This window comes from Homo sapiens, chromosome 5, assembly GCF_000001405.40.
Source record: "Homo sapiens chromosome 5, GRCh38.p14 Primary Assembly".
NCBI classification, from domain to species: domain Eukaryota; kingdom Metazoa; phylum Chordata; class Mammalia; order Primates; family Hominidae; genus Homo; species Homo sapiens.
Window position 1 is genome coordinate 42,935,609 of NC_000005.10, and position 504,890 is coordinate 43,440,498.

At 42.8% G+C, this 504,890-nt stretch overlaps 5 protein-coding genes, 9 long non-coding RNA genes and 4 pseudogenes across 65 annotated transcripts, besides 71 other annotated features; 10 read left to right on the forward strand and 8 right to left on the reverse strand.

Moving 5' to 3' along the window:
- Positions 14,815-16,014: an enhancer, noted in NCBI's record as "BRD4-independent group 4 enhancer chr5:42950525-42951724 (GRCh37/hg19 assembly coordinates)". NCBI's record gives its function as "activates an origin of replication core promoter dependent on BRD2, P300/CBP, MED14 and CDK7 cofactors, and independent of BRD4, by STARR-seq in HCT116 cells {active_cell/tissue: HCT116}" and the evidence as "EXISTENCE:reporter gene assay evidence [ECO:0000049][PMID:35650434]".
- Positions 14,815-16,244: a biological region, named in NCBI's record as "BRD4-independent group 4 enhancer GRCh37_chr5:42950525-42951724".
- Positions 15,059-15,353: an enhancer, noted in NCBI's record as "tiled region #1008; HepG2 Activating non-DNase unmatched - State 20:ReprD, and K562 Activating DNase unmatched - State 8:EnhW". NCBI's record gives its function as "activates a minimal TATA promoter and a strong SV40 promoter by Sharpr-MPRA in HepG2 and K562 cells {active_cell/tissue: HepG2 | K562}" and the evidence as "EXISTENCE:reporter gene assay evidence [ECO:0000049][PMID:27701403]".
- Positions 15,115-15,174: an enhancer, noted in NCBI's record as "active region_22514". NCBI's record gives its function as "activates an Ori minimal core promoter by ATAC-STARR-seq in GM12878 lymphoblastoid cells {active_cell/tissue: GM12878}" and the evidence as "EXISTENCE:reporter gene assay evidence [ECO:0000049][PMID:35858748]".
- Positions 15,151-15,295: an enhancer, noted in NCBI's record as "145 bp enhancer 35 fragment used in the MPRA reporter construct; PK_construct_3791". NCBI's record gives its function as "activates an SV40 promoter by MPRA in HepG2 and K562 cells {active_cell/tissue: HepG2 | K562}" and the evidence as "EXISTENCE:reporter gene assay evidence [ECO:0000049][PMID:23512712]".
- Positions 15,151-15,673: an enhancer, noted in NCBI's record as "H3K27ac-H3K4me1 hESC enhancer chr5:42950861-42951383 (GRCh37/hg19 assembly coordinates)". NCBI's record gives its function as "activates a minimal SCP1, AML or CMV promoter by ChIP-STARR-seq in primed H9 embryonic stem cells {active_cell/tissue: H9 hESC(primed)}" and the evidence as "EXISTENCE:reporter gene assay evidence [ECO:0000049][PMID:30033119]".
- Positions 15,218-15,228: a transcriptional cis regulatory region, noted in NCBI's record as "NFE2L2 motif; MPRA enhancer 35 activity is reduced when this motif is scrambled". NCBI's record gives its function as "necessary for full MPRA enhancer 35 activity {active_cell/tissue: HepG2 | K562}" and the evidence as "EXISTENCE:site-directed mutagenesis evidence [ECO:0005528][PMID:23512712]".
- Positions 15,281-30,362, forward strand: LOC105374745 (uncharacterized). 2 transcript variants are annotated; one of them, XR_925964.3, is made up of 3 exons: positions 15,281-23,464; positions 24,716-24,904; positions 28,703-30,362. It is a non-coding gene; the product is annotated as an uncharacterized LOC105374745 (long non-coding RNA). The 2 variants fall into 2 exon arrangements; XR_007058752.1 differs by having other exon boundaries at positions 24,716-30,362.
- Positions 15,465-15,564: a silencer, noted in NCBI's record as "silent region_15987". NCBI's record gives its function as "represses an Ori minimal core promoter by ATAC-STARR-seq in GM12878 lymphoblastoid cells {active_cell/tissue: GM12878}" and the evidence as "EXISTENCE:reporter gene assay evidence [ECO:0000049][PMID:35858748]".
- Positions 15,674-16,195: an enhancer, noted in NCBI's record as "H3K27ac-H3K4me1 hESC enhancer chr5:42951384-42951905 (GRCh37/hg19 assembly coordinates)". NCBI's record gives its function as "activates a minimal SCP1, AML or CMV promoter by ChIP-STARR-seq in primed H9 embryonic stem cells {active_cell/tissue: H9 hESC(primed)}" and the evidence as "EXISTENCE:reporter gene assay evidence [ECO:0000049][PMID:30033119]".
- Positions 15,975-16,244: an enhancer, noted in NCBI's record as "active region_22515". NCBI's record gives its function as "activates an Ori minimal core promoter by ATAC-STARR-seq in GM12878 lymphoblastoid cells {active_cell/tissue: GM12878}" and the evidence as "EXISTENCE:reporter gene assay evidence [ECO:0000049][PMID:35858748]".
- Positions 36,961-37,826, forward strand: PRELID3BP7 (PRELI domain containing 3B pseudogene 7; annotated as a pseudogene).
- Positions 45,141-45,966: an enhancer, noted in NCBI's record as "NANOG-H3K27ac hESC enhancer chr5:42980851-42981676 (GRCh37/hg19 assembly coordinates)". NCBI's record gives its function as "activates a minimal SCP1, AML or CMV promoter by ChIP-STARR-seq in primed H9 embryonic stem cells {active_cell/tissue: H9 hESC(primed)}" and the evidence as "EXISTENCE:reporter gene assay evidence [ECO:0000049][PMID:30033119]".
- Positions 45,967-46,792: an enhancer, noted in NCBI's record as "OCT4-NANOG hESC enhancer chr5:42981677-42982502 (GRCh37/hg19 assembly coordinates)". NCBI's record gives its function as "activates a minimal SCP1, AML or CMV promoter by ChIP-STARR-seq in naive and primed H9 embryonic stem cells {active_cell/tissue: H9 hESC(naive and primed)}" and the evidence as "EXISTENCE:reporter gene assay evidence [ECO:0000049][PMID:30033119]".
- FLJ32255 (uncharacterized LOC643977) lies at positions 49,790-57,725 on the reverse strand. The gene is made up of 2 exons (NR_104643.1): positions 55,231-57,725; positions 49,790-50,054 (listed from the first exon to the last, which is right to left on the reverse strand). It is a non-coding gene; the product is annotated as an uncharacterized LOC643977 (long non-coding RNA).
- Positions 56,200-56,349: an enhancer, noted in NCBI's record as "active region_22516". NCBI's record gives its function as "activates an Ori minimal core promoter by ATAC-STARR-seq in GM12878 lymphoblastoid cells {active_cell/tissue: GM12878}" and the evidence as "EXISTENCE:reporter gene assay evidence [ECO:0000049][PMID:35858748]".
- On the forward strand, positions 56,667-65,399 carry LOC105374746 (uncharacterized). Of its 3 annotated transcripts, none has more exons than XR_007058755.1 (3): positions 56,667-59,639; positions 60,601-61,254; positions 64,525-65,399. It is a non-coding gene; the product is annotated as an uncharacterized LOC105374746 (long non-coding RNA). The 3 variants fall into 3 exon arrangements; XR_007058754.1 differs by having other exon boundaries at positions 60,601-61,017; XR_007058753.1 differs by having other exon boundaries at positions 56,667-61,017.
- Positions 56,690-56,899: an enhancer, noted in NCBI's record as "active region_22517". NCBI's record gives its function as "activates an Ori minimal core promoter by ATAC-STARR-seq in GM12878 lymphoblastoid cells {active_cell/tissue: GM12878}" and the evidence as "EXISTENCE:reporter gene assay evidence [ECO:0000049][PMID:35858748]".
- Positions 57,200-57,329: an enhancer, noted in NCBI's record as "active region_22518". NCBI's record gives its function as "activates an Ori minimal core promoter by ATAC-STARR-seq in GM12878 lymphoblastoid cells {active_cell/tissue: GM12878}" and the evidence as "EXISTENCE:reporter gene assay evidence [ECO:0000049][PMID:35858748]".
- Positions 57,599-57,893: an enhancer, noted in NCBI's record as "tiled region #2050; HepG2 Activating DNase matched - State 1:Tss, and K562 Activating DNase unmatched - State 1:Tss". NCBI's record gives its function as "activates a minimal TATA promoter and a strong SV40 promoter by Sharpr-MPRA in HepG2 and K562 cells {active_cell/tissue: HepG2 | K562}" and the evidence as "EXISTENCE:reporter gene assay evidence [ECO:0000049][PMID:27701403]".
- Positions 64,341-64,842: an enhancer, noted in NCBI's record as "H3K4me1 hESC enhancer chr5:43000051-43000552 (GRCh37/hg19 assembly coordinates)". NCBI's record gives its function as "activates a minimal SCP1, AML or CMV promoter by ChIP-STARR-seq in naive H9 embryonic stem cells {active_cell/tissue: H9 hESC(naive)}" and the evidence as "EXISTENCE:reporter gene assay evidence [ECO:0000049][PMID:30033119]".
- Positions 64,843-65,342: an enhancer, noted in NCBI's record as "H3K4me1 hESC enhancer chr5:43000553-43001052 (GRCh37/hg19 assembly coordinates)". NCBI's record gives its function as "activates a minimal SCP1, AML or CMV promoter by ChIP-STARR-seq in naive H9 embryonic stem cells {active_cell/tissue: H9 hESC(naive)}" and the evidence as "EXISTENCE:reporter gene assay evidence [ECO:0000049][PMID:30033119]".
- Positions 71,721-72,573: an enhancer, noted in NCBI's record as "H3K27ac-H3K4me1 hESC enhancer chr5:43007431-43008283 (GRCh37/hg19 assembly coordinates)". NCBI's record gives its function as "activates a minimal SCP1, AML or CMV promoter by ChIP-STARR-seq in naive H9 embryonic stem cells {active_cell/tissue: H9 hESC(naive)}" and the evidence as "EXISTENCE:reporter gene assay evidence [ECO:0000049][PMID:30033119]".
- Positions 71,721-72,638: a biological region, named in NCBI's record as "H3K27ac-H3K4me1 hESC enhancer GRCh37_chr5:43007431-43008283".
- Positions 72,059-72,108: an enhancer, noted in NCBI's record as "active region_22519". NCBI's record gives its function as "activates an Ori minimal core promoter by ATAC-STARR-seq in GM12878 lymphoblastoid cells {active_cell/tissue: GM12878}" and the evidence as "EXISTENCE:reporter gene assay evidence [ECO:0000049][PMID:35858748]".
- Positions 72,549-72,638: a silencer, noted in NCBI's record as "silent region_15988". NCBI's record gives its function as "represses an Ori minimal core promoter by ATAC-STARR-seq in GM12878 lymphoblastoid cells {active_cell/tissue: GM12878}" and the evidence as "EXISTENCE:reporter gene assay evidence [ECO:0000049][PMID:35858748]".
- Positions 74,577-75,077: an enhancer, noted in NCBI's record as "H3K4me1 hESC enhancer chr5:43010287-43010787 (GRCh37/hg19 assembly coordinates)". NCBI's record gives its function as "activates a minimal SCP1, AML or CMV promoter by ChIP-STARR-seq in naive H9 embryonic stem cells {active_cell/tissue: H9 hESC(naive)}" and the evidence as "EXISTENCE:reporter gene assay evidence [ECO:0000049][PMID:30033119]".
- On the reverse strand, positions 79,121-131,831 carry ANXA2R-OT1 (ANXA2R overlapping transcript 1). Of its 5 annotated transcripts, none has more exons than NR_104651.1 (3): positions 131,690-131,831; positions 131,479-131,549; positions 79,121-79,542 (listed from the first exon to the last, which is right to left on the reverse strand). It is a non-coding gene; the product is annotated as an ANXA2R overlapping transcript 1 (long non-coding RNA). The 5 variants fall into 5 exon arrangements; NR_104649.1 differs by lacking the exons at positions 131,479-131,549; positions 131,690-131,831 and adding exons at positions 80,754-80,869; positions 81,466-83,203; NR_104650.1 differs by lacking the exons at positions 131,479-131,549; positions 131,690-131,831 and adding an exon at positions 83,928-84,035.
- Positions 80,030-80,079: an enhancer, noted in NCBI's record as "active region_22520". NCBI's record gives its function as "activates an Ori minimal core promoter by ATAC-STARR-seq in GM12878 lymphoblastoid cells {active_cell/tissue: GM12878}" and the evidence as "EXISTENCE:reporter gene assay evidence [ECO:0000049][PMID:35858748]".
- Positions 81,866-82,105: an enhancer, noted in NCBI's record as "active region_22521". NCBI's record gives its function as "activates an Ori minimal core promoter by ATAC-STARR-seq in GM12878 lymphoblastoid cells {active_cell/tissue: GM12878}" and the evidence as "EXISTENCE:reporter gene assay evidence [ECO:0000049][PMID:35858748]".
- Positions 82,504-83,026: an enhancer, noted in NCBI's record as "H3K4me1 hESC enhancer chr5:43018214-43018736 (GRCh37/hg19 assembly coordinates)". NCBI's record gives its function as "activates a minimal SCP1, AML or CMV promoter by ChIP-STARR-seq in naive H9 embryonic stem cells {active_cell/tissue: H9 hESC(naive)}" and the evidence as "EXISTENCE:reporter gene assay evidence [ECO:0000049][PMID:30033119]".
- On the forward strand, positions 82,537-92,088 carry LOC105374748 (uncharacterized). 8 transcript variants are annotated; one of them, NR_188278.1, is made up of 4 exons: positions 82,537-83,064; positions 83,628-83,708; positions 88,311-88,501; positions 88,591-92,088. It is a non-coding gene; the product is annotated as an uncharacterized LOC105374748 (long non-coding RNA). The 8 variants fall into 8 exon arrangements; NR_188275.1 differs by having other exon boundaries at positions 88,311-88,489; NR_188279.1 differs by lacking the exon at positions 88,311-88,501.
- Positions 82,566-82,705: an enhancer, noted in NCBI's record as "active region_22522". NCBI's record gives its function as "activates an Ori minimal core promoter by ATAC-STARR-seq in GM12878 lymphoblastoid cells {active_cell/tissue: GM12878}" and the evidence as "EXISTENCE:reporter gene assay evidence [ECO:0000049][PMID:35858748]".
- Positions 84,773-84,822: an enhancer, noted in NCBI's record as "active region_22523". NCBI's record gives its function as "activates an Ori minimal core promoter by ATAC-STARR-seq in GM12878 lymphoblastoid cells {active_cell/tissue: GM12878}" and the evidence as "EXISTENCE:reporter gene assay evidence [ECO:0000049][PMID:35858748]".
- Positions 98,105-98,644: an enhancer, noted in NCBI's record as "H3K4me1 hESC enhancer chr5:43033815-43034354 (GRCh37/hg19 assembly coordinates)". NCBI's record gives its function as "activates a minimal SCP1, AML or CMV promoter by ChIP-STARR-seq in naive H9 embryonic stem cells {active_cell/tissue: H9 hESC(naive)}" and the evidence as "EXISTENCE:reporter gene assay evidence [ECO:0000049][PMID:30033119]".
- Positions 98,645-99,182: an enhancer, noted in NCBI's record as "H3K4me1 hESC enhancer chr5:43034355-43034892 (GRCh37/hg19 assembly coordinates)". NCBI's record gives its function as "activates a minimal SCP1, AML or CMV promoter by ChIP-STARR-seq in naive H9 embryonic stem cells {active_cell/tissue: H9 hESC(naive)}" and the evidence as "EXISTENCE:reporter gene assay evidence [ECO:0000049][PMID:30033119]".
- Positions 103,593-104,133: an enhancer, noted in NCBI's record as "H3K27ac-H3K4me1 hESC enhancer chr5:43039303-43039843 (GRCh37/hg19 assembly coordinates)". NCBI's record gives its function as "activates a minimal SCP1, AML or CMV promoter by ChIP-STARR-seq in primed H9 embryonic stem cells {active_cell/tissue: H9 hESC(primed)}" and the evidence as "EXISTENCE:reporter gene assay evidence [ECO:0000049][PMID:30033119]".
- Positions 103,593-104,304: a biological region, named in NCBI's record as "H3K27ac-H3K4me1 hESC enhancer GRCh37_chr5:43039303-43039843".
- On the reverse strand, positions 103,763-107,639 carry ANXA2R (annexin A2 receptor). 2 transcript variants are annotated; one of them, NM_001382352.1, is made up of 2 exons: positions 107,448-107,639; positions 103,763-105,743 (listed from the first exon to the last, which is right to left on the reverse strand). In NM_001382352.1, exon 2 carries the CDS (start codon positions 104,436-104,438, stop codon positions 103,857-103,859), a length of 582 nt encoding a protein of 193 aa, NP_001369281.1. In that variant the 5' UTR covers positions 104,439-105,743; positions 107,448-107,639; the 3' UTR covers positions 103,763-103,856. The 2 variants fall into 2 exon arrangements, with proteins under 2 accessions (NP_001369281.1, NP_001014301.1); NM_001014279.3 differs by lacking the exon at positions 107,448-107,639 and having other exon boundaries at positions 103,763-104,711.
- Positions 103,825-103,874: an enhancer, noted in NCBI's record as "active region_22524". NCBI's record gives its function as "activates an Ori minimal core promoter by ATAC-STARR-seq in GM12878 lymphoblastoid cells {active_cell/tissue: GM12878}" and the evidence as "EXISTENCE:reporter gene assay evidence [ECO:0000049][PMID:35858748]".
- Positions 103,895-104,304: an enhancer, noted in NCBI's record as "active region_22525". NCBI's record gives its function as "activates an Ori minimal core promoter by ATAC-STARR-seq in GM12878 lymphoblastoid cells {active_cell/tissue: GM12878}" and the evidence as "EXISTENCE:reporter gene assay evidence [ECO:0000049][PMID:35858748]".
- Positions 104,315-104,364: an enhancer, noted in NCBI's record as "active region_22526". NCBI's record gives its function as "activates an Ori minimal core promoter by ATAC-STARR-seq in GM12878 lymphoblastoid cells {active_cell/tissue: GM12878}" and the evidence as "EXISTENCE:reporter gene assay evidence [ECO:0000049][PMID:35858748]".
- Positions 104,705-104,974: a silencer, noted in NCBI's record as "silent region_15989". NCBI's record gives its function as "represses an Ori minimal core promoter by ATAC-STARR-seq in GM12878 lymphoblastoid cells {active_cell/tissue: GM12878}" and the evidence as "EXISTENCE:reporter gene assay evidence [ECO:0000049][PMID:35858748]".
- Positions 106,020-106,099: an enhancer, noted in NCBI's record as "active region_22527". NCBI's record gives its function as "activates an Ori minimal core promoter by ATAC-STARR-seq in GM12878 lymphoblastoid cells {active_cell/tissue: GM12878}" and the evidence as "EXISTENCE:reporter gene assay evidence [ECO:0000049][PMID:35858748]".
- ANXA2R-AS1 (ANXA2R antisense RNA 1) lies at positions 106,526-109,660 on the forward strand. Its single transcript, NR_015447.1, has 2 exons — positions 106,526-107,959; positions 108,835-109,660. It is a non-coding gene; the product is annotated as an ANXA2R antisense RNA 1 (long non-coding RNA).
- Positions 106,570-106,859: an enhancer, noted in NCBI's record as "active region_22528". NCBI's record gives its function as "activates an Ori minimal core promoter by ATAC-STARR-seq in GM12878 lymphoblastoid cells {active_cell/tissue: GM12878}" and the evidence as "EXISTENCE:reporter gene assay evidence [ECO:0000049][PMID:35858748]".
- Positions 107,059-107,596: an enhancer, noted in NCBI's record as "H3K4me1 hESC enhancer chr5:43042769-43043306 (GRCh37/hg19 assembly coordinates)". NCBI's record gives its function as "activates a minimal SCP1, AML or CMV promoter by ChIP-STARR-seq in primed H9 embryonic stem cells {active_cell/tissue: H9 hESC(primed)}" and the evidence as "EXISTENCE:reporter gene assay evidence [ECO:0000049][PMID:30033119]".
- Positions 107,080-107,289: an enhancer, noted in NCBI's record as "active region_22529". NCBI's record gives its function as "activates an Ori minimal core promoter by ATAC-STARR-seq in GM12878 lymphoblastoid cells {active_cell/tissue: GM12878}" and the evidence as "EXISTENCE:reporter gene assay evidence [ECO:0000049][PMID:35858748]".
- Positions 107,370-107,569: an enhancer, noted in NCBI's record as "active region_22530". NCBI's record gives its function as "activates an Ori minimal core promoter by ATAC-STARR-seq in GM12878 lymphoblastoid cells {active_cell/tissue: GM12878}" and the evidence as "EXISTENCE:reporter gene assay evidence [ECO:0000049][PMID:35858748]".
- Positions 107,597-108,132: an enhancer, noted in NCBI's record as "H3K4me1 hESC enhancer chr5:43043307-43043842 (GRCh37/hg19 assembly coordinates)". NCBI's record gives its function as "activates a minimal SCP1, AML or CMV promoter by ChIP-STARR-seq in naive H9 embryonic stem cells {active_cell/tissue: H9 hESC(naive)}" and the evidence as "EXISTENCE:reporter gene assay evidence [ECO:0000049][PMID:30033119]".
- Positions 107,940-107,989: an enhancer, noted in NCBI's record as "active region_22531". NCBI's record gives its function as "activates an Ori minimal core promoter by ATAC-STARR-seq in GM12878 lymphoblastoid cells {active_cell/tissue: GM12878}" and the evidence as "EXISTENCE:reporter gene assay evidence [ECO:0000049][PMID:35858748]".
- Positions 108,709-109,208: an enhancer, noted in NCBI's record as "H3K4me1 hESC enhancer chr5:43044419-43044918 (GRCh37/hg19 assembly coordinates)". NCBI's record gives its function as "activates a minimal SCP1, AML or CMV promoter by ChIP-STARR-seq in naive H9 embryonic stem cells {active_cell/tissue: H9 hESC(naive)}" and the evidence as "EXISTENCE:reporter gene assay evidence [ECO:0000049][PMID:30033119]".
- Positions 122,599-122,893: a silencer, noted in NCBI's record as "tiled region #2707; K562 Repressive non-DNase unmatched - State 9:DNaseU". NCBI's record gives its function as "represses a minimal TATA promoter and a strong SV40 promoter by Sharpr-MPRA in K562 cells {active_cell/tissue: K562}" and the evidence as "EXISTENCE:reporter gene assay evidence [ECO:0000049][PMID:27701403]".
- LOC100132356 (uncharacterized) lies at positions 129,579-131,363 on the reverse strand. The gene has a single exon (NR_034127.1). It is a non-coding gene; the product is annotated as an uncharacterized LOC100132356 (long non-coding RNA).
- Positions 131,043-131,442: an enhancer, noted in NCBI's record as "active region_22532". NCBI's record gives its function as "activates an Ori minimal core promoter by ATAC-STARR-seq in GM12878 lymphoblastoid cells {active_cell/tissue: GM12878}" and the evidence as "EXISTENCE:reporter gene assay evidence [ECO:0000049][PMID:35858748]".
- On the forward strand, positions 131,415-157,950 carry LOC100506639 (uncharacterized). Its single transcript, NR_102752.1, has 3 exons — positions 131,415-132,178; positions 132,362-132,609; positions 157,415-157,950. It is a non-coding gene; the product is annotated as an uncharacterized LOC100506639 (long non-coding RNA).
- Positions 138,205-138,706: an enhancer, noted in NCBI's record as "H3K27ac hESC enhancer chr5:43073915-43074416 (GRCh37/hg19 assembly coordinates)". NCBI's record gives its function as "activates a minimal SCP1, AML or CMV promoter by ChIP-STARR-seq in primed H9 embryonic stem cells {active_cell/tissue: H9 hESC(primed)}" and the evidence as "EXISTENCE:reporter gene assay evidence [ECO:0000049][PMID:30033119]".
- Positions 138,279-138,573: an enhancer, noted in NCBI's record as "tiled region #15399; HepG2 Activating non-DNase unmatched - State 12:CtcfO". NCBI's record gives its function as "activates a minimal TATA promoter and a strong SV40 promoter by Sharpr-MPRA in HepG2 cells {active_cell/tissue: HepG2}" and the evidence as "EXISTENCE:reporter gene assay evidence [ECO:0000049][PMID:27701403]".
- Positions 138,707-139,206: an enhancer, noted in NCBI's record as "H3K27ac hESC enhancer chr5:43074417-43074916 (GRCh37/hg19 assembly coordinates)". NCBI's record gives its function as "activates a minimal SCP1, AML or CMV promoter by ChIP-STARR-seq in primed H9 embryonic stem cells {active_cell/tissue: H9 hESC(primed)}" and the evidence as "EXISTENCE:reporter gene assay evidence [ECO:0000049][PMID:30033119]".
- Positions 142,500-143,053: an enhancer, noted in NCBI's record as "H3K4me1 hESC enhancer chr5:43078210-43078763 (GRCh37/hg19 assembly coordinates)". NCBI's record gives its function as "activates a minimal SCP1, AML or CMV promoter by ChIP-STARR-seq in naive H9 embryonic stem cells {active_cell/tissue: H9 hESC(naive)}" and the evidence as "EXISTENCE:reporter gene assay evidence [ECO:0000049][PMID:30033119]".
- On the reverse strand, positions 156,577-161,885 carry LOC124900972 (uncharacterized). Its single transcript, XR_007058762.1, has 2 exons — positions 161,800-161,885; positions 156,577-161,179 (listed from the first exon to the last, which is right to left on the reverse strand). It is a non-coding gene; the product is annotated as an uncharacterized LOC124900972 (long non-coding RNA).
- Positions 169,999-170,108: an enhancer, noted in NCBI's record as "active region_22533". NCBI's record gives its function as "activates an Ori minimal core promoter by ATAC-STARR-seq in GM12878 lymphoblastoid cells {active_cell/tissue: GM12878}" and the evidence as "EXISTENCE:reporter gene assay evidence [ECO:0000049][PMID:35858748]".
- Positions 184,968-185,027: an enhancer, noted in NCBI's record as "active region_22534". NCBI's record gives its function as "activates an Ori minimal core promoter by ATAC-STARR-seq in GM12878 lymphoblastoid cells {active_cell/tissue: GM12878}" and the evidence as "EXISTENCE:reporter gene assay evidence [ECO:0000049][PMID:35858748]".
- Positions 185,208-185,557: a silencer, noted in NCBI's record as "silent region_15990". NCBI's record gives its function as "represses an Ori minimal core promoter by ATAC-STARR-seq in GM12878 lymphoblastoid cells {active_cell/tissue: GM12878}" and the evidence as "EXISTENCE:reporter gene assay evidence [ECO:0000049][PMID:35858748]".
- ZNF131 (zinc finger protein 131) lies at positions 185,306-240,716 on the forward strand. Of its 17 annotated transcripts, none has more exons than NM_003432.4 (8): positions 185,306-185,960; positions 186,431-186,569; positions 187,601-187,702; positions 203,557-203,701; positions 225,641-225,998; positions 226,101-226,323; positions 237,710-237,840; positions 238,839-240,714. In NM_003432.4, exons 2-8 carry the CDS (start codon positions 186,446-186,448, stop codon positions 239,523-239,525), a joined length of 1,770 nt encoding a protein of 589 aa, NP_003423.1. In that variant the 5' UTR covers positions 185,306-185,960; positions 186,431-186,445; the 3' UTR covers positions 239,526-240,714. The 17 variants fall into 17 exon arrangements, with proteins under 17 accessions (NP_003423.1, NP_001317640.1, NP_001317633.1 ...); NM_001330711.2 differs by having other exon boundaries at positions 186,436-186,569; NM_001330704.2 differs by having other exon boundaries at positions 185,306-185,515; positions 225,641-226,005.
- Positions 185,825-186,393: an enhancer, noted in NCBI's record as "H3K27ac hESC enhancer chr5:43121535-43122103 (GRCh37/hg19 assembly coordinates)". NCBI's record gives its function as "activates a minimal SCP1, AML or CMV promoter by ChIP-STARR-seq in primed H9 embryonic stem cells {active_cell/tissue: H9 hESC(primed)}" and the evidence as "EXISTENCE:reporter gene assay evidence [ECO:0000049][PMID:30033119]".
- Positions 185,988-186,247: a silencer, noted in NCBI's record as "silent region_15991". NCBI's record gives its function as "represses an Ori minimal core promoter by ATAC-STARR-seq in GM12878 lymphoblastoid cells {active_cell/tissue: GM12878}" and the evidence as "EXISTENCE:reporter gene assay evidence [ECO:0000049][PMID:35858748]".
- Positions 186,394-186,961: an enhancer, noted in NCBI's record as "H3K27ac hESC enhancer chr5:43122104-43122671 (GRCh37/hg19 assembly coordinates)". NCBI's record gives its function as "activates a minimal SCP1, AML or CMV promoter by ChIP-STARR-seq in primed H9 embryonic stem cells {active_cell/tissue: H9 hESC(primed)}" and the evidence as "EXISTENCE:reporter gene assay evidence [ECO:0000049][PMID:30033119]".
- Positions 256,458-256,597: a silencer, noted in NCBI's record as "silent region_15992". NCBI's record gives its function as "represses an Ori minimal core promoter by ATAC-STARR-seq in GM12878 lymphoblastoid cells {active_cell/tissue: GM12878}" and the evidence as "EXISTENCE:reporter gene assay evidence [ECO:0000049][PMID:35858748]".
- Positions 256,617-345,242, forward strand: NIM1K (NIM1 serine/threonine protein kinase). 2 transcript variants are annotated; one of them, NM_153361.4, is made up of 4 exons: positions 256,617-256,803; positions 309,474-310,459; positions 341,449-341,717; positions 344,372-345,242. In NM_153361.4, exons 2-4 carry the CDS (start codon positions 310,168-310,170, stop codon positions 345,119-345,121), a joined length of 1,311 nt encoding a protein of 436 aa, NP_699192.1. In that variant the 5' UTR covers positions 256,617-256,803; positions 309,474-310,167; the 3' UTR covers positions 345,122-345,242. The 2 variants fall into 2 exon arrangements, 1 of the variants encoding a protein (NP_699192.1); NR_072980.2 differs by lacking the exon at positions 256,617-256,803 and adding an exon at positions 257,244-258,048.
- Positions 256,933-257,642: an enhancer, noted in NCBI's record as "H3K27ac-H3K4me1 hESC enhancer chr5:43192643-43193352 (GRCh37/hg19 assembly coordinates)". NCBI's record gives its function as "activates a minimal SCP1, AML or CMV promoter by ChIP-STARR-seq in naive H9 embryonic stem cells {active_cell/tissue: H9 hESC(naive)}" and the evidence as "EXISTENCE:reporter gene assay evidence [ECO:0000049][PMID:30033119]".
- Positions 270,995-272,500, forward strand: LOC100419037 (spermine synthase pseudogene; annotated as a pseudogene).
- TUBAP14 (tubulin alpha pseudogene 14) lies at positions 296,222-297,565 on the reverse strand (annotated as a pseudogene).
- A 6,619-nt stretch (positions 345,243-351,861) lies between the features above and the next one.
- Positions 351,862-377,804, reverse strand: HMGCS1 (3-hydroxy-3-methylglutaryl-CoA synthase 1). Of its 10 annotated transcripts, none has more exons than NM_001098272.3 (11): positions 377,748-377,804; positions 372,158-372,216; positions 362,910-363,367; positions 362,401-362,526; positions 361,394-361,558; positions 360,144-360,309; positions 359,083-359,253; positions 358,448-358,554; positions 357,240-357,365; positions 356,866-357,029; positions 351,862-355,612 (listed from the first exon to the last, which is right to left on the reverse strand). In NM_001098272.3, the coding sequence occupies exons 3-11, from the start codon at positions 363,355-363,357 to the stop codon at positions 355,523-355,525; spliced, it is 1,563 nt and encodes a 520-aa protein (NP_001091742.1). In that variant the 5' UTR covers positions 363,358-363,367; positions 372,158-372,216; positions 377,748-377,804; the 3' UTR covers positions 351,862-355,522. The 10 variants fall into 10 exon arrangements, with proteins under 10 accessions (NP_001091742.1, NP_001311149.1, NP_001317592.1 ...); NM_001324220.2 differs by having other exon boundaries at positions 372,158-372,236; NM_001330663.2 differs by lacking the exon at positions 377,748-377,804 and adding an exon at positions 377,414-377,573.
- Positions 365,999-366,293: a silencer, noted in NCBI's record as "tiled region #4627; HepG2 Repressive non-DNase unmatched - State 14:Gen5'". NCBI's record gives its function as "represses a minimal TATA promoter and a strong SV40 promoter by Sharpr-MPRA in HepG2 cells {active_cell/tissue: HepG2}" and the evidence as "EXISTENCE:reporter gene assay evidence [ECO:0000049][PMID:27701403]".
- Positions 370,572-370,631: an enhancer, noted in NCBI's record as "active region_22535". NCBI's record gives its function as "activates an Ori minimal core promoter by ATAC-STARR-seq in GM12878 lymphoblastoid cells {active_cell/tissue: GM12878}" and the evidence as "EXISTENCE:reporter gene assay evidence [ECO:0000049][PMID:35858748]".
- Positions 377,574-377,713: an enhancer, noted in NCBI's record as "active region_22536". NCBI's record gives its function as "activates an Ori minimal core promoter by ATAC-STARR-seq in GM12878 lymphoblastoid cells {active_cell/tissue: GM12878}" and the evidence as "EXISTENCE:reporter gene assay evidence [ECO:0000049][PMID:35858748]".
- Positions 377,964-378,193: an enhancer, noted in NCBI's record as "active region_22537". NCBI's record gives its function as "activates an Ori minimal core promoter by ATAC-STARR-seq in GM12878 lymphoblastoid cells {active_cell/tissue: GM12878}" and the evidence as "EXISTENCE:reporter gene assay evidence [ECO:0000049][PMID:35858748]".
- Positions 378,200-378,716: an enhancer, noted in NCBI's record as "H3K27ac hESC enhancer chr5:43313910-43314426 (GRCh37/hg19 assembly coordinates)". NCBI's record gives its function as "activates a minimal SCP1, AML or CMV promoter by ChIP-STARR-seq in naive H9 embryonic stem cells {active_cell/tissue: H9 hESC(naive)}" and the evidence as "EXISTENCE:reporter gene assay evidence [ECO:0000049][PMID:30033119]".
- Positions 378,717-379,231: an enhancer, noted in NCBI's record as "H3K27ac hESC enhancer chr5:43314427-43314941 (GRCh37/hg19 assembly coordinates)". NCBI's record gives its function as "activates a minimal SCP1, AML or CMV promoter by ChIP-STARR-seq in naive H9 embryonic stem cells {active_cell/tissue: H9 hESC(naive)}" and the evidence as "EXISTENCE:reporter gene assay evidence [ECO:0000049][PMID:30033119]".
- Positions 379,326-380,525: an enhancer, noted in NCBI's record as "MED14-independent group 3 enhancer chr5:43315036-43316235 (GRCh37/hg19 assembly coordinates)". NCBI's record gives its function as "activates an origin of replication core promoter dependent on BRD2, BRD4, P300/CBP and CDK7 cofactors, and independent of MED14, by STARR-seq in HCT116 cells {active_cell/tissue: HCT116}" and the evidence as "EXISTENCE:reporter gene assay evidence [ECO:0000049][PMID:35650434]".
- Positions 385,246-385,574: a transcriptional cis regulatory region, noted in NCBI's record as "candidate enhancer chr5.1234 targeted for multiplex CRISPR interference". NCBI's record gives its function as "positively regulates HMGCS1 gene expression with high confidence in K562 cells {active_cell/tissue: K562}" and the evidence as "EXISTENCE:mutant phenotype evidence [ECO:0000015][PMID:30612741]".
- Positions 400,042-401,241: an enhancer, noted in NCBI's record as "P300/CBP strongly-dependent group 1 enhancer chr5:43335752-43336951 (GRCh37/hg19 assembly coordinates)". NCBI's record gives its function as "activates an origin of replication core promoter dependent on BRD2, BRD4, P300/CBP, MED14 and CDK7 cofactors, with strong dependence on P300/CBP, by STARR-seq in HCT116 cells {active_cell/tissue: HCT116}" and the evidence as "EXISTENCE:reporter gene assay evidence [ECO:0000049][PMID:35650434]".
- On the forward strand, positions 411,933-413,063 carry LOC107986378 (60S acidic ribosomal protein P1-like; annotated as a pseudogene).
- Positions 413,064-421,366: 8,303 nt separating this feature from the next.
- CCL28 (C-C motif chemokine ligand 28) lies at positions 421,367-476,783 on the reverse strand. 11 transcript variants are annotated; one of them, XR_427660.3, is made up of 4 exons: positions 476,645-476,783; positions 452,742-452,868; positions 446,193-446,444; positions 421,367-422,064 (listed from the first exon to the last, which is right to left on the reverse strand). XR_427660.3 is itself a non-coding variant. In NM_001301874.2 (4 exons), the coding sequence occupies exons 1-3, from the start codon at positions 476,706-476,708 to the stop codon at positions 446,252-446,254; spliced, it is 384 nt and encodes a 127-aa protein (NP_001288803.1). In that variant the 5' UTR covers positions 476,709-476,783; the 3' UTR covers positions 441,037-441,280; positions 446,193-446,251. The 11 variants fall into 11 exon arrangements, 4 of the variants coding, with proteins under 4 accessions (NP_001288803.1, NP_001288802.1, NP_683513.1 ...); XR_925633.3 differs by lacking the exon at positions 421,367-422,064 and adding an exon at positions 441,037-441,713; XR_007058612.1 differs by lacking the exons at positions 421,367-422,064; positions 476,645-476,783 and adding exons at positions 441,037-441,280; positions 461,427-461,529.
- Positions 451,371-451,440: an enhancer, noted in NCBI's record as "active region_22538". NCBI's record gives its function as "activates an Ori minimal core promoter by ATAC-STARR-seq in GM12878 lymphoblastoid cells {active_cell/tissue: GM12878}" and the evidence as "EXISTENCE:reporter gene assay evidence [ECO:0000049][PMID:35858748]".
- Positions 461,511-461,570: a silencer, noted in NCBI's record as "silent region_15993". NCBI's record gives its function as "represses an Ori minimal core promoter by ATAC-STARR-seq in GM12878 lymphoblastoid cells {active_cell/tissue: GM12878}" and the evidence as "EXISTENCE:reporter gene assay evidence [ECO:0000049][PMID:35858748]".
- Positions 461,621-461,710: a silencer, noted in NCBI's record as "silent region_15994". NCBI's record gives its function as "represses an Ori minimal core promoter by ATAC-STARR-seq in GM12878 lymphoblastoid cells {active_cell/tissue: GM12878}" and the evidence as "EXISTENCE:reporter gene assay evidence [ECO:0000049][PMID:35858748]".
- Positions 486,619-486,913: an enhancer, noted in NCBI's record as "tiled region #10963; HepG2 Activating DNase matched - State 8:EnhW". NCBI's record gives its function as "activates a minimal TATA promoter and a strong SV40 promoter by Sharpr-MPRA in HepG2 cells {active_cell/tissue: HepG2}" and the evidence as "EXISTENCE:reporter gene assay evidence [ECO:0000049][PMID:27701403]".

Here is a 504,890-nt window from a genome sequence, read left to right on the forward strand (position 1 = left end):
CAAAAACCATATGATTATCTCAATAGATGCAGAAAAGGCCTTTGACAAAATTCAACCTTCACTGAAAAAACTCTCAAGAAATTAGGTATTGATGGGACATATCTCAAAATAATAAGAGCTATCTATGACAAACCCACAGCCAATATCATACTGAATGGGCAAAAACTGGAAGCATTCCCTTTGAAAACTGGCACAAGACAGGGATGCCCTCTCTCACCACTACTATTCAACATAGTGTTGGAAGTTCTGGCCAGGGCAATCAGGCAGGAGAAGGAAAGAAAGGGTATTCAGTTAGGAAAAGAGGATATCAAATTGTCCCTGTTTGCAGATGACGTGATTGTATATCTAGAAAACCCCATCATCTCAGCCCAAAATCTCCTTAAGCTGATAGGCAACTTCAGCAAAGTCTCAGGATACAAAATCAATGTGCAGAAATCACAAGCATTCTTATACATCAATAACAGACAAACAGAGAGCCAAATCATGAGTGAACTCCCATTCACAATTGCTTCAAAGAGAATAAAATACCTAGGAATAGAACTTACAAGGGACATGAAGTACCTCTTCAAGGAGAACTACAAACCACTGCTCAATGAAATAAAAGAGAATACAAACAAATGGAAGAACATTCCATGCTTATGGGTGGGAAGAATCAATATCGTGAAAATGGCCATACTGTCCAAGGTAATTTACAGATTCAATGCCATCTCCATCAGGCTACCAATGACTTTCTTCACAGAATTGGAAAAAACTACTTTAAAGTTCATATGGAACCAAAAAAGAGCTCGCATTGCCAAGTCAATCCTAAGCCAAAAGAACAAAGCTGGAGGCATCATGCTACCTGATTTCAAACTATACTACAAGGCTACAGTAACCAAAACAGCATGGTACCGGTACCAAAACAGAGATATAGACCAATGGAACAAAACAGAGCCCTCAGAAATAATGTCCCATATCTATAACCATCTGATCTTTGACAAACCTGACAAAAACAAGAAATGGGGAAAGGATCCCCTATTTAATAAATGGTGCTGGGAAAACTGGCTAGCCATATGTGGAAAGCTGAAACTGGATCCCTTCCTTACACCTTATACAAAAATTAATTCAAAGTGGATTAAAGACTTAAATGTTAGACCTAAAACCATAAAAACCTTAGAAGAAAACCTAGGCAATACCATTCAGGACATAGGCATGGGCAAGGACTTCATGTCTAAAACACCAAAAGCAATGGCAACAAAAGCCAAAATTGACAAATGGGATCTAATTAAACTAAAGAGCTTCTGCACAGCAAAAGAAACTACCATCAGAGTGAACAGGCAACCTACAGAATGGGAGAAAATTTTTGCAATCTACTCATCTGACAAAGGGCTAATATCCAGAATCTACAATGAACTCAAACAAGTCTACAAGAAAAAAACAAACAACCCCATCAAAAAGTGGGCAAAGTTATGAACAGACACTTCTCAAAAGAAGACATTTATGCAGACAAAAGACACGTGAAAAAATGCTCATCATCACTGGCCATCAGACAAATGCAAATCAAAACCACAATGAGATACCATCTCACACCAGTTAGAATGGCAATCATTAAAAAGTCAGGAAACAACAGGTGCTGGAGAGGATGTGGAGAGATAAGAACACTTTTACACTGTTGGTGGGACTGTAAACTAGTTCAACCATTGTGGAAGTCAGTGTGGTGATTCCTCAGGGATCTAGAGCTAGAAATACCATTTGACCCAGCAATCCCATTACTGGGTATATACCCAAAGGGTTATAAATCATGCTGCTATAAAGACACATGCACACGTATGTTCATTGTGGCACTATTCACAATAGCAAAGACTTGGAACTAAGCCAAATGTCCGACAATGATAGACTGGATTAAGAAAATATGGCACATATACACCATGGAATATTATGCAGCCATAAAAAATGATGAGTTCATGTCCTTTGTAGGGCCATGGATGAAGCTGTAAACCATCATTCTCAGCAAACTATCGCAAGGACAAAAAACCAAACACCACATGTTCTCACTTATAGGTGAGAACTGAACAGTGAGAACACATGGACACAGGAAGGGGAACATCACACATGGGGGCCTGTTATGGGGTGGGGGTAGGGGGGAGGGATAGCATTGGGAGATATACCTAATGTTAAATGACGAGTTGATGGGTGCAGCACACCAACATGGCACACGTATACGTATGTAACTAATCTGCACGTTGTTCACATGTACCCTAAAACTTAAAGTATAATAAAAAAAATCTTGCTAATCATAGGTTATGGAAAGACTGTGTTTCTGTTTTAAGGCTCTGTTAGAAATTAGTGATGCACACACTATATTGTAAATTCTTATCTCTGTATACTGTACTTCTGCATACCGATGTTATGTTAAAGAATTACTTTATCCCCACGTGAACATCTCACCTCATAATCAAACGACCCTAATCCCTCACTAACCTACCCCCACCCTCACTAAACTTAATAATAAATGCTGGTATATCCAGTGCATTGGTGGCATCGCAGGACCAGAGGTGGTGACCCCCCTGGACCCAGCTTTCACTATTTTGTGTGTGTCTATTATTTCTCGACCTGCCAATCCACCTGCGAACAAAGAAAGAGCCCCGTTGCATTGTGGACTGCCGGCCAGATCCCACAACAGCTAACATGGTGAAATCCCGTCTCTACTAAAATTACAAAAAACATTAGCCCTGAGTGGTGGCACACCCCTGTAATCCCAGCTACTTGGGAGGCTAAGGTGGGAGAATCAATTAAACCCAGGAGGCAGAGGTTGCAGTGAGCTGAGATTGGGCCACTGCACTCCGGCTTGGGAAACACAGCAAGACCCTGTCTCAAAAAAAAAAAAAAAAAAAAAAAAATTGAAGGTGGAGTTACCATCATGAGACGAGATTCTAAGACTAGAACAACTTTATTATGCGCTGGACATGGTGGCTGACACCTGTAATCCCTGCACTTTAGGAGGCTGAGTCAGGAGGATCACTTGCAGTGAGAATCCCAAAACCAGCCCAGGCAACATAGTGAAACACCATCTCTAGCAGAGAGAAAAAAAAAAAGCTTTTAATTAGCTGCGTGTGGTGGTTTCTGCCTGTAGTCCCAGCCACTCAGGAGGCTGAAGCAAGAGGATTGCTTGAGCCCAGGAGTTCGAGGCTGAAGTGAGATATGATGGTACCACTGCATTCTAGTCTAAGCTATAGAGTGAGACCTTGTGTCTAAATTTAAAAAAAAATTATTACAGCCATGAACAGAGATTAAAACAAAAATAGTCGCTTTCAGTGACCCAAGTGGGAGGTATCTAGACTAAAACAATCTTCTAGTCTTCTGCCCAAGATGGCCTGCTGGCCTCCAGGCAAACAGTTTTGATTTAGTTTTGATTGAATTGTTTAATTACTGATGATACAATGCCCACATGCATGATATTGACTCTATAAATTATGAGGTTGGCCAAAGATATAGCCAAGGCATTTTTAAGGAAGCTGTAACTGATGATGCTTGATGGTGTGTTCTACATTTTCTCCCTATGTATATCAGATTAGTTGACCCCTATATAAGCTGACCTCTTTATCCTCTAGGTTATGACACACTAATCTTCCAGGATATAACAGAAAATAAAGTGTAAAAGCAAAATACTCTAGGCAATTATTTAACCCATTTCTTCTTTGCCCTGAGAATACTGGCAGGTGGCGCATGCAGGTACAGCATTTACCAAGACCATTCATGGATTCCTTCTTTTTCTTTACATTTTTTTTTTTTTTAGAGGAGTTTCACTATTGTCACCTATGCTGGAGTGCAATGGTGCCATCTCAGCTCACTGCAACCTCCGACTTCTGAGTTCAAGCAATTCTCCCATCTCAGACTCCTGAGAAGCTGGGATTACAGGTGCACACCACCACACCCAGCTAATTTTTGCATTTTTATTAGAGATGGGGTTTCACCACATTGGCCAGGTTGGTCTCAAACTCCTGAGCTCAGGTGATCCATCTGCCTCATCCTCCCAAAGTGCTGGGATTACAGGTGTGTGCCACCGCACCTGGGCGGATTTTTTTTTTTTTTCAGATCATTTGATATCTGTTTTCGACTTTCTGTTCAACCAAGCTGTCCCAACTGCATCAGTCCTATTTTGATGTAATTCTCTGAAAAGCATTTCAGGGTAACATTAAGACTGTAACCTCTGAGTTGACCTCAGAGTAAAAAATATAGCTGCAAGTGCTGCCAGAGAGTATTATCAGGGCAAATGGGAAATGTGTTAGTTAATTAAAGGTCTCTTTCACTGTTACTGGAGGCCACTAGAACTTAGATTTAAGTATAGTAGTATAATTCTAGTATGTGTAAATCAAGATTCTTTAATAAAGCATCACCAGCCTTAGCAGTTTTTGTCTAGGGTAGCTGAAAAGAACTAGTACATTCCTTTGCACAGTTTGGAGGGAGAGGCAGGTCTGCATTAATGGCTGGACAGCAGGTCTTTGCCTGGGTAACATGGATCCCCTTTGGGAACTGTCACCCCTATGTGTGTTATACCCATCCAGAGCACTGCCGACTCTCTACAATGCAAGTTTCCATTCACTGTTCACTCCTAGAGAGACGTATCCAAGCTACATGCTCAAAGAAATGATAAAGCTAGTTTTCTGGGATCACCACTGGTGCTTTTCCAGTAATTACTGGCAGGTAGGGGTTGCTCCTGCTCCCAAGATCCACTCTCCAGACACCCAGAGTCCATAAACCTTTCACCTAACGAGAACTTTCAATCTTCTGCCTTCTATATCTATTATGTCATTCTTATTGCTTCATTATTTTTTCCTTTAGTTTTCTATAGTTGTATATTTTCCTCACTTCAAGTAAAAAAAAAAAACATGGCTTTGAAGGGAAGCATCACATTCAGACCTTGTCTTTCTGGTCTTCAAATCAGCTCCTGCAATAAACACTGAGTTAGCTGTGTTCTGAATGGCCTCTTGACAGCGTCTTTACTCACTCATCAGTTAGAGTTGTGAAAGCTGCAGCTAGTGTCTCATCTTTGTATTTGTGGCTCCCTTTACAGCACCTGGAACATGGTAGGGTATCAAAACATGCTTACTAAATGTTGGGATCAATCAGATTTTATAATAGTAAACAATAATATTTGATTAAGTAATTATATAATCTTATCCATTGATGCTTTGTAAATAGCATGTTTGAATCAAAGGAATTTCTATTTCACAATGGATATGAGAAGGAAAAAAATAATCCACAAAAAGAACACAACAAAGAATGATCCATTTTACATTTGTTCTGATTAAGGTTATCTTTCATTCCATGATAAAATCCACAATGATAATATTGTTAAAAACTGAGCAAATTACTTTCAACCAGATACTGTCTAAACATTAACTTTTGTTATGAAAAGTATTCCTGGTATTTACTTTGTAAAATGAGAGCACATTTGGCTTCCATTTCAGAGGTGGTTAATAAAGGCTACAGGGTTAGATAACATGTTGAGGGTCACTCATCTAGAAAGGCATATAACCTGTCTGTAACTTAGCCACTGGGTCCTGAGCCTTTAGCTTTTTGCTATTGTACACAAAAATGCTGAAATCTTTTTTGTTTTTTTTGGTTTTTTTTTTGAGACAGGGTCTCACTCCATTGCTCAGGCTGGAGTACAGTGGCTCAATCTCAGCTAACTGCATCCTCAACTTTCTGGGCTCAGATAATTCTCCTGCCTCAGTCTTCCCACCTCAGTCTTTTGAGTAGCTGGGACTACAGGCACAGGCCACCACACCTGAATAATTTTTGCATTTTTTGTAGAGACAGGCTTTCGCCATGTTGTCCAGGCTGGTCTCCAACTCCTGGGCTCAAGTGATCTGCCTGTGTTGGCCTCACAAAGTGTTGAGATTACAGGTGTGAGCCACTGCACCTGACTGAAATCTTCTTAATATAACAATTCAGTAGAAGACAAAACTGGGAGAGTGAAAGACCACACCAACAATGGGCAACTATCCTTACCCTGCTCCTCAATAACATCCCAAATCATACCTTGCACATTCCCCCCAAGCTTTTCTCTGCTGGTAGACAAGGTTTCAGTCTCTGCTCTTAAGACAAGCAATGTGATTTTGGCAATAATGAACTTTCTATAAGAAAGCCAGGCACCATAAAAACAGCTTTTCCTCCACAGACATAGTTGTACTTTTTCCTTTATTTCTGAGACAGAGTTTCCCTCTTGTTGCCCAGGCCGGAATGCAATGGCGTGATCTCAGCTCACTGCAACCTGTGCCTCCCAGGTTCAAGCAATTCTCCTGCCTCAGGCTCCCAAGTAGCTGGGATTATAGGCATGTGCCACCACACCCGGCTAATTTTGTATTTTGAGTAGAGATGGGGTTTCACCTTGTTGGCCAGGCTGGTATCGAACTCCTGACCTCAGGTGATCCACTTGCTTCCACCTCCCAAAGTGCTGGGATTATAGGCCACTGTGCACAGCCACTTTTTCCTTTCATCTGCTAAACCCATCTGTCACTAATCTAGATAATTTCATCCCAGATGATAGGATTTTATGTTAATATCATTAATTCCATTTTCTGAGGAAATTTTCTCCTAAGACTAAAGTCACACGCAGTTTCTGTTATCTGGCTAGAACCACTCAAGGGAGCAGAAGACTATAAAAACACAAATACTGGTGATTTCTGAGTTCCAGATACTCTGTCACTAGTTGTGAGATGGATGCAATGAAGCAGCACTTTCCTTCTGGGGTGCAGCAGGCCTGGGATTCAACAGACCAGGCTCTAGGACTCCAGAGGCTACCAACCCTGAGCCCAGGCCATTGTGTGCCTTGTCTGCTCCCTTGTATGTTATTGCACACATACACCCAAATTCTGCAATACTTTAAATTTAGCAATTCAACAGTAGATGACAAAACTGGGAGAGTGAAAGACCACAGTAAGAACTGGGGGCCGGGCACGGTGCCTCACACCTGTAATCCCAGCACTTTGGGAGGCCGAGGCGGGCAGATCACGAGGTCAGGAGACTAAGACCATCTTGGCTAACACAGCGAAACCCTGTCTCTACTAAAAAAAAAAAAAATACAAAAAAAAATTAGCCAGGTGTGGTGGCACGTGCCTGTAGTCCCAGCTACTCCAGAGGCTGAGGCAGGAGAATCACTTGAACCCGGGAGGTGTAGGTTGCAGTGAGCGGAGATCGCACCATTGCACTTTAGCCTGGGAGACACAGCGAGATTCCGTCTCAAAAAAAAACAAAAGAAAATAAAAATTGGGCAAAAAAAAAACAAAAGAAAACAAAAATTGGGCAACGACCACCCTGGGCAACATGGAGAAACCCCATCTTTAGAAAAACTACAAACAGAAATTAGCCAGGCATGGGGGCACACGCTCGTTTTCCCAGCTACTTTGGAGCTACTCTGGAGGCTGAGAGGGGAGCCTGCAGCTCGAGGCTGTCAAGAGCATGCCACTGCATTCCCACCTGATCTACAGAGAAAAACCCGGTTAAAAAAAAAAAAAAGCCGAGGCATCACATTACCTAACTTCAACTTCAAACTATTCTGTAAGGATACAATTATCCTAAGCAAATTAATGCAGAAACAAATATTGCATGTTCGTCTCACTTATAAGTGGGAGCTAAACCTGGTGTACGGGGACATAAAGATGAGAATAGACAACTGGGGACTCCAAAAGGAGGGAAGGAGGGACATAGGGAGGTAAAGACTGAAAAACTTCGCACTGGGGACTATGTTCACTCTCTAGGTGATGGGGTCAATAGAAGCCTCAGCATCACGCAATACATTTTTGTTACAAACCTACACATGTCCCTCTGAATCTAAAATTAAAATGTAAAAAGGTCAACATATCACAGAATAATAATATAATGAAACACCACAAAAATGATCTTTTGATTTAAAAAATGGGCAACTACTCTGGCCTCCTCCTTAGTAACATCCCCATCTTTAGGCATCTGACAAGCATTGCTCTGGGGCAGAAACGAATCCAGTCTGCTCCAGTACTAGCAATGCATTTGGAGGCAATAATGAACGTTCTAACCAGGGTCCCCCAAAACAGCTTTCCTTGCACAAGAAGTCAGTACTTTTTCTTTTCAATTTCTAAAGCAAAGTGTTTAACTAGATAACTTCATCCCAGATGATAGGACTTTACGTGAATCTCATTAATTCCATGTCTTGATGTAATTTGCTCCTAAGATTAAGGTTCCCACCCACCTCCCTGTAATCTAATTTGGACCGCTCATGAGACCAGAAGAGTATAAAAACGCAAAAGATGTTGATTTCTGAATCCCAGATACCCGGTGTCAGCTGGTGAAAGAAGGACGCGATGAAGTTGCTGTCTCCCCTCGGAGTTTGGCAGGCCCGGGATTCCACAAAGGAGTAGGCGCGGCCAGCCGCCTCCAGCCCTGAGCTCAGTAAATTCGGTGTCCTGAATGCTCCCTTCCTGTCCTTACCACTGCGAGCTCTCTTGGGACAGCTTTCTAGGTTCCACTGCGACCTACTTTCCGCTCCCTGAGTGCTTCTTTGCTGAAACTGCAGGCGAAAAGATCTCTTTCCCAGACCGCAGCGCACTTTGAGAAGGGGCTCAAAGTCGCCCGCTCTGAATCCGGCACCGGCAAATAGGAGTAGCCGCAGGCGCCCTCTGGAGAGCTGGAGACTGCAGAGGGTCCCAACGGACGCCTGCCCCCGCAGCATCCCTCTCAACTCGCCCCTTGCTTCGTGGACAGACGACTGGGGCCGGAGACGTCCGTCCGAGGAGACCTTTCAGAGTGTCAGCCTACTACTGTCCCGCCGAAGCCACCAACCGAAGTTCCAAGACTGCTGGCTGCAGATTGCATGCGCTTGAGGGCAGACGCCCTAAGAAGGTGTCCACCGCCGCCTTTGATGTCCTGAGCCCTGAGATTTTCTCTGAGATCCTTCCATTGACGATCGTCTTGTAACAGATGATGTTACAGTAACACCTGAGTTCTCTCAAACGCGATGGAAGAAGTTTTGCCTTCAAATCAGTTTGTGCCATTTTCTTTCCCCTTCTCAATAAAATTGTACACAAATGTGGCCGGGCGCGGTGGCTTACGCCGGTAATCCCAGCAATTTGGGAGGCCCAGTCGGGTGGATCACTTGAGGTCAGAAGTTCGAGAACAGCCTGACCAACATGGTGAAACCCCGTCGCTACTAAAAATACAAAATAAGCCAGGCATGGTGACGCATGCCTGTAATCCCAACTACTCGGGAGGCTGAGGCAGGAGAATCGCTTGAACCCTGAGGCAGAGGTTGCAGTGAGCCGAGATGGTGTCATTGCACTCCAGCCTGGGCAACAAGAGCAAAACTCTGTCTCAAAAATATAAAATAAAATAAAATAGGACACAAATGTTAAATTTCTGTTACCTGGGTTCCTGCTGATGAAGGTAAGGACGGGGCATAGGAGCGGGGCGGCTGGTTGCTGGTGCCAGGACTGGCACGGGACTCTGGGTCGCCTAGGTTTGCTGATTGCAGGGCAGAAGTAGTGTGTCTTATCCAGAGACTGGAGGGAAGGATCAGCCAGGAGTTGTGCATGGCAGGTGACTCACAGGCTGGGCCTACAGGAAATGTGGTTAACAGGCAGCAGGCCTGAGAACTTAGTGCAGGAAATTCTCTTGTTCCAAGTCCCTGGAACTTTTCCCTCTGAGGGTTTGCACTGTTATATCTTGAGAGCTTGCTAAACTCACTCATGAGTGCTGGAACTTTTCTTTTAGACTCCTTAAGATTTTCTACATAGACTCATATTCTGCAGGTATGGATATTTTCATTGTTTCGCTTCCAATTTTTATGATTTTTAACACATTTTCTCACCTTATTGCACTGGCAAACAATTCCAGTACATTGTTGAATAGAAATGGTGAGAGTGGATATTTGTGCCTTGTTCCTGATTCCATGGGAAAAACGTTGAGTCTGTCATTATTACATACCACGTTTGCTATAGGTTTTTGTAGATTTTTTTTGGTTGAGGAAATTCCCTCTGTTCCCATGATGCTGAGAGTTGGTTTTTAAATTTTAAATCATAAATGGTATAGATTTTAAGTGCTTTTTGTGCATCATTTGATAGGATTATACGGTGTTTCTCATCTAGGCTATCAATAAGGCAAATTATATTATTTGACTTTCGAGCATTAAACTAGCCCTCCATCTGGAATAATCTTACTTGGGCGTGGTATTGTTCTTTATTTTTTTTGAGACGGAGTCTCGCTCTGTCGCCCAGGCTGGAGTGCAGTGGTGCGGTCTCGGCTCACTGCAAGCTCCGCCTTCCGGGTTGACGCCATTCTCCTGCCTCAGCCTCCCAAGTAGCTGGGACTACAGGCACCCACTACCACCCCCGGCTAATTTTTTGTATTTTTTTTTTTTAGTAGAGACAGGGTATCACTGTGTTAGCCAAAATGGTCTCGATCTCCTAACCTCGTGATCCGCCGGCCTCGGCCTCCCAAAGTGCTGGGATTACAGGCGTGAACCACTGCGCCTGGCCCAAGGCATGGTATTGTTCTTTAACATATATTTCTGACTGCCATTTGTTAGTATTTTGGTGAGGATTTCTGCATCTATGCTTAGGTGCAATATTGGTCAGTAGCTTTCTCTTAGCGTACTGTGTGTGCCAGGAAAGTGCTGATCTCATAAAATAAATTGGGAAGTATTCCATATTCTTTTATTTACTAGAATAAGTCATGTAGAATTCATCTTATTTATTCTTTAAATATTTGGTAAAAAATAGTCAATGAAATTGTAAGAAACTCTAGGTTTGTTTTTTGGAAGATTTTTTGACCATGAATTCAATATCATTAACGATGACTGTGGATCTTGCAGGGTTGATCCATTCTATCTAACTTGTTGAATTTATGAGTATAGAGTTGGTTTTAGATCATTTAAAAAAGTTACCATTGTGGGCCAGGTGGGGTGGCTCACTCCTGTAATCCCAGCACTTTGGGTGGCCAAGGTGAGTGAATCACTTGAGGCCCGGAGTTCAAGACCAGCCTGGCCAACATAGCAAAACCCCATCTCTACTAAAAATACAAAAAATTAGCCAGGCGTGGTGGTGCACGCCTGTAATCCCAGCTACACAGGAGGCTGAATCACAAGAATCACTTGAACCCAGGAGGTGGAGGTTGCAGTGAGCCAAGATCAGGCCACTGCATGCCAACCTGGGCGACAGAGCAAGAATTTTTTCAAAAAAAAAAAAAAAAAGTTATCATCGTGAATACATTGATCAATATAAAGACACTGCTAGCTAACATCAGTTTGCCTCACTAGATCTGTTTACCAGTCTTCAGCCAGCTCTATCTTGCAAGAAGTAACCGTTATGGACTGCACTGGAGAGCTACTTTTGCCTCTGGGCTTCTGTTTGAGTTTAGGCCCTGAAAGACACCAGCTGTTCAGAGATATGGAGTAGTAATTTATTACCTTGCTTTGTTCCCCCTGGAGCTCAGGGTATTGAATTATTTTAAGTAAAGTCAAAAATAGTCTGGCTATGGTGGCACATGCTTGCAATCACAGCACTTTGGGAGGCCAAGGCAGGAGGATCCCTGGAGGTCAGGAGTTCAAAACCAACTTGGGTAATAGAGTTAGATCCCGTCTCCACAAAGAATAAAAAAATTAGGCTGGGCACGGTGGCTCACACCTTTAATCCCAGCACTTTGGGAGGCCAAGGCGGTTGGATCACCTGAGGTCAGGAGTTCGAGACCAGCCTGGCCAACATGGTGAAACCCTGTCTCTACCAAAAAATACAAAAATTAGCAGGGTGTGGTGGTGGACACCTGCAATCCCAGCTACTCGAGAGACTGAGGCAGGAGAATCACTTGAACCTGGGAGGTGGAGGTTGCAGTGAGCCAAGACTGCACCATTGCCTGGGCAACAAGAGCAAAACTCCATCTCATAAAAAAATAAATAAACATAAATAAATAAGTAAATAAATAAATAAGCCAGGCATGGTGCTATGTACCTGTAGCCACAGCTACTTGGGAGGCTGAGGAAGGAGGACTGCATGAGCTGAGATGGCGGAGGCTGCAATAAGCTATAGTTGTACCACTGCACTCCAGCCTGGGTGACAGAGTGAGACCCGGTCTCAGAAAAATAAAAGGGAAAAAAAAGGCCAAAAATACTGTGGAGTGGCCCTTCCAGCACTTGCTTGCTTTCTCTAACACCACTCATTCTCTTGCCCCTACTTAGCTAGGAATGGTAATGCTTTCTTCTGGTGAAAGTCTGGAGTGCTCCCTACCTCTTGTTTGTTTCCTTTTACCTGTCCACAAATGCTCATTGTAAGTAGTCAGTTACTTTATTAAACACTTCTCAACTACCCCTTTTTGTGCATTCATTTTATGCACCAACATTGATAATACAGATTCCACTGGCAAGTATAAAATTATTCCAAAATATTTAGCAAAGCAAAATATTTCATCCTGGGGCAGTTCAGAGTTTGGACAAAGAAAGTTGATGTGCCAGAGCAAACAGATTGAGTGTCTGCTGAAGCAAAAGAAAAGGGCAGTGACTTGTCATGGAAGCTGAAGAAATACATTTGCTATACAAAATGCTGAAGAGAGGTTGACATTTGTGGGAATAGGAAAATGAAATTGTGGAATGAAAGATTCATTATACAGGATTCACTGGGATGTGAAAATTGGAGATAATAAATATACAGTCCTTATGTTACATTTTTAACCTTTTATTTAAAATGATTTAAAATTTACAAGAAAAAATGCAAGAAGGAACCACAGAAATCCAGCTTTTTTTTTTTTTTTTTTTTTTTTGAGACAGAGTCTCGCTGGAGTGCAATGGTGCAATCTCGGCTCACTGCAACCACCACCTCCCGGGTTCAAGTGATTCTCCTACCTCAGCTTCGTGAGTAGTTGTGACTGCAGGCTTGAGCCACCACGCCCAGCTAAGTTTTGTATTTTTAGTAGAGATGGGGTTTCACCATGCTGGCCAGGCTGGTCTCGAACTCCCAACCTCAGGTGATCCTCCCGCCTCTGCCTCCCAAAGTGCTGGGATTACAGGCGCAAGCCACCGCACCCGGCTGCAGCCTACCTTTTATCCATATTCCCTCCCCTCCTCTCTTTAAAGAATTTGGGGCCACCACGGTGGCTCCCACCTGTAATCCCAGCCCTTTGGGAGGCCGAGGCGAGTGGACCACCAGAGGTCAGGAGTTCGATACCAGCATAATCAACATAGTGAAACTCCATCTCTACCAAAAATACAAAAATTAGCCGGGTTTGGTGGCATGCACCTGTAATCCCAGCTACTTGGGAGGCTGAGGTAGAAGAATTGCTTGAACTCAGGAGGCAGAGGTTGCAGGGAGCCGAGATCACACCACTGCACCCGCCTGGGCGACAGAGCAAAAATTTTTTTTAATTGTAAAAACACTGTACAACTTATGGCCAGTAAACTTTAATATTTAGTGTGCATTTCCTAAGAACAGGGATATTGTCTTACATAAGCTTACACAGTAGCACAGTACAGTTATCAATTGCAGGAAATTTAACCTTACTATAATACACTTCAGCATCAGCCTGGGTATTTATGTCTCCGGAGCTCGTGGGCGGAGGCAAGCCAAATATGAAACTCAATAGTAATAAATGCACTAAAATTAGTACACAAATGAAAAACGATAAAATTTTAGAAAGTACATAGAACCAAAACAAACCGTAATTCCGACGGAAAAACAGCGAGAAAAGAAAACGAAATGAAACTGACACTAAGCAGACCGTATAGAGAAGTAGCCCTACAGAACGCAGGGATTAAAGAGAGCTTCAGAGGCCAAGAACCACCTGTGTCCGGGAAATGAGCATTGCTGCCACCAGGAAACTGTCCGCTAGGGCTCGGCACTACTAAGGACCTCGCTAACAATAATCTGGCTGCGCTGGGACTCAGCAAGAGCAGACACCCAGCGGATTGCCCTGGTGTTGCCAAACAAATGTCCATTTAGGTGCCATAAATGGTGCTGCTAGAAAGAAACTGCGGGCTCTTAGATAGGAGTCCTGTCTGGAGAAATGAACTGACTGTGTTTAAATGTGTTGTGACAGAAAAATGTGTTGTGGCATCTTATTGTGTTTTAAGTCGTTTAATGTGTTTTAACCCGTTGTAATGTGCTGTGAGAGAAAAAGCCGCAGCTAACGGTGCTATGGAATTACTAGAGAGCACAGAGGCTGGGTGCAGTCACCGGTCTGCACCGTAAAAAGGGGTTCAGGAAGTTCCTACGAGATATTAGCGTTTCTAGGACCCAGAAAGAGACAGCACAGAGAATTTACGGGCCCCGAAAACATGAAACGTCCTGTTGGGCGCTAAGAATTGTGCACCAATTGAGAAAACGCCCAGTGGGCGCTACTGGCAAAAGTGCTGACGCAAAACCGACAGCTCCGCATAAGAAGCGGAGTCGCCAGACAGAACCCGGGACCTGGCAGCAGCAAGTCTGAGACCGAGATCGGCTCCCCGCGTCCTGAGCATGCAAGTCAAGGAGCACGAAGCTGAGACATTTAAAATCAGTAGAAAAAAATACATAACATTTAAATAGAAATACAATTTAAAAATAATAGAAGCCTAAAATGCAAGTAGAAATGAAAGGCAAGCACATCGGTAATGTCGTTCTCAGAGCAAGACACAAAAAGACAATTAAAAAATAAGCAAAAATTGCTGACAACCATTCCTACAAAGAAGAAATTACAAATGTTTGTAATGCAATCCTACGATTAGGATATCCCTATCCGATCTAAACCAGTACATGTTACACCTAAGTCTAAATTTCCTACCAAATTAAATAAATAAATAAATAACAGTCATGGTTAAACCTGTTTAGCTTAGACTATAAAATGGTAGGAAAAAAAGTCGCTTTCGGCGGGACTTGCTATTGTCAACTGGGGCTTGGCAAAACTGAAAAATCCCGTTTGCCTGCATTTCCTGACTTCCAGGGGAGTTTAAAAAACACAGGCCTAGCTAAGGCGGGACCCGCTATTGTGAAACCAAACTTAGTATAAGAGCTCCCAGGCCCTGCTAAACTGGTCATCGCTAAGCAAAAAAAAAAAAAAAAACCGCATTCGCTGGTACCCAGATTTCTACAGGAGTTAAACGTCTCCTGAGCAGCTAAAGCAGAGCTTACTAGTAAGAAACTTGCAATGACTAAGGAACTTGAGGCAGGGCTAACCCGGGGTTGTTAGGATTAGAATTCCGAGGCTACAGGAAACCCGGAATTGCTGAGATGTGAGTCACAGGGTGACTCAGCCTCGTTACGATGAAACAGTAACTTCCTACTACCTAGAAATCGCAGCCAGGGCCAGACCGGTGTTTGTCCTAAGTCGGAACTTGATTGGGCTGAGAAATCACATTGTGACTATTCCACGACTTGAACAAGGGGTAGAAATCGCAGGCACCGCGAAATAGAAACTTCCTAGGACCAAGAAGCCAACGACGCCCGAAACCGTGGGGTCCTGTCACAGAAACCCCAGCAGCGCAGCCACCGGACTGGGTTCTGGAGGCCGAGCCGCAGTCCGTGCGGCGGCGCTGGGAAGAGAAGGCGCCCCGGCAGCTCCCCTGCCACCGGCCCCGAGGAGCGGCTGGCTCCCCCAGCCCAGCGCCGCCGCCGCCCGGTAACTCCAGGCGCAACTGGGCGCAACTGGGGCAGCTGCGACACCGAATCCCTCACATCTGCAACCTGGGTGCTGCGGCCACTGAGAAAATGGAGGCGCAGACCAACGAGCGGTGCCGCGACCGAGAGACCTCGGCTGGCGAAATGGTGGTGCCGGGAGCCTGCGAGTGACGCCAGCCGGCGGGGTTGTCAAGGACAACATTCGTTTTGACGCAGCCAATGGCGCCGTCACCAAGAAACCATCGACTCTGAGAAAAAAGAGAGGTTCGGCCACCGAGAAACTCCGTACGACAAGTGCTGTGGCAGAAAAACCGCCTACTCCGCGCCACAGGCAAAACAGCCAATGGAAACCCCAGGTGCTGCGACCGTGACACCGGCACTAGAGGGTCTCGGATGGAGAAAGCGGCGCACGGAGACCAGGAAACTATGTGTAGCACAACTAGCAGAAAACCGTCTGGTCGGCCATCCGGGAGAAAGCGCGGATCAGAAACAAGCGACTTCGATGCAGGGAACCGCGCAGCCACTGAAGAAAGTGACCCACGTGGCAGTGGTGCCAGCGAAACACTGCAGTTTGGACGGCAGCTGTGGGGATGCCACAGAGAAACATGCACTGCCACTGAAGTACATCCAGCTCCGCGGAGCTAGTGTTCATATGATCAAGAAACCGCCAGTTGGGCTCTGCTAGAAACTTTTAGTCCTCCCTTAACGGCTATCCTACCCACAACAGACAATGCCTTTACCCAGCACCTAGCGGTGCTGAGACCCGCCTGGGCCAGCACAGAGCGCAGAGCAGTACGGGTACGGAGAAACGCCGGACTCAGTGAAACCAGCCTTGCCTCCAGCGGATTCCCCGGCTTCGCCGGACGCCACAGGCAGAGTGCCGCGGGGAAACCTCTGGCTCCCTAAACCGATTAGATTGTGGGAGTGGGGGGGACACTCACAAGTTGTGTGGAAGGGAACCAGCGGCAATGGGACCCGGCGAGCACTTGCCCGCAGCAAATGCCTGCGCTGCTGCAAAAAAAACAACTTTTGGCGCAAAGAATGTTGCGGCCAGAGAGCATCCGCTGTCGCTGACAAAGGAGTAGCAATGGCAATGAGAAACCGCCGGCGCCACGGCCGACCGCGGCGGCTCACGCCTATGATCCTTGCAGTTTGGGAGGCCGAGGTGGGCGCATTACTTGAGATCAGGAGACTAGCCTGGCCAACAAGGTGAAACCCCATCTCTACTAAAATACAAAAGATTAGCCGGTTGTGGTGGCAGGCACCTGTAATCCCAGCTACTCCGGAGGCTGAGGCAGAAGAATCGATTGAACTCAGGAGGCAGAGGTTGCAGTGAGCCAAGATCGCGCCACTGCACTCCAGCCTGGGAGACAGAGTGAGCTCCGTCTCAAAAAAAAGAAAGAAACCGCTGGCGCCGGGAAAGGAGCCGTGCAGCGATGGACCCATGGTGCGCTCCGTGCTACCAAAGTGCTGTGGCCTCTACCCACTCTCGATTCCCAAGGCTGTTTTTCGGGCTTAGGGAAGTCTGTTATATTTTTATTTCTGCTTCTTTCTTTTCTTTCTTTTATTTCTTTCTTTCTTTTTCTTTCTTTCATTCTTTCTTTTTCTTTTTCTTTCTTCTTTCCTTTCTTTCTCTCTTTCCTTTTTTTCTTTTTCTCTTTATTTCTTTTTTCTTTATTTTTTTTTTTAACAGTATCTTGCTCTGTTGCCCAGGCTGGTGCAGTGGCGTGATCACTGCTCAGTGCAGCCTCGCCTTCTTGGGCTCCAGCTATCCTCCCGCCTCAGCCTGTGGAGCAGCTGGGACCACAGGTGCGCGACACCACACCCGACTAATTTTTTGTAGTTTTTGTAGGGTCTCGTTTTGTTGCCTAGGCTGTTCTCGAACTCCTGAGCTCAAGCAGTCCGTCCGCCTGGGCGGACTAATATCACAAAGCGCTAGAATCACAGGCATGAGCCACCGTGCTGGGAGGGAAGTCTGTATTGTTGCTGCGTTCAACCCAGTGCATAGTGCATGAGAAGAGGAGGCAGTTTAGGGGCCCAGAACCAAGCGGATGGGGCTGGTTGCAGGAACAAAGTAAAAACCATTCTGATTGCCAACAGCTGCCTACGCAGGAAACACCCTTCCAACCTCCGTGGCGGGGCTCTCCCAGGCCACCCCTCGGTCCCAGAGTCTCCTCCCCGTCCAGAGCTCTCAGGATCCTACAGAAGGGGCGGACAACTCTTCCCTTCCAAACTGGAAAGTCGGCCTAGGTTTCCGAGGATAATGAAAGGCACAGCGTTTTTTGACCTCGACTTCAGGCCTGACCCCCCACTCTCTCGGTCCCGTACCTCTTCTGCGGGATGTAACTCTGTGGGAACCGCTCCTTTATTCTGATGATTAACTGTCTGATATCCTTGATATTTGGGGATAGTAGATGAAAGAGAGCAGGAGAGAAAAATGGACGGCAAGACTCCAGCTCAGAAGGTGGGAATGATGGCAAAAGTCCGCTACCTCTCCAAGCCCAATAAACATCTCAAACTGCTCTACACTTTTCTGTACCCTTGATCTGTGAAATGGATCACTGACGTTTTCTGTCTTTCGGGAAATGCAAAGCAGGCGAATTTTCAAGCGCTTGAATTCCCTCTTTTTCCTACTTTTCAGTCAGAGTGGAGCTAAAAACTCCTTCCCCATAGGAAATATGGAACTGCCTCTGCCCGGAAGAAAAACGTCCCTTTTCCCTAAGCTTTCACATTTCCCGAAAAATCTACACATCCGCATGAAATCCTCACAAGAGACCTACAGACCCTACCGGGAGCGTTCCTGTCACTACAAAAAATTTAAAAATTAGCCGGATGCGGTCGCGGGTGCCTGTAGTCCCAGGTACCAGGGAGGCTGAGGTGGGAGGATCTCTTGAGCCCAGGAGGTCCAGGATGCAGTTAACGATGATCCTAAGACCACGAGGCAATTGGAGGATCCTCAAATACCAGGGAGAAACTAGCTAGCAGACATAGTATGGTGGGAGGGGAAGATCAAGGCAAATGCCTTGGGAGTGGGTGAGAATTGCGACTTCATATTGGATCTCCTGACCTGTGAAGGCCCTTTTCTAGGCTCCTCTGGACCTGTCCTCTGCCCAGGTTCAACCAGAAAAGGATGGAGTTTGTTGCATGGTATCATCAGGGTGAGGTTGGGAGATGATGCGGGAACGCTCATCCCTGGTCTTAGGAACGGGAGAACAAAGGAAAAATGGCATCATTTCCACCTAAAAAGTTACAAGCACTTCACCAGAAGGAACAGCCCAGGCGGAGCCTTTGTAAAAGAAAAGCCCCACCCACTGCTTCGCACTCCTCATTTCCACCCAGCAGAGCATTTTAGTGACAAAGCTGAGCGGGAGCCAGAGTTCACTCCTGTAATCCCAGCACTTTGGGAGGCCCAGGCGGGAGGATCACTTTAACCCACGCGTTCAGGACCATCCGAAGCACATAGCAAGACCGTGCCACTACAAAAAATTTAAAAAATTAGCGGGATGCAGTCGCGGGTGCCTGTAGTCCCAGCTACCAAGGAGGCTGACGTGGGAGGATCTCTTGAGCCCAGGAGGTCCAGGCTGCAGTGAACGATGATCCTTCACGGCACCACTGCACTCCAGCCTGGGTGACAGACTGAGACTTTGTCTCAAAAAATAAAATGAAATAAAAATACAGCCGAGATTAGGAACTCTTTAAGAAGGGGTCACCTGAGACATTATTAGTATACCATTAACAGGAGAAAATGCTGCAAATTAAAGTATCATAATGGTAGGAGGCTACCCATTTAAAAATATATACCTGTTTCAGAGACACTAAAGTGAGAAAAAATTTACTCTAGAATTGATTAAATTCAGATATCCACTGCTTTATTTTAAACCTTAAGTGCCATTTTAGTTTATTTACCTCTTAGAAATAGCATGGAGATTGGAGTTGTAATTTTTTAATATTTATTTATTTATTTATTTAGAGACAGAGTCTGGCTCTGTTGCCCAGGCTGGAGTGCAGTGGTGTGATCTCAGCTCACTGCAGCCTCTGCCTCCCGGGTTCAAGCTATTCTGAGGCCTCATATCTGGGAACCTGCCCCAATAGTCACATAGGTTCTTTTCTATTTTCCCTAAGCATCGGCCGGTTTGAGAAATAAAGGGACAGAGTACAAAAGAGAGAAATTCTAAAGCTGGGTGTCTAGGGGAGACCTCACATGTCAGTAGGTTCTGTGATGCCCCACAAGCTGTAAAACCAGCAAGTTTTTATTAGGGACTTTCGAAAGGGGAGGGAGTGTACGAATAGGGTGTGGGTCACAAAGATCACATACTTCACAAGGTAATAGAATATCACAAGGCAAATGGAGGCAGGGCGAGATCACAGGACCACAGGACCGGGGTGAAATTCAAATTGCTAATGAAGTTTTGGGCACCATTGTCATTGATAACATCTTATCAGGAGACAGGGTTTTGAGAGCAACTGGTCTGACCAAAATTTATTAGGCGGGAATTTCCCCTTCCTGATAAGCCTGGGAGCACTATGGGAGACTGGGGTTTATTTCATCCCTACAGTCTCGACCATAGAAGACGGCCACACCCAAGGGGGGCATCTATAGACCCACCCTCAGGTGCGTATTCTCTTTCCCAGGGATGTTCCTTGCTGAGAAAAAGAATTCAGCAATATTTCTTCCATTTGCTTTTGAAAGAAGAGAAATATGGCTCTGTTCCGCCTGGCTTTTTCCCAGCGGTCAGAGTTTAAGGTTATCTCTCTTGTTTCCTAAACATTGCTGTTATACTGTTCTTTTTTCAAGGTGCCCAGATTTCATACTGTTTAAACACACATGCTCTACAATTTGTGGAGTTAATGCAATTATCACAGGGTCCTGAGGCGACATACATTCTCCTCGGCTTACGAGATGACAGGATTAAGAGATTAAAGTAAAGACAGGCATAGGAAATCACAAGGGCATTGATTGGAGAAGAGATAAGTGTCCTTGAAATCTTCACAATTTATGTTTAGAGATTGCAGTAAAGATAGGCATAAGAAATTATAAAAGTATTAATTTGGGGAACTAATAAACGTCCATGAAATCTTCACAATCCACGTTCTTCTGCCATGGCTTCGGCCGGTCCCTCCTTTTGGGGTCCCTGACTTCCCGCTACAGCCTCAGCCTCCCAAGTAGCGGGGATTACAGGCACCAGCCACAATGCTCAGCAATTTTTTTGTATTTTTAGTAGAGAGGGGGTCTCGCCATTTTGTCCAGTCTGGTCTTGAACTCCTGACTTCTATATGATTGTATTTGTTTTTTCACAATGTAGTTCAATACATTGAAATGGTTGGGCAAGTGGCAAAATCATATTCCTCACTCCTCTGGTTTTTTATAAGGTTCAATTTATCATAAATACTTTCCACTTCTTGCCTCATCTTTTACTTCTCCTCACATATTGAGTGGTTCATGGCACAAAAATCATTATTTGTGACAGACACTGTGCCAACTGTATTTTGTGCTTTATCTGATTTCATTCTCAACTGAAAACTGCGGCAAGCACATGCTTTGTACTGGGCTTGCTTCTCATTTCCATTTTGTAGATACACACCCTCACTTAGGGAAGTATGAGTTTGTACAGCTCTGCCTGTGGCTGAATAGATAAATGTAATTTTACCATTCAGTGTTAAATCAACTTTTAGTGTAAATTTAAGGCCCATCTTCTAACATAGGGGTACGTGTGATTTTACTGTGTCCCTTCTCCCTAACACTCCAGTTCAAGATAGCAACCTAAATTCTGAGTTGATTATTCTGGACACACTCCCTCAAAATGCGACTGTAAGACACCAGAATACACCACCCCAGTATGCCAATATATCAATATACCTCTGGCGTATTGATTATTTCAGGCCAGGCATGGTGGCTCACACCTGTAATCCTAGTGCTTTGAGAGGCCAGGAGTTCATGAGCAGCCTGGGCATGTAGGGAGACCCATCTCTATAAAAATATTTTTAAAAGATTAGCTGGGCATGGTGGCATGTGCCTGTAGTCTTAGCTGCTGGGGAGGCTAAGGCAGGAGGATGGCTTGAGCCCAGGAGTTTGAAGTTGCAGTGAACTCTGATTGCACCACTGCATTCTAGCCTGGGTGACAGAGTAAGACGCTATCTCTTAAAAAACAAAACAAAACACTCACGCCTGTAATCCCAGCACATTGAGAGGCCAAGGTGGGCAGATCACTTGAGGTCAGGAGTTTGAGACCAGCCTGGCCAACATGGTGAAACCCCGTTTCTACTAAAAATACCAAAATGAGCCAGGCGTGGTGGCACGCAGCTGTAATCTCAGCTACTTGAGAGGCTGAGGTGGGAGAATTGTTTAAACCCAGGAGGCAGAGGTTGCAGTGAGCCAAGATCGCACCAAACCACTCCAGGCTGGGCAACAGAGCAAGACTCCATCTCAAACAAAACAAAACGAGATGAGAGAAAAACCTCAACCTGTACACCTCTTTATGACAGAACAACACAGAAAGAGAAAGACAAAGAAAAGACTACTCTAGGAGGAAATGGATGAAACAATATGATTCTTACCACAAAGTACCAGAAAGTACACCATAGTCAATACACCAGCACTGGTCACACAAATCCTTTTCTCCCATCAGTCAAAATTTTGGACAGGAAAAATGAACAGAGTGATATTTACTGTCTACTTGACCAAATTCCACAGAGAGGGGCCTGGAATCTGACTGGTAAGAAATTCTTATCCTTAGGCTGGCTGATTAGCTCCTGGTTTTCCTTAACTGTGGGCTTCCAAAAGAGCCAACCTTTGGGTTCCTGCTTACAACACCAAATTTCTAGGGGCCAAGGGAAATCTTTCTCTTAGCACTCTGAAAGTTTGTTGTAAAATCGACTTGCAAAAACAGAAGATTAACAGGAGAAAACACATACAAAATGTATAATTGCCCAAACCCCCAGTGAGGTGCAGGAGCTTATATATCATCTTGAGATTACAGAAAGAAGTGGATCATGGCAGAACTGGTTATAGGAGGGAGAGAAGATGAGGTCTGCTAGCAATGGTAGTCTTGTTATGTACATGAAACCTCACAGATAGCATCCCTCAGAGAACTGTTTCCTTAAGACCTTTAAAGGTGTCAGACTCTCATTAATCCTTCCTACATCTGGAAAAGAGAAGGCCTGTATATATCAATGCACGATGGCATTGCAGGGCTACTTCTTTTGCTGCCTCTGACAGCCATCTCAAAATATGTCAAAGAAATATATTTTGGGGTAAAACATTTTTCTTTCTTTCAAAGTGGAATATTAAGCGTACGTCTCTTATAGATACACTTTTAAATAAATAAGGGAATCCACTTTTTCTAATTTGTTAAGATATTTTTTGTTTTAATAATGAAGAGAGGTTAACTTTTAAAAAGGTTTTCTACATCTACTGATATTATCATGTGGTTTTATTTCTTTTTACTGTTAATGCGGTGAATAATATTGATTGATTTTCAAATGCGAGTTCCTGGAGTAAATCCCACTAGGTCATGATGTATTTTTAAAATATATATATTGCTGGATTCAGTATGCTAATGCATTATTCATAATTTTTAACATCTGTGATCATGAGAGACATTGGCTGACCAAAAATGGGAAATTGACAAGAGTAATAAACAAAATGGGCTTACAAATATTCATACTTGCTTGATACTTAAAAAGGCCTTTTAATGTATTTTTCTGCCCCACTCAAGCAGACTTTTTAATTTCTGGCAAGAGGTCTCATTCAGGCTGTTCAAAGGTCAATATTAATCTGAATCATTCCACATTTGTAGGCATCCTCATTATCTTTTCAATACAGATTGAATTATTGGGGATTCAGACAGCAGAGGAAAAAAGTCAAAGCATATAAGGTAAGCAGAGCAGCATATTTTATTGGTCTGGCTTCCCTAGGAAGCATTAGCTAAAGTGAAAACTTATGTGAGACTTTTTAATTCAAAAGTAGTTTTTTTTTTTAAGAAAGTGGAATTTAAGAGAGGGAAGTGGAACAGGAAGGGGTAAGGGGCAATTCAATGCTGTGCTACCTCATTGGCCCATGTGGGGTATCATGCAGGGCCACAGGCAAATTAACCATGCAGGTAAGGAAGCTTAGCTTTTAGGAGTCCTTCGAACAGGTCTGTAATTTTGTACTGTAAATTTTTATTCTTTTTTTTTTTTTTGAGTTGGAGTCTCACTCTGTCGCCCAGGCTGGAGTGCAGTGGCATGATCTCGGCTCACTGCAACCTCCACCTCCCAGATTCAAGTGATTCTTGTGCCTCAGCCTCCCAGTAGCTGGGATTACAGATGCCTACCACCATGCCCGGCTAATTTTTGTATTTTTAGTAGAGACAGAGTTTTGCCACATTGGTCAGGCTGGTTTTGAACTCCTGACCTCAGGAGATCCACCTGCCTTGGCCTCCCAAAGTGCTGGGATTACTGGCGTGAGCCACGGCACCCGACCATCTTTTTTAAAAAGAGAATCCTCTACTACTTGTGTGAACATTAGGTTCTACGAACTGAACCCACCCTGAACATAACTGTTTGCTTGATCACATGGAACCATCTTCTGGGAAGCCCTGACTATGACTGCTTCTAAGAATAATCCATTTAGAAGGAAAGAAAGGAGAAGAATATATCCACTGTGGGAGAAATAAAACAATCCTGACCACGAAAAGGCCCCTGACTACCCAGTGGAGAGAGAGAACACTAATTGAGTTAGCCTTAACAGATTTACATGCATGTAAGGTAGCATGACAACAACTATAAAGCTGGGCCATATCTCATGTGTTTTGAGCAGAGCCTCAGGAATTATGAGAACTTCTTTTACTGCTTCAAAAGAAAAGAAGGCACACTTTGTGACAGTTTCCTGTATACTGAGAGACCCTCAGCTCATCCTGTGGGTGCTTTTTAAAAACATCTGGATGTTATTTTCCTATGGTCTTGGGTAAATTCTGGAGACTGGGCTTAATCCCTAGAGATATTATATTTCTACTGGTAGAACAAGGATTTAGAGTTACCATGTTGAATGTAATATCACTGTTTTATTTTCTTCATGGTTTTTAGGAACAGAAACACACTCAGACATGAAAAATTGTCCTGGTTTAAAAGGGTTCCTTTCCTTACAGGTGAGTAAGAATTGTCACTTCCTGACAGGACCAGGAACATCAGGATATTTGGAGAATCTTAACAAAAGGAGAATTCATCCAAATCTCTAGGTATTGCAGGCAAAGTATGATAGCAAGATCCTGGTTTGGTTTCCTAGCATCTGGACGCTTTTAAAAGTCTAATTTGAGATTCCTTATGAAAATGTCCAGGTAAGTCAACTTAAAGAGAGCCTACACTGCAGCATAAGTTCCTAGTTATCATTGCTAAAGTAAAGTTATCATTGCTGAGAGTACCATATCATCCTCTGGAGAAACTGAACCTCTATAGAGTTAGTTCTACTTATAGTGCAAAACAGTGCTTCAAGTTAGAGTCAGCATATTTACTGATTCTATGCAGTAACCAGTGTTATCTATGTTTCTCCAGACTTGTCAAATTATACCTTTTTCTTTAATCAGGGTGGGCTCATAGTTGTCACAATTTGTGTACTAGGGGTGAGAGAAACTGTGGTTCTTCTCTCTAAAGAGCTCGAATTTTGTCTGACCTCGTTTTCTTTTTTTTTCTTTTTTTTTTTTTTTCAGTGTTTCTTTGTTGCCCAGGCTGGAGTGCAATGGCATGACCTCAGCTCACTGCAACCTCCACCTCCCCAGTTCAAGAGATTCTCCTGCCTCAGCCTCCTGAGTAGCTGGGATTACAGGCATGTACCACCGTGCCTGGCTAATTTTGTATTTTTTAGTAGACACACGGTTTCTCCATGTTGGTCAGGCTGGTCTCGAACTCCTGACCTCAGGTGATCCACCCGCCTCAGCCCCCCAAAGTGCTGGGATTACAGGTGTTAGCCGTGGCGCCCAGCCCTGTCTGACCTACTTTTCAAAACCAAAAAGATGAGCAATAAGAGGGCAGTTAATTAGCAAGACCTCCTTCCCTAAGATCTTATTCTAAGGTTGGGAGATAGGACAACAGACAGGAAGAAAGACGTCAGAAATATACATTTAAGAGAAAAATGTTCTTTTGGCAGGCCTAAGACATTTTCTATTAGAGTGTGTTAAGGGTCTCTACTAGCATCTTCAGATTGTTCTGTCATCACCACCAGTGTTTTCTGAAACCCTCCTCCTTTTCCCACCCCCTCCCTCCCACTCCAGAAAAACCACACACAAGGTTAAGCCTCCTATCCAGTGTCTCCTGGAAGTCTAAGGAAGTCACAGGTGCCTCTGTGGTCTGGGGATCCCAGTCTTGGAATGGGAGTGAGTTCTGGGACAAAGGTGAAATCAGACATGGTAAATCAGATACCTAGCCTGTTGTAGGCTGGTGGTTTAAATGTTAGGATTCTGGCGTGATCCTGCTGTGGTTCAAATTTCTCACCTCTTTGACTTTCAGAAGTTAGTTTAATCCTTGTGTTTCATTCCCATTGTTAGTAAAACCAGATATAATTGCGGTACTCATTATATCAGTGAGGTTAATGGGTATCCTTCCTTAAGCATAGTCTAGCACCATTTAAAATAATAAATATTAACTAGGATTTTATTCTAATTACTCCTTTCCAGCAATTCTGGGGGCTAAGTTTTCCCCAGTGTTAGTTCTGTAGTGCGTGAAAGCTCAGACTTTCTTCTCTGGAAGCTACTTTCTAAACTCCTTTCACCCCACCTCTTTATTAACTAAGATATCCACCTCACCCTTTCCATCTTTTCCTGTCACCAACATTCTCTGTGCCTCCCTCACTGTTCTGAGGCTGTATCATATCCAGAAAATAATCATCAGTCATTTCATAGTAAATTGTAAGAGCATTGCTAGTGTTCACATGTTTAATCACGGGATGATACTTCTGCCATTTCATCCTCAATTCTGATACCTCCAGTTCGTGTTTGCTTATGAAACAGGGACCACTTGAGGGACTGATGAGTTTGTTGCATGTTGTAGGCACTGATGTGCTTTTATTTAACTACACTGGTTTTCTGGTTTTATCATTTTTCTCATAGTTGTCACCAACTTGTGGTCTCATAATTGTTACCAACTTGTGAAGTAGGGGTGAGAGAAACTGTGGTACTTCTCTCTAAATAGCTTGAATTTCGTCTGACCTAGTTTTCAAAAGCAAAAAAAAATGAACAGTAACAGTGCAGTTAATTAGTAAGACCTCCTTACCTAAGATCTCATTCTAAGGTCTGAGAGATAGGACAACAGACAGGAAGAGGGTTGTCAGAAAAATACATTTAAGACAGAAATGTTCGGCCAGGCACCGTGGCTCATGCCTGTAATCCCAGCACTTTGGAAGGCCAAGGCGGGTGGATCACGAGGTCAAGAGATCAAGACCATATACAAATACAAAATTAGCTTGGCGTGGTGGTGCACACCTGTAATCCCAGCTACTCTGGAGGCTAAGGCAGGAGAATCACTTGAACCAGGGAGGCGGAGGTTGCAGTGAGCCAAGATGGTGCCACTGCACTCCAGCCTGGTGACAGAGCAAGACTCCGTCTTGAGAGAGAGAGAGAGAGAGAGAGAAATGTTTTTTGGCAGGCGTTAAGACCCTAATGGAACACATGTTTAAAAAAAATGGTGGGGGGGGGAAGAGAAAAATCATTAAAGATGAAAAATTGCCAGAAATTCCCCTGTGTACTTTTCCCCTTGCCTCTTACTTTCTGGTTTCTGAAACAATAACTGATCAATGGGGTGTGGTGAGGGAGTAGAGAAAGAATGAATAGCCCTGAATGCACTGATAATAGACTGCTTGCCAATAACCACTGATAGAGTTTGAATACAATTCTACAATGGGAAAAAATGTTTTTAAACATATGTCTGATGAAGGATTGCTATCCAGAATAAATTAACACTTTCTAAAACTCATCATTAAAAAACAAACAACCCATTTCAAAAATGGGCAGAGGACTTAAATAGACATTTCTCCAAAGAAGACATACAAATGGCCAATAAGCACATGAAAAAAATATGTCCAGCATCACTAATTCTTAGGGAAATGCAAATCAAAACTACAGTGAGATACAGGTACCACTGCACATCCACTAGGATGGCTACTATCAAAAAAAAAAAAGATAATAAGAGTTGGCAAGGATATAAGGAGTTTGGAACCCCTATGTATGCACTGTTGTAAGCATGTAAATTGGTACAGCCAATGTAGAAAACAGAAAGTTCCTCAACAAATTAAAAATAGAATTACCATATGACCCAGCAATTTCACTTCTGGACATATACTCAAAATAATTAAAAGCAGAGTCTCAGGAAGATATTTGTACACCCAAGTTCATAGCAGCATTACGCATAATAGCAAAGATGAGGAAGCAACTCAAGTGTCCATTCACACATGAAAGGATAAGCAAGACATGGTACATATAGACAGTCAGCCTTTAAAAAGAAGGAAATGCTAATATGCTACATCACAGATGAACCTAAGGGACATTATACTAAATGAAATAAGCCAGGCACAAGAAGACAAATACTGTATGATTCCACTTACATGGGGTACTTAGGGTAGTCAACATCATAGACACAATGCAGAAAGGTGGTTGCCTGGCATGGGGGAGAGGAAAGTAGGGAGTTATTCTTTAAAGGATACAGAGTTTCACTTTTAGAAGACACAAAGAGTTGTGGAGATGGATGATGACAATGGTTGCAAAGCATTATGAACTGTACACTTAATGGTTAAGATGGTAAATTTTGTGTGTATTTTACAGAGAGAGAGAGAGAGAACTGGGCACCCGCTCTTGCATTCTCTTCACTAAAATCCCAAATGTTCATTTACAGATAGTCACCCATAAGCGTTTTTCTCCCAGCAGAACAGAATTCCAGTCTCTGCTCAGGAGTAGCAATCTGACTTGGGGAAATGATAAACTTTCTATAAACCAGGGTCCCCCAGAACAGCTTTCTCTTCATAGGCCCAGTACTAATTTTTCTTTTCATCCCCTGAGACAAACTATTTGTCTCTGGATAGCTTTCACATGAGATGATAGAACTTGATGTTAATGTCATTAATTCTGTTTTCATATGCAATCTGCTTCTAGGATTAATGTCACCAGCCAGGTTCCTAACCTATGTGGAACACCCAGGGCCAGAAGAGTCTAAAATTGCAAAAGCTCGTGGCTCCTGAGTCCAAGAGTTCCTGGTTTTCCTGGACACAAGCGATAGCGCAGCACTTTCTTCCCCATGTGCCAGAGGCCTAGGGTTCTGCAGAAGAGGCCCCAAGGCCCCAGACGCTGCAAGCCCTAAGCTCAGTATATTCTAGGCCCTGTCCTCTCACTTTCTATTTCTTGTGTGGCCCCCAAACTTGTGCCAGCTATCCTGGAACAGCCAAGAATTCAACTGTGACCTGCTTCCTCCCTCAACCTCTTCTCCCCAACCTCCCCACCACACTTCTTCTTTGGGAAGATTTGTAAAAATTAAGGTTATTATATCCATGTAACTTTCTGTATTTCTTTTAAACTCCTTGTGCTACTAAGTCACACAGGTTTGACTCCTGGATCTAAAAAAGTCACCAACTCTGGCTAAATCTTAAACATTGACAGCAATTGAAGCCTCATCTTCAGACCTAGGAGAAGATGAAAATCAGAATAAGCTGCAGTCATAAGACATGGGTCCAGAAATTAAAACTATTCAACCCCTCTAGTCCCAGGGACTATTGCAGAAGAAGTGGGTGTGTGAGCTTGTAAGGATCCATTTTAAGAGATAAAATTAATTCAGAGTTTCTCTATAAATTAAACAGTTGCATTTGTTGTTGTTTTGAGACAGTCCAGCTATGTCATCTGGGCTGGAGTGCAGTGGCATTATCCTGGCTCACTGCAACCTCTGCCTGGCAAGATTCCTGGCACCTCAGCCTCCCAAGTAGCAGGGACTACAGGGGTGCACCACCATGCCTGGCTAATTTTTGTATTTTTATAGAGACAAGGTTTCACCATGTTGCCCAAGCTGGTCTCAAACTCCTGAACTCAAGATATCCGCCTGCCTAGGCCTTCCAAAGTGCTGATTTTACAGCTATGAGCCACCGTGGCCAGCCTATAAATTAAACATTAATGTCAAAGGAACACTGATGCAAGACAAGCATGTGGGTCCCTGTGTCAGATTAACAATGTTTTCTTGGAGCATTAACACATTCCTTACTTAAAAATTATGAAAGGTTATGAGAAGGTTTACAAAAATTATATCTTACACTCAAGATTATTAAAATTTAATAGATTTGTCTGTAAATTTAATTGACTTCATCCTGTCTTTATTAGGTTTTATTGTTTGGGAAAGTAAGTCTCAAAGAGTAAAAGTTTTTGCCTTTTTGTTTTTAAAATATTTGAGTTACCACTTTGACTAAATGAATGACTTATTTTACAATGACCTGTGATGCTATTTTGTGATATTGTGTTTTCAACCTTTGATGTTTGACAAACTTTCCAAAATCTAAATCTAAATTCAGGGCTTTGGTCTCACTAATTTTTTTGACATTACATCCCCTGAAATCCAAAGAGACATATTTGGCTTACTTGGTATAATAAAATCTTCGTTATCAAATATGAAATGATGTGTAAACTTTTTTGGCTTGTATTTATATAAATGTGTTATTAGTATGTGTTCCAAAATTGTATGAGATTCTTGTGATTCTGATATGTCTTAGAATATGTTATCAGAACTAATTATGATTATTATATTAAATTGTTATGTGCCGTAGATACAACCAAATTTCCTTGTCAATTGTGTCTTTAACCATGGCTGTTCTAATTCTTTTGTCATCCACAATCATTGTTTTACTTTGATCCTTTCTTAAGGTGGTTTATAATCAGTTATAGAGCTCTGAGGACTACTCTTTCTTTTTCTTTCACTTTTATTTTTAATGAGATGGGTTCTCGGTCTGTCACCCGGTCTGCAGTGGGGTGGCATCACTGTTCACTTCAGCCTCAGTCTCCTAGGCTCAAACAATCCTCCCACCTCAGCCTCCCAAGTAGCTGAGACTACAGGTGCACACCACACACCCAGCTAATTTTTAAAATTTTTGCAGAGATGGAATCTCCCTATGTTACCCAGGCTGGTTTCAAACTCCTGAGTTCAAGCAATCCTGCCACCTCAGCCTCTCAAAGTGCTGGGATTACAGGCATGAGCCACCACACCCGGCCTTTTAATACATTGTCTCTTCATTAACAGATAGTAAGTGTCTATATTGTGCTACAAAGTGATCAAAGTTCCAGACATAAGTGATCAACAAGCAGAAATGGACTTGGCCATAAAGTGTTTGACACAATCAGGGGCTGAAAAAAAATAAAGCAGGAAGCATGACAACAAATAAATAAGACAGTGTTTATGTGATAAATGCTATCAAGAAACCTAACGCAAGTTAGATGGAAAGGTAACTAGGAGGATGCTATATTAGCTAGTGTAGTAAAAACAGAATTATCAGAGATACTTCCACTTTGATAGGAATAATGCAACGAACAAAGCAAAGAAAAAAAAAATCCGGGCCAGGTGCAGTGCTCACCTATAATCCTAGCACTTTGGGAGGCCAAGGTGGGCAGATCATTGAGGCCAGGAGTTTGACACCAGCCTGGCAAACATGATGAAAATTCATCTCTACTAAAAATACAAATAAATCAGCTGGGCATGGTGGCCCGCACCTATAATCCCAGCTACTCAATGGCTGAGGTGGGAGAATCATTTGAATATGGGAAGTGGAGGTTGCAGAGAGTCAAGATCACACCACTGCACTCCAGCCTGGGCAAGAGAGCAAGACCCTGTCTCAAAAAAAAAAAAAAAAAAAAAAAAATCTGAAGGTGGAGTTACCATCATGAGAGAATATAAATTACAAAGATTCTAAGACTAGAACAACTTTAGTATGGGCTGGGCATAGTGGCTCACACCAGTTATCCCAGCACTTTGGGAAGCTAAGGCAGGAGGATCACTTGAGGCTAGAATCCCAAAACCAGCCCAAGAAACATGGTGAAACCCCATCTCTACACACGCAAAAAAAGTTTTTAATTACCTGGATGTGGTGGTGTCCACCTGTAATGCCAGCCACTCAGGACGCTGAGGCAAAAGGATTGCTTGAGCCCAGGAGTTGGAGGCTGAAGTGAGCTATTATGGTACCACTGCATTGTAGCCTGAGCTACAGAGTGAGAGGCCCAGTCTCTAAAATTAAAAAAAAAAAAAAAAAAAAAAAAAAGTTGGCCAGGCGCAGTGGCTCACACCTGTAATCCCAGCACTTTGGGAGGCCAAGGCGGGCAGATCACAAGGTCAGGAGTTTGAGACCAGCCTGGCCAACATGGTGAAACCCGGTCTCTACTAAAGATACAAAAAATTAGCCAGGCATGGTGGCAGTCACCTGTAATCCCAGCTACTTAGGAAGCTGAGGCAGGAGAATCGCTTGAAACCTGAAGGCAGAGGTTGCAGTGAGCCGAGATAGCTATTGCAGTCCAGCCTGGGTGACAAGGCAAGACTCCATTAAAAAAAAAAAAAAAAAAAAAAAAAAGTTTATTACCATCAGAGTGAACAGGCAACCTACAGAATGGGAGAAAATTTTTGCAATCTACTCATCTGACAAAGGGCTAATATCCAGAATCTACAATGAACTCCAACGAATTTACAAGAAAAAAAAACCCCATCAAAAAGTGGGCAAAGGATATGAACAGACACTTCTCAAAAGAAGACGTTTATGCAGACAAAAGACACATGAAAAAATGCTCATCATCACTGGCCACCAGACAAATGCAAATCAAAACCACAATGAGATACCATCTCACACCAGTTAGAATGGCGATCATTAAAAAGTCAGGAAACAACAGGTGCTGGAGAGGATGTGGAGAAATAGGAACACTTTTACACTGTTGGTGGGACTGTAAACTGGTTCAACCATTGTGGAAGATGGTGTGGCAATTCCTCAAGGATCTAGAACTAGAAATACCATTTGACCCAGCAATCCCATTACTGGGTATGTACCCAAAGGATGATAAATTATGCTGCTATAAAGACACATGCACACGTATGTTCATTGCAGCACTATTCACAATAGCAAAGACTTGGAACCAACCCAAATGTCCAACAATGATAGACTGGATTAAGAAAATGTGGCACATATACACCATGGAATATTATGCAGCCATAAAAAATGATGAGTTCATGTCCTTTGTAGGGACATGGATGAAGCTGGAAACCATCATTCTCAGCAAACTATCACAAGGACAAAAAACCAAACACCGCATGTTCTCACTCATAGGTGGGAAATGGACAATGAGAACACATGGACACAGGAAGGGGAACATCACACACGGGGGCCTGTTGTGGGGTGGGAGGAAGGGGGAGGGATAGCATTAGGAAATACACCTAATGTTAAATGACGAGTTAATGGGTACAGCACACCAACATGGCATATGTATACATATGTAACTAACTGCACGTTGTGCACATGTACCCTAAAACTTAAAGCGTAATAAAAAATAATAATAATGATAATTTTTTAAAAAGTTTATTACAGCCATGGACAGAGAGAAAGCAAATAACGGCTATCAGTGACCTCAGTGGGAGGTATCTAGACTAAAAAATCTTGTAGTCTTCTGACAAGATGGCCTACTGGCTTCTAGGCAAACATGATACGTAATTAGATAAAGATGGAAGTTTTGATTTAGTTTTCATTGAATTGTTTAATTACAGTGTTTACTAATTTCTGACAGCAACTTCTTTTAGGGAACCAGTTTGTAATGTGGCTCAGAAAATCATTCCCTGACATTCAGCCTAAAATCTGTGTCTACACCTTTCTATCAGATTTTAAGTGACTTTTATCCCATAATAAATCTTTTTATGCTTATACTATTTGAGAGTGTTTTGTTTCTTTTCCTACACACCATATAAAAATGCAACAGTAACATCACATTTAATATGGTGAGTCTTAATCCGTAGTTGAGCCATTGGAATTTAGATTAGTCCTTCTAAAGGTAAAGCTGAATCTCAAGTTTTTACAATGTAGCAATTTATCCAAGGTTATGCGACAAATAATATGTAGACATTTCTTGAAAGTACCCCTACAATGAGCTGAGGGTCTTTCAGCAGATAGCAAGATGCTATTGTAAGGTGTTCTCTATTTGAAGAAAGAAAGGAATTCATCCTGCTTCCCCCTGCTCTGCTGAAAATGTATGAGATGACTTTGTAGTTCTCAGGCTACCTTACATGCATGTTAAATGCAAACTCAATACTAGTATTCCCTCTCTCTTCTATTTGGTACACTGGGGTCTTTTGTTGGGAGAATTGTGTTATCTCTCCAACAGTGGATATATTCCATCCTTTTATTCCTCCTAAGTGGACCGTACTGAGAAGCAGTTATTCATACGGCCTCTCAGAAGATGGTTCATAAGATCGAAAAATCAGTGGTGTTCAGAGTGGATTCAAATTTGTGGAATCAGTATTCATACAGGTAGTAGAGGATTTTCTTTGAGAGAATTACAAAAATGCTTTAGGACAAAAGTTTTACAAACTCTTTGGAAGTTTGCCTTAAAGTTAAACTTTATAAGTTTGATAATAAAGTCACCTCTGGTCATGCTTGATACAAGATTGAGCAACTAGGAAGCATAGCATTGAATATGCTCATCCCTGCCCCTCTCCTCTTTCTTCTCACTCCCACTTTCTAAGGACAGCACTCTTTAATAAAGCAATCTCACACAAGTGTTTATTTCAGTAATATTTTGAGGGGAAAGCCAGGCAAATAAAATATGTCTCTCTGCTCACCTCATATACCTCAGTGCTTTTCCCCTGCTGTTGGAATACTCAAAAATTCACTCTGTATTAAAATTTGTTTCAGAGTCTCTTCAAAAATAGAATTGACTGAGGCCAATCTTGACTGTTGACACGCTGCAAATGAAACATGGCCCCTGTATTTGAAAAGTCTTTGGCTGAGTGGGACAACCACATACATAGAAAGGCCTTTTTAAATATCAACAAGTTTAAGTATTTATATGCACATTTCATTCATCACTCTAGTGCCCCCTCCTCAGTTTTTTCATCAGGGAATATTTCTCAAAATTACAGGGCAAAATCATAATATGTTAGCATTCTGAATCCAGTAATATACTTTTTAAAAATGCATCATAATCTAATGGAGTTTATCAGGAAGTCAACTTGGGTCTGTCATTTGAAAATCAATTTGTTATTGTCCACATTAGCAGTAGAAAAAATATATGATAATCTCAGAAGATACAAAAAAAAGCTATTTGAAAATTCAACCCTGTTTTATTATTAATATAAAAATCATCATAGCAAATTGAAAAAGAGAATTCCCTTAATCTGATAAAACATATCTGTAAGAGGTGTACACCTAACATCTCATCTAATCGTGAAATATTGAAAACTGCCAATTTCTTATTGAAATGAAAAAAAACTGCCAATAACTGGACCCATTTTCTCACCCCCGCCCCCCCACCCTGTTACCACCTGATCCAATAAAAACCCAAGGACTTTCAATAGGACCTTCCGGAATGATAACATTTTCACCATAATCCTTTCACGGTCTGAAGCAATGAGCAAGGCAAATAAGTGTTAATCCCCACATGATTGGATTATGTCCGACTTCCTGTACAAGACAGAATGCTATAAAAACCCACAGTCAGTGATGGATTGAGCCATTTGCTCTATTCCTAGACTAGCTAGGCCTGGTCAAGTCTTGGAAGGCTGAAGCTATGGAGTTCCATCCATCAACCTTGGAAGAGCTGTCTTGGAGGCAAGCAGGTCCAGAGCCCCATATACCACGGGACCTGAACCGAGAGCAAGCCTGGGCCTGGGCACTGGATAACTTCCCTGTGCTGAGCCGCCACTCCTGCCAATGCCATCAGCTCTACGGGAGCTCTGCTGGGAGCTGGCGGCTGCACCGCGCCTCCACCGGGCACGGAGCCCTTCCCGGAGATGAGAGGGGCCAAAAACGGCCTCGAGACTCCCATGTCGAGGAATCAAAGGCTGAAACCACAGACGGGCTCCAGTCACCTCAAGAAGACGCAAATGCTACCGACGGCGAAGTCCAAAGCTGCCTGATGCAGCCTGGAGATGCCAGCGCCTGCGGAGGTGGAAGGACACAAGCCCATGGCGCCCTCTGCAGTTCAGGCCGCCCCCGGAAGCTGCTGAAAACCCAGGGTTCCATCAGGAAGGAACCCGGAAACGAGAGGAACCCCAGCCTTTCTGCAAGCCTGCGACACTACCCGCTTCAAGGAACACTGTGCTGGAAGGAGCCTGAGGCACACCAGTGGGGACCCTCATTCTGTCCCTGCGGACTTTTACACTGGAACTGTGCCCTGCACCCACAAGAGCCTGGAGGTCTCTGCTGTGGAGATCATTCCTTAATTGGTTCTTCCTCTCCTGAATGTCCTAAACATTTTTCATTTAGAGAAACTCTCTTCATGTAATGAATATTATGCAATGAGCTAAAGAACTGTTCTTGTAGATGTACTCAAAATTGCTATGGCTCTTCCATTGAAACTGTACATGTATTGAATAAAGCCTTTCCCTATTCTCCACCTGTGGAATTGATTTCAAGCTGGTAAATCAAGATTGGTATAGATGGGCCTGAAGCAGACAGAAAAGGGGCAGGGACCCAGCTCAGAGGCCTTTTTTTTTTTTTTTTTTTTTTTTTTTTTTTTGATGGTGTCTTGCTGGCTGGGTCGCCCAGGCTTCCGTGTAGTGGCGCAATCTTGCTTTAGTCTAAATTCCAGGGGGCCTTTAAGGAGCTGTGGATACTAACACAGTGGGAGGGGACAGCTGGTTGGATCACTTGCTGGAGTTGCTTCAAAACTGACTGTGGCCCTCCAGATGAAGCCAGGAAATAGACATTAACAGTGTTCTTTACATCAGGGGCCCCTAACCTTTGTGACACCAGAGACTGGTTTTGGGGAAGGCAATTTTTCCATGGGTGGGGGGTTGGGGAGACAGGGATGATTTGGCGATGAAGCTGTCCTACCTCAGATCATCAGGCGTCAGATTCTCAGGAGAAGTGCGCAAGGTAGATCCCTCGCATGCGCAGTTCACGATAGGTTTGGCGCTCTTATGAGAATCTAAGTCACGTCAGATAAGCGGAGCTCAGGCGGTAGTACTCGCTTGCCTGCCAGTCACCTCCTGCTGTGTCGCAGGTTTCCTAACAGCCACCGACCGCTAAGGTTCGCTGCCTGGGGAGTTGGGGATCCCTGCTTTAAATGGTTTAAAGGTTACCTTGTCATAAGGGGTGAAAGAGGGGTTTGGGAAGTCCCTCGGGTGAGGCCGATGGTGCCCGCATACTGCGAGGCTGGCTGCAGTGCTCTTTATGGCGTGGGGCAGATGTAACCTCTTTGCCTCATTTTCCCCTGCGGTCCCCAGACATTTCTCGGACTGTCTGCAGCATCAAGATATGGGCTTCAGAGCACGTTTTTAGCACCCGTGGGAAACTGTTACAACAGCTGCAATGCAGAAATATCCAAGCCCTGTGAACCCGAGCGTGGTGTGGGTTGACGTGTTAAACAGACGTATAGATCCCTCCAGAGAGTTGCACAGACTTCTCCGCACAGTGGGAACTGCAAAACTCTTACTGGTGCAGCAAAACGCAAAACATATATACTAGAATATTCTGTAGTTAATCCTGTAGAGAAAACAATGGAACTTAAATCTACTAATATTTCACTTACAAATATGATTTCAGTAGATGAGAGATTTATACACAAACCACATCATCGGGACCCCCCAAAAAACTATTTTGACTCAAGAAGCCATAATCACTGAAGAGAGGTAGCCTCAGCAGTTACCTTGAAGGACTGATGGCAAGAACTATACCTTCAAATGCTAATAAAGGCCGAGAAGCACTGAAATGGGTCATACATAAATTACATGTTAAGACTGAAGAATTGACAGCTTCCGCCAAGAGGAAGCATAAGAACTTCGATGGCAGCGGCGGCGGCAGCATTTGTAGAGAATTGATAATGAAAATGTGAAGACAACGTCAAGTACTCCACGTCTCTCCAAGCGGGCAATATATTTATTTTAAAAATATAAATATCTTTTAAGTAGAATTTTTTAAAGTAGGCTGATATAAGAATGTGACATTACATCAAAACAAAGAGATGCATGGCTTCTAAATAAAAGCGATCACCTGAAATTCGTGTTGTTTGAAATGACTGTCTGATTTTGAGGATTCCAGTATTTATGTGAAAATATAACGATTTTTTGAAAGCAATCCTTTTTAACGTTCATTTTAACTTCAGGGTGCATGTACAGCTTTGTTAAATAGATAAACTTTTGTCATAGGGGTTTGTGTACACATTATTTTATCACCCAATTATGACGTCTCCTGCCCATTAGTTATTTTTCCCAATCCTCTCCCTCCTTTCACCATCCACCTTCAATGGCTCCAGTGTCTGGTATTCCCCTCTTTGTGTCCATGTGTTCTCATTATTCAGCTCCAGCTTATAAGTGAGGACATACGGTATTTGCTTTTCTGTTCCTGCATTAGTTTGGTAAGGATAATGGCCTCCAGTTCTGTCTATGTTCCTGAAAAAGACATGATCTTGTTCTTTTTAATGGCTGCATTGTATTCCATAGTGTATATGTACTATATTTTGTTCATCCAGTCTACCTTTGATGAGCATTTTGGATGATTCCATGTCTTTGCTATTGTGAATAGTGCTGCAATGAACATACACATGCATGTGTCTTTATGATATGACAATTTATATTCCTTTGGGTAATACCCAGTAATGGGATTTCTGGGTCAAATGATATTTCTGTTTTTTGGTCTTTGAGGAATTACCACACTGTTTTTCACTAAGTTTGAAATAATTTACACTCACCAATGGTGTATAAACAACATTTTAACATTTTTTTAAAGTGCTTGGAAGGTGGCATTGATGTTGAATCAAGATAGAATTTTAAAACTTTTCACACATTGCACCCCTACCTGGCTTTGGTCCCATGCCAGAACAAAGCAGAGCCATCTCTTATATACACTCAATTGTCCTGTTGCTGTAAACTTCAACAGCTTGCATGAGGGAATTCAATTTAAAAGGAGAAACTGTGTAGTTTTCAAAGACCTTAATTCGTATAAAATAACTTGCTCTGCTATAAACCATTATTAAAAACCAGTGTTTTGGTTTAGTACTTAAATATATTTGGAGCGAAAATTATCACTAGAATAATATATGTCTCTAATAAAAATATGCTTTTATTGTAATAAAAAGTACTACATTGATTTCCCAAAGTTTTGCAACCCAATAAAGACGTTACCTTTCTTGGATTTGTACTTCTTGGTTTAATATACTGTGGCATGGGCTGGTTGGTTATGTTAACTGGGAAAATAAATTCCTTACTTGAAAATCAAAATAAGACAAATAACAAGGAGTGGGGGCAGATTAAAGAGGACCAGAGGAAGATTCTTAGCTTTGTGCCTTCTGAGTTAACAACCACAGCATTCCAGGGCATTAATTCCAGATCAGACAATTCCAGGCAGCTACAGAAGTCTGCCCTGGTGAGTCTTGCCCAGGATCTGGAAGTGCAAGATCAAAGCGCCAGTGATTCAGCTCCTGGTGAGGGCTGTCTTCCTGTCTTGCTGATCGCCATGTTGTAGCTGTGTTCTCACATGGCACAGAGAAAGAGGGAGAGACAGAAAGGGGGAGAAAGTGAGAGATGGAGAAGGGTAGAGAATGAGAGAGACATAATATCTCTTCCCCTTCTCATAAGGGCACTAATCCCATTATGAAAGCCCAACCCTCATAACCTCATCTAAACACAATTGTCTCCCAAAGGCCCCATCTCTAAATACCATCACCTTGTGGATTAGCTAAACGAAATTATCATGAATTTTGGGGAACACAATTCTGTCCATAGCACCAAGTCTATGTGATGCTCGCTCTCATAATCTCTGCCCATCTCAGGACCTACAGCAACTAAGACTCATTTCTTTCTGCAGGCATTTCAGAAGACTGTGATATAAAAATGTGCCATAGAGAATACATTCATTTGGGACTTTTAAACTCTCCTCTTCCCTCAAATACCTTAATTAATAAATTAATTAATGTTAACATCTAGTTTATGGGTTCCAATTTAACACCCATAAACTAGATGTTGACACTAAATTATTTATTTATAAATTTATTTTAATTTATTGTAATAAAATAATTGATTAATTAATTTTGAGATAGTGTCTCACTCTAACACCCTGGATTATTTGGGTTATTTCAGAGTGTCCCTCTGGCAGGTGGTATTGTTTCACATTCATTGCTCGCCTATATGGGGGCAAGTATACAGGCATCCATTGGGTCCATCCCTGTTTATTCCTTGATTACCTTCCAGACTGGACCTTATTCAGCTCACTGAGATTCACTAATGCTTAACTCGTAGCATAGACTTTATTTCACATTAATTGGTTTAAAAGTGTGACCAATGCCCTATGTCATAATTCTTTTTAACTCGGAAATAACTCAGACATTCAATGGTATCTGAAATAATTTTAAGATTTTAAGTTACATTAAAAGATCACTGGCGGGGCGCGGTGGCTCACGCCTGTAATCCCAGCACTTTGGGAGGCCGAGGCGGGCGGATCACGAGGTCAGGAGATCGAGACCATCCTGGCTAACATGGTGAAACCCCGTCTCCACTAAAAAATACAAAAGATTAGCCGGGCATGGTAGCACGCACCTGTAGTCCCAGCTACTCCAGAGGCTGAGGCAGGAGAATGGCGTGAACCCGGGAGGCAGAGCTTGCAGTGAGCCGAGATCGCGCCACTGCACTCCAGCTTGGGCGACAGAGCAAGACTCCGTCTCAAAAAAGAGAGAGAAAAAAAAATTAACCTACAAGCATTGATTTTATTTATATTTACTCAATTTATTCATTTGTAGCAGTTTATCTAGATTAGTTGTTAGAACTGAGACATTAGACAATCATCGCTCAAAGTTTTTTTTTTTTTTATTAACCATTTGCATAGCCTGTGAATATCAGGTGTTTGCCTAAGCAAAAATCTTAAACACATAGGCATTTTTGCTGATAATTCAGAAAAATTAGCTGTTCTTATGGAACCAACAATGTTAAATTTGTCTTATTTATCAAAAAAGTCATTCAAAGAAAGAGGATTCTGTTTTTGGTTGAGTTTACGGTCTTATAATACTCATGTCAAATCCTTGCTCTTTAAAATATCTAGCAAAGGCAAATATAAAACTCATCTAATTAGTAAACCCAGACAAAAATGTATGCCTACAATTCTGAAGACATTTCTATTTTTATTTTGTCAATAATTTTAAGGCAAGCTTATTATTAAAGATTACTAAATTCACATAAATTTGAAAAGCATTTGGGCTTTCTTACTAAATTTATGAGCACTCATTTACTTATAAACCAATGTGGTGCCATTGTAGACATAACAGATAATACATGTAACATACACAGAAAGACGTATCCATACACACAAAGATCAAATGGATGTTACTGTGAAACTCTAGCCATGACATGGCATCAGAAACTCATTATTTTACAGAAGACAGCTGGATCCGAATTATTTCTGACAAAATTGGGACCTATCCTCATGGCTAAACTTTATCTGCCCTGATAGGTAATCCAATTAATGCTGTGGACAAAAACTTTGGGTAAAGCAGTTTCCAAAGCAGTTTTATTTTTAAAACTTTCTTAAACCTTTTTGTTTGTTTGTTTGTTTCAAATACGTTTCCAATGTTTACTTCTTAGCTAGAACTGGCTGAACGGCATACAAAAAACAAGCTCTCCAATAGCCTTGAATTAGCAGTATTATAAAAGGTAAGAGCACGAAAATGGGCCTTAGCTTCTTCTCAGTTTGGGAAGATGTTACAGTGCCAGTATTATCTCATAACAATTGTAATCATGAACAGAATCTGATAAATCAAAATGGTGAATCAGGAATGGGCATCTGTGGAGGGGATCCTCTGGCGATCAACATCCATATGGGGTGAAGTTGCCTGACTCAACAATTGTGGGCCGCTGCTATTTTCACCCTTTCAGTGATTAAATGTTAAAATACCTGACAATACCAAGTGTTAGAGAGTATATGAAACTTTAGAGTATCTTATGTATTGTAAGTGGGAACATGTGTGGTACCATCACTTTGAAAAAGAATCTGTTGTCTTATGAAGCTGGAAGTCACATATCTCAAAACCTACCAATTCCATTTCAGAGCACACTCCCAAGAAAAGTTCTTGCACATAAATGCATACCAGGAAATATGTAAAAGAATGTTGGTATCTTCGCTTTTAACAGTAACAAAAACCTGATGGAAAGGGAGGATCCAAAACTCCATTATTAGGAGAGTGGATGAAAATTATTATGGTATATTTTCAAAATGGAGTATTTTACAAAGTCCAAATAAGTAAATCAAATTACTCAAAAGTCTGGTTGCACCATAACAATATAATGTTCAGTAAAAAAAAAAAAAAATGGTTGATAAGACTACATAAAGCATGGTTATATTTTATAAAGTTAATATTTTTAAAATGTCCATTAAAATATGTAGATACATAATGATAAATAAATCTAAATTAAAAATAAGCAATTGAATAACGAACTCAGAATTCGCCCTGGTTATGTTGATTTAGAGAGTTGGGAGAAGGGATACAAAAAATTATATCCACAAAAAATTAAATTGAAAGATAGACCTTAAATTTACACCAAAAATGAATTTCTTAACACTGAATGGCAAAATCACATTTACCCATCCATCCACAGACAAAACTGCACCACCTAAAATCTCCCTGAGTGAGGCTGTGCCTCTACAAAATAGAGAAAATGGAAAAGCATGCACACTACAAAACTACAACAAAGTGTATTTTCCAAGCAAAGCAGACTAAAAGAAAGGGAACAGAATTGGAGCGACCAAACTTTTTAAGTCCAGGTCTGCTCCCAAGCTCTACATCAGACAATATTTGCGTTAGATAATTCTCTGTGCCATGATTTCCAGTTGAGAAGTAAATAAGGTAAAGTAGAAACTACACTTGGCAGAGGGCCTGTCACAAATTACCATTCAATATGAACTACTCAATCTTGGGGGAGAACTAAAAAATAGGGCAAGAATATAAAATTGCTTATAAGAAGTTACTTTATGGAAATTGGAGGGGGGAAATCATTTCCCCACATAAACAATTTTTTTCAATGTTTTGAACTACTCTGTAAAAAGAGAAATGCAATCATATTAATATATTTTAAAAATTACAACTCTAAGCTCCTTGTTATTGACAAGAAGTAAACAAAGTAAAATGACACCAAGAATTAAAAATAAAGAACTGAATACCTGAATTTAATCAATTTTAAGGTAAGTCATAAGATAAGTCGTTTGCCATTTTCATATCTCTGAAACAGGTATACATTTTAAATCTGCTGATCTTTCAGGACTGTGACATAGTTTAATTAGCAGATTTTTCTTAGTAGTATTGAAATAACGACACATCCCTCTCCCTCCCCCTCCCCCTCCCCCTCCCCCTCCCCTTCTCCCTCTTTGCACCGTCTCCCTCTGATGCCCAGCCGAGGCTGGACTGTACTGTCGCCATCTTGGCTCACTGCAACCTCCCTGCCTGATTCTCCTGCCTCAGCCTGCCCAGTGCCTGGGATTGCAGGCGCGCACCACCACGCCTGACTGGTTTTTGTATTTTTTGGTGCAGACGGGGTTTCGCCGTGTTGGCCGGGCTGGTCTCCAGCTCCTGACCGCGAGTAATCTGCCAGCCTCGGCCTCCGGAGGTGCCGGGATTGCAGACGGAGTCTCGCTCACTCAGTGCTCAATGGTGCCCAGGCTGGAGTGCAGTGGCGTGATCTCGGCTTGCTACAACCTCTCCCTCCCAGCTGCATGCCTTGGCCTCCCAAAGTGCCGAGATTGCAGCCTCTGCCCGGCCGCCACCCCGTCTAGGAAGTGAGGAGCGTCTCTGCCTGGCCACCCATCGTTTGGGATGTGAGGAACCCCTGTGCCCGGCTGCCCAGTCTGGGAAGTGAGGAGCGCCTCTTCCCGGCCGTCATCCCGTCTAGGAAGTGAGGAGCGTCTCTGCCCGGCTGCCCATCGTCTGGGATGTGGGGAGCGACTCTGCCCCGCCACCCGTCTGAGATGTGAAGAGCGCCTCTGCCCGGCCGCGACCCCGTCTGGGAACTGAGGAGTGTCTCTGCCCCAACGCCACGCCGTCTGGGAGGTGAGGAGCGTCTCTGACCGGCCGCCCCGTCAGAGAAGTGAGGAGCCCCTCCGCCCAGCAGCCGCCCTGTCTGGGAAGTGAGGAGTCCCTCCGCCCGGCAGCCGCCCTGTCCGGGAAGTGAGGAGCATCTCGCCCGGCAGCCGCCCCGTCCGGGAGGTGGGGGCAGCCCCAGCCCGGCCAGCCGCCCCGTCCGGGAGGTGGGGGCAGCCCCAGCCCAGCCACGGCCCTGTCTTGGGGGTGGGGGGCGCCTCTGCCCAGCCGCCCCGTCTGGGAAGTGAGGAGCCCCTCTGCCCAGCCGCCACCCCGTCTGGGAGGTGTACCCAAGAGCTCATTGAGAACGGGCCATGATAACGATGGCGGTTTTGTGGAATAGAAAAGGGGGAAATGTGGGGAAAAGAAAGAGAGATCACCCCTCCCCCTCCCCCTCCCTCTCTCCATGGTCTCCCTCTCCCTCTCTTTCCACGGTCTCCCTCTGATGCCGAGCCGAAGCTGGACTGTACTGCTGCCATCTCGGCTCACTGCAACCTCCCTGCCTGATTCTCCTGCCTCAGCCTGCGGAGTGCCTGCGATTGCAGGCGCGCGCCGCCACGCCTGACTGGTTTTCGTATTTTTTTGGTGGAGACGGGGTTTCGCTGTGTTGGCCGGGCTGGTCTCCAGCTCCTAACCGCCAGTGATCCGCCAGCCTCGGCCTCCCGCGGTGCCGGGATTGCAGACGGAGTCTGGTTCACTCAGTGCTCAATGGTGCCCAGGCTGGAGTGCAGTGGCGTGATCTCGGCTCGCTACAACCTCCACCTCCCAGCCGCCTGCCTTGGCCTCCCAAAGTGCTGAGAGTGCAGCCTCTGCCAGGCCGACACCCCGTCTGGGAATTGAGGAGCGTCTCTGCCTGGCCGCCCATCGTCTGGGACGTGAGGAGCCCCTCTGCCTGGCTGCCCAGTCTGGAAAGTGAGGAGTGTCTCTGCCCGGCCGCCATCCCATCTAGGAAGTGAGGAGCGCCTCTTCCCGGCCGCCATCCCATCTAGGAAGTGAGGAGCGTCTCTGCCCGGCCACCCATCGTCTGAGATGTGGGGAGCGCCTCTGCCCCGCCACCTCATCTGGGATGTGAGGAGCACCTCTGCCCGGCCGCGACCCCGTCTGGGAGGTGAGGAGCGTCACTGCCTAGCCGCCCCGTCTGAGAAGTGAGGAGACCCCCCGCCTGGCAACCGCCCCGTCTGAGAAGTGAGGAGCCCCTCCGCCCGGCAGCCACCCCGTCTGGGAAGTGAGGAGCGTCTCCGCCCGGCAGCCACCCCGTCCGGGAGGGAGGTGGGGGGGTCAGCGCCCCGCCCGGCCAGCCGCCCCGTCCGAGAGGGAGGTGGGGAGGGTCAGCCCCCCGCCCGGCCAGCCGCCCCGTCTGGGAGGTGAGGGGCGCCTCTGCCCAGCCGCCCCTACTGGGAAGTGAGGAGCCCCTCTGCCCGGCCACCACCCCGTCTGGGATGTGTACCCAACAGCTCATTGAGAACGGGCCATGATGACAGTGGCGGTTTTGTGGAATAGAAAGGGGGGAAAGGTGGGGAAAAGATTGAGAAATCGGATGGTTGCCGTGTCTGTGTAGAAAGAAGTAGACATGGGAGACTTTTCATTTTGTTCTGTACTAAGAAAAATTCTTCTGCCTTGGGATCCTGTTGATCTGTGACCTTACCCCCAACCCTGTGCTCTCTGAAACATGTGCTGTGTCCACTCAGGGTTAAATGGATTAAGGGCGGTGCAAGATGTGCTTTGTTAAACAGATGCTTGAAGGCAGCATGCTCGTTAAGAGTCATCACCACTCCCTAATCTCAAGTACCCAGGGACACAAACACTGCGGAAGGCCGCAGGGTCCTCTGCCTAGGAAAACCACAGACCTTTGTTCACTTGTTTATCTGCTGACCTTCCCTCCACTATTGTCCTATGACCCTGCCAAATCCTCCTCTGCGAGAAACACCCAAGAATGATCAATTAAAAAAAAAAAATAAAGCTGTTTAAACACAAAAAAAAAAAAAAAAAAAGAAAGAGATCAGATTGTTACTGTGTCTGTGTAGAAAGAACTAGACATAGGAGACTCCATTGTGTTCTGTACTAAGAAAAATTCTTCTGCCTTGGGATGCTGTTAATCTATAACCTTACCCCCAACCCCGTGCTCTCTGAAACATGTGCTGTGTCCACTAAGGGTTAAATGGATTAAGGGCGGTGCAAGATGTGCTTTGTTAAACAGATGCTTGAAGGCAGCATGCTCGTTAAGAGTCATCACCACTCCCTAATCTCAAGTACCCAGGGACACAAACACTGCGGAAGGCCGCAGGGTCCTCTGCCTAGGAAAACCACAGACCTTTGTTCACTTGTTTATCTGCTGACCTTCCCTCCACTATTGTCCTATGACCCTGCCAAATCCTCCTCTGCGAGAAACACCCAAGAATGATCAATTAAAAAAAAAAAATAAAGCTGTTTAAACACAAAAAAAAAAAAAAAAAAAGAAAGAGATCAGATTGTTACTGTGTCTGTGTAGAAAGAACTAGACATAGGAGACTCCATTGTGTTCTGTACTAAGAAAAATTCTTCTGCCTTGGGATGCTGTTAATCTATAACCTTACCCCCAACCCCGTGCTCTCTGAAACATGTGCTGTGTCCACTAAGGGTTAAATGGATTAAGGGCGGTGCAAGATGTGCTTTGTTAAACAGATGCTTGAAGGCAGCATGCTCGTTAAGAGTCATCACCACTCCCTAATCTCAAGTACCCAGGGACACAAACACTGCGGAAGGCGGCGGCGGGGCGCTCTGCCTAGGAAAACCAGAGAGCTTTGTTCACATGTTTATCTGCTGACCTTCCCTCCACTATTGTCCTATGACCCTGCCAAATCCCCCTCTCTGAGAAACAGCCAAGAATGATCAATAAATACTAAGAAAATAAAAAATAAAAAAAGAAATAATGACACATCTTACAATGACTAGTTTCTTAGATTGAGGAAATTATAATTCCAGACAAATGTTAAGCCAAAGAAGGCCAGTGTAGCTCTAGTACTACATTGGCTTAGCCTCTCTCTTCAAATTACTTAGCTTGCTGAAATAATCCAATTAGGCCATCTGGAAAAAAAAAAAAAAAAAAAAAAACACAAGACAAACCAATACAAAAGATGTGCCTGATCGTTACAGGACCAACAGGTTTGGATATCTGCTGTGCAGTAACATAAATATATACCAAAACACTGAAACAGCAGGGCTTACAGCAGAAAAAGAATGTAATGATAGCAGGGCAGCCAGGTGAGGAAACAGGAGGGACCCTCAAATCCACCTCCCTGAGAAATTCTGGTCTGGAGGTGTTTGTTTTTGTTTTGTTTTGTTTTGTTTTTAACAGAATCTTGCTCCATCACCCAGGCTGGAGTGCAGTGGTGTGATCTCAGCCCACTGCAACCTCTGCCTCCCGGGTTCAGGCGATTCTCCTGCCTTAGCCTTCTCCTGCTTCAGCCTCCTGAATAGCTAGGATTACATGTGTGCACCACCACACCCGACTAATTTTTGTATTTTTAGTAGAGATGGGGTTTCAGTGGTCTCGTACTCCTGACCTGGTGATCTGCCCACCTCAGCCTCCCAAAGTCCTGGGATTACAGGAGTGAGCCACCGTGCCCCGCCCAGCTCTGGAGTTTTTAAGGAGATTGTGGAGAGCAAGAAACTGAAAAATTGGGGTCATTGATTGTTTGGGGTAAAGGGGATGAAATCATCAAAATATAGAAACTGCATTCTTCGGTGAGCCAGCTCCTCATGGGGTCTTTCAGACTAGCTGGCATCAATAGTTTTATCAGTCTTCAGGACATAAGAGAATATATCAAATGAAAACCTTGACATTTTACAATGTTAAAGGTGTTCTCTACAGAGCAGTTAAGGGAAACTATAATCTTGTGATTGGGTCTGCATAATTCTGACAGGGTATAATTATTCTGCATAATTATTCTCATAGTTTGGGGCAATAAGCACCAAAGAACTATGAGCAAGAAGGCCAGAGAGCAAGGTGACCTAATCATTAATGCTGAATGTACTGCAGTCTTGATATATTTTTTATTCTCCTTCTCCCATTTTCCCTGATTAACTTTATAAAGTTTATAGGAATGGTTTCATGACTGTCATTTCCATTCAGAAATTAATTTAAAGGAAAAATGTTAAAATAATTCCTGGATATCTTTTCAAATAATGTATTATATTTTATTTCTATTATTTCATTGTGTAGCAAACACCACTGTTAGGAATACATTTGAGAATATATTTGGAAATGCAAAATGGCAAAAGGCATTACATCACTCGTCCAAGGTGCAACATTAGCATATGCAGCCGAGACTCCATCCACCTCTTTTTTGGATAATGTAATGTTAAAACTGGTAGTTACTGATGAGAGGAATTGCAGTGGAAGTAGGAATAACAGAGGAAGGAGAATAACTTAAAAAAATGCATATAATCACATAACATATAAGGGTCTTGAAAAAAAATACTGTAAAAAGCATCATATTAGCTCAACATATTTGCCCTTTTTTTTATTTTTATGTTTTTTGAGATGGAGTCTCGGTCTGTCGCCCAGGCTGGAGTGCAATGGCGCGATCTCCGCTCGCTGCAAACTCCGCCTCCCGGGTTCACGCCATTCTCCTGCCTCAGCCTCCGGAGTAGCTGGGACTACAGGCGCCCACCACCGCACCGGATAATTTTTTGTATTTTTAGTAGAGACGGGGTTTCACCGTGTTAGCCAGGATGGTCTCGATCTCCTGACCTTGTAATCCGCCTGCCTCGGCCTCCCAAAGTGCTGGGATTACAGGCAAGAGCCACCACGCCCAGCCAAAAAAATTTTTAAGGTACAATTTTATGTAAGGCATAGGATTCTTCTTTTTCAAAACCCAACCTAATTATTTCTTTACTCATTTCCCTACTTGATATGAATGCCTGATAACCTGGGACTTCAATCCAGCTCCAGCATGAACTACCTTTGTGATCTTGGACTGTGGTGTAAACTCACTGAGCCTCATCTTTAAACCAAGCAATACCTCTTTGATATGCTAAAACATCAAATATAAGTGTATTTTGTCTAGGCATGCCTGACACACAGAGTTTCTAGAGGAAAGATCCTGCCCTCTAAGCCCTGGTGCAACAGACATCACCACACCCATTCCTGGGATCCCTGACTGTACTTCCTGCTTCCTGGATATCTTTTCAAATAATGTATTATATTTTATTTCATCTCTGAATGATTAAATAAGAGGTCAAATTTGCTCCTATTTTACAAAGTCCCTTTCATGAATACATTCCTAGTAAAAGTTAATGTTTAGAGATTGCTTGGCAGAAAATAATCTTCTCAGTTGGTAATAAAATCACTAATTTTTGTTTTTTATGGCTTGAAAGATAATTGTAATAAGAACAAATATAAAATGGTGACTTCTTTGGTGTATTTTTTCTGTAAGTCAATTTTTTCCATTTCAGGTCATATCCATAGTGAAATTATAATATGTCTTCATCAGAGTCAAATATTCTATTTACAAAAGCATCAATGTAAATAGAAAATATTCTATTTACAAAAAAAAACAATTTCATGATCAGATATTATTCTTTACTGTTAATAAAGTAATAACATGCCAGACTGAAGCCAACATTTCACACCCATGTGTTAATATTCTACCATGGGCAGGGTATGGTATCTCACACATGTAATGACAGCTCTTTGTGATGCAGAGTGGGGAGGATACCTTGAGGCCAGGAGTTTGAGACCAGCCCAGGCTATATAGAAAGATCCTGTCTCTACAAAGAAATTATTTTATAAATTAGCCATGGGTGGTAGCACACAGACCTAAAGTCCTAGCTATTCCGAGTGCTGAGGTGGTAAGGTTCCCTTAGGTGTAGGAGGTAGAGATTACAGTGAGCTACAATTGTGCCACTGCATCCCAACTGTTACAGGACCAACAGATTCATATGCCTGCTGCACACTTACATACCAATTACACTGAGACAGCAGAGTTTGCATCAGAGAAAGAGTTTAATGATTACAGGCTTCTGAGTGAGGAGACAGGAGCAAACCTTCAAATTCATCATTCCAGAGAGTTCTGGGCTACAGTTTTTAAGGGGATTGTGGAGGGTGAGAGGCTGGAAAATTGGAGAAATTGATCAGTTGGGGTAGGGAGATGAAATCATCAGGATGTGGAAACTGCATTTTCTGGTGACTCACCTTCTCATGGGATCCTGCAGAACAGCTGACATGAGTAGTTTTACTGGCATGCAGGACCTGAAACAATATTTCAAAGGGAAAACTTAATGTTTCCTTAATATTTAAGTTGTTATCTATAAAGTAGTTGAGGTGAACTATGATCTTGTAGCAGAGTCTACATACTTCTGAGAAAATAGGCAGTAAACAACTATAAGGAAGCAGGTCAGGGACAAGTTGACCTAATGATTAATGCTGAGTGTGCTGGGATATAGTATGGATGTTTGTCCCTGCTCAGATCTCATGTTGACTTATAATCCCCAATGTTAAAGGTGGGACTTGGTGGGAGATACAGGGTCATGGGAGTGGATTCCTCCATGGCTTGATGCTGTTTTTGCAATAGTAAGCTTTTGCACCATCTCATCGTTTAAAAGTGTGTGACAACTCTCCACCACTCTCTCTCTCTCTTGCTTCCACTCTGACATGTGATGTTCCTGCTCCTCCTTTGCCTTACAACATGACTGGAAGCTTCCTGAAGTCTCCCCAGAAGCAGACGCCACGATGCTTCCTTGTACAGCCTACAGAACCATAAGTCAATTAAACCTTCTTTTGTTTTGTTTTGTTTTTTACAAAATGCCCAGTCTCAGGTATTTCTTTATAGCATGCAATAATAGCCTAATACATGCTACCTGCGGAGTTTACATTCATTTCTCTCTGATAAAGTTTAGATGACGTTTCTCCTCCAAATATCATGTTGAAATGTAATCCTCAATCTACAGATGGGGTCTGGTAGGAGGTGTTTGGGTCATGGGGGCAGATCCCTCATGAACGGCTTGGTGCCCTCCCCGCCATAATGAGTTTACAGGAGATCAAGTTGTTTAAAAGGAGGCCCGGTACCTCTCCCTCTCTCTCTTGCTCCTTCTTTCACCATGTGATACACATGTTTTTCCTTTGTCTTCCACAATAAGTGGAAGCTTCCTGACACCCTCAACAGAAAACGCTAGTGTCATGCTTGTACAGCACAAAACTGTGAGCCAAAATAAAAATCCTTTCTTTATAATTTAATCAGTCTCAGTTATCCATTATAGTGTGAACATCAAATATCTGAGACAGGTCTCAGTCAATTTAGGAAATTTATTTTGCCAAAGTTAAGGGCACGCACCCATAACACAGCCTCAGGGAGGTCCTGACCACATATGACCAAGGTGGTCATGGCACAACTTGGTTTTATATACTTTGGGGAGATATGAGACATCAATCAATATACATAAGATGTACATTGGCTCCGTCCGGAAAGGCGGAAAAACTCAAAGTGGAGAGGGGGCTCCCAGGTCATAGATTGGTAAAAAACAAACAGATGCATTCTTTTGAGTTTCTGATTAGCCTTTCTAAAGGAGGCAATCAGTTATGCATTTATCTCAGTGAGCAGAGGGATGACTTCGAGTTCTGTCTGTGCTTTGTCCACAAAGAAATTCCTTGTGAGGGTGAGGGAGGTATGTGGCTTTTTTTTTTCCTTTGAGAGCAAGTTTTGCTCCTGTTGCCCAGACTGGTGTGCAATGGCAGGACCTCAGCTCACCACAACCTCCACCTCCCAAATTCAAGCAATTCTCCTGCCTCAGCCTCCCGAGTAGCGGGGATTACAGGCATGTGCCATCACACCCGGCTAATTTTGTATTTTTGGTAGAGACGGGGTTTCTCTATGTTGGTCAGGCTGGTCTCAAACTCCCGACCTCAGGTGATCCGCCCACATCAGCCTCCCAAAGTGCTGGGATTATAGGCGTGAGCCACTTTGCCTGGCCGGTATGTAACTTTTTCAACTTAGCAGCTATATTCTTTAGGAATAGAATGGAAGGCAGGTTTGCCCTAAAGCTCCCAGCTTAACTTTTCCTTTTGGCTTAGTGATTTGGGGGTCCCTGGATTTATTTTCCTTTCACATTTCCTCCCGTTTCTTTTTAAATTCTTTCAGATAAAGCATTTTACAAGAAAGTGAGTCTCCTCTAACATGATATTTGGAGGAGAAGAGCCATCTGATCTCTCATGGCTACGATGGTTTATTCCCAGTTGGGTAGGACACACATTATTAGGAGGGCTCATTTTTAGCAGGTTGTGAAGTCTCACATCCTATGAAGAGAAAATATGGGTAGGAAAGGAGAAAAACAGCGACAAACAAACCAAAAAAGATAATTCTGGAAAATCAATATGGGCCATAATACTTTGAAGTCCATACATCAGCAGGCAGGTATGAGAGTGGTTTATGTATGTACATAGGTTGTTCTTATTTACTTCTGAAGTTTAAGTTGTCTAGCTTCATTTTGCAGGGCTTTAAGAAAGCACAGTTTAGTTTTCAGTGATTTAAAATTAGGAAAAAATGGGTAAGGGAAAGGAAAAGAAAGAAGAAAATAATTGAAAACATCATTTTGGAGACTTTTAGCCAGAAAAAAATTTTGGAATTCAGTCCAAACTGTAGAAAATAATAAAAATTAAATAACATTAGGCAAGACTAGAATCTAACAGCATGTATACTATAGTTGTTGAAACATAATTTTTCTCTCTCCAGTTTCCCATTTTTACTAAAGAGAAATCATGGTAGGACCTATTCGCTTTATTATACTTGGTCTGATTATTTGTATAAAGTGCCGCAAGAACAATTATTTTTCACACAAGCCTTTTTAAATGACTTTGATGGAACTCTATTCCATAGAAAAAGTCTCAGATAAGACTTTTTAAAAGCCGAGCCCGGCCATGGCTTTGTACCATCGAATACATATGAGTTGGGTAAATTCCCCTCCTCTAGAGGTCCCAAGATCACTTGGGGCTCCTGGGCTTGTCAAAAAGTGACATTCTTTACTTACCACAAATCAGAAACCCTGTATAGGGTCTGTGTAGACAAGGTTTGGGGCCTGTTTTCCCAAGGAGCTTTTATTGGCTCTGTAACTCAAGTTTGACTCCTTAAAGAAAAGCACACCATTTCAGTCAAAGCCTTGGTAAAATAACCAGTTTCTCCAATGGTGTTCTGTTGCAAAAGAAAACATTCTTATTGCACTTATGCAAATAACTACATTGACATAAGTTAAGAATATTCACAAATAGTTTCCAAATTCTGGAGAAATCAGGTAAAGAGAAAGAAATATGCTCCAAATTTTGTTCACTGGAGTATACTTTACTGAATTGTTAAAAGCTGTCAATAGCTCAAAAGTAAAGTTTCCTTGACTCAGGAAAACATAAAAAAGGATCAGCAATTTTTTAAGGATCAGCAATTTTTTAGCAAAAAAGTCAACAATATCATTTCAGTCTTCTATTTGTTCGGTCCATGCAATTAACTCCTGTTTGATATTCACGAATACTTCAGCTCTCCATGAGAGTCCTAAAAGTTTACTCCTCTATTCCACTTTAAAAAAAAAAAAATGTTCCCAAGCAGACTCATGTCACATTTTTCTTTATTCTAATGTCACAATCTCCAGAGTAATTAGAAACCTGCATTCAAAAACACCTATCAAAATCCAATAGCTAATTATAAACGACCTTTTGAAGAGGACTGAAAATAAGACAATTGTCTGTGGATGACAAAGTCTTAGGACAGGGTTTTATAATCTATCAAACATTTGTGGAGAGTGTTTTACAAAAAAAAAAAAAAAAACAAACAAAAACCTTTGAGCTACACAGTGAATGTAAAGCTGAGGCTAGACAGGAATGGGATAGGGTGAATCTTCAGTCCCAGAGATCAACAGCCAATGGTTCATTTTTTGTAGGTTAACCTGACCTGGTGGAGTCCTCCATTGGTACCAAGCACAGTTCTTCACTTTCAACTCTAGATGACTTACCCCGGGGCACTTTTACCTTTTGCTTTCTGTCTAGCCTCCTACACAGTCTTTCTTTTACCTACTCTACTAGACTAAGTGATTATAACTGTTATCATCTTTTCTGAGCCTATAATCAAAAGTCAGTATCTGACAAAGAAGCAGATTGTTAAATCCAAGAATTTCTCTGTATCAGGAAAGTATTAATATGGATTCCTGCCTCCTCATTCATTAGTTGCACAGCTTCCTGCAACATAACAACTGGCCAGAAGATTCACCTGTGCAAATTGCCTGAGTGTTGGAGACTGCTTTTATTTGATCTCTCCCACCATCCACCCCGTTTTTGTTTTGTGTCACTTTCATTTGGTTAATAATATTCTAACAATATTTATCATTATAGTTATCTTGATTTGATGCAATTTTTCTTAATGAGATTGATAAAAATATTAGTCTTTCTTAATTCTTTATTATTTATTGTTTTGGATAACACACTGGAAAGGGAAATAGGAAAGGCTCTACATCGTTTGTCATATGTGCTCCACAATTTGCCCTCAAGTTTGATTCCTAGGTCCTACCACCCACACAAAACTGCCATCACCAGCCTGCTCCAATTCTACCCAATTACTAGCCATTGTCATAATTCAAAGTTCCTATGACCTCCTCCAAAGGAGCACAATTTTGTATTTGATCACTTTCTGACCTCCCTGGAATCTACCCCACCTCCAATCACACTAGGATTAGAATCTAAATTCTGCAGCTACCTTGATATCAGTCTCTGTAGGGAAGCAGCCTGCAGCCTCCTATGGACTCCCATCAAGACAGGTTACCTTTTCCCGCTACAGGGTGTTGCTCACAGATTTTTTTTACTAAGATGGGAAGCTGGAGTAGAAATGGGAACAGAGGGCCGGGCACGGTGGCTCACACCTGTAATCCCAGCACTTTGGGAGGCCAAGGCGAGCAGATCACGAGGTAAAGAGATCGGGACCATCCTGGTCAACATGGTGAAACCCCGTCTCTACTAAAAATACAAAAATCAGCTGGGCGTTGTGGCACGCTCCTGTAGCCCCAGCTACTCAGGAGGCTGAGGCAGGAGAATCCTTGAACACGGGAGGCAGAGGTTGCACTGAGCCGAGATCGCGCCACTGCACTCGAGCCTGGTGACAGAGCAAGACTCTGTCTCAAAAGAAAAAAAAAAGAAATAGGAAGAGAGAACTGATGGTAGGTATTTTGCTTTGCAATGACTCCAGACTGCTCTTCTATTTCATAGTGTCTGTAACTATGTGGGTGAGAACAGTGTAGTTTTTCCTTTATTCTTGCAACCACAGGACCAGGAGGCAATTGGAGGAGCCTCAAATAGCAGGGAAGGTTTTGGCTAGCTGAAGAAGGGGTATGGTGGGAGGGAGATATTGAGGCAAATCCCTTGGGAGACAGAATTGCAAGGGCAAAATAGATTTCCTTACCTGGCAGTGCCTTCTCTGCCTTTGTCCTGCCATCGCTTCTGCCTAGGATCCCCCAGAAAAGGATAGTACTGGTTTGCACAGGAGCAGAAGTGGTGAAAATGGGAAATGATGAGTGTGGATGGAGATGCTCATGGCAGGGTCTGTAGGTCTCTTTGAGGGGGCTCAACTCACAAAGTGCAGATTTTTATTGAAATATGAATGCTTGTAGAAAGGACATTTTCCTACTGAGCAATGGCAGTTCCATATTTCTTATCAGAAAGGAAGTAGGCCTCAGTCTGATTGAACAGTGAGGAGAGGGAGGATTCAACACTTACAAGTTCACCTGCATTGCATTTCCCAGAAGAAAGAAGAAAATCAATAACGCATTTCAAAGATCACGGTGCTAGAGACAGAGAACCACAATTTAAGCTTTTCCCTGGGCTTAGAGGCGGATGTCTCACTGCCAATTTCACGTCCAACACCGGAGCCTCGCAGTCCATTTTTCTCCCCAGCTGTTTTAGAAATATCCCCAAATATCAAGGACATCTGAATGAGTGAACCATCAGAATAAGGAGCGATTCCCACAGAGTTCCATCCCACAGGGAAGGGACGGGACCAGCGGGGCAGGCCTGAAGCCTGGGTTGAGCGGCGCTGTGCCTTTCATTCTTCACCGAGATCTCGGACCTAGAGTTTCCAGGTTCCGGAGGGATGCGGTTGTTGACCGCTAGCCTAGAATCCGTGAGGGCTGAACCGGGACGAAGGCCTAGGACAGAGAGGTGGTGTGGAAGGACCCAGCCGCGGCCACTGGAAGAGCAGCTTCCTGCAATGTAAAGTGTTCGCGACCTGCATTTGTTTTGCTTTCTTCCTGGAGGAGCCAAATCCGTCCCATTCTGGATCCTTATTCCAGCTCCTTTCCCTCTGCGAATCGCACTTGGTGGGTCGCGGGGCCCTCAGTAATTAGGGATCACGGATCAGCCAAGAAAAATACAGGTTTTCTTAAGCCTGAAGCCACTGACTTGAGGAGGGAGCGTGGGAGTAATGTCAGTAGCAGTTTTTTATTTCGTTTTCGTTTTTATTTTCTAGTCACTAGGCCACCAAAGAAAGTTCCACCCAACGGCCAGTCGATCCGTCGCAGCGACTCTCTTTTCCCTGAACGGAGGGTTTATGGCTGACACCTCCACTTGTTTCTCAGAGCCGGGGCTGACTGCCGGCTGCATCTTTGAATGGCGACCAAAAAAGACATGCATTTGTCTGGCAAAGTCGCTGGCGTTCGCCTGGTGCCCGCGCTTGCCGGGTCCTAGAGCAGCCAGATTTTCACACCAGCGAGTCCAGCGCCCAGCGCCACTCCGCCTTCGGATCACCGGTTTCTCACATCCGCAGCAGCACTGGCCTGACAGTTTTCCGGTTGCGACAGCGCTAGTTGAGCCAAACAAAACGTTTTCCTGCTTGCTCTGGGCGTCCCATTCTCCATCCGAGGCCTTCTAGTCCCGGTGTCACTGTCGCAGCACCTGGCGTTCGTTAGCTCTTTCACCAGCGGCGCGGAGCGGGCGGTTTTGCTGTCACGGCACATGTGGCACGGAGTTTCTCGGTGGCCGAAACCCTCTTTTTTCTCAGAGTCCAGTTTCTTGGTGACAGCGCTGTTGGTTGCGCCATAAGGAATGTTGTCCTTGACAACCCGCCGGCCGCAGTCATTCGCAAGCTCCAGGCACCGACATTTCGCAGAACTGAGGTCTCTCGGTCTCAGCACAGCTCGTTGCTCGATGCCTCCATTTTCTCGGGGCGACAGCACTCAGGTCGCCGATCTGAGGGATTCGGAGCTTCCCCAGCTGGGGTGAGCCTGGCGTTCCCGGGCGGCGGCGGCGGCGCTGGGCTAGGGGAGCCCGCCGCTCCTCCAAGCCGGTGACAGGGGAGCTGCCCGGGCGCCGTCTCTTCCCAGCGCCGCCGCAGAACCCGCAGAACAGCTCGACCTCCAGAACCCTGTGCTGTGGCGGCGGGGCTGGCGTGTCTGTCGCAGGACCCCGCAGATTCGTCTGTCGTTGGCTTGTTGGTCCTAACAAGTTTCGATTTCAGGGTGCCTGCGTTTCTTTTTCTTTTCTCTTCTTTTCCTTTTGTTTTGTTTTGAGACAGAGTCTCGCCGTGTCGCCCAGCCTGGAGTGCAGTGGCGCGATCTTGGCTCACTGCAACCTCCGCACCCCAGGTTCAAGGGATTCTACTGCCTCAGCCTCCTGAGTAGCTGGGATTACAGGCGCTCGCCACCACGCCCGGATAATTTTTGTATTTTTACTAGAGGCGGTGTTTCATCATATTGACCAGGCTGGTCTCGAACTCCTAACCTCAATAATCTGCCCGCCTCGGCCTCCCAAACTGCCAGGATTACAGCATGAGCCGCTGCGCCCAGCCGGTGACTACGATTTCTATCCCCTGGTTCAAGTCGGGGAATAGCCAAAATGTGATTTCTCAACCCAAGCAAGTACCCACTTAGGACAAACACCAGCCTAGCCCTGGCGGCGATTTCTAGGTCGTAGGAAGTCGATGTTTCGCCACAGAAAGGCTGAGTGACCCTGTGACTCATTTCCCAGCAACTCCGGGTTTCCTGTAGCCTAATCATAACAAACGCAGAGTTAGCCCTGCCTCAAGTTTCTTTTTTCTTTTTCTTTTTTTTTTTTTTTTTTTTTTTTTTTTTGAGACAGAGTTTCTTTCGTCCAGGCTAGAATGCAGTGGCGCCATCTCGGCGATCTCGGCTCACTGCAACCTCCACCTCCCGGGTTCAAGTGATTCTCCTGCCTCAGCCTCCCAAATAGCTGGGATTATAGGCGCCCGCCACCACACCCGGCTAATTTTTGTATTTTTAGTAGAGACGGGGTTTTGCCACATTAGCCAGACTGGTCTCAAACTCCCGACCTCAGATGATCCACCCGCCTTGGCCTCCCAAAGCCTCAAGTTTCTAAGTCGTGGCAAGTTCCGGCTTCCTACTAGTACGGCTTGCTTTAGCTGCGCAGGAGATGTTCAACTCCTGTAGAAATCTGTGTACCAGCGAATGCGATTCATTTAGGTTTAGCGATGACCAGTTTAGCAGTGCCTGGGAGCTCTTACACCAAGGCTAGCTGCGCAACATCAAGTCCCGCCTTAGCTATGTTGGTGTTTTTTAAACTCCCATGGAAGTCAGGAAATGCCGGCAAAAGCGATTTCTGGTTTACGAAGCTCGGTTTGACGATAGCAATTTCCGCCGAACGCGACTTTTTCCTCTTGTGGACCAAGTCGGGATATATCAGCTACTACGATTTTTTAGTCGTAAACAGGTTTAACCATGACTGGGTTTTGTTGGTTTCTTGTTGTTGTTGTTGTTTGTTTTTGTTTTTGTCCTAAGAAATGTAGACTTAGGTGTAACATGTACCGGTTTAGATCTAACAGGGATATCCTAATCACAGAATTGCTTCTTTTGGCAATACTTGTAATTTCTGCTTTGTAGGGTTGGTTCTCTCTAATTTTTGCTTATTTTTAAATGCTCTTTTTGTGTCTTTTGCTCTGAGAACAATGCTACCGGTAGTTTCCAGTGTGTTTGCTTTGCCTTTTTATTTGAATTTTAGAATTTATTATTTTAAAATTTTATCTTATTTAAATGTTATTCATTTTTCTTCTACTAATTTTGAGTATCACAGCTTCGTACTCCTTGACTTGCATTCTCTCAGGAGCTGGGGAGCCAAGCTCGGTCTCCGCTTCGGTGGTTTCAGGTCCCGGGTTCTGTCTGGCGGCTCTGCTTCTAATGCGGAGCTGGCGGTTTTGCAGCAACGCTTTTGCCAGTAGCGCCCACTGAGCGGTTTTTCAGTTGCTGCACCGTTCTTAGCGCCCAACGGAACGTTTCCCGTACGCGGAGTCCATAAGTTGTCTGTGTCGTCACTTTCTCGGTTCTGGCACCGCTAGTATCTCCTAGGAACTTCCTAAACCCGTTTTACGGTGCAGAACGGTAATTGCACCGAGCCTCTGTGCCAACTAGTACTTCCGTAATACCGTTAGCCGGCTCTTTTCCTGTCACAACACATTAAAACGTGTTAAAACACATTAAACGGATTAAACACATTAAACGGATTAAAACACATTAAAACGTCACAACACATTTAAACAGAGTCGGTCCATTCCTCCAGACAGTATGTTTCGGGATGGAAGCACCCCTCCTAAGAATCCGCAGTTTCTTTCTAGCAGCACCGTTATGGCGCCTAAACGGATATTTGTTTGGCAATACCAGCGCTATCCGCTAGGTGCCGGCGCTTGCTGAGTCTCAGCGCCGCCAGATTCTTGCTAGCGAGGTCCAGAGCAGTGCAGAGACCTAGCGGACAGTTTTCCGGTGGCAGCAATGCTCATTTCCCGGACACAGATGGTTTTTGGCCCCTGAAGAACTCTTTAATCCCTGCGTTTTGTAGCGCTCGTTCTCTGTAAGGTTTGCTTAGTATCCGTTTCATTTCGACTTCTTTTCTCGCTGTTTTTCTGTCGGAATTACGATTTGTTTTGTTTCTATGTGCTCTCTAGAATTTTACCGGTTTTCATTTGTCTACTAATTTTCGTGCATTCGTTACTATTGAGTTTCATAATATCTGGGTGCCCTCTGCCCACGAGCTCCGGAGAGCATAAATACCCAGGCTGATGGTAGTGCTAAAGGTTCTGCTTCATCTCGTCAATCAGCGCAAACGCTTATGTCCTCCTGCTCTGAGGCTTAATTAAGCGATGGAGCAACATTTTCTTGGCTATGTGAAGCCTGCTTGAGATTCCGCAGAGGTGGTGCCTGAGCTCCAGCCTCGGCCTATTTTGAATTCAGAAGACTGTGATATTACTGTGTGAGCCACCACTTTGGGAGGCCAGCATGGGCAGATCACTTGAGGTCAGGAGTTGGAGACCAGCCTGGCCCAAGTGGTGAAACCCCATCTCTACTAAAAATACAAAAATTAGCCGGTGATGATGCATGCCTGCAATCCCAGCTACTCAGGAGGCTGAGGCAGGAGAATCTCTTGAACTCGGAGGCAGAGGTTGCAGTGAGCTCAGATCGTGCCACCGTCCTCCAGCCTAGGCAGACTGAGACTCCGTCAAAAAAAAAAAATCTTAGAGTTATATTTTATGAAATAATAGGTAGTCATTAAATGTCTGGGTCATTCTCAACTTTACAAAAGTACTGTAGGCAAACATTTTTCCAAAGAAAAAGTGTTATTATTAAAAGGAAAATAGTTTTATCTAATTCAAAGGTTATTTAGGAAAAAGGTAAAAACATACTGTACATTTTATCAAAATAATTCCTGTGTAATTATTACTAGGTTTTTATTTGCTTAGAAAAACTGAGATTAAAAAAGGTTATTATATCTACATAACTTTCTGTAATTCTTTTAACGTTTTTGTGTTACCAAGTTACAGGGCTTTCACTCCTGGGTCGAAAAAGGTCACCAACTCCTACTAAATCTTAAACATTAACAGCAACTGAAGCCTCATCTTCAGACCTAAGAGAAGATGAAAATCAGAAGAAGCTGCATTCACAAGACCTGTGTCCAGAAAATTAAACTATTCAACCCCCTAGTCCCAGGGACTATTGCAGAAGAAGTGGGTGTTTGGACTTGTAAGGACCTACTTTAAGAGAGAAAGTTAGTTCAGTATTTCTCTATAAACAGTGGTTTTGTTTTGTTTTGTTTTGTTTTGTTTTGTTTTGACAGGAACTAGCTCTGTCACCTGGGTTGGAATGCAGTGGCATGATCCTGGCTCACTGCAACCTCCATCTCCCAGACACAAGCGATCCTGCCACCTCAGCCTCCTGAGTAGCTGGGACTGCAGGTGTGTACCACCATGCCTGGCTAATTTTTGTATTTTTTGTAGAGACAGTGTTTCATCACATTGCCAAGGCTAGTCTCAAACTCCTGAGATCAAGGAATCCACCCACCTATGCCTCTCAAAGTACTGAGATTACAGATGTGAGCCACAATGGCCAGCCTATAAAGATTAATATAAAAGGAACACTGATGCAAGACCAGCCTGTGGGCCCCTGTGTCAGATTAGCAATGTTTTCTTGAGGTATTAACCCATTCTTTTTTTAAACATTATAAAACGTTATGAAAGGTTTATAAAATTATTGCTTCTGGTCAAGATGATTAAAATTTAATACACTTGTCTATAAGATTTGAGAAATAGATTTAATTGGCTTCATTCTATCTTCATTAGGTCTTATTTTTTGGGAAAGTAAGTCTCAAAGAGTAAAAGGTTTTGCCTTTTTGTTTTTGAAATATTTGAGTTACCACTTTGACTAAATGACTGACTTATTTTACAATGACCTGTGATTCTATTTTGTGATATCAAGTGTTTTAAACATTGACCTTGTTTTAAGTATTTGACAAACTTTCTAAAATCCAATTCTAAATTCGGTCTTTTTTACCTCATTAATTTTTTTGACATTAAGTCCCCTGAAATCCAAAGAGATATATTTGGCTTATTTGGCATAATAAGATCACATAAGATGCATTATCAAATATGAAATGATATTTAACTTTCTTTAGATTGTATTTATATGAATGTCTTATTAGTATGTATTACAAAATCGTATGAGATTCCTGTGATTCTGAAATGTTAGTGTATGTTATCAGAACTAATTATGATCATTATATTAAATTGTTGTACGCCATAGCTATAACCAAATTTCCTTGTCCATTGCATCTTTAACCCTTGCTATTCTAATACTTTTGCCATCAACAATTATTGTTTTACTTTGATCCTTTTATAGGATTATAATCAGCTATAGACCTCTGAGACTACTGTTTTTTGTTTCTTTTTTTTTTTTGAGATAGGGTCTCATTCTGTCACCCAGGCTGCAGTGTGGTGGCATGATCACTGTTCAATTTACCCTCAATCTCCTAGGCTCAAGCAATCCTCCTACCTCAGCCTCCCAAGTAGCTGAGACTACAGAGGCACACCAGGCACCCAGCTAATTTTTAAATTTTTTGTAGAGGTAGAGTCTCCCTATGTTACCCAGACTCGGCTCAAACTCCTGGGCTCAAGCAATCCTCTCATCTCAGCCTCCCAATGTGCTGGGATTTCTGGAATGAGCCACCACACCCAGTCTTTTAATACATTTATTGTTTCTTCATTAACAAATGCTAAGCATCTATATTGTACTACAAAGGGATCAAGGTCCCAGAAATAAGTGATCAACAAGTAGACATGGACTTGGCCACAAAGTGTTTGACACCTTCATGAGTTGAAAAAAGACAGTAAACAGGAAAACAAATAAATAAATAAGACAGTATTTATATAATAAATGCTTTTTGTTGCTGTTGTTGTTGTTTTGTTTGTTTGTTTTTAAGACAGTCTCACTCTGTTTCCACTGCTGGAGTGCAGTGGCATGATCTCGGCTCACTACAACCTCTGCCACCTGGGTTCAAGCAATCCTCCCGCCCCAGCCTTCCGAGTAGCTGGAACTACAGGCGCTCAACATGCCTGGTTAATTTTTGTATTTTTAGTAGAGACAGGGTTTAGCCGTGTTGGCTAGGCTGGTCTTGAACTCCTTACCTCAGGTGATCCACCCACCTCGGCCTCCCAAAGTGCTAGGATTACAGGCATGAGCCACTGCGCTCGGCCGTGATAAATGCTATCAAGAAACTTAACATAAGTGTATAGTAGGATGCTATATTAGGTAGTATAGTAAGACTAGAATTATCCGCGATTTTCCACTTCGATATGAATAATGCAATGAACAAAGCGAAAAAAAAAATCTGGGCCAGGTGCAGTGGCCCACATCTGTAATCCTAGCACTTTGGAAGGCTGAGGCAGGAGGATCACTTGAGGCCACGAGTTTGAGACCAGCCTGGCCAACATAGTAAAACCCCCTCTCTACTAAAACTACAAACATTAGCCAGACATGGTGGCATGAAACTGTAATCTCAGATACTCGGAAGGCTAAGGTGGTAGAATCATTTAAACCCAGGGGGCAGAGTTTGCAGTGAGCTGGGATCCTGCCCCTGCACTTCTGCCTGGGAAACAGAGCAAGATGTTGTAAAAAAAAGAAAAAAAAACGAAAAAAAAAAACCCCAAAAACTGAAGGTGGAATTACCATCATGAGAGAAGAATCTAAGACTAGAACAACTTTATTATGGGCTAGGCATGGTGGCTAACATCTGTAATCCAAGCACTTTGAGAGGCTGAGGGAGGAGGATCACTTAAGGCCAGAAGTCCAAGACCAAACCAGATAACACAGTGAAACACAATTTCTACCAAAAAAAAAAAAAATTATTAGCTGGATGTGGTGATTCCTGCCTGCAGTCCCAGCTGTCTGTAGTCCCAGCCACTCAGGAGGCTGAGGCAACCACCAAGCTAGCAGCATGGTGAAAACCCATCTTTACAAAAAATACAAGAAAAATTAGCCAGGTATGGTGGCACATACTTGTATTCCCAGCTACTCTGTAGGCTGAGGGGGGAGGATCACCAGCTACTCTGGAGGCTGACGGAGAGGATCCCTTGAGCCTGGGAGGTCCAGGTTGCCAAGAGCATGACACTGCATTCCCACCTGAGCTGCAGCAAAAACCCTGTCTCAAAAAAAAAAAAAAAAAAAAAGACAATGAATAGGCAAAGCATCCCAAACAATAAATAAATAAATAAATAATGAAGCCCAAAGCATCACATTATCCAGCTTCAAGCTATTCTATAAGGATGCCATTATCCTAAACAAATTCATGCAGAAACAAATATTACATGTCCTCACTTAGAAGTGGGAGTTCAGCCTGGTATACAGGGACATAAAGATGAGAACAATAGACCACTGAGGACTCCGAAAGGAGGGAGGGAGGGACATAAGGGGGTAGAGGCTGAAAAACTTCCTCCTGGGGATTTAGTTCACTCTCTGGGTGATGAGATCAAGCCTCAGAATCACGCAATATATTCTCATAACAAACCTACACATGTACCTCCTGAATCTAAAATTAAAATGTAACATGAGTCAACGTAACACAGAATAATACAATAATAAAATATCTCCCCAAAAAATGATCCTCTAATTTTAAAAATGGGCAACTACCCTGGCCTGCTCCTCAGTAACATAGCGATCTTTAGGCATCTGACAAGCACTACTCTGAGGCAGAAAGGGATCCTGTCTGCTCTAGTACTAGCAATGCATTTGGGGACAATAATGAACTTTCTAACCAGGGTGCCCCAAGACGGCTTTCTCTGTACAAGAAAGGTGATATTTTTTCTTTTCAATTCCTAAAGCAAATTGTTTAACTAGATAACTTCATCTCAAATGATAGGACTTTATGTTAATCTCATTAATTCCATGTCCTGATGTAACTTGCTCCTAAGAATAAGGTTCACACCCACCTCCCTGCAATCTGATTTGGACGGCCCATGAGACCAGAAGATTACAAAAACGCAAAAGATGTTGACTTATGAGTCCTAGATACCCTGTATCCGCTGGTGAAAGGACGCGATGGAGTTGCCGTGTCCCCTCCGAGTTTGGCAGGCCCGGGATTCCGCAAAGGAGGCGGCGGGACCAGATGCCTCCAGCCCGGAGCTCAGTACATTCGGTGTCCTGGATGCTCCCTTCCTGTGCTTACCACTGCGAGCTCTCCTGGGCCGACCTAGATTTCCACTGCCACATACTTTCCGCTCCCTGCGTGCTTCCTTGCTGAAACTGCCGGCGAAAAGATCTCTTTCCCAAGCCTCAGAGTACCTGGAGGCGGGGCGCAGAGTCGCCTGCTCTGGATCCGGCGCAGGCAATTCAGGAGGAGCCGCAGGAGCCCTCGGGAGAGCAGGAGGCTGCATAGGGTCTCAACATACGCCCGCCCGCCCCCGCAGCCTCCCTCGCAACTCGCCTCTCGCTTAGTGGACAGACGACTGGAGCCGGAGACTTCCATCCGAGAAGACCTTTGAGAGTGTCAGCCTACTGCTGTCCCCTGGTGCCACCAACCAAAGTTCCAAGACTGCTGGCTGCAGATGGCATGCGCTTGGGGACAGACGCCCTGAGACTGTGTCCACGGCCCGCCTTTGGAATCCTGGGCCCTGAAACTTCCTCTGAGACCTTCCATTGGATGATCCTCTTGTAAATAAATAAATAAATAAATAAAGTTACAATAATACCTGAGTTCTCTCAAATGCGATGGAAGAAGTTTCGCCTTCAGATCACTTTATGCCTTTTTTCCTTCCTCTTCTCAATAAAATTGTACACAAATGTGAAATTCCTGTTACCTGAGTTCCTGCTGATGACGTTGAGTAAGGATGAGGCTCAGGGGTGGGGTGTCTGGTTGCTGTTGCCAGGACTGGCAGGGAAACCTGGGTCGCCTGGATTTGCTGGTTGCAGAGCAAAATCAAATACAAAAAGTGGTGTGTCTTATGCAGAGATTGGAGGGGAGGACCGGCCCGGGGTCATGCAGGGTGGGGGACTCACAGGCTAAGCCTACAGGAAATCAAGTGAACAGGCAGAGGACCTGAGAACTTACTGCAGGAAATTCTCCTGTTCTAAGGCCCTGGAACTTTTTCCCTCTGAAGCTTTGCACCCTCCTATCTTGAGACCTTGCTAAACTCACTCATGAGTTCTGGAAGTTTGCTTTTAGACTCTTTAAGATAGGCTCATGTTCTGCAAGTATGGATAGTTTCATTTTTTTTTACTTCCAATGTATATGCTTTTTAACTCCTTTTCTCACCTTATTGCACCAGCAAACAATTCCAGTACCTTGTTGAATAGAAAGACTTGGAGAGGATATCTTTGCCTTGTTCCTGATTTCATGGGAAAGCATTGAGTCTGTCACTATTACATACAATTTAGCTATAGGTTTCTGTAGATGTTCTTTGCACAGTTGAGGAAATTCCCTCGATTCCCACATTGCTGAGAGTTGGTTTTTAAATTTTAAATCATGAATGGGTATAGTTTTTCTTAAAAGCATTTTTTGAATCATTTGATAGAATTGTATGATGTTTCCAATCTAGACAATCAATAGGGTGAATCATATTGATTGACTTTTGAGTATTAAACCAGCCTTACATGTGGAATAAACCTTACTTGGGCATGGTATTGTTCTTTAACATGCATTTCTGATTTCTATTTGTTAGTATTTTGGTGAAGATTTCTGCATCTATATGTAGGTGCAATATTAGTCAGCAGTTTTCTCCTAGTGTACTGTGTTTGCCAGGAAAATGCTGATCTCATAAAATAAGTTGGGAAGTATGCCATATTCTTCTATTTTCTAGAATAAATTGTGTAGAATTCATCTTATTAATTATTTGAATATTAGGTAAAATTAGTCAGTGAAATTGTAAGAACCTCTAGGTTTGTTTTTTGGAAGACATTTGACCATGAATTCAGTATTTTTAATAATTTCAAAAATTTACAGATTATTTTGTGTGATTTGGGTAGACTGTGGATCTTGCAGGATTGATCCATATTATCCAATTTGTTAAATTTATGAGTATAGAGTTGTTTTTAGACCATTTTAAAAAGTTACCCTTGTAGGCCAGGCAGGGTGGCCCACACCTGTAATCCCAACACTTTGGGAGACTAGGGTGTGTGGATAACTTGAGGCCCGGAGTTCAAGACCAGCCTGGCCAACATAGGGAAACCCCATTTCTACTAAAAATACAAAAACATTAGCCAGGCATAGTGATGCATGACTATAATCCCAGCTACTCAATAGGCTGAATCACAAGAATCACTGGAACTTGGCAGGTGGATTTTGCAATGAGAGCCAAGATTGTACCACTGCACTCCAGCCTGGGTGAGAGAGTGAGACTCTATCTCAAAAAAAAAAAAAAGTTACCACTATGTATATGTTGATCAACCTGAAGACACTGGTAGCTAATATCAGCTTGCCTCTCTAGATCTGCTTACCACTCTTCAGTCAGCACTATGGTACAAGAGGTAACTTAAAGGGGCGGCACTGGAGATCTACTTTCCCCGCCAGGCTTTTGATTGAGTTTAGCACTGAAAGACATCAGTTGTTCAGAGATACAGAGTAGTAATTTATTATCTTGCTTTGTTCACCCTGGCCTCAGGGTACTGAATTATTTTATCTAAAGTCAAAAATAGGCTGGCTGTGGTGGTTCATGCCTGAAATCACAGCACTTTGGGAGGCTGAGGCAGGAGGATCAGTTGAGGCCAGAAGTTCAAAACCAACTTGGGTAACAGAGTGAGATCCTGTCTCCACAAAAAATTAAAGAATTAGCCAGGCATGGTGGCACGTACCTGTAGTCTCTGCCACCTGGGAGTCTCCATGAGCTGAGGTGGTTGAGGCTGCAGTGAGCTATGCTTGTGCCACTGCACTCCAGCCTGGGTGACAGAGTGAGACCCTCTCTCTCTCAAAAAAAAAAAAAAAAAAAAAAAAAGCGAGAAAAAAAGAAAGAAAGAAAAAGAAAGAAAAAAAAATACTGAGGAGTGACCCTTTCCTTTAGCAGTTTCTTGCTTTCTCTAACACTACTCATTCTCTTGCCTCTGCTGAGATAGAAATGGTAATGCTGGCCGGGCGCGGTGGCTCATGCCTGTAATCGCAGCACTTTGGGAGGCCAAGGTGGGCAGATCATCTAAGGTCAGGAGTTCGAGACCAGCCTGACCAACATGATGAAACCTCATCTCTACTAAAAATAGAAAAACTAGCCAGGCGTGGTGGCAGGCACCTGTGATCCCAGCTATTCAGGAGGCTGAGGCAGGAGAATTGCTTGAACCTGGGAGCTGGAGGTTGCGGTGAGCCAAGATTGTGCCATTGCACTCCAGCCTGGGCAACAAGAGTGAAACTCCATCTCAAAATAAATACATACATACATAATTTTTTTCTTATTTTTTACACATTTTATACTTTGCCATGCCCTTGGTTTTTGCCCCCAGTTTTCCAAGTGCAAAAATGAATGTAACTACCTATTAAAAAAAACCAGATGGCTATTAAAAAAAACCAGAAGAATGTGGAGCACTTGGAACTTTTGTGCACTGTTTGTAGGAATATAAAATGATGCAGCCACAATGGAAAACAGCATAACAGCTCCTCCAAAAATTAAAAATAGAATTAGCATGAGATCCGGCAATTCTCTTGCTGGGGATATACACAAACATTTGAAAGCAGACACTTGAATAGATATTTATAAACCTGTGTTCATAGAAGCACTATTCACAAAAGCCAAAAAAATGAAGGCAACCCAAGTGTCCATCAATGGATGAATAAATAAACAAAATGGAGTATGTATATACAATGGAACATTATTCAGCTTCAAAAAGGAAGAAAATTCTGACACATGCTGCAACATGGATTTACCTGGAAGACAACATGTTAAGTGAAACAAGCCAGTCAAACAGGACAAATACTGCATGATTCACTTGTGTGAGGTACCTAGAGTAGACAAATTTATAGCAACAAAGTAGAATAGTAGTTTGCAAGAACTGGAGTTTGCAAGAAGCTGAAGCCAGCTTCCTGGGGTCACCAGGAGAATTCCCCCAATAAGCACTCGCCATCTGGGGCTGCTTCTTCTCTCAGGGTTCATTCTGCAGACACCTAGAGTCCACTTCCAGGAATTCTTTGCATTTCTGGTCCCAAGGAATTCCCATCCTTGCTTTTAATGGAGAGTATACATTTTCTAATGTTAATAACATTTGCCTCTTGTTTGTCTAGATTTGACATTGCACTGGAGTGTGCAGGTTCATTTCTCCAAATTTGGGACCGGATGGAAACTCTTTGGAAACCAAGTTATTTTCCAGTATCTTACAAAGAATGGACATTATTTTTATCTTTCTTTACTAAAAAAATGAAGAAGAAAAGGCCTGGTGAGGTGGCTTATGCCTGTAGAAATGTGATGCTTCCAAATTAAATGAGTGAAAGTTAAAAGCAACATGTATATTTTCCCTGAGAAACTACAAAGATCATTTAATTATACCCAATATTACTAGAGATGTGTGGCAAAATGCACTCTATTTTTACACAAGTATTTATATAATTTTGCCTCAGCAACTACAAAGATCATTTAAATTATTATACCCAATGTTACTGAAGGTGTGGGGCAAAATACACTCTAGTTTTGACAAGTATTTTATGAATTAAGTACTATATTTTCAAGAACGATATAGGAGTATCAATTAAACTTATCATACACAGTCATAATCAGAGGGTTTTATTTTTCTTTGAGGACTGTATCCTTTAAAGGCTTTCCCACATGGAAAGAATGGTGACAGACAAAACTTAAAGAGAGAAGACTTTCTAACAATAAGAAAACAATAATCACAATACATAGCCTTATCATAGTTCAGGGCAGGATCTCCTTGCAAATGAGTATAGAGACAAAATTTATACTCTATTAAAAAAATCCAAAACATTACCTTTCAAAACTCTAGGAACTTCCAAGTTGTTAATAAGGAAACTTATTATGGGACTCTATTCGATACTTCCACTTTCAAATAATTACAGAAATATTTGAAACTACTTCCCCTCCCCAATGATGAAGTATTACTCTCCAAATTTGGGGGAAGTAAAGATTTTTTTAAAAATTCCTGGCACCCTCTAAACTTTCTTCTTTCTTGCCTTTCTCAGATACTTTTTTTTTAGACAGGGCCTCGTTCTGTCACCCAGACTGGAGTGCAGTGGTGCAATCTCGGCTCACCGCAACCTACCTCCACCTCCCAGGCTCAAGTGATTCTCCTGACTCAGTCTCCCGAGTAGTTGAAATTACAGGCAAGCGCCGCCACGCCTGGCTAATTTTTATTTTATTTATTTATTTATTTATTTTATTATTATTATTTTTTGAGATGGAGTCTCGCTCTGTCGCCCAGGCTGGAGTGCAGTGGCGCGATCTCTCGGCTCACTGCAAGCTCCGCCTCCCGGGTTCACGCCATTCTCCTGCCTCAGCCTCCGGAGTAGCTGGGACTACAGGCTCCCGCCGCCGCGCCCGGATAATTTTTTGTATTTTTAGTAGAGGCGGGGTTTCACCATGTTGGCCAGGCTGCTCTTGAACTCCTGACCTCAAATGATCCACCCGCCTCGGCCTCCTAAAGTGCTGCGATTACAGGTGTGAGCCACTGCGCCCAGCCTCAGATACCTTTATTAGAAATAAAGGCCAATCAGAAATGAACCCAAAGTATTTAAGAACCATTAACGTCCCTGCTAGATGTCATTTTCATCAATTCCTCGTATGTGTGAATATGCTTTAGCCAAAGACCATCAGAAACTGAGTTTGCAGTTGAAGAAACTAGATTTGTTACTCCTCACCCAAGAACTTATCATAGAGAACCACGAGCTGTCTCAAAATGAGGGTGTTAGAAAGGACATTTTAGTGGATTCAGGCTTGTGTTTGGTGATTTGAGGTATAAAAAAAATCACTGAAAAAGAACAGTTATGTAAAGTAATTGTAATTAATATATAATGAACATTTACATTGTGCTAGAGTGTTCTAAGATCTTTCAATAGTATATAACTCAGGAAAAAAGTGGACACCATGATTAGTGTAATATGCCACTGAGTTTACTGAAAAGGAATATGAAGCATAAGATTTCAGTTTACTTCTGAAATGTTACACCTTATAGTGTATAAGTGATGGAGACCTGGTTTCCTAGGTCTTCACCACCAAGGTATACAGGTCTAGTCGCCTTGGCTTTACAGTCTTTAGGTAATCATTGCCTACCTAAGCTGCCCCACTCACATTTCAACTAGCCAACATTTCTGCCAACCCACCCTCCAGAACAGCAATTTGTAGAGCTGGGGACTACTGTACCACTTCCCAGGCACTTGTCAGAGCCCAGGAAGAACTTGGAAAGATAAAAGCTTTTGGCCAAAGACAGTCCTACCAAGTATGTGCTTGGGTTGAGGAATCAAGGAATGTAAGTGGGAGGAGTCCTGGCTTCTTTCCTACCTGCACTCCTTACCCAGCAACAGACCTCTGACTTGGTCTTGATCCTAAAACAACAACAACCAAACAAAACAAAAGAAACAAAAGGCATTTGATGTTTCTCTATTATTTTATTGAGAAAGACAACCAAACGTTGATAAAGAATAGTGAAGGCAAACTTTTTTAAAGAACATGGATAGACATTATTATTATTATTATTATTGAGACGGAGTCTTGCTCTGTTGCCAGGCTGGAGTGCAGTGGCAGGATCTCGGCTCACTGCAGTCCTCCCGGTTCAAGCTATTCTCCTGCCTTAACCTCCCAAGTAGCTCGGACTACAGGCGCGCGCCACCACGCCCGGCTAATTTTTGTACTGTTAGTAGAGACGAGGTTTCACCATGTTGGCCAGGGTGGTCTCGATCTCCTGACCTCGTGATCCACCCTCCTCGGCCTTCCAAAGTGCTGGGATTACAGGTGTGAGCCACCGCACCCGGCCCGGATAGACATTATTGTAAGTGATAATTATTTCCAAAAGGATGATCCAGTAGAAGCGCTAAAATCTCAGGTAATCTAGTCCCCGAAATCCCTGGATAATGCGGCCCGGAGAGTGGGGAGAAGTAAACATCAATTCTTCCCCAGGAGGGAGGAGAAAGCCAAGTGCAGCATCCGCGGACGTGGCACTGCAAAGGACGTCTTTCCTAAATATCCAACCCTCGGGGTTCTTCCTTTGCAGGAGTCTGTTCTTTTTGCCCCGTAGCCGAACCTAGGCAGGCAGCGTGGGGTGGAGTTGGCAAACGTCCTGCAACCCATGAAGAGCCGCTATGGTACCACTAGCGGTTCTAGGACCCAAAAACTAACGAAACTGCTCAGGAGAAGCTGCAGGCTTGACCCACCAGAGGTGCTGCCACCGAGATCAATTCTGCTCGGACGAATGAGCGGTGCTATGACTCAGAAAGTGCCAGTCCGAGGAACCAGGGATACTGGGACATAGTGAAAGGAGTTAGCCAGCTTTAGGGAGACTGTAAGGGAAGGGTCCCCAGAGAACCTCCGACTGGTGTTTTGTGCAGATAAGGGAACTTGCACAAGGGACTTGCCTAAGCATGCCTGCTGCGGATTAAGAGCGCGCATGCGCACTGGGGGAATGGGATGGAGCCACCCGGGATTCTCGCCTTATACAAACAGGGAACCCAGCCTCCTTAGCTTTCATATAAAAGCCTTTGTATTCAGCCGTTAAGGAGCAACCGGCAACCTGCTTTCAGGACCCTTGTTTTTTATGAGAGCTTTCGTTTACGCTTAATAAATTCTACTCCACTCACTCTTCGATATCCGCGTGCCCACTTCCTCCTGATCGTGAGACAAGGACCCGGATATAGCTGAGCTTAGAAGCAAAAATCCTGCATCAATAGCAAATGCGGACACTGAACGACTAGCGGAGTACCCAGCGGCAAACTTTAGTTTTTGGTGCAGTTAAGGTATTGCCACTAAGAAATCGTCGTCTCTGAGAAATATCGAGGCTTGGAAGGTTGTACAGTGCTTCCACCGAGAAAGCACCTACCCAATGAAACGCCTGTGGCAGAAAAACCGAGCCCAAGCCCTTCCAGCGAAAGTGCTGAAAGAGCGCCTCCTCGGCCAATCACTGGGCTGAGACCGTGAGACAGCCAGCCCGGGGAAAGTGGCGGCGCTAGGAGAGGGGAAGCGTTACCACAAAGCACTTCTGAGTCTTGTGAACAAGAAACGTTCTGGGTTGTTTTGTTTTTGAGAAGGAGCCTCGCTCTGTCACCCAGGCTGGAGTTCAGTGGCGCAATCTCGTCTCATTGCAACCTCCGCCACCTGGGTTCAAGCATACTGCCTCAGCCTCCCGAGTAACTGGGATTGCAGGCACGCGCCACCACGGCCAGCTAATTATTGTATTTTTAGTACAGACGGGGTTTCACCCGCTGGCCAGGCTGGTCTCGAACTTCTGACCTCGAGTGATCCACCCGCCTCAGCCTCCCTAAGTGCTAGGATTACAGGCGTGAGCCACAGCGCCCCGCCGAAACGTTCTGTTGTGTTCAGCGCTTCCAGCGGTGCAGCAGCCGAGAAAACACTGAGTCTCCGCTATTGGCGAAAGTGCTGATGCGAAACTGCTGGCTCGACATAGGCACAGAGCCGCGGAAGAGAACCCTAGAGACCAGGCACCAGCTCTGCTCCCCGACTCACGGGAGAAAGCTAGTTAGTAGGAAGCTGAGACATGATACTCAAAATCAGTAGAAGAAATTATGCCACATTTACTCTCCTGGGGAAGGCAGTGGGTAAGAAAAAATAAAATACATAACATTTACATAAAAAATAAAATAAATTTTTAAAGCAAACAGAAATGAAAATAAAATACACCAGTAACCTCGCTCCCAGAAAAAGACACATCAAAAAAAATTTTTTTGAGTATACAAAACATACAAATAACCCTACAAAGAAATTGCAGTGTTGAACGATGCGATCCTACGGCTATATTTGTATTAGCACTAAACCTGTGCCTCTTGCGCCTATTCGAAAATTCCTCGGATTAAGAAGAAACAGCCATGGCTAAACCGGTATTTGCGACACCAAAAAGTTCCTGTAGCCTAGACACCTCAACTTCTGCATGAGTGAAAAATCACAAGCACAGCCAGGGCGAGAATCTCTATTGTGAAATCACACTTGGTATGACTAAAAGATTTCAGGCACTGCTAAATTTTTTTTTTAATTACATTCTCCAGTACCCAGATTTCTACAAGACTTAAAAACCGTACGAACGGCTATAATGGGGGTTCCTATTACAAAACAGGAACTTGCAACGACTACGTAGGCACGGTTAAAGCCAGCATTGTTACAACTAGAAATCGAAACTGGAATAAATCTCAACTTGCTACGCTAAGAAATAGCTAAACCCTGACTTGGTCAGACTAAGAAATCGGGAGTTTGAGAGCAGCCCGGGCAACATGGCGAAACCCCGTCTCTACAAAAAATTCTGGGTGTGGCGATGGGGAGCCTGTAATCCCAGCTGCTGGAAAGACTGAGGCGGGAGAATTACTGGAGGTTGCAGTGAGCCGAGATCGCACCACTGCACTCCAGCCTGGGAGACAAAAATGGACAAACAAACCAACAAACAAAGTTAACATTCTGAATAGGTTTATCAACATAAAGACACTGCTAGCTAACATTGGCTAGCCTCTCTAGATCTGCTAGAGATGTTTGCCTTTCTAGATCTGCTTACCATGCTTCAGTCACCTCTATGTTGCAAGAAGTAACCTGCATGGACTGCACTGGAGAGCTACTTTTGCTCCCAGGATTCTGATTGAGTTTAGGCACTGAAAGACACCAGCTGTTCAGAGATATGGAGTAGACCTTGCTTTGTTCCCCCTGGGCCTCAGTATATTGAATTATTTTACCTGAAGTCAAAATTAGGCTGCACTGCGGCTCCAACAGTTCCAGCAGACACAGGGAGGGCAGCACTGAAAGGGCAACACTTCGTCCTGGACATCTCAAAGTCCAGCCCCCGGTGATCCCGGCAGCCATCCGCCAGACCCTCTGAGGCCACATCTGCCTCACTTCTCAACTGAGCCATCTTCCCAGCATAAACAGCCGCTGCTTCCTCCTCCTCCGCCCTCTCCTCACATCCCCTGTGAATCTGAAGCCTGCAGGCAGGAAAAAGCAGCCCTTTTTCCCTCCAACATCCCCACCCTCACCTCTCAGGAGTAGAGTGTGCTTAGTGCGCCCCCAGCCCTGTCAGTTCTTCCGACTCTTATTCCAACTCGGGAGCCCTCCCAGGCGCCTATCCTAACTGGACCTTAGGGACCTTGAGTCTACTGAAGCCAGGAAGCCCACCCCTTGAAAACCTCCGGTGACTTCACAAGGATACCCAGCCCCTAGTCGGGCAAGAGACCATTCTCTGGGGAAAGAAAATTCTGTGGTGGCTTGTAGGTTCCTCTTTCTTTTCTCTGACCTCTTTTCTCAGTTCTGCTCATTTCACTCCTCTAGTGGGAAGACCTCAACCCTCCTCTCCCTTCCTCTACCCACTGTCAAGGTACACACACACACACACACACACACACACACACACACACAGACACATCCACCTGGGGCTGCTCGACGTTTTCCTCCTCTGTCTTCCCTGGAGTCTTCCCTTGTCTTTCCTGTGCAGCAGAAGGTGGATGGTGATTCTCATCCACCTTCAATGCCCTATACTCCCCACACGGAGGAGACACATTGGTGAAATAGGATTGATTTTTGTCCCCTGGTGGACCAGCAGATGTCCTGGTTTCTGCCTCACACACCAAAGGAAGTGCTTGACTGCTTTTTTCAGCTTGGGTTAACCTGCTGATCCATCAGCATAGCTTGTTACAGATATAATCCAGGTTATGTACGTGTGCTGGAGACAGCCACATGCCACCCTGGAAGTCCCTCACGGCTCTTCCTGGTCTTCTTTTCTCAGCCAGGAGATAGAGGAAAAGCGTCAGTGGGGCTGGGAAATCAATGACTGCCTGAGTTTCCTAACTTCCACATCACTTCTGGAGCCATGCCAGTTAGGGATCTCACCAGTCCTTTAATGTGCCCTGGGGGAGACCATTGTAATAGCACTTGAAATCCCAGAGACAGCAAGGGTCCCACTGAAAGCACCTGGCACAGTATTCTCTGGTAGAATTTGGAATCCAGTTTTCCATTGACTGTTGTCAATTTTGAAACCCAAAGAAATCAGCACATGTGCTGCTGCTCTTCTGGGAGGTCCAGCAGACACAGGGTCAAATTCTGTAAAATAGTTGATGAGATTTATTGTGAACCAAATGTGAGTGACCATTAGCCCATGAAACAGCCATCAGGAGATCCTGAGAACATGTGCTTCAGGTGGTCAGTGCACAACTTGGTTTATATATATTTTAGGAAGTCATGAGATCAATACATTTAAGGTGTTGTACATTGGTTCAGTCCAGAAAGGCAGTACAACTGGAAGCATGATCTTTCAAGTTGGAGAGGTTCAAAAATTTTATGATTGGCAATTTGTTGCAATAACTATTATCTCTAGAAAGGAATGCCTGGGTTGCCATAAGGTGTTCCAGAGACAAAGGTGTCGCAGATGAAGCCTCCAGGTGGAAGACTTCAGAGAGATAGATTGTAAATGTTTCTAACCAGACTTAAAGAGTCTGTTCTATCAATAATTTTAAAAGAGAGGAGAATATAATGAGGCATGTCTGACTCCCCCTTCCCAGCATGGCTTGAAACTACTTTTTCAGTCTAACTTTGGAATGCCCTTGGCGGAGAAGAGGGGTCCATTCAGATGTTGGTGGCAGGGGGCTTCAAATTTTATTTTTGGTTTACAATAGCAATGAAGTAATAACCACATTCAAGTTTAGTAAATGAGTGAGCCCTCATCTACTATGGTTATGTTTGTGTCCTGGTCTGAAAACCAATTTTTTTTTTTTATTGTTTTCTGGAATTATTCCTGGACATGAGGACTCTACCTGTCAGAGTTCAGTTAGGAAAAGAAACCAAAGCAGCCCACACCGTGAGAGCCAAGCTAATGTGCTGCCATCCCACTGCCAAGCCATAACCAGAATGACTGTTCATCTTTTTATTGCCTCATGTCCCACTAAGCCTGCCTACCATTGTGACCCTGTTGGTAAGGCAAATTTAGAAATGGAGGTTTTAGGAGTCCAGGCCCACAACTCAAGGGAGGAAACAAAAAGGCATAAATGTGCCTAACCACGAAGAATAAACACAGTAAAATAATAACTAAATGTGTTTTAAAAGCTAAATTTTAAAGATGTTTTTTTGGGTGGGGGAGATGGAGTCTTGCTCTGTTGCCCAGGCTGGGGTGCAGTGGCGGGATCTCAGCTCACTGCAACCTCCGCCTCCCAGGTTCACACCTTTCTCCTGCCTCAGCCTCCCAAGTAGCTGGGACTACAGGCGCCCGCCAACATGCCCGGCTAATTTTTTTGCATTTTTAATAGAGATGGGGTTTCACCGTGTTGGCCAGGATGGTCTCGATCTCCTGACCTTGTGATCTGCTCGCCTCGGCCTCCCAAAGTGCTGGGATTACAGGCGTGAGCCACCGCGCCCAGCCTTTTTTTTTTTTTTTTTTTTTTGAGACAGAGTTTTGCTCTTGTTGCCCAAGCTGGACTGCAGTGGCGCAATTTTGGCTCACGGCAATCGCTGCCTCCCGATTCAAGCGATTCTCCTGCCTGAGCCTCCCGAGTAACTGGGATTACAGGCATGCGCCACCATGCCTGGCTAATTCAGTAGAGATGGGGTCTCATCATGTTGGTCAGGCTGGTCTTGAACTCCTGACCTCAGGTGATCTGCCTGCCTCGGCCTCCCAAAGTGCTGGGATAACAAATGACTTCTTTTAACACAAAAACCCAATGTACTATCACTGTACTAACTACAAGATTAGACAACAAAAAAACCATTTTATTACATGACACTATGCCATAGGCAATGAGTTCCTCTAATTGAGCACAGTTTAAAAGTTGAGACATGACCATTTTCATTTGCATCCATGAAGCTCTGTGGCTGTATGTATAATCTCAATTGGAGGAAAAATCTAACATCTACATTTGAGGCTCATGAGTCTGAGGCCTTGTTCGATTGGCCCTCCTGTGGATATCCCCTCGCCCCACTGGCCCCAAGCCTACACATCTTATTAGATTTGAGCTTAGTCCTCTGAGTGGGGTCTTGGAACCAGGAGCCTGGCTCTTGGAATATCTCCATTAATGTTTGCTGAGTTTTTAAATACATTTTTTCTTTTTTTTTTTTTCTGAGACGGAGTCTCGCTCTGTCGCCCAGGCTGGAGTGCAGTGGCGCGATCTCAGCTCACTACAAGCTCTGCCTCCTGGGTTCACGCCATTCTCCTGCCTCAGCCTCCCGAGTAGCTAGGACTACAGGTGCCCACCACAACGCCCGGCTAATTTTTTGTATTTTTAGTAGAGATGGGGTTTCACCATGTTAGCCAGGATGGTCTCGATCTCCTGACCTCGTGATCCACCCACTTCGGCCTTCCAAAGTGCTGGGATTACAGGCGTGAGCCACCACGCCCAGCCTTAAATACATTTTTTCAAAAGTAGGGATTAGAGGATAGCAGTTAGGTTCTAATGAGAGAAAAGAGATTGAAAATGTGAACGGGGTTTCCAAATGCTGCTCCACTTATTTTTTAGATATCAGACTCTGCAATCCCCTTCCTACATTTATCCCTGCATGGCAATTTTTACCAAGTGCTTCAATAATATAATCCAACTTACAAATATTTATAATATTCACCTGAATTCAATATTGTGAACTTAAGAGCCATATGTCTTCAATAACCCCTTAACAGCCATCTGATTATGATTCAAATCCAGGAATTCTAATTCATTCTGGAAGCAGATACCTCTCAGATCCACTCTGAGTATACTCAAGTCCCCCACAGCTTTACTCTAAAGGAGGCAAAAGTTACAGCTGAACTAGAAACATCTGAGCCATTCCAGATTCTTCAGCCTAGCAAGGTTAAAGTCAGACCTTGAAAACAATTGAGTTCACTGGGGTCCAGTATCTGGACCTTTTATGCCATATATTCGTATATCCACTTTCCTATTTTGAAATACAAAGCAGCACCAAATTCATACAAATCTTTTCTTTCCCCACCTTCAGACAGAGTCTCCCTCTGTGGACCAGGCAGGAGTGCAGTGCCACAAACAGGGCTCACTGCAGTCTCAACATCCTGGACTTAAACAATCCTCTCACCTCAGCCTCCACAGTAGCTGGCAGCAAGGTGCATGCCACCACCTTGGGTTAATATTTTTTATTTTTTTGTAGAGATGGGGTCTCCCCATGTTGCCCAGGGTGGTCTCAGACTCCTGAGCTCAAGCAGTCCTCAACTTCAGCCTCCCAAAGTGCTGGGATTACAGACCTGAGCCACCATGCCCAAATTCACACAAACCTATGCCCCCAGCTCAGACTCTGGTGCTGCAGGCCTGTATTCTTTCTTATTTACTGAATGGCTCTTTTGAAAGCCCCCAGACAATTCTAAATCCAGTCTTACTCAACTTGAAGATTCCTTATCTTGGCTAATGACAGCAAAAATAAATAAATAAATAAAATAAATAAATAAATAAATATATATAGTTTAGCAAAATTCACAAATTTTATCTTAGAATAAATTTTATCTTTTCTTGCTTCCTTTCTTCCTCTTCTGCCTTTTTTCCTTCCTTCTTCCTTAACCATAACTCTAACTCTAAATCTAACCAGGTGACTGAATCCTTCATGGCATATTACTTGTCACCCTCTACATCAGCATCCCCCCTTCCCAGGAGAAATTGCATCTTCCCTTTCACTTTCCTTAGCAGAGGATTCCTGGTAACTCCATACAGAAAGATTCTCCTGGTGTTCTTCAGACTTGAGGAAAAGCAGATTCCTCTCACAAGGGTGCTTGTTGGTTCAAATTAGCATCATGACGTTCACGAATTCCATTATACTGTTAAATCAGAATTCTGCTTTCAGAAGACCAAATTCACAATATCCTGAAGCACCACTGATTTCCTCCTACAGGAAAGACAAACACACACACATAATTGTTAGTCAAGAGTTTATCGGTCACCAAAATTGGGTAAACTTTTGGAACTTGTCAGTGAATACAGCCCCAAATTACTACAGCAAATGGAACCAGGAAGAAGAAATTCTGTGGAGGAACTAGGAGGAAGAACATGTGTGGAGGTGCATTGGAGTGGTAGTCACAGGGCTCCCCTGCACCTTGCAGGGTCTAGTGGATCCTGCGGTTTATAATCTATCAAACATTTGTAGAGAGTGTTTTACAAAACAAACAGACAAAACAAACAAAAAAACAGACACAAAACCCTCTAAGTTACAGGTAAGCTTAGGACAGGCAGGAAATTGGGAGGGTGAATCTTCAATCCCAGAGACCAACAGCAAATGGTTCATTTTTTGTAGGTGAACCAGAGGCATGGTGGAGCCCTCCGTTGGCACCAAGCAGAATTCTTCACTTTCTTACTCTAGATTACTTACCCTGGGACATTTTTGCCTTTTACTTTCTGTCTAGACTCCTGCATGATCTTTGTTTTTACCTGCTCTACTACAGTTATAACTGTTACCATCTTTTCTGAGCCTAAAATCAAGAACCAATACCTGACAAAGAAGTAGATTGTTAAAACCAAGAGTTTCTCTGTATCAGGAAAGTATTCATATGAATTCCTGCCTCCTAATTTATTAGTTGCCCAGCTTTCTGCAACATACCAACTGACCAGAAGATTCACCTGTACACACCACCTGAGTGTTGGGGACTTTTTCTTTCTTGGCCCTCCCACCTCCCACCGTTTTTCTGTTTTGTGTCACTTTCATTTGGTTAATAATATTCTAACAAGATTTGTCATTATAGTTATCTTAGTTTGATGAGATTTTTCTTCATGAAATTGAACAAAAATATCAGTCTTTGTTAATTCTTTATTATTTATTGTTTCGGATGACACAGCAGGAAGGGAAATAGGAAAGGCTCTACATCATTTGTCGTATGTGCTCCACAATTTGCCCTCAAGTTTGAATCCTAGGTCCTACCACCCACACAAAACTGCCATTGCCAGCCTGCTCAATTCTACCCAATCTCTAGCCATTTTCATACTGCAAAGTTCCTATGACCTCCTCCCAAGGAGCTCAATTCTGTACTTTACCTCTTCCTGACCTCCCTGGAATCCACCCCGCCTCCAACCACACTGTAATTAGAATCTGAATTCTGCAACTACCTTGATGTTAGTCTCTGTAGGGGAGCAGCCTGCAGCCTCCTATGGACTCCCATTAAGACAGGATATTCCTTCCGTCTAGGGGGTGCTGATTGCAACTTTTTTGCTAAGATGAAAAGCTGGAGTCGAAATGAGAAGAGAGGAGTTGTGGCAGGTATTTTGTTTTGCAATGGCTCCAGACTGCTCTTCCGTTTGATAAAGTGGCTGTAACTATGTGGGTGGGAACAGTGCAGTTTTTTCTTTATTCTCCCACCCACAAAACCAGGAGGAAATTGGAAGGGCCTCAAATACCAGGGAATGTTTTGGCTAGCTGAAGACGGGGTAAGGTGGGAAGGAGATATTGAGGCAAACATCTTGGGAGAGGGTGAGAATTACAAGGCCAAAATGGATTTCCTTACCAGGCAGGCATATCTCTGCCTTTGTCCTGGCATGGCCTCTACCTAGGATGCCCCAGGGAAAGGATAGTTTGGTTTGCACAGGAGCAGCAGTGATGAAAATCGGAAATGATGAGTGTGGTTGGAGATATTTGTGGCAGGGTTTGTAGGTCTCTTTGAGGGGGCTCAACTCACAAAGTGCAGATTTTTATTAAAATATAAATGCTTGTGGGAAAGGACATTTTCCTACTGAGCAGTGGCAGTCCCATATTTCTTCTCAGATTTAAAAAAAAAAAGGCCTCAGTCTGAAAAGTGAGGAGATGGAGGATTTGAGCACTTACAAGTTCACCTGCATTGCATTTCCCAGAAGATAGAAATCAATGATGCATTTTGAAGATCATGCTGCTAGAGACAGAGAACCACAACTTGAGCTTTTCTCTGGGCTTAGAGAGGAGGTGTATGTCTCGCTGTCAATTCTACATCCAACGCTGGAATCTTTCAGCCCATTTTCCTCCCCGGCTGTTTTTGAACTACTATCCCCAAATATCGAGGATATCTGACAGAGTGAACCATCAGAATAAGGAGCGATTGCCACAGAGTTCCATCCAGTAGGGGAGGGACTTGATGTGCGGGGCAAGCCTGATGCCCGGGTCAGGCGACTGTGCCTTTCATTCTCCACGGAGATCTTGAACCTAGAGTTTCCAAGTTCCGAAGAGATGCGGTTGTCGACAGCTCTCCTAGAATCTCTGATGGCTCTGAACGGGGACAAAGGTCTAGGGCAGAGGGATGGTGTGGAAGGACCCAGCCACGGCCATTGGAAGAGCAGTTTCCTGCAATGTAATGCTGTTTGCGACCAGCATAAGCTTTAGCTCTCTCCCAGGACGAGCCACATCCGCCCCATTCACGGTCCTTATTCCAGCTCCTTTCCCTCTGCGAATCACACTGGGTGGGTCGCTGGGGGCCTCGGTAATTACGGATTATGGCACAGCCAAGAAAAATACAGGTTTTCTTAAGCCTGAAGCCACTGACTTGAGGGGGGAGAGTAGGAGTAATGCCAGCAGCAGTTTTGTATTTGGTTTTTGTTTTTATATTCTAGTCTCTAGGCCACAAGACAATGTTGCACCCAGTGCCAGTCGATCCGTCACGGCGCCGCAAACTTTCCCTGAACGGAGGGTTTGTGGCTGACATCTCTAGTTTCTCAGAGCCTGGGAGTGATCACTGGCTGCACCGCTGATGGCGCCCAAAAGAACGCGCATTTGTCTTTGGCAACAGCGCTGGGTTTCGCCTCGTGCCCGCGCCTGAAGGGTCCTAGCGCCGCCAGATTCTCACACTCGCGGGTCCAGCGCCCAGCGCTGCTCCTCCCACCAGTCATCGGTTTCTCACACGCACTTCATTGGCAGCACTGGCGAGTCAGTTTTCCGGTGGCGGCGGCGCTAGTTGGTCTGCACGAAACGTTTCCCTTCTCGCTCCGTGTGTCCCATTCTCCATCCCACGTCCTCCAGTGCCGGGGTCATGGTCGCAGCACCCGGCGTTCCCGTTGGCTCTTTTGCCGCTGCGCGGAGCCGGCGGTTTTTCTGTCACAGCACTTGTACGGAGTTTCTCGGCGGCCGAACGTCTCTTTTTTTCTCAGAGACGACGGTTTCTTGGTGACAGTACCGTTGGTTGCGCCGTAACGAATGTTCTCCTTGACAGCCCCACCAGCTGGCGTCACTCGCAGGCTCCAGACGCCGCCATTTCGCCAAGCCGAGGTCTCTTGGTTGCGGCACTGCTTCTGGCTCGGTGCCTGTATTTTCTCGGTGCCTACAGCGCCCAGGTCGCCGATCTGAGGGCTTCGGAGTACCGGCCGGGCGCGGTGGCTCACGCCTGTAATCCCAGCACTTTGGGAGGCCGAGGCGGGCGGATCAGGAGGTCAGGAGATCGAGACCATCCTGGCTAACACGGTGAAACCCCGTCTCTACTAAAAATACAAAAAAATTAGCCGGGCGTGGTGGCGGGTCCCTGTAGTCCCAGCTCCTCGGGAGGCTGAGGCAGGAGAATGGCGTGAATCCGGGAGGCGGAGCTTGCAGTGAGCCGAGATCGCGCCACTGCACTCCAGCTTGGGCGACAGAGCGAGACTCCAACTCAAAAAAAAAAAAAAAAAAAAAAAGAAAAGAAAAAGAAATCTGGGTACCCGCGAATGCGATTTTTTTTAGGTTTACCGATGATCAGTTTAGCAGTGCCTGGGAGCTCTTATACCAAGTTTGTTTTCGCAATATTGAGTCCCACCTTAGCTAAGCTTGTGTGTATTTTAAACTCCCATGGAAGTCAGGAAATGTCCGCAAACGCGATTTCTGGTTACCAAGCTCCGTTTGGCAATAGCAAGTCCTGCCGAACGCGACTTTTTCCTCTTGTGGACCAAGTCTGAATAGACCAGCTACTGCGATTTTTAAGTCGTAGTAAAAAAGGTTTAACCGTGACTGCTTTTTTTTGTTGGTGTTGTTTGTTTTTGTTTTTGTTTTCGTAGGAAATGTAGACTTAGGTGTAACATGTACCGGTTTAGATCTGACAGAGATATCACAATTGTAGGATTGCATCTTTTAGCAAGGTTTGTAATTTCTTCTTTCTAGGATTGGTTCTCTGTAATTTTTGCTTATTTTTAAATTCTCTCTTTGTCTTTTGCTCTGAGAACGATGTTACCGATGTGTTTGCTTTCCATGTTTACTTGCATTTTAGCCTTTATTTTTTTAATTTTGATTTTATTTAAATGTTATGTATTTTTTTTCTACTAATTTTGAGCGTCTCAGCTTCCTGCTTCTTTACTTACATTCTCTCAGGATCCGGGGAGCCGAGCTCGGTCTCAGTCTCCCTGCTGTCAGGTGCCAGGTTGTGTCTGGTGGCTCTCCTTCGTATGCGGAGCTGATGGTTTTGCATCAGCGCTTTTGCCAGTAGAGCCGACTAGCGTTTTCTCAGTTACGGCACCGTTCTTAGCGCCCAGTGTGACGTTTCCCATTCGCCAGGTCCTTATGTTCTCTGTGCTGTCACTTTCTTGGTTCTCGCACCGCTAGTATCTGCTAAAGAACTTCCTAAACCATGTTTTACTGTGCAGAACGGTGATTGCACGGAGCCGCTGTACGCACTAGTAATTTCATAGCACCGTTAGCTGGCGCTTTTTCTGTCACAACACATTAAAACGGGTTAAAATACTGCAAGCGGATTAAACACATTAAGAGGATTAAAACATTAAAATGTCTCAACACATTTTTCTGACACAACACATTTAAACGGAGTGGGTTCATTCCTCCGAAGAGGATGTTTAGGCGTGGAAGCACCGCTGTTTCCCAAGAGCACGGTTTCTCTCTGGCAGCACCACTTATGGCACCAAAACAGGTATTTTTTGGCAACACCAGCACTATTCGCTAGGTGCCGGCGCTTGCTGAGTCCCAGCGCCGCCAGTTTCTCTTTCGGTCGTTAAGTAGCTCAGAGCCCTAGCGGACAGTTTTCAGGTGGCAGTAATGCTCATTTCCTGGAACAGATGGTTCGTGGCCCTTGAAGCGCTGCGATCTGTAAAGCTAGTTCTCTGCAAGGTTTGCTTAGTGTCTGTTTTATTTCGGTTTCTTTTCTTGCTATGTTTATCTGTCGGAATTACAGTTTGTTTTGGTTCTATGTAATCTCTAAAATGTTATCGTTTTTCTTTTGACTACTAATTTTTGTGCATTCATTACTATTGAGTTTCATAATACCTGGCTTGCCTCCGCCCACGGCCTCCGGAAAGCATAAATGTCCAGGCTAATGGGAGTGCTGAAGGCTCTGCCTCGTTGATCAGCACAAACGCTTGTGTCCTGCTCTAAGGCTTAAGCGATGGAGCAACGTTTTCTTGGCTGTGCGAAGGGGGCTTGGGATTCCGCAGAGGTGGCGCCAAAGCCCCAGCCTCCACCTGCTCTGGGTTCAGAAGGTTGTGGGCGGTGGCCTCTCCCTTTTTATCCAGTACTGGGAGAGTACTCATTGGACAGCTGTAATTTGGGACTGCTTTCCAGCCCTTGTTAGTGGCTTCAATTAAATACTTTATCAGAAAAATAGAAACTTTAAGCCCAAATGATTTTTCAGGTTCACTTGATTTAAGTAAATCTTTGACAAATAAGCTGCATTTAAAATTATCAGTAAAATAAAATTAGAAATGTCTTCAGAATTGTCAATATACATTATTGTTTAGATTTATTGGTCAGCGGTTTCTGATTTATCTCTGCTAGATATTATAAGGCGTGAAAATTTGGCATGAAGGTTATAAATCTATAAATGCAACCCCAAACAGAATTATCTTTGTTCATGTAATTTTGGTAAATAAGGCATTTAATATCATTGGTTTAAAGAAAACAGCTAAATCTTGGGTTACTGACAGAAGAGAAAAATCCATTTATTTAACCTTAAGGTTCTTACTTAGGTAAACACCTGATATTCACAGTCTATAATAATGGTTGACAGGGACATAACTGTAACTGGCCCATATGTTCATTTTGCCTGTTGCCCAGATAGAGTTGATTTGTCAAGACAGCGAATTGCAATAAAGAGTTTAATATGGGCAGAGTTGGCTAAATTGGAGACCTGAATTTTATTATTACTCAAATCAGCCTCCCAGAAAATTCAGAAGCCAAGGTTTTTCAAGGATAGTTTGGCAGAAGGGTGCTGCTGCTCAGCTGAGGAACAATCACAGGGGTGTGGAAAACAGTCCTCCTGCACTCAGTCCATTTCTTGAGTGGCGGCCACAGAGGAGTGGCTGATGCTGTTGGGGCCATCAAAGTCTGAAAAGTCATCTCAAAAAGCCAAACCTAGGTTCTAGTAATTAGGGAAGTTGCAAATCTTGTGACCTCTGGAATAAAGGCTGGTAATCCTTTAACTATGCCCACATCTTAGCAGAAATCAGGCCCTTCTCATCCTCCTAACCTGGTGGGCTTTCATCAGCTTTACAAAGATGGTTTAGTTTTGGGAAGGGCTATTATCATATAAACTATAAACTAAATTTCTCCCTAAGTTAGGTTGGCCCATGCCCAGATCAAGGGCTGTTTGGAGGTTAAAGGCAAGATGGAGTTCGTTAGGTCAGGTCTCTGTCACTGTCAATATTTTCTCACTGTTAAAATTTTGCAAAGCTGGTTTCATGACTTTAAATGATAGCTAGCTATGTCTAATATCACAGATTTTATAAGTAATCTAGGTAAACTATTTTAAAAAATAAATTAGTTAGGTAAATGTAATGGAATAAATGCTTATAAGTAAACATACAATTTAGAATCTTAAAGTTAAATTAAATAATAGTCATTAAATGTCCAGGTCATGTCCAATTTTTAAAAAATTGTAGGAAAACATTTTTCCAAAAAAAGTGTTCTTATTAAAAGGAAAATAGTTTTGTCTAATTCACAGATTATTTGTGAAACAAGATAAAAGAAACCAGAAAAAAGAGAGAGAGATAGGCCAGGTGTGGTGGTCTGTAATCCCAGCATTTTGGGATGCTAAGGGGGGCAGATCATTTGAGATCAGGAGTTCAAGACCAGTCTGGCCAATATGGTGAAACCCCGTCTCTGACAAAAATACAAAAATTAGGCCAGGCACAGTGGCTCACGCCTGTAATCCCAGCACTTTGGGAGGCCAAGAAGATGGATCACGAGATCAGGAGATCGAGACCATTCTAGCTAACATGGTGAAACCCCGTCTCTACTAAAAACACAAAAATTAGCAGGGCGTGGTAGTGGGCACCTGTAGTCCCAGCTACTTGGGAGGCTGAGGCAGGAGAATGGCGTGAACCTGGGAGGTGGAGCTTGCAGTGAGCTGATATCGCACCACTGCACTCCAGCCTGGGCAACAGAGCAAGACTCCATCTCAAAAAAAAAAAAAATTATGTTATCTAGTTGGCTATAAATAAAAGGAAATTACAACAGTCTTTCTAGAGATTGGGCTTTGATACAAAAAAATACATTAATACTCAAAAGACTTGGTTAGAACAACATTTTTGTAAAATATTATTTACTCTTAATAAGTTATATTTTAATTTACCCAAATTTTCAACTTTTATTGCATCTCAATGTTTTCAGCTTTCTCTCTATTATTTATTTATTATTATTATTATTATTTTCTGTCTTTTTTTTAAGACGGAGTCTTGCTCTGTCACCATGCTGGAGTGCAGTGGTGAGATCTAGGCTCACTGCAACCTCCACCTCCCAGGTTCAAGCGATTCTCCTGCCTCAGCCTCCCAAGTAGCTGGGACTACAGGTGCACACCACCACGCCCAGCTAATTTTTGTATTTTTAGTAAAGATGGCGTTTCACCATGTTGGTCAGGGTGGTCTCCATCTCTTAACTTCGTGATCTGCCCGCCTCAGCCTCCCAAAGTGCCGGGATTACAGGCTTGAGCCACTGCGCCAGGCCTCTCTCCTTTTTAAGGCCTGAGATAATAACTTTCCCTTCAACTTTTTTGTCAGCTCCTGTAACTTTTTTCCTTAGGTTTTAACTGTTGTTGTGGTCTGATGCTAAAAAACACTTCATCTTTAGGATCAAAACGAAATGTATTCTTCCAATATAACATTCTGTGCTCTTGACTTTTTAAAATATATCTAAATTGTTCTATGAAACCAAAAAACTTCACTTATGTCCTGGGACACACTCTTCCTATGTCTAATTAATTCAAGTGCCCTTTTCATTAGTTTTGACTTGAAGGTTGTCTAAATGGAATCCCATATGGAAAAGCACATCCTTTTTTGCCTTTTGGTAGCCAGCCTGAGAATAACATATTTTACATTTTATCAAAATAATTCCTATGTCATTACTAGGTTTTTATTTGCTCAGAAAAACTGAGATTTAAGGAGGCTGAGGCAGGCATATCACGAGGTCAGGAGTTCAAGACCAGCCTGGCCAACACAGTGAAACCCAGCTCTACTAAAAATACAAAAAATTAGCCAGAAGTGGTGGCGGGTGCCTGTAATCCTAGCTACTAGGGAGGCTGAGGCAAGAGAATCACTTGAACCTGGGAGGCGAAGGTTGCAGTAAGCCAAGATCGAGCCACTGCATACCAGCCTGGGTGACAGTGTGCGACTCTGTCTCAAAAAAAAAGAAAAGAAAAAGAAAAGAAAACTGAGATTTAAAAAAATTAAGGTTAATTAAGGTTATTATATCCATGTAACTTTCTGTATTTCTTTTAAAGTTCTTGTGCTACTAATTTTCAGGGCTTTGACTCCTGAGTCTAAAAAGGTCACTAACTCCCGCTAAATTGAGAGCAATTGAAGCCTCATCTTCAGATCTAGGAGAAGATGAAAATCAGAATAAGCTGCAGTCATGAGACATGGCGCCAGAAATTAAGACTATTCAAACCCTCTAGTCCCAGGGACTATTGAAGAAGAAGTGGGTGTGTAAGCTTGTAAGGACCTATTTTAACAGATAAAATTAGTTCAGTTTCTGTATAATTTATAGATAATTTAATTTAAAGAGTTTTTTTTTTTTTTCCAGATAAGGTCTAGATCTGTCACCCAGGCTGGAGTACAGTGGCATAGTCCTAGCTCACTGCAACCTCCACCTCCCAGGCTCAAGTGATCCTACCACCTCAGCCTCCTAAGAAGCTGGGACTATAGATGTGCACCAACACGCATGGCTAATTTTTGTATTTTTTGTAGACACCGTGTTTCGCCATGTTGCCCAGGCTGGTCTCAAACTCCTGAGCTCAAGCAGTCTGCCTGCCTAGACCGCCCAAAGTGCTGAGTTTACAGGTGCGAGCCACCACAGCCAGCCTATAAAGTAAACGTGAATATCTAAGGAACACTGATGCAAGACCAGCATGTGGGACCCCATGTAAGATTAACAATGTTTTCATGGATCATTAACCCATTCTTATTAAAAAAATTATGAAAGATTATGAAAAGGTTTACAAAAGTTGTATCTTATGGTCAAGATGATTAAAATTTATTAGATTTGTCTATAATATCTGAGAAAGATTTGATTGGCTTCATGCTGTCTTTATTAGCTCTTATTGTTTGGGAAAGCAAGTCTCAAAGAGTGAAAGGTTTTGGCTTTTAGTTTTTGAAAACTTTGAGTTACTGCTTAACTAAATGAATGACTTATTTTTTACAATGACCTGTTGTGGGAAGTCAGGGACCCCAAACGGAGGGACCGGCTGAAGCCATGAAAGAAGAACGTGGATTATGAAGATTTTATGGACATTTATTAGCTCCCCAAATTAATACTTTTGTAATTTCTTATGCCTGTCTTTACTGCAATCTCTAAACATAAATTGTAAAGATTTCATGGACACTTATCACTTCCCCAATCAATACCCTTGTGATTTCCTATGCCTGTCTTTACTTTAATCTCTTAATCTTGTCAGTTGAGGAGGATGTATATCATCTCAGGACCCTGTAATAATTGCGTTAAGTACACAAATTGTACAGCATGTGTGTTTGAGCAATATGAAATGTGGGCACCCTGAAAAAAGAACAGGGTAACAGCAATTGTTCAGGGAATAAGAGAGATAACCTTAAACTCTGACCGCCGGTGAGCCGGGCAGAACAGAGCCATATTTCTCTTCTTTCAAAAGCAAATGGGAGAAATATCGCTGAATTCCGTCCCTGAGAAAGAGAATGCGCACCTAGGGGTAGGTCTCTGAACTGGCCGCCCCGGGGCGTACCTGTCTCTTATGGTCGAGATTGCAGAGGTGAAATAAACTCCAGTTTCCCATAGCGCTCCCAGGCTTATTAGGAAGAGGAAATTCCCGCCTAATAAACTTTGGTCAGACCAGTTGATCTCAAAACCCTGTCTCCTGATAAGATAATATCAGTGACAATGGTGCCAAAACTTCATTAGCAATTTTAATTTCGTTTCGGTCCTGTGGTCCTGTGATCTCGCCCTGCCTCCACTTGCCTTGTGATATTCTATTACCCTGTTAAGTACTTGATGTCTGTCACCCACACCTATTCGCACACTCCCTCCCCTTTTGAAAATCCCTAAAAAAACCTGCTGGTTTCGGTGGCTTGTGGGGCATCACAGATCCTACCAATGTGTGATGTCTCCCCCGGACGCCCAGCTTTAAAATTTCTCTCTTTTGTACTCTGTTCTTTTATTTCTCAAGCCAGTCGACGCTTAGGAAAATAGAAAAGAACCTACGTGATTATCGGCGCAGGTCCCCCGATAACCTGTGATCCTGTTTTGTGATATCAAGTGTTTTAAGTCTTTGATGTTTGACAAACTTTCCAAAATCCAATTCTAAATTCAGTCATTTTCATCTCATTAGTTTTTTTGACATTGAGTCCCCTGAAATCCAAAGAGACATATTTGGCTTAGTTGGTATAATCACACAAGAAGTATTATCAAATATAAAATGATATGTAACCATCTTTGCATTGTATTTATGTAAATGTGTTATTAGTGTTTTAAAATTGTATGAGATTCTTCTGATTGTGATATGTCTTAGTATATGTTTTCAGAACTAATTATGATTATTATATTCAAATGTTATATATCATAGATATAACCACATTTCTTTGTCAGTTGTGTCTTAAACCATGGCTATTGTAAGACTTTTGTCATCTACAATTATTGTTTTACTTAGATCCTTTCGTAGAGTGGTTTATAATCAGTTATAGAGCTCTGAGACTACCCTTTTTGTTGTTGTTGTTGTTGATGTTTGCTTTTTGAGACAGGGTCTCAATCTGTCACCTATACTGCAGTGTGGTGGCATAATCACTGCTCACTTCAGCCTTAATCTCCTAGACTCAAGCAATCCTCCCACCTAAGCCTACCAAGTAGCTGAGGCTACAGGCACGCACCATACACTCAGAGAATTTTAAAAATTTTGTAGAGATAGAGTCTCCCTCTGCTGCCCAGGCTGATCTCAAACTCTTGGGCTCAAGCAATCCTCCCACCTCAGCCTCCCAAAGTGCTGGGATTACAGGCATAAGCCACCACACCCAAGATTTTAATACATTTATCATGTCTTCATTAACAAATACCAAGTGTCTATATTGTACTACATAGTGAACAAGGTCCCAGAGATAAGTAATCAACAAGCAGACATGGACTTGGCCATAAAGTGTTTGACACCTTCATGGATTGTAAAAAAAAAAAAAAAGCATGACAACAAATAAATAAATAAAACCGTGTTTATATGATAAATGTTATCAAGAAACTTAACGCAACTTAGTTGAAAAGGTAACTAGGAGGATATTATATTAGCTACTATAGTAAGGATAGAATTGTCACAGATACTTCCACTTCGATATGAGTAATGCAATGAACAACACCAAAAAACAAACAAACCAACCTAGGCTGGGTGCAGTGGCTCGCACTTGTACTCCTAGCACTTTGGGAGGCCAAGGCAGGCGGATCACTTGAGGCAAGGAGTTCAAGACCATCCTGGCGAACATGGTGAAATGCCATCTCTACTAAAAATATAAGAAAATTTGCTGGGCGTGGTGGCCCACACCTGTAATCTCAAGTTACTCAGTAGGCTGAGGCGAGAGAATCATTTGAACCCGGGAGGCAGAGCTTGCAGTGAGCTGAGAACACACCACTGTACTCCAGCCTGGGCAACAGAGCAAGACCCTGTCTCAAAAAAAAAAAAAAAAAGGTGGAGTTACCATCATGAGAGAATATAAAGTACAAAGATTCTAAGACTAGAAAACTTTATTATGGGCCGGGCATAGTGGCTCATGCCTGTAATCCCAGCACTATGGGAGGCTGAGGCAGGAGGATCACTTGAGGCCAAAAACTCAAAACTAGCCCAGGCAACATAGTAAAATACCATCTCTAGTAAAAAAAAAAAAAAAAAAAAAATTAGCTGGATGTGTTGGTGTCTGCTTGTAGTCCCAGCCACACAGGAGGCTGAGGCAACATAATTGTTTGAGCCCAGGAGTTCAAGGCTGAAGTGAGCTGTGATGATACCACTGCATTCTAGCCTGAGCTACAGAGTGAAACCTTGCCTCCAAAATAAAAATAAACGTTTGTTACAGCCATGGACAAAGAGAAAGCAATTAATGGCTTTCAGTGAACTAAATGGGAGGTATCTAGACTAAAAAAATCTTGTAGTCTTCTGCCCAAGATGGCCTGCTGGCCTCTAGGCAAAAATGATACATGATTAGATAAAGGTGGAAGTTTTGATTTAGTTTTGATTGAATTGTTAAACTACTGATGATACAGTGCCCACGTATATGATATTGACTCCATAAATTATCAGGTTGGCCAAAGATGTAGCAAAGGCATTTGTAAGAAAGCTGTAACTGATAACGCTTGATGGTATATTTCTACATTTTCTTCCTAAGTTTATCAGATTAGTTGACCCCTATATCAGCTGAGTTCTTTATTCTCTAAGTTATGACACGCTAATTCTTGGAGGATGTAACATAATATAAATAACATGTAAAAGCAAAATACTATACGCAGTCATTTAACCCATTTCCCATTTGTCCTGAGAATACTTGCAAGTGGGGCTTGCAGCTGCAGCATTTACCCTCAGATCACTTGCAGATTTCTTTTTTTTCAGATAATATTATAATTGCAGTATGTGTAAATCAACATTCCCTGAGAAAGTATCACCTGCCTTAACAGTTTTTGTCTGGGGAAGTTGAAAAGAAATAGTACATTCCTTTGCACATGTTGGAGGGAGAAGTATGTCTGCATAAGAGTCTGGACAGCAGGTCTCTGCCTGTGTGACATGGGTCTCCTTTGGGAATGGTCACTACTCTGTGTGTTATACCCATGCAGAGCACTGCCAACTCTCTACAATGCAAGGTTCCATCCACTGTTCACATCTGGAGAGACACATCCAGGCTACATACTCAAAGAAATGCTAAAGAGGCCGGCCGCGGTGGCTCACGCCTGTAATCCCAGCACTTTGGGAGGCCGAGGCAGGCGGATCACGAGGTCAGGAGATCGAGACCATCCTGGCTAACACGGTGAAACCCCGTCTCTACTAAAAATACAGAAAATTAGCCGGGTGTAGTGGCGGGTGCCTGTAGTCCCAGCTACTTGGGAGGCTAAGGCAGGAGAATGGCATGAACCCGGGAGGCGGAGCTTGCAGTGAGCCACGATCGCGCCACTGCACTCCAGCCTGGGCAACAGAGGGAGACTCCGTCTCAAAAAAAAAAAAAAAAAAATGCTAAAGCTAGTTTTCTGGGATCACCACTGGTACTTCTCGAGTAATACTGGCATGTAGGAGTTGCTCCTGCTCTCAGGATTCATTCTCCAGACACCTAGAGTCCATAAACCTTTCACCTAACAAGAGCTTTCAATCTTCTGCCTTCTGTATCTATTCTGTCATTCTCATTCTGTTTCATTTTTTTCACTTCCTGTTGTATAGTTGCATATTTTCCTTTTTTCTAGTAAAAAGAAGCATGGCTTTGAAGGGAAGCTTCAATTCAGACCTTTTCTTTCTGGTCTTCAAATCAGCTCCTGGAATAAACACAGAGTTAGCTGTGTTCTGAATGATCTCCTGACAGAGTCTTTATTCTCTCATTAGTAAGAGTTGTGAAAACTGCAGCCAACTCCTCATCTTTGTATTTGTGGCTCCCTTTATAGCCCCTGGAACACAGAAGGATATCAAAACATGCTTGCTAAATGTTGGGATCAATCAGATTTTACCATAGTAAACAATAATGTTTAATTAGGTAATTCTATAATTGTATCCATTGATGCTTTCCAAATAGCATGTTTAACTCAGACAAATTCCAGTTTCACAGAGGATATGAGAAGGAAAAAAAATCCACAGCAAGAATACAACAAAGAAGGATTCATTTTACATTCGTTCTGATTAAGAATATCTTTCAGTTTATGATAAAATCAACGATAATATTGTTAAAAACTGACCTAATTACTTTCAACCAGATACTGTCCAAACATTAACTTTTTCCATCAAAAGTATCCCTGATAGTTACTTTGTAAAATGAAAGCACATTTGGCTTCCATTTCTGAGGTGGTTAAAATAAAGGCTACCGGGTTGGATAACTTACAGAGGTTCACACATCTAGAATGGCATGTAACCTCTCTGTAACCGAGCCAGTGGGGCCTGAAACTTCTTGCTATTACACACAAGCAGAAGTGTTGAAATCTTTTTTCTTTCTTTCTTTTTTTAGATGGCATTTTGCTCTTGTTGCCCAGGCTGGAGTGCAATGTGGTGATCTCAGCTCACCGCAACCTCGGCCTCCCAGGTTCAAGCAATTCTCCTGCCTCAGCCTCCCGAGTAGCTGGGATTACAGGCATGTGCCACCATGCCCAGCTAATTTTGTATTTTTAGTAAAGACGGGGTTTCTCCATGTTGCTCAGGCTGGTCTCGAACTCCTAACCTCAGGTGATCCTCCCTCCTTGGCCTCCAAAAGTGCTGAGATTACAGACGTGAGCCACCGTGCCCAGCCTAAATCTTTTTTCTTTTTGTTTTTTGAGACAGGGTCTCACTCCGCTGCTCAGGCTAGAGTACAGTAAGCTGAATCTCGGCTCACTGCAGCCTCAACTTCCCAAGCTCAGGTGGCTCTCCGGCTCAGTCTTTCAAGTAGCTGGGACTATAGGCATGCACCACCTTGCCCAGTTGATTGTTGTATTTTTTTCGCCATGTTACCCAGGATAGTCTTAAACTCCTGGGCTTAAGTGATCCGCCTGCCTCACCTCATAAAGTGCTGGGATTACAGCTCTGAGCCACTGCACCTGGCCAAAATCTTTTTAATACAGCAATTCAGCAGAAGACAAAACTGGGAGAGTGAAAGACCACATTAACAATTGGGCAACTATGCTTACCCAGCTCCTCAGTAACACCCCATATCTGCTTTATACATTAACCCCAAGCTTTTCTCCTGGTAGAAAGGATTCTAGTCTCTGCTCTAGGACTAGCAATGTGATTTGGGGGCAATAATGAACTTTCTAAAGCCAGGCACCATAAAAACAGCTTTTCCTCCACAGACATGGTAGTACTTTTTCCTTTCATCTGCAAAACCAATCTGTCCTAATCTAGATAATTTCACCCCAGACGGTAGGATTTTATGTTAGTATCATTAATTCTATCTCCTAAGGAAATTTGCTTCTAAGACTGAAGTTATCATCCAGTTTCTTGTTATCTGGTTAGAACCACCCAAGAGAGCAGAAGAGTATAGAAACACAAATGCTGGAGATTTCTAAGTTCCAGATACTCTGTCACCAATTGTGAGATGGATGCCATGAAGCAGCACTTTCCTCCTGGGGTGCAGCAGGGGCAGGACTTTCCTCTGGGGTGCATCAGGCCTGGGATTCAACAGACTAGGCACCAGGACTCCAGAGGCCACCAACCCTGAGCCCAGGGGATTGTGTGCCCTGTCAGCTCCATTGTATATTATTGCACACATACAAACAAATTCTGCAATACTTTAAATTTAGCAATTCAGCAGTAGAAGACAGTACTGGGAGAGTGAACGACCACATTAAGAACTGGGCAATGACCAGCCTGGGCAACATGGTGAGACCCTATCTTTACAAAAACAACAGTAAAAAAAATGAGCCAGGTATGGGGGCACAAACTTGTATTTCTAGCTACTCTGGAGGCTGAAGGGGGAGGATCACTTGAGCCTGAGAGTTCGAGGCTGCCAAGGCCATGCCAGTGCATTCCCATCTGAGTGAAAGAGCAAGACCCTGTCTCAAAAAAAAAAAAAAAAAAAAAGAATTAGTCAAGTAATAGGCAAAGCATCCTAAGCAAAAAAAAAAAAAAAAGAAGCCTGAGGCATCACATTATCCAACTTCAAACTATTCTGTAAGGATGCCATTACCCAGAGCAAATTAATGCAGAAACACATATTGCATGTTCTTACTTATAAGTGGGAGGTAAACCTGATACACAGGAACATAAAGATGAGAACAGGGCAGGGTGCAGTGGTTCATGCCTGTAATCCCAGCACTTTGGGAGGCCGAGGCAGAGGGGCAGGGAGGGATAATTTGAGGTCAGGAGTTTGAGACCAGCCTGGCCCACATGGTGAAACCCCATCTCTACTAAAAATATATATATATAAATATATATTATAATTTGTTATATATATAACAAATTGTATTATATATAATATATATTATAAAATATATTATATATAATATACAATATATAATTATATATTATATATAAATATATAATATATAGTAATATATATTGTATATTATATATAGTAATATATATAATATATAATATATAAATATATAATATATATTACATATAAATATATAATATATAAATATATAATATATATTATAATATATATTATAATATATATTACATATAAATATATAATATATAAATATATAATATATTTATATATAATATATAAATATATAATATATATATAATATATTTATATATTATATATAAATATATAATATATATTATAATATATAATATAATATATAATAATATATAATATAATATATATTATAATATATAATATAATATATATTATATAAATATATAATATATATTATATAATATATAATATATAAATATATAATATATAATATATAAATATATATTTTTAATTTATATATATATTATATATATTATTATATATAATATATTAATATATTATATATATAATATATAAATATATTATATATATAATATATAAATATATTATATATATAATATATAATATATTTATATATTATATATTATAATATATTATATATTTATATATATATATATAAATAGCCTGGCATGGTGGTGGGCGCCTGTAATCCCAGCTACTCGGGAGGCTGAGGCAGGAGAATTGCTTCAACTCAGGAGGTGGAAGTTGTAGTGAGCCAAGATCATGCCACTGCACTCCAGTCTGGGCGACAGAGTGGGACCCTGTCTCAATGAAATAAAATAAGATAAACATGAGAACAATAGAAAACTGAAGGACAACAAAAGGAGGTAAGGAGATAAGGGGGTAGAGGCTGAAAAACTTCCTACTGAGGACTATGTTCCACTGAGGACTACTGAGGACTATGTTCAATACTAGTATTGACAATATCAATAGAAGCCTTAGCATCACACAATAGACCCTTGTAACCTACACATGTACCCCCTGAATCTAAAATTAAAATTTAAAAAGAGGCCACATAACACACAATAGTATTATGAAATACCATAAAAGGCCAGGCGCGATGGCTCACGCCTGTAATCCCAGCACTTTGGAAGGCCGAGGCGGGAGGATCACCTGAGGTCAGGAGTTCAAGACCAGCCTGGGCAACATAGTGAAACCCCGTATTTACTAAAAATACAAAAAATTAGCTGGGCATGGTGGCGGGCGACTGTAATCCCAGCTACTCGGGAGGCTGAGGCAGGGGAATCATTTTTTTTTTTTTTTTTTTTTTTTTTGAGACGGAGTCCCGCTCTTTAGCCCAGGCGGGATTGCAGTGGCGCAATCTCGGCTCACTGCAAGCTCCGCCTCCCAGGTTCACGCCATTCTCCTGCCTCAGCCTCCCGAGTAGCTGGGACTACAGGCGCCCGCCACCGCGCCCGGCTAATTTTTTGTATTTTTAGTAGAGACGGGGTTTCACCGTGTTAGCCAAGATGGTCTCGATCTCCTGACCTTGTGATCCGCCCGCCTCTGCCTCCCAAACTGCTGGGATTACAGGCGTGAGCCACCGCGCCCAGCCGGCAGGGGAACCATTTGAATTCAGGAGGCAGAGATTGCGGTGAGCCGAGATCTTGCCATTGCACTCCAGACTGGGCAGCAAGAGCAAAACTCCGTGTCAAAAGAAACAAACAAACAAACAAAACAAAACAAAACAAAACAGGTATTTTTATTTTAAAAATGGGCGACTACCCTGGCCTGCTCCTCAGTAACATTATGACCCATCAGGCATCTGACAAGCATTGCTCTGGGGTAGAAAAGGATCCAAGTCTGCTCCAGTACTAGTAATGCATTTGGGGGCAATAATGAATTTTCTAACCAGGGTCCCCCAAAACAGATTTCCCTGCACCAGATAGTATTTTTTCTTTTCAATCCCTAAAGCAAACTATTTAACTAGATAACTTCATCTCAGATGATAGGACTTTATGTAAATCTCATTAATTCCATCTCTTGATGTAATTTGCTCCTAAGATTAAGGTTTCCACCCACCTCCCTGAAATCTGATTTGGACCCCCAGGAGGCCAGAAGAGTATAAAAACGCAAAAGATGTTGACTTCTGAGTCCCACATACCCGGCGTCAGCTGGTGAATGAAAGACACGAAGGAGCTGCTGTGGAGCTGCTGTCTCCCCTCGGAGTTTGGCAGGCCCGGGATTCCGCAAAGGAGTTGGCGGGGCCAGATGCCTCCAGCCCTGAGCTCAGTACATTCGGTGTCCTGGATGCTCCCTTCCTTTCCTTATCACTGCGAGCTCTCCTGGGACGGCCTAGATTTCCACTGGGACCTACTTTCGGCTCCCTGCGTGCTTCATTGCTGAAACTGCCGGCGAAAAGATCTCTTTCTCAAGCCTCAGAGCACCTTGAGGCGGGGCGCAGAGTCGCCCGCTCTGGATCCCGCGCCAGAGACCCAGGAGGATCCGCAGGAGCCCTCGGGAGAGCAGGAGGCTGCATAGGGTCTCAACGTACTCCCGTCCCCGCAGCCTCCCTCGCAACTCGCCCCTCGCTCGGTAGGCAGACAACTCCAGCCGGACAGGTCCGTCCGAGGAGACCTTTCAGAGTGTCAGCCTACTGCTGACCTCGGAGCCACCAACCAAAGTTCCAAGACTGCTGGCTGCAGATTGCATGCTCTTGGGGCAGACGCCCTAAGAATGTGTCCACCGAGTCCAATGTGTCTTTGGAGTCCTGAGCCCTGAGATTTCCGCTAAGACCTTCCATTGGACGATCTCTTGTAACAGATGTTGTTACAGTAACACGTGAGTTCGCTCAAATGCGATGGAAGTTTTGCCTTTCGATCATTTTGTGCCTTTGTCTTTCCCCTTCTCAATAAAATCGTACACAAATGTGAAATTCTTGTTGCCTGTGTTCCTGTTGATGTTGGGTAAGGATGAGCCTCAGGGGCGGGGTGGCTGGTTGCTGGTGCCAGGACTATCACGGGGACCCTGAATCCCCTAGGTTTGCTGGTTGCAGGGCAAACAAAAAGTACAAGAAGTGTGTGTCTTATGCAGAGATTGGAGGGGAGAATAGGCCAGGGGTCGTGCATGGCTGGTGACTCACAGGCTGAGCCTACAGGAAATCCGGTGAACAGGCAGCAGACCTGAGAACTTACTGCAGGAAATTCTCCTGTTCTGAGGCCCTGGAACTTTTTCCCTCTGAAGGTTTGCACCTTTCTATCTTGAGGCCTTGTTAAACTCATAATTTCTGGAAGTTTTCTTCTAGACTCTTTAAGATTTTCTCCATAGGCTCATGTTCTGCATGTATGAATAGTTTCATTTTTTCACTTCCAATGTATATGCTTTCTTACTCCTTTTCTCACCTTATTGCACTGGCGAACAATTCCAGTACCTTGTTGAATAGAAATGGTTGGAGCGACTATCTTGGCCTTGTTCCTGATTTCATGAGAAAAGCATTGAGTCTGTCACTATTACATACAATGTTGCTACAGGTTTTTGTCGACGTTCTTTGCACGGTTGATGAAAATCCCTCTATTCCCACGTTGCTGAGAGTTAGTTTTTAAATTTTAAATCACGAATGCATATAGATTTTCTTAAATGCTTTTTGTGCATCATTTGACAGGATTATACAGTGTTTCTCATTGAGCCTACCAATAGGGTGAAATATACTGATTGACTTTTGAGTATTAAACCAGACTTATATATGGAATAAACCTTACTTGGGCATGGTATTGTTCTTTAACATACATTTCTGATTTCTATTTGTTAGTATTTTGGTGAGGATTTCTGCATCTATGTTTAGGTGCAATCTTGGTCAGTAGTTTTCTCTTAGTGTCCTCGGTTTGCCAGGAAAATGCTGATCTCATAAAATAAGTTGGGAAGTATTCCATATTCTTTTATTTTCTAGAATAAATTGTGTAGAATTTGTTATTTATTCTTTGAATATTAGGTAAAATTAGTCAGTGAAATGGTAAGAACCTCTAGGTTTTTTGTTTTTGTTTTTGTTTTTTTTTTGGAAGATTTTTGACCATGAATTCAATATCTTTAATAATTGCAAAAATTTACAGATTATTTTTCATGAGTTGGGTAGACTGGATCTCGCAGGATTGATGCATTTTATCTAATTTGTTGAAATTATGAGTACAGAGTTGTTGTTAGACCATTTTTAAAAGTTACCATTGTGGGCCAGGTGGGGTAGTTCATGACTGAAATTCTAGCACTTTGGGAGTCCAAGGTGGGCAGATCACTTGAGGCCAGGAGTTGGAGACCAGCCCCACCAACATAGCAAAACCCGGTTTCTACCAAAAATACAAGAAGATTAGCCGGGTGTGGTGGTGCATGCCTGTAATCCCAGCTACTCGGGAGGCTGAGTCACAAGAATTACTTGAACCCAGGAGGCAGAGGTTGCCGTGAGCCGAAATCGTGCCAATGCACTCCAGCCTGGGTTTCAATGGGAGATTGTATAAAAAAAAAAATAAAAAAATAAAAAAGTTACCACTGTGAATAGGTTGACCAACATAAAGACACTGCTAGGTAACAGTCTGCCTCTCTAGATCCGCTTAAGGCTCTTCAGTCAGCACTGCGCTGCAAGAAGCAACCTGTATGGACTGCACTGGAGAGCTACTTTTGCTCCCAGGCTTCTGATTGAGTTTAGACACTGAAAGACAACAGCTGTTCAGAGATATGGATTAGTAATTTATTACCTTGTTTTGTTTCACCTAGACCTCAGGGTACTGAAATATTTTATCTGAAGTAAAAAATAGGCTGGCTGTGGTGATTCACACCTGCAACCACAGCACTTTGGGAGGCCGAGGCAGGAGGATTACTTGAGGCCAGGAGTTCAAAACCATCTTGGGTAATAGAAAGATAAGCCATCTCCACACACACACATACATACACACACACACACACACACACACACACACACACAGTAGCCAGGCATGGTGGCACATACCTGTAGTCCCAGCTACTTATGAGGCTGAGAAGGGAGGACTGCATGACCCAGGATGGTTGAGGCTGCAGTGAGCTATGCTTGTGCCACTGCACTCCAGCCTGGGGGACACAGCCAGACCCTGTCTCAAAAAAAGTGAAAAAAAAAAAAAAGCCAAAAAATACTGTGGAGTGGCCCTTTCTTCAAGCATCTGCTTGCTTTCTCTAACACCACTCATTCTATTGCCCCTACTGAGCTTGAAATGATAATGCTTTCTTCAGGTGCCAGGTCTGGAGTGCTGGTGCACCTATCTCAAAACGCTGTCTCAAAACTCCAACAGGGAGCACCTAACGGTACTGGGTGCAACATTGCTAGCACGGAGCAAACAGCAGTCCAGTAACCTGGAACAACAGGCTCTGCGAAACCAAGGACTCTGACAAAGAAAAATTGCCAATTCCAAACATAGCCTGTTTTAGAGAAATGAATGGCGTTGTCATCGAAAAAACACAGACTCGATTGTGACAGAAATACCGCCACAAACGCAGGTACAGGGACAGCCGACACCGAGAACCAAGGGAAGCGGCTGAGAGCTGCGCCTCCACGGAATAACTGCCAGCCGGCACAGTGCGAGTGAGAAACCGGCCACTCCATGAAACGACCAGTACTGCCACGGAAAAGAATCCGACGTCGCCAACAAGCGGTGCTACCAGGAGAAACGCCTGCTTTTGAAGAAAACAGCCAGGAACGCGACTGAAAGACACTTGCTCCCAGGAAGAATTGGCATTTGTTCCAAAACACAGCTGGATAAACCGAGAACCTTCGGAGTGGTTGCACCGAAACGGGGTCACCCAGCACCTCAGCGTCCTGGGCTCTAGCAAGCCTCACAGAAGCAACCGGCAGTGCTAACACCGAGGAGCACCTAGAGCGGCAAAACTAGCAGTAATGCCATCGACGAAAGGCCAGTTAGGCCAAAAGAATAGAATATTTAGTTCCGGGAATTACAGGCCAGCGCAAACCAGACAGCATAAAGCTGAGGGTCAGCAAAACAAAAATTAGGAACAATTTTTTTTTAAAGGGCAAGTTAGCTGAAAAACACACGCACACACAATAAAAACAATACATTTGGGAAGATTCATCAAATGAAAATTCAAAACTAAGCAAAACATGGAAAAATGGACTCTACAAAGAAGAAAATGCAAACACTTCTAAACAATGTGGTTTCACAGAGGTAATATCGCTGTCAGGCCTATATCAGTATCTGCTCGGTCTCACCAGGACTTCTAACTAAGGGACTGCAGACACTGCTAAACCGCTACTTGCTACTCCTAAAATATCTTCTTCACCTACGTGCCCGGACTTCTATATTTAAAACTCAGGCATAAGTAAAGCAGGGTAAGTTATTATGAAACCGAAAGTTACTGGGACTAAGGAGTCGCAGGCATGGCTATGCTAGTACTGGTTGCGACCAAATATGGACTTGCAAGAGCTAAGAAATCACATTCACAGGGGCACTTAAAATCGAAGCATGCACTTGTTACTCTAAGAAATCCCTAACCCAGGACTCGCTCAGAATATTTCGAACGCAGAATTAAGCATCTTTATCGCAGGCGAAATAAGCCGATACTTATTCCGCTTAAGTCCGAACTTGCTATGCAGAGAAACCACAATCAGGGCTACATTCCGAGTGTAGGAGGTTTAAAACTCCCGAAAAGGCAGTCAAAGCAGGCAGGGCCAAGCCGGACCTGCTGTGCCTACCCGAATTGCTAAACCCAGTTGTGGTACCATTAAGTAACTGGTAGTTCTCTTATAAGCCAAGCTAAACTGTTCCAAAGAAAAAGACGCTGGAAACACTGCTAGCCCTGAGACCCATGAATAAGTAGTCTTTTCAATTATTTATTTATTTTGAGACAGGCTCTCGCTCTGCTGGAGGGCGTTGGTGCTATCCGGCTCACCGCAGCCTCGACCTCCTGAGCTCAAGCAACCCGCCCACCCCAGCCTCCGGAGCAGCTGGGACTACAGGTGCACACCATCTCACAGGGCTAACTTTTGCATTTTTTGTAGACACAGGCCTCACCCTGTCGCCCAGGCTTTTCTCAAACTCCTGAGCTCAAGCAATCCGCATGCCTCCGCTGCTGAAAGTGCTGGGATTACTGCCGTGAGCCACGCTGCCCCGCCAGAATAAGTAATCTTAAGAACTGGTCATCTGTGAAGTTGTATTAATATAAGTAATTGCGTGGTCCTTCCACGAGAAATAGCAAAGATTGATAAACCTCTCAGTCTTATGATCGTGAATAAAATTCCTGAGTGTAAAACAATGAATCGATATACTGAAAAAAAGAAAGACCGCTGTTAAAAATAAAATTAACAATTAAAATTAAAAAGACGTTATAATAACGTAAAAGACATGATATAAAATTAAATGTAAACAAACAATACATTTAAAAAGCAATAATTAGAAAAATAGTAGGAATAAGATTTTAAAATACAATGGAAAAAAACAAATTTTAAATTTGCCAAAAACTCTAAGAATTCTACAATCGTAAAATAGATTTCTCAAAGTGAAAACAGATACGAATGAAATATTTAATGAAATAAATACAAATATTTAAAATACAAGGAAACTGAAAGTAATAAGCGACGCGAAACAAGAAAGAAACATAAGGGAAAAAGAGAATTTAAAAACTGACAACCAGCAATGAAAGCACATCTTAATGTATTTTTATTTTCTAGGTGGAGACGTTTGGTAACTGAGAATCTTTTCAAGGAGGAGAATCCAAAAAGCCTTCTGCTGCTATCTAAGGCTGCTTAGCTCCACAGATCCGTGAACAGCACGCCCAGAGTACAGAGAACGCGGCAAAACCAACGCGAAGAATCCACTCCAGGCAGTCTGAGAAACCCGGGAGGTGGCGCCACGGCTGGAGGGCAGGAGGATGGCGGCGTTCCAAAAGGCACCCGCTGTCACAGACCTCGGTGTCCTGCTGTCTGTCCCAGGGATGGAGAGGACTGCTCCAGGGAAGCTGCTGGAGCCTGAGTCTGTCGGGTTCCTCTGCCTGCCCCACCTCTTCTACGGGTGCCTCTTGCTGCTTCTGTGTCCCCGGCCAACTGAACTCAGTGGGCTTCGCTGTACTTGGTTCCAAGGTGCTCTGGACTCCAGGAGAGAGTCCGTTTTGCCAGTAGACTCCGGGCAGCCGCCAGCAAGGGCTGGAAAGCAGTCCCAAATCACAGCTGTCCAGTGAGTACTCTCCTAGTACTGGATACAAAGGAAGAGGCCACGGCCCACGATCTTCTGAACTCACAATAGGTGGAGGCTGGGGCTCTGGCGCCACCTCTGCGGAATCCCAAGCCCGCTTCACACAGCCAAGAAAATGTTGCTCCATCCCTCAAGCCTCAGACCAACGTTTGCGCTGATCAAGGAGGGAGAGTCTCTGCACTACCATCAGCCTGAGTATTTATGCTCTGCAGAGCCCGTGGGCGGAGGCCAGTCAGATATTAAGAAACTCAGTAGTAACAAATGCACGAAAATTAGTAGACAAATGAAAAACGATAACATTTTAGAGAGTACATAGAACCAAAACGAACCGTAATTCCGACAGAAAAACATGGCGAGAAAAGAAACCGAAATGAAATGACACTAAGCAAATCTTGAAGAGAACTAGCGCTACAGAACGCAGGTATTCAAGAGCGCGCAAGGGCCAAGAACCACCCGTTTCCGGGAAATGAGCGTTGCTGCCACCGGAAAACTGTCTGCTAGGGCTCTGCCCTAACCACCTTGCAAACGAGAAACTGGCGCGTTGAACTTAGCAAGCGCCGGCACCTAGCGGATAGCGCTGGTATTGCCAAACAAATATCCGTTTTGGCGCCGTAAAGGGTGCTGCTAAAGAGAAACAGCATGCTCTTAGAACTAAGAGCGGTGCTTCCACACCTAAACAACCTGTTTGGAGGAATGAACCAACTCTGTTTCAATGTGTTGTACCAGAAAAATGTGTTGCGGCATTTAATGTGTTTTAATCCGTTCAATGTGTTTGATAGGTTTAATATGTTTTAACCCGTTTTAATGGGTTGTGACAGAAAAAGCGCCGGCTAATGGTACCACACAATTACTAGTGCGAACAGCGGCTCGGTGCAATCACCGTTCTGCACGGCAAAACGGGGTTCAGGAAGTTCCTAGGAGATACTAGCGGTTGTAGGAGCGAAAAAGTGACAGCACTGAGAACCTAAGGACCCCGCGAACGGGAAATGTCACGTTGGGTGCAGCAACTGAGAAAACGCCCAGTGGGCGCCACTGGCAAACGTGCTGATACAAAACCGCCAGCTCTGCATAGGAAGCGGAGCCTCCAGACAGAACCCGGAACCTGATACCAGCGAGGCTAAGACCGAGCTCGGCTCCCCGGCTCCTGAGAGAATGAAAGTCAAGAAGCACGAATCTGAGACGCTCAAAATTAGAAGAAAAAAAAAATACATAATTTAAAATAATGAAAGTCTGAAATGCAAGTAAAAATGAAAAACACATCGGTAACATTGTCCTCAGAGCAAGACACAAAAATAATTTTAAGGTAAGCAAAAGTTACAGAGAACCAACCCTACAAAGAAGAAATTACAAATATGGCTAAGCGATGCAATGCCTACCATTAGAATATTTCTGTCAGATCTAAACCCCTGCAGGTTGCTCCTGTCATAATTTCCTACGAGAAAAAAAACAAAAATATCCACGGTTAAACGTGTTTAGCTACGTCTAAAAAATCGTAGTAGCTGGTACATCCCGATTTGGTCTACAAGAGGAAAAAGTCTCGATGGGCAGGACTTGCTATTGTCAAAGGGAGCTTGGTAAAACTGAGACATCGCGATCGCCGGCATTTCCTGACTTCCACGGGAGTTTTAAAAACACACAAGCATAGCTAAGACAGGACTCGATATTGCGAAACCAAACTTGGTATAAGAGCTCCCAACACTGCTAAACTGGTCATCGCTAAACCTTTAAAAAAAAAAAAAAAGCATTCGCTGGTACCCAGATTTCCACAGGAGTTAAACATTTCCTGCGCAGCTAAAGCAAGTCTTACCAGTAGGAAACCGGAACTTGCTAGGACTAAGAAACTTGAGGCTAGGCTGACCCCATGGTTGTTATGATTAGAAATCCGAGGCCACTGGAAACCCGGAGCTGCTGACCAACGAGTCACAGGGTAACTTCGCCTTCGCATGGGGAAACGGGTGAGTTCCTACGGCCTAGATATCGCAGCCAGGGCTAGACCGGTGTTTGTCTTAAGTCAGGACTTGCTTGGGCTGAGAAAATACATTTTGGCTATTCCCCTACTTGGACAGAGGGTGGAAATCCCAGGCACCGCGAAATCGAAACTTGCTAGGACTAAGAAGCCAACGACGCGCGAAACCGTGGGGTCCTGCGACAGAGACGCCGGCGGCGCCGCCACAGGACTGCGTTCTGGAGGCCGAGCCGGAACCCGTGCGGCGGCGCTGGGAAGAGACTGTGCCCCTGCAGCTCCCCTGTCACCGGCTCCAAGGAGCGTCGGGCTCCCCCCGCCCAGCCCTGCAGCACCCATCCGGCAACGCCAGACTCGGCGCAACGGGGGCAGCTGCGACTTTAAATCTCTCAGATCCGCGGCCTGAGGGCTGCCGCCACCGAGAAATGGAGGCACAGAGCTGTGAACAAGAGACCACGGCTCGCCGAAATGGCGGTGCCAGGAGCCTGAAAGGGAATGCAGCCGGCGGGGTTGTCAAGGACAACATTTGTTTTGGCGCAACCAGCGGTGCCGTCACCAAGAAACCGTCGACTCTGAGAAAAAAAGAGAAGTTCGGCTACCGAGAAACTCCGTGCAGCAAGTGCTGTGACAGCAAAACCGCCGGCTTCGCGCCGCTGGCGAAAGAGCCAACGGAAACGCCGGGTGCTGCGACCGCGAAGCCGGCACTAGAGGGCCTCGGATGGAGAAAGCCCCGCACCGAGACGAGGAAACTGTGCACAGCACGACTAGCAGTTGACACAAACAGAAAAGTGTCTCGTCTGCTCTCTGGGAGAAAGCGTGGATCAAAACCAGCAACTCAGTGGAGAGAACCCCGCAGCCACTGAAGAAGTTGCCCACGTGGCGGTGGGGCCAGAGAAACACCGCGATTTCGACGACAGCCGTAGGGATACCACAGAGAAACATGCGCGGCCACAGAAGTACATCCAGCTCCGCGCAATCAGTGGTTCTGCGATCCAGAAACCGCCAGCTGGGCTAGACTAGAAACTTCTAAAAAACTGTCGTCCCATAGCAGCTTTCCTAACCACGACAGACAGTCGCCTTTAGAGAGCACCTAACGGTGCTGAGACCGGCCTGGGCCAGCAAAAGCGCAGAGCGGTGCCAGTGCCAAGAAACGCCCGACTTGGTGAAACCAACCTTGTGACCACCGATTCCACTGGCTTCGCAGGACGCAACGGGCGAAGGCGCGGCGGAGAAACCGCAGGCTCCCTTCACCGATTATGCTGCGGGCTGGGGATGGTGGGGGGCACCCGCGAAATTGTGAAACCAGCGGCGCTGGGACCCAGCGATCAGCTGCCCGTAGCAAATGTCTGTGCAGTTGCAAAAGATAATTTTTGGCCGTGAGAAGGTTGCCGCCAGAGAGCGTCCGATAACGCTGACAAAGGCGTGGCGTTGCCAGTGAGAAACAGCCGGCGCTGGGAAAGGAACGGTGCAGCGACCGACCAACTGCGCGCTCGGTGCCACCAAAGTGCTACTGGCTCTACCCACTCTGTCCCCCACGGGCTTAGGGAAGTCTGATGTCTTTTTCTTTTCTTTTTTCCTCTGTCGCCTAGGCTGGTGCAGTGGTGTCATCTTGGCTCAGTGCAGCCTCGACTTCCTGGGATCCAGCGATCCTCCCGCTTCAGCCTCTAGAGTAGCCGAGACCACAGGTGAGTGCTACCACCCCCGTCTAATTTATATATATTTATATATATAAATATATATATTAAAATATATATTTTATATTTATATATAATATAAATAAATATATAAATATAAATATATATTTTTATATATTATATAAAATATATAAATATATATTTATTTATATATTATATATAATATATATATTATATAATATATATATTATATAATATATATATAATATATAATATATATATTATATATAAAATATATTATATATAATATATATAATATATTATATATTATATATTATATATAATATATATAATATATTATATATAATATATAATATATAATATATTATATATAATATATAAAATATATAAAATATAGTATATAATATATAAAATATATTATATATAATATATAATATATAAGATATATAATATATTATATATAATATATTATATATAATATATTTTATATAGTATATAAAATATAAAATATATATTATATATAAAATATATATTATATATAAAATATATATTATATATAAAATATATATTATATATGAAATATATATATATAAATATATATATATTAGTGACGGCGGTCTCGCTATGTTGCCCAGGCTGGTCTCGAACTCCTGAGCTCAAGCGATTCGCCCGCCTGGGCCTCCCAAAGTGCTGGGATCACAGGCGTGGGCCACCGAGGCCCGCAGGAAGTCTGTATTGTTCTTGCATTCCACCCAGTGCATTACGCAGGGGGAGAGTAGTGGGCTTATGCGCCGAGAACCAAGCAGATCCTGTTGGTCCCAGGAACAAAGTATAAACCATTCTGGTCGCCAACAGCTTCCTACGCAGGAAACAGCCATCCACCCTCTGTGACTGGGCTTTTCCAGGTCACCCCTCGCTGCCAGGCTCTCTTCCCGGTCCAGAGCCCACAGGATCCTACAGGAGGGGCCAACAACTGCTTGCCTTTGAAACTTGAAACTCTCGGTCTAAGGTTCCTTAGGAGCGTAAAAGGCACAGCGTTTTCTGATCGCAGCTTCAGGTCTCCCGCCCCTGTCCCGGTACCTCTCCTGCAGGACGGAACTCTGTGGGAACGCTCGTTGATTCTGATGGTTAACTGTCAGATATCCTTGATATTGGACATAGGATTTGGAAGAGGGCAGGAGAGAAAAATGAACTGCAAGACTCCAGCACAAGAGGTGGGATTGCTGGCAGATGTCTGCTCCCTCTCCAAACCTAATGAACATCTCAAAGTGCCATCCACTTTCCTATACCCTTGATCTGTGAAATGGATCACTGACGCTTTCTCTGTCTTTCCGGAAATGCAAAACAGGTGAATTTTCAAGCGCTTGAATTGTCTCTCACACTTTTCAGTCAAGAGTGGGGCTATAAACTCCTTCCTCATAGGAAATAAGGAACTGCCACTGCTTGGAAGTAAAACGTATTTTTCCCATAAGCTTTCACATTTCCCAAAAAAAATTATACATCCAGATGTAATCCCCCTAAGAGGCTTACAGACCCTACCAGGAGCGTTCCCACGCGAACGCATCATCTCCCAATCGGATCCTGAAAACACCATGCAACCAATTCCATCCTTTTCTGGATCAACCTGGGCAGAGGACAGGTGCAGAGGAGCCCAGAGAAGGGCCTTGACAAGTCAGGAGACCCAATTTGGGGTCGCAATTGTCACTCACTCCCCAGGCGTTTGCTTTGATCTTCCCCTCCCACCATACTACTTCTTCTGCTACCTGGTTTCTCCCTGGTATTTGAGGATCCTCCAATTGCCTTCTGGTCTTACAGACGGGAGAATAAAGGAAAAATGGCATCGTTTCCACCTTAAAAGTTACAAGCACTTCACCAGATGGTACAGCCTAGGTAGAGCCTTTGTAAAACAAATGCCCGCCCACTGCTTCACCCTCCTCATTTCCACCTCAGCAAAGCATTTTAGCAGAAAAGCTGACCCAGAGCAGTAGCTCCCTGCTATAATCCTAGCACTTTGGGAGGCTAAGTCAGGAGTATCTCTTTAGCCCAGAAGTTCAATACCACCCTAAGCACAAAGTGAGATCCTGCCTCTACCAAAAAAAGAAAAAAAAAATTGAAAAATTAGTCGGATTTGGTCTCGAGTGCCTGTAGTCCCAGCTACTCGGGAAGCCGAAGTGGGAGGATCTCTTGAGCCCTAGAGATGCAGGCTGCAGTGAATGGTGATCTGGGACCGCATCACTGCAGTTCAGTCTGGGTGACAGAGGGAGACGTTGTCTCAGAAAATAAAATAAAATAAAAAATAACATAACTGGGATTACAAGCTCTGTAAGAAGGGGTCACCTGAGACATTATTACATATACCATTAACAGAGGAAAATGCTGCAAATTATACTGTGTCCCAATGGTAAGAGGCCACCCATTTAAAAATATATACATATTTCAGAGATACTAAATGAGAAAAATGTTTACCCTAGAACTGATTAAATTCAGGTATCCACTCCTTTATTTTCAATCTTTAGTGCCATTTTTTAGTTTGTTTATGTCTTGAAAATAGCATAGAGATTAGAGTTGTAATTCTTTATTTTTTAAATTATTTTTATTTTGTTCACTTATTTATTTATTTTTGAGACAGAATCTTGCTCTGTCACCCAGGCTGGAATGCAGTGGCACGATCTCAGTTCACTGTAACCTCTGCTTCCGAGGTTCAAGCCATTCTTGTGCCTCAGCCTCCAGAGTAGCTGGGACCACTGGCTCCTGCCACAACACCCGGGTAATTTTTGTATTTTTAGAAGAAACGGGGTTTCACCATGTTGGCCAGGCTAGCCTTGAACTCCTGATCTCATGTGATCCACCCACCTCGGCCTCCCAAAGTGCCAGGATTACAGGCATGAGCCACCATGCCAAGCCAAGTTGTAATTTTTTGAAACCTATTTTTTGATTGTATTTGTTTTTTTCATAGCTCAATACACTGAAATGGTTGGGTAAGTGGGAAAATCATCTTCCCCACTCCTCCAGTATCTGTAAGGTGCAATTTCTCATAAACACTTTCAGCTTCTTGCCTCCCCTTTTAGTTCTTCTCACATATTGTGTGGTTTGTGGCATGAAAATCATTATTTGTGACAGACACCATACCAACTATATTTTGTGCTTTATCTTGTTTCATTCTCAACCGAAAAATGTGGTGAGCACATGCTTTGTGCTGGGCTTTCTTCTTAGTTCTCTCCATTTTGTAGATGCACAGCCTCACTTAGGGAAGTTGGAGTGCATATAGCTCTGTCTGTGGCTGAATAGATAAATGTAATTTTAGCATTCAATGTTAAGAAATCAACTCTTGGTGCAAATTTAAGGCTCATCTTCTAATGTAGTGTGTGTGTGTGTGTGTGTGTGTGTGTGTGTGTGTGTGATTTTACTGTGTCCCTTCTCCCTAACACTCCAGTTCAAGATAGCAACCTAAGTTCTGAGTTGATTATTCTGGACACACTCTCTCAAAATTTGACTGTTGGACACCAGAATACACCACCCCAATATACCAATATACCTCTGGCATATTGATTATTTCAGGCCTAGCATGGTAGCTCACACCTGTAATCCTAGTGCTTCGGGAGCCCAGGAGTTCATCAGCAGGCTGGGCACATAAGGGGTCCCATCTCTACAAAAGTATTTTTTAAAAATTAGCTGGGTGTGGTGGCATGAGCCTATAGTCCTGGTTACTAGGGAAGCCAAGGCAGGAGGATGGCTTGAATCCAGAAGTTTAAAGTTACAGAGAACTATAATCATGCCACTGCATTTCAGCCTGGGTGAAAGAGTAAGACCCTGTCTCTAAAACAAAAACAAAATAGGGCTGGGAACTGGTGGCTCACGCCTGTAATCCCAGCACGTTGGGAGGCCGAAGTGGGCAGATCACCTGAAGCCAGGAGTTTGAGGCCTGGCCAACAGTCTCTACTAAAAATATAAAAATTAGCTGGGTGTGGTGGTGCATGCCTATAATCCCAGCTACACAGAGGTTGAGGCACGAGAATTGTTTCAACCCAGGAGGCAGAGGTTGCAGCGAGCCCAGATCATGCCACTGCACCCCACCCTGGGCGATAGCGCAAGAAGACTCTGTCTAAAAAAAAACAAAACAAATTAAAAAAAAAACAAAACGAGATGAGAGAAAACCTTCATCTGTACTGTACTGCTATACTCCTTACTCCTCTTTATGACAGAATACAGAAAGATAAAGACAAAGAAAAGACTATTCTGGGAGGAAAGGGGATGAAACAACATGATTCATACTACAAAGTACCAAAAAGTACACCAGAGTCGATACACCAGCACTAGTCACACAAATCCTTTTCTCCCATCAGTCAATATTTTGGACAGGAAAAATAGAGAGTGATTTTTACTGTCTACTTCACCAGATTCCACAGAGTGGGGCCTGGAATCTGGCTGGTAAAAATTCTTTATCCTTATGCTGGCTGATCAGCTCCTGGTTTCCCTCAACTGTGGGCTTCCAAAAGAGCCAAACTTTGGGTTCCTGCTCACAGCACCAAATTTTCAGGGGCCAAGGGAAATCTTTCTCTGCGCACTCTGAAAGTTTGCTCTAAAATGGACTCACAGAGGCAGATTAATAGGAGAAAACACATAGAAAATGTATGATTGCTCAGCCCCTCAGTGAGGTGCAGGAGGTTATATACCATCTTGAGGTTACACAAAAAAGTGCATCATGCCAAAACAGGTTATAGGAGAGAGAAAACTTGTAAGGGTTCAGACTCTGTTAATCCTTCCTAGATCCAGACAAGAGAAGGCCTGTATGAATCAATGCAGATTTTCTACAGATGCAAATTTTTCCCACAAACGAAAGCATTGCAGGACTACTTATTTTGCTGGTTCTCTGGCAGCCATCTGAAAATATTTCAAATAAATATATTTTGGGGTTAAACATTTTTATTTCTTTCAAGGTGGAATATTAACTATGTATGTCTCTTATAGATATAGTTTTAAATAAATAAGGGAATCCACTTTTTCTAATTTGTTAAGATATGTTTTGTTTTAAGAATGACAAGGGGTTAAATTTTTAAAAGATTTTCTGCATCTACTGATATTATCACATGGTTTACTTCCTTTTTAATGTTAATGTGTTGACTAATATTAACTGATTTTCAAGTGCTAAACCAATATTGAGTTCATGGAATAAATCCCACTGGATCATGATGTATTTTTTAAAACATATATTGCTGGATTCAATATGCTAATACATTATAATTTTTATCACCTGTGATCATGAGAGCTCTTGGCTAACCAAAAAATTGGGGGATTGACAAGAGTGATATACAAAATAGGCATATAAATATTCATACTTGCTTGATATTTAAAAGGGCCTTTTAATTTTTCTGCCCTGCTCAGGCAGACTTATTAAATACTGGCATCATGTCTCATTCGGGGCCATTCAAAGGTCAATAGTGACCTGAATCATTCTATTTTTGTAGGCATCCTCATAATCTTTTCAATACAGATTGAATTATTTAGGATTCAGTCTGCAGAAGAAAAAAGTCAAAGCATATAAGGTAAACAGAGAGGCATATTTTATTGGCCTGGCTTCCACAGGAAGCATTAGCTAAAGTGAAAACTTATGTGCCACTTTTTAATTCAAAAGTGGTTTTTTTAAGAGAGTGGGAGTTAAAAGACAGGGTAATTAGAATAGGAAGGAGTGAGAGACAATTCAATGGTGTGCTACTGAGGCAGAAAATTTAAAAATAAATACGCATTCATTCACTCCAAGAAAAGTAACAGGCAGGGCAAGGGTTAAAAAGAAAAGAACAAGTTCTCCTCTGCCTAGCAAGCTCACTTCAAAGACAGTTATAAGATACCCCTGTCCGGAAAGCCAAGTCCAAAGGAATGGGCTCCAGACACCCGCCCCTGCTCCAGAGCAAGGTTGAATGAAAAAAAAAAAAAAAGAAAGACAAATTCTTTTACTGTTACTCCTCTCCCAGGCTTCTTAAGCGAGATTATGTTTTACAAATGTCTGTATTTAGCCAGTTCTTGTTTTTCTTTCAATGCAGGCACAAGACCACCGACTATGCAAGGCCACAAGTTATGCTATGCTATAGATTATGTGACCTATCATATGATTAGCTGCTTTTGTTTTACTTTTGTAAGCCAGCTTATAAAAACCCCACTCTGTCTTTGTTCTAGGCTCAGCTTTTTGGATGCAAATCCACTGAGCCGGTGCGTACCTAAAATAAACAATCCTCCTGTTCTCCATATCAGTCTCTCTGGTCCTCAGTTTCCTGCAACACTACCTTATTGGCCCATACTGGGTATCACGCAGGGTCAGAGGCGAATTTACCATGCAGCTAAGGAAGCTTAGCTTTTAGGATCCGTTTGAACAGGTCTGTAATTTTGTACTCAAAATTTTTATTCTTTTTTTTAAAGAGAATCCCCCACTACTTTTATGAACATTGGGTACTATTAACTGAACCTACCTTGAACACAACAGTTTGCTTGATCACATGGAACCATCTTCTAGGAAGCCCTATCTAAGAATAATCCACTTAGGATAAGCTTCTAAGAATAATCCACTTAGGATGAAAGAAAGGGGAAGAATATATCCACTGTGGGAGAAATAAAACAATCCTGACACAAAAAGACCCCTGTGTACCCAACAGAAGAGAGACAGAACACTAGTATTGAATTAGCCTTAACAGATTTACATGCATGTAAGGTAGCATGACAATAACTATAAAGCTGGCTCATATCTCATATGCTTTGAACAAAGAATGGGGAAGAATGAGAACTGCTTTTACTGCTTCAAAAGAAAAGAGGGTACACCTTGTGACAGTTTCCCCTATACTGAGAAACCCTCAGCTCGTCCTTGTAGGTGCTGTTAAAAAACATCTGGATGTTATTTTCCTATGGCCCGGGTACATTCTGGAGACCGGGCTTAATCCCTAGAGATATTATATTTCCACTGTTAGAACAAAGATTCAGAGTTGTTACCACGTTGAATGTAATATCACTGTTTTCTTTCTTTTGTGGTTTTTAGGAACAGAAACAACACACTCAGACTTGAGAAACTGGTCTGGTTTAAAAGGGTTCCTGGCCTTACAGGTGGGTAAGAAATGTCACTTCCTGGCAGGCTGAGGAACATCAGGATATTTGGAGGACCTTGACAAGGGAAGAATTCACCGAAATCTATAGGTATTCCAGGCAAAGTGTGATAGCAAGATCCTGGTATGGTTTCCTAGCCTTGAGAGGCTTTTAAAAGTCTAATTTGAGATTCCTTATTAAAAGATCCAGAAAAGCCAACTTAAAGAGACCCTGTGTGGTAAAACACTATTCCTGCTGCACTTGTGTAAATATTAGGCCAACTTTAAAGACACTAAATTTATTTTGCAAACAGATTACTCTTACTAATACTTTGATGATGTTTGATAAAAAGGGAGTAAGTATAGAGAAAAAACTTTCAGAGAAAAAAATATAGTGCACCTGTTATTAGACTCTAGCTCATTGTTTTTGAGGTTTTTTCGTCTACCTGAAATCTAGACTGGATCTTGAATTTTTTGTTTCCTGTAATATCTGGCAATGGGCTGGGTGTCAGAGCTCGCAACTGCAATCCCAGCACTTTGGGAGGTCGAGGTGGGAGGATTGCTGAAGCCCAAGACTTCGAGACCAGCCTGGGCAAAAGGCGAAACACCGTCTCTACAAAAAGTTCAAAAATTTGCTGGGCATGGAGGCATGCGCCTGTGGTTGCAGCTGCTTGGAAGGTGGAGGTGGAAGGATTGCTTGAGCCAAGGAGGTTGAGGCTGCAGTAAGCCTTGTTTGTGCCACTGCACTCCAGCCTCAATTACAAAGCAAGGACCCCATCTCAAAAAAAAAAAAAAAAAGGGCTGGACGCATTGGCTCATGCCTGTAATCCCAGCACTTTGGCAGGTTGAGGCAGGTGGATCACTTGAGGCTAGGAGTTCGAGGCCAGCCTGGCCAACATGGTGAAAACCCATCTCTACAAAAAATACAAAAATTAGCTGGGTGTGGTGGTGTGCACCTGTAATTCTAGCTACTCGGGAGGCAGGGGCAGGAGAATTGCTTGAACACAGAGGTGAATGTTGCAGTGAGTGGAGATGGTGACACTGTACTCCAGCCTGGGCGACAGAGCAAGACTTCACCTAAAAAAAAAAAAAGTCTAGCTATGGCTCTTAAAACTAATATTTCTGATTTTTCTTCTACCCTTCTGGCTTTGAACTGCTGAAATTAAACTGCACTTTTCCTGAAGTCTTGTCAGCTGAAGCTGGATGGGTTAATATAGACTGCAGAGAAATCACCACCACTCATACATGGACTACTCAGAAATTTCACCAGAACACCTCATGCAAACTGCAAACCAGGAAATTCCGTCAGATTGCCACTGCCTGCCCCCATTCAAACTGAAGATACTTCAAGCTTAACATCTAAAACTTTCTGACTGGCTGCCCTCTGGACTAAAAAAACTGAGTTTATAGTCAGTTCCAATCATTAACCTTTGCTTTTCTCGTTTCAATGAAAATATCTTTTTTTTTTTTTTTTTTTGAGACAGAGTTTTGCTGTTGTTGCCCAGGCTGGAGTGCAATGGTACAATCTCGGCTCATTGCAACTTCCACCTTCTGGGTTCAAGTGATTCTCCTGCCTCAGCCTCCTGAGTAGCTGCGATTATAGGAATGTGCCACCACACCTGGCTAATTTTGTATTTTTAGTAGAGACAGGGTTTCTCCATGTTGGTCAGGCTGGTCTCAAACTCCCTAGGTGATCCGCCCGCCTCGGCCTCCCAAAGTGCTGGGATTATAGGCATGAGCCACCACACCTGGCTGGAAATATCTCTTATTAAATGAATGATTGCTTAGGCCTAACTTTGGTGGATGCCATTCTGCAATCCCACCACCTGACTCGAGACAGTCCTGTTAACTGTTTAACTGGACTGACCTATTCTCAGGACTGAGAGACTGGTATAATGACTAGATAATATAGTGACCCAGTTCCTGAACCGAGAAACTTTATAAGGAGGTTTCATGGTACCTTGGCAATTGAGAAAACCAAAGAAGCAAGAAGGTCAGTATTACCACAATCACTATGCCTTTCTGTGTGGCAGCTGGCCATAAAGGAATGCTCTGACCTACCTCCCCTGAAAGTAGGGCATAAAGCCCTTATTCCAGAGGAGTACTTCTTTACCCAGAGGCCAAAAGAATCTGAACAGACAGCCATTTCTGGGCTCCCCAGTGCCCATTTATTAGCACTAGATAATATACTTATTGTCCAATCATACTTCTACATGACTTGTCCATAGAATCCAAGCCTAAAAATACATACTTTTCATTGGGTCTTTGGTCCTCATTTCTGAGGGCTCCCTTGTCATGGAAAACTTTGTTAAATAATTTTTTAATGGTTTTCTCTTGTTAATCTGTTTTGTTGTAAGATTGCAAGCCATAACCCTGGCAATGGGTGACAAAAAACTATTAACTTCTTGTCTCCTACAATAGACACTGTTAGTAACTGGACTCTACCCTCCCATGGAATTTCCCTCACTTCTTTTCTTGCCTGATTCAATCATAACAACCCTGCTGACTTTCAATTGTGCCTACAATTTTCACCTTAATCCTATCAGGTCCTGAAGAAATTTTTCCAGATGAATTAGTGATCATCTCCCAACTATTTGGACTTTGGTGTCTGCCATTCTGTATATAACAGAACATACTATAAAAGCACAGTCTGTACTGGACAGAATCATTTACTCCCTTTCCTAGACCAGCCACGTAGCTTGGCCTGATCTGGAGGCTAAAATATGGAGCCCCATTCATCATCTTTGGAAGAGCTGTCTTGAAGGCAGCATGTCCAGAGCCCCACATGCCACCAGACTTAAGCCTAAAGTAAGCTGGGATTGGGCAATGGACAACTTCACTGCACTGAGCCACCACTGCCAATGTCCCCAGTTCTGTGCACATATGAAGTACAGTGCATTCAGGCTGCCATGCTGGGCTTACATAGGCTAGAGTCATTTCTGAAGTTTAAAGGGGACAAAAATGTTGTTGAGACCCACACTCTGGGGCCAATGGCTGAAACCACAGAAGAGCTACACTCACTTGAAAAATAAGTGTATGCTGAGATCGTTCGAAGATGGCTGAATAGGAACAGCTCCAGTCTAAAGCTCCCAGCGTGAGCAACACAGAAGACAGGTGATTTCTGCATTTCCAACTGAGCTTTGAAGAGAGCAGTTGTTCTCCCAGCATGGAGTTTGAGATCTGAGAACGGACAGACTGCCTCCTTAAGTGGGTCCCTGGCCCCCGAGTAGCCTAACTGGGAGACACCTCCCAGTAGGGGCCAACTGACACCTCATACAGCCGGGTGCCCCTCTGAGACGAAGCTTCCAGAGGAAGGATCAGGAAGCAACATTTGCTATTCTGCAATATTTGCTGTTCTGCAGCCTCCACTGGTGATACCCAGGCAAATAAGGTCTGGAGTGGACCTCCAGCAAACTCCAACAGACCTGCAGCTGAGGGTTCTGACTGTTAGGAGGAAAACTAACAAACAGAAAGGAATAGTATCAACACCAACAAAAAGGACATCCACACCAAACCCCATCTGTAGGTTACCATCATCAAAGACCAAAGGTAGATAAAACCACAAAGATGGGGAGAAACCAGAGCAGAAAAGCTGAAAATTCTAAAATCAGAGCATTTCTTCTCCTCCAAAGAATCACAGCTCCTCGCCATCAACGGAACAAAGCTGGACAGAGAATAACTTTGACGAGGTGACAGAAGTAGGCTTCAGAAGATCGGTAATAACAAACTTCTCCGAGCTAAAGGAGGATGTTCAAACTCATCGCAAAGAAGCTAAAAACCTTGAAAAAAGATTAGACGAATGGCTAACTGGAATAAACAGCATAGAGAAGACCTTAAATGACCTGATGGAGCTGAAAACCATGGCACAAGTACTACGTGATGCATGCACAAGCTTCAGTAGCCGATTTGATCAAGTGGAAGAAAGCGTATCAGTGATTGAAGATCAAAAGAATGAAATGAAGTGAGAAGTTAGAGGAAAAAAGAGTAAAAAGAAATGAACAAAGCCTCCAAGAAATATGGGACTATGTGAAAGGGCCAAATCTACATTTGATTGGTGTACCTGAAAGTGACAGGGAGAATGGAACCAAGTTGGAAAACACTCTTCAGGATATTATCCAGGAGAACTTCCCCAACCTAGCAAGGCAGGTCAACATTCAAATTTAGGAAATGCAGAGAATGCCACAAAGATACTCCTCAAGAAGAGCAACCCCAAGACACATAATCGTCAGATTCACCAAGGTTGAAATGAAGGAAAAAAAGGTTAAGGGCAGCCAGAGAGAGGTCAGGTTACCCACAAAAGGAAGCCCATCAGACTAACGGTGGCTCTCTCAGCAGAAACTCTACAAGCCAGAAGAGAGTGGGGGCCAATATTCAACATTCTTAAAGAATTTTCAACCCAGAATTTCATATCCAGCCAAACTAAGCTTCATAAGTGAAGGAAACATAAAATCCTTTACAGACAAGCAAGTGCTGAGAGATTTTGTCACCACCAGGCCTGCCTTACAAGAGCTCCTGAAGGAAGCACTAAAGGAACAACCGGTACCAGCCACTGCAAAACATGCCAAATTGTAAAGACCATTGGTGCTAGGAAGAAACTGCATCAACTAACAAGCAAAATAACCAGCTAACATCATAATGACAAGATCAAGTTCACACGTAACAATACTAACCTTAAATGTAAATGGGCTAAATGCCCCAATTAAAAGACACAGACTGGCAAATTGGATAAAGAGTCAAGACCCATCAGTGTGCTGTATTCAGGAGACCCATCTCACCTGCAGAGACACACATAGGCTCAAAATAAAGAGATGGAGGAAGATCTACCAAGCAAATGGAAAACAAAAAAAGCAGGGGTTGCAAACCCACTCTCTGATAAAACAGATTTTAAACCAACAAAGATCAAAAGAGACAAAAGAGACAAAGAAGGCCATTACATAATGGTAAAGGGATCAATTCAACAAGAAGAGCTAACTATCTTAAATATATATGCACCCAATACAGGAGCACCCAGATTCATAAAGCAAGCCCTTAGAGACCTACAAAGAGACTTAGACTCCCACACAATAATAATGGGAGACTTTAACACTCCACTCTCAACATTAGACAGATCAACAAGACAGAAAGTTAACAAGGATATCCAGGACTTGAACTCAGCTCTGCACCAAGTGGACCTAATAGACATCTACAGAACTCTCCACCCCAAATCAACAGAATATATACATTCTTCTCAGCACCACACTGCACTTATTCCAAAATTGACCACATAGTTGGAAGTAAAGCACTCCTCAGCAAACGTAAAAGTACAGAAATTATAACAAACTGTCTCTCAGACCATAGTGCAATCAAATTAGAACTCAGGATTAAGAAACTCACTCAAAACCGCAAAACTACATGGAAATTGAATAACCTGCTCCTGAATGACTACTGGGTACATAACTAAATGAAGGCAGAAATAAAGATGTTCTTTGAAACCAATGAGAACAAAGACACAACATACCAGAATCTCTGGGACACATTTAAAGCAGTGTGTAGAGGGAAATTTATAGCACTAAATGCCCACAAGAGAAAGCAGGAAAGAACTAAAACTGACACGCTAACATCACAATTAAAAGAACTAGAGAAGCAAGAGCAAACATATTCAAAAGCTAGCAGAAGGCAAGAAATAACTAAGATCAGAGCAGAACTAAAGGAGACAGAGACACAAAAAACCCTTCAAAACATCAATGGTATCCAGGAGCTGGTTTTTGGAAAAGATCAACAAAATTGATAGACCACTAGCAAGACTAATAAAGAAGAAAAGAGAGAAGAATCAAATAGACGCAATAAAAAATGATAAAGGGGATATCACCACCGATCCCACGGAAATACAAACTACCATCAGAGAATACTATAAACACCTCTATGTAAATAAACTAGAAAACCTAAAAGAAATGGATAAATTCCTGGACACATCCACCCTCCCAAGACTAAACCAGGAAGAAGTTGAATCCCTGAATAGACCAATAACAGGCTCTGAAATTGAGGCAATAATTAATAGCCTACCAACCAAAAAAAGTCCAGGACCAGATGGATTCACAGCCAAATTCTGTCAGCGGTAGGAAGAGGAGCTGGTACCATTCCTTCTGAAATTATTCCAATCAGTAGAAAAAGATGGAATCCTCCCTAACTCATTTTATGAGGCCAGCATCATCCTGACACCAAAGCCTGGCAGAGACACAACAAAAAAAGAGAATTTTAGGCCAATATCACTGATGAACATCGATGCAAAAATCCTCAATAAAATACTGGCAAACTGAATCCAGCAGCACATCAAAAAGCTTATCCACCATGATCAAGTTGGCTTCATCCCTAGGGTGCAAGGCTCATTCAACATACACAAATCAATAAACCTAATCCATCATATAAACAGAACCAAAGACAAAAACCACATGATTATCTCAATAGATGCAGAAAAGACCTTCAACAAAATTCAACAACGCCTCATGCTAAAAACTCTCAATAAACTAGGTATTGATGGGACTTATCTCAAAATAATAAGAGCTATCTATGACAAACCCACAGCCAATATCATACTGAATGGGCAAAAACTGGAAGCATTCCCTTTGAAAACTGGCACAAGACAGGGATGCCCTCTCTCACCACTCCTATTCAACATAGTGTTGGAAGTTCTGGCCAGGGCAATCAGGCAGGAGAAAGAAATAAAGGGTATCCATTTAGGAAAAGAGGAAGTCAAATCCTCCCTGTTTGCAGATAACATGATTGTATATCTAGAAAATCCCATCGTCTCAGCCCAAAATCTCCTTAAGCTGATAAGCAACTTCAGCAAAGTCTCAGGATACAAAATCAATGTGCAAAAATCACAAGCATTCCTATACAACAATAACAAACAGAGAGCCAAATACTGAGTGAACTCCCATTCACAATTGCTTCAAAGAGAATAAAATACCTAGGAATCCAACTTACAAGGGATGTGAAGGACCTCTTCAAGGAGAACTACAAACCACTGCTCAATGAAATAAAAGAGGACACAAACAAATGGAAGAACATTCCATGCTCATCGATAGGAAGAATCAGTATTGTGAAAATGGGCATACTGCCCAAGGTAATTTATAGATTTTTTTTTTTTATTTTTTGAGACGGAGTCTCGCTCTGTTGCCCAGGCTAGAGTGCAGTGGCTTGATCTTGGCTCACTGCAAGCTCCGCCTCCCGGGTTCATGCCATTCTCCTGCCTCAGCCTCCCAAGTGGCTAGGACTACAGGCACCCACCACAATGCCCGGCTAATTTTTTGTATTTTTTTAGTAGAGACAGGGTTTCACCATGTTAACCAGGATGGTCTGGATCTCCTGACCTCGTGATCCGCCCACCTCAGCCTCCCAAAGTGCTGGGATTACAGGCATGAGCCACCGCGCCCGGCCGGTAATTTATAGATTTAATGCCATCCCCATCAAGCTACCAATGACTGTCTTCACAGAATTGGAAAAAGCTACTTTAAAGTTCACATGGAACCAAAAAAGAGCCCACATTGCCAAGACTGTGGGGGAAATAAAGAGAGATCAGGCTGTTACTGTGTCTATGCAGAAAGAAGAAGACATAAGAAACTCCATTTTGTTCTGTAGTAAGAAAAATTCTTCTGCCTTGAGATGCTATTAATCTGTAACGCTAGCCCCAACCCTGTGGTCACAGAAATATTTGCTGTGTTGACTCAAGGTTTAATGGATATAGGGCTGTGCAGGATGTGCTTTGTTAAAAATGTGTTTGCACGCAGTATGCTTGGTAAAAGTCATCACCCTTCTCTGGTCTCAAGTACCCAGGGACACAATGCACTGTCGAAGGCCACAGGGACCTCTGCCCAAGAACGCCTGGGTATTGTCCAAGGTTTCTCCCCACTGAGACAGCCTGAGACATGGCCTCGTGGGAAGGGAAAGACCTTACCGTCCCCCAGCCCGATACCCATAAAGGGTCTGTGCTGAGGAGGATTAGTGAAAGAGGAAGGCCTCTTTGCAGTTGAGATAAGAGGAAGGCATCTGTCTCCTGCTCGTCCCCGGGAATGGAATGTCTTGGTGTAAAACCCGAACGTACATTCTATTTACTGAGATGGGAGAAAACTGCCTTATGGCTGGAGGTGAGACATGCTGGCGACAATACTGCTCTTTACTGCACTGAGATGTTTGTGTAAAGTCAAACATAAATCTGGCCTACAAGCACATCGAGGCACAGCACCTTTCCTTAAACTTATTTATGACACAGAGTCCTTTGTTCACATGTTTTCCTGCTGACCCTCTCCCCACCCTGCCACATCCCCCTCACCAAGATAGTAGAGATAGTGATCAATAAATACTGAGGGAACTCAGAGACCAGAGCCGGTGCGGGTCCTCCATATGCTGAGCGCTGGTCCTCTGGGCCCACTGTTCTTTCTCTATACTTTGTCTCTGTGTCTTATTTCTTTTCTCAGTCTCTCATCACACCTGATGAGAAATACCCACAGGTGTGGAGGGGCTGGCCCCCTTCAAAGACAATCCTAAGCAAAAAGAACAAAACTGGAGGCATCATGCTACCTGACTTCAAAGGATACTACAAGGCTACAGTAACCAAAACAGCATGGTACTGGTACCAAAACAGAGAGATAAACCAATGGAAGAGAACAGAGCCCTCAGAAATAATACCATACATCTACAACCATCTGATCTTTGACAAACCTGACAAAAACAAGAAATGGGGAAAGGATTCCCTATTTAATAAATAGTGCTGGGAAAACTGGCTAGCCATATGTAGAAAGCTAAAACTGGATCCTTTCCTTACACCTTATACAAAAATTAATTCAAGATGGATTAAAGACTTAAATATTAGACCTAAAAACCATAAAAACCCTAGAAGAAAACCTAGGCAATACCATTCAGGACACAAGCATGGGCAATGACTTCATGACTAAAACACCAAAAGCAATGGCAACAAAAGCCAAAATTGACAAATGGGATCTAATTAAACTAAAGAGCTTCTGCACAGCAAAAGAAACCACCATCAGAGTGAAGAGGCAACCTACAGAATGGGAGAAAATTTTTGCAATCTACCCATCTGACAAAGGGCTAATATCCAGAATCTACAAAGAACTTAAACAAGTTTACAAGAAAAAATCAAACAACCCCATCACAAAGTGGGCAAAGGATATGAACAGACACTTCTCAAAAGAAGACATTTATGCAGCCAACAGACACATGAAGAAATGCTCATCATCACTGGTCATCAGAGAAATGCAAATCAAAACCACAATGAGATACCATCTCACACCAGTTAGAATGACGATCATTAAAAAGTCATGAAACAACAGATGCTGGAGAGGATGTGGAGAAACAGGAACACTCTTACACTGTTGATGGGAGTGTGAATTGGTTCAACCATTGCGGAAGACAGTGTGGTGATTCCTCAAGGATCTGGAACTAGAAATACCATTTGATCCAGCCATCCCATTACGGGGTATATACCCAAAGGATTATAAATCATGTTACTATAAAGACACATGCACATGTATGTTTACTGCAGCACTATTTACAATAGCAAAGACTTGTAACCAACCCAAATGTCCATCAATGATAGACTGGATTAAGGAAATGTGGCACATATACACCATGGAATACTATGCAGCCATAAAAAAGGATGAGTTCATGTCCTTTGCAGGGACATGGATGAAACTGGAAACCATCATTCTGAGCAAACTACCACAAGGACAGAAAACCAAACACTACACGCTCTCACTCATAGGTGGGAATTGAACAATGAGAACACTTGGACACAGGGTAGGGAATATCACACACCCAGGCCTGTCATGGGGTGGGGGGAGGGAGGAGGGATAACATTGGGAGGAATATCTAATGTAAATGATGAGTTAATGGGTGCAGCACACCAACTTGGCACATGTATATGTATGTAACAAACCTGCACATTGTGCACATGTACACTCGAACTTAAAAGTATAATAAAAAAATTTTAAAAAGAAAGTAGCATTTTAGAAAACAACTTCTCAATAAATAGCCTATAAACAAAAAAAAAAGTAAAAAGAAAAATAAGTGCATCCTATAGACAACACAACACAATGGGCCATGACCCAGCCAGGACATGCCAACCTGTGAAGCTGGACAGATAGATGCCTAGAGCAGAGCCCAGGCTGCCCACAAGAAATTGCTGAAAACTAAGGCTTAGGACAGACTGGAACCCAGAAAAGAAAGGAACCCCGGTCTTGGTCATGGTTCATGGCACCACTCCTTTATAACAATGCCCTAGAAGAAGCCCATGCACCTCAGTGGGAGCACTCATGCTGTTCTTGGGGAACCTTCATAGGACTGTGCCCTGCCTTGAGCTGGAAGTCTCTGCAGTAGACATCCTTCCATATTTTGTTCTTCATCTTCTGAACGCCTTCAAGGTTTTTCAATTGGAAAAATTCTATCTGCATAATCAACAATGTGCTAAGGAACTCTACTTTTAGATCTTCTTAGAATTCATAGTTCTTTGTACATGAGGATTAAAGCATTCTTCTGTATTCTCCACTTGTGAAATAGATTTGAGGTTGGTGGAGTCAGGATTGGAAACACATACAGGTGGGCAGGGGCATGAAAGGGACTGGGACCCAGATCAGAGCTGGAGGCTGAACTCCAGGGAGCCTTTGAATAGCTATGGATATCACCAGGGTGGGAAGGGACAGTGCTCCACTGTCCTGGGATTCTCTTGAAACTGAGCTTGGCCTCCCTGCTGAGAGCAGAGAACAACCATCAATAAATATTCCTTCAATGGTCTGAAGTTTACGTTTACAGGGTGGAGGTGGAAATTAAATTTAGGGAGCCATGAGGAAGACCCCCAGCCCTGTGCCTTTTGAATTGACAACCATGGCATTTCAGGGCATCAGCTCCAGGTCAGGCATTCTCAGGCAGTTGCATAATTCTGCCAATGTGGGGCCCGCCCACCTCAAAAATCCACATGGATTGGATCCAGCAAAACCAAATATTCAGCAAAACTTCAAGATCTAGCAACACTGAAGGCTCAAGTACATCACCGGTGCATACTTGGCCCAAGGAGGCTATTCTCTCACAATCTCTACCCAGCTCCGGGCCTGCAGCATCTGAGACTCACTCCTTCAAGCTGCAGGTATCCCAGGAAAAAGATTTATGCATCCTCATAGCTTCAACATGCAGTGTGTCAGGCACAGAAAAATGGTTGTCTTCAGAAAGTGATAAAAAAAACATGCAGTAGCAATCACCCTTTGGACTTTGAAACTTTTCTGTCACCTTAGATGTCAGAAACTAAAACCCAGAAACTTGGTGTTGGCATTAATTTGGTCTAGCTATGAAGACTTTTTTTTTTTTTTTTTCACACAGTGACAGTTCTGAATTTGAATATAAAGGAGCTTAGGTGCTATAATCTGAATGGAACGTGGGAATAAAACTGTCTTTGCCTTGTACTTCTTGTTAGATTAATTAAATACCAATTATCAGTATAAGAAAATGGCAATAAATTGTCAAAGTGGAATTGGAAAGTGTTTTTAGGATTTGGATATGAAGCAGGCTTCCCATGTGACCATTCTCACTTCTTATTCTGAAGTCTAACACTCTGCTTTTCTTTCTCTCCCTCTCTTCATTGATTCTTCTAGTGGCTGGTGTTTGGGTATTGTGGGAACTGAGCTTTCATCTCCTATGTTAGCCATAGAGATGAGGGCTTTGAGGGCACCATGGAATCCGATTGCTGGAAATAAATCAATCTTAAAGGAAAGGAAAATTTAAAAATCAGGTGCAACAAAAGCAAAATGAGAAAACTGCTAAACTCTACAATTCTATAAAGAAGAATTGCATAAAAAGGAAATAACAGGAAAAGGTAAGAAAATTTAAAAGGATATCAGAAAATATAGCATACAGGGTCAGAAAGATTTGAGAATATGACGAGATGGTTTTAGAAGGCAGGATGGGGCCGGGCACGGTGGCTCATGCCTATAATCCCAGCACTTTGGGAGGCTGAGGCAGACGGATCACGAGGTCAGGAGATCGAGACCATCCTGGCTAACACGGTGAAACCCTGTCTCTACTAAAAATACAAAAAAAAAAAAAAAAAAAAAAATTAGCCGGGCGTGTTGGCGGGCACCTGTAGTCCCAGCTACTCGGGAGGCTGAGGCAGGAGATTGGCGTGAACACGGGAGGCGGAGCTTGCAGTGAGCGGAGATCGCGCCACTGCACTCCAGCCTGGGAAACAGCGAGACTCTGGCTCAAAAAAAAAAAAAAAAAAAAAAAAAAAGGCAGGATGGGCTGGGCGCGGTGGTTCACGCCTGTAATCCCAGCACTTTGGGAGGCCGAGGCGGGCCGATCGCCTCAGGTCAGGAGTTCGAGACCAGCCTGACCAACATGGAGAAACCCCGTCTCTACTAAAAATACAAAATTAGCCGGGCATGGTGGCCCGCGTCTGTAGTCCCAGGCAGGAGAATTGCTTGAACCCGGGGAGGGGGTGGGGCGGAGGTTGCAGTGAGCCGAGATCTCGCCATTGTACTCCAGCCTGGACAACAGGAGTAAAACTCCGTCGAAAAGAAAGGAAGGAAGGAAGGAAGGAAGGAAGGAAGGAAGGAAGGAAGGAAGGAAGGAAGGAAGGAAGGAAGGAAGGAAGGAAGGAAGGAAGGAAGGAAGGAAGGAAGGAAGGAAGGAAGGAAGGAAGGAAGGAAGGAAGGAAGGAAGGAAGGAAAAAGAAAGAGAGAGAAAGAAAGAAAAGAAAAGAAAGGTGGCAGGATGGAATTTGGAAAAAATTAACATTTTAAAAATAGAAATGTAAAGGCGGATGGAAGGAGAGAAATTGAACAACAGGAAATGGATACCATGCATCTCTGAAATAATAACTGTTGAAAATTAGTGTGTCAATTTTAGGGTTTAATGCATTATTATAAACAAGTGGATAAACAAATATAAGTGCATATACCAGTTATGAAAACATGTCTTAAGGACTATGATTAGGACTTATCTATTACTCAGTGTCATGCTTCTAATGGCCGGTTGTGTTTTTTTTTAAAGAAAGAAAAGCCCCTATAAATGTGGCTCCTAAATATCCAGCCCTCGAGGTTGTTCCTTTGCAGGAGTCTGTTCCTTTTGGCCGGCTGCTGAACCTAGGGAGGCAGCGTGGGATGGAGTTGGCAAACATCCTGCAAGTCCACGACCCATGAAGAGCCGCTATGGTACCACTAGCAGTGCTAGGACCCAGAAACTAGCGAAACTGTTTAGGAGAAGCTGCGGGCTGGACCCACCAGCGGTGCTGCCACGGAGGTCAATCCTGCTTTGACAAGTGAGCGGTGCTGCAACTGAGAAAGTTACAGTCTGAGGAACCAGGGGTACTGGGACACAGGAAAAGGAGTCAGCCAGCTTGCTTTAGGCACACAGTAAGGGAAGGGTCCCCAGAGAACCTCCGGAATAAAAGAACTTGCACAGGCGCCTGGCCTAAATGTGCCCTTGCTGACTAAGGGCCCGCATATGCACTGGGGCAATGGGGGTGGAGCCACCAGGAATTTGCGCCTTATACAAACAGGGAACCTAGCCCCATCAGCTTTTAAATAAAAGCCCTTGTATTTAAATATTAAGGGGGCAACCAGAAACCTGTTCTCAGGACCCCTCTTTTTGCTGTGAGCTTTCCTTTTCGCTTAGTAAATTCTACTGCACTCACTCTTCGATATCTGCGTGCCCATTTCTTCATGATGGTGAAACAAAAACCTGAACTTAGCCGGGCGCGATGGCTCACGCCTGTAATCCCAGCACTTTGGGAGGCCGAGGTGGGTGGATTACCTGAGGTCAGGAGTTCAAGACCAGCCTGGCCAACATAGTGAAACCCTGTCTCTACGAAAAATACAAAAATTAGGTGGCAGTGGTGGCGTGTGCCTGTAATCCCAGCTACTCAGGAAGCTGAGACAGGAGAATCGCTTGAACCTGAGAGGCGGAGGCTGCAGTGAGCAGTGATGGCGCCATTGCACTCCAGCCTGGGCGACAGAGCGAGACTCCGTCTCCAAACAACAACAACAACAACAACCTGGACTTAGCTGAGCTGAGGAGCCAAAATCCTGCATCAATATCAAGTGTCACACTGAATAGCGGTGTGTCCTGTGGCAAACTTTATTTTTGGCGCAGTTAAGGCATTGCTACTAAGAAACTCGTCTCTGAGAAATATCGGTGGTTGGAAGGTTGTAGGGTGCTTCCACCGAGAAAGCGCCTACCCAGTGAAATACGCCTGTGACAGAAAAACCGAGGCCAAGCCCTGCCAGCAGTCTTGCCCAATCACGGTGCTGAGACAGTGAGACAGCCAGCCCGGGGAAAGTAGCCGTGCTAGGACACAGGAAGCGATACCACAAAGAACATGTGAGTCTTGTGAACAAGGAATGTTGTTTTGTTCAGCGCTACCAAGAGCGCGGCAACCGAGAAAACACGGAGTCGCCCCTAGTGGCGAAAGTGCGGATGCGAAACCGCTGGCTCGGCGTAAGAGCAGAGCCGCGGAAGAGAACCCTAGCGGCGGGGAACTAGCTCGCCTTCAGTGCTCACGGGAGAAGGCAAGTTAGAAAGAACCTGAGACGTGACACTGAAAATCAGTAGAAGAAATACGCCACATTTATTCTACCGGGGAAGACAGTGGGTAAGAAAAAAATACCGTAACATTTAAATTAAAAAATAATTAAAAATTTAAAAGCAAATAGAAATTAAAACAAAATACACTGATAACCTCGCTGCCAGAACAAGATACACCAAAAAAAAATTTTTTTTTTTGAGTATACAAAACATACAAAGCATCCTACAAACAGAAAGAAATTGCAAACAGGGTCGAATGGTGAGATCCTACCATTATATTTGTCAGCACTAAACCCGTGCCTCTTGCGCCTATCCGAAGTTTCCTCGGATTAAGAAGAAACAGCCATGGTTAAACCGGTATTTGCGACACCAACAATTATCTGTAGCCGACGTACCCCAACTTCTACATGAGTGAAAAATCGCCAGCATAGCCAGGGCGAGACTATTGCGAATTCTAACTTGGTATGATTTAAAAATTCCAGACACTGCTAAATTTTTTTAAATTGCATTCTTCAGTACCTAGATTAATACAGGAGTTATAAACCGCACGCATGGCTATAATGGGGGCTCCTATTACGGAACAGGAATTTGCTACTACTAAAATTATGTAGGCATGGTTAAAGCCAGAATTGTTACAACCAGAAATCGCAAACTGGAATAACTCTCAACTTGCTACGGTAAGAAATAACTAAACTCTGACTTGGTCAGACTAAGAAATCAGGAGTTTGAGACCAGCCCAGGCAACATGGCGAAATCCTGTCTCTAGGAAGGATACAAAAAATTACCCGGGCGTGGTGGCGCGTGCCTGTGGTCCCAGCTACCCCGGAGGCTGGGGTGGGAGGATCGCTTCAGCCCGGGAGGCGGAGGTTGCAGTGAGCCGAGATCGCGGCACTGCACTCCAGCCTGGGCGACAGAGCCGGACCCCGTATCAAGAAAGAAAGAGAAAAGAAAAAGAACCAAAGAAAAAGAAAAGTCACCATCGCACGGTTAAGTCTGCCTTGCTACAGCTAAACAGTGACTTCCTAGGACCAAGAAATCGCAGCCAGGGCTAGACCGATGCCCTAAATCGGGACTTGCTTAGGCTGAGAAATCACATTTTGGCTAGTTATTTGGACAAGAGGTAGAAATAGCGGGCACCGCGAAATCGAAACTTGCTAGGACCAAGAAGCCAACGACGGGCGAAACCGCAGGGGCCTGCGATAGAGACGCCAGCGGCGCCGCCGGGGGACTGGGTTCAGGAGGCCGAGCAGGAACCCGTGCGTCGGCGCTCGCGGCGCTGTGAAGAGACGGCGTCCGCGCAGCTCCTCTGCCTCTGGCTCGGAGGAGCGGCGGGCTCCCCCGCCCAGCGCCGGCGTCGCCCGGGAACCCCAGACTCTGCGCAACTGGCTGCGATTCCAAATCCCTCAGATCGGCTACCAGAGCGCTGCCGCCACCGAGAAAATGGAGGCACCGAGGAACAAGATGTGCCGCGACCAAGAGAACTCGGCTTGGCGAAATGGCGGTGCTGGGACCCTAAGAGTGACGCCAGCCGGAGGAGTTCCCAAGGACAACATCCATTTTGGCGGAACCAACGGTGTTGTCACGCAGAAAATGTCGACCCTCGGAAAAGAGAGGTTCTGCGACCGAGAAATTCGGTGCAACAAGTGCTGTGACAGAAAACCCCCCGCTCGGCGCTGCTGGCGAAAGAGCCAACAAAACGCTGGGTGCTGCCACCGTGACACCGACTTTAGGACCCCGGCCTCGGATGGAGAAAGGAGGGTACGGAGCCACCACATAACTTCCTAATGTCTTCAAATAGCGAAAGTGCTAGCCGGAAACTGCCGGCTGGGTTTACCTATTGGTGCTCGTGTGGGACTAGCAGATTCGAGAAACCAGCGGGACTGGAACCTAGTACACTTCGGCAGTTGAGAAATGACTTACCAGGACAAATACTGCTTCTGGCTCGATGGTGCTGCCCATGAACATCCGCCGGCTCTGAGAAACGAGCTGCACTGTCAGTGAGAAACCGTGGGCACTGAGAAACGAGCGGACTGCAACTGATAACTGCCCACCCAGTGCCACTACGACAAAGTGCTGCTGGCACTACTCCCACCCTCCGTCCTCAAATCAGTCCCCTCCCGCCTAAGAAGACCTTTATTTTTCCTAGCGAAGTCATACTGAGGGCCCCATCAACCGATCCCTTGCGATGCGCATGGGAAAAGGAGGCAGTATAGGGACCGAGAATCGGGCGGATTGGGCTGGCCCTGGTAACAAAAGCCATCCGGGTCGCCAACCGTCTTCCACTGCAAGAAACAAACCTTCCAGTGGCTGGGCTCCGCCCTTCTCCTTGGTCAGAGCCCTCCAGGCTCCTAAGGGCGAAGCCGACACCTCATCCCTTTGGAACTTGAAGTTCTCAGTCCAAGACCTCCGTGGAGAGTGAAAGACTCAATGCCTCCTGACCGAGGCTTCAGGCCTGCCCCGGCAGCTAGGTACCTCTCCAGGGGATGGAACTCTGTGGGAACTGCTATTTAATTCTGATGGTTAACTCTGTCAGATGGCCTTGATATATGGGAATAATCGTTGCAGGAGGGTAGGGGAAATAAGAATCGCAAGACTCTAGCACAGGACGTGTGGATTGATGGTGAGGCCTTTGCTCCCTCTCCCCTTGAAATCCTCAAAGGGCAGTTCCCGATTTCTATCACCTTTGAAATTCATCCCTGATGTCTTCTCCATCTTTGGGAAGTGCAATGCAATTTCAAGCTCTTGAATCTTCCCTCTCCCACATTTGTCAAATATACTGACGCTACAAACTCCTTTCTTACAGGAAACCTGAAACTGCCATTGAGCAGAAGGAAAACATCCCTTTCCAGAACCTTTCTCGTTTTTCTAAAAATCTGCACTTTTGGAAGTGATCCCCCAAAGAGACCTCCAGACTCTACCATGAGTGTCTCCAGCTGAACTCATCGTGTCTAATCCTCACCCTAGCTTATCCTGTTCAAATCATTTCCATCTTTTTCTGGATGAACCTGGGCGGATGTCAGACCAGAGAAGAGCACAGAATGTACCAGAGAGGTAAGAAGACCCATTTTGGGCTCTCACTTCTCACCCACTCCCAAGATGGTCACCTCCAGTCTTCCCCCCTATACCTTACCCTTTCTTCAGCTAGCCAAAACCTGCCCTGGTACTTGAGGCTTCTTCAGTTGCCTTCTTTTGCAGGCAGTAGAATAAAGGAAAGAGGGCAGTGTCAATAGAAGAAAAGTTACAGCCACTTTATCTAATTGAAGATACTGTGCAGAGCCTTTGAAAAAACAAAATATCTCACCCACCATTCCTCTCTCCGTTTCCACCCTAGCTTCCTATTTTAGCAAAAATGGTGGGATCAGCACCTCTGGAGGGAAGGGGTCACTCTTCCAGGTTAGGAATGTGGACAGGAGTTATGGAGCTTACTTCCCTAAAGGAGGAGGCATTCTAGTTCCGGCATTCAGATTCTGTCTGATTCCAATATGGTGTTTGTGTGGGGTGGTCAGAGAAAGGGCAAGTCGGCAACTGTATATTCCTCAGCAAGAGACTATAAGACATTTGCATTTGGAAAATCAGGAGAGATGCTGATATGGTTTGGCTCCGTGTCCCCACCCAAATCTCACCTTGAATTGTAATAATCCCCATGTGTCAAGGGTGAGACCAGGTGGAGATAATTGAATCATGGGGTTGGTTTTCCCCATGCTGTTCTCGTGTTAGTGAGTGGGTCTCACGAGATCTGATAGTTTTATAATTGCCTGGCATTTTCCCCTGCTGGCACACATTCTCCTGCGGCCCTCTGAAGAGGTGCCTTCCATCACGATTGTAAGTTTCCTGAGGCCTCCCCAGCCATGCAGAGCTTTGAGTCAATTAAAACTTCTTTCTTTATAAATTACCCAGTCTTGGATATTTCTTCATAGCAGTGTGGGAACAGACTAATACAGATGTGGTAGAGTTGGGTGCTGGGTGGCAATGCTAAGTGTATGCAGGTTCTAGGCACCAGATCAAATCTGGAATGCAAACTGTGGGACACAAACCACAAATGATGCCCAGCCTTTAATACTTTCTTTCATTGTTTGTCATATAGAAGAAGAAACAAAGAATAAAGAAAAGCATTTTTTTTGAGACGGAGTCTCGCTCTGTTCCCCAGGCTGGAGTGTAGTGGTACGATCTCGGCTCACTGCAACATCCACCTCCCAGGTTCAAGTTATTCTCCTGCCTCAGCTCCCAAGCAGCCAGGATTACAGGTGCATACCATCACACCTGGCTAATTTTTGTATTTTTAGTAAAGACAGGGTTTCACCCTGTTGGCCAGGCTGGTCTCAAAGTCCTGACCTCAAGTGATCCACCTGCTTCGGCCTCTCAAAGTGCTGGAATTACAGGCATGAGTCACAGTGCCCAGCCGCAAAGTATATTTTTGTAAAATTTCATCAAGATAAATCTGGCTAAACCAATAAACTAATAATAACAAAACTTGGGTTATTGTTGACTAAAGGAAGGTGGCACAAAATGGAAACATTTTTAAACATTCAAAAAAAAAAAAAGACTGGTCAGGCGCAGTGGCTTACACCTGTAATCCCAGCACTTTGGGAGGCCAAGGTGGGCGGATCATGAGGTCAGGAGATTGAGACCATCCTGGCTAACACGGTGAAACCCCATCTCTACTAAAAATACAAATCCTGGCTAACACGGTGAAACCCCGTCTCTACTAAAAATACAAAAAATTAGCCAGGCGTGGTGGCGGGTGCCTATAGTCCCAGCTACTCGGGAGTCTGAGGCAGGAGAATGGCGTGAACCCAGGAGGCAGAGCTTGTTTGCAGTGAGCCAAGATCGCGCCATTGCACTCCAGCCTGAGCGATAGAGCAAGACCCTGTCTCAAAAAAAAAAAAAAAAAACAAGGATAGTCTTTACACAGAAGTGGTATGCACAGGTGAATTGTCTGGGAAGTCAGGATGTTGCACAGAAGCTATGCAAGTCATAGATTAGAAAAGCAAGAATCCACATTCATGCTTTCCAGCATAGATGAGGAGATACTTTTTCTCCACCTTCTTAGATTCAGTGGCTGGGCAGAGAGTGCTGTGAATTCATCTGACAACAGGCAGATTAACACGAGAAAAGGAATATAAGTTTTTTATTTTTTATTTTTTTATTTTTTTGTTTTGAGACAGAGTGTCACTCTGTCTCCCAGGCTGGAGTGCAGTGGCTCACTGCAAGCTCCCACCTCCCGGGTTCACACCATTCTCCTGCCTCAGCCTCCCAAGTAGCTCAGACTACAGGCGCCCGCCACCATGTCCAGCTAATTTTTTTTATTTTTTAGCAGAGACAGGGTTTCACCTCCCAAAGTGCTGGGATTACAGGCATTAGCCACCGCGCCCAGCCAAGTTTTTTAATGTTTAATCTAATGTGCATGGAGGCATCATAGAAAGAACTGAATATCCAAAAGTGTGGTGAAATTTGAGACTTTAGATACCATCTTAATGATAGTGGCAGGAGGCAGACAAATCCTAGGGAGACAAGGGTGGGTCCCTGGTGAAACCCCACCTTCAAACCAAAGACAGTTTAAAGCATGAAAGCCAAGCTACAAGTCTCCAGTAAATCCATGGACCGGATTAAGAATCTCTCTTCCCCTTTAGCACACTTCCCTCTGATTGATCCACACACTTCACTTAGTGCACTTTCCTCTGATTGATCCCCACACTTCACCTATTTTACATATACCTGCCCTTCCCTAATTGTTTTTTTACACAGTTGTGCCCACCTTTGAGTGGTGCTTTTGTTTTAGCCTTTTTTGCATATGCACAAACCAATCAGCATGCACTCCCCCATTCTGAGCCTATAAAAGCCCCAGACCCTGCCACATTGGGAGAGAGACCACCCAACTTCTGGTGGGAAACCATCCTCGAATCCCCTCTCCACTGAGAACTGTTTTGTGGCTCAATAAAACTCCTCTCTGCCCTCCTCACTTTTTGATTTTCAGCATAACCTCATTCTTCTTGGATGCAGGACAACAACTCGGGATCCACCTAACACGGGTACAAAGAAGGCTGTAACACGGGAAGCAGCTGTTGGGCCAAACCAGCCCTGGAGCTGTAGGCCAGAGCAAGACCACAGGACTGACAGAGCTGTTAACACGCTGACATCTTTCGGGCTGCAGAGGGCGGGACTGAAAGAGCTATTAGCATGTTGTAACACCCACTCTGGGGCTTTGGGGTCACGGGCATCCCTGTTTGGGTGCCATCACATTCCCCTCATCTGGATGCCAGAGTCCACCATAGGAGTCACTTGCAACATGCCTGGTCCAGCCACAAGTCCCACACAGAGCCTGCTCCTGTGCTGGTGCTTGGAGCTACCAGTGGAACCCCACACTCACTAGCTCACACACCCCTCCTGCCAGGGGCTGAGTGCACAGTCATGGTGGCCACAGGATCTGCACCAGAGGACATGCCAGGCACAGCCCAGCAAACCGAGTAGATGGGGCATCTCCTGTGGTTAGCCTGGGCTCCAGCAAGGCCTAGGTAGGGCATCGCCAGCCAGAGGTCTCTGGCTGGCAAAGTTGCTGAGAAACATCCTATGTCATTAAGGAGATGGGGAGGGGCAGAGGGGCACTTATGGAAATATGAATGATTTTTTTTTTTGAGACAGAGTCTCTCTCTGTCGCCCAGGCTGGAATGCAGTGGCGTGATCTTGGCTCACTGCAAGCTCTGCCTCCGGGGTTCATGCCATTCTCCTGCCTCAGCCTCCCGAGTAGCTGGGACTACAGGTGCCCGCAACCACACCCAGCTAATTTTTTGTATTTTCAATAGAGACAGGGTTTCACTGTGTTAGCCAGGATGGTCTCGATCTCCTGAACTCGTGATCCATCCTCCTCAGCCTCCCAAGGTGCTGGCATTACTGGCATGAGCCACTGCACCAGCCACAAATGATATTTTAGAAGATAAATGGTCCTTTAGAAGAATAGATAAAAGATATGACAGTTTTTAGAGAATGTCTTTTTTTGGGTAGGGTGGGTGTAATCACCCAATGGTTTCATCTTGCCCATTGTCCACAAAGGCCAATGCACTGAGAACAGCAGCTTTTTTGCAGCAAAGAAAGACTTCAATAATTGCAGGGCTGGCCAAGTGGAAGGACAGGAATTCATTCCCAAATCCACCTCCCTGAGAATTCTTTTTTTTTTTTTTTTTTTTTTTTTTTGAGACGGAGTTTCACTCGTACTGCTGCCCAGGCTATATAGTGCAATGGCACCATCTTGGCTCACCACAACCTCCGCCTCCCAGGTTCAAGCGATTCTCCTGCCTCAGCCTCCCGAGTAGCTTGGATTACAGGCATGCACCGCCACGCCCAGCTAATTTTGTATTTTTAGTAAAGATGGAGTTTCTCCATGTTGGTCGGGCTGGTCTCAAACTCCCGACCTCAGGTGATCCTCCCGCCTCGGCCTCCCAAAGTGCTGGGATTACAGGCATGAGCCATGGCACCCGGCCAGGCTGAGAATTCTTAAGACAGGATTTTTTAAGGATAGTTTGGTAAGCATGGGGCTAGGGGATGGGTTGATGTGTTGGGTACTATGGGGAACGTGGAAGTGGAGAATAGTGTGGACTTTTGAAAGGATGTCTGCCTAGGAGTGGAGTTGGGCATGAGGGCAGGACTAAAAAAGAGTGAGTGAAGGAAAAGGTATGCAGGGAGCAGAAGAGTGGAGGGGTGGCTCGGGGTTTGGAGACTTGCCCGTCAATTCCCACAACAGAGACTTGGGAGGACTGGGTGGGTCCTGAAAAATTAGGTAAAGCAGAGTAGGTTGCCCGGTATTAAATAAGAAAAAATACTGGCCTACCTGCCACCATCAGGGTTACCCTTGTCTTAGATGAAGCAATGGTAGTTGCCGGGGCGTCCATTCCAGGGCCCCATCAGTCTTCAGTGGCAAGGCCAGTGAGATCCGAGTAGGAGGTTTTGGCCAGCTCAGGAAGGGATGGGAGTGGTCCTTGTGGGGGCCGCTCACAGTCCAACTTCCAGTGGGGTCCTCTGCAGAGGGGGCATGGCCTGATGGGCTTACCTGGGTTTGGGCATTGTCTAGACCAGTGGCCTTCATTGCCATACTTGAAACATGCGCCAGGTGGAGGTGGATTGCTAGGAGGCTTCTGTGTGGAGCTGCGGCCCTGTGGGCCTGCAGGGCCCCGGATGGCGGAGTCAAGCATTTGAAACTCTGCATGTTTTTGCCTTTTATTTTCCTCATCACGATTGTTAAAGACTTTGAAGGCTAAATTAAGAAGGTCTCGTTGTGGGTTTTGAGAGCCATCATCAAGCTTCTGTAGCTTACGCCGAATATCGGGGTGGATTGGGACATGAACTAAAGGTTTAAAATAGTGGTTCCTTCTGGGCTGGTTGGGTCTAGGTTGGTATATTTTCTCATGACTTCAGTTAAACAAGAGAGAAAAAGGGCTGTTTTTTCGTCAGGATCTTGGGGGATTTCTGAAAGTTTTTCATAGTTTATCGCTTTATGGGCACCCTTTTTGAGTCCTGCAAGGAGACACAATTGTGGTCTCAATGGTAGCGTCCAGAGGCCCTGTCTTGATAATCCCAGTGGGGGTCCTGGTTGGGGACTGCCTGTGCGCCAGTAGGCTGGGCAGGAGCTTGGTGATAAATTGATCAGCATGCCCCTGAGCTAGGGTCCAGATATGGTCCCGGTCTTCTGGGGTGAGGGTGGAAGAGAGGATAACGTAGAGGATATGCCAGATTAGTTCATAAGACTGGGTAAGGTACTGAAACTCCCTAATATAAGAGGTCAGGTCTTCTGGAAATGAACCCAGTCTTTTGTTAATTTGAGAGAAATCAGTGAGGGAGAAGGGAACATGAACTCTAACAATACCTTCAGTTCCTGCTACTTCCTGAAGAGGGCACTCTAGCACAGGCACTAAAGTAAGGGTGGGGCATGGCCAAACATGGCACCTGAACAAGTGTGGATGGGAGAGAAGGAAGAACCTGGAAGTGGTTCCTGCTGAGTGTTTGAAGGGGAAAGGGGGATTGAGTTAACAGGTAGTGGAGGATAGATAGGGGCGTAAGGTGGTGGGATGGGTTTACAAGCCTCAGGAGAAGGCAGTAGGGGAGGAGAATGGGTACAGGCAATACTAGAATTGTCCTGAGGAGGGGGCGGTGTAGGAAAAGAAGCAGATACTGCTGACTGGGAAGATGGTGGCTGGGAAGATGGCGGTTGAGAAGACAACGAGGAGGCTTGGGCTAAAGAAGACGATTGAGAGGAAGAGGTAGGGGTTGGGAGGGGTGGACAGCAGTCTGCTGGATCTAACGAGGAAAAAGAGGTAGGGTTGGGAGGAGAAAGACAATCAGGGTGGCAAGAATGGAGGAGAAGGATTTGAACAGGTGAGCAAGAATTGCAGAGGTCGGGTTGTGATCTGAGTGCAAAAAGGCCTGGACATAAGGAATTTCTCCCCATTTCTCTAGTCGTTGTCAATAATTGCTTAACTCAGTTAAAACTGTAAAGTCGAATGTTCCATTTGCGGGCCATTTGGACCCATTATCCAATTCGTATTGTGGCCAGACTGAATTGCAAAAAAAGACAAGGCGCTTAGGGTGGATATTTTGCCTGAGGCCTAAGGTTTGCAGGTTTTTTATGGGGCAGCCTAGAGGGCTGTTTTTTGGAAGGGAGGACCGGGAGTTTCCCATAACAGAGGGTAGGCTCAGGAGAACAGGGAAAAAGGAGACCGTCCTGGACGGCCAGAGGGAGACAAAAGGAGCAATCATCATCACCGCTGCCTTTTTCATTCCTGGAACGGGATCAAATGGATTAGAGGCGTCTCCCTAAGACCAGGTGATGGGATGATCAGCGAGTACCTGGCACACGCCGGAGCCTTGCTGGACCGACATTGGATTTTTGGACCGTAGACACCAAGAGAGGCCATGTGGCTTTTCCCTTGTTAACTGGGCTCCTAGGGAAACTTACCAATAGGCAAGGCCAGTGACCAATGTGCATGCACAGAGAGGCAACTGGAGGCTGAGGAGCTTCCTTTGTCCTGCTGCTGTGGCCTGTTCTCCAGGGTGGAGGGGTAGGTCCATGGGGGATGTGGACCAGAGCCCCTCCCCGGTTTCGGCACTAGATGTAAGGTTCTTGTGTTGGTTCAAACCCTGAGAGCACGCCAAAAGACAACACGAAGTGGTGTGGAGCAGCAACATGCTGTTTTAATGAGCACGTGAGTGCAGGTGGGCTGAGGCCTAAAATGGCATCAGCCCCAAGTGAGGACGGTACAGGGGGTTTATAGTCCTCTGTAAACAGGAAGTGTCCCAGTCTAACATGACTGCTATGTAGTACGCGACGGCCTCTTTCTCGATCTTCAGGGGTACGTGTCTTCTGGCCAGGGAATGTGTCTTCCGGCTGGCTCTCTTCCTGCTTCTGCTATCTTGCTGACACACGCTGCTGGTGCAAGTGGCGTTGTGCCTTGGGACTGGGCCTGAGAAGGGGGGAGTTACTCATCCCTTCAAGCTTTGGGTCCCCGGGGAGAATCTTTCAAGTATGAACCTGGCCTTGTGAAAGCAGAGCTCCAGTTACACAGTGTATCCCGAATCCATGAATGTTATGATGGTGCTAATTTGAACCACTAAGAGGCCTTGTGAGAGTCTCTTCTTTCCCAGAAAATGTGGGGAACACAGAGAGTGTCTTTCTGGATAGACATACCCAAGAAACTTCTGCTGAGGAAAGTGAAAGCAAAGATACAACTTATCCCAGAAAGGGGAGTGCATATGTAGATGGTGATAAGTAATATAGCCTGAAATATTCACATGGATATAATTAGAGTTAGGGTTATAGTTAAGGAGGAAGGGAAGGGAGACAGAAAGAAAGCAAGTAAGAAAGGAAGCAAGAAAAGATAAAACTGTGTCCAAGTTTCTTACTTGTATTAAACAGAGTGTTTTTCTAGATATTGTTAACCAAGATAAGGAATCCCTAAAGAGAGGCAGGCTTGATTTAGAGCTGTCTGAGGGCTTCCAAAAGAGCTGTTCAGTGAATAAGAAGGAATCCAACCATGGAGCATCAGAGTCTAAGTTGGATGTATAGGTTTGTGTGTCTTCAGTATTGTCTTGTATTTTAAGACAGAATTAGATGTGCCCATCAGAAATGAGTGTATGGCATGAAAAAGTTGCAGATGGTAGGCCGCAGTGAACTCCAATTGTTTGGAAGGCTTAACTTGAACCTTCCTAGGCTAGAGAATTTTAAATGACTGAGATGTTTCTAATGTGCCTAGAGCTTCTTTTCTAATGAGCCCAGGGAGGGCTAGAATCTCTATCAGAGTTAGTCTGGGATGTAAAGGGGATCAGGATGTGCCACCCCAATATATGCCACTTTAGCCTATGGATTATTTTGAGCAGTTAAAAAATTAGAAATAGCAGGCCTGGTGCAGTGGCTCATGCCTGTAATCTTAGCACTTTGGGAGACCGAGGCAGGTGGATCACCTGAAGTCAAGAGTTCGAGACCAGCCTGGCCAACATGGTGAAACCCCATCTCTACTAAAAAAAAAAAAAAAAAAAAAATACAAAAATTAGCCAGGCGTGGTGTGGCACGCCTGTAATACCAGCTACTCAGGAGGCTGAGGAAGGAGAATTGCTTGAAGCCAGGAGGTAGAGGTTGCAATGAGCCAAGATCGTACCACTGCACTCCAGCCTGCGTGATGGGAGCGAGACTCCATCTCAAAAAAAAAAGAGAAAAAAAGAAATTAGAAATAGCAGACATATGAGGATCTCTGACCTCCCTTTCCTGCTGAAAAGCAGGGCATACATTTTGCTTTTGTAAAAAAATTTGCATTTATAAAAGCTTCCACCTCTCCCCTACCTGGAAGAGAAGGAAACTCTTCTACTCTAATACTTGAAGGGGGCCTGCCTCTCCACACCTGTGGGTATTTCTTGCAAGGTGGAGACGAGACACTGAGAAAAGAAATAAGACACAGAGACAGTATAGAGGAAGAAAAGTGGGCCAAGGGGACTGGTGCTCAGCAAGTGAGGACCTGCACCAGCATTGGTCTCTGAGTTCCCTCAGTATTTATTGATCACTATCTCTACTATCTTGGCGAGGGGGATGTGGCAGGACTATAGGGTAATGGTGGCCAGAGGGTCAGCAGGAAAACATGTGAGCAAAGGACTCTGTGTCATAAATAAGTTTAAGGAAAGGTGCTGTGCCTGGATGTGCACATAGGCCAGATTTATGTTTGACTTTACACAGACATCTCAGTGCAGTAAAGAGCAGTATTGCCGCCAGCAGGTCTCACTTCCAGCCATAAGGCAGTTTTCTCCTATCTCAGTAAATAGAATATATGATCAGGTTTTACACTGAGACATTCCATTCCCAGGGACAAGCAGGAGACAGATGCCTTCCTCTTGTCTCAGCTGCAAAGAGGCCTTCCTCTTTCACTAATCCTCCTCAGCACGGACCCTTTATGGGTGTCGGGCTGGGGGATGGAGGTCTTTCCTTTCCTACAAGGCCATATCTCAGGCTATCTCAGTGGCGGGAAACCTTAGACAATACCCAGGCTTTCTTGGGCAGAGGTCCCTGTGGCCTTCCACAGTGCATTGTGTCCCTGGGTACTTGAGATTGGAGAATGGTGATGACTTTTACCAAGCATACTGCCTGCAAACATTTTTACCAAGGCACATCCTGCACAGCCCTAAATCCATTAAATCTTGAGTCAATATAGCACATGTTTCTGCGAGCACAGGGTTGGGGCTAGGGTTACAGATTAACAGCATCTCAAGGCAGAAGAATTTTTCTTAGTACAGATCAAAATGGAGTTTCTTATGTCTTCCTTTTTCTACATAGACACAGTAACAGTCTGATCTCTCTTTCTTTCCCCCACAATGCTTGTTTGAGGACATGTATTATCACCAGAGAGGACTTGAAACTGCATAACAAACCGTACTTGCCAGACATTTCCTAATCACCTTCTCACTGTTTACTCCCTCCCCCTATAATCGATAATCGCAAAGCTTCCTTTCCCTTTGACTATTCTATTCTCTTCACAATTTATCACCCCTTGTTAAATGGTATATAAGCCCCCAGCCCTAAACTCCTACTTGGGTTTTCACTTCTCTTTTGTGAAGCCTCATTATGTATGCAAAATAAAATTTTTCTACTGTTAATCTGTCGTTTATCAGTTTAAGTGACAGGCTGGGGCTGGGCGCCGTGGCTCACGCCTGTAATCCCAGCACTTTCGGGAGGCCGAGGTGGCCGGATCACGAGGTCAGGAGATCGAGACCATCCTGGCTAACACAGTGAAACCCCGTCTCTACTAAAAAATACAAAAAATTAGACGGGCGTGGGCCGGTCGCGGTGGCTCCCGGCTGTAATCCTAGCACTTTGGGAGGCCGAGGCGGGCGGATCACGAGGTCAGGAGATGGAGACCATCCTGGCTAACACGGTGAAACCCCGTCTCTACTAAAAATACAGAAAATTAGCCGGACGAGGTGGCGGGCCCTGTAGTCCCAGCTACTCGGGAGGCTGAGGCAAGAGAATGGCGTGAACCCCAGGGGGCGGAGCCTGCAGTGAGCCGAGATTGCGCCCCACTGCACTCCAGCCTGGGCAACAGCGAGACTACGTCTCAAAAAAAAAAAAAAAAAAAATTAGCCGGGTGTGGTGGCGGGCGCCTGTAGTCTCAGCTACTCGGCAGGCTGAGGCAGGAGAATGGCGTGAACCCCGGAGGCAGAGCTTGCAGTGAGCCAAGATTGTGCCACTGCACTCCAGCCTGGGCGACAGAGCAAGGCTCTGTCTCAAAAAAAAAAAAAAAAGTGACAGGCTCTACACACTGAATTTAAGAAGGTAGAGGTCGGGTTTTTTCATCATCTACAAAGGTACTCTGCTTCTAAAATGAGTTAGAACAATGGATTTGACCACAATCAGATGGACATTAAGGGTAAGAAAGAAAAGTGGCTCAAAGCAGCCTGAGGAATGTAAAGTATGCAAAATTTATCAGGCTCAGAGAGACTTGAGCAAGAGCCTTCAGTCATATCCCTCTCAGCCATACCCAGGAATAACTGTTTCAAGGCATTTTGACAGGGGCGGCGACTCAGCTCTTGCCTGTAATCCCAGCTACTCAGCAGGCTGAGATGGGAGGATCACATAAGCCCAGGAGTTTGAGACTGCAGCAGGCTATAATCAGGCTACTGCATTTCACCCTGGGCAACGGAGAGAAAACCCATCTCTAAAAAAGTTAAGATAAATAAAAAATAAATAAGCAAAAAATAAATTTGGAGCCGGGCGCGGTATCTCATGCCTGTAATCCCAGCACTTTGGGAGGCCGAGGTGGGTGGATCACCTGAGGTCAGGAGTTTGAGACCGGCCTAGCCAACATGGTGAAACACCATCTCTACTAAAAATACAAAAAATTAGCCAGGTGTGGTGGTGGGCGCCTGTAATCCTAGCTACTCGGGAGGCCGAGGCAGGAGAATCGCTTGAACCCAGGAGGTAGAGGTTGCAGTGAGCCAAGATCGCACCATTGCACTCCAGCCTGGGCAACAAGAGCGAAATTCCATCTCTAAATAAATAAATAAATTTTGGTGGTTTTTTTTTTCTTTCCTGTTGTTTCCAGACTAATAACCTAAAATGTTACCACAAGTTGGGCAATGTGAGTCTCACTCATTACCTTCTTTTTCCTGAAATTAGTGACATAAAGAAAAATGTATAGCCAACAATAGCTTATGTTATTTTAATAAACCAATGTAAAATTTTGTTTGTTTGTTTTGTTTTTGAGACAGAGTCTTGCTCTGTCACCCAGGCTGAAGTGCACCCAGGCTGAAGTTGGAGGCTATGGTGAGCTGCACCACTACACCACTATGGGAGGCCGAGGCGAGTGGATTGCCTGAGCTCAGGAGTTCGAGACCAGCCTGGGCAACGTTGTGAAACCCCGTCTCTACTAAAACACAAAAAATTAGCCAGGCCTGGCGGCATGTGCCTATAGTCCCAGCTACTCAGGAGGCTGAGGCAGGAGAATTGCTTGAACCCGGGAGCTGGAGGTTGCAGTGAGCCGAGATTGCGCCACTGCACTCCAGCCTCGGTGACAGAGTGAGACTCCGTCTCAAAAAAAAACAATATAAGGTGAAGGCCAAGCAGGGTGGCACATACCTGTTGTCTCACCTACTCAAAAGGCTGAGGCCAGAGGAGGATTGCTGGAAGTGAGTTCAAAGCCAGCCTAGAGAATATATTGAGACTCTGTCTCTAAATTTTATATATATATGGTGAATTCACCTTTACCATATCTTTTATGTATAAGCAATGGGATTGATTAGCAAGTAATGGGACTCTGAAATCAAAGGGGTAAATTTGGGTAGATCTTTATAAATATAATAACCTTGAACCCCACAAATCTCTCTAAGCGTCCTTTAAAAAATAGACTTTCTGTCTGAGTAGGTGAGTCCTTTTTTTTGTTTGAAGATACTAGAAAGCTCTTACTTGAGACAGCTCCTAAAAGAATGTCAATTCAACAGAAGTCTCATAGCCAGTATAACTAATTCTAACCCCCTAACTAGAGTCAGATACTAGGATACCCCTAAGGGACAACAATGAAATCTGAATTTGGGTGTCATTGCTTACATATCAAAACAGTTGCAAGAGACAGTTAATTTATATTTGCAGAAACCATATGAATTTGTATGAAAATGATTTTTTAAAGTGCTATATCAAGAAAACTAGAACATAATGCAGAACAAATAAAATTTACTTATATGGGTGCCAAGAATAGAAATTCTGGGTTCCGCATACATCAGCATCTAGAAGAATCTGCAGTAGGTATGGATGGTTGATTGAGGCCTTTATTCAATGGTAGTCTACAAAGAATAAGACAGAAGTAAGAACTTTCCTGTTAAAATGGAAAGATAGAGTAAACAAGTTTAGGAATATCTCATAAGCCACTGATTCCATTCTTAGGTCTATATCCAAGGGAAATTCTTGCACATGCACACAAGGAAACATGGAAGAGAATGTCCATATATGTACTGTTCACAGTAACAAAAATTTGCTGAGGAGGAAGGAACTAAAACTCCAACAATAGGAGAGCGGATAGAAAGGAACATATTATATTCACAGAACGGAATATTTTACAAAAATCAGAATAAACTACAACATTACTCAAAATCATGGCTGCATTATAGCAACATAATATTCAGAGAAAAAGTTTAAAAGACTACATAGAACTGTCAATTGAGGAAAATGACAAGATAAGTCTCAATCATTTTAGGAGGTTTATTTGCCAAAGTTAAGGACATGCCTGGGAGACAGGTCTATGCCTTTCTCTGATGATGATTTTGAGGGCTCCAAATTTAAAGGGGAAAGGGCAGGATATTGAGAAGCGCACAGTTTTCACATAAACCAAAGGGGCAGAGGAAAAATATGGGGAATCTGCATTTTACATAAGATAACAGACAAAATGGGGTAGAGGGAACAATCAGATATGCATTTGTGTCTGGCGAGCAGGGTGACTGCACATGTAAAGATAAGCTATCAATTTGCATTGCCATGGTGAAGTTTTAACAGCTCACCAGGAATTTCCCTGTGGGCAAAATATGGGAGAGGCATGTAGCTTTTCATCTTGTAGCCATCTTATTTAGGAATCAAAAGCGGGAGGCAGGTTTGTGTGACCCAGTTCCCAGCTTAACTTTTCCCTTTGGCTAAATGAGTTTGGGGTCCCAAAGTTTAATTTCCCTTCACAGAACACAGTTTTATTTTATAAAATTAACAAAAACACACAATATGTAGATACATATTGATAAAAATAAAACTATGTAAAAAGGTAAACAACAGAATATTCAATTTAGTAATAAAATAACCAACTGTGGATGGTTATCTTGAATTGAAGGGTTGGAAATAAGGGATACAGGAAAATCACACACAATAAACTAAATTGGAAGATGGGCCTAATGCTAACACCAAAAATGGACCTCTTGACGGCAGAATTGCATTTATCTATCCAGCCTCAGGAAGAGTTACACAACCTCAAGTTTCCTCAAGTGAGGCTGTGTGTCTATGAAATGTGGGGCATGGAGAAGCAAGCATAGCACAGTTTTCCAGGAGGCGCTGGCTTAATAAAAGAGGGTGGAATGTGAGGGGCCAAACTTTTCATGTGTAGATCCCCTCTCAAACTCTACAACCAGATAATTCATTAGTTTAGTGGTGAGAACTAAAAGATGAGACATGAAACTAAAGTTATTCAGGTATAATTGTACCTTATAGAAACTGGACAAGGGGGATGCCACTTTTCCCACTTATACAATCATTCAGTGTATTGAACTACCCTGTGAAAAGATAAGTACAATTGCATTAATAGATTAAGTAAACTACAACAAGGTATGGGGTCACACACCTGTAGTCCCAGCTACTCAGGAGGCTGAGACAGGAGGATTGGTTGAGCTCAGGAGTTAAAGGCTGTAATGAGTTATAATCATGCCACTGCACTCCAGTATGCGTGACAGAGTAATACTTCATCTCTTGAAAAATAAAGAGAGAAAAGAGAGAAAGAAATTATAGCTTCAAACTCTATGCTATTTTGAAGACATAAAGTAAAATGATAAAAAGAGTTGAAAATAAAGGAGTGGACAAAGATACATCTGAATCTAATCAATTTTTTGAACTTTTATTTTAGGTTCAGGGGTACATTGGGTATATTTTAGGTTCAGGTGGGTGGAGGGATGTCCTTTAGTTCTGTCCTTTGTCCAGTACCCATGAAGATAAGCTGTTAATTTACATTGTTAGGGTGAAATTCAACAGAACTATTTTAGGGTACAGATATCAAGGTCCACAAGAAATTTCCTTGTGAGCAAACTGAAGATGGTATATAGCCTTTTGTCTTTGTAGCTCTCTATTTAGAGGAAAAAATAAGAGGCCATTTTATGTGACTTGGGTCCAAGCTTGACTTTTCCCTTCAACTTAGGGAATTTGGGGTCCTAGTATTTTTATTTGCCCTTCCTAGCTGTTATATGTAAGTTGCTCTGGTGATTTTTCCTGAAGTTTATATTGCCTAACTTCAGTTGGCAGGGCTTTAAGAAAAAGCACAATTTTAATCTTTAGTGAGTCTAACCAAGAAAAATGGAAACATCAGTTCAGAGACTTGTAGAGACAAAAATATTTAGTATTTGGTCTAAATTGTAGCCAAATAACAAAAACTCAAAAACAATGGGCAGGGCTAGAGTCTAATAACAGGTGTACTATAGTGTTTTTTCTGAAATGCAATTTTTCTTTCTTTTTTTTTTTTTTGAGATGGAGTCTTGCTCTGTTGCCCAGGCTGGAGTGCAGTGGCACTATCTCGGCTCACTGCAAGCTCTGCCTCCTGGGTTCACACCATTCTCCTGCCTCAGCCTCCTGAGTAGCTGGGACTACAGGCGCCCACCACCACACCTGGCTAATTTTTTGTATTTTTAGTAGAGACGGGGTTTCACCATGTTAGCCAGGATGGTCTCGATCTCCTGACCTCATGATCCACCCGCCTCGGCTTCCCAAAGTGCTGGGATTACAGACTCGAGCCACCGTGCCCGGCCCCCGCAATTTTTCTTTCTTTAGTCTCTCATTTATACCAAAGACAAATCATAGTAAGACTAATTTACTTGTAAAATGTTTTAGTCTTACTATATTTGGCCTGATTCTTTGCATAAAGTATAGCAAGAATAGTGATTAGTGATGTAGGCATTTTTTAAGTTGGTGTTGCTAGAACTTTTTTTTTTTTTTTTTTTTTGAGATGGAGTCTCTCTCCGTTGCCCAGGCCGGAGTGCAATGGCGCGATCTCTGCTCACTGCAACCTCTGCCTCCCAGGTGCAAGCAATTCTCCTGCCTCAGCCTCCCAAGTAGCTGGGATTACAGGCGCTCACCACCGCACCTGGCTAATTTTTATATTTTTAGTAGAGACGGGGTTTTGCCATGTTGGCCAGGTTGGTTTCGAATTCCTGCCCTCAGGTGATCCGCCCACCTCGGCCTCCCAAAGTGCTGGGATTACAGGCATGAGCCACTGTGCTTGGCCACTAGAACTTTTTCATAAGGAATCTCAGGTTACACTTTTAAAAGCTTCTTAAAGCTGAGAAGCCAAGCCAAAGATTTGCCATCAGACTGTGCTTATAAAACCAGTGTATAAAACTGTGTAAAATATGTGTGTATAAAACCAGTGAATTCCTCTCTTTTTGAGGTTCCCAAAATATCTGGAGAGTCCTGGGCCTGTCATAAGGTGATGTTATTTACTTACCACAAGATCATCAGGAACCTCGTAAGGGAGCCATGTAGATGAGGCACCAAGCCAGTCTTTCCAAGGGGCTTTTTATTTGCTCTGTGAAGACAACCTAAATTGCTCAAAGCAGTCTGGTCATATCCAAAAATATATCATTCCAGTTAAAGCCTTGGTAAAATAACCAGTATATCCAATTGTGAGCTGTTACAAAAGAAAGCAGATTCTTACTGTGTATGCAAATAACTATATTGCCATAAATTAAGAATACTCACGAATAGCTTCCAAATTTTGGAGAAATCAGGTAGAGAAAGGTAAATGTTTCCTTGTTTTTTTTTTTTGTTTTTTTTTTTGAGACAGAGTCTCGCTCTGTCAACAGGCTGTAGTGTAGTGGCGTGATCTCGGCTCACTGCAACCACCACCTCCCAGGTTCAAGTGATTCTCCTGCCTCAGACACCCGAGTAACTGGGACTACAGGCGCGTGCCACCACACCTAGCTAATTTTTGTATTTTTAGTAGAGATGGGGTTTCACCATGTTGGCCAGGATGTCTCAATCTCTCGACCTCGTGATCCGCCTGCCTCAGCCTCTCAAAGTGCTAGGATTATAGAAGTGAGCCACCACGCTCGGCAAATGTTTCAATTTTATTCACAAAAGTATACTTTACCCAATTGTTGTAAACTATAAATATTAATGTTTAAAATAAAATTTTTCTTGACTCAAAAACAAAACAGGAAAAGAATCAGCAATATTTTAAGCAAAAAAGTTACAAAAATTATTTTAGTCTTTTATCAGTTTAGTTCCATGTAATTCATTCCTGTTCTGCTTGAAGTTATCAACTTTCATGAACCTATTAACTTTGTTTACTAGAGTCTTGAAAAATTTCACATTGTTCAATGTTATGATCTCCAAAGTTATCAAAAACCTGTATTCAAGAGTACTTGTCAGGATCCTTATGAATTTTTTTGAAGAAGAATCAAATTTTGGACTATAGCTGATTATAAACTGTCTTTCAAGAAGAATGAAAATAAAACAATAAATGTCTATGGATGGCAAAAGACTTAGAATAGCCGTAATTAAAGACACAATTGACAGCCAGGTGTAGTGGCTCATGCCTGTAATCCCAGCAATTTGGGAGGCCAAGGTGGTCGGTTCACAAGGTCAGGAGATCAAGACAATCCTGGCTAACATGGTGAAACCCCATCCCTACTAAAAATACAAAAAAAAAAATTAGCTGGGCATGGTTACAGGCGCCTGTACTCCCAGCTACAGGTAGGAGGGAGGTAGGAGAATGGCATGAACCCAAGGAGGTGGAGCTTGCAGTGAACCGAAATGGCGCCACTGCACTCCAGCCTGGGTGACATAGTGAGACTCCGCCTCCAAAAAAAAAAAAAAAGACACAATTGACAAGAAAATTTGCTTATTTCTGTGGCATATAACAATTTAACACAATAATCATATGAATCATAACATAGGCCAAGACATATCATAATTTTAGGAATCTCATACAATTTTGGAGCACATATTAATAACACATTTCTGCAAATGTAACTCAAAGTTAAATGCCACTTCTATTTGACAGTGTTTTCCATATGATTTTTATATACCAAAATTAAAAGTTAGTTTCAGGTCAAAAAGACTTAATTTTAGAATATAAAATTTGATTTTGAGAAGTTTGTCAACTATTAAAGGCTTAAAACACTTGATAGGAAAATAAGAAAGGTTTCAAACCCTGGATCAAAATAGAATTACACATAAGTAATCCTTATCTTACACAAATAAGTTACTCATTTAGCCAAAGTGATAATTCAAAGATTTCAAAAAGCAAAAACCCTTACTCTTTGATAGAGAGGAGACTCAGTTCTCTAAACAGTCAAAAAGACAAAGACAGCATGAGGCAAACTCTCTTTTTTCTTTTGCAATGTATTTAAAAGGTGAACAAAAAATCTTGCATTTGTTATCTCTTTTTTTTTTTTTTTTTTTGTTGTGTTCTAGGAAAACTTTATTTATAAACACAGGCAGCCAATAGTTTGCCAACTCCTATTTTAGAACATGAGTGAGAATCATCAATAAAACTACAAATCTTTGCAACAGTCAGAATAAGAAAATAGTGAATTAAAGACTATTAGCATTTCAGCCATCTAGGACAGTGTTCTTCTCATTATCATACGTAAATATTTGTTTTGTTTTTTTTTTTTTTTAATTGATCATTCTTGGGTGTTTCTCGCAGAAGGGGATTTGGCAGGGTCATAGGACAATAGTGGAGGGAAGGTCAGCAGATAAACAAGTGAACAAAGGTCTCTGGTTTTCCTAGGCAGAGGACCCTGCTGCCTTCCGCAGTGTTTGTGTCCCTGGGTACTTAAGATTAGGGAGTGGTGATGACTCTTAACGAGCATGCTGCCTTCAAGCATCTGTTTAACAAAGCACATCTTGCACCGCCCTTAATCCATTTAACCCTGAGTGGACACAGCACATGTTTCAGAGAGCACAGGGTTGGGGATAAGGTCACAGATCAACAGGATCCCAAGGCAGAAGAATTTTTCTTAGTACAGAACAAAATGAAAAGTCTCCCATGTCTACTTCTATCCACACAGACCCGGCAACCATCCGATTTCTCAATTTTTTCCCCACCCTTCCCGCCTTTCTATTCCACAAAACCGCCATTGTCATCATGGCCCATCCCCAGTGAGCCGCTGGGCACACCTCCCAGACGGGGTCGTGGCCGGGCAGAGGGGCTCCTCACTTCCCAGTAGGGGCGGCCGGGCAGAAGCGCCCCTCACCTCCCGGATGGGGCGGCTGGCCGGGCGGGGGGCTGACCCCCCCACCACCCTCCCGGACGGGGCGGCTGGCCAGGCAGAGGGGCTCCTCACTTCCCAGTAGGGGCGGCCGGGCAGAGGCGCCCCTCACCTCCTGGATAGGGCGGCTGGCCGGGCGGGGGGCTGACCCCTCCACCTCCCTCCCGGACGGGGCGGCTGGCCGACCCCCCCCGCCGCCTCCCTCCCGGATGGGGCGGCTGGCCAGGCAGAGGGGCTCCTCACTTCCCAGTAGGGGCGGCCGGGCAGAGGCGCCCCTCACCTCCCGGACGGGGCGGCTGGCCAGGCGGGGGGCTGATCCCCCCACCTCCCTCCCGGACGGGGCGGCTGGCCGGGCGGGGGGCTGACCCCCCCACCTCCCTCCCGGACGGGGCGGCTGGCCGGGCAGGGGGCTGACTCCCCCTCCCCCCTCCCGGACGGGGCGGCTGGCTGGGCGGGGGCTGACCCCCCCACCTCCCTCCCGGACGGGGCGGCTGGCTGGGCAGAGGGGCTCCTCACCTCCCAGTAGGGGCGGCCGGGCAGAGGCGCCCCTCACCTCCCGGACGGGGCGGCTGGCCAGGCGGGGGGCTGATCCCCCCACCTCCCTCCCGGACGGGGCGGCTGGCCGGGCGAGGGGCTGACCCCCCACCTCCCTCCCGGACTGGGCGGCTGGCCGGGCGGGGGGCTGATCCCCCCACCTCCCTCCCGGACGGGGCGGCTGGCCGGGCAGAGGGGTCCTCACTTCCCAGTAGGGGCGGCCGGGCAGAGGCGCCCCTCACCTCCCGGACGGGGCGGCCGGCCGGGCGGGGGGCTGACCCCCCCACCTCCCTCCCGGACGGGGCGGCTGGCCGGGCAGAGGGGCTCCTCACTTCCCAGTAGGGGTGGCCGGGCAGAGGCGCCCCTCACCTCCCGGACGGGGCGGCTGGCCAGGCGGGGGGCTGATCCCCCCACCTCCCTCCCGGACGGGGCGGCTGGCCGGGCAGGGGGCTGACCCCCCCTCCCCCCTCCCGGACTGGGCGGCTGGCCGGGCGGGGGGCTGACCCCCCCACCTCCCTCCTGGACGGGGCGACTGGCCAGGCAGAGGGGCTCCTCACTTCCCAGTAGGGGCGGCCGGGCAGAGGAGCCCCTCACCTCCCGGACGGGGCGGCTGGCCGGGCGGGGGCTGACCCCCCCCACCTCCCTCCTGGACGGGGTGGCTGCTGGGCGGAGACGCTCCTCACTTCCCAGACGGGGTGGCTGCTGGACGGAGGGGCTCCTCACTTCTCAGACGGGGCGGTTGCCAGGCAGAGGGTTTCCTCACTTCTCAGACGGGGCGGCCGGGCAGAGGCGCTCCTCACATCCCAGACAGGGCGGCGGGGCAGAGGTGCTCCCCACCTCTCAGACGATGGGCGGCCGGGCAGAGACGCTCCTCACTTCCTAGATGGGATGGCGGCGGGGAAGTGGCGCTCCTCGCTTCCTAGATGGGATGGCGGCCGGGCAGAGACGCTCCTCACTTTCCAGACTGGGCAGCCAGGCAGAGGGGCTCCTCATATCCCAGACGATGGGCGGCCAGGCAGAGACGCTCCTCACTTCCCAGACGGGGTGGCGGCCGGGCAGAGGCTGCAATCTCGGCTCTTTGGGAGGCCAAGGCAGGCGGCTGGGAGGTGGTTGTAGCGAGCCGAGATCACGCCACTGCACTCCAGCCTTGGCACCATTGAGCACTGAGTGAACGAGACTCCGTCTGCAATCCCGGCACCTCGGGAGGCCGAGGCTGGCGGATCACTCGCGGTTAGGAGCTGGAGACCAGCCCGGCCAACACAGCAAAACCCCGTCTCCACCAAAAAAAAAACGAAAACCAGTCAGGCGTGGCGACGCGCGCCTGCAATCGCAGGCACTCAGCAGGCTGAGGCAGGAGAATCAGGCAGGGAGGTTGCAGTGAGCCGAGATCGCAGCAGTACAGTCCAGCTTCGGCTCGGCATCAGAGGGAGACCGTGGAAGGAGACCGGGGAGAGGGAGACGGAGAGGGAGACGAGAGGGAGGGGGAGGGGGAGGGGGAGGGGGAGAGGGCTTGTTAGAGAGCTTGTTATCTCTTATATGGAAATTTTGTTAAAAAATTTGTATCTCTATATCCGTATATTATTAATGCTAAAGCTAATTTTAGTAAAATTATGAACAGGTCTATCTAACCTCAATTAGTTTTGACCACAGAAGATAAGATTTGTATAAACCTTTTATAACCTTTTATAATTTTTTAAATTTAGTTTTATCTGTTATTAACTATTAAAAATTTAAAACTTTAAAACAAACATCTAAACTAAGCTAGGTGTGGCAGCTCACACCTGTAATCCCAGCACTTTGGGAGGCCGAGGCAGGAGGATCCCTTGAGTCCAGGAGTTCAAGACCAGCTTGGGTAATAAACTGAGATCCCGTCTCCACAAAAAAAAATATTTAATTACCCAATTATGGTTGTGTGCACCTACAGTCCCAGCTACTTGGGAAGCTGAGGCAGGAGGAACCCTTGAGCACAGAAGTTTGAGGTTATATAGTGAGCTGATAACACCACTGCAGTCCAGCCCAGGCAACAGAATGAGACCCCATCTCGAAACCCTCAAAACTGAACAACATTTTTCTTACCAACAACTATATTTTTATGTCTTTTTAATAACCTTTTTTTTTTTTTTGAGACTAAATCTTGCTCTGTCACCCAGGCTGGAGTGCAATGACACGTTCTCGGCTCACTGCAACCTCTGCCCCTCGGGATCAAGCGATTCTCCTGCCTCAGCCCCCTGAGTAGCTGGGATTACAGAAGCGTGCCACCACACCCAGCTAATTTTTGTATTTTTAGTAGAGACAGGGTTTCGCCATGTTGGCCAGGCTGGTCATGAACTCCTGACCTCAGGTGATCCACCCACCTCCTCCTCCCAAACTGCTGGGATTACAGGCATGAGCCCCTGCGCCCTTGCCAATCTTCTTTATTTAAAACATCTTTTTTGTATATGTTGCATATAGAAGTGTTTTTGTGTATGTTGTATATATTTTGTATATAGAAGCATTTTTTGTATCTAGAAGGCTTTTCTTTTCCTTTTTTTTTTTTTGTGAAATAGAGGATCTTACTCTCTTACTCTGTTGCCCAGGCTGGAGTACAGTGGCATGATCATAGTTCACTGCAGCCTAGACCTCCTGGGCTCAAGCAGTCCTCTCACTTCAGCCTCCTGAGTAGCTGGGACTACAGGCATGTGCCACCATGCCTGGCAAATTTTTTTTTTTTCATAGAGACAAGGTTTCACCATATTGCCCAGACTCATCTTGAACTCCTGGGCTAAAGCAATCTACCAGCTTTAGCCTCCCACAGTGCTGGGACTACAGGCATGAGCCACCATGCCTGGCCTAACCTAGAAGTTTTAATTATACATAATAATTATAATATTAATGCTTAATAACTCTGATTTTTAGTGAAAAATCAAGGAAATAAGTAATTTTAACTGTTATATACCAGATGTAGAGACCAATACAAAGGAAAGAGCTCTCAAGACAGTCTCTGTAGGACCTGATTTCTCTCAGCATGGCCAGGAGGCACAGCTGGACTAGGGAAAGTGAGGCACAGGTCATGTCCCCAGTCCTCACAACGGCCACTGGTCTAGGCCACTGGTATGGGTCTCTCATATATATATATGGCTTGAATATCAGCTTTTAATTAAGCTGACTTCTGACCATGTAGCTCTTTTTTAATTAAAAAAATCTTTCAAAATTTCTTATTATCAGATTTTAGCTGAGACAAACAGCTAACATTGCTGGCTTTTGAACTTTTTAACCAAAGACACCCTACATAACCAAGAATGCATGAGGTGTCTCCAAAGAGGCACAAAGAAGTACTCACAAGATCCAGAACCAACTTCAAAGATAGCTCAAAGAAGTAAGAGTTTTGCTAATCACAAATGGGGTATAATTTGTATCTGTCTGATTATATTCTCTCTAGGGTCTCAGCTTCTCATCTGGCCATCACAAAGGCCCAAAAAGCCCCATGTGCCCTTACAGATGGAAGACAATCAAAAGCTGTCCATGGAAAGGAAAAAGATGAAAAACAAATGAGTACCCCCAAAAGTAAAAAGTCACATGATTATCAAACCAAAAGGGGCTGATTCCCTGCCCAGGAGTCAAACCCAGGCCACTCTGGTGAAAGCAGAGAATTTTATCTAAACTACAAGGTGGAGCAGACTACTTAGTGAATCTTGAATGGGATCCAAAGTAAGGAGTTTGAGCTCATAAAGGGTTTTAACTTTGTTTTCAGTTAGGGGTTTGCTCTTTAATTTTGTCAAGAGAATTTCTAAGGCTAGCCATGACACCATTGTATGTCTTTCTTTTAATGTAATCTTCCTATAAATACAAATAAGGCAATTGTTGAGAATGAGAGATCTTTAAAAATGTTTTTTGAGTTTAGGAGTCTTTCTAATTTAAAGGATCCATCGTCTGGACATTGGAAATTAGAATTTCCACTGGTATACTTAATTCAATGCAACAGCCTCTTCATTGGAAAACCCAAGATATAAATTTCTAGGTTTAATGTAAGTTTTTATCATTTAAGAAAAAGATGTTTCTTGAAGAGGCATAGAAGTGGCAATCCTAAAGAGTCTCTCCCTCAAAAATTTACTCCCAGGAATAGGCCAAGATAGAAAGATTCTTATTGCCACACATGGTTAAGGATGCTGTTTGTGCATACAGTGCCTCTGGTGACTTAGAAATTTGTGGGGATCACCAGTCACAGACCTCTTAATTTGTGACACCAAGTAGGCTCTTTTAGGATAGGACTTTTCTAGCACTAACCAGGCAACAAGGGTTGAGGCAACAAAAACCCTGTAGAGATGGGACTTTTAAAGACAAACTACCTCAAGAGCTTGACACATTTGGAACAAAAAGTGTATTGCTTCAAATCTTATATGACTCTGGTTCCCAGCCATTTTCAGACTGGCCACCAGACATGATCCAAAAATCATGCCACCCAAATGATGGAGACAGAGAGTGCTCCCACTTGGTCACAGGTCAAGCTCAAGGACATAAAACAAGACAAGAGGGGAACCTCATCCAGTTTTTATTTTGGAAACCCACAGCAAAGTTTATACGCTGCTCTGATCACAATCAAAACTGACCAGTTTTCAGGGTTGGCTTGAAAAACGGGCTTATAGGAGGTTTAGGCCCATGTTCCACCCTATGGTGTCCTTCTTTATCACAGAACAACACAAAAAGACAAAGAAGAAAACTGTTTCTGGGAGGAGAAAGACCAAACAATACGAATATTCATACCAAACAGTACATCAGAGTTGTTAGACCCACTACTAGCCACACAAATTTTTTTCTCCTATTAATCAAAATTTTGCAGAGGAAAAAGAGACATACAGTGATTTTTGCCATCCACTTGACTGGATTCCACAGAGAGAGACCGAGAGCCTGGTTGGTAAGAAAATCTTACCTTTCTGCCATCTAGTCAGGTCCTAGGTTCCCTTCACTGCAGTTTCCAGAACAGCAAAGAGACTTTGGGATCCTGCTGACAGCACCAAAACTGTAGAAGCTAAGGGAATATTTCCCTTCCTCCTCTGAAGGTTTGATGAAAAATCAACTGACAAAAGGCCAATTACTAGGGGAGATGGCATAGAAATTTACTAGCATGCATTGGGGGAAAGTCACAAGTGATTACCCTAACAATGGGGTATGAATGTTTATATACCAATTTAAGGTTACCAGAAAGAATGGGGGCTTAAGTCTGGCTACATCAATACAGGTTTTCTCTACAGATGAAGGTCTCCCTCATAAAACACAGTTTTTAGGACTACTTCTGTTTGCAGGCCCTCTGAACCACTATCATGAAGTATGTCAAACAAATAGATTTTGGAGTGAAATGTTTTTATTTCCTCAGGAAACCAGCCCTAACAACTCTGAGGCAAGAAGAGGCTTCAGGACTGGATATGGGACTTAGGTGACAGAAAGTCTCCTACCTCTTCAAAAGCACAAACATACTTTATTTCTGTTAAAGAAAAAATGTAACACAGTTGTTAGGATGGTAAAGCAGACTTCATTCAGCATTATTGCCATAGGTGTACTTTGCAGTAGAGGATTGAGATTGGGATCAGCTCCTAATACAAGGAAAATAAGGGATTTACAGCCAAAGACTGAGAGGTAGGGATGGAACGTGGGGCAGGACAGGGGTTAGTGAATGGAAAATTACTAAAAGGATACGTTAATTTTTTCTAAAGTGACCTAACAGTATTCTTGCTATAGGCAGACCAGGGTGATCAGATATCAATTGGAGAATAAGGAATGTGGTCAGATATCGAGGGCGAATCAGATATTGAAGATAGGGGATGCTGGCTAAAACTGGGCTCTTGAGGCAATGTCCAAGGTCCAAGCATAGGTGGGAAAGGGGTGAGGAGACTGTGTCTAGGGTTTGGTCAAGGAGGGTCTTTGTCAGTCCCTTCTACTTCACTCTGTAAAACCCCCTAGTAATTTTATTGGAACCTTAGGGAAGGTGTTACACAAACACAATTTAAGCTCAAGGTTGCCAGGAGATTTTGACCCCTTCATCCTAGAAATTCATGTGGTGGCCACTGTGATGAAGGAAACCCACATATCCTGGAAGAGGGAAGGCCTTGCCCATTTCTCACAAATCTGCTCATCCAGAATTGGCCTCACCAGTTAGGAGACTCAATTCATTTGGACCAATCCTGTCTTTCCACTAGAACTTTCCTGGCTCTACTTAAGCCCATTTTCCCCAAATGTGCTCTTCCAGAATTGGCCTTGCGAAGTGACTGCTTGGTTCTCTCTGCTTCTTCCTCATGCATCTTCCCAGTTCAGCATAAGCCACCATACTGATCCTAGGTTGACCCTTCTTCAACACCTGGAACAGCATCCAGGAACCTAGACAGAGGTCAATTTGGAGATTTGTTTGGCATCCTGGTCCCCACCCAAAATTGAGGTCCTAGCTCTGCAAACCACCCCCAGAGTACTCTGGTATCTCCATCCTGCACTCCTGGCTTCTCTTTCCATTCCCAGCTTTCCTATGGTGCAGGAAGGTGCCTCCCCTTTGGCCCCACATCCCCAGTAACTTACTTGAGACAAAGTTGCAATGTAAAAAGCCATGTTTGCTCATTTCCGTTGCCAGCATAATTTCACAAAGCCCCTGACTCTGTGATGATGTCCTTCTGTCTGGGAGAATGCTTTAAAAACAAAACAGGGGCTGGGCACAGTGGCTCATGCCTGTAATCCCAGCACTTTGGGAGGCCGAGGCAGGTGGATCACCTGAGGTCAGGAGTTTGAGACTAGCCTGGCCAACATGATGAAACCCCGTCTGTACTAAAATACAAAAATTAGCCAGGCATGGTGGCAGGTGCCTGTAATCCTAGCTACTCGAGAGGCTGTGACACAAAAATCACTTGAACTCGGGAGGTGGAGGTTGCAGTGAGCCGAGATCGCACCACTGCACTCCAGCCTGGGTGACAGAGTGAGAGTTTGTCCAAACAAACAAACAACAACAACAACAACAACAACAACAGGCAGGATACAGCACATTGCCCCCCACATCTCCTGTCTGAGTCACTATGTTCCTTAAAAGATAAATGAGCCGGGCGCAGTGGCTCATGCATGTAATCCCAGCACTTTGAGAGGTCAAGGCAGGTGGATCACCTGAGGTCAGGAGTTCAAGACCAGCCTGGCCAACATAGTGAAACCCCGTCTCTAACAAAAATACAAAATTTAGCTGGGCGTGGTGGTGGGTGCCTGTAATCCCAACTACATGGGAGGCTGAGGCAGAAGAAACGCTTGAACCCGGGAGGCAGAGGTTGCAGTGAGCCAAGAGCGCGCCACTGCACTCCTGCCTGGGCGACAAGAGCAAAACTCCATCTCAAAAAAACAAACAAACAAACAAAACACATAAATGAACTCAGTCCTTGCACATAATATGTGACACATATTTTCCTACACATAATATGTGACAGGGTTAGTGATTATGCTCTATAATCTATAACCAGATGTACTCTTGCACCCAAGCATTGATGTGATTCTGCTTTAATGTAAAATCTGAGCAAGTTTGACGTAAGTTCTGAAGGCATACTGAAACCTCCATGACCTGTATATAAGTTATGAGCAGAAACGCTGTTTCTAAGCAGTCTGCAAAATCTCTCTAAAAGACTCCTCCAGGGCTGTAAGTCCTCAGTCTGTAGTCCTCAGAAAGACTTCTAAATAAATTTAAATATTTAAAAGCTTGATTTTTTTTTTCTTCAGTTGACATTAACAAAGATTATCTCCTTGACCAATCTCTAGACAGGTTCCTGGGAGTACTCTTTACTAAGCTTCAACCTTGGTCTATAAAGACTTGAAAAACACTAACACAGTGTCTTACAGCTCAAGGCCACAACTCTGGGATGACCCTAGCCCTCCTTTAGATGCCTGACTGAGAAAGATCAAGGCTACAAAAAGAATATACTGTGTGTTCGAGGCAAGACCTGAAAATAGGGCTCCTGTCTCCCAGCCTCTGTGGGAGGGCAGGAGCCTAGCTTTGTTTAGCCCCAGTTAGGAGACTCAGTTCATATGGACCAATCCCCCCTTTCCACTTTCTATAATTTTTCACTTTCCTGTTTCTACGCAGGTCTTCCTCACTCACACACCTCCCTATTCCCTCAGTCTCCCTTTAAAACACCCAGTCACCTCTATACCAATAAAAGTTGTGTTCATGCTGGACTCCTCCCTATTGCACCAAGGGCCATGCACCTGTCCTGGCCCAGGCCCGGCCACCAGCTCCTCTGCTCCCTGTCCTTCCTCAGCAGCCAAACCAGAAACATGCATGGGTAAGAATTTTGCATTTTTGCACAGTTTTATCACGTGGGCAAAAACACATGTGCAAAGTTCTCTGCAGGCACGATCTCTACCATTGTGTTTGAGCAAACCTAGAGGTGTCATGGTAGCAATACCTTTTGGCACAGGATCACCCATTGAAGAGTCTCAGTGAAAGAAATCTCAAGGAGGCCAAAGGCAGGTGGCAGAGGCAGCCTTGCATCAACTCAGCCACTGCTCCTGGGCTCTACTCCCAACAAGACTTGGAACACTGGGTGGTGGCTGTTGGGAGGCAGGAGGAGGGTGATGCTTGGTAGGTCTCCATCATCTGATTTCTCAGGCTCCAGTTGTCTGTTCCTGGAGCAGGGTGATCCAGCCAAGTGAGGCAGTTAGGGAGTGCATTGGCAGGGCTCAAGGGAGGCTGTGACTTGGGGGCATCTCTGGGGGCATCTGTGTCTCCTCCTGGGTTGCAGTCATCGGTTCCTAGGTGGGTGGTTCTGTGCCCAGCCTAAAGGTGCTAGGCACTCTGGGTTCTTGTCTCAGGTGGGCCCATTTCAGAAGTCCACAGGAATGGGAAAGCAATTCAATGTCCTGGTGGTCCCAAGAGAGGTGACCCAGCTTTGGATAGAAAGCAGGCTGCCAGGGACTTGAATCCTCTTGTACACTGGAACATGCTCTACAGAATCCCAGGCCTCAAGCACAAGTTGTTGAAAGTGCTTCACATCTGTCCTGTTTCAGGTGACAAAGGATGAGTGCCCTTTTTTGTGGTCTTCTGGCTGATTAGGCAGTCCCAAGCAGATAGGGGCAAGCTGGGTGGTGACAGGAAGCCCAGAGCTGATCGCAACAGAAGAATGGCCTGGTGTTATAAACATAAAAGCCAATCACCTTTGATGAAATTTTCTAGAATGAAATCCTTTTGGTGACAGACTGGGTTAGAAGTTGAAAAGAAGAGTATTAGCTTCCTAGAAGGAAGCTCTTTTGGGGGACACTGGCTTGTAGTATGCTGCATGATTTGGGGCATGATTATTGCCCCAAATCACGTAGGTAGTTCTGAAACCCAGGTCTCTTAGCAGAGGAATTCTTGGGGAGATGCCTAAGGAATGGTTTGGGTTTTGGATTAGAGGTGGGGCAGAGATAGTTGTACATTCCTAACTTGGACTTTCACAAGCCCAGTTTTGGCTTTTACTGATGAATTGCTAAGTTAGAAGGATTTCAGAATGTGTGTGTATATGTGTAATAGCAAGAAGCCAAGTTCTCTGGCTGGCTGACTCGGTTATTTTATCATCTCTGAAATGGAAGTGAAATTTGCTCTCATTTTACAAGGTAGCTTTCATGAAGGCATTCCATATAAAAGTGAATATTCAACATAGCATAGCAGAAAATAATTTGGTCAATTGCTATTAATACTAATATCATTATTATTGATTTTATCATGGATTCAAAGATAAAGTAATGAGAACAAATGTAAAACGGTACCTTTCTTGGAGTATTCTGTCTGAAAGTAGATTATGTTTCCTTCTCATATCATAGCCATAATGAAATTGTATTGTAATACGTTTTCATCTGAGTCAAACATTCTGTTTGCAAAAACATCAAGGGGTATGAGAACTAAAAATAAAATCCTAAGGCCTCCAACCAATTGAATGGACCCTCTATTGGCCAAGGGGACCCCAGAGAAACCTGAGTTCCTAGCTATGACAAGACAGGAGGTCAGACATAGCTTGTTATACCTACTCCCTTTTGCAGTTTAAACATGACTGACTAGCATTATTATTACAATAGGGATCATGAGACTGACAGAACAGACTCCTTATAGCATTAAGACACCAAACTATAAATGAGACCTAAGGCTGTGCCAGGCAAGGGTTGAATCACACATCTCTACACTTAAAAAACAAATTATGTTCTAACTACCACAAGGTTTTTTTTTTTTTTTCTAGCAGCTAATCAAGCGCTGGCCTCAAGATAATCACTATTAAAACCATTACAGTTCATCCATCGCCAGACAGTGACTAACTGAGGCCCTTGTTCCACAAGCTATAAATGCAGCTTTGATTGGACAAGAGACTGATTTCAGTAACTTTCTCCTAATAAGAAGACCACCAGCATGCACTGTTCACAGAGGCTGTGCACTTGAGTGCCTTCGTGTCCCTGTTTCACCTTTTGACATATATGGCCTAACTGTAATACATTTGAATGTTGTCTCCACCCCAGAATGAATATGGGCTGTATGTAACAGGCATATTTATTCAGTACACATGCATTAGGAACACATTCATGAATATTTATATGCCTCCTGTAACCTGTTGAATACGTATACTTGGTCAACCCATTCAACATAAATCCCTGTTCCACCCTCCACTTCCTCAAAGTGCCTGCTTCTGTCTTTGGCTGGGGACTACACTTTCCAGCCTGTCAGAATAACCACCCTACAGGCCATAACACATTATAAGAAATAAAATTAAGTCTGTGCATGGTGGCTTACATGTGTAATACCAGCACTTTGGGAGGCCAAGGTGGGCAGATCACTTGGGGCCAAAACCAGCCTGGAGTTCAAAACCAGCCTGGCCAACACGGCAAAACTGCGTCTCTACAAAAAAAAAAAAAGAAAGTTGTCCGGGGACAGTGACTAACACCTGTAATCCCAGCATTTTGGGAGACTGAGGCAGAGGGGTCACCTGAGCCCAGGGGTTTGAGACCAGCCTGGGTAACATGGAGAAACCCCATCTCTACAAAAAGCACCAAAATTAGCCAGGCATGATGGCACATGCCTGTAGTCCCAGCTACTAAGGAGGCTGAGGTGGGAGGATCTCCTGAGTCTGGGGAAGCTGAGGCTACAGTGAGCCATGATTGTGCCATTGCATTCCAGCCTGGGTGATAGAGTGAGACCCTGTCTCAAAAAAAAAAAAAAAAAAAAAAAAAGAAAAGAAAAGAAAAGAAAATCTCCTTTCTAAATTAATAATTGTGTGATTCTTTTAAGTTGACAGATACAAATGCAGATTTTTTTGGTCAAATATCATTCTTACTGTAAAAGTCTGATTAGTTTCAACATTTCACAAGCATGTGTTGATATCCTTCCATATGCCAGATGCGGTGATGGGAGCCATATACACAAAGATGAAGGACTGGCTACAGCTTTCACAGACCTTACAACCTACTGAGAGAGCAAAGACACAGTGAAGAGATCATTCAGAATACAGTCCAACTCCAAGATCATTGGGAGAGCTTATTTGAAGACCAGAAAGGTTACTGAACATGGTGACTCTCTTCAAAGCCAGACCTTTGTCCTTGAATTTAGGGCTTCAAAAAACAATAGTAGGGCCGGGCGCAGTGGCTCATGCCTGTAATCCCAACACTTTGGGAGGCCAAGGTGGGCAGATCACCTGAGGTCAGGAGTTCGAGACCGGCCTGGCCAATATGGTGAAACCCTGTCTCTACCAAAAATACAAAAAAAAAAAAAAATTACCTGGGCTTGGTGGGGGGTGCCTGTAATCCCAGGTACTCAGGAGGCTGAGACAGGAGAATTGCTTGAACCCGAGAGGCAGAGGCGGCAGTGAGCCGAGAACGCGCCATTGCACTCTAGCCCGGGCGACAAGAGTGAAACTCCATCTCAAAAACAAAAACAAAAAGAAAAACAAACAAACAAACAAACAAAAAAACAGTAGAAAACCTAATGAGAAACCATGGCACAGGAAAACAGAATAGCAGAACGGTCAGAGGAAGCATAGCACTAGAAGTTTACCTATTTGAAAGATTTATGAGACACTTAAGACAGAAGAGCTCTGCCTGTCTGGTTAAAATGGTGGGACAGACAAGATTTATTTGAGCTCAGCAGCACTTGAAGTCCACTGGAGAGGTGTAGAGCAGCTAGCCCATGTTATGGTTGCAATGGAAAAAAGTCAATAGGGTGAGAATCAAGAATGGATCCATCTTGTGGATGATGACATCATTCAGCAACAAGGTACAATTGCTACAATAGAGGATCATATTTCCAAGCCAGGTCCAAAGAGGCATCAGGGCTGTCAAGCTTAGGTATAAATGTTGACAGAATCTTCCTTTGGATTACCTAAGGCTCTGAATTTCTGGGAAGATCTTGATGCCCTCTAACCCCAGCAAATTGATGCTAGCTATACATTGAATCTGACAGTGGCAGCTCAAACAGATTTTAAACACATCTTGTATGTATCCATTCATACACATTTACATATTAAAAACATGTCTTCAAGTTTGAGCTTTCTTGGTGTATCTCAGGTACCTTTTGACATGGTTCTCTTTTTATTGTATGTACTAATAGAGTGAGAACCTACTTATTACTTGGGGGCTGCACCAAGCCATTCATGATAGCTCGACCCCCATGACCCAAACACCTCCCTTTAGGTCCCACTTCCAATATTATCAAAATCTTTTTTATTTTATTTATTTATTTATTTATTTATTTATTTTTTGAGATGGAGTCTTACTCTGTTGCCCAGGCTGGAGTGCAGTGGCGCGATCTTGGCTCACTGCAAGCTCCACCTCCTGGGTTCATGCCATTCTCCCGCCTCAGCCTCCCAAGTAGCTGGGACTACAGGTGCCCGCCACCACGCCTGGGTAATTTTGTGTGTGTGTGTGTGTGTGTGTGTGTATTTTTAGTAGGGACGAGGTTTCACTGTGTTAGCCAAGATGGTCTTGATCTCCTGACCTTGTGATCCGCCCGCCTCAGCCTCCCAAAGTGCTGGGATTACAGGTGTGAGCCACCGCGCCTGGCCTTTTTTATTTTTATCAAGACAGGGGTCTCTCTGTGTTGCCCAGGCTGGTCTTGAACTCCTGGCCACAAGCTATCCTCCCACCTTGGCTTCCCAAAGTGCTGGGATTACAGGTGTAAGCCACTGCTCTGTCCCGAACCAAATTTCAACATGAGATTTGGAGGGGGACAAATATTCAAACAATATCATTGAGATTAAAAATTATTAGAGAAGTTTCAGGGTTAGAGCCATGCTTCAGTTTAATCCTCAGTATAAGAATTATGTAGAACTAAGACAAAATGATGAGGAAAAGATTGCTAGAATAATAAGGAATTGTTATATATCATGGAAATATTGACACAAAACTATCAAAAATAATTGAGGGCCGGGTGTGGAGGCTCATGCCTGTAATCCCAGTACTTTAGGAGGCCGAGGCAGGTGGATCACAAGGTCAGCAGATTGAGACCATCCTGGCTAACACGGTGAAACCCCGTCTCTACTAAAAATACAAAAAATTAGCTGGGTGTGGTGGCAGGCACCTGTAGTCCCAGCTACTCAGGAGGCTGAGGCAGGAGAATGGTGTGAACCTTGGAGGTGGAGCTTGCAGTGAGCCGAGATGGCGCCACTGCAGTCTAGCCTGGGTGACAGAGCAAGACTCTGTCTCAAAATAAATAAATAAAAAATAATAATTATTGAAGCTGGACGTGGTGGATCATGCCTGTAATCCCAACACTTTGGGAAACCAAGGCAAATCTTTGGTTTCTGATGACCCAGAAGTGTAAAAGTACAAAACTGGAAGACTATTGCATCCTTCTCCTCACTCTCAGCACAGATGTATTGTTTCACCATCTAGGAGCTTGAAGCTTTGAAGGACTGTAAGTTTATCTGCATGCAAGAGCAGAGATCCCAGGTTACTGCCTGCCTGCACAGGACAGAAGTCTGGACAGCTTCCATGTGCTGAGTGATACTCAGAGAACACCCAGTTTTGCTAAGATGGGAACTACTCTGTGTGCAGGGAAATGACTGGGACTCAGAGACTTTCTCATTGCCATGAGCATTTTGGAAGGCTGTCCAGACAGGCCTGTCTGTGGACAGATGTCCCAGTTTCAAGTGCCTTCAAGGGAAGTGAGTGCTACAAACAATGTGGCTGAGTGAGACTAAGAAAAGCCAGAAGACACAAGAGCTGACAGACATGAGAGACTAGGGTCATGTTGTCCATATGGACAGGGATCCTGGAACTCTGCCCTTCTCTAAAGGCTTTTCTTTCCTACTTAACATCCTGCCCTCTCAGCACTGGTGCTATAGCCACCAGCCTGCCCAATGCTGAGTTCTTCTTACTGCACATGCCACCTCTTGGATATCTTTCAAATCATGTATCCCATTTTATTTCCAAGGGCTTAATCATTTTGGAATTTGCAGTTGCACTCTAACTTATTTTTTCCCAATCCTTTATTGAAAAGCACATTTGAGCCAGGCGCAGTGGCTCACACCTGTAATCCCAGCTCTTTGGGAGGCCGAGGCGGGCGGATCACAAGGTCAGGAGTTCCAGACTAGCCTGGCCAACATGGTGAAACCCCGTCTCTACTAAAAATACAAAAATTAGCTGGGCATGGTGGCAGGCGCCTGTAATCCCAGCTACTCGGGAGGCTGAGGCAGGAGAATCGTTTGAACCCAGGAGGTGGAGGTTGCAGTGAGCTGAGATACCGCCATTGCACTCTAGCCTGGGCGACAGGGCGAGACTCCACCTCAAAAAAAAAAAAAAAAAGGAGAAAGAAAGAAAGAAAAAAATGGCCGGGCGCAGTGGCTCACACCTGTAATCCCAGTAGATTACAGTAGTAATCAGTAGTAGAAGAAGTGTGACAATTCTAAATAGATCTAGAAGCAAAGTTCTTTAGTACATTAGTACATGTCATTCATGAAGAGAGTTTTTCTAATTGAAAAATCTTTAAGTCATTCAGAAGAATAAAACTGAAAATGTTTCCAATAACTGAGCCCTAGAAGCTCTTAGGTCTGAAGGGTTCAGTCCCAGTGAAGTCCACAAGGGCAATATGAGGGCCCTCACTGGGGTGTCTCTGCATGGGGAAGCAGGTAGTACTGTGAGCCAGGAGCAAGTCTGGGGTTCCTTTCCTTTCCTGCTTCCACCATGTATTTAGCCTTTTTTCACAGCTTCAGCGGTGGCCTGTGCTCTCCAAGGCACTCTGGACATGTGTCTGTCCACCTCCCCAAGTGCTGGCTTTTAGCTAATGTAAGCTCCATTGGGATGCAGCATCTGTGTCTTCTTGAAGGAACTGCGGCATCTTGGCAAGTTCAGTCATTGATTCTTAGGCAGGTGGGTCTCAGTGTTTTGGCCTCTCTCAACTCTGGGAATGTCTCCTTGCCCTGTGTATACCAACACAACAGCCAACATGCACGAGAGTTCAAAAAGGGCAGCTGGGGTGATACTTACCTGATTCGGTGTTTTCAAATTTCCGAGTTTCACCCTTAGGGAGCTAGTTTGCAGTTTGGTTCTTTGCAGTTTGGTTCTGAGAGCCATTCCTGAAGTTCAGTTGAAAATCTGCCTTCACCTTTCCATCAAATTTTAAGTTATCTTTAACCCCTAATAAATCTCTATAGGCTTAAACTATTTGAGTGTGCTGTTTCTTTTCCTAAAAACCAGAAAAGGAAATATGAGTGATATCACATTCAATTTTATGTCTACAAACTTATTACATCCTTTTTAAAAATAATGTTCTTAAAGAAATGAATCTAGGCCGGGCACGGTGGCTCATGCCTGTAATCCCAGCACTTTCGGAGGCCGAGGTGGTCGGATCACGAGGTTAGGAGATTGAGACCATCCTGGCTAACACAGTGAAACCCCATCTCTAATAAAAATACAAAAAAACTAGCCGGGCGTGGTGGCAGGTGCCTGTAGTCCCAGCTACTCTGGAGGCTGAGGCAGGAGGATGGTGTGAACCTGGGAGGCAGAGCTTGCAGTGAGCCGAGATCGCGCCACCACACTCCAGCCTGAGCGACAGAGCAAGACTCCGTCTCAGAAAAAAAAAAAAAAAAAGAAAGAAATGAATCTAGATTCCTTAATAAAACATGTAAATATTCAAGATATATTTTGTTTTTAGGATATTTTGAGAATGTTTATTTTTTATCATCACAACTTTTAGACAAGAAAAACACAAAAGAAGAAAAACTCTCAACATTTCATCTTGAAAGTTTATAAATATTTTTTCTTAATACTCTCCCACAAAGAAGTAAAATATTTAAATAGACATTTTGGTCTCTTTTGTACATGTTAATTCCTATCTTTTTTATTATTATTTTTTTCATTTTACTTTGTGTGTGTGTGTTTTGACGGGGGCGGGGGGCGGGGGGCAGTGTCCCCGTGTTACCCAGGCTAGTCTTCAACTCCTGGCCTCAAGCAATCCTCCTACTTCAGCCTCCCAAAGCCCTGGGATGACAGGCATGAGCCACCACGCCCTGCCAAATTCCATTAACACAGTGTTCAGAACAGGAGCAAGGAGCTCCTCCAATCCCTGCTGAGTACCGAACTAGTCCAGAAATGGGGGCATCAGGAGTGTGATGTGCTTAGGAAATGGGAGTGCTTGTGGTTGGGTGGGGTGTGGGAGAGAACCATGAAACTGAAAGTGAAACATGAAGATGAAAGTGCCGCTTCTTAGATGAAAATTGTCCAAGGAAAGTTTTCCCACGTAACCAGATTCCAGACCTACCCCAATCCCAAGTCCCAGATGTACCTAGATTGTATGATTGAATTTGAGACCCATAATTACAGCTCCATTGTCACTGACCATGCTGGAGCCTCCCACACACAATCCCTAGTCTACAGGCCTACCCTGCTTGCAAACAGAAAAATGTCATTCTCTAAACCCATGCTAGGATGACTGCAGAATAGGCCAGAATCAGACGTCTGTCCCCTACCACTTGCTCTTCTCCAGCCCAATTATTTGATCCAAAGCACTAAGAAGCAGGAGAATGGTAGAGATGGCAGGGAGAGCAACAGGAAGGCGTCAGAAAGGCACCCTGGCACACTCGGACTAAATGTTAGGAGGACTCAGTAGAGGCATTTCAGGGCTAAGCACAGTTGCCGGGGCTGTTGTCTGTCTGCTGAATCTTTCGGCAGCCCAACCCATGTCCGCGATTTTGACTTCTGGCAGCTCTCTACCCTTGGCCGGCTTCCCCCTCCCAGAAGCCCTCAAATCCTGACCACAGACAACCCCACCACACACCCCTTGGCCAACAAAGCCAAGATACCCAGGACCAAGGGCCAGTTCCCCCAATGAGCCTTCCCACCACCACCCACCCCGCCAATCTCCTCTTTCCTCAACGACCAACCAGGAACACAAATGTAATCCTAGCACTTTGGGAGGCAGAGGCGGGTGGATCACGAGGTCAGGAGCTCGAGACCAGCCTGACCAACATGGTGAAACCCCGTCTCTAGTAAAAATACAAAAATTAGCCAGGTGTGGTGGCATGTGCCTGTAATCCCAGCTACTCAGGAGGCTGAGGCAGGAGAATCGCTTGAATCCGGGAGGTGAAGGTTGCACTGAGCCGAGATCGAGCCACTGCACTCCAGCCTGGACGACAGAGCAAGACTCCGTCCCCCCCAAAAAAAAGCCTGCATGAGTCCTGATGATGGCCTTGGAAAAGATGATGAGGGCACAGGATCTAGGAGCTATCCGAGCAAGTGAATCTAGGGAGAAAAATAATGTGAAAGAAAGAAAACTGAGAGGACAGGAAGCCTTGGTTGGGAAATATAAACAACAACAAACCAGGAGAATTGAAGAGTGAATCAAACTACAATGGACATATCACCTTTTGTCCACTAGAGACACTACTGCCACATGCCCTCCCTCCCGACGGTAACCTTCATTTTCGGGGGGGCGGAAGAGTGGGGAGAAAGACAGTTTGGCTTCGGGTTCCTGCTGGCAGATCCATTCTGTCCTCGGTCCTCGTCCCCTTGGTTTTGTATCCTTGAAAGCAGGGAATGACACTGAAGAGGACTAGCGGTGCGATCCTGCATTTTAGTTGAAGGACCAAATCTCATCTCTCCCAGTGTTGGGACTGATGACTCCTGCACTACTTGATGATCTCCGGTGCCTTGAGGGGAGGACCATGGACTTGGCTGGTTTCAGCAGCCCAGCGGATTTCAGCGTTTGACAACCTGGAAGTTCTGCTGCCCCCTCACGGTGGGAGAAAAGCGGTGGGTCCTGCACAGGCCGAAGAACCACTAGAGGGCAGCAGCACACGGGCTCCATAAGACTTGCTGCGTGTCGACCCTGGCTCATACAGTGCTAAGAGAATTGATCAATGCTGTCGTTCTAAATTCAGCTATGATGAGGTGGTGCTGCTTTCCACAGACTGGGATGTTTCTAGAACTTTCTAGGACTTTCATGTCTAGCATACACCTGAGATGACTGTAGAAAGTCCCTCAATGAGTCAACCGTTGGTTTTATCCCTAATAAAATGGGTTCATGGGGTCAGGAGTTGAGGTATTTACTGCCTTCCCTCCCCCTCCACACACACATCCTTTATGCTTAGATTTTTCCATACCAGAAATTTGAATCATGTGGGGAAAGCATCCACTGTAAGTTTAGTAACAGTTTGGCAAAGCCTGAAAATTATGTGTAAAATAGTGCTTTAGGAGTTCTAGAAACTGAATAACAGACTCATTTTCTGGTATCTTGACTTTCAGAAGGCAAATGAATCATTCTTAAAACAGTTTAGTTTAAAAACAAATGTCAACAAGCATTTGTTGAGTGTCCGCCATGAAGCAACCACTGTACTAGGCTCGTGGTACAAAGATGACAAGACCAGGGCCAAGACAAGAATTTGGGCTGAGGGAGACAGCAGGCACATTTGACGTGACACTTCTTATATGTGGAAGGCCTCACAGACAGAGCTACAGTGACAGGACTGAAAGATGCTAATTCTTCAACTTTAAATTTTTGTCCCCCTAGGGCACGATGAATTATTAACAATATGTTATTTCTTAGAATTCCGAAAATTAGCTTTTGAAAAGCTGGATTATATTGTATTATATTCTGATTTGTGAAAAAGTAGAAATTTGTTAAATGTAAATATTTAAAATAGGCTACAATTTTTGGAAACTTGGGATTTCTTGATTTTTTTTTCTTTTTGAAATGGAGTCTTGCTCTGTCCCCCAGGCCGGAGTGCAGCGGTGCGATCTCGGCTCACTGCAAGCTCTGCCTCCCGGGTTCACGCGATTCTCCTGCCTCAGCCTCCATAGTAGCTGGGACTACAGGCACCCGCTACCACGCCCGGCTAATTTTTTTGTATTTTTAGTAGAGACAGGGTTTCACTGTGTCAGCCAGGATGGTCTCAATCTTCTTACCTCGTGATCCGACCGCCTCGGCCTCCGAAAGTGCTGGGATTATAGGCCTGAGCCACTGCGCCTGGCCGATTTCTTGATTTTTTAATATACCAGGAACCTCTAAAATGAAAGTGGCCCTGATGACCTCTAGGAGACCACAGAGAAGATATAGTCTCAGTTTCCTCAAAAAAATTCTAATCTAGGGGAGAGAGACACATTAATAGGCCACTTTAGTACCGTGTAAGAGGAAGCTTTCTTAAGCCCTATGCATGAATCCTTTAAGACAAACCAATACCAACAATTTGCCAAAAACATGTCCTAAACTGCACTGCTCAGTGCTGAGAGAAAGCATGCTGAATTTTTAAAAATATTTTTTTTAGTCAGAGCTATGAGAGTGCTGAATTTTATCATTCTATGTATTCTTTATTTTTCAATTAATTCCATGTCCTATTCTGCTATTCTTATTTTTTCAATAAAGATTCTAAATGTGTTGATACAGCTACCTTGTCTGTTTTTATGTAACTAATGTCATCTTATTAAGTGATATTATTAGTAATCTCTATTTCAGGAAAACACAAGTTATTTGATTACAAGTATATTCAAATCAAGGGTCTGCACTAAAACCATCCACATCTTCTCCCTATCACAGGTTATCAGTACAACCCTCAATGTCTCTATCTTCACCACTATAATGTTATTTTTTGGCCAGGACTCTGTTCGCTTGGCCCTCAAAGAAAACAACAGGAGCTTAAAAGATTCAGAAGAACCCAATGAACATATAAAAGTGTTACCTTCATCACTAAAAATAATGCTCTGGACTCTAAAGTTTACACACAAGGGGTGATGAGGGAGGGAGCCTGACTAAACTCATGCTTTCTCACTATTGCTCCCTGGTTTTCTCCTAGCCTTTTGAAACTCATTGATCACTATCACTATCAAGCTAGCCATGAGCATGGGCACTGATTCCCTTTTAACTCTGTCTGACCCAACTAAGGACAAAACATTGATTACCAACTTACACAAAAATGGAATATTTAAAGGAGTCTTTAGTGATAACATCTCAGAAATGAACAATGAGAATAAATCCAAACAATCTTTTTTTTTTTTTTTTGAGAAGAGTTTTGCTCGTTGCCCAGGCTGGAGTGCAATGGCGAGATCTCAGCTCACCACAACCTCAGCCTCCCGGGTTCAAGCGATTCTCCTGCCTCAGCCTCCCAAGTAGCTGGGATTATAGCATGCACCATCATGCCTGGCTAATATTGTATTTTTAGTAGAGACAGGGTTTCTCCATGTTGATCAGGCTGGTCTCGAACTACTGACCTCAAGTAATATGCCCGCCTTGGCCTCCCAAAGTGCTGGGATTACAGGTGTGAGCCACCGCGCCCAGCTCCAAACAATCTTAATAAAAAGGAGGACTCAGATGTGGGTTAAAAGCCTAAGGTGCTACACCCTAGGAATAAAGGAGAACTGGTAATAAACTAGTTCTCAAAAGGAAGTAAGTTAATCTTCGAATTATCTCCCTTTCTTTTTTTTTTTTTTTTTTTTGAGACAGTTTCGCTCTGTCGCCTAGGCTGGAGTGCAGTGGCACAATCTTGGCTCACTGCAACCTCCACCTCCTGAGATCAAGCGATTCTCCTGCCTCAGTCTCCCGAGAAGCTGGGATTACAGACATGTGTCACCACGCCCGGCTAATTTTTGTATTTTTAGTAGAGACAGGGTTTCACCATGTTGGCCAGGCTGGTCTCGAACTCCTGACCTTGTGATCCGTCTGCCTCAGCCTCCCAAAGTGCAGGGATTACAGGCGTGAGCCACTGTGCCCAGCCGAATTATCTCCATTTCTAAAATTGAATTAAGGTTATCCCAATTGCCAATACCCCTAGCTGCCAACCAAAAGCAAAATTCTTCTATAGAGAAAGATAAAATTATTGCAGGCCTCAAAGTGTTTGTAAAAAATTTCCCATACAGTATCCAGCATTCAATTTTAAGAAAATGAAAGGCAATAGAACATGAAGAAACACTGAGAGAAGCAACAACGAAACAGTCTCTAGATACCGAGACACAGACTGTAAAATACCATTCAATATGAATAAGAAAATAAAAGACAAGATTGAGAAACTCATAGAAAATTAGAAATGATAATAAAGAAGCAAAAATAACTAAAACATAAAGCAGCCATGGCCAGGCACGGTGGCTCACGCCTGTAATCCCAGCACTTTCGGAGGCCGAGGCAGGTGAATCACTTGAGGTCAGGAGTTTGAGACCAGCCTGGCCAACAGGTGAAACCCCGTCTCTACTAAAAATACAAAAATTAGCCGGGTGTGGTTGTGGGCTCATGTAATCCCAGCTACTCGGGAGGCTGAGGCAGCAGAATTGCTTGAACCTCGGAGGCAGAGGCTGCAGTGAGCTGTGATTGCGTCACTGCACTCCAGCATGGGTGACAAAGTGAGACTCTGCCTCAAAATAATAATAAATGAAACATATAGCAACCAAATCAATAACTCAATGAGTTTAACAGAAGATTAGCACAGCTGAAGAGAATTAGTGAACTGGAAGAAAAATCAGAAGAAAATGTCCATGAGGAAACAAGGAGAAAAGACAAGAGATGGGAAATACAGAACAGATGGGAAAAGACACAGAGTGTACAACAAGAAAACCTAATAAACGGGTATTTGGAATCTCAATAGGAGGTTGAGAATTGAGCAGCAGCAACATAAAAAATATTGTGCCACATCCTTCTGTCCTCTGTGGTTTCTGATCAGAGGTTTGCTGTCATTTGAATTGTTTTTCTCTGTAGGCGAGGTTTTGGGTTTTGTTTCTTTTTCTGACTGCTTTCAATAATTTTTTTGCCTTTAATTTTTATAAGCTTAATTATGTTTCTTGGTGTCGATTTATTTCAGTTTATACTTTCTAGGGTTTGGTCAGCATCTTGAATCTGTACCAAATCTTACCACATTTGGGATGTTTTCAGCCATTATTTCCTCAAGTACTTTCTCAGCCTCACTCTTTCTCCTCTCCTTCAGGGTTTCTGAGAACACAAATGTTAAATCTTCTATTACAGCCCCACAGATTCCTGATGCTCTACTTATTTTTTTCCCCCGTCAATTTTTTCTCTGCTCTTTAAATTGGGTTGTTTTGATTCTTTTGTTTTCCACTTCACTGATTCTCTGTATTCTCTAGTATGCCGGTCAGCTCATCCACTGAACTTTTAATTTCAGTTATTGAATTTTCAGTTATAAAATTTCAATTTGCTTCTTCTTTATATTGTCTATTACTTTACTGAGGTTTAAAAAAATTGTTTCGGCCAGGCACAGTAACTCATGCTTGTAATCCCAGCAGTTTGGGAGGCCAAGGCGGGCAGATCACGAGGTCAGGAGATCGAGACTATCCTGGTTAACATGGTGAAACCCATCTCTGCTAAAAATACAAAAACAAAATTAGCCGGGCGTGGTGGCGGACGCCTGTAGTCCCAGCTACTCGGGAGGCTGAGGCGGGAGAATGGTGTGAACCAGGGAGGCGAAGTTTGCAGTGAGCCGAGATTGCGCCACTGCTCTCCAGCCTAGGCGACAGAGCGAGACTTCATCTCAAGAAAAAAAAAAAATTGTTTCAAGCGTGTTCATAATTGCTCCTTGAAGTATTTTTTATCATGGCTTTTATCACGGTTTTGTCTACTACTTACAACATCTCTTTTATCTGTTGGCATGTATTTACTGTCTTTTACGTTTAGTTTGAGAGTTTCCTGATTTTTGCTTTGAAGTATCAGTGATTTTAAAAATTGAAACCTGTATATTTTCAGAAGTTATGAGACTCTGAGTTTTCTTTAAACCATCTGTTTTACCTGGCTTTTTATGACACTGCTCCCGTAGAGGAAGGAGGTGGGGTGCCAGCTCATTACTGCTAGATGGAGGTAGAAGTCCAAGTTTCCCACCTGACCTCCATTTGACACCCAAAGAGGAGGTTGCACCTGGTTATTACTGGGGCGGAGCAGGAGTTCTGGCTCCCCTCATGGCCTGCATCAGCACTGCAAGTGAAGATGGTCCTATTCCTGCGGAATAATGGTGAAAGTCCTGACTCTCCATCAGGCCTCCTCTGACATTACCTTAGGAGAAGAGGAAAGAGAACCTTGTTACTGCTGGGTGTGGGTGAAAGTCTGAGCTGCTACTTGGCCTCTGACACCACCCTAAAAAGGTGGGAATTGAGGTGCCTCGTTATAGCCTGAAGAAGGCAGATGCTTAGGCTCCTCACCACAACAGGTCTCGCTCTGTCACCCAGGCTGAAGTGCACTGACTTACTGCAGCCTCAAACTCCCCGGGCTCAGGTGATTTTCCCACCTCAGCCTCCTGAGTAGCTGGGATTACAGACACACCACCACACTTGGCTAATTTTCCTGTTTTTAGAAGAGATGGGGTTTTACCACGTGGGCCAGGCTGGCCTTGAACTCTTGAGCACAGGCAATTCGCTGGCCTCAGCCTCCCAAAGTGCTGGGATTACAGGTAGGAGCCCCTGTGCTGGCCACCACAGCCTTTCTGACATGGATGCAGGTGGGGTCACATTTCTTACTGTGGTATTTGGCCTCAATACTAGGACTTTTGTCTAAAAGTTTTGTTTTGCTAGACAGCCCCTTTCCTGAGCCTTTGGCTAAAGAGCAGGCTTTCGTTAAGAGTTTTGTTTTTGCCTGTGCTCATTGGCACTCCTGGCTTGCCCAGCTTCTTTAACTCAAAGTCTGTGACATGTAAGAAGAAAATTCAAGGAGTTTGCCACTGTGTCGTTCTTCAGGTTCTGAGATGCCTATAGTCAGTTTGCTTTTTTCTCTCAATCTTTCGGTTTTTTTTTTTTTCTTTTTTCACTCTGTCCCTCAGGCTGGAGTGCAGGGGTGCGATCTTGGCTCACTGCAACCTCTACCTCCAGGGTTCAAGAGATTCTCCTGCCTCAGCCTCCCGAGTAGCTGGGATTACAGACGCCCGCCACCAGGCCCAGTTTATTTTTTTGTAGAAGCGGGGTTTCACCATGTTGGCCAGGCTGGTCTCAAACTTCTGACCTCAGGTGACCTGCCCACCTCACCCTCCCAAAGTGATGGGATTACAGGCGTGAGCCACCTTGCCCAGCCAATTTTTTTTTGTTTTCTAGATCACATCCAGAGTTTTAAAATGTACTTAGTGGGAGAAATAAGGAAAAATACAACTACTCCAGCTGCCCAAAAATCAAAGTCTTGTGTTCATTTTGCTTTTATAAATGTTGTGGCCGGGCGTGGTGGCTCACGCCTGTAATCCCAGCACTTTGGGAGGCGGAGGCGGGTGGATTTCCGGGTCAAGAGTTCGAGACAGCCTGGCCAACATGGTGAAACCCCGTCTCTACTAAAAATACAAAAACTGCGTCCAGAATTGGTTCCTTCCAGTGGGTTCTTGGTCTGGCTGACTTCAAGAACGAAGCCGCAGACCCTCGCGGTGACTGTTAACAGTTATTAAAGATGGTGTGACCGGAGTTTGTTCCTTCAGATGTTCAGATGTGTCTGGAGTTTCTTCCTTCTGGTGGGTTCGTGGTCTATGCTGACTTCAGGAGTCAAGCCGCAGACCTTCGTAGTGAGTGTTACAGCTCTTAAAGGTGGCGCGTCCAGAGCTGTTCATTCCTCCCAGTGGGTTCGTGGTCTCGCTGACTTCAGGAGTGAAGCTGCAGACCTTTGTGGTGAGTGTTATAGCTCATAAAGGTAGTGCAGACCCAAAGAGTGAGCAGCACCAAGATTTATTGCAAAGAGGGAAAAAACAAAGCTCCCATAGCGGGGAAGGGGACCCAAGCCAGTTGCCACTGCTGGCTTGGGTGGCCGGCATTTATTCTCTTATTCGCCCCGCCCACGTCCTGCTGATTGGTCTATTTTACAGAGTGCTGATTGGTCCATTTTCACAGAGTGCTGATTAGTATGTTTACAAACCTTTAGCTAGACACAGAGCACTGATGGGTGCATTTTTACAGAGCGCTGACTGGCGTATTTACAAACCTTTTGCTAGACACAGAGCGCTGATTGGTGCATTTTTACAGAGCGCTGATTGGTGCATTTACAAACCTTTAGCTAGACACAGAGCACTGATTGGTGTGTTTACAATCCTTTAGCTAGACAGAAAATTTCTGCATGTCCCCACTCAACCCAAGAAGTCCAGCTAGCTTCACCTCTCAAAATTAGCCTGGCATGGTGGCTTCTGCTTGTAGTCCCAGCTACTCAGGAGGCTGAGGCAAGAGGATTGCTTGAACCCAGGAGGTGGAGGTTGCAGTGAGCCGAGATAGCGCCACTGCACTCCAGCCTGGGTGACACAGTGAGAATCTGTCTGAAAAAAAAAAAAAGTTGTGTTGGCCTGGTGCAGTGGCTCACACCTGTAATCCCAGCACTTTGGGAGGCCGAGGCAGGCGGATCATGAGGTCAGGAGTCAAGACCAGCTTGACCAACATAGTGAAACCCCATCTCTACTAAAAATACAAAAAATTAGCCAGGTGTGGTGACGGGTGCCTATAATCCCAGCTACTTGGGAGGCTGAGGCAAGGGGGTGGAGGTTGAACCCGGGAGGTGGAGGTTGCAGTGAGCCAAGATCGCGCCATTGCGCTCCAGCCTGGGCAACAGAGTGAGGCTCCATCTCAAAAAAAAAAAAAAAAAAAAAAAAGTTGTGTTAAACCATTACTTTCTGAGTTTTTGGCACCCCAAACAAATGTCTCACTCTCCTCACTCTAGCCCTGGCCTTCTTTGGAAATCATCTTAGAGGCTGCCTATACAGCAAGTGAAAATAAAGGTGACTTCAGACAAAATCTGTGAGAATTTGTCACCACCAGAAAGTGAAAATAGTTTGAAGTTTGGAAGTAGAAATTAAATGATGAGTAACATAAAGGATTTACCCTTATGTGCAAATCTGAATGGAAGTTAACCACGTGAAACAATCAAAACAATGTCTTGGGGCATTTAAAATATATGGATTTAAAAAGCAGAAGACCTGGGTGGAGGGAGAATGAAGGAAATTAAAGTGTCATTGTTTGGGAAAAGGGTAACTGTGATTTAGATGTTTTAAATCTAGAATTCATGATGTAATCTCTAGGTTAACCACTAAAAGAATATATAACTATCAAGTTAATAGAGAAATTAGAATCATTAAATAATACAAAATAAGGTAAGAAAGAAAAGTAACAGAACAGTAAGACAAGTAGAAAACAAATGTTAACGTAACCGATTTAATCCCAAATATATTAGAATGACATTAAAACTGACGAACTGGCCGGGCGCGGTGGCTCACGCCTGTAATCCCAGCACTTTGGGAGGCCGAGGCAGGTGGATCACGAGTTCAGGAGTTCAAGAAACAGCCTGGCCAAGATGTTGAAACTCCATCTCTACTAAAAATACAGAAAAAAATTTGCCGGGTGTGGTGGCGGGCACCTGTAATCCCAGCTACTCCGGAGGCTGAGGCAGGAGAATCGCTTGAACCTGGGAGGTGGAGGTTGCAGTGAGCCAAGATCACACCTCTGCACTCCGGCCTGGGTGACAGAGCAAGACTCTGTCTCAAAAAAAAAGAAAAAAGAAAACAGCGATGAACTGGGGCACTCCAGCGCTAAGAGGTAGAGGAAAAGAGGTTGATCCACAAAAAGATCAAGGAGCAGGGTCCAATGAGTTCCATGTTTGCAATAAAAATAAAACAATAAAGGCAGCAACACTTGGATATTAGTGGATCCTTTGACAATAACAACATCCTGGAGGTCTCCAATCTAGGAGAGCAGCAACTATTTCCACACCTGGTTATTATTCCATTTCATATTATTATGCCAAGATGGGACAAGAGCCAAACTTGGACAAAGGATTTAGCAGCCACTGTGAACAACACTGCTGAAAAGAAAACTTCTGGCCTAGTGTGCAATCCGTACTTAGCACACTCTTCTGTGATTTTTGCTACCTGGCCCCTGTCCTGCCTTCTTTCCCAGCACCACAGGAATGATGCAGTACCCTCCAAATTGGGAGTTTCCAAGCCAGAATTAGAGTTTACTAAGTAAAGGCCAATATCCACCAGCTGGGAAACAACTAAGTAACTTTCCTTAAGTGCGTGCTACTTTCCTGAGTCCAGCAGGTTGCCTGAAAAAGAAAAGAAGGAAATAGCCCTAAAAATTGTGTCAGTTTCTTATTTGTGGCATATGTAAAATATCATGTGCTCTTCCAAAAAAGTTTGGACCTGTCATGATCCTTTTTTCATCTTGCTGCATCTGAGGGATCATTGGGGATGCCCTGAATTTTCAGTTCCTTTGGGCAAACACAAAGACAAGCTCATTTTTTGTTCCATAAATGCTTTTTTTTTGAGACGGAGTCTCACTGTCACCCAGGCTAGAGTGCAGTGGTAGAATCTCAGCTCACTGCAACCTCCACCTCCTGGGTTCAAGCGATTCTCCTGCCTCACCTCCCGAGTAGCTGGGATGACAGGCGTGCGTTACAACGCCCGGCTAATTTTTGTATTTAGTAGAGACGGGGTTTAACTATGTTGGCCAGGCTGGTCTCAAACTTCTGACCTTGTGATCCGCCTGCCTTGGCCTCCCAAAGTGCTGTGATTACAGGCGTAAGCCACTGCGCCTGGCCACTTTTTTTTTTTTTTTTTTAAGTCCAGCAGGTAGAATGTAAATCTTATGCTGGAATACAACGATAATGACCGCTTGCTGAAAGCTAATGTATACCAGCTACTAATCCAAGTGTTTCCTGTATGTTACCTCATTTGCTTCCCACAACACTGTTTCAAAGGTGAGGAAATGGAAGCTTAATGAAGTTAAACTACTTGCCTGAAATCACCCAGCTATTAGGTTGAAACAAGATTTCAACTCAGGATCCCAAACCAACCTTCTTAACCACTCTGTTATTTCCTTCCTAATGTTGCCTTAAAACATATAAAAGTGCCTGGATACCACTAGGGTAGCCAGAACTATTTGTCAATTCTTACTAAATTTGAATAATCTATTTTGATTCCACAGAAAATCTATAAACCTGCTTATTAACTGGCACAACATCTGCACCACAGGGAACTGTGTTTTAACACTAACTCATTCTAAGTCATTTACCATGTACCTGACTACGAATATTACTAGTGGAAATCATAATGTCTGGCAGATTGCTATCATATAAATTCCTGGCCACCAACTCCTACTGCATGCTGTTACTGCTGTGCTTCCTGTTGATGCTACTGTGTTATTACTGTGTCCAGGGTCCATTTCAAATCCTTTCCATTCTGTTCTGTGGCAGGCAGCGCCTATGATTGTTCCCAATGATCATGCCTTCTGCTATTTGTGCCTTTGTTCATTACTTTCCTTTGAATGTAGGCTGCCCCTGGTGGCTTGCTTCTAAAATATAGAATATGGCAAGAGTGATGGAATGTCACTTCTGAGATTGGAATACGAGAAACTTTGGTTTCTGTCTTGCTCACCCTTTCTTGCCCTCTCTGATGGACTCTAGCTGCCATGTCCTGTGGAGAGCCTGGCATGAACAGAGGCCTTGCGGAGAACTGAAGCCTTCAGTCCAAGAGCCAGGGAGGAACTGAATTCTGTCAAGAACCACTTGAGTGACCTTGGAAGCAGATCCTTTCCCATTGGAGCCTTGAGATTAAAGCCACCTTACCTGACAACTTGATAGGAGCCTTGTGAGTGACCCTGAAAGCCTAACTATGTGACACTTAGATTTCTGACCCACAGAAAGTGTGAAATAATAATATTGTTTTAAGCCACTAGGATTTGGGGGAATTGGTTACATCGCCTTCGATAACTAATACATCTTCCAGTCTCAAACTTCTTCATATCCAACACATAAATACTTTTTCTCTCCTATTCTTGAATTTTTAGTAGATGACCTGACCATCTATTTCAGGAAGAAAATAGAGGTCTTCAGTTTGATAGGAATTTCCTTAACTTCTTGAAAGCAAATCTACACTCCTGATAACTTTCAATCCATTAATCCCTCTCTTGTACAATTAGCTCCTTTTCCTCTTGTACTTTTATTTTCTTCCTCTGCTGGATCCTTCCCCCTCACCATTTAAATAGCCTAAGTCTCTCCCATCAAAACACACAAAAATAGTAAAACTGGCTAGACTCTATAGGTACTCCTTTCAACTCTTCTCTCATTTTTAAATGAAAGTTCTAAAACTGCTGTCCCAATTTTCCTAGCTATTCCTTAACCTACCTGAATATAGACTTCTCACCTCCCCTCTCTTCCCCTCAGAACTCCATTAAATCTTTTCTTGCTAAGGTCTTCTGCCAAAGACATTCATGATGCTAAATATACCAGACCATTTCCAATCTTTTTTTAGCTTGACCACTTGACCACTTGGCAGCATTTGGCACTGCTAACCACACCATTTTTTTTTTTTTTTTTTTTCCTTGAGATGGCATTCTGCTCTTGTTGTCCAGGCTGGAGTGCAATGGCGCCATCTCGGCTCACTGCAACCTCCGCCTCCTGGTTTCAAGCGATTCTCCTGCTTCAGCCTCCAGAGTAACTGGGATTACAGGCGCCTGCCACCACACCTGGCTAATTTTGTATTTTTAATAGAGACGGGGTTTCTCCATGTTGGTCAGGCTGGTCTCGAACTCCTGACCTCAGGTGATCCTCGGCCTCCCAAAGTGTTGGGATTATGGGCATGAGCCACTGCACCTGGCCCACACCCTCTCTTTTGAAACACTCTCCTTTCACGGCCTTATTGATGTCATACTCTTCCAGTTTTCCATCTTTCTTCAGCTGCAATACTCAGTCCTTTCAGCTTCTTCCTTTTCTACTCAATCCATAAACATTGATACTTTTTAGATAAAAAGTCCTACACTCTCTTCCATTCTCCCATTTGGGACTAGGAGTCCCAAACTCAAATGCTTTCAGGGACTAAGCAAATAAGGAAAATGAATGATAGCTGAGTCTAAAACATTAGAAATTGGTGGGGATTATAGGGAACTGGACAGCTCAAATCCTATGTAGAAAAGGGTTCTCCATTTGGTTAAATTCAATTGCTGTAAAAGAAGAGCGGTCCTATATACTGGAATTTCCAAAAAGCCTATTTTTGTGTCCAATTTCTTCATCTTAAGAAATACCGTGGCCAGGCACGGTGGCTCATGCCTGTAATCCCAGCCCTTTGAGAGGCGGAGGCAGGCGATCACCTGAGGTCAGAAGTTCGAGACCAGGCTGGCCAACATGGCAAAACTCTATCTCTACTACAAATACAAAAAATTAGCCAGGCATGGTGGCAGGCTGTGTGAATAATAACAATTATGATAATATTTAATTTAATTTATGTGTTATTTTATATTTATTTTTTTTTTGAGGCAGAGTCTTGCTCTGTCACCCAGGCTGGAGTGCAGTGGCACGATCTCGGCTCACGCCATTCTTCTGCCTCAGCCTTCCCAGTAGCTGGAACCACAGGTGCCCGCCACCATGCCCGGCTAATTTTTTTGTATTTTTAGTGGAGACGGGGTTTCACCGTGTTAGCAAGGATGGTCTCGATCTCCTGACCTCGTGATCTGTCCGCCTCAGCCACCCAAAGTGCTGGGATTACAGGCGTGAGCCACTGCGCCCAGCGTATTTTTTTTTTTTTTTTTTTTTGAGACAGACTCTCGCTCTGTTGCTCAGGCTGGAGTGCAGTGGCACGGTCCCAGCTCACTGCAACCTCCGCCTCCCGAGTTCAAGCGATTCTCTTGCCTCAGCCTCCCGAGTAGCTGGGATTACAGGCGCATGCCACCATGCCCGGCTAATTTTTGTATTTTTAGTAAAGACAGGGTTTCACCGTGTTGGTCAGGCTGGTCTCAAACTCCTGACCTCATGATCCACCCACCTCGGCCTCCCAAAGTGCTGGGATTACAGGCATGAGCCACCAGCTGATGATAATATTTTAAAACACCAATTCAATCTACAAGCAGCTAGCCTATCACTCCTGCAGACTCTCTTTAAACAATCCCATCTATTCTTAACACTTCAATATTCCTTTTATGCTGTAAACTTGCAAATCTCTATCTCTACGGTTAGTCTTCTTCCCTAAACTATATGTAGGCCCATATATCCAAGGGCCTCTAACATTATCTCCTTATAATAACACCTCTGGTTCCATCCTCTCTCCCCATCCAGCTCCGCCAGTTGTATTTCCTATTTTGGTAGATGGTGCCAACAATCTACTGGCTCAAGCCAGAAATCCAGGAGCCATCTTTGACTATTCTTTCTCCCTTGTCACCAATATATCCAGCAATATTTATTTAGTATCTATGGCATGCTTTACAGCCAATGTTGGTTCTATCTCTAGATTTTTTTTTTTTTTTTTGAGACAGGGTCTCACTCTGTTGCCCAGGCTGGAGTGAAGTGGCACCATCTTAGCTCACTGCAGCCTCAACCTCCCTGAGCTCAAGTGATCCTCCCACCCCAGTCTTCCAAGTAGCTGAAACAATAGGTGCACACCATCACTAATTTTTTTGTATTTTGTAGAGACGATGTTTCACCATGTCACCCAGGCTGGTCTTGAACACCTGGGTTCCAGCGATCCTCCCCGACTGGGCCTCCCAAAGTGATGGGATTACAGGCCTGAACCACTGCGCCCAGCCTATCTCTAGATTCTGACCAGCTCTCTAATTCCATTTTCCCCCATGGTTTCATCTACATTACTAACAGTCTCCCAGTTGATCTCTATTCCTAGCAGCTTGTCCCATTTAATCTGTTCTCCATATTGGGGCTAGAATTATCTCTTTAAAAAGTACATCTTAGGATGTCACCATGCGGCAAGGCTTCCCCTTGCAAAAAGAAAATCTGACATCTTCAACACTTTTTATAAGGCACCCTTGTGCGTCTATCCAGCAACATTGTTTCAGTTTCCTGAATGCTATAATCTTGGTGCCTTTGCATGTGCTATACTTTTGGCTAAGAACACTTAGACTTCACATCACTTAAAAACATTTTTTGTTTTAATACAGATGGGGTCTCGCTATGTGCCCAGGCTGGCCTCAAACTCCTGGGCTGAACTCCTCCTCCCCAACTCGGCCTCCCAAAGTGCTGGGATTACAAGCGTGAGCCACCGCGCCCGCCCACATCTCTTCTTACAGGTCAACTGGCTTTCCTTGACACCCAGTTACTTCGTTCTTCAGGTGTTGCAAAACTCATCAGCAAGCACCTAGGCAATTACTGTTCAAAATATCTATGCAGTCTACTAGACTTAAGATTCAGAAAGGCAGAAACCACATATACCTTGTTCACAGCTGGACTTCTCAGTGTCTAGTACTAGGATTCTCAATACATATCTGTTGAAGTTATGATGACATTATTACCATATAGCTATTTGAGTTCCTCCGTAATCCCAATTCTCAAGTTCTTTGAGAGAAAAAAATAAGTAAATCTCAATTATAGAATTATCCTCAAAATGTATTTATATATAATATTTCTTTGGAGGAATTAAGGAAGCAGTCACATGCAGCTGACTGTGGGTCACTGGACTTTTTTTTTTTTTTGAGACGTTGTCTCGCTCTGTCGCCCAGGCTGGAATGCAGTGGCACTACCTCAGCTCACTACAACCTCCACCTCCCCGCTTCAAGCTATTCTCCTGCCTCAGCCTCCCGAATAGCTGGGATTACAGGCGCCCACCACCATTCCCGGCTAATTTTTGTATTTTTAGTAGAGACGGGGTTTCGCCATGTTGCCCAGGCTGGTTTCGAACTCCTGACCTCATGTGCTCCACCCGCCCAGGCCTCTCAAAGTGTTGGGATTACAGGCATGAGCCACCGCGCCGGCCTGGACTCTTTAAAGGAGTGGGGAAGGCCTGCACTAACGGGATCCGGTGTAAATAATTCTGAGCAGCTCCAGGTCCTGAGCCCAGCAAGCACGTGCTGCGGCAGGGCGCGGGGAGGGCGCGCTTCGCGGAGGAAGATTCCGGGCGGCCCGAACGTGCTCGCGCCCGTAGCTGCCGCTGCCGGGGCCGCGGCCGCCCGGGTGCCCAACCGAACGCACGTGCGCCAGCGGGGCCCGAGCAGAAGGGGAGCCCCGGCTCTCACGAAGAAAATGGAGGGCGACCCACGGGTTAGGGGTCAGGAAAGGCGTGGGGCGCATTATGCCCTGGGAGGGGAAAGCACGGAACAAGAGGCTCTGAGGGACGGAGAGGAAGGAGGGCGACCCACGAGCTAGGTAAGGCGGGCCAACCCAGGTCTCGGAAGGAAGGGGGCGGGGCAGGACGGGGCGGGAGGGGCCGCGCAGTAGCTGGGCTGTGAGGACGGTTGGCGAGTTCATTCCGGGCTCGGGTCGGGAAGTGTCCGCCCCTGGAGTCAAGCTGGGGAGGGTGAGAGGTTGAAGGGCAATGACTTAGGTTCCCAGCTTCTGGCCCTGCCAGGCTCTGCAGTAGCCCAAGCCCACCGCTGCCCGGTTTCTTCTCAGAGAGCAAGCCCTCGCCCTTCGTGAGCGCCAAATCCCCGCGCTCGGCCCCGCCCATCCACTGAGGGGTGTGGGTAGGGGCGTGGCCCGTTCCCTTGCTGGTCGGCGCCCGGAAGGCGTCCGCGTCAGCCGGAGCTCGACGCGGTGACGGTGTGCGTCGACGTAAGTGACGCGCAAGCCTGGGCCGCTCCTCCTTCCCTCAGTGAGTGCCGGCCCGGTCGGGGCGGGGGAGAAGAGGGAGGGCGGGGGAGGGAGAGGCGACCCGAGAGTCGTTGTGGGTCGCGGGCCGGACCGGGTCCCGGGGCGGTGGGAGCCCCGGCCGGGCAGAAGGGCTTGGCGGGCCGTTAGAGGACCGCCACGGCTGTCGAGTCCCCTCCCTTGTTGGACTTGCGCGCCCTGGCGCTCGGAACCTCCGGCGCTGTGCCCACCCCGCTCTAGCTCGCGTCTCCCGACTCCAATTAGGTCAGGCTCGGAGTCCCGCGGCCGCGGCTCCGGTCTCAACGCTCCGGGGCCGCTCGGCTCGCCTTTCTTCCCTCGCCTTTCTCTCCTCTTGCTTCACCCTCCCCCCTTCTTTTCACGTTGCTGGTTTTTTTTGTTGTTGTTTTATGCTTTAGGGGTTTTGTTCCTCGGCTCGAGCTCATGGGTGTACATTATCATGCTCTTCTTTTGTAGAGCAGCCCGACGGCCATGGAGGCTGAAGAGACGATGGAATGCCTTCAGGAGTTCCCTGAACATCATAAAATGATCCTCGACCGATTGAATGAACAGCGAGAGCAGGACCGGTTTACTGACATCACCCTAATTGTCGACGGTGGGTAGGGCAGTGGGCAGAGGAGCGAATTTTTGGCTTCAGTTTTTTTCTGTCCTTCGGACACCCGCCTTTTTTTTTTTTTTTTTTTTTTTAACCCATCCTCTATGGTCTCCCTACCAAAGTCTGCAGAGTGTGTGCACTGGGACCAGATTGCACTTGTCAGTGTCCACTCACACAGCGTGCTGCAGAAGGCTGGTTGGTCAGTCATGCCTTCCACGTAGTCTGGTGTTCATCTCATTTTAACTTCTTACATCCTGTTGAGTGCAAGATGATGTCGTTGGGGACAGATTGTCTCAAAATGTTTGGTTGATAGCCTCTTGTTGGTAAGCTTTGAGAAGTCCCTTACAGGAGTCATTTGGGAAGTGTTGATTTTTTTTCTAGTTTCCCAAATGGTCTTGAAGGGAGAATGAGAGATTCCATTGCAGCACTCATACCCCCTTTGAGAATCTCCAAAATAAAATGGGGTCTTTACCAGCCTTAGGAGTTGCCTCTATAATGGAAGGAAATCCAGCGTGGGTATGTTTTCTGTTTAGCGAAAATAGGTTTCTCAAGGTAACCTGTTTTTAAAATTATGGGTCTACCATAGATGGAGCTTCCAAATATTAGGCATATTAAAATGTTTTTCATAGCAGACATATCCAGCTTTGTGCTTACGGTTTTTTTCTCTCTTTCCAAATGATATGTGACCTTTTGGGTTGTCCTTTTATTTAGCAGTTTCAACTGAGTTGGATATGCTTCTCACTACTTAATTGGAAACAACAGAGTGTCAAGAGGCTCCTTACCTAGTGTTGTAAATTAGGCTTTATAAAACTAAAGGGGTTTGAAGTGAAGATTTAGCTTTATATCTAATTGAGATTAACATTTGCCAAGATAGCTGCCAAGAATATTCTGCATTTAGTTCAATAATTTCTGTAGTTACGTAATGAAGGAAGACCTATTTTGCTTTATATGATTTTTAAGTCTATTTTGTAGTTATACATTTGATTTTCGTGCTTGTGTATGATTTTCTTTTTTTTTCTTATTTTACCTAGGACACCATTTTAAGGCTCACAAGGCTGTTTTGGCTGCTTGTAGTAAGTTCTTCTACAAATTCTTTCAGGAGTTTACCCAAGAACCATTGGTGGAGATAGAAGGTAAATGATTCTTGTTGTTTTTTTATTTAATAAATCAAAGAAGCCATTTTATTTAAATGCTTGTTTTAAATACAATACTTAGCAAACAATTGGTGAAGCAGTTTTAGACAGTTTATCAAGACACCATAGGAAATAGGCATCAGTAGTTCCTGTAGGTAAAGGTAGATAAATTGTTCTTTTGATACCTGAGAAGTCTTACTTTCAGTGAAGTGCTTGGTTGAATGATCTGCCAGGAAAAACTTAGATGGTAGATGTTGGTCTTTTCCATTGTGGAAACTGGTGGTCATTGTTTTTTGAAAACAAGTATTAAACGTGAATTACTATCTTTGTTCAGTGGGCTTATGTTTCAGACTGCTGGAGATGCTGCAGGTTACAGTAGAAGCTTTTACTGTACTCTATAGCAGAAGTAGTGATGTATTAGCAGAGGTACAGATGACATGCAGTGTGAAGTGGGCTGCCATAATAGGGAGAAAGCTAGGAAAAATGAACTGAAGTAGCATTTAGAGGAAATTCTGGCTCTACAATGGGATGGATCAATACCTGTTACCTTGAAGCAAAAAGTGATTTTTGTACTTTCTAGACATTTTTCTAATAATAACCTGCCAAGTGCCAGGCGTTGTGATATGTAGTTTTGTGTATTGTCTAAGGCTCACAGCAATCGTTTGATGTTGGGCAGGATGGCTTGTGCTTGTAGTCCCAGCTACTCGGGAGGCTGAGGCAGGAGGATTGCTTGAGCCCAGGAGTTCGAGGCCAGCCTGGGGCAACATAGACCCTGTCTTTTCTTTTCTTTTCTTTTCTTTTCAAAAAGGGAAGTGGTGTTATTTGTAATAATTTACACTTCAGGAAGCAGGCTCTAAAAGGTTACTTGCCCAGGGTTGTCCAACTAGCAAGGAATTAAGTTTGTGCTATTAATTACCATGCTTTTTCTTCTGCTACTGCAGTAACTCCTCCCCTACCACCAGCATCAAAATCTAAAACAGCAGGAAATAAATGTTTGCCTACGTAATTACAGAATTTTAGCTTCTTTTAGGGTTCTTGGGTTTTGGTTTTATATCTATTTCATTGTGTACGTATTCTTTGTTCTGAATGGGTTGCCTAGAAACTCCTTTTTTCCCTTTGATGCCTAGGGGAGTAAAGAAAACAAAAAAGAGTTAAGAATATTCTTTAATTTTGGTATATTCCAGTTTAGCATTATAGCTGATATATTTACAGCTAGAGTATCTTTTAATATCTATAATCAGGACAGAGACATAATTATGAAAATCCACAAAACTTAATAAAGTGAGAATCTAACTGCCCAGATGATAGTGGTTTCTACTACAAAGCAAGCCTCCATGAATTCATTCACACCTGAGGTTTATTAAATATGTGACCCCAGGCGGGTTACTTTACCTCAATTGCATACTTTTCTCCTCATCTGAAAAGTGGGTTCATAGGATTATAAAGACTAATTGCGATAACATGCAGAGTGCATGGCATGATATTTGGTGCCTTGTCAAAGCTTGATAAACAGGGTCCAGTCTAAGAAACATTAGGGAGACCTCTTCTCTACAAAAAATTTAAAAAATTATTAGCTGAGTCTGATGGCACATGCCTGTGGTCCCAGCTATTCAGGAGGCTGAGGCGGGAGGATTGCTGGGGCCCAGGAGGTCAAAGCTGCAGTGAGCCATGATTTTGCCACTGCATTGTAGCCTGGGCGACAGAGCAAGGCCCTGTCTCAAAAAAAAAAAAAAAAAGTCAGTTTATCATATTGAATATCTATAATATATCATGTACTATGTTAGACCCAGGAGATGAAGAATTAATGAATAAGATGTCCCTTAAAGAAGTCGGAAAATTTCATAACAGGTGAGCAACAGGCAAATAAAGGAGTGCAAAAAGTATTACAAAGACTATTACTGTGAAATGGTATCACTGAAGAGGGAGAATGAGTGGTTTGGTCTTCCTTAGGAAAGATTTCAAAGAGGAGTTTTGAGTCTGAGCAGAATTTTTTTTTTCTTTTTTTTGGAGATAGATTTTAGCTCTTGTTACCCAGGCTGGAGTGCAATGGCGTGATCAGGCTGGTCTCGAATTCCCCACCTCAGGTGATCCACCCGCCTCTTCCTCCCAAAGTGCTGGGATTACAGGCGTGAGACCACGACTGGCCAAGTCTGAGCAGAATTTTTAAGTCTTAAAAAATAAGTGGCCTGGCCGGATGCGGTGGCTCACGCCTGTAATCCCAGCACTTTGGGAGGCCGAGGCAGGCAGATCACCTGAGGTCGAGAGGTCGAGACCAGCCTGACCAACATGGTGAAACCCTGTCTCTACTAAAAATATAAAATTAGCCGGGCGTGGTGGTGGGCACCTGTAATCCCAGCTACTCAGGAAGGCCGAGGCAGGAGAATCGCTTGAACCCGGGAGGCGGAGGTTGTAGCGAGCTGAGTCACGCCATTGCACTCCAGCCTGGGCAACAAGAGTGAAACTCCGTCTCAAAGAAAAAAAAAAGGAAAAGTGGCCCAAGCTGGAATATTTGTTGCTGGTAGAATGAGCACACATTACCTGGAGAAGTAGAAGTAGAGCCTGGTCTTCTGAAGACTAGTCACCTTGAGATTTAGGTCTGTGGCACACACAAGTCTTCAGTATTTGAATTCTAGATAGATAAGAAAGCAAAATAGACACACACTTTATTTCTGTCATTTGGTCAGATTCAGGTTTAAATAATTAATTTGGTTCAGTATCTTAAGCCCTTAACTTTGGGGTTACAGTACTGTCTAGCAAGGTCACCTGGCTGTGGAGAAAGCCCTGGGCATATAGTTAGTTAGAAAACTTGAGTTTTAGCCCTGGCTTTAACTGTTTGTGTGCTGTGTGACCTTAGATATCTTGGCTTCCTTATTTTTCATGTCACATAATTTTGGAGTATGTCATGGACATTTGAATATTTTGTTACAAAACTGGATGCTGTTAAAATCCTCTGGAAAATATTTTTGGTTTTTTGGTTTCACTTTAGCGGGCAGTTAACCTGGTTAGGTTCAGACTGCCTCTGTGGGCTGTGGATCCAGTTTGAACTTACTTTTCAAAACCTTCGTATTGCTGTTCAGGTCCCAGGTGTGCCATCCATGCCATTGTGCAGTTCTCAGCGCCTTTCCTCTGCCGCCTTGGGTCAGTTCACACATGGGCATGTTGGTGGTAAACTTGAGATTGTATACACAAATTTAGAGGACGTTTCTTCTCTCCGTGACTTCCCTTGTACACAAGCTCCCAAGAGTTTCTTTTCGTGGTTCTTTGGTGAGAAAACTGGAATTTTAGCTTCTTTGTGCTTTTCATACGTTTTCTGTAGAGGGGCTCATTTCCTGAACAAAATGGAGAGAGAGAAAAGTTAGAGAAAAAAATAAAATGAATTCCCTCTTCCATACTCTTCCGATCATCGTCTTTTTCCTAGTTCTTTTGTCAGAAGAACTCTCTTTTAGAGTTTAGGAGACAGCTACCAGCCACAGGTGTGCAGACTCAGGATTGGGGCTTGCTTTGAGGCAGAGCTGAGAGAGAAGAAAAATTACCAGATATCCACCCCTCCCCATTGTCCCTCTCCCATTCATCATCTTTTCTAGTTCTCTAGCCAGAAGGAGTTTCTCTTGGAACTTTTCTCTGTCTTCACTCACTGCACAGTTAATGAGATTTGGGCTGTCCTCAAGTCTAAGCTGACATATGTGGGAGAAAAAAACCAGGAAACTCACTACTGTTTTGAGTTTTGATTTCTCTCGCCAGTCTGCTTGCTTCAAATTACTTTTCAGAGTCCTTGTATATTTGCTTTATGTATTCTTTCCAGGATTTTTAGTAATAATCAATGGACAAGATAGGGTGGAGTGTGCTTTCTCCATCTTAGCTAGAACTGGGACCCCGTCCCCCACTCGTAAAATATAAATAATGACTTAGCATGGCACATTAGGTGGGCATTAGAGACACCAGGGAAGCGATTACAAATATAAATGCCCAGGTTGTATCTCCAGATAATTAAAAATCTTTCAGGAGTAGGATCCAGAAAACTATATTTAAAAGTTCTCTAGGTTCTTGATATACTATGTAGGTTGTGGTCTGAGGACCACTACATGGGGATCATTTGGAAACTTGTTAGAAATGTAGACTCAGGTTCCATTCCAGACCTGCTGAATTGGAACAAGATCCCCAGATGGTGCCTACGCACAGTAAAATTTGAGCAGCACTGCCCTAGCATGATTCTAGTGTGCAGTCAATGTTGAGGACCACTGTCTTAGAGGATTGCGTAAAAGCAAATGACGTGTATATAAATTTAGATTGTAATATTCTCTGAGTATAAACTCATTAGGTGCAAGCTGAGCTCACCCTCCATGTTTTCTGTGTTCCTGGTTAAAGTAAGTTACCTTTGATGAAAACCACAGGTTCATCTTTGACTTCAAATCAGATTTGTTGCTATTGAAGCTAATTGGATCCCAGCTCAGCTTTGTGGCTTGGATTCACACCATATAAAATCTTCAACAGACATTCATTCCTTTGTTCAGAACACACAACCTTCTAACGTGAACCTCCAATTTTCTAAATTCATTCTTTTTCTACTTCACCTGAAACCACAGATCCATGGCACTTAGTTTCTCTGTAACAGCAGCTCTACCATGGTGTCCAGAAATTTTAGCCCCTACTATCAAGAACAAAACATCCTTGTACATGTTTATACATCTTTTTGAGTAGGAGTTTTCCACCAGTTGCAGGGATTCCCTGAGTCTAGAGTAATGCCACAATGCTGCTCCCTTTTACTCCTTTCTAAGCATTTCTGTCAGGGAGAAGACTTAGATTCAGTTGTTCACTTTAACATTTTCCTTAGATACTCTCTTAGAAAAGTTGTATTCTGCGCACTTCTGTTATGAAGGGAGTAAGGGATTGCTGAGATTTGTTAAGTTACCAAACTAGTCTTGATAGATGTATAATTATTACATATCCACCATCACTTCATTTAGCTGGGCAAGTATTATCAGTTTGGTTCATGTTAGCTAATTAGGTCACTGGTTTGTTCCTAGGACAGTGTTGGGCTGGTCATATAAGTTAGAAGCACCTGGGAGCTGGGCATGGTGGCTCACGCCTGTAATCCCAGCACTTTGGGAGGCCGAGCGGGCGGATCATGAGGTCAGGAGATCGAGATCATCCTGGCTGACAGAGTGAAACCCCGTCTCTACTAAAAATACAAAAAAAATTAGCTGGGCATGGTGGTGGGCACCTGTAGTCCCAGCTACTTGGGAGGCTGAGGCAGGAGAATGGTGTGAACCTGGGAGGCGGAGCTTGCAGTGAGCTGAGATGGCGCCACTGCACTCCAGCCTGGGCGACAGAGCGAGACTCCATCTCAAAAAAAAAAAAAAAAAAAAACACACCTGGGGTGCTCATAATAAAAAAAACAAAAACCCAGATATTTATCCCAGTTTTGATTCCAAAGATCAGGTACCAGTACTTTCTTTTTGGAGACAGGGTCTTGCTCTGTCACCCAGGCTGGAGTGCAGTGTACCATCATGGCTCATTGCAACCTTGACCTCCTGAGTTCAAGCAGTCCTCTCACCTCAGCCTTCTAACTACAAGCACATACCACCAAGGCCAGCTAGTCTTTGTATTTTTATTTATTATTTATTATTATTACTATTTTTGAGACGGAGTCTCACTCTGTTGCCCAGGTTGGGGTGCAGTGTGGTGTGATCTTGGCTTACTGCAGTCTCCGCCTCCCGGGTTCAAGCAATTTTCATGCCTCAGCCTCACAAGTAGCTGGAATTAAGGCTCCCACCACCATGCCCAGCTAATATTTTTTGTATTTTTAGTAGAGATAGGGTTTCACCATGTTGGCCAGGCTGGTCTCAAACTCCTGACCTAAAGTGATCTGCGTGCTTCAGCCTCCCAAAGTGCTGGTATTGCAGGCATGAGCCACCATGCCCAGCCTAGTTTTTGTATTTTTTGTAGAGAAGAGATCTCACTACTTTGCCCATGCTGGTCTTGAACTACCAGCCTTAAGCAATGCTCCTGCCTTGGCCTCCCATAGTGCTAGGATTACAGGCATGAGCCACCACACCCAGCCCTTGGTACCAGTACTTTATTTAGTCTATAGGTGATTCTCATCAGTCAGGACAGGGAGCTAGGTCCACAATTCCTTATTCAAATCTTCTCGGAGGCCAGACATACTTCTCAACATTCCAGATTTTAGAATTTTTCTAAGGGTAATGAAAAACATAATACTCACAAATACTAATAGTTTAGCAGCATAGCATGTTAGTATTCACTCTTAAGTGGGATAAAGATGACATAGCCCCATGTTAGCTGAGATCAAATTTTGCTGCCAGATTTATGGAGAAACTTCTGTGTTTTTTGTTTGTTTGTTTGAGATGGAGTCTTGCTCTGTCACCCAGGCTGGAATGCAGTGGCACAATCTCGGCTCACTACAGCCTCTGCCTCCTGGGTTCAAGCAGTTCTCCTGCCTCAGCCTCCCCAGTGGCTGGGATTACAGGTGCGTGCCACCACGCCCGGCTACTTTTTGTATTTTTAGTAGAGACGGCGGGGTTTCACCATGTTGGTCAAGCTGGCCTCAAACTCCTGACCTCGTGATCTGCCTGCCTCGGCCTCCCAAAGTGCTGGGATTAGAGGCATGAGCCACCACACCCAGCCGAAACTTCTGGTTTTAAGAGAAATGGGAGGCCAGGCGCGGTGGCTCATGCCTGTAATCCCAGCACTTTGGGAGGCCGAGGTGGGCAGATTGCCTGAGCTCAGGAGTTCGAGACCAGCCTGGGCAACACGGTGAAACCGTCTCTACTGAAAATACAAAAATTAGCCGGACATGGCAGCGCGTGCCTGTAGTCCCAGCTACTGGGGAGGCTGAGGCAGGAGGATTGCTTGAACCTGAGAGGTGGAGATTGCAGTGAGCTGAGATCAGGCCACTGCACTCCAGCCTGAGCGATAGAGTAAGACTCTGTCTCCAAAAAAAAAAAAAAAAAAGAGGAAAGTAGAGGCAATGTAGCTGAGAGATAATAAGACAGAATCAAAAAGTTCTGGCATTGATTCAGTATGGTGGTGAGGGAGAGAAAGAAATAATGTATACATTTTGTGAAATGAGTAATATAAAAGTAAGAGCAGATTCAAAATGATATTTTTTCTTTGATAACTTTCTTCTCCTAACTTCAAAATTAATTTTCCTGAGTGTTAATAGTGCTGGTTGTTAAATGAGAAAAGTTTTGAAGTGGTTGATGTTTCGATTCTTTTACCACATTTTTTAATTTTAATTTTAATTTTTTTTTGAGACAGCGTTTTGCTCTTGTTGCCCAGGCTGGAGTGCAATGGTGTGATCTCGGCTCACCGCAACCTCCGCCTCCCGGGTTCAAGCGATTCTCTTGCCTCAGCCTCTCGAGTAGCTGGGATTACAGGCATGCACCACCATGCCCAACTCATTTTTTGTATTTTTAGTAGAGATGGGGTTTCTCCATGTTGGTCAGGCTGATCTCGAACTCCCGATCTCAGATGATCCACCTGCCTCGGCCTCCCAGAGTGCTGGGATTACAGGCATGAGCCACCACGCCCGGCTCTTTTGTTTGTTTTTTGAGATGGAGTCTCACTCTGCCACCCAGGCTGGAGTGCAGTGGCATGATCTCAGCTCACTGCAACCTCCATCTCCCGGGTTCAGGTGATTCTCCTGCCTCAGCCTCCTGAGTAGCTGGGATTACAGGCACTCACTAACCACACCTGGCCAATTTTTGTATTTTTAATAGAGATGGGGTTTCGCCTTGTTGGCCAGGCTGGTCTTGAACTCCTGACCTCAGGTGATCTGTCCATCTTGGCCTCCCAGAGTGCTGGGATTACAGGTGTGAGCCACAGCGCCCGGCCTCCAAGCTTACCACTGTTTTTTATTTTGAGATGGAGTTTTGCTCGTTGCCCAAGCTGGAGTGCAAAGGTGCAATCTCGGCTCACTGCAACCTCTACCTCGCAGGTTCAAGCGATTGTCCTGCCTCAGCCTCCCGAGTAACTGGGATTACAGGCGTGCACCACCACACCCGGCTAATTTTTTGTATTTTTAGGAGAAATGGGTTTCACCATTTTAGCCAGGCTGGTCTCGAACTCCTGACCTCAGGTGATCCTCCTGCCTTGGCCTCCCAAAGTGCTGGGATTATAGACGTGAGCCACCGCGCCTGGCCCTTATCACATTTTTTGACCACCTCTGTGTTGACATGGCATACGAAGTTTTCTCCAAGTGGAAGATCCCCCTCACAAGATTGTCAACAAGTGTTTGGACTTGAGCAGGAAAGCAGAGGAACGATCATGAAATTCTAATACATTTGAGAATCCTAGTGGTATTAAGATTTTCTAGCTAATATAGTTTACATCCCTAGCATATGGTTCCCTCAAGAGTTCAGCAAAGCCTTTCTAGTAAAAATATTAATAAAGGTCAAGATGTAAATTGGAACAATAAGCAGTAATTCACCCATCCTACCACCAGAGAATAACAAGGGTAGGCATATGTGCGTATGTACAAAAAAAAAAAAATGGGGGGACTTTAGTATTATGAGTAAGAGATTGTGAACCTATAGTGAATGAGAACATGTATCTTCAAACTTTTCCAAGCAGGAAGGAAAAGTTTGAAGTTTTTATCCTGTTAGTATTCTATTTAAAATCTTTGTCATAGACTTAGGAGTCAGACCATCTGGTTGTTATCACTTCATAGAGTTGTTATGAGAATTAAGTGAGTTAATGCTTGTAAAGTATTTAGAGCCTTGCTTTATATGTATATAGTAAGTGTTACGTATGTGTGTTTGATTAAAAATCAAAATTTCATTCTACTTTGGAAACACTTACACATTGTTTTAAAAAGGATTTTTCTTGTGCTTTTAAACTTTTGGCCAAAACTTCTGAAAGACAGCAAAAGCTAGTTGTATTTTCCTTGGGCTACTCTCATATACTAAAGAATAAATGAAAGCAACAAGGAGAAAAAATACAAAGGGAACCAAATAAAACTAGCCTTCAGTGAGTCCAGTTATTTTTGTTTGCTTATTTGGTAGAGTGTAACTTGGTCTTTTTATATTTTATGGTGTTTCTCAATATTCAGATTGCTTTTAGACGTTTTGAAAATGAGTTTGCTGAGGCTCAGAGGTTCTGAATTGCCCCAGATCACTCAGTTCATGGAAGAGCTGTGAGTAAAACATGAAAGTTCTAACTTCCTGAATGGTATTCTTTTTTTTTTTTTTTTTTTTTTTGAGACAGAGTCTCGCTGTATTGCCCAGCCTAGATTGCAGTGGCATGATCTCAGCTCACTCTAACTTCCACCTCCTGGGTTCAAGCGACTCTCCTGCCTCAGCCTCCCCAGTAGCTGGGATTACAGGCGCGCGTAACCACACCCGGCTAATTTTGTTATATTTTTGGCAGAGATGGCGTTTCACCATGTTGGCCAGGGTGGTCTCGAACTCCTGACCTCAAGTAATCTGCCCACCTCGTCCTCCCAAAGTGCTGGGATTACAGGCATGAGCCACTGCGCCCAGCCAGGAACGTTTCTTTACACAAATAGAGGATACTGCTTTGAACACTTAAATGATATTCCACCAGCATTCTTACTGCTGTCCTGAAGGCCGCATTCAGATGTGTAAAACAGATGGGAAGAACATATTTTTGTGAATTGCAGTTTTACCTATTGTGTGCGGTTTGGACTTGGGCATTTCTTAGTCTAAAATCTATGTTAAATGTAGGTTTTCTTTTTGTTTTTCTTAATAGTGTCTCGTAGCCTTTCATTAGCAGACTGAACCAATAATATATAGCATTGAGATATAAAGAAACAGTATCACTTTAGGACTAAATTTTAAACACAAAACCGTCAAAAGTATCAATGATAAATGCATAATTTTGAAAGTGACTTTAGGCCTGGTGTGGTGGCTCACACCTCTAATCCCAGCACTTTGGGAGGCCGAGGTGGACGGATCATGAGGTCAGGAGGTTGAGACCAGCCTAGCCAACATAGTGAAACCCCATCTCTACTAAAAATACAAAAAATTAGCCAGGCGTGGTGGTGGGCACCTGTAATCTCAGCTACTCGGGAGCCTGAGGCAGGAGAATCGTTTCGATCTGGGGAGGCGGACGTTGCAGTGAGTCGAGATCACGCCATTTCACTTTAGCCCAGGCAACAGTGGGAAACTCCATCTCAAAAAAAGAAAGAAAAGAAGGTGACTTTAGTATTTATTCATTTATTCCTGCTTTGTGTTCTTGCATTTTAGGAAGCACTGTTAGGTACTGTGATATGAGTGTACAGATCAAAAATCACTTTCCTGAAGTAGTTTACAGTCAAGAGATGTCCATGAATTGTCATTATCAGAATGGGTACAGAGTTTACAGAGTTGAACCTTGGAGAATTAAAGAATGTTTAATGGTTAACCCATTTATGCCTGAAATTGTAATTTTTTGAATTTGAAAAATCAGACCTTGGTGATGACCTTGAGCAGTAGGATATTAATAACTCCCACATGCTTAGTGTTCAAATAATGGAACACTAGGCATAAATGGATTAAATAATGCAGGAATGGAAAGTGTGAACAGATGTACAACTGCTGTAGAGCTTGTATCAGTTGTCAGAAACCTTCCAACAAAGAAAAGCGTAGGACCAGATGGGTTCATTGATTAATTCAATGAAATGTTAAAAGAAATTAATGCCAGTCCTTCTCATAGCCTTCCAAAAAAACTGAAGAGGAAGGAATATTTCCAAATTCATTAGTAGGCCAGCATTACCCCAGTACCAAAGCAAGACAGGCCACAAAAAAGAAAACTATAGCCCAATATCCTTGATGAATATAGATGCAAAACTTTGCAGTGAAATACTAGCAGACTGATTCTAACAGCAAGGTACAGGTGTCATATTCCATGACTAAGTGAGATTTACCCTTAGGATGCAAGGATAGTTCAACATAGGAAAATTAGTTAATGTGATATACCATACTAACAATAAAGAAGCAAAATGACGTGAGTATCTCAATAGATGAAGAAAAAGCCTTGGACAAAATTTAATACCCTTTCTCAGTAAAAACTCTTAAACAAACGAGGAATAGAAGGAAATTATCTCAACATAATAAAGGCCCACAGCTAGCATACTCAACGGTGAAAAACTGACACTTTTTTCTCTAAGATCAAGGAACAAGACAAGGATGCCTACTCTTATCACTTCAATATAGTACTGGAAATCCTCGTTAGAGCAATTAGGCAAGAAAAAGAAGTAAATGCCATCCAAGTAAGAAAGGAAGGAATCAATCTCTTTTTGCAGATGACATCTTATATATAGAAAACTTTAAAGACAACACAAAAAACTACTAGAACTAATAAATTTAGTAAAGTTGCAGGATACAAAATCAGCATACAAAAGTCAGTTGCTTTTCTTTTTTTCTTTTTTTTTTTTTTTTTTTTTTGGGAGACAGAGTTTCACTCTTGTTGCCCGGGCTGGAGTGCAGTGGCGTGACCTCGGCTCACTGCAACCTCCGCCTCCTGGGTTCAAATGATTCTCCTGCCTCACCCTCCCGAGTAGCTGTACAGGCTCCCCCTATCACACCCAGCTAATTCTTTGTATTTTTAGTAGAGATGAGGTTTCACCATTTTGGCCAGGCTGGTCTCGAACTTCTGACCTCAGGTGATCCATCCACCTCAGCCTCCGAAAATGTTGGATTGCAGGCATGAGCCACCGCGCCCGGCCATCAGTTACATTTTTTTTTGAGACTGAGTTTTGCTCTTGTTGCCCCGGCTGGAGTGCAATGGCGCAATCTCGGCTCCCCCCAACCTCCGCCTCCCAGGTTCAAGCAACTCTCCTGCCTCAGCCTCCCGAGTAGCTGGGATTACAGGCATGCACCACCACGCCTGGCTAATTTTGTATTTTTAGTAGAGACGGGGTTTCTCCATGTTGAGGCTGGTCTCGAACTCCTGACCTCAGGTGATCCACCAACCTCGGCCTCCCAAAGTGCTGGGATTACAGGTGTGAGCCACTGCGCCCGGCCATCAATTGCATTTTTATACACTAACAATGAACTATCTGGAAAGGAAATTAGGAGAACAATCCCATTTATATTGACACCATAAAGAATAAAGTAACTGGGAATAGGCTTAACCTTTCACCTCCTTAGGTGAGAGACATGCAATACTGAGAACCATAAAACATTAAAGAAATTGGGCTGGGCACAGTGGCTCACGCCTGTAATCCCAGCACTTTGGGAGGCGGAGGCGGGTGGATTGCTTGAGGTCAGGAGTTCAAGACCAGCCTGAACAACATGGTGAAACCCTGTCTCTTCCGGAAAAAAATACAAAAATTAGCTGGTTATGGTGGCCCATTCCTGTAGTCCCAGCTATTCGGGAGGCTGAGGTTGCAGTGAGCATGGATTGCACCACTGCACTCGAGCCTGGGCGACAGAGCGAGACTCCGTCTCAAAAAAGAAAAAAGAAACTAAAGACACTCAATAGATCTTCATGGATTTGGAACACTCAGTATTGTTAAATTGTCCATACAGATTGAGCATCTCAAATTTGAAAATCTGAACTGCTTGCCAGGTGCAGTGGCTCACGCCTATAGTCCCAGCACTTTGGGAGGCCGAGGCGGGCATATCACAATTTCAGGAGTTCAAGACCAGCTGGCCAACGTAGTGAAACCCTGTCTCTACTAAAAATATAAAAATTAGGTGGGTATGGTGGTGCGTGCCTGTAGTCCCAGCTACTTGGGAGGCTGAGGAAGGAGAATCGCTTGAACCCGGGAGGTGGTGGTTGCGGTGAGCCGAGCCTCTGTACTCCAGCTCGGGCAACAGAGTGAGACTTGGTCTCGAAGAAGAAAAAATGAACTGCTATAAAATTTGAAACTTTCTGAGCATCAACATGACTCAACGGAAATGCTTGTTGGAGCATTTTGGATTTCGGATTTTCAGATTTGGGATGCTCAACCTGTGTCAAGTATAATGCAAATATTTCAAAATCCAAAACAGTTGTGATCCCAAGCTTTTCATATGAGGGATATTCAGCCTGTATTACAGAAAGTGGGCTACAGATTCAATACAGTCCCTCTCAAAATCCTGATGGAATTTTTTTTGTTTTATGGAAACAGGAAAAGCAGTTCTAAAATTCATATGGAACCACAGAAAATCATGGACTAGCCAAATCAATCTTGAAAAAGAACAAAGCTAGAGGCATCATACTTTTTTTTTTTTTTTTTTTTTTTTTTTTTTGAGGTAGTCTTACTGTGTTGCCCAGGCTGAAGTGCAGTGGTGTAATCTTGGCCCACTGCAGCCTTAGCCTCCCAAGTAGCTGGGATTACAGGTGCGTGCCACCACCCCCATCTAATTTTTTTCTTTTTTTCTTTTTTCTTTTTCTTTTTTTTTTTTTTTTAGTAGAGACGGAGTTTCACCATATCGACCAGGCTGATCTCGAACTCCTGACCTCAGGTGATCCACCAGCCTTGGCCTCCCAAGGTGCTGGGATTACAGGCATGAGCCACTGCACCCAGCTGACATGATACTTCTTGATATCAAAATATTTTACAGAGCTACAATAACCAAAACAGTATGGGACTAGCTTAAAGAGACATACAGACCAAAGGAGCAGAATAGAGAGCCCACAAATAAAAACATGCAAATAATATGGTCAACTGATCTTCAGGGATGCCAAGAATGCACAATAAGGAAGGAATGTTTTCTGCAACAAATGATGTTGGAAGAACTAGGTATTCACATGAAAAAAGATGAAATTGGACCCCTATCTTCTACCATAAAAAAGAAAAAAACTCAAAATGAATTGGAGACTTAGACATAAGACCAAAAAATGTAAATCTCCTGGAAGAAAACATGAGGGGAAGCTTCACCACATCATTCTTAGTAATTTCGTGGATGTGACGTCAAAAGCACAGCCAACAACAGAAAATAAGACAGGTGGGACTACATCAAACTAAAAAGCTTCTGTACAGCAAAGGAAACAACTGAGTGAAAAGGAAATCTAAGGAATGGGAGAAAGTATTTGCAGAACCAAATAAATGATAAGGAATGAATCCCAAAAATATATGAGAAACTCCCACAACTGATAGTAAAAAATATCTGCCCAATTAAAAACAGTCTAAATGATGCAGAAAAAAATTAAATTAAAAATGTTTTTTTAAATGTGCTAAGAACTTGAATAGACATTTCTCCAAACAGATGGCCAACAGATACATGAAAAAAAAGTTCAGTGTCACTAGGCATCAAGGAAATGCAAATCAAAACCACTATGAGGTATCAGTCACTTCACACCTTTCAGGATGGCTATCAAAAAAAAAAAGACAACTAGTATTGGTGAGGATATAAATAAATTGGAATCCTTGCACAATGTTGGCAGGAATAGGTGCAGCCATTATGGAAAACAGTATGAATGTTCCTTAAAAAATTAAAATACCATACAATTCAGCAATCCCACTTGCTGAACATTTATCCAAAAGAACTGAAATCAGGATCTTGAAGTTTTAGCACTCCTATGTTCATTGCAGCACTATTTACAGTAGCCACGAGAGGAAATAAATATTCGTCAACAGATTAATGGATAAAGAAAATGTAGTATATGTATCCAATGGAATACTATTCAGCTCTTAAGAACAAGGATATTCTGCATATGCAACCACATGGATGAACCTTGAGGACATTATGCTAAGTGAAGTAAGCCAGTCACAGACATAAACTGCATATTTCTATTTATATGAGGAATCTAAAATAGTCACTTCCACTCATATGAGCTATCTCAAATAGATTGAAAGAGTGGAATACGGGTTGCTAGGGGCTGGGAGGGAGGAGGAAATGGGCAGTTACTAATCAGTGGGCATAAAGTTTCAATTGCGCAAGATGAATAAACTGGAGGTCTGTACAACATTGTACCTAGAGTCAACAATAGTGTACACTTAAAAATGTGTTAAGTGGGTAGATCTCATGTTCTTATTACAATAAATGTTAAAAGGTTTCATTGAACATGTGACATTAGAGTTGGACCTTTAAGGGGTGGGTGGTAGGATGAGTATAACCAGAGATGAAATGATTAAGCATCCAACTAGGAGGGTGTTAATAAAGGCAAGTCAGGCTGGGTGCGGTGGCTCACGCCTGTAATCCCAGCACTTTGGGAGGCTGATCGGGCAGATCACTTGAGGTCGGGAGTTTGAGACCAGCCTGACCAACATGGGGAAACCCCATCTCTACTAAAAATTCAAAATTAGCCAGGCGTGGTGGTACATGCCTGTAATCCCAGCAGCTCGGGAGGTTGAGACAGGAGAATCTCTTGAATCTGGGAGGCAGAGGTTGTGAGCCAAGATCACTGTATTGCACTCCAGCCTGGGCAACAAGAGTGAAACTCCATCTCAAAATAAATAAATAAAGGCAAGTCAGCTATTAGAAAGTGCAGGGTTTGTTTGAGAAATAGTATATAGTGTGTGTGTGATGTCGTTTAAAATTTGGAAAGGTAAATAGGAAAATAATGTGAAGGGCCTTGAAATAAAGTCAGAGAGGTACTAAATTTTGTTTGCTAAGTTGTGAAAAGCTATTGAAGATTTTGGAGCTGAGTTGGCACAGCTGTAATCTCCCTGGCAAGAAATGTAGCATGTCTGACATGTAATAGCCAATTCATATATTTGAGTGATAGAATCTTACTGTTCTCCAAGAGCCTCAGGAAATTTAAAGTAGTTTAAGATTTTCCAGCTAGGTAGTGCTGAAATTTGGCTGTAATATTATTGTATTGCTAATGAGAATTTTTCCAGAAAATAGTTTTCAAAAATAAATACTCAACAAGCTCCAAGCCCTGGGCTTTTCTTTCTTTACTAAACATTGTAAGATTTGAGTCAATATGATTACATGCTCTAATGTACATCTTCTTTACAGGTGTTAGTAAAATGGCCTTTCGCCATTTAATTGAGTTCACATATACAGCAAAATTAATGATACAAGGAGAAGAAGAAGCCAATGATGTATGGAAAGCAGCAGAGTTTCTACAAATGCTAGAAGCTATCAAAGCCCTTGAAGTCAGGTACTTAATTTCTTTAATGGGGTTCAGATAGTCATATTCAGTCATGTTCATTCTGTTAGTGAAGAACTTACAGTATGTGTCATGCCATGAAGAACAGAGTTCTTCAGAAGAATTAAGAATATTTAAGGATCTATTAAAAAATTTTCTGGATACTGATTGTTCTTTCACTTGACTTTGATTTTCTGATCATGTGTTAAAACTGCTAATATTAAAGTAGCATCTTTGGTATGTAATAAAATAAATCTAGACAGCTTTTTAAGGATCTGGATCCTTATAAACTGTTTTGTTGGATTCAAGTTATTGTTTATACCAAGCCTTATCCTACAAAGGGTTTGGCTTACAAAGATTAACATAATACTGTTTAAAAATAAGGAAATAGATGGAAATAAATAAATTGGTTTAATAAGGAGATAATCATTTCAAGTTAGAAGTATGATAGCCAAAAATGCATACCATAAGTCTATAGTAGATGTGCTAAATCTAGCTCTAAGTGCACCTAGTTCAAAGAAAAAGACTATTCAGTTACATTATTCCTTGTTAGAAGATGAGAACAAATCAATTGCTGAGGAGCCATTCCTATTCCTAGTATTAAAATTTCTCCTGAGAAGTATTAAGAAAACATTAGGCCAGGCCCAGTGGATTACGCCTGTAATCCCAGCACTTTGGAAGGCTGAGGTGGATGGATAGCTTATGCCCAGGAGTTCACAAACAGCCTGGGCAACATGGTGAAACCCTGTCTCTACAAAAAATACAAAAATTAGCTGGGCATGGTAGTGCATGCCTGTGGTCCCAGCTACTCAGGAGCTGAGGTGGGAGGGGAGGATCACCTGAGCCTGGCAAGGTTGTGGCTGCAGCGAGCTGTGATCACGCCACTGACTGCATACCAGCTAGGGGGAACAAAGTGAGACCCTGTTTTTTTAAAAAAGAGAAAACGTGAAAGGATATAATGAACAAAGACCTCAACATCCTTACTTGATGAATAATGGCAGTGTAACATAGTTACTAAGAATAAGAGCTCAGGAGTCAGTTTCCCTGGGTTAACATCCTGCTTCTACCACTGTGTGGCCTTAATTAAGTTACTTAACCCTCCTGTCAGCTGTGTCCTCCTCTGTCAAATGAGAGTAATAACGGTACTTTCTACATGGGATTTGATTGTGAGGGTTGAATGAATTAATGCATGCAAAGTGTTTAGCATGGTGTCTGGCTAAATGACTCTGAGTACTCTAAGTATGAACTATTATCTCCTGGTACTGTTTTTTATGTTTCTCAATACAGATCATTGGCCTGATGCCAAAACAGTTTGGTAAAATCAGTTTCACATAGCGGCACAATGATTTAATCTTAACTCACTGTTGTGGTTTAGTTAAAAGATAAAATTTATTTCTCTGAGGACTCTACTGGAATTTTATTTTATTTTATTTTTTTGAGATGGAGTCTTGCTCTGTCTCCCAGACTGGAGTGCAGTGGCACAATCTCGGCTCACTGCAACCTCCATCTCCTGGGTTCAAGCAATTCTCCCTGTCTCAGCCTCCTGAGTAGCTGGGATTACAGGTGCCTGCCACCATGCCCAGCAAATTTTCGTATTTTTAGTAGAGGTGGGGATTTCGCCATGTTGCCCAGGCTGGTCTCAAACTCCCAACCTTAAGTGATCCGCCTGTCTCAGCCTCCCAAAGTGCTGGGATTACAGGTGTGAGCCACTGTGACTGGCCGAATAAAAGTTTTTTTTTAAGAGATAAAAATTTAGATAACTCTAAGAATACTGAACTGTACTCGTCCATAAATATCATCTCTTAGTTTGACAGTTCAAGATTAAACCTTTCTGACAAGAGCTTGATACGTATATATATTCTTTGATGCTTAGCACCTGGCATATAGCAGGTGTACAGGAAACATTTGTGAATAGATAGATGGATACATGCTAATTAAAACCAGATCAGTACTCTTGCAGAGAGACCTGAGCATGGATGTCAAAATAGAGATGCATTCTGAGGATATAAACCTGATCAGGCCATCTCTTCTCAAAAAGATTAAAGGAAATATATATGGATGGGGCGATGTCAGATTGTGGTTAAATATTGAATGAGAGCCTTCCAAAAGAATGTTCTCTGTGGCCCTTTTGCTGCTCATGATAGTGAGTGGTATGTCACTTTGGAGAAGATTCAAGACTGGGATCCCAAGCCTGGCGCAGTGGCTGATACTTGTAATCCCAGCACTTTGGGAGGCCAAGGTGGGTGGATTACTTGGACCTCAGGAGTTTGAGACCAGCCTGGGCACCATGGTGAAACGCCAACTCTATGAAAAATACAAAAATTAGCTGGCACTGTGGCGTGCAACTGTAGTCCCAGGTACTCAGGAGACTGAGGTGGTACGATCGCTTGAGCATGGGAGACTCAGAGGTTGCAGTGAGCCGAGATTGCACCACTGCACTCCAGCCTGGGTGAGAATGAGACCCTGTCTCAAAAAAAAAAAAAACTGGAATTCCAATAGTACCTAAAACAATCATTGCTTTTCAGTATAAACACAGTAACATGTTGAATTGTTTCTTGAACCAGATAGGCATGTAATATGTTCTGAAGAGTTCCCTTTGAAAAGAGGAAGACAGTAGTATTATATGTTGGCTGTTTATAATAATGCAGTGTTTAAGCTTCTACAGAGATGGTTTCTGTTGACTTTTTCCCCCATGCATGAGCCTTATTTTACTGTTTCTTTGTATGTCTCATCATTTTTTTTGGTTAAAAATTAGATTTTTGGCCTGGGCACGGTGGCTCACACCTGTAATCCCAGCACTTTGGAAGGCCGAGGCGGGTGGATCACTAGGTCAGGAGTTCAAGACCAGCCTGGCCAAGACGGTGAAACCCCATCTCTACTAAAAATACAAAAAAAATTAGCCAGGCGTTGTGGCGGGCGCCTGTAATCCCAGCTACTCGGGAGGCTGAGGCAGAGAATTGCTTGAACCCGGGAGGCGGTGGTTGCAGTGAGCTGAGATCATGCCACTGCACTCCAGCCTGGGCAACAGAGCAAGACTCCATCGCCCAGACTGGAGAGTACACTGGTGAGATCTCGGCTCACTGCAACCACCGCCTCCCCCGGGTTCAAGCAATTCTCTGCCTCAGCCTCCCGAGTAGCTGTGATTACAGGCTTCCGCCACCACACCCGGCTAATTTTTTTGTATTTTTAATAGAGAGGGTGTTTCACCGTCTTGGCCAGGCTGGTCTTGACCTCCTGACCTCGTGATCCACCTGCCTCGACCTCCCAAAGTGCTGGGATTATAGGCGTGAGCCATGGCACCCGGCCAAAAATTGGATATTTTTAAATAAGTTTTATTTAGATCCCACCCCCTACCTCCCCACCCCCATTCTGTCTCTCAGACATGATTTGTTTGGGTTTGGTTTGGTTTTTTGAGACAGGGTCTTGCTTTGTCACCCAGGCTGGAGTGCAGTGGCACAATCTCAGCTCACTGCAGCTTCAACTTCCCGGCCTCAAGAGATCCTCCCACCTTAGCCTCCCAAGTAGCTGGGACCACAGATGCTTGCCACCATGCCTGGCTAATTTTTGTATTTCTTTGTAGAGACAGGATTTCACCATGTTGCCCAGGCTACTAGTCTCGAACTCCTGGGCTCAAGAGACGTGGCCACCTCAGCCTCTCAAAGTGCCGGGATTGCAGGCATAAGCCACCATACTTGGCCAGACATGGTTTCTTTTTTTAATCTTTCAAGCTTTTTTTTTTTTTTTTGAAGACAGAGTCTCACTGTTACCAGGATGGAGTGCAGTGGCGTGATCTCGGCTCACTGCAACCTCTGCTTCCCGGGTTCAAGCGATTCCTTTGCCTCAATCTCCCGAGTAGCTGGGACTACAGGCACACGCCACCACGCCCAGCTAATTTTTGTATTTTTAGTAGAGATGGGGTTTTCACCATGTTGGCCAGGATGGTCTCATCTCTTTACCTTGTGATCTGCCCGCCTCTGCCTCCCAAAGTGCTGGGATTACAAGCACGAGTCACTGCGCCCGGCCTCAAGCTTTTATTTAAGTGCAGTGATCCAGGATGGATTTTAGATCTTGTTGAAAGCAGCCACATCCATGGACTGCACATAGTCCTCAAAAGCAGTGATCTGCTTCTCCACTGTTGCAAGTTTATCATCTTCAACTACACGCTGTATTTGAAGTTTCTTAATTTCCTATCCCACTGGAACTAGTTTAGATGAGCCAGACATCGTTTCTTATTGTTGTTACTGGTTTAGTGACTTTCCTGGACTTCTGTAATCCCTTTCCTGTAATTCTGTACAGTCTACATTTTGTGTGTATGGCCACTGAAGTCTGCATAGGTAGTTTACTGAACAAACTGATCATTGGACAGAAATTTTCTTAAAAGTCTTAAACCAGTAAGTCTCCACATTTTTGTTGGGGAGCTCTTTATAGGGTACACCATCAGTGTCCCATCAAGCAGTTTACAACTGCTTTAGCCTTTACTTCCTGTGTTAACAGAACCTCAAGGTCAGATAGAGATGAGAGTTGCTAAGGTCTTTCCTGGACATGTATACAGCTCTGTGCATGTGTATGGCCCTCTAGGTTCTCTGGAATATTGTCAGAGCTTTTTTTTTTTTTTTTTTTTTTTTTTTTTTTTTTTTTTCCTTGAGACGGAGTCTCGCTCTGTCCCCAAGACTGGAATGCAGTGGTGCGATCTTGGCTCACTGCAAGCTCCACCTCCCAGGTTCACGCTATTCTCCTGCCTCAGCCTCCCGAGTAGCTGGGACTACAGGCACTCGCCACCACGCCCAGCTAATATTTTGTATTTTTAGTAGGGACGAGATTTCACTGTGTTAGCCAGGATGGTCTCGATCTCCTGACCTCGTGATCCACTTGTCTCGGCCTCCCAAAGTGCTGGGATTACAGGCGTGAGCCACGGCGCCTGGCCTTTTTTTCTTTCTTTCTTTTTTTTTTTTTTTTTTTTTTTTTTTTTTGGAGACAGAGCTTTGTGTTGGCACGATCCTGGCTCACCGCAACCTCCGCCTGCCAGGTTCAAGTGATTCTCCTGCCTCAGCCTCCTGAGTAGCTGGGATTATAGGCGCTCACCACCACGCCCAACTAATTTTTTTTACTTTTGGTAGAGTCGGAGTTTCACCATGTTGGCCAAGCTGGTCTTGAACTCCTGACCTCAGGTGATCCACCTGCCTTGACCTCCCAAAGTACTGGGATGACAGGCATGAGCCATCACGTCCAGTCTGTCAGAGCTTTTTAAAGCCCCCTATGAACATCTCATTCTCCAGTTTTTCCTTTCAGTTTTTGTTCAGCTTCTTGATAGCCCAAACTTGTAATGCCACCACAGTAGTTGCAATGATAAACAGTTGCCATTGATTGTTTTTTGACAAATGTCTTGTGTTTAAGGCTATTTGAAAAGTGAGCTGTGGGTCAGATCAAATCTCCAAATATTTTATCCTGTCTTAGATTTATGTTTTAAGGAAGTGGTACACGTAAAGCTCTTAAAACAATATCTGCCACATAATAACATGATTATGCATATGTTCTTTTCATTTCTTGGAATGCCATCTGTCTGCTTGTTCATGGCAAAATTTTACTCATCTTTCTGGTCTCAGGTGAGAGCCAACAACCTGTTCTCTGAAGCTTTTCCTTACTGAGCCAAGCAGATTGACTTAGGCACTTCTATTATTCTGTATTTTTATGTTTTACATTTTCCATTACAACAATAATCATATTAGTGTTCCCACATTTTTCTAATAGTCTCCAACCTCTCTGAGGCAGGGATTATGTGTTTTTTTCATCTTCAGGAGGCATTTGTGGATGGGTTTGAAAAACTACCTCGAAATTATGCCTCTGAGACTCAGTTGCCAGGTTTATGTCCATTCCGTCATAAGCCTCTAAAATCTCTTTCCTTGCTGTTCAGTTGTGAATACAGGCTGGCTTATCCCACTCTGCAAAACAAAAGCCTGGTAGGAGCACTTTTTCTTGTTCTTTAATTACTCCTGTTTGGGATAGGGATCTGAGTTCAGAGGTCATACCTATAGTTAAGACAAGCATAAGAAAACTGGCTAAGAAGTAGTTTACGGCCTGGGTGCAGTGGCTTATGCTTGTAATTCCAGCACTTTGGGAGGCCAAGCCAGGTGGATCACTTGAGGTCAGGAGTTTGAGACCAGCCTGGCCAAAATGGTGAAACATCGTCTTTACTAAAAATACAAAAAATTAGCCGGACATGGTGGCACGCCCCTGTAATCCCAGTTTTCACAAGGCTGAGGCAGGAGAATCGCTTGAATCCGGGAGGCGGAGGTTGCAGTAAGCCAAGATCGCACCACTGCACTCCATCCAGCCTGGGTGACAGAGTGAGACTCCATCTCAAAACAAAAAAAAAAGAAGTGGTTTACAATTTACCTCAACACTTGTACTTGAAAAGAACCAAAGGAAACCGTACTTTTTCAACATAAGATGCACAATTTTTTTCCTCATTTTAATATATTTCAAATAGGAATTCCTTTTAATAGTGAGTGGCCAGGCAAGAGTTAACAGTTTCAACTGTTAATAAATTCTAGTAGTTATTTGTGTTACCGATACCAGACAAGTTGAGTTTGTCATTTAAAATGTCTTCCAACCGATTATACCATGAGTTGATCCTTAAGCGGAAAGTTATGGTAGAATTGGTATTGGAGCATTCCAAAGTGGGGTATTAATTTCATATTAATGGCGTAAATATTTGTCATCAAAGGAGTGACCACAAAAGCAATAACCAAGGGCTTTATGGGGCCTTAGGAAGACATATAATTTAACAGGCTAAACAATTTAGGAATAAAAATTAATTTAGCTGGACTACTTAAGGCAACTGTATAACTATTTTGCAAATACAGAAGGTGCATGAGGTGCTCTTCTCACATATGCAGTATGGAATTATTTTTGGAATGTAGTGTAAACTTTCTGAACGACACCGAAAAGAAATTAGGACCTCATTTTGCTTTGCTGACATTACATTATTGTTAACTTAAAACTGCGTATGGCCGGGCGCGGTGGCTCACGCCTGTAATCCCAGCACTTTGGGAGGCCAAGGTGGGCGGATATGAGGTCAGGAGATCGAGACCATCCTGGCTAACATGGTGAAACCCTGTCTCTACTAAAAATACAAAACAAAATTAGCTGGGTGTGGTGGCGGGCACCTGTAGTCCCAGCTACTCTGGAGGCTGAGGCTGAGGCAGGAGAATGGCGTGAACCTGGGAGGCAGAGCTTGCAGTGAGCCGAGATTGCGCCACTGCACTCCAGCCTGGGCGACAGAGCGAGACTCTGTCTCAACAACAATAACAACAAAAAACTGTGTATGAGTCGGGCGCAGTGGTTCATGCCTATAATCCTAGCACTTTGGAAGGCCGAGGCAGGCAATCACCTGAGGTCAGGAGTTCGAGACCAGCCTGACCAATATGGTGAAACCCTGTCTCTACTGAAAATACAAAAATTAGCCGGACATGGTGGCGTGCGCCTATAGTCCCAGCTACTTGGGAGGCTGAGACAGGAGAATTGCTTGAACCCTGGTGGTAGAGGTTGCAGTGAGCCGAGATCACGCCATTGCATTCCAACATGGATGACAGAAACTCCATCTCAAAATATATATATATATGTATATATACAGTGATACAGACACCACCACAATCAAGATCAGGGGAACACTTTTATCATTCTAGAAGCTTGTCTCATGATTGTTTGCAGTTGATCCTGATCTCTAGCCCCAGGCAATCATTGATCTGATTTTTATCACTAGTTTTTCTATAGTGTACCGTACAAAGTTCATGTTTGACTTTATTTACCTTAGCATTGTGTTTTAGAGATTTGTCCAGGTGGTTGTGGGTGTTATTTTGTTCCTTTTCATTGCTGAGTAGTATTCCACAGTGTGGGTATGCTACAGTTTGTTTATCTGATGACTTTTGCATGTTTTTTTTTAAGATTTTATCTATTAAAATAATGCTACTGTATACAAATCTTTGAGTGGATATATGCTTTCATTTCTCTTAGTAAACATCTACAAGTGGAATAGAGCTTAGTTGTTTGGTATGTGTATGTTTAACTTTGGAAAACAGTTTGGAAGTTTTTTAAATCTTTTTTTTATTTTATTTTATTTATTTATTTATTTATTTTTTGAGACGGAGTCTCGCTCTGTCGCCCAGGCTAGAGTGCAGTGGCGTGATCTCGGCTCACTGCGAGCTCCGCCTCCCGGGTTCACGCCATTCTCCTGCCTCAGCCTCCGGAGTAGCTGGGACTACAGGCGCCTGCCACCACACCCGGCTAATTTTTTTCTGTATTTTTAGTAGAGATGGGGTTTCAACATCTTGGCCAGGCTGTTTCTTGAACTCCTGACCTCGTGATCCACCTGCCTCGGCCTCCCAAAGTGCTGGGATTACAGGCGTGAGCCACCGCGCCCGGCCAGTTTGGAAGTTTAAAAAAAAAAAAAACAGTTTGGAAGTTTTTTGGTTTTATGGCCGGGTGTGGTGGTTTATGCCTGTAATCACAGCACTTTGGGATGCCGAGGCAGGTGGATCACCTGAGGTCACGAGTTTGAGACCAGCCTGGCAACATGGTGAAACCCACCTCTACTAAAAATACAAAAAAATATCTGGGTGTGCTGGTGGGCACCTGTAATTCCAGCTACTTGGGAGGCTGAGGCAGGAGAATCACTTGAACTTGGGAGGCAGAGGTTGCAGTGAGCCAAGATCATGCCATTGTACTCCAGCCTGAGCGACAAGAGTGCTTTTTTTTTTTTTTTTTTCTGGAAAAAAGAAAAAAGTAGTTTTATATGCTGGGTATGGTGGCACATGCCTATAATCCTAGCACTTTGGGAGGCTAAGGCGGGAGCATACCTTGATCCCAGGAGTTCAAGACCAGCCTGGGCAACATGGTGAGACCCTATCTCTACAAAAAAAAAAAAAAATTTTAACTAGCTATGTGTGGTGGCACATGCCTGTAGTCCCAGCTGCTTGGGGAGCTGAGGTTTGAGGATTGCTTGAGCCCAGGAGGTTGAGGCTGCAGTGAGTAGTGATCGTGCTGCTGCACTCCAGCCTGTGCAACAGAACGAGACCCTGTCTCAAAATAAAAAGTGGTTTTATCCATTTACATATTTGTGTGCAACACAACTACTTATGCCCTGTCTTCACCAGCACTTGATATTGTCAAGGGTTTTTTAAACTTTAGGTCAGGAGATGACAAACATTTTATTAAAAGGACATAAATATTTAGACTTAAATGCCATATAGTCTCTGTTGCAATTACTCAGATCTGCTGTTGTAGCAAGGCAGCTATAGACAGTATGTAAATGAATGGGTGTAGCTATGTTTTAATAAAACGTTGACATAAAACATGCTACTACTGTTAGGCCAGAGTTTGCTGACTCTTGCTTTAGTCATTCTAATTGGATATGTAGTGGTATGTTATTGTAGTATTAATATTTTTAAAACTTTAATAAGGTATAATATAAGCTGCACATATTAAAGTACACAGTTTGATGACTTTTAACATGCATGTATATTCTTGTGAAGTCATTATCACAGTGATAAACACATCTATCACTCTCTAGTTTCCTTGTGCAATTTTGTAATCCATTCCTCTCTCCCTATTCCTATCTTCATCCCTACAATTTTATGTGCATGTAATAGTATGGTAGTGCTTGTGTAATTTCTTTCACTTGCCATAATTATTTTGAAATTCATGCCGGGCACAGTGGCTCACACCTGTAATCCCAGCACTTTGGCAGGCCGAGGCGAGCAAATCACCTGAGGTCAGGAGTTCAAGACCAGCCTGGCCAACATGGCGAAACCCCGTCTGTACAAAAATTAGCTGGGCATAATGGCGGATGCCTGTAATCCCAGCTACTCGGGAGGCTGAGGGGGGAGAATCGCTTGAACCTGGGAGGCAGAGGCTGCAGTGAGCCGAGATCGTGCCATTGCACTCCAGCCTGGGAGACAGAGGGAGAAAAAAAAAAAAGGCTGGGCACGGTGGCTCACGCCTATAATCTTGGCACTTTGGGCGGCCAAGGCGGGTGGATCAAAAAAGAAAGAAATTCACGTATATTAGTGTGTGTATAAGTAGTTCATTCCTTTTTCCTGCTGAGTATTCCATTGTATGGATGTATCACCATTTGTTGATTCACCTGTTGATGGACATTTAGGTTGTTTCAAGTTTTTGGCTATTAGAAATAAAGTGGTTATGAACGTTTGTGTAACAAGTTTTTGGACATACGCTTTCATTTTTCTTGGTAGATACCTCTTAGTAGAATAGCTGGCTTGTATGGTAAGTATATGTTTAATATTCTAAGATACTGTCAGTCTCTTTTTCAAAAATGGTTGTGCCATTTTACATTCCATTCTGCAGCCTATGAATGCTCCAGTTTTTCACAGCCTTGTGAATACTTGATATGGTCAGGCTTTTTTTTATTTTAGCTGGGCTGGTGGGTATATGGTGATTTAAATTTGCATTTCTCTAATGACTAATGGTGTTGGATATTTTTTAATCGGCTTTTTTGCCATCTGTTTGTATTCTTTGGCAAGGTGCCTGATCAAATCTTTTGCCTGTTTTTTAAAATGGGATTATTGTCAAGAAGGGGGCAGCATTGTGGGGGTCTGAGATTTTATCCTGTTTGCAAGGTAGTAACTTTTTAGCTAACAGTTTCATGGATGCCGGCAAGAGACATGAGACTCTTGAGTCCAGAAAAGGGCTTGATTACTTAGAGCAAAGAAAGCAGCATGAGTTCCATGTTTGTATCAGTGTTTCTTGTTCCCTGTCCCCCTAGTCCCACAGGGGTGACACAGTGGCCTAGGTGTGTACCGTGCTCACAGTTGTTTGCATCACAGTTGAGGAATTCTGAGCTTTAGGAAACCCAAATCTTCTATAATGAGCTGCAAGCAAACCTGCCTAACCTTTGCTGTAGAGGAAACATTATTATACTGGACAATAAATAAACCTACTCTCCACTCTGGAAGAGGACAGGCTCTGTTTTCCAAAGTCCTTTGCTGTACAGACAACTTTGAAAAGATAGTCCAAAATAAAAGGCTCTCAATGTCTTTGTTTATAAGACATGCAGAAACATTATGAGTATCCATGGAGAGTTGTCTTGTTCCATATCCTTGTTTCTGTATTATCCTGGCTGGTACTGAATTTTCCCCATAAGTACAGCACTTCTTTAGCCGCTCTGATTAATCTGACCGTAGGGACCAGGACCTGGCTGGGTGCGGTGGCTCATGCCTGTAATCCCAGCACTTTGGGAGGCCGAGGCGGGCGGATCATCTGAGGTCAGGAGTTCGAGACCAGCCTGGCTAACGTGGTGGAACCCCATTTCTACTAAAAATACAAAAAAATTAGCTGGGCACGGTGACACATGCCTGTAATCCCAGCTACTCAGGAGGCTGAGGCAGGAGAATTGCTGAGGCTGCAGTGAACTGAGATCGCGCCATTGCACTCTGGCTTGGGCAACAAGAGTGAAACTCTGTCCCAAAAACAAACAAAAAACACAGGGACCAGGACCTAATCCATTCAGTTTTTCTCCTACTGGATTTATTTAAGGATTTATTGAAGTCAACAGAACTTCAAGCAGCAGGATTTGGGCACCCTGCCGTGTTGACCTTAATCATGCACCCACCACACTAAGGTTCATTCTGGACTCAGCCAACTGAACAAATCCCTAGAAAAACAGGTGACTTTCTTTTTCGGTTTCTGTATTGACTTTTCCACTTAGCCCTGGGCATTAGTCTAAGTATAGCAAGATGCTTTACAATTATACAGGCTCCACATTGTCCCATAGGGAGGATGTCTACTAGGGCAAGTTTTTCATTCATAATAAACCTGGCCCCAGTGGCTTGAAGCTGACATAAATGCCTTCCAGAGCCCAAGTGATATCAGTGAACATATCAGCTTAAGTCATGCACAATGTTGTACCACTTTTTTAATTGGATTACTCCTATTAGGGAAAACTGCCCACGGGATGTGCATAAATAAGTCAGTTATTATTCTAGGAAGCATCCCTTTGAGAATTTCTAACCAAGAGTATCCTTAAATGAGACCTCCACAGTCACCCGAGGGCTGCTTGATCTTCCTTAAACACTTGATGGTCTCTTATAACCACCTCTTAGGTGTAAGTCGTCATTTTGTTTCGTTTTGTTTTGTTTTTTTGAGACGGAGTCTCACTCTGTGCCCAGGCTGGAGTGCAGTGACGCAATCTCAGTTCGCTGCAACCTCTGCCTTCTGGGCTCAAGCAATACTCCTGCCTCAGCCTCCCTAGTAGCTGGGATTACAGGCACCTGCCACCTCACCCTGCTAATTTTTGTATTTTTGGCAGAAATGAGGTTTCTCCATGTTGGCCAGACGGGTCTCCAACTCCCGACCTCAAGTAACACACCTGCCTCGGAGTCCCAAAGTGCTGGGATTACAGGGACGAGCCACCGCGCCTTGCCAGTCATCGTATTTTTGTGAGGCAAGGAAATTAGTACCTGGCTTCCACACAAGAAGCACAGTCCCAGGGGCACATAGGAACCCTGAAAGGAAAGTACTATTTGCAATTGTTCGTGCCTCCAAAGTAGGCACGAACCTGCATCAGTGTAGAGGCACAGATTGATATAGCCTCCAATGTAGTCTCCTTTCCCAGTTCAATTAGAATGATTCAGTCTAGTTCTAGTTTTTGGAGAGACTGAGGACAGGACAGTCAGTTGACTTCTTTCCTATTTATTTATTTATTTATTTATTGAGATGGAGTCCCGCTCTGTCGCCCAGGCTGGAGTGCAGTGACATGATCTTGGCTCACTGCCTCTACCTCCCAGGTTCAAGTGATTCTCCTGCCTCAGATTCCCCGGTAGCTGGGACTACAGGCACGTGCCACTAGGTTGAGCTAACTTTTGTGTTTTTAGTGGAGACGGAGTTTCACCACGTTGGCCAGGCTGGTCTCGAACTCCCGACCTCAAGTGATCCGCCTGCTTCAGCATCCCAAAGTGCTGGGATTACAGGTGTGAGCCACCACTCCCAGCCGAGTCTGTCCTATTTATCACAAGCTCCTGAATGCCAGCTGACTTGAGTAGTAACTGTCCACCTCATGGACTGATCTCAGCTATGAGAATGGTAGTGGAGCATGGTGTTTTGCCTGCGACACACAGGAGTCATCCCCAGCTGTTTTTAGAAGATATGTTGGTAAAGTTAAGGGAAACCACTTGGCAGGGAATGGCAAACACAGCAGTCAGTTTAAAAATGCTTATAGCCATTGGAGAGACCTGCAACTGAGCATTTTTCTTAATTTGAAAGGTTCTAGGGGCAGTTCTGAAAGACAAAGGTGGTTTGTTTTGTTTTGTTTTTGGAGACAGGGTCTCACTGTGTCACCCAGGCTGGAGTGCAGTGGTGCAATCACAGCTCACTGCAGCTGTAACTTTCCAGGCTCAGATGATCCTCCCACCTCAGCCTCCCAAAGGAGCTGAGACTGTAGACATGTGCCACCATGCCCAGCTAATCTTTTATAATTTTTTGTGGAGATGGGGTCTTACTATGTTCTCCAGGCTGTTCTTAAACTCCCGGACTCAAGCGATCCTCCCGCCTCAGCCTCCCAAAGTGCTGGTATTATAGGTGTGAGCCACCACACCCAGCTTGACAAAGATTATTGTCCCTCCCTGCCCTATATCTTCTGGAGTCGTAAGATGTTTCTCTCCCTAGATGGCAAGATTGTCATTCCTCCTTCACCTCTTTTCCAGTCATCCCCTCCTCTTATGCAGACCTTTCATCTGGTAAGGTCAGGTACAAGAAGGGCAAGGACATTTAAAACTTAGAGACCCATTATGTTTCCCACTTTGGCTCACATGGGCTATTATAAGTGAGTGTACTTGGCAAGCAGTGAATTCAATCAAGTGGTCAGTATTCCTATAAGATGATGTCACTCCATTAAGAGAATCCAGATGGCTGAACTAGAATGAAGTTCGAATTTCCTAACCCTGGCTTTGGCCAGGCTGTCACCTTTAAGAGGTACCAGGCTATTCCAGGATTATTGTTGGGGGAAAAGAAAATGTTTAAGAATGTTCAGGGCGGGCCAGGCGCGGTGGTTAACGCCTGTAATCCCAGCACTTTGGGAGGCTGAGGTGGGCAGATCACCTAAGGTCAGGAGTTGGAGACCAGCCCTGACCAACATGGTGAACTCCCATCTCTACTAAAAAAAAAAAAAAAAAAAAAAAAAAGCAAAATTAGCTGGGCCTGGTGGCACATGCCTGTGATCTCAGCTACTTAGGCTGAGGCAGGAGAATCACTTGAACCTGGGAGGTGGAGTTTGCAGTAAGCGAGATCGTGCCATTGCATTCTAACCTGGGCAACAAGAGCGAAACTCCATCTCAAAAACAAACAAACAAACAAAAATTCAGGGCACAGAATCCTGCTTTTTCAGATTGGGTTTATATTACTTCCCTCCCCTTCTGTCTTCATCATTATCCACGAAGTAGCCAAGAAGACATGATCCCTTTCTAGGGACAGCTAAATTCAGTGATCAAACTGCTTTACTCAGATTTTTGGACAAAGAGGAGGTGAGGGAAGTAGAGTCAGAAATCATTTTGAGTCATTGTTTGAGAAAGCTGTCGCCATACTCAACAAGCTACTCAGTATCTATGGATGGTAGCATGAAACATCCATCAGTACCTTGACTGTTATTGATTAGCTTTTGTGGTCATTTTTGTGTATGTGATAAAGCTGAACCATTATCAGACTGCAGATGGTATAGAAAGGTGAACATAAGACATAGATTAGTTTCAAGAGCCACAGTAGTGTGTCCAGAACCAGCTGATGAAACTGGAACAGCAACAGTGTAACCTAAAGAAGTGTCAGCATGGTGGGGCGGGGTGGCTCACACCTGTAATCCCAGCATTTTGGGAGGCTGAGGTGGGCAGATTGTCTGAGGTCAGGAGTTTGAGACCAGTCTGACCAACGTGGTGAAATCCTGTCTCTACTAAAAATACAAAAACGTTAGCCAGGCGTGGTGGCGTGCACCTGTAATCTCAGCTACTTGGGAGGCTGAGGCAGGGGAATTACTTGAACCAGGGAGGTGGAGGTTGCTGTGAGCTGAGATTGCGCCACTGCACTCCAGCCTGGGCTCCAGAGCGAGACTCCGTCTCCAAAAAAAAAAAAAGAAGTGTCAGAAATGTCGGCAATGGTGAAGCACCACTGATAGCCCTGCAGTGGGGTCACAGCTCCAGTACTGTCTGCAAGGAACAGTCGGAGACAATGCTCTGTGTGTTATGTGATCCTTCACTATGAGACAAGCAGACCAAGTTGTAACAGGTGTCAAGTCTGACGTAACAGTGGCAGACTTCTGCCTAAGAAACAGGGTCCTCTAATTTGTGCCCAGTCTCTGATGGTGGTGCATGTGTTACCATATCCAGAATAATGTTGGCTGTAGGCTTCATTAGTGGCAATCTGGGCAGTGCAGGCTTGGTTAGCATCTTGATTCCAGTTGGTCTCATTAGAGAATAGTCCCTTATCTTGCACATCTGAATGAGTGACCCAGATAATTCCGGCAACAGCTGCTATTTTTTCCACAGTTGTGGCCCCAGAGGCGTGGATGTCTTTAATCTGCCAAGTCTTCCAAGTAGCAGACTAAACAGCTAGACCATTGGCAACAATGGAAGTGCCAGTAAAAATATAGCAAGGTTAATTTGGGGGAATGTTGACCAGAGTCATGAGGACAGCCTTGAGTTCTGCCCACTGAGCAGAATGACCATGTCTGCTTTGGGTTTTCATTGTTGGTGCAGAGGCTGAGCACTTGCAGCAGCCCAGTGAACACCGTCAAATTTCAGCTTAGCCAAGCCATCAGTTAATTAAGGGCTCCATTAATCTAGTGATTTTGCTTTGGGCAACAGTTAGGGAGCTGCTACTTTTTCATGATGGCTGAGGGGGCCCACTACTTTCTTAAGTATACCATTTCTATTTGACAAGTGACACTTGGTGGGCATTTCTCACCTTGTTAGTCATGAAGTCTTGAGTTTACTCACCCCCAAATGGGAATATCAGACTGGAGAACCTCAGGGCCTGTATGGGTAGTTAGGGATCAGTTTCAACAAGAGCGCAACAGCAAACTAATTTTCTCAGATTTGGTGTACCTTGGGAGCTGTGTCAGGGTTCAGCAAGTCCAAAACCCAAGTAATAACCGTTGGGTAGAGGCTGCCTCCTTTTGCCAGAAGCTCTAATCTACAAAAGCATCAGGCTCAGACTAGTAGCTCAAAGGGTTCATTAGCGTTGTGGGGCCCTAAAGGTAGAGAGAATGCACTGCAGTTCGATTGTTAACTTCCAAAGCAGCCTGTTGGTTGGAGCCCCACTTAGAGGTTGCTGTTTTGCTTGCAGGTTAGCTGATAGAAAGGAGAAAGTAGAATGCCTAAGTAAGGCACATACTGTCCAGCACCCAAAGAGTCCAGTAGGATACTGGGCTTTATTTTTGTTGGGAGGAGGATAGGAGAAGAAACAGTTTTTCTTTTACTGCTGGATGGATGGAGTGTTGTGAATCTATCTTTATAAACTTTACCTGATGAGTAGGCCTCTGAAATTTGCTGGGGTTTATCAGCAACCCCTGCTGATGGAGGTGTGATAACATTGCAGTCAGCCTTTGAGACTGAGACTTCTGATTTACCAGTCAACAGGATATCATCAATATATAACATAAACTAGACATCAGAAGATAGAGACACTGCACTAAATCCTGACCTCACCACTAGCGGCAAATGTCAGGGAGGTTTGCAGGTTTGCTGCACTGTTCTGTTAGCTTTTCTTCCCAGTTGGGGTGATTCCCTCTGGTACTTATGGGATGAAGAAGTATAAATGCACTTCCTGCTATACATTCACATGTTGAAGCAACAACAGTATACATAGAATCAGCCGTACCACAAGGTCAGGATAGCGTCCCTTTCCTGCTGTGAACCATGCCCAAACCCCATCAGTTAAAAAATGCAAGTCCATCCTCTCCCCATGGAAAAGTGGTATGGTGAGTTTGGCACCTTAATCTGACATAGCCATGGAAGCTTGAGTCCTCCCATTCCTGAGTTTTCTCCAGTATACTTGGATGAGTATATTGCTTTCAGTCCCCTTTGGGAATAGGGAGAATTTGGCTCCACTCCTAATTATCTTTCTCCTAAAAGCACTGAAGTGAAAGGAGAGGGTAGAGGAGGAAGAGATGTGGAGGGAGAAAAGTGACTGTGCCAATAAGTAAGGCACATTTACTTTTGGTTTCAAGCAGCACAGAAGCTGCACGTGGCTTGACTAAACAAACCTCCAGTGTTTTCAGCCCACCCAATGACCTCAGTCAGTGTAACGTCATCCCTGCTGACACCGATCTATTTCAGCTTCGGGGATTCCTTGATTCATTGGCTCCCTGCATATTACTTTGCATTTGGGGTTGTGAGGTTTATGTCCTTTTTGACTTGACTCAGGTTTGACTTGGACAGTAGTGACTAAAGAGTACACCTTGGCCAGGCGCAGTGGCTCACGCCCATAATCCTAGAACTTTGAGAGGCCAAGGTGGGAGGATCACTTGAGCTCAGGAGTTTGAGACCAGCCTGAGCAACATAGTGAGACCTTGTCTCTCTACCCCCACCAAAAAAAAAAAATTACACCTTAATTCTGGACATTGCTGCCCTGTTGTTATTCGTTTGCCTGGTTTTAACATAAAGGTTAGGGAGCTTTTCAGCAGCATTGACCACAAGAATTCGTATTACTTTGGATCCTTTTCTCATTCCCTGGTGAGAATCTTCATCAGCATTGTAAACCCAATTGGACTGGAAGGCTCTATATATTCAGTATCTTATCTATGGTTTCCCATAGGAGTTTGTCTCAAAGACATCTCTCAAAGAGGGCCCTTATAGAAGCCAAGACTGACTGCAAAAAAAACTTGGAAACCTTTTACTGTCCTCCAAATGAATCAGAGGTGGACATGATAAACTACAGGAAGGACGGAGCCCAAAGCTGGCCCAGGTTTTATCATTCTTCCTTGATAAGCATTATGTTCTCCCCTCATCTCCCATGTGAACCGTCCAAAGCTGTGACTCACCTGGCTTCTGCCTATAGCAATCGCAAATTTCCCTTCTTTTACATTCATTGTAGGTGCATATTATTGTAACTTGTCTGAAAAGAGGCAGAACCTTCTGTCCCACCCACCCATTCCCAATGAATCTTAGTATGGTTGTTAACCATGGGGCAGACATGGTACCAGATTGATAAAAGAGTCTCTCTCCCACAGAAGAGTTTGCAATAACCAGGGCACCATTTTAGCAGCTGTTCTTGAACTTGCTGCCCAATACTCTTCCTGCAACCACCTTCCAAGTTTTGCTTCATTAATAGGTACTTTTGTTTCCTAAAGCTACTACTGTAACAAAGTACCATAAACTGGATGGCTTTAAACAAGAGAAATGTGTTGTTTCTCAGTTCTGAAGGCTAAATGTCTGAAATCAAGGTGTTCATAGTGCCATGATCCCTCCCAAGACACTAAGGGGAGCATCGTTTTTGCCTCTTCTGGCTTCTGGCGAAAAGGTGTTTCTTGGCTTATGGTAGCAGAACTCCAGTCTCTGCCTTCATCTTCACATTGCCATCTTCTCTGTCTTCATAATGGCTTTCTCCTGTGTCCAGGTTTCTTCTTCCTTGTAGAGACACTAATTGTATTGAATTATTCAAGGCTTGTCTTAATAACCTCATTATTTTTTTTGAGACTGAGTTTGACTCTTATTGCCCAGGCTGGAGTGCAGTGGTGCCATCTTGGCTCACAGCCACCTCCACCTTCTGGGTTCAAGCGATTCTCTTGCCTCAGCCTCCCGAGGAGCTGGGATTGCAGGCATGCACCGCCATGCCTGGCTGATTTTGTATTTTTAGTAGAGACAGGGTTTCTCTGTGTTGGTCAGGCTGGTCTCAAACTCCCGACCTCAGTTGATCCGCCTGCCTTGGCCTCCCAGAGTGCTGGGATTACAGGCGTGAGCCACTGCACCCGATGTTGTTTTTTCTGTTTTGTTTTGTTTTTGTTTTTGTTTTTTTGAGACAGTTTCACTCTTGTTGCCCAGGCTGGAGTGCAATGGCACGATCTCGGTTCACCACAACCTCCACCTCCTGGGTTCAAGTGATTCTCCTGCCTCAGCCTCCCAAATAGCTGGGATTACAGGCATGTGCCACCATGCCCGGCTAATTTTTGTATTTTTAGTAGAGATGGGGTTTCTCTATGTTGGTCAGGCTGGTCTCGAACTCCTGACCTCAGTTGATCCTCCCGCCTCAGCCTCCCAAAGTGTTGGGATTACAGGCGTGAGCCACCGCGCCCGGCCAGACGTCATCTTAACTCAGTTATATCTGCACACTTACTTCCAAATAAGGCCTATTCACAGATATTAGGGGCCAAGACTTCAACATACCTTTTGTGGGAACACAATTCAACCCATAATAATAGGCAGTAAAGTAGAGGGCCATTTATTGCTTTGTTGACTATACAGTGTAGTCAACATGTTTGCTGCTGGTTCCTGTGGACTTCCCTCAAATCCGATCAGTTGCTCTGTGATGCCTCATCCTTCCTTTTCCAGAAAGCCTTTTTTTTTTTTCCCAGCATCTTATTCTCAATGCCAAAAAACTGGCAAGAGCTATGAGATTTTACTCTACTTGCAAGCCTACAAGTTTTCCTGCCACAGTGTCATGGATGCTGGAAGAAGATAGAAGACTTCTGAGTCAGAAAGAAAGGACCTTATTACTCTCTACATAGCAAGCAGTATAAATTTCATTTTTATACCAGTTTTCCCTTCCCCTCAAGTCCCACAAGAGTGACATAGAGTGGCCCAGGTGAATGCATAAGATTGATTTATATTATAGCTGAAGAATCTCCAGCTTAGGAATCTCAAAATTTTTATAGTGGGCTACAAACAAACCTGCCTAACGTTTTTTCCAGAGTGGGGGCATTCTCTTTATTATATTGGACAATAAACCTGCCCTTTCATCTACTATACTATACTGCAAACATCCAAACCGAAAGTTTTCAGTTCACAAGATGTGAGGAAACTGAAGAGACTCAAGGAGAATTGTCTCCCAACAGGTGTCGTCTTTTACTGAGTTTACTGAGTTGTGAGAATCCTTTCTTCACTCTAGATATAAGATCTTTAGGCTGGGCACAGTGGCTCTTACCGGTAATTCCAGCACTTTGGGAGGCCGAGGTGGGCAGATCACCTGAGGTCAGTAGTTCAAGACCACCCTGGCCAACATGGTGAGACCCCGTCTCTACTAAAAAATACAAAAATTAGGCGGGCATGGTGGCAGGAGCCTGTAATCCCAGCTACTCAGGAGGCTGAGGCAGGAGAATCACTTGAACCCGGGAGGCAGAGGTTGCAGTGAGCCAAGATCGTGCCACTGCACTCCAGCCTGGGCCACAAGAGAGATACTCTGTCTCAAAAAAAAAAAAAAAAAACCAAACAAAAAATTTGACAGATAAATGTTTGCAACTATTTTCTTCTGGCCTGTGGCTTGCTTTTTTATTAACTGTATTTCAGAGGGCAGTTTTTAATTTTGATGAAATCTATTTTATCAATTTTTGCTGTTATGATTTCTGCCTTTCTTATGCTGTTTAAGAAATCTTTCAGCTGGGCAGGCTGGGCGCGGTGGCCCACGCCTGTAATCCCAGCACTTTGGGGGAGGCCAAGGCGGGCAGATCACAAGGTCAGGAAATCGAGACCATCCTGGCTAACACGGTGAAACCCCATCTCTACTAAAAATACAAAATATTAGCTGGTCGTGGTGGCGGGCGCCTGTAGTCCCAGCTGCTTGGGAGGCTGAGGCAGGAGAATGGCGTGAACCTGGGAGGCGGAGCTTACAGTGAGCCAAGATCACGCCACTGCACTCCAGCCTGGGTGACAGAGCGAGACTCCATCTCAAAAAAACAAAACAAAAAAAAAAACAAAAAAAGAAGAAATCTGTCAGCTGGGCACAGTAGCTCATGTCTGTAATCCTAGTACTCTGGGAGGCCGAGGCAGGAGGATCACTTGAGCCCAGGAGTTCAAGACCACCCTGGGTGACATAGTGAGACCTCGATTCTATCAAAAATAAAATTAGCTGAGTGTGATGGCACGCATCTATAGTCCCAGCTGCTTGAGAGGCTGAGGTGGGAGGATCACTTGAGCCCAAGAGGTTGAAGCCACAGTGAGCCAACATCACACCACTGCACTCCAGCCTGGGTGAGAGAATGAGAAATCTTTCACTAACCAATGTCACTAAGGTCTTCTCCTGTTTTCTTCTAGAAATTTACTAATTCTTAAATTTAGGTCTGTGACCCATTTTGAATTAATTTTTCATGTATGATATGAGGTAAAGGTTGAGGCTTATTTTTCCCATACACATAATTGTTCTAGCATCACTGTTAAATGATTAGCTTGGAACTTTTTTTTTTTTTTTTTTTTTTGAGACAGAGTTTCGCTCTTGTCGCCCAGGCTGGAGTGCAATGGTGCGATCTTGGCTCACCCCAACCTCCGCCTCCTGGGTTCAAGTGATTCTCCTGCCTCAGCCTGCCGAGTAGCTGGGATTACAGGCATGCCACCATGCCCAGCTAATTTTGTATTTTTAGTAGAGACGAGATTTCCCCATGTTAGTCAGGCTGGTCTCAAACTCCCAACCTCAGGTGATCCACCTGCCTTGGCCTCCCAAAGTGTTGCGATTACAGGCATGAGCCACTGCACCTGACTGGCACCTTTTTTTCCCCCATAAAAATCAGTTGACTAAGCGTGGGTCTATTTCCATGGACTTTATTCCATTAATCTTCGTGTCTATGCTTTCACCAGTACTATTGTCTTAATTACTGTAGCTTTAAGTCTTGAAATCAGGTAGGATAAGCCCTGCAGTCTTGTTTTATAACTGTTTATATAAATTTTATTGCCACTTTATCAGTTTCTTCAAAAAAGCCTGGTAGGATCTTCTTATAGATTTTTTAAACCCCTACATTATGTATTTCAGGAACAAAGAAAACTCAGCTCCCTTAGAGGAAAATACCACAGGAAAAAATGAGGCCAAAAAAAGGAAGATTGCAGAAACTTCAAATGTTATCACTGAGTCATTGCCATCTGCAGAATCAGAACCTGTTGAAATTGAGGTAGAGATTGCCGAAGGCACCATTGAAGTGGAAGATGAAGGCATCGAAACATTAGAGGAAGTGGCTTCTGCCAAGCAGTCCGTAAAGTACATACAGAGCACAGGTTCCTCTGATGATTCTGCTCTAGCACTGTTGGCAGATATTACCAGCAAGTACCGTCAAGGTGACAGAAAAGGGCAGATTAAAGAAGATGGCTGTCCATCTGACCCCACGAGCAAACAGGTAGAAGGTATTGAAATTGTGGAACTTCAGCTGTCACATGTGAAGGACTTGTTCCATTGTGAGAAATGTAACCGTTCATTTAAATTGTTTTACCATTTTAAGGAGCACATGAAATCACACTCCACTGAGAGTTTCAAGTGTGAAATATGCAATAAACGATATCTTCGAGAGAGCGCATGGAAACAGCACCTAAATTGTTACCACCTTGAAGAAGGTGGAGTCAGTAAGAAGCAAAGAACTGGGAAAAAAATTCATGTATGTCAGTACTGTGAGAAACAGTTTGACCATTTTGGACATTTTAAAGAACATCTTCGAAAACATACAGGTAATGAGCAAATACTTTGTTAAAATTTTTTTTTCCCACATGCACTTCAAATTTAAGTATCTAAATCCTTTTTAAAAAAATAGTGCCTCAGAAGCCATCTCATGTATTATCTCTAATGTGTAGGCTAAGTACACGTTTTTATAGTATTACCTGTTCAAATATTGGTGCTTTAAATGCAAATCAGTATCAACTTTGGAAGTAATTGTTACTTTTATGCCTTGCCCAATTTTTATATTTTTCAAAGAAATAGAGAAAATAGTTTGTGACTTATTTCCTAAAGATCGTAAATAATTAAATCTTATAGTGAGACTTTACCATTTCTATTTTTACATTTCTTGTGTCGTGTTACTTACAGTACATTTACAAGCAATCCCTGACAGCCAGGCGCGGTGGCTCATGCCTGTAATCCCAGCACTTTGGGAGGCCGAGGCAGGCGGATCACCTGAGGTCAGGTGTTCGAGACCAGCCTGGCCAACATGGTGAAACCTCATCTCTACTAAAAATACAAAAATTAGCCAGGCGTGGTGGTGGGCACTCATAGTCCCAGCTACTCTGGAGGCTGAGGCAGGGGAATTGCTTGAACCCGGGAGGCAGAGGTTGCAGTGAGCCGAGATCATGCCACTGCACTCCAGCCTGGTCAATAGAGTGAGACTCCATCTTAAAAAAAAAAAAAAGAAAAGAAAAAAAAGCGGCCAGGCGCGGTGGCTCACGCCTGTAATCCCAACACTTTGGGAGGCCGAGGCGGGTGGATATCTGAGGTCAGGAGTTCAGAGACCAGCCTGACCAACATTGTGAAACCCCGTCTCTACTAAAAATACAAAAAATTAGTTGGGCATGGTGGCAGGCACCTGTAATCCCAGCTACTTGGGAGGCTGAGGCCGGAGAATTGCTTGAACCCGGGAGGCAGAGGTTGCCATGAGCCAAGATCACGCCATTGTACTCCAGCCTGGGCAACAAGGGCAAAACTCTGTCTCAAGGGAAAAAAAAAAAAAAAAAAGCAATCCCTGACATGTTTATACTTCTTTTCTTTTATTTGCCTTTTTTTTTTTTTTTTTTGGCAGATGGAGTCTCGCTCTGTTGCCCAGGCTGGAGTGCAGTGGCACGATCTTGGCTCACTGTAACCTCCGCCTCCCGGGTTCAAGCGATTCTTCTGCCTCAGCCTCCTGAGTAAGCTGGGACTACAGGCGAGCACCACCACGCCCCTGGCTAATTTTTGTATTTTTAGTAGAGACGGGGTTTCACCATATTGGTCAGGCCAGGGTGGTCTCAAACTCCTGACCTCGTGATCCGCTAGCCTCGGCCTCCCAAAGTGCTGGGATTACAGGCATGAGCCACCACATCCGGCCCATGTTTATACTTTTTAATGTACATTGAGTTACCTGCTTTGGCACAGTAGGTTAGTAGGCAGTATATGTTCATCTCTCTCCACCTTTTCAACAGCAAATATGTCAGGCCTGGCGGACATCCAGGGAGCTGAGGAGAATAAGGTCTTTATACTTCTCCTGGGAGCCATGCAGGCATGATGGAAATGTCCTGAGAAATCTACCTCAGGGCCTCGCCCCACATAGTTCTTCATCCCCTATTCCAGTCGTCTCCCTGTCAAGAGTCCCTGACCTTGCTCAGGTTTCTTGCTTGCTCCCACTCCCCGAACAACCTTTGCTGGGTCTCCTACACCAGACACAGTAGCTACCACCAACGAATTGAATCTTGGATAGTTCCTAAACCTACTATTACAAGGGTATGGAGAGAGCAGTTAATACAGCATGCTAAGTATTAGACTTCTGGACATTTGTTCCCAAGTCTTTGTTATATGTGGTGGTTAAGGCTGTTTAGACTGTTAATACAGTAAATACAACATAGATAGCCTACAGTATTCAGAATCTTTCTCTTTGATGCTGGAGTTTGGAGAGCTTCTGGTAAAAGTTTTTTAAAATAGGTTTGTCACTGTCAGTTGGTATACATCACTTGAAATTAAGGAACCACATAGATTCAGATGATGTTATCCCCCTCACTGTCCAAACTTACTGTCAGTATTCGAGGACTGAGTAAATACAGGAATAGCAAAGGGATCTTGTACTTAAGGCTCAGTATGGATTTAAAAGTCTTTAAGGTACTTAGTTTGGATAACTAATAGGCGTTTATGAAATCTTTTGGGAAAATGCTTTCTGATTGCAAACATGTATATATACAGTCTACTTTTGAACAACGTGGGTTTGAACTGCTTGCATCCACTTACATGCAGATTTCATTCAACTAAATATGGATCAAAATTATAGTATTCCCAGGATGCAAAACCCATGTATGTAGAAGACCAACTTTTAGTATGTGTGGTTCCACAGGGCCGGCTGCAGGACTTGAGTGTGCGTGGATTTTGCTATACGAACCAATCCCCCGCATATACCAAGGGACGCCTACCTGTTTTATATAATATTTGGAAACTGCCTACAGTTACAATTTTTGGTCCTTAGAAAACGAATAATAGTCTGTTGGTGAACATTTTTGTGGTAATTGGGTTAATTATGCAAAATGATTGTTGTTATACCAGCAGCACAATAAACAAACATTGGTAAGTAACTTGCAAACTTTGATAGCAGTTTCCAATACCCCAGCAGATAATCAGGATAATCAGTAGCTTTTATAGCCTATGAATGTGAAAGTAGCCGCAGTTACCTCTTTTACCCAAAACATTGCCTACTGACTTTTACCTCTTAGAAAATAGGACAACACGGACCACTTTGGACATCTTTAAATGTGCCTCTCAGGTCTTAGATTTTTTATTTTGGTTTGGACAGCAGAATATAGGGTTAAAGTACATTATGTTGTATGTCTTTGTCTTTCCCTTAGAAATGATGTGAGATAAGTAATTTAAGTAGTTGTTATAAATTACTGAACCATATACCCATTGGAGGAACAGTTGAGCACATAAAGCAAACCGAACCCCCACTTCATTGTTTTTTAACTTCAACCAATTTCTATACTGGTAATTAGTTCCAAGATAGTTGTTGTTCTCTTCTCTCCTCTCCTCTCTCTCTCCTTTGAAACAGGGTCTTGCTGTGTTGCCCAGGCTGGAGTACAGTGGCGCGATCATGGCTCACTGCAGTCTCGACCTCCTGGGCTCAAGTGATCCTTCTACCTCAGCTTCCTGAGTAGCTGGGACTACAGATGTGTGCCACCATGCCCAGCTAATTTTTCTGTTTTTTGTAGAGATGTGGTTTCACCACGTTGCCTAGGCTTGGAACATAGGCATGAGCCACCATGCTTGGCCCTGTATTTCTTTTTTTTTTTTTTTTAGCTTTAACAACAGGAATTCATTTTCTCGCAGTTCTAGAGGTTAGAAGTCCAAGATCAATCTGCTGGTTTCTTTTGAGACCTCTCTCTTTGGCTTGCAGATGGCTAACCTGTGTCCTTACATGGTTTTATCCTCTTTGTGCATGCATCTCTGGTGTGGCCTTGTATTTCTTAATAAGACTGGAAAGTCAAAATTACTTCTTGATCTGTGGGCTGCAGAATGGCTGTTGTGTTTGCAGACTGAAAACAATATTAATCTCCTTGTACCTCTCCCTCTGAACTCTTGGGTGACCAGCTGCATTGTCAGTGAGCAGTAGTATTTTGAAAGGAGTCTTCTGAGCAGTAGGTTTCAACATTGGGCTTAAAATAGTCAATAAACCATGCTGTAAACAGATGTTCTGTCAACCAAACTTTGTTCTTCCGTTTCTGTAGCCCAGGCAGAGTACATGTAATAAGATTCTTAGGGACCCTAGGATTTTTGGAGTGATAAATGACTGATTGGCTTTAACTTAAAGTCACCAGCTGCATTAGCTCCCAACAAGAAAGTTATCTGTCCTTTAAAGCTTTGAAGCCAGTCATTGACTTCTCCCTAACTATGAAAGTCCTAGATGGCATCTTCCAGTACAAGGCTGTTTTGTCTACATTGAATATCTGTTGTTGAGTGTAGCCACCTTCATCAGTGATCTTAACTAGGTATTCTGGATAACTTGCTACAGCTTCTGCACCAGCATGTGCTGCTTCACATTGCACTTTTATGTTATAGAAATTCCTTAAATTTCATTAACCTCTTCTAGCTTCTGCCCTTTCTTCTGCAACTTCTTACCTCTCTCAACCTTCATAGAATTGAAGAAAGGGCCTTGTTCTTGGTTAGGCTTTGGCTAAAGGGAATGTTTGTTTCGTTTAATCTTTTATCCAGGTTACTCACTCTTTCTTCATAAGCAGTAAGGCAATTTTGCTTTCTTACCATTCATATGTTCATTAGTGTAGCACTTTTAATTTCCTTAGAGAACTTTACCTTTTCAGTCACAACTTAACTACCTGGCATAGGAGACCTGGCTTTCGGCCTGTCTCGACTTTTGATATGCCTTGCTCTCACAGGCTTCATCACTTCTGCCTTTTGATTTGAAGTGAGAGACAAGTGACTCTTTTTTTTTTTTTGGAGACAGAGTCTTGCTCTGTCGCCCAGGCTGGAGTGCAGTCATGCGATCTCGGCTCACTGCAAGCTCTGCCTCCTGGGTTCACGCCATTCTCCTACCTCAGCCTCCCAAATAGCTGGGACTACAGGTGCCCGCTACCATGCCTGGCTAATTTTTTGTATTTTTAGTAGAGACAGGGTTTCACCGTGTTGGCCAGGATGGTCTCGATCTCTTGACCTCGTGATCCACCCCCCTCGGCCTCCCAAAGTGCTGGATTACAGGCACGAGCCACCATGCCCAGCCGTGACCCTTTTTTTTGACACGGGGTCTCGCTCTGTCGCCCAGACTGGAGTGCAGTGGCGTGATCTCGGCTCACTGCAACCTCTGCCTCCCGGGTTCAAGCAGTTCTCTGCCTCAGCCTCCCGAGTAGCTGGGATTACAGGCACCCAACACCAGGCCTGGCTGATTTTTTTTTGTATTTTTTAGTAGAGACGGGGTTTCACCATCTTGGCCAGGCTGGTCTTGAACTCCTGAGCTCGTGATCCACCCGCCTCAGCCTCCCAGAGTGCTGGGATTACAGGCATGAGCCACCGCATCCGGGTGAGACACGTGACTTTCACTTAAACACTTAGAGGCTGTTGTAAGGTTATTAATTGATCTGATTTCAATATTGTTGCCTCTCAAGGAATAGAGAGACTAGAGGAGAGAGGGAGGGAAGAGAGAAAAGCTGGTTGGTGGAATAGTCAGGATGCATACAACATTTATCAGTTAAGCTCTTTGTTATGGGTGTGGGTTCAGGGCACCCCAAAACAATTGAAGTAGTAACATCAAAGATCACTGATCACAGATCATTATAAGACATAATTTAAAAATTTAAATTTAAATTTGAAATATTGCAGTAATTACAGTGACAGACGTGAGGTGAGTACATGCTGTTGGGGAAAATGGCAGCGATAAACTTGCTTTACACGGGGTTGTCACAAATCTTCAGTTTTTCAAAAAGTCCAATAAAGTAAAGCACAATAAAATTAGGTCTGTAAGCAGTTTTAAACTATGTTTAAGTTAATAAAAAATGGATCATTTTTCCTTGTAACAAACTGTGAAGACAGGAGACAGTCCTCTTCCTGTTTCTTATTCTCAAAACGTATATACCCCATTAGTTTCATATTTTGCATATTTTTATTAGTTTAATGGTTTGGTTTCTTGTATGTTCATAAAGCATGCACTGTAATCTGTGGCTTGATTTGTAAAATTTTAGCTATTTTTTGTCCTCTGAATTTATTTTTATTTGGAAAATAGTAATGATAATGCCATATACCACTAGGCCATGAATATAAAACAGTGTCAGTGTCCCTGCCTTCAAGGAGCTCAGGATATGCTGGCAGGGGACAAGCATGTGCAATCTGTGTAACATGTTAAGTGCTGACCAAAGTAAGCAGAATCCTGTGGGAATGCCTGCCTGGGTTGCTTGTTTGTGATGGAAGAGACAAAGGTGATATCTTAGTCTGTTCTGTTGCTTATAACAATACCTGAAACTGGAGAATTTATAAAGAAAAGGAATTTATTTCTTACAGTTCTGGATGCTAAGAAGTTCACTGTTATGAGGCCACATCTGGTGAGAGCCCTGCCAGTGGCGACTCTGCAGAGTCCTGAGGCCATGCAGGGCATCACATGGTGAGGGAGTTGAGCATGCTAGCTCAGGTTTCTCTTACTCTTCTTTTAAAGCCACCCATCCCATTCCCATGATAACCCATTAATTCATTGATCCATGAATGGATTAATCTCTTCATGAGGGCAGAGCCCTCATGATCCTATCACCTCTTAAAGGTCCTACCTCTCAATACTACCATATTGGGGTTTCGGTATTAACCTGAGTTTTGAAGGGGACAAACATTCAAACTATAGCAGGTGGCTTCTGGGGGTCATTACCCTTTGATGACTCAGAAAGGAAAAGGAGTTAGCCTCGAAACAGGTATTCCAGGCAAAGGAAATGAAACATACACAGTCACAGAGGAATGAGAGGAAACAAATTGTTTGGATCACTGTTAATAGGGCATTATGGCCAGAGGGTTAGGTCCAATTAGAGGAATGCCAGGAGATGTGGCCAAAGGGGTTGGAAGGGCTAACCATGTGGCATGCACTTGGCCATCATATGGGAGATCTAGAGTGGAGTAAGGGTAAGAAAGAGGGAGAGTAATGAGAGATGAGTTTGAGATCATGTAGTTATTTTCATAAATTCCATAAATGAGTTTGAATAATATCTTGGAAGACTGGGTCATTTTAAAGGAGTTTCAGCCAGGCAGAGATCTCATCAGATTGATATTCTAGAGAGATGACTGGCAAGATAGATTGGAGTGGGTTGAAACCTGCTAGCTCAGTGAGGAATCTTGGAGTCGTCCAAACCAGAATGGGAGGTTGGGTAAAGGCAGTGTTAGCGGAAAAGAGAGATTTGAGTAACATTAGGTAGCCTGGATCAATAGGATTTGGTGGTCGGTGAGGTGCAGGAGTAAAAGAGCTGGTGACTCCCAGCTTTCTGATGTAGATGGCTGTTTGATTGGAGGCTAATTAACTTAGAAAAAAATACGTAGATGAGTAAACAGATGGGGAAGGAGGGAAATACCAGACATGTTGACAGATACACCTGTGGGACACAGTGTCAAAGAGAACCTAGAGGTAACCTTTAGCCATGTTTTCAAACAATTACTCCCTAGTTTCCAAGAAAAGTAGTGTGGAATCATAGAGGGAATGTGTGTCCAGAAATCAGAATTTCAGTTCCATCTCCAGTTCAGCATTTGCCAGCATGATGAACTTGACCAGTCACTTTATCTTTGGGCTTTTCTTGTCTGTGTAAATAAGGATAAAGATACCTACTTTATAGGGTTGTGACAAATAAGAAAATGATGAAAGCGCATTGAAAACTGTACTGTCCACACATCTAAAATAATTAATATGTTTCTATTTCTACATTTTACTGAGTTTACTTAATTTTTTAAATAGGAAAAAGCTCAGATGGCACACAATGAAAATTGAGTCTCGTTTCTACTCAGGTAGATCTCTTGAAGTAACTACTGCTATCCTTTTCTGATTTATCAGATACATTCCTTGCATTTTCAGGTAGCCATAGACGCTCAGGTACGCATGCTTTTGGGAAAACAAGCGAGCATGCGGTAGTACGGCATTATGCCATTTAATTTATCTTGTCATTTTAAAAAATATATGGAACATTTATGAGTATTTAAATTTTCTTCCTGTGGCTGCACAGTATTTTAATCTATGGGTATATCATCAACTACTATTGATGAACATTTAGGTTGTTGCTAGGCTTTTGGTATTACAGACTATGCTGTAGTAAGCATACTTGTACATATGCCTTTTCATATGTTCAAGTAATTTCATTTTTAAGAGCAGAATTGCCAGGTCAAAGAATATGCACTTTTTTCTTTTTTTTTTTTTGAGACAGAGTCTGGCACTATCACCCAGACTGGAGTGCAATGGCGTGATCTAGGCTCACTGCAACCTCCGTCTTCTGGTTTCAAGCAATTCTCCTGCCTCAGCCTCCCGAGTAGCTGGGCTTACAGGCACCCGCCGCCACGCCTGGCTAATTTTTTGTATTTTTAGTAGAGACGGGGTTTCACTATGTTGGCCAGGCTGGTCTCAAACTCCTGACCTTGTGATCTGCCTGCCTCATCCTCCCTAATAATATGCACATTTTATATCTTGACAAAGATTATCAAATTGTCATTTAAGGAGAGGCTTTGCCAATTTGTTTCCAGGTCTCACTGATAATGAAAAATTATTCATTGATAAAACCACTAAACCATTTAGTGATATTGCCCATCATTTTGGGAGTTGAAAAGAGTTTCTGTATTACACTAATTCCAGCTAATTAGGTCTTTTCTCTCAAATTAACTTTTCATCACATAAAAATTGTACAAAATAAGCTATAAATGTTTTGTCAGATAATACATATAGCTCAGTTACTTGACTGTGTCATTCTATTTAAGCGTGAGGCTCACATCTAGGACCTCCTCATTACTGGGGCTCCACCTTCCATCCTGGAATCATTCAGTTATTTACTCCTACCTGCTGGTTGCTGAGGACTGCTGGAGGAAATTCATATCTCAAACCTTAAGCACTTCAGTGTCTGATTTATCCCTTTTTCCTAATTGCTATTTCAGAGCTTCTCCATATATTCAAGACCTCTGTCCACACCCCATCTCCAGCAGATTACTTATCTTCCAACCCCCAACTTACCTGTAACAGCATTCATCTTTGTCCCCTTTTTTTTTTTTTTTGAGACGGAGTCTCACTCGGTCACCCAGGCTGGAGTGCAGTGGTGCAATCTCGGCTCACTGCAACCTCCGCCTCCCAGGTTCAAGTGATTCTCCTGCCTCAGCCTCCCAAGTAGCTGGGACTACAGGCGCCTGCCACCATGCCCAGCTAATTTTTTTTTTTTTTTTTAGTAGAGATGGGGTTTTACCATATTGACCAGGCTGATCTCGAACTCCTGACCTTATGATCCACCCGACTCAGTCTCCCAAAGTGCTGGGATTACAGGTGTGATGACTGCACCCGGCGATTTTTTAAATTTTTTTTTAAATTTTTTTGAGACAGAGTCTCGCTCTGTCGCCCAGGCTGGAGTGCAATGGCCTGTTCTCGGCTCACTGCAACCCCTGCCTCCTGGGTTCAAGTGATTCTCGTACCTCAGCCTCCCAAGTAGCTGGGATTACAGGTGCCTGCCACCACCCCCAGCTAATTATTTTTTTATTTCTAGTAGAGACAGGGTTTCACTATGTTGGTCAGGCTGGTCTCCAACTCCTGACCTCACGTGATCCACCCGCCTCGGTCTCCCAAAGTGCTAGGATCACAGGTGTGAGCCACCGCACCTGGTCTGTCCCCTCTTCTTTTATTCTAGAGAAAGAGGTTTCCCTTTTCTTCAAAGCCAATTCTGGATCCCATGCCTTGATGTCCCTCTAAAACCATGTCCCATCTATCATTCCATCTCCTTTCTCCATTGCCTCTTTGCCCATCAACAAATAAATAATGGATGTCCCTCCTGGCTTAAAGAATCCTGTTATTGGCTGGGCACGGTGGATCACTTGAGGTCAGGAGTTCAGGACCAGTCTCACTAACATGGTGAAACTCTGAGCTGAGATCATGCCATTGCACTCCAGCCTAGGCAACAAGAGCGAAACTCCGTCTGAAAAAAAAGAATGCTATTATTGACATGCTCCCCTCTAGGTAGTCATCTCTCTTGTAGGCCATTTTATTTATTTATTTTTTTTGAGATGGAGTCTCGCTCTGTCGCCCAAGCTAGAGTACAGTGGTGTGATCTCAGCCTACTGCAACTTCTGCCTCACCGGTTCAAGCAGTTCTGTCTCAGCCTCCCAGGTAGCTGGGACTACAGGCTCGTGCCAGCATGCCCAGCTAATTTTTGTATTTTTGGTAGAGTCGGAGATTCGCAGTGTTGGCCAGGCTGGTCTTGAACTCCTGACCTCAAGTGATCCACCCACCTCGGCCTCCCAAAGTGCTGGGATTACGGGTGTGAGCCACCGCCCCGGGCCAGCCGTTTTATTTTTAAATAGAGATGGGGTCTCACTATGTTGCCCAGGCTGTTCCCGTCAAGCAATCCTTCTGCCTTGGCCTCCCAAAGTGCTGCTGGGATTACAGGCATAAGCCACCATGTTTGGCCTTGTAGGCCTTCTTAAAGGAATTTTGGTAATGACTGTTTTCATTGTCATCCTTCTCACTCACTCTTGCCCCATGGCAGTGGGCCTTCTGATCCAATTACATCACTGGTTAAAGTCATTTCCTTGTTTTCTTTACTTCTACTTCTGGCTGTTTCATTTCCTTCACTAGCCCATCTACCTGCTGTTTTAACTTGGTGTTTCACTGGGTTCTGCCCTTGATTTTTGTTATCATACAACATACTCAGAAATGTTTTCCTGCCTGGAGGTTTTTACTATCACTTAACCCCTAATTTGGCCAGGTGCAGTGGCTCACGCTTATAATCCCAGCACTTTGGGAGGCCAAGGCAGGCAGATCACCTGAGGTCAGGAGTTTGAGACCAGCCTGGCCAACATGGTGAAACCCCGTCTATACTAAAGATACAAAAAAATAGCCGGGCGTGCTGGCGCACACATTTGATCCCAGCTACTCGGGAGGCTGAGACACAAGAATCACTTGAACCCGGGAGGCGGAGGTTGCAGTGAGCCGAGATTGTGCCACTGCACTCCAGCCTAGGTGACAGAGTAAGACTCTCAAAAAAAAAAAAAAACCCTAATTTATATATAAATCACCCTCTATTTGGCTCCAGAATTATCTTTACAGCTATCTACTGGACATCTCCACCTGTTTTATACCTCCGTGCCTCTTTCTTTTTTTTCTCCTATTTCATTCCAGGCCGAATTGACCCCCTCCTCTGTGCTACTGCAATACATATTCCATCGCTCTTTTCTGTGACAGATCTTTTATAGTGCATTGCATTTGTTTATTTTCATGTATTTCATCTTTATACCTTGGCCTTTGATAGGAAGTTTTTTGCAAAGAAGGACAGTTTATCTTCTTACCTTCATCACCTAGCACATGGTCTAGCACATGGTAAGTGTGCAAAAAATGCAGAAAGGAAAATGATGCAATTCCGCAAAATAGAGATTGATCATGATTTTTATCTAAGGGAAAATAATTTTTTTAAGAAGTGTAAAGACATGGAACAGAATTTAGATGCAAATTATATTTATCTTTGTCAAAGCATATATACAGTTAAATATTAAATTTTATTATTTTTGCTACCTCTAGAAAAGTCTTTGGAATATGGTGAAAATATTTGAATTCTGAATTGTGATTTCTCCTTTTAGGAATTTAGTATTAAAATTACCCAAAAAGAAAAAGTAAACGTTTAAAATTATTTGCTCTTAGGATTTTTCTTAATTTGCCAACGTATCTTTTTTCCCCTCTAATAGGTGAAAAACCTTTTGAATGTCCAAATTGTCATGAACGATTTGCTAGAAATAGCACTCTGAAATGTCACCTCACTGCATGCCAAACTGGAGTAGGGGCAAAAAAAGGAAGGAAGAAGCTCTACGAATGCCAGGTATGTGCAGATACATACATTCAGTTCTTAACAAAGGAGTCTTGTGTTTGCAGTCATCAAAAGCAAAGGGAAACAGAGTCTCAAGCAAAGGTATAGGGGCTGACGGTTTGGAAAGAAATGAGAATAAAGAACATTATTGTCTTGGGGACTAAATTAGTTTTTTTTAACCCAACCCTAGATGACACCAATGTCAATAACAACTATGTCCTAAATAACAGTCTGGAACTATAGTTAACCATGGAGTAATTATTAAAATTTGGGGTGGGGATTGGTGGAAGCATTTCAGCTGTAATTAGATTCCCCCCCCATGATTAGTGTATTTTTATATCAAATATCAAACAATTATTACATTATTTGATATAAAAATACAAAAATTACATTATTTGGTAAATGTTCTATGTTATGGGAGAAACTAAAATATTGTTATGTTTCTAGAATTTATATGATGCTTAAACAATGAAGGCAGTATTGAAATGTTTCTCAAAATGTATTTAGGTGGCCAGGCACGGTGGCTCACACCTGTAATCCCAGCACTTTGGGAGGCCGAGGCGGGTGGATTGCCTGAGGTCAGGAGTTCAAGACCAGGCTGGCTAACGTGCTGAAACCCTGTCTCTACTAAAAATACAAAAGTTAGCCAGGCGTGGTGGCAGATGCCTGTAATCCCAGCTACTTGGGAGGCTGAGGCAGGAGAATCCCTAGAACCCAGGAGACGGAGGTTGCAGTGAGCCGAGATCGCACCATTGCACTCCAGCCTGGGCAACAAGAGCGAGACTTTGTTTCAAACAAAAGAATGTATTTAGGTTACTAGCTGTGTCAGCTAGAAGTCCAAATGAACCAAAGAATTATGAAATAGCTTGGACGAGATTCTATTGCAGGTACCATATTTATAACATTTACAGAATAAGCCTTCAATCTTTTCTTTACAGAGAATAAATGCATTCATATTTCCTTCAGTTTGGATATAAGTATTGTCTACATCATATTTTTGGTTATTTCAGGTCTGCAACAGTGTGTTTAACAGCTGGGACCAGTTCAAAGATCACTTGGTAATACACACTGGAGATAAACCCAACCATTGTACTTTATGTGATTTGTGGTTTATGCAAGGAAATGAATTAAGGAGGCATCTCAGTGATGCTCACAATATTTCAGAGCGTCTAGTAACGGAAGAAGTTCTTTCAGTAGAAACACGTGTGCAAACTGAACCTGTAACATCAATGACTATTATAGAACAAGTTGGGAAGGTGCATGTGCTACCATTGCTTCAGGTTCAGGTGGATTCAGCACAAGTGACTGTGGAACAAGTCCATCCAGATCTGCTCCAGGACAGCCAGGTGCACGATTCACACATGAGTGAGCTTCCAGAGCAGGTCCAAGTGAGTTATCTAGAAGTGGGCCGAATTCAGACTGAAGAAGGTACTGAAGTACATGTAGAGGAGCTGCATGTTGAACGGGTCAATCAAATGCCAGTGGAAGTACAAACTGAACTTCTAGAAGCAGATTTGGACCACGTGACCCCAGAAATCATGAACCAAGAGGAGAGAGAGTCTAGCCAAGCAGATGCTGCTGAGGCTGCCAGGGAAGATCACGAAGATGCTGAGGATTTAGAGACCAAGCCAACAGTGGATTCTGAAGCAGAAAAGGCAGAGAATGAGGACAGAACAGCTCTGCCAGTTTTAGAATGAAATTACACATGAATATATTTTTAAATTTACTTGTTGGGTTTTTGAACTGATTATGGGCAGTTTGACTGTCCTTAATTAAGCCTAACAGACAAGTGGACCAAAGTTAAGCTGTTTCCTGTTGTGCTGAACTGTTGTCCGTTGAAACACATTGATTCCCCTCCCCCTACTTATTGCCACAGAGGAGGGATCTTTTCCATAACTGAAGGGGAGTTTTGAGAAGTATATTTCTGGAAACTTAAATGGATTATATTCTTATTATATAGTTGGGTACGAATGTATCTATTTTCATTGTGGTAAAAGTTCTTCCTTTTCTCTTTCCCAGGTCATGTTCTTCCTCAAATTTTTTCCATATTGTAAAATCAAACTTAAATCATTAGAATACAAGTTTATGTATTCTAATGCATGTTAGAAAATTGAATAATATAGGAAACACAAGGCTGCATGATGAAAAGTGCATTGTTACTGTGCAGTTAAATTTTGGCTTCTGGCTTTCTTTAGTTTGAACAAACGTTCTTGTCTACCCCAGTAGTCACAGATGCCATCTTTGCAACAGAAAGAGTGGTGGTGGCAAAATTTCTAGAATGTTAAAAAAAAAAAAAAATCCACACCCATGTGCCTTCTCAAAACCAACTGAACTTCTATAAAGCATCTCTGGTTCTTTCAAAGTTTGTGTTGTAAGGAGCAATGTAGATGATGCTATAATACTTTATATTTTTGGTTATAATGACAACCACCAGTTCTTTTTCACTTAAGTTAGGTTGAGAAATTTTATTTAATGGCCACTGAAGGGCCATTTTCAATTGGGAAAATTTATTTACATCTGTGGTAAACTTTATTTTGATGAAAAGTTGCACTAGTATTTTACCACCAGATGAGAAAAAGATGAGCAGCATTTAAAAATTAATGTATTTAAAATAAAGTACAGAGAAAGACATGTATATAATTATCAGGCTTTGTTTTGAATGGAATCTTTTCCCCCAATTCTTAATGTAAAGATCTTGTGCTATAACTTTTAAAGCCATACAAATAAGAGTGCTAAACTGTGGACTTAAAAGTAGGTGTGTAAATATTTTTAATCAGTATTACTTGGAAAATAAAATATAACAAACCCATAGACCAATATGCTATTTTTTTTACCTGTTAAATATTGGGAGTTCTTTACATTTTTTAAGTAAACTTTAAAATTATGTGTTCATGACTCTTTTTTAAAAAATTACCAGCGTGAAAGTTTATATCTGGGCAGAGATAGTTCCTCATGTGTCTTTACCCGTGTTAACATGACTGATGCATGAATTGTGATAAATTTTCCATCACACCTCCAACCCCCCAAAATCAGCTCAAAAGCATGGAAGTAGTTCATATTCTTTATGCTAATAGTTCTTACATGGTAGGCACAATAGCAGGAATTCTCCACTTAACTGTGTCAAATGTAAAAGACCAATGCGATTAGCCCCCTTTGGTAATCGTGACGTTAAATGGTATCACATTTACAAAAATACGCTGAAGAGAGTGGCTTCCCAGCATTGGAGAAGTCAGATTTAGATATAAATCTGGAGATAGAGCCAACCATTGTATTAAGGGGGCCACGTTTTTAAGATCAAAATAAGGGTATGAACACTTCCAAGTGTGTACTGTTTGGTAGTTGGGTATCTACTGCAAAGCTTATTTAACAGTATAGTTTTTATTTGAAATTGGAAAATACCAATAATATAATTAAATTATATCCCAGTGAATTTTCAGTTTGCCTTAGGATGCCAATGTTCCTGAGTTGTTTAAGAAAAAAAACCCTAACAGATAGTGGTCTCAAATATGTAAATTACTAGTTAGTATCTGGTGAATTTTGAATGCTGAAAATAGCGCATACTATGCCCTTAAGCTAAGGTATGAAACAAGGATTTTAAAACAAGAGTTCTGACCACAAGGTAAAGATCAAGGGCAAAGGTACATCAAAGTGTTAAAATTATTTGAGTTTTCACATTTGTCAAGACCTTTCGAGGTAGATTTGAGATGCAGATATAGTTCATTTTTCTTTTCCCAAAAGGTATAGAAGCTATCAGTGTACCCAGAATGCCAGTAAATTTGATTGCAAAAGTAGAGGAAAACTATCTACTGGTGATAAACTGTATGTTGAATAACATTTTGTAGTTGGAAAGCACTTTATGTAGAACATAAAACAGCTGTTAACAACTGATGTATATTTGCTTCAAGTACTGAAGCAAACTGGATATTTAGTCCTCCAGTGTTCTACTGTATTTGTACTGGAGTTTTAAGATAAGTCTACAGTATGAGGTACCAAGTTGGACAGTAGAGTGTGCAATGATGATCACATAGAAATAAGTCCCAAGTGCACTGAGAACGATGAGAGGCTTTTCTATCTCTACTCCGTTTCAACAGCAATTCTCAGACATCAATTGGGTGTCCAACAATTGAATCTGACACCACCCAGATTTAGAGCAAGTTAAGTGCTCAGTACCACAAAATTGCCCCCACTTCAGACACCAGCCACAAATGCGATCAACAGGCTACCCGCGCTTCTGCCCAGCCAACCGTAAATTTAGGGTTCTTATGGCCTTCCCATCCCCCCAAGTTCAATAATGCATTGAAACAACTCAGGAAAGCACTATACTTAACGACTACAGTAAGTATACAATTCAGGAACAGCCAAATGGAAGAGATGCATAGAGTAAGGTGGATGGAGGGGGTTGTGGAGGAGAATAGTAGAGGTTTCTCTGCCCTCACTTGGCATGCCACTTTCCCAGCATGTTGATGTGTTCAACTCAGAAGCTCCCTTACTGACATTTTATAACCTAGACTCATTAAATTATTGGCCTCCGGGCTCAATCTCCAGCCCCTCTTCTCCCTGGAGGTCTCGGGTGGGGGTAATAGTTGTAGCCCTTTAATACAACTGGTTCCTCTAGTGACCCGTGCCCATCTTGAAGCTATCTAGGGGCCCTCTGCCAGTAGTCATCTCATTAGCATAAACTGGTAAGATCAAAAGGGGCTTGTAATGAATAACAAAAGACATTCTGGAAATTACAAGGATTTTTGGAGCTGTGTGCAAGGAACCAGGGAGAAAAACCCAAATCCATTTTATTTGTTTTGTTTTTAGACAGTTTCACTCTTGTTGCCCAGGCTGGAGTGCAATGGCACGATCTCTGCTCACTGCAACCTCCACCTCCCAGGTTAAGGCGATTCTCATACCTCAGCCTCTCGAGTAGCTGGGATTACAGGCATGCGCCACCATGCCCGGCTAATTTTTTTTTTTTCAGTAGAGACGGGTTTTCACCATGTTGGTCAGGCTGGTCTCGATCTCTCGACTTCAGGTGATCCACCCACCTCAGCCTCCCAAAGTGCTGGGATTACAGGTATGAGCCACCGTGCTTGGCCTATTTTTTTTTTTTTTTTAATTACACCACACCTATCATTTGAGATTGAAAGAAAAACTAAACTGAATACATTAGCAATACATTTAAAAGCTAGACATCTTTTGGATATGTACAAAATCAGAAGGCTCTTGTAGTCTTACCAGTTTAAAAAGGCTACCTGGCTGGACACGGTGGCTCACGCCTGTAATCCCAACACTTTGGGAGGCCAAGGTGGACAGATCACCAGTTCAGGAGTTCGAGACCAGCCTGGGCCAACATGGTGAAACCCCCATCTCTACTAAAAATACAAGATGAACCAGGCATGGTGGCGGATGCCTGTAATCCCAGCTACTCAGGAGGCTGAGGCAGGAGAATCGCTTGAACCCGAGAGATGGAGGTTGCAGTGAGCTGAGATCGTGCCACTGCACTCCAGCCTAGGCCACAGAGCAAGACTCTGTCTCAAAATAAATAAATAAATAAATAAATAAATAAAAATAAAAAGGCTACCATACTCAGATAATACTGAATGTAGGGACATTTTCATGAGAATTTGAATGCTTCTGCTCCCACTAGTTTGAACTTGGAATTAAAGATGTCATTATTGGAAGGGTCCATGAAAGTTCTCTGGACTAACTACCCATTTCATAGTTTGAATAAGCCAACAGGCTTATTAAGCCATAGAGTGAGGCCTAAATGTAGATACCTTTACCAATCAAGTGGATTTTAATTCGCATTTTCAATTTAACATGGGTTGGTTGTTTTAAACAAGTGATTCTATGATCATTAAACTAGTCACACAAAAAGTATTTTATAACTCTTAGATGCAAAATTACAAACAAATGCCTGACCTAGAAAGTTTAGTCTGATTTTGTTGGAGAAAACTAATAGCTTTGAATTCATTAGGTTAACACTGACCTTTGTGTTAATTACATCAGGAGAGGGAGATCTAGATTGTTTTTCTTGTGTAATCTGCTGAGCTGTGCTATACCTCTTACAGGATTTGTCATGAAGAATTCAAATGAGAAGAAGGAATTAAACCCTCATCACCCCATCAGTTAATAAAATCCTTCATAGTTAGAAGCCTAGATATTTATTACTTTAAAACCCATAAAAAACAAACAAAAAAAAACCAGAGGCTGTCATAATAGTCTGAACTTCTTAAAACTCTACTCCCTGCCCTGCAAATGTAACTTCATTAATTCTATTGACATGGTAAAGAAGGCAGCATGTGAATTCAATCTTTTTCTCTTCGCCCTTCCTGCAATTCAATCTTCTCTTTGCCCTTCCTGCAACCCAACATGTCCCTATAAATATTTTTTTTTTTTTTTAGACAGGGTCTCGCTGTGTCACCCAGGCTAGAGTGCAGTGGCACAATCTCGGCTTACTGCAACCTTTAACTTCTGGGCTCAAGCAACCCTCCCACTTCAGCCTCCTGAGTAGCTACGACTACAGGTGCGTGTACCACACTCAGCTCCTTTTTGCATTTTTTGTAGAAATAGTCTGTCTGTGTTCCCATGCTGATTGAAATCTCTTGGGCTCAAGCGCCTCGCCCTCCCAAAGTGCTGAGATGACAGGCAGGGGCCCTGTGGCCAGCCGAGTATGACTCTTAACTATTCAACTGAAGCAGTATCCTCACCTTTATATCTGTACCAAAATGCAGTCTGGGAAAGAAAAATTTTATTGTAACATAATAGCTATCCTTTATGATTTTGAATACATTTAGTTATCTCAATGACCTCACTGAAGTTACTGTATTATTAGCTATCATTTTATAAACAGAGGAAAGGAAGAGAAGGAGAAGCTGAGAAAGCTTGTTGGAAGTGGAGCCAGTATTTGAACTGAGCAAGCCTGACTTCACAGACTGCACTCTTGGTCACTAAAATAACTCTCTATGAGATTTCTTTGTGGTTGGCCACACTGGATTGCACAAAGCACAGGACAATCAGCTACCTTCTTTTTTGGAACCCATACCAGCTCTTGATGGAGTTGGAAGTGGAAAGGACAAGAAATCAGAAAAGCCAGCAAGATACATGCAGCCAATTGCCTTTTAGTATCTTCTTTCCCTGAGACTACATCATTTAGGGAATGGTTCTCTAACTTCAGCAAACATCAGAATCTTGTTGAAACACACATTGTTGGACCCCACACCTGTTTCTGGTAGAGGGTGTCCAGGTTCTTGGCATCTTGAACAAAGAATTGGACAAAATAAAGCAAAGAAAGAATGAAGCAACAAAAGCAGAGATTTATTGAAAATAAAAATACACCCCACAGGGTGCGAGCAGGCCCAAGCATAAGGGCTCAAGGGCCCTGTTACAGAATTTTGGAGAATTTAAATACCCTCTAGAGGATTCCATTGTTTACTTGATATATGCCCTGTGTAAATGAAGAGGATGCAGTAAAGTTACAAAGTCATTTACTCACCATATGCCCTATGGAGAGGATATTTCCTGTCATAGCTGACGCGTGAATTGGCCTTAGGTTCCCTGCCTCTAGACCCTATTTTCCTGCCTCATCTCCCCACTGAGAGATGTGATCCCCATAAATCTTTATGGGAGGAGGAGGGACCTATGGTCTTTCTTCTGTAACTGCTACATGCCGGCTTGGGGTGTAGTCCGTACCTACTGGGGATAACAGAACTCTCTCTTTGCTCTGTCTAGTGGAGGCAGGGTAGCTTGATGGCCATGGGTGGTTTCTTCACCTGGAAGTGGCTGGAACCTTTGTTGCATAATCAACGGAAACTTCATAGTTTCTAGGCAAGAGGAAATGAATTTAACTAAAAGATTTAGGCGGGGAACAGTAGCTCACACCTGTAATCCCAGCACTTTGGGAGGCCGAGACAGATGGATCGCCTGAGGTCAGGAGTTCAAGACCAGCCTGGCCAACATGGTGAAACCCTGTCTCTATTAAAAATACAAAAAAATTAGCTGAACGTGGTGGCAGGCGCCTGTAATCCCAGCTACTAGGGAGGCTGAGGCAGGAGAATCGCTTGAACCCAGGAGGCAGAGGTTGCAGTGAGCTGAGATCGTGCCATTGCACTCCAGCCTGGGCAACAAGAGTGAAACTCCGTCTCAAAAAAAAAAAAAAAAAAAAGAAAAAGATTTAATGGGAACTTCATGGGGTGGATACCAATGCTGTCAGGAATGTTTGTTATAGACATTTGCAGGAGAGGGCCGGGCGCAGTGGCTCACGCCTGTAATCCCAGCACTTTGGGAGGCCGAGGCAGGCAGATCACGAGGTCAGGAGTTCGAGACCAGGCTGACCAACATGGTGAAACCCCATCTGTACTAAAAATACAAAAATTAGCTGGGCATGGTGGCGCACAAGCCTGTAATCCCAGCTACTCGGGAGGCTGAGGCAGGAGAATCGCTTGAACCTGGGAGGCAGAGGTTGCAGTAAGCCAAGATCGTGCCACTGCACTCTAGCCTGAGTGACAGAGCGAGACTCTGTCTCAAAAAAAAAAAAAAATAATAAAATAGAATAAAATAAAATAGGAGAGATTTGCAAGAGAAAAAAAACCTGACTTGTTCTAGAATCTATGTGTTTCTTTAAAGTCTTAGCACAAGCAACTCCATTTTGGTTTGGTTTGGTCTACTGGGGCCTAGTGCATGAGCTTAGTCCAAAACAATAGCCTCCCAGAATTTTGTTTAAAAAACCCCTTTTGGGGCAGGTTCTCACTTTGGTGAGAGTGTGACCAAAACTTAGGGCCTTAGTGCCACTCTCAGTTATCATCATCTTGGGTTTCCAGTCTTAGCACGTCATTTATAGGTTATGATGTCTTCCTAGTTGCACATTTTTTTCTTTTTTTTTTTTTTTAATTTTTTGAGACGGAATCTTGCTCTGTCGCCCAGGTTGGAGTGCAGTGGTGTGATCTTGGCTCACTGCAACCTCTGTCTCTCAGGTTCCAGCGATTCTCCTGCGTCAGCCTCCCAAGTAGCTGGGATTACAGGCGCTCACCACCACGCCCGGGTAATTTTTGTATTTTTAGTAGAGGATGGGGCTTCGCCATGTTGGCCAGGCTGGTCACAAACTCCTGACCTCCGGTGATCCTCCTGCCTCGGCCTCTCAAAGTGCTGGGATTACAGGCATGAGCCACCACACCTGTCCGGTTGCATATTTCTTTCAGCTCCTGTCATTCCAGTTGAAGAGAGATCATATGACATTCTAGAGATGGCTGCATGCAAGCGTTTAAAACCTTTGAAAGAATACAGCACACCAGGGAGACTATTATTATGACCATCGGGAGGATAATACCAAGAGTTCGAAGTATGCTCCTTACCTGAGGTTCCCATAAACCAAACCTCCTAAAATCAAATTGATCAAAGAATGGCTTAACTAAGCAGTTTCTTTGTTAATCTGCTACAACTGAATTTCTTTCTTTTTTTTTTTTTTTTGAGACGGAGTCTTGCTCTGTTGCCCAGGCTGGAGTGCAGTGGCGCGACCTCCACTCACTGCAAGCTCCGCCTCCTGGGTTCACACCATTCTCCTGCCTTAGCCTCCCGAGTAGCTGGGACTACAGGTGCCTGCCACCAAGCCCGGCTGCCAGGCTAATTTTTTTTGTATTTTTTTTTTAGTAGAGACAGGGTTTCACCGTGTTAGCCAGGATGGTCTCAATCTCCTGACCTCGTGATCTGCCCGCCTTGGCCTCCCGAAGTCCTGGGATTACAGGCGTGAGCCACCACGCCCAGCCTACAACTGAATTTCTATAATACCTGATGTTTTCTCCAAAGGCCATGAGTGCCAGCAGCTGCACAGATACTTCTCTGTTCAGCTAATCCTATCATAACTTTCACAAGAGAATACAAAGGCTGTTGTGTAACTGTAGCCTTTACAGTAGCATCTGCGTAGGCTGGGAGTGGTGGCTCACGCCTGTAATCCCAGTACTTTGGGAGACAGTGACCGGCAGATTACCTGAGGTCAGGAGTTCAATACCTGCCTGGTCAACATGATGAAACCCCGTCTCTACTAAAAAAAAATACAAAATTAGCCGGGCATGATGGTGCGTGCCTGTAATCCCAGCTGGTCGGGAGGCTGAGGCAGGAGAATCACTTGAACCTGGGAGGCAGAGGTTGCAGTGAGCCGAGATCATGCGGTTGCCCATTGTACTCCAGCTTGGGCAAAAAGAGTGAAACTCCACTCAAAAAAAAAAAAAAAAAAAAAATCTGCTATAGAGTCTATTATGGGGGATACATTTCTAATTATTGCCTTTTTTACTCTAAACTATGGAAAAATGACCTAATGAATGATGTCCTAGAAGAGTGAAGGCCTTCCAGGAATGTTCTCTCTAGACCATAATGCGGGTTAATAGGAGTTAGCCAATGTTCTGTTTCTGACTGATCATGAGGCAGCATATGTACCATTAAAGTTTGTTACCTACATTGGGCCGTCATTTTTTTTTTTTTTTTTTGAGACAGAGTCTTGCTCTGTCACCCAGGCTGGAGTGCAGTGACGAGATCTCGGCTCACTGCAACCTCCACCTCCTGGGTTCAAGCCATTCTCCTGCCTCAGCCTCCCAAAGAGCTGGGATTACAGGCGCCCGCCACCATGCCTGGCTAATTTTTGTATTTTTAGTACAGACAGGGTTTCACTATGTTGGCCAGGCTAGGCTGGTCTCTAACTCCAGACCTCAAGTGATCCACCTGCCTCAGCCTCCCAAAGCTCTGGGATTACAGGCATGAGCCACCATGCTTAGCCTTGGGCCTATTTTTTATCTATCAAAGTATAAGGTTATCCATGTATAAGGATGGCTGTAGACTTCTTCAAAAATAAAAGTATACCCCATAAGTGCGTATAACAGACCCCTTTCCACTTTTATTGTTCGTAGAGGCATAAGCAAGAAAAAAATATTCAGAGTTTCATGATAGAAATCTTAATCTGTGAACGTGGGAAAAGTTGTTCACATCAAGGATGCCATCTTCTTCTGAGGAGAAACTTCCCTGGTTAGTCTTACCCCAAGGGTTCCAATGGATGCACAGCTCCAAGAGCGTGGAGGGACCCTTCTTAGCAGTTCAAAGTTCCAAGGTTTTGTTGTAGTGCGGATGGCAAGAATAGTTTTTCTTTAATGTTCTCAGAAGATTCAAACCATAAAAAGCTTTCTTCCCTGGTGAAAGTACACTGTAGCATAATAATTTACCATTGTAACATCAGCCCTCTTGCATGGGAGAGCTTGTATACCACCAGAAAACATACATTGAAAATAATAACTGAATGAAATCCCTTTATAAAATGTTTAAGGCCAGGCGCAGTGGCTCACGCCAGTAATCCCAGCACTTTGGGAGGCCGAGGTGGGCGGATCACGAGGTCAGGAGATGAAGACCACGGTGAAACCCCGTCTCTACTAAAAATACAAAAAATTAGCCGGGCCTGGTGGTGGGCACCTGTAGACCCAGCTACTTGGGAGGCTGAGGCAGGAGAATGGTGTGAACCTGGGAGGTGGAGCTTGCAGTGAGCGGAGATTGCACCACTGCACTCCAGCCTGGGCGACAGAGCTGAGACTCCGTCTCAAAAAAAAAAAAAATGTTTAAAAGGCCCATCAGGTGACCAAATATACCTGAAGCTTTAATTGTTTTTTCCAGGAATATGGGATCAAACATTAGTTATAAACTATTTTAGTAACTTACAAGTCACGACACCAATGTATTCAATTTGGATCATTTTATCTTTTCCATGATGAGTCATGGGATGCAGAACTATTAATAATAAAATCTTTAAGAACTCAGGAATGACAAGGTGTCCATCCTGGTTCTCCATGAGTCCATGCTTAATTAACATTAGACTTATATCCTCTTGAATACCAGTAGTTTTTCCAAATTAGGTGCATAGCACTGATAACTGATGGGTTATCATGGGCGATTTGACTTAGACCATGGAGTTTATTTAAACTGTTTGTTTGTTTGTTTATTTTCGAGATGGAGTCTTGCTCTGTTGCCCAGGCTGGAGTGCAGTGGTGTGATCTCAGCTCACTGCAACTTCCGCCTCCTAAGTTCAAGCAATTCTCCTGCCTCAGGCTCCTGAATAGTTGAGATTACAGGCCCACACCACCATGCCCAGCTAATTTTTGTATTTTTAGTAGAGATGGGGTTTCGCCACATTGGCCAGGCTGGTCTCGAACTCCTGACCTTGTGATCCACCCACTTCAGCCTCCCAAAGTGCTGGGATTACAGGTGTGAGCCACTGCACCCAGCCTAAATTGTACATTTAAACAATTTTAGTATCAGCAGTTTAACATGAAAATCTGACAAAGTATTTCCTTGGTATTTAATTAATTTTTTTGTTCTACTTGGGTTAGTAGCTTTATGCAAGGAAATTTGGTTATTTCTGTGGTTTACAATAACAACATAATAACCATAATTATAATTGATAGCATATACTTAGACATTAGAATTTTAGAAATCCCATACATATTGAGTATACTCAACACACTTAAAGTATCAAGAAGCCTAAAATCCAAAAAGTTAGTTTAAGGTTAAAAGGCTAAGGCCGGGTGTGGTGGCTCACACTTGTAATCCCAGCACTTTGGGAGGCCAAGGAGGGCGGATCACCTGAGGTCGGGAGTTCCAGACCAGCCCGATCAACATGGAGAAACCCCGTCTCTACTAAAAATACAAAATTAGCTGGTCATGGTGACGTATGTCTGTAATCTCAGCTAGTCGGGAGGCTGAGGCAGGAGAATCGCTTGAACCTGCGAGGCGGAGGTTGCAGTGAGCCGAGATGGCGCCATGACACTCCAGCCTGGGCAAGAGCGAAACTCCATCCCCACCCCCCACCAAAAAAAAAAAAAAAAAAGTTAAAAGGCTAGCGTGCTCCATTAATTGCTGTGGGCCCGACAAAGGTAGCTTAGGAATTCCAGATAAATGGAACAAATGGTGGCTTGCTAGAAATGCATAGGAAACAAAATAACTATCCATAGAACCAAATTAGATCCTTATCTATATTTTTTTAAAAAGTTGCCAAACTGCTGATGCATTTCTCTACAATACTTCTTACTTTACTTTTATTAAGACTAAGAGCTTTAACTGTGAAAATGTTAATTAGCCAAATGTCTCCAATTCTCTATTAGGTTTTAAAGAATATTTTATTATACAAACTTTTCCCATAGTTTTCTCCCCTACTTAATGATTCCTTACTACATCGTTCCATAAATAACCTTTCCACATCTGTAATTTGAACTAACTTTTTGTTTTTTGTTTTTTGTTTTTGAGACGGAGTCTGGATCTGTTGCCCAGGCTGGAGAGCGGTGGCGCGATTTCGGCTCACTGCAAGCTCCGCCTGCCGGGTTCACGCCATTCTCCTGCCTCAGCCTCCCGACTAGCAGGGACTACAGGCGCCCACCACCAGGCCTGGCTACTTTTTTTAAATTTTTTTTGTAGAGACGGGGTTTCACCGTGTTAGCCAGGATGGTCTCCATCTCCTGATCTCGCGATCCGCCCGCCTCGGCCTCCCAAAGTGCTGGGATTACAGGCATGAGCCACCCCGCCCGGCCTGAACTAATTTTTGGATAACTTCTGAATTAGACAAAATTATTCTTTTTCTCACTAATAACATAACCCTTTCTGGCACATTTTGTAAACAGAATTATATGTTAAGGAGAATTCTTATCCTTGGTAACTTAAAACTTTTGTGAGACCCTAAAAAGCAAGAAATCCTCAACTATCAGATACGGGCATTTATACATAAGAACAATTCCACAATTTTAGAAACACATTTCCCCATATCACAACCCTTTCTTTTTTTTTTTTTTTTTTTTTCTGAGATAGAGTCTCGCTCTGTCGCCCAGGCTGGAGTGCAGTGGGCAATCTCGGCTCACTGCAAGCTCCACCTGCAAGGTTCATGCCATTCTCCTGCCTCAGCCTCCGGAGTAGCTGGGACTACAGGCGCCCGCCACCACGTCCGGCTATTTTTTTTTTTTTTTTTGTATTTTTAGTAGAGACGGGGTTTCACTATGTTAGTGAGGATGATCTTGATCTCCTGACCTCGTGATCCGCCCGCCTTGGCCTCCCATAGTGCTGGGATTACAGGCATGAGCCACCGCGCCCGGCCACAACCCTTTCATAATTGGAAATGACCCAGATATTAAATGAGCGTCAGAAATAACTCTAAAATTTTAATTTACACAAAAAGTTTACCTAAAATATTTATTCCATTCACTATACTCAATTCTTTCACTTTTTGTTTGTGTGTTTGTTTGTTTTTTTGAGACGGAGTCTCACTCTGTCACCAGGCTGGAGTGCAGTGGTGCGATCTCGGCTCACTGCAACCTCCGCCTCCCAGGTTCAAGCTATTTTCCTGTCTCAGCCTCCCGAGTAGCTGGGACTACAGGCACACGCCACCATGCCCAGCTAATTTTTGTATTTTTAGTGGAGACGGGATTTCACCATGTTGGCCAGGATGGTCCCAATCTCTTGACCTCGTGATCTGCCCGCGAGTAGCTGGGACTACAGGCACATGCCACCATGCCCAGCTAATTTTTGTATTTTTAGTGGAGACGGGATTTCACCATGTTGGCCAGGATGGTCCCAATCTCTTGACCTCGTGATCTGCCCGCTTCGGTCTCCCAAAGTGCTGGGATTACAGGTGTAAACCACCACCGTGCCTGGCCAATTCTTTCACTTTTAACAAGGGAGCCAGGAGACATCAATTAACATGTAAAATGAACATTGGTTAGGTCAGAAAGGCCAGGGATGCAGCTTGGGGCTTCCAGGTCACAGGTAGGTGTGAAAGGAATGGTTGCATTCTTTTGAGTTTCTGATTAGCCTTTCCAAAGAAGGCAATTAGATATGCATTTATCTCGGTGAGACTGAACAGAATATGAGGCAGGCCTTCCCCAAGCAGCTCCCAGCCCAAATCTTCTCTTCAGCCTAGTAATTTTTGGGGGGCTCAAGATATTTTCCTTTTATAAATTACTCTCATTCGTCAAAAGAAAGCACACAAACCAAGATTATTTTGTTTTGGCTGGGATTACAGTTTTATAACCTTCTATGCCAAACACTGACATCTCAAAATATCTAGCAAAGACAAACATAAAATTCAGACAAAATGTATGCTGACAGTTCCGAAGGCATTTTTATTTTTATTCCACCAATAATTTTAAAGCTAGCTTATATACACCATGGAATACTATGCAGCTATAAAAAAGAATTAGTTCATGTCCTTTGTAGGGACATGGATGAAGCTGGAAACCATCATTCTGAGCAAACTATGGCAAGGACAGAAAACCAAACACTGAATGTTCTCACTCATAGGTGGGAATTGAAGAATGAGAACACCTGGACACAGGGTGGGGAACATCACACACCCGGGCCTGTAGTGGGGTGGGGGGAGGGGGGAGGGATAGCATCAGGAGATATACCTAATGTAAATGACGAGTTAATGGGTGCAGCACACCAACATGGCACATGTATACATATGTAACAAACCTGCATGTTATGCACATGTACCCTAGCACTTAAAGTATTTAAAAAAAAAAAAGGGCTGGGCGCGGCGGCTCACGCCTGTAATCCCAGCACTTTGGGAGGCTGAGGCAGGTGGATCACGAGGTCAGGAGATGGAGACCATCCTGGCTAACACGGTGAAACCCCGTCTCCACTGAAAATACAAAAATTAGGCCGGGTTTGGTGGTTTACACCTGTAATCCCAGCACTTTGGGAGGCCGAGGTGGGCGGATCTCGAGGTCAGGAGATCAAGACCACGGTGAAACCCCGTCTCTACTAAAAATACAAAAAATTAGCCAGGCGTGGTGGCGGGCACCTGTAGTTCCAGCTACTCAGGAGGCTGAGGCAGGAGAATGGCGTGAACCCGGGAGGCGGAGCTTGCAGGGAGCCGAGATCGCGCCACTGCACTCCAGCCTGGGCAACTGAGCAAGACTCCGTCTCAAAAACAAAACAAAACAAAAACAAAAACAAACGAACAAAGTAGCTGGGCGTGGTGGCATGCACCTGTAGTCCTAGCTATTCGGGAGGCTGAGATAGGAGAATATCTTGAACCTGGGAGGCAGAGGTTACAGTAAGCCGAGATCACGCCACTGCACTCCAGCCAGGGCGACAGAGTGAGACTCTACGTCAAAAAATATATATATATAAATAAATAAAATAAAGAAAAATAAAAACAGGGTCACCATTGCTAGTTTTAATTCTTTCAGTTTAATTTTTTTTTTTTTTTTTTTTTTTTTTTTTTTTTGGAGACAGAGTCTCGCTCTGCCTCCCAGGCTGGAGTGCAGTGGCGCGATCTCGGCTCACTGCAAGCTCCGCCTCCCGGGTTCACGCCATTCTCCTGCCTCAGCCTCCCGAGTTGCTGGACTACAGGCACCTGCCACCACGCCCGGCTAATTTTTTTTGTATTTTTAGTAGAGACGGGGTTTCACCGTGTTAGCCCGGATGGTCTCCATCTCCTGACCTCGTGATCCACCCGCCTCGGCCTCCCAAAGTGCTGGGATTACAGGCGTGAGCCACCGTGCCCGGCCTTTCAGTTTAATTTTTATTGGATTTAACGGAAATAAGAAGGAAAGCAGAAAAAATTGCTAAACCTCAGAAAAAGGTTTTTTACAAGAAATATTAGTTCTTACAAGTTTCCTATAAAGTTAAGAAAAAAGGGATTTTAATAATACTAGTTGTTGTAAATAAGTGATTCAATTTTAAGCTATCAATTCACCCCTGCTGTGAAAGATACTGAAATCGGCACTCTCAAACCTCTTGATTTAATTATATTTGCATTATCATAAAGTCAGTGTGCAGGTTAGTGCAAGAGAAAATTCATGAACAGAAGGTAGATCTGAAGAAATTACCTAGAATGTAGCACAAAATGTTAAAAATCTAGAGAATCTGAGAAAAGACATGAAATAGAATGAGAAGGTCTGACACACATAGTATAAAATAGAGATTCCTGAAAGAAAGATAAAAGTTGGGAAGGGTTCTGTTATGGACTAAATTTTTGTATCTCCCAATTCATATATTGAAATCTTAACTCCCAATGTGATGGTATTAGCCTAAAGTGTTCAGTAACCTTTTAAGCTACTAGAACCTATCATCACCTCTGCCTTGTGCATGCTCTTTGGGGTGTGATGGTGAGGATCTATGTCACAGAGAGCCTCTGTCAGATTGGGTGTTTGAGGCTCTTGGTTTCTAGGCAATTTCTCTATGAAATTTTATTCTGTTTATTTGAATTCAAGGGTCTTTTATATCTTTAAAAATATGTAGAGTTTCTCCCTGCATTTTATTGCATTAGAAAGAAAATAGACTGATGGCATGTACTATTTTAAAGATTACTCTTAAAAAAAAAAAACAACAAACCTCTTGTCTTTTGAGGAGGGGATGTCTCTTTAAAAACAAATTTTCTCGAGAGAACCCTTGTTCTACATAAATAGATGACCACTCTCAGAAGCCAAGGAAGCAGTTGTTTCAGGTTCTTTCAATTTTCTTTCCAATCTCAACCGTCAGTGCACGGAGCTGTCCAAGGTTTTTATTTCTTGCCCTTCCCGTTCCTGACCCCTTTAATCATCACACAAACAGGCAGCAGAGACAAAGTAATGAAGAACACCAACTCTGGAGTCAAACAAACTGGGTTAGAGTCCCAGAGCCAGCATTCAACAGTTGTGTGATCTCGATCAAATCCTGTAACCTCTCTGGGCTTCAGTTTCTTCATCTATCAAAACAAGGATGACAGTAACAGTACCTAACCCATAGATTATCATGAGGATTTAATCAGTTACTCTTTGTAAAAGAGTTTATTACAATGCCTGGCAAATAGCAAAAAAGGAATTTTGGGGTTCCCTAGTTTCTACCATAAAAGAATTGTAGACATGGGTTATGTTGCTACTTAACAGTTTTGCTCTTGTAAATATTGCTCTGGCAATCAATACAGGATGGAGAGCAGGAGGAAGTAGAAAGAATGCTCGCAGAACTATGACTTAGGGTGTCTAGTCCTGGCTCTGCCATTAATCAGTTGTGTGACCCTTGCTAAGTTAACTGACCCCTCTGAACTCAGTTTTTTTTTTCTCTCTCTGTAAAAGGAAGGGCTTAAACTTCAGTAAATAACCGGTATGTTTTATTTAGTATTTTGCGAATCCCATTTCCAACTCTACGTTCAATCCAGTGACGGTATTTCTAGTTTATAAACTAGAAAAATAATCTTTGGCATCTGAGGGTCACAGCCGAGAGTATCTCCCTAGCAGGAGATTAGGGAGCCAGTGACAAAGTGGCACCAGGGGAACCGATGTATGCCAGGAATCCAGACAGAGGGTGACATTAGCACTTCTTTCTGCAGAACCTAAACCCTGCCCGACTCACCCGGAGGAGCTGTCACGGTGGTTTGCTGGAAACCCCCTTTCTGTTGGGAGGATTACTGGGTCACGGTTTCCCAAGGACATGGAAACCCTTGCTGAAGCGCTGGAACCGCTCGGCACGAGGCGTACGTCGGTGGGAGCTGTGTCAGCCCGCTTTCGGCCGTGTAGCTGCTCCCATCCAGACTCTAGAAGGGGTCCTCTTTGCGTCAGGCCCAATCACCCCCCTCCCCGAGCGACTGCACTGGGTGTCCCTGCGCCGCGCGTCCCCTCCCTCTCGCCCCTCCCTCCTGGCTGCCATAGAAACCAGCTTACAAGGTCCAGGCCGGCGTCCGGGTGCACTACAGGCCCCCCGTCCCTCCTTCCCCACGCCAGCCCCTCGCTCCGGATTGGTCCTTCAGGAAACGCTGTGGGGCGTCTCGGTCCCCGCTGCGGAGCCGGCCTAGGCCGGAGGGCGGGGTTTGCCCTGGGCCGCTGCCGGTCAGGTCGGCCGCCCCTGACAGCTCCGGGAGCCTCAAGCGCGACAGCGGCGCCCTCACCTCGGGACATCCACACACCGACCGCTCCTGCTCCAGAGGCAACAACCCAGCGCGCCTAGCCTGGCGCCGTGCAGCGAAGCCCAAGAGCTGGCCTCGCCACGAAGGTAAGCGAGGGGCTGGGGGACTCGCCGCCAGCACCCCCACCCCGCCACCCTTCCTCTGCTAGGCTGCAGACCTGGGTGGCTGAGGAGGAGGCGCCTCTCCTCCCCGCGACCCAAGGAAGAAAGGAAGCCCTGCCACGGGGTGTCTGCGAAGTGGGGTCAGAAGAAGGTTAGGCGCTTTCTGGGGCGTACCCCCACACCTGCCCAGGCCGATCCGCAAGCGAGAGGAGGGGGCATTAGAGCCAGGGCGAGAGCGTGCTCGCGCGTGTGTGCCCGTGTCATGTGTGGTGCCCGTGTCATGTGCGGCGCCCATGTCTATGTGCGCGCGTGTGTGCACCCATGTCTCTGTATGGTGTGGACACTCGTGTCTGCGTGCGCGTCCACACGTGAGCCGAGGAGCGCAGCTTAGCGCCTAGCGTTGCGCACAGCGGGTGCGCTGGACCAGAGCCCTAAGGCACCAGACCAAATCTGGAGCGTTTGTTACAAGGGCAGAAGACCGGCGTGATCTCCCCACGCGCGCCGGCCGGTGCTGCTGGTGGAGAGAACTGACATCTAACGCATGTGGCCCAGGAGAACAAAACCTTCCATTGCACCCCACGCCGCGACTCTCCCCAGCGAAAGGTGCTTCTTTTGGAAGACCGCACGAAGTAAGGAAGAGCCTCTTTTCCTCTTCCTGGATATCCCTCCAGGAATATTAGAAGCTCCAGGACTCCTTGATACGACCAGGAAAAGATCGCAACCGGGTCTTTAAAATATCGATTCCAGCCAGCTTCTGCGTGCTTGACACATCTTGGCAGATGGAGAAGTCAAGGCAATAGATAACATGGGCAGCAAAGATTCTGCTATAGCACTTCTTTCCTTTCTGTTTTTTCCTTCCCTCCTTCCCTCCTTTTCCCTCTTCTCCCTCCCTCCTTTCCTCCTCCTCCTCTCCCCTTCTCTTCTCCTCCTCCCTCCCTCCCTTTCTCCCTTTCTCCTCTCTTTTCCCCTTCCCTCCCCTGTTTTCGTCCTCCTGAGTACAGTAGACAAGAGGGCTCTCTGTCTACCCCCCCTCCCCCACCCCATTCCTCATCCCGTTTCAAAATAAGAGCGAATGAATCACATTCTAAGCTCTTACCCGTGCAGTTCTGACAAGTTTGGAAATTACACAAATCGCGTTTGCAATTGAGGCCGCGGGAATCCAAAAGGGAAACAAACGAAACCAGATGAAAAAAAGTGATTCCAAGTCAAGATTTCAAATGGAAATCTAAGGTGAATATTTGTTTATGGTAATAAGATTTTTTTTAATGTTTGAAAAGTATGTATCACACTAGCTTGCATCATCAGTATTCAATGTGATTCACAGAACCGCTTCAAAAGATGGTTTCTGTTAGTGTTGCAACAGCACTTCTAATTCTGGTTGTCATGGTTACTGAAGAAGTCGCCCTGCTCTATTGAGAGGCTGTCTAGTTAGAAGCAGGAACTGTTCTCCAGAGGACCTTCTCTTGTACCCTCGTTGTCACCATGGTAATAATTGAGTTTATGAAAATGTACTTACTTTTTCCCTTAAAGTACTAAAATCCCAAGGCATGTTGTTGTTTTTTTTATTTTATTTTTTCAGAGTTTGCAGTCCATGCAACACAGCTTTCCGCTCAGACAAATGAGAGTAAACACTGCCCTCCAGCAAGTTAAATGGCCCCAAATAGTCATGCTGCCCAGCTCTCTTCCCACAGCTCACTGCACGAACAGAGGACAGAGGAGGGTGTTAGATGTTCCACGAATCCTGGCCTGAGCCCAGATCGCCCTCGCCATTTAGCATTTACATTTGGAAGCCTAATTAGCTTTCTAATTAGGAGATGGGAGAATGTAGGGGGGGATTCCTGCGAGAGGCTAGTGGGGAAAAAGCTGAATCCAACTCCCCATGGACTGGTGTTTGGTGTGCCATTGAATTTGCCTAGTAAACCCTCATGGGTTTATTTTTAGCTGGACCACTGTTAAATGGTAAGCCTGGAAAAACCTTCAGAGAAGCCTCCTTCTGTGTTAGGAAAAAATGTGGATTGGATATTTGGTTTGAGGTGTGTGCTTTTTTTCTAACTACATTTAAAATAAAGACAGGTTTATATGAAATCTGAATTCCCCAGTAATAACTACAGATAGGTTATAGAGCCCTTTATATTCTTGGTTTAACCCTAGGTTTTTAGTTGAAAAGGTTTAATTTGGGGCAAGCAGTGGTACCATTTCAAATACTTTTATCAGCAAATGTTGGTTTCTTTAAAGAACCGTAATTCATTACACATCCACGATTTCTGAGCTTCAAATTCTAACATTGATAGCATGTGATTAGACAGCTTGAAGCCCTCAGACTTACAGTTTTGTTTTATTTTCTTTTCGTTTTTAGAGACTGGGTCTCGCCATGTTGCCCAGGCATGTCTCAAACTCCTGGGCTCAAGGGATCTTCCTGCCTCAGCCTCCTGAGGAGCTGGGACTACAGGTGCATGACAGACTTATCATACATTTTTAAAAAAACAAAAGCAAAGATTTTTGTCTTAGTAGGTTAATGTTTTTGTCACATATATAGTTTCATTTTGAGAAACTTAAAAATTAAAATATAACATTAAATCCAACTTCATTCTTTGAATCTGATCACTGTATTTCTCTAGGGATTAAAGAGTTTTAATTCATTGGTTGATTTTCTTTCACTTGTTGAAAGGACAAACTGTTCATAAAATTTGTTTCATTTTGTATTTTGTCATTTCCTATTGTCATTCTAGAAAAAGGTCTCTAGAATTGAAGTTTTAATTTTCAGGAGAAGAAGAAAATATTCAAATTGCTTATGAAGATAATAGTCTACAACTTGAATTAACCACATCATAGTTCTTAAATTACTTTCTCTCAAGAACTTCAAGGTTAGCTTAGCCATTATTATACAGCATCCTGAGGAATATTAATCAGTTTTACAGATGGACAAGTTGTGTTCAAAAGCCAAGTGATAGGTCGGTGCCGTGGCTCAGGCCTGTAATCCCAATACTTTGGGAGGCTGAAGCAGAAGGACTGCTTGAGCCCAGGAGTTCGAGACCAGCCTGGGCAACATGGTGAGACCTTGTCTCTATAAAAATTTTTTAAAAATTAGCTGGGTGTGGTGGTGCATGCCTGTAGTCCCAGCTACTGGGGAGACTGAGGGAGGAGGATTGCTTGAGCCTGGGAGGTTCAAGGCTGCAGTGAGCTGTGATTATGCCACTGCATTCCATCCTGGGAGACACAGAAAGACTCTGAATCCAAAAAAAAAAAAAAAAAAAGTGATTTCAGCTAACCACTTGGAAAATCGAGACAAAAATCTAAATTGTCTGACATGAGCATTATGAATATGAGCATTAGCCAAGACTTAAGAGAAATTCAGGGCATGGATAGCGGGAAGAATTTAAGATTAGAGAGCAAAATAAAACTGTTAAGGGGAAAAAACTGTAAGGAGAAAGCAGATTAATAGAAAGAAAGTAAAAGCGAAAACATCAAGTGAAAAGAGGGTTGCACAGAAGGAAAACGAAGTTGCAGAATAGGAAACTAAGAAGAACTCCACTCTTCATCTTCCACAGAGAACACTGATGGTTTTCCAGAAAGCAGTCAGTACCCTATTTAGCAAAATCGTGTGACTTGGGAGGCCTTAGCGGCAGATCTTAGTTCATTCTGACTCCCTGCCACCCATCCAAGTGGTGTGGGCTGAGGCAGCTGTCTTTTCGGGTCTCCTGAACTAGCTGCTCATTAGATCTTTTCTCCCTAATCCTAAAGCCATCAAGAAGCTTTCTGTGTCTCTATTTGTTGGAATTATCTAGTTGGGATAATATATGGATACACTTGATTACATAATTGCACTGAAATTTTTCTTTTTACTTTAAAAAATTGTTCAAATTGTTATCATCACAATGCATTCACCTAATTTTATGAGAGTATATTAAAAGCTTATAACTGGCTGGGCGCGGTGGCTTACGCCTGTAATCCCAGCACTTTGGGAGGCCGAGGTGGGTGGATCATGAGGTCAGGAGATCGAGACCATCCTGGCTAACACAGTGAAACCCTGTCTCTACTAAATATACAAAAAAAAAAAAATTAGCCAGGTGTGGTGGTGGGCGCCTGTAGTCCCAGCTACTCGGGAGGCTGAGGCAGGAGAATGGCTTGAGCCTGAGAGATGGAGCTTGTAGTGAGCCGAGATCGCGCCACTGCACTCCAGCCTGGGCGACAGAGCGAGACTCTGTCTCAAAAATAAATAAATAAATAAATAAAAAATAAAAGCTTATAACTAAAACAACAGTCCCAGTCTCCAGAGGCAATCATTTTGAACTCTTGGCTGTTTGATCACTTACCTCCCTATGTCCAAATAATTAGCTTATGTTGCTGTTTTTTCTTTTTTTCTTGAGACAGGTTCTCACACTGTTGCCCAGGGTAGAGTACAGTGGTGTGATCATGGCTCACTGCAGCCTTAAATTCCTGAGTTCAAGCAATCCTTCCCCCTCAACCTCTTGAGTAGCTGGGGCTATAGGTGCACGCTACCATGCCCATGCCCAGCTTTTTTTTTTTTTTTTTTTTTTTGGTAAAGACAAGGTTTCACTATGTTGCCCAGCCTGGTCTCAAACTCCTGGGCTCAAGCAATCCTCTCACTTTGGCCTCCCAAAGTGCTGGGATTACAAGCATGAGCCACCATGCCTGGCCACTGGTTCTTGATTTATCAATTTTGGACAGAATCTATTGACTTATTTATTTTTATGTTTTATTTAGAGGCAGGATCTCACTCACCTAGACTACAGTGCAGTGGTACAATCATAGCTCACTGCAGCCTAGAACTTCTGGGCACAAGTGATCCTCTCATTTCAGACTCCAGAGTAGCTGGGACTACAGGCATGCACCATCATGTCCAGCTAAGTTTTTTATTTTTGTAGAGTTGTCGGTGGTAGGGGGGGCGGGCCTCTCTATGTTGCCCAGGCTGGTCTTGAACTCCTGGCCTCAAGCCATCCTTCTGCCTTGGCCTCCCAAAGTGCTGGGATTACAGGCGTGAGCCACCACGCCTGGCCAAATTAGTTCTATTCTTGGCTAATAAAATACACCTTAGTCATTTTTAATCATGAAGATTTTTAAAGAGCCTTTTAAACTTTTTGGAAATTTGAAATGTAGCCAAATACTCCCTCAGATGTAATCAACAGCGCCAGCCCTTGAGCTCCTACAGAACACAGAGGTACTGATTTTTCCACCCTTTATACTGCCTCAATTTCCATGATCCATACTCCATACCCCCTCTCCCATTTTACCATTTCCCTGACCTACATTTCTCTATCTTTCAGTACTTGCTGAATCACACCTGGAAATTCCTTCAGGCCTTATCTCCTTCCAGATGTTCTCTTTTGGGCCCCACCCTGTCTGTACCTATCTCTAGTTTAGCCTTTGGCCATTATATTTAGACGATCTGTTTATGCATCTACCTTGCCCCACTAGCTGTAGATTTAGTTATATCTACATTGTTCCTGGGGGTAACTTGTACACTTAAACATGGAGGACGGAGCTTAAAAATAATGTTTGTTGAACTGAACACGTCATCTTGATATTGAAGGAGTATTCCATAGTAGAGTAAGAGGGGTAGCAACCTCACATTGCTTAGAGTAGGGGTGAGGGCAAGGAAGTAGGGGGAAAACATAATCTATTTCTTTTCTTTTCTTTTTTCCGATGGAGGAGTCTTGCTCTGCACCCGCACCTGGCCAATATGATTTCTTTCTTTCTTTCTTTCTTTCTTTCTTTCTTTCTTTCTTTCTTTCTTTCTTTCTTTCTTTCTTTCTTTCTTTCTCTTTCTTTCTTTCTTTCTTTCTTTCTTTCTTTCTTTCTTTTCTTTCTTTCCTTTCTTTCTTTCTCTCTTTCTCTCCTTTCTTCCTTCCTTCCTTACTTCCTTCCTCCCTTCCTTCCTTTCTGTCTTTCTGTCTTTCTTTCTTTCTGTCTTGCTCTCTCTCTCTCCCCCTTCCTCCCTCCCTCCCTCTCGAGCTCGCTCTCTTTCTTTCTTTCCTACTTTCCTTCCTTCCTTCTTTCTTTCCTTCTTTCTATAGTGAAAACTGTCTTTATTTTTATTGCCTTTTATTTTCAACAATGATTACTTGAACTTAAAAAAAAAAGAGCGGACTTTATTAAGTAATGATTACTGAAAAGCCAAACCTTTCCAGCCCACTTCATATTGTCTTTTAACCATTTCAGAACACGATCTATTTCTTATCCTCCTACTTTCTAGCAGCATCTGTTTAGAGGGGATTGCCTGTGGCACACACAGCTCCTGCTCATGAGACAAGGTGAAGAAGCCTCATCTGTTTTGTGTGAAGCACAGACCCTGAGGTCAGACAGTCTTGGGCTTGAAATTAAACTTGGATGTTAATTGCCTGTATGGCTTTGGACAAGTTACCAAGTCCTTCTGAAGTTTAGTTTCTTCATCTGAAAAATGAGGATAATAGCAGGCACCTTTTAGGGCTGTTGTAAAGATTTTTAAAAATATGTATAAAGGGCCAAGCACGGTGGCTCACACCTGTAATCCCAGCACTTTAGGAGGCCAAGGTGGGTGGATCACCTGAGGTCAGGAGTTCGAGACCAGCCTGACCAATATGGAAAAACCCCATCTCTACTAAAAATACAAAATTAGCTGGGCATGGTGGCACGTGCCTGTAATTCCAGCTACTTGGGAAGCTAAGGCAGGAGAATAGCTTGAACCCGGGAGGCAGAGGTTGCAGTGAGCTGAGATTGTGCCATTGTACTCCAGCCTGGGCAACAAGAGTGAAGCTCTGTCTCCAAAAAAAAAAAAAAAATATATATATATATATATATATATATATATATATGAAAAATGTATATATCTATAAATGAAATGCCATCTCTACTAAAATATATATATATATGTATAAAGTAGTTGAAATGAAATAATGACTAGTCTTCTAAGTTAGGTACGCTTTGGCCTGCAGTTAACTAAAGAATCTTCCTGCTTAGCTAGAAGTTTATTTTTCTTGCAGAAGAAGAGGTCTAGATAAGCAATTAAGAGCTTTGTTTTAGCTGCCATCAGAGACCTAGTTTATTCCTATCTTTCTGTTCTGCTATCCATCCTTTTGCCCTCATATTTATCACTTCATGGTCTCTAGGTGGCTACTACTCCTCTGTAAGTTCCACAGGGGAAGGAAATGAAAGGAGCTGCTCCAGCTGCAACTATCCTCTTTCAACAGGAAAGCACTAATTATCAGAAACACCACACTAAGGTCTTACTGGCCAAAACTGTGTCTCAGAGCTATCCCTATCTTTGAGGGAGAAAGGGAAACTGGGATCGCCAGCTACTATAACAGAAGGCAAAGAAAGGAGAAGAGAGTTAGTAGTGACGTTGAGTGAGCCAGGCTGCAGTGATGTCTGCCACACTATCACTTATTGATAGGGTGGCCATATGTCCCAGTTCGTCAGTGCAACCCCGGTTTACACCTGTTGTCCTAGTGTGATTGTTATTATTATTTTTTGAGACAGAGTTTTGTTCTTGCCCAGGCTGGAGTGCAATGGTGTGATCTCGGCTCACTGCAACCTCTGCCTCCCGGGTTCAAGTGATTCTCCTGCTTCGGCCTCCTGAGTAGCTGGGATTACAGGCATGTGCCATCACGCATGCTCAGCTAATTTTGTATTCTTAGCAGAGACGGGGTTTCTTGGCCAGGCTGGTCTCGAACTCCTGACCTCAGGTAATCTGCCCACCTCGGCCTCCCAAAGTGCTGGGATTACAGGCCTGAGCCACTGCACCCGGCCGTCCTAGTGCAATTATTAATAGCACCCCATTCTCAGAGGTGTCTTGGTTTGAATGACAGATTCTATGTTCACCCTTCTTATTGAGCACTTGCTATTTATTGTAGGCTCTCATTAAGTAGTAGTTATTTTATTTTATTTTATTTTTTGAGATGGAGTCTCACTCTGCCTCCCAGGCTGGAGTGCAGTGACGCGATCTCGGCTCACTGCAAACTCCGCCTCCCAGGTTCACGCCATTCTCCTGCCTCAGCCTCCCGAGTAGCTAGGACTACAGGTGCCCGCCTCCATGCCCGGCTACTTTTTTGTATTTTTAGTAGAGACGGGGTTTCCCCGTGTTAGCCAGGATGGTCTTGACCTCCCGACCTCGTGATCTGCCCGCCTCAGCCTCCCAAAGTGATGAGATTACAGGCGTGAGCCACTGCGCCCGGCCAGTAGTAGTTACTAAGACAGCTAGAACACAACCGTAAGATACACAACAAGTCAAGTTTACATGCAGTGATTGCTTGTGTAGTACAGGCAGGAGGTACACTGAGTTTACAAGGGAGAGGAATGAGTGTGAATTGACAAAGAGTTGAGGTCAGCTGGTCCGGATGGAGAGGAAATAATATGGGGAAATTGTAACACCAAGGCGAGAGAAGTAACTGGGTTGGACCCAGTTTAAAATATGCAAAAGTGGCTGGGCGCGTTGGCTCAAGCCTGTAATCCCAGCACTTTAGGAGGCCGAGTCGGGTGGATCATGGGGTCAGGAGTTCAAGACCAGCCTGGCCAAGATGGTGAAACCCTGTCTCTACTAAAAACTACAAAAATTAGCCAGGCACGGTGACAGGCTCCTGTAATCCCAGCTACTTCAGAAGCCAAGGGAGGAGAATTGCTTGAGCCTGGGCGGCAGAGGTTGCAGTTAGCCAAGATGGCGCCGCTGCACTCCAGCCTGGGCAACAGAGCCAGACAACATCTCAAAAAAAAAAAAAAAAAATTCATGCCTGTAATCCCAGCACTTTGGGAGGCCAAGGCGGGCGGATCATAAGGTCATGAGATCGAGACCATTCTGGCTAACACGGTGAAACCCTGTCTCTACTAAAACTACAAAAAATTAGCTGGGCATGGTGGCGGGCGCCTGCATTCCCAGCTACTGGGGAGGCTGAGGCAGGAGAATGGCGTGAACCTGGGAGGCGGAGCTTGCAGTGAGCGGAGATGGAACCACTGCACTCCAGCCTGGGTGACAGAACAAGACTCCGTCTCAAAAAAAAAAAAAGGAAAAGTACACAGTTGATATGCCAGGGACTTTTCTTTGAAGACTAACAACAAAGTTTTCATGCTGCCTTTGTTTGAATGATGAACACTTTGTAATATGAGGTACAATGCTAAGATATGATTGGATCTAAGAGCATTCTTAGAACTGATGACACAAAATAAAACAGCCATTCATATTTGTGAAGCCAAATATATTTTTTTTTGCTGTTAGAAAGCCTACCACAAAAGTTTAACATGTGAGAAGAAAGATATTTTTCTGACCGGGCGTGGTGGTTCATGCCTGTAATCCCAGCACTGTGGGAGGCTGAGGTGGGTGGATGATGAGGTCAAGAGATTGAAACCATCCTGGCCAACATGGTGAAACCCCGTCTGTACTAAAAATACAAAAATTAGCTGGGCGTGGTGGCACGCACCTGTAGTCCCAGCTACTCAGGAGGCTGAGGCAGGAGAATCACTTGAACCCTAGAGGCAGAGGTTGCAGTGAGCTGAGATCGTGCCACTGCACTCCAGCCTGGTGACAGAGCGAGACTCCCTCTGAGCGAGACTCCCTCTCAAAAAAAAAAAAAAAAAGAAAGATATTTTTCTAAATTATTCTCTTGAGCCTATAGTAGATTGTGACCTTGAGCTATTTGATAATAAATCCTCCTCTATCAAGAGAAAATATTTGCAGCTTCCAAATTTTCTTTTGAGTTAATATTAAAGGAAAACATTTATGGTCATTAATTTTTTTTCTTAGCTTGACTTTTAAATCCCCCCAATTTTTTTTTATTTTTATTTTTCAGAAACAGGATCTCCCTCTGTCATGCAGACTGGAGTGCAATGGCATGGGCATAATTCACTGTAGCCTCAAACCCCTGGGCTCAAGAGATCCTTTCTCCTCAGCCTCCCAAAGTGCTAGGATTATAGGTGTAAGCCACTGTGCCTAGCCCCCAAATTTGTTTTAGATATTTATTCATTCTGTTAGGCTGGTTGGTGAGCTGATATAGCTGAAAGAGACAAAGTAAAGACATTTGGTCCTAGTCTCATCCCTGCCACTGTCTCTTTACCCCTCTGGGTCTGTTTATTCCAATACAAAATGCGAGATTAAAAAATCCTACAAGCCCCTCCCCAGTGGACTCCTAAAAGTCCCCTAGTGTGCTTGGGTAATCAAGGGAAACTGAATCAGCCAGTCGGCTTGGAGCCTCAGGTTAATTTGGTTTAGCCAAGTATTAAGAAGTAAGATTGCAGAGGAAAACTGAGATAAGACCCTGAAGTGCCTCACATCCAGCTAAGTAAATTGCCATTTGTTTTTGCCATTTACTAAGCAGCGCTGAAGAAAAAGGTCAGTGTGAAAACGGGTGTGCTGGAACGGTCAGAAGGAGGAAAGACTGACAAGGGATAAAAATACTTGTTTTATTCTGAGTTTTGAGTTATTTTACAATGTTCAGTGACCTCACAACATACCTGGTTCAAATTGCAGAGTAGTAGACCCTAGAAAGCCTCACTGCCACGCTCAGCTTACCTGCTGCTGGCTCCATGTCCTGAGATTTTCAATGGCGCCTCACAATTCTCATCATCTAGACACAATCTATTGCTGGTTGCTCTTCAGCTCCAGCCTTTCGATGACTGTTTTGCTTCTGCTGGAATGTTTGTTGGTAGCCTTTAGTTTTGCTCCTAACCGCCTTCCACCATCCCCCCAGCCCCACCGCCCCGCCATAGCTCCTTCACTACTTAGCAGCTGCACAAGAAGACCTCCCTCCTAGGCTCCACTCAGTTCCCAAGAAGAGCAATTCTTACTGCTCTAGGATTAAATTTATGCTACTGCTATTAACATTTTAGGATATCTATAGTGTTAAATCAAGTTCAGCCTAAAGCTGCCTCCCTACATATTTTGAGTTTGGCCTAAAAGTTTCTCTGTACATTGTGAACTACAACCTAAATGCAGTTGTTAACGGACTGAAGCCTACTTTTGTGCCAGTCACCGAGTTTTGGCCAATGAAAGGTGGCCAACTGTTCAAACCATGTTCAAATAAGGCAAACGTTGAACTGTGACGAATCCGGCTGTTTTTGTACCTCACTTCCATTTTCTGTGCATCACTTTTCTTTTTCTGTCCATAAATCTTCCACCACTTGGCTGTGCTGGAGTCTCTGAGCCTACTCTGGCTTGGGAGGCTGCCCAATTCATGAATAATTGTTTGCTCAGCTAAACTCTGTTAAACTTAATTTGGCTAAGGTTTTTCTTTTAACAATAGTCATATAGTACACTAATCTGTGGTGTTTCTTTATTGAACTATGGTGACATTACCAGAGCTAGTCTCAACTTTCCATAAAAAATCCCTCCTTTGGCTGGGCACAGTGGCTCACGTCTGTAATCCCAGCACTTTGGGAGGCCGAGGCAGGCAGATCACCTGAGGTCAGGAGTTCAAGACCAGCCTGGCCAACATGGTGAAACCCCGTCTCTACTAGAAATACAAAAATTAGCTGGGCATGGTGGCAGGCACCTATAATCCCAGCTACTCGGGAGGCTGAGGCAGGAGAATCACTTGAACCCAGGAGGCAGAAGTTGCAATGAGCTGAGATCTCGACACTGCACTCCAGCCTGGGCAAGAAGAGTTAAACTCCATCTCCAAAAAAAAAAAGTGGTGTAATTTGTGTATTTACTATCACTGATAGTTCCAATGGTTTTTTTTTTTTTTTTTTTTTGAGACGGAGTCTCACTCTGTGGCCCAGGCTGGAGTGCAGTGGCTCGATCTCAGCTCACTGCAACCTCCGCTTCCTGGGGGGTTCAAGAGATTCTCCTGCCTCAGCCTCCTGAGTAGGATTACAGGCACGTACCACCACTCCTGGCTAATTTTTGTATTTTTAGTAGAGATGGAGTTTCACCATATTGGCCAGGCTGGTCTCGAACTCCTGACCTCAAGTGATTCGCCCACCTCAGCCTCCCAAAGTGCTGGGATTACAGGCGTGAGCCACCACACCCAGCCTGATAGTTCCAATGGTTAATTCAAAAACAAGGCACAGTCCAGGAGTGGTGGCTCACGCCTATAATCCTAGTGCTTTGGGAGGCCGAGGCGGGTGGATCACCTGAGGTCAGGAGTTCAAGACCAGCCTGGCCAACTTGGCAAAATCCCGTCTCTACTAAAAAAATACAAAAAATTAGGCGGGCATGGTGGTGGGTGCCTGTAACCCCAGTGACTTGGGAGGCGGAGGAACAAGAATCAGTTGAACCCAGGAGGCGGAGGTTGCAGTGAGCCAAGATGGTGCCACTGCAGTCCAGCCTGGGCAACAGAAAGAGGCTCTGTCTCAAAAAAAAAAAAAAAGTCACAGCTGGGTGTGGTGGCTCACGCCTGTAATCCGAGCACTTTGGGAGGCTGAGGCGGGTGGATTACTTGAGCCCAGGAGTTTAAAACCAATGTAAGCAACATGGCAAAATCAAATATACAAAATTTAGCTGGGTGAGGTGGCGCTCGCCTGTAGTCCCAGCTACTTGGGAGACTGAGGTGGGAGGATCTCTGGAGCCCGGGAGGTCGAGGCTGCAGTGAGCTGTGATTGCACCACTGAACTCCAGCCTAGGTGACAGAGGGAGACCCTGTCTCAAAAAAACACGAACAACAACAACAAAAAAACAAAAACAAGGCATGTCAAAGAATCTTCCTTTCTAATTCTCCTGCCTGCTCTTGCTACTGTCACTGACTTATGCCATCCCAGGCTGATGCTGGACTTCATGGCAGTGGCCTGTTTCGTAGTGTTAGGTTCCACTGCACACCAGAGGGAGGCAGCAAGTGGAATTGGGTGAAACTGGACCCCAGACTGGCCTTGTCACTCACTAGCTCTCTGAGTTTGGACAAATGTCTCATCCTCTTTAGTAATCTCATCAAGGCAGTGAGAATTTTAATATCTATCTTATAGAGTTTGTTGTAATGGTTAAATTAGTCACATAAGCATATGCAGCACAATGTCTGATGTACAGTAAGTGCTTAATAAAAGTAGCTTTTAGTATACTTTCCCTGTTACACTGAATAAAATGCTAGCAACACTACTCTAACACCAACTAAAACAATGGCTACTTCCATCTGGGTGTGATGGCTCATGCTTACAATCTCAGCACTTTGTGAAGCCAAGGTAGTGGGGACCACTGGAGCCCAGGAGTCAAGACCAGCCTGGGCAACATAGCAAGACTCTATTTCTACAAAAAATACAAATTAAAAAAAATGGCTACTCTCAAATGTCCTTCAAAAAGTGTTACTGCTTTGTGGTTTACATTATATCACCTTTCACAAATTGTGTTTTACTTCTTGTTTGCTTGTTTTTGTTTTGTTTTGTTTTGTTTTGAGACGGAGTCTTGCTCTGTTGCCCAGGCTGGAGTGTAGTCTTGCGATCTTGGCTCACTGCAAGCTCCACCTCCCGGGTTCACGCCATTCTCCTGCCTCAGCCTCCCGAGTAGCTGGGACTACAGGTGCCAGCCACCACGCATGGCTGATTTTTTGTATTTTTAGTAGAGACGGGGTTTTACTGTGTTAGCCAGGATGGTCTCGATCTTCTGACCTTGTGATCCGCCCGCCTCGACCTCCCAAAGTGCTGGGATTACAGGCATGAGCTTCCGCGCCCGGCCTGCTTGTTTTTACTACTACTATTTATTTGGTGCCTACCATATCCTAGGTTGCACTACATACTAGGGAATATTGAAAATATGAAGATAAATCAGCAGGTCAGTCTCAGAGAGGCTAAACATAATGAGAATATAAATTTATACTCTGTCGGTTCAAAGTGTGAGCAGAGTTCAGTGGAAATACTGAGATGGAGCAATTAACTCTGGGTAAGTAAAGAAAAGAAAATACCGCCGGGCGGGGTGGCTCTATGCCTGTAGTCCCATCACTTTGGGAGGCCCAGGAGTTCAAGACCAGCCTGTGCAACATATTGAGACCTTGTCTTTACTAAAATTTTTTAAAAATTAGCCAGGAGGGGTGGTGCGTTCCTGTAGTCCCAGTTACTTGGGAAGCTTAAGGGAGAAGGATTGCTTGAGCCCAGGGATCAAGGCTGTAGTGAGCCATGATTGTGCCGCTGCACTCCAGCATGGGTGACAGAGTGAGACCCTGCCTCAAAAAAAAAAAAAAAAAAAAAATAGGTTGGGGGAGAAAAAAAGAAAATCCAAGAAAGTAAATTAGGAGGGTCTTGAAGGCTGAATAAGAAACGAGCAAGTGCTAGTCCTGGCCTCCCTGGTGCAGCGCACTCCCTGCCTGCTGCAGCCTGACTCGGCCCCCCAGTCTCCCAAGGCCACTCCCCCAGGTATGGCACAGGGCCTCGCCTCACTAAGGCAGCAGCACAGCACACTTGACTTCATGCTTGGCACCAAAGCTGATGGTGAGACCATTCTAAAAGGCCTCCAGTCCATTTTCCAGGATCAGGGGATGGTGGAGTTGGTGCACACCTGGAAGGACCATGGCTATTTAGCAACATGCACAAACAAGAACGGCAGCTTTGCCAATTTGAGAATTTACCCACATGGATTGTGTTGCTGGATCTTCAGAGTTACAATGGTGATGCACAAGGCAAAGAAGAGATCGACGGTATTTTGAACAAAGCGGAATTGAGTCAGGACAGTACTGGGCGGGTAAAACAATTACCACCTAAGTTCGAGGAGGAGCCATCAACAGATATTGGCCCATTACCTATGGGCGCCTGGTTGAATATGACATAGATTGAGGTGGTGTATGATGAAGATTCATCTTATCAAAATATAAAAATTCTACACTCGAAGCAGTTTGGAAATATTCTCATCCTGAGTGGGGATGTTAATTTGGCAGAGAGTGATTTGGCATATACCTGGGACATCATGGGAAGTGGCAAAGATTACACTGGCAAAGATGTACTCATTCTGGGAGAGAGAGATGGGGGCATATTGTGTGAAATAGTCAAACTAAAACCAAAGATGGTCACTATGGTAGAGCTTGACCAAATGGTGATCAATAGATGAAAGAAATATATGCGAAAAACGTGTGGCGATGTCTTAGACAATCTTAAAGGAGACTGCTATCAGGTTCTAATAGAAGACTGTATTCCGGTACTGAAGAGGTACACCAAAGAAGGGAGATAATTTTATTATGTGATTAATGATTTAACAGCTGTTCCAATCTCCATGTCTCCAGAAGAAGATTCCACATGGGAGTTTCTCAGACTGAATCTTGACCTCTCAATGAAAGTATTGAAACAGGATGGGAAATACTTTACACAGGGGAACTGTGTCAATCTGACGGAAGCGCTGTTGCTCTATGAAGAACAGCTGGAGAATTCTTCATAGAACAGTTGCTCTATGAAGAATTGTTCTGCGGAATTCTCAAAGGAGATCGTCTGTGTCCCTTCATACTTGGAATTGTGGGTATTGTACACTCTTTGGAAGAAAGCTAAACCTTAAAGATGAATAGCCCCTAACCACATGTGTTGCAAATAGCCTTCCTGACCTCCATATGCTGTACATGACATCAGAATGAGTCAGGCAATTGATTGTGAATTCCTCAAAGTTTTCCTTTTTTTAAACTATTATTTTTAATTTTAAAAAGCAAATGGAAAATCTGTATTTTGATGAGCTTATGGTGTTATTTTTTTGAAAGTCAGCTGAAGGATGGTTAGACAGCACAGCGAAGACTGCTGAATGCACTGACCCCCCCTGGAATGTGATTTTTGTTCCTTTTTATTTCAATGTGGGCTTTTGTTTTTGTTTTTGTTTTGGTAGATCTTCAGTTTGAATGTTTGGAGGAATGAACATCGTTGTTTTGTGCTGAAGGAAAGATCTTGATGGTGTTTCTTTCCCCAATAATTGACTTAGATATTAAAATTTGGTGCTTTCAAGAGAGAGTTAAAAAAATGAATAGGAATTGCTTCAATTAAATTACAAAAGAGAGAAAAAAAAAGAAAAAAGCAAGTGTGGTTGTGTGCAGTGGCTCATGCCTGTAATCCCAACACTTTGGGAGGCCGACGCGGGCAGATCACAAGGTCAGGAGTTCGAGAACAGCCTGACCAATATGGTGAAACCCTGTCTCTATTAAAAATACAAAAATTAGCCGGGCGTGGTGGCAGACACCTGTAGTCCCAGCTACTCGGGAGGCTGAGGCAGGAGAATCGCTTGAACCAGGAAGTGGAGGTTGCAGTGAGCCGAGATCACGCCACTGCATTCCAGCCTGGGCGACAGGGCAGGACTCTGTCTCAAAAAAAAGAAAAAAAAAAGAAAAAAGAAAAGAGCAAATGTGTTCCAGTTAGGGGAAACTGGGTATGTAGAGCCACATGGGCATGAAAGGACATGTTATGATAGGGGAAATAAAACTTAAGGAATAAATGGTATAATTGAAGCAGATCTCAGAACTTTCCTTGAGGCTGGATATTTAACTGCAAGTCTTTGATCTTTGGGGGAAAGGGACTAGAGATGGTTGGAATCCTGGGTAAACACTGACCTTTTAGTATTCTAGAGGTGAGATTTAATTCACTGCTAATTAGTGTTGGTTTTGGCTCCCCTAGGGAAGTGTAAACATAAAGAAGGCAAGGAGCAGGAACTCGGGCAAAGGCAAGTCCATGGGTGTGTACATTTCCAGAACTACTTGGAGAAATTGAGAAGTGCAAAGAAGGTCTTGAAAATAGAACAGGAATTATGTCTCATGCTTTAAAATAAAGTAAATTCTGCTGGAAGCGACTAACACATCACACCCTAAAAATAAAAACAGAGGGAAAATGGAGCCTCTTTTACTGTTGGTGTGATCATTTTAACCTCAGCAGCCTTCCAAGGGAAAACCATAATCAGGTTGTTTTTATTGTCTGCAGGCTGGAGCAAATGCTGGTTTGTAAACATTGTAATGCCTCCAACTCAATAGCCTTAAGAATGTCTACCCGCATTTGAGGTATGCTTCACTGGGAGCCGTAAGAGTGTTGTGCAAAAGCAATGGGGCAGCTCATCAAACCCGCAGTGTTTCAGAAATTTTCCAGCTAGAGAGGTGCTCTGGTTTAGGGGCACATTGAACAAACTTGCCTTTGTTTCAGGAGAAAACACTGGAAAGGGTTTTGCTTTTTTTGTTTGGTTGCTTTTAAATTTTTGCCTTTTATTTTTCTTCATAGAACAGTTGTTTGTGGTGATTTTTTTTTTCAACCAAAAAAGGATGTTTATGAGAGAAGTATCTATTTCTGTATCTTCTGGTATCCATGCTACCTTTATTTATTTATTTTAATTTTATTTTATTTCTTTTGTTTTTTGAGACACAGAGTCTCGCTCTGTTGCCCAGGCTGGAGTGCAGTGGCGTGATGTCAGCTCACTGCAAACTCCACCTCCCAGGTCCAAGTGATCCTCCCACCAAAGCCTCCAGAGTAGCTGGGATTATAGGCGCCACCACGCCCAGCTAATTTTTGTATTTTTAATAGAGATGGGGTTTCACCACGTTAGCCAGGCTGGGCTCGAACTCTTGACATCAAGTGATCCATCCACCTGGGCCTCCCAAAGTGCTGGGATTACAGGCATAAGTCACCACACCCGGCCCCGTGCTACCTTTAAAAACATCTGAACAATTCAAATCAATTCAGCCAGTGGTTACAGACTCTTCCCTGGTGCCCAGAATCTGAAATGAGTAAGATTGAGGACTTGCCCCACAGAAACGCACATTACAGTGGGGAGGACAAGTATGTACACAGTAACTGAAACACCAGACAGGATTTGAAGATGTTGGAAATACCAGAGGAAAAGCTGAATTCCGCTTAGGGTATTAGAAAGAGAAGAGAACCAGAGGGGAGGGGAAGGGAGGAGAGAGGAAGGGAGGAGAGGGGAGGGGAGGAGAGGGGAAAATTTAAGCTGAATTTGAATAATAGGTAGAATTTCAACCATTAGATCGTTGTGGTAAGAAAAGGAATAAAATTAATCTCTTGTAAAACAAGAATTTAAAACAAATTTTGTGCTCAGTAACAAAGTAAAACCAGTTTTTATTATTTATTTATCCATTCCATAAACATATATTGAGTATCTATGAGGTGCCAGGCACTGTTTAGAGATAGAGATGCATAAAATATCTTCCCTGCCCTCAGGTGAAGAGAGATGTGCACATAAAAACTTATACTACAGAGAGTCAATTATCAACAGAGGGGTGCATAAAATACTCTGGGGCACCACGGACTGGAGGGAGTCAGAGACTTCACAGAGGGACAGAGACTTGGAGGTTCAGCGGGGTATGGGTTGAGGAAAACATTATATGCAGGGGGAATGTCATGCATTGTCATGTACAAAGACATAGAAGCATGAAACTGCATGGGATTGTAGGCGAGCCAAGGGGAAATTTCCCTTCACCCTCTGCAGGTTCACTGAAAAGTCACTGACATGAAGCAGATTAATAGGAGAAAAGGCATGCAAATTTGTTTAACATGTATGCACGGAGGCTTCAGAATTAAGACCCAACCCCCCAGTGAGGTACAGAAGCTTATCTACCATCACATCTTGATGTTACAGAAAGAATGGGGACTTGGAGCTGGGTGTGGTAGCTCACGCCTGTAATCCCAGCACTTTGGGAGGCCAAGGCAGGCGGATCACTTGAGGTCGGGAGTTGGAGACCAGCCTGGCTAACATGGTGAAACCCCCATCTCTACACAAAATACAAAAATTAGCCAGGCATGATGGCAGGTGCCTGTAATCCCAGCTACTCAGGAGGCTGAGGCAGGAGAATCACTTGAACCCAGGAGGCAAAGGTTGCAGTGAGCCGAGATTGCGCCACTGTACTCTGGACTGGGTGATAGAGCGAGAACCTTTCTCAAAAAAGAAAAAGAAAAGAAAGAGGAAAGAAAGAAAGAAGACTTGGATCCTGGCAAAAGAGATTATGGGAGGGGGGTGGAAAGGAATTCTGTTAAGGGGCAATGAACCAATAGGGAACAGAGATTAACTTGTAAATAGGTCTCTTTGACAGTGAAAGGTTCTGGTCTGCTCAGTTGTGGTTACATTCTTACTCTTGTAGTGGGGAAGAAAAAACAGTTGTTTTCCTTGGGTCTGCATCTTAGGCAGATAGGAACTTCAGCTTTCCCAAAGAAGTTGTCTGTCTAAGATCCACACCCACCAAGGTCTTTGGGAACGACCATGGGGACTGGGGGGAATGTCAGTGAGACCTTGCGGTTTCTTCAGTTCAGCATGTCAATATATCATATTCTGGAATATTGGCTGCTAAGCCCCAACAGGATGTTTGTGAGACCTCAAGTACTTGGAGACATCTCAAATATAGGGCATATGGAGGGGGGTAAGTGGGAACAGGGGAGATGAGAAATGAAGCTAGAAATAAAGCCAAGAACTAGATCTTGAGGAGCTTTCTAGACCATGCAATGGAAATCTAATTTTATCCTACAGACATTTTAATGAAGGATTTTAAGCAGGACAGTACTGTGGTAAAATCTACATTTTGGAATAATCACACAAGTGGTTTGCTGGAGAATAAAATTGAGCTGGGAATAAAATTAAGATGGGAAGTAGGGAAGCCTGCTAGAAGGTTCTTAAAGCCACCTAGGCACAGAATGGGATTAAGACCCTTCATCAAACCACACATGCAACTCAAAATTCAAGCAAAGCTAACCATATAAGACTAACAAAAACAAAATTCGGATTTTTCTTAGGATGATTACCTAGATGCATTGAGAAATATATATATTGAATATAAAAGTATTTTAAGACTTTTATTTCCGCCTCTCTTGGATGCGCCTGGTCTGCTGGTGCCTTAAAGCATGTGCATCTCTACCTACTGTGGGATCCCAGGATGGAAATGTAAAAGGATTGGGGTGGTGTGGAAGTGGGAGGATCAACAGGATTGGGTGAGGGGAAGGTAGAGGACAGGAATGGCACCTAGGTTTCCTGCTTGGCCAACGGATCGCACATCATTTCTGGGTTTCTGTTCCTTATCCTTCCCAACACATGGCAGAGGTCTCCTCCCAGACAGGAATGGTCCCAACCTGTTCCTGTTGCAGAGGCCCTCTATCCTTTGAGCTTAGTCCAGGCTCCAATAGGGATTTTTAAATACTCTCACGTGAGGACCAAAAATAAATCCCTCCACAGTCTTTAAAATGCTCAGGACCAGAGTCAGCCTGTAACATACCATGGTTTCAGCACCGTCGTCATGAGGCTCCAGAAGCAACCCTGGGGCTCAGGAGAGGAGGGCTCAGCAGGACTCCCTCATTCCTTCCTCCCATCTCTAGTCCTCCTCCTTTTAGTGGCTCCTGTGTACAAAGATAACTCAGTCCCCTCAGTCACTCTGGGACTGTGGCTCAGTGACAAAAGCAGAAGATGCAGCCTGATAGAGACACCAACTCTAAACGTCTGGGAACAAGGCCCCAGGCAGCAGCTAAATATATCACTGCGATTGCTCCTGAATGTTCTAGAGCACCAAAGACTCTGTTAGGAAGCATATTCTCACCATGCACTTGGGTCTAGTGTTCATTGCACTGTTTCCTTTCAAGAGCCTCAAAGCCCTAACTTCAAGAGCAAACAAAAGCAAATTTAGAATGTGTACCAGATATATTCTCAATTATAGCTTCAGCTTCCCCTCTGTGTTCGCCCAGGTGCAGAGTAGAATATGGGCTCCCATATGTGCCATTTACTGTTTTTCATCAATATTTAAGCATCCACCTTTGCCAGAGGGTGTATTCAGGCAACTGGTAACTATGCCACCATTTCAACCACTTATTTGGTGCCTGATATCATTTTTTCTAAGTCCTCCTATTTCTGGATTCAAAACTTTGAAAAAAATCTCCATTTTCTTTCTTTCTTTTTTTCTTTCTTTCTTTCTTTCTTTCTTTCTTTCTTTCTTTCTTTCTTTCTTTCTTTCTTTCCTTCTTTTCTTCCTTTCTTTCTTTCTTGTTCTTTCTTGTTTCTTTTTCTTTCTTGTTTCCTTTCCTTTTCTTTTCTTTTCTTTTCTTTTCTTTTCTTTTCTTTTCTTTTCTTTTCTTTTCTAGTTGGAGTCTCATTCATTGTCACCCAGGCTGGAGCGCAGCGGCACGATCTTGGCTCGCTGCAACCTCCACCTCCCAGGTTCAAGTGATTCTCGTGCCTCAGCCTCCCAAGTAGCTGGGATTACCGGCATGCACCACCACATCTGGCTATTTTTTTTTTCTTTTTGAGACGGAGTCTCGCTCTGTCACCCAGGCTGGAGTGCCGTGGCACATTCTCTGCTCACTGTAACCTCCACTTCCCAGGTTCAAGTGATTCTCCTGCCTCAGCCTCCAGAGTAGCTGGGATTACAGGTGCCTGCCACCACGCCCGGCTTATTTTTGTATTTTTTTAGTAGAGCTTGGGTTTTGCCATATTGGCCAGGCTGGTCTTGAACTCCTGGCCTCAGGTGATCCACCCAGCTTGGCCTCCCAAAGTGCTGGGATTACAGGTGTGAGCCACTGCCCCGGCCAATTTTTGTATTTCTAGAAGAGATGGGTTTCACCATGTTGGCCAGGCTGGTCTCAAACTCCTGATCTCAAGTGATCTGCCTAACTCAGCCTCCTAAAGTGCTGAGATTACAGGCTGGAGCCACCATGCCTAGCTCTTTCTCTCTTTCTTTCTTTCTTTTTTCTTTCTCCTTCCTTCTTCTCTTTCTTTCTTTTTTTTTTTTTGTCTTACCTTTTTACCCAGGCTGGTCTTGAACACCTGGCCTTAAGCAATCCTCCCACCTCGGCCTCCCAAAGTGCTGGCATTACAGGCATGAGCCACCACACCCAGCCAAAAATATCTCAGTTTTGGAATGCTGGACTCGACCATCCCAGGCATCTGAGCCAGTTGACTGTATCAGGGAGGATTCACTCACTTTTACACACATGGTTATCAGAGACAGGCCACATTCCCAGATCACAGTAGAGATATATGCATATTTTTAGCCCTTAAACCAAGAAAATCTCTGTTGTAATTATAAGTAGGCAAAACAATATCATCATCAACAATAAAAACACACCCAGAAGTATACATGGTAAACTTGAAAGAACTTGAATTCCCCACTTCTACCCCAATTTCATTTCCCTCCTTCCTGGCAACAACTGGGCCTTCATTTGTGCAGAACTTTCCTTGAACTTTGCAAATATCTTTCCTTATTTATGAATAGATGTCCAATTACATGAATAGTGACTATCATGAAGCTCTCAGAAATGTGCCCATTTTGCCGGGCGCGGTGGCTTACGCCTGTAATCCTAGCACTTTGGGAGGCCGAAGCGGGCGGATCACGAGGTCAGGAAATCGAGACCATCCTGGCTAACACAGTGAAACCCCATCTCTACTAAAAATACAAAAAAATTAGCTGGGCATGGTAGCGGGTGCCTGTAGTCCCAGCTACTCGGGAGGCTGAGGCAGGAGAATGGCGTGAACCCAGGAGGCGGAGCTTGCAGTGAGCCGAGATCGCGCCACTGCACTCCAGCCTGGGCTAGAGCAAGACTCCGTCTCAAAAAAAAAAAAAAAAAACAAAAAAGAAAAAAGAAATGTGCCCATTTTGTGGACTTCATGGTTATTTAACTTACACCCTCCTTATCTTCACACTTATAATTAATTATTAAATTTCAAGCTAAAGTTGTACAGAGGTGGGGGTAGATGTGAACTGAGAATCAGAAACCTTCTCCATGCATACTTCTGAATATTTTTATGTTCAGGCTGTGATCTTTTTGTAGTTTTCTGCATTTAAATAATGTCCAGTCTCTAGAGCTCAAGCTTTGCTCATGAGCTGCCCTGTGAGATGACAGGTCCTCATTATCTGCTTTCACTTACCTCCTTGGGGAAATGTTTTCAGCCAAAAATACCGGGTCAATTAGCAAGTACTATGGAACAGTGTGTAATTCTCAGAAGTGGCTCCCAAAGCCCTCTGGCTCCCTGGTGAGCAACACTTAAATGCCTCTCCAACATTGTGTAATCACTTCTTCAATCAGCCGCACATCAGTTCCTGCTCTGGGGAGGGAAGTGTGCCTAATTACATTTGCCTTTCTCTTCATCACTCATGAAGGATGAAGGTCTTCTGTGCCTCCTGGGCCCAGCAGTTCTTGGAGTAGTAAAGGCTTAGCCAGCAAAAGGCCCATCTTTTTTTCTTTTTTCGAGATGGAATCTGGCTCTGTTGCCCAGGCTGGAGTGTAGTGGCGCAATCTCGGCTCACGCAGTCCCCGCCTCCTGGGCTCAGGTGATTCTCCTGCCTCATCATCCTGAGTAGCTGGAATCATAGGCGTGCGCCACCACGCCCAGCTAATTTTTGTATGTTTAGTAGAGACGATGTTTTGCCATGTTGGCCTGGCTAGTCCCCAGTCCCTGACCGCAAGTGATCTGCCCACCTGGGCCTCCCAAAGTGCTGGGATTACAGGCATGAGCCACCATGCCTGGTCCCATCTTTTCCTTTTAACAAGCAGTTTACTTTGCTTTCCCAAGCCAAGTAGACCTGCATGAGCTTTGACTTCATGATTCTTGTTCTTTAGTGGATTTACGTTATTACTTACTACGCTCCCTTCAGTAATCCCTACGTTATTACTTACTACGCCAGTTTGGATTTGACATATTTTCTCTTCCAGAATGCAGTCCAGAATGACTGCAGATACCTACATAATTTATGGTTTTCCTGGCTCCCCAGGAAATACATCACTGGGGATGCAGGCACTCCCCGGAGGCTTTTCTGTTTCCTATCATGATGAATATTTATTTGATTTGAAAAAACCAACTCATTCTTTTGATCTTGGTGTACATATAGGTATATACCTATAAAGAAATGTAAATACCCTTTATTGCCATTTTATTTCCTGAGTAGCATTTTAAAATGTAGTATTGTTTTGTATGGACTAAATAAGGCTTTTTCTGAAGACCCCAGGCATGGTTTTCTGTGAAGTGAGTTGAGGAAATGGAAACTGGTGAGTCTGACTCTGTGTTTGCTCAGGGCTGGTACTAAGTGAGCCCCCTATGAATTTTGAACTGTCATTCATGATAATTGAGGAAAGAAAAGCTGTATCAGGAGAGAAATCAGATGCGATGACCATGAACACAAAAAGCTGCCTTTTTTCTCTGAGATGCAGGATGTGCATTTAAATATTAATCTCTTGAGATGAGTGCGTTTCATATCTTTTGGTAGTGCAATAAAGAAAGGTATCAGAGCTTGAGTAAAAAGATACAGAAATATTGGCACTTAGTGCATGAAGGCTTTTTGGAAGAGGTGAGCAAGAAGTATTTTGGTAACTGCGGACAAGTCATGTAAACTTTTTGTCCTTTGTCTCCTAATCCACAAAGTGAGGAGGTAGGAGGAGAGAAGCACTGAGGTGTCTTCAATTTCTTGCCTTCCCCGATTGTATAAGTCTTTATATTTTGGACAGTTTGAGCAAAGACCAGTAGGCAGGATCTAAATAAAAGTGTGAAAATGGAGATAGTTGTTGAGAATGTAAGCTGGCTGGAAAATGTGGGCAGAGATGGGAATGACAGAAAGAGAACATAAATGGTCTGGAATCAGAAAGTTATATTTAATCCAAAAATGTGGTCAAGGTAGGAAAAGGATTTTGGGAGCCGCTGGATGGATGGTTTGCATGAAGTGAATATTTTCTAGTGTGACATTTTAATTCCTTTAGTTATTTTAACAGCTTTATTGAGATATAATTCAGATACCATACAATTCACTCATTTAAAGTATACAACTCAATGGTTTTACATATTCAGAGAGTTGTGCATACACCACTACTATCAATTTTAGAACATTTTCATTACCCTAAAAAGAAACCCTGCTTTGCTTAGCCAGCTTTACCAATCTCTCCCCTCATACTCCAGTCAACCATGAATCTACTTTCTGTCTTTATAAATTTGCCTCTTCAGAACGTTTCATGTAAATGGAATCATAAAATGTGGTCCTTTGTGACTGGTTTCTTTCACTTAATGTAATGTTTTCAAGAGTCATTCATGTTGTAGCATGTATCGGTGCTTCATTTCTATTTATTACTGAATAGTATTCCATTGTATGGATATACTACATGTATTTATCCATTCATCAGTTGATGAATATTGGATTGTTTCCACTTTTTGGCTACTATAAATAAAGCTGCTGTGAGCACTCATATACAAGTTTTTGTGTGGACATGCAAAAAAAAAAAAAAAAAAAAAGTCCTGCACCATATTACGTTCCAACCAGCAGCATATTATGGTTCCAGTTTCTCCACACCCTTGCCAACACTTGTTACTAATTATCTTTTTTATTCTAGCAGGTATGAAGTGGTATCTGATTGTGGTTTTGCATTACCTGACGGATAATGATGCTGAACATCCTTTAATGTGCTTATTGGCCATTTGTATATCTTCTTTGGAGAAATGTCTATTCAGATCCTCTGTCTATTTTTTTTTTTTTTTTTTTTTTTTGAGATGGAGTTTTGCTCTGTCACCCAGGCTGGAGTTCAGTGGCACTATCTTGGCTCACTGCAACCTCCGCCTGAGTTCAAGAAATTCTCCTGCCTCAGCCTCCCGAGTACCTGGGATTACAGGTGTGTGCCACCATGACTGGCTAATTTTTGTATTTTTAGTGGAGACAGCATTTCACCATTTTGGCCAGGCTGGTCTTGAACTCCTCACCTCAGGTGATCCACCCACCTTGGCCTCCCAAAGTGCTGGGATTACAGGCGTGAGCCTCCGTGCCCAGACCTCTATTTTTCTTTTTTTGAGACTGAGTCTCAGTCTGTCGCCCAGGCTGGAGTGCAGTGGCTCCATCTGAGCTCACTGCAACCTCATCTCCTGGGTTCAAGTGATTCTCCTGTCTCAGCCTCCTGAGTAGCTGGGATTGTAGGCACCCACCACCATGCCCGGCTAATTTTTGTATTTTTAGTAGAGATAGGGTTTCACCATGTTGGTCAGACTGGTCCTGAACTCCTGACCTCAAGTGATCTGCCTGCCTCGGCCTCCCAAAGTGCTGGGATTACAGGCGTGAGCCACCGTGCCCGGCCTCCTCTGTCTATTTTTAATTGGGTGATATATTAGTATATTTTGCATTGCTATAAAGGAATACCTGAGACTGGATAATTTATAAACAGACCTATTTGGCTCACAATTCTGCCAGCTCTACAAGAAGCATGGTAACATCATCTGCTCAGCTTTTGGTGAGACCTCAGGAAGTTTGCATTCATGGTGGAAGGCAAGAGGAGCCAAGGTGGCACATGGTGAGAGAGGGAGTGAAAGAGAGAGGAGGAGGTGCCATGCTCTTTAAAACAACCAGCAATCCGTGAACTAACAGAGAGAACTCACTCACTAACACAGGGGACAACATGAAGCAATTCATGAGGGATCCTTCCCCATGATCCAAACATCTCTCATTAGGTCCCACCTCCTTCATAATTGAGGATCAAATTTTTCTTCTTTTCTTTTTTTTTTTTTTGTGAGTCTCATTCTGTCTCCCAGGCCCCAGTGCAGTGGCACAGTCACATTCACTGCAGCCTCAACTTCTCAACTCAAGAGATCCTGCCACCTCAGTGCCCCCACTCCACCCACCATGAGCTGAGATTGCAGGAATGATATGGTTTGGCTGTGTACCCACCCAAATCTCATCTTGAATTGTAGTTTCCATAATCCCCATGTGTCATGGGAGAGGCCAGGCAGAGATAATTGAATCATGGGGAAGGTTTCCCCATCGGTTCTTGTGATAGTGAGTGAGTTCTCATGCGATCTGACGCTTTTATAAGGGGCTTTTCCCGCTTTTGCTCAGCACTTCTCCTTGCTGCTATCATGTGAAGGAGGACATGTTCGCTTCCCCTTCTGCCATGATTGTAAGTTTCCTGAGGCCTCCCCAGCCCTGTGGAACCATGAATTATTAAACCTCTTTCCTTTATAAATTATTAAACCTCTTTCCTTTATAAATTTTCAGTTCGAGACCAGCTTGGCCAACATAATGAAACATATGAACATAATGAAACCTGAGCTGGGTGTGGTAGTGCATACCTGTAATTCCAACTACTCAGTAGTCTTTATTAGGAGTCTCAGGTATGTCTTTATTAGCAGCATGAGAAAGGACTAATACAAGGCATGAACCACCACACCTGTCTAATTCTAAAAATTTTATTTGTAGAGACAGTGTCTCACTATGGTGCACAGGCTGGTCTCAAACTCCTGGGCTCAAGTGATCCTCCCACCTCAGCCTCCCAAAGTGCTGGGATTGCTGATGTGAGCCACCATACCTGTCCTGGGGATCAAATTTCAACATGAGATTTGGAGGGGACAAATATCCAAATGATATCAGGTGATATTAAAACAATTATTGAGTTGTGTTACTTACAGATTCCATATACAAATACAAGTACCTTATTAGACACACAATTTGCAAAAACGTTTCCTGTTCTGTGAATTATCTTTACACTTTCTTGATTGTGTCTTTTTTTTTTGAGATGGAGTCTGGCTCTGTCGCCCACAGGCTGGAGTGCAATGGTGCAGTCTTAGCTCACTGCAACCTCCGCCCCCTGGGTTCAAGCGATTCTCCTGCCTCAGCCGCCCGAGTGAGTAGCTGGGACTACAGGCGTGTGCTACCAAACCCGGCTAATTTTTCTATTTTTAATAGAGACAGGGTTTCACTATGTTGGCCAGGCTGGTCTTGAACTCCTGACCTCGTGATCCGCCCACCTCGGCCTCCCAAAGTGTTGGGATTACAGGCGTGAGCCACCGTGCCCAGCCAATTGTGTCCTTTGATGCATACGATTTTTAAATTTTGATAATGCCCAGTTTATGTATTTTTTCTTTTATTGCTTATATTTTTGTATTTTTGGTTTCATATCTAAGAAACAATTGCCTAATCCAAGGTTGTGCAGATTTATGCCTATGTTTTCATCCAAGAGTTTTATATCTTTAGCTCTTACATTTAGGTCTTTAATGCATCTTGAATTAAATTTTGTTTATGGTCTAAGGTAAAGGTCTAACTTTATTCTTCTGCATGTGGGTATCTCTTTTTTTTTTTTTTTTTGGAGATGGAGTCTCACCCAGGCTATAGTGCGGTGGCACCATCTCAGCACACTGCAACCTTCACCTCCCAGGTTCAAGCGATTCTCCTGCCTTAGCATCCCGAGTAGCTGAGATTACAGGTGGGCACCACCACGACTGGCTAATTTTTGTATATTTAATAGAGACAGAGTTTCATTGGCCAGGCTGATCGCAAACTCCTGACCTCAGGTGATCCGCCCGCCTTGGCCTTCCAAAGTGCTGGGATTACAGGCGTGAGCTACTGCGCCTGGCCCACGGTGGCTCTCTTTAATTATTTTGTAGTTATATATTTTTATTTTCTTAACATTTGCTCTAAGGCATACAATATAAATTTTAACTTAATCAAAACCTAGTTTAGATTTATACTAACTTCATTTCAGTGGGATCCAGAAACTTTATTCCTTTGCAGCTCCATTTCCTCTTTTCCTTTGTTATGCCATTATTGTTATGTGTATTACATCTGTATATGTTAAAAATATGACACATAGTTATAATGATTACTTTATATAATGTTAAGTGCTTTGAAGAAGCCGAGAGAAGAAGGTAGTAAGCATAGGGGGGACATGAGAGAAGAAGGCAGTAAGCATAGGGCGGTCATGATAAGTCCCGAGAGTGCAGAGATGCCCTCTGCTCTGCCCTCATGACATCCCCTCTCCTGGAACAGTGTCTGCCACATATTGGTGCTCTCTTGATACACAAATGAATGAATGATGATCTCCATATAGACATTAATAAATGAACTCACAGCGAGTCCCAATAAGGTGTGGAGATAAATAAGAGATTAAGAGAATACTGTTAAGTGAGTTGTGGTGTTGATGGGGCAGAGAGAAGAGTGCCTTTCTGATTTGTCAAAAGAAAAACCTTAGGCTGGGTGCTGTGGCTCATGCCTGTAATCCCAGCACTTTCGGAGGCTGTGGTGGGCCGATCACTTGACGTCAGGAGTTCGAGACCAGCTTGGCCAACATAATGAAACCTGAGCTGGGTGTGGTAGTGCATACCTGTAATTCCAACTACTCAGGAGGCTGAGGCATGAGAATTGCTTGAACCTGGGAGGCAGAGGTTGCAGTAAGCCAAGACTGCGCCACTGCACTCCAGCCTGGGTGATGAGTGAGACTGTCTCAAAAAAAAAAAAAAAAAAAAAGAAAAGGAAAAAGATAGAAAAGAAAAGAAAAACCTTAGATGAATTAAATTTAAAGAGTTTAATTGAGCAAAGACCAATTCTCCAATTGGGCAGCCCCCGAATAAGAACAGGTTCAGAGAGGCTCCAGGGCAGCTGTGTGATCAAAGAAGATTTATGAATAGAAAAAGGAAAGTGATGCACAGAAAACGGAAGTGAGGTACAGAAACAGCCGGATTGGTTATACAGCGTTTGCCCTGTTTGAACACAGTTTGAACAGTTGGCTGCCTTTGATTGGTTGAAACTTGATGACTGGCACAAGGGTAGGTTGATCTATTTATGCATTTAGTTAGGTTACAGTTCACTATTACAGAGAAACCATTAGGCTGAACTTAGAATATTTAAGCAGGCAGCTTTAGGCTAATCTTAACCGATACAAGTAGCTCCTTGAGGACAGGAACTATGTCTTATGCATTTTATGCCCAGCACAGTGCTTAGCATGTAGTAGATGCTCAGTAAATGTTGAATAAACGGATGAAGCATTCTGTGGTTAGTGCAGATCTTGGAGGAGGAGGCATGAGAGTTTCAGTCCCTTTGCTTTCCAAGTGGACAGACACTACCTCTGGCTCACTCAGTGTCTATTATGGCTCTATACTGGTGCTGCTTCTGAGGTCCTGAGGCCATCTATTTTGTTTGTGAAAAAGTTCTGGCCTTGCCTTATGTCCCACATTCCCCAGGGGATTGTCAGCTCCCTTTGTGAATTCTGAGCAGGATGTCCAATCACTGAAGGGTGAGAAATACGATCTTATGGTTTAGGACAGAGCAGAGGAAAGACAGGATGAATTTATAATAATCAAATTGGTGGGTTGCTGGGTGGGCAGTGAGAAGAGAGAGAAGAAAACTATTAGTGATAGACTAAGGCAACTGAGAGAAAACCTGTGGTATTCCACATTTATTTACTCATTCATTCACCCCTGAAACATTTATCAAAAGCCTACTTTGGGCCAGGTGTGGTGGCTCACACCTGTAATCTTAGCACTTTGGGAGGCCGCAGTGGGAGGATTGCTTAAGCCCAAGAGTCAAAGTCAATACTGGGCAACACAGAGGGACCCCATCTATACAAAAAATGAAGAAAAAAAACTAGCCGAGCATGGTGGTGAATGCCTTTAGTCCCAGCTACTTGGGAGGCTGAGACTGAAGGATCACTTTAGCCCAGGAGTTCGAGGCTGCAGTGAACTATGATCTTGCTACTGTACTCCAACCTGGGCGACAGAGTGAGCCTGTCCCTTAAAAAAAAAAGAAAAAAGAAAAAAGAAAGCCTGCTTTGTAGCAGGCTAGAGACAGCATATATCAAAGTGTTCAGCTTACCTTATACCAAGTATTAAATCCTGGACATTAAAAAAATGTTAGATTGTGCTGGGCACAGTGGCTCACGCCTGTAATCCCAGAACTTTCGGAGGCCGAGGTGGGCAGATCACGAGGTCAGGAGTTTGAGACCAGCCTGACCAACACGGCGAAACCCCATCTCTACTAAAAATACAAAAATTAGCCTGGCGTGGTGGTGCATGCCTGTAATCCCAGCTACTCCGGAGGCTGAGGCAGGAGAATCGCTTGAACTTGGGAGGCAGAGGTTGCAGTGAACCGAGATCGTGCCACTGCACTCCAGCCGTGGCAACAGAGCGAGACTCCATCTCAAAAAAAAAAAAAAAAAAAAAAGTTAGGTTGTTATAAAAACATTCAGGAAATAACTATATAGCACACAGTGGTGCTTAAGAACCCTGAGGCTGGGGCCTCCCTGCCTGGGCTTGAATCCCAGCTGGGGAGAGTCACCTGATAGCATCTCCTTGTGCTGACTAAAGCTCCCTGTTCTGTAAACCTGATATATTAGCACCTACCTTCTAAAATTCTTGTAAGGATTAAATAGTTAATACACATACAGTATCTAGAATAATGCCTACCACATAAAATGTGTTATATAAGAGCTAACTGTTATTGACATAATTATTAAGGGCCAGAATAGTTCATTGAGATTATCCTCTAAATTTCAATAAAATTTTGGATATCTCATTTTCCACATTGCCTTACTACCTAGACATTTTCATAGTAACAGCCATGTACGTACATATCTATCATACAGCTTGAGCTATTAAGAACCAACAGCTCTCTTCTTATTAATGTTACTTTCCTTTTGTTAAATGATTACCATGGCAAAGAGCTGTTTTCTGCCTTTGAAAAATCAGCTTCACTCCAGAGGTTACCAGAACAGAGAAGAAAATCTGATAGGTGGGAAACCTTTGAGCCCCTAGATGGATAATTCAGAGGGCAGGAAAGCAGCTGCTTTTGTTTCAAATTAGGTTGATATAAATGAATTCCTGCCTGAGATTTCAGTGCTTTGGCAGATCAATGGGCTCAGGAATCAAAGGCATCAAAGGTGATGTTTCTAATGTGAATGTATGAGCCTTTTAAAACACTAATTAAAGACTGTCCCTCGTTTGTTTTATTGTGCAAAAATAGCAGCATCATGAAAGATTCTTTTTTGAGGGTTAAAAAAAAATCCATTGATTAGAAAGATACAGTAGAAAGGTTGAATACATTATTTTCACTTTTTTTTTGTCTTTTTGTTTTTTTTTTCCTTTTTCTGGAGAACGGGGTCTTGCTATATTGCCCAGGCAGGTCTCGAACTCCTGGGCTCAAGCTATCCTCCCCCCTCTTGCCTCCCTGAGAGCTGGGATTACAGGCGTGAGCCACCGCACCCGGCCTATTTTCATCACTGAATACAAGAACCTATGCGCTGTCCCCTCACCCCTAACACCCCCAGTCGAAGTGTCCCATAATCTACCTGCATTGCTTGGACCCCTGAAGTACAGTTCATTTGTACAATTAAGATTTGTTAGGCTGAGGCAGGAGAATCGCTTGAACCCGGGAGGCAGAGGTGGCAGTGAGCTGAGATTGTGCCATTGCACTCCAGCCTGGGCAACAAGAGCAAAAAACTCGTCTCAGAAAAAAAAAAAAAAGATTTGTTTTACTGTGGAACTATAAGGTCTGTTCCAGTCAATTTCCTTAGTAGAAACACAGATTGTACAGTTGTCCCTCAGTAACTGAGGGATTGGTTTTTTTACCTAAAAGGAAGAAGCTGAGACAAAATTAATATAAGTAGAGGGTTCATTTGGGTCAAGTTTAAGGATTACAACTCGAGAGCACATATTCAAGTTGCCCTGAAAATACATTCTGATTAACAGCAATAACAAGTGAATTTTTTTTTTTTTTTTTGAGACAGCTTCTCGCTCTGTCACCCAGGCTTGGGGGCAGTGGCGCGATCTCGGCTCACTGCAACCTCTGCCTCCTGCCTTCAAGCAATTCTCTGCCTCAGCCTCCCAAGTAGCTGCGATTACAGGCGTCCACCATCACACCCAGCTAATTTTTGTATTTTTAATAGAGATGGGATTTCACCATCTTGGCCAGGCTGATCTTGAACCCCTGACCTTGTGATCCACCTGCCTTGGCCTCCCAAAGTGCCGGGATTACAGGCCTAAGCCATTGCGCCTGGCCACAAGTGGATTTTTAAAAGGGGGACAGATACAAAAAGAGTGGGCTGATACAAAGTTGTTTTCCAGGAATTCTCATTCATTTACAGAAATAACATTGATTAGCGATTGACTATATATTCTTAAGCTACAGTGTCAGGGTTATAGTGGCCAGTGTGGAATTATTAGTTTAGTTTTTAGCTAATTGTGGCAATAGCAAGCAGTGTCAACAGATGATTGCATATTGCACCACTACACTCCAGCCTGGGCAACAGAAAGAGACCCTCTTTCCAAAAAAAAAAAAAAAAAAAAAAAAAAAAAAGATAACTACATAGCTCAAAAAGGTGTGATTACTGTCTTATTTTGATACCTCTCTCTGGACCTAACAATTAAAAGGACTTGCATTCCTCAGATAAAAGTTATTTTCTTTTTTTTTAAGTTGAACAATTTTAATTAAGTTACTCGTAAGCAGTAAAATTTTATGCAGTTTCATGAAAAGTCCCATGTTTCACATGCTTAAATTATGGTTCATTGTCTTTACTTGAAGGTTTTGAAGGTGGGACCTTCTTCTGAATCTTTCTAGTGGTTGAATAAAGTACATATTCTGGGGTGCTACTCACAGTGAATTTATGGCTTGTCCAAATAAATTTACTAGCAATAGGTGATTTTATAGGAGGATCTTCAGTCATACAGTGAAGCCAATGAAGCCACTCAAGAGGCACCAGGCTTCCATCCACATCCCAGGATGTGCTTCTGCCATTCATTTCAGTAGCGTATATAACCTCTCTGTGATGGCCAGAAAACTGCTTGTTATCTTCATAGTATTTGCTTCCTTATTTGTCTTCAAAGTCAAAAAGGGTCACCACCCTTAAGAAGCTGACAGCCTGACAAGAGAGACAGCCTGATATAAAAGTCATAACTGTACAAAGTTGTGGAGAAAACCACAATGTTAACTGCAGGTGTTGGAAGTACAAAAGAGAACTCTACATGGTTTATGGTGAGTGGGTCAGTGAGGGAAGCTTCCTGAAAGAAGTATCACTGAAATGAGTCTTAAAGGAGCAGTAGGAATTTGCAGAACGTAGGAGCATGACTGGTGCCTTCAAGTAAGAGTGGAGGAGACCAGCATGGCTGGAGTGTAGTTTCAAGGGTGTGATTGAGAATGACTTTAGGAAGGATGGGGACCATATTGGGCAGGGCCTTGAATGCCCTTTTAAGGGTTTTAGCTTTTACTCTAAGTGAGATGGGAAGCCATCAAAGGGTTTTGAGTAGAGAAGTGACATGATGTGATATTTTTAGAAGGATCTTTCTGGATGCTTTGTTAGAAACAAACCCTGTTAAAGGTGGGCAGGAGGCAGGGAAGGACAGAGGCTGTAACTGTAACAGGATCAAAAGCCAGTAGTGGCTTACACTTGATGGTAAATGACTGTGTTCTGGAAATATTTTGAAGGTAGAGCCAATGGGATTTGCTGACAGATTGGTGTATGAGAGAGAAAGAGGAGTGAGGATGTTTGGCTTCAGCTAGAAGGATGTCTTGCCATTTACCAATATGGGGAAAACCGTGAGAGGAACAAGTCTGGAGAAGAAAATCAGAAGTTTAGTTCTCATACTTTAAAGTAAATATGAGAGATTACTCCCCAAAGGACAGTAGTTTTTCCTAAAGAGGAACTAGATGGAGGACATGGTGAAGATAAAGTCATCTTCTGAGTGTCAAGTATAATGCACTCAGCATGATGCCTGTGATGGCAGGTAGAGTGGGTGGATGAACCCCTCAGTGCATGGACCCTGCTCTCAAGGACAGCTTGTGAGGAGGCTTAACTCACACAAATGAGCTAGAAAGATATGAAGTCAAGGACCAGATTATGGGATACAGATCTCAAGTGGCACAGGATAGTAGCAGAGGGAAATGTGAGTGTGGTAGTCAAAGTAGTCTGAAGTAGTCAAAGAAGGCCTCTAGAAGGCAGTGGGGGCAGGAGCCGTCCTCACAGTATGGGGATGACTTGGACAGAGTGGAAAAGGGTCAAGATTGTGAGAACAAGCAGGTTCCATTTGGGGCACAGATAATCCGTGCCTAGCTGGAAGAGTTGCTGGGAGGATTTTAAAAGAATTGGTTCACCGGGCGCAGTGGCTCATGCCTGTAATCCCAGCACTTTGAGAGGCCGAGGAAGGCGGATCACCTGAGGTCAGGAGTTCAAGACCAGCCTGACCAACATGGAGAAACCCTGTCTCTACTAAAAATACAAAATTAGCCCGGCATGGTGGCGCATGCTGGTAATCCCAGCTACTCGGGAGGCAGAGGCAGGAGAATCGCTTGAACCTGGGAGGCAGAGGTTGCGGTGAGCCGAGATTGCGCCATTGCACTCCAGCCTGGAGACAGAGCGAGACTCCGTTTCAAAAGAAAAAAATAATAAAATAAAAATAAAAAATAAAATAAAAGAATCGGTTCTTGGCACATAGTAAGCACTTGATAATAGATAGCTAACAATATTTCTTATACTAGAGGAATAGCTGGAGATAGAACTGTGTAAAACTCTCTTGAATCCAACCCGTCTTCCATATCCCTGTGTTTCCCACTCCTTTGCTACCCTTTGCCCTTTTTCCTCTCCTGGGTTGTCCTCTAACATTTCTAGTAGAGAACCTTCAAATATGACTTTCTAGGTTGTCTGAGGGGAGAAAGGGAATTGGGCTATGCTATTTCACAAGTCCATCTAGGGTTTATTATGAGTTTTTAAAAAATTTATTATTTATTATGGGCTTTTATTATTTTTATGGGTTTTATTAATCTCATCCATGTGGATACTACAAAGGTCCAGAAGGGGGCAATGTGACACTTGGACTTAAGGGTTTTTTTCACAAATGTTTTGGAATTCACCCCATATTGTCTAATCCAGGATCTCAGAAGGGCAGGGCTGGAATGATCTGTAAACATCATAGGTTCCAACATTCTCACTTGCCAGTAAAGATACTGAACCTAGAGAGTGGAAAAGACTGGCTCAAGGTCACAAAGACATTTCGTGGGAAAGCTGAGACTGTAACCATGTTCTGACCCTGAGTGTATATTATTCCATGACCTCACTTGGTTGTTTAATTTGGGGGAATCTCCCTCAGAAGCACAGTTTCTCAAAACTGTGTCATTTACTGATAACTTTTAAAGGAATTAAATTCTCATAACTCCTTGGTTGAGACCTTTTTTTTTTTTGACTTGGAGTCTCGCTCTGTCGCCCAGGCTGGAGTGCAGTGGCACAATCTTGGCTCACTGCAACCTCTGCCTCCTGGGTTCACGCCATTCTTCTGCCTCAGCCTCCCGAGTAGCTGGGACTACAGGTGCCCGCCACCACACCTGGCTAATTTTTTGTATTTTTAGTAGAGACAGGGTTTCACCGTGTTAGCCAGGATGGTCTCGATCTCCTGACCTCGTGATCCGCCCACCTCAGCCTCCCAAAGTCTTGGGATTACAGGCCTGAGCCACCGCACCCGGCCGAGACCTGTTTTATTGTAAATAAACATAAACAAAAATTTTACATTAAAGATACTGAAAATGTACAAATATAAAACTCCAGTTTAAATTTATTTTCCCAACCAGGTGCTGTGGCTCACTCCTGTAATCCCAGCGTTTTGGGAGGCTGAGGCAGGCAGATCGCTTGAACCCAGGAATTCAAGACCAGCCTGGCCAACATGGCAAAACCCTGTCTCTACAAAAAAAAAAACCCTAAAAATCAGCTAGGTGTGGCAGGGCACATCTGTGATCCCAGCTACTTGGGAGGCTGAGGTGGGAGGCTCTCTTGAGACCAGGAGGTGGAGGTTGCAGTGAACTGAGATCGTTCCACTGTACTCCAGCCTGGGTGACAGAATGAGACCGTGTCTCAAAAACAATTAATTAATTAATTAACTTTCTTTTCCTTAAAGCTCGTATACATATAAAGCAAAACGAATTTTACTGAGTTAAGCACACAAAAAAACCTTCAAACCAATGAAATTTAGATTAACAGTATTACATGAAAAATATAGATGATACTGTTTTGTCGAAATTAATTTGCTACTCACAAGTGAATATAGTACTTTTTAAAACAATAACACGCTTACTTGCTTCACCTTAGTTTCTTTAACATGACCAGTCCTCAATAAAGACTTTTGGGCCAGGTGTGGTGGCTCATGCCTGTAATTCCAGCACTTTGGGAGGCCAAGGCAGGTGGATCACATGAGGCTGACCTGAGTTCAGGGCTAGCCTGGGCAACATGGCAAAACCCCGTCTCTACTAAAAATACAAAAATTAGCCGGGCGTGGTGGCAGGAGCCTGTAATCGCAGGTACGCAGGAGGCTGAGGCAGGAGAATCGCTTGAACTGGGAGGTGGAGGTTGCAGTGAGCTGAGATCGCGCCATTGCACTCCAGCCTGGGCTACAAGAGCAAAACTCCATCTCAAAAAAAAAAAAAAAAAAAAGATTCTTTAATTTAATTTGCCTGAAGGTATAAATAATTGGAAATACCTTGATGTATCAGAAAACTAAAATCAGGAATCTCTGTCATTGGTCCACTGTACTTTATATCTACCTATCTAAACCTTTATAGGCTATACAGATAGATGTAGACAAGACAGATAAAATCTGTCTCTATTTATACATATTCATGAATATCAACCTATATCTGTATCTTTTTTTTCTTTTTTAAATTTTAGCCTTTTTTTTTTTTTTGAGATGGAGTCTGGCTCTGTTGCCCAGGCTGGAGTGCAGTGGCACCATCTCAGCTCACTGCAACTTCTGCCTCCTGAGTTCAAGTGATTCTTCTGCCTCAGCCTCCTGAGTAGCTGGGACTACAGGCTCATGCCACCATGCCCAACTAATTTTTGTATTTTTAGTAGAGATGGGGTTTCACTATGTTGGCCAGGGTCTCGAACTCCTGACCTCGTGATTTACCCACCTTGGCCTCCCAAAGTGCTGGGATTACAGGTGTGAGCCACCAAGCCCAGCCTAATTTTAGCCTCTTTTTTTTTTTCTTTAAGAGCGAAGACTTCCTTTGAAATATCTCTACCTTTACCTATAGATAAACAGATACCAATTACATATAAATTTCAAGTTATAAAACTAGTTATACATGTTATAAAACCTTCAAACAACCCAGAAACAAATGGAGTAAGAAATGAAAGCCCTCTTGCACAAACATTGGGTTGCCATAACAAAAGTTGAAACAATAAAGGCTTAAAGAAGATAGAATCTTATATCTCTCACATCATAATATACAAGGTAGCAATCCTGGGTTGATCTGGTGACTGTGTAGTGATGGGTTTAGGCTCCTTCTCGGTGGCTCTGCAATTCTCAGCACATGGCTTCCATCTTGGTCCAAGGTGGCTGTTTCCATTTACCCCACTGTGTCCACATTCTAGCTAGCAGGAAGATGGGAAGAAGGAAGAGGCGAGAGGTCATGCTTCTTTTTTTAAAGGTCACAACATGGCAGTCACGTATGTCACTTGTGCTCACAGCCCATGACTGGAACTCAGATACATGGCCAAACTAAACTATAGCCAAAACTGGGAAATACAGTCCTCAGTTGGATAGCAATGTGCCCAGCTAAAACTTCTCTGTTATAAAATAGTGGTTTTCAAGTTTGGCTGCACAACAGAATCACCTGGAAAACTTAAACAAATAGACACCTCCCACTCCACAGGCCAATTCAATCACAATATTTGGGGGGCAGGGCCTAGACTTCTGCATTTTTTGAATGCTCTCTGGTGATTTTCATGCAGGTTAAGGTTGAGAACCACTGCTATAGAAGAAAGAACAGATGAAGGGGGGATAACAACCCCCATCACCGTCATTTTCACTCCTCCCCAATTCTGTACCTCACACTCCTTCCCCATTTGTCACCCACTAGTTCAATCTGCATTTTACCAGAGCTTTTTTTTGTGCATGTACAAGTACGCACTACGTGCATATGCACATGGTCTGTCCTGACACCCAGTAGTGACTCCAGCATTTCTATATGGGTGTGTCTTGGAATAGTAATATTACTAGAAGAGGCATGAGCCTCTGTATTTGCATGGCACTTTACACTAATCAAAAAATATATTATTTTCTTGGCTGGATGCTGTGGCTCACACCTATAATCCCAGGATTTTGAGAGGCTGAGGCTGGGGGATCACTTGAGCTCAGGAGTTCAACACCAGCCTGGGCGACATAGTGAGACACCATCTCTACAAAAAATAAAAAATTAGCTGGGCATGTTGGCACAAGCTTGTTGTCGCAGCTACTCAGGAGACTGAGTTGGGTGGATTGCTTGGGTCCAGGAGATCGAGGCTGCAGTGAGCCATCCTCTCATTACTGCAGTCCAGCCTGAGTGACAGAGTGAAACTCTAGTTATCTCTTCCTCTATCTATATCTATATATCTATATTTATAAATGTATAATTTTCTTATGTGTGTCAAAGAATGAGGGCTAATGAAGAATTTGTGGTGGTGTGAAAGCTGAAGCCATCTCTTGGTTTAGCCCCTGCAAGCATCATAATATTGAATCGTTTACCTTTTCCCAGTGGTCTCAAATGCCACCTCTATTACATATTAAATCTCCATATATATGAAGATTTTTTAAAAGTATTATTTATTCTGTTAGTTCAGATTGTTACTACATATTTGTTCACTTTTAAAAAACATTTATTATTATTATTGTTTTTAAAACCCATCACAGAAATGGACAGTCTGGGTCTGCAAAAGCATTCATGTTTTAAAGCATAGGTCAGTAGTTGTATATTAGAGCATACACTGCTACATAAAAATTAACTGATCAGACCACAACTTTTCAATGTTTAAAACAGAATAAGCTTCCCTGTAAAAGCAGCACCTTTGTGACGTTTTCACTTTAGTATTCCTCTCTTTCTTCCTCACCTTCTCCTTCAACAGAATCCACACCAACCTCCTTATAATCCTTCTCAAGGGCAGTCATGTCCTCACTGGCCTCAGAAAACTCTCCTTCCTCCCTTCTCTCACCCACGTACCAGTGAACAAAAGCACTCTTGACATACATTCAAGTCAAACTTGTGGTCCAGGTGAGCCCAGGCCTCAGCAATGGCTGTGGTATTGCTCAGCATGCACACAGCTCTCTGTGTCTTGACCAGGTCTCCACCAGTCACCACAGTGGGAGGGCTGGCAGTTAATGCCAACCTTGAAGCCAGGGGGCACCAAACCACAAATTAGATGATACACTTGGTCTTGATTGATGGTGGCAATGGCAGCATTGACGTCTTTGAGAACCATGTCACCACGGTAAAACAGGCAGCAAGCCATGTATTTACCATGGCAAGGCTCACATTTCATCATCTGGTTGGCAGGCTGAAAGCAAGCACTGGCAGTCTCTGCTACAGAAAGCTGTTTCATGGTAGGCTTTCTCAGCAGAGATGACAGGGCATATGTGTCCAGACGGAAGTGGATGGGGGGATAGGCCACCAGCTTGGTCTGGAATTCTGTCAGATCAACATTCAGGACTCCATCAAATCTCAGGGAAGCAGTGATGGAGGACACAATTTGACCTATCAACCTATTCAGTTTAGTATAGGTTGGGCGTTCAGTATCAAGGTTCTATGCCAGATATCATAAGTGGCCTCATTGTCTACCATGAAGACACAATCAGAGTGCTCCAGGGTGGTGTGGGAGGTGAGGATGGAGTTGTAGGGCTCAACTACAGCTGTGGAAACCTGGGGTGGTGAGTAAATGGAGAACTGCAGCTTGGACTTCTTGCCGTAATCAACCGGGAGTTGTTCCATGAGCGGGGAGGTGAACCCAGAACCAATTCCTTCACCAAAGCTGTGGAAAAACAAGAAGCCTTGGCGATCCATGCACTGTTCAGCCAGTTTACAAATTTGGTCCAAAACGAGGTCAGTGATCTCCTGGCCAATGGTGTAGTGCCTTCAGGCATAGTTACTGGAAGCATCTTCCTTGCCTGTGATGAGCTGCTCAGGGTGGAAGAGCTGGTTGTAGGTGCCAGTGCAAACTTCATCATCAATTACCATGGGTTTCAGGTCTAGAAACACTGCCCTGGGCACATGCTTGCCGGAGCCCGTCTCACTGAAGAAGCTGTTGAAGGAGTCATCTCCTCCCCGAGTGGTCTTGTCACTTGGCATCTGGCCATTGGGCTGGATGCCATGTTCCAGGCAGTAGGGCTCCCAGCAGGCATTGCCAACCTGGACACCAGCCTGGCCAATGAGATGGAGATGCGGTCACGCATGATTACTGCTTCACGGCTGCCGAGGCGATGGTGGAGACAAGGAGAGATTGTTGCTTCTTACAGTGCGACTCTTAGGTGATTGATATAAGAGAACCTGCCTATTATTTTCTTTCCTTCTTCTAAGGCAAGAGTGACACTTAAAAAAAAAAAAAAACTTAACCTTCCTCTTGTCCCTAACAACTGCCACCTCTCACTTACCTCCAGTGCTGGGTAAATATTTAAAAATTATCAGATGGGTTGCTTATTCTGTGTGAAGGGATCACTTACCAGGTATGAGAGGCTCTTAATAAAGGTTTCAAATCCACTTGAACATTTTATGGTTTTATGGTGATAAAACTAGGAGCTTTTGTTCCACAACACTCTTTTCCTTATCCATAGCCATAGCCTTGCGGCCTGTTACCCTGATAGACTTTCTTGAGTTTTGCTCAAATAGAAAACGAGGTTTTTCTAACACCCACTAAGGGCATCCCTCAAGTGTTCTCTGCTTCTTAGTGAGCACGCTACATTAGAGCTGGAGAAAGTTACAAGGCAGCAAAAGAGCAGTTTCTGCTTTGACTTACAAATATTTTTAATTCCCTAAAAATAAACCATTAGCTGCAAACGGGTATGAGTGTTCCCGCACCGTTTCCTAAATTAGTTATTTCTGAGCAGATGAAGAATACATTTTGTTTTGCTGCTCAGGGCCACCTTCTTGTGATTCAATGCATGATTCCATTCAGTATCTTAATGCTATTCCTTTTGTTTGGAGGCAGGCATAGGTCCTCAGAGAAGATGGGAAGATTTGTGTTTTGGAAATGAATGATAAATGAGATGAAAATTTTCATTGCAGAAACTCGGGTTTCTATTGGGACATGACTTCATTCTCTACCTCAGATCTTTGAAATTCATGGTTTCACATGTTGTAATGTTTACTTAAATACACAGTTTTCACCTTCACAGAGCTAACAGTCAGGAAATCAAGGGCAACTGCCTTAACTTCAGATGGCCTTAGTTTTGGTTTTGGTTTTTGTATCTGTGAAAAGGGAATGACAATACCTCACTTTACAGAGTTGTCATGTCGTGTCATTCTTTCATTCATTCATTCATTCATTCATTCATTCAATGCATGCATTTAATGAGCACTGTTGCCTGTTGTAAAACGCCTAGCATCTTATTACAAATATTATATTTTTTGATGTGGCTAATTTTAACAATTATTTTAAAAATTGTATTATAAGCAATTTTAGATATACACAAAAATGGTGTATAGAACATTACAACTCTCCATGTACTCATCACCTAGCATAAAAAATTCCCAGCTCATGGCTAATCTTGTTTAATTTAAACTCCCATTGGCTGGGCATGGTACTTCATGCCTGTATTCCCAGCCCTTTGGGAAGCTGAGGTGGGCAGATCAACTGAGGTCAGGAGTTGAAGACCAGCCTGGCCAACATGCGGATGGGGACTTATTTTATAGTATTTTATTTATTTTGTATTATTTTGACACAGTCTTGCTCTGTTGCCCAGGTTGGAATGCAGTGGCGCGATCTTGGCTCACTGCAACCTCCACCTCCTGGGTTCAAACGATTCTCCTGCCTCAGCCTCCTGAGTAGCGGGGATTACAGGTGTCTGCCATCACACCCAGGTAATTTTTGTATTTTTGGTAGAGGCAGGGTTTCACCATATTGGCCAGGCTGGTCTCAAACTCCTGACCTCACATGATCTGCCCACCTTGGCCTCCCAAAGTGCTGGGATTATGGGCATGAGCCACCATGCCCGGCCTATTTTAAAGCAAATTCCAGACATTATTTTGTCTGACAACAATTTTTAAGGATTAATGTTTGATCCCATTCAAAGCTTAATGAAACCTTTTTAACCATTTTAAACTGCATTTATAATTTGTTTCATTTCCTTTTAAAAAACTTTATTTGATAACAAAAATGCTTCCAGAATACTAGTAATTCTTACAAATATAATGATTTAAACATATAGACAAGGGTGAACCTTAAGCTCTTTTAAATACATTTCATTCAGTGCTATTTTAAAACAATAAAAGTTCAACTTAAAATCACAAATCTAAATTAATTATCCAATTCTTCATTTTAAATTAGAGTCACAAAACTATTTTGTTATTTATTATGCCAAATTATCTTCACATAACAAGTACATTGAAATACCAATTTCATACAAGTTCATAAGACAAAAATATTAATACTGGAGGGTTTGAGTCTCTTAAGCATTTTTGTTTTTAACACTAAATCTTCTCAAGGTTAAGAGATACTCAATTGTCAAGCTACTACTGTGTCATTCCAGACCCCACAGATGGGTAGCTCCCACCTCATCTGCTGCATTGGTGGATTAAACTCAACTATCTATTTTCTGTTTCATTCTATACTGAATTGTTTTCATAATCTTCCTGTTGGGACCTAAATTCTTACAGATATTTGACAGCTTTGTCCACCTCTGAGGTTAGAGTCATAAGGAAAATGTCAATGACAAAAATGTATTCAGTAAGGATGAATTAGATGGTTAAATAAACTTGGGGACCACTGAATTAAACAGACATTTGTTTGTGCGTGTGGTTTTAAAACTACAAGACTGTAAGGTACTAACGCAAATATCTAAGAGGGGTATAATGTGCAGCAGTTCCAGATGTATTTGACTACGGACCTATGAACTATTCCCTCCCCATCTTTTTTTTTTTTTTGGATGATTCTCCCATGAAACCTAGAACAGAGCCTGGAAATGGCCAACCTGGAGGCCAAATCCAGCCTGACACTTCAGTTTCACTTCGCCAGTGTTTTAAAAGGAGTTAATCTATACTTTAAAAATTGAGAGTTGACAGGCATGGTTGTTCACGCCTGTAATCACAGCCACTTTGGGAGGCCAAGGAGGGTGGATTACTCGAGACCGGGAGTTGCAGATCAGCCTGGACAACATGGCAAAACCCTGTCTTTACAAAAAATAACCAGGCATGGTGGTGTGTACCAGTAGTCCCAGCTACTCAGGAGGCTGAGGTGGGAGAAACACCTGAGCAATGGGATATCAAGGCTGCAGTGAGCTGTGATTGCACCACTGCACTCCAGCTTGGGTGAGAGTGAGATCCTGTGTCAAACAAAAAACAAAACAAAATTTAAAAACCACCAAAAAAACATAAACATTAAAAAAAAAATGGAGTCGCCAGACTTGGTGGGTGGATTGCACCTGTAATCCTAGCTACAAGGAGGCTGAGGCAGAAGGATTTCTTGAGGCCAAGAGTTCAAGACCAGCCTGGACAACGTAGTGAGACCCTGCCTCTAAATAAAAAAAAACTAAAAAATAAAAAATTGACAGAGTTTACCAAAAAATTCTTAATTGCCAGTTTCTTTTCAAGAATTATAAGATCTGGCGAAAGTAAACCTGCATTCTGGCATGGCTGCCCTGGCTGGAGCTGAGCAAGGGCTGCCTCACCACGCCAGGCATAGGCACTGCACTTGGTCACTGACGTAGAACTCCTGCACTGTTCTAGGCGTTTGAGTCTGTGGCATTGATGGCAAAGGGAACCTCAAGTGTTGTAGAAGTAATATATGGGAAGAGCTGATGTAAACCCATCAGACTGGATGGACTGTCCCTGGATGCTGGGTGTGAACTGGATGAGGGTAGACCTGGGCTGAGTAGCCCCGCTCTGAGACCAAGTAGGGGAGAGGTGGTGTCACAGAGCAGAACTGCTGTCCTAGAAACCAGCGCATACTGACTGCTTTTCTATTTGCTTTGGAATTTCCCCCATTGCACTGCATGGGGATCTTGACATGTGTGCTGAGAAATAAAGAGCTGAGCTAAAAGCAAAGATGACGCAAATGATTTCAAAATGGTAAAATATACTTTCAAATGAGATGAATTTGCTAATTATTCTCCCTGAGGGTGCACCTGCCTGAGAAGGATTATAACTGAGGACTAGCTGTCTTGAACCTTGTTGCCACACACAGAGAATACTCAGCTTTTCTTTTAAGGAAACCAATGCCTGGCCTTGCCAACCAATGAAAAGGTTGCCTAAGAGCCTCGCCCAGAAGTTTTGTAAGTTAAACTCAGAGAGAACAAAGGTGAGATGGTTTTCATTGATATTATTTTCACAGTGGGTTATAAGTCAAGAAAATGAATTACCAAGTAAGCTCTGTTTTCTTTCATCTTATTTAATGCATTGCTATATAGCAACAGCAAGCTAATAATTAAGGACCATTCTACCTGCTCCAGAGGCTTTGATCTGCAGTGATGTGACTCCATAATTTTGTCTGGTTGAGTTTCTAAGCTCTCATTAATGTCCATAAAAATTGATCAAAATCTAAAGGGCAAAGGCAAAAGAACAACAACAAAAAACTCACTTACATCTGAAATTTTGTTTTTAATTAGGTATGTGATCACTTCCGTTATTTGCTTAGCTTTCAACATTATGAAGCTTGATGTTTTGGACTCTACTAGAAAGTAGTCAAAAATATATACTATTTAGAGCAACCCCACAACCTGTGCTTCAGAACTCCTATTTCTAGATTTCTAAGGAAAATTTCTGGGAAAAAATTATGCAAAATAAAAATGAATATTTAAATACCCATAGATACACACACCCAAACAGGATTTACCTTTTCTTTTAGATTTTTTCCTTCTACTTTTTTATTCCACTAGAATGTGTAAGAATTCAGAGTTTTTTCTCACTGTACTGTTTTTTAAATTTCTGAGATTTGCTGGCAATTCAGGTAAAACAGAAACCATATGTTTTACTTTATTGGGAGCATAATAGTGTAACGGGAAATTCTAATAATTAGATGTTGGACTTTCTGAATTGATTACCCAGTTTTCGTGTCTTCTATATTGCTTATCTCTTCTCGATTTTTCTTTCACAATTCTTCAATTTAATTTTTTTTTTTTTTTTTTTTTGAGATGGAGTCTCGCTCTGTCGCCCAGGCTGGAGTGCAGTGGCACGATCTTGGCTCACTGCAAACTCTGCCTCACGGGTTCACGCCATTCTCCTGCCTCAGCCTCCCTAGTAGCTGGAACTACAGGCGCCCGCCACCACGCCCGGCTAATTTTTTGTATTTTTAGTAGAGATGGGGTTTCACTGTGTTAGCCAGGATGGTCTTGATCTCCTGACCTTGTGATCTGCCCGCCTTCAGCCTCCCAAAGTGCTGGGATTACAGGCGTGAGCCACTGCGCCCGGCCAATTTAATTCTTTAATTTCCAAGACAGCTCTTTCTTGTTGTCTGAATTGTCTTTGAATTTTTTTTTTGTTTTTAGCATTTGTTCTGGTTTTATGGATCCAATACCTTATCTTTTATCTTCTGCTTCTTCATGGCTCTACATTTCCTTCAAGTTCCTTTTTGTTGTAGAGATTGTTTTTTAGGTTGAGCATGGTTTCTTTCTTTCATTTTGGAGCCTTTCCTCAGATGTCTCATGCCTCTTGACTGAACATTTATTCAGTCATTCATTCTAAGCAGAATGCACTGAAACTTGGTTGGAAGCTCCCTGCGTGTGCATGAAACTGGCACTTGGAGGATTGTGCGGTAGATGGCTATGTGGCTTTCTTGATGGAGAACTTTCAAACGTAGGTTTCAGAAAGTCTTTTCTCTTGAGTTAGTCTATCCAAAAGAGGAGTAGCCAACCTCGAGGTTTTTATGTTTATTTTCCTCCATTCTGGGAACCAAGAGTGCAAGGAGAAGAGAATGAGGGATTCTACAACACAGACTTTTACCTAATCCTCCGTCCTGTGCCTTGTGTTCCTGAGCTGGGATGGGGTAGAGAAAGTAACAACCTATCTTTGAGGAGGGAAAGGCTGGCGGGGGCGGGGGGTGGGGTCTCACTGCTCTAACTTCAAACAGTTTCCATGATTTTGATCCTGCTTTATTCCTCTAACCTTTGAGGTACTTGGTATCTTATAGTTTGAAGCCTTTTTGAGCACTCAGAAAGGTGAATCTCATTGGCATGCCCTTATGTAGGAATTTAGGTTGCAGTTTTCTTCCTTGTCTGCAAAGTTGCTTATCACTAATTTTCTTGCCATCTCTCCATCTCCCCAAAAATGTATTGACATTTCTCTGCTGCTATCTCCTCTCTTATTTTTATTTATTTATTTTTTTAAGTTGGAGTTTCACTCTTGTTGCCCAGGCTGGAGTGCAATGGCACAATCTTGGCTCACTTGCAACCTCAGCTTCCCGGGTTCAAGCGATTCTCCTGCCTCAGCCTTCTGAGTAGCTAGAATTACAGGTGCCCGCCACCATGCCGGGTTAATTTTTTTGTATTTTTAGTAGAGTCTGGGTTTCACTATGTTGGCCAGGCTGGTCTCGAACTCCTGACCTCATGATCCGCCTGCCTTGGCCTCCCAAAGTGTTGGGATTATAGGCGTGAGCCACCGCGCCTGCTTTTTTTTGAGATGGAATTTCACTCTTGTTTCCCAGGCTGGAGTACAATGGCGCAATCTTGGCTCACTACAACCTCCGCCTCCCAGGTTCAAGTGATTCTCCTGCCTTAGCCTCCCAAGTAGCTGGGATTACAGGCATGCACCACATGCTTGGCTAATTTTTTGTATTTTTAGTAGAGACGGGGTTTCACCATGTTGGCCAGGCTGGTCTCAAACTCCTGACCTCAGGTGATGCAGCATGCCTGGCCTCCACTCTTATTCTTTTTATCCTCATGGGTTTGTAACTTTCCTCCTCTTATTTTGCCATTTTGAGGTTTTTTGTTTTTTGGAATAAAGTAGAAATAAATGAGATCATTAAATTCTCCATGTTTCACCAGAAGTCCTGAATTATCTTTTTATTTTAAAAGCAATCCATTAGATATTAGAGAATCAGGTATGATAATTTCCCTGTGTAACCAAAAGTAAAGCAAACTTATCGTACACCAACTATGTAAGGTGGCAACACATTAAATATTTTTAATTGTTTCCTTTTTCTTTTCTTTTTTTCTTTCTTCTTTGAGACAGAGTCTCGCTCTGTTGCCTAGGCTGAAGTGCAGTGGGGTGATCTTGGCTCATTGCAGCCTTGACTTCCCAGGTTCAAGTGATTCTCCCACTTTGGCTTCCTGAGTAGCTGGGACTACAGGTGTGCGCCACCCAGCTAATTTTTTTTATTTTTTATTTTGTAGAGATGGGGTCTCACTGTGTTGCCTAGGCTGGTCTTGAGCTCCTGGACTCAAACCATCCACCCGTCTCGGTCTCCCAAAGTGCTGGGATTATAGGTGTGAGCCACCACAACCAGCCTATTTTCTTTTTAAAGGTAAGTATACGCACATTAAAAAAATGTAAATCATATGAAAAAGTAAGCAGTAAAAAGTAAACCTTTTTTTCCACTCCATTCCCCTGTCCAACAAGTCCCTTCACCAGATGCAATAACTCTACCTATTTTTAGGGATTCCCTCCTCTTTCTTACACTTTTTTTTTTTTTTTTGAGATGCATTCTCTTTCTGTTGCCCAGGCTGGAGTGCAGTGGCATGATCTTGGCTCACGGCAACCTCCGCCTCCTGGGCTCAAGCGATTCTCCTGCCTCAGTAGCTGGGATTACAGGTGTGTGCCGCCATGCCTGGCTAATTTCTTTGTATTTTTAGTAGAAACGGGGTTTCACCATGTTGGTCAGGCTGGTCTCGAACTCCTGACCTCAAATGATCCACCCACCTCAGCCTCCCAAAGTGCTGGTATTACAGCCGTGAGCCACCACAATCGGCCCTTTCTTACACTCCTGATTATCACTTTATAAACACTCTTCCCACCTCTTAACAGTATATCTTGGATACTGTAACTCATTCTTTTTCACATCCATCTTTATGTCAGAAATACACATCTTTGCACATGTGTGCAAAGAGAAATTCTAGAAGTAGAATTGTTGAAGCAAAGAACACATACACTTGTAATTAATAGTTACAGCCAAATTACCTTCCAAGCAATTGTACCGATTTATACTTCAGTAACAATGAATGAGAATTCCTGTTTCCCCATACTATCTCTCACCATTGCACTATCAAAATTTTTTTTTTGCAGCTTTCAAATTTAATATGTGAAAAATCTAATTTTAGTGTAGTTTATGGGTATTTCTTTAATTATAAGTAAGGTTGAGTACATTTTTGTATATTATGGAGTCATTTGTATTTTCTGTGAAATGTCTGCTCATGTTCTTCATCATTTTTCTTTTTTGGGAGGATATTGGTATTTTTCTTTTCTTTTTCTTTTTTTTTTTTTTTGAGACGGAGTCTCGCTCTGCCTTTAGGCTGGAGTGCAGTTGTGCTATCTCGGCACTCGGCACTGGGTTCTCGCCTCCGCCTCCTGGGTTCAAGTGATTCTCTTGCCTCAGCCTCCTGAGTAGCTGGGACTACAGGTGTGCACCACCACGCCCAGCTAATATTTTGTATTTTCAGTAGAGACGAGGTTTCACCATGTTGGCCAGGAGGATATCGATCTCTTGACCTCGTGATCCCCCACCTCAGCCTCCCAAAGTGCTGGGATTACAGGAGTGAGCCACCGTGCCTGGCTGGATATTGGTATTTTTAAAATCAATTTGTAAAATTCTTTACTTAGAAAATTGTTTATTTTTTATTTGTTTATTATATTTGTTGGAAAGTTTTCCCTATCAGGTTATCATTTGATTTTTGCCTGTCTGTTTATGATACTTTTGGGCAAACAGAAAATTACAATTTTATGTAGTCAAATTCAATGTTTTCTTTAATGGCTTTCGCTGAGATCATAAAAAAATTTCTGATTCTTTTCTAGTATTTCATGATTTTGTTTATTTTACATTTACTTAGATGATTTATTTGGCACTTATTTTGAAGTAGGAGTGAGATAGGGGTTTGGCTTTTTCCCCAGTTGACTTGCTGGCTGTCCCAAGTTGCAATTCATCCTCAATGCAAACCACAGCAACATTTGTAAAAGTGTAACAAAAACACTTTATCTGATCTAAATGGAAGATTAACTGTCTCCTCGACCACTAAGGCAAGACAATTGGTTCAAGACCGTTTTGCAAGAAGTTTCATTTGTAGGTGTTAGGGTACGTAATTCAAGACAGAGACTGATCATATTTGGCAATTGTACCTGTGCCCTCCCTCTCTGTTGAATTGGGAAGGGAGGGAGAGGAATTCCTGGGAGGCACCTGAAGTCTCAAACTCTACTGTAAATCCCAGGGCCTGAATAGAGCTCAGGATATAGACCCCAAATCAGGAGAGTTGGGGAACAGGAAAGCAGAGAACAAGCCCTGAAGCAGCAGCTGGGCAGGAGATGGAGGGGAGCAGGTGCAGAGAGAGGCAGGAGGCCTGGTGCCTGTGGGGAGCTGATTCTTTCAAAGGGGCAGGGATGGGGGAGACTTGCATTTCGAAGCAGTTCTGTCACAGTTCTCAGGGGGATGATGGACTTTGGACTAAGCTTTTACCTCCACAAGAAGATGGGGCCAGGAATTCTAATAGCTAGTAAAGGGAGCCCAAATCTTAAAAATGTGGACTGAAATAAACTGAGATAGTTAAATTCTAGGATAGTGTTAGTAGTTAAAAAACAAAAATATTTACCTCTACTAAATCTTACCTAATTGTAATGGTGGATTAATTGGTAAATTAGTTCATTCCTTCTTCAACAAACTTTTATCAACTACTGTGCAGAACTCCCAGAGACAGAGGGAAGAGTAAAGCACAAGTTCCTGCCCACCTGGTGCTTTTTTTTTTTTTCAGATGGCGTTTCACTCTTGTCGCCCACGCTGGAGTGCAATGGCATGATCTCAGCTCACTGCACCCTCTGCCTCCTGGGTTCAAACAATTCTCCTGCCTCAGCCTCCCAAGTAGCTGGGATTACAGGTGTGCGCCACCATGCTTGGCTAATTTTTGTATTTTTAGTAGAGATGGAGTTTCACCATGTTGGCCAGGCTGGTCTCAAACTCCTAACCTCAGGTGATCCACCCACCTCAGCCTCCCAAAGTGTTGGGATTACAGGCTTGAGCCACTGTGCCCGGCGCCCTCCTAGTGCTGATGTAGTTGTGGCCCAAGTACATTAGTGACAAGGACAGCACAGTAATGAGGACACAGAGCCAGTAAGTTCTTCAGAGAGTCTGTTAGAACACAAAGTGATCAAAGTGATCAAAAGTACTGCATTCTATGGAAAATCTATATTTTTCTTTTTCCTTAGGTTAAGCTAAAGTTTCTTGCAGAATTACTACTTCATTCTAGTCTGTCATAAGCTGCATGGTGTTTTTCTGCCAGGAATCTGGGGAGATCTAGTGCCACTTGACCTTCACAGAGATTCTTAACCTGATGGGTTTCAGAATGTCATCTTAAAATTGGATGCAAATTGTATGGGTGAGGGTTTTTTTTTTTTTCCTCCTGGGGATAAAGTCATAGGTTTTGTTAGCATCTCAAAGGAGTCTGTGAGCCCAGGATGATTAAGAATCAGTGATTTTGGCTGAGTACAGTGGTTCACACCTGTAATTCCAGCACTTTGGGAGGTAGAGGTGGGTAAAGAAAAGGAAGAAGAATCAGTGACTTAGATTTTCTTCACTCTAATTAAGGACCTTTACCTTTTTTGTTTGTTTGCTTTGCTTTGTTTTTTTGAGACAGGGTCCGGCATTGTCACCCAGGCTGGAGTACAGTGGCTTGATCTCAGCTCACTGCAACCTCCACTTCCTGGGCTCAAGCCATCCTCCCACCTCAGTCTGTAGGTGTAGCTGAGACTACAGGTGCACACCCTGCTAAGGGGTACACCACCACACCCTGCTAGGAGGTACAACACCACACCCTGCTAAGGGGAACTTTATCTTAAAAATGTTTTTAAAAAACATCCTAATTGGTCTCTAACCTAGAGATGTGCTTAGTTACTGATACCTGGTCCCTTTTAAGCCTGTGTTCATCATCCTTCTTCCAGATTCCTTTCTCTCTATCCAGAAATAGGAGCAGTACTGGGCATCAACCTCCTCTTTACTTCCCTTATTTATGTTTATTTGGCAACCCCATACTTAACCTTAAGTATAAGCTTAGGAAGCCTTATTTATACTTAATTGTAATAATGTGATATTATTGAGCAGAGTTGGAAATCCATACTTCCAAGGCAGTCTCTCATGTTTTCAGTCAAATTTTTGGTTTGGAATGCTCAAGTCCAAAAATCAAGTTTAACACATATTTACTTAGTAAACACTTTCTATATGTAAGAACTTATACTCCATTTTGAAGGAGAGAGGAGGTGAGCAGGACATACCTACAAGTCAAAACCAGTTCCCACCTTCACTGAGATGGGACATTTTGGAAAATGCACGAAGTGCTGTGGGAATTCAGAGAGGAAGAGAGTATTTCCTGCTGGAGAGTGCAGAAAAAAAACATCCCGATGACATCGTAGGTGGGCAGCATTTCTTGTCACTGGCAATGCTGTAAACCCTCCTTTTCCACATCTTCAAAATAAGGTGCTGGGCCTAGAAACTGACACCTGCTCAGAAAAATTCAAAAAGTGAATGTAGGAGGAAAAATCAGCCTTTGTCATAAAATGACATAGGAAGAAAGAGTGGAAGCAACTAGTATAGGACAAGTTGTGCAAGAACATGAAGTAGTAAAGGAGATAAAATATTATTATTTGAATAAATATGAGAAATTTTGAAAACCATTAGTAATCCAGAATCTTTCATCTTTGCTATCATATTATTTTTAAAATTTGGTTTTAAAGCAACACAAGGCAATGTGCATATTTTCTTAAACTTTAAGAAATAGAAAAATTGTTTTGCTAGAAATATGTACGGACCTTAGGGGCTTTTCTAAAATGTAGGTTGAGAGGTGTGTGTATATGCTCTTTTCTTCTTACTAGATCACATGTAATCAAGCATCTACTACTGATATGAGTCATAAATTTGTGGGGTACTTTTAGATCAATGCTTACAAAGCAGTTGCACATTCATTACAAATCCTGTACAGTACATTAGCATAGGCTAATAAATTTCTTACTCTCTATTCTTAGGTTGAACCAGCCAAATTTTCGAGACAGCTCACGGCTTAGAGGAAGGTTCATCTAAATAAAGGCCGGCTAAAGTGACATTGCAGGGATTAAATCCTTCTTTGGCTGCCTGTGTGACCAGAAGGCTTATTTGCAAGTTTCTTCTTTCCTGGGGTCCAGATTATTAGGTCTCCAGCGCCCTGCAGCTTGACAGAAAGAGAAGCATGAAATGAAGGTCAGAGATGAGATCCCGCAGCAGGGACGTGGGGGCCTCCCAGGGGCATTTACGCACCAGAGTGCAAGATTCTCTGGCCATCAAGGGAAATAGCAAACAGAAGCCTTTGTCCTGGGGCACAGCCACCTACCACAAAGCATCAGACTCCACGTCTGGCCAGAAAGTTCCTGGAGTCCCATCAGGCCAGTGGGTATGTAACATGTGCCTAATTGTACAGCTAGAGCCTGCAAGTTCAACGTGAGGGAAGGTGGGAAATGTCTTGAGTGAGGCGAGCAGCTCCTGGCTGGGCTGGGCAGACTCAGCTACCACGTTCACTGCCTTCCTCTCACTAAAGCCGAGAGGGAGGCTGCTCAGCTCTCAGGAAAACTCTTTTGAACCCTGGGCACCTGCTGTCCTCAGTTGGCATCTCCCACCCTCTGAGCCTCTTCTGCTCCTGCACAACCTGCCTCTTCGCTGAGATGGAGACGTGAGCCCCCGTGGACGATGACTGCAGTGTATATGAATGGAGGTGGCCTGGTGAACCCCCACTATGCCCGGTGGGATCGGCGCGACAGTGTAGAAAGTGGCTGTCAGACCGAGAGTAGCAAGGAGGGTGAGGAGGGACAGCCCCGCCAGCTGACGCCCTTCGAGAAACTGACACAGGACATGTCCCAGGATGAGAAGGTGGTGAGGGAGATCACGCTGGGGAAACGGATAGGCTTCTACCGAATTCGAGGGGAAATCGGAAGTGGAAACTTCTCCCAAGTGAAGCTTGGGATTCACTCCCTAACCAAAGGTAGGATCCGACTTCCCAAGGGTCATCCCTGGCAGTATTGGGACCTAGTGTAGGAAAGGGGTTAGGTGGCCAGGGCCAAGGAAGCAAGTAAAGTGACCTCAGCAGAGCCCCTGCAAGGCCCACATCCTGTGCCAGCCGCCTTCTGTGGTCTTCTCAGTTAATTTTCACAGTAACCATGTGAGGTCAATATTTTTTTCCATTTTGCAGATAAAGAAACTGAGATCCAAAGAAGGCAAATGTGTCTTCAGTTCCATCTTAGAGGTTTTTGACTCCAAAAACCCTTCCACCATACCATGCAGATAAACCCACTCAAACATGAGAAGAATCTGTCCTCTCCGGTGAGGCCCTTGAGAAGTGGAGTGGAGCGTGGCTTGGAACCAAGCCACCTCATCTCCCAAGCCACCTCATCTCCCAAGCCCATATTTATAGTTTCCATTTACATTTGTGTCTCAGTAACAATGGCACAGTGCGGCACAGGAGATCCCCCCGATGGGCGCTGTCTCTGGATAGCAGTGTCCAGTTTCCCTTCCATCCAGAGGCTGCGACTTCTGTCATATTTGAGAAAAAGGGATTTGATCTCAGAACCTTTTCTGTTCAGTCCACCCTGCCCTAGCTCTCATTGTTTGGCTCCTCACTCCCCATTTGCTTGGCTACTGGAAACTTTGAGATTCTGGACTAGCAGCGCCCAGCACTTTGGCCTCAGGGAGAAACCATATGGAGAGCCCAGCACCCTTCTGCTGCTCTGACCCCACTGTGGGCACTTCCCCAAGGTACCTGTAACTTAGCAGAAGTCTGGGGATTATCATAAGGGACTTACAAGACAGAAAAAGAACACTTTACAGCTCGGCATAATTTACTCAGTCCTAAAACCCATGGACTCTACCGTCTCCCTAGAGTCCCTGATTGACATTTTCTCTGCTTGGACTCAGCCAGCCACCATGTCTCCAAGGCCCCTCTTTTCTTATATTAGAGTTGTCTTTTGCTTCCTTTTCTTCTCCAACCCCCAATCCCATGCCCCTCCAATCCCTGTTGTTGGCCTTTATAGAAAAAGCTCCACATACATGTTTGCATACATGTACCTCCCCACCGCAACTGACCCACACACTCCCAAGTCACCGGAGTTTCACGTCTTCTATACTCTTGCTCTGAAGCCTGTGTATCTGGGTTCATGTCTTCACATCTTGGCTACTCTGCTTACTCATCTGGGTAAATTACAATACTTGTCTGAGCCTTAGATACTTCATTTATAAAATGCAGCCAATAACAGTGCTTACTTCATACGGTATCATAAGGATTAATAAGTGCTCAACAAATGTTAGTTAGTTGCTTAATAAGCCTTGCCTTGCCTTGCCTCTGTGCAACCAAAGATCAACTAAAGTATCTTTATCAGAAGTTCATTCCTGCCCATCCCAATACACAAACTGAGATCAATGCAGCTGCCATGCCCTACAGCCATAGTTTTCAACTGACTGCACATTAGAATTACCTGGGAAGGTTTAAAAGAGAATTAGTGCCTAGAACCCACCTTCAGAGCTTCTGATGTGATTGGTCTAGAGTGGGACTGGGCATGGGTAGTATTTGAAAACTCTCCAGGTGATTCTAACTAACAACATGTAACACTAAGAAATACTTGCCTACAGCAACTTGCACATACTGCAGACAGCTTTTAAAATAGTACTTTTTTGGTAGTTGCCACAAATGGGTAATCTAAGTATTATTTGTATTTTAAAATCAATTATGAGGTATTGTGTCAGGTTTCCATGCTACGTTTAACTTTCAAATTTCATTTCACTTGAGAGAATATTCATTTATTATTCATTTAGGTGAACAACAGAAGCACTATATTAGGCCTTGGGGGATATAAAGATGAAATAGATACAACCTTCATCCTCAAGGATAAGGGAAGAGAAGTTGTGTACAAATAAATATAATACAAACCAGAATTTGAAAAACATAGAAGAGAAAAGCTATGAGCTTAAAGGAAGGAAAGAGACTCTTCCACCTTAGGACTACGGTGAAAGGCTTTAAGTGAAGGTCAAATTTGAGCTACACCTCAAGGAAGGATAAGATTTTGGATAGGCAGTGATTATAGGACAGAGGAGGGTTAGGGGGTTAGTTAGAGGAGAATGTGAACAAACGCATTAATGTGGGGAAATGACATATAGTACAGTTACCCTAACAGTAGGGGAAGTAGGGTAAAGGGTTGGAAAACTTAGCTGTGGCTGAATCATAGGGGACTTTGAACGTTATCCAAGGATTTTGGATTGTTTTTCTTACAATGAAGACTTTAAAATTTTTGTGATTAGAATTGGGCTTTTGGAAGGTTAACCATATAGTGATGAGAATGAAGGTTGAAAAGCAAGAGATGCAGGAGACAGGGAGCTATCAGGAATCTATGGTGATGGTTCAGCCATAGGGAAGAATATCCTGAGCTAGGTGGATGTCAGTCAAAATAGAAAAGAGGAGGGAGCTGGTGATGCCAAAGAGAAGAATCTGGAGGATTGGTGTGTTAGTGTTTTCCAGAGAAACGGCACCAATAGAAAAGAGAGAGAGGGAGAGAGAGAGACACTTACAAGGAATTGGCTCACACAATTATGGAGACTGCCCCCAAGATCCACAGTCAGCAAGCTGGAGGCCCAGGAGAGCCAGAGGTATAAGTTCCAGTCTGAAAGCCAACAGACTCAAGACCCAGGAAGAGCCACGTTCAGCTTGAGTCTGAAGGCCAAAAAGACCAATGTCCCAGGTAAAGGCAGTCAGGCAGAAGCAGTTCCCACTTGCTCAGTCTTTTTTTTTTTTAAATTAATTTTAATTAATTAATTATTTTTGAGATGGAGTCTCACCTTGTCACCGAGGCTGGAGTGCAATGGCGTGATCTCAGCTCACCTCAACCTCCGCCTCCCAGGTTCAAGTGATTCTCCTGCCTCATCCCGAGTAGCTGGGATTACAGACATGTGCCACCTTGCCCGGCTAGTTTATTTTTATTTATTTATTTATTTATTTATTTATTTATTTATTTATTTGAGACAGAGTCTCGCTCTGTTGCCCAGGCTGGAGTGCAGTGGCAAGATCTAGGCTCACTGCAAGCTCCGCCTCCCAGGTTCATGCCATTCTCCTGCCTCAGCTTCCCGAGTAGCTGGGACTACAGGTGCCCGCCACCACGCCCGGCTAATTTTTTGTATTTTTAGTAGAGACGGGGTTTCACCATGTTAGCTGGGATGGTCTCGATTTCCTGACCTCGTGATCCGCTACCTCGGCCTCCCAAAGTGCTGGGATTACAGGCCTGAGCCACCGTGCCCGGCCCTTACTCAGTCTTTTTGTTCTATTCAGGTCTTCAACTGAGAAAACACCTGCACGACACACCCATAATAATGTTTAATGAAATGTCTGGGCACTACGTGGTTCAGTCAATTTGACACATAAAATAAACCATCAGAGTTGGTAACTGATTGGATGTAGAACTGAAGATGGAAGGATGGACGAAGGCAATGACCTTGCTTTAGTTGACTATGTGAACCAAAACAGGTGATGCCTTTAATAGGAATAGGAGAAAGAGCAAATTTGGGAGGGAAAAAGTTGAGTGAAAACACTGACATCCAGAAGGAGCTGTCTACTGGGCATGCTCCAGTCATGGACAAGGGCATGAGGTCAGACCAGGATTTGCATTGAGAAGATTGTAGAAATGGATGCAGTCACTGAAGGAGACTGTGGAGAAGGGTGATGAGCAACCTTTTTACACTTAGTAACTAGTTCTACATCCTAGTTGACATTTTATGTATGGATTAGTTTTTTTTTTTTTTTTTTTTGAGATGGAGTCTCGCTCTGTTGCCCACGCTGGAGTGTAGTGGTGTGATCTTGGCTCACTGCAAGCTCTGCCTCCTGGGTTCATGCCGTTCTCCTGCCTCAACCTCCCGAGGAGCTGGGACTACAGACACCCACCACCACGCCTGGCTAATTTTTTGTATTTTTAGTAGAGACGGGGTTTCACCATGTTAGCCAGGATGGTCTCGATCTCCTGACCTCGTGATCTGCCCGCCTCGGCCTCCCAAAGTGCTGGGATTACAGGCATGAGCCACCGCGCCTGGCCGGATTAGTTTTAAATATGCTAATGGAATCATTCACTGTTGCTCCATGAACACTATGATTTTTCAATGTCATTAAATATAGATTTTTAAAATATATTTATGTGTATATATTATCTATATATGTGTATTTATTATCTATACTCTCATCTTTTAAAGAGGACATATTGTTTCACATATAGCTGTGGCATAAATTCTTTAACTTAGCCACTATTGGTTAACATTTGGATCATTTCTAAAGTTTTGCTCTTAATTATAATGCTACAGAGATTATTCTTTTCCATACTTCTTTGCATATACGTATGATTTCTCTCAGCATACATTCCTAGAAGTTAGCTGTCTTGGTCAGAGGGCATGCATTGAAAAATTTTAACACACAGCACCAAAAGAGCAGCTTTTGAATCCTTACTCATAGAGTACATCTATCTGTAACTCAAATCTCACAGGGACTAATGTTGCTTTTCAATAGTCTAGAGCCAGCATGAAAGACAAAAGATGAAACACATAGAGCGATGAAAGGCCAAAAATCGAGACAGAAGATGTGATTTGGAAGGTTACAAGAGAAGTTGGATAAAGCCAAACAAGGAAAGGAATTTAGAAAAAAGTGTCCAATGCTGCAGAAGGGTCACAGAGCTACAGTCTGAGCAAAGGCTACTGCATAAGGCCAACTTTGAGAAGTTTCATACAAGTGTGGGTTCAGATGTTAGATTCCAATAGAAAGGAAGCAGGATGGGACAGTAGGAAAAGCGTGGACTTGGGGACCAGACAAATTTATCTGAAATACTCATTCAGTAACTTACTAGGCTTCTGACTTTAGGCATATTAATCTCTTTGGTCCTCAGTTGCCTCAGCTGTAAAATAGAGATAATGATTTTTAGAATTGTTGGGGAAATTGGAAATAATATATGTGAAGTACATGACATATAGTAACCACTCAAAATGGTAGCTGCCATTGCTATAACTTTACTTTTTAATTAATCTTATTTCAAAAAGGTATTTAATGTTATTACAACAATAAAAACCAGTATCACTTACTATGAATAGAAGGTGATGGTAAAAATAAGTACAATGCAAACAAATTAAAAAGCATTAAAGGAAAATTACAAGTAACAAAGTAATTTTTAAAACATGCTAACAATCAATCTCAGACTTTCTCTTTGCCTTAATTAGGAGAATTAAAGGAGAGCTGAAATGGGAATCATGTTTTTACGCTGTGATTCAGTGCTATTTAAGGCTGTTTCCACGCCCTAAAATCATTTCAACCTCATGAGTCTTAAAGGTTCCACTTTGGGAAGCACTGACATCATCTAGTCCTTCCATGTTTTACAAACGAGGAGATGGAGGCTCAGAAGAGGCTGTCCCAAGGTTTAGAACCTGTTTACAGGAATTCACATGGAATTGAGTACTCACATGTATTGAGTACAGGGGAATTCTATGGACCCACAGCAGGGAAGTAGGGCCGGGTCTTAAGATGATATTCTTTTGATCTTCACTTTCTCTGGGGCTGTGTGCTTTCTCATTTCTACTTTTCTTGATGAATTTGTTCCATCTTTATACCTCTTTCTGCAAAAAGGTTTTCCACACTTAATTATCAGAAGGTATATCATGGCCAAAAATGGTTGTTGCCAGTCCCACATCTACATAAACTCTCAATGTTATTGACCGCCTCCATCCCATGTGTTTCATTCTGTTTCAGTTCAAATTTTAAAAAGAAAGAATATACTTAATTACTAGCCAGCTGAAAATGAACTACCTTTGAGTCAAGGGCATGCCCGTGTCAGTGAGCTGTAACCCTTTGAGTCACGTGGGCCACTACTGTCTCAGCAGAGCCAAAGGTCCAAAGAAGTCTCTGGGAAGGGAGAAAATTGACAGACATATCCACCATAGAGACATTAGCTAGCTAAGCCGAGAAGTTTCTACAAGCCGGGAGCAAGACAGTGCCCAATTCTGTAGACAGGATATTATGTGAAAGGACAAAAAAAAAAGGTGGAATAATAATTAGTGTTTATATACTGACTTACTTCTCGGGTTCCAAAGACTTCTTGTCTGTTGTATTACAAAATTAACTTCAAACTTGTCCCCATGAGTTTCAGAGAGCATGGCATTTTCCCACTGTGTGGGTGTGGGTGGGTGCCTTGTGTGGCCTCACTGACATGCCCTCCTTATACCTAACCTGCTACAAAGTAGCTCTATTGTCAAAGAAACAGTCTCACCCGCTGGTTCTGGGACAGTATGTGCAAAAAGGGACAGGAAAATAAATAGCAGTTTGTACAAATATGGCCCCCACACCAAACCAACTTGCCCAGAATTGTCATCCGGTTTTCTAGGAATATAAGGACAGTTTGAATAAGATAATAGAGGAGATTCCCAGGAAAGCAGAGAGTTTCAGTGCCAGGAGCAGCTCCCAGGACAGTAGTCTAAAAAATTGAAAAAAAAAAAAAATAAAGAAATACAAAGCACCAAGTGCTCTGGATCTCTACAAAGGAGGCTCCAATATGGGTCCCTGCTGGCTGGGGTTTATTTTTATAGCTCACAGTTTGGAATTCCCTTGGGCTCTCCAAGCTGATAGTGAAGGTTGACAGTCATCATGAGCCCCCTTTTAGGCTGATTAGAAATTTCTCATAAGAGATGATACACTTAGCTTCTGAATATTTTATGTCCCATCTGTTGTCACAAACAAAAGAAGTGGCAGCGAATGTGGGTGTTTTTTTCTGTTGCTGCCCTTCTGACTTCTTCCTTCTGCTACTCTAGTCTCATGTTTCTAGGATCCTTTCTTCCTCCCACTTTATTTATCTATTTATCTATTAATTCATTCTTTCCTTCCTTCCTTTTTTTTTTTTTTATCTTTTGAGGAAGAGTTTTGCTTCATTGCCCAGGCTGGAGTGCAGTGATGCGATCAAAGCTCACTGCTGCCTTGGACTCCTGGGCTCAAGTGATTCACCCACCTCAGCCTCCCAAAGCACTGGGATTACAGGTGTGAGACACCATGACTGGCCTTCATTCCTTTATATATATATATAATATAATATATAATGTAATATATAATATAATATATAATATAATATATGTGTGTGTGTGTGTGTGTGTGTGTGTGTGTGTGTGTGTGTGTAAGCACATGCCTGATAAGGAACTTACAGCAGTTTAACAGAGGCAGACAGGAAAAAATTGATGAGTGCTGTCCAGAGTAAGGCAGCAAGAATGTGCTTACCTGTGCCCCGTGGATCCAGGAAGGGTCTATTGAGCAGGAAAAGCTTGCAATGGGTCTTGAGGTCTGAGGAGCAATTTCACAGGAGAAGGAGGAAAGAGAACTCCAGAAAGAGAGATAGGATATAAAGTACATGGAAGCATGAACCAGTGTGGGGAGTATTTGGAGATTTAAAAGTAATTCAGCAAAGCTAGAGCATGAGGTGCACCCACAGAGTCATGGGAAAGAGATAAGGTGGATGGGGCTTGATCATGGAAAATCTTCTTGCATATCTGGATTTTGTCATTTAGGTATTGGAAAGCTACTGAAGAGTTTTTTTTTTTTTTGAGACGGAGTCTTGCCCTGTCACCCAGCCTGGAGTACAATGGTGTGATCTCTGTTCATTGAAACCTCTGCCTCCTGGGTTCAAGTGATTCTCCTGCCTCAGTCTCCTGAGTAGCTGGGATTACAGGCACACGCCACCATGCTCGGCAATTTTTTTTTGTATCTTTAGTAGAGATGGGGTTTCACCATCTTGGCCAGGCTGGTCTCGAATTCCTGACCTCGTGATCCGCCCGCCTCAGCCTCCCAAAGTGCTGGGATTACAGGCATGAGCCACTGCGCTCAGTCGTTTAGGAGCTTTAAGCAAGCCATTAATGCAAGTGATTAATATGATCTTATTTCAGTGCGGAATGTGAATTGAAGTTGGAAAGTAAGGAGAGTCAAGGAAGTCAGAAAAAAATGTTAGTCAAATGGTCCAGATGGATGATGTTGTTCATCTCAACTAAGGAGAAGTGGCAGTGAGAATGGAGAGAAGAGCATGTATTTGAAAAATGTCTTAGGATATTGAAAAACCTTGTGATCAATGGTATGGGTGAGAGCAGGACGGGACATGGGAGAGGAAGAATTGACGATGACTCCCAGTTTCCAGTTTTAATGCCTTACCAGTAAATAATTACAGGAGAAGTGGATTTGAGAGTAAATATATGGAAGCACTGACTTGGAGGTATATGGAATTCATGAAATGAATGGGTCTAGCAGCTTTCTTGGAGCCCAAGAGAAAGTATGATACATAAAGATTTGAGGCTTAACAAACTCTGGGATGTAGTGACATCTTGGGAGTCCTAGTTACAAGCTCCTTGGTGTCAGATACTATATCACATTGATCCTTAAAGTTCCTCCATGTGTGTTATAAATAATAAACACTCGACAAATATTTGGTGAGTTAAGTTAGTATAACTTCTCATGAAAATCCAGGAGTGGTGGAGGAAGAAATATTCGAGGGAGCAATGCATAGCAGCACCTTCTGGTAGGTGCTGTATGCTGTGATCTCCCTGGAGGACAGGGCTAGAGCACGAACTCAGTCTGTAGCAGAGCTTCATAAAGATAGCCCAATGGTTTTGTCGTTTTGCTTTTTCTAGAGATGAAGTCTCAACTATGGTTATCCAGGCCGTTCAAGAACTTCTGGGCTCAAGCAATCCTCCTGCCTCAGTTTCCTAAGTAGCATGGGGGACAGCTATGCACCACTGCACCTGACTGCCCACTGGTTTTAAAAATTGATTCCCCCCTCTTGAATACATTCATTAAAATAGCAATTCAAAATTGTATTTTCTTACTTTAAAAATGGTTAGTTAGTGATTTAGGGAATTCACCCTAAAAATAAATCATATATTGGAAATACTACAACCAAAAAAATGTTCATTGTCGTGTTATTTATAGTGTCGAGAACTAGTAATAACTTATGGGATCCAATGATATAGGAATGGTCAGGTAAAGCATATACACTGGGCAGAAGATTCCATAGCCATGAGAAATCATGATTATGAAGACTCTGTGGTAACATGGAAGATGGGCAGGACATGAGTGTAAGTGAAAAGCCAGGTGCAAATGGAGCGCACACTATTATGATAATACTTACTCCAGGTTCTTCAGTGAGATTATTCACTCAGCAAATACTTGTTGAGCACCTACTATGCAATAGCCACTATTCTAGAGACTGGTGATACAGCAGTGAACAAAATAGACAGCAATCTCTGTCCTTATGGAACTTACACTCTAGTGAGAGGGAAGCCAGACAAAAATAAATGTGTAAAATATTCATTGTATTATGTAGCGATAAGTGATAAGAAAGAAAAGAGGGCCGGGCGCGGTCGGTCACGCCTGTAATCCCAGCACTTTGGGAGGCCAAGGTGGGTGGATTATGAGATCAAGAGATGGAGGCCATCCTGGCCGACATGGTGAAACCACAATTCTACTAAAAATACAAAAATTAGCTGGGCATGGTGGTGTGCACCTTTAGTCTCAGCTACTCAGGAGACTGAGGCAGGAAAATCGCTTGAACCCAGGAGGGGGAGGTGGCAGTGAGCCAAGATCGTGCCACTGTACTCCAGCCTGGTGACAGAGCCAGACTCTGTCTCAAAAAAAAAAGAAAGAAAGAAAGAAAGAAAGAGCAGGAGGGGAGATAGAAAGCATTGAGGATGACAGTTTTTAGATAAGTTGGCCAGGACAGCCTTACTGAGGAGGTAATAATTAAACTGAAAGAAATGAGGGAAATGGCTATACATGGGGGAACTCCATCAAGCAGAAGGCGTAGCAGGCGTAAGAGTGTCCAGATGGGAGATGCCTGCAGTACTCTTGAAACAGCTGAGGGGAAAGGGCAGAGAGTAACAGGGAACAGATTGTGGAGGACCAAGTTTGTCAAAGTAAGAAGTTTGGCTTTTCCTGGGATTTTACAGGAGCCATCAGAAGGAACTGGGGATTTCACAAAGGGAACCAGGGATTTCCTGGGATTTCACAGGAGCCATCAGAGGGAACTGGGGAGTGACATGATCTGGCTTATGCTTTAACAGTATCACTCTGGCAGCTTTGTTGAAAATAGACGCAGAAGGCAAAAAAAGAGAGATCAGTTAGGAGCCTGTTGTATTAATCCAGGCAAGAGATGAAGGTGGTTTGGACTAGGAAGGTAGTAGTGGAATGCTGAGAAGTGGCTGGAGCTTGGCGGTATTTAAAAGGCTAAAGATAGTAAGATTTGCTAACAGATTGAAAGTGGAATATTAAAGAGAAGAGTCAAATACTCAAAAGGTTAGGTAAACACAAGAACAGTTTACACTGACTGAAATGGGGAAGATTGTAGGAGAAGCAGGTTTGGGTCAGGAGAAATCAAGAGCTCAGTCTTGAACATGTTATGTTTGACATGCCTATTACACATTTATGACACTACAGAGCAGACGTTGTGAGTGCCTCCCCCATTCCCCCTTGGGCCTTACCATTTCAGTGCTTGCAGGACTGACCTTCAATGGCTAGTCTCTCTGTCTCTCTGCCTCTGGGCTTTCTCTAGCCATTGGAGCCTCCTCTGCATGCATGGTAGCCCAGAAGTACAGAATGCACTTCCTGGTGGAGTGGCCAGCAACCACTGACTGGTAGAAGTTAATGTATAAATACTCCAGTTCTCTCACTCTCCTAATAATGAAATTCAGGCATAACTCTTAGCAGGATTCACTGGACACTTGTTTAATAACACTGTCTATGGGCTGCCTTTCTTGTCTCACTTCCCCATTCTTCTACTAGGGTTTTCTAGGATCACCTCCCTCATAAACTGCTTGCACTTGAACCTCTGCCTCAGAGTCTGGCTCTGTCCGAACCCAAACTAAGACGACACCCAAGTGAGCAGGGTATTTATGCATATGGAATCACCAAGGAGGTGATTGTAGAGAAGAGGTCTAAGAACTAAGCCTTCAGGTATCCAGCATTGAAAAGGAGGCTAGGGAGGTGAAAAGGAGGCTAGGGAGATGAACACAGCTAAGGAGTCTTAAATGAAGTGACGAGAAGTAGGAGGAAAGCCAGGAGTGTGGGTTGTCCTAGAAACCAAGTGAAAAAGGTATTTTTAAGAGGAAGATTGAAGCCTGAGAACTGCCCACTGATTTTAGCAATTTGGAGGTCATTGGTGACCCTGAGGAGGGCATTTTTAGTTGCATTATCTCTTGGGTTCAAGAGAGGATAATGAGGGGAGAATTAAAGACAGTAAAGTGACTCTTTTTTTTTTTTTTTTTTTTTTTGAGATGGAGTCTCGCTCTGTCACCCAGGCTGGGGTGCAGTGGCATGATCTCGGCTCACTGCAACCTCTGCCTTCTGGGTTCAAGCAATTCTCCTGCCTCAGCCTCCTGAGTAGCTAGGACTACAGGTGTGTGCCACCATGCCTGGCTAAAGAGACGGGGGTTTCACCATGTTAGCCAGGGTAGTCTCGATCTCCTGACCTCATCATCCACCCGCCCTGGCCTCCCAAAGTGTTGGTATTACAGGCGTGAGCCACTGCGCCCAGTTTTGACCAACTCTTTAAAGGGGTTTTACTATAAAGAGAATGAGAGAAAGAGGTCTAATGCTAGAGAGGGAAGTGGAGTCAAGAGAGGCTTTTTTGTGATGTTTTTTATAACTTTTTTTTTTTTTTTAAGCCTCTCATGGTGGCACATGCCTATAGTCCACAGCTACTTGGGAGACTGAGCTGGGAGGACTGCTTGAGCCTAGGAGTTCAAATCTAGCTTGGGCAACATAGCAAGACCCTGTCTTTAAAACCAAAACCAAAACCAAAAAAACCACACACATATAACCTTTTTATGTTTAACGCATATCAATACCAAAAAAGTTTAAAAATCATGAGTATTCATTTTGATGAATTTTCCAAACTGAAAAGACCCATGGAAGCACCACCAACATCAAGACACAGAACACTTCTGGTACTCAGAGCGCTGCCCTCCACCTGCTCGTCATCCTCCATTCTATTCTCTACATCCTGAAGTGTAACCACTATTCTGACTTCTAATACCATAGATTGCTTTTGACTGTTTTAAACTTTACATAAATGGCATCATCCAATGTGTATTCTTTTGTCTTACTTCAATTGTCCAATTTTGAGTTTGTGACTACCATCCATACTGTTTTATGTAGTTCAGATGTTTCATGCTCATTGCCATATATACAGTAATTCATTGTATGAATGTAGTACCACAATTTATTTATCCATTCAACTGTTGATGATGTGACTAGTTTCTAGTTTCCAGTTTGGGGCTATTATGAATAACATTGATGTGAACATTCTAGTACAAGCGTTTTTGGTAAACTTTTTTTTTTTTTTTGAGGCAGGGTTTTGCTTTGTCACCCAGGCTGGAATGTGGTGGCACAATCACAGCTCACTGCAACCTTGACTTTCTGTATTTGAGTGATCCTCCAACCTCAGCCTCTGGAGTAGCTGGAACCACAGGGGCATGCCATCATGCCTGGCTAATTTTTTAAATGTTTTGTAGATATGGGGTCCTGCTATGTTGCCCAGACTGGTCTCAAACTCCAGGGCTCGAGTAATCCTCTTGCCTTGGCCTCCCAGAGTGTTGGTATTACAGATGTGAGCCACTGAGTCTGGCTCGTATGCATTTTTATTGGGGACATTTTTACTTATAAATTTTTTTTCAATGACTTTTGGGGTACAAGTGGTTTTTGGTTACAATGATGAACTGTATACTGGTGAAATCTTAGATTTTAGTGCACCTATCACCTGAGTAGTGTACATTGTACCCAATACGTAGTTTTTAATCCCTCACCCCCTCCCACCCTACCCCTTCTAAGTCTCCAAAGCCCATGCCTTTTCATACCCATAGCTAAACTCTCATTTCTAAGTAAGAACATACAGTATTTGATTTTCCATTCCTGAGTTACTTCACTTGGAACAATGGCCTCCAGCTCCATCCAAGTTGCTGCAAAATACATTATTTTATTCTTTTTCATAGCTGAGTAGTATTCTATGGTATATACACCACGTTTTCTTTACCCACTCATTGGTTGGTTGACACTTAGGTTGGTTCCAGATCTTTGCAATTGTGAATTGTGCTGCCATAAACATGCATGCAGGTGTTTTTTGATATAAGGACTTCTTTTCCTTTGGGGAGATACCCAGTAGGGGATTGTTGGATCAAATGGTAGATCTACTCTCAGATTTAGATTTTAATTTACTTTTAGATTTTAGATTTAGAAATCTCCATTCTGTTTTCCATAGAGGCTGTACTAATTTACATTCCCACCAGCAGTGTATAAATGTTACCTTTTCACCACATTCATGCCAACATCTACTGTTTTTTGACTTTTTAATAATGACCATTCTGGCTGGGGTAAAGCGGTATCTCACTGTGGTTTTAATTTGGATTTTTGTGATGATTAGTGATGTAGAGTGTTTTTCCATATGTTTGTTGGCCATTTGTATGTCTTCTTTTGAGAAATATTTATTCATATCATTTGCCCACTTTTTAATGAGATCTTTTTTTGTTTTTTGTTTGCTAATTTGTTTGAGTTCCCTGTAAATTCTGGATATTAGTTCTTTGTCAGATACATAGTTTGCAAATATTTTCTCCCATTCTGTGGATTGCCTGTTTGCTTTGATGATTATTTTTTCTGTTGTGCAGAAGCTTTTCAGTTTAATGAGGTCCCATTTATTTATTTTTGTTTTTGTTGCATTTACTTTTGGGGTCTTAGTCACAAATTCTTTATCTAAGTCAATGTCCAGTAGAGTTTTTCCTGTTTTCTTCTATAATTTTTGTGGTTTCAGGTCTTAGATTTAAGTCTTTAATCATATTGAGTTGATTTTTGTATAAGGTGAGTGGGATCCAGTTTTATTCTCCTACATGGGGCTATCCAGTTTTCCCAGCAACATTTACTAAATAGGGTGTCCTTTCCCTAATTTATGTTTTTGTATGCTTTGTTGAAGATCAGTTGGTTGTTAGTTTTAAAAAAAGAGAAAAATCTACGAGTCTTTTGAAGGAATCTTTAGGGTTTTCTAGGTATATGATCATATCATCAGCAAACAGAGATGGTTTGACTTTCCCTTTTCCACTTTAGATGTCCTTTATTTCTTTCTCTTGCCTGATTGCTCTGGCTAGGACTTCCAGTACTATGTTGAACAGAAGTGATGAAAGTGGGCATTCTTGTCTTGTTCCAGCTCTCAGGGGGAATGCTTTCAACTTTTCCCCATTTGGTATGATGTTGGCTTTCGGTTTGTGATATATGGCTTTTGTTATTTTGAGTTATGTTCCTTCTATGCCTAGTTTGTTGTCATTGTTTTTGTCATAAAGCAATGCTGGGTTTTGTCATGACATTGTTTTTGTCATAGAGCAATGCTGGATTTTACTTAATGCTCTTTCTGCATCTATTAAGATGATCATATGGTTTTGTTTTTAATTCTGTTTATGTGATTTATCATATTTATTGACTTGCATATATATATAGAGAGAGAGAGAGAGCACAGATTTTTTTATTATTATACTTTAAGTTCTGCAGTACATGTGCACAATGTGCAGGTTTGTTACATATGTATACATGTGCCATATTGGTGTGCTGTACCCATTAACTGATCATTTACATTAGGTATATCTCCTAATGCTATCCCTCCCCCCTTCCCCCACCCGACGACAGGCCCGGATGTGTGATGTTCCCCACCCTGTGTCCAGGTGTTCTCATTGTTCAATTCCCACCTATGAGTGAGAACATTCGGTGTTTGGTTTTCTGTCCTTGCGATAGTTTGCTCAGAATGATGGTTTCCAGCTTCATCCATGTCCCTGCAAAGGACATGAACTCATCCTTTTTTATGACTGCATAGTATTCCATGGTGTATATATGCCACATTTTCTTAATCCAGTCTATCATTGGTGGACATTTGGGTTGGTTCCAAGTCTTTGCTATTGTGAATAGTGCCACAATAAACATACGTGTGCATGTGTCTTTATAGCAGCATGATTTATAATCCTTTGGGTATATACCCAGTAATGGGATGGCTGGGTCAAATGGTATTTCTAGTTCTAGATCCTTGAGGAAGTGCCACATTGACTTCCTCAATGGTTGAACTAGTTTACAGTCCCACCAACAGTGTAAAAGTGTTCCTATTTATCCACATCCTCTCTAGCACCTGTTGTTTCCTGACTTTTTAATGATTGCCATAACTAGTATGAGATGGTATTTCATTGTGGTTTTGATTTGCATTTCTCTGATGGCCAGTGATGATGAGCATTTTTTCATGTGTCTGTTGGCTGCATAAATGTCTTCTTTTGAGAAGTGTCTGTTTATATCCTTTGCCCACTTTTTGATGCGGTTGCTTGTTTTTTTTCTTGTAAATTTGTTTGAGTTCTTTGTAGATTCTGGATATTAGCCCTTTGTCAGGTGGGTAGATTGCAAAAATTTTCTCCCATTCTGTAGGTTGCCTGTTCATTCTGATGGTAGTTTCTTTTGCTGTGCAGAAGCTCTTGAATTTAATTAGATCCCATTTGTCAATTTTGGCTTTTGTTGCCATTGCTTTTGGTGTTTTAGACATGAAGTCCTTGCCCATGCCTATGTCCTGAATGGTATTGCCTAGGTTTTCTTCTAGGGTTTTTATAGTTTTAGGTCTAACATTTAAGTCTTTAATTCATCTTGAATTAATTTTTGTATAAGGTGTAAGGAAGGGATCCAGTTTCCACTTTCTACATATGGCCAGCCAGTTTTCCCAGCACCACTTATTAAATAGGAATCCTTTCCCCATTTCTTGTTTTTGTCAGCTTTGTCAAAGATCAGATGGTTGTAGACGTGTGGTATTATTTCAGAGGGCTCCGTTCTGTTCCATTGGTCTATCTCTCTGTTTTTGTACCAGTACCATGCTGTTTTGGTTACTGTAGCCTTGTAGTATAGTTTGAAGTCAGGTAGTGTGATGCCTCCTGCTTTGTTCTTTTGGCTTACAATTTTCTTGGCAATGTGGGCTCTTTTTTGGTTCCATATGAACTTTAAAGTAGTTTTTTCCACTTCTGTGAAGAAAGTCATTGGTAACTTGATGGGGATGGCATTGAATCTATAAATTACCTTGGGCAGAATGACCATTTTCACGATATTGATTCTTCCTATCCATGAGCATGGAATGTTCTTCCATTTGTTTGTGTCCTCTTTTATTTCATTGAGCAGTGCTTTGTAGTTCTCCTTGAAGAGGTCCTTCACATCCCTTGTAAGTTGGATTCCTAGGTATTTTATTCTCTTTGAAGCAATTGTGAATGGGATTTCACTCATGATTTGGCTCTCTCTTTGTCTGTTATTGGTAGAGGAATGCTTGTGATTTTTGCACACTGATTTTGTATCCTGAGACTTTGCTGAAGTTCTTTATCAGCTTAAGGAGATTTGCGGCTGAGACGATGGGGTTTTCTAGATATACAATCATGTCATTTGCAAACAGGGACAATTTGACTTCCTCTTTTCCTAATTGAATAGCCTTTATTTCTTTCTCCTGCTTGATTGCCCTGGCCAGAACTTCCAACACTATGTTGAATAGGAGTGGTGAGAGAGGGCATCCCTGTCTTGTGTCAGTTTTCAAAGGGAATGCTTCCAGTTTTTGCCCATTCCATATGATATTGGCTGTGGGTTTATCATAAATAGCTCTTACTATTTTGTGATGCATTCCATCAGTACCTATTTTATTGAGAATTTTTAGCATGAAGGGTTGTTGAATTTTGTCAAAGACCTTTTCTGCATCTATTGAGATAATCATGTGGTTTTTGTCTTTGGTTCTGTTTGTATAATGATGGATTACGTTTATTGATTTGCGTATGTTGAATGAGCCTTGCACCCTAGGGATGAAGCCAACTTGATCGTGGTGGATAAGCTTTTTGATGTGCTGCTGGATTCAGTTTGCCAGTATTTTATTGAGGATTTTTGCATCAATGTTCATCAGGGATATTGGTGAAAATTCTCTTTTTTTGTTGTGTCTCTTCCAGGTTTTGGTATTAGGATGTTGCTGGCCTCATAAAATGAGTTAGGGAGGATTCCCTCTTTTTCTATTGATTGGAATAGTTTCAGAAGGAATGGTACCAGCTCCTTTTGTACCTCTGGTAGAATTCAGCTGTGAATCTGTCTGCTTCTGAACTTTTTTTGGTTGGTAGGCTATTAATTATTGCCTCAATTTCAGAACCTGTTACTGGTCTATTCAGGGATTCAACTTCTTCCTGGTTTAGTCTTGGGAGGGTGTATGTGTCCAGGAATTTATCCATTTCTTCTAGATTTTCTAGTTTATTTGCAGAGTGGTATTTATAGTTTTCTCTGATGGTAGTTTGTATTTCTGTGGGATCGGTGGTGATATCCCCTTTATCATTTTTTATTGCCTCTATTTGATTCTTCTCTCTTTTCTTCTTTATTAGTCTTGCTAGCAGTCTATCAATTTTGTTGATCTTTTCAAAAAAAAAACAGCTCTTGGATTCATTGATTTTTTTATTTTTTTAAGGGTTTTTGGTGTCTCCATCTCCTTCAGTTCTGCTCTGATCTTAGTCATTTCTTGCTTTCTGCTAGCTTTTGAATGTGCTTGCTCTTGCTTCTCTAGTTCTTTTAATTGTGATGTTAGGGTGTCAATTTTAGATCTTTCCTGCTTTCTCTTGTGAGCATTTAATGCTATAAATTTCCCTCTACACACTGCTTTACATGTATCCCAGAGATTCTGGTACGTTGTGTCTGTGTTCTTATTGGTTTCAAAGGACATCTTTATTTCTGCCTTCATTTTGTTATGTATCCAGTAGTCATTCAGGAGCAGGTTGTTCAGTTTCCATGTAGTTGAGTGGTTTTGAGTGAGTTTCTTAATCCTGAGTTCTAGTTTGATTGCACTGTGGTCTGAGAGACAGTTTGTTATAATTTCTGTTCTTTTACATTTGCTGAGGAGTGCTTTACTTCCAACTATGTAGTCAATTTTGGAATAAGTGTGATGTAGTGCTGAGAAGAATGTATATTCTGTTGATTTGGGGTCGAGAGTTCTGTAGACGTCTGTTAGGTCTGCGTGGTGCAGAGCTGAGTTCAAGTCCTGGATATCCTTGTTAACTTTCTGTCTCATTGATCTGTCTAATGTTGACAGTGGGGTGTCAAAGCCTCCCATTATTATTGTTTGGGAGTCTAAGTCTCTTTGTAGGTCTCTATGGACTTGTTTTATGAATCTGGGTGCTCTTTTATTGGATGCGTATATGTTTAGGATAGTTAGCTCTTCTTGTTGCATTGATCCCTTTACCATTATGTAATGGCCTTCTTTGTCTCTTTTGATCTTTGTTAGTTTAAAGTCTGTTTTATCAGAGACTAGGATTGTAACCCCTGCCTTTTTCTGTTTTCCATTTGCTTGGTAGATCTTCCTCCATGCCTTTATTTTGAGCCTATGTGTGTCTCTGCATGTGAGATGGGTCTCCTGAATACAGCACACTGATGCGTCTTGACTCTATCCAATTTGCCAGTCTATGTCTTTTAATTGGAGGATTTAGCCTATTTACATTTAAGGTTAATATTGTTTTGTGTGAATTTGATCCTGTCAGTATGATGTTAGCTGGTTATTTTGCTTGTTAGTTGATGCAGTTTTCTCCCTAGCATCGATGGTCTTTACAATTTGGCATGTTTTTGCAGTGGCTGGTACTGGTTGTTCCTTTCCATGTTTAGTGCTTCCTTCAGGAGCTCTTGAAGGCAGGCCTGGTGGTGACAAAATCTCTCAGCATTTTTTGTCTGTAAAGGATTTTATTTCTTCTTCACTTATGAAGCTTAGTTTGACTGGCTATGGAATTCTGGATGGAAAATTCTTTTCTTTAAGAATGTTGAATATTGGCCCCCACTCTCTTCTGGCTTGTAGAGTTTCTGCCGAGAGATCTGCTGTTAGTCTGATGGGCTTCCCTTTGCAGGTAACCCAACCTGTCTCTCTGGCTGCCCTTAACATTTTTGCCTTCATTTCAACTTTGGTGAATCTGACAATTGTGTCTTGGAATTGCTCTTTTCGAGGAGTATCTTTGTGATGTTCTCTGCACTTCCTGAATTTGAATGTTGGCCTGCCTTGCTAGGTTGGGGAAGTTCTCCTGGATAATATCCTGCAGAGTGTTTTCCAACTTGGTTCCATTCTCTCCGTCACTTTCAGGTACACCAATCAGACGTAGATTTGGTCTTTTCATATAGTCCCATATTTCTTGGAGGCTTTGTTTATTTCTTTTTACTCTTTTTTCTCTAAAATTCTCTTCTCACTTCATTTCATTCATTTGATCTTCAATCACTGATACCTTTTCTTCCATTTGATCGAATTGGCTACTGAAGCTTGTGCATGCATCACATAGTTCTTGTGCCATGGTTTTCAGCTCCATCAGGTCATTTAAGGTCTTCTCTATGCTTTTTATTCTAGTTAGCCATTTGTCTAATCCTTTTTCAAGGTTTTTAGCTTCTTTGAGATGGGTTCGAACATCCTCCTTTAGCTTGGAGAAGTTTGTTATTACCAATTGTCTGGAGCCTTCTTCTCTCAACTCATCAAATTCATTCTCCGTCCAGCTTTGTTCTATGGCTGGCAAGGAGCTGCATTCCTTTGGAGGAGAAGAGGCACTCTGATTCTTAGAATTTTCAGCTTTTCTGCTCTGGTTTCTCCCCATCTTTGTGGTTTTATCTACCTTTGGTCTTTGATGATGGTGACCTACAGATGGGATTTTGGTGTGGATGTCCTTTCTGTTTGTTAGTTTTCCTTCTAACAGACAGGACCCTCAGCTGCAGGTCTGTTGGAGTTTGCTGGAGGTCCACTTCAGACCTGTTTGCCTGGGTATCACCAGCAGAGGCTGCAAAACAGCAAATATTGCAGAATAGCAAATGTTGCTGCCTGATCCTTCCTCTGGAAGCTTCATCTCAGAGGGTCACCCAGCTGTGTGAGGCATCAGTCGGCCCCTACTGGGAGGTGCCGCTCAGGCTACTCAGGGGTCAGGGACCCACTTGAGGAGGAAGTCTGTCCGTTCTCAGATCTCACACTCTGTGCTGGGAGAACCACTACTCTCTTCAAAGCTGTCAGACAGGGATGTTTAAGTCTGCAGAATTTTCTGCTGCCTTTTGTTCAGCTATGCCCTGCCCCTAGAGGTGGAGTCTACAGAGGCAGGCTGGCCTCCTTGAGCTGTGGGGGGCTCCACCCAGTTTGAGCTTCCCAGCTGCTTTGTTTACCTACTCAAGCCTCAGCAATGGCGGATGTCCCTCCACCAGCCTCATTGCCACCTTGCAGTTCAATCTCAGACTGCTGTGCTAGCAGTGAGTGAGGCTCCATGGGCGTGGGACCCTCTGAGCCAGGTGCGGGATATGATCTCCTGGTGTGCCATTTGCTAGGACTGTTGGAAGAGCACAGTATTAGGGTGGGAGTGTCCCGATTTTCCAGGTACCTTCTGTCATCACTTCCCTTGGCTAAGAAAGGGGATTCCCTGACCCCTTGCACTTCCTGGGTGAGGCGATGCCCTGCCCTAGTTCAGCTCACACTTCGTGGGCTGCACCCACTGTCCAACAAGCCCCAGTGCGATGAACGCGGTACCTCAGTTGGAAATGCAGAAATCACCTGTCTTCTGCGTTGCTCATGCTGGGAGCTGTAGACTGGAGCTGTTCCTATTTGGCCATCTTTGAACCTCCCCCCTGACTTGCGTATGTTAAATCTTCCCTCTATCTCTGGGACAAAGCCCATTTGATCATGATGTATTATGTTTTTGATTTGCTATTGGATTCTGTTTGCTGGTATTTTGTTGAGGACTTTTGCATCTATGTTCATCAGGAATATTGATCTGTAGTTTTCTTTTTTGTTATGTCATTTCCTGGGTTTGACACAGGGTGATACTGGCTTCATAGAATGAGTTTGGGAGGATTTTCTCTTTCTCAATCTTTTTGAATAATCTCAATAGTATTGCTTCCAATTCTTCTTTGACTGTCTGGTAGAATTCAGCTATGAATCCATCTGGCCCTAGGCTTTTTTGTTGCTGGCAATTTCAATCAGTAAATTTTACTTAGTCAGTCTCACTGCTTGTTATCTGGTCTGCTCAGGATTTCTATTTCTTCCTGATTTAATCTGGGATGGTTGTAAATTTCCAGGAATTTATCCATTTCTTCTATGTTTTTTAGTTTGTGTGAATAGAGATGTTCATAGTAATCTCAACTGATCTTTTGTATTTCTGTTTCATTGGTTGTAGTGTCTCTATTTTCATTTCTAATTGAACTTATTCAAAACTTCTCTCCTCTTAGTTAATCTAGTTAATGGTCTATCAATTTTGTTTATCTTTTCAAAGAACCAACTTTTTGTTTTACTAACCTTGTGTAATATTTTTGTTTCAATTTCATTTATTTCTGCTCTGGTCTTTGTTGTTTCTTTTCTTCTCTAGCTTTGGGTTCCTTTGTTCCTGTTTCTTTAGCTCCTTGAGGTGCGATGTTAGGGTGTCAAGTTGTGATCTTTCAGACTTTTTGATGTAGGCATTTAGTGCTATAAACTTTCCTCTTAGCACCACTTTTGCTGTATCTCAGAAGTTTTGACAACTGTGTCATATTATCATTCATTTCAAGTAATTTTTAAATGTTCATCTTTATTTCATTGTTAACCCAAAATTTATACAGGAGCAGATTTTTTAATTTCCATGTATTTGTATAGTTTTGAGAATTCCTTTTGGAGTTGGTTTCTAGTTTTTTCCTACTGTGGTCTGAGAAGATGCTTGATATGATTTTGATTTTTAAAAATTATTGATACTTGTTTTGTAGCCAATCTTATGGCCTATGTTGGAATATATTCCATGTGCTGATGAGAAGAAAGTATATTCTATAGTTTTTGGGTAGGATGTTCTGTAAATATCTGTTAGGTCTACTTGTTTTAGAGTATTGTTTAAGTCATTGTTTCTTTGTTGACTTTCTGCCTCGATGATCTGTCTAGTGCTGTCAGTGGGGTGTTGAAGTATCCCACTATTATTGGGTTGCTCATTATCTCTTTCCTTAGGTCTAGCAGTAATTGTTTTATGAATTTTGGAGCTCCATAGTTAGGTACACATATATTTTGGATTATAATATTCTCTTGTCAGATTAATCCTTTTATCATTATATAATTGTAACCACCTAACAGGTTATTTCTGCCCACTGCACAAGCAAAATCAATTCATGGCATTGTGGTGAAGAAAGTGTTTAATTGATGCAAGGCCAGTCATGCCATGTGGTCAAACTAGGATGGAGATATTACTCAAATCAATCTCATCAAAGGCTTGTTGGTTAGGGGTTTTTCAAAGGCAGTTTTGGGGAAGGGATTGGGCTGACCAGACCAGGTGCTTGCTGCTGATTGTTTGGGTTGGAGATGAAATCATATGGAGTTGAAGCTGTCCTCTTGTGCTGAGTCACTTCTGTGGGGCCACAGGAGTGGTTGGTGGGTCCATATGGGTCCAAGTGAAGCCATCGGTGTCAGACATGCAAAAAACCTGAAAAGATATCTCAAAAGGCTAATCTTAGGTTCTACAATAGTGATGTTATCTGCATGAGTAATTGGGGGAGTTGCATATCTGTGACCTCTGGAATAATGGCTGTCAATCATTTATATCCACACCTTAGCAGAATTCAGGCTCTTCTCCTCCTCCTAAGTCTGGTGGTTTCTCATTAGCTTTACAAAGGTGACTGAGTTTTGGGAAAGATTATTATCATTTAAACTACAAACTAAATGTCTCCCAAAGCTAGCCAAGACTAAGCCCAGGAATAATTAAGGCAGCTTGAAGGCTAAAGGCAAGAGGGAGGTTGGCTAGATCAGATGTCCCCCACTGCCATAATTGTCTCAGTGATATAATTTTTGCAAAGGTGGTTTTATAATGACCTTCTTTGTCTTTTTCTTTTTTTTAACTGTTGTTGCTTTAAAGTCTGTTTTATTTAATATAAGAATAGCCACTCCTACCCGGGCACGGTGGCTCACACCTGTAAATCCCAGCACTTTGGGAGGCTGAGGCAGGTATATCACCTGAGGTCAGGAGTTCAAGACCAGCCAGACAGAGATGGTGAAACTCCATCTCTACTAAATTTACAAAAACATTAGCCAGGCATGGTGGGGGCACCTGTAATCCCAGCTACTCAGGAGGCTGAGGCAGGAGAATTGCTTGTACCCGGGAGGCAGAGGTTGCAGTGAGCCAAGATTGCGCCTTGCTCTCCAGCCTGGGCAACAAAGTGAGACTTCATCTCAAAAAAAAAAAGAAAAAAAAAAAAGAATAGCTACTCCTGCTAGCCTTTGGTTTCCATATACACAGAACATCTTTTCCCACCCCTTTACCTTGTGCTTGTGTGAATCCTTATGCATTAGATGAGTCTCTTGAAGACAGCAGATATTTGGTTTGTGATATTTTATCCATTCTGCCAATCTGTATGTTTTCAGTGGAGCATTTATGCCATTTATGTTTAATATTAACATTGAGATGTAAGGTACGATTCTCCTCATCATGTTGATTATTACCTGGATCCTTTTGTGTGTGTGTGTGTGTTATTGTTTTTATTTTTTTATTTTAATTTTTTTGAGACAGAGTCTTGCTCTGTCACCCAGGCTGGAGTGCAGTGGCGAGATCTCTGCTCACTGCAAGCTCCGCCTCCTGGGTTCATGCCATTCTCCTGCCTCAGCCTCCCGAGTAGCTGGGACTACAGACACCCGCCACTACGCCTGGCTAATTTTTTGTATTTTTAGTAGAGACGGGGTTTCACCATGTTAGCCAGGATGGTCTCGATCTCCTGACCTCGTGATCCACCCCCCTTGGCCTCCCAAAGTGCTGGGATTACAGGTGTGAGCCACCGTGCCCGGCCATGTGTGTGTGTTATTGTTTTATAGGCCCTGTGAGTTTTATGCTTTCAAGAGGTTTTATTCTGATGCATGTCAACTTTTGGTTTCAAGATTTAGAAGTCCTTTTAGAATTTTGTGTATGGCTGGTCTGGTAGTTACAAATTCCTTCATCATTTGCTTGTCTGGAAAAGACTTTATTTCTCTTTCATTTATGAAACTTAGTTTTGCTGGACACAAAATTCTTGACTGACACTTATTCTGTTTAAGGAGGCTAAAGATTGGACCCCAATCCCTTCTGGCTTGTAAGGTTTCTGCTGAGGGGAAGATTTTTATCAATGACATAAATGTGTGATGATGGAAACAATCCAGTGGGAAGAGAAAATTGATGCAGGAGAGAAGAAAGAAAGCTTTTTTGGAGGGCTGCTCTTTAGTATATGAGAGTAGATGGAATCTATTCAACATGTAAAGGAGTCTTAGCTAGGCCTTAGATAGGAGTAGGAATTGTTTATCCAAAGTAAAATGAAGGAAGAGAGATTCCAGTAGGTTGGAAGACATGGTGGGAAGGACTTGAGGAAATTCTCCTCTATTGCTTATTTTACTCAATAAAGTAGGAAGCAAGGTTACCAGCTGTGAATGAGGAGTGGAAGAAGGCATTAGAGACTTGATGAGAGAAAAGAAGCCATGAAAGAGTTATACAAAAGTGTATGAGGTTTATTGGACTAGGGAAAGTATGTCTGCCAGGCGCTTTAAAGGGCCAACTGAAGTTAGTGACCAGAAATTCAAAGTGAGACAAGCCATTATGTCCAACAGCATGGGTGCAGGCAGAGAGTAGTGGGAAGCTGGATTTAACCAGAGTCATGGTTTAGCAAAGTGAACTCAACAACCTGGGAGAGAGACAGGGGAACTTAGGGAGTGCCCGAAGGCATGATAACATTAATAGAGATCCTCCTCCAGTGAATGTCACCAGCCTCCCAGTTGCTCAACTGAGAAACCTTGACCTTTTCCTCAACCCCTAACACCCAAACACCAAGTGGTATTGATTTCACTTCCTAAATATCTCCTCCTTTCCTCATTGGATTAAGCTACTGTAATTTGTCTTCATGTTTATATCATTTCCCCCATAGCAGCCAGAGGTGATGTTTTAGAAATTACAAGCCTGATCATGTAACTACCTACTTACAAGCTTCCAGCAGCTTCTTTTTTTTTTTCAAGTGGCAGTTTTAAGTTTGTGGGTTTTTAATTTATATATGTGAAATACCTTTTTATAGGCAAAAATAATAATAGCATGCTTCTTACTGCCCTTAATGTGAAATGACTCACAAGACCTTGGTGTGGCCAACTCTCCAGCCTCTTTTTTGGCTTATATTTTTCCTTCTTCCCCGTATGCCAGCCCTACTTTCTTCTTTCAATTCTTCAAAGTCAGTCATCTCTGAGGGTGCATATACCCCCAGAGAATGCCCAAGATGATTCACTGGGATGAGGAAAAAAAATACTAGAACTTCCTTTTATATTTATTTGTGATTATATATTTTTAATTTCTGTGATTATATATATTGAAAATGTGTAAATCAGTAGTACATGGATACACTTTATAAATACGTATACATATATTAGAGTAGTGCTCAAAAATGTTTTATTATGCACATGCAGTTGTAAGAATATGTACAGAGACCACATGTACCATTTACCCAGTTTCACACAAACTTGCATCTTGCAAAACTATAGTCATAACCTTGATATTAATATTGATCTAATTCACTGATCTTATTAAGATTTTCCCAGTTCTTGTATTCATGCATGTGTATGTATTTTAACTCTATGGAATGTTATCACATAAATAGGTTGTTATATTCCCCACCACAGTAAAGATACAGGACAAGTCCATTATCACAAGGGCCCTTCAAGTGGCTCTTCTGTAGCCACCTCCTAACCCCCTATACCCTGTCCCTGACTCCTGCCAGCCACTAATCCGTTCTCCATTTCTATAATTTTGTCATTCCAAGAAAATTATATACAAGAAATCATACAGTAGTAACCTTTTAGGATTGGCATTTTTCACTCACCATACTTCTCGGGCAATTCATCTAAACTGTTGTATCAATAGTTGGTTCATTTTTATTGCTGAGTGGTATTCCACGTATGAAGGTACCACAATTTGTTTAACCATTCACCAGCTGAGGACATGTAGATTCTTTGCAGTTAGGAGCTATTATCAATAAAGCAACTAATGATGTTGAATATTAAAAAAATGCTTTATTGACAAAGGAAGCCAATCAAAAAAGCTTGTAGACCATAACCCTAATGTTTCAGGTCTTTCCTACCTCAAGATCTTCTGTCCTACCCATCCCTACTTTTAGAACCTCTCCCTACTTTTCTCTAGCTAACTCTTGGACTCCAGAGAAAGTGTTAAAAGTCTTCCCTAACCCCCAGACCAGGAGTACATCCCCCTGTTTTATGCTCCTAATGCTCCTGGCACTTTTCCCCCTAAGCCCACTGTACCTGATATTTTCTATCTGCCCCTCCAGATCTACTCTCCACCCTTCTTCATTCTGCTCTCAGCCCAGGACTACATCAAATCTCCTTAGTCCTCTGGGTTCCAGTTGACTTTGATCTCTAGGGAGCCCTTGCAGGGGAAGGAAGGAGAAGGAGGGCCTGATTTTATTCCCCCAGCCCCTCACGGTAAGGCTGACTCAGGCAACTTTTGTGTCTAGAAGGAAAGCCTCAGCTTCTCTCTACACAAAACTATCTTCCTAGGTTTTAATATCTGCTCCCTTCCCTTTGTCCCCTTGGTCCTGTAGACGTATTTTGCTTGGTCTAATCTAGGTTTTAAAATTTGAATTAGTTGTTGATACTTAATAATTGGAAGATTTTGCATAAAGTTTCAGATGTCTGGCTTCTCTTGAAAAAAAATCAGAAGGTTTGACAACACTGAGCCTCCATTCCAAATAGTAACCATTGTGTGGCCTTGAGTAGAGCCACCCCTTCCACTGGGGCAGCTACTCTTAAGGATTCACCATCCCCACTAACTCCCTGTTCCATACAATAACCTTGCTTTGCTATTACCACCCTGGCACTAGGAGTCCTGGTTTAAAGAATGTGTTGCCCGCTAGGTGGGACCTGTGTCAGACTTCTCATCAGATTTGGAGAAAGGGCATGCTGGCCTCTCCCATCTGTCTACTTCTCTCTGTCTCCCCTTGCACCACATAGAGCACCCTTTCTCTGGGGTTTCTATCATCCCCTCCTAGACTCCCACTTGCTCCCAGGCTTGCTGCTCCTCTCTGCACTTCTCACATCTTGCCAGAGTGCTTTTTTTTTTTTCTTTTTTTTGAGGTGGAGTCTCACTCTGTCACCTAGGCTGGAGTGCAGTGGTGTGATCTTGGCTCACTGCAACCTCTGCCCCCTGGGTTCAAGCAATTCTCCTGTCTCAGCCTCCCAAGTAGCCAGAATTACAGGCGGCTGCCACCATGCCTGGCTAATTTTTTGTATTTATAGTAGAGACGGGGTTTCACTTTCACCATCTTGACCAGGCTGGTCTTGAACTCTTGACCTTGTGATCCACCCGCCTCGGCCTCCCAAAGTGCTGGGATTACAGGTGTGAGGCATCACACCCGGCCCAGAGTGCTCTTTTTAAATGGGACTCAGATTACAACCCTTTTTCTTAAAACCTTGCTATGTTTTCTCATTGCCCTATAGTTAAAGCCTGCATTTCTAAAGCAGTCTCCTGGCTTATCTGACCTTTTCCTACTACCAGGCTGATCTGGGGCCACCCCTCCTCATTCTGCTTTTCCAGAACAGTGGGTTCCTCAAGCACACACCTTATGTCTTGCCTGGGCAGCACACTTGCCAAGCTCCTAGGCCAAGTATGAGGCCTCTCTCCTCACTTCCTGGTCACAATTTAAGTGCCCTTACCCAGATAGTGCCTTTCCATTCTCTGTCTGTATCTCTTCTTAATAGGTGCTATGCTTGTAAGAAGGGATTTTTTTTTTAGTCTTTCTCTCATTGGACTGTGAGAATAGTGTTTATCTTTTTCACTGCCTGGTGTATAGTAGGTGCTCATTGAACATTTATTGAAAGAGCAGATTTAGAGATCTAGCTCTTCATGGAATAGCAGTTTCTACCACCTAGCGACAATGTGGAATACCAGGGCTTCTAAAGTGTTTAGTATGATCATACATTTATATTATGAGGCCTGCCTGTGGGGTGATTGCACATGAGGTGAGGCCATTGAGGCACCTAGGGCAGAGGATTTAAGGAAGCTTTCACCCTTACAATGCCTCTCCTGCCACACTCTAGACCTGGCTCTGGGAGGGAAGCCTTTGCTAAGAACCATGAAAGGAAAGGAGAAAAAGAAAACTAGGGTGGTGCTAAAGGGACATTTGTGATGGCAGCCTGACACCTACCACCTGATTCTTGAACACTCACTGTGGATAGAATGGTGTATGATGGCCACAGGGAGGATGGGGCAGCAGAGTGATGATACCTTAACTGACACCTGAGTCAGTAATGGGAGAACTGAGGAGAAGCAGTGGGTTCTTCTACAGGAAATCGAAGGGTGGAATTCATTAATCTAGCCCTTAAAACAACAGCTTACCCAACATGCTACACAAAACCAGGTTTCTGTTTCAGATAAATAGGTGAAGGGACTCTTAATCCTAAAGACTGAAAAGTAGAAAAGAAAGGGGAAGAAGAGTGCCTCAAGGATTGCCATTGGAGGTTCTTTTGCTGGGGCTGATTGCCAGCTGAGATTATTCAAGCCCCAGAGCAAACATTCTGCTCCTGCTCCCTTAGAGCTGCCCTCCCACCGCTCAGTATTGCCTCCTGCGAGGGGCGGGCTGGCTGCCGCAGACACCAGTGAACCCTTTTTCCATTCCAGAAGTCCCAGTGGACCTACTTTAATATACCAATAACACTCCTATTTTAAACTAGCTGTATCCATTTTCGTTTTAATAGTCCCAGTGCTAAAGTTTTTCAAAGCAGTTATTTTGTAAGTAGGTCAAACAGGTACTTTGGGATCCTGTTCTGTCTGTTTGCTTGCCAGGTAACCTCTTTGTTATCTAATTCAAAGTCTGGTACAGTTTGAACCAAAACAAAAAAGGAATGATGTTTCACTTTGGAGTCAAGATTCATTCATTTTCTAACATTAATCATTTTCGTTATACAGTAAGTCTATATTCATGATAAAAAATAGAAAATATGAATAAGCAAAACTAAATTGAAAGGAAAACCATCTGTGATCTGCCAATTAGAAAATCTCTATTCTAAACATTTTGGTAAATATGCTACCAGATTTTTATCTATGCAAATGTGTATCTGTATTTTTCCTCACTTGTATAGTGGACATCTTTTCATATTAATAAATAAGTTAGCATCATTACTTTTGATAGCTTCATGGTGTGAAATTATAAAATTAGACCTACCACACTCTATTTTAACTATCTCTCTTGCTGGGTACTTAAGCTATTCCCAATATCACAGAAGCCTTTTTACACATGCATCCTTGTACATGCATCAGATTCTTTAAGATTGCCAAAGGTGAAATGGTTGGGTCCCAGGGTGCAACTATTTTTTAGCATTTCAATACATAATACCAAAGTGCAATCCAGAACCATTGTACCAATTAATGCTCCCGCCAGCAGCACATTGCAGTGTTGATTTCCTCCTGGCCTCACCAGCACGCTGTCAACACTGGGTACTGGTGTGTCGTGTACATGACATTACATGCCAGGCACTGAGAGTGAAATAAAACAGTTCATGTTGGGAATGGGGCAAGAGAGGGAGATAAACAAGGGAGGTGACATCTACAGACCGGTTAGCTGAGATTACAGTACATTGGGGCTCCAAGTGCACAGAATCTGAACATCATGTTCATCCTAGGACAAGTGTTGCAGAGGCTTCCTGAAGAGGTTCATTCTGAGGCTTACCTTGAAGGATCATCAGGAATTAATGATGAGTGTATTAAGCCATTCTCGCATTTCTATAAAGAAACGCCTGAAATTGAGTAATTTTTTTTTTTTTTTTTTTTCTGAGACGGAGTCTTGCTTTCTTACCTAGGCTGGAGAGCAGTGGTGCGATCTCGGCTCACTGCAACCTCTGCCTCCCTGGGTTCAAGTGATTCTCCTGCCTCAGCCACCCGAGTAGCACAGGTGCCTGCCACCGGGTCCATCTAATTTTTGTATTTTTAGTAGAGATAGGGTTTCACCATGTTGGCCAGGCTGGTCTCAAACTCCCAACCTCGTGATCCTCCCGCCTTGGCCTCCCGAAGTGCTGGGATTACAGGCGTGAGCTGCCGCGCCCAGCCAAAATTGAGTAATTTATAAGAAAAAAAGGTTTTATTAGCTCATGATTCTGCAGGCTGTACAGGAAGCGTGGTGGCATCTGCTTCTGTAGAGGCCTCAGGAAGCTCCAATCATGGTGGAAGGTGGAAGGCACATCACACTGTGAAAGCAGGAGCAAGAGTTGGGGGAACATGCCACAAGATCCCATCACTTTTAAAGAACCAGATCTCATGTGAACTCAGAGCGAGAGCTCACTTATCACTAAGGAGATGGCCCAAGCCATTCATGAGACATCAGCCTCCATGACCCAAACACGTCCCACCAGACTCCACCTCCAACATTGGGGATTACATTTCAATGAGATTTGGGTGGGGACAAATGTCCAAACTATATTGATGAGTGAAAGCAAGAGTAAAGAACAGGGAAGGAATGATGGAGAGAATGAACCAGGTAGAGAAAATCTTCTAGGCATGAATGTTCAGCCCCTTTTCAGGGAGCAACAAAAAGTTCTGTATTGGTTGCAATGAAGGGTGCATGGGGCATTGGGGATGGTGGACAGGAATGATGGACAGTGAGGCTGATGAGATGAGCTGGGTCTCATCAAGAAGTTCTCTCCGGGCTTAGCAAAGGAGCTCTAGCTTTATCTGGAAACTTTCCTTGGGAGGCAGGACTTGGCATCAAAACCTGTGTGTGGAAGACTCACACCGATCCAAGGGAAGGGCACTGATGCTGGGCTTAAGCATTGCTTTGTCATTCCCTGATGAGCTCTCTCAGCTTGGGAACAGCCACTCTCTGTCTAGTAAAGGAAAGGAGCTGATCCAGGTCCTCTCCAGTTCTAACTATGCTCCTGTGAATTCTGGCACAATTTTTACTTTTTTTCCTTGCAGAAAAGGTGGCCATTAAGATCCTGGACAAGACCAAGTTAGACCAGAAAACCCAGAGGCTACTATCCCGAGAAATCTCCAGCATGGAAAAGCTGCACCATCCCAACATCATCCGCCTTTACGAAGTGGTGGAGACCCTATCCAAGCTGCACTTGGTGATGGAGTATGCAGGGGGTGGGGAGCTCTTCGGAAAAATTAGCACTGAGGGGAAGCTCTCTGAACCAGAAAGCAAGCTCATCTTCTCCCAGATTGTGTCTGCCGTGAAGCACATGGTGAGCAGGGGTGACGAGTGAGAACCTTGCTCCCATTGCACTGACACTGGGAGCACAGGGCTTTAGGTTACTAACCCTCAAGTGTCCCAGAGGGCTTTTGTCCTACAAAGCAGACAGTAGTCCCTTCTGAGAGTCAGAAGTCTGGCTGGGATCATGCTCCTTGCCTGTGAAGCAACATCCAGGGATGTCCAGTTACACGTCAACCTCCTAGCTTCTGCAGACATTGGCAGGAATCACTGGGAGCAGCTGATGAATATCACCCACTCCCTGGCCATACCCATTTCTCCAACCTCATCTTCCACTATCTGGATAGCTGGCTCCTCACTGCTTCTTGGTTTTGCTTTCCTACTTCTGTCTAGGATGCCCTCATATGACATCTCACATTCTAAATCCTATCCATACTTCATGCCCAGCTTGGTTCTCTCTCTCTCTCTCTCCCCCACCCCCCCTCTCCGTGTGTGTGTGTGTGTGTGTGTGTGTGTGTGTGTGTGAGAGAGAGAGAGAGAGAGAGAGAGAGATGTTCTTCAATCTCACATCAGTTATACTGATATTTTGCCTTCAGTAAGATCCCCTAGCTCTTATTGCCTCTGTGCCCAGTAGATTAACACTTGGTTGTGTCTTTCTTTTTTCCCTTCCTTCCTGCCTGCCTTCCACCCTTCCTTCCTTCCTTTTCTTCCTCCCTTCCTTTCTTTTCCTTCCTTCCTTCCTTCCTTTCTTTCTGTTTCTTTTTTTTTTTTTTAGACAGAGTCTTCCTCTGTCACCCAGGATGGAGTGCAGTGGCATGATCTTGGCTCACTGCAACCTCCGCCTCCCGGGTTCAAGCGATTCTCCTGCCTCAGCCTCCCAAGTAGCTGGGATTACAGGCATGTGCCACCATGCCTAGCTGATTTTGTGTTTTTAATAGAGATGAGGTTTCACCATGTTTGTCAGGCTTGTCTTGAACTCCTGACCTCAAGCGATCCACCTGCCTCGGTCTCCCAAAGTAGTGGGATTACAGGCGTGAGCCACCGTGCCTGGCCGCTTGTGTCATTCTTATTTTAGTTCTTTGGTTACTTCTTTAGATAAATCTGGACTCCTAATGCACACTCTGTAGTTCTCCCAAGAACTGGCTGTTTTGCTGCCTCCTTAATTTTGGCCGTATTGCGGGCCATACAGGAGGAACCTGACTTGCAGGCCTGAGTATCACTTTTACTACCAAAAGTTTTAGTCAGTCACCATCTTTACTCAGATCCCAGTTGAACGGATCTGTCAGAAAAGAGACACTTGGCTAGGGTCTATATTAGTTGAGAGGCTATTTCCAATTCACTTCTCAGCCTGCATGGTTGTAGGAGCAAGAACTGGGATCAGTGAGCCACAGTGAACCTCATTACATGCCAGGCACTGAAAAAGTCAGATAAAACAGTCCATGCTAGCAATGGGGCAAAAGAGGGAGAATTTGCAAGGGAATCTGTGGCCTAGAGGGCCCAAAATAGCAGTAGGGAAGGAGAGGAGGAAGAAAAAGAAGTGAGCCAGGGAGAAGAGCTTGACTGTAGTGGTGGTGGATGTTTCAGACCTGTGATATATGACCAATCATCATTTAAGTGGCTTTGGGCTGTGGTGAGCTTTCCCAGGGCCAGAGAATAAGCCAGACCCATACCAAGTAATAGAACAGATGGGCAAAGAGTCTTCCACATTCTACTTGGAAAAGTAACTTGGTGGGAGAACAGAAGAGAATCCAGCAATAGAAGGTACAGATGTTAGTCTTCAGCAGCTCTACTCCCTGCCATTTCTCCAACGCTCTGCAAACAGGAAGTGTGTTTCATAGCCATAGATCCACATCTTATTGAGTTTGTTTATATGCCAAGACCATGCTGAGCACTGTTCTCATCATACGTAGTTAGCGTCATATATAGTTCTCACCACAGCCTATGGTTATCAGTATCCCACTTTACAGAGAAGGAAACTGACATTCACAGTACCCAGCTGGTATAGTTGAACCTAGAATTGACCAGACTGTCCCCTCCAAAGCCTGGATTCTTATTCCAGGAGGGCCATCAGGAAAGCTGACAAACACAAAGCCATTTTCCAAGAGCCCTTGGGACTGAACAGGTCAAGGGTCCTCTGAAGATTGTCTGGATTCAGGATGCAAGGGTGGGAGTGGAGCATGTGCCCACAATCCACAGTGTGTTCTGTGGCTAGATCCTTGCCAAATGCAACCACCTCCCTTCGGCTGAATTCTGTAAGGATAAAAGAGTCCACCCCAAAAAGCATGGCCGGAAAGTCAGGGGAGGGCTCCAAGCCTTCCTGGTCAAACGATCCATCAGCCAGAAAAACCCATGTATGACCTCAACAACTAAGGATTACTGTTTCATTGTATTTCAGAATGTGTAGTTTCATAAGATCTGGGTCTGATTTCTGGTGTTAGTTTCTGAGTCCACATGTGTGGAACAGACTCCAACCCTTACCACATAGAATAGGAACTTTGGTCTATTTGGGGAGGTGTAGGCATTACATTGGGCTAAAGGTTATGACAGGGTTTGCTATCATGACTTAAGGTGATCCTCACTGAATTTGTTATTCCACCATCATTATCTCACTGTTTCAGAGCAACTGATACATTTTTTATTTTGACATTTTACTGTAAAAATGACTTTTCTCTATGTCTTCTTCCACAGCATGAAAACCAAATTATTCATAGAGATCTGAAAGCAGAAAATGTATTCTATACCAGTAATACTTGTGTGAAGGTGGGCGATTTTGGATTCAGCACAGTAAGCAAAAAAGGTGAAATGCTGAACACTTTCTGTGGGTCTCCTCCCTACGCTGCGCCTGAACTCTTCCGGGACGAGCACTACATCGGCATTTACGTGGATATCTGGGCCTTGGGGGTGCTTTTGTACTTCATGGTGACTGGCACCATGCCATTTCGGGCAGAAACCGTGGCCAAACTAAAAAAGAGCATCCTCGAGGGCACATACAGTGTACCGCCGCACGTGTCAGAGCCCTGCCACCGACTCATCCGAGGAGTCCTTCAGCAGATCCCCACGGAGAGGTACGGAATCGACTGCATCATGAATGATGAATGGATGCAAGGGGTGCCATACCCTACACCTTTGGAACCTTTCCAACTGGATCCCAAACATTTGTCGGAAACCAGCACTCTCAAGGAAGAAGAAAATGAGGTCAAAAGCACTTTAGAACATTTGGGCATTACAGAAGAGCATATTCGAAATAACCAAGGGAGAGATGCTCGCAGCTCAATCACAGGGGTCTATAGAATTATTTTACATAGAGTCCAAAGGAAGAAGGCTTTGGAAAGTGTCCCAGTCATGATGCTACCAGACCCTAAAGAAAGAGACCTCAAAAAAGGGTCCCGTGTCTACAGAGGGATAAGACACACATCCAAATTTTGCTCGATTTTATAAATTGCACTAGACTGCTTGTAACTAACCAAGATGATTGTTGCTGCTTCTAAATTTTTTTCAAGGACAACTTGAGTGGAGACATTTTTGTAATTTTTAAATAAACTTAAATTTGAGATATGCATTTTTTTTCTCCAAAAAGTCTATTAGCTCAGATTCTGGCTTGATTTGGGATCTTGTTTTATTATCAAATTTCAGCATTCATTCATTTAATCAAGAAATATTTATCCAGTGCCTCCTGTGTGTCAGGCACTATTTAAGGTGCTAGGGAAACAGCAAGAAATAAATAGGCAAGGTCCCTCCTCTCATGTGCAGGACGTTCTAGCCCAGGACAAAGGTACTAACAACTACATTTTTTAAAAAAGAGAAAGATCAGTGATAGATGCTATGCAGAGGATTCAAAAAGGGTGATCTGATATCAGAGGCTTGCTACTTTGGATTAGTCATTAAGGAAGGCCACTTTGAGTACATATAAGTTTAAGATCTGAATGAGAAGCAGGAGTGACTTTTACAAAATGCCAGAGCATTCCAGGCAGCTAGGGGTTTCAGACTCAGTTCCCCCCAAAACAGAGCCTAAGACAAAGGCTTCCATATAAAGTAGTTTATTTGGGAACTGATCCCAGAGCACAGGAGTGAAGGACAGAGGAAACAGGGAAAGCTAATACACAGACACATTAGCAAGTTAGCTAGTGCTACAGTTTCTGGTGCTTGGTTTTGCAGGATCCTCAGAGGAGCCTGATGAAACACATCTCAGGTGTCTGCCCTGGGTATGAAAGGGGAAAGCATTTAACCATAAGCTCTTGCTCACCGCTGATCAAGGGTGGCCCTTTGTGTCATCTGCCCTGCACTCCCAGATTGGGCTGTGTGAATGCCAAGTGGGTTCCCTAAGCTTCCCTTGCCTTCATGTCAGAGAAGTCTTGGAGCAGGAGGGAAGAGGTACACCACCAGTACGATACCTCCTTTCTTTGCCTGCTTGTCCACTGGCATGGGGAGCCCAAAGTGACCATGTGACACTTGTAGATTCCAATTCACTGGAGCCCTTATCAAGTCCCCTGATGAAAGCATCCCTGATCCCCTGGGAACCAAACCTTTTAATCTAGCCTAGATTGTAGAAAAAAAAAGAATAGAAATTAATCAAGTGAGTCACCAATTGCGTGATGGTGACAGGAGTCAATCTACTTCCACCTAGTGGTTTCCAGACCTGTGTTTTAATGATAGGGACATGTATCAGTCATTATTAAAGCATGTTACTGAATCCTGGAGGACAGCACCCCAACCCTGCAGGCTGCTGTCTCATCTCTGGTGTCTTAGCTGAGTCATTCCATTGTTCTACTCATGTTGGCTGCTTCTGATGTTGAGGTATATGGTAAGATGAGGGGATCCCGTTGTCATGTGCCCATTGCACCACCTCCTTTATCAAAAAAGTGGTCCTTGAGGCAATGTTTGAGATATCATGACAGTGAGTCAGTTATTCTCTATGTCTTAGTGTGCTTGTATGGAAAGACACATTGCAGGCAGAAAAGGCAAACCCATACCCTGAGATATCAATTCCAATAAGGATGAATCACTCCTGGGCCCATCTGAATTCATGACTCCATGGATCTGATAATGCCCAGCTCATACGTTAACAGCTCTGTTTGCCTAGTCCTCAGTATCTCATAATCAGGTTCTCAGCCTCCACTGGGGCCCAGTAGCACATCGGGAGTCTGAGTAGTTCTGTCGCAGGAAGCATGGCGTTACTACAGGATCCCACAGAGCTGTGCTGTTATCTCTTATTGGGGCTTTCCAGAGGCCCCACACTACACAGCCTGAGTAGCAGTTTGCTCAGAAGCCAAAATTGCTGCAATCTTTCTTTTATGGGATCCACTTGAAACTGGCAGCCGTGTTAAATGGGTGGGAGGAATACACCAGATACAATATATGTGCTTCCAAAGTCCAGAGGGACCTACTAAATCCTATGCCTCTATCTTAGTGTTAAGAGGTGGGAGGTGCAAGAAATTGTTCTTTACTATAGAAGAAATATCTAGGCATGCCTCAACTCATTGGTCTTCTAAACTCTTCATCAATGTGGCATGCCCCAGATTCTTCATAGAGTCTATAATCCACACCCTGGCACATGTAAGCCTTACTAGGGCATTGGTAATACTTGCCACTTCCTGATAGCCAATCCCCCTAGCATGCTCTCACAATATAGTGGGCCAGCATGATGTCCTGTAGAATGTCAAGATGATCAAGGTCCTTTTGGATTATATTGTGATATAGAGAAGGAGATTTAAGATTGTTTTGGGGCAATAGAGTAAATGAGAATCGCTCTCCATCCCAGAGAAATGTGAACTGCTTTTGATCCTCCTTTCTGATGGAAATTTAGAAGAATGAATTTGCCAAATCAATAGCTGCATATCAAATGCCAGAGGCTGCCAGTAAAGATACCACATCCAATATGGCAGCTACAACTGAGACTAGCAGTAGTCCACCATCATTCTCCATTATCCATCTGCTCTTTTTCAGAAGTGTAATGGTAACTTAAATGAGATTATGATGGAGCCCATTACACTTGCATCCCAAAATTTTTTGATGGTGACACTGATGTCTGCCATTCCTCATGTGGATTGCTCATGATTTATTAACATGGCCAGAAAGAGGTTTCCTCTTTCTCCCATAATGGTTGTTACTTCACAGGTCTAAGACCTCCACAGAGGTCTAAGTATATTGATCCCAAATATGTACTTAGAGGTTGGGAGAATAATTCCAAGGTGGGAACCATTATGTGATAGACTTTGGCCAGGACTCCCTTTATCATATGGTTTCCATAACCCCTCATCTACGTACAAAGCCATAATGGTATCCGGTTCTGAAAAATTCTGGGTATGTACATCATATATACTTGTGAAAGCAAGGCCTTTCCTCAAGACCAGTCCTCCTTTTCATTGTGCACTGGATCTGTAAATTGACTTAGCTCTGGAAGCTGATGAAGAGACCGTGATTTTCCCATTGTGACAGGCTACCTTAGCTTTATGCTCACCAGTTTTCCTTGTTTTTTCTTTATTTTGGTCATACAAGTCAAGTAACATAGTAGTCAGCTGTCTCCCAAAATTCCATGATTTATTAGCCATTGTCACAAAGCCCTGCAGATCAAGGCAGCCTGATTGATTTCCACTCCAGCCTTACTGTTTATTATATTGTGTCCACCTGGCCTCTGACATTTAAGTAATAATACATGACCTCTACCATTCTAGTCTCATCATCCCCACTGATGATATCATGCTCAATTCCATGGCAGCATTTCCTACCATCAACCCCTGCCTGCAATGGGCAGCCACCACTGAGCTTTTCTTACGTGCTGCTGCAGCCCTCACCAGTGCATTCTTTTTTTAAAAAAATTATTTTCTATTCATACAGAATTGTACATATTTATGGGGTACATGTGATATTTTGATACATGTATACAAGGTGTAATGATCAAATCAGGGTATTTAGGATACCCCATCACCTCAAACATTTATCATTTTTTGGTGTTAGGAAGACTTCAACTTTTCCAGCTATTTTGAAATATATGATAAATTATTATTAACTGTAGTCACCCTGCTCTGCTATCAAATAGTATAACTTATTCCTTCTAACTGTATGTTTGTACCCATTAACCAACCTGTCTTCATCCTCCACCCCTACCATCCTTCTCAGCTTATTAAGCACCATTCTACTTTCTACCTCCATGAGATCAACTTTTTAGCTTTATATACAAGAACATGTGATATTTGTCTTTCTGTGCCTGGCTGATTTCACTTAACCTAATGACCTCCAGTTCCATCCATGATGCTGCAAATGACATGATTTCATTTTTTTTTTTTTTTTTTTTTTTTTTTGAGACAGAGTCTCACTCTGTCGCCCAGGGTGGAGTACAGTGGTGCCATCTCAGCTCACTGCAACCTCCACCTCCCGGGTTCAAGAGATTCTCCTGCCTCAGCCTCCCGGTAGCTGGGATGACAGTCGCCTGCCACCACGCCCAGCTAATTTTTTGTATTTCTAGTAGCGATGGGGTTTCACCATGTTGGCCAGGCTGGTCTTGAACTCCTACCCTCATGTGATCTGCCCACCTTGGCCTCCCAAAGTGCTGTGATTACAGGCATGAGCCATCACGCCTGGCTGATTTTATTCTTTTTTATGGCTGAATATTCCATTGTGTTTATATACATTTTCTTTATCCATCCGTTGATGGAAACTTATGTTGGTCCCATCTCTGCTATTGAGAATAGTGCTGCAACACACATGGGAGAGCACAGGTATTGCTTTGATATACTCATTTCCTTTTCTTTGGATAAATACCCAGTAGGTGGACTGCTGAATCCCACGGTGGTTGTATTTTTAGTTTTTTCAGAAACTGCTATACTGTCTTCCATGATGGCTGTACTAATTTATATTGCCACCAACTGTGTATAAGAATTCCCTTTTCTCTAGAAAAATACAAAAAGAAAACAAAAAATTCCCTTTTCTCTGCATCCTCACCAGCATTTATTATTGTCCTTTTGATTAGTCATTCTAACTGGGGGTGGGATGCTATCTCATTGTGGTTTTGATTTGCCTTTCCCTGATAATTAGTGATGTTGAACATTTTTCCACTTACTTGGCCATCTGTATGTCTTCTTTTGAGAAATGTCTTTTCAGATCCTTTTCCCACTTTTTAATGAGATTATTATTATTATTATTATTATTATTATTTTTTGCTGTTGAGTTCCCTGTATATTCTGGATATTAGTCCCTTGTTGGATGAACAGTTTGCAAACCAGTGCATTTTACATTGCCTTAGTGAAGGCAATGTCTTCCTGAGGAACATAGTTAGACGGTTGTTCAGTCTCACATAATGAATCCATTCTAACATTCGCACCTCCTGGAACTTTCCAACTCTTTCTTCAATACCATACCAAGGCAGTTCCACCATCTTCACCTCATTTACTGTGTGCCACAATCATAGCCAAGCCTCAGCAGCCATCCCAACAGAATATTATGACCAAATTCAGGTGTTGTTCACTTCTAAGTCATGGGTAAACATTCCTATAGTAATCTTTTTTTTTTTTTTTTTTTTTTGAGACGGAGTTTCACTCTTGTTGCCCAGGCTGGAGTGCAATGGCATGATCTTGGCCCATTGCAACCTCCCGGGTTCAAGCAATTCTCCTGCCTCAGCCTCCTGAGTAGCTGGGATTACAGGCATGTGCCACACGCCCGGCTAATTTTGTATTTTCAGTTGAAACGGGGTTTCTCCATGTTGGTCAGGCTGGTCTCAAACTCCCGACCTTAGGTGATCTGCCTGCCTCAGCCTCCCAAAGTGCTGGAATTACAGGCATGAGCCCCTGTGCCCGGCTCCTATAGTAATCTTTCTTATCCCGCCTTATAGTCTTCCCTCAACTTCCACCTTTGGCTTAACACCCTCAAAATCATTCACACACATTTCCCCCTGGTTCCTGACAGTATGTATCAGGTTCTGCAGTTCCTTCAGTATCTACACTATTTTCCCCGAGACGGAGGTTGTATTTCTCCACTCAGGCTCTACTGAGAAGTCACCCTGGTTCTTGGTTTGGAGAATAATAAGGGTTCTGGAAGAGAATGTGGAGGTCAAGAGCTGCCTCACTGGAAGCCTTGGCAGGGTCTTCAGGCAAGGGAGCATGAGCTGCTTCTGCCAGCCCCACACTAGGAAAATCCAGGTTTGCAATATTTTCAGGGTCATCCACTGTATTACTAACTTAGGTCTCAGTGTCCTATTCTCTTTTTGTCAAACCTAAACTTTCATAAAGGAAAATTGTCAAGACTTAGTATTTTCCAACCTTACAACTAGATACTGGGCCTATTTCAGGTAGTTTTCTCTCCACTGCAGGAGATAAGGCTCTCCTTCAACCTTGCCTTAAACTGACAGTTGGCTGACTTGAGCCTGTTATTTTGTTTTCCAGGCTTCCAAAGCAGTTAATAAAAGCTGGCCAAGTCCACAGACTTTATCACTGCCCCTCTACTGTTCAAGTGCCATAGGTACTACAGGATCCAATGCTTCATCTTCTACCTACACCTACAGATGACAGTGTCAGTGGTGACTGTGCTGCTCCTGCATGCCACAGGCTATCACCACTCTGCTTACCAACACTGCACCAGTGTTCTCCTGATGTCATCACAAATTCACAAACTTAGTGGCTTAAAACAACACAAATGTATCATCTTACAGCTCTGGGAGATAGAAGTCTGACATGAGTCTCAGTGGACTAAAATCAAGGTGTTTCCAGGGCTGTGCTCCTTTCTGGAGGCTCCAGGGGAGAATCCATTTACTTGTTAACTTTCTAGAGGCTGCCTGCTTTCCTTAGCTCACGGTCATCTTCCTTCATCTTCAAAGCCAGCAACATTGCATTTCTTTGGCCAACCTTCTGTAGTCGCTCTCCCTTGACCACCAGCCAAGAAAGGTTCTCTGCTTTTAAAGACCCACATGGTAAGGCTGGGCTTACACAGACAATCCAGGATAATCTCCCCACCTCAAGGTTCTTAACCTTACTCACACCTGCCTCAGACACTTAAGGTAGCATATTCAGATTCTGGGAATGGGCAACTTTGGTAGGGGTTGGGAGGGCATCATTCTGCAATGAGGTTTTTGTCATTTGGTGAGTAAACCAGCTCCAATCTCCCATCCTGAATGCCTGCTTTCTAGGGCCATTCTGGGTACCAATCGTCTTAGTTTGGATTCCCCAAAAAACAGAGCCTGAGAGAAAAGCTTGAATGAAAGTCATTTATTTGAGAAGCGATCCCAGGATGCAAGAGAGATGCACAGGAGTGAAACAAAAGAGGAAAGCCAATATAAGGATGGTTATTGCCAAACCCGCCACAGAAGTCTCCTCCTCTTTTGAGGAGACTTACGAAATGCATTTCAGAACTGTCTGCCCAGGTGATGAAAAGAGTAATCAGTTATCCACTAGCAACTTTCCACCTAGGTCAAGGATGGCCCCATGGGCACCTAACTCCCCTGCACCTTTGGGCTGTGCAATTGGGAGTACCAAACAAGTTCTGCAGACATTCCACGTCAGGGAGGCTGAAGTGAAAGGTATACAGCTAGAATCCAAAGAGAGGTACTATCATATTCTCTGAGAACCTGGTCAAAGACTTCATGGAATTAGTTACCACAGCAGTGACTGGAGTAGAAGGCAGGGCAGAGAAGATCTGAAGTGGGGCCCAACATTTCTGATGCGTAGATCAAAGGCTTAAGGCTGGAATAAACTCAGCATGTTTGAGGAATGCAAGAGAAGGGAGAGTGGGTGAAGACATACTAAGCCTTGGTGAGTATGGTACTGAGTTGAAGCAGGAAGAGATCAGATCCCACAGGAGTCTGCAAGGCTGAATAAGGAATATACATAGAATGAATAGTGCTTACTACTGAATAAAGTAGTCCAGGAAAGACATTCTTTTTAATATTAAAAGATAAAGCCCCAATATATAACCCATCTGAGGATTTCTAATCATAATCTTCAGCATCAAATTACTGCCTTTATAACATAGTTTGGGGAGATGAAAACAAAAATCACAGATCAACTATTTTCTCCCACTACCAGCAAAGAAAAAATGAGGAACCTATGACTTAAGAGCAGTTGCTAGAAATTTTAAAGAAAGGGTTCACTTTTATGTCAAGATCAGACAACTTTAAATTATTTAAAGATCCTGTTACCCTTGCTCTGTTGACTGCCACTTCAGTGTTTCTTTCAGGACACTCCAAACAGCAGACAAGAGATAAAGTGTTTCAACTGTGTCACAAGAGGACAGAAAGTGGCTGTTTGCATCTGTTTGGGTCTAGTGTCAACCTCAAAGTTACTCATTAGTATCCATAAAAATAAAAACTTAGGACAAAAGGTTAAGTGTACAAATAGAGGAAACACACATTCCATAAAGGAGAGGGGGAAAGATTGAATTCTTAAAGCCATACTAAATAATATCCTACAATGTGCAAGCAGAAGTGACCTTAGAGAACGCTAGCCTCTAAATGACCCAGAAAGTAAATTATGACTAAGTATGAAAGCCAGACATGACATGATGATAAAATATGAGCTGATCAGTATTAGAAAATATATAATTTGGTTTATTTCCTAATTCATAGAATCCTAAGACTTGATGGTGCTCTTAGGGATCATCTAATCCAAAATTACTGCCAATGCAGGGATTCCTTCTATAAAACCCCTGGGGATCACTAGCAACATGGGACTTTTAGGTTGGAGACTCTAGCTGGTAGTGGGCAGTTCTACGTTCACCACTAAATTTGCTCTTATTTGATTGCCAGCCCTTAGTCTTAGCTTTTTTAAGGAAAACAGTAACTCATTTCATAAATATTTATAGCAAAGTCTATATATGCTTGCCACGCAATTTGAGAGTTAATTTCTTTGTTTCAAGTGTAGGAATAATTATCAGTGTAAATTCCTCCATTCTAGATGAACAGCTCCTTAAAGACAAGACCATATATCTTGTACATTTTCAAATTTCTGCCTTAAACAGAGCACCTTGCTTATATTAGGATTTCAAATGTTTGTGAAATGATAAATGAATGGAATGAGTGAACGAACTGAAATGAAATTAATGCCCATATTTAAAAATAGAATATTAGCTGATTTCTTGCCGAAGTTGTTAGTTCAAGAGTGAAAAAGAATACTCAAGTATCTGAAACATTTCTCTAAAACTTTATTTCAAAGTTATTCACCTCACCGTTAATAAGGTGTATGATTAATGCTCTGTGCCAGTATTTGCAGGCCTGCCCATTGCCGGCAATGGACTTTGAGAAAACCCATTTCCTGGCACCCAAAAGTTAAATTACTCTTTTCAAAACATACCGATCTCCCCAACACTTGCAAAAGTATTACATGCACCATTTTGCCACCATTCTTTAAATCAGAACTTACATTATTAATCTACATCAGTGAATGTTAAATGAAGTCATTTTAACAAATTATGACTGTACAAATCAAAATACTACTAGTTAATATTAGACAAGAGTATCTTACAAACACTACTATTACATATTACCTTGCAATCTGAAACATTATATTTCATATTTGTGTATATTTATTTTAGATAACTGAAACTTCACAGAATTTAACAGCAAATAAAGTTTAAAAAATTTAGTTCTGTACATTAGTTCCAACTATCCCTATTTTACAATCTATAAGGCTCATGTCATAGTTCAGCACCAAAAAGATCTACACAAAACTGTTTAACCAATCTTCTTATCTATCCTGTGTGATAGTTTTGTTTGTTGTTGTTTTTTAAGGTAAAAGTCCTACTTCAGACCTTGAAGTGGAATACTTCTAGTCAGACTAGGTAAAAACTTGGGTCATACCTTATTTTCATTGAACAGATACCAAAAAAAAAAAAAAAAGGAAAAGGAAAAGAGCTGTGTTACACCATGAATTTAGGTTGTCAGCCTCTATGTTGAATTTATAACACTGAAGCATCAGAAATAGCCTAATAATGCCCTGCCCCTATTCTTCCCTTCCATTTTAAATTTTTAAAAAAGTAACCAGAAAAATGTTTCATTTATTCTTTAAAATAAGGTGCAAAGAAGGACTGCAACAACAAACTCCCTCATCCACACCTCCAATAACATCTCACTGTTGTTCAGCATAATCTACCATGAACTGATTCAGGAGCACACCTAGAGCTATATTCACAGCTCCTGAATGTACCATGTTTTCTATACCAGAAGCCTCTTCAATGGCAGTGTTTCTCTGTTCAGAGGTCATTACAATAACTTTTGTCACTGCTGGCCTGGACTTAACATTCCAGATTCCAGAGCCAGTGTTTTATTGTCCCAGCTCTTTTCTTCCTCTTTAGGATTTATCAATTTTAGAAAAAGGGCATGTTTGTTTTGCTATTTTCAAAGGGTTTGTGCGTATCACATTTTACCACATTTTACCCCAATTTTACCACACTGGGGAATGTTGTCACATTCCCCAAGCTAGAAATGTTTTCCAAAAACCACAGGTACTTTCTGTAATCTTGTTGTTCAAAGTACAAAATTCTTACATGTTAAAAAATTTTTTAATTGGAGATTAGTACCTCTGCTTTCTTCTGACAGAAGTACACAATTCATTATACCATGTTTAAAAACCAAACATCATGCATACAAATGGCCAAAGAGGTATGAAGTTTTACAGAGCCCTTAACATCATTCGAGTACATTTGGCATTGGCCAGACCACAACAGGAAGCATGTCAGCAAATAGAGCAAAGAGACTTTCCCAAGTACACGATAGTCATCCAGGCTCCATGTCAGTCACATAAAAATTTACATAACATGTAATCCTTTAAAATTATCCCCAGATATCCCATTCCTCCAACTGTTCCCATACCCCCACCCCATGCCCACCCCACCCTGAAGTCTTGCACCTCACAGAGTATCTTAATGTTCCCCATTACTAATGACAGCTGCTTCAGGTTCTGCTGCTGTGGCAGGGAGTCTTGGTACTTTCTTGGCAGGGCTTGGAATATGCTAAAATGAAAGGAAAAAAGTTGATGGCTCTTATGATTCTTTCCCCCACAAGAATCATGGCACCAATTAAAGTTTCTGTAAAGAAACTTAATAAAGGACAACTCTGGAGAAGTTTATGCTAAATATATATTTTATATAACTTTTCATGAAGGGAACTCAATATCCATTTTTCACCTTATGGTGAATTTAGTATACAATTATCCATATGGGGGGGAGAGGAAGCCTGCCACAGAGACCCACCACGTAACAGTATTTTACTTGTTACGTCTTGTATTTGCAACTCAAACAGTGGCGGTTTGACTTGCTACCTAATTTGTATAATAGCAAAAAGCAAGACTATCCATTTACCAAACTTGTAGTAAGCAGATAAATAAGTAGTTTCAAGGTTATAAAGTCCTTAGTTTATAACCTGGCTTTAATACTTACTACCTATAATCCTGGGCAAGTAATGTAACTTCTTGGAGGCTCATCTCTAAAGGGAGGACAGTATCATTTATAAACTTCAAGGAGGTTGTTGTAAGGATTAAATAAGAAAACGTAAGTAAAGTGCCTAGCAGGTAACAGGAATTCAAATCATAGCTATGATTGTTACTTCTTGACAATTTGAGGACAGATTTTGACCATGATCTGGGATGAGATGTGAAAGGATCCTTGTCCCTCTACTCCATCTCTCACAAAGACACACACCACAAATGAACCTTCTCTCTATATCAGTCTTCCTTTAAATCCTGGTATCATTAATAAAACCTAGTATTTACTGTATATTCTTTTTTTTTTTTTTTTTTTTTTTTGAGATGGAATCTTGCTCTGTCGCCAGGCTGGAGTGCAGTGGTGTGATCTCAGCTTACTGCAACCTCTGACTCCCTGGTTCAAGCCATTCTCCTGACTCAGCCTCCTGAGTAGCTGGAATTACAGGCACGTGCCACCAAGCCCAACTAATTTTTGTATTTTTAGTAGAGACAGGGTTTCACCATGTTGGACAGGATGGTCTTGATCTCCTGACCTCGTGATCTGCCTGCCTCAGTCTCCCAAAGTGCTGGGATTACAGGCGTGAGCCACCGCACCCGGCCTTTACTGTATATTCTTAAAATATTAATAATTCAAATGCAAAGCACTTTATACAATTGGAAATAGTACAGCTAGAATCTACTCCCAGAGCCCTTACTCTTCTTTACTGACATTTATTTATGTTGCTAAATCCCAGTTAGGTCTCCTAAACCCTAAGATATGGAGATGGGAACTCTTTTATTTACCTCAGTTGCTATGTTTGAATGCACAAGTCCTACTCCTTCATCCAAAGTGTCATCATTTGGAGTGGGACGCCGAGCGTAAGTTCTTCTGTGCTTTTCATCCACCCTAACTAAGTACCACGTTCCTTCAAAGAGTGAATCTATTGAACCCTGGGGAATATAGTTGACTAAAGGAAAGGGAGAGAATATCTACAATTAGTTATGATATACAATTCATCTGGTAATAAAGCTAAAGATAAGTTTCATATATCCCAATAATTTTCACTGACATCAGATTAGTACTGAGTAAAGTCTTGATATCCTTATCGTATATGTAGCATCCTTAATGATATCAGCCCTCCAAATGGGTTAACTTAAAGAACATTTAATATTTTTACCCAAATGATGGGTGTCCTCTCTGAGCTTCATGTTTTCAGCGAAGACATCTGGTGCCACACCAGTTCTTGAATCAAGCCTTGATTTAAGATCACATAAACTTGCTGTTATTTTATCAAGAGCAGACCCTAAAATAGTGAATAATTCAACATTAAAAGATTTTTTTGAAAAATCATGTCCAAAAGAAGCCTAAGTAAAATGTTGCCAAATGAGGCAAAACAACTTTTCATTTTCATTAAAACTACTGGCTACTGATTAGTTAAAAGATAAGATGATACCTATTTGACAAATCTCCTATGATGTCAGACTAGAAATCTATTATTGAGTATCTGCCACTAGACAAGTTAGGAAACAGGCATAATTTGAAACTATAAATAACTTGTCTACAATTAATCCATGGTACAATTATTTTATTTTTATTATTTTTTATAGAGATGGGGTCTCACTATGTTGCTCAGGTTGGCCTTGAACATCTGGCCTCAAGCAATCCTCCCACCTCAGCCTCCTGAAGTGTTGGGATTATAGGTGTGAGCCATTGCACCTGGCCCATGGTATAATTTTAAAAAGTAATGTCAAGTTTTCATCAGTTTATCTCTACATTTTTGCTCTTTCCTGCTCAGGGAAAGCACAAAAGTGACCTTAAATATAGCCAAGACCATAAGCCTATAAAAATTAGATAACTTAGTCCTATCCTTTATCCAGATAAGGTAGAATTTTTTTTTTTTTTTTGGATAGATTTTTAGGGCAGAGAGTAAAAACCTACTGAAAGAAGTAATGAAGACTAAAATATTGTAATGATCTGTGGGACAGATTCAGGTGCTCACTTGAGAAGACTGCTAAATCAACTTCCCCAGAGTAGTTCTCAATACATTTTTTTTTTTTTTTTTTGACAGAGTCTCGCTCTGTCACCCAGGCTGGAGCACAGTGGTGTGATCTTGGCTCACCACAACCTCCCTCTCCTGGATTCAAGTGATTCTCCTACTTCAGCCTCCCAAGTAGCTAGGACTACAGGCATGCACCACCTCACCTGGCTAATTTTTGTATTTTTAGTAGAGATGGGGTTTCAGCCATGTTAGCCAGACTGGTCTCGAACTCCTGACCTCAGGTGATCTGCCCGCCTCGGCCTCCCAAACTGCTGGGATTACGGGTGTGAGCCACTGTGCCTGGACTCAGTTCTCAATACATTCTTGTTGAAAGATTCAGCACTTACCCGGTGTAGCATCTTGTGTGACTTTAAGAGAGTACAGAGTGGCAGCCAAACCAGAACCATAAGAAAACACTCCAATTCTCTTCCCTGCTAATTGCTGAGGTGAGTACCTATGTAGGGTGTAACAATAGTTCAGAAGTTTAACTGATCCAAAGCTACAGCGTGTGGGAAGCTATAAAAGTAGCAATAAAAATTTAGGCTATAAGTAAAAGTAGAATCTAACTTAAAGTTTTAAGGATCTAACTCAAAGTGTTAATATTGCAGTAGGGAATATAACTTAGTTTTAATATTGCAGCATGTGAGTTTTCATCTTGTGGGGAATGACAGAGCTTGTGAAAGTCATGCCACAAAACAAGTTACTTCATCAACCAGGTATTTATGGTTCAACTGTAGGTCAAGAATTAAAAAACCATGAAAACAGAAGCCAGGAAAGCCAGTATGAAATTAACAAATACTTCTGGAAGAACTGTAGCCTCAACCCATACATCTTTCAAGTCAATGGACAATAGCAGATTAGAGAGCCTCAAGATAAAATTTTCTGTGATCTACCACCAACATGCTTGACACTAGATTTGGTCTTAGAAATCTAACATCTCCCAAATAAGGGGAGTTAAGTAGTAGGTGAAATTTATACTTACTGTGCTAGAACAGATGCAAGGGAACCATATACTGAAGATGTGTACATATTTCCATTTTGATTTGATACAAGTAAAGATGCCTTTGTTTTCTGACTGAAGAGTTCAGAGCTAGCCTTCATAAATGCCTTCTCCACATCTCTATCAAAGTAGGTGTCTTCTAATTTAACATCCCTGAAAGATTTATTTTACAGTTTTACAGTGTTTAAAGCCTATGTTTTTATTACACTAAACAGCAGGCCTAATTAGGATTCAAATCTTTAAGTGTATATAATTGTTTTCTCATTTATTAAAAGCCAAGTAGCAGCAATCTAATTGCTATAGAAATCATAACAGTTGTATATATATGGTTCTTTTTCTCAAAAGTTTTCATAATCAAGTTAAGCCTGCTTGATTTGAATAGGTTAAAAGACGCACTGTAGCTTTATATTTATATTCACTTATATTGGCTTCAATGAATAGAATATTCAATCAACTGAATATTCATCAACTGAATAGAATACTATTTCAAGTCCATAATAATGTTTATTTAGTTAGAAAAGTCATGGTATTACAGGAGCCAAGTTTTAAAAGTCAAGTATAATTTTATCAGATAGAGAAAGGACACACAAGAGACACAGGGAGAAACAGAACGAGTTGAACACACATAGCATGCTAGGGAGCCTAAAGTGAGAAAAAGACAGGTGGAGTACAAAAGCTGACTTTAGCTGTGGCAGTGTGCAGGATGGAAAAGGGCATGGGGGCAGGGGTGCTGAGAGAGGTAAGGAGTTAAGAGGCTGCTGTAGTGAATATAGGCCCTTGTGCAGTTACTTTATCGTGACAACATGAATGGAGCTGAAAGAAATAAATCAGAAAATCTGAATAGAAATGTCTAAAGAATTTGTGCATGTTAACTACCACCTCTCTGGACTTAGATTCTTCACTGACTGAGACACACAGATTAGACTGGATGACTTCTAAGATTCTTCTGACTCTCAATTTCTCAGGTCTGTACAAATAACAGCTTAACAGATATTAAAAATGCTCTAATATAGAAGGAAAAAACTCATAATAGCTCCTCTTACCCAAAGGCTTCCAGGCCACTATAGATACTATTTTTATCTCTATTCTGGTCATTAAGGAAGTCATTCAGCAACATCCGAGCTAGAGATTTCTGAACCAGTTTACAATATGGTGAGTGAAAGATCATGAAGCCAAAATCATTCAAGGTAAAATCTTTATCATTTCCCTCTGAAAGAGAAGTCCAAGGAAACTATGAAATTCATATAAGCCATGAAATTTTAAAGTTTGACTTTAGAATAAAGCTAGGATATTTGTATATGTTTAAACAGCAACCACAAATACACTGTATAATGAAACCTCTCTATACCTTAAAGTATACATTTAAAAAGACACTCAAAGATGAAACAATATGTACTATGTCACTAATTTTCAAATTTAAGATTCATACACATTAGCAGGTTACATAATCAATTTAGTGGGTCAGGATTAGTATTTTTTTTAAATAAAAGAGTATTTTAAAAAACAAAATGCAGTAGAAAAATAGCAAACTGAATAACTTGCAGCAAGGGTAAGTAATGTCATGACATTTTTGTTTCAGTCTGGCATACACATACAATGTAACATGTACTTCTTACTGTGGGTCCTAATAAAAAAGTTAGAAAACCACTATTCTGTTAATATATACTGCAAGAATGCTTCTTATCCAGAGCGACTAAATTCACTGATATTTGTCATTGAATATGATTTTTAACCCCTTCTCATAACCTCTAAAAAGCAAAGTTGGACTACAGAAAAAGTATACTTTATGTAATAATGTGTTATGATAGCATTAACTCAAATACTGTCCTTTCAGTGCCTCAACAAATTTCCAGATTAATGATAACAGTAAAAAAACAAATACAAATTCACAGGTCAAGTGCAAAAAGATTATTTTTGGGGTAAGATCACTTTAGTAATTCATTTTCATTAGCTTTCCCTGAATCACAGCTGTAGTCCAAAACCTTGTTAAAATACCTCTCTCAAAAGATGAACAAAATTCAACTTACCTTCTTTTCTCCACTTTGATTTTCTTACAAGGGGTAAACCGACCTAAATATTTTTGCAGAGATACACCTCAGTTCCAAAGTTTACCTCTTCTAGTAAATTACACTTTCCCAGAAACTATGGGAAAATGTTGTTTGGTGAATGAGGAATTAATGGTAAAAGGATATTAAATGAAGAATGCCCACAAAGTAGTTGCCTACCAAAGATACCTAGTACATTAGACTGCTCTCAACTCATACCAAAACCAAGGAAAATGGGTAAAACTTACCTTTCTGCCACTGGGCATGGATCTTTTTGCAGTAGACAGAATAGCAGCGGTCTAATGCACTGAGGTAGCACTGTATGGAGAGTTTTCCATCTACTATAGGATATTCAGATAGCATATCAGGCTTGTAAAAATCATAGGCATGTTGCATATGTGTCCCACGAAGCCCTATTAGAACCAAAAAGGAAGATGTCTATATATTTCTGCTTCTTGATGTCTGTATGTTAATAAGTATACTGCATTATCTAAGGACCTTCCTTAACTATCTGATCAATTCTCACCACTTACAGTAGAGAAATCGCAAGCTGAAGCCAATATAAGTGAAATGATACATAACAGTATCCATGGACAGTCCTAAGACTCCTTTGGTATACAACTTTCCATGTCAGTTTCATAACTCTAACAGTTCACAGTTACTCTACTACACTGAAGACAAATTAAAATTGCCAGTGACTATCAGCAAGTTACTATTTATCATTTGAACCCTACATTAACCCACTTCTCTGTAAAGTGGGGATGACACCACCTACCTCATAAAACTGCTATGAAGATTAAATACAGGCCAGGCATGGTGGCTTACGCCTGTAATCCCAGCACTTTGGGAGGTTGAGGGGGGCGGATCACCTGAGGTCAGGAATTCGATGCCAGCCTGGCTAACATGGTGAAACCCTGTTACTAAAAATACAAAAAATTAGCCAGGCATGGTGGTGTGTGCCTGCAATCCCAGCTACTCAGGAGGCTGAGGCAGGAGAATCACTTGAACCTGGGGGCAGAGGTTGCAGTGAGCCGAGATCGTGCCATTGCACTCCAGCTTGGGCAACAAGAGTGAAACTCGGTCTCAAAAAAAAAAAAAAAGAAAAAAAAACATAAATATGATAACACACATAAAGCTCTTAGCAAGTAGTACCTGCATTTAATGACCATTAAGTAAGCGACAGCTCCTACTTCTATTTTCAAATTTCTCAGCATATTGTGCTAAAAAAAACAAAAATGCTTTCCCAAGCACTTACCTCGTTCAAAAATTAAAGGAGCATTTGGCCCAATTAGCAGAGCTACTGCTCCAACTCCACCTGTAGGTCTAGCATTTCCTGTGGCATATACAGCAATATCTCCTGCAACTACCAGGGCATACCGTCCTGAAAAATATTTTTTGTTATTTCACAAGAAGGAATTCAACACTATAACCAAACATGGAAACTGAAGTCTGTTATATTTTCCCCAGAATATGCTTTTCCCTTCTTTGATAAAGAAAGAAAATGCTCTAATTTTTTTTTAAAATTCATCTGCCAAGGCTCTGTCATCCATCTGACTAAATTTTGAATAGACCATTTGTCCTACAAGATAAGATAACCAATTCACAATTCGGATAATGACAGACAGGTAAAATATCTTTCTTAATATATCCAAACAAGGACAAATTACAAAAGTTTGCGTATTGCATTAATTAAAGTGTCATCTGGGTCTATTGAACCTTAGAAAAAAATTTTGGGGGACGGCGGGGAATAGGCATGTAACATACCATCCCAAGAGCTGGACTCAATCCAGTTAACAGCATTGAAGACAGCAGCTGTGCCTCCATAGCATGCATTAGTTGTGTCGATTCCTTCTATATCTGTATTCCCAGACTCTTCAAACAGCTGCATCAAATTAGTCTTCACAGACTTTGATTTGTCGATGATTGTCTCTGTTCCAACTTCCAGCCGCCCAATGCAATCATAGGAAAGGTTATTTCTCTCCATAAGATTCTGAACCACAGTCATGCAAAGAGAGTTAATATCTTCTCTATCTGTGCAGAAGCCCATCTTGGCCTGGCCCAAGCCAATGGTATACTTTCCAGCATCTACACCATCATATTTTTCCAACTCTGCTTGATCAACATATTGAGAAGGAAAATAGATCTCAAGGGCAACAATTCCCACATCTTTTGGCCAGCAAGCTTCTGCATTCAAAGGAAGTGATCCAGGCATGGTGAAAGAGCTTTAGAAAGGAGAAACAGAAAAAAAATTGTTTTAGGTTATAAGTTGCTGGTTTTCAACTTTGAAATTGAGAAATAGATATTAAGAGTTTAGCAATCACCTGAAGTATTAGTTTCTTTAAGTTTAGTATTTAGGGCACTCAATTGTGTACATGTGAAGTAGCAATTATTATATGAATGGAATATTATCATTTAAAATTATAGTCTTTTAGAAAGGCTTCCATTTTATTCAAAATTGGGCATCTCTAGATTTAAAACATGATTATTAGAGGTAAACAACACTCAAATAAGATTTTCTACATTGTAAAGAACTGTAAGATAAAATACAATGATAATTTAGAAATATGGCTGACAAATCAGAATTACCTGACCACCCGAAAGTTTTAATAAATTAGGCCGGGCGTGGTGGCTCATGCCTGTAATCTCAGCACTTTGGGAGGCTGAGGCAGGCGGATCACAAGGTCAGGAGATCGAGACCATCCTGGCTAACATGGTGAAACCCCGTCTCTACTAAAAATACAAAAGAATTAGCCGGGCGTGGTGGCAGATGCCTGTAGCCCCAGCTACTCAGGAGGCTGAGGCAGGAGAATGGCGTGAACCCGGGAGGAGGAGCTTGCAGTGAGCAGAGATCATGTTACTGCACTCCAGCCTGGGTGACAGAGCAAGACTCCGTCTCAAAAAAAAAAAAAGAAAAAGTAAAAATCAATCAATCAATCAATCAATCAATCATGTATTCATCATAGATAAACCAGTCCTCTTTTAAAAAAGGGACTAAAAAGTAGTGTCTAGATTTACTTACCAATAGCAACAAAAATCACTAGCTACTCAAGACCATTGTTGGGCATTTAACTTACCAGAGCTTCAGCTTCTTTAACAGGTTGTATTAGTCAGGAAAAGAAAAATTACTATAGATATTTCAAACAGAGGGGAGTTTTAATGCAGGGAAATAGCTACAAACTTGTTGGCTGGGCTGGAAGAACAAAGCGGAAAAGGTGGTTCTCTGATCCCATGAGCCTGCACTCCTGCTGAAGCTGCTGGAGCTACAGTACTAGTACCTCTGCTGCTGAGCTGGAACCCAGAGACCCAAAGTCCCACTGTTGGTGCTGCCACTGACAAGAACAAGAGAGGTACCTTCTTCCCACCTTCTAATATTTCTTGAGTACTTCCAATATTTCTTGAGTACTTCCATCAGCCCTCTAACCAGAACCCAGATGGCATAAGAACCAATGAAATGTAATTGTGAGGCTTTGAAGAGTGGCACAGCTCCTCAGTTTTAGAGAAAGAATCCTAAAACCTAAAATTCTACAACTCAATTTCCTTTTTAGGTATGACATCATTGGATGGTGCTACTTAGGTGGCAGAATTTCATTGACCCAAAGGTCTTGGGTTATGAGTTACCTGGGCCGAACTGATTCATGAACATTCTGTATGACTTGTTTGTCAACCCATCACTAATTTGATACTTAAAAATGAAAGTCAAATCCTGTATTTATGTCATTTGTCCTCTGCTGCTCTGCAATTAAAGGTCTTAAGGGGCCAGGTGCAGTGGATCATGCCTATAATCCTAGCACTCTGGGAGGCTGAGGCAGGAGGATCACTTGAGCCCAGGAGTTCAAGACCAGCCTAGGCAACATAGCAAGACTCTGTCTCAACAAAAAAAATTTTTTTAAAATGAGCTGAGCATGGTGGTGCATGCCTGCAGTCCCAGCTACTAGGGAGGCTGAGGTAGCAGGATCACTTGAGCCCAGGAGTACAAGGGTGTAGTGAGCTGTGATTGCACCACTGCACTCCAGCCTGGGTGATGGTGAGACCTTGTCTATAGAGAAAGGAAAAAAAAAAAAAAAAAAGAAAAGACTTAAGGGATACCAGTTGTATCTTCCTTCCAAACAGAAGAATCTTTTTTTTTTCTCATTCATCCAACCAATGCCAACATGTTACATACTAAACATTAGGGATGCTTAATGGGAGACTTCCTTATCCTCTCGAATATTCACTATTTTATGGGACAATAAGAGAAAAACACATAATAATAAACAGGTAACAACATTGAGAACCACATTATATAATGGAGAACTACCTAACCCAGCCTGGTGGTAGGGCAAGGAGTGTTAGGAAAAGCATCCTGGTTATAGGGGCCTGACTTGAGCCCCAGGAATGGGTAGGAGTAAGCAGTAAAGCACTGAAGAAATGGAGGGTAGTAGATTTTCAACAGAGTGGACACCATGAAGAAAGGCAAGCTACAAGGAATTACAAAAAACTTTACTTGTCTATTGGAATGAAATGTGAGCTGAGTGGATCAGGTAAATAATAGATTAGAATAACTAGGTAAGGGTTAGGTCATGAAGGTTCTGGTATGCTGATGTTGAGGGCTTCAAATTTATCATGAAGATAGTAAGAAGCCATCGGAGAGTTTAAGGAATAACATGGTGATATTAGTTGTCAGGTCAGTGTTTTTCCAACTCCGGAATCAATTTAGTGGATGGCAAGCACACATTTAAAAAAATGAAACAGAAAAGAATACAAGATATAAGATTGCATGGCACAGGGTAAATGTAAAGATTTTTCTTGAATCAACCTTTTGTTTTAATTATTCATACATATATAAAGTATACATAAGTTGCAATACAAAGTGTATTTTTACTGGGGGCCACAGTCAAAAAAGTTTGACAGCCACTGTTTTATCCTCACTAATGCTGTTTTACAGTCACTGGTGCTGTGAATGGATGAGTTAGGAAGCTGACATGGCAGTCCAGATAAGACATGGGTCATGAACTAGAGCATTTACTACATGTGGAGCGAAGAGGAACAGCCTCCAAAAACATGGAAAAAGCAAAAGAACTGGCAGAAACTGTAACTGACTAGATGTTAGGGAAAGAAGAAAATGTATACAATGACTTCCAGATTTCCATCCTCAAGTGTTTTATGACTTGACAAGCACACTGTCAGATACACTAAATGAACAGAGATCCTCTCCACTTTGTTCTACTCCACTTCTTCCACACAAACCCTGTTTACTTTATGCCCTTTTCCCTGGTAAGTGGAGTTCAGCCAAACCAGCGCTCAGAACCACCACTGAGGAAGTGAAGAGATCAAGCTCAGACAAGCTGCTTTCGTTCCTGTCATTTCACCAACATCTCCATACATTTTTCCAGTTTGGTTTTCCTATCTACTTCCTTCCTATATGGGACTTAACACAAGATTCTTAACTTTCATGTATGCAGTTTATACTAGAAAACACACAAAGAGAACTACACTGAAGTCAACATTAAGGATAAATGCTAAATACTACCCAATCTTTCCCCATCTTACAACTACTTACCTACATAACCCTCCCTCTACCCTTTACTCTCAAATTATTATATTCTTTATCCAAAAACATTTAGTGCTTTCTTCAACAACCCACCTCGTGCTTCTGCTTATTGAAATCCTTTATAGCCCTAGATCACATAGGTCACATTTTACCCATGAAACCTTTCTAAATTACCTTTTGCATTTCTTGCCTATCCTTCTACATCATCATACTTCGTCAATTAAAGTCACTTTTTTGGGTAACATTTCAGAAATTGGGATTCCTCTTACAATTGCTATCAGACAGAAGCCAATTATGATGTTGTCATTGCTTACACATGGGAAAATAACAAAACTGCCAGCATGACATTTGCATATGACAGTCAACAGCCTGAAAGAAATTCCCAGAAATGATACTGGAGCATTCATTTCACCCTCTAGGAACCAAATGGACTGGGAAGGAAGTAGAAGATGGGGAATCCCTAAGCAGCAGTCAAAGTAGGCTGGCTTTGCATAATTGCAAAGCTGAAGGCCAGCACCAAAACCTTCGCATTCTTTTTTGGGATCTTGAAAGGAATGCTACATCACCAATTCTCTTGGCGGCACAGAGGATGTTTAACGGAAAATTACAGGTATTAACAACTCTGACTCCAAAAACAATTCAGAAGGCAGACTCTAAATATGTGAAATTTAGCAATTCCTTATGTGTTTTTTCACTTGTGTTTTCCATCTTATTGAATGTGCAAGTGACATATGACAAAAATCTATGTCTAACTCTAAAAGAGCTCTTTAAAAAATTCTAAGTAATCAAAAAAGCATTGTATCTTAATTTAATTGGCAATGAAGCATCTTAAATTTATTACATCCTAGATTCTTTAGATAGTACGAAATATAGCATTCAGTGCTTCAACTGTGTTACTTCCCAAATATCTGCCTGAATTATGGATTGAAATGTCTGGGTTTCCCCACCAAATTCATATGTTGAAGCCTTAACTCTCAATGTGATGGCATTTGGAGATGGGGCCTTTGGAAAATAATCAGGTTTAGATGAGGTCATGAGAATGGGGCCCTCATGATGGGATCAGTGCTCTTATAAGAAGATAAAACGAGAGCTTGCTCATGCTGTCATACTCTCTCTATGCCATGTGAGGACACGGGCAATCCAGGAGGAGAGCCCTGATCGGGAACCAACCACGCTGGCACCCTGACTTCCAGACTGCAAACCTATGAGATCATAAATGTCTGCTGTTTAAACCACCTACTCTATGGTATTTTGCTGTGGCACCTAAGCAGATTAAATAGTCTGGTCACCTCAACTAAGTCCAAGCTCCTTAAGGTCTCCTCATGTCTTAGACTACTGTATGGCCCATTTTACCAGACATAGCATATATACCGCTGCTACTCAATTCCACAATGGAAAGAAAAACTCCTAAACACAACAGTCTACTTCCGAATTATATCCTCTTGATTCCTAAATTACTGGCCATATTTTTGTATTCAATACAGGAAAAACAATGTCATCACCAACATTCAGGGACAGGGGCATAAAGAAAGACTAAGGGAGGCTCATTCTTGTTAAGACCTAAAGCTGAGGAGGGTAAAGATAAGGCTTTTACATTCCTACTCCATTCATCTTCAACTCCTTTCCTGTGTCTACAACTCAGATGGAGGACTACTGATTTTCTGGATATGAAGCACTTGAAATGTTCTACATCCATCCTCACTCTGAGCTTCAACAAACTCTCCCCATCAATTTTTTGATAAAGTTGGTGCCCACTTTGCTGAATTTGAAATGAAAATATAAAAGGGCTGCCTAATATGCCACTAGGCATGGATTCTAAGTTTATAGTAAAATAAGATACTGGATAGTCCACAAGAAAGAGCCCTACAACTACTGTTATCAGAAAAAGACTAGTCCATAGGCTTATAAGCTCCTACATATGATCTCTTAAGTCACCAAAGTAGGAGTAACCACCTTTCCAGCCTTTCCCACAAGGCTACCCTTTAGATTCTTTTCAACTCTTCAAACTGCTTTAAATATGCTGAAGACAGTATGGTCTTCCTTGCCTGGCTCAGTGGTTTTTAACACTATTGGAAATAAAGTGAACAGGGAATATATCTTTTTGAAGGTATAAACCAGTTTGCAATATACTTGTACTCACTAATAAATTCACTTTAGTCTTTTAAGAGCATCATGTAGCAACACTGGCAATATATTTAATTATCCTTATAATGCTTGTACAATTCTCTATAAAAAGTTATAATGCAAGGCTTCCATTTCAGAATTAATCTGTATTTGTCACAGTCTGACCAGCTCTGATCAATTCTTTGTATTATAGTACTCCTAAAATAAGATACAACTCTATGACTCCTAAATGTCCTACATTAAATACATGACATGTTTCATTTGAAAACAAACAAAAAACGTAGGTTAACTAAAATAACCCACATACATCAAATGGAAAGTGAAACACAATTCTGACTTTGATGGAAAAAAACATTTTTACATTGTCCAAGTCAGTCAATATTACTCATTCTCTGAGGGTTTCTGACAGCCAATGTGTTTTCCATTATGTTCTTGGTAAAAAGCCATCTAATCTGAAATATTTAGCCTTTGGTTCAAATTCAGAAAGAGAGTGATTAAGTTGACAGGAAAATTAATACAGAGAAATAATTGCTTTCATGACATTTAGAAGAACAGAAAGTTAATAGTTTCTGGTCTCAAATGTTACTTTTTTTTTTGAGACGGAGTTTCGCTCTTGTTGCCCAGGCTGGAGTGCAATGGTGTGATCTCGGCTCACTGCAACCTCCGCCTCCCAGGTTCAAGCGATTCTACTGCCTCAGCCTCTCAAGTAGCTGGGATTACAGGCGGGTGCCACCACACCCAGCTGATTTTGTATTTTTAATAGAGATGGGGTTTGACCATGTTGGTCAGGCTGGTCTCAAACTCCTGACCTCAAGTGATCCACCCGCCTCGGCCTCCCGAAGTGCTGGGATTACAGGCGTGAGCCACCGTGCCCAGCAAATGTTACTTTTAACTATCCTATTGAGCATGTGCTCTTACATTGTCCTTTCAAATGCTCTCTGAAATAGGCTAGATATAGTTAGATATAAATTAGGGAAAAAAAGACTAGCTACAGGTCTGAGGTGCTCACATTATGGTATTCACTCTTTACCCTACCAGAGAATAGAATATTCTGGTTAATTCACTATTTAAGAATAAAGAGGCCGGGTGTGATGGCTCACACCTGTAATCCCAGCACTTTGGGAGGCCGAGGTGGGCGGATCACTTAAGGTCAGGAGTTCAAGACCAGCCTGGCCAAAATGGTGAAACCCCCTCTCTACTAAAAATACAAAAATTAGCTGGTTTTGGTGGCGGGCAACAGTAATCCCAGCTACTTGGAAGGCTGAGGCAGGAGAATCACTTGAACCTGGGAGACGGAGGTTGCAGTGAGCCAAGATCTGAGCCAAGATCGTGCCACTGCACTCCAGCCTGGGTCACAGAGTGAGACTCCGTCTCAAAAAAAAAAAAAAAAAAATTTAAAAAATTTAAAAAAAGAGATAAATCACAAAAACTTTCAAGTAGAACATAATTTTAAAAATCTGATGGTTAAAAAAATTACGTTTTTAATTTTTTACAGATAATGCATTTTATTATTTTCAGAGTACTATATTCACCATAAAATAAGTCTAAAGAGAATAATGAGGACTCTGTATTTATAATAAAATACACACATTTTCTTTTTAAATTCTATCCTTAAAAAAGGCGAGAAAAGGCAACTTTCAGAGAACTTTGTAAACCTTTCAAGTCTTCCAACAAAGTAGTACCAACAGAGGACTAAAGTCTTAAATAAGTCTCATTAAAGTGAAGGCTCACTCCCTCTGGTGGACAAAAGAAACTCCATATGCTATTTCCAGAATCAGTAAAGCAAGATAAGGAAGCCTTGTTAATGTTTTCTGAATGCTTCCTGCCTAGAATACATAAAAGACCTATATAGTTATTCTGAGAATAAATCTGGAAATGAAAGAGAACTGGAAAGGGGAAAAAAGGGGGAGGGAAACTAGCTGATGATACTGGTGCAAGGGAAGTCCTAACCTAGCTCCTCAATGGCTGTGTTGGGGAAGGACTTCAGCATCAGTCTCTCCTAAGTGAGCTCTGCCTCTGCTCTCTTCTCTGTCATAGGCCAACAGTTTTTTCCAAACTGCATGTCTAACCATTGTCAAGATGCTGCAGGTTGAGCATTCCTAATACAAAAATGCTAAAATCTGAAATGCTCCAAAATCTGAAACTCTCTGAGCACCAACATGATGCTCAAAGGAAATGCTCATTGGAACATTTTGGATTTTGGATTTCCAGATTAGGGCTGCTCAAATGGTATGTTTTCTCAAATATTCCAAGACCCAGAAAAATCCAAAATCTTTAACATTGCTGGTCCCAAGCATTGTTCAGATAAGGAAAATTCAATTTATATTTCAAACTGCCAAGTTTCTCCTCTATTATTTAGGCTTAGCCTCTCTGCATTAAACAAGGAGCTTTTGGAGAGCAGGAACCGTGCTTTGTTCATTTTTGTGTCCCCGGTACCCAACCCACTGTTTGGCATATGGTAGATGCTAATGTTGAATAAATGAAATGGTACTAGACTTCTAATCTAAAGTCATTAACACCCATAGGAAATCATAATCTTGAAATACAAAAAAAGCAGAATTGTAAGAGAAGCACTCCCTGACAATATGAGAAAGCAATGGCTGCAAATAATTAGATTACCAGTTGAAACACATTTGAAATTACTGTCCATTCTCACATAATTTTTTTTTTTTTTTTTTTTTGAGACAGAGTCCCACTCTGTTGCCCAGGCTGGAGTGCAGTGGCGCAATCTCAGCTCACTGCAACCTCCGACTTCTGGGTTCAAGCGATTCTCTTGCCTCAGCCTCCTGAGCTGCTTGACTTACAGGCACCTGCCACCAAGCCTGGCTAATTTTTTTGTATTTTTAGTAGAGACTGGGTTTTACCATGTTGGCCAGGCTGGTCTCAAATTCCTGACCTCAGGTGATCCACCCGCCACAGCCTCCCAAAGTGGTGGGATTACAGACGTGAGCCACTGTGCCTGGCCCATTCTTACATAATTTTAAACATTCATCCACAGCCCAGATACATATCTTTTGAGGCCATAATTTAAAAAGCACTAATGGCAGTCATGTTTACCTCTGATTGTTTCTGATTAAGTAGTCCATGTAATTACATTTTATTATAAGTACTTTTTCTCTTATGAGTGAACACTAATTTTTAAAATTTGTTTCTAGATTTTAAACATTAGTCTAATAAACATAAAATTAGTTTCCTGAAGCATTAAAGCATTAACAGAATTTTAAAGATGAGGTAGAACCCTAAAAGGGGTTTTAAGAACATATGGCACAAACAAATCGTTATTTTCTCTAGGATACCAAGTTTCCTCCTTCCATTAGAGAGGAATACTTTCCTTAAGCAGCATGACAGGATGTCATACCTGTGTGAAGGATAGAGAACTGCAGTCTCCAGGTCTGTCACTGTTTCCTCCTTCGGGCACTAGGAATTTCAAACAAGAACTGCTTTTAAAGTTATAAATCACTACCCAAATTCAAATACTAATGAATCCAATTCAAAGTGAGTTAAAATAAGCAATTCCTTATCCAATTACATTATGCAGAATAGAATTTGACATTTGCTTAGAAAAAATCATACTTAAAGCTTATAGAACATTTTCCCCCTTATTTTCATAGCCCTTATAGTGAAAGGTTCAGTCCTGGTAATAAACGGATATAAGAAGCCTACTATTGCAGGAAGGAATAAACAAAAAAACCTCAAGGAAATAAGAAGCCCATGTCACCAATTGAGGCTTTAAACCAAGGTTTTCAAGAATTGGGGGAAAGGAATATAAACAAGTTGTAATGAGTTAGCAAATTTCTAGAGTAAAGAGATATATGCAGTCAAGAGCCTGCACTGCATGTAACAGATTGTGGCTTTGGCAGCAATTCTGGACCTCAGTTTCCTCATCTATAAAATGAAGCTAATACAGTTGCCCTCCCCAGATCATTGTGAAGGATTGCTGAGATGATAAAATATGTGAAGACACTTTGTAACACAAAGCACCAATACACTGACTATTACCTTAGTTCTTATAGTTCTTATAAGTGTTTTTCAAAGAAAATAAAGGTATTTTTTCTAGCAAGACCTAATCATTTTCAACACTGCCACCTTCACCCTCCCAACCTTTTATAAAGTGATTTTCCCTCTTACTGCTTATGTTAAAAAATTAAGCATTTAGACAAAGGAGCATTAAACATTATTATGTAAATTAAGTAGAAATAATTTGCGAAGGTGACTGGAACATATTCTTCAGTCCATCTGTTTTGAAAGACTGATTGTTACTTGAGATGGCAACTTCTATGTTTAACACAGCATACACCATTTCCTCTGCTCTCTATTTAATTACTGGCAAATTTAGCATCTGCCCTTAATGGATTCACTGGTAACTACATTCGGATGTTATTAATATTTAATAAAGCTTTACTTTTTTTACATAATTACATAATTTAAGAGCTCTTCAGTCGTAGCGCCTTTTACTTCATTAACTAAGTTTACTACCCACCTACGCCCCCCTGCCCCATAAAAAGAAATAGATCTTGAGTTTTGTAGGCAAAGAATACTACAATATTCCAAAAATGTCTCTAATTAACTGTAATTATACATACTTTGAGAAAATAACCTATCTTTGTTCTTTATTATCTCAAATTATGCCTTTGTCTTCTGCAAATTAAGCAGACCACAGAGACCAGTTCTTGAAAAACAAGATTCCTTCTCCATGTTAAGACTACTTAAATAATAATATTTCTTCTTGATGTTCATGTATGTATATGCATTTGACACTACTTGTATCAAGGAAATTTTCCTTGAACTGCCTATATTCTGCCTTTCCTTGCACTGCCTATATTCCCTCAAATTTTTTTTTTTTTTTGAGACAGGGTCTCCCTCTGTCACCCAGACTGGAATGCAGTAGCATTCCAGTCACTGCTCACTGTAACCTCGACCTCCCAGGCTCAAGTGATCCTCCTGTCTCAGACCCCGCAAGTAGCTGGGACTACAGGCACATGCCACAATACACAGCTGATTTTTGTATTTTTTGTAGAGATGGGGTTTTGCCATCTTTCCCAGGCTGTTCTCCAACTCCTGGGCTAAACCAATCCACCCACTTTGGCCTCCCAAAGTGCTGGGATTATAGGCGTGGGCCACCTTGCCTGGGCCCCTCTTTCTATTTTGATTACTTAAATTGGAGAGGGATGTTAGGTGGGAGAGACACAGAGAACAAAGAAGAAACAAATAGAAGATTCAGAAAGGATTGCTGTGCTACTTAAGGATTTCTCTATTCTGGCTAAACCAGTATTGCCAAAGTCTCAAGCAGATCACAAGCTTATTTCTAACAGGTCTTTTCAGAGTAAGTGACAGAGGGAATCAACATGGGTCAAGAAGCAGTTAATGAATGGCAAGTAGCCAGGCAGGTTACCACAAAGCAGGTTTGCAGACTCATGGGATGAAATATAGGCACTTTGAGTCTGGCAAAGACTAAAACACAAGAATGATAAGACTGCCTAGGGCCAACCAGATTTATGCAATGGTAGTTTCTTCTGGAGTTTACTCAGTGTTCTGAATACTTCCTTCTGGCTCCCTCCTTAGCCTTGATTCAAAGAAGTGGTTGGAGAAGTTCATTGCCTACACATTTTGGTATGTAAACTATAAAATATAAACAGTTACCTATTGATCTTTCTCATTGTTACAGGAGATAAATCTAGGAAATTAAGAACAAGTTGGCAACCTTTCCTCCTTAGGAGCAAGCAAGTAAAAACTAATGTTAAGAAAGACTTGCTCAAACCTGTACACTCTGGTATAGTTCTCCAAGTAAAAAGCATGGACATCCCTGCCTCCTCCCAGAGTTACTGGTCTGCGTATCAGAGATTCTACTCATCTTCAAGGCCCTGTTCTAAGTCACCTCTTCCTGGAAGCTTTCCTCGATAAATCACACAGAAAATAAGTTTTCTAATCAGGGACCTGCACTTCTACAGAGGTAGGTCATTCATACCCAAGTCTACATAGCCTACTCTCTATGGAAAACTAGTTATGGGCAGTCTTCTTATCCATACAGGATTCCTACACTTCTTTTGGGAGAGGGGCTATATATTTTGATTTTTTGAAATCCCTTTGAGACCTTGAAGTAAAGGGTACTCAAATGTCACATTTTTCAGTGGCTGAATTTGGAGTTATAACTACTAGAGGACAAATCTTTTAGATTTAATACTTGTAGCAGCCCTCAGTAGTAAGTGCTTTCTGCTATCACTTTTTAATTTTTTTTTTAATTTATTACTGCTCCTTGCAGAGCAGGGCTACTCTATATGTAGTGTGTCCAGAGTAGCCTGCTATCAGTTTTGAGATGAGCTGCAGCACCATAATGTCTAGTTTAAAGAAACTGGCTCTTTACTGCTACTGTTCAAGGCATATGGTAGGTTTCAATTGTTCCCAGATTCCAAGGTGAAAAATGTAAGAAGCCCATATGGAATCAGAAAACATTTGTTGGTCTTACAATCATTCCCATATGCACCCACAACTAAAAACCCTGCAAAGATGAAGACAACACTTCAGGCTTTCAAAGATTAGCCTCTCCGCTACTGGTGTAACTACACCCAGTTGACAGACATTAAGTGAACATCAACACACGCCATGCATTAGGATGAAGAGATTAAGAGTCTAGTTCTAGCCAGGCATGGTGGCTCACGCCTGTAATCTCAGCACTTTGGGAGGCCAAGGCGGACGGATCATTTGAGGTCAGGAGTTCAAGACCAGTCTGACCAACATGGTGACACCCCATCTCTTCTAAAAATACAAAAAAATTAGCTGGGTGTGGTGGCACATGCCGGTAGTCCCAGCTACTTGGGAGGCTGAGGCAGGAGAATCACTGGGAGGCATAAGTTGCAGTGAGCCGAGATCACGCTGCTGCACTCCAGCTTGGGCGACAGAGCGAGATTCTGTCTCCCCAAAAAAAAAAAAAAAAAAAAATCTAGTCCTATCATTAGGACAGGTAATATGTATCCCACCTTTTAAATCTATACTACCTTCTTGAAAAACATAAAAATATCACACATCCTTCTATGATATTTGGTTCCACAGTAACCCAGCATAAAATTATAAGGCTATATTCCTTTCTAAATGAAACTAATTGGAGATTCTGATATGTAGCAAAACAAACTTCTCCAGCTACATCTCATATCCAATTCCACTGGATTATGGAAGATCCAACCAGGTTTTAAATGATTCTAGAGGACACAGGAAACTGATGTTACAACAATATCGGGTTTTTGCGTTTATTTCTTCTGAGAAAAGCTATCTAAAATCTAAGTCAAAATCTCAAAATCAATCCACAGTTAAAAGAAACAAGATGTAAAAGCAATCTGGAGGGATATTTAAGATGAAAAACAAAATTAAAACAAGGCCCAAATGATGTGGCCTATGGCTCCAAACATAAAATATCCTTTTACACTCCCTCCCCACAGCGTAAGTCAGACCTTCTGAGTGCTGGGGTTACTGATGATTATACTAGAATTGAGCTGAACTAAAGTAGAACCGAATAAAGGGCAAACTTACAAACTTAGGTGAGAAATATCTACAAAGGTAGACACAAAGAAAGCCTTTCTCTCTTCCCATAAGGTATGCTATCCCTGCCCCCTTCTTCACACAAAAATAACTGCAATTTTAAAATAAAGTTTAAAGAACACAAGCTGCTTAGGTGTCTCAAGTGCAAAGAACTACTGACACGGATAATGTTAACGACTTTCAACTGCCTCTCATCTAATAGTATCTGTGCAATAAAGTCCAAAACACATCTCAGAAGGAAAAATCTGTTAACTCTAGGAGCACTTCCATTTGTCTTAATTTTGTTGTTTATCTTGTCATTGTTTTTCATATTCATGCCTAAAACAGAGCAAATGTTAGTTAGCAGCAACCAGAACACATCATCCTACTGCAGCAGGTGGCAAGAGCATCCTCGGGAAGGTGGGGAGCTGCAGCAGAGGTGAGCAGTGAAAGCAGCTACTGATGCCTTAAGGCTAAGGCCATAGGGACAAGCATGACAAACAGGCACAACCTCACATTATTTGTTCCCCAAATCCCTCCTCCAGAGTGGATCAGAATAATCGTTTCTCTACCACTGGTCAAGGCCAGACGTGGGTTTTCAAAGACTCCATATACTTGCTTTGAAATATCCTTAGCTTAATCCAAAACCTATTTGTGGGAGGACTCTGTGAGTGCCTGCCCATTACACTGTATCACCTAAAGCTGGTCCCGAAGGTATTAGTAGGAGAGAGATGTGGGATTTCAGAACACCAAGGAAGCCTATTTTTTAAAACGTAGACAAAAAAAAATATGGAGGCAGGAAGGCGGGAGGCAGTGATCTATGAGATTTGAAGCAAGTACAGACTGAGCCCCAGTACTTAGCCAGGTCTAAATCACGGTTGTGAACGCTTTCTTGCACCTGAGCTGAGGAAGAAAAGTAATGCTACCCACTTCCCTTCTTTCCATCAACTCTATATGTGGCAGCAGGACACACCCCCTGCGAACCTACCAGCCTCCGTCTAAAGAGGATCTTGCCCATCCTTTGGCGTCCACCCTTAACCAACGCTCTGGAAACGCCTTGGTAGCCCAACTGTCTTCTCTCCCCCTCCTGACACCCCCCACTCACCTCTAGGCGGTCACAGCTGCCTCTCTGGCACCTCCAACTCCTCTGTCGTTAGAATACCTAGACCTCAACGCCCTCTCGCGTTCTCCCCTCCGCGACTCGCCTGTGTTCTCGGATCTTCTCAGATCCGCTACGGTCGGCCTCAGGTCCCTCACGAGGGAACCCCCGCCCGGCCCCGCTCACGGTGCCCCATCCTCCCGGGCAAAGTCCACGCCTACGTCCTGACCCAGAGCCCCAGCTCCTTCGGGCCTAGTCAAGGACACCGCCTCTGTCTGGCCCACACCCCGCCCGCGGCACCTCCGCAGCCCAGTTCTACTCCCCAGCGCGGGACACTCACCAAGCGTGACCGAGCGGCAGCAGAGGAAAGGGAGTGAGCCACGAAAGGACAGTCCGCGGCGCCTCCCCTTCGCCACCAGCTTTATAGCCGCCAACCCACCCGACTCCGGCACCGCCGAGAGTCGCTGGGAGGCGGGACGGTGGCTCCCACAGCCAATCGCGGCCGGTAGAGTTGCCCGGCAGCGCCCGCCCCCCAGTCCGGCTTCTACCAATCAAAAGGAAACTAGAGGCGATGACTCGCTAGGATTTTCCCTCGTGGCTGGAAGGGCGGGGAGAAGAGGCGGGGACAAAGTCTCAGGGCCGAGGAAGTGGTGTGAGAGACTGACGTGAGGTGGCACGAGAGCCCAGTTGCCAATGACGGAGCTGCGAGATACGGCGAGAGCCAACGGGAGCGGAGTGAGAGGTTCTCCGACCAATTGGGACTAAGTGAGAGGAGATGCGGGCCAATGGGTACTCCGCGTCCCACCGCTGGAGAGATGGTCAAATGTGGGAGGCGAGGTGGTCCCAGCTTGGGAGTCTGTCAGGTTGCCTAGCAACCAGAACTAGGCTTCACCTGAAAGATTTCTGAAATACTGTACTTGATTTGAATTCAGTCTTAACGTTTTCTAGCAAAGTGTGCGTAGATTGCAAATTGGAGCAGAATACTTCACCCAGAACTTGTATATGTGTAAATAGTCTAAATACCCGATTTGTAAATACTCAAATATTGTCTCCTTTATTCAAAACTACCTTGACTTAAAGAAAACAGAACAAACAAAAGTGCTCTTGAGACAAAGCTTTCTAACTAAACCTAAAACAAAATGGTTTCAGGATTAGGCATCCGTGGGGAGGGTGCAGAGCCTTGCCTGTGAAGGGAAGTTGATACTGAATTCAAGGATTTTTGCCAGGCCATGCACTCTGAGGAAAGGGACTCCATTTGGCCTGTTGCCCACTGTATCTTCTAAGCTTCATATGTGGTACCTGCCAAGTAAAAGGCTGTGGAAAGGCCACGTAATTGTCGGCATAGTAAATCCATCGGATACGGACTGCCTAACTCCCCCAGCAAATAGAGAGGAGCAATTCAAGCTAGAGGAATTCACTGAAACACTATTTGGGGGAATCCAAAGGAGGACACTTGTGGCTTTGCAATAAACTCTGCCTCTATCTGGTCAGAGAGAGAAGCCATAATACTTAGCTTTGGTGGGGGACCATGAGTGAGGTTCGGAGTTGTTTGTATCTCTCCCCATCTCAATTTAATTAACAGGAATGCTATTGATAAGGGGTCATTGGTAATTCTGTGATTCACACAATTATTGTTATGGGAGATTCTTTTAACCACTATAGATGCTAACCTAGTAAGACACATTCTCAGCAGCAAAGTGGCAAAATATATTGGAAATGGAACCACTGTGAAGTGGTGGCATAAATGACTTGGGGGAAGAGGACCACTCAGTAATGATTTCCATTCCACAGTATTGCCCATGACTCACTTCATATGTATGTAAAGTAACTAGATAGTAAACAGAGAGAGAGACATTGCCTGATTATGATCAACAGCAATTTGGGGTGGGGTAGGAGATTAAAATTCTTGGCATATTGGAATATGCTGAAAGGCAGTAAGGACAAACACAAGAAAGAAGATACAGTTTTGTCGTTAGGAATCGCAAATAATTCCAACTCCAGGAGTACATAATGGGAAATGATTAGCCAGACGGTCATGAGAATGACCATCTTACACAACCGGAAATTTCTACAAGGAACAGACCGTCTTTTTGATCACGTTAATCTTCAATTAAGCAAAGTGAGCATGATTATTGATTACTGGGAAGCCAAGCAATGGAGAACAAAAAGGGTTAGTAATTAGATACAGAAGATCTTGTTATAAATAAAGTTTCCATGCTGCAAAAGAAATAGCAGTCGAATATAAAATTTTCTTTTTAATTCTCAGCAAGGCAAGGTACTTCTATAGAAGGGTGCACCCTTACAGATGGAGCAATGGTGAGTGCACACTTGGACGAGGGAGGGAAAGGGGTTCTTATTCCTGACGCACGTGGTCCCCACTGCTGTGTCGTTCCCTTATTGGCTAGGGTTAGACTGCACAGGCTAAACTAATTCCGATGGACTAATTTAAAGACAGTGATGGCGGGAAAAATGGTTATGAAATGAGTCAGGGTGAAGAATGAATTGGAATGAGTCAAGGTGGAGTACGTAATCAGAATGAGTCAAGGTGGAGAATGAGTCAGGTTGGAGTAGGTAATCAGAAAAGGTTGCTTTACTAGGAAGCTACGTTTAAAAGTAGAAGGCAAAGAATGGAACATACTGACATATTAATTCTTTGAAGAGAAATTTAGAATTCATATTTAACAACTTCCTCCTCTTGCATTTTTCTTACAGCTTTCTCTTCAAACTTATTTAACATGTCTTGATTTAGTTGTTCTGCTTGATTTTCCAAAAGAAGAAGCTTTTCTGGATGAGGTGGAGGATAGTTAAGGGAGGTTTTAGTAAGTACCGTTTCTATGAGCCTCTGCACCAACCCACAGATGCATGGTATGACACAGCACCTGACAAGAATAAGTACACCTATTATGACTATGAGGGAGGTAAGAATTGGGGCTATTATTCCTTTCCATTTACCGAACCACTTTTCTAGCCATCCTGTAAAGGGATCATTTACCCGTGAGTTGCTGGCTAACTCATTGGATAGAGCAGTCAGACCTCACAATGCCTTTGTTATACTTCCATTAGGGGTGGCGTTGTTTGGGATGAAGGTGCAACATTGAGTTTTAATCATAACGCAAACTCATCTTCTTTCTGCTAATATCATGTCTAAGGCTATCCTATTTTCCCAAGCCATCTGGCTAATAGCCCCTAATTGCTCAGCTATTCCTTTAACAGCATCTCTAGTGTAGTTAATACATCACTGTTGGTTGTAATAGATGTCGTTTAACCAATCTGCATTTTTATTAATTGTCACCCACCAAAATATTGACTCAAATCCTGCAGCTATTTGATTTCGGGCTTTAAATTGATCTCGTATTCCCTGTGGGACTCCAACTGCATCTAAATAGACGTGAGAGTCGAAAGACCCATAAGGGGCTTCTCTCGCTTTATGATGTCTTATTTTTCCTTCCTCTGGTTGATAAAATGCCAAGGTGAAAGGGATAGCCAACTGGACTAAAGCACAAGTGTCACTCCAGTTATTCAGCAGAGTGTCTAGTAAAGGTCCACCACAATACCACCACACATCCACTCAGGGATGAACAAGGGCTGACTGGTAAGCTCTTAAAAATTCTTAAGCTTACTTCATCCCTCCAGGTCTCCAAGGAATGCTAAGTTTCCTTCCTGTTGTGAGACACACGAAGTGAACTTGGTGTTGGGAGATGGAAGCTGAATGGCCCTTGGGGGCGACCCACAGGGTGTCAGACTTCGGGATATAGTAGAGAGAGAGCTTGGCACGACTTGTTACCCCAGGCTGTAGAATCCTGGAAAACAGCTACCATGCAGCCCATGCCGAGTCGACTGGAGGACCACCTTAGTGGAAAGGGGACAATCTGGGCCTCTGGCCTGCTATGTGCACAAGCATAACAATTGCTTTTGTTTAATGTGTGGATGGAATATTTGATACATTCCACCCAGGCATTTATATCTTGGTATCCTGTCTCAGTTGCCAAAGTTTGTTTTAAGTCTTTAACTTCTACCATCGCTATCTTGGCCTTGTCGGTAGATGGAGGAGGAACAATGGTTCCGTTGTGAGAGGTTTTGGAAAAAGGCTTAAAGGCAGGTGCAGGTGGCAGGGGATCAAAGAAATGCATTTCAAGGATCCAATAGGGTCTGTCCCTGACATCTAGCCCACATGCCATAAAATCGGCTTAAAGAAGGGAACTGGCTTAGAAAAGGGGAAGAACTTTGGGGGCTCAAGATAATAACCTATATAGGATTGCACTGGTTTAGCTGACAGTTATTGGGGGCTGTCCGTTTAGTAAAATGAATGTGTGGTTTTAGGAAATTACAAAAACTGGTCAGGGCAGTCCATCCTTGCTCTTTGGTGGTCCACAGAACGTTGGACCAACTACAGCATAAAAGCTCTGTGTCGGTGGGGGCAAGACTCCTGGTTGCCACTGGGGTCTTTATCAAAATCTCCCCGAATTAAATGGTCCCAATTCACTAATGCCCAGTATGAGGAGAGCCAGGAGGGACAGAGGTACTTTTCTGAAGTAGAGAGCTGCCTTTGACTTTACAAATCCCCACACAGTATAACAAGGCAAGCATCAAATGCAATAGTTTGAGGCGAAATTGACTTGGTTATGTTAATAACTAGATGATCAGCGATAGAACGAGGAAAGAAGAAAGTTAATAGAATAGATGAAAGAGAGTTAAATTCTTCTTAGCTTTAGTTTGGTAGGGTTTTCCCCTGGGACTATGGCCACTACTCTGGAGGGGGTGGCACTTTCTTGACCCGGGTGTGGTAAGTCCATCCTCTCTCTGCTGTGCGGACTGCAGTTTCAGTAGTTAGGAGCACTAAGTAAGGACCTTCCCAGACTGGCTCAAGCATCTCCTCTTTCCAGCTCTTGATGAGGACGTGATCCCCAGGCTGATGTTGATGCACCGGGAACTCCAAGGGCGGCACCTGTGCTAATAGACCTTTAGTTTTAAGAGAAGAGAAAGTAGAAGCTAGACCAAGCATATAATTTTTAAGGAATTGATCTTTTGTTTCAAAGGTAGGAATATCAGCAGTAGAGTGCAAATAAGGTAATCCATAGAACATCTCATAAGGAGAAAGACCAATGTCTTTCCGTGGTGCAGTTCAAATTCTCAGCAGGGCAATAGGAAGACACTTGGTCCATGGCAATCGAGTCTCTAAGACTAATTTGGTTAAGTGGTTCTTTAGAGTCTGATTCATTCTTTCTACTCTCCCTAATGAGGATGGGTGTCAGGGAGTATGGTATTCCCATCTAATATCTAATGTTTGGGATAGCTTTTTAATAATGTGTGTGGTGAAATGAGTTCCATTGTCTGAGTCAATATTTTCTATTAGTCCAAACCTGGGTACTATATTTTCAATTAGGGCCTTAACTGCATTATTGGCTGTTGCATTTGAAAAGGGAATAACTTCGACCTGGTGAGTGAGGTGGTCTACTATCACTAGTAAATATTTCAGACGACCTGTTGGAGGCATTTCTTTGTAATCAACTTGGATACTTTCGAATGGCTTTAAGCCTGGATTCCTTCCCCCGAGTGGTAATATTTTTGTAGTATGTCTATTAGTTTTCTTACATACTAAGCAACTATCTGTAACCTGTTTGGCCAGGGTATAAATTCCTATACAACCATAAACTCTGAGAATGGCATCACATGTGGCCTGGGGCCCCCAGTGGGTCCCCTGATGTAGTTGGGATAAGACTTCCCTCATAAGGGGTTTAGATAACGTTTCTCTCTGGTCTGGCAGTATCCACTTTCCTTCTGAATTCTCTTTAGCACCTATTTTTATTACTTTCTCTTTTTTGGTGGAAGAGAAAATGGGGATTATGGTAGGAGGAGGGAGGTAGGGAGTTAAGTGAAAAATACACATTCAAAAGACACAGCAGCCTGCTTGTCTACCTGATCTGCTAGGTTATTTCCTCGACTTTCAAAAGAAAGAATTTTCTGGTGTCTGGGAACATGGACAATAGCTATTTCTTCTGGCAACCGAAAATTATTCAATACTTGGGTGATCAGCTCCTTGTGAACAAGGTCTTGACCTTTACTATTGATGAGACCTAGTTCAGTCCAAATTTTCCAAAACATATGGGTCACTCCAAAGGCATACCTGGAATCTGTATAGATGGTTCCTTCCTGGTTCTGTAAGTACTTTAAGGCTTGGCTGAGTGCAAGCAGCTCACACGTTTGAGCAGACGAACTGTTGGGCAATTTTCCTGATTCTATTTCTATGAGAGTTTCTCCATCAATCACTGAATACCTACTGTGTCTTTTTCCCTCAATCACCCCGGAAGAACCATCTATGAATAAGTGCCATCCAGTCCAGAAGGGGGTTTCTTCTAGGTCTGGTTGAACCTTTGTATGGTAATCAATTAAATCTAAACATGTGTGTTCCCCCCTTAGATGTGGATTCCTTGTTAAGAAACCTGCTGGGTTGAGTGAATTATCAGTAGTCAATGTTAAATCATCCTTTTCTAACAGAATGGCCTCATGCTTTAAGATTCTTTATTCAGTAGGCCATCTCCCTGCTCTCTGGTAGTTCTAACTCGGTGAGGCGTGCTTACTGTCAATTTTCCTCCAAAGGTTAACTTTCTGCTTTCCCCGACTAGTATTGCCATAGCCACGATGGACTGGATGCATTGAGGCCATCCACGAGTGACTGGGTCTAAGACCTTTGATAGGAAGGCTACGGGCTGCCGGTGGCATCTGTGTTCTTGAGTCAGCACTCCTAAAGCTACCCCACTGTACACATTAACAAAAAGGTGGAATGGCTTTTCTAGGGAGGGTAAGGCTAAAACAGGCAGTTATGAGCCTTTCTTTCCTTCAGCTTCTCGACTTGATCAACTTCCTCAGAAGTCCACAGGAGACGGTTAGGCTTCTCCTGGGCAAGTTTTTGATATAACAGTTTACTGTGCAGTGCTTAATAAGTGGCAGTATCTGACTAACCCTAAAATTTTCCTGAGTTCTTGTTTGTTTGAGGCAAGGGTAGGGACACAATTCCCTCGATTCGTTTAGGCCCTATTCTTGGCTTGCCTGCACTTATTAAGTGGCCTAAATATTTAACTTTCGGCTGTACATGCTGAAGCTTTCTTTTTGGTACTTGTAGCCCCTCAAACTGCAGATGGTTAAGCATATGTGTAGAGAAGTCAGTTACTTTCTCGCTATCTTCACCAGATATAAGAATGATGTCCACTTACTGGAGAAGGCATATTTGTTCTGGGATGACAACTTTTTCTAGTACTTGTTCTAAAATTTGGCCAAAAAGATTAGGGGAGTCTGTGAACCCTTGGAGCAAGACTGTCCATCGATATTGTTGTTTCTGCCCTGAGTGGGGATCCTCTCACTCAAAAGCAAATATATCTCAGCTATCTTCAGTCAGGGACCATACCCAAAAAAGCATCTTTCAAATCTATTACAGTAAACCATTGATGATATATGGAATCTTGCTAAGAATGGTATAAGGACTGGGGACAACAGGGTGGGTAGTCTGGACTATTTGGTTGATAGCTCCAAGGTCCTGTGCTAGCTGATATGACCCGTCTCATTTCTTTACTGGCAGTATTGGGGGGTTATAAGGGGACATACAGGGCTCAAGAAGCCCATCCTTAATAAGGCCTTCGATTATAGGTTTCAACCCTATCCCACCTTCTAGGGGAATAGGGTACTGCTTCCTTCTTACTACTTCTCCCAGGGTTTTTAGCTTGATGTGGATCAGAGGGACTTGGAGTTTCCCTTGGTTTCCTTCTTTGGACGAGACATTAGGATTAATATATTTTTCATCTGCAGTGGTGAGTGTCAAGTGCGTCCGTGTGAAGAGAGTCCACCAACAGGCTTTGTGTGAGCAACAAGGCTGTCTTTGTCACTTGGGGGCAAGTGGGCTGAGTCCGAAAAGAGAGTCAGCAAAGGGAGATAGGCATGGGGCAGTTTTATAGGACTGGGTTAAACAGTGGAAAGTTACAGTTAAAGGTGGTTATCTATTGTCAGCAGAAGAGGGGGTCACAAGGTGCATGGTGGGGAGATCATAAGACTCATTGTCCCGAAGAAGAATGTCACGAGATTGATTGATCTGTTGGGGCAGGGCAGGAACAAGTCATAATGGAATATTGTAAGGTTGGTCAATCAGTTAAGACAGGAGCTGGCTGTTTCACTTCTTCTGTAGTTTTGGGTTGCCCTAGACTTCTTGGCTCCTGCAGGCCACCTGGACGTATATGTGCAGATCACAGGGGTTACAATGGCTGAGCTTCGGCTCAGAGACCTGACATTCCTGTCTTTTTATTTATAAAATATAAAGTTATAAGAAAAGATAAAGAAAATATAAGTTTTATTGGGGATTATTGGGGTTGGAGTGATGTTTCTTGGGACTGCTTTAACGTGACCAGGGACTGCACGGACACCTTAAAGAAAATTTTTCAGCAAACTATCGCAAGGACAAAAAACCAAACACCGCATGTTCTCACTCATAGGTGGGAATTGAACAATGAGAACACACGGACACAGGAAGGGGAATATCACACACCGGGGCCTGTTGTGGGGTGGGGGGAGGGGGGAGGGATAGCATTAGGAGATATATCTAATGTTAAATGACGAGTTAATGGGTGCAGCACATCAACATGGCACATGTATACATATGTAACTAACCTGCACGTTGTGCACATGTACCCTAAAACTTAAAGTATAATAATAATAAAATTTAAAAAGGAAAAAAAAAGAAAATTTTACAATGAGTTACAAGGAATAGAAATTTAGGCTGTGCGGAGATCTTGGGGCAGAGGATGGTACCATGGGGTTGTTAAAAGTGGCATTTGTCATATAGAATTATTGGTGATGGTCTGGATGTGGTTTTGTATGAATTGAGAAACCAAATGGAAGATGCAAGGACCGAATAAGAGAAGGAGAAAAACAGGTACCAGGGGACTAAGAATAGGCAGGAGCCAAGACACCCAGTTAGAAAGTCTGCAGGTGGGTCCAGCATAATTATTTTCCTGGCTGGCGAGTTATCTTTAAGTTTTTCATGTTGTCATATGCCAGGCCGGATTGGTTTAGATAAAAACAACATTCTTCATTTAAAAATATACAGTCCTCCATTTTCAGCAGTGAGTAGGTCAAGGCCTCAGCGATTTTGGAGGACAACTGCGGCTAAGGAGTCAACCTGGGCCTGAAGGACTGATAAAGTTTGTGATATTGTAATGCTAGTAGAAAAGTAGAAAAGTAATTAGAAAGGCTACGGAAGGTTGTGACAGAAGTTGAAATGCCTGCTATTCCGGCTCCAAGGGCAATAGTAGAAGCAGAAAGTCCTAACCGTACAAGTAGAGGGGTTAGAGGAATAACTCTTCTCTGTCTGGTTGGTGTCATGAGGGGGACAGGAAGTTGTTCGGTCCCATTTGCAAATTGAATGTTGGGAATAAGAAAAACTAGTGTACATTTACCTGTCCAATTAGCAGGTAGACACATGTAGATGGAGGAGACACAGAAGAAGAAGAGGACTTCTGCAAGGCAAAATTGGAAATGCAAAGTGAAAAGATGAGAAGGAGTAGTAAAAGAGGTGTCTTGTACCCAGACTCCTAAGGCTCCAGCTAGGGCGGCAGCCGTCAGAGGTTGTAATGGGGACTGATGGGGTAACTGTGTAGACGGGGAGATTCGATTCTCATGATGTATGAGAAAGTCGAGTGTCTACGAGCAAACTTTCACTGTTATTTACGGGGCTGGATATAAGTAAATAAGAAGAGGGCCTGGGAGGATAGTCTGAAGAACAAGGGAAAGGTAGCCAAGGATGGAGTGAAATGCACAGTAAATGTCTTTTTTTTTTTTTCATTAATCTAGGTTAGATCTGTATTTATTTTTCTTTTCTTTAAAATATATATACATATATTTTAATTATTATACTTTAAGTTCTAGGGTACATGTGCACAACGTGCAGGTTTGTTACATATGTATACATGTGCCATGTTTGTTTGCTGCACCCATTAACTCGTCATTTACATTAGGTATTTCTCCTAATGCTATCCCTCCCCCATCCCCCCACCCCAAGTCAGGCCCCGGTATGTGATGTTCCCCACCCTGTGTCCAAGTGTTCTCATTGTTCACTTCCCACATATGAGTGAGAATATGCGGTACTTGGTTTTCTGTCCTTGCGATAGTTTGCTGAGAATGATGGTTTCCAGCTTCATCCATGTCCCTACAAAGGACATGAACTCATCATGTTTTATGGCTGCATAGTATTCCATGGTGTATATGTGACACATTTTCTTAATCCAGTCTATCATTGATGGACATTTGGGTTGGTTCCAAGTCTTTGCTATTGTGAATAGTGCCGCAATAAACATACATGTGCATGTGTCTTTATAGTAGCATGACTTATAACCCTTTGGGTATATACCCAGTAATGGGATGGCTGGGTCAAACGGTATTTCTAGTTCTAGATCCTTGAGGAATTGCCACACTATCTACCACAATTGTTGAACCAATTTACACTCCCACCAACAGTGTAAAAGCGTCCCTATTTCTCCACATCCTCTCCAGCATCTGTTGTTTCCTGACTTTTTAATGATCGTCATTCTAACTGGTGTGAGATGGTATCTCATTGTGGTTTTGATATGTGTTTCTCTGATGGCCAGTGACGATGAGCATTTTTTCTTGTGTCTGTTGGCTGCATAAATGTCTTCTTTTGAGAAGTGTCTGTTCATATCTTTTGCCCACTTTTTGATGGGGGTTTTTTTTTCTTGTAAATTTGTTTAAGTTCTTTGTAGGTTCTGGATATTAGCCCTTTGTCAGATGGGTAGATTGCAAAAATTTTCTCCCATTCTGTAGGTTGCCTGTTCACTCTGATGGTAGTTTCTTTTGCCATGCAGAAGCTCTTTAGTTTAATTAGATCCCATTTGTCAATTTTGGCTTTTGTTGCCATTGCTTTTGGTGTTTTAGTCATGAAGTCCTTGCCCATGCTTATGTCCTGAATGGTATTGCCTAGATTTTCTTCTAGGGTTTTTATGGTTTTAGGTGTGACATTTAAGTCTTTAATCCATCTTGAATTAATTTTCATATAAGGTGTAAGGAAGGTATCCAGTTTCAGCTTTCTACATATGGCTAGCCAGTTTTTCCAGCACCATTTATTAAATAGGGAATCCTTATCCCATTTCTTGTTTTTGTCAGGTTTGTCAAAGATCAGATGGTTGTAGATGTGTAGTGTTATTTCTGAGGCCTCTGTTCTGTTCCATTGGTCTATCTCTCTGTTTCGATACCTGTACCGTGCTGCTTTGGTTACTGTAGCTGTGTAGTATAGTTTGAAGTCAGGTAGCATAATGCCTCCAGCTTTGTTCTTTTTGTTTACACTTGTCTTGGCAATGCGGGCTCTTTTTTGGTTCCATATGAACTTTAAAGTAGTTTTTTCCAATTTTGTGAAGAAAGTCATTGATAGCCTGATGGGGATGGCCTTGAATCTATAAATTACCTTGGGCAGTATGGCCATTTTCACGATATTGATTCTTCCTATCCATGAGCATGGAATGATCTTCCATTTGTTTCTGTCCTCTTTTATTTCATTGAGCAGTGGTTTGTAGTTCTCCTTGAAGAAGTCCTTCACATCCCTTGTAAGTTGGATTCCTAGGTATTTTATTCACATTGTAGCAATTGTGAATGGGAGTTCACTCATGATTTGGCTCTCTGTCTGTTATTGGTGTATGGAAATGCTTGTGATTTTTGTACATTGATTTTGTATCCTGAGACTTTGCTGAAGTTGCTTATCAAGTTAAGGAGATTTTCGGCTGAGACGATGGGGTTTTCTAAATATATAATCATGTCATCTGCAAACAGAGACAATTTTACTTACTCATTTCCTAATTGAATACCCTTTATTTCTTTCTCTTGCCTGACTGCCCTGGCCAGAACTTCCAACACTATGTTGAATATGAGTGGTGAGAGAGGGCATCTCTGTCTTGTGGCAGTTTTCAAAGGGAATGCTTCCAGTTTTTGCCCATTCAGTATGATATTGGCTATGGGTCTGTCATAAATAGCTCTTAGTATTTTGAGATACGTTCCATCACTACCTAGTTTATTGAGAGTTTTTAGCATGAAGGGCTGTTGAATTTTGTCGAAAGCCTTGTCTGCATCTATTGAGATAATCATATGGATTTTGCCTTTGGTTCTGTTTATGTCACGGATTACGTTTATTGATTTGTGTATGTTGAACCAGCCTTGTATCCCAAGGATGAAGCCAACTTGATGGTGGTGGATAAGCTTTTTGATGTGCTGCTGGATTCAGTTTGCCAGTATTTTATTGAGGATTTTTGCATTGATGTTCATCAGGGATGTTGGTCTAAAATTCTCTTTTTTTGTTGTGTCTCTGCCAGGCTTTGGTATCAGGATAATGCTGGCCTCATAAAATGAGTTAGGGAGGATTCCCTCTTTTTCTATTGATTGGAATAGTTTCAGAAGGAATGGTATCAGCTCCTCTTTGTACCTCTGGTAGAATTCCGCTGTGAATCCATCTGGTCCTGGACTTTTTTTTGGTTGGTAGGGTATTAATTATTGCCTCAATTTCAGAGTCTGTTATTGGTCTATTCAGGGACTCAGCTTCTTCCTGGTTTAGTCTAGGGAGGGTGTATGTGTGCAGAAATTTCTCCATTTCTTCTAGATTTTCTACTTTATTTGCATAGAGGTGTTTATAGTATTCTCTGATGGTAGTTTGTATTTCTGAGGGATCAGTGGTGATATCCCCTTTATCATTTTTTATTGCATCTATTTGATTCTTCTCTCTTTTCTTCTTTATTAGTCTTGCCAGCAGTCTATCAATTTTGCTGATCTTTTCAAAAAACCAACTCCTGGATTCATTGATTTTTTGAAGGGTTTTTTGTGTCTGTATTTCCTTCAGTTCTGCTCTGATCTTAGTTATTTCTTGCCTTCTGCTAGCTTTTGAATGTGTTTGCTGTTGCTTCTCTAGTTCTTTTAATTGTAATGTTAGGGTGTCAATTTTAGATCTTTCCTGCTTTCTCTTGTGGGCATTTAGTGCTATAAATTTCCCTCTACACACTGCTTTACATGTGTCCCAGAGATTCTGGTATGTTGTGTCTATGGTCTCATTGGTTTCAAAGAACATCTTTATTTCTGCCTTCATTTCGTTATGTACCCAGTAGTCATTCAGGAGCAGGTTGTTCAGTTTCCATGTAGTTGAACAGTTTTGAGTGAGTGTCTTAATCCTGAGTTCTAGTTTGATTGCACTGTGGTCTGAGAGACAGTTTGTTTTGATTTCTGTTCTTTTACATTTGCTGAGGAGTGCTTTACTTCCAACTGTGTGGTCAATTTTGGAATAAGTGCAATGTGGTGCTGAGAAGAATGTCTATTCTGTTGACTTGGGGTGGAGAGTTCTGTAGATGTCTATTAGGTCAGCTTGGTGCAGAGCTGAGTTCAAGTCTTGGATATCCTTGTTAACCTTCTGTCTTGTTGATGTGTCTAATATTGACAGTGGGGTGTTAAAGTCTCCTATTATTATTGTGTGGGAGTCTAAGTCTCTTTGTAGGTCTCTAAGGACTTGCTTTATGAATCTGGGTGCTCCTGTATTGGGTGCACATATATTTAGGATAGTTAGCTCTTCTTGTTATGTAATGGCCTTCCTTGTCTCTTTTGATCTTTGTTGGTTTAAAGTCTGTTTTATCAGAGACTAGGATTGCAACCCCTGCTTTTTTTTGCTTTCCGTTTGCTTGGTAGATCTTCCTCTGTGCCTTTATTTTGAGCCTATGTGTGTCTCTGCACGTGAGATGGGTCTCCTGAATACAGCACACTGATGGGTCTTGACTCTTTATCCAATTTGCCAGTGTTGTTTCTTTTAATTGGGGCATTTAGCCCATTTACATTTAAGGTTAATATTATGTGTGAATTTGATCCTGTCATTATAATATTAGCTGGTTGTTTTGCCCGTTAGTCGATGCAGTTTCTTCCTAGCCTTGATGGTCTTTACAATTTGGCATGGTTTTGCAGTGGCTGTTTCCAGTTGTTCCTTTCCATGTTTAGTGCTTCCTTCAAGAGCTCTTGTAAGGCAGGCCTGGTGGTGACAAAATCTCAGCATTTGTTTGTCTGTAAAAGATTTTATTTCTCCTTCACTTATGAAGCTTAGTTTGGCTGGATATGAAATACTGGGTTGAAAATTCTTTTCTTTAAGAATGTTGAATATTGGCCCCCACTCTCTTCTGGCTTATAGAGTTTCTGCCAAGAGATCAGCTGTTAGTCTGACGGGCTTCCCTGTATGGGTAACCTGACCTTTCTCTCTGGCTGCCCTTAACATTTTTTCCTTCATTTCAACTTTGGTGAATCTGACAATTATGCATCTTGTGGTTGCTCTTCTTAAGGAGTATCTTTGTGGTGTTCTCTGCATTTCCTGAATTTGAATGTTGGCCTGCCTTGCTAGGTTGGGGAAGTTCTCCTGGATAATATCCTGCAGAGTGTTTTCCAACTTGGTTCCATTCTCTCTGTCACTTTCAGGTACACCAATCAGACATAGATTTGGTCTTTTCACATAGTCCCATATTTCTTGGAGGCTTTGTTTGTATCTTTTTATTCTTTTTTCTCTAAACTTCTCTTCTTGCTTCATTTCATTAATTTGATCTTCAATCACTGATACCCTTTCTTCCACTTGATCGAATCAGTTACTGAAGCTTGTGCATGTGTCACATAGTTCTCATGCCATGGTTTTCAGCTCCATCAGGTCATTTAAGGTCTTCTCTACACTGTTTCTTCTAGTTAGCCATTAGTCTAATCTTTTTTCAAGGTTTTTAGCTTCCTTGCGATGGGTTCAAACACCCTCCTTTAGCTCAGAGAAGTTTGTTATTACTGACCTTCTGAAGCCTACTTCTGTCAACTCATCAAAGTCATTCTCTGTGCAGCTTTGTTCCATTGCTGAAGATGAGCTGTGATCCTTTGGAGGAGAAGGGTCCTCTGGTTTTTACAATTATCAGTTTTTCTGCTCTCGTTTCTCCCCATCTTTGTGGTTTTATCTACCTTTGGTCTGTGATGATGGTTACCTACAGATGGGGTTTTGGTGTGGATGTCCTTTTTGTTGCTGTTGATGCTATTCCTTTCTGTTTGTTAGTTTTCCTTCTAACAGTCAGGTCCCTCACCTGCAGGTCTGTTGGAGTTTGCTGGAGGTCCACTCCAGACCCTGTTTGCCTGGGTATCACCAGCGGAGGCTGCAGAACAGCAAATATTGCTGCCTGATCCTTCCTCTGGAAGCTTCATCTCAGAGGGGCACCTGGCTATATGAGGTGTCAGTCAGCCCCTACTGGGAGGTGTCTCCCAGTTAGGCTACTCGGGGGTCAAGGACCCACTTGAGGAGGTAGTCTGTCCGTTCTCAGAGCTCAAACACCATGCTGGGAGAACCACTGCTCTCTTCAGAGCTGTCAGACAGGGATGTTTAAGTCTGTAGAAGTTTCTGCTGCCTTTTGTTCAGCTATGCCCTGCCCCCGGAGGTGGAGTCTACAGAGGCAGGCAGGCCTCCTTGAACTGCAGTGGGCTCCACCCAGTTTGAGCTTCCTGGCTGCTTTGTTTACCTACTCAAGACTCAGCAATTGCGGATAATCCTCCCCCAGCCAGGCTACCGCCTCGCAGTTCAATTTCGGACTGCTGCGCTAGCAGTGACCAAGGCTCTGTGAGCATGGGACCCGCTGTGCCAGGTGCGGAATATAATCTCCTGGTGTGCCCTTTTCTAAGACCTTTGGAAAAGCGCAGTATTTGGGTGGCAATGTCCCGATTTTCCAGGTACAGTCTGTCACGGCCTCCCTTCGCTAAGAAATGGAAATCCCCCAACCCCTCGTGCTTCCCGGGTGAGGAAATGCCCCGCCCTGCTTTGGCTCACCCTCCGTGGGCTGCACCCACTGTCCAACCAGTCCCAGTGAGATGAACAAGGTACCTCAGTTGGAAATGCAGAAATCATACCATCTTCTGTATCAATCACGATGGGAGCTGCAGACTGGAGCTGTTTCTATTCAGCCATCTTGGAAAGGACCTTAATGCAGGGTAATGTCTTAAAGGAAATGAGAAGTTTTAAGAGATGGGCTAGTGGCTGTAACTTACATGGAAGAGGTTATGAAAGGACGATAGAATGGAATGATTCTGTGAAGCTGGAAGGAGATATTTTCCTTGGTCTAAGAACCATTTGCCTTGAGTGGGGAGGGATTGATAGGTGGAAACTTCTGTGGAAGAGTAAGTAGATGTGACTGATGAGAAGGAGAAAAGCTGGCCATGAGGGACAGAAGTAGGAATACTGGTTGCTCCTTTAGCTGTCTTATCAGCATAATTGTTGCCTTGAGCAATGGGGTCTGAGGCCCTTTGATGGCTTTTGCATCAGTATAAATATTGATGCATAGTCCCTTTGCAGGAGTGAAGGCCCAAGTTAGGGCAATGAGTTTGGCTTGCTGAGAGGTAGTGGAGGGGGGCAGAGTGGTAGCCTCAATGATAGATGTGGAAGATACTACAGCATAGCCTGCCTTTGCTGGTGAGTGGCGATTAGGCCTGGTGGAACTGCCATCAATAAACCAAGTGTGATCGGGGTGAGGAACAGGAAATAAAGAAATATGGGGAAATGGAGTGAATGTCAGGTGGATCAGAGAGATACAGTCATGGGGGTCAGGTGTGGTATCAGGAATAATGTGGGGGCCAGCCTAAAACAGTAAGGTCAAGTTGTTTGGATAGAAAGGCTACAGGGCATGGTCCCAGCTCTTGTGTAAGAATTCCGACCGCACAGCCCTGCACTTCGACTGTGTGTAATGAAAAAGGGTTGGGATGAGTTAGGGAGAGCTAGTGTGGGAGCAGCTTCTAGGGCTGTTTTTAAGGAATGGAAAGAGGAGTGGGGAAAGGATTTAGGATCTATGTGGTCAGCTAGGTTTTATTTTGTGAAATTATGTAATGGTTTAGTCAGGATGGCAAAACCAGCTATCCAAAGGCGAAAGTACCTAACCATGCCTAGGGAAGAAAGGAGTTGTTGCTTTGTAGAAGGGGTTGCGGTTTGGGAGATTAGCTGGACATGATCAGCAGGGAGAGCACATGTGTTTTTATGAAGAATTATGCTGAGATATGTAATGGATGAGGAAGAAATTTGGGCTTTGGAGGGAGATATGCAATATCCTTTGGAGAATAAATGTTGAAGGAGCAGGAGGGTATGTTGTTGAGAAGACTCAAAGGAGATACTACAGAGTAGAAGGTCATCAATATATTGAATAAGGTGAGAAGCAGAGGGGTGGAAAGAAAGTAAATCATGAGAAAAAGCTTGGCTGAAGTAATGAGGGCTGTCCTGGAAGCCTTGTGGCAGTACAGCCGAGGTAAGCTTCTGGGACTGATGGGTATCAGGGTCAATCCAGGTGAAAGCAAAGAGAGGCTGAGATCAGGGGTGCAGGGGAATAGTGAAAAAGCATATTAAGATCAAGAATGGAATAGTGAGTTGTGGATGGAGGTATTGAGGACAGAATAGTGTACGGGTTGGGCACCACAGGGTGGATAGGCAAAACAATTTGGTTGATAAGGTGCAGATCCTGAACAAACCTATAAGACTTGTCTGGGTTTTGGACAGTAAAATGGGGGAATTGTAAGGAGATTTTGTAGGCTTTAGAAGCCCATGCTGTAGTAGGCGAGTGATAACAGGCTTTAACCCCCTTAAAGCATGCTGTGGGATGGGATACTGGCATTGAGTCGGGTAAGGGTAATTAGGTTTTAACGGGATAGTAATGGGCATGTGATCAGTTGCCAGGGAGGGAGTAAAGGTGTCCCATACCTGTGGGTTAAGGTTGGGGGATACAAGAGGAAGATGTGAAGGAGGCTTTGGGTTGGGAAGAAGGGCAGCAATGAGATGTGGCTGTAGTCCAGGAATAATCAGGGTAGTGGATAATTTTGTTAAAACATTTCCACCTAATAAGGGAACTGGGCACGTGAGGATAACTAAAAAGGAGTGCATAAAAGAATGTTGTCCAAGTTGGCACCAAAGTTGGGGAGTTTTAAGAGGTTTAGAAGCCTGGCCGTCAATACCCAGAACAGTTGTGGAGGCAAGGGAAACAGGCTCTTGAAAAGAAGGTAATGTGGAGTGGGTAGCCTCCGTATTGATTAAGAAGGAGATGACGGACTTACCCTCCACTGTAAGAGTTACCCAAAGTGTCTGTGATGATCCAGAAGGCTTCTGAGGCGATCAGGCAGTAGTAATCTTCAGCCGCTAAGCCGAGAAGATCTGAGAAAGAGTCAGTCAGAGAGCCTTGAGCTAGAGTTCCAGGGACTCTGGGAGTGGCTGCTGGGTGAGTTGGACAGTCCAATTTCCAATGGGGTCCCACAAAGATGGGACTTGGCTTAGGAGGAATCCTGGGCTGCGGGCATTCCTTGGCCCAGTGGCCAGATTTTTGGCACTTGAAGCAAGATCCTTGAGGAGGAGATCCTTGAGGAATGCCTGACCACTGCAGTTTAGGTGTTTTGAAGTTCTTGTGTGCTGGAGATGTAGCTGGGATTTCTCTCACAGCAGAGGCACATAATTGCAACTCAGAAATATGTTACCGTTTGGCTGCCTTTTTTTTTTATTATTGTATACATTGAAGGTGAGGTTAATGAAGTCCTGTTGTGGAGTTTGAGGGCCAGAATCCAATTTTTGGAGCTTTTTCTAATGTCAGGAGCAGATTGAATAATAAAATGCATATTGAGAATAAGACAGCCTTCTGGCCTCTCTGGGTCTAGGACAGTAAAGCATCTAAGGGGTTGTTGCCAAATGGGCCATGAACTGGGCTGGGTTTTTATATTTTATGAAATAGAGCCTAAATTCTAACTGATTTGGGAGAGGTCAGATGAAGAAAAAGGAGCATTAACTTTGACTATGCCTTCAGCTCCAGCCACCTCTCTAAGAGGAAATTGTTGGGCAGGTGGGGGATGGCTAGTCATGGAACGAAACTGTAAGCCAGACCGGGTGTGAGGAGGGGAGGTGATAGAAGGATTATAGGGTGGGGGAGCGGAGGTTGAGGAAGAATTGGGACCTGGCTTGGCCTGGCAAGGAGCAGCCCGGGAAGGAGGGGAGAGGTCGGATGGGTCCGTAGAAAAGGAGGATTTAAAGGACTCAGAGCTTGGGGTGGAGACTGAAGGAACAGACAGGAGAGAAAGAAGAAAGATTTGGGATGAGTTGCATTGGGAGCAGAGACTAGGGAGGGACCAAGGTGTAAAAGAAATGTCTGGACATCAGGCACCTCAGATCATTTACCCATTTTTTGACAAAATTATCTAGATCTTGTAGGATGAAGAAATCAAAAGTGCTGTTTTCTGGCCATTTAGAGCCATTATCAAGTTTGTATTGGGGCCAAACGGTGTTGCAGAAGAAAAGAAGATGCTTAGGTTTTAGATCAGGTGAGAGTTGAAGAGGTTTCAAGTTTTTAAGAACACAGGCTAAGGGGGAAGAAGGAGGAATGGAGGGCAGAAGGTTGCCTATAGTAAAAAGTTAAGTTTAGGGAAAAGGGGAGTAGAGACATGGAGAGAGGGGGATGGTACTTGTCACCCAGAGGAGGTAGTCCTTGCCACCAAAGTGGAGGATCAAGGCAGGCATCCCTGTGGTGATCGAACACCTCTGGAATGATGGTGAATAATCAGGCAGGCATCCCCACAGTGATTAGACACCAAGGGAAGACTGTCTTCCTGAGTCCATGACTAGAACCAGAGTTTTGGGTTCACAGATAAAATGTGTCTCCTCTATCTCTACCAGAAAAGGAAAGGAACTGAAATTAAGGGAAGGGAGAGATTGAAGGGTGGTGCTAAAAATGAAAGGAGAAAGAGGTTGAGGGATAGTGAGAGAGGTTGGAGAAGAGAGTAAAAAGAGGCCGCTTACCTGACTTAAAGTTGGTGAGGTGTTTCTTGGGCCAGTCTGAAGACCTGAGGTCATAGGTGGATGTTCTCACGGAGCAAAGAGCAGGAAGACAGGGGATTGATCTCCCAAGGGAGGTACCCCAATCTGAGTCATGGCACTAAATGTCAAGCATGTCTGTGTGAAGAGAGTCCACCAACAGGCTTTGTGTGAGCAACAAGGCTGTATTTCACTTGGGGGCAAGTGGACTGAGTCCAGAAAGAGCATCAGCAAAGGGAGATGGGGTGGGGTAGTTTTATAGGACTGGGGTAAGCAGTGGAAAGTTACAGTTAAAGGTGGTTATCTATTGTCAGCAGAGGAGGGGGTCACAAGCTGCATGGTGGGGAGATCATGAGAATCATTTTCCAGAAGAAGAATGTCATGAGGTCGATCGATCAGTTGGGACAGGGCAGGAACAAGTCATAATGGAATGTCGTAAGGTTGGTCAATCAGTTAAGACAGGAGCTGGCTGTTTCACTTCTTTTGTAGTTTTGGGTTGCCCCAGACTTCTTGGCTCCTGCAGGCCACCTGGATGTATATGTGCAGGTTACCGGGATTACAATGGCTGAACTTTGGCTCAGAAGCCTGACAGTGAGTAAGTTTAATGAGGTGAGGAATCCTCTTGGGCTGACTTGTAGACCTATGCCCAACTTTAGCATTAAATCCTTCCCCAGTAAATTAATTCCTGCTTCAGGGATTAACAAGAACTGAATATAAGTTGAGTGATCCTGGTATCTAACTTCTGTGCTTTATAATATTTTTGCTCTACATCCTTCCCCTTTAACCCCAGAGACTAAAAGTTCCTCTGAGGAGGAGACAACATTAGATGGGAGGAAACAAATAGAGGAGCGAGCAGCCCCTGAATCAACTAAAAAGATGATAAGCTCATGTTTAGGTCCCACCTCCAAATTTATCAAGGGCTCCTGGTGGGACTCAAGATAAAAGAGACAGAGCCCCTGAGCCCCCTATTCTTCCTTGAAAGTCATGAGTGGAAGGGCTTCTTTCTCCTTTCTTAGTTCAGGACATCTCTTGAAGTGGCCTGTTCTTCCACATCTATAGCACCTATCTTGTGCTTCCTCCCCTTAATTCTGGGATTCTTTAACCTTGCTCCCCCATACTCTTTAGGGGGGCTGGTAGACAAGGACCTTTATCCTCCAGATGGAGGCTGGGATCCTTTAAAAGAGGTTCGGACCCTTTATAGTTTCTGGCTCCCTGGAAGCTCTGTCTAGAAGTACCTGGGTTTGGAGCCATCTGTTGGAAGGTGAAAACCTAAGTTTTGTCTTTTCTTTCTGTTTTTCTTCATCCTTTTTCATGTATACTTTCTGAGCTTCCCTGAGAAACTCATTTAGGGGGCAGTCTTCCCAATTGTCTATCTTTCGTAACTTTTTTGAAATGTCTGGCCAACTTTTAGTGACAAATTGGAGTTTTGACATTCCTTGCCCAAGGGGATCATCCAAACTGAGGCCTGCAGATTGCCTCATTTACTCCCTCAGTCTGTCTAGGCATCTCACAGGCACTTCATCCTTTTCCTGTTATATATCAAGTGCTTTAGAAAGATTTTGGGTTTGGGGTACTGATTCCCAAATTCCTTTTATTATCATCTCCCTTAGGTCCTGCATATTTTCCTGGTGATCTGCATTGTTATTGTCCCACCAGGGGTCTCGGGCAGGGAATTTCTCGTCCGTGGTAGGAACATTTTCACTGGGAGGGTCCTCACATTCCCAAACTACCATAGCAGCCCTAAGAATTATACTCCTTTCTTCCCCTGAAAAGAGGATGCCCAAGATGAACATTAACTCGACCCAGGTATATAACTGAGGTCCTAAGAATTGGTCAATTTGGTCTGCCACTCCATAAGGGTTATCTAGTAGTGGTTTAAGCTCCTTTTAAAAATTCCAGACTTCTGAACTGGTTAAGGGAGCATTTACAAAGCCAACGGCCCCCCCTCCTTGTGGTACCTCTTTCAAAGGGAAGAAGGTCGGGGCTGACCTCTTAGGTACAGAGGGAAATGGGAAATTCTGAATATCTTTTTTATATTGTTCTACCTCATGCTGGAGTCCTTTTAGAGAGGGGTATTTAGATTGGGAGGGAACAGGCTGGTGGGATGGTAATTACCAAGAGTCAGGGTTATAAGGAGGAGGGATAACATGAGTAGAGGGGGAATTTGGAACAGGATCTGAGGCAGCAGTGGCTGTCTGAGGGGAAAGATTGGGGACACTGAACAGGGGAAGGTAGTCTAGGGGATCCCATGTGCTGGAGTCTTTATGCATGAGAGCTGGCTCCTCTGACTTTTCATTTTGAGGTGCCAGATTGGGTTCTTCCTTATTTGTTTTTAAGGGAGAAAGGAGGGCAGGTCCTTGCCTCCAACAAAGGGCATAGCCTAGTTCTTCTTGAGATACTGGACTTTTATCATTAACATATCAGATTAGAAGCTGACACATTACATCCTCATTCGACCCAAACTTTGGCAAGAAGATTGAGGGTTTGAGGATGGGCCCCTGAGTCCAAATAAAACAGTAATATTTTATCATTTGTTGCTTTTTCCTATGTTTAGACCTTTCATTATCTTTCCAGTGTTTTCGCATGAGACCTAGGGGGCTATCCGGGGGAATATCTTTGTTACCATCTTTGTCCCCCTTGCTCCCTGTCTTGCTTGAGGGTATATCCCATCTTGATGGTTTTGGGGTAACGTTCAAGGTTCAATTTGCCTTACTGGAATTTTCTCACCTTTTGGGGTGAGGCTTAATTTCTCCAGCTGTAAATTTCTTGCCTTTTGGGGTGAAGCTCAATTTCCCCCACTGGAAATTTCTTGCCTTTTTGGGGTGAGGCTCAATTTCCCCCACTGTAAATCTCTTGCCTATTCTACTACTGGAGGTTTGTGTGAGGTTCAATCCCCCCCAGTAGGGATGTCTCACCTCTTTTTAACCTCTAAGCCACCCTGACCAAGGAGTACTTCACCATCCCTGCTGCGGTTTTCTTGGTCCCAACCACCAAGGAAATACTTTACCGGCTCCCACGACTTCTCCTTCCTTGGTCTGTGCACAGAGTCATTGCTGCAGTATGTGAGGATCCTTTAAACTAGGTTGCTGGCCAGTTCATTTTTTTTCACGTTGCTGAGAGCTTGGGTTATTCCTTGCACTGGGTAGGTTCTGATTTCTCACCCCTGAGGCTGCCACAAGGGGCAGGGTGCACACCTCCTCATGAAAGAGAACCAGAGACCATCCCCAGAGGGGAATGTAATCCCAGATGAGCCCCCAAATTGTTATAAATAAAGGTTCAGTGCCGCAAAAGAAATAATACTCAAATATAAAATTTTCTTTTTAATTCTCAGCAAGGCAAAGTACTTCTACAGAAAGGTGTGCCCTTACAGATGGAGCAATGGTGAGTGCATACTCAACAAGGGAGGGAAAGGGGTTCTTATTCCTGACGCATGTGGTCCCTACTCCTGTGTGGTTCCCCTATTGGCTAGGGTTAGACCACACAGGCTAAACTAATTCTGATTGACTAAGTTAAAGAGAGTGATGGGGTGAGTGGTTTGGGGGGAAAAATGATGATGAAATGAGACAGGATGGAGAATGAATCAGAATGAGTCAGGGTGGAGAATGAGTCAGGGTGGAGTAGGTAATCAGAATGAGTCAAGGTGGAGAATGAGTCAGGTTGCTGTAGGTAAGCAGAAAAGGTTGCTTTACGAGGAAGTTACGTTTAAAAGTAGAAGGCAAAGAATTGAACATACAGACATATTAATTCTTTGAAGAGAAATTTAGAATTCATATTTAACAATCTCAGTTGAATTAAAAAAAGCAGTCTCTGGATTCTATGAAATATTAATATATAATAGTAGATTATAACAGGCTACACAAATGTCAGCTATGGCCCATGCAATTTAGGGCAAAGTATACATATATTTACTATACAAGGGACTGCTAGTTTTTTGAGCCATGATTTCACACAAGCACAGTAAAGCCAATGTCATACCTGAATCTGCATTTTAAGACATGTTAAAAGATATTTTTTATGTATTGTTTCTAAATTTAATGCCAAATATATTATTGGTTAAGCGTTATAGATGCTATACCTCTATGGAGGTGCTTGTGTGTGACCTCTGCTGTCCAATAAGGTTAAGAACTAGCTACACGTAGCTATTGAGCACTGGAAAGGTGGCTAGCCCAAAGTGAGATGTGTTGTCAATGTAAAATATACACCAGATTTTAAAGACTTGATAAAAAAAATTATGTCATTAATAATTTTTATATTGATTACATTATAATGATAATATTTTAGCTATACTGGGTTAAATATTTTGTTAAAATTAAATTTATCTGTTTCTTAAGAGGTTTTAAATGTGGCTATTAGAAAATGTGAAATTATACATGTAGCTCACATTTATGGCTCCTTTCTGTGCTAGAAAATAGGATTGCATAATTGGAAGATATAGACTGTCCTCAAAGAGTGCATAGTCTAAAGAGTGGAAGAGAGGGAAGGAGAGGAAAAAAATAACAGCAAGGGGCTGGGTTTCATACTACAACTCAAAAGCAAAAAGTAAAAAGGCACCAATCTTTATTTTTTTGTAAGGAGTCTACACTTCACAGCCTCTATCTCACTAAATAATGGGAAGAAGGGGGTGGTGTGGGAAGATCCTCAAATTTGCTAATTAAAGGTATTTCCATCTTTCTGGTTTAGACAGCCTTATTTTGCCTAAATATTCAGTCAATTCAAAATTTAACTCCCTGTCAGGGCTGTTTCTCCTCCAGCCTTCTATGTGGCAGGATGACATCTGGGTTTTTTTTTTTTTTTTTTTTTTTTTTGAGATGGAGCCTTGCTCTGTCGCTCAGGCTGGAGTGCAGTGACATGATCTTGGCACACTGCAACCTCCACCTCCTGGGTTCAGGCAATTCCCCTGCCTCAGCCTCCTGAGTAGCTGGGATTACAGGCGCACGCCACCATGCCCAGCTAATTTTTAGTAGAGATGGGGTTTCTCCATGTTGGTCAGGCTGGTCTCGAACTCCTGACTTTGTGATCCACCTGCTTCAGCCTCCCAAAGTGCTGGGATTACAGGAGCCAGCCACCATGCCCTGCTGACATCTGGGTTTTATGGAACTTACTGGGTTGATGTTATATCAGAAGAGGGGGCTCGGCCCTACATGTGGGTTTTTGTACTGGCCCTCTGTGGACCAGGCCCCTGTTTTGGCTTTCTCTGTGCTGCACAATCCTAAGGCTCACCAGAGCTTTCATTTGATGCCCTCATCTGCCCTATAACAGCCCTCAGCTACTGGCTTACTGAGCCCCCTTTGCAGCAAAATTCCTAAATCCTGCCAACCAGAATTTCATCTGTCTCCTTTCCTCTGTCTGACATGAAGAGCTTACGTAGTCCTTCCATGCCACTCAGGGGCTGAGGGAGGCTCAGGGCCCTGTGGATTCCTGACTGCACAAGGACACTAGTTCTACTCCACTGCTATGCTCCAAGACAGGCTTGTAGTTCCCAAGAAGATATTCTCCTCTCTCCAGGTCCCTGGAAAGTTTTTAATGAGAAATGGATTGAAAACTCCATTGATTTAGCATTCTTACTGACAACCCAGTATTGTTTCCAACCTGCTATCTTCTTGGGTTTTACCTCTTTTCCTTCTTCTTTCCCATTTCACCCCTAAAAGCTTTACTACCATGGAAGGATGCATAAAAAGTATTTTTAAAATAGCACAATTAGCAATTACAATATAGTTCAGGTGCTATACAAAGAAACATGCCCAAAGGATAATGGAATTCAAAGATGTATCTAATTCAGCCTAGGGGTAAAGAAAAGCTTCCCTGAGCAGATTCATAAATCTTTATTGAACACTACAGTGTACCAGGCACTGTTCTAGGTTCAGAGATTATATGTGGTGAAAAAGAAAGATACAATTTCTGATCCAGTGTAGCTTAGTGGTGGAAGGCAGAACATTATGTAAGAAAAATAATAAATGAGCTCTTCAGGTAGTGATGATCCTATGAATAAAATAATGCAACTAATGAGATAGCAGATGACTGTGGGGTAAATATGTGCATGAGGTGGTTAGGAAAGATCTCTCTGAAATAGTGACACTTAAGCTGAGACTTGAAGGATGAGAAGCAGCCAGTCTATGAAGCTCTGTGGGCAGAATGATGCAAGAGAAGGGAACAGCATGGGTAAAGTCCCTGAGACAGGAACAGGCTTGGCCTATTTGAAGAACAGGAAATAAAGATCCATGTGTCTGAGCTGAATTTTGAATGACTAACAGGAGTTATCTGGGTTGTGGACCAAGGGACAGGAAGAAGAGGACAGGGACGGGAAGTCATTTTAGAGAAGGGGATCCATAAACTGCACAAAGTGGGAACTGAAACTTTATTCAAGAATAATAAAGTGGCCAGGCACAATGGCTCATGCTTGTAATCCCAGCAGTTTGGGAGGCTGAGGTGGGAGGATCATTTTCACTGGAGGCCAGGAGTTTGAGGCCAGCCTGGCATGTGAGACCCCATTTCTTGGGAAAAAAAAAAAGAGTAATAAAGTTGAAGCTGTTGTAACAGTGCAATCTCCCTTGTCCTAGAGTAGGTTGCAATGTTTTTTTCTGTACCATTGGGAAGTAAAGGAATGAGTTCAATGGAGTGTTCTTCCCTCACTAGGATCCTAAGTTTCTTAGTTACCTGCTAACTTGTAAATATTTGAATAATAGCTACCATTTTATTGAGCACCTACTATTTTCTAGGTGTCTTAGGAATATTATCCTACCCACCATCCTCCAAGTAGATATCATTCCCAATTTACAGTTGAAGAACCAAGCCTCAAAGAGCTTAAGTAATTTGCCCACAGTAAATGGCAAAGCTGGGTTTTAAACCCAGGTCTGTGCCAAAATTCATGCTCTTTCCACTATTCTATGTACCATAAAAAACACAATTATGTCCAGAGATTAGAAAGGAAAGATGGGTAGCTTCACCTGAGAGGCCTCAGAGGACAGAACTCATTTCCTTGAGGAAGTGAATATGCTCAATGATTTAGTGCTTGGCTTTGTGGGCTCAGAAACAAACTCATATCAACCAAGCTTATGATGCTTATTATGATTGGATCAGAAATCAAATATGATTTCCTGGAAAAGTATAGACAAATAAAATATGTAATCAAGAATGTAGAATGTCGATTTACAAGCAGGTTTTAAAAAGCACTTTTTAGGGCCAGGCATGGTGGCTCACACCTGTAATCTCAGCATTTTGGGAGGTCAAGGCGGCAGATCATCTGAGGTCAGGAGTTCGAGACCATCCGGCCAACATGGTGAAACTCCGTCTCTACTAAAAAAATACAAAAATTAGCCAAGTGTGGTGGCAGGCGCCTGTAATCCCAGCTACTTGGGAGGCTGAGGCATGAGAATTGCTTGAACCCAGGAGGCGGAGGTTGCAGTGAGCTGAGAGTGTGCCATTGCATTCCAGCCTGGGTAACAAGAGCGAAACTCTGTCTCAAAAAAAAAAAGCACTTTTTAAAGATATTCTTGACACATGCAGTTATGTTCTAAGATTAATAATGTGTTCCTGTATGTGGAAAAAAGTGCAGGAGTTCTAACTCTGGTGGCTTCTAGCCTAGCAAACTAAATGCTACTATGCAAAAGTCTTTTTATAATATTAATTTTTTTTATATTCTAACCTAACCTCGCTTTCAAAATGAGTCACAAATTGTAGCAAATATTAAGATAAATAATAACTAAGGGGCAACATGCCAAGAACTATCAACATTGTTACCAAAGCTGAATACTAAAGAAAAAGTGGGGGGTAGGAAATGGAAAGTTTGGTTGCCATTTTGAATATTGGCTTGAGCCACAGTTTCTGAGCTGAGAAAAGGATTCTAAATCCCCGCACCCACATATTGAATACTTCTAGTTTTAAAAGGTAAAATGAATCATTTGTTGAGGGGTGGAGCCAAGATGGCCGAATAGGAACAGCTCCAGTCTACAGCTCCCAGTGTCAGCGACGCAGAAGACGAATGATTTCTGCATTTCCAACTGAGGTACTGGTTGCATCTCACTGGGGATTATTGGACAGTGGGTACAGGATAGTGGGTGCAGTGCACTGAGCCTGAGCCAAAGCAGGGCGAGGCACTGCCGCACCCGGGAAGTGCAAGGGGTCAGGGAATTCCTTTTTCTAGCCAAGGAAAGGGGTGATGGATGACACCTGGTAAATTGGGTCACTCCCACCCTAATACTGTGCTTTTCTGATGGCCTTAGCAAATGGCACACCAGGAGATTATATCCTGTGCCTGGCTCAGAGGGGCCTATGCCCCCGGAGACTCGCTCATTGCTAGCACAGCAGTCTGAGATCAGACTGCAAGGCAGCAGTGAGGCTGGCGGGGGGGAGCCCGCCATTGCCGAAGGTTGAGTAGGTAAACAAAGCAACCAGGAAGCTCAAACTGGGTGGAGCACACTGCAGCTCAAGGAGGCCTGCCTGCCTCTGTAGACTCCACCTCTGGGGGCAGGGCATAGCTAAACAAAAGGCAGCAGAAACCTCTGCAGACTTAAATGTCTCTGTCCGACAGCTTTGAAGAGAGTAGTGGTTCTCCCAGCACGCAGCTTGAGATCTGAGAATGGACAGACTGCCTCCTCAAGTGGGTCCCTGACCCCCAAGTAGCCTAACTGGGAGGCACCCCCTAGTAGGGGCAGCCTGACACTTCACATGGCCGGTTACTCCTCTGAGACAAAACTTACAGAGGAACAATCAGGCAGCAACATTTGCTGTTCACCAATACCCGCTGTTCTGCAGCCTCCGCTGCTGATACCCAGGCAAACAGGGTCTGGAGTGGACCTCTGGCAAACTCCAACAGACCTGCAGCTAAGGGTCCTGACTGTTAGAAGAAAAACTAACAAACAGAAAGGACATCCACACCAAAACCCCATCTGTACGTCACCATCATCAAAGACCAAAGGTAGACAAAACCACGAAAATGGGGAGAAAACAGAGCAGAAAAACTGACAAATCTAAAAATCAGAGTGCCTCTCCTCCAAAGGAACGCAGCTCCTCACCAGCAATGGAACAGAGCTGGATGGAGAATGACTTTGACGAGTTGAGAGAAGAAGGCTTCAGACGATCAAACTACTCCGAGCTAAAGGAGGAAGTTCGAACCCATGGCAAAGAAGTTAAAAACCTTGAAAAAAGATTAGATGAATGGCTAACTAGAATAACCAATGCAGAGAAATCCGTAAAGGACCTAACAGAGCTGAAAACCACAGCACAAGAACTATGTGACGAATGCATAAGCCTCAGTAGCAGATCCGATCAACTGGAAGGAAGGGTATCAGTGATGGAAGATGAAATGAATGAAATGAAGTGAGAAGAGAAGTTTAGAGAAAAAAGAATAAAAAGAAATGAACAAAGCCTCCAAGAAATATGGGACTATGTGAAAAGACCAAATCTACGTCTGATTGGTGTACCTGAAAGTGATGGGGAGAATGGAACCAAGTTTGAAAACACTCTGCAGGATATTATCCAGGAGAACTTCCCCAATCTAGCAAGGCAGGCCAACGTTGAAATTCAGGAAATACGGAGAACACCACAAAGATACTCCTTGAGAAGAGCAACTCCAAGACACATAATTGTCAGATTCACCAAAGTTGAAATGAAAGAAAAAATGTTAAAGGCAGCCAGAGAGAAAGGTCGGGTTACCCACAAAGGGAAGCCCATCAGACTAAAAGCAGATGTCTCAGCAGAAACTCCACAAGCCAGAAGAGAGTGGGGGCCAATATTCAACATTCCTAAAGAAAAGAAAAGAATTTTCAATGCAGAATTTCATATCCAGCCAAACTAAGCTTCATAAGTGAAGGAGAAATAAAATCCTTTACAGACAAGCAAATGCTGAGAGATTTTGTCACCACCAGGCCTGCCCTAAAAGAGCTCCTGAAGGAAGTACTAAACATGGAAAGGAACAAATGGTACCAGCCACTGCAAAAACATGCCAAATTGTAAAGACCATCGAGGCTAGAAAGAAACTGCATCAACTAACGAGCAAAATAACCAGCTAACATCATAATGACAGGATCAAATTCACACATAACAATATTAACCTTAAATGTAAATGGGCTAACTGTTCCAATTAAAAGACTCAGACTGGCAAATTGGATAAAGAGTCAAGACCCATCAGTGTGCTGTATTCAGGAAACCCATCTCATATGCAGAGACACACATAGGCTCAAAATAAAGGGATGGAGGAAGATCTACCAAGCAAATGGAAAACAAAAAAAGGCAGTTGTTGCAATCCTAGTCTCTGATAAAACAGACTTTAAAACAACAAAGATCAAAAGAGACAAAGAAGGCCATTACATAATGGTAAAGGGATCAATGCAACAAGAAGAGCTAACTATCCTAAATATATATGCACCCAATACAGGAGCACCCAGATTCATAAAGCAAGTCCTTAGAGACCTACAAAGAGACTTAGACTCCCACACAATAATAACGGGAGACTTTAACACCCCACTGTCAATATTAGACAGATCAATGAGACAGAAAGTTAACAAGGATATCCAGGAATTGAACTCAGCTCTGCACCAAGCAGACCTAATAGACATCTACAGAACTCTCCACCCCAAATCAACAGAATATACATTCTTTTCAGCACCACACCACACCTATTCCAAAATTGACCACATAGTTGGAAGTAAAACACTCCCTAGAAAATGTAAAAGAACAGAAATTATAACAAACTGTCTCTCAGACAACAGTGCAATCAAACTAGAACTCAGGATTAAGAAACTCACTCAAAACCTCTCAACTACATGGAAACTGAACAACCTGCTCCTGAATGACTACTGGGTACATAACGAAATGAAGGCAGAAATAAAGATGTTCTTTGAAACCAATGAGACCATAGACACAACATACCAGAATATCTGGGACACATGTACAGCAGTGTGTAGAGGGAAATTTATAGCACTAAATGCCCACAAGAGAAAGCAGAAAAGATCTAAAATTGACACCCTAACATCACAATTAAAAGAACTAGAGAAGCAAGAGCAAATACATTCAAAATCTAGCAGAAGGCAAGAAATAACTACGATCAGAGCAGAACTGAAGGAAATAGAGACACAAAAAACCCTTCAAAAAATCAATGAATCCAGGAGCTGGTTTTTTGAAAAGATCAACAAAATTGAAAAACCGCTAGCAAGACTAATAAGAAGAGAGAGAAGAATCAAATAGATGCAATAAAAAATGATAAAGGGGATATCACCACCGATCCCACAGAAATACAAACTACCATCAGAGAATACTATAAACACCTCTATGCAAATAAAGTAGAAAATCTGGAAGAAATGGATAAATTCCTGGACACATACACCCTCCCAAGACTAAACCAGGTAAAAGTTGAATCTCTGAATAGACCAAAAACAGGCTCTGAAATTGAGGCAATAATTAATAGCTTACCAACCAAAAAAAGTCCAAGACCAGACAGATTCACAGTCGAATTCTACCAGAGGTACAAAGAGGAGCTGATACCATTCCTTCTGAAACTAGAAGCATTCCCTTTGAAAACTGGCATAAGACAGGGATGCCCTCTCTCACCCTCCTATTCATCATAGTGTTGGAAGTTCTGGCCAGGGCAATTAGGCAGGAGAAAGAAATAAAGAGTATTCAATTAGGAAAAGAGGAAGTCAAATTGTCCCTGTCTGCAGACGACATGATTGTATATTTAGAAAACCCCATTGTCTCAGCCCCAAATCTCCTTAAGCTGATAAGCAACTTCAGCAAAGTCTCAGGATACAAAATCAATGTGCAAAAATCACAGGCATTCCTATACACCAATAACAGACAAATAGAGAGCCAAATCATGAGTGAACTCCCATTCACAATTGCTTCAAAGAGAACAAAATACCTAGGAATCCAACTTACAAGGGATGTGAAGGACCTCTTCAAAGAGAACTACAAACCACTGCTCAATGAAATAAAAGAGGATACAAACAAATGGAAGAACATTCCATGCTCATGGATAGGATGAATCAATATCATGAAAATGGCCATACTGCCCAAGGTAATTTATAGCTTCAGTGCCATCCCCATGAAGCTACCAATGACTTTCTTCACAGAATTGGAAAAATCTACTTTAAACTTCATATGGAACCAAAAAGGAGACCACGTTGCCAAGACAATCCTAAGCAAAACAGAACAAAGCTGGTGGCATCATGCTACCTGACTTCAAACTATACTACAAGGCTACAGTAACCAAAACAGCATGGTACTGGTACCAAAACAGAGATATAGACCAATGGAACAGAACAGAGTCCTCAGAAATAATACCACACATCTACAACCATCTGATCTTTGACAAACCTGACAAAAATAAGAAATGGGGAAAGAATTCCCTATTTAATAAATGGTGCTGGGAAAACTGGCTAGCCATAAGTAGAAAGCTGAAACTGGATCCCTTCCTTACACCTTATACAAAAATTAATTCAATATGGATTAAAGATATAAATGTTAGACCTAAAACCATAAAAAGCCTAGAAGAAAACCTAGGCAATACCATTCAGCCATAGGCATGGGCAAGGACTTCATGTCTAAAACACCAAAAGCAATGGCAACAAAAGCCAAAACTGACAAATGGGATCTAATTAAACTAAAGAGCTTCTGCAGAGCAAAAGAAACTACCATCAGAGTGAACAGACAACCTACAGAATGGGAGAAAATTTTTGCAATCTACTCATCTGACAAAGGGCTAATATCCAGAATCTACAATGAACTCCAACAAATTTACAAGGAAAAAACAAACAACCCCATCAAAATTGGGCAAAGCATATGAACAAACACTTCTCAAAAGAAGACATTTATGTAGCCAAAAGACACAGGAAAAAATGCTCATAATCACTGGCCATCAGAGAAATGCAAATCAAAACCACAATGAGATACCATCTCACACCAGTTAGAATGGCGATCATTAAAAAGTCAGGAAACAACAGGTGCTGGAGAGGATGTGGAGAAATAGGAACACTTTTACACTGTTGGTGAGACTGTAAATTAGTTCAGCCATTGTGGAAGTCAGTGTAGTGATTCCTCAGGGATCTCATGGCACAGGTATACTTATGTAACTAACCTGCACATTGTGCACATGTACCCTAAAACTTAAAGTATATAAAAAAAAAAAAAGCTAAAGAGCTTCTGCACAGCAAAAGAAACTACCATCAGAGTGAACAGACAACCTACAGAATGGGAGAAAATTTTTGCAATGTACTCATCTGACAAAGGGTTAATATCCATAATCTACAATGAACTCCAACAAATTTATAAGAAAAAAACAAACAATCCCATCAAAAAGTGGGCGAAGGATATGAACAGACACTTCTCAAAAGAAGACATTTATGCAGCCAACAGACACAAGAAAAAATGCTCATCATCACTGGTCATCAGAGAAACGCAAATCAAAACCACAATGAGATACCATCTCACACCAGTTAGAATGGCAATCATTAAAAAGTCAGGAAACAACAGGTGCTGGAGAGGATGTGGAGAAATAGGAACACTTTTGCACTGTTGGTGGGACTGTAAACTAGTTCAACCATTGTGGAAGTCAGTGTGGCGATTCCTCAGGGATCTAGAACTAGAAATACTATTTGACCCAGCCATCCCATTACTGGTTATATACCCAAAGGACTATAAATCATGCTGCTATAAAGACACATACACACGTATGTTTATTGCTGCACTATTCACAGTAGCAAAGACTTGGAACCAACCCAAATGTCCAACAATGATAGACTGGATTAAGAACATGTGGCACATATACACCATGGAATACTATGCAGCCATAAAACATGATGAGTTCATGTCCTTTGTAGGGACATGGATGAAGCTGGAAACCATCATTCTCAGCAAACTATCGCAAGGACAAAAAACCAAACACCGCATATTCTCACTCATAGGTGGGAATTGAACAATGAGAACACATGGACACAAGAAGAGGAACATCACACACCGGGGCCTGTTGTGGGGTCAGGGGAGGGGGGAGGGATAGCATTAGGAGGTATACCTAATGTTAAATGACCAGTTAATGGATGCATCACACCAACATGGCACATGTATATATATGTAACAAACCTGCATGTTGTGCACATGTACCCTAAAACTTAAAGTATAATAAAAAATAATAAAAGGTAAAATGTATGATATAGTAAATATGAAAACTTTAATATTTCTTGATTTAGATATTTCTTTCTTGGTTCTTCTAGTTTAAATGAAGAAAAACATTTATTGTTGTATTAACCTTTTTGTTTTGTGGACTTTAATTCTTTAAAAGTAGAACTTTGTGTTTCATCTCTCTGCTGAATATGAAGGTGCTACAGGATACAAAATCGTGGGTTTAGGCATGACCTGTTTTGTTTGTTTTTTTCAGATGGAGTCTCACTTTGTCAGTCAGACTGGAGTGCAGTAGCACGATCTCAGCTCACGGCAACCTCTGCCTCTCGGGTTCAAGAGATTCTCTCAAGTAGCTGGTATTACAGGTGCCCGCCATCACACCTGGCTAATTTTTGTATTTTTAGTAGAGATGGGGTTTCCCCATGTTGGCCAGGCTGGTCTCAAACTCCTGATCTCAAGTGATCTGCCCCCCTTGGCCTCCCAAAGTGCTGGGATTACAGGCTGAGCCACCGCACCGGGCCGGCATGACCTGTTTTAATCCGTGCAAACATGTGGCTACTTGCACTAAAGCAACAAATAGTTGTAGTGCATATTTGCCCTTTTTTCTCTTGACTTCTTAGTATGTGGATCTCTTTTCTATATTTAGAGAATTCCCTATGAACATTTCTTGCTGTCTTCCTTCCACAATAAGAAGATGGGAGCAACAGATAATCACTTTCCCAGATCACCTAACAGTTGGAAAGAAAGCACATGACCTGGGTTCAGCCAGTCAGATGCATCTAAGTGGGACTTTGAATCTGAAGCTAGTGTTGGAAAGAAGCAAGCCAAGTGGACAGTTCTTTCTGACAATGGCTGCCATAGCTGCCCTGTCTGTTATCTAGGGGCAAAGGGCAAGAGAGTATTCAGGACCAGTGGTACAAGCCACAGCACCAGCATCCTGCAGAGGGAATAGGTCTTTCCTGACTGGCATGATTATGGCTGCTGTGCTGAATGACTAGCAACCCTTCCTTTCTGCCCATTTTCTAGACCTGGTTGTTCAGCCTTCTTAGAAATTCTGAGATGCCCAGTATCATTTTAATAAATCCTTTTTCTGCTTAAACCAGTCGGAATTGGTGTCTGATACAATGGCTGTCTAACTATGTCTAACTATGTCTATGGTTGCACCTTTTGAAATTTCCGTACCTAATTTATGTTAAAAAAAACCATACAAATGAATGAACAAAAATCCTTTTGTCATCTGCTGCCAAGGTGCTGAGTTCTTCCGAGGAAGCTAAAGCTGACTTGGAGTGAGGCCGTCACTTGATCTGACAATGAGCACCACTCCCAGCAGCATCAGCCCCGTACTCACCTGCACCATGGACTCTGTCTCTGAGCTCACCTGCATCTACTCAGGCCCCATTCTGCATGTTGAGGGTCTTATCTTATCATGGAAGATAAGATAAATGCCACCATTAAAGTAGCTGGTGGAAATGTTGAACCTTTCTGGCCTGGCTTGTTTGCAGAGGCCCTGGACAATGTCAACATCAGGAGCCTCATATGCGCTGGAGAGGCCAGTGGACCTGCTCCAGCACCTGGTGCTGCACCAGTGGGAGGTCCTGCTCCCTCCACCACTGCAGCCCAAGCTGAAGAGAGGGAAGTGGAATCAAAGAAAGAAGAATCCGAGGAGTCTGATGATGCATGGGCTTTGGTCTTTTTTGACAAAATCTCTTTTGTAACATGTTCAATAAAAAACCAAACTCTTAAAAAAAAAAAAAACACAACCTGTAATGTTATTTCGTGACCCATATAGGCACTAGGAGACTATGAACACGGGATTTTAACTGATACGTGTTATAATCCAACTATGCCTATGTCTTTTTTTATACATCCTTGTGAAATCCAGAAAAGTAATATGAAAATGGCATGGACCTTGTTGAAGGGAGTGGCACATAGAGAGCATCACTGTAAAATACTCCTGGCATCTCCATACCCACTTACTCTCTCCTTCTCCTAGAGGAAAGACTGATTTACCTAATTTAAGGGTTGGAAGAAGAAACCAGGAAGCTGTGGCCCCAGCCCATTCCCTTCCATCTTGGGAGCCACCACCAGACTGCATGAGCTGTGTTGACCTTACCATGTAGTAAGCTTGGAGTACCAGCCCTGCCCTTCTGAGCTTGTCCTGGTGCACCCTTGCCTGTGCCTGAGAGGGTGAGTCTGCAGTTCAGAGGTTCAGCATTAGGAAGCTCACTATACTGTACACACCTAGATCATGTCCTTTACCTTGACTCTTAGCAGGAATATAGGCAATACTTTAGTCTTACTCAGCAATCGTTTAAGAACTTGACAGGAGAAGAGGACAGTTTTTAAATGTAGCACTGGCAGACTCAAACAGATTTATACAAATTATTCCATTTGTACTTTCAAAGTAAAATTCTAGGCTGGGCGTGGTGGCTTACCGTGTAATCCCAGCACTTTGGGAGGCCCAGGGCGGGTGGATCGCTTGAGGCCAGGAGTTTAACAGCAGCCTGGCCAACACGGTGAAACCTTGTCTCTACTAAAAATACAAAAATTAGCCAGCCATGGTGGCATGCACCTGTAGTCCCAGCTACTCGGGAGGCTGAGGCAGGAGAATCACTTGAACCCAGGAGGTGGAGTTTGCAGTGAGCTAAGATTGCGCCATTGCACTCCAGCCTAGGTGACAGGGGGAGACTCCATCTCAAAAACAAAACAAAACAAAACAAAAAATAAAGTAAAATTCTAAAAATTTAATGTGTATCAAGTTTGCTACTTTTTTCTTCTTCTCTCCGTCTGAATCCAATCAGGAAAGAGGAAACACATAGTAATTTAAACAGGAAATGTTTAATATAAAGAATTAGGCACTAAATGATGAGATTGGTGTACCTACATTGAGTAGTCAAGAGAGAATTCTAAAGAATACAGGAATAGCAGATATAAAGAGCAGCCACTATCCCCAGGTCTCTTAGGTGAGATGGAGCATCCAAGGAAAAGCCCCCACACTGGGCTGAGAGCCAGACTTTGTTGGAGAGAACTTGGCTGTGGCTCACGGAAAGGCACAGAAGTCACTATGGTGGCATGTCCTCTGGAATTTGTGGAAATTTATCCTCCAGGGTGCTGGGGAAAATTGTTGGGGCTCACCAGAGGCGTTGGGCTACAAAGCTGCTCAAGACCGGGGGCTGGTGTTGAGAAGGGGAGTGCTGCTGGCCTCTGGGGGCTACTGCCTCGTCCCACACCCCACACACTAAACTCTTGCAGGAGCCTGCTGAGAGAAGCACAGGGAATCAGAAAGCAAAACCCCTTTTTCCCTCTTGCAATGTCTTTCTAGAACCCCTCCACTGACAAAGCTTAACATTGTGCCAGCTGGCAAAGGAAAATCCTTTGAAGATCCCAGAATTGTTTTCACAGTACAGGGAAATTAACAGAGTGAATTTGAAGCTGAGATGACACAAACCCATAACCAATACCCCTAGATATTGATTTGGCTTTATTTTATGGTGGTATTAAGTTAATTGTATCTTCTGACACTAATATCCACTTTTGAAAATTCAGAGTAATCCAGCACTGAAGTAGTGAATGTCCGTGCTTACCCAAAGGCCTCTTCCGGGAATCTGGAGTTGAATTTTTGTATTTTCTGTTGTTCCCATAAGGAATATTGAGATTTTTTTTCTTTTCCAATAGCTGCTTATGTACTCAGACGATACTGATAGGTTCTGCTAGATTTTTCAATCACTCTTTTATTTCCTTCCCAAGAAAATCTTGCTCCTGTTGTTTCCTCTCTTAGGCTTCCTATTCTTATGATTTTTTACAAAGTCCATGTACTATCATTTCAGTCAGTTTTCACAAGGGAGTAAATGTCAATGTATATTCAATTCATATTTTTACTTGGAAGTCTCTGTCCTGGTTTTAGGTGGCTCGTCTGCTAAAGGAGGTAGCCCACCTGCTCTTATCCTGAGAAACTGTTATCAGTCCATGCTGCCCCCAACTTCATAGAGCACATGTCACATTCTTAGGAGTCCCATGGAAGCCCCATTCCATTTGAGGGAAGGAAATCAAAGCATACCTCTCTCCAAAGAAAACTTCCTCACCTAACTTGTCTCTTGAGCACTCCTCTTTCAACTCACTCAGGGTTCAACCAGAGAAACCGAACCAACAGGAGATATATAGTCAAAGATTTACTGCAAGTAATTGACTTACACAGTTGTGGGGACTGGCTAGGCAGATCCTGAAAGCAAGCCATCAGGAACAGCAGGCTGGAGCTTCAGGCAACAGCTGCAGCTGCACTCCACATGTGGAATTGCTTTTTCTTCAGGGAAGTCTCAGCTTTGCTTTTCAAATCTTTTCAACTGGTTGAATCCAGCCCATCCAGATTATCTAGATAATGTCCCTAATGGCAACTGCTATGAACTTTATGTCTACCAAATTCCTTCTCAGCAACACCTAGATTAGTGTTTGATTGAATAACTGGGAATTGTAGAGTAGCCTAGCCAAGTCGACCCATAAAACTGACCATCACACCCTTATTATGAGTTGAGTGTTTTTAGAATTGTGAATCCAAACCAATGCTTGAGCATTTCCTTTGAAAATTTGCATCTCCAGCATTTCTTACAACAAATAATATTTTTCCAAAAAGTGACCCAGAAGTTGGAAGAAGCTCTTCACAAATATGATAGTGTTTAATGACTGGACATTGGATTGTGAACTTTTTTCAGTTCAAGGATAATTTCTACAGCAGAATAAAAACTGCTATCAAAGAGCTATTGCCAACTATCAATGGTGATACAAGGATGTTTTTTGTTCAACTGAAACCCAGCTGAATTTATAATTATGTAGGAAATAAACAGTTAATATGGTTATATAATAGAAACAGTACCACACATTGTAACTAAATTATACTATGTATGCCTACACTACCACTGTAACGTTTGGAATAATGATTATACTATTTGCCTTATTGCTTTTTGAAGTATGGGTATTTCAGTGCATACTTTGTAGACCTCAAAACCCATGAAGGGTCTCAAAGAAGCTGGCTGGATAAAAGCCTGCTGCGAATGCCTTTTTACTCTCATAGATTGGGATTACCTGAATTCAACCTACTCTCTGTTTACAAACTCCAACTAGAGCAGCTATGCGATCTTATGCCTTTAGACTCTTGGTTTTTCATTTCTCCCTGTCCCTCCCCGACCTTTTTAAAGTAAGCCACAGCTTTTCTGATTGAAAGAGTGAAAGGCCAGTGCATATAATGACAAACTGATGATAACCTCATATTGACAGTAGGGGGTGGGGTGGGGTGGGGTGGGGGTGGGGTGGGAGGATCAACTCTTATCAATTTGCACAGCAAGTATTATCTCCTGATAAGATGCTGGTAAATGCAGGGGAGTGAGACTCATTGCTCATCTTTGGATATGAAGTCTATTAGGGAAGAAATGGTGTCACTATTCCGTTAGATGCTACAGTAGCATAGCCTCTTCACCCAGGCATCCCAAAAGCTTGGCGAGAAGATTTCAGCAAACATGTCTTACAACATGAGGAGGAAGAGTCTAAATCAGTCAGGGGATAAAAGTACCGAATCATTGACAACACACACTCGGCTTTTAGTTCTTAGGAGGGTTTTGTTTTTGTTTTTAGCTTGAAGATTTTCTTTTAAAATTCAGTTTTTTTAAAAAAATGGATCTACACTGTTTAACTGATGGAGACTCCACTGTGATTCACTCGTTTACTTAAAAACATTTCAGGGATGTCTGTAAATTTCAGTGTTATATGTCATGAAAAGTGGTGTGGATTGATCTAAGGAGGGACCAGAAATAACTTTTGCTCTTCCAAATACTGAAGGAAAAAAGATAATTGATTTATACTGTGTTTTAAAAAAAAAGTATTGATAAGCCCCCCAGGACATTTAACCTTAAAATTTATTTTAAATATATTCTTTTATTATTATAAGGGAAATACAGATGGCTGATAAAATACCAAAAAGATGCAAAAGCAGCTTAATTTTAAAAGCACAAAGAGATTCTGGCTTTCAGTGCCACAATCTCAATGTTTTTATAGTTGCTGAATCACTAATGTGATTATTGAGTTTACAGATTTAAAAACTGTCACTGTTAAAGCATCTACTCTTTTTATGAAGTCAAATTTATGCTGCCTCAGCAATCCCTGGGTACTGACATGGTAACACGGAAGCAAAGAGGTCACTTTGAAATATTGGTGAGTCACGAAGATTAAAGAAAAGGATCAGTTTGCAGATACTCATAAAAAGAAAGGGTTATTGAAAGAATTACTGAACAGCACATTTACTCTCTAAAAAGTAGTTTCATATGGGTTGAATTTTTAAGATCAGATTATTATAATTTTGATATTTGGTCAAAATTTTGTACCTTAGGTTATTTAGAGCCAGATTTAACATCATGAATATTATGTGGCTTTGTCTTTACTACAGATATGTGGGACTGTAACCAGATATATTGTTCTCTAAAACTTGTTGATTGCAAAATATGGTTCTATACACAAAACCCATATGTATATATAAATGTTAATTTTGCAGAAGTTTGGAAATTATAACCATAGCATTTAAGTTTGAAGCTGTATTGGACAAATAAACACCATGTTTTTCAAATGATTTAAAGATTACTTTTATTTGCCTCTTAAAAAAAAAAGAAAGAAAATCTGCATCTCATCCTGACACTCACTTTGGAACTTTATACTTACCACACTAGGTTAATTTCCATATGTAGCATCTTGATGATCAGGATAAGAGAGTATTCCAGACTAATGGGCCTCCTGTTTGTAGAGTTTCCTGAAGTTCCTAGCTCACCTTCCTCTTGCTCCATAACTCACTGCTCAGGACATTTCCTGGCCTTCTTTGTTCTTTTAAGAACAAAGTTCTGCAGTTATGGCCTAACCCCTATGCATGTCTCATACCTCTTGGCTCACATTTAACCATTCTTTTGGCTATGCTTATGTTGTACTGCTTCAGCCTCACATTCTCATAGACCGCTTTGGATTTCCCAGTGTGTTCCCACCTCATTCAAGTGACATGCCTTCCTCCAATCTAGCTTATGTGCTCCCTCTACATTGTGGGTATAGGGTGGCTCTACCTTCTCACCATTCTGAACTGGAGAACAGCAAGCCAGTTAAAGTCCCACATCTTCTCTGCTAGTGGCACAAACCAGGCATTCCTCATTTCTTAGGGAATTAAATACCAAAGCTACAGCCATCCAAAGTCCTTTGTCCATAGTATCCTGGCCTATTCTTGCAGAATTTTCTTACCAAACCAAATTATTTGCTCTTCCTCAACTTCAATCTATATATTCCCACATTTCTGACTTGACTTTTGCTCTTCTGTCTAGAATGCCTTGCCACCCCATCTCTACCCACCAAAGTCTCACCCATCCTTCAAAACCCACTGCAAATGATACCCTGCCCATGAATCCTTTCTTGATATCTTTGACTGGATGTCATGTCACCTTTCTCACCACCTTATACCTCTTATGGCACATATACTACTCTTGCTTACATTATAGTTATTCCACATATTGGTGTTATTTCTCTCTCATCCCTACATTGGAAGCTCCTTGGGGACAGGTACTATTCTTGCTCATGTTTCTATTGTCTTCAGCATCTAGCACAATGCCTTGCCCAAAGTAGATGCTTAAATATTTTCTGAAATAAATGTAGTTGATCTGGGTAATTATTTCCCTAAAAATTATGTGTGATAAACTGCACATATAATCTCTAAAGCAGGAAACATGGCTTTGAGCCTGCCCTTTTCAACCTTACATTTTCCAGCTCTTGTCCTCTTCATCTTTAAAATGAGAGATTTTCCAATTACTTGCCACATTCTTAAGTTCTATGATTTTTCAATATCTAAAATAAGAATACTCCTTGTTTTCACAGTTCCAAAGTAATTTTACTCTGAGGAGAGACATGGTATTTTATCCAACTGTTTGAATTGCTGAGGTGATAGTAAGTAGGTGGGACTGGTACGACTGCCCTACCTGTCCTGCCCTGTCTTGCTTTGCCTGGGGCAGCTTGCCTACAAGAATGATTACAGGTGACATGTGAACAAATGAAGGGAAAGAAAAGAATTAAAGGGACCGAGCATGGTGGCTTATGCTTGTAATACCAGCACTTTGGGAGGCCAAGGCAAGTTGATTGCCTAAGTCCAGCAGTCCGAGACCAGCCTGGGCAACATGGTGGAACCCTGTCTCTACTAAAATACAAAAATTTAAAAATGTATAAAAATTGAAAATAAAAATACAAAAATCAGCCAGGCATTGTGGCATATGCTATGGTCCTCACTACTCGGGAGGCTGAGGTGGAAGGATCACCTGAGCCCAGGAGCCAGAGGTTGCAGTGAGCCATGATTATGCCATTGCACTCCAGCCTGGCTGACAGAGCCAGACCCTGTCTCAAAAAAAAAAAGAATTGAAGGTACTGTCTTGAAAAGAATTGGTGAACTGGCATTTCTAGGCCTTGAAGAAAGAGAGGGAGAATGTATCAATGAGTGAAATCAAAACAAAAAAGACTTCTAAGGGGATGTGAGAATTGGATTAAAGTATTCTTTGATTTTTTAAAAATACACTTTTAATTTTAGAGTAGTTCTAGGTTTACAGCAAAATTATGAATGTTATACGGGGTTCCCATACACTCCACACCCCGTTTCCCCAGTTGTTAATATCTTACATATGGTACATTTGTCATAACTAATGAACAAATACTGACACATTATCATTAACTAAATTCTATGCTTTTATTCAGATTTCCTCTGTTTTTACCCAGTCTTTTCTTTCTGTTCAGGACCCCATCCAGGATACCACATAACACCACATTATTATATCATCTTAGGCTGTGGCGATTTCTCAGGCTTTCCTTGTATTTGACGACCTTGGCAGTTTTGAGAAATGCTAGTCAACTATTTTGTAGAACGTTCCCCAACTGGGGTTTGTCCAATGTTTTTCTCATGGCAAGACTGGGGTTATAGATTTTCTGGAGGAAGACCACCGAGGTTAAAGTGCTATTCTCATTAAATCATACCAAGGGTACATACTATCAACATGACTTATTGCGGTTGATGTTAACCTTGATCATCTGACTAAGGCAATGTTTACCAGGGTTTTCCACTATAAAGTTACTCTTTTCCCACTTTCTATACTGTGCTCTTTAAAAGGGAATCACTATGCTCAGCCCACACTTTAAGGGCAGTATACCTCTGACATATTTATTTATTTACAGACAGGGGTCTTGATCTGTCACCCAGGGTGCAGTACAGCGGTATGATCAAGGCTCACTGAAGCCTTGAACTCCTAGGCTCCAGTGATCCTCCTGCCTCAGCCCTACCCTCCCTGCCCCTACCCCATGTAGCTGGGACTACAGGTACATGCCATCAAACCCAGGTTTTTTTTTTTTTTTTTTTGAGACAGTCTTTGTTGCCCAGGCTGGAGTGCAGTGGCACGATCTTGGCTCACTGCAACCTCTGCCTCCTGGGTTCAAGTGATTCTCCTGCCTCTGCCTCCCAAGTATCTGGGATTACAGGCATCTGCCACCACGCCTGGTGAATTTTTTGTATTTTTAGTAGAGATGGGATTTCACCATGTTAGTCAGGCTGGTCTTGAACTCCTGACCTCAGGTGTTCCACCCGCATCGGCCCCCCACCCCACTACCTGCCAAGTGCTGGGATTATAGGCATGAGCCACTGTGCCTGGCCTATTTTTTCTTTTTAGAGATGGATCTCACTATGTTGCCCAGGCTGGGATTACAGGTATGAGCCACCATGCCAAGCTGACTTTATTTTGTAATATCCCCCAGATTTATCTTGTTTTTCTCACAACCTCATTGTCACTCTGGCCTATCACCTCTCCTCCTCTCTTCCATTCCCTGATGTAGCAGGATTTCCCCTGTGACAGATGAATTCCTATGAAAAAAGCATACATTTCTCTCTACCTCCCTTCTATAGAAATATGGCATTAGTCAGCTACTACTGTAAAACAAACCACCCCAAAGCTCAATGATTTAAAACAGCAACATTTATTTGCTCACCTCTGCAGGTTAGCTAGGGGTCAGCTGATCCAGAGTGGGTTCAACTGAATGGCTCTGTTCAAAATATGGGTCTGGCCAGTTTAGATCTGTGCTGGGGTGTTTTCATTCTAGGACCCAGAATGGAAGGAGTTGCTACCCAGAGTGGAGGATTCTTATGGCAGTGGCAGAGTGCAAGAGGGCAAGCACCACTGCACAAATACTCTCCAAGCCCTCCTTTGCATCACATCTGCTAACATGCCAAAGTTAGTCATGTGGTCAAGTCCAAAGTCAAGGCGAGAAGAAATACACTCTGTTTTTGTGGGAGGAACTGCAAAGTCACTTGGCAAAGGGTGTGCATACAGGGAAGGACAAAAAATTGGGGCCAATGATTCAGTATACAGCAGACCATCGTAATAGATTCCAATTTCAGTGCAGGGAAGAACCAGTTCTTTGACACCATTCAGGATAGTGAAGCCAGTCAGAAAAGATTAAGAGTTGTTGTCATTGATCTTCTGCCATGGCATTGGGGAAGTAGGCTTGGTGGAAGGTGAAGCAGAATGGGAAAACAACAAAAGCAAAAACATGATCAAGCTCCCAAATTCTTCTCCTTATTTCCAAAAGTTGTGGTTATACTTTATTTTTTACTCTGTGTTCTTTCTCTTACTCTCTCCCACCCAGGTCTCTGATGTTCCTGAAAGAAAGGGGGGGAAAAAAAAGGGAAGGGGAGTGTAGGCTACAACATTTTCTCAAACTACTCCCAAATCCAATCTAAATCAATGAAACAGAAGCCAATTTCATGCTGTGAAAAAAATAACTGATGTGACTGCAAGACAGGGGCATGTTATTTTAATGCTCAATTAAGATATCTTGTAATTCCACCAAACTAACTGTCAAAAATTTCCTTTCTTCAGTGTGACACTCCCACCTCCACCCAGGGCCCAAGGGTATTGTCCCAGCTGTGCTCAGGGACAGGCCTTGTTTCTGCTGCCCTGTCACTACCTCAGCTATTAATGACCCACATTAACTTGCTGCTTTTAGAGGCACAGATGTCTTCTGTTCTATTAGTGACAGCCCCTAATGTCACCACTCACGCCTTGTGAAGATACAGCTCTCCTCTTAGCAATTCGTTCTGAAGCACAATACAGGCCCTTCCCCAACTTCCACAGCGTGGCTGAGGCAAAGCTGTAATATTTAATAAGTGCTCAAGTGTGTCAAAAGACAAATTACAAAAAATTTAGTTGAAATATCTTAATTGGCTTTTGTTTGGAATTCTAGAATCAGGCAACACCTCATTGTACAAAGTAGAATGAGTGTTGCCATGAGCTGAACAGAGGAAATTGGCTTTATAGACAGAAAAGGTCATAAAAAAGCAAAAACAGAGAACAAAAAGCAGATTGGTCATTTCAAAATTGCTTTCCTTATAAAGGTTAAAGCAGAGGGGACTTGCTTATGTCAGCCAAAACTGGCCTGTTTGAAGATTTGGCTATCTTTCTCTCTTCTCGTTTGTTGGAAGGTCAGATAAACAACTTAGTTTCCGTTTGGTGGAGTGGAACTTCAGCAAAAGTAACTTCATTTTGGTTTGATCTGTTGGACCTAGTGCAGAAGACCAGTCCAAACCATTGGTCTTCAATAAATTTTATCCAGCAACTGCTGGGAATTAGGTCTTCACCAAAACGGAGGTAATAGTTACTGAGCAACTCTTATGTCAAGCACTGTGCTTTATATTAAATCCTCACAATCTTTTAAGCAAATTTAAAAAATATATATTTACAGATAAACAAACCAATGTTAATTACAAGGATTTTAATCAAGGTCTGTCTGACCAAAATAGTCCCATACTTTTTCTACTAAAATCATTTTTGCAAAGATTATGACAGCAAGAGAGGTCTAGCATGACTGACTCTGTCTTGCTTCTAGCTTCACAGGCTGACTGTCCTCACTCACTCCTGGGCAAAAGCCAAGCTAACTATGAGAGGAATTTAGTTTACAGTTTAGTTATAAAGCCAGAATAATAATAATCCCTTCCTAAAACTGATCCCCTCCTTGTTCAGGGACTGAAACCATGTTTGTAAGACTAATGAAAGGCCACAAGATTAGGATTATGAAAGGGGCCTGAATTCTAATAAAATGTAGGTATAGCTAAATGATAAGCTCCTGAGACAAGCTCGGTTGTGGAGACCCTAACCCAGCGGTGCTAGAAGAATTAAGAGAAAGACACAGAAATATAGTACAGAGTCAGAATCAGGGGACTCATAGCCTTCAGAGCTGAGAACCCTGAACAGAGATTTACCCACATATTTATTAACAGCAAGCCAGGGATAAGTATTGTTTCTATAGATTATAGATTAAATAAAAGTACTCTTTATGGGAAACAAAGAGATGGGTCGAAATGAAAGGATGGGCTCTGGCTAGTTATCTGTAGCAGGAACATATCCTTAAGGCACAGATCTCTCGTGCTATTGTTTGTGGCTTAGTAACACCTTTAAGTGGTTTTCTGCCCTGGGTCGGGCAGGTGTTCCTTGCCCTCATTCTGGTAAACCCACAACCTTCAGTGTGGGTGTCATAGCCATCATGAACATGTCACAGTGCTGCAGAGATTTTGTTTATGGCCAGTTTTGGGGCCAGTTTATGGCCAGATTTGGGGGCCTGTTCCCAACAATAAGCAGCCATTGTTCCCCTAGATTGTTTTTCTATAATACTTTACTGCTCAGGAGTCATGTGGCCAGAGATCACAAGATTTGTAACTTCCTCAATTGCTCCTATACATAACATCAGTATTGTAAGACCTAAGACTGGTCTTTTGAGATTTTTTTCAGACTTTTGCATTCTGGCAACTGAATGACACCCCCCAGGCCTGTGACTCATGACTCAAAATCAGTCCCATGGCCCCCACCTAGAGGCAGATTCAATGCATGAGGACCATTTTCCACATCTCTATGATTTCATCCCCAACTAATCAGCAGCACCCATTCCCTAGTCCCCTGCCCACCAAATTATCCATAAAAACTCAGGATTCAGGGTTCTCAGGGAGGCTGATTTGAGTAATAATGAACTCCTGTCCTCCCACCTGGCTGGCCTTGTGTAAACTAAACTCTTTACTGCAATAATGCTGTCTCAGTGAACTGGTTTATCCATGCAGCAGATAGGAAGAACCCTTTGGGCAATTACACTACCGGGTAATCCTGCACAAATGAAAACTCAAATGTCAACATTGGCTTTAAGAAATAATATTCTCCCTTGGTCCCCAGACCCACGTAAAAAAAATGAAATAATATTAATATTCATTTTTATCACATGATTTTTTGGGGACTTTTTTTTAATTTTAGGTTCAAGTGCAGGTTTGTTATATAAGTAAACTCATTTGTTGTACAGATTATTTTGTCAGCCAGGTACTAAGCCTCGTACCCAATAGTTATTTTATCTGCTCCTTTCCTTCTACCCACCCTCCACCCTCAGGTAGGCCCCATGTCTGTTGTTTCCCTCTTTGTGTCTATGTGTTTACAGCATTTAGCTCCCACTTATACGTGAGAACATGTGGTATTTGGTTTTCTGTTCCTGCATTAGGTTGCTAAGGATAATGGCCTCCAGCTTCATCCATGTCCATGCAAAGGACATGATCTCCTTTTTTTATGGCTGCATAGTATTTCATGGTGTATATGTACTAAATGCAAAATGATTTGCATTTTTCTAATGATTAGTGATATTAAGCTTTTTTTCATATGCCTATTGGCCACATGTATGTCTTCTTTTGAAAAGTGTCTGTTCACATCCTTTGCCCACTTTCTAATGGTTTTTTTCTTGTAAATTTGTTTGTTTCTTATAGATTCTGGATATGAGACCTTTTTTTCTTCAACTTTGAAGTTCAGGGGTACATGTGCAGGATGTGCAGGTTTGTTACATAAGTAAACACATGCCATGGTGGTTTGATGCACAGATCATCCCATCACCTAGGTATTAAGCCCAGCATCCATTAGCTATTTTTCCTCATGCTCTCCCTCCCCTGGCACCTCCTGACAGGACCCAGTGTGTGTTGTTCCTCCCCATGTGTTCTCATCATTCAGCTCCCACTTACAAGTAAGAACATGCAGTGTTTGGTTTTCTAGTCCTGTGTTAGTTTGCTGAGAATAATAGCCTCCAACTCCATCCATGTCCCTGCAAAGGATATGATCTCATTCCTTTTTATGGCTGCATAATATTTCATGGTGTATATGTACCACATTTTCTTTATCCAGTCTATCACTGATGGGCATTTAGGTTGATGCCATGTCTTTGCTATTGTGAACAGGGCTACAATGAACATGCACATGTATGTATCTTTATAATAGAATGACTTATATTCCTTTGATAGCCATTCTTTCTGGAGTGAGATGGTCTTTCATTGTGGTTTTGATTTGCATTTCAATATGAGACCTTTGTTGGATGCATAGTTTGCAAATATTTTCTCCCATTCTGTAGGTTGTCTATTTACTCTGTTGATAGTTTCTTTTCCTGTGCAGAAGCTCTTTAGTTTAATTAGACCCTATTTATCAATTTTTGCTTTTGTTGCAAGTGCTTTTGGCATCTTCATCATCAAATCTTTGCCAGGTTTTATGTCCAGAATGGCACTGCCTAGGTTGTCTTCCATGGTTTTTATAGTTTTGGGTTTTACATTTAAGTCTTAATCCATCTTGAGTTGATTTTTATATATGGTGTAAAGAAGGGGTCTAGTTTCAATGTTCTGTATATGGCTAGCCAGTTATCCCAGCACTATTTATTGAATAGGGAGTCCCTTCCTCATTGCTTATTTTTGTCAGCTTTGTTGAAGCTGATCAGATAGTTGTAGGTGTGTGGCCTTATTTCTGGGCTCTCTATTCTGTTCCATTGATCTATGTGTCTTTTTTTTTTTTGTACCAGTACTATGCTGTTTCAGTTATTGTAGCCGTGTAGTATAGTTCAAAGTCCAGTAAAGTGATGCCTCCAGCTTTGTTTTTTTGCTTAGGATTGCCTTGGCTATTCAGGCTCTTTTTCGGTTCCATATGAATTTTAAAATAGTTTTTTTTAGTTCTGTGAAGAATGTCATTGGTAGTTTGATAGAAATAGCATTGAATCTGTAAATTGCTTTGGGCAGTATGACCATTTTAATGATATTTGTTCTTTCTAACCATAAATTTGGAATGTTTTCCGCTTGTTTGTGTCATCTCTGATTTCTTTGAGCTGTGTTTTGTAATACTCATTGTAGAGATCTTTCACCTCCCTTGTATTCCCAGGTATTTTATTATTTTTGTGGCAGTTATGAATGGGATTACATTCCTGATTTGCCTCACAGCTTGGCTGTTTTTGGTGTATAGGAATGCTAGTGATTTTTGTATGTTGGTTTTGTGTCCTGAAACTGCTGAAGTTGTTTATCAGCATAAGAAGCTTTTGGGCCAAGACTATGGGGTTTTCTAGATATAGAATCATGTCATCTGCAAAACTTTTCTACCTCATTTACAATTTAATTATATTTATACAAATATTATTTACCCCATAGTTTTCAGGTATATATAGTTTATAAAACATGGATTCACTTATAGTTACTAAGTTGTGTGTGTGTTTTAAGTAATAATTGCTAACTCCATGAAAATGCATGCAAGATTGTTAAAACTAATATTTTACTTGAATTATTTACATAGCAGTCATTGTGAATATGTTTGCTCTGGAAATAAATAATATCTGCTGTGTCTTCGTTACCTCTGATTTCTTATACAGCAATATGGAGAAATTGGCCTGATTTTAACATTCGATTTGGAGAACTAGAAATGCTGAGTTTCTCCTTTTACACCTGAAAAGTAACTTGAGCCCATTTTGGAGTGAGGAGCTATTTCTGATGTAAAAGATTGATATATATACATACCAAGTGGTTCATCCAACTAAAATAAGATTTGTTCAGGCATGTCCTTTCAGGGAATCAGAACCTTGCAGTTGTCACCCGTGATCTACATGATTCAGATACCTGAAATAATATCTTATGCAACCAGTATGATTTGTTCTACTTACTTGGGGTGCACATACACTAACATTTATTTTTCCAGTCAATTCATTGCAAATCAGTTTACCTTTATTTACAAGAACTAGAGTATTTCCTTTTCAAGGTCTCTTTATGTCCTCCACCTGATAGTCCAAGAATTCAGTCCAAAGCAGGGCACTTTTGTTTTCCAGATATGAGGTAGAGAGATTTGAGTCTACCAGCATGGTTGCTATGGTTGCTGTGGTTGCTACCACAGTGTTATGTTACTGAATTCTAGATCCTGAATTCTTTAGCATCTTTTATGATGAACTATTCACTGAGCACCTTCCACATACAAGATAGTGGGCTAGGCACCAGGAATACAACAGGAAACACACTAGACATGGCTCTGCCCTCACGGGGCTTTTCTAATACCACAGTTCAGTAGATGATGATATCCTTACTGGACCAGACACACAACCAACTTCATTTACTCCAGAATTGGGCTCCACAGTTGCAGCTGTCCTGGGAAGCACATAGGCTCAGATTCCATACCCTGAGTGGTAAGGTCTTGAGCATTTTGGCTCTTAATCACTCACTGAAGTAGAAAGAATCCACCTCCTTGCCCAAGCACTGAGTCCCTGGTGTCAAGCCCGAGTGACCAACTGAGAATGCACTTGCCCTTCAGGTGAGTTTCCCTTTGTGGCAATTGGTGCCTTGCCTGCCAGCTGACTTCAGGGGTTTACCCTGACAGGTTTCCCTATCTCCAATTTCAGTAGCTCAGATTAGAGTGTTGGTACCTCTTTCCCAAAAAGCTCTTGCTCTCTGATGTTACCTACATACCTCTTTTCCAGAATTTTCATAGATTAGTGGAAGAAACTGCTGCTAACCCATAAAGGGGGAGAGGAGAGGATCATCTTATGGCAACCTTTGGGTTTACACAACGAAATAGAAGCCACTGAGGAAAGCCTTCACAGAGCAATTGAGACTAGTGAATCATCATCCCCAATTGACTCCCTGCATCTGCCTAGAGAAAAAGAAAAAGTGGCTAAGATAATTGAAACAATAACCTGCCATCAGATTTGGGAGAGGGACAGGGATAAAACTCACTGCTCAACTTCAGCAAAATCTTATTTATATATCTTCTTTTCTTTTTCTGCTTTTTAAAAAGTGAAAGCAAGTTTACTAGCAAAGTAAAGGAATAAAGAATGGCTACTCCATAGGCAAAGCAGACTACAAACCTTATTTTCTGATAAACATTGTGATTTTTTTTTAAAACCAGAGCAACACAGAGCAAAGTGATGCTCTTGGAGGAAAAAAGGAAAGGACAGTAATTTTCCACAAAAGCAAAACTATATATGTGTGTGTGTGTATGTACATGTACATGTGTGTGTATGTATGTGTATTGTGTAGAGTGTTTTATATGTTTATGCCACTGTATTTTTTTGAGTATGCTAAGTACCCTGATTTGATCATTATACAACATATATATATCAAAACATCAAATTGTACCCCATAAATATATATAATTACAATGTGTTGATAAAAATAAAGAATTTTTTAAAAATATCAATTTGTACAAAGATAATAGATTTCTGGCAGCCTTATGGTATATTAATCTCAAAATAATTTTATCATAGAATGTAATTATTTCAGTTCTAAAAAAAATGTTAATTTATTGTCTCATTGATCTAATATTGACAGTGGGGTGTTAAAGTCTCCCATTATTATTGTGCGGGAGTCTAAGTCTCTTTGTAGGTCTCTAAGAACTTGCTTTATGAATCTGGATGCTCCTGTATTGGGTGCATATATATTTAGGATAGTTAGCTCTTCTTGTTGCATTGATCCCTTTACCATTATGTAATGCCTTTCTTTGTATTTTTTTATCTTTGTTGGTTTAAAGTCTGTTTTAACAGAGACTAGGATTGCAACCCCTGCTTTTTTTGTTGTTTTCAATTTGCTTGGTAAATATTCCCCCATCCCTTTATTTTGAGCCTATGTGTGTCTCTGCATGTGAGATGCGTCTCCTGCATACACCACACTGATGGGTCTTGACTCTTTTTTTTTTTTTTTTTTTGAGATGGCGTCTTGGTCTGTCACCAGGCTGGAGTACAGTGGCGTGATCTTGGCTTACTGCAACCTCTGACTCCCTGGTTCAAGTGATTCTCCTGCCTCAGCCTCCCAAGTAACTGGGATTACAGACATGTGCCACCATATCCAGCTAATTTTTGTATTTTTAGTAGAGATGTGGTTTCATCATGTTAGCCAGGATGGTCTCGATCTCCTGACCTTGTGATCCACCCACCTCAGCTTCCCAAAGTTCTGGGTTTACAGGCATGAGCCACTGTGCCCAGTGGTCTTCACTCTTTATCCAATTTGCCAGTCTGTGTCTTTTAATTGGGGCATTTAGCCCATTTACATTTAAGGTTAATATTGTTATGTGTGAATTTGATCCTGTCATTATGATGCTAGCTAGTTATTTTGCCTGTTAGTTGATGCAGTTTCTTCATAATGTCGATGGTCTTTATAATTTGGTATGTTTTTGCAGTGGCTGGTATTGTTGTTTTTTTCTCCCCCCCATATTTAATGCTTCCTTCAGGAGCTCTTGCAAGGCAGGCTTGGTGGTGACAAAAATCTCTCAGCATTTTTTCCTTCATTTCAACCTTGGTGAATCTGACGATTATATATCTTGGGATTGCTCTTCTTGAAGAGTATCTTTCTGGTGTTCTCTGTATTCCCTGAACTTGAATGTTGTCCTGTCTTGCTAGGTTGGGCTAGTTCTCCTGGATAATATCCTGAAGAGTGTTTTCCAACTTGGTTCTATTCTCCCCATCACTTTCAGGTACACCAATCAAACATAGGTTTGGCCTTTTCATGTAGTCCCATATTTCTTGGAGGCTTTGTTCATTCCTTTTCATTCTTTTTTCTCTAATCTTGTCTTCACGCTTTATTTCATTGAGTTGATCTTCAATCTCTGATACCCTTTCTTCCTTCCACTTGATTGATTTGGCTATTGATACTTGTGTATATTTCATGAAGTTCTTGTGCTGTGTTTTTCAGCTCCTTCAGGTCATTTATGTTCTTCTCTAAACTGGTTATTCTCATCAGCAATTCCTCTAACCTTTTTTCAAGGGTCTTAGCTACCTTGCATTGGGTTAGAACATGCTTCTTTAGCTCAGAGGAGTTTGTTATTACCCACCTTCTGAAGTCTACTTCTGTCAATTCATCAAACTCATTCTCCCTCCAGTTTTGTTGCCTTGCTGATGAGGAATTGTGATCCTTTGGAGGAGAAGAGGCATTTTGGTTTTTGGAATTTTCAGCCTTTTTGAGCTGGTTTTTCCTCATCTTCATGGATTTATCTACCTTTGGTCTTTGATGTTGGTGACCTTTGATGGGGTTTCTGTGTGGACGTCCTTTTTGTTGATGTTGATGCTATTCCTTTCTGTTTGTTAGTTTTCCTTCTAACAGTCAGGCTCCTCTTCTGTAGGTCTGCTGGAGTTTGCCGGAGGTCCACTTCAGACCCTGTTTGCCTAGGTATCACCAGTGGAGGCTGCAGTTTCTTCCTCTGGAAGCTTCATCCCAGAAGGGCACCTGCCAGATGCCAGCTGGAGTTCTCCTGTATGAAGTGTCTGTCAGCCCCTGCTGGGAGGTGTCTCTCAGTCATGAGGCATGGGGGTCAGGGACCCACTTGAGAAGGCAGTCTGTCCCTTAGCAGAGCTCAAGTGCTATGCTGGGAGATCTGCTGCTCTCTTCAAAGCCAGCAGGCTGGAATGTCTAAGTCTGCTGAAGCTGCACCCACAGCAGCCCCTTCCCCCAGGTGCTCTGTCCCAGGGAGATGGGAGTTTTATTTATAAGCCCCTGACTACCGGCTGCTGCCTTTCTTTCAGAGATGCCCTGCCAGAGAGGAGGAGTCTAGAGAGGCAGTCTGGCTACAGCGGCTTTGCTGAGCTGCTGTGGGTTCCACCCAGTTCGAACTTCCCAGTGGCTTTGTTTAAACTGTGTTTGTGTTTATGCTTTGTTTACACTGCATTTGTGTTTACACTTTGTTTACACTGTGTTTGTGTTTACACCGTGTTTGTGTTTACACTTTGTTTGCATGCCCACTCAGGCCTCAGTAATGGTGGACACCCCTCCTCCCACCAAGCTTGAGCACCCCAGGTGGACTTCAGACTGCTGTGCTGGCAGCAAGAATTTCAAGCCAGTGGATATTAGCTTGCTGGGCTCTGTGGGGGTGGATCTGCTGAGCTAGACCACTTGGCTCCCTGGCCTCAGCCCCCTTTCCAGGGTAGTGAACAGTTCTCTCTCACTGGTATTCCAGGTGCCAATGGGGTATGAAAAAAAATCTCCTGCAGCTAGCTTGGTGTTTGCCCAAATGGCCGCCCAGTTTTGTGCTTGAAACCCAGGGCCCTGGTGACATAAGCACCCAAGGGAATCTCTTGGTCTGCGGGTTGTGAAGACTGTGGGAAAAGCGTAGTATCTGGGCCGGAGTGCACTGTTTCTAATGCCACAGTCCCTCACGGCTTCCCTTGGCTAGGGAAGGGAGTTCCCCAACCCCTTGTGCTTCCTGGGTGAGGGGATGCCCCACCCTGCTTTGGCTCACCCTCTTTAGGCTGCACCCACTATCTAACCAGTCCCAGTGAGGTGAGCCGTGTACCTCAGTTGGAAATGCAGAAATCACCTGCCTTCTGCATTGATCTTGCTGGGAGATGCAGGCCCCACCCTGCTTTGACTCACCCTCTGTAGGCTGCACCCACTATCTAACCAATCCCAGTGAGGTGAGCCATGTACCTCAGTTGGAAATGCAGAAATCACCTGCCTTCTGCATTGATCTTGCTGGGAGCTGCAGGCCCTAGCTGTTCCTATTTGGCTATCTTGCCCGCAACTACCAATGTATGTTTTATATAGGAATTCTGATTGTCTCTCACTTTGTTAGCCCATAAAGTCTAGAAATGGGCATTTCTGATATTTCCCATACAAATCTTCAAGTCACTACCCAGAACTGCCATGAAGTTAAGCAATACAAATAAGGTAGGCCTGCTGGAGTGCTGCTTGCTAGGGTATGTGATGGGGTGCAGTGAAATGGTCAGGCTTTAACACCAGACAGAATCCTCTGCTGGATTCCAGGCTCCACCACTTAAAGGGTTTGGCTCTGACCAAATTGCTTAATCTCTCTGAACCTTGATTCTTCCTTTTGTAATACGTGGGAGGAAAAATGACTCTCAGGGTTATTGTGAGGACTAATCATAATATTTCTGGTATGGTAGGCTGGTAGTTGCAACAAAAGAGCAATTATTATTGCAGTTTGGAGGAGGTAGTTCTCTCCTTCACAAAATTTTTGCAAACTATAATGTATCTGAAGCTGCTAGTTGCCCGCAATATCCTTTTTCCCCATCTTTCTCTAATAATAAAACAACAACAGTTTTGGCTGGCAGGTGGCCACCAGCTAAGAACTATATTTCCTTTTTCTCTTGAGGTTGGATGGTCATGTGGCCATGCGGCTAACTGCTGGCCAATGGAATATGAGGGGAGGTGCTATATGCAACCTCTGAGTCATGTACTTTAAAGAAAACAACATTTCCTTTCCCATTCCCATAGCACTCATCTTCCCTGTTATGGGTTGAATTGTTAAAGTCCTAACCCCTACTACCTCAGGGTATGACTTTATTTGGAAATAGAGTTGTTACAGATTTAATTAGCTATGCTAAAATAAGGTCATTAGGGTGGGCCCTAATCCAGTATGACTGAGGTCTTCATATAAAGGGGAATTTTGGACACAGAAATGGACACATGTTGAAAGAAGATGATGTGAAGGGACACTGGGAGAAGCTGGCCATCAGCCATCCACAAGCCAAGGAGAGAGGTGTGGGACAGAACCCTCCTTCACAGCCCTTAGAAGGAACCAACCCGGTTGATACCTTCAGACTTCTAGACTCTGAAACCGTGAGACAATAAATTTCTGTTGTTAAGCCACCTAGTTTGTGGTACTTTGTTATGGCAACCCTAGCAAACTCATACAGCAAGTAAGCCAAGAAGACAGGAGAGTGTCTTTGAGAGGTGGGGTGGGGGGCAGGGGGAGAGAGAAAGAGAGAAAGAGAGAGAGAGAGAGAGAGAGAGAGAGAGAGAGAGAGAGAGAGAGAGAACCAGTAAGACAAAGTCACAATCTTTTATAATTCATTAAAAAACTGACATCCTCTCACTTTTGCTGTATTTTATTTGTTAGAAGCAAATCACTAGGTTCAGCCCACACTCAAGGGAAGGGGATTGCTTAAGGGCCTGAACACTAGAAGGCAGGGATGATTGGGAACCATTTTAGAAGATTCCCCACCAGGCTCATTAGTTGGTTAATTTCTAGTATACCTAAAGCTGATCTTAAAAAATTGAGACAAAAAGTAGAAACAAATTGAGAAAGTACATTCTTGAAATAAACAAAATTGATGTTTCCTGATATGTATGTTATTTTATTTTTTAAATTTTATTTCTTTTCTTTTCTGTTTTTGAGATGGATTCTCTCTCTGCTGCCCAGGTGGGAGTGCAGTGGTGGGATCTTGGCTCACTGCAACCTCCGCCTCCCAGGTTAAAGCGATTCTCCTACCTCAGCCTCCCAAGTAGCTGGGATTACAGGTGTGTGCCACCACACCCTGGCTAATTTTTGTATTTTCAGTAGACGGGGTTTCACCATGTTGGCCAGGCTGGTCTCGAACTCCTGACCTCAAGTGATCCACCCACCTTGGCTTCCCAACATCCTCCTGCTGGGATTACAGGCCCACCACTGTGCCTGGCCTTGATATATATTTTAAGTGTCCACATGTGGCAGCTAGACTCCAAAGATGACCTCCAATGAATCTTACCTCCTGGTATACAGTCCCTTCCCAAATGGAATCTGCCAACTTGTTTTAATTAACTGAATGTGGCACAAGACCTGGCAGCTTCCATGTTTGTACTTTTGGGAACCCTGAGTCACCATGAAAAAAGTTTGGCTACTCTACTAGAGATAGTATGGGAAGAGACCACATGGAGAGGAAAAGACTCTGAGATATGGAGAAAGACTAGATCCTGTGATCCCAGCACCCTGTGGGGCTCAACTTTCCTGTCATCCCCACAAAGTGCTAGATATGGGAGTGCAGCCATCTTGGACTTTCCAGTCCCAACCATCTGACTGTACCCACATAAAAGACTTCAAGTGAGACCAGTATAAGAACTGTCCAACTGAGCCCCAGCTAACCCAGAAAATTTTGAGAAATAATAAATTACTGTTGTTTTAAAGCACTAAATTTTAAGATGGTGAGTTAGACGGCAATATATAATTCAAATACCAGTTAACGAATACATAAACATGTGTTCAGTGCCTCCTCCATGCTATGCTCCTACTTTCTCACACATCATATCGCTTAATCTCTCAACAGTCTTATGAGGTCATGACTACGCATATCAATGCACAGACAATCTGTTGTCTCTTGGTGGTTGGCATGATACACCCAGGAATGGAGCAATATTGCAGACATCTAAATTTTATTACTCCTGCTTCTTCTAATATCTTTACCTGTTTACATACTCAGGAATTTATGGCACCTGGGTTAATAATAAGACAGCTGCCAATGTATTGTGTCCTAGATCACTCAAATGGATCAGGATCTCCCTTCTCCTTCTGAGTTATGTTGCACTGGGTCACTGGGTCACTGGGCCACTGGGCTAAGCACCTTCTTGAGAAGGTCTGATTTTCCATTCACAGAATATGAATCCCATGTCCTCTGGATGTATTCCAGAGTTCTTTTTCTTCCTTTATCTCTCTTTCTCTCTCTTTTTTTTTTTTTTTGAGACAGAGTCTTGCTTTGTTGTGCATGGTGGAGTGCAGTGGCGTGACCTCGGCTCACTGCAACCTCTGACTCCTGGGTTCAAGCTATTCCCTTGCCTCAGCCTTCTGAGTAGCTGGGATTACAGGCACCCACCACCATGACCAGCTAATTTTTGTATTTTTAGTAGAGATGGGGTTTCACCACATTGGCCAGGCTGGTCTCAAACTCCTGACCTCAAGTGATCCACCCCCTTTGGCCTCCCAAAGTGCTGGGATTACAGGAGTGAGCCGCCATGCCTGGCTTCTTTCTCTCTTTCTTTTCTCCTTCTTCTTTTTTCTTAATCTGCTTAAGTTGTCAAAGTTTAATATATATGGAGGAACATATAAGTTACAGCCTGATTAATTTAGTTGTATAACTACACCTATATCAAGCAACAGAACATTACTAGCATCCCCAAATGCCCATCTCTTCCCTCCTTCTAGTCACTACCTTCTCCCCAGAGTAACCATTATCTTAACCAACAGCATAGCTTAGTTTCACCGGTTTTTGTACTTTATATTTATAGAAACGTGTGGAATGGATGATTCCAGCCTCCAAAATTGTCCCCAGTGATCCTCGACTTCTGGTGTTCATGCCATTGTGTAGTCCCCACCCACATGGTATCAGATTTGGTCTGTATAACCTACAGAGACAGGATAAGTCACTTCTAATGCTAGGTCATAAAAATTCTGAGGCTTTCTCCTTTTGCTGTCTCTTGGATCACTTTCTCTGAGGGATTCAGATGCTATGTTGTGAGAATACTCAGACAGCTCATGGAGAGACCCACATGAGGCCTCCTTCTAACAACATGTGAGTGAGCCATCTGAGAGGGGAATCCTTCAGCCCCAGTCAAGCCTTCAGATGCCTGCTGCCCCTGCAGACATTCTAACTGCAACTTCATGAGAGAGCCTGAGCCAAAACCATCCAGCTGAGCCACTCCCAAATTCCTTATCCACAGACACTATGAGATAATAAATATGTGTTGTTTTAAGTCGCTAAGTTTTGGGGTAACTTATTATACATTAATGGATAACTATCTCAGTCTGTTTATGTTATAAAGGAATAGCTGAGGCTGAGTAATTTATAAAGAAAAGAGGTTTAGTTGGCTCACCATTTTGCAGGCTGTACAAGAGCACAAGCATCTGCTGCTTTTGAGGATTTCAGGCTGCTTCCACTAATGGTGGAGGGCAAAGGGGAGCCAGTGTGGATCACATGGTAAGAGAGGAAGCAAGAGAGTGGGGGAGGTGCCAGGCTCTTTTTTTAACAACCTGCTTTCCAGATTAGTAACAGCATGGGAACTTATTCAGTACCACAAGGATGGCACCAAGCCATTCATGAAGGATCTGCCCTAATGACCCAAACACCTCCCATTGGGCTCCTCCTCCAATATTGGGGATCTAATTTCAATATGAGTTTTGGGGGGCAAACATAGCTAACTGTAGCAATAACTAATACTGGCTCATTTGTATCTGGTCTTGTTCTATCAGCATTATGCTTGTGAGATACATCTGTATTATTTCATGAGTCGTTGAAGAGGACTCGTGTCCTTTAGACATCCTTTCTCATTAACACAATTATATTCTTTTTGTTTTGTTTGTTTGTTTGCTTGAGACAGAATCTTGCTTTGACACCCAGGCTGGAGTGCAGTGGGGCAATCTCAGCTCACTGCAACCTCCGCCTCCCAGGTTCAAGGGATTCTTCTGCTTCAGCCTCCTGATTAGTTGGGATTACAGGTGTGTGCCACCATGCCCAGCTAATTTTTGTATTTTTAGTAGAGATGGGGTTTCTCCATGTTGGTCAGGCTGGTCTCAAACTCCTGACCTCAACTGATTCACCCACCTTGGGCTCCCAAAATGCTAGGATTACAAGGGCGAGCCACCATGCCCAGCCAAATGTTATATTCACTATATGCATATAATATTTTGAATTTATCCATTCTACTGTTGATGGACACTTAGGTAGTTTCCAGTTTGGGGGCTGCTATGAACATTCTTTTTTTTTTTTTTTAGAGCTGTTATCTGACTTTATTTTATTTTTTGAGACAGAGTCTTGCTTTGTTGCCCAGGCTGGAGTGCAGTGGTATGATCTTTCCTCACTGCAAACTCTGCCTCCCAGGTACAAGTGATTCTCCTGCCTCAGCCTCCCGAGAACCTGGGATTACAGTTGCACTCACCACCACGCCCGGCTAATTTTTGTATTTTTAGCAAAGATGGGGTTTCGCCATGTTGGCTAGGCTGGTCTTAAACTCCTGACCTCAGGTGATCCACCCACCTCGGCCTCCCAAAGTGCTGAGATTACAGGCGTGAGCTACCATGCCCAGCCTGAACATTCTTATACGTGTGTTTTGGCGAACATATTCACTTAACTAGATATTATTAATACCCACATGTGGAATTTCTGGGTCATAGCATAGGTATATGACTAGATAGTGAAGACAGTTCTCCAAAATGATTTTATTAATTTGCACCTCCTCTCACACACATAAAAGTTCCAGTTGCTCCACATCCTTACTAACGCTTGATTTTTGTGTGTGTGTGTGTGAGATGACGTCTCACTCTTTTGCCCAGGCTGGAGTGCAGTGGCGTGATCTCGGCTCACTGCAACCTCCGCCTCCCTGGTTCAAGTGATTCTCCTGCCTCAGCCTCCCGAGTAGCTGGGATTACAGGCATGTGCCACCACGCCCGGCTAATTTTGTATTTTTAGTAGAGACGGGGTTTCTCCATGTTAGTCAGGCTGGTCTTGAACTCCCAACCTCAGATGATCCACCTGCCTCGGCCTCCCAGAGTGCTGAGATAACAGGTGTGAGCCACCACACCCGGACTAACACTTGATATTTTTATCTTTTAAATTTTAGCCCTTCTGATTGGTCCAGGGTAACTCTCCAAGTAAAGAATCAACAGGGCATCATCTCCTTTCTTCATCTTTTATAATCTCCAAGGCCACTATGTTCCCACATTCTTTCCAAAACTGACTTTTCTCACAGATTGTGCCATTTGTCTTCACTGTGGCCTGCGTTTAGCAAAGTTGGTCTTCCAGAAGCCGTTTCTCCTGTCCTACCTACTGTGCAAAGAAGGTTTTTTAACACACTGATGCATATAATTATGGCCTGGAAGAAAAATGAGCAGAAATAGAGATATGTCTATCTTATAGACAGGCTGAGGGCATGAAAAGTCTGATATTAGGAAAAGCTTGGAAACACTGGAGCCCAGTCACACTGGCTTAATTTAACATAGTTTCCTAGGCCAGGTCTTGGCAGAATTTAACCCTCAGTAGCCTTCTCATTTTTCAGTAGAAGTTGGTCATCTCAAGAGTGCATGACTGCTCTGTGGTGTTTTGTTTTCATTGTAATTGAGCAAATAAGATGTCACTTGCCTACATATATTTATCAATAAATATTTACTGAGTGCCTACCATGTGCTAAACACTGGATGAAGAAAGGAGATGCTGTACTGTTTTGATAAGTTTATATGGAGGTAGAATGGCAAGTATAGAGGCTGCAATATGCCAGTTAATCAGTTATCTGTCAGGAATAGTGAGGAAGAGCATAAGCATGGCATTAGGATGGAATGAGCTTGGAGTCACCCACATTTACCAGAGGGAAACAATGATTTTATCATTGTAAAAACAGTGTGCTAGAATTGTCAAAAGAACATCGAATTAGCTATGTAATTGTGAAACATATACCATAGTTCTATTTATTCTGTGATAGTATAAAAATTCAAGGCTGGGTGCAGTGGCTCACGCCTGTAATCCCAGCACTTTGGGAGGCCAAGGCGGGCGGATCACGAGGTCAGAAGTTCAAGACCAGCCTGACCAACATGGTGAAACCCCATCTCTACTAAAAATACAAAAATTAGCTGAGTGTGATGGTGCACGCCTGTAATCCCAGCTACTCAGGAAGCTGAGGCAGGAGAATCGCTTGAACCTAGGAGGTGAAGGTTGCAGTGAGCCGAGATCGAGCCACTGCAATCCAGCTTGGGCGACAGAGTGAGACTCTGTCTCAAAAAAAAAAAAAAAAAAAATTCAGATCTCACAGGGATGCGTACTAATACTACATTTAGGTCATCTTTGTCCTCCTCTCATTCTCTAGTTAAGCTTCAAAGAATGAGTGAAGCATTTTAGATTGTCTGCTAGCCATCCCAATTTAGATTGAAATAGTGAAGTTTAATGGCATTACCCAGAAAATCCATTTTCTACAAAATGAAAGATCTTTTTCTTTTCTTTTTTTTGAGATGGACTTTCACTCTATTGCCCAGGCTGGAGTGCAATACTGCGGTCTCAGCTCACTGCAACCTCCACCTCCCAGGTTCAAGCAATTCTCCTGCCTCAGCCTCCCGAGTAGCTGGGATTACAGGTGCCTGCCACCATGCTCAGCTAATTTTTTGTATTTTTAGTACAGAAGGTGTTTCACCATGTTGTCCAGGCTGGTCTCAAACTCCTGACCTCGTGATCCACCCACCACGGTCTCCCAAAGTGCTGGGATTACAGGCGTGAGCCACTGCGCCCAACCAATAGTCTTCCTATTAAAAGGAGTAAAAATGCCACTGCACTCCAGCCTGGGGGACAGAGCGAGACTCTGTCTCAAAAAAAAAAAAAAAAAAAAAAAAAAGGAGTAAAAACTCATCTACCAATCCAGGGTAGCCAGAAACAGAAGCACCCATCAGAAACAGACAGAAAGCTAAAAAAAAAAAAAAAAAAAAAAAAAAAGCCATTGCCAACTGATAGAAAAGTCATTGCCCACTTTTAGGGATCTGGAGGCAGACATTTTGAACTCATTTTGAAGGGCACAGCCCTCCCCAGCAATGCAGTTGACGTGAATGCTGTTACTTAAAAATCTTAGAACTATAAAGAGCTTCATATGCACAAGTGGTCATCTCAAGATTTCAAGTGACTGATAAAGGCAAGAATAGTAGGCTATATAAAGAACTTGGGGCCGGGGATGGTGGCTCATGCCTGTAATCCCAGCACTTTGGGAGGCTGAGGCGGGCGGACCCCGTCTCTATCAAAAATATAAAAAATTAGCCGGGTGTGGTGGTGTGTGCCTGTAATGCCAACTACTCGGGAGGCTGAGGCGGGCGGACCCCGTCTCTACCAAAAATATAAAAAATTAGCCGGGTGTGGTGGTGTGTGCCTGTAATGCCAACTACTCGGGAGGCTGAGGCAGGAGAATCGCTTGAGCCTGGGAAGCAGAGGTTGTGGTGAGCTGAGATTGTGCCATTGCACTCCAGCCTGGGCAACAAGAGCGAAACTCTGTCTCAAAAAATTGAAAGGGCTCCTATGATTAAGTCACTATCACATGGATAATTTCCCTATCTTAAGGTCAACTGATTTGTGACCTTAATTACATTTGCAAAATAACTTCACTGCAGCACCTAGATTGGTGCTTGGGAGGTATGTCTATACCAGGGCAGAAAATTTAGGGGTCATCTCAGAATTTTTCCGACTACATTGGTTTTCAATTTTGAAATCTACCTTAGATTCTAGACCAGTTGTTTTCAACTGGGGTTAGAGGAGATTTTTATACCCCTCCCCAGGGGACATTTGGCAATATCTTCAGACATTTTTGGATGTCATCTGGTGGGTAGAGGCCAGAGATACTACTAACCCACCTAGAGTACATGGGAGAGCCCCCCACAACAAAGAATTATCAGCCCAAGATGTCAGTAGTGCCAGGATTGTGAAACCCTGCCCTAAGCAAAACAGGAAAGACAATTATTACTATAGTGCAGAGTTAGAATTATCAACATCAGATATGTAAATGTAAAAGTATAGCTGATGTGACATAACATAGGAGGATAGTGTCATAAGACCAACAGGTTCATACACCCACTGTGCAGTAACAGACTGATACATTGAGACAGCAGAGTTTGCAGCAGAGAGTTTAATGATTACATGGTGCTGAGTCAGGAGGTAGGAGGAGATTCTTAAATCTCTGAAGAGTTCTGGGCTGGGGTTCTGGGAGGCAAGGGGCTGGAAAATTTGGGCCACTGATTGGTCAGGGTAAGGGAGATTGAATCATTAGGATATGGAAATTGCATTCTTTGATGATTTAGCTTCTGGTAGGGTCCTTCAGACCAGCTGACATCAGTAGTTTCATCAGTATGCAGGACCTGAAAGAATGTCTCGAAGGGAAAACTTAGCATTTCATAATGTTCAAGCTGTTATCTATAGAGCAGTTAAGGGGAACTATAATCTTGTAACAGACTCCACATAATTCTGAAGCAATAGCCAAACAACTATGAGGAAGGGGTCAGCAAGCAAAGTGACCTAGTGATTAATGCTGAATGTGGTGCAAGCTTGGATTATTTATGTTTCTCACCCTCTCTTCTTCTCTGATTAATTTTATAAAGTTTATAGGAACAGTTTCAATAGGAGGAAAAGGAAAGGAGTATGGAGTACTATGTACATCTTACATAAAGCCTAATACGTAGGCCAGGTGCAGTGGCTCATGCCTGTAATCCCAGCACTTTGGGAGGCCAAGGCAGATGGATCACTTGAGATCAGAAGTTTGAGACCAGCCCAGCCAACATGGTGAAACCCCGTCTGTAACAAAAAATACTAAAACTAGCCAGGCGTACTGGCGCACACCTGTAATCCCAGCTACTTGGAAGGCTGAGGCACGAGAATCCCTTGAACCCGTGAGGCAAAGGTTGGGGTGAACTGAGATCCTGCCACTGCCCTCCAGCCTGTGTGATAGAGTGAGACTCTGTATCAAAAAAAAAAAAAAAAAGAAAGAAAGAAAGAAAAAAGAAAAAGTTATTTTAAAAAGACTAATAAATGGAAGACAAGTATATTATTGAAAGTTACAGAGATAAAGAAAAATAATTGTAATGAAACATCAAGCACTGGGATGAGGAGAAAGAAGGGAAGAGATAAGCAAAGAAATGATACTTTAAGCGTTTCATTTGAAATCACAGAAGTAACCACTAGAACTTAAACTTTTTTTTTTTTTTTTTTTTTTTTTTTTTTTTTGAGACGGAGTCTCGCTCTGTCGCCCAGGCTGGAGTGCAGTGGCGCAATCTCGGCTCACTGCAAGCTCCGCCTCCCGGGTTCACGCCATTCTCCTGCCTCAGCCTCCCAAGTAGCTGGGACTACAGGCGCCCGCCACTACGCCCGGCTAATTTTTTGTATTTTTAGTAGAGACGGGGTTTCACCGTTTTAGCCGGGATGGTCTCGATCTCCTGACCTCGTGATCCGCCCGCCTCGGCCTCCCAAAGTGCTGGGATTACAGGCGTGAGCCACCGCGCCCGGCCAGAACTTAAACTTTTTAAAGGATTAAGAAAGCTAGGTGCAGTGGCTCATGCCTGTAATCCTAGCACTTTGGGAGGGTGAGATGGGAGGATCGCTTAAGCCCAGGAGTTCAAGACCAGCCTGGGCAACATAGTGAGACCCTGTCTCTACAGAAAATAATAATTTTTTAAAAATAGCCAGACATGGTGGCACATGCCTGTAGTCCCAGTTACTAGGGAGGCTGAGGTAAAAGGATTGCTTGAGCTCAAGAGGTCAAGATTGCAATAAGCCCAGATTGCTCCACTGCACTCCAGCCTGGGCAACAGAGCAAGACCCTGTCTCAAAAAAAAGGATTACAAGATGTTGCCTCAAGGATAGGTCTAGGAGTAGGGAGGATAGGGTGGGAGGATGTTATTTTTATTATAAATTCTGCTGTACTTTTGATTTTTTAAATCGCACACCTATATTACTTCAATAAAAATGTAACTTTTCAAAAAGAAAACTTAAAGGATTAACGAGGTGATTTACTCATAATACAGTAACTCATGATATAGTAACAGTATTTACTCTTAGTACAATAATAGTACATAGTACAGTAACAGTGATACAATAATGTTTTACTAAGCACATGCAATAACCTGTAAAATGTAATTTCTTTAAGAATCTGGTTTTGGCCGGGCGCGGTGGCTCACGCCTGTTATCCCAGTACTTTGGGAGGCCGAGGTGGGTGGATCACAAGGTCAGGAGATTGAGACCATCCTGGCCAACATGGTGAAACCCTGTCTCTACTAAAATACAAAAAAATAGCCAGATGTGGTGGTTCGCACCTGTAGTCCCAGCTACTTGGGAGGCTGAGGCAAGGGAATTGCTTGAACCCAGGAGGCAGAGATTGCAGTGAGCCGAGATTGCACCACTGCACTCCAGCCTGGTGACAGAGCAAGACTCCATCTCAAAAAAATAAAAATAAAAATAAAAATAAAAAAAATCTGGTTTCCCAGGCACACTATCTTCAGACAAAGTTCAATTATTTGCGTGGCAGAAAAATCAGTTTTTAAAATATATCATGTAAACCTACTGTCATTCATAGCTGCCCAACAATTGTGTAGAATTGCAGATCGATCTAGTAAGAAGAAATAAAATGGAAAATAATTCAAGTTGTTAGTTGAAAGAATTAGACACCAGTGTTTTGGTATCTTAACTTTTATTAATGTTGGTTATCACGGTTAATTAATTTAAAATGGAAAATAATTCAAGTTGTTAGTTGAAAGAATTAGACACCAGTGTTTTGGTATCTTAACTTTTATTAATGTTGGTTATCACGGTTAATTAATTTAAAATTGTGGTTTATTAATATTTTAAGTTACTCTCATATTATATTTTATTAATTTTTTCTTATTTAAAAAGCTTGTCTCTGCCACTTCCTGTGTGACCTGGGCAAGTCATTTTACCTCTAAGAGCCTCAAATTTCCTCATCTATAAAGTGGAAATATAAATACAAAGCTTGCAGAAATGTCAGGAAAATAAATAAATTAAATGCTAAATAGTCAATGAGGGATATTAGGCAAAGGCCAGTTTTGGTGGCATTTTAACCTATGGAGACTCAGTGCCTCTGTGTGTCCCATTATCACCTCCAAGACATCCTGGCAACACCACCGCTTGGGACTAGCCAGCAGGGAGGCCCAGGACACCTGCCACCTGATAAAGTGGCTCCTGCTCTCTATTGGCTTCTTATGAACACTACTGGGCTCTTACCTATCTATCTTGAAGCCTCTATGGACAAAAAAGAGGCCAAAAGAGGAATGGCACAATGGTATCAACTCAAACGTGTGAGCCCGGCATGGTGGCTCACGCTGGTAATTCCAGCACTTTGGGAGGCACAGGCGGGTGGTTCACTTGAGGTCAAGAGTTTGAGACCAGCCCGGCCAACGTGGGAAAACCCCGTCTCTACTAAAAATACAAAAATCAGCGGGGTGTGGTGGCTGGGCGCCTGTAATATCAGTTACTTGGGAGGCTGAGGCAAGAGAATCACTTGAACGCGGGAGGCGGAGGTTGCAATGAGCCGAGATTGTGCCACTGCACTCCAGCCTGGGCAACAGAGTGAGACTCTGTCTCAAAAAAAAACAACCAAACAACAACAAAAACGTGTGAGAAGGGTGGAATAGGAGCTAAAAGATGTAGGCTCCTTGTTTAGGCAGAGCGTAAAATCACCACACAGAAGGCCGAACTCTGGGCCCCTAACTAGTGCTGCTCCAAGAACTGACTGGGGGAGGCAAAAGGTTCTGGGCAGAAAGGCAGGCTTTTTGTTCTTTTCAGTATCAGAAAATTTCAATCCAAACAACGGTAGCTACTCAAACTAGACGTTTTGAAGTTATATTTAGTTTAAACTATTCTATTTAGAAAATAAACCCTAATATTTATGAACTCTAAATGACAAAATAAGTACACGAATTCACGTAGGAAATTCTTAACCAAAAACATTAAACCTGAATTTGATCACAAGAAAATAATTAGGCCAGGCACTGTGGCTCACACCTATAATCCCAGTACTTTGGGAGGCTAAGGTGGGAGGATCGCTTGAGCCCAGGAGTTTGAGATCAACCTGGGCAACATAGTGAGACCCTGTCTCTACAAAAAATAAACAAAATTAGCCAGGTGTGGTGGGTATGCACCTTGATCCCAGATACTCGGGAGGCTGAGGTGGGAGGATTGCTTGAGCCCTAGAAGTTGAGGCTTCAGTGAGCCAAAATCAAAATTGTGCCACTGCACTCCAGCCTGGAAGACACAGCAAGACCCTCCCTCAACAAAATAATTTTAAAAATTAAAAAAAAAAGACAGAGGAACTTTCTTAGATTGAAAGATATTAAAGAAAAATAACAATTATTTGCAATATGTATGTCAACCTTGATTGATTACTGGAGTGAAAAAAAAACTACATAAAATGCTCTCTAAATAGTTGGGAAAATTTGAATATGGAATATATTAGATGAAATTATTAATTTTTTAGGTATAAAACTGATAAGGTGATTATGTAGAAAAATGTCTTTATTTTAGGGTATGTCAAGTTATAACACCAAAAAGAAACTAGGGGTGAAGTGTCATGATTTTTGCAACTTATTTTCAAATGGTTTAGCAAAACAAGATATATTTTAAAAGTTATAATATTTTATATAGAAACACATACAAAGAGAGGAGAGAGAAAGCAAATGTGACACAATATTAACAATGATTAATATTGTGGTGAAAGATATATAGATGTTCATTGTACCATTCTTTTAACTTCTCTGTAAGTTTGGAAAACTATAATTAAAAAGTTGGGAGAAGTTATATCTATATGCTCCTCTTAAAATATTATATGAAGATATACACTATCATTATTATTATTATTTTTAGAGACAGGGTCTCATTCTGTCACCCAGGCTGCTCACTGCAACCTCAAACTCTCCCAGACTCAAGTGATCCTCCCACCTCAGCCTCCCATGTGGCTGGGATTATAGGCAAGTACTACCATGCCGGGCCAATTTTTTTTTTGTTTGTAGAAATGAGGTCTTGCTATGTTGCCCAGGCTGGTCTCAAACTCCTGGTCTCAAGTGATCCTCCTGCCTCAGCCTCCCGAAGTGCTGGGATAAAAGGTGTGAACCACCATACCCAGCCAGTATTATCTTTTCATTTCATTTTCCAGTTGAGTATATTATTGGCTACATTTGCATACCGCACAATTGTTCATTTTTTAAAAACCAATATTTTGTTTTGTTCTGTTGTCTACAATAAGGAGAATTCAGATGATAAACTTACAACCAATCATGGCCAAGTCCACTTGAGGAATTGTCTCTGTAGATTTATCTGTAGACTCTCTAATAAGGAGTTTTATGGCCGTATGTTTCGTGTTTCCCCTGATGTGCCCTGTTACTGTTCCTCTTGCCATGGTGTTTCTTCCTGTGGCAAACATTTCCTTTACCATTTTTCTTGGCAGCTTGCACTTTCATCCACTGCTTAACAGTATGGTTGTGCGGGCTGACACAGATTCTTCTGCGCTTGACATGAAGGCTGTTAGAAAAGGAAGCAAAAGAAAGTCACTGATATAAAACATATATAAATAATCACTTAGTGACTTACATGCAGCTCCCACTTTGGGACACTGTATTCCTAGAGACTAAATTCAGACTAAATTTCTGAATTAAGTGTAGAAATGAAGTGAATTCTAAAGCTGAGCACCACAAGGTTCAATTTTGACTTTACAAACACTGCTGCCTGTGGGTCCTCAGATATCATCAGAGAGTATTAAAAGAAAGAGAAGGAGAAGAAGGAATTGGATGAGGAAGAGAAGAAGGAGAAAAGGAGGGAGAAAAAAGAGGAAGAAGAAAAGGAGGAAAAGAGACAATAATAAAAACCAAGTGAACCCAACAAAACCAATTCATCCTCACAGCCCATCTCAAACACATCCTTAAGGTTTGTTTGAGATTTTTCTGATCCGTAAGGATTTGTAGATTCTCTCAGCTAGATGCCGTCTTTTTTCCCCTCTGATTCTCCACGGTGAGAGTTATCTCTTTTCTGGCACTTACTTTATTCTGTCTTTTATCTGAGTACTTGTCTCATCTTTCCTACTGGAGTTATGCTCCTTGAAGGAGGAATAGTCTAGAAGTGTCTTGAAAACGCCTTATTCAAAACTGAAACTAATTTAAAACTTAAACTTAATTTAAAACTTAAATTAACAAAACAAAACTAAGATATTCTAGGCATTTGTTAACATTTTAATATGATATAGATCTATGCCACAGTTCAGAATGTGCTTTCATTTTCATTTTTCTTTTCTTTTTTTTTGTTTTTGGTGAGATGGAGTTTTGCTCTTGTCACCCAGGCTGGAGTGCAATGGCATGATCTCGGCTCACTGCAACTTCCGTCTCCCGGGTTCAAGTGATTCTTCTGCCTCAGCCTCCCGAGTAGCTGGGATTACAGGTGTGCACCACCACACCTGGCTAATTTTTGTATTATTAGTAGAGATGGGGTTTTACCATGTTGGCCAGGCTGGTCTTGAACTACTGAACTCAGGTGATCCACTCGCCTCAGCCCCCGAAGTGCTGGAATTACAGACATGAGCCACTGCACCTGGCTCATTTTCATTTTTCTATATGAAGTTTTCACAGTGGGCTGGGAGAATGCTACAGCATGCACAGTTTCTGGTAACTAGAATAATTTTTTTTGTTGAAAAAGATATTGGTGACTTCTAATTTCCTCATGAGGGGTCATCAGCTCTTACCAAATGTCACAAATCCTGCTGGCTCTACATATATAGTATTTCCGTATCCAGATAAATTGAAACTTCTGACCCTGTTATTCAGGGAAAAAACAGAGGTGGGGTAGAGAATAAGCTGCTATTTTTCTAGATGACGCAAGTTGAATCTTTTTCAGCTAATGTAGGGACTACTGAAATGGGAGAAAAGTGGGGAGAATCGGGGGAAAGTTACAAATGAGCTTTAACATAATAAAGCCAGCATATGGGGAATATTAATTTGAAAGAAGTGGAGCATCTTAATAAGAGAATAATATATTCCCTATGTGTATTAGATAGAGAGTCTTAAAAAAAAACAAACAGCCTAATTCTCACTATGGTCAGTTGGTTTGCTATCATAGGAGAAAACGTGGCTGTAGCACTGTTGCGTAGGAAACAAAAACAAACAAACAAACAAACAAACAAAAATCTGGCACTGAAGCTCCTACCCTTTCCAGAGGACTAAAACTCTTGCCTCTCCCTGTGATGTCAGAAAGAAACTGAGCAGATAAAGATTTTAGTGACATGCAGGCTGGGCACGGTAGCTCACGCCTATAATCCCAACACTTTAGGAGGCCGAGGCAGGAAGATCACCTGAGGTCGGGTGATCGAGACCAGCCTGGCCAACGTGGTGAACCCCTGTCTCTACTACTAAAAATACAAAAATTAGCTGGGCATGGTGGCACGCACCTGTAATCCCAGCTACTTGGAAGGCTGAGGTAGGAGAATCGTTTGAACCAGGTAGGTGGAGGTTGTAGTGAGCTGAGATCATGTCACTGCACTCCAGCCTGGACAACAAGAGGGAAACTCCGTCTCAAAAAGAAAAAAAAGAGAAGATTTCTGTGACATGCAGATAAGCCCATAAGTTACACAGGAAAGACCTACGATTCAAGTCCATTATAAAAATAAGAGAGATGGGATTCAGGGAGGGGCATTGGCACCGGGGCTGAAGGAGAGAACCAGATGGAAGAGATATAGACAGAGGATTCAGAAAGGTGGAGGACCATAGGAAAACAGGCAACAACTAGCATGTGGGCTTTTTCAAAGACTTGCTGGTGAGGCAACCTCTCAATGTAATTCAACTGGGGAAAAAAATCAGCTACCAGAATACAGCTCCCAAATCTGAGATCCCATGATGTTTTAGAATCCTAAAGTTTAAAAACTTCTTAAATCTCTACTTGGATCCCATGTATTTTCCACCAGGATAGAAAGAGATGAAGTAATGTTGGAAACGGGGCTGGCCTATTCCACATTCCTTCCCCTACTCGCAATTCCATAGTATTCTGATGGGCACCAATCCCCACCTTCCCAACGGTGAGTTTGTAGGTGGAGAGTTTTGACTGTAAGAAATCCTGAGGCCAATCCCCCTTTTTTTTTTTCTTAACCCTCAGGAGGATAGCTGGAGATAGTCTGATGGACGTAAAGGGGTGGCCCTGCCATAGAGATTATACCTTTAATATCCCTTAAACTTTATTTCTTTACCCATTCCTCTAAACACAACAACGCCTCACAACCACATCTGAAAAACTACTCAAGCCTTCCAGATAATTCTATTTAAAAACCTCAAATTTTCTCACAACAAAAAATGTCTGTTTGATTCAAGAATCCTCAGGCCTCTGCCCAACATAAACAACTTTTTTTTTTTTTTTTGAGACGGAGTCACCCAGGCTGGAGTGCAGTGGCGCGACCTTGGCTCACTGCAGGCTCCGCCTCCCGGGTTCACGCCATTCTCCTGCCTCAGCCTCCCGAGTAGCTGGGACTACAGGTGCCTGCCACCATGCCCGGCTAATTTTTTTGTATTTTTAGTAGAGACAAGGTTTCACCGTGTTAGCCAGGATGGTCTCGATCTTCTGACCTCGTGATCCGCCTGCCTCGGCCTCCCAAAGTGCTGGGATTACAGGCGTGAGCCACCGCGCCCGGCCATGATAAACAACCTGTTATTGTATTTATGTTCAGAAACATTCAGAAGCTCATTAATGAAGTCACTGTAGAGGAGTTTGAACAAGAAAACTGCTGTCTCAGGCATCAAAAACTACAATGACCATTTATAAGGTATAAAACATAGGACCTATTTCTAGGCAGAAAAGAAAGAAGCCTAGTAAGTTTACCGTACGTTGACTTATATTAATTAATTGTTATTAGTAATACATGCTACTTGGGAATTACATTTCCAGTGTTAGCAATGCTTTCTGCATCTTAAACACTTTCTCAAATCTTAAAGTCTTTATACCCAGTCAGGGATAAGGGACTACATTTTAGATAAGTAAAGACATGCTCCATACTAAACTAATCTGAAAACAAGAGAATCTTTATCTATTCTTGTTGAACATCAGGAAACACAACAGACAGGATCTGTAATTTATGGTTAAAAAAATACTACAGAATTAAATTTAATTTTATTTGAGATTAGGTCATAACAACTCTGTATTTTTCAGCTTTCTTAGCACAGAGAGGTCAATTTACAAATTGTGCTTGAATAAAGTAAATATTTTTAGATCCAACTGATTGGCTTCCTAGTTCCTCTTTAATTAAAATTGAGTCCTTTTTAAAATGAAGACTTATGTTTCTGATTATATTTTCCCTTATCACAGCAAAACATCATTTCTGTTCCTATGCCTTTCAGATCTCTGACACCTGCTTATCCCAAAGAAACATCCCTGAAAATCCTGTTACCAATACCTTCCCTGGATAACCTCCAGAATCTCTTATACACCCACAGAAACTTCCTCTGTTTTTTTTCTCCAAGCCTTTCTGGGAGTCCTATTGGAGCCCTTACAAGCTTCAAGCTTCAAGTCTGAGGTGATATGTGCCAATAAGGTGGAAGGAATTGAGAGGAGTTGAAAATTTGGAGTTTCTCAGAGCAACTGGAGCAGGTTCAGACAGATTTAGTGCAGCTGTGTCCACTTGACACAAATATCCAGCTGTTTCTAACTACCTAGAGCATTGTCTATCCACGCATTGTCTATGAATTTTTTACTTTCCAACTATTACCAACAATATTCTTTAAGATTAAATAAAAGACTGGTAGAATCTTGGCCAGACATGTACCAAGGAATTTTTCAAAGAAGTTGGGAACTTGGAGCACCCCTCAGAATCCTCATTGGTATGTAGCCCCTGGAGTGCCACAGATGATGCTGGTTCCCAATGACTAAACCACCTGAGCCAATGGAGCCACGTGGTGGCTTGAACTGAGGAGATGCTGAGAAAATTCTCAGGCTTCTCCCTTCTCCCACAAAGACACTCATGCTTAATACAAGTTTGAATCAAGAATTGTTTCCTCCCCTACATCTGACCCTGAGTGTGACCTTTAAACTTTATTTGATCTCAGAAACTTTGAGAATCTTATAAAACCTATGGACCCTCTAAAAATGCTCACAGGTTCATACACAAAAATTTCAGGAAGTTCACAGCCCCTAACCTGATGAAAGTCTATCAACAGACATCTTACAAACTCTTCCTCTGAACTTTTAAGAACGCTTATCTTGGAGCAGTTTTTCCTCAAAATTGAATAATGGATAAATCCCTCTGAAAGGGGGGAAAATATATTTCAAATTCCAGAGATCATCTCAAATCATTAAGATGATCTGCAGAACCCAGCTGGATAAAGAGTCCCCTTGAGACTCTAGGCAGACAGAACCCATTTTGTCACCACTGCATCCCCAGCATATAGAACAGTGCTTGGTGCATAATTGTTAATTCATAAATATTTGTTGAATTCACTGAAAGAATAAGGTTTCTGAGTGACTCAGGAGCTCAGGCATAAGCAATGGGTTTATTTATAGCCCAAAGAAAGGAGCACCAAATGACTCACTAGCATCACCTGGAGCCACAAATGGTGTTAAAACCAGCATGCCAGGGAGATGCCTGATACTCGGATGCAGTAGAGTTTGGAGAGGGTATTTTATGGTTAGTCCCACCACTGCTTTAGAATGACATTGGAGGTGTACAAGTGTTCTGAACTAAGAGACCTGGGTTCACATCCTGTTTCTGCAATTCACGAGCTGTACACAAGTGAACCGTGTAACCTGAGTCACAGCTTTCTCCTGTGTATGATTGGGAGATCATTTATGCTTTCCTCACAGCATTGTTGTCAGAATCCAGATTTACTAAATACCAATGCAGTTCAGATGTTAGAGCCTCCATAGAAATGTTAAGTACATATACAAACAAAGCTTTTAATAACTGAGCCAGGGGCAGGGGTGGGAGGCTTCACTGTGAACCAACACCACAGAATCAAAAGCAGAGATTGGATTGGCATTTCTGATTGGATTGCATATAGCACTGTGACAGGTATAGATATTTCCACGCTTCTTTTTGAACCTTTTCTTTTGTTTTTCTTTGCCTTTTTGTTGTTGTGGTGGTGGTGGTTTTTTGAGACGGGATTTAACTCTGTCACCCAGGTTGGAGTGCACTGGCATGAGCACGGCTCACTGCAGCCTCGAACTGGGCTCAACGATCCTCCCATCACAGCCTCCCAAGTAGCTGGGACTACAGGTGCATGCCACCATGCCTGGCTAGTTTTAAAGTTTTTTGTAGAGATGGGGTCTCACCATGTTGCCCAGGCTGGTCTTGAACACCTGGGCTCAAGCGATACCCCTGCCTTGGCCTCCCAAAGTGCTGGGATTACAGGCATAAACCACCACACCCAGCCTAACTTTTTGAACTTTATAATATGCTCCTGATGAATTCATAAAGTAGAAATGACAGCAACCCATATACTAAAAAAGGTTAAAAGCCATGAAATATAACAGAGTTATCTTTTGTTTGGGGTTTTGTTTTGCTTGGGAAAGTCATGAACACTTTTTGGTGACTGGGGGAATTTAGTCCTAACCACAGCACTACAGGGTGGAAGTAGATGGTGTGCTGGTATGGGGCTCAGGACATCTTTGGACAGAGAGACTATGAATTTACTCCAGGGAGCCTGGGGCCTAATGGACAGAATATTTACTCTTCCCTCCCTTGTTTGGATGATTGTTTGTATGTTGTAATCAAGCAAAGCCTTTCCAACCTATTATTCGTTGGGCAGGGAAATAATCACTGTGCAGGTTTAGACCTCCCGGCTGATGAGCACTCACATGACAGCAGCCAAGTCACAATCCCCATCAGCTCTCTGGATGCGACACATATTCACTCTTTCCAGGAGCCTTCTGGAAATATGATGTGAAACCTCCGTGCAACAGCTGGAGGCAATGGGAAGTATGGCTAAAAGAAGAAAAGAAAGAAAATGTTAAATTTTACGGTTTATAGAACACTGGCATGGTTCTCATTTTAAAGATTTCAGAGAAACAATGTTAATCCACACAAACAAGGGGCAAACATGGCTTTGTGAATACAGACTTGGGGCAGGACATGTTCCCACTTTCTGGAATTTAAGCTATATTTGTGAAAGAGAAAATGTAAATTTAGGCAAAGACACAAAACAAGTGAAAGAGATGAAAAGAGTTACAGACAAGGATTCTGGTGGTACTGCAGACTGATCAAAGATGAAAGGAGTGAGGTCAACACGGTGTTTCATGCATTTTGGAACTGGAAAAGCATCATTCGTTCAGCAAACATTTATTGATTGCCCATTCTGTGACAGGCCCTGAGCTCTGCATTCAAAGTTGAAATAAGGCATAATCTGTCCTTGTGATGCTTAATAGTCCAGTGGGAGGCAGGCCATAATAATCCCAACACAGCAAAATAAGTGTTAAAGAGTTATGTTCAAAGGGTTATGGGATTATACATGAAAGAAGCCAGATTCGAAAGGCCATACTGTATGATTCCCTTTATATGAAAGATCCAGAATGGGCAAATCCATAAAGACAGAAAGTAGATTAGTGGTTGCCAGGGGCTGGGGGGCTAAGGGATGGAGAGGGACGAGTGAAAGGAGGGGACACGGAGTGACTGTGAACAGGTACAAGATCTCTTTTTGGAGTGATGAAAATGTGCTGGAATTAGATATTGGTGATCACACAATTCTGTGAATATATTGAAGACCACTGAATTTTATACTTTAAAATGGAGAATTTTATGGTTTGTGAATACTGGTTGTTCCTACATTTATTAATGCATTTATTTCCTAAAACTGTTTCTTTCTTTAGCTATGCTGTGCTGCCTAAGTCAAACTCTTAATATCCTGAACAAGGTATTGGATTTATCACGTATCCACCCATTCATCCACCCATCTCACTATACGTGAATCACTACGCTAGACCCTGAAGGTAGAAAGATGAAGCGTTACTAGCCTCAAAGATTAGCTGTGGCCCAAGCAACTCTAATAGGAAACATACTTTCAGAAGCATGGTAGCAATTAAGAATCACAAGAAAATCTGTGTGTTTAGGAATTTGAGTTATCTGAGTGCTGATATCAATTCAAACAGTCTTAAGCCAGAAGAGTACCGGGGGCCTATATATACTTAGTAAACTGGATTGCATTTCTCAAATATTAATATAAACGTAGGATGGGCTCAGCTGGAGATCACTTGATCTAAGTCACATTAACTATAAAAAGGCAAGAAGCAGGCCAGCATTTATTACATGTTAGTAGGTGCAACTAGTGCCCTCCAGAGGAAGCAGAAAATATAAGAGGCCAGGAAACAACTTTGGAGAGAACATGGGAAGTTAGGCAATGGAGAATGTAAACTGGGTAGTTCCGAATAGGGCAACTGTAAAATTCTGTTAGATAACATCGCCCCCTAGAGGTTCCCTCCTGCAGCCTCCTGTCAGAATAGTTCCATTTTTAAAAAGCCATCAGCTACTTCCCTTTATTTCAATTATGACTCCAGAATTTCTATATAGGAGAGATTTTGGTGTGTCAATTAGGCTGAAAAAGATGATTATGTGACATTTCTTCAGCATTTACATAGTTTTGTTCAGATGATACTGAACAATGGTTGTTGGAGAGGTTGTTGGGGAGGCAAGCTGATAAGAGGTCGGGGAGGCCAAAACCTGTTTGCAAAGACCACCTTGGTCAGGTATATAATGGAAAATAACCAGCTTATGTTCCAGAATTGGAGTTCACACAAACACAAACCTGTATGATGGAGAAGGGGTTCCCCTGAAGAGAAATATGTGACTATTACTGAAAATAAGAGAAGTCTTGCAGAGTGGGCTTAATAAAGCAGCGGAGTCCAGAGGTATGAATGAGCAAGGATCTGAGGTATAATGCAAGACTTTGCCTGATCCACCCCCAACTGCCTCCCTAACCCCTCCTAGAGGTGCTCCCTTTGCTTTGGGAAGGGCAAAGCCCAACAGATCCATCTGGGAATTTCTCTGAAAAGTGATTTGTGAGATCAGCAGATGCGTTTCCCAGCTGGCCTGAGAAGCAGGCACTGAGGTCAGCTCTCTGGAGAAGTGGGCAACCACCAGTGGGTTTCAAATGGATCCAGAGCAGCTGCCCAACAGAGGAACCACAAAACTGGGAGTAAGGGTTCTGATTATGCAAGGGATCATCCCTCCTACACTATCAGGTCAACTTCCCCCAGACTCTTAGAGGGAAAGTACCCTTCTCCAGGACCCACTATTTGAGAATTGTCAAGAATATTTGGATTGAGAAATCCTGCAGCAACTTTGTAATTACTGCCAGGCAAGAAAGTGGGGACCCAGAACATCACAATTTCTACTCACCAACCAGTGAAGCCCAGAGTATAGGAGTTCCATGGGTAGCATCTGATGTGTCTATGCAGTGAATTGAAATCAGTATTTAAATCATATTTGAATCAGTTTGCTCTGGCATTTTTGAGATTGTATCAACTTTTGCTCCATTAAAAATAATGGTGTGCTTCTGTAGAGTGTGTGTGAAAGAAAGTAGGGGGAAAACATTTCTAACATAAGAGAAAATGTGGCAAGGGCTATGTGATAAACAGAATGGTATCTGGAACACTGAAAGGCAGAAGCGATAAATTATAGAGACTTGGGTCCATCTTTATCAAGGTGGTGGCATTTGAGCTGAAAATGTGAAAAATGGATAGAATATGAATAGGGCAGTAAATATAGAGGAGACAGTGGGTGTAAAGATACAAATGTGGAAAAAGGCAGATTCATGCAAATTTGGTTGGAATATAGAATTTATGAATGTAAGTTGTAGGAGGATGACATGAAAAGTATTTTGAGGCCAGACAGCTTTATATTTTATACCAATAACACGAGTTCAGTAACCTCTTTCTATGGAAACTTTAAAAATCAAGACATGACAATTCACCTAAACTAATACTTCTGTGGAAATGTAGATGTGAATAAATAAATGATGACTTAACTACTATTCCCCTTTCCTTGTGAAACATTTCAACACAGAGGAACTACCAAGAATAATAAAAACACCTATATACTCATCACCCAAATGTTATTAATGTTAAGTCTTTTCCATATTTGCCTTCAGTCTTATTTTTAAGTAACTGTTTCCAGTACTTTACTGTTACAAGCAAGGCTACAACAAACATCCTAATGATAACAGACATTGTTTGAGTTCTTACTGTGTGCCAGGCACTAGTGTAACTGCCATGTGTGAATTAATTTAAATAATCTACACAGCAACTATATGCAGAAGAAAGTATATTAATCACCATTTTATAAATGGGTAATAATATGCAGAAAAACTACATAACTTCCCCGAGATCAAAGGGCCAAGAAATAAATAGTGGGGCTGGAATTTGAATACATACATTCTGGCACTTTTTAGGCCTTTTGGTTATACTTTATTTGCTTTTCTAGATGTCTCCTTGGGGCTTGTGTGAGAATTTCTCTACAGCAGTGGTTCTCAAACTTTAATGTGTATCAAAATCAAATACCTCTCTTACCTCAGGTTTCTGATTCAGTAAATCTGAGGGGAGGCTTGAACATTTGCATATCTTATTATTTATTTATTTATTTATTTATTTTTCAGATGGAATCTTACTCTGTCACCAAGGCTGGAGTGCAGTGGCGCGATCTCGGCTCATTGCAACCTCCGTCTCCGGGGTTCAAGAGATTCTCCTGCCTCAGCTGCCCATGTAGCTGGAATTAAAGGTGTGTGCCAACACGCCTGTTTAATTTTTGTATTTTTAGTAGAGACGGGGTTTCACCATGTTGACCAGGCTGGTCTTGAACTCCTGACCTCAAGTGATCTGCCTGCCTCGCCCTTCCAAAGTGCTGAGATTACAGGTGTGAGCCACCATGCTGGGCCAATATTTGCATATCTAATAACTTCCCTGGTGATGTTGATACTGCTAGTCCTGGAACACATTTGGAGAACCACCGTTCTTGAAAAACAGATTTACACATGGAATTGCTAGGTTGTAGGATATATGCATCTTTAACTATATTTCATACCAGCAAATTGCTCTACAAAGTGATTATACCAATTTACACTCATACCTGCAGTTGATGAGAGTTCCATTTCTGCACATCCTCAACAACTTTTCATAATGTCGTTTTAAAATGTTGCCAATCTGATGGGGTTGAAATTGTACCTTAATGTGGCTTCATTTGTGTTCCCCTACTGGTAAGTTATTAATCATTCACATTTTCTCTTTGAATTGCCAAATCTTATTTTTGCCAGCTATTTTTTTACCTTGATTTTTAAAAAATTATTTATAAGAACTCATAAAATATTTGGGATACTTATCTCTTCTCAGTAATTAGAAAATATTTTCTCCCCCTTGGTAAGTGTATCTTTTAACTTTGAAGTATTTCCTTACAGTTTGCCATTTATGTCTTATTTAGCAAATCCTCCCATAGTCAGATATCATAAAAATAACATAATAATAATTTTGTTTTAAAAAGCAAAGCTTTTTTACCCCTGTAATTTATTTTTTATAGATTGTGAGTCAGAAAAAAAGTTTTTGCATGAGAATACCTATTGTCTCAGAACTATAGTGGTAAATGAAATTTTTTTCTCCATTTACAAAGGGCAAAGAAACCACTTCCCCCTTTATTCCATACTTTTTAAAATGTATGTATTTTTTACTTAAAAAGTCTTTTCAAAAGATGGGGGTCCTGCCATGTTGCCCAGGCTGGTCTCCAAGTCCTGGACTCAAGGGATCCGCCCACCTTGGCCTCCCCAAATGTTGGGATTACAGGCATGAGCTACCACCACACCCATCCCTTTCTTCCGTTTTTTTTTTTCTTTTCTTTTTTTCTGAGGCAGAGTATCACTCTGTTGCCCAGGCTGGAGGGCAGTGGCACAATCTCGGCTCACTGCAACCTCCACCTCCTGGGTTCAAGCGATTCTCCTGCCTCAGCCTCCCAAGTAGCTGGGACCACAGGTGCCAGCCACCATGCCCAGCTAATTTTTGTATTTTTAGTAGAGGTGAGGTTTCACCATGTTGGCCAGGTTGGTCTTGAACTTCTGACCTCAAATGATCCACCCACCTCAGCCTCCCAAAGTGCTGGGATTACAGGCGTGAGCCACCGCGCCCGGCCTCCTTTCCTCCATTCTTAAGATGAGGTTCTTTAAAGACATAGTGTATCTTAATCTTTACTTTTGGATTGAGATAAATCTCTACAAGGATTAAGCCCACTCTTCAGTTTTTGTAATAATAGCTATATATATCCAAGGCCAAGGGCCAAATAACCTCCAGATGTATTTTTAAAAACACCTCTGGATTTAGCTCAGGGTCTCTCACAAGACGTGTAGAAACTGTCACAAGGTGTGACCCTTTTATCTTTTGAGGAGGTGAGAAGTTATTCTTTCTTCTGCTATGCTATATAAAATTCTGTTCCAATTTCATAGTCACTTTTGTGCTGCCGTACATGCTTGTAAATGTGTTAATGCTTACTCAGTAATACTTTTTTTTCTCTTCTGTATTGGTACAGAGGAATCTTTCATTGGCAGGATTGTTCTTTCCATAACAGAACCACCCCATCTCACTGATATGCAGACACTCCTTAAATCTTCAAGTTTACACATACACATAGGTCTGCTTCTGGGCTTTTTCTTCTGTCTCATGCTCTACTTATTGATCTCTGCATCAATTCCACATGTTTCAACTAAGACACTTTTTAATAAATCTCAAAACTTGATACAATAAGTCTTCCCACTCAATTTATTCTTCAAAATTGTCTTGGCTGTTCTTGATCCTTTACCTTTTAGATAAATTTTAGAATCAGTTTGCTTAGTTCTTTAAGAATTTCAGGAATTGTGGTTGGAATTGCACTAAGTTTACAACTAAGATCTGAAATATATTGTCTTCCCATTCATAAATATGGAATTATCTCTCTATCTATTCAGATTTTCTTGGTCCTCCAAGATCTTTATGAAGAAAATGATAAGATAATGTCGTATATCTTAGATCTATATTTAGGTACCTTATATATTTTGTTGTATTGTGAATGAACTCTTTAAAAATACTTTTTTCTAATTAGTTAATTTTTATGTATAAGAATTCTATTGATTATTTAATGTTGCTCTTGTATCCAGCAACCTTGCTGAATTTTTTTATTTTTAATAGTTTGGAGTAGATACTCCAGTTTTACAGGTAAATCGTCATTTTCATCTCTTTCTTCTCAATTCCTGTGTAGGAAATAAAGGATTTTTCTCTTTTAAAATCTGTTACTTTGCTAAATGCCTAGAACAGTACCTAGCCCATTGAAAGTTTTAAATTGCTGCGGTGGATTAATCTATTTTCTTCCTTGCCCTCCTGGGATAAACCATACTTATTCATAATATATTAATTTTTATATATTGTATAAGATATGCTATTTATTAAGATTTTTGCACCTCTGTTCATAAATTAATCTATACTTTTATACCCTGTTACCATCCTTCCATGTTTTGGGTATTAAGGGTATGTTAATCTCAACAATGCATTAGGTAGTTTTCTCTGTTCTTCCATCCTTTGAAAGAGTTTGTATAAGATAAAGATTTTCTGTTCCTCCAATTTTTGGTAAAACTTAAAAAACTATCTAGGCCTGGTGTCTGAGGAAAGATGTTTAAGTTGGATTTGTTATTGGCTTACTTGTATATATAATATATATATATTTACATATATATTTATATATTTATTATTTTTCCAAGAAATTGTTCATTTTATCCACAATTTCTACTTTATTCTCACAAAGTGTCATAGCTTTATCTCACTGTATTTGCAGTCATGGCTCCTTTTTTAAATTCTTAGTGTTTGAAGTGAAGGTTCCTGTGCAAAGTAATAGTTTAAAAGTTTGAGCCAGGTGTGGTGGCTCATACCTATAATCCCAGTACTTTGGGAGACTGAGGTGGGAGGATTGCTTGAGGCCAGGAGTTCAGGACCAGCCTGGGCAACATAGTGAGACCCTGTCTCTACAAAAAATTTAAAAGATTAGCCAGGCGTTGTGGCCCACCTACTTGGGAGGCTAAGGCAGGGGGATCACTTGAACCCAGGAGTTGGAGGCTTTGATCCTGCCATTGCGTTACAGGAAAGGGGTCCCCATCCAGACGCCAAGAGAGAGTTCTTGGATCTCGTGCAAGAAAGAATTTAGGGCCAGTCCGCAGTGCAAAGTGAAAGCAAGTTTATTAAGAAAGCAAAGGAATAAAAGAATGGCTACTTCATAGAGCAGCCCTGAGGGTGGCTGGTTGCCCATTTTTATGGTTATTTCTTGATGATATGCTAAACAAGGAGTGGACTATTCATGCCTTACCCCCCGCCTTTTTTTTTTTTTTTTTTTTTTTTGAGACGGAGTATCGCTCTGTATCGCTCTGTTGCCCAGACTGGAGTGCAGTGGCGAGATCTCTGCTCACTGCAAGCTCCGCCTCCCAGGTTCACGCCATTCTCCTGCCTCAGCCTCCCCAGTAGCTGGTACTACAGACGCCCGCCACCACACCCGGCTAATTTTTGTATTTTTAGTAGAGACGGGGTTTCACCGTGTTAGCCAGGATGGTCTCGATCTCCTGACCTCGTGATCCGCCCGCCTCTGCCTCCCAAAGTGCTGGGATTACAGGCGTGAACCACTGCGTCCAGCCCATGCCTCCCCTTTTGAGACCAAATCGGGTAACTTTCTGACGTTGCCATGGCATTTGTAAACTGTCATGGCGCTGATGGGAGTGTAGTAGTGAGGGCGACCAGAGGTTACCCTTGTGGCCATTTTGGTTTTGGTAGGATTTAGCCGGCTTCTTCACTGCAACCTGTTTTATTAGCAAGGTCTTTTATGACCTGTATTTTGTGCTGACCTATGTCATCCTGTGACTTAGATGGGAATGCAGCTTAGTAGGTTTCAGCCTCATTTTACCTAGCTCCTATTTTAAGATGGGAGTTGCTCTGGTTCACTCGCCTCTGACAATTGCATTGCAGCCTGGGCGACAGAGACCTTGTCTCTAATAATAAATAAATGTTTGGCTCTAAGCTTAGAAACAAAGCATTCAACTCATGGGTTAAAGAGGAAACCACAAAATCTTATTCTGGAAAATCGTAAAAGTACTATTTATTATAATGGGTGGGGTACAGTTAAATTTAGCCCTAAATGCATTTATTTAAAACACATACACGAAAAAAACGTGTGTTCAACTAAAAACCCGGAAAAGGAAAATCAGAGGAAACAAAGCACGAGAAAAAAAGAAAGAAAGAAAGAAAGAACGAAAAAAGAAAAGCACGACGTTATGGCGCTTTGAGGCTGTCGCGCTACTGGTATCTGTAGTCGTGGCTGCCGTGGACCAGGAGAGACTGAAGTGGAAAACAGCGGGCGGTAGCCGAAGCAGAGAGCAAGGAAGAGCGCGGGAAGTGCAGAGCGACAGCAACAAGAAAGGGGTGGCGCGGGACGTCGTTTACCTGGGCGACGTCCAGCCGCCCTTCCCGCCTCTGCGCGTACGCAACCTGCTTGGCGCCACTGACCTGGTGAGGAGGCTTCTTTAAGGCCGTGGACGGTTCCTACCCGCGCGCGGAGAGGACCGACGTGAAGAAGCTGCCAAAGTATAACAAGTACTACGCGAAGGGTAGGTAGGGTGGAGTCCCAGGCAGCGCGTGACGGCCGGATGCCCAGACGCGCACGTCGCCCGCAGGCGCACGCCTGGACCCGGGGGAGCCGGCTGGGGCGCCCAGGACCAGGCCTAGCCTACCGCGGGCTGCCCTTCACAGAGCTGCAGGAGAAAACGTTGTATTGTGCACGCATTCCCTAACCCTTACTAGTTTTTTTTTTTTTAATTGATCGGCCAGCTTTTGATGCGGGTATGTTAAAATCTCCCACTGTTATTGGGATTATGCCAGTTTTTTTTTTTCTTGCATTTCTGTCTACTTATGTGATACAACACTTGGGGTTATGTTTTCAGACGCCCAAGTACCCTCCTGGTCCACAGCCAGAATTAAAATGAGGCACGAGCCTCAGGTGCAGAATTTAAGGGACCGCCAAAAGAACTCCGTAATGAAGATAAGCAATATTTGGATGCAATATTTTTAAAAATAAAAATTAATGCAAAAAAGTCTATGATTAGTAAAATGCTGCAATTTTAAATAAAAACAAAATCTGACTGCATTTTCACGCCTCGATCATCTCTCTTGCCTCACAGGAGTCTGGGCCCTAGAGATAGCTTTTCTGTGAAGTGAACTTTTTTATCTTTCGGTTAAGATTCCTCTATTTCTACTATAACTTTTTGCTTAAATCATATTTTTCTGTTATTGACATTGCTACACTAATCTTTTGGTTTGTATTCATTTATTCTCTCTTTTTTTTGCGTTTTTAAATCCTTTTTCTTTGCTTTTTATTCTTTCTGTTGGAAAGGTATTTTCTGTATTTCCTTTATTAATATTTTTCTACTAAAAATTTAGGCAGAGTTGGGTCAAGAAAAAGCTCCCTTGGGAAAAATGTCTACAATATCTAGTACCGACATGTTTCTTTTTGAATCGTAGAAGTGTGTTATTTTACTAATTCAAGTGATTGTCACATCAGTAAAATTCTAGAAGCATTTATAGGGTGCTGCCTGCATTGTATCAGTCTTTGTAACAGACACCGAGTATATAAGAATTAATAAGTCATAGTACCTGCCCTCAGGGCGCCTACAATTAGCAATTAGCAGACTTTTTTTTCTTTTTTTCCTTAGATAAGATCTTGCTCTGTCACCCAAGCTGGAGTGCTGGAGTGCAGTAGTACAAACACAGCTAACTGCAGCCTTCACCTCCTGGCGTCAAGTGATCCTCTTGCCTCAGCCTCCCGTGTTGCTGGGACCACCGGTGCACACCACCATGCCTACCTAATTTCTTTATTTTTTTGTAGAGATGGGACCTCACTTTGTGCCCAGGCAGAGCAGACATTTTTCTAACATTGTCTCATTGGACCTCTCTGCTGTATTTAACACTTACCCATTCCTTCCTTGAAAATTTCCATATTCCTAGTTACTAGTCTCTTCTAATATTCTGAATAATGAGAAATTACAGCTGGGCACAGTGGCTCATGCCTGTAATCCCAGCACTTTGGGAGGCCAAGGCAGGAGGATCACGAGGTCAGAAGTTCAAGACCAGCCTGGCCAAGATGGTGAAACCCCATCTCTACTAAAAATACAAAAAAATTAGCCGGGCATGGTGGCAGACGCCAGTAATTCCAGTTACTCAGGAGGCTGAGACAGAGAATTGCTTGAACCCGGGAGGTGGAGGTTGCAGTGAGCCGAGATTGTGCCACTGCACTCCAGCCTGGGCGACAGAGAGGGACTCCATCTCAAAAAAAAAGAAGAGAAATTACTTTCTCTGCCTCTTGAATGCGTCCTCCTTTGCCCTCTCCTCAATAGTTAGCATTCTGAAAGTGCCATCCCTAACCTACTGCTCTTTTCTTTCCACATCTCATGTTTAAAATTTTTACTATGTCAGTAACTTCAAAATGTGTTTTTTTAGCTCTACCCAAATATTCTGATGTGTATCCACCTGCCATTGAATATGCACTTGGATATCCCACAGGCACCCCAAACTCAACAGAGCCGCAACTGAAGACATCATCTCCTGCCACTTTAAATCTACTGTTTTCCTTTTCTCATCTCGTTTAATCACTTTGTACTGTTATCCAAGTGTAATTCCATCTTCTGCACTCCCATGGCCAGTCAAACTCCTGTAGATTGTATTTTCCTTAACACTTTTCAGATCTGTCTCCTCTTTCTCCTTGTTACCACTCTTAGTTCAGGACCTTATTAATTGACTTCTGGACTGCTGAACCTCTCAGTTGTCTACTTTCTTCCAATTTTGTCATTTCCCCATTTGAATCTGAGGTCCCACAGTACCTTGTGCTTTCCTATATCTTAGTCTTTACCATGTATGACATTAAGAGTCTATATGACTGTCTTTTGACTGTAAGCTCCCACAGGGCATCTTTGTAACCCCCCACCACATAGCACATTGTCTGGTATTAGTGCTAAAAAAGTTTCTTGGACTGAACTAAGCTCCGATCTTATCAGTGTTTCATTTTTATCTTGTTTTAAGGCTTTTAATGTCCAAAATATTTTTGCTTTTTTTCTAGGAATAGTATTTTCAGTTTTTGGTCAAGCTCTTATGTCCCAAATTATCTACAATTACACAGTGCTTTTCATAGGTACCATCCCTGCACATTGAAGTAATAAGGGGTCAGTCAATATGATAAATCATTTGTTCACTATATGTAATATTGTAAAGATGTTTTTAGTATCTGATCAAAAGCATTCCTATTTGTCTTATTATGGTGTTATTTCTTTTCTTTTTTTTTTTTTTGGGAGACCGTCTTGTTCTGTTGCCCAGGCTGGAGCGCAATGGTGTGATCACGGCTCACCGCAGCCTTGAATGCCCAGGCTCAAGTGATCCTCCTGCCTTAGCTGCCCAAGTAGCTCGGACTACAGGTGCACCCCACTATGCCTGGCTAATTTTTAAAATTTTTTGCAGAAACAGGGTGTTGTATGTTACCCAGGCTGGTCTCAAACTCCTAGCCTCAAGCAATCCTCCCACCTCAGCCTCCCAAAGTGCTAGGATTATAGGCATGAGCCACTGCACCTGGCCTTATTCTGGTGTTATTTCTATTAGTTTTGGATTATTGTCATTATTATTCCCAGTATTAAGTGTATGGATGATTTTCCAGGAATGTGAGTCCCTGTTTTGGTTCTGTCTATGATACAGTTTTAGTCACTAGAGGGCTGTAAAGATCTCTTAGTGCTCAAGAACTGTTGGCACTACACATCAAATTTGTGATACAAAAGTTAGATTCTGGGTTTTGTTATTGTTGGAGAGTGGGGTCTCACTCTATTGCTCAGGCAGGTCTCGAACTCCTGGACTCAGGCTATCCTCCCACCTTTGTCTCCCCAAGTGCTGGATTACAGGCGTGATCCACTGCGCCTGGCAGATTTTGGGTTTTCAGGAAAGGATCTTGCTATTGTAGAGACGTGAACAGCTTCCTCTTACTTGGATGTGTTGTATAGGATCTCACTACTCAAAGTGTGGCTCCCAGAGCCACAACAATGGCATCACCTGGGAGCTGATTAGAAATGCAATTTGAAAGGCACTGGTACTATATATAGAACACAGCAAAATAGAAACAGAGTAAAGAAAGGCACATGCAATTATTGGAGAAAGGATTTGCAGACTAAAGATAAAAATGATATAAAAGATTCACTTAGCTGCTAGCAGTGTCTCAAGACTGAGTGCAATTTAAGAAGGGCAGGCTGGGTGTGGTGGCTCACGCCTGTAATCCCAGCACTTTGGGAGGCCGAGGTGGGCAGATCATGGTGTCAGGAGTTCGAGACAGCCTGACTAACATGGTGAAACCCCGTCTCTACTAAAAATACAAAAAATTAACCGGGCGTGGTGGCAGGTGCTTGTAATCCCAGCTACTCAGGAGGCTGAGACAGGAGAATCACTTGAACCTGGGAGGCAGAGGTTGCAGTGAGCAGAGACCACGCCACTGCACTCCAGTGTGGGCAACAGAGCAAGACTCCGTCTCAAAAAAAAAAAAAAGAAAAAGAAAAAAAAGGCAACACATAATGTTCAGAATGTGGTTAGAACACATCTCTCCATTCTTGTGGACCTCACACCTTAATGTAGCCAGATCATGCAGTGGGTGCCAACAGATGACCACTGCTGTCACTAAGTGGGCAGGTAGGACTCACTAATCCATGATATATGGAACTGCTATTCCCAAATAAAGTCCTGCCAGGTACTTTTTGGAACCCTGGGATAATGTTTGGGGGCATGGAGAGTGGATGGGGATTTTTCTTTGCTTTAACATGATACAGACACTAGAGTGGTCAGGGGATAGTCTTGAAGGGGTTTGGATAATTGTGTGCCATAAAAACATCCTGAGAGGCTTTGTAGCATGGTACTTAAGCATGTGGAGACTACCAGGTTTAAATTATCCTTCTGCTAGTTACTAGCTGACCTTGGGTGAGTTAACTCTCTGTATCTCAATCCTTTTTTCTGTAATATGGGGGTGGTCCTAGCATCTACCTCAGGGTTATTGTGAAGATTGCATGAGTTTGTACATTTAAGTGCTTAGAACAGGAGTGACAAACAACACTCAATAAATGGAAACAAAAAGGACATATGTGGGCCAATATGCAGTACAGTCCCTGGCTCATAGTAAGTATACAGGTGCCCATTAAATGTTTGTGGAATGTGCCACTTGTTTATTTATTTTCCCTCAGTTTCAAACTCACCCTTAATTTCCTGTTCTATGAAATTGAGATGGGCCCTTAAATATTTTTCCTTGGCTAGCTGGAACGTTGTTAAACTTTATCTACAGAAGATATTGAAGGGACATTGCAGGAAGAGGGGGTTTTCCTTCCTGGCTCCAGGGTTCTCTCATCAGGTTCCTGTAGACCCAGCTTCTGCAGTGCTTTAGCTTCAGTGCATGGCAACTAGCAGCACCCCTACAGGCAGGTTTGTAGCCCAGCATGTCCAGTGAGATGCTTCCCTGTGAAGGACTTTCCCCTGCAAACTAGAAGGTGGATATCCAGCATGTTCTGCCAGTACAGACAGGTGACTTTTCTGCCATTTGTTGAGCCATGGCTGGATCTCAGCTGGGGAGGGTAAGGGTGCAGGAATTCTTCCTTGAGTGATTTGTTTTAGCCCTTGGAATATCTGCTTTTCCTACATTCCTTAAAATTCTCTTTCTTTCTAGCCTATCTCTTGTTATAGTTAATAATTTGTTCATATTAAACTTTCAAATTATCTGGTTTCTGTCTCCTAATAGGACCTTGATTAATATTAATAATAAATGAATAAATGAAACATTAACATTCCCAATTGTTCTGGGAAGTTTAAATGTTTTATGTAAGATGAAGATGCAGATTTTCAGAATTAACTTTTTGTGTTGAATAGATATACTGTTATCTATGATTAAAATATGTGTTAAGACAATATGTAGATTGTGATCCTGTTTCTGTTCTAAAAAATTGGTGTGTGCCGGTTCCAAGATGGCCGAATAGGAACAGCTCCAGTCTACAGCTCCCAGCGTGAGCAACACAGAAAACGGGTGATTTCTGCATTTCCAACTGAGGTACTGGGACCATCTCACTGTGGCTTGTCAGACAGTGGGTGCAGTCCATGGAGCGTGAGCTGAAGCAGGGCAGGGCGTTGTCTCACCCAGGAAGTGCAAGGGGTCGGGGAATTCCCTTTCCTAGCCAAGGGAAGCCGTGACAGACAGTACCTGGAAAATCGGGACACTCCCACCCTAATACTGCGCTTTTCCAATGGTCTTAGCAAACGGCACACCAGAAGATTATATCCCATGCCTGGCTTGGAGGGTCCCACACCCACAGAGCCTCGCTCACTGCTAGCACAGCGGTCTGAGATTGAACAGCAAGGCGGCAGTGAGGCTGGGGGAAGGGCGTCTGCCATTGCTGAGGCTTGAATAGGTAAACAAAATGGCCAGGAAGCTCGAACTGGGTGGAGCCCACTGCAGCTCAAGGAGGCCTGCCTGCCTCTGTAGACTCCACCTCTGGGAACAGGGCATAGTTGAACAAAAGGCAGCAGAAACTTCTGCAGACTTAAACGTCCCTATCTGGCAGCTTTGAAGAGAGTAGTGGTTCTACCAGCATGGAGTTTGAGATCTGAGAATGGACAGATTGCATCCTCAAGTGGGTCCCTGACCCCTGAGTAGCCTAACTGGGAGACTCCTCCCAGTAGGGGCCGACTGACACCTCATACAGCCGGGTGACCCTCTGAGATGAAGCTTGCAGAGGAAGGATCAGGCAGCAACATTTGCCATTCTGCAATATTTGCTGTTCTGCAGCCTCCGCTGGTGATATCCAGGCAAACAGGGTCTGGAGTGGACCTCCAGCAAACTCCAACAGACCTGCAGCTGAGGGTCCTGACTGTCAGAAGGAAAACTAACAAACAGAAAGGACATCCACACCAAAACCCCATCTGTACGTCACCATCATCAAAGACCAAAGGTAGACAAAACCACAAAAATGGAGAAAAAACAGAGCAGAAAAACTGACAAATCTAAAAATCAGAGTGCCTTTCCTCCTCCAAAGGAACGCAGCTCCTCACCAGCAATGGAACAAAGCTGGATGGAAAATGACTTTGACAAGTTGAGAGAAGAAGGCTTCAGATGATCAAACTACTCCGAGCTAAAGGAGGAAGTTCGAACCCATGGCAAAGAAGTTAAAAACCTTGAAAAAAGATTAGATGAATGGCTAACTATAATAACCAATGCAGAGAAGTCCTTAAAGGACCTGATGGAGCTGAAAACCACAGCACGAGAACTACGTGACGAATGCAGAAGCCTCAGTAGCCGATTCGACCAACTGGAAGGAAGGGTATGGTGATGGAAGATGAAATGAATGAAATGAAGTGAGAAGAGAAGTTTAGAGAAAAAAGAATAAAAAGAAATGAACAAAGCCTCCAAGAAATATGGGACTATGTGAAAAGACCAAATCTACGTCTGATTGGTGTATCTGAAAGTGACGGGGAGAATGGAACCAAGTTGGAAAACACTCTTCAGGATATCATCCAGGAGAACTTCCCCAACCTAGCAAGGCAGGCCAACATTCAAATTCAGGAAATACAGAGAATGCCACAAAATACTCCTCAAGAAGAGCAACTCTGAGACACATAATTGTCAGATTCACCAAAGTTGAAATGAAGGAAAAAATGTTAAGGGCAGCCAGAGAGAAAGGTCGGGTTACCCACAAAGGGAAGCCCATCAGACTAACAGCTGATCCCTCAGCAGAAACTCTACAAGCCAGAAGAGAGTAGGGGCCAATATTCAACATTCTTAAAGAAAAGAATTTTCAACTCAGAATCTCATATCCACCCAAACTAAGCTTCATAAGTGAAGGAGAAATAAACCCCTTTACAGACAAGCAAATGCTGAGAGATTTTGTCACCACCAGGCCTGTCTTACAAGAGCTCCTGAAGGGAGCACTAAACATGGAAAGAAAGAACCAGTACCAGCCACTGCAAAAACATGCCAAATTGTAAAGACCATCGATGCTAGGAAGAAACTGCATCAACTAACGGGCAAAATAACCAGCTAGCATCATAATGACAGGATGAAAATCACACATAACAATATTAACCTTAAATGTAATTGGGCTAAATGCTCCAATTAAAAGACACAGACTGGCAAACTGGATAAAGAGTCAAGACCCATCAGTGTGCGCTGCATTCAGGAGACCCATCTCAAGTGCAGGGACACACACAGGCTCAAAATAAAGGGATGAAGGAAGATCTACCAAGCAAATGGAAAACAAAAAAAACAGGGTTGCAATCCTAGTCTCTGATAAGACAGACTTTAAACCAACAAAGATCAAAAGAGACAAAGAAGGCCATTACATAACGGTAAAGGTATCAATTCAACAAGAAGAGCTAACTATCCTAAATACATATGCACCCAATACAGGAGCACCCAGATTCATAAAGCAAGCTCTTAGAGACCTACAAAGAGACTTAGACTCCCACACAATAATGGGAGACTTTAACACCCCACTGTCAACATTAGACAAATCAACAAGACAGAAAGTTAACAAAGATATCCAGGAATTGAACACAGATGTGCACCAAGCAGACCTAATAGACATCTACAGAACTCTCCACCCCAAATCAACAGAATATACGTTCTTCTTAGCATCACATTGCACTTATTCCAAAATAGTTGGAAGTAAAGCACTGCTCTGCAAATGTAAAAGAACAGAAATTATAACAAACTGTCTCTCAGACCACATGCAATCAAACTAGAACTCAGGATTAAGAAACTCACTCAAAACTGCTTAACTACATGGAAACTGAACAACCTGCTCATGAATGACTACTGGGTACATAACAAAATGAAGGCAGAAATAAAGATGTTCTTTGAAACCAATGAGAACAAAGACATAACATACCAGAATCTCTGGGACACATTTTAAGCAGTGTGTAGGGGGAAATTTATAGCACTACATGTGAACAAGAGAAAGCAGGAAAGATCTAAAATTGACACCCTAACATCACAATTAAAAGAACTAGAGAAGCAAGAGCAAACACATTCAAAAGCCTACAGGAGTCTAGAAATAACTAAGATCAGAGCAGAACTGGAGGAGATAGACAAACAAAAAACCATTCAAAAAATCAATGAATCCAGGAGCTGGTTTTTTGAAAAGATCAACAAAATTGATAGACCACTAGCAAGACTAATAAATAAGAAAAGAGACAAGAATCAAATAGACGCAATAAAAAATGATAAGGAGAATATCACCACCAATCCCACAGAAATACAAACTACCATCAGAGAATACTATAAACACCTCTATGCAAATAAGCTAGAAAATCTAGAAGAAATGGATAAATTCCTGGACACATACACCCTCCCAAGACTAAACCAGGAAGAAGCTGAATCCCTGAATAGACCAATAACAGGCTCTGAAATTGAGGCAATAATTAATAGCCTACCAACCAAAAAAAGTCCAGGACCAGATGGATTCACAGCTGAATTCTACCAGAGGTACAAGAAGGAGCTGGTACCATTCCTTCTAAAACTATTCCAATCAATAGAAAAAGAGGGAATCCTCCCTAACTCATTTTATGAGGCCAGCATCATCCTGATACCAAAGCCTGACAGAGACACAACAAAAAAAGAGAATTTTAGACCAATATCCTTGATGAACATCGATGCAAAAATCCTCAATAAAACACTCACAAACCAAATCCAGCAGTACATCAAAAAGCTTATCCACCATGATCAAGTGGGCTTCATCCCTGGGATGCAAGGCTGGTTCAACATACACAAATCAATAAACGTAATCTAGCATATAAACAGAACCAATGACAAAAACCACATGATTATCTCAATAGATGCAGAAAAGGCCTTTGACAAAATTCAACAACTCTTCATGCTAAAAACTCTCAATAAATTAGGTATTGATGGGACGTATCTCCAAATAATCAGAGCTATTTATGACAAACCCACAGCCAATATCATACGGAATGGGCAAAAACTGGAAGCATTCCCTTTGAAAACTGGCACAAGACAGGGATGCCCTCTCTCACCTTCCTATTCATCATAGTGTTGGAAGTTCTGGCCAGGGCAATTAGGCAGGAGAAAGAAAGGATATTCAATTAGGAAAAGAGGAAGTCAAAATGTCCCTGTCTGCAGACGACATGATTGTATATTTAGAAAACCCCATTGTCTCAGCCCCAAATCTCCTTAAGCTGATAAGCAACTTCAGCAGTCTCAGGATACAAAATCAATGTGCAAAAATCACAAGCATTCCTATACACCAATAACAGACAAACAGAGAGCCAAATCATGAGTGAACTCCCATTCACAATTGCCTCAAAGAGAACAAAATACCTTGAAATCCAACTTACAAGGGATGTGAAGGACCTCTTCAAAGAGAACTACAAACCACTGCTCAATGAAATAAAAGAGGATACAAAGAAATGGAAGAACATTCCATGCTCATGGATATGAAGAATCAATATCATGAAAATGGCCATACTGCCCAAGGTAATTTATAGATTCAGTGCCATCCCCATGAAGCTACCAGTGACTTTCTTCACAGAATTGGAAAAATCTACTTTAAACTTCATATGGAACCAAAAAGGAGCCCACGTTGCCAAGACAATCCTAAGCAAAACAGAACAAAGCTGGAGGCATCACACTACCTGACTTCAAACTATACTACAAGGCTACAGTAGCCAAAACAGCATGGTACTAGTACCAAAACAGAGATATAGGCCAATGGAACAGAACAGAGTCCTCGGAAATAATACCACACATCTACAACCATCTGATCTTTGACAAACCTGACAAAAATAAGAAATGGGGAAAGGATTCCCTATTTAATAAATGGTGCTGGGAAAACTGGCTAGCCATATGTAGAAAGCTGAAACTGGATCCCTTCCTTACACCTTATACAAAAATTAATTCAAGATGGATTAAAGACTTAAGTGTTAGACCAAAAACCATGAAAACCCTAGAAGAAAGCCTATGCAATACCATACATGCCATAGGCATGGGCAAGGACTTCATGACTAAAACACCAAAAGCAATGGCAACAATAGCCAAAATTGACAAATGGGATCTAATTAAACCAAAGAACTTGTGCACAGCAAAAGAAAATACCATCAGAGTGAACAGGCAACCTACAGAATGGGAGAAAAATTTTTACAATCTATCCATCTGACAAAGGGCTAATATCCAGAATCTACAAAGAACTTAAACAAATTTACAAGAAAAAATCAACCCCATCAAAAAGTGGGTGAAGGATATGAACAGACATTTCTGAAAAGAAGACATTTATGCAGCCAACAGACCATGAAAAAATGCTCATCATCACTGGCCATCAGAGAAATGCAAATCAAAACCACAATGAGATACCATCTCACACCAGTTAGAATGGCAATCATTCAAAAGTCAGGAAACAACAGGTGCTGGAGAGGATGTGGAGAAATAGGAACACTTTTACACTGTTAGTGGGACTCTAAACTAGTTCAACAATTGTGGAAGACAGTGTGGTGATTTCTCAAGGATCTAGAACTAGAAATACTATTTGACCAGCCATCCCATTACTGGGCATTTACCCAAAGGATTATAAATCATGCTGCTATAAAGACACATGCACATGTATGTTTATTGCAGCACTATTCACAATAGCAAAGACTTGGAACCAACCCACATGTCCATCAATGATAGACTGGATTAAGAAAATGTGGCACATATACACCATGGAATACTAGGCAGCCATAAAAAAGGATGAGTTCATGTCCTTTGTAGGGACATGGATGATGCTGGAAACCATCATTCTGAGCAAACTATTGCAAGGACAGAAAACCAAACACCGCATGTTCTCATTCATAGGTGGGAATTGAACAGTGAGAACACTTGGACCCAGGGTGGGGAACATCACACACCAGGGCCTGTCGTAAGGTGGGGGGAGCGGGGAGGGATAGCGTTAGGAGATATACTTATTGTAAATGATGAGTTAATGGGTGCAGCACACCTACATGGCACATGTATACATATGTAACAAACCTGCACATTGTGCACATGTACCCTAGACCTTTAAGTATAATAAAAAAAAATTGGTGTGGATGTATGTGTGGGTTCACATTGCTAAATGCATAGAGGAAATTCTGGAAGGATATGCAGAACCCTCTGGAGAGGGGAGAGGGATTAAAGGAATGATGAAGAGGGACTTTCCTTTTTTTAATTCTTTAAATTTTTATATTTGAAAATACACTAAGTATTTGTAACTTTCATAATATTAGGATAAATTCTTTAATTTTTGTGACATTTTTGGTAATTTTATTTTTTTGGTAATTTTTTACTTTTTTTTTTTTTTGAAATGAGAGTCTCACTCTTTCACCCAGGCTGAAGTGCAGTGGTGCGATCATGGCTCACTGCAGCCTCGAACTCCTGGGCTCAAGCAATCTTTCTGCCTCATTCTCCCAATTGCTGGGATTACAGGCAGCGAGGCCAAGGCAGGAGACTTGCTTGAGGCCAGGAGTTCAAGACCAGTCTGGGCAACATAGTGAGACTCTATCTCTACAAGAAAAATTTTTTTAATTAGCCAGGTGTGCCTGGGCATGGTGGCTCACACCTGTAATCTCAGCACTTTGTGAGGCCGAGGTGGGTGTATCACCTGAGGTCAGGAGTTTGAGACCAGCCTGGCCAACATGGTGAAACCCCGTCTCTACTAAAAATACAAAAATTAGCTGGGTGTGGTGGTGCACGCTTCTAATCCCAGCTACTCAGGAGGCTGAGGCAGGAGAATTGCTTGAACCCAGGAGGCGGAGGTTGCAGTGAGCCGAGATTGCACCATTGCACTCCAGCCTGGGCGACAAGAGCAACAAACTCCATCTCCAAAAACAAACAAACAAAAAATTAGCTAGGTGTGGTGGCATGCACCTGTAGTCCCACCTATGTCAGACCTCTTAGGGACCACAATTGGAGTCCCAATTGTGCAGAACAACATTGAGTCACAAATGTATATTCGTGGTAACCTTCCCTAGCCAGAGTCTTATGATTAAAACAAAAGGTAAACGTTTTAGGATGCAAGCAGCAAATCTCTAGCAAGTATTGGTGTGATTCAGTAGCCATTGTACTCTGAGAAAGAAGGTTGTCAGTGGGAAGGCAATTTGGGACTCACTGCAGCAAAACCTCCTAACTTGAATCTGCTGGGCACAAGTGAGCCTTAATCTTAATGTACAATAAAACAGCCAGGCCCACAAAGTCCTAGATTGTGGGTTTAAATAATCAGGCTCAGGGCCACCGAAACAGGATGATAGACATGTTTATGGATTCAGTATTGAGTTCTGGGAGCCAGCAGCCACGTCAGCAGAGGTGGAGTGTGCCCTACCTTTGGGCAGAATCCAAGGCTTTTAATTATAGATAAAGTCACCTGCTTCCTGATTTATGCAAAACACTTAGGGAATGCCAGTTATTGAGCCATCACAACAAGATAGCCATTTAAGACACCATTAAGATAAGGGAACAGCTTTCTGCCTCAAGGAAACAAAATATATTTCCCAAAGTTCCAAACTGGCACAGGCCTTTTTCCTATTCCCCTTGCCAAGGCCACCTGTCCTCTTCTCTGCACTGTTGAGTTGTTGAGTGTTCTCTACCTTCCTCCCTCCCCACTTGGTTTTCCACCCCCTCCCTGGAGCCAGAATCACTTAAGTGCCTCCCACAGGGCACCTGGCTTACATGGACACTTGAGTGGAAGTTTGTTAAGAATAGCTGTGGCGTTGCCCCTCTATTCCACGACTGTTCTCAGGCCTACTTGTGTATTTTTACCCAGTATCACTTATTTTTAAATGACAGAAGTTTGGAGCTTCTCAGGCAATGTGATTTTCCTGTGGCCTAAACTGCCTTAGGTAAAGCATCGAGACTAACCCAAAAGGCTATTGCTGGGTCTCTCGGCTCCCTTCCTTATTATCACCAGCAGCCGTACCTTTTCACACACCTCTGCATTTTGCCGTTCCACCCCACCGTCTCTACCAGGACTCAGTCCCATGTGAAGGTGGGTCCTGGGTATGGCAGAGCCTTCCTCATTACCCTCTGCCTCCTCGACCTGCTGTTCCCTCCCTCCTTTCCTGTAGGAGAGCTGCCGCTGTGGGGACAGGTGGGAGTAGGTCAGGAAGCTGGATGGAGGTACACATTTCAAAGTTTTATGTAAAAAATTTGAGTTGGTGGAATTACCAGAACTAGGAGTGAAGCCTTAGCAGGTAGGCCTTTCAGAAATAGTGAAAATGAGTCCCCAAATCTCAATGGTGAATTTTTCTGAGAAATGTTACAGAAACATAAAGTGACAAATTTTTGTCTTTATATTGATAAGATAGATAGATTAGTAGAAATTGAGAAGAGATTGTCCAGGTTTTTTCTGTTGCTTATTTGTATAAGCCCAGTACATTGACGGACTATATTGGGAGTCCCTAAGCAAATGCCTGCAGGGACCAGGCAGTTAATACAGCAAACTTCAGAGGCTCATCTGCTTTAGCCAGTTCTTGCCATGGTATGGTGGAATCATTGTTGCCACATCTGATTTCTCAAGAGAAGCTTTAAAATCCAATTTGTATGTGTGTATGTATGAGTATGTACATGAGAAAGCTTTCAGTTTTAAAATGTTGGCTCAGATTTTTAAAAAGCAGACCAAAGACTTATATTCCACCTCTGCTCTAGACTTAGAGAATCTGTTCAGGATAAAGCTTAAAGAAAAGATGACAATGGAAAAGAGTCATTGGTCAAGTATTAAGTACTGACACTTAGGGTTTCCTGAATATAGTAGTGAGTGCTACTTTAGAAGAGATTCCCTCTAGTTCAAATGCAGTTACAATCTCCAAATACATGCTAGCAACTCACGATTTAAATTCTCTTTGACATAATTTGTATGGTTCAATCTCCCTCATCCTGCTTTTCTTCTTTTTCTTTCTTTCCTTTCCTTTCTTCCTTTCCTTCTCTTTCCCCTCCCCTCCCCTCTTTTTGTTTTTAACAGATGGGGTTTTACTATGTTGCCCAAGCTGGAGTGCAGTGGCAATTCAGAGTGCAGTGGCAATTCACAGTGTGATCATAGCTCACTGCAATCTTGAATTCCTGGCCTGAAGCTATCCTCCAGCCGTAGCCTCCCAAGTAGGTGGGAATACAGGCATGCACCACTGTGCTCAGCTCTGCCCTCCCTTTTTAAAGGTCAGACTGAAGTTTCAGTTTTCTGTATCCATAGAGCTGACTTTGCTCAGGAAATTTACAACTTACCTAATTTGAACGCAGCTGGCCAAGTCTGTATTTCCCTCCAGGAATGTGCACAGTTGTGTTCAGACCGTTTAGCAGGTTGGGGTGTGGAGGAAGACAGATGAATAGTAGGGGCTTTACTCCAGCCTCTAGCTGGGGATTTTCTAAGATACTGTCTTCAGAAAAGGAAACATAGCTCGAAGTTGTACCTACATGGAAGGACCTCATCCTCCAGGTGGCAAAAATTTGTAGTATGCCTGTTAGAATGAGGTTCCTTCCTGAAACTTCTGGGAGATCTAGAATTTAAAGCTATGTCATTCTCTTGTAGGTAATCAGAAATCAATTGGAAATTCCTGCTTGAAGAGATAGATATTCTTGCCCCACCTCAATCCTTCCAGCACAGATTTGGGAGATACCCCCCTTTCCAGTGAAGGCCTAAGTGTCCAGTGCCCCCACTCACCTTCTGAGGCATGTAGGGCCGCACAGACAGCCAAGGCCACGATGGCGAGTCCTCTCTGCTGCATTCCTGCCTGCCCTACTGGCACTGACAGCAACACAAGTGAGGCTGTTCGATCAGGAAATGAGGCTAAAGGTGTCCTTGGGCACAGAGAAAGTGCAGAGGAAAAGTAAGCCAGGTGGCCCCGCCCTGGGAGGTGTTCAGGGTATCTATTTCTCATGTTTCTTTCCTTAAGACCAGGCTCCTCCTCGACTTATTAAGCTCCTAACTTGTGTTCATCCTGCCTGGGGGTCAGGGGATGTCAATGGAGATCTGGCAGCTGGCAGGGTCACTGTGAGGTGGGGTGTGCATCAGAATCATTTGGGGAACATTAAAAAAAATCAATCTAAATGACTCTCCCCTTTCCCTGATTTGTAAACCAGAACTCCCAGGTAGGAGACCAGTCATTTGAATTTTGTAAAAGCTCTATAGGTGATTCTGATGGACACTTATGTTGAGACCCATTGCATAATCAGTTTTTAAGTAGCTTATGGAAACCATGAGTTTCTGGGGACAAGGGTGACAAGTCATAAAAAATGTATCTTTGTGGAAAGATATGGAAGTATTAAACCCCACTTTAGTCTTGGTTCACAGCCAAATTGTTTCCAGTGAAGCTTTTTACAATAGCTTATTTAGGAGAAAGACAGGAAGGGGGGCAATGCCTTGTAGAAAAGAGCCCAAGAGCAGGTGTGAAGAGGCATGAGCGCTAGTGCAGCTTTGCTGCCAATCAGCTTTGTGAATAAAAGCATGGGGTAGCATGAAGATAATTGGATTCTAATTGTTCCTCATCTACTAATAAGTTGTATAACCTCAGGCAACGTACTTAACTTTGCTGTAAATAACAAGTCAGACTAGATGACCTCCAAAGTCATGCCATGCTTCCTCTAGAACTGTGTTGTCCTATGTGGTAGCCGCTAGCCCACATGTGGCTCTTGAGCACTTGAAATATGAGTAGTCCAAACTCAGATGTACTATGGGTATAAAATTCACACTGGATTTCAAAGACTGGGTACAGAAAAAAATATAAAATATCTTGTTAATAATGTTTATACTGTTTATTGATTACATGATAGTATTTTGGACTTTTTGGGTTAAATAAAATATATTATTAAAATTAATTTCACCCATTTCTTTTTATGTTTTCAAATTACTGCTGTGGTTTGAATATTTTTTTCTTCTCCAAAGCTCATGTTGAAAATTAATCCCTAATAGTGCTGGGAGATAGGGCCTAATGGACAATGTTTAGGTTATGATGGCTCCACCCTCATGAATGGATGAATGCTACTATAAAAAGGGCTTGTGGGAATGGGTTGGTACCTTCTGCTCTTCTGCCAGGTGAGTACACAATGCTCCTTCTCTCCAAAAGATGCAGCAAAGTGGCATCATCTTGGAAATAGAAACTGAAATCACTGGAGCCTTGATCTTGGACTTCCCAGCCTCCATAATTGTAAGAGAATACATTTCTGTTATTTATAAATTGCTCAGTCTCGGGTTGTGGTGTTATGATATATATATTGGCTTTTATCCATGGTTCCTGGCTTATAACTCCCATAACCCTTGTTACAGTTTTTTTTTGTTGTTTGTTTGTTTGTTTTTTTTTTGAGACAGAGTCTCGCTTTGTTGCCCAGGCTGGAGTGAGTTTCACCATCTTGGCAAGATGCTGGTCTTGAACTCCTGACCTTGTGATCCACCCGCCTTGGCCTCCCAAAGTGCTGGGATTACAGACATGAGCCACTGTGCCCAGCCCAGTCTTTTTTTTATATTATAATGTTGGGGCACTTTAGGCTTCAGGAACAGGCCTCAGGAAACGGAATCTCTCTCTGACCTTCTGTTTTTCTTTCACCTGCCCAAGGCAGGACTCTAATCTGATTGTGGGTCATAAGATCCTCATTCCAGAAAGGGTTCTGTCCCATACTCTAGAGGAAGGAATGCTACACAGGCCAAGAAAAGCCTGAACAGGCAGGACTTGCTGGGTTTAGATTATGTGCTTTTTGTCTAATCACATTTCTACATGGTTGTTAATCATGCCTATGTAATGAAGCCTTTGTAAAACCCCAAAAGGGCAGAGTTTGGAGAGCTTCTGGATAGCTGAACATGTGGAGGTTCTTAGAGGGTGGCGTGCCCAGGGAAGGCATGGAAGCTCTGCATCCCTTCCCCCATACCTTGGCCTCAAGCGATCCTCCTGCCTTGGCCTCCCAAAGTGCTGGGATTACGGGCATGAGCCACTATGTCTGGCCTTCATCTGTATCTTCTGTACTGTCTCTTATAATAAACCGTTAAATGTAAGTATTTCCCTGAGTTCTGTGAGCCACTCCAGTGTTGCAGGAAGTCAGGAACCCCGAATGGAGGGACCAACCGGCTGAAGCCATGGCAGAAGAACATAAATTGTGAAGATTTCATGGACATTTATTAGTTCCCCAAATTAATACTTTTATAATTTCTTACGCCTGTCTTTACTGCAATCTCTGAACATAAATTGTGAAGATTTCATGGACCCTTATCACTTCCCCAATCAATATCCTTGTGATTTCCTATGCCTGTCTTTAATCTCTTAATCCCATCATCTTCATAAGCTGAGGAGGATATATGTCACCTCAGGACCCTGTGATGATTGCGTTAACTGCACAAATTGTTTGTAGAGTATGTGTGTTTGAACGATATGAAATCTGGGCACCTGGAAAAAAGAACAGGATAACAGCAATGTTCAGGGAACAAGAGAGATAACCTTAAACTCTGACTGCCGGTGAGCCGGGCGGAACAGAGCCATATTTCTCTTCTTTCAAAAGCAAATGGGAGAAATATCGCTGAATTATTTTTCTCAGCAAGGAACATCCCTGAGAAAGAGAATGTGTCAGTGAGGGTAGGCCTCTGAAATGGCCACTTCAGGGGGTGGCCATCTTTTATGGTCGAAGCTGTAGGGATGAAATAAGCCCCAGTCTCCCATAGTGCTCCCAGGCTTATTAGGATGAGGAAATTCCTGCCTAATAAATTTTGGTCAGACTGGTTGTCTGCTCTCAAACCCTGTCTCCTGATAAGATGCTATCAATGACAATGCATGCCCAAAACTTCATTAGCAATTTTAATTTTGCCCCGGTCCTGTGATCCTGTGATCTTGCCCTGCCTCCATTTGTCTTGTGATATTCTATTACCTTATGAAGCACGTGATCTCTGTGACCAACACCCTATTCATACACTCCCTCCCCTTTTGAAAATCACCAATAAAAACTTGCTGGTTTTACGGCTCAGGGGGCATCACAGAACCTGCCAACATGTGATGTCTCCCCTGGACACCCAGCTTCAAAATTTCTCTCTTTTGTACTCTGTCCCTTTATTTCTCAGACTGGCCAACACTTAGGGAATATAGAAAAGAACCTACGTGAAATATTGGGGGTGAATTTCGCCCGATATCTGGCTGAATTTCCCCCATACTCCAGCCAATTAATCAAACCCATAGAGAGGTTGTGGGAACCCCAACTTGGAGCCAGCTGTTCAGAAGTTCTGGAGGTCTGGACTTGTGACTGGTGGGAAGTAGGGGGTGATCTCATGGGACTGAGCCCTCAACCTCTGGTTCTGGCACTATCTCTTGGTAGATAGTGTCAGAACTGAATTGGAGGACACCTAGCTGGTGTCCGCTGCTTGGTGTATGCACCAATTTACCCCCTACATATTTGGTTATAGAAGTCTTCTGTGTTGATGATTTTTGTGGTATGAGAGCAGAGGAAAAACAGTTCGAGAGTTTTTTTCCTCAAACAGAGATATTCTGTTATAGCAGCATAAAACAGACTAAAACAATTACATATGTAATTGAAACCCAGAATATTTCAAATCACATGGGTAGATCACATATTTGCATTGGGTGTTGCTGCTTTTGAAGATCAAGAGCAGGTGTCCAAATTTACCCCAGCTATCAAGTTACATTTAACCAAGCTCCAATTCACTATCAAGAACCAGAGTTATAATAAGGAATGGGAGCTTTGGAGAGCAACAGACTTGCAAAGATAGTGACCTCTTGAATGAGAAGACCCACAGCAGCATTCCAGCCTTTCCACTAAGCAAAGGGACCTTACCACAGGTCTTGATAAAGGAGGACAGAGAACCAACCTGTGGAGGTGACAAAGACCTGTGAAATTACACACACCAGCCATAACCACAGGAGCCCCTCTGGACCAAAGCCGTGTGCTCTGAAGATAAGAGTCAGGAGGCTGGGTGTGGTGACTCATATCTGTAATCCCAACACTATGGGAGACCAAGGTGGAAGGATTGCTTGAGCCCAGGAGTTTGAGACCAGCTTGACCAACATAGCAACACCTCAGCTATACTAAAAATTTTTTTAAAAATTAGCCAGGCACTGGCATGCGCCTGTAGTCTCAGTTACTTGAGAGGCTGAGGTGGGAGGATCTCTTGAGCACAGGAGGTTGAGGCTATAGTGAGCTATGATCATGCCACTGTATAACACAGTTATTAGGGCACTGACAAGAAAGGCTGGACTGAATTTGAATGAGCCTGCAATTAGGCCCCCTGTATTCACTCGTGTACTTTTATTTGCTTTTGTATTTGACAAGACAGCTTCTCTTTCACTGTGTGCATATTTCTTCTGCTAGGAAATGTCACCTTGCCCCTGCCAGCAGGAAGACATAGGGACAGAATCCAGGGACTTGGAAAACAAAGGGACTCCTCCTTGGGTTGTTAGCACTCTCCCTTTCATCCACACTTTCCTGGGGGCACTGGAACAGGTTCGTGGGTTGGGTAGTGGTTACTAGAAGACAGCTGCTATAACATGTAGAACCAAAACTATTGAAGCACTCATGAAATTACCACCACTGGAATTACAGCCTTATGGGAGGGTATTATGTTACCCTGGTGCTAAAAAGCAAGCCTGACATCTGCCAACAGGAACCTGTAAACCACTAAAAACCCTATGCCATGTCATTTTTTTTTACTAAGTTTTTGTACTAAGACATGAATAAGAGGAACGCTGGGCACATCAGTTTTGTTTGGAGTGAGAGAAAAACTGAACCATGGGATTTTTGTCTGCAGAGAACACAGGACAGTTTATGATTATGGGGCATGTGTGTCTGTGTTTGAGAGGGATGCTAACTAGGCAGAAATGGACCACCGATAAACTAGGAAGGAGCCCCAAAGGGGTGGATTCAGATGAATAACTTTGATTACCTAAGTATTTTTCTCTGTGCACAGGGACTCTGCAAAAGAAAATGAGGAGACAGAAATGTGTGCCGTTAGGGCCCAGAGGATAGTTGAGCCATAGAATGAAACAGTTGAGGACCTAAAACTATGTCTGGTTTTGTGTTTTCCATTTATGAAATGGTCCTGGCTAAGAATATCTAGATGTAACCTTCCAGGAAAAAAACAAAAAAAATTACCAGGAAGAACCACATAGTTTTTACTTTAAAAAGAAGTAAATTGTAAATCTCAAATGATCATAAAAATACCTGCTGCCATCTCTGCACTGGGCAAAATGACCTGCTTGGATTAGAAGGATGATTTCCAAACAGTAACTTTCGCAAAATAAAATTAAGCCACTGAAGCTTTCTTGAATATTTGTCTTGGAAAATTAGTATATGGATGGAATATATATATATATGTGTGTATCTATATATATAAAAATTTTTTTTGAGATGGAATTTCACTCTTGTCACCCAGGCTGGAGTGCAGTGGCACGATCTTGGCTCACTGCAGCTTCTGCCTCCCAGGTTCAAGAGATTCTCCAGCCTCAGCCTCCCAAGGAGCTAGGACTACAGGCATGTGCCACCACACCCTGCTAATTTTTGTATTTGAAGGAGAGACAGGGTGTCACCATGTTGGCCAGGCTGGTCTTGAACTCCTGACCTCAAGCGATCCACCCGCCTTGGTCTCCCAGAGTGCTGGGATTACAGGCACGAGCCACCGTGCCCGGTCTGGATGGAATATTTTGAAAATCATATCAACATTTAAATATCCTAGGATAATTTATAATGTAATGGACCTTTTGATAAATCCTTTGGCATTGAGAATAATCACCTTTTAACTTGCATAATACTTGAGTTCTGATTTGTAGTTAATAGATCTGCTAAAGTAGGGCAGAGCCAAACAGAAGTCTCATATTAAAAATTGGGCTCCAGATACTTTATGACAGGCTGCTGAGTTACAAATTTTAAAAATAGTATGTTCTCTTTTGATTACAAAATTATACTAGGGCCATTGTAGAAAATTTGGAACATGTAAAAAAGTATAAAGGAGTAAACATTTTAAATATAAAAAAATAGCTTTCTTAATCTATTGGCATATATTCTTCCAGTCTTCTTTTTGTATGTATCTAGTAATTCATTCATTGACTAAACCTTGATAAAGGAACTGCTTACTATATGTGAGACACTGTGCTAGACATTGAGGACAAATGGTGAACAAAAGGGACATGGTCTCTGTCTGCAGGGAGGACACACAATTCAGTAAGCCACAGCAATAAAGTCTGCCTAGTGCAAACACAGGAGAAGCACAGTGCTTAGGGTGTTGTTGCAGAGGCACTTCACCTAGTCTGGGAATTAATCAGCTCTAAAACATGATTTTTTATTTTTTTAGATGGAGTCTCGCTCTGTCAGCCAGGCTGGAGTGCAGTGGCACAATCTTGGCTCACTGCAACCTCTGCCTCCTGGGTTCCAGCGATTCTCCTGCCTCAGCCTCCCGAGTAGCTCCCAGGCAAGTGCCACCATGCCCAGCTAATTTTTGTACTTTTAGTAGAGATGAAGTTTCACCATGTTGGCCAAGCTGGTCTTGATCTCTTGACCTCAGGTGATCCGCCACCTTGGCCTCCCAAAGTGCTGGTATTACAGACGTGAGCTACCATGCCTGGCCTAAAACATGATTTTTAACTGCTGCCTAGTTTAGTATTTCCTAATACAGAGGTATTGTACTTTATTGAACCAACCAACTGTTCTTAATGCTGAACATTAAGACTGTGGTTTGTTTTTTGAGACAGGGTCTTGCTCTGTCACCCAGTCTGGAGTGCAGTGGCACAATCTTGGTTTACTGCAGCCTTGACCTCCTGGGCTCAGGTGATCCTCCCACCTCAGCTTCCCGAGTAGTGGGGACTGTGGGTGCATGCCACCACACCTGGCTAATGTTTGTATTTTTTTATATAGATGGGTTTTTGCCATGTTGCCCAGGCTGGTCTCAAACTCCTGGGCTCAAATAATCCACCTGCCTCAGCCTCCCAAAATGTTGGGATTAAAGGTGTGAGCCAGGGCATCCAACCAAGATTGTGAATTTTTTCGACTATTATAAATAACTTCTGCAATGAATCACATTCAAACCTTTATACTTATTCTTTAGAATGCATTAAAAAAAATTTTTTGAAAAGCAGAATTGCAAAGTAAAAAGGAATCCTTATTTGAAAGGCTTTTGATACACATTCATGCTGTTAAGCTGAAACATTTACCCAATTTTAATTTTTTCTCGGCAACACTTTCCACATCTTCCCAGCATCTTGCAATGATGGCTCTTATTATATAAAGCCTATCACATGCATTACAATGGCTCTGGAGAGCATATGACAGGGCTCTTTCATCCTCAGGAAGACATTGTCAGGTATGGTTTTTCCCAAGTCAGGATTTAAGGACTTTTTTGGACAGAGGTTTCAAAGCCCTCAGTGCACCTTCTGTAAATAGGAAAAGGTATCCCTCTCTGGGTGGACAAAGCCTCCAGACCCACAGCTTCACAAGCAGAAGGTGCTTGCAGAAACAAAAGTCCCCTTTCCTCTATCAAAAAAAAAAAAAAGATGGGGAGTGGATACTTCTTTGGGTGGTTGCAAATGGGACGTATAACTTGGCAAGCAAAGCCCATCCTGCATATCCGCCCCACTCCTCCTTCCTCAGCAGGTAGCTTTCTGCAGTGCAAACTGCACAACCAACTGCAGCCCTGACCTTTCTGTTTTTTCTTGAGACTCTGATCTTGTTGCCTTTGCCTGGACAACCTTCACAGCCTTTCCCATACTATCTAGGAAACTCTTCCTCATTCTTTAAGGCACAGCTCCAGTGACACTCTGTGCATCTCTCTGCTGCCCATCCATGTTTCCCCATGCTCCGGTGGGTGACCCTCTGCTCTCACAACCTTCTAGGCTGGGCCTTGAGAGCAGGAAACCCCTCCCATTAGCTTTGGCTCCTCTAGTGCGGCTCAGGCCCAACACACAGAAGGTGCTATATTCCCGTTACTGAAAGGAATGCCTGTTGACTCACTGTTACTGTATTACGCCTTAGGTTTAGAAACTTTTGTTCTGACTAAAAATATACATGTTCTTTGTAAAATATATATATGAATATATAATTAGGTTTTACACTATATTATTTTTTGAAAATACAAAAATCGTCTATAACCAGATACCCAATTCATATTATAAACCATCATATAATCATTTACATATAATAATTTATAACCAACAATCCAATCAAATGTTAAATAACTCTTTTTTAACATTAGGATGTACATCGTTTCATATTTTAAAAATTTGTTTGTAAGTGTATTTTATTTTTACAAAAATAGAGTCAGGTAACACTTCCTGTTTTGTGACTTTTTTCAGTTAATAAATCAGGAATCATCACCCATAGCTATATCTATATATTTGTATAGTTTTTTTCTTTCAGTGGTTTGACAGTATTCAATCACATGGTTTTGTCATAGTTTATTTACTTGATTCTCCCAGTTGCTGGATATTTAGGTAGTTTGATTTTGTCTCTTTCCTGACGATTATCATTATTGTGGAAATGCTATGATACTCGTTCATATACCTTTTGTTCATCCATTTCAATATTTTCTTAAATAAATAAATTTACTTATTTATTTATTTTTCCGAGACAGAGTCTTGCTCTATTGCCCAGGCTGGAGTGCAGTGCTACAATCTCGGCTCACTGCAACCTCTGCCTCCCAGGTTCAAGTGATTCTCTTGCCTCAGCCTCCCGAGTAGCTGGGATTACAGGTGTGTGCCACCACGCCCAGCTAATTTTTGTATTTTTAGTAGAGACAGGGTTTTACCATGTTGGTCAGGCTGGTCTTGAACTCCTGACCTTGTGGTCCGCCCTTCTTGGCCTCCCAAAGTGCTGGGATTACAGGCGTGAGCCGCTGCACCTAGCTGTTCTTAAATAAATTCTTAGGGCCAGGCATGGTGGGTCTTGCCTGTATTCCCAGCACTTTGGAAAGCGAGGTGGGCAGATCACTTGAGCCCAGGAGTTTACCACCAGCCTGGGCAACATGGGGAAACACTGTCTCTACAAAAAATAAAAATAAATAGCTTGGCATGGTAGCGTGTGCCTGTAGTCCCAGCTACTCGGGAGGCTAAGGTGGGAGGATTGCTTGAGTCCAGGAGGTTGAGGCTGCAGTGAGCAGAAATTGCGACATTACACCCAGCTTGGGTGACAGAGTGAGACTCTGCCTTGAAAAAAATAAAATAAATTCTTAGAAGTGAAAATTGTCAAAGGGTACGCCCATTTAAATCACTTTTTCATATATAGTGCCAAATTATCTCACAGTATGGAAAATATCTCTGTACACGCCTCTCTCCTCCAATAGTGTGGGCTCAGTGAAGGCAGGATCTCCAGTGCCTCGCTCAGTGCTTGGCAAATGGTAGATGACTAGTGTTCACTGAATGAATAATGAGTTGGATAACTTAAATGAGAAGGCCTTCATTACATAAGCAAAACCTTGCCAGTGTGGTCACAGAAGTCTACAATTGGTACTCTTGGCCTTTTCTGAATATCTATAGCCTAATTGGCAATAATATTTTAAATTTTCATTTCTCAGAAGAGATTGTTTTATATACCACAGTGAAAATAATAAATTACTCTGGGAGGATAATTAGTTGTAAAAATATATCACCAGAAGATTTATAGTTTTGAAACAAGGACCAAGGGCAGTGAGAGAGAGAGAGAGAGAATTTCAGAAATCTGTATTTAGAAACAAGATGGAACATTTTCCAGCTGAGATAGCTTTTAGGACAGCCAGGTTTGATTCCTTTCAGTGCTGTGGTTTCATAGCTTTCACTCTGTAATTAAATGTGTGATGAGGTATGCCAAAGTAAACAGAGAGGAAAGAATGCAGGACTAGTCATTAGGAACAAAGTTTGAACCTGGGGCCAACGGAGGGAATTTCCCTTGCACTGACTTTCTTATTCCTGGTTAACGCTATAGTTTCCTTTCTGGCTTAAATTTATAACTTTTTCTTTTTTTTTTAGCTTTATGCTTTCCAGATATATGAATACAAATTCATTCCCATATCACCATCATCAGCTTTATTATATGCTAAAGCATAGAAGTTAGGTGACTTGCCTAAGGTCAGTCAATAATTTGGGAACCATAGAGCAGAATGGCACCTCGTGCTAATAGGAATAAAAACACCCTCAGGGAGATCAGAAAAAGGAGAGCAGTGAGGGATGATTAATGTTTCTAGATGTTAAAATATATTATAAATTTACTGTAATTAAGTTAGTGTATCACTGATGCATAAATCCAGAAGACAAAAGGCTCGTGCCAATTTAATATATTGCAAAGTTAGTATTTTACATCATGGAAAACCATGGATTATTCAATGAATGGTTTTGAAACAACTGGTTAACTGTGTAGAAAAAAGATAAAGTTAAACCTTTAAATTCCACGTATATTAAATATATAAAGTGAAGAATTAAAATGTAAAACCACCCAAAGAAAATATGGAAGAGGTTTTTTTTTTTTTAAGTTTTACAGCAGAGAAGGTCTTTCTAGGCATAAGACAAGACTCAGAACCATTAACAAAAAAAACTTGACCTTATAAAAAAGTGAAATTTCATCATGGATAAATAAAATTCAATAAAAGACAAACGGTGAAAAAAGTATACCAGGGGATTATATTTGTAAGGCAGAAGACAAAAGGCTCTTGTATTAAGAGGTCTTGTATATCAATAAGGAAGAAGCCACTGGCTCAATAGAAAAACAGGCTATGGATGGCCGGGTGTGGTTGCTCATGCCTGTAATCCCAGCACTTTTGGAGGCCGAGGTGGGTGGATCACCTGAGGTCAGGAGTTCGAGGCCAGCCTGGTCAACCTGGTGAAACCCCGTCTACTAAAAACACAAAAGTTAGCCAGGCATGGTGGCGGGTGCCTGTAGTCCCAGCTACTCAGGAGGCTGTGGCAGGAAATCACTTGAACCCAGGAGGCAGAGGTTGCAGTGAGCCAAGATTGCACCACTGCACTCCAGCCTGGGTGACAGAGGGAGACTCCATCTCAAAAAATATATATATATATAATAATAATAATAAAAGAAAAATAGGCTGTGGATATGGATGGGCAGTTCACAAAAATAAAAAGGGCTTATAAACTTTTTTTAAATGCTCAACATTATTCAAAATTACTTAAACACAAATAAAAACAAATGAGAGTGAGATACATTTTCACCTGCCTAACTGGCAAAGATCAAAGTGATTCATATTACCCGGTGTTAACAAGTATTCCATCATACATGGTTAGTAGGAGTATAAATTGGTGCAAATTTTTAGGATGTATTTGTCAATACCTATTAATTTAAAATATATACTTTGACTTAAGAGTTTCACTACTGAAATTTATGCTACAAATGCAGAAAAATGCATGCAAAATGTAAGCATAAGAATCTTATTATAGCATTATCTTAATAGCAAAATATTAAAACAACCTGCATATCTATCAGTAGTGAACTAGGAAAAATGATGGCACATCCACACAATGAACTGTAGTGCAACAATAAAAAGTAACATAAGGAAAGATCTCTGGCCTGGGTGTGGTGGCTCACCTGTAATCCCAGCACTTTGGGAGGCTAAGGCAGGTGGATCACCTGAGGTCAGGGGTTCAAGACCAGCCTGACCAACATAGTGAAACCCCGTCTCTACTAAAAAATACAAAAAATTAGCTGGGCATGGTGGTGGGTGCCTGTAATCCCAGCTACTTGGTAGGCTGGGGCAAGAGAATTGCTTGAACCCGGGAGGTGGAGGTTGCAGTGAGCCAAGATCGTGCCATTGCACTCCAGCCTGGGCAACAGGAGTGAAACTCTGTCTCAAAAAAAAAAAAAAAAAGACCTCTGGTCTTTAAGTGAAGAAAACAAGATGCAAAACAGTGGAAAATATCTATCTGTCTATCTCTCTACTATGTGTGTACATATAGGAAATTCGTATGGACAACACATAGATGGATATAAATGCTTACACATGCATAGATGATTGTGGAATGATAAAGCACAAGTTCTTTTTTTTAGATGGAGTCTCACTCTGTCTTCCAGGCTGGAGTGCAGTGGCGCAATCTTGGCTCACTGCAACCTCCACCTCCCACGTTCAAGTGATTCTTGTGCCTCAGCCTCCTGAGTAGCTGGGATTACAGGTGTGCACCACCATGACCAGCTAATTTTTGTATTTTTAGTAGAGACGGGATTTCACCATGTTGGCCAGGCTAACCTCAGGTGATCCACCTGCCTTGGCCTCCCAAAGTGCTGGGATTACAGGCATGAGCCACCGTGCCCGGCCAAAAGCACAAGTTCTTATTAGTGGTTGTTTCTGAGGAGGGTGAAGGTCTGGAATGGTAGAAAAATATCTCCTTTTCATTGTATATACTTTATTATGGTTTGAATTTTTACTACTTGCATTAGTTGCGTATTGTTGCATAACCAATTAGCAGAAACTTAGTGGCTTAAAACAACACCCATTTATTATACCATAGTTTGCATGGACCAGGAGTCAGGTATGGCTCAATGGGTCCTCTGCCCAGGGTCTCACGAGGCTGCAATTAAAGTGTCGGCCTGGACTGCAGTTTCATCTTAGGTTTGGGGTCCCTTCCAAGCTCAGGTGGTAGTTGGCCTCGTTCACTTCTTCACAGCTGTTGAGCTTACAGCCGCTTGCTTCTTCAACACCAGCAGGTCAGAGTCTCTGATCTCTAGATCCTCTTTTAAAGAGCTCACTTCATTAGGTTAGCTCCACTCAGAATAACATCCTTTTGAATTCACTTAAAATCAACTTTAGGGACTTTATATCTGCAAAATTCCCTCACTTTTGCCATATTCTATCAACTAGAAGCGAATCACTGCTTCCATCTGGATTCAAAGTGAGGGAATAATACAATGGCGTGGACAGCAGGGAGCAGGAGTCACAAGGGCCTTCTTAGAATTCTGCCTACCACATTAGTATTACCCATAATAACCATCACCCAAACCACCACAACATATGGAATACTTACATAGAGCTTATTTTGTAGTGGGCACTGTTTCAAACATTTTGCATGTATTAAGTCACTTAATGATCAGAACAATCCTATGAAGTAGGTATTCTTATTACCTTCATTCCAGGGATGAGTTTAACTTGCCCAAGGTCAAAGAGCTTATAAGTGCTGAAGCTAGCACTAGAACCCAGGCAGTCTATGTCCAGAGTTCTGTGTTCCTCATTATATTATGTATACATTTTTCAAATACAATGTTTAAAAAAAAAAAACTTGCTTTCCAGCCTGGGCAACAAAGTGAGACCCGGCTCTACAAAAAAATCAAAAAAATTAGCAGGGTGTGGTGACACACACCTGTGGTCCCAGCTACATGGGAGGCTGAGGTGGGAAGATCACTTGATCCCAGGAGGTTGAGGCTGCAGTGAGCCTTGTTTGGGCCACTACACTCCAACCTGGGTGACAGAGACACACTCTGTCTCAAAAAAAAATTTTTTTTAAGTTTTTCAGTTACTAAAGTTCTATAACAAATATGTCAAACTTGTGGCTTAAACAACCACAGCATTTATTTTGCTCATGAATCTGTTCTTTAAACAGGGTAAGGCTTGGCAGGGATGACTCATGTCTGCCCCAGTCAGCACCAGTTGGAGGGTTTGGAGGCTGGGAGCTGGAATCATCTGGAGGACTCACCTCATTCCCATATCTGGCAGTTGATGCTGGCTGTCGACCAGGAACCTTAATTCCTGTCCACATGGGCCCCTCCATGTGGCTAGCTTGACTACCTCACAGCACGGTGACTGGGTTCCAAAGTTAAGTATCCCATGAGTGAGAGAGAGAGCCAGATGGAAGCTATGTTGCCTTTTAGGTTCTGTCTTGGAAATTAAGTTCACTTCTGTTGCATTTGATTAGTCAGAGCAGTCACAAAATCCTATCCAAGTTTAAGGAGAGGGAAAATAGACTTCACCTCTTGACGTAGAGTGTCAAGGTTCTGTAAGAGCATGAGGGCCTGAAATATTGCTGTCAACCTTCCACAAAAAGGTTGATTAATTTATTCCCCTCTCTCACAGCTAGCCTGTAACCAAACCATTCCAATAATTTATCTATCCTTTTCTTTAAAAGCATCAAGAAAAAGATGCCACAACCTTAAGTAATAAAACATCAAAGTATTGTCCATTTTTCTTTTTCTTGTTTTAGTATTCCTAAAGCACTTTTCCCCTTCTGCTTCCTTTAGGGCAGTGGTCCCCAACCTTTTTGGCACCAAGGACCGATTTCATAGAAGACAATTTTTTCCATGGACGGGATGGTTCCAGGATGAAACTATTCCACCTCAGATCATCAGGCATTAGATTCTCATAAGGAGGGTGCAGCCTAGATCCCTAGCATGTGCAGTTCACAATAGAGTTCAAGCTCCTATGAGAACCTAATGCTGCCGCTGATCTGACGGGAGGCAGAGCTCAGGCTATAATACTTACTTGTCTGCCACTCACCTCTTGCTGTGCAACCAGGTTCCTAACAGGCCATGGAATGGTACTGGTCCATGGCCTTAGAGTTGGGGACCCCTGCTTTAGAGTGAAGAACAAGTGAAATTTTAAGCTTAGGTATTGGTCACTGACTTTGATGATTGTTTTCCTTCTTTGGGCTGACACTATAAGGCTCTTCAGGGAAGAATTCTGAGTTAGAAATGTCTAGGACACCTCAGCTCATCTTCTTAAAAAAAAAAAAAGGGAGGAAGGATGAAATAGATACAGCCATTCAGTCATTCATTCATTTAACAAAAATGTGTTGAGTCCCCACCTTGTGCTGAGCACAGCCCTAGGGAATGTATCCATTCTAGAGATGGAGACAACGTCTGTATCCTAGAGATGGAGACAATGTGTCTGCTCTCAAGGTGATTTTCTTTCATGGGGAAAGTCAAACACAACCACTCTTACAGGTCTTCAGCTGGGTCTTCGTCTTGTCTAGGATTGACTAGACAAGCCTTGTAATTAGAACACGTGTGGACATGCACCACTTATTATCAGTTAGTGTAGTAGGCTCAGTCAAGGCAAACACCATCTTAGTATAGTAGCCCCAGGATATTATTAGTTAATACAAAACCAGTTCAAAGATACGTTAGTGAAAGGGACCAATTAGTCCCTCTCAGCAGTCCAGTTGACTGCTGGAGTTCTCAAAACTAATGTAAGCATTCAATATTAATTATTAAAATTAACAATGCAGTTCCCAAACTATGTGCTGAGGCAACCTAGAATGCTGAAACAAACTCAGTGGTGCTGTAAGATATTTTAAAATTTTCAGAGAAACAGAGACATCTGTTGGACATGGCACAACTAATACCATTAGGTTGTTCAAATCTAACTAAATAACAGAAACTGGCCAGGCGTGCTGACTCACATCTGTAATCCCAGCACTGTGGCAGGCTGAGACGGGCGGATCACCTGAGGTCAGGAGTTTGAGACCAGCCTGACCAACATGGTGAAACCCCGTCTCTACTAAAAATACAAAAATTAGCCAAGCATAGTGGCAGTCACCTGTAATCCCAGCTACTCGGGAGGCTGAGGCAGGAGAATGGCTTGAATCTGGGAGGTGGAAGTTGCAGTGAGCCGAGATTGCGCCATTGCATTCCAGCCTGGGTGACAGAGCGAGACTCTGTCTCAAAAAACAAACAAAAACAGAAACTGTTATTTCTTTCGGACTAGTGGTGCAGTTAAAAAAAATTACTGAGACATTAAGGGCATCAACTGTGAGCCAAGAAAGTGTGGGAACCTCTAGTATGCCTCATCCATCAATTTTCCTGATATTTCCTTGTTTTTTTTCTAAGTGAACATGTACTGTTTGAGTCATTCTTTCTTTGGGAGAACATCTTCACCTGCCTGGGCCTCCTGCAGGGCCTGCTGCCTGGGCCATCAGAGGGCCTCTCCATGTGGACATCATTTCCAATCTCTCCCCACTGCTACTACCTCCCTGCAGCCTCCTCCCCATAGCTGACCTGGCTTCAGTGTTCCTTCACCCCAGGCTCTGGCATCCCTCTGTGGAAATAATCAAGTGTTAATCCTTATCAGTGTCATCTGGGGATATGCAGAATTTGCATCCTGGTCCCTTCCTCTCTGCCAAGTTATTGTTACTCAGCAAAAGGTAAGGGTGAGGGAAACACTGTGAAGTTCTTCCCTTCTGGGCTATGGTTGGTTCAGCATCCCCAAATTAATTTTCTTTTGAACTCCCAGTGAGGTGAGAAAGTCCTATCCCTTTCACTAACGTATCTTCGAACTGATTTCTTATTAACTAATATCCTAGGGCTACTATACTAAGATGGCGTTTGCCTTGACTGAGCATACTACACTAACTGATAATAAGTGGTGCATGTCCACACATGTTCTAATTACAAGGCTTCTTTCCTGGCCTTTGTGGTGGTGGTGTGGGGCGGGGGCAGGGGTGGGGGGATGAAGTAGCTGAATAAGAAAAGGACAGGAAAAGCATTTAGCTCTTGCCACCACATTAATGTGATAACCACACAACAGAAGGATGCAGAAGAATGTACTCAAGTGGGAGCCGTAGCTCCGTCTTGGAGTCAGATTGAGAAGGTCTAAGATATTCTACAGAACAGGACACACTTGAGGAACTCTCTCTTAAGTAACGGCTACCCAGATATTTAAGTGGTGGAGGAAGAGCTTCTCGGAGAACAGCATGTGCATAGGGAGCCAGACCATGTTCAGTTCTAGGCACTGCAAACAGTCCAGCGCTCTGCGCAGAAGCTGGACTTGATCCAAAAAGGCTACAATCCAGGGGGCAGGGAATGTGTCTGGTTTGCTTAAGGTAGGGGTGACTTTTGTTTACATATTATTTTTAGTGGGTTTTTTGTTGTTGTTGTTGCTGTTTTGGTTTTTTTGTTTGTTTGTTTTTTTGAGACAATCTCTCTCTGTCGCCCAGGCTGGAGTGCAGTGGCCCAGTCTCGGCTCACTGCAACCTCTGCCTCCCAGGTTCAAGTGATTTTCCTTCCTCAGCCTCCCTAGTAGCTGGGACTACAGGGGCCCACCACCTGTATTTTTGTAGTTTTATGCCCCGCTAATTTTTGTATTCTTAGTAGAGATGGGGTTTTACCACATTGGCCAGGCTGGTCTTGAACTGACCTCAAGTGATCAGCCCGCCTTGGCCTTCCAAAGTGCTGGGATTACAGGCATGAACCAGTGCACCCAGCCTTCAGTGCTTTATTTTTAGATTGTAAATAGCCCATATTAAGAGGCAGCTCACATTATACTGAGTCTGTATAGAGGCTTCTTAGCTGCTATGCCTCTAGCCTCTGAAGTTCTTGATGGGAAGTGTACATAGCTAAAAGACACCAATTAAAATCTGGGAGCTTTTGGATTCAGCTCCCAATTATCACCTCTAGAAAGAAAGGCAAGCCTGATCATGCCATTCTCAGGCTTAAACCTTGCAATGCTTCTGCATTGCCTCAAGGTAAGTTCCTAAGTCCTTAAAAGGTATACAGGGTTCTCCAGGACCCAGTTCTGGTTAGCTTACCGACTTCAACTGTTGTCACTCTCCCACCTCAAACACTCTGCTCCTGCGTTTCCTACAACCCCACTGACCAGCTGCCACTCAAGGCTTTTGTAAATGCTATTCCCTCTGCCTTCAGGGAGCTTCTCAGCAGTTCTCCATCACCTTATTCACTTTCACCTGAAGACCTCTTGCTCAGCTATTGGTTCTCAGGGAGCTTCCCTGTCTGCCCTAGGGGGACCTCCAAGCCCCTGTGCTTGACCTGACTGCAGCACTTACCACCCTATACTGAAATGTCCTGTCTCCCTGTCCATCTTCCAACTAGCCTAGGAGATATTTTAAGATGGGGCCTGGTTTTTTCCACCATTAGAATATTAGTTTTTAATACAAGGCCTGCTACATTATAGGAACACATTAAACATTTGTTCAATTGCTAACTGAACCAGTATTCTGTGAGGGCAAATATTGTATTCATTTTCATCAAAAGGGCTATGAACGTTCAACTGATAAGACTTTTTTTTTTTTTTTGGCAACGGAGTCTCACTCTGTCACCCAGGCTGGAGTGCAGCGGCATGATCTTGGCTCACTGCAACCTCTGCCTCCCAGGTTCAAGTGATTCTCCTGCCTCAGCCTCCTGAGTAGCTGGGATTACAGGCATGTGCCACCACACTGGCTAATTTTTGTATTTTTAGTAGAGATGGAGTTTCACCATGTTGGCGAGGCTGGTCTTGAGCTTCTGACCTCAGGTAATCCGCCCACCTCAGCCTCCCAAAGTGCTGGGATTATGGTGTGAGCCACCACGCCTGGCCCTGATAAGACTTTTATGAATTAAAATTTTTTTCATGGAGAATAGAGAAAGGGTTTTTCTAAAGATGCAGTAGTTCTACATGGAGAAAATAAAGGAAAAATACAACCAAAAGTGTTGATATTGAGGGAGAAAAACATATCCCAAGAATGAACTTAACTGACAAGGCAAGTTGCAGGCCATTTCCCCAGAATTTGAGGAGCCCCAGCATTACTTGGACAAAGAGCTGGAGAGTATAAAAAAATAGAGCAGGAAGGAATCTTGGGAAGCATCTGGCCTATCCCTCGTTGGCTCAGAACAGATGAGTGACTTCTCCAAAGACACCAGGAACACAGCGATGTCCAGGTCATAGTGACTTTAGAAAGTGGTTTCAGGAGTACGGGAGGTGGCCCACCAGCTTGTATTAAACAAACAAAACCACTAACAAACTACAACAACTGAAAATACTGAAGCAATCATAGCAGGTAGAATATAGTAATGGCCTCCAAAGATTCATCCCAGTCCCTGGAACCTGGCAAAAGAGGCTTTGTAGACTTGATTAGAACCTTCAGCTGAGGAGATGATCATGGATTATCCAGGTGGGCCCAGTCTAATCACATGGGTTCTTAAATCAGAGAACCTTTCCTGGCTGTGGTCAGAGGAGGGTGTGACTATGGAAGGAGGATCAGGCAGACGTGATATGAAAAGGGATTGACCTGCCATTGCTGGCTTTTAAGACTGAATAAAGGGCCACAAGCGAAGGCCTGCAGGTTGTCTGAGTCAGTTTGGGCTGCCATAACAAAGTACCATAGACTAGCCAGGCGTGGTGGCTCACACCTGTAATCCCAGCACTTTGGGAGGCCAAGGCGGGTGGATAACCTGAAGTCAGGAGTTCGAGACCAGCCTGACCCACATGGTGAAACCCCCGTCTCTACTAAATACAAAAAATTAGACAGGCATGGTGGCATATGCCTGTAATTCCAGCTACTTGGGAGACTGAGGCAGTAGAATTGCTTGAACCCAGGAGGCGGAGGTTGCATTGAGCCGAGATTGCACCATTGCACTCCAGCCTGGGCAACAAGAGCAAAACTCCGTCTCAAACAAACAAACAAAAAAACTAAAACCATAGACTAGGTGGCTTATAAACAATAAAAATTTATTTCTTATAGTTCTCAAGGTTGAGTTTCTGATGAATGTTCTCTTCTGAGTTGCACGCACTGAATTCTCACTATAACCTCCCAGGGTAAAAGAGGCAAGAGAACTCTCTGGAGTCTCTTTTATAAAGGTACTAATCCCATTCATGAGGGCTCTGCCCTACCAACGGCCCCACCTACAAATGCCATCACAGGGGGATTGTATGCATTTTGGGGGGGATACACTGAGTCTATAGCACAGGTGGTATCTAGAAGCTGAAAAAGACAAGGGAGCAGATGCTTCCCTAGAGCCTCCAGATGGACACTTTCCTGCTGATGCCTTCATTTTAGTTCAGTGAGACCTGTGTTGGATTTCTGACATACAGAACTACAGGATAATAAATGTATCTTGTTTTAAAGCACTAAGTTTGTGGTCATTTATTACAGCAGCAAAAGAAAAGTAATACTGGATACACAGACAGAAACTCATACCCTATAACCCCTAAGCAGTCCAAGTAGGCAGAATTCCCCACTTCCTTACTTCCTTTCCACCCTTTTGTAGTTTTCAAAGATACCTTGAAGTTGATTTTCATCTGATCTCACCTGGATTGGTATGTGGAGAAGGAAGCAGAGGGCTTGCAGAGTGGTTTGTCTTAGATGTCACACCCTGGGAATGGGAGAGCCCTTTCCAGGATTGGCCTGGGGCCCAAGCCAACTTCTCTGGAGGCCAGATTGCACAAGAGCAACCTATGCCAATCATTTTAGAATCTAGAGAAACATCAGAGTCTCTGCTGGCCAGGGAACCAGGCCTACCACTGAGAGACTATTGTCAGACATTGAGCAATCAGCTGTGGACCTCCAGGAAGAGGGAACTGTGGTATTTACACATGACTTTCCAAGAGAAACAGGGCCTCTGCAGCATACAATGTGTTCCTAATAGTACTCTCAGGAATACTTTACTACTGTCATTAAGATATGTTATATGTGCCTGTTATGTAACCACTGTCTCACATTTTAGACTTTATTTAGTATCACCCAGATATTTAGGGGAAATTTTCTCTCTGCCTTCCACTTTATGTGCATGCTGTCAATATCACTGACCTGGAAACTTGGGCAGTGCTCAATATAAGACCAATTAATACCAAATGAGTAAGGAGGTGTGAATTCAGATGACCACCTTCTTTGAAGGCTCACACAGAGGTCTTAGGAAGATCACGATATGTGCTAGACCTCTAAACTGATATTCCCCTCCTGTTCAGGCATTTGTGGGGTTGATGGAATTGGAATGCTGCCCAGACCTTGAAGCAACAATATTAATTGCGATACTGGATATGTAAGTCAAACTGACTCCTTGCAAAGTCAGAAGAAATGGTAAAATGCTTCATACACCCTTTCATTATTATTGTTATTTCTGGCAAGTAAAGAACTGCCAAGGAGATGCAGGTGGCAGAACCTTTGATTTATGCAACGTGCAAAGTAATTGTGGAGACTGATTATTAACATGAGTTTCTCAGATCAATGAAATGGCTGTGAAGTTTCTGGCTTGGAATAGATCTTGGTACGTAGCTAGAGTCTGATGAAATAACAAATTAAATAATAAGGACAGCTATGTGGGCTTAACTGAGGTGCTGAATCCAATGTGGAAACAGAGTAGCTTATCAGTAGCTCGGCTCACTGACCCACGAGAACAATCAGCACCAGTCTGAGGTGTGTTACAGGGAGAGTCAGGTGCTGGTGTCAGGCCAGAGCTGCTCTGTAGACTGAGAATTGCATTTGTGATAGCAAATTGAGATACCTCTATGTCATATAAAAGTATACATGCTTATTGTAAAACATGATACAATATATAAAGTAAAAGCAGAAGTTCCTTATGGCCCACTCCCCGAACTCCTGAGGTGACCACTGTAAATTGCCTGGTAGCTAGGTTTCAGAATTGTTTTCTACACTACACACATGTATATGCCTATTTTACAAAAATGGAATCATCTTGTTTTATTACTGGCCTTTATTTTTAAAATATTTCATACAGACATTTTTGCATATCATTACATATATCTACTTCATCCATTTAAATGATTTAGCCATTAGTATTCCATTGTTTGCACAGTAGCTTAGGCTACTAATCCTCTAGTTAGACTTTCAGGTGATTTCCAGTTTTGTCTCATTTTATTTTTGCCATCTGAAGCAACCAATATAAATCCCTCTCCTTTGTATACTTACTTGTTTGTTTCTTAGAATAAATTCCTAAAATAGAATTTCTGAGTGAAATGGCTTGTACTTTTAAAACATGTTACCAAATTTATCTCTAGCAAGAAAGTGTGACTTTATTGTTTCACCAACAGTGCCCATTTCCTTACACCTCTTGCCAATACTATTATCAATCTTTTTAAAATGTACCAAACTGAGAATTTTAAAAAACCCTTGTTGATGTTTTATTTTGCATTTTAGTTACATTAAATATCTTGGGATTTACATTTTAATAGATTGTTTCTATAACATAACAATTACAATGCTTGTAATAATTTGCAATAATCAGAAATAAAAATTTCTTTCTTTCTTTTTTTTCTTTTTTGAGATGGAGTTTTGATCTTTTTGCCCAGGCTGGCGTGCAATGGTGCAGTCTTGGCTCACTGCAATGTCTGCCTGCCGGGTTCAGGTGATTTTCCTGCCTCACCCTCCCGATTATCTGGGATTACAGGTGCCCGCCACCACGCCTGGCTAGGTTTTTTTTTGTTGTTTTTTTTTTTTTGTATTTTTAGTAGAGATGGGTTTCACCATGTTGATCAGGCTGGTCTCGAACTCCTGACCTCAGGTAATCCACCTGCCTCCGCCTCCCAAAATGCTGGGATTACAGGTGTGAGCCACTGCGGTTGGCCAGAAATAAGCATTTCTTGATGTAACTGAGAAGTTAAAAGTACTCCAATCACAAAATATCTATAAATTCATAACAAAACTAGGTGAAAATCAACCTGTTACCACATCTGCAGATTCCATTAGAATTAAGTTCAGTATGTCTTTTCATCACGTGAAACAGACATAATAAGTCACATAGAAGAAATTACAAATTAAGATATTCCTTAAGGGCTCTAGCTTTAGAACTTTGTGAATAAAATTTAGATCAACATTTTCTTTTTTTAAGGTCATGATTTGGGCCCAGAGGAAAAACCATAGGAAAACAAATAGAAAACTTTTGACCGACACATTATTATTATTATTATTATTATTATTATTATTATTATTATTATTTGAGATGGAGTCTGGCTCTTGTCGCCCAGGCTGGAGTGCAATGGCATGATTTCGGCTCACTGCAACCTTTGCCTCCTGGGTTTAAGTGATTCTCGTGCCTCAGCCTCCCAAGTAGCTGGGATTATTAGACACCCACCACCATGTCTGGCTAATTTTTGTCTTTTCAGTAGAGATGGGTTTCACCATGTTGGCCAGGGGCTGGTCTCGAACTCCTGACCTCATCTGCCCACCTCGGCCTCCCGAAGTGCTGGGATTACAGGCATGAGCCACCGTGCCTGGCCCAGACACATTATTGTTTGGCCATATATGTATTATATTTTGTAGTTAGTGCATCACAGACCATCTAACATGATAGACATTTGGCAGGATACTCTGGCACACTAGTAAAATCCCATTAAATTCCTCTTTGTCTCCCCCACATGCATGTGTGACAACATTCAGAAGAGGGCACAAAATATATAAAATAGTGAACACTGCTTGCCAAATGATGCATAATTGCTTTCAGTCCCGTACATTTCCATTGAGATCCAACCATATATGGCGAGGAAGAAACCAGCACAATTTTCAAAAGTGCTTGCGCATGGTAGCTAAACTCCTCAGCATGGCACCCACACCAGCCATCAAGGAGTGAGAGTCACTTCTATGCCCCATAAATCAGAAGACTTTACTGGTTTCTAATTTGTGGGGTAGACATTTAGACTCATCATATTTGCATTTTACTGCTTCATAATCTGGTATATGAAATAGATTGCTAGGTGGCTAAGTTTGCTTTTCAGGGAGAATTTAAAATGCAACACAATATGCATCATTATCCATGCTCAGGAGGCCATGGCACTTAAAATATGGCACAGTTATATGTGAAACATTCTACAGAAGTCCACACTCAGAGATTTGAGCATGTCACCTACTCCATCATCCTGATGTTTTGTGTTGTTGCCATAAAATTGTGCAAGGTGCCAATGAGCCTTATAGTTCTGTTATACCACAAATCAGACTGTATGTGCAGACTATGCATACAGATAATGTGGAAAAAAAGAAAACCCTTGTGTTTTCTTTGGAGCAAGACATAAAAAGCAGAAAGAATTTGAAATTCTCTTGAAAGCTGTAAAAGTAGGCTTGACAGTCACTGGGCTCATCCAGTTTGAAGGCAGAGCACAGGACTGAATGACCTCACTCATCATTCTGTAGCTCTGGGAAACAGAGTCTGTCAACTGAAACTCTTAGTAAAAAAGTATACCCTTCAATAAAAGTCCATAGGATGGATTGAAAAATACCCCTGGCTTTCATATAAGTTGAAAACATAAGCCAGGTGCAATGGCTCACACCAACACTTTGGGAGGCCAAGGCAAAAGGATCATTTGAGGCCAGGAATTTGAGACCAGCCTGGGCAACATAGTGAGATCCTGAATCTATTAAAAAAAAAAAAAAAAAAACAAACAAACAAACAAACAAAAAAAACAACATTAAAAAATTAGCTGGGCATGATATTGCACCTGTAGTCCCAGTTACTCGAGAGGCTGAGGTGGAAGGAGTGCTTGAATTTGGGAGGTCAAGGTTGCAGTGAGCTGCAGTCATGCCACTGCACTCCAGCCTGGGTGACAGAGCAAGGCCTTGTCTTAAAAAAAAAAAAAGAAAAAAGAAAAGGAAAAAAAAAAGACCGGGAACGGTGGCTTATGCTCGTAATCCCAGCACTTTGGGAGGCCAAGGCGGGTGGATCACGAGGTCAGGAGATCGAGACCATCCTGGCTAACATGGTGAAACCCCGTCTCTACTAAACATACAAAAAAATTAGCCGGGCATGGTGGTGGGCGCCTGTGATCAGCTACTTGGGAGGCTGAGGCAGAAGAATGGTGTAAACCCAGGAGGTGGAGCTTGCAGTGAGCCGAGATCGGGCTACTGCACTCCAGCCTGGGCGACACTGCAAGACTCTGTCTCAAAAAAAAAAAAAAAAAAAAGGAAAATGTAAACCTTTACCAGTTCTGCATACTTTGTGGCTTGTGCTGTCTGCTTTCTCTTCTCTAAGGTTCTAAGGTGCTTTCTCTTCTCTAAGGAATTGGTCAAATCTTCTTTATCAGGCCATCTCCAAAGACTCTAACCTGCTGTCAGTTGGCAACACTTGGGTCAAGGGTCAAGGGCACCCTCTTGTGGTATGTCAGTGTGGGGGAGGGAAGAGAATAGAGTGGGGTCATGAGGTCAGTATGATCAGTTATGCTTAAGCACCCACCCAAGTCTATGCCACTATCAAAAAGCTGTGGTGTAGCAGACATTCCGTGTTACAATATTACACTACAATGTTCAGTAGTGAGTAACACATTATCAAGTACCTGGCTGAAGTTAGATTGCATGAGTTGTAGTAAGCCAAGTCAGCATGCTTCCGTAACTACTTCAAAGACATATGGCCTAAAGTAGAACTGGGAAAAGCCCTCTACATAGACTATTCTGGATTGACTAATTTTATGATACACGAGGAAGTGCACAGTAATTTACACTGTACTGTACATTGCACTGATGGGTGACTGAACTTATACCACTGTACCGGTAGGGCCTTGGCAGAGTTAAATTGTACCCAGCAGAGGGCTGATGGACTTGGTGATGAGGGTCATTTAAGAAATATTAAAGATATCGATAAGGCAGAACAGCTGGCTCAATTAAAAAAAGAGAGATGAGGAAAATGAAGTTAAAGAAGCAGGATGGGTCTGGAGTAGTGGTCTTCAAAATATCATTCCTGAACAGCAGCATCGACATCAATTGGAAATGTGTTGGAAATGTAAGTGATCAGGACCTACCAAATCAGAACTCTGGGGATGGGTCCCAAGCAGTCCAGGTTTTAACAAGCCCTGAATGTGATTGTGATGTATGGTAGAGTTTGAGAACTACTGGTCTAGAGAAAGGAAACAAAGCTTAAGATCTCAGAGGTGACCAGTATCATCTAAGAAGGAGGTACAGGGGCCCACTGTACTGATAAGTGGCTGATGTGATGTGGCAATGAGAGTAGTGGCATAGAATAGGGGAATGCACAAGTCCAGGTTTTAGGCAGGTTATCTGTAACTGGGAAAGATAAAAGCAAGGGTTGGAATAAAAGGAAAAAGGGGATCCTTTTTGCTCATATCATCAAAGAAGGGGAAAGTGAGTCTTAGAAGGTGAGGAGGATTTGAAGTGAGCAATATAATGAGCTATCAAATGAAAAAAACTGAGAACTCTGACAGTGGTGAGCAAAGACCAGTTGGTTAAATGGGCCAAACTAAGTAATCATTCCACCAGCCAAAAGAAACAGGAGCCAAGGGTGTCTGCCTAAGGGTCAGAGTGGGAAGGTTGCTGCCTCAGAAAGGGCCGAGTTAAAGAGGTGAAAATAAAACGGAGAGTTTTGACTGGGCACGGTAGCTCACGCCTGTAATCCCAGCACTATTGGGAGGCTGAGACAGGCGAATCACTTGAGGTCAGGAGTTCGAGACCAGCCTGGCCAACATGATGAAACCCCATCTTTACTAAAAATAAAAAAATTAGCCTGTTGTGGCAGGTGCCTGTAATCCAAGGCTGAGGCAGGAGAATCTCTTGAATCTGGGAGGCCGAGGTTGTAGTGAGCCGAGATCATGTCACTGCACTCCATCCTGGGCGACAGAGCGAGACTCCATCTCAAAATAAATAAATAAATAAATAAAATAAAATAAAAAAGGGAGTTTTTACCCATTCACAACAGGGATTATTATTTTTTATTATTATACTTTAAGTTCTAGGGTACATGTGGACAACTCTCAGGTTTGTTACATATGTATACATGTGCCATGTTGGTTTGTTACATATGTATACATGTGCCATGTTGGTGTGCTGCACCCATTAACTTGTCATTTACATTAGGTATATCTCCTAATGCTATCCCTCCCCCTCCCACCACTCCACCACAGGCCCTGGTGTGTGACGTTTCCCACCCTGTGTCCAAGTGTTCTCATTGTTCAGTTCCCACCTATGAGTGAGAACATGCGGTGTTTGGTTTTCTGTCCTTGCAATAGTTTGCTCAGAATGATGGTTTCTAGCTTCATCCATGTCCCTACAAAGGACACGAACTCATCCTTTTTATGGCTGCATATATTCCATGGTGTATATGTGCCACATTTTCTTAATCCAGTCTATCATTGATGGACATTTGGGTTGGTTCCAAGTCTTTGCTACTGTGAATAGTGCTGCAATAAACATACATGTGCATTTGTCTTTATAGCAGCATGAATTATAATCCTTTGGGTATACGCCCAGTAATGGGATGGCTGGGTCAAATGGTATTTCTAGTTCTAGATCCTTGAGGAATCACCACACTGTCTTCCACAATCGTTGAACTAGTTTACAGTCCCACCAACAGTGTCAAAGTGTTCCTATTTCTCACATCCTCTCCAGCACCTGTTGTTTCCTGACTTTTTAATGATTGCCATTCTAACTGGTATGAGATGGTATCTCATTGTGGTTTTGATTTGCATTTCTCTGATGGCCAGTGATGATGAGCATTTTTTTCCTGTGTCTGTTGGCTGCATAAATGTCTTCTTTTGAAAGTGTCTGTTCATATCCTTTGTCCACTTTTTAATGAGGTTGTTTGATTTTTTCTTGTAAATTTGTTTAAGTTCTTTGTAGATTCTGGATATTAGCCCTTTGTCAGATGGGTAGATTGTAAAAATTTTTCTCCCATTCTGTAGGTTGCCTATTCACTCTGTTGGTAGTTTCTTTTGCTGTGCAGAAGCTCTTTAGTTTAATTAGATCCCATTTGTCAATTTTGGCTTTTGTTGCCATTGTTTTTGGTGTTTTAGTCATGAAGTCCTTGCCCATGCTTATGGCCTGAATGGTATTGCCTAGGTTTTCGTCTAGGGCTTTTATGGTTTTAGGTCTAACATTTAAGTCTTTAATCCATCTTGAATTAATTTTTGTATAAGGTGTAAGGAAGGGATCCAGTTTCAGCTTTCTACATATGGCTAGCCAGTTTTCCCAGCACCATTTATTAAATAGGGAATCCTTTCCCCATTTCTTGTTTTTGTCAGGTTTGTCAAAGATCAGATGGTTGTAGATGTGTGGTATTATTTCTGAGGGCTCTATTCTGTTCCATTGGTCTATATCTCTGTTTTGGTAGCAGTATCATGCTGTTTTGGTTATTGTAGCCTTTTAGTATAGTTTGCAGTCAGGTAGTGTGATGTCTCCAGCTTTGTTCTTTTTGCTTAGGGATTATCTTGGCAATGAAGGCTCTTTTTTGGTTCCATACATGAACTTTAAAGTAGTTTTTTCCAATTCTGTGAAGAAAGTCATTGGTAGCTTGATGGGGATGGCATTGAATCTGTAAATTGCCTTGAGCAGTATGGTCATTTTCACAATACTGATTCTTCCTATCCATGA

Bases quoted from the DNA above. Each gene is read 5' to 3' on its own strand.
- ANXA2R (NM_001382352.1), bottom strand. From the start codon at position 104,438: ATGGAGCAACATTTTCTTGGCTGTGTGAAGCGGGCTTGGGATTCCGCA.
- NIM1K (NM_153361.4), top strand. From the start codon at position 310,168: ATGACTGCAGTGTATATGAATGGAGGTGGCCTGGTGAACCCCCACTAT. The intron at 310,460-341,448 runs GTAGGATCCGAC...TTTTCCTTGCAG, and splicing joins GATTCACTCCCTAACCAAAG to AAAAGGTGGCCATTAAGATC. The intron at 341,718-344,371 runs GTGAGCAGGGGT...CTTCTTCCACAG, and splicing joins TGTCTGCCGTGAAGCACATG to CATGAAAACCAAATTATTCA.
- ZNF131 (NM_001330712.2), top strand. From the start codon at position 186,446: ATGGAGGCTGAAGAGACGATGGAATGCCTTCAGGAGTTCCCTGAACAT. The intron at 186,570-187,600 runs GTGGGTAGGGCA...TATTTTACCTAG, and splicing joins CATCACCCTAATTGTCGACG to GACACCATTTTAAGGCTCAC. The intron at 237,841-238,838 runs GTATGTGCAGAT...TGGTTATTTCAG, and splicing joins AGAAGCTCTACGAATGCCAG to GTCTGCAACAGTGTGTTTAA.
- HMGCS1 (NM_002130.8), bottom strand. From the start codon at position 363,357: ATGCCTGGATCACTTCCTTTGAATGCAGAAGCTTGCTGGCCAAAAGAT. The intron at 359,254-360,143 runs GTAAGAGGAGCT...TAAATCTTTCAG, and splicing joins AGTGGCCTGGAAGCCTTTGG to GGATGTTAAATTAGAAGACA. The intron at 357,030-357,239 runs GTAAAAATATTA...CCTTTCCTTTAG, and splicing joins AGAGGACACCCATCATTTGG to TCAACTATATTCCCCAGGGT.
- CCL28 (NM_001301874.2), bottom strand. From the start codon at position 476,708: ATGCAGCAGAGAGGACTCGCCATCGTGGCCTTGGCTGTCTGTGCGGCC. The intron at 452,869-476,644 runs GTGAGTGGGGGC...TTCTTCTTTTAG, and splicing joins GGCCCTACATGCCTCAGAAG to CCATACTTCCCATTGCCTCC. The intron at 446,445-452,741 runs GTGAGTGCTCAT...CTTTTCTAACAG, and splicing joins TGTGACTTGGCTGCTGTCAT to CCTTCATGTCAAGCGCAGAA.